General features: G+C 51.3%; 3 protein-coding genes across 3 annotated transcripts; 2 read left to right on the top strand and 1 right to left on the bottom strand.

Annotated features, from left to right (window-relative positions):
- Positions 1-34121: 34121 nt before the first annotated feature.
- Positions 34122-58550, bottom strand: LOC130026480 (polypeptide N-acetylgalactosaminyltransferase 12-like). Its single transcript, XM_056117321.1, has 10 exons — positions 58165-58550; positions 48762-48931; positions 47521-47710; positions 45761-45946; positions 42865-42982; positions 40649-40825; positions 39375-39506; positions 37703-37816; positions 36008-36154; positions 34122-34259 (listed from the first exon to the last, which is right to left on the bottom strand). Exons 1-10 carry the CDS (start codon positions 58548-58550, stop codon positions 34122-34124), a joined length of 1758 nt encoding a protein of 585 aa, XP_055973296.1.
- Positions 58551-75931: 17381 nt separating this feature from the next.
- Positions 75932-123349, top strand: ANKS6 (ankyrin repeat and sterile alpha motif domain containing 6). The gene is given in 16 exon segments (XM_056117126.1): positions 75932-76308; positions 86091-86593; positions 88357-88401; positions 89220-89424; positions 90372-90478; positions 92010-92158; positions 93432-93630; positions 94313-94362; positions 99815-100018; positions 101678-101831; positions 103580-103749; positions 111484-111543; positions 111545-111668; positions 113560-113627; positions 116304-116420; positions 123145-123349. Coding segments are annotated over 16 exon segments (2601 nt in total). The 5' UTR covers positions 75932-75967; the 3' UTR covers positions 123250-123349.
- A 22663-nt stretch (positions 123350-146012) lies between these two features.
- GABBR2 (gamma-aminobutyric acid type B receptor subunit 2) lies at positions 146013-498741 on the top strand. Its single transcript, XM_056117153.1, has 19 exons — positions 146013-146685; positions 265368-265505; positions 298511-298681; positions 329007-329108; positions 343063-343128; positions 352710-352910; positions 370398-370634; positions 410781-410841; positions 425524-425604; positions 428730-428880; positions 431978-432110; positions 443901-444008; positions 446807-446929; positions 483859-483969; positions 487306-487530; positions 489989-490171; positions 493005-493134; positions 496186-496303; positions 497464-498741. Exons 1-19 carry the CDS (start codon positions 146356-146358, stop codon positions 497627-497629), a joined length of 2835 nt encoding a protein of 944 aa, XP_055973128.1. The 5' UTR covers positions 146013-146355; the 3' UTR covers positions 497630-498741.
- Positions 498742-513219: the final 14478 nt, after the last annotated feature.

Here is a 513219-nt window from a genome sequence, read left to right as displayed (position 1 = left end):
GGGTCCATGCGGTCAGCCTGAAGGTCCTCCACTGCCCCCCAATCCACCCCACCCCACCCCAGTCCTGGGATGTGATGATGCCCCCAAGCCCCAGCTGTGCAGGTGCGGGTGGGTGCCCAGGGAGAGAGCTGTAGCCGCCTGGGTACCACACACACACACACACACACACACACACACACACACACACACACAGGGTTCCCCGTTGCCCAGCTCCAGCCTGGGGAGACCCAGTGCACCTCGATGGTCATGAAGCACCTAGGACATGACAGGAGCCCCAAACCCCCGGCCCTGTGGGCATCCCTGGACACGCAGCACTTCTTCAATGGGACAGATTGAGGAAGGCTGGCTGAGGTAGACACGCATGCAAAGCCAAGAGACGGGGCTGGGATGAGATGAGATAGCGCACATATGCATGACCCATCCCCGGCACCACACACACACACACACACACACACACACACACACTCACACACACAGACATACTCTGGGTTGAAGAGATAGCTCAATGGTCAAGAGCACATACAGGAGGCCCAGGTCCGAGTCCCAGCACATCAGGGAACCCCCAGCACTGAGTCAGGGGTAGACCCCAAGCACCTCCAGGTGGGGGTCAAAAGTAAATAGGAAACAGAGAGCTCGTGCAGAGGGCAGGGTGCTTGCCTGGCAGGTGGCCCCCCTGCCCTGGTCCCTGCCACCTCATTTCGTTCCCAGAAAAAATCACCAGGCGTGATCCCTGAACCAAGTACATACATTGAGGTTCGTGTATGTCCTCCAGATTGAGGTGCTACACTAGGGACATCTCTGTCCCTCAGAACACGTTGCCTACACTAGGGGACAGCTCTGTCCCCCAGGGCAGGTGCCTACAATGGGGGCTATGTCTGTCACTTGTTTGAGATGCCTCCAATGGGGGTGTGTCTGTCCCCCAAAACAAAGTGCCTAGGTTGGCGACATTCTAGCCCCCTACAATTCCACAGAGTCTGTTGTAGGTGACAGTATCTCCCAAATGCCTGGGGTATTATGGGAGGCTCATTCCTGCCCCTTCCAGTGATCATGTGTCCATGGCGGCACACATGTTCCTTCTTCCTAAGCTGATGATGGGCATTTGATAGAACCATTTGTGTTTGTGGGCAAGACCATCGCCATGCTCTACGGTGCCCATTGGTGTTCCTCTCTCACTTCCATCTTTTTTCTTCGAGAAAAGTACTCCCCTGCTGCCAAGTGTGGTGGGGGTTTGACTAACTTCAGTGAGACTTTTGAGTCCCAATTTTGGAGAAACTTTGGATGTTTAAATTCTTTACTTTGGATTTACTACTATTATTATTACAATTTATGGTTTCAGTTTCTTCCTGCACATATGGATGTGTTGGAGGATGTCTGCCTTGTTTACATGCAGGGTCTGAGGCTCAATGTTATTCTGTTTGGGTCATCTAGCTACTCCTAGCACGCAGCATCCCTACCATGGGGGCGAGTCTGCAACTGCTTTGTTTAGCCCCTTATCATAATATGTGTCCTTCCTCACTGGGGAGGGACAAAGGAGGAGAGAAGGGAGGGGGCGGGAAGGAGGAGGGTGGAGAGAAGAAGGGCGGGAAGGAAGAGGGAGGAAGGACAGGGTAAGGACAGGGTTGGGGTAGCTGAATAAGATTTTGACAGGGTTGATGAAAAATGGAATTCCAGGTCAGTAAGAATCCCAGTTTAACCATTGCTGATGCTAGGGGACAACATGATTTCCTGGCAGGTCACTTGGGGCCCTGGGCCGGGTTTCTGTGGGTTCCTTATCTCATGGGCATCACAGTCTGATTGATCTTCTGCGGACACAGGTTTTCTTTGTATTGGCTCACATTGCCCTTTGATCTAGGTGTGATTTCCATCTCTGGGTAACAGGGAGGATGGGGTGTGCATGAAGGTGTCTTTAGGAAGTCCCTTCTGACTGTCACAGGACACTTGGGGTTCCAAGGAAGGTGTGGCTATCCATTGGTTCCTGAGCGGGATATTGGGGGTTGAGAGAACGCTGAGGAGGGAGACCAAGCGTTAGGAGGGGCAGCCACAGGGGTCTCCGAGCAGGTGTCATGCTTACCATGGCCTCTTGCATGCCAGACTCAGGGTTTTTACTTTTTGTTCCTTTGACTCGGTGCTCCCTTCCTCTTCCTTCACCATTGCACCAGCCTCCTTATCTCAAGGGCATCACAGTCTGATTGATCTTCCTCAGTCTTCATGGTCTATTTCCCATGATTGACATCCTGGTTCTGTTGGGCTGTGGAGCAGCCCTGTGGTCTTAGCCAACCAAGGGGAGGTGAAGTGGCATGGGGCAGGGCCCACCTGGCTCCACCTCCCCCGTAGCCCTTCCTCCTGACCCCGTAGGTGGCTTCTCCCTCCTGGGACCCTGCTACTCACCCTTTTCAGGGTCTCTGCCATTTCAGGGGTGGAGAACTGCCGCTTCCAGTTCTCCTGCAGGGCTGACTGAGCAACCCCTGAAGGTGAAGAGAGTAGGTGAGGAGCAGGAGGAGCCGGCTGCCGCCTTCCTGCCCAGAGCCCACGGCCCTTCTCACCCGCGTCCCCATCAGCCCACGCCTTGTTGTCTCTAAATCTTCCTTTTCTTCATCTTTCTTGTGAGGCAGCTGCTCCTTCCCAGAGCCCAGGTGCTGTTGGGCGGTGGCCCAGTGCTGCAGGAAGGAGCTGTCGCTGCAGGTGCACTGCGCCTGCACCTGTGACAACCCTGGGAGTGCCTGTCGCCCAATCCCTGCCAGGAGAGGCAGGCTCAGACTCCCAGGCCCAGGCAGGCAGCACCTGGTGCAACCAGCCCTGATGTTCTTGCTCCCGGGGCCTAAGACATGGGGCCTCCCCGGGCAACTAGCCCTTGTCTCTTTCCCTGCTGCCACCCACATCCTCAGAACCATTTGGAGCAGGATGGGCCAGTCAACATCACTGGGAGGCCTCCTGCCCTGTCCTTCCCCTCTCCCCCATAATCCAAGTAGGTCTCTTGTCCTCCCAGGGGAACTTCTGGACAGGAAAGTCCAGACCCAAACATCAGAAGCCTCTCACGCCAAGAAAGGCTTCGGGCGGAGGGTAGCAGGCTTTCCAGAAGGGCCGTGCCCCAGTCTCAACAATCTGCCCCAGAGCTCAGCCAGCTGCTGGAGGGCTCATGGGGTGGGCAAAGGGCGTGGGAACGGTTCCCGACTCATGTTCCATTCCGTCTAAGATGCAGCTCTGAACCTAGCCCTGCTCACCCCACACCACAGCCCCCTCCGGGGATGCTGCCCCTGCTCCTGTAGACTCAGGGCAGCGTCCTCGTACCTCAGACGAACCTGCATCTTGCCTGGATCTGGTGGAAACTTCCTGACCTCCATTGTAGCTGTTCTTTCATATTCCGTAGCCCAGACGGAAGAGTTGGGGGCACCACGGGGCTAATGCACCTGAGAGAGGGTAGACAGTCAAGGCCCCCAGAGCCTTCACCCCACCACCAACTTCCTGGGCCCCCATCCTCGGACTTGGGGTTCCTCCTGCTCACCTTGGGGGGCTGCTCATCTCTCACAGCCTTCTGCTGCTTTGGGTTCATCACAAAATCAATTCTTTTCTTGTTTGGAACCATTTGTGCCCGCCTGGCACTGCTGGAAGGGGGCACCAGGACAGGGCAGAAAGGAGGGTTCCAGACCCGGGCCCTACTTTTCTCTTCACGTTCATGCTCATGACATTCTGGAGGAATGGATCCCCACCTGCTGCCCCACACAGGGGGACACCGAGGTGCAGAGGGTTAGGGAGACTCGCCCAGCTCCTGCTCCCAGCCTGTCTCCCCATTCACAATGCCCCGTTCACAGGGCCTCTCCCTGGACACTCTAAGCCACCCCTCTGCCTTGCCCGCCCTCTACGTCACAGACTTGAAAGCTCTGATCCCGTGACTCCAGCCCCCACACTCACTCATCCAATCATACATGAAGCTCTGCAATGTGGGCTTCCATATTTTTAAAAATAGGTTTTATGTTGTTTCAATTCCTGTCTCCAGCTTGTTTCTCTGAGACTGGCCTGTTGAAATGGTAGGACAGCTGGAGAGTGGTTTAGGCATTCAGGGACCCTGCTTTGATTTCCCAGCACCACAAGGGAAGCCCTGAGCTCTTGCCGGGCCTCACTCCTGAGTACGGAGCCAGGAAAAGCTCCTGAGCACAGGAGCTCTGGCTCAACGCCCTGCCCCCCAATAAAAGAACACCATGGGATTGGACACGTTGCGTGGGCATGGCCATGGCACCATGCCCCCTGCACAATCCCTGAATCTGGAGGTGGGGCACATTCGGGGGTGGGGGGGACTTGTTCCCGCAAGGAACCTCCTGGAAGGAATACCTCACTCTTTCCTTCCACCTATCAGTTTGAACATCCACCTGCTTCTTAGAATTGTCTGTCTCAGCCTGCGCCTGTCTCGACTATTGTTGAGCTCAGAGAATTGGGTCTCTCGCATCCCTCACTTCCCACAGGAGTGCTTCTGGTATCCCTATCTCTCCCTCTCCCACACCTCATGTTTCTCAATTCTTCTTTTGCACGCAGCTTTTCAGCAGCCTGGGGGTCGCTGCCATGTTGCCCTGTTGGGTCTGTGAACTAGAGGGTAGGAGAGGAGGCTGTTACATGGAGGAAGGTAGAGTCAGGCCACAGGGAGTTCCCCTCTACCCCCCAAAAAAAGTTATTAGGACTGAATCATTAGAAATCATTAGGACTGGGATTTGAGTTGGCCCAGTTTTCATTTCTGCATCCCCTCTCCACACATTCCAGGTTTCTAGTAGTGGAAGATATTTGTCCCCCTAATCCTTGGGATCCAGTAGTGGGGGACACCTCTGTTCCACTGATCCCTGGGTTCTAGTGGTGGGGGACATTTCTTTCCCCCACAACTCAAGTCTAGTGGTGTGGGATAATTCTGTCCCCCTAATCCATGGGGTCTAGTGATGGGGGAGTTTCTGCCTCCCTGATCTCTTGTGTCTTTAGGTGGGGGTCATTTCTGCCCACCTAATAATACCTTGTGTCTTTAGGGGGTCTGCACCCCCCACACCCTGGTGTCTAGTACTGAGTGCAGTGGGGGGGTGGAAGGAGAAGGGAGGAGGGAAAAGGGTGGGAAGGAGCAGGTCGGGAAGGACGGATGGGGCTGAATTAGTTGGATTCGGAGAGGGTAGAGTTCATGTGTGCAGCAAAATAAGGGGATTAATGGTGAATAAGGTTGTCAGCTGAACTTGTGATTACGAGCTGGATTTGTTTGATTTTGCTGGTAGTCGGGTCACTCTGGGTCCCGGGTCAGGGGTCTGTGGCCTCCTGTTCCTCAGACAGAAATAGAGTCTCTTGGGATCCTCACACACTCTACTGTCCGGCAAGCCTAGATATGGACCACAGCCTCCAGCTCCAAAGTCTTCTCACACTCCTCCAGCCGGTCTCCTCGTACGTAGCCTCCAGCTAAACAGACTTCAGGGTCTCACAAACCTCCACTATGTTCGAAGGCCAAAGGGCTCCTCCTCCATGCTTCTGGCACAGGACGTACTTTGGAAGCATGTGTCCAAAGTCTCAGACAGTCAAGGGAGGTCAACAGGCCTCACTGCAGCCCCGCTTCCTGACCTCCATGGCGGGGGGTGGTCTCCCACCTAAGGAACCTGTCACTCACTTTTCTCGGGGTATCCTTATGATTCCAGAGGGCCTGGAGCTGCTTTTCTCCTGTTATGTCTGACTGAGGAATCCTTGAAGGTGAAGGTACTAGGTGAGCCGGCAGGGTGGGAGCCAGCTGCCCCCTTTTTGTCTGGGAGCCTGTGACCCCTATCTCACTTGGATCTCCCTCGGCCCCCTGAAGGCTGCCTCCAGCAGGGCCTGCTGCCTTGTTAGCACCTGCTGCAGCTCGTTCATGAACTGCTTCTGCTAAAGCACCAGCTTGTGCAGCTGCTCCACCTTGGAACACAGGTGATTGCTGGCATCCAGGTGCTCTTGGATTGCAGTTTGTGATGCTCTAGGTAGCAGCAGAAGCTAAGCAATAAGGCAGCAGGCATTGCACCGTCTCGTCCTGCACCTGCATCTGTGGGTAGGACCTTGGCTATGAGGACAGGCAGGAGGGCCGACCAGATCCCAGCCAGAAGATGCAGGAATCCGACACCGCCCCCCCACAGACCCCCATGGGGTCTTTCTCCCAGGGCCTAAGAGATAGGGCCACCCTCTGCCTTGAGCCCTTAATCCTACCTGGCAGCCTCCCCTCTACAAGGACCCTCTCTGTACAGTAAGGGCCAGTTCACACCCCCTCCCACCCCGCAGTGGGTGGCGCCCTGCCCTGTCCTTCCTCCCCTCACCCAAGGCGGGCTCTTGGCCTCACAGTGGGTCTTTCACAGCTCCTCCTGTCATTTCTCCTTATTCACCTTGTCCTGATTCATTCTCGCTGCAGTTGATCCAGGAGCTGATTTTGCAGTAGCACCTGCTAGTCAAGTCGCTCATTCTCAGAGACTGATACTGGTCAGAGGCCACCTACCATTGCAGGAAATAGGGGATAGTTGTCCCGTTGCTCCCGCCAACACTCACCTGTTTGTCCTGCAATCTCACCTGTGGGCACAATGGTGAAAGTGAGGACAGGCAGCCGGGGCGTCCTGCTCTGGGCCCAGGGATGTGGAGGTCAGTACTGACTCCCAGGTCCAAGGCTGGCAGCACCTGGGCAATCTGTCCTCTGCACAAGCACCCAGAGTCTTGCTCCCGGGGCCTAAGCGGAAGCCCCTGGGTGTCCCCATCCTGGAGAACCAGGAATCTTGGACCTAGAAGTGGGGTCTAGAGTTCATTCTGCAGCTTCTGGACAACACTCTGTCCATGGTGGCCCATTGGCAGGGACTTGGGATGGCCAGAGAGCCCCATCCAAGCACTTTGCTCTTATCGTCTTCTCTATTCCTATAAACTACATTTTCTGTTCATCTTAAAGAGTCCACACCAGGCAGAGGTGTGGACCACATCTTCTGATTGTGGGTGTTCACAAAGATTGTTCCACTCTAAACTGGGTCACACACTGTGGGGGAGGGAGGCATGGGTTGGAGATTATATTCAATCTTCTGCACTGCGTGATCACCCCAGCACCATGGGAGGAGGGCCGCTCAAACAAATAAACCCAGACTGAGTTCCAGTACTAGTGTTAATAGAACTAAAAAATAATAATAAAATAAATGGGGCCAGAGAGGTAGTACAGGCCTTGCAAGTGTCTAACTCCACCTGGATCCCCAAAACCACATGGTCCCCTGAGCTCTATCAGGAGTGACTGAAACCTTCATGGCTGCCTTTAGAAACCTTGAAGGAGATTAAGCTTTGTTTCTGTTTGGGGGAGATTGGAGATGCAGAGTCTGTGTCCACCTGAATCTATTTGTTACTGCCAAACCTTTTTCCATTCCATCTACCTTTATCACATTCCTGCTTTTGCCTTTATTCACTGATTGTCCTGAATAAACTTGTCGATGAACCACCAGTCATTCGCCTGATCCATTGCTTTCCCGTCAATAGTCCGCGTCCGTGTCTATGAACTATCAGCCTTAGACCATGTTCGAATAGTCCATCCCTCCCAGGTACTGTGTCACCATGGGATGGTGACAAAGTGGCACCTGAATAGGGACCTGAATGGTGTTAAGAGCTAATGATCAGGGAAGCCCCCACATTAACATGGTAAGTGGGAAAATGAAACAAAATGAATACAAAGCTAACACCCTTGATTAAGAGGGCAAGGGACAATGTATACAAGGTTCTGAAACAGTGGGCATTAGTGAATGCCATGATTAGAGTTCTGTATGGGCCTTTATGGAAGAGGAAACTAAAATAAAAACTGAGAAGTTTCTCACACCTCAAAGCCTTACATCTACACTCTAAATGACTAACACTTAAGTGCTCTTGAGCTTAAATGATTCCTCCCTCTGATTCTCAAATTTCAAAGATTTCAACCCATTAGACTTGGTCTCCTTAAAAAGGGGCGGATGAACACCCAGAACTCACTATTGATGAATTTTCCTCTATCAAGTTATTTTTAGACAAAGTGCCTGATGATTCTAACCTGCCAGAGGTATTGGCATGGCTGGGGTCTGAAAAAGGAGAGTGTTCTGGCCCCCTCCCTGCTCTCACACTCACCAGGGGCCTCTCCACCTGGGTCCTGCTCCCTGCCAGAAGGAGAGGAGGTTAAGCCAGGCTAAGCCATCAGTTCCATCTCTCTCTAAGGCCTGCTGAAGGGACGCCAGCCAGAAGCCCCATAGGCTGAGAAGCGAATGGGAATTGTCTACCTCAGACCAGGGATGTTGAAAATGGTCATGTCTACTGCCTTGACTTTATAGTAATTGGCCATGATCTAACATGCCAGCAGAACTCTCTATCTGCTTCTCTGAGAGACAGACTAGGAGCAGAGTGTGAGGGACGGGAAACACTGGGTGGTCTCAACAGCCGAAAGGGTCCAATTCACCCTGCCATATCACGCAACGTGGTGACCTGGGTTGGACCCCTGGCATGCCCTGGTGTCCCCTGAGCCCTCCATGTCTGCAGAGCCATGGGTGCAGAGCTAGGAGTAAGCCGTGAGCACAACTGGCTGTGGCCTCCAAACCAAAGCAAATCAAAGCAAAAATCAAAATCAAACACAAAACCCAAATAACTGAACCACTAGCCATGCTAGGCGTGCACTCTTAGCACTATACCATTTCCCAGCTTCTATGTTAGTTTTGAAGCTCTGTGCTCAGGGATCACCCCTGGTGGTGCTCAAGGGTTCATATGAGGTACCATGAATCACCCCAGGTTAGAATAACACAAAGCAGACACCTTACGACCTGTATGCTAGATTTTGATGTATTACATTTCCTTGCTTGCTTGTCTATTTGGTTTGGGGGACACATCCAGCAGTGCTCAGGGTTCACTCCTGTTTCTGACTCAGGGATCAGTCCTGGCCATGCTCAAGGGGCATTCTATGGGATGCCAGAGATCGAACCCAGATAGCACAAATGCCCTTCCCACTGTACTATCTCTCGGCCGCTCTTATCTTTTTCAAAATTAAATTTTTAACTGACTGTTGTTTTTCTGTACTGCATCCCAAAAGGAATGCACGTTTACAATGGTGCGTGTAAAATTCACAAACATTCCAGCGAGTACCAAGAAGTCACGTGTCAATTAGCACCAACCCCACCTCCCACTTCCCCTCCTCTTTTTGTTACTCTTGGACTTTTTTGAAGGGACACATCCAGTGGTGCTCAGGCCTCACTCCTGGCTCTGTATTTGTATGACTCCTGGTGGGGTTTAGGGGAACATTTGAGTTGCCTGGGACTCCGGGTCACATCCGGGTCGTCTGTGTACAAGGCAAATGCCCTACCCTCTGGGCTACCTGTCCAATCCTGCAAGATAGTTTTTCCTGAAAGAAACTTACTTGGTAAGATGTGAAGGGAGGACATGTTCGAAAGAGAACGTGGGCTGAAAGAACTGACCGCAAACCCTAACTTGTAATGGCCTCTAACTGCCTATACTTGTCAGTCACAACTTGCCAGTAGGGAAGTTCCTTCGGTCTGTCTCCTATCCCCATTTCTATGCCATGAGAAGCTGGCTGGTACCTCAGCGCTCTGCCTGCCACTGCCATGTGAGCCTCTTTCACCTGCGGTTGGGCGGATTTTTTTTCATACCAAGCCGCCTGGTCCCGGCAGAACGCCCGGCAGCTTTGCCAGGTAGGAAGCAGCCCATTTTGCCACCTTAGGCTTTGCCTGTCTCTCACCTACTCGGGATCAGGGAGTCTCTGGGAGGCTGGAGGGGCATGGGGAGGGGAGTGCTGGGCAGGTGCCAGCCCTGACTGCCGGCAGCTCAGGAGAAGTATTGGCATCTCAGGACAGTTTCCAATCCCCCAAATCCCACCAGACCTCCACCCTGTTTTTCAAAGGTTGTGGTGACACACTTATAACACTATGGATATTTTACCTGTCATGTCATGGTTACCCAGGCCTGGCCATTGTGAAGATGTGAAACCAGGCCAGTTTAGTTAACCCAAGTGGCCTCGGGCCTTCTTCTTCTGTAGGAGTGTCCTGGCAGGCAGGAGTTAATCCCATCCCTATTCAGGGTTGGAAGACCTCCCGATCTTCAGGACCTGCCTGGACACTCAGACCAGGGCCCAGGCTGTGGTCAGTCACTCCATATCTGCAGATCCCTGGTTGTCCATAGCAGAGACCATTCCCAGTTCTTCTGTCAGCAAAACTGCCTGAAATAACAATTCTATTTCTGTCCGAAGTTGAAATCCTTGAGTGTTAAAAGTAGATAAAGGGATATTCCTGATACCCTTTCAGTATCTGTATTGTAAACTGCAAAAAGGGAGACAGATAGAGAGAAGAAAAGTGTCTTACCATAGACGAGGGCCTGGGTTTGCTGGGTGGGGGAGGGTGTTGAAGGGAGGGAAACTGAGGACACTGGTGCTGCGAAATGTGCACTGGTGGAGGGATGGGTGTTGGAAAAAAGGATGAATGAAATCTAATTATGAACAGCTTTGTAAAGGTCTAGCCACAGTGATTTTATGAAAATACATTTTTAAAAAATGAATGGCTTATATTTGAAGTTTTCAAAGGACATGTGTAGTACATTATCTTCGGTAAAATCCGGAGCTTAACTGAGACTTTGGGATCATTTCAGGAGCAGGGACATTGGGAGCCAGATTTGAGTTTAGAGACAGTCCATGGTGAGCAGAGCAGTGGTTCAAACGTGTCCTGCTTTGAGGATCATTCAACATGTCATTACCTAATTTCTGTTTTTAGATGATATTGCCTTTAGGTTAAAGAGGAACTTTGTAGGGGTACAATAAATCACAAACTAATATCACTTGCTTTAAATATGGAAATGGAAAAACTTAAAGTTGTGAGAACAATGAAAAAGAAGCAGGTGGACCTCAAACTGATATATGGAAATGAAGAGCAAGTCACGCCTGCCAGGAGGTGAATTTTGACCTGTGGGGCACGTGCCCCCCACAAATGTGCTGTGCCAGCAGAGACAGTGGTGGGTGCAGGAAGTGCAGGTGGTGCCCTGGCCATGACTGCCTCCACGTGTCCACTCCCGTGGTGTTCTATTATTGGTAGCTGGGCACGGCGCTGGGCCACAGGCAGCAGTACTCAGGTGCTTTTCCTGGCTCTGTGCTCAGGAGTGAGGCCTGACCCTGCTCGGAACTCTGTCTGTGCAGCTGGGGATTCAAAGCAGGACCCTTGGGTCTCAGACCCCGCCCCAGCTGTCCTACCATTCACACCATGCCCTGCTCCATGTTTGGGACAGACCAACAAGCTGAAAGAGAAGAATTTTACAAACATACATATATATATATTTTAAAACATAATATATATATATATTTTGCTTTTTGGGTCACACCCGGCAGTGCACAGGGCTAATTCCTGGCTCATGCCCTCAGGAATTACTCCTGGTGGTGCTCGGGGTACCATATGGGATGCTGGGGATCGAACCCGGGTTGGCTGCGTGCAAGGCAAACACCCTCCCTCCTGTGCTATCACTCCAGTCCCATATATTTTTAAAAAATCAGAATGTGGGGCTGGAGCGATAGCACAGCGGGTAGGACATATGCCTTGCATGTGGCCGACCCGGGTTCGATTCCCAGCATCCCATATGGTCCCCTGAGCACTGCCAGGAATAATTTCTGAGTGCATGAGCCAGGAGTAATCCCTGTGCCTCAACCGGGTGTGACCCAAAAAGAAAAAAACAAAACAAAACAAAACAAAAACAGAATGCTGCACGGGAGAGCCTCATACTTGTTTGGGTTAGTGAGTTTGGGGGTTGGGGTCATGGGATCATGGATTCAAGTCTGATAGATATGGGGAGGGGCAAGGCAGAAAGGGGTGGCTTAGCGTATCCAGGGAAGCGCCCTGTGAATGAGGCATGGGGAAATATGAAGAGACAGGCCGGGAGCAGCAGCTGAGAGAACCTCACCCACCCTCTGCACCTCAGGGTCCCCCTATGTGGGGCAGCTGGAGAGATCGGGGTCGGCTGTCCACTCCCCAGAATGTTATGAGCACAGAAATGCAGAGAGCTCTAGGGGCAGGACATAGAACGCTTGTTTCTAGTTGTCCCTAGTATCCCTTCCAGCACTGCCAGGAGGGCTCCAATGGGTCCAAACCAGGAAAGAATCCACTTTGTAAGGGGCCCGGAGCAGCAGAAGGCGGTGAGGAATGAGCTGACCCCGAGAAGAGCAGGAGGAACCAAGAGTCGGGGCTGTGGACCATGAAGTTTGGGTGGGGCTGAGGGTCTGGGGTCCTTGACTGTCTGCTCCCTCTCAGGTACACCGACCCTGGGTCACCCACAACTCAGCCACCTGAGGTCCTGCTTATGACAAGCCCCCAAGTCCATTTGGGGGCCAAGAGGTTCCAGGAACAACGGGTGGGCTTAGAGAAGAACTGCAGATGCGAGTGGGGACTGAGGGGACTGAGCTGGGGCGACAGGAGCTGGGGGCAGCGCCTCCTGCAGGCTGAGGACTGAAGGGTGGCCTGAGTCGGGCGAGGCTCGATCTGTGTCTCAGCAACAGTGGAAGGGGTCTGGGCAATATTTCCCGCATCTTCACCGCGAGCCCACGAACAGCTGCCGAACACCAAGAGTTTTGTGAGAGGGTACAGGGGTCTGCTGGCCATCAGCTCCCCTCCACACAAGGCTCTTCTTGGGGCATGACATTGCAGCCTTCTGGGCGGTGACTTTCCTGGTCTGTGAAATGGGCTGGTAAGGTCAAGAGCCCGCGTTGAGTTCTTGGGAGGTAGGACAGGCCAGGATGCCAGCCACTGAAGGGTTGTGGGGGTGCGGACTGGCCCACACTGCACAGAGAGGGGTCCTGGAGGTGGGAGGCTGTGGGGTAGGATAAGGGATGGAGGCAGGGAGAGATCCCATGTCTAGGCAGGTGCGGTCTAGGCATTGGACCCGGGAGTAAGAAACTGAGCCCTGCATCTCCTGGCTGGGATCTGGACGGTCCTCGCGCCTGTCCTCACTGCCAATGTCCTGCCCCCAGGTGCAGGACGATACAATGCAGCAGACAACTGCAATCCAACAGGATGTGCATGCCCACCGTCACCTGGGTTCCAAGGCTGAGCAGCTGCACCAGGCGGTTCTGCAGGAGAAGCTGCTCCTGGTCCAGCTGCTGCAGCAGCTGTCAACGGAGCAGGCCCAGGTAGAGGCAGACCGTGGAGAGGGCGGGGAGGCCCAGGGGTAAGAGGGGCACCGGAACAGGGAGTCCCGCAGCCTCCCTGCCTCCTCCCCTAGTACCTTCACCTACAGGGGCCCTAGGTCCGGGACTTCCTGTCTCAGGCCCTGCTGAATTCACACAGGAGCCCTGGAAAACCGTGAGGGTTGGGGTTCCTAGGAGGGAGAAACCAGGTTTGGGAGTCAGGGGGTGGGGCTGCCTGGGAGGCGGGGCCAGGCGGGCCCCACCCCTGGTCACTGCACCCTCCGCGGTTGGCTGAGACCCAGCGGCTGCCTGACAACCCATCAAGAGGAAAAACACACTGGGGTGGAGAGGGAGATGCTGGAGGTGTGTGAGACCACGAAGACTGCAGCTGGAGGCGATGGTGAAGGAGGGGAAAAGCCGACCCTGAAGTCAGTGAAGGAAAAATTTAAAACTCGGAGTGGTTCAGGTGAGCCAGACCCAGGTCTCATCCCAGGGCCCTTCCCCAGCCCATCTGACGCTCTTCCCTACACCCTTGGCCTTACCCATGACCTCCGGGCCCTCCGTGTCACAGAGACCCTGGCCTCATGGCCCCCTGCCCCTGGGCGGGGCCTGTCTTGCTTCTTCTCTGGCCCCGCCCCCAGCAGCACCTCCCCCACCCAGGAAGGTGCACCCCACCCAGCTGCAGCTCCTGCTGCATTTCTTCCGAGTTTTCATGCACTGCCCCATGCTCTCGAGGCCAGGGGTCTCTGGATGTGCCCAGCTCACTGGAACACATCAATGTCTGCATTGTATGCGCTGGTCCGCAGAGGGGCCAGCAAGCACCCCCAGCCCCTCACTGGGCAGCCTCCGTGCCTCCCTCCCCAACCCCTCTCCCACACCTCCCATTGTCCAAATAGGGCTCACAGGCTCACGTGGGACCTTCCACTGGCCTCACCAGCCCATTTCCCCGGCAGGCTGGAAAATCCAGCCTTAGAGGGGTGGAACGGCTTTACCCTTGGAATTCAGCCCTACCCCCCCGCCCTACCCCCCCCCCCCGCCCCCGCAGTCGCAGATCTGCCAGTTTTGCTTTTTCTCCACGTTTCTCCACCGGACCCTTCAGGCTTGGGATAAAAAAACCCACCGAAGGGGTTTGGGAGGGCTGGGGAGGACGCTCAGTTCAGAGAATTCCTGAGCCTCAACCCCAGCTGGCAAGCAAAAAGTGGGCTCTGACATTCACTAACTCGACCAAGCCCTACCTTCAGAGGAAGAGAGGTGACCAGTGTGGAGGTATCGAGGAGGAGTGTCTCGGGGAGAGCATGCCCCAGGGTTCCTTCCCGCTCAGAAGAGGCTTCCAGGGTTCCCCTTCACATTCTCTACCAACCCCTTTTCCAAAGGACACCCCACCCAGATGGGGGCTGTCTTGGCAGCATGGACTCAGGGCACCCTACTGTCTCTTTTTTTTTTCCTCCATGTTGCTCTTCTACAGAATGAATTATTTTGTTGTTGTTGTTGTTGTCTCCAAATGAATGATTATTTTTGTTGCTGTTAATTTTTTTTTTTAATTTCTGGGGCACACTCAGCAGTGCTCAGTGGTTGCTCCTGCCTCTGAACTCAGGGATCTATCTCTCTTGGAGGGCTCAGGAGACTAGTTGAGGTGTCAGGGTGCATTGGGAGTGTGAGCATCAGGTGTGTGAGGCGTGCGCAGGAGGAAGAGTGAACAGGCAGCCCCTTGAGCAAGGCACAGGTGGCAGGGCAGAGCTAAGGGCTGGGAGCTGAGGCTAAACCGAGAACCTTCTCGTTCTTGCAGTGGTCAGCGTGGCCATGACCGCTGGCCCCATGTGCTCCCCAGGCCTTCCACTCACTGGGTCTGCTACCCTCCTCCTGCCCAATGCTTTACCTGCCTGGACCCCAAAGATGTGTTTTTCTGTTTGCAAACTGCACCAGGAAGGAACCAAGCCCTGTTTGCCTTGAAATGGGCAGATCTAGAGACAGGCAGGGAAGCTTGGTCACTGTGGACCGTTTTCTCCAGGTGCAAGAATGCAGCTCCCTTGTTCAGGGAGGTCCTGGCTATGGACTCAGAAAGATTCCCTGGGCAGCCCTATAGTGTCCTGTCCTGCAGTGCATTGAGGATGCAGTCCTGGCAGCAGAAACCCAAGGGCCTGATGCACGTCTCTACTCCTACTCTTGGAAGAAAGCACATTTAGAAATAAGGACTCACCAGTGTACCCCCCCCAAAATCCCCTCTTCCCACAACAACCAAACAGCACTGAATTCAGCCTCAAAATTGGACTCCACAGAAAGAAAGGGACAGACATAGAAAGATTGCATTCATCTGGGGAACATAAAGTAACAAAATAGGAGACTAACACCCAAGAATAGCTGAGATAGGTACCAGGAGGTTTAGGTACCAGCCACACACGTTAGGGGAAAAGGCAGCTCAGATAGAGAAGGGAGCACCAAATAAAGGGTGTTGGGAGGATCCTCCCAGGATGGGAGATGCATGCTGAAAGTAGACTATAGACAGAACATGATTGCCACTCAATGCCTCTTTTGCAAACCACAGCACCCAAAAGGAGAGAGAGACCAAGAGGGAATGCCCTGCCACAGAGGCAGGGTGGGATAGGGGAGATGGGGGGTGGGAGGGATACTGGGATCAGTGGTGGTGGAGAATGGACACTGGTGGAGGGATGGGTGTTCGCTCAATGTATAACTGAAACCCAGCACAAAAATTTGTAACTCTACAACTGTACCTCATGGTGTTTCACTAATAAAAATTTAAAAAAAATTAATTCCACAACAACAACCAAAAAAAAAAAAATTGGACTCTGGGGAAGAGGAAGGAGTTGAACCTCTTTGTTCCTGAGAAAGGGCCCCAGGCTCCAGGAGTCCTGAAAGAGACACTTGGGCTCGTGGCACAGACTGGGGACAAAGATCTCTCTCTGAGGCCTGTGAATGGTCACTGTGCCTCTGACCTCCAGCTGCTGCTGTCCTGCTGGTCAGGCTGAAAACAATTCACCCCAAGCTTCCCCATTCAGCGGTGACAGCAATGAGTTTCAGTAGGCATGAGTGGCTACCAAATACCTGGATGGCACAATATCGTGGACTGTTATATAAAACCCCATCAAACTTTAGCAGCTGGACAGATTATGCACGCTGCCACCTTTCTGCCCTGAGAAGAGTCCGCACCCCCTCCCACCGTGTCTTTCAGGAAGTGCAGGATGACATCTATGACTGTCCATGGGCAGTCTCCTGTGACTGTGGAGGCTCAGGCACAAAATTTCCAACTGTGGTCTAGTGTTGGGTGAGGACTGGAAGGAAGAAGCCCTCCAAGTGCCCCCTCCCCGCCCCAGGAACGGACCCTTTTGCAAGGTCCCTGAACCCCACGGCTCTCACAGCGGCAGGTATCATGCCCTAGACTCACCACACTCAGGAAGACACAGGGGTCCCAGAGAGTGTTGGCAGAAGAGGGGACCTGTTTGGTATCCCACTGAGCAGTCAGCCTCGCCCTGGCTGTGTCCCAGGAGCTGCCTGTCAGAGCAGTGCGGGAGCGTGAGGATCCCACGCGGGCCTCATCGGGTCTCTGCTGTTTCCTAGCCTGTGACTATTTCTCTCTTGCATTTACAATGTGGGGTCCCCGCTAAACTGACTCTGGAATTGATCTTTTTATGTGGGGTTGAGGCATTGATTGGTCTAGGACGTTGACTCCCAAGTTCCAGGTAAAGCCCATATGTTTCCTTTGGTTTTTGGCATGTGGCTCAGTGAGGATGTTGGGAATTTTCTGGTGTGAAACTATGTAGACAGAAGGGCATCATTTCCCAGACCAGACTACCAGTGAAATGTTAGTTTTTCTCTCCTTGATGGCCTTGATATGCTCTTTGGCTCCTGGCAAAGAGACCCCCACACAGACACTGCTTGATGCTTGATGCAGTCACAGGTGGGTCCTGATCTCATCCTGGACATTCATCTTACTAAAGCTTCAGTTTCCCAGTAATTGTCCTTGATTCAATCATTCCCAAATGTGCATCACGTGGAGGACCTTGGATGGACCTCGGACAGGCGCCAGGCGACCCTGATTTGGAAAAGGGAAGGCCTAAGGTTCCACATGTGATATGATCCAGAGTACAGCATGGGACCGTCTCTGGCCAAAAGAATGGTCAAGGACCCCTTGGGTCTGGGATAGGCAAAATAAAACTGGCCCCAGGAGTGGAGTCTGGGGAGTAGGAGCAGATGACATGTGCCCAGGAAAAGCCAACAGATCTGACCTTTCATGCCTGACTTTACAGGAGCCATTGAACTCAATTTGAAGTGACAGATTAAAGGAATCTGTAATTCTCTTGCTGAGCTTATGCAAGATGACAGGCCACATTGATGAGAAGCAAATTTCACCATTGTTGTAAACGTTTAACTTAAAGAGGTGAGGAAACAGAAATATCTGCATCAGCAACTTGTCACGGTGTCCAAGTGTAGAACCGTGGGTCTTCTGGCAGGGAGAGCTGGAGGCATGCTGGGTGTGAGCAGGGCAGGAAACGCTCGGGCACTGAGGGTCTGCCCCAATGGCACTGCTGCCAGCACCTAGACTAGCCCTGGTCTCCTTGGTCACAAATACTAACAGTAATAGAAATGGGGAGTTGTGCTGAGCCCCAGGGTCGACTCTGGTGCACTGAGCAAACACCATGGATTGCCTGAGGCTGCCAAAGCAGATGCAAACTCTGCAGGGGCCCGCAGAGACCAGGCAGGGGAAGAAGACAGAGTCTGGGTGGGGAGGCGGGGTGCGGGGCAGGAATCCTGACAAAGGTCCCCAGCAAGTGCAGACCCAGGTGCTAGTTTCATCTTGATTGACAGTGACCCTTGATGAGCATGGTGTCATTGAGAATATACCCGGGACGGTGGGATTCTGAAGTGGGGGTGGGAGGCAGGGGGGGATGTGCCTGCTAACTGTGCTTTGCTCATTTGCCTGAGCAGCCCAGAGGTGAAAACACATCACCCCACCCCCAGGGCTGATTCTGGTCTCCTCACTGCTCTGTGTGCCCCAGAGGCCAGATGAGGGCTGTGGTGACTGGGAACAGGCAGAGGGTCTCTAACTCAACTGGCCACCCAGGTAGAGAAACTCCTTAAGGTCCAGAATGCCATGGGCACTAAGGGTCCAGAACCAAACTGACTCCCTGGCCTTAGTTCTCTTCCAAATCTATGGGCCCTGGGCCTGCTCAGTGCCCAGCAGGGAGGAAAAGGTGTTTTCTCCAATGAGGACTGAACGCTGCTCTACTCCAATCAGTCATGGGGGGAGTGGGGGTTGAGCCAGTTGAAAGAATGAATTCAAGATGGTAGAGGGAGCTGGAGGCTGGTCAGGCCCAACTTTGGTCAGATTTGGCCACTCCTGAGGGCCTCACTGTAGAATGGACATCTCTCAGAGTCAGGTCAGAAATGAGAAACAATCCCAGAGAGTCACTCATCACTGAGCATTGCCAGAAGATTAACCTGCAGGTGCTAGTTTGTCAGGATCAGCCGCAGCGGGGTGAGCTAAGGGGGGCTCGCAAATGATTCTGTCTGCCAAGCTTAAGGGGAGGGAACCAAGCAGGCAACAAGAGGCAGAAACGAAAAACTAGGCAGGACCTCTGAGAGACCCACTCTAGGAGGTGGACAAGATGGATGGGTCAGGAATCACCAAATTTGACAAGAATCAAATATGAAGTTTGCTCTGACAAAATGGTGACCAAAACCAAATGGCAACCGGCTGAGTGGACAGCAACATTCCTGGAGTCAGAGATCACCTTGTCCCAGGTGAGGAAGACAAGACTTATCACCCATGTGGTGACAGGAAGCCACCAGGCTTCATTCCAGGTTCCTTATCATTGACCCACGAACAGATGACTAGGACTAGACCAAGACAACTTCAAAGCCCCCTTCATCTAACCCAGGGCACGGGTTACCATTGCCTCACCTGAGGTTCGGAAAGTCCGCCCGGGAGCGCCCCCAGTAAGCTACTCCTATTTCCTTAACTTTATTTCTATGTCTCTGTCCCTCTGTCTGACCCGGATGGGGTTCCTAAATCTCTCACCGAGTAAGAGAGTGAGAGCAGTTTGCCCGAGCAGGGATGGAAGAGGCTCACGGGAACGCTCAAACAATGGAGCTTAGAAACTGGAGTCACCACTGTGGGAGCACCTGAGAGCACTAGGCACCACTGTATGTTAGATGAAAGTTGTTACCGCACAATCGAGGTAGCCTGAAAACAACCTACATAATTATGCTGTGACCTGCTAATGCCCGTTTGGGGGTAGCTGGGTAGAGCCTGCACACATTGAATACACTGGGGTGCTTCTGGCAAACTCTTGGGTGCCACCTATGTCTTGGTGAGACTCTGTAAGATCCTAAGAGGAAAAACTCCCAAGACAGCCTTTCAATGTCCAGGGAGAACAGCTCTCCCCACCGGCAAGGGTGGATAGGGGTGAGCCGCTGATCCCCACAGTCTCTCAGCTCCCCAAACCTCAAGGCAAACCTGGACTTGGTGTTTCCAGAGCCCAGGGACCCAGAGGCAGGACACGGGGAGCTAAGCCCAGAGCCCCAGTAGAGGCTGCGAGAGGGTGTGCAGGACATGTGTGAGCTGTGCAGAACCGTGAGAGTGAATGGGCGGCCCCAGGTCCATGGTGCAGGTAGAGGGGCAGGGCTATGAACTGGGCACCGAGGGGTAAAGCAGGAGCTGCCTGTGCCTGCCCTGGCCAGCCTTACCAGGAGTGTGACTCCCAGTAGCAGTGTGACTGGCAGGAAGGGGCATGGCTGACCAAATTCCTGGAAATGACTGGAACAGGATGGCTCTTCCTTCTGAGGCTTTGCCATCTGATCTGACACATGGATCTGGACACACTTCTTGTCACCAGTAGAGTGTCACTCAGCCAAGGCTGTCCCAACAGGTCCAGGCGTGCAGGAGCAAAGAAGAGTCAGGGCCTGGTTCTCTATTACATGGGGTCTAACTGTGCTGTGATGGTGGCACTGGGACTTTTATTAGGGAACCTGATGGTCCACACAGAAGTGGGGCGCTATTATCAGGGATCAGCTCTGTACAGCTCGGGGACACTAGTAACATGTTCCATCTCACAGCCCCATCCTGCTCCACTGATAACACACTGTCTTCCTGCCAGGGCAGGTGCCATGGAGAGGGACCCTGGCTGAGGGAACAGCACCTTGGACCCACCTGCTGCAGGAGCACTTTCAAGTCCTCATCCTGAGAAACCTCAGGGGGCAAAGTGGGGTCTGTACCTGGTGCCACTGCAGAGGGGAATGGGGAAACAGGCACCAGGGGCAGGGGAGGCCATGGAGGTGCTGCAGTGGAAGGCAGGGCTCTGGGTGCTGCATCCTGCCCTCCCTCCTGGGGACGCATCCGTGATTGAGACCTTCAACCCTTGGGGTGGACTCTCCTGGGGTCATTGACAGGCTTCACACAGGGGCAGGCAGGTGACGCGTCTTGGCATGGTGACATGGCCGAGGCTTCCCACAATCTAGAAGCAATTGTCAACTACTGGCCAGACCTGCCCCGCCCAGTGACACACACACCCACACAGGCCTGGGATAGATCCATTTATTGCAACAATCGTGAAAATCAGACAGTGGCAGTCAGGGAGAAAGCCGCCTTCCTCCTTCCCCTCTTCTCAGCCAGCAATACAAAGTCCCCAAACAGCCCCAAAGAGTGTGTAGAATCCGGTCACTGTATGGTACCAGCGGCCAAGCTTCAGGGCTGTCATGCGCAGAAACAGGACCCCACAATGGGGAGATGAGAGCGGAGTTGTAACTTCTGACCTCCAAATCATTGTTTGCTAGTGCTGGGGGGATATATCTGCCATCCTGATCCCTCCGATCTTGTGGAGAGGGACACTTCTTCCCCACTGTTTCCTGGGGTCTAGTGGGCGGGGGAACATCTTGGCCCTTCAGATCCCTGGGGCCTAGTGGGGGGGACATCTCGGCCCTCCCCCCGATTCCTGTCGTCCAGTGGTGGGGGGCCTCTCTCTGGGCCCCCCTGATCCCTGGCGTCCAGTGGGGGGGGACCTCTCTCTAGCCACCCCCGATCCCTGGCGTCCAGTGGTGGGGGGCCTCTCTCTGGCCCCCCATCCCTGGCGTCCAGAGGGGGGGCCTCTCTCTGGCCCCCCCGGTCCCTGGCGTCCAGTGGTGGGGGGGCCTCTCTCTCTGGCCCTCCCCGATCCCTGGCGTCCATTCGTGGGGACGGGCCTCTCACTCTGGCCCACCCCGATCCCTGGCGTCCAGTGGGGGGGCCTCTTTCTCTGGCCCCCCCGATCCCTGGCGTCCAGTGGTGGGGGGGGCCTCTCTCTCTGCCCCCCCCCCGATCCCTGGCGTCCAGTGGTGGGGTGGGCCTCTCCTCTGGCCCCCCGATCCCTGGCGTCCAGTGGTGGGCGGGCCTCTCTCTCTGGCCCCCCCGGTCCCTGGCGTCCAGTGTGGGGGGGCCTCTCTCTCTGGCCCCCCGACCCCTGGTGTCCAGTGGGGGGGCCTCTCTCTCTGGCCCCCCCATCCCTGGCGTCCAGTGGTGGGGGGGCCTCTCTCTCTGCCCCCCCGATCCCTGGCGTCCAGTGGGGGGGGCCTCTCTCTCTGGCCCCCCCCGATCCCTGGCGTCCAGTGGTGGGGGGCCTCTCTCTCTGCCCCCCCGATCCCTGGCGTCCAGTGGGGGGGGGCCTCTCCTCTGGCCCCCCGATCCCTGGCGTCCAGTGGTGGGGGGTCCTCTCTCTCTGGCCCCCCGATCCCTGGCGTCCAGTGGGGGGGGGCCTCTCTCTCTGGCCCCCCCGATCCCTGGCGTCCAGTGGGGGGGCCTCTCTCTCTGGCCCCCCCCCGATCCCTGGCGTCCATTGGTGCGGGGGCCTCTCTCTCTGGCCCCCCCGATCACTGGCGTACAGTGTTGAGGGGGCCTCTCTGGCCCCCCCAATCCCTGGTGTCCCGTGGTGGAGGGGGCCTCTCTGCCCCCCGATCCCTGGCGTCCAGTGGTGGGGGAACATCTCTGGCCCCCCCCGATCCCTGGCGTCCAGTTTTGGGGGGGACATCTCTGGCCCCCCCATCCCTGGAGTGTAGCTGGGGGGACATCTCTGGCCCCCCCGATCCCTGGGGTCTAGGGGGGGGAGACATTTCTGCCCCCCTGATCCCACGGTCTAGTGCAGGGGGAAACTGTGCCCCCTGATCCCTGGGGGGCCCGGGGGAGGGCACATTTCTTCCCCCACATCTCTGGGTCTAGTGGAGGGAGACTTTACTGTCCCCCTGATATCCTGTGTCTTGAGATGGAGAATAGTTGTGCCTTTGCCCCGATCCCTGGTCTTGCAGTGAGGGATATCCCTGGTTCTAGTGGAGGGAGAAGAGCAAAGGGCCAAGGCAGAAGGCAGAACTCGGGTGGCCTGGGGAGGACGGGGCTGGGCTAAATCAATTGGGTGAGAGCGGCAGGGTGCGTCGGTGCAGTAAAATCGAGGTGTCAGCTGGGTGTCAGGCTGCCAGTGGGGCTCTTGCTGACCAGCTGCGTTTTCTGGATTTTCGGCGGGTCATTACAGGACCTGGGTCCGATGACGGTGGACGCCTCTTCCTTAAGGACAGCAACAGGAGCGTCTCTGGATCTCACACAGGCCATGGTCCCTGCCCCCTGGGACTTGACTGACTCCTCCAGCTCCTGGACTCTGGCACTCCTCCTGCCTGGCCTCCTGTGCCTCCTCCTTCTCTGTGGCCTCCAGCTCCTCACGTTTTGTGTCCAGGAGCACCTGTGTGTTGTTCGTCTCCACGCCAATCCCTTTGGAGTGGATGGGATGTGGGGCAGCATAAGGGTCTCAACCAAGGAAGGGAGGTGGGGGGCTGGGGGTGGGGCCGCCTGGCTCCCCTCCCCAGTAGCCCCGCCCTCTGACCCACAGGGGCTTCTCCCTGTCACTCACCCTTTTCCGGGACTCCTTTTCACTTTACCAGGTTCTGCAGCTGCTGTTTCTGCTGCTGAGTCCCACAGAAGAGCACCTGGGGTGAAGGCACTAGCTGAGGAGGCAGGTCTAGGGCCTTCCTGCCCCTGAGCCCGTGGCCCCTCTCTCACCTGGTCTCCCTCAGCTCCCTGATGGCGGCCTCCAGCAGGGCCTGCTGCCTTGGTGGCACCTGCTGCAGCTGGTCTATGGGCTGCTTCTGCCGCAGCATCCGCTGGTACAGCTGCTCCTCCTTGGAGCCCAGGTGACTGCAGGCATCCAGGTGCTCTTGTCGGCAGCTATGTGCATGTCCAGGTACCAGCAGATCGGCCCCAGGGAAGCCACTGGCACTGCACTGTTTCGTCCTGCCCTGGCATCTGGGGGAGGTAGGACAGTGTCTGTGAGGACAGGCAGGAGGGCCGACTAGATCCCAGCCAGGAGATGCAGGGCTCAGACCCTCACCCACAGGCCCCCATGGGGTCTTTGTCCCAGAGCCTAGGAGTTGGGTATCCCTCTGCCTCAGACCCTGACTCCTACCTGGCAACTGCCAACTCCAGACCCCTCTGTGTAGTGTGGGCCAGTCAGTGCCACCACAGCCCTCAGTTAGGACATTCTCACCTGTCCTTCCTCCCATCACCCAAGGCAGACTCGTGGCCTCACAGGGGGTCTCACCAGCCCATTTCACAGACTAGGAAAGTCACAGCCCAGAAGGCTCAAGTGTTATGCCCAAAGAATACCCCAGGGTGGAGGGGAGCTGATGGCCAGCAAACCCCTGCCCCCTCTCACAAAACTCTTGGTGTACAGCAACTTTTTGTGGGCCCGCAGTGAAGACATGTAGGAATGATAGGTGACAATTGGAGATGATAGGAGACTCGCCCAGCTCCAAGACTGGGGAATGTTACCCAGAACCCTTCCACTGTTGCTGAGACACAACTCAATCCTGGCAGGGCTCCCGGCTGGCCACCCCTCAGCCCTCAGACTCCAGGCGGCGCTGCGCCCGCTTCTCTCACCCCAGCTCAGTCCCCTCGGCCCCCACTCGCATCCGCAGTTGTTCTCTGGGTTCACCTGTTGTTCCTGGAACCTCCTGCCTCCACCTATCCTTGGAAATGTTGTCAACGATGTGGCTGTTTCGGGGGCACCCAGAGGCCGGTAAACCTGTGAGGAAGCAGACAGTCAAGGACCCCAGACCTTCAACCGCACCCAAACTTCATGGTCCACAGCCCCGACTCTTGGTTCATCCTGCTCATCTCGGGGGCTGCTCATTTCTCACCGCCATCTGCTGCTCCGGGCCCCTTGCTAAGTAGATTCTTTCCTGCTTTGGACCCACTGGAGCCCTCCTGGCAGTGCTGGCAGGGACACGAGGGACAACTAGAAACAAGCTTTCTATGTCCCGGCCCTAGAGCTCTCTGCATTTTCATGGTCGTAACATTCTGGGGAGTGGACAGCAGACCCCATCTCCTCTGGCTGCCCGCAGAGCAGGACACAGGTGCGGAGGGACGGGGAGACTCGCCCAACTCCTGCTCCCAGCCTGTCTCCCCTGTCACAGTGACCCATTCACAGGGCCCCTCCTGGACACTCGAAGTCACTCCTCCCCGCCTTGCCCTCATCAGACATCACAGGCTTCAAGCTCCTGGTGCTGTGCACCAGCCCAAATCATTCACCCCTAAAGGATGACGCTCTGCCAAGCAATCTTCCGCCTTTATAAGATACACTTGATGTTTTAAAATTCTGTTCTTTCAGCTCTTTCTGTCCCAAACAAGAGGGGAGGGGTGTTTTCGCACAGTTAGACCCACTGCCAGGAGGGTCTGTGATGAGTGGTCTGGGAGTCGGGAACCCTGCTTTGACTCCCCAGCTCCTCAGTGCTGCCCTGAGCTCCCACCCCCATTGTTTCCTGAGCTGGGTGGGCCAGTGTCCAGCCACCCAGGTCTTTGGTCAGCGGGAGCCCAGGAGATCCTATTCTGGTGGCAGGAGGAAACAGGGCCTGGAGAGAGGGTCTCTGGGGACTCCCATCCCAGAGTCCCGGGAGACCCTGGAGAGGACAGAAGTTGCTGGAGGACAAGACTGCCTGAAAATGTGACTGGAAATGGCCAGAGGCTTTATCCTGGGCCTCCTGGCCACACACTGACCAGTGCAGAACCAGCGCATGGCCCTGGGCTTGCGGGTTAGCACCGACCTAGCACTTTTTCTTCCCATCTTTTCATGCTCTGCCGTTTCCAATGATCCCCTAGGGAAAGGGTCAACATGCGGAAGGTACATTGGGGCCACTTCTCCCTTAAGCCTCCTTGAGAGAGGGTGTCCCGAGGGGCGGGGCCACGAGCATTTCTATAGGCAGGGATGTGGCCGTGGCCTCAGGACACTCTGGGTGATTCCTCCCTGCCTTGCCCTCCTCAGACATTACAGGCTTCAAACTCCTGGTGCCAAGCACCAGCCCAAATCATTCACCCCTAACAGATGACGCGGTGTCATGTGACTCTCAGCCTTTTCAAGATATATCTGATGTTTTAAAATTCCGTTCTTCCATCTCTTTCTGTCCTAAATTAGACGGGAAGGGTGTGGTCGCACGGTAAGAGGTTTTTGGCAGGAGGGTCTTTGGGGAGGGGTCTGCGCACCCGGGGACCCTGGTTTGACTCCCCAGCGCCACTGGGGCAGCTCCTCAGCATTTCCCTGAGCTCCCACCCCCATTGTTTCCTGAGCTGGGTGGGCCAGTGTCCAGCCACCCAGGTCTTAGACAGCAGGAGCCCAGGAGGTGCTATTCTGGGGACAGGAACGGACAGGTCCTGGAGAGGGGCTCTCTGGGGACTCCCATCCCAGAGTCCCGGGAGACCCTGACGAGGACAGAGGTTGCTGGGGACAAAACTGCCGGAAGACTTGCTGGAAATGGGCCAGGGCTTGATCCTGTGCCCTCGGGGCCATACAGTGACCAGTGCAGGCCCAACGCAGGGCCTTTTCTTACCGTCCGTTGCACTCTGCCAATTTCCAAAGATCCCCTAGAGATGACCCCTAGAGGTGACCTGTAGATGACCCGTAGAAGGGTCACCATCGGGAGGTGACCCCTACATGACCCCTCGAAGGGTCAACAGGGGGAAGGTGTGTTGGGGCCACTTCTCCCTCAAGCATCCATGAGAGAGGGTGCCCCGAGGGGCGGGGCCATGAGCTTTTTTATAGGCAGGGATGGGGGCGTGGCCGCAGGGCTGCAACCCCATTGGCCAGGGAGAAATCTAGAGCTCCCAGGGGTAACCTCACAATGAAGGCTGCACCAGCCTCTGCCCTGGTGGGCCTGACGGGCCTCCCCACCCCCACCCAGACCCTCGGGCACTGCCCCCTACCGACGATGGTGGCTTGGAACTCTGTGGGCCCCACGGTGGGCCAGGAGCACTGACCCTTTCGGTCTCCCATAGCTCAGTCCACGACTTTCTCATTCCCAGAGATCACGTCCCCCCCTGCCCAGGCTGGGCTGCAGCTGCCAGGAGTAGCCCCTGAGCACCCCAAGGTCTGGCCTGGCTGCTGCTGTGGGAGCCCAGCGAGCCTGGCAGAGGGGCTGTCCTGATCGCTGTCCCCACCGCCCCTCCCTCCCCAGGCCCCTCTCCTTTCTCTCCTTGGAGCCCCTGCCCTCCCTGCCCTTCCCCTCTCATCAGGCCCGCAGAGTTCTTGCTCCCGCCTTATCCGGTGTCCACGTTCTCTCTGTCCTTCTATCTCTGCTTCCTCCCAGACTGGCAGCAGCCAGTTTGTGGGGCCTTTGAGCCCCCAGACCCAGTCAGTCCCTGACCAGTTCCCCGTGTTGCACAGAGACTTCCTTTTCTGAGTCCTGGAGGGCTCTTAATGACCCCACAGCAACTCCCCACCCCAGCTCTGCCCCTTTCTCTGAGGCTCAGTCCATCCTACTGGGAGCTGGACACCAGACTTGGCCTTGGGGAAGCTGGACACTTCTCTGGTGTTGCTCCGGGCCTGTTCTGGAAATCTCTCTCAATACACACACTCCCACCTAGGGCCGCTCAGCCTGGCCACGCTGCCTTCAGGTGTCCTGCGGCCTGAAAGTGACCCCAACTCCCCCATATCGCCCGTGCCCACTATGGCACCCCGAGTGCCCCTGTCCTCCCTGCCCTGAGCACATTCAGGCCCCCAGTGGTCTGCGGCTGCCTCCTGTAGCTCTGACATCTCTCCCTCTCGCTTTCGCTGGGCTGAGAATCAAATCCATCACTGATGATGGGGCACAGGGACACTGTGGGCTTGTGCTGTCTGGGGAGCTTGTGGGCAGTGAAGGGTTCCACACTGGGGTGAGGCTCTGGGCAGAAAAAGTCCATCCAGTCCTTGAGAGGCTTAGAAAATACCTGGAGGTTTGTAGGTCCTTATCCTGAGACATGGCCTGGCCACTAGGGGTGGGAACCCACGTAGCATTGGGGCAAGGTGGGGGGCTCTCCCTGGGGGGCACTGCAGAGGGGGTATAGACAGGATAGGCACCATGGGTGGGCAGTGACAGGCTCTGGACATGGTGAGACCCCACGGCACGGATTCCTCATCATCCAGAAGCAGGAGCCATTTCCTGGCAGGACCCGCCCCGCCCAATGCCACACACCAACACAGCCTAGGATGGATCCACTTATTGAAATAGTCGTGGTAACAGGACGGTGGTTGTCAGGGAGAGTGGCCCAGTCCTCCTCCTCTCTCTCCTCTGCCACCAATTTATGATTTCCTAAACTGCCCCGAGACATGCCTACCACTCAGTTGCTCTGACTTCTAATGTCTGCTGCTACATTAACTTATTAGTCCTTGTTTCTGGCAATTTTTCAGGTTTTACTGTTATTATTCAATCTCTATTATGTATCATAAAGTTTCTCTTTCTCCTCCTTCTTCCTCTCCCTCTCTTTGTCTCTCTCTCTTTCTCTCTCTCTCTCTCTCTCTCTCTGAGCTTCTTAAAGTTTTCCATTAGCAACCCCTTTTTGTTAGGAAAATTTTTCCGTGGCCCCTGATTTTGAGGTATGTAAAATAAGGATACAAATATTTATTTGATAAATCATAAATAAATTTATTTGATTTTTTCTTTCTTTTTGGGTCACATCCAGCGATGCACAGGGGTTACTCCTGGCTCTGCACTTAGGAATTACTCCTGGCAGTGTTCGGGGGACCATATGGGAAGCTGGGAATTGAACCTGGGTTGGCCGCCTGCAAGGCAAACACCCTACCTGCTGTGCTATCACTCCAGACCCCTACATCATAAATAAATTTAAAGTAAAACAAGTTTCTTTTAAGTTATGCAAACCCCGTGTGTAGTCTTGATCTACAGTTTAAGAAGCCAGGCCTGTTGCACACATAACCTGCTACCCTTATTTCTACACATATGTGAACGAAAGTGTGCACACATACATGCATACACATAGTCCATCTTCACTTTTACATACACGTGCACACACATAAACATGCCCACTTATACACATGCACATACAGTACAATCCACACGTGTATACACATGCATACACACACCATGTACATACAGTGCAATCCTCACGTCTACACACGAATGTAAGAATGAGACTTCGGGCAGGAAACGCAGGTCAGGGATGGGCCGTTACCTTCCAGGTGTGACACCCTAGATTCGATCCCCCGTACTGAAGGGAAAATTGCAAGTTTGATAGAATGCTGGTGGAATATAGCTCCAAATATTTTAGGCTTAACATTGGTTTGCTCTTTCCCCTTTGCCACGAGGAACTCCGGTTTATTACAGTGCTCGTAAGGCACTTCCATTCCACTGTGTTTATCTGTAAATTCTTCCCTATGCTCTCCTCCCCAACCAGTCAATCAGCTTTTCACTCCTAATCAATATCTGTTCCTTTGTAAGGTTAGATCCTTCTAAACACTGAAATTGTATTGTAAATTAATATTGCCTTTCTCCTCTCCTTATGCCTTATGAATAGTTTACTTTAAAGCAATGCCCTTCTTGTATAGATACAGGAAGACTGTTAACATTATGCTTTGTAACTTAGGATTTAATTGGCTTTGAATATTATTTACTGCCAGGCATCTGCTTTCTCGACTTAAGACTCAGTTGCCCTTAGTTCCTAATACCCCAAAAGCAGGGCCCCGATGAGGAACTGAATGGACCCAGGGGAAGTGGTGAGCTACCCTGGTATCGAAATGGGCCAGGCCAAAGTGCCACGATTCTTAACTATAAGTTAAGAGTTTGATCATAGACAAATGCTGTCATGATCCAAAAGTAAACAACGAGACTAGGATCCTGGTAGGGGAGGGAAAGACTATCTGGCCTGAGCACTGTAGTCTGAGATCGAGATGGCCCTAGGAGGGCAATTCTATAAGTTTAAGGTATTTCTTACTGTATCCATACAAAATGATGTATGTTATATATGCTAATATGCTTGTGGGACAAAATGATTTATATTATATATGCTAATATGCTTGTTGGACAAGGAGAGGAGAAACACACTCATGGGATACCGCTCTAGGGTGGGTCGTCCTGCTCAGAGAGGATCTGTCCTGGGAGCAGCTTTCCCTGAGGGAAAGAATTCTACCCCTATTGATTGTGACCACACCTGTAATTGTTACCACAATCCTTCATTCTGGGAGATATAATGAGACTGTAGAATGGGCAAGGGGAGGCAGAGGAGAGAGACCGGAGTGAATGGAGAGAGGATTGGAATAAACTGCAACTAAGACCAACCAGCCTGGCCCTCGTTTCCTTCCTTACCTCCCCTGGGTGGGGGAAGCAGGGTGAGACTATCACACGCGGGTGGCGGGAGAGACAGAGTCGCCACCGCAGCTGTGCCCTTTTTGAGTTTACACATCTGGCATCCCTGGGTGGGCCTGAACCACTAACCTTTCCGTTAATAGATGAAGCTGTGCCCTTTTTGAGTTTACACAGAATGCTGCATGAGAACTCACTCCTCAGCAGACTGGAGCAGGGCAGTGTCCAGCCCTGGGCCCAGTATACACTGTGACTCAGACACAACAAAGCAAGTGGCAAAGCCTTTAGAGGCTTTTTCTCAAGAGGGGTCATTTACTCTATTTGTTTCTCCTTTTGTTTCACCAGGGGGTGCTGAGGACTCACAGCTGACTCTGCACTCAAGGGTTCTCTCCTGGAGGCTCCAGGGATCAAATGGGGTATGGAGATCAAACACTCATCAACCGCATGCGAGGCAAAAACCTTACCCACTGGACTGTCTCCCTGGCCCTGAGGTGAGTAGCTTGACTTTAAAGTCTAGTCCAGTGCCATAGAGGAAAGGGGGATTTCCCATGGAGACAGCTGACGGCACCCTTTAAGTAGAGAACACGCTGGCTATTTTAGAATCCAGGTCCCTAACCCATGTGGAAGATGCTAAGCAGGAAGAAGCTCTCTCAACCTTGCTATGATATTTCAGGCCAACTCTCTTCCCTCGCTGGCCTCCCGCTGATCCTGCCGGCTACACCAGCACAGGTTTCTGGTGCCTTCCAGATCTGAATCCCTGGGCCTACGATTTGGAGGGATTTTCTGCCAATAGGTTTGAGGGGCCAGAGCGTTAGCACAGCAGGTAGGGTGTTTGCCTTGCAAGTGGTCGACCCGGGTTCAATTCCTCTGTCCCTCTCGGAGAGCCTGGCAAGCTACCGAGAGTATCCCGCCCGCACGGCAGAGCCTGGCAAGCTACCATGGCATATTCAATATGCCAAAAACAGTAACAGCAAGTCTCACAATGGAGACGTTACTGGTGCCCACTCCAGCAAATCAATGAACAATGGGAGGACAGTGCTACAGTGCTACAGATTTGATGGCTAAGGGGATTAGGTTTCCTAGGTGGACAGCACCATCTCGTGGGCACGTCAGAGTAATACAGTAGGGACTGGTCAGACCCAGGGTTGATGCCTCTCCCTTAGTCCCACAGGAATATGCTGTTCCTCAAACACCATCCCTGGTCCATGAGATTGGCACCACCTGGACCTTGTGAGGTGGCAGCATCTCGCCTCCTGGGCCGGATCCTGCCTCTTCACAAGGCACAGGTACGTCTGTGCACATCGTAATAAGCCTGAAAATAACTGCTTTGCCGAAAGAGAAAAAGGAAGCCAATGAATTGGGAATGTTATGTTTCATCCATATTTGACCATCAAGAAACATGTAAGTAGCCCATTTAAATAAAATGAATCCTGCCTAGCTGACACAAAGGGGCTTGTCCAGCAACAAAGGTTCAGTTTCCTGGGAGACTGAGCACCTGCTTTGCATGAAGGTTGGTCCCAACACCCCTGGGAGCAACCCCTCAATACAGAGATGGGAGTAACCCCCAAGCACTACCGGGAATGGTTCCCTACCCTCAGTCCCCGAAAATGTTCTTGGGAATTGATAGAGTTTTTTTTTCTTTTTGGGTCACACCCAGCAATGCTCAGGGGTTACTCCTGGCTTTGCACTCAGAAATTATTCCTGGCGGTGCTTGGGGGACCATATGGGATGCTGGGGATCGAACCCGGGTCAGCCACATGCAAGGCAAACGTCCTACCCACTGTGCTATCACTCCGGCCCCGGGAATTGTTACAGGTTTTTAAAAGGGAATCTTTTCACCTGTAAGCAGGCATCTTCCAGAAAGAGGGGCACCTCTGAAACCAGTTCCAAATGCACCTGCATCATCTACAATATTAGTCAAATAACCCACTGGACCAGGGAAAGCAAAATTCCAGGCCAATCTGCAGAATTCTTGTGTCCTGGCCCCCACAGTTCCTTCCCCTCGAGAGTGAGCAGAACCTGGAAGATAGTGGGATAACATTTTAAAAAAACAAATTTTGTAGGATGGCATAAGGCTGCTAATCAGTTAACTTTTAACTTTTTAAATGTCAAATGAAGTTGACTTTTTAACCTCATCAGCTGACTCTGAACTTAAGTCTCAATTGAACTTTTAACTTAAAACTTAAATCTTTTTCAACAAAAGAAATTATACTGGGTAGACCTGATTTAATTCAGTGAACCCTAAAAAAGAAATAATATCATTTAGCAACAGACCCTCTCCTACTGGCTGAATCAGCAGCAAACTCATGCTAATGGAGAGGGGTGAAAAACAACCAATGGCCTTTTAGAGTTGTTTTAAGTTGCTGAATCATAAAATCTTTCAAAGCTGTTATTAATATATTCTGAGAACTAAGGAAATCTGTTCAAAGGATTAATGGAACATGTGTTAACATGAAATCAATATATTGGGGATCTCAGCAGAGAAACAGACATCATCAGATGTTTGAAGAACCAGAGAGATATTTGGAGTTGAAAGTACTGTAACTGAAATTTAAGACCAAAAAAACTCACAAAGCTTCATGATGTTGGGGCTGGAGAGATAGCACAGCTGGTAGGGCGTTTGCCCTGCACTTGGCTGACACGGGTTCGATTCCCAGCATCCCATATGGTCCCCTGAGCACGGCCAGGAGTAATTCCTGAGTGCAGAGCCAGGAGTAACTCCTGTGCATTGCCAGGTGTGACACAAAAAGAAAAAAAAAAAGCTTCATGATATCAACAGGTTTGAGATGGCAGAAGATGTGAAATGAAAAGATTACTCATTAGACATTATCTAACTTAAAGAACAGAGAAAGGAGCAGCAAAAGCTAAGACGAAGACCATCCCATATTGACTTTTTAAAGCTCTTTTTCTCAAAATCTCAGTGAATCCCAAGGATGATAAACACAAATCCACTACACCTAGACATCTATTCTTTTTTCTTTTGTTGTTTTGGGGCCACATCAAGAGATGCTCAGGGGTTATTTCTGGTTCTGCACTTAGGAATCAATCACTCTCGGTGGGGCTTGGGGGACCATCTAGGATGTCAGGAGATGAACCCAGGTCGACTGTGTGCAAGGCAGTGCCCTTCCCGCTGTGCTATCACTCTATGTTTACACCAAGAGACATACTAAACTGTTAAAACACACACACACACACACACACACAGAAAAATCTCAAAGCAGCAAGAGAAAAATGACTCGCTACATATAGGCAAATGGCACATATATGGGTAATATAAGAGAATGTGGGGCTGGAGTGATAGCATGGTAGGTAGAGCATTTGCCTTGCATGTAGCCAACCTGGGTTCAATCCCTGGCACCCCATATGGTCCCCTGAGCACTGCCAGGAGTGATTCCTGAGTACAGAGCCAGGAGTAAGTCCTAAGAACTGCGGGAAGTGGCCCCAAAACAACAAAAAAAAAAGTAAGCAAAATAAAAAAGATATTCCATGATATCACAGTGGGGGCGGTAGGGTTACAATTCTACTGATGCAAATGTGCTGTCTTTTACTGGAAATAACAGGAAGAAGTTGAAAAGAGTGTGGTAAGTTCAGAAAGCATATTATGGGAACCTCTGAAAAACATGGCAATGAAATCTACAGAAAACATTCTCTTCTCCAGGAGACTGACAAAGAAGTGGGTGTGGCCTCCACCAAAATAAATAACTAAATAGCCTTTTTTTTTTTCTTTTCGGGTCACACCTGGCACAGGGGTTACTACTGGCTCTGCACTCAGAAATTACCCCTGGCGGTGCTCAGGAGACCATATAGGATGCTGGGAATCGAACCCGGATCGGCCGCGTGCAAGGCAAACGCCCTACCCTCTGTGCTATCGCTTCAGCCCCACTAAATAGTCTTTTTATTAAATACGTAAATACGTGAGTAATCTCTCAATGCCCAGAAGGAACTAATGCCAGATTCCTAGATTTTACCTATCTACAGGGAGGAAACACCCAACCCAGCGTGTGAGGTAGTACCAAGGGATGCAAAGTACAAGCCGTGAGTCTGATTTCCTGGGAACTCATGCAGACATGCCCTGGGAACTACTGCAAATACCAACTTGAATTATATACCTCTTTTCTAGAGGAAATAAAACAACACAATAGGAAAAAATAATAGAAAAATATTTGAAAATTTTAATTCCCTGAAAACCACGAGTGAACATTTGATGGTTACTGAAAACGGGGGTATTTGGGAACCGTGGCAAGTGTTTCCAAACCAGTACCAAGTGCATTCACATTATGCACCGAATCCCACCCCACCTTAACCTACGGCATCGGAGGCAGGCAGCTGAGTGGGCGCTCTGTCGGGGAGCCCGGCCCCTCTCTGCTGGACCCAGGGGCTAGGGCCCTCACTTCCAGTGTGCTCCCGCCTGTCATAGCATCTGTTCCTGGAAGAACCACTGCTGACGGCTTGAGAGGGTGCAGTCCCGTAAGAGTGGGACAAACTTGTCGTTGGATTCCTTCTCGGCCTGAACACATTTCTTCGACTGTTCGTGAAACAAAGAACCATCCTAGGAAAGATCACAGGCAATTTCAGAGAATGACAAGTGATTGCTCACAGGATTTTTCCTGAAAATGTGTTCTTGCAGGGCCGGATCAATAGTACAGCAGGGAGAGCATTTGCCTTTCACACGGCTGAACCGGGTTCGATCCCTGGCATCCCATATGGTCCCCCAAGCACTGCCAGGAGTCGTTCCTGATTGCGGAGCCAGGAGTAACCACTGAGCATCGCCAGGTGTGGCCCCCAAACAAAAAAAATAAAATTTGAAAATAATTTTTTTTAAAATGTTTTCCTAAGCCTGTGGATCTTTTTTTTTTTTGTCCTTTCAGAAATATATATATATAGAAATGTCTGCACTGGGTGAAGGAACCCAGAAGGTCTGGGGCACGGAGGTACAGCCTGTCATACAGCCTCCCTCTCACCCAAGAATCATCACCCTTCCAGACTCCACTTCTCATTCCTAACTGTAACATTTTTCTACCAGAAAATGTCCTCTACTTTCTTCTCATACATAGAATGAACCCTTTGTAAGTATGACAGAAGAATCTTCCCATCCCTGGGGCCAGGCTGAGAACGAATCCAAGGAAAGAGGACAGGTTTTTTGGGTTTTTTTTTTGGTTATTTTTCCTTTTTCATTCTTATTATTTGTCTCCTCTTCAGTGCTCAAACCGTGCTTGAATGAGCCAAAGGTACAGCCGAATTACAAATCACCTCAAGAGTCCACAGCAGAGGGGGTCACAGCCTAAGGGACCTAGTGCCTCTTGGGCCTGCATCCACTGCCCGCTCCAAATCCACGGTGATGGAGAACAGACCCCAGCAGGGGTAGTGTACACTGCAAGGAACATTTCTGTGGGGGGTGGGATGTTCGGGTCCTCGGGGGTCACTTCTAGAGGGGCCTGGGTACCAGAGGTGGTGCCAGGGATTGAACCAGGGATGGCTGCCCACAGGACAAGCACCTTAGTAAATCCCTGCCTGGCCCTGTGCTACAAGTGACCACTCAGCGCCCCTGCCTGGGCTTGACAGCTTCCAAGGAAGCTGCCGGCTATCCACCAAGTCCTTCCTAGAGTTGGCCAAAGCTTTGGGTACTGCCCTCGTTTTATTTGGTTCACCTCTTAAGTTATTTATTTACTGGAGGGGGTCCTCCAGACCACTCTTAGGATAGAAAACAGTGGAGATTTGGGCCAAGCAGGCCATCTGCTTGAATGCTAAGAACTGAGGAGGTGATGCTTAGGTCCTGCAGTGCTGGGGGCCACCAGGGCCATCCCAGTGATGCTCAGGACCTCCAGGGCTGCAAATGGTGAAGCTCAGGAGGGGCCACGTGGGATAAATCCAGGGCTGGGTGTGTGCTTTGGTGACCCCTGTAACCATCTCCCTGCCGCTCCCCCTGATTCTAGAGCTGGGGAAAATGGGGGTGAGGTTTACAGAAGTAGAACAGTTTCCCCACCACCCCAACCCTCCCCCTGCAGGATCTGCCCTCACATCTGCTTTAAGGAGACCCCATTCCCGCAGCAGCAGCAGCAGCAGCCCCCAGGCTGGTCTCAATCCCCGCCCAGCCCCCAGCAACTTCAAGTGAACAAGAGAAGACAGGCAAAGCATTAGGGATCCTGCAAGACAAAGGCCCCAACAGTTCCCCATCCCACCCCACCCCCATTCCCAGGTGTCCCTTATCCCAGCATGCCTGGTGCCCGCTCCTCCCTGAGACTTCCAGGGTCTACTACAGCCCCAAGTCTGACAGCATGGATGACACTGCCCACTCACCGGGCGCAGGAGGAAGTAGTGGTTCTCGGGGACCGGGTACTGGCAGAGCTCCATGATCAGGCTCTCCCCGCCCGCCTCCACCGCCACGCACCCCTCAGGTTGGTGGGTGTTGTAGCGGATCTCCTTCCGGGATGTATACTCGAAGAACTGCAAAGGAGCCGTCCGTGGGTAACGGTTACTGTCGGCCATGGAGGAATGGACGGACACCAGGCGGGATCAGAGCGCAGGGGCCAGGCAGAGAGCCTGAGTGTCCAGTCTTGAGGGTCTGTGAGTGACTGGCCAGAGTTCCCCAAGGTCCCCTTCTCATGCTCTGCTTCTTCCCTGGGTGTTTGAGACCCCACGCTGTCCCTACCCTTGAGCTGGCCAGAAAATGGACGGTTTCAGTAGCCGAGTGGGCAACTCTGAGGCCTGAGCTGCCCTTTCTCTTCTCTGGGCTTTTCTGCCTCTTCCCGGCAAACTTGAGGGAGTTTGATCCAAGGCAATGGCACCGTGGAATCACTAAAATGTCCTGTGCAGGCATGAACTGCACTGCCAGGGAGAGGGCAGGCCTGGGTCACACAGGGAGACAGGGTGCTGGAATCGAGCCTCTCCGGCCAAGTAGGTGCCCTCCTGAGCCGACCCAGATCTGCAGGGTTTTCCTTTTTGTTGCTCTAACTGTAGGTATTGGTGCACGGTTAGTCATAACTGCACAAACGGGTTTCTCTGGGTCCTATCTGGCACTGCTTGCTTCGTTTTCTATTTCCCAGATGTTCTACAATGAGTCTGTATTACCTTTGCAGGCAGAGAATCAGTTCATCTCACCGCTCCAGAATTACATGGTGCAGGGCCAGAGGGATAATACAGTGGAGAGGGTGTTAGCCTTGCTGACCTGAGTTCAATCCCTGGCATCCCATATGGTCCCCTGAGCACTGCCAGGAGTGATTCCTGAGTGCAGAGCCAGGAGTAACCCCTGAGTAACCCCAGGTGTGACTCAAAAACAAAAATAAAAACAAACAAAGAACTACATGATGTGACCCACCAAGAGGCCAAAAGGCACAATATTCCCAAAAAAGACATCTGAGCATGCATGGATCATGCAAGAGGAAATCATCAAATATAAACCATAAACATACAATGATGACAACTAGTTAAAAAAAAGAAGCCAGAGTCTGTGCATAGGAGAAAGAGGGACAAGAAACTCATCTTCATCCAAAGGCGGTTTCTCCAGGTCCTCTCAGGCACATTTGCTTCACTTTCTATTTCTCAAATATTTTTACAATGAGTCTCTATTACCTTTATAAATTGAAGAGGTCAAATATTCACTTTTTAAAAAACACACATAGATGTGCTGAAAGTAGATAAAGGACCAAACATAATGGCCTCTCAGTACTGTACTGCAAACCATAATGCCCAAAAGCAGAGAGAGAGTAAGAAGGAAATTGTCTGCCATAGAGGCAGGGGATAGGGGTGGTGGGAGGGATATTGGGAACATTGGTGGTGGAAAATGAGCACTGGCGGAGGGATGGGTGTTTGATCATTGTATGACTGAAACTCAATCATGAAAGCCCTGTAACTGTATACCACAGTGATTCAATAAAAAAAAATTAAAAAACAACAACACACATAGATTTTCCCCAATTTCCCTCTTTAAGAGGCTCCCAAGACCTTGAACCCAGGGCCCCCTGCTGCCTTTTTCCAGAGAGAAGCGTCGCCTACCTGGTTCTGGCCCAGGCCGTGACAGGTGTACAGAATGACCTGGTGCCCCACAATCTGGTTCTCATCAGGAGGATTATAGTCAAAGCAGAGTCCTTGCAGTCCTTTATTCTGGAGCTACCAAGAAACATAAGGGGAGTTTCCAGTTCAGGTTTACACACAACTGAGTCAACCCAGGATGCTGCGGGAGGAGAAACGGAGTGAGGAGGGCCCGGCACAAGAACCAGGCCCAAAAGTAAGAGCTTCTGGGACCTGAGCGATAGTACAGCAGGTCAGATGGCTGGGCTTGCACATGGACAAACCCCAGCACCCCACAGGTCCTCCTGAGCACCGCCAAGAGTGATCCCTGAGCGCAGAGCCAGGAGTAAATCCCTGAGCACCGCCAGGCATGGCCCCCACACCAAAAATAAACAAATAAGTAAATAAGAGCTTCCTTAATTTATTCATTTTGGATTATTTTTTGGGGGGGGAGGAGGGGACCATCACATCTAGCAATGCTCAGGGCTTACTTCTGGCTCTGTGCTCAGAGATCACACCTGGTGGTGCTTGGTGGGGAATCTTATGGGGTGCTGGGGATAGTGCCCAGTTTGGTCACGTGCAAAGGCCTGAAGAGCATCATGCCCCATCATCCCCTCCAGGGCTGCGCTTGGACAAAAGAGAAATGCAGTGGGACGGGGTGGGGTGGGGATGCAGGAGACAGAGGCAGGGCGAGCAAGAGTGACACACTCCCTGGGGCAGGCAGCCCACGACGGCCTCCTGATCCTCTCGGCACCTCGGGAGACCTGGACACTTCACAGTGGCCAAGGATTTGATCGTATTCAAAGCCCGCTGGGCTCTGACCAAAGGGCTTCCAGAATGGGGGAAGCAGCGTCGCCCAGCCGTGCAGCCCAGGAGAGGGGAGTCTCTACCTTGGCGTGATTTCTCTCCAGAGTGAATGGCACTGGGGCCGGAGAGGGTCTGGGGGGTGAGGGCACTTGCCAGGCAGGCAACCAAGCCCCAGTCTGATGCCAGCACCATCATGAGTCACCACTGAGCACCACCGGGTGAAGCCCAACCCCAACCCCCACAGCCCAAATACTTTCCATTTGTGTGCAGGGGTTTGGAGGTGGGGCGGAACGGGTGTTTAGGCCATACTTCGAGGTACTCAAGGGCCACTCCTGATGGTGTTCAGGGGACCACGTCTGGCACCGGGGATCAAACTAGGGTTGGCCACACAGAGGGCAAAGCTTAACCTTAACCCCGGGACTATCTCTCTGCCCCCCCCCCCAAAGAATTCTTTTCTCTTTCTTTTGGTGAACAACAGAAGTGACTCTCCTTTTCCTGCCCCATCCTCCTGTACCCCCCCACTGGTCCCCAAGGACCCCTGCGGTGGGAATGACTAACTGGCCCAGACACTGAGACTCGGGTGTGAAGTGATGTGATGGGTAGAGGTGGTGTGGAGAGTCCAGGCAAGCCTCAGTCTCCTCATGCACAAAATCACAGGCAGAACCTGACTCTCGTTCACATGCTCCCACGTGAGCGAGCTGAGAGCCAAACCCAGCCGGGGGAGGGGAAGAGCCAGGGGATACAACAGGGGAGGGCCGGGGCTGGGGAGCACAAGGGACCCCACCGAGGACCTGCCCCATGCAGGGCGTGGGGACCCTGCTGGCAGCCCCCCCGGGCGCAGCCCTCTCACCATCCCGAAGCAGCCGGGCCGGTCCTCGGGCACGTGCAGCTCAGGATACACGTTCTCCAGGAACCACCTGAAGTCCTTACACTTGAGCTTCTCACGGAGCTGCTGCCTCTCGGTCACGTCGCCAAAGGACTCCTGAGGGGGGTCCATGCGGTCAGCCTGAAGGTCCTCCACAGTCCCCCACTCCACCCCACCCCAGTCCTGGGGCGTGACGATGCCCCCAAGCCCCAGCTGTGCAGGTGTGGGTGGGTGCCTAGGGAGAGAGCTGTGGCAGCCGGGGTACCACCCCCCCCCACACACACACATGTGCGCGCACACACACACACACACACAGGGTTCCCCGTTGCCCAGCTCCAGCCTGGGGAAACCCAGTGCACCTCGATGGTCATGAAGCACCTAGGACATGATGGGAGCCCCAAACCCCCAGCCCTGTGGGCATCCCTGGACACACAGCACTTCTTCAATGGGACAGATTGAGGAAGGCTGGCTGAGGTAGACACGCATGCAAAGCCAAGAGACGGGGCTGGGATGAGATGAGATAGCACACATATGCATGACCCATCCCCGGCACCACACACACACACACACACACACACACACACATACATACTCTGTGTTGAAGAGATAGCTCAACGGTCAAGAGCACAAACAGGAGGCCCAGGTCCGAGTCCCGGCACGGCAGGGAACCCCCAGCACTGAGTCAAGGAAAGATGCCAAGCACCTCCAGGTGGGGGTCCAAAGTAAAAAGGAACCAGAGAGCTCGTGCAAAGGGCAGGGCGCTTGCCTGGCAGGTGGCCACCCTGCCCTGGTCCCTGCCACCTCATTTGGTTCCCAGAAAAAAATCACCAGGCATGATCCCTGAGTGCAGAGCCAGGAAGAGGCCCTGGCGACCATGGCATGGGGCCTGACCTCCCCTCCATGACAGAAATACCCACGATCTGAAGAACATGCAGTGGCTGGAGGTAGCCGAAACCCAGCCCTGATTTTCCTAGAAGCAACAAGCTCAGGGTCCCCCAACCTGGGGTGGGCAGCAAGAGCTGCTGGGTGTGACTCTCAAGGCCGGGTGGGCATCAAGAGACATCAGCAGAGGATCATCACAACCATGGAGGAATCAAGCAGTCCCCCACTGGCCTCACCAAGGCCCACCGCAGCTTCTGCCTCCGGAAGTGGATGTGCGGGCATGGAGGGTGGAGGGAGGAGGGAAGAGGAAGGGGGGGGGTTGGTTCTGAGGAGGCCTGCAGGGGTGAAGGCAGACGGGGCGGGCGGGAGGAGCTCACCAGGCGTGCGTGGGGGTTGCGGTGGTAGAAGAGCTCCTTGAACTCATCCAGCCACACTTCGGCAGCGCGGACACTGTTGGCCAGAGCCTTTTTGCGTGAGTAGGGAGCTTGCTTGGGGAAGACGTGGCCGACGTGTGAGCAGGGGTGCGTCTCCAGGGTCCCACCGCACTGCCAGATCTGCAGGGCAGAGGAGTGGCTGGGTGAGGGGAGCGGGTCCATCGGCACGGCTTTCCCTTGAGGACAGAGGCCGGGCACCAAGCATCACCCAAAGAGACACTGCCAAGACTGCACCCTCCAGGGCATGAAACAGGCGACCCCCCCCACCCCACTCCTCACCCCACCACCCATCCCTGCCTCACCCACCCCCATGCACACGCGGGCTCCAGAACGCAGCCAAAGAACAAGGGAGCGGCCCCAAGGTCTAGCCACCAGAACCAAGACCACAAGCCCATGCACTGCTTGCTCATGCGCAGGGCTCACAGGGCCCAGAGTGGGCCCGGCCAGGAGCCCGTGGGTGGGTGACAGTCCACACGGGCGGATTACCTGATCTCCTAGCCAGAGAAGAGAGGAAAGCAGCTAGGAAGGAGAGAAGTTGGGAAGGGAGAAAGAGGAACTGCCAGACACAGGAAGAGCAGCCTGGCACCTGGAGGAGAGGCAGAAAGACCATTAAAAGCACACCTCAAAACCCAACGAGGTAGACTCATGCAAGGGCAGAGGGGTGTGAACCACCACACCCCACCACTGGCCCCCAGGATGAACCATCCAGAAAAGCAGCTGAAGCGCTGGAGACAGAGTACAATGGGGTTGGGCACCTGCCTTGCATGTACCTGACCCAGGTTCAGTTTCTGGCAGCTCCGACCATCCCCTGAGCACCGCCAGGAGTGAGCCCTGAGTTTGGGTTTCAACCAAATTAAAAAAGAAAATTTTTTTTGAAAAAAAAAAGACCCAAAAGGACAGTACCTTACGATGGGAGAAGGAAAGCCCTGCGTGGAAGATAAAATTTCTATTTGGTTCACTCTTTATGCAAAGCTGGGATGTTCTATTACTTAAAAAAAAAAAAAATTCCAGGGGCCAGAACACTAGTACAGCGAGTAGAGCATACTGCCTGGTATGGGGCCAACCCGGTTCAATCCACGGCATCCCATATGGTCCCCCGAGCACAGATAGGAGTCATCTCTGAGGGTAGAGCCCGGTGTATCCCCTGAGAACCACTGTGTGTGGCCCCAAAACAAAACAAGCAAGCAGAAAAGATGAAAAAATTTCTCACAAAAATTAAACAGAGGGGCTGGAGCGATAGCACAGTGGGTAGGGCGTTTGCCTTGCACGGGGCTGACCCAAGTTTGATTCCCAGCATCCCATATGGTCCCCCAAGCACCGCCAGGAGTAATTTCTGAGCACAGAGCCAGGAGGAACTCCTGAGCATCGCAGGGTGTGACCCAAAAAGCCAAAAAAAAAATTACACAATAATTTTTAACATCATCAAAAAGCATGACCAATGGCATATGGTCTTGAAATGTAATATGCCAGACACAAGTTCATTGGGAATCCCACGGAAATGGCGGGGGTTCTCACAGAACTGTCACTCGGGGATTCTGAGGGCAGAGGGCGGCCTCAGGGGGTGCGCGCGTTTAGAATGTGACTCTTGCTCCTGCCTGCACGTCCAGCCACTGAACCTGACCCCTTTAACAAGCTCTCCCGAGAATTCTTCTCGGTGTCAAACTCTGAATGTCACCCTGCTATCTACATACAGAGGCGACTTCCTAAAGACTCAGCAAGCCTGGCGACCAAAGGTGGACCAGGAGGCAGGATGCTGTGTCTGGGGCCAACCTCGGCCCAGGGCAGCAGAGGGAAAGAAAAGAACCAGGGGACCTAGGAGGTTCCTTCCCTGCCTCCTGCTTTTCTAGTTAAAAGCACGTTCTGTGAGAAGGTCAGATGAGAGAAGCACATATATAGGCTGTCCACGTGTCCACTCTCAGGACACTGGACAAAAGGCCAAGGCGGGGGAAAGCCCAACAGGTTTTCATGAAATCCAGAGAGACAGAGGCATGGGGAGAGAGAGAGAGAGAGAGAGAGAGAGAGAGAGAGAGAGAGAGAGACAGACAGACAGACAGACAGACAGCCATGCACGGCTACAGAAAGAGACAGAGACAGACACAGAGCCACAAGAGAGCGACAGGAGAGGCTAAACACGCACCAGGGGAGACTAGAACACTTACCCGAAAGGAGAATTCGAGGTTTTCTCCGCCCCAAACTTCCATTCCTGTATCATAAGACCCCAGATACTGAAAATATTTCTTACTCACAGCAAACAGCCCACCAGCCATTGTCGGGGACCTGGAAGAGTTGCAACACCTGCGTCTCAGTGCCAGCCGCAGGAACCCTTACCCAGGGCTGATCTGCCTTCATCAGTCTGGGAGCACTGGTGGTGGGGGGGCTCTGCTGGGAGTCCTAGCTGGGGAAGCTCCCAGACCCCTCCAAATAATCACAGAACTGCGTGTGATGCATGTGCTCACGAGGGGTCAAGGGCAGGGACAGCTGTTCCAGGGCGGAGAGGGTACAGGCCCGGGGCTTGTCCAGTACAGAGGAATGAACGGTGCTGGGAAGGCCTCACCATGGGCAAAGTCTAAGCATGAGAGGACCCCGGCAGCTGCAGATGGACCCGGAGAGAGCACATGGCTGGGAGGGTGGCGGGGTGGGCGGTGGTGGTGGTCTCACAGCAGAGCCCAGGCACTCACAGATGCAGCTGGGGGCTGCTGGAGGCCATGAAAGATGATTCTAGCACATTTCCCTGAAGCCCTCGATTCTGGCGTCTTCCCCGGCCCCCAGAGGTGGCTCAGGTCAAAAGCTGGAAGGGAAGCACCCCAGAGTGCAGATGTGGGTGTGGGAAACTGGTGGCAGCCGGGTCCCTGCGGTGGCACTGGGGGGTCCTCCCAGCACTGCAGGCTCAGAGTACACGGGGAAAGGCCAGTGGGACTCCTTGGTGGGGGATGGAAGAACAGGAGGGAGGGAAGACCAAGGAAGGGAGAGAAGAGAGAGAAAAGGGAGGGAGAGAAGGAGGGAGGGAGAGAGAGAGAGGGAGAGAGAGAGGAAGGAAGGAAGGAAGGAAGGAAGGAAGGAAGGAAGGAAGGAAGGAGGGGGGAGGGAAGGAGGGAAGGAGGGAAGGAGGGCAAAGGGAGGGAGGAAGGGAGGGAGGGAAGGAAGGAAGGAAGGAAGGAAGGAAGGAAGGAAGGAAGGAAGGAAGGAAGGAAGAAGGGAAGGAGGGAAAAGGGAGGGAGGAAGGGAGGGAGGGAGGGAGAGAGGGAAGGAAGGAAGGAAGGAAGGAAGGAAGGAAGGAAGGAAGGAAGGAAGGAAGGGAGGGAAGGAGAGAGGGAGGGAGGGAGGGGTGCCAGCATGAGAGCACTTTCACATGACTTTAGGGTATAAGACTAGGGAACAGGGTGACTAAAACATGCAAGAAAGCTGAGATGATGTGTGGAGTTCATGCACAATTCAATCAGCTAATCAGTGGCTGAATAAATAGCAGTACTCCTACATTAAAAAAAAAAAACTGAGATGAGACTGTGGGAGGGGCAGGCAACTGACCATGAAGCTGCTGCATTTGTCCATGTGTGTGGGTGTGTGGACATGTCTTCATATGTGTGCACTGGGGGAGGGGTTGGAGGGAGGGAGTATGTCTCGACATCACAGGCTGCATCTGTGACCTGACACGTGATCCCTCCTCCTCTGCCTCAGTCTCTAAATCTGCTGTGTGAGGGGCAATGCCAGCGGCCCCCCAGTGGCCACTCCAGCAATCCGGGTGTCACCCTCAATCCGTCCTTTTTCCCAGATGTCAATCAGGTTCTCCAAATCCCCCCACCGCCCCTGAGGTCCCCCCACCCCCCAGTCTCAGCCTCCGTCTTCTCCTGCGCCCGCATTTCTGACGGGGAAGTCTGCAGAGCCTCCTAACACATGCCTGGTCCCTGCACCCCATCCTGTGCCCACCAGCTCCCTCACCACGAGGCACCAGGAGTAATTCCTGAGTGCAGAGCCAGGAGTAACCCTGAGCCTCAGCAAGTGTGGCCCGAAAACTAAGCCAAACAAATGAAACAGAACGCGAGCAGCCGGGCTCAGACCCAGGCTCACCCACTGACCAACGCTGGCTCTCGGCCGCCCTCACCCTGCGCCCTCACCCATCCCCTAACTGGCTTCAGTCCCACAGAGGCCTGCCACTAAGTGCTCAGAGTCGTCACCATGGAGTCGCCACCTGACCCAGAACCCCACGCCCACTTGGACAGCCGGAAGTGGCAGCCAGCCACCTCGGGCCCTGGAGACTGGCACCAGTCCAGGGGGCAGGGCACCTGTGATATCAGTCCTCCCGGGTGCATGGCACACAACTCCTGGACGGCGGACACACCCACCGGAGGTGAAGGGGCCAACAAAACCGGCCACGTTGACACAAGGCAGAATTATGGGTTCCCAAGGCAAACATCTCGGGACCGGCAAGAAGGCAAACGCGAAGGGACAAAGCGTGGTGGCCTCATTCGCGTGAGGCATCTGGAAGGGGGAAAGTTTTTGTGGGGGTGTGTTAGAGGCCATGGAGCCGTTAGGGGCTGGGATTGACACGCACCGCCTGACGGTTGGAGAGATTCTGCGAGGTCGAGGGAAAAGCGCGCTTGAGTCTCCCAAGTTATATATTTAAGAACGGTCAGAGCAGAACATTTTAGGATACATACTTCACCCTATTTTTATTTATCTTGTCTTGGCTTTGGCTTTGGTACCACACCCGGCAATGCTCGGGAGCAACTTCTGGCTCTGCACTCAGGAATCACTCCTGGCGGTGCTCGGGAAACCATAACAGGGTGCCTGGGGGATCGAACCCAGGGCAAACTCCTGCAAGGCAAGCGCCCTACCCACTGAACTCTCTCTCCAGCCCCCTCACCTTTGTTTTTAAATAAACAAAATAGGCCAATGAATATGAACCCCACACTTAGAGCGGGGTGGGTGTAGAGTAAAAAAATAATCAGCAGATGCTTTAGAACAAAACCAGATGGGGCCCCAGCGAAGCATCCCTGCCCTCCCCCGGGGTGTCTGCTGCAGTTGGGGGTGGGTGTTATGCTCCCAGCCAGTCCTGACCTGATGACATCGATGGGGGACCGCATCCGCTTCCGCTCCCGCTCAGGGACCACGTGCCACGTGAACACCAGCCGCCAGTCAAAGCCACCGATCTGAGGCTCTCCGGAGTTGCCCAGGTACTCAAAAGTGTTCCAGTCAATCACGTCGATCACGGGGCACACCACCGCCGTCTCCTCCTCCCCGATCCTGCAGTGACCACACACACACACACACACACACACACACACACACACCAGATATGGCCAGGGACGGGGTGACCAGGAACGCCCCCCCTTCCAAGCTGTGCTCGCTCCCACTCCACTGAGGGCCAGTGTGTGCCCTCAGGTCCCCTGCTTCTGGACCCTGCATGGCATCGGTCCCCAATGCCACCCTCCAGCCTGGGATTCAGAGGGAGAGCAAGACACTATGATGACTCTGCTCTCAGCCCCTGGCACTGGCTTCGGCCCCTGGGAGTCCAGCTGCCGGGACCCTCTTTGAAGCTGGGGAAGAGAAAGAAGCCATGAAGGGAGCCAGAGTGGGTGAGGACAGGGATGGGGAGGGCAGAGAGCAGCAGGGTGAGGCTGGGGGCCAGATGATGGACACCCACACCTGGGAGAGGAGACAGTGGGTGCGTGTGCTTCCAGAGGCCAGCTGCGCAGACCCTGAACCCCCTCGCATCCTGTCCACGCCATATGGGTGCACAGCCCACCTGGAGGAGTCTGGGGGTGGACGACCCAGTGGCTGACTACAGTGATGCAGCATCAGGAGGGAGGAAGAGGAGGGAGGAAGCTGGGACTGGGGGAGGGGCAGCCTGGAGTGGTTCCCTTCCCCACTGCATTTAAAACCCTTTCAAAGAATGATACTTAAAAGCGTAGTTTAAGACTACAGGGGTAAGAAGATAAAAAATAACCCAGGAGAGGGCCATCTGCTTCCTGTCCATGATTCTGCTCATGGTTTCCTAGTGACGCTAAGGAAGGTGGACGCCAGAGACACAGGACCCCAGGGAAGGTGCCTGCCCGACAGGTGGCTGCCCTGGTTCAATCCCCGGCACCCCATGTGGTCCCCTGAACACCACAAGGAATGATCCCTGAGCAGAGCCAAGAGTAAGCCCTGAGCACTCACGGGTAAGCCCCTTCACACACACAACTCCCCCCTCCAAAAAAAACATACAGGGGCTGGAGCCATAACACAGTGGGTAGGGCTTTTGCCTTCCACGCGGCTGACCCGGGTTTGATTCCCAGAATCCCATAGAATCCCCTGAGCACCACCAGGAATAATTCCTGAGTGCATGAGCCAGGAGTGACCCCCTGCGATTGCCGGGTGCGACCCATAAAAGCAAAAAGTAAATAATAAATAAATACATAAGAGAAATTACTGTGAATCACCATTTCTGTGGGTCCCTTCAGACTTGAGGAGCCCCAGGTAACACAGGTACTGGATGACCTGGGAAAGTCAGCCCAGCATGAAGGAAAGACGACCAAAATGTGCTGCCTAGGGCTGTGATCTGATAAGATCCACACCATCCTGTTCTTGGCCTCTCTGCCCACGGCAGCACTTTTCGATTCAGGCACCTGACCAGCGGCAGTAAAAGCAACTCCCCTGTACCAGCAAGCCGTGGGTACAGCAGCACCTGATGCCCTCGAAGGCACCCAGCCCAGGGTCCCTGATCATGTGACCAGGGATGGAGCCGTGGCCTGAGACTGGGGGACGGGGCAGCCAGGCCGAGCCCGAGGCCCACGGAGCTGGGTCTCCCGTGTTCCCACTGGGCACCGCCCACGCACCTCTGCAGCAGCGGCTCCAGCCAGCCCTCGTGGCACTCGCAGTGGCAGTCCAGGAAGGTGAGGACGTCGCCCTTGGCCCCCGAAGCACCGAGCAACCGGGCACGCACCAGGCCCTCCCTCTTGGTGGCGCGGATGAGGCGCACCTTGGGCAGGTGGGCCAGCTCGGCTTCCAGGCGCTCCTTCAGGTGCTCTGGGGAGGAGAATGGGGCAGCTGGCTCACTCCCGCCCTGCCCGGGCAAGGGAAGGCTGGGATGGAGAACTCTAGAACCACCAGCAACGTTCCCACGTGCCCCCCTTGGACCCAGGCGCCCAGGTCTCAGGACTGTCAGGACTTGGTGCCCAGCTGGCTCTATCAGCATCGCCTCACGCTCACCTGCCCTGCACTCTGTCATGGGCAACGCTGAATGACCCCGAATACTCTCCCCACGATTTCCAGCCGAGCACATGGCCACCACCCCAAAGGCATCAGTCCCCCAGGTTAAGATGTGTGATCCCCAACGCCCCACCTTGTACTCTGAGCACACCAGGAGTGAGCCCTGAGCACAGGGCCAGGAGCAAGCCCAGAGAACCGCCCAGCGGGCCCCAGAACAAACAAGCGAGACTACAGTCCTGAGCGTCCCCTGCAGCCAGGTGTGGCCAGGTGACTGTTCTTCTGCAGGGTGGGAGGTGAGACCCCTACTAGGTGCTGCCCGAGTCCCCTGGACACCCTTCAGGACAGGTGGGAGTGAGAGAGAGAGGGGAGGGGCCAGGCTGGGGCAGCCCAGGGAGCACAGCACCCCAAAGAAGGCGAGTGTTCACCCCTGCCCCCACCCCTGGCCCCCACACCTGCCTCCACACCTGGCCCCCACACCCTCCCTCACAGTTGGCCCCCAACACCTCTCCCCCACCTCTGTCCCCAAGACCTCTCTCTCACACCCACCCCCCAACACCTGCCCTGTACACCTGTTCCCCCATGCCTATAGCCCATACCTATCCCCAACACCTGTCCCCCACACCTGCTCCCACACCTGCCCTCTACAGCCATACCCCAACTGCGAGGAGACGTTCCCTGTTGTCTCCTGTAAATCACTGTTATCTAGAGCCTCCCAGAGAACAGCCCAGCACAGCTTTCAATTAGAACCCGTCCACAGCGAGAACCAGACAGAGCTCAGAGGCAAGAGCAGGGGAGGGGAGGATGGGGGTCAAGGGAGGGCGGGTGGGGGGAGGGGAGGTCAGGGCAGGGTAGAGGGGAGGCCGGGTACCTCTATCACTATAGTCATCCACCAGGATGACCTCCTCCAGCAGGATGTCTGGGGACGTCTCGAGGACACTGTAAACGGTGCGAAGGAGGGTTGACCAAGCTTCGTTATAAAACGCGATGATCACGGACGTCGTTGGCAGACTTTCATAATTGTACTTCTGCTCTCTGCACCTGCAGAAGCAACACAGCCTCAGGGACGGGGAACACCCTGCACCGGGGCATCCCAGGCCTGGCACGGTGCTTCGAAGGACCTCTGAAGGGAACGTCAATCATGGTTGAGACCTGCCATAGAATTTGGCCGCATCTTCTAGAAATGCTTTGCCCTGGAGCCTCCTGGAAGCCTCGGTAGCTCCCAAGAAAGGTTGTACAACAACACCCAAAAAGCCTGAAGTCACTCTGGTAAGGGCAGGCTGGGTCACCCACGAAGTCGTACTGTTGACATGGCCTCCAGGGACAGATGGCCCAATGATGAACCTGGCTCAGACCCAATGCGACAGGGCCATCCCTGGGCCAGGATGGGATCCTCCAGAGCCAAACTTGATGGTGCCCAGGGGGCAGGCAGTGTCCAGGGAGGCACCTGTGTCTTTGCACACGGTCCCCTGACCCTGAGCTCTCTCCCTGGTCTGAGGTTGTGTATTTAAGCTGGGCAGCAACGTTCACAGTTTTGCCACCCAAAACCTAGGCAGGCTCCAAAGACAGGAAGACGGTTCCATCCTCAGGCTGAGCAGGTTTCACCTCTGTCCACTCCCACTTCAACCCCACTGCCCAGCTTCTACTCAGCTCTCTCCTCCTCTGCCTGGCACCCTCCCTGCCCTCCTTCCAGAACCACCTGGAAAAAGCCCTGTGTGGAGAACACCTGTCTGGGGTTGCCGCTCCCTCCGACCGTCTCCCGTTCCTGCATACCACAAACTCATGTCCCCTCCACTCATCCCCTCCTCCCACGCCCCAAGTCTCCTCACAGACACGTTTGACTCATGCGAGGCTTGGGGCTGGGGCACAAGAATGCTCGGGACACGGGTGGACACCACGGGGCAGCCTTGTGGGGAGAGGAGGGGCGGGAACACGTCTGTCTGGCCCAGCTGTCTATGAATCTGCAGGACTCATTCCTGACCCACAGCGTCCCCTCTCTGCCATGACTGACGGCCAACTCTTGGTCTCCAGGCTCTGGAGCTGGGCCTTGCCTGGAAATTTCCAGCTAGGAGTGGCCAGCAGCAAAATGGAGAGAGGAACGGAGGAGCCCTGAGGGGTGCCAGAAGGACCTGGGTTTGAGAGCATGTGGGACTGGCCCCTGGGGCCCAACCAGAGGAGAGACTGGAAATGGGGATGGGAGGTGAGGCCGAAGAGCACTGCTGCGGGAGGCAGGGCAGGCTACAGAGATGGAGGTCCAACTTGGGGTGGGGTGGCACCATGACCTGCTGTGTGCCAGGGCACCCTCCCAGCGGGCCCCTTATCTGCCCCAAACCCAGAACTTCCCAACGGAATCCAGTGCTCCAGAGAGCCAAAGTACCCTCTCCCGTGGACCTTACATCCGGGGGTCAGTGATCTAGAAAGACGCGTATCAAATCATTTCAGAGAGTGATCACGCCAGGAAGCAAACAAGGCCGATGAAACAGACACAGCAGCTACTGGGGCTGGGGAGTGGGATGGGGGTAGGAGGGTTAACTACAGGGCAGGACATCAGGAAGGCTGCTTGGAGGAGGGGATGTTTGGGAAGGGATGTCTGTATAGCCAAGAGGAAAAGTCCAATTCAAAAAAAGTTGGGGAGGTGGGGGGAAAAGTCAACCTCATTCGCATTTCCTGATTTTGATGACGATGCCACAGTACCAAAGGAGAAGGTCTTTGTTCGTAGAGAGCATTTCTGAAGTCACAAGGAATTATTCTCTTTAATAATTCCTCCTTAACTCCTTCCTGAAGGTAAATGATATTACCGCAGCCAGAGAGAAAGAAAAAAAAATAAGTAAACAAGGTGGGGGGGGCGCATTGCAAGGGAAATGAATAATGGATGAATCCAGGGGAAGAAAACATAAGTGAACACCGTACTGTTCTGGCAAATGTCCACCAGGTTTGCATTTTCCAAAATAAACAGTTTTAACACGAAAGGAGAGGGAGGAGGATGCGATGTTTGGCTAAACGCTGAGCCGGGCTGAGCTCTCATTTTCTCGGCTGAGTGAATGACAACGGCTCCCCCGAAGTTCAGGCTTCCACTTTCACCCAAACAGCTGCCCTCCTCCAAAAACATGTCACAGCAAAGGGAAAACATCTATATATTACACGCAAAATACTAACGCCTGCGTCTGGATTAAATGAGCCCTTTAGTCCTAGCTAGACAACACAGGAAAGCTGTGTTAGTGCTGATTCGGGGCCGCGGGAAGGATGAATGCTTTTATGACACAGAGAAGACTGTCTGCAGGGAGCCTGAAAACAAAGACTTTTTTACCAAAAAAAAAAAAAAATTAGAAACTAAATTAAACAATAAGTCTAGCTAAAATTTAGTTTCAAAGAGATTCTAGAAGAAATGAGTGAAAGGAGAGTGACAATAAAGTGTGTTCCCCTTCGTGTTCGTTTGGTGGGGGGGGGCCACATTCGGCAGTGCTCAGGGCTTACTCTTGGCACTGTGCTCTGGGATCACCCCTGATGGTGCTCAGGAATACCTATGGGAATACTGCAATGTAAACCCCGGTTGGTCACATACAAAGCACAGTCACATAAAGTTTATTCCTCTTATAAAACTGTTGCTCAATAAAGTAACAAAATAGGAGACTAACACCCAAGAATAGCAGAGTACCAGGTTTTAAGTACCAGGAGGTTTACTCCATGGCTTGGAGGCCAGCCGCACACACTGGGAGGAAAAACAGCTCAGATAGAGAAGGGAGCACCAAATAAAGGGTGTTGGGAGGATCCTCCCAGGATGGGAGAGGTGTGCTGAGAGTAGACTTTAGACCAAACATGAATGCCACTCAGTGCCTCTTTTGCAAACCACAGCACCCAAAAGGAGAGAGAGAACAAGAGGGAATGCCTTGCCACAGAGTCAGGGTGGGATGGGGGGGATGGAGGGTGGGAGGGATACTGGGATCCGTGGTGGTGGAGAATGGGTACTGGTGGAGGGATGGGTATTCAATCATTGTATAACTGAAACCCAAGCACAAAAATTTGTAAATCTACAACTGTACCTCATAGTGTTTCACTAATAAAAATCTAAATAAAAAAAATTTTTTAAAAACTGTTGTTCAGCCTGAAATCATATTCTTATAATACTGGATTAAAAATGTGGATGTTCTTGTTTTTGATTTTTTTTAATGATGAAAATAAACAGAAGAGCAGGGAAAAAAAACCAAAAAACAAAAACAGCTCCAATTAACCAAACAGAGTTGGGAATGTATGGTCAGTCCCTTCGTGGGTGTTTTTCTGCCGCTCAGTGAACGCCAACACCCTAAGGGCCCTCTTCACAAATACCCAGGGAGGCCTGGCTTTCCATCCCCTTAAATCACAACACCGAGTATCGATTCAGCAACTCCAATCCAGAGCTCTAAGATATTCCTCCCTTCACAGCGAAGGGTTTTTTTCCTTAAGAAACTAATCAGAGATACCCTGGAAGAGCTTGTTGTAAAGACTTTCCTGTTACAACCGCAAGCAGCTGTAAACAATGCCCACCTCCAGCAAGAAAAAGAGCAACAGAGGCAAGGAACCACCCACCTGGAGCAGCAAGGCCACACGAAGAACAGCAGGCATCATCCCAGGCCCATGTATTCGGAGCATTTTATAATAAAAGTGGGGTTGGAGATAGTACAGCAGGGGGAGCATGAGGTCGACCCAGGTCTGATCCCCAGCACTGTAATATGCTCCCCTAAGCACAGGACTAGGAATGAGCCCTGAGCAGGTAGTGGCCCAAAATTAGTAATAATAATAATAGTAGCGGTGGTATTGTCAGGCCGGAGCGATAGCATAGCGGATAGGGCGTTTGCCTTGCACGTGGCTGACCCAGGTTTAATTCCTCCGTCCCTCTTGGAGAGCCCAGCAAGCTACTGAGAGTATTCCGCCCGCACAGCAAAGCCTGGCAAGCTACTCGTGACATATCTGATATACCAAAAACAACAACAAGTCTCACAATGGAGATGTTACTGGTTCCCGCTCAAGAAAACCGATGAACAACAGGACAGTGACAGTGACAATGACAGTAGTATTGACAGTAGAAGGACCAGGAGTCAGTATTGTATTAGCACCCAGGCCGCACATGTGTCGATCCAGTTTGATTCCCAGAACACCACCAGGGTGGCCCTGGAAGGCCCCCACATCACTGGGGTATCCCAGGCAGCCCCAGTATCAGTGTCTAAACAGCATCAAAGCTTCCTGAGACCCTTGCACTGAACCCCCCAGCCCAGCCGGTGGAGAATCAGCAGCAGAACCCTTAGACCTTCTGGGCACCATTGGATTTTTTTTTTTTTTTTGCTTTCTGGGTCACACCTGGCAGTGCTAAGGGGGTACTCTTGGCTCTGCACTCAGGAATTACTACTAGCACTGCTCGGGGGACCCTATGGGATCCCGGGATTTGAGCATTATTCAAAAGCGGCCCCGGACCCCCAGTAAGAAAACAGCAATAATGAAAGAGGATGATGATGCTGTGAAGCCGCATCCCAGGAAGCAGGGCCCGACTGAGGAACAGCGTGAGGCCTGTTCTACAATCAACACAGAGGGCGTGGGGACAGCTCACCCAGCCACAATAAACAAGGGCAAGAAATACGCCACCAATGTGAACAATGGTCAGCAGTGGGTGATGGCAACCTCCGCCTTCTTTGCATATTTTTTTAATAGCATTCTCAAATGGTTCTACAGCAAACATGTGCTGTTCTCATAATCACAAAGAAAGAGCACTTTTTAAAAGCTAGATCCTATTTCTTCAGTAGTCCATTGCCAATGACTTCACTGAGCAGTCATTCTTTTTTTTTTCTTTTTTTTTTTGCTTTTTGGGTCACACCCGGCAATGCTCAGGGGTTAGCCTGGCTCTGCACTCAGGAATCACTCCTGGCGATACTCAGGGGACCATATGGGATGCTGGGATTCGAACCCGGGTCAGACGCATGCAAGGCAAACGCCCTACCCACTGTGCTATCGCTCCAGCCCCAGTCATTCTATTTTCTGCCCTCTCCTTTTTCTCTCTTGGCCTGGGACTTTCTGCCTTTTTCTTTATGCCTGTGGCTTTCTCCTGCCTTAAGTTCAATATACCCTCTTCAGAATGTCTCTAATTTGCTTCCCAGGGGGGAAAAAAAAACAGTTCCCCCTTGTGTACTGATTGATAACAAGCTGTGTGTGTCCATCCATCCAAAGAGGACAGTGAGATTTTGAGTCACGGTTCCGCTCCTGCCTAGGGGACAAAAGAGGTTCAGAGCCAAGTTCACAGAAGTCACAGCAAGCCATGCATTCCTTTCTCTTTTTCTTTTCTTGTTTGGGGGCCACACCCAGGGGTGCTCGGGGCTCTGTGCTCAGGGATCACTCCTGGCAGGACTCAGGGGGCCATAGGTGGTGCCAGAATCAAACCAGGGTTGCCCACACGCCGGATAAGAACCTTATCACCTCAACTATTCTCTCTGGCCATATCCCCAGCATGGTCTGGGGGGCTGTTCTTGGATCTGTGCTCAGAAGTGACCCCTGGCAGTGCTCAGAGATCCCATAAGTGTGCCCGGGTCCCAGCCATTGTGGCCTAGGCAAGGCCCGGGCCTTATCTCCTACCCTATCTCCTGTGCCAGGCTGTGCCTTCTTTAACTTGCTGGTATCGTGTGAGGGAAGGCGCTGACCTGAGTCCTGATCTGTGTTCTGGGCACCTCATAGCAACACTAACACTTCCTGTCCAGAGCTTACATGGAGTGATGCCACTGACCACTGTGTGCGGTGGCCCACTCGCCTTCCTAACAGCCCCAGTGGACTGGAACCCCCATCTCCAGGTGCACTGCCGAGGACTACTTGGACATAAAGAATCAGTGCAGGCACTGGCTGGCCTTGTCTTCTTTTTCTTTGCCAATCATTAGATAAACGCCTTAAAAACAAAAAACGCGCGGCTCCTGCCCAGTGGGTCAGGATACAAGACTGAGCACTGGTGTGTGTCATGTGCCCAGAGTTCTCCTCCTTCCCTCATGCTCTTGGATTTCTCTTTCCAGAACCTGCTCCCCAGTTCTCAGTCAGTTTGTGGGGAGAGGTGTCTGTGGAGGGTTGAACACACACACACACACACACACACACACACACACACGGGTACAGAGATATACATGTGTGAAGACACACAGAGACATAGACACCCAGTGGCATCTAGGACCACAAACCTGGCCTCACTAACCAACGCCTTCCTGACAGATGAGCTGCTCCATTCAAGGGAATCATCTGAAGCCCAACTTTCCTGTACGGATGTAGGATATTTTTTTTTACGTTTGTGTTTTGGGGAGGATGGGAGGCTTCCCCAGCTGTGCTCAGAAGGTTCAGGAGTCCCATGGGCAATGCTGGGCTAACAGGGCCACTATCTGAATTCAAGGGCCAAGGGGTATGACGCTGCTTGGGGCCTGCAAGTCACACTCGGTGGTGTTGGGGGTCCCTAGGGCTGCGAAGCTCAGGGTGGTGATGGGAATGGAACCCAGGCTAGACAAGTGTCAGGCACACGCCCGGACAGGTACACTCTCTCCTGACTCAGGTTGTTCTGTTTCACTTAAGACCGTTTGTATTGGGTTTTCTGTCACTTCCAGTCAAAAGAAACCTAATAAAGGTTCACCTACATGGGAAAGAGCCAGAGCCAAGCTATGCCTGGAACGTTCACAATTCCATGTCTGTGGCAGAACATTATACACCCCGGTACCACCACCGGTTATGTGGGGGGAGGTGTGCGTGGAGAGCTAGCTCACAGGGCTAGAGGCCCTGCTCTGCAAGCAGAAGACCCAAGTTCCATCCCTGTTCAGTTCCCCAAGCATCAGCAAACAGGACCCAAAAACCTACACACACACACACACACACACACACACACACACACACGCACACACGCATGCACACACACAGAGCTTGTGGACTTTCTGGTATGTAGATTTGTGTTTGAGTATATTCTCAGCCACTGGTCCATATGGTACTTTTTTTTTCTTTTCCTCAAAATCTATTTCTCTATCTGGAAATATCTAAAAAGATCCACAGAAAATAGCCCAGCGGGCTGGAGTACATGTTTCCATGCCAGTTTCCGAGCTTCAATCCCCAGCACCACAATGAGCACGGCAGCTGTGTTCCCCAAACAACAACAACAAAATATCCACAGCAAAATGTTAACGGAGTTCTTCCTGAATGGGTAGAGAGACAGGTTGAGAGGTGCATTTTTATTGCTGCTTCTCCAAACGTCTAATGGGAACATTGCACTGCTTTTATCACTCAAATAAAAAATATTCTCCACCCTGAGAGCAGGGAGGGAACAAAGCTGAGTATCTGAGCACTGCCAGGAGTGATGTCTGAGCACAGAGTCATGAGTAAGCCTTAAGCACTATCAGGTGTGGCCAGAGGGAGAGGAAGAGAGGAAGGGAGGAAAGGAAGAAGGGAGGGAGGGACGGAGAAATGGAAGGAGGGAGGAAGGGATGGAAAGAGAAAGAGTGTGCCCAAAAAAATCATACAACAGGAAGTAAGGCCCATGACTTGAATAAATCCATCCTGGTTTGATCCTCTGCACTGCATATGTTCCCAAGCCCCCACCAGGAGGGACCCCAGAGCACAGAGTCAGGAGTAAGCCCTGAGCACAGTCAGCTGTACTCCCTCCCCTGACCTCAACACGAAACAAAACAGTTCAGGGTTGTAGATCGGCTTTTCTACTCTGGTTAGACTGGACCTTCCCTGGGGCCCTCCCTCCTGCCGTATTCTCCACTCGTGACCCACCCTCTGCCCAGTCCACTCCCCAGGCTCACACCTGTTCCACCCCACACCCCACAAGTGCACTCCCGATGTGCCATTCTAGATTCTCAGGCTATGTCTTGAGACCTGTAGCAACTATTGGTCCCAACCCACACAGAAGCTGGGCCTGGAGATTTGGGCTGATGGAGCCTGACTCAGACAGTGTCCCTGCGGCGGACACTGGCAAGCCCAGAGGCCCCGCTGCAGAATCAAAGGCAGGCTGCAGACACATTCCTTATCCCGCTGGGTTCGGATTAACCTCCCTGGGTAAATACAAGAGCAGGATCTACACCCAAATCCTGACAGGACCCATGGCGGCACATCACCATGGAGACGGGATATCATAAGGCCCATGGGTCATCCAGTGCTTTTCAAAGAGTCACAACTGAAGCCATACAGGAAGCAGAACCAGGAAAAGACAGACTTTATGACTGATCTCTGGCTCACAATCAGAAGCAGCTTCAAAAGGAAAACGAGGAAAGAAAGAAAACCGGCAACGAGGAAAGAAAGAAAAGCTGGTGAGAACTGGGAAAACCCAATGCAGGCCCATACACTGGGTTTTTGTTTTTGTTTTTATTATTAACTCCTAAAAACTTTATTTCTACTTGTTCCTTATTTTGCAAACGGGGGAAACTGAGGCTCAAAGAGGCCACGCAAGAGGCTCAAGAACACAGAGCTGCTGGACAAATGAGCCAGGATCCACTCTGGCAACCCCAGCCTTTGTCCCAGGCACCACCACTTAGAATTCCATGAGCACGGCCAGGAGCACGCCCTGGGGTAGGGGTGGGGGGGTACCGGCCCAACTACCAAACAGTTGAGGAGAGGGGGTGCCTCCAACAGGGGCCTGGAAGATCCCAGCCAGCGGACAGGAGGAGAAGGCAGGGCAGGAGGATGTCCCTTCTTCCCCGGGAACTAGGCTTCCCAGCACAGGGACTTGATCTTGTGTACCCCCCCCCCCCCCCAAAGAGCTGGGTCCCGGTCCCGAGTCCCCACCCGCATCTCCCTCCTGCGGCCTCGTTCTCCACCAGAGGGACGCCAGAAGCTGCCGCCTGGGACTTTTTTCCTCACCTGCCGGGCATGCCCGTCTCTTCTAGGAAGTTCTGGGCACCGGCTGGCACACACGGAAATGAATGGGGCACGTCTCAACCGCTAGGCTCCCAGATAGCGTCGCCGCAGCGACAGCTGCCTGGGGGCTCAGAAGAGCACCCGGAAGGGGAGTCTGGCCTTCAACGGGTCTGCTTAAGCGGGACCCACGTCCGAGACCGTTAACGACAACCTTTTTTTTTGGAGGGAGCTGCAGGTGTGGGCGTGTCCAAGAGCCCAGCTAGCAACAGAGGCGCCCACTTCGGAGACCGTCCTGTCTCCGGTGCTCCCCAACTTCCTCCCCCCGGCGGGGCCGCGACAGGGCTCCGCGAGAGGGCCCTGTCACGGCCCCGCTCGGACGACAGGTGGGGTGACGGCCGGCGTGGGGGTGGGGTGGGGGGCGGGGGCGCGCCCAGACTCACAGCGGGTTCCAGCGCTCGGGCAGGCGGCGGTGCAGCGAGATGCGGTCGCTGAGGTAGATGTTGATCTGGTGCTGCCGCACGCTCTCCTCCTGCAGCCGCAGCTCCTCGCCCTGCAGCGAGAGCCGCACCGCCTCGCCCTGCGCGCCCAGCGCGTTCGGGGCCACGGGCGGCCGGGGCAGGACCGGGGCGCGCCGCGCCGCGGAGCGGGAGGCGCGCGGCGGTGCCACGAACCCCGGGGAGCCGAGCCGCGGGCGCCCCAGCGAGCCCAGCCCGGCCAGCGCCAGCAGCAGCGCCAGCGCCGGCAGCAGCAGCAGCAGCAGCAGCAGCCCCCCTCGGCCGCGCCGCAGCCCCCGCGGGCAGCCCCGCCACCGCGCGCAGCCCCACATGCGCCCGCCAGCCGCGACCCGCGCTCGGCGCGCCCCCGAGGCGCGGGCGGGCGGGGGACCCGGATCCCGGAACCGCGCGCGCGGCCGCGCCCCGCCCCCGGCCCGCCCCACCTGCGCGCCGCCCCCTCCCCGCGCGCCCCGCCCGCCGGGCCCGGGGCCAACGGGCGCCGGGTCCCCACCCACCCCCACCCACGTGGGCGCGTGGGCTTGCAAGGACTCGCACGCCCTCGGCGCCGCGCTGGCGTCTTCACGGAAACGTCTAGGCCGGAAAGCCCAAGCCCCAGTGCGAGGCGCGCGCGGGGCCAGTGCCCGAGATGCGGGCTGAGCGCACCCACCCCGCGGGGTGTTAGCAATTAATTCTCCGAACCTCAACGCCTCAGACCCGCACGCTGCCCCATGAGGAAGTTGCAGGATGGTCCGCTCCGTCTGACGGATGCGGGAACTGAGGCGCAGTGGGGCACTGGGACAAGGGTTTGGGATCAGGGTCCCAGACCCACCCACCCCCGGCTCCTCCCCTCGGGATCCTCTGATTCCTCACTCAGTAGGCACTTCCCAAAAACTGCCGCAGGGCATGAGAGCGCAGATGGGTGTACACCCCCGTAACCCAAGGCCATCGCCCCACAGCACTGGCCACCCATCGCTGTTAAGCAAAAACCCTGGTCTTGGTGAGGGGCTTCCTGGGGAGAGACAGAGGGAAGAAGGGAGAGTGGGGGGTGCTAGAAATATTCAACAGGGTCAAGATTGGAACAAGCACTAGGCTTTCTCCAAGAGAACCAAAGAAACTCAGTGATCATAATAAGCAGTATTTTTTTTTCATCAAAATGAATGTCAAAAGGGGGCCAGAGCAATAGCACAGCTTGTAGGGTGCTTGAAACCAACCTGGGTTCCATCTCTGATCCCCTGAGCCTGCAGGAGTGATCCCTGAACACTCAGCAAAAAAAAAAAAAAAACTGGATGATGAACAAAATATCAAAATGTTCAGTAGCCCTGTACTTGCAGGATTTATTAATCCCATTCTGATTCTGTATCTTGATTTTGGTGGGGATTACAAGGATTTATATAATACATAAGCGTTCAAGCTGATTTAAACATTCAAGCCGATTTAAGGCATGTCATGTGAACTCTGAAACTTTTATCCCCATTTAAAAAGAAAGATAAAGACAGAACAAAGAATTTTGAAATGGGGTGAGGGTCACATCCAGCACTACTCAGGGCTTACTTCCGGCTCTGTGCTCAGGGATCATTCTCAGGTCCCAGATTGTGTGTGTGTGTGTGTGTGTGTGTGTGTGTGTGTGTGTTTAAAGATCATCTCATCTGGACTGCAGAGACAGTTTGGGGGCTAAGGTCCTTGCCTTGCATGCAGCCAACCCTTGTTTGATCCCAGCACTGCAGAGTCTCCTGAATGCTACCAAGGATAACCCCGAGCGCAAAACTAGAGTGAGCCCCGATCATAGCTGGGCATGGCTCCAGAACCAGAATAAATAAGTAAAGGGAGACTTTATAGCTCTCAGACAAATGCTGAAGCCTCAGCTGAACAGGAAAGGCCCTGAAAACTACTTGCAAACTCTGTGAGGTCACTCTTGATGACGGAAACCCCTGCCCACCTTTTAAGGCCCCGCACAATATCACTTCCTCTGTGAAGCCTTCTGTGATTTCATAGCCTTGACAAACGTATCTATTTTATTTTCGTATTACTCTTTTGTGTATTATTCAGGGTCCCACTGAAGCAATGAATCAGGGATAGATTAAGAGATTCATTATAAGAAAGTGATTTTCAAAATGATGAGGGCTGGTTAAACCTGTCCCTCATGGTGTGTAGGGCAGGCTATGAGAAAGCAGGATAACACTGCAGCAAGTGATGCAGCCATCCCACAGGAAGGATAGGTTTTGTAGGGCAATCTCTCTTCTGCTCTCCAGGACTTTAAATGGCTGGATCAGCCCCACCCAGATAATCCCCCTTCTTTAGCGTCTACAGATTGTAACAGCAAGGTTAATGTCTGATGCAGTCAAGCCTAGCCAAGGTGACACATTAAAACACTTCTCTTTTAGTTTATGAGGACGGTAATGACACAGGACCATACACCAAACATCTGAAAACGACAGAACTGGGTTCCCTCCCACTGCGGAGATTAGAAGTCAAGTAGTTCAGCTAGGGGCCCAAGCTCTTTGTGTATCTGTGTATCTGTGTGTCTGTCTCTCTCTCTGTCTCTCTCTCTTCACTAAGGGAGAATCTGAATCGGCTCTCTACCTTTCTCATACTTTCTGCTGTTCTTGGCAACTCTTGGTACCATTGATTTAGTGATACATCATTGAAATCTTCAGTTGCCACCTGGTGTGTCTCTGCTGCCCTTCTACTCTGCCTCTATGGACACTGGTTAGTTCTATAGGATTGGGGCCTTCTCTAATGACCTTGCGTTAATTCTAGGACAACCCCAAAAGACCGCACTCACAGGTACCCATGATTAGAACTTCACTATATATGACTTAACCGTGTGGTTAGGGGAACCCAGCTCAATCTTTAACACTACCCTCATTTGGCACAGCGGATCGCATTCATTTCACCCCATGACCTTGTAACAAAAAGAATTAAAGGGATATAGAGCATGAGTTGTGGACATTTCATGACACCGGCACTCAGACACAGGGATAATGCTCAAAGGCTTTTGGACTCTGTGTCCCACACCCACTCACTCGTGTATATTTGAACTCCTGAGGTAACTACCAGAGGGCTCAAAGTGAGTAGCACAGGAGAATTTCCTTCCGAATGCAGCAACACAAACTCTTTGTCCAGTCTCCTTGCTGGAAGGGCTTCAGTAATCATTGAATTTGGAGTTAAACATCCAGAAACCCTAGGAAACCACCCAGGAAAGTCCAAAGGAGGATGGGTGGTGCCACCATTTTCCACTCTGAAATCATAGCAAGTCAGCAAGTTTATCTGTTTAACACTTTAGACTTCCTTATTTAATTGTAGCACCCTCCTTCCTCCTTCAGGGGAATTGGAACAAGGCAGAGTATTATCTGGATCCACAGTTAACAGCAGAACTAAAAATACAAGAGAGAAAGGAGGATTGGGGTCAGAGAGCTAGTACGTGGGTAAGGCCTATTATGCAACCAACCCAGGTTCAATCCCCATCACCTCCCTGAACACAGAGCCAGGAAAAATTTCAGCACCATGTGTAAAAACCAAACAACAAAGAAAAATAAAAATAGAAGACAAGACAGAAACTGTCGTATGTTTGCCAGTATCCATCCATTCTCCTCTCACTGAACAATAGAATTCCTTAATTTTCTATTTACTTATAGATTTGTTTCTCGGATACATGGTCTTCCAGAATAAAGACGAGATTTCTCAGCCTCCCTTATAATGCATGGTCATGTGACTAGATTTGCAGCCAATAAACCAAATAAGTTGCGGCATCTTGCAAGTCTTTTGAGTAATGCCCTTAAAGAAACCATCCTTCTTTCTGCTGGCTGGGTGTGTCTATGAAAGTTTGAGCAAAAGCATCCATCTTTAATCATGAGGAAAAAGCCATGCACTACACATGGAGAAACATGGCAAAAGGAGCCCAGATCCCCCTACGTGTGGTCAGTGAACCTTCCACATGACCTCTTTCCGGGCTTTGTTATTTGAGAGGCGTAAACTGATCTCTGTATTAAATCACTGGGTTTTTATGTTTGTTTGTTTTGATTTTGTTTGGTTTGGTTTTGGGTCACACTGGTGATGCTCAAGGGTTACTTGTGACTCTGCACTCAGGAGTCATTCCTGATGGTGCTTGTGGGTCCATGTGGAGTGCCAGGGATCAAACTTGCAAGGCTATGTGCTGAGCTGTCTCTTAAGTTCCTTACATCACTGTTTCTATGGAGTTTCTGTCCTATGCACCCAAATCTAGACCTCACTGACACAAGGAATTCATTGTAAGGGAATCCCCCCATATGCTTCTGATTGTGGGATGCTTTTAAAACAAAGCCTGGAAAGTCTTACATACTTTCTTACCTTGAATCAGGCAAGCTTCCATTATTTCAACACATAGAATGCAGTGAAAGTGGAGGTCTGTGGCTTCTCAAGCTGCTTATAAAAATATATATATATTGGTATTTGTTCATAGGATCAGTATTATTGCAGTCTTGAAATGTCAGGAAGAAATCTAACAATCATGGTACCTCTGTGACAGAGGGGCAAATACAGGCTCTGCAGCCAACAGTTGAGCCCAACTACCTTTCCTTCCACATACCCCATCAGTCTAGGCATCCAAAGGTTATGTGAAAAGCCACCTGGAAAGTATCTTCACCCCCACCATTCTGTCACCCCAGATGTTCAAATAATCTTAGCTGTGACCCCAAATATTTTTTTGTTCCTTATCCTAAAAACGTGATGATTATTTTTATGCCATGAAACTTTGGGATGGCTCATTACCTAGCAGTAGATAAGTGGAACAAATTATTTTATCTTACTTAATTTCTGGAGCGATATCTTACTTAATTTCTGGAGCGATAGCACAGCGGTAGGGCATTCGCCTTACAAGCGGCCAACATGGCCGACCCGAGTTCGATTCCTCTGCCCCTCTCGGAGAGCCCGGCAAGCTACCGAGAGTATCTCGCCCGCACGGCAGAGCCTGGCAAGCTACCCGTGAGGTACTCGATATGCCAGACACAGTAACAACAAAGTCTCCAATGGAGACGTTACTGGGCCCGCTCGAGCAAATCAACGATCAACGGGAGGGCCTTTACCTTTACCTTACCTTACTTAATTTCTAGTGGGACGAACTGACAGGCAGGAAATGAGGAGGAAGGAAACAGATGAATCAAAACCATTCATTGGTCTTTCATTTACATATTTATCCTGATTGGCTATGCCACAAATCTTTGGTTACATAAGGAATTCGCAATCCGATTAGTTGGTTTCACAGACCCTCATATGCATAGAATATAACCAATCAGCTAGAAGAAACACCCAAGGAGAGGGGTTATGAATAAGCTCATCTCACTGTGTACAATTAGTGTTTGGGGTTGCTATCAGCGTTTGGGGGGGGGATTGCTGTAGTTAAGTATCTGCTGCTAGAGCCACTCCTGCTGTTGCTGATTTCAGTAGAGAATCAGTCTGCCAAGATGTACCTATGTGTGCTATAAAGAGCTGTAATAATGAAGATATCTGGTGGTCAGTGTGACGTTCTTACTTGCTGTCACCAAACCTGAAGGTAGTCAGATTTGCTGCAGCATGACCACCCCTAGCGGTGCTCAGCACGAGTGGGGGAACTAGGGGGCCTATATGGAGCCAGGGACGGAACTCAGGGCTTTGCTCATGCTAGACGTTATGTTCAACCACATGAGTCATCGCCCAAGGCCCACATAAATCATTCTAATCAACATTTTCTCATTCAAGAAATTTTTACTGAGCCTCTACTCTGTGATAGCCACCTGGCTAGGGGCTGGGGCACATTATAGCATGAGCAAGTGTAATGAGATAAACTCAACATGGTTGAAGTGATAAGGATTTTGATGTTGATTTTGATCAGTAATACAGGATTACAGTAGGTCCAGTGGGAGCAAGTTCAACTTTGATTTATACAGAGGTGACTGCTCCAAGGAGGGCCAGGGTGAGAGTGCAGGGTGAAAACTACACAGAGTGGTAAAGAGGATTGGTGGGCACAAAGCTGATCAGGCCAGCTGTGTCTGTAACTGGAAATCTTGAAAATGAGCATTGCGTCTTCCCAGATACTAGAGACCTGAATTTCTATTCCTCTGACGATGACATTTTAGAAAATGTCATTTCAGTTATTTTAGAATGACACACCTGGTTTGTAGGAAATACTTGGACATGCCACAGAAGATTTGTAATAGTCTTTTTGAGTGGAAAAGATGTGAAGGGTAGTCAGGTGTCTATTCTTTGGATAACCTTGAGCTCTTTCAGCAGGCCCTGAAGTGGTTTCTTAGCAATGCAGCCCTGAGCTGTTAATACTTGTTTAAAGCTTTCATGTGAGGATGAATGTGACTAGATAAAGTTAAAGGTAAGGTAAGGTAAAGGCCCTCCCGTTGTTGTTCGTCGATTTGCTTGAGCGGGCCCAGTAATGTCTCCATTGGAGACTTTGTTGTTACTGTGTTTGGCATATCGAATACATCACGGGGAGCTTGCCAGGCTCTGCCGTGCGGGCCAGATACTCTCGGTAGCTTGCCGGGCTCTCCGAGAGGGGCGGAGGAATCGAACTCGGGTCATCCATGTTGGCTACGTGCAAGGCAAACGCCCTACCGCTGTGCTAATTCAGGTTTGATAAAGGTTTGTTGGCCTACAGCCACACCCATTAGTTTATATATTATCTCTGGCTGCTTGCTTGCTCCCGAGAATTGAATAGCTGTAACCACTGACTAGTTTTTAAAGCCCTGTTTATTGTCAGGCCTTTTATATAAAAGTTTACCAACACCTGCTATAGAATATAGTTTTCTTAAGAAATCCTGCAAACTTCTAATTGATTGCTGTGACTGTGGATTAATGTGTGGAATAAGTGAGTTGATGTGCCTGGAGGGCCACCTGGATCGTCTTGCTTAAAATGCAGATTTTGTATCAGTAGCTTTAGAGAATCATTTTAACAATTTCTAAGTAATGTCTCTATGGCTGATCTGTGGATCACACTTGGAGTAATAGCAAAGGACGGGATAATACACTAAAATTCAGAATTTATTTTTGTTACTAAATTTAAATTTATTTTTATGACATGCTAAATGTGACAACTTCTAGAAAGGAACTTTGTTGGGGATCAGAGTGATAGTATATCTGGTAGGGTTTGCCTTACATGCTACTGACCTGGGTTTGATCCCCGGCACCCCATATGGTTCTCTGAGCACCACCAGGTCTTACCCTTGAGCTCAGAGCCAGGAGCAAGTCCTTAGCACCACTGCCCGTGACCCAAAGAACAAAGATAAAGTTACTGGTGCGAAAATGCCAAGTTTGAGGCCCAGCTGAGAAAAGAGCCAGAGGTACCTGGCTGGAGTTTAGTCAAGGAGAGACTCTAGACTGGACATACATGTTTGGCACCATGATGCTATGAGCAAAACAGGACAGATATTACAAAGAGAGCTTGGGGGCGGAGAAGTAATAGAAGGGTTAAGGTGGTTGCCTTGCATGTAGCTGACCCTGGGTCCAATCCTCAGAACCACATATGGTTCCTGGAGCACCACGAAAATGAATCCCTGAGCCATTAGCCATGAACATCAACCAGCTGTGGCCCCCAAACCATAAAACAACAGCAAAGAAACAAACAAATAAACAAAACAAGGAGAGAAAGAGAAGGAGAGAGAGAGAGAGAGAGAGAACATACCTAAGTTGTGAGAAGTGTTTTGAAGAACTGCAGGATGCTATAGAGCTGGTAATAGCAAAACCTTATCTAGGTTAGAGATTTAGAAATCTTTCAATGAGAAAATGTTTGTGCAGGTACCTGAATGTTAATGGTATTAAAAATCTGATATCATTTATTTTAGGTTAATCTAGAATTCCTCTGCTGAAGATCAGTTTTGAGAAAAGAACAGTTGTGAATCTCTGATCGAAGGACAGAATGTGGGAGCTGTATTTTTTTCTTTTTAACTATGTAGGAAGCTAGGCTTAAAGAGGGGTTTGGAAGAGTGGGGTTATTTTTCCTTTTTTTTTTTCAGTTCTGTTTATTTGTTTGTTTTTCATTAAGTTGTCCCAATTCTTGGGCCTGGAGTGATAGGATAGCAGGTAGGGCCTTTGTCTTGCACACGGCCAACTCAGGTTCAATCCCTGGCACTACAAATAGACCCCTGAGCATGCCAGTACTAATTTCTGAATGCAGAGCCAGGAGTAACCCCTGAGCATCGCTAGGTGTGTACCAAAAAGAAAAAAAAAGAAGAAGAAAAAGCCTCAATTTTAAAGAGGCTATACGCGAATAAAACCCAACTGCGGGAAGAGAACAGCGCAGATTCTCCTGCCCCCGCACCTGACTGTCCTCACTGGGGCCCCTTGGAGGGGGGCGAGTTGAGTTTCCCCTCCCGGCCCTGAGTAGAGCCCCTGCAGCTGAAGACCTCTGGAACCAGACACAGTCATGTTGAGACCATTCTCCACACGTTTGGACGAACCTCAGGCATGTGGGACCCGGGGCTGAGATCTCCAAGCCTGCTCGGATCGGGACTGGGCCTCCTCCACTCAGATCGCCCATCTTCCAGTAGGTAGGCGTTATACCCACTAACTGCCCCCAGAGCCGTGTGTAATCTCATCAACGGCCAAGACCCAGAGACTATAAAACCCAGCTCCTCTCTTATTATCTATCTCTTACTCTGAAGAACCCCGCAGGCTACCGAAAGTATCCTGCCCGCATGGCAGAGTCTGGCAAACTCCCCATGGCATATTCAATATACAAAAAACCAGTAACAATAATGGGTCTCATTCCCCTGGCCCCGAAAGAGCCTCGAATGTGGTACTTTCTAAAATCTCAGGGCTAGGATGAATGGAGACGTTACTGGTACCTGCTCAAGGAAATCGATGAACAACAGGATGACAGTGATACAGTGATACATGCAAAAAAAAAGTTAGGCAGTTCAAACCTGGCTCAGTTTCCTCATGACACAGAAGGAAGTCGGGCCACAGATCCTGGAGAGGGTATCAGACACATGCTCCCTTTAACTCGCTCTGTGATAACCTAGTCAGTGCTTATTTCAATCTCTCTGGGGGACAGGGGCCATCTATGCACAGCTTCCCTCAAGTCCGGGTCTGTGCAAAGCAGCTCCCACCCAGCACAGTTTAATTCTGATGACTAATCAGACTGGTGGAAGGGGATTCCATACACAGCTCAGTCCACTGCGGGTGCCAGAAGACAGGTACAAAGGGAAAGGCCTGGAGCTGTGTCTTCTGGCTGCCCTCCAAACACACAACATAGTTAAGATCTGCGGTCAGATTAGGAAGGAGACAAGGTGCACAGCTCATGATGTCCTGGCTGAGTTTGCCAAACTGGAATGTGTCCCAGCAGAGGCTCCCCTGAGAGGCGAGGCAAGGAGCCAGGGCGTAGAGGACATGAAAAGGCCCAACAAAATCGATCAAAGATGTCATATACTGCACGGCACTTAGACATATCAGAATCCGCACGGTTTTATTGCTCACCTACCTGCCTATTTCATCCTCATGACAACTTTGCCTGGTAGACAGATGAGGAGACACAGGCATGGAGGTGGTAAAAGAACTTAAGCTAAAGCCACACGAACTAGGGCCAGAGAGATAGTACAGCAGGTATTAAACTGGGCCGAGATCTTCCCAGAGGAATCACATGAATACAAGTCGCAATGCAATAAGCAAAGGGTCTTTATTGGTTAGCTCGAGCTAGGGCCCTTGTCCGGCTCACCGAAACAGTGGCAGCCTTCTTGGACTAACTGGCCCCGAGTCTCCAAAATGAGGGGCTTTTATAGCATAACATTATATAACAGGGAATTTCTGTGGACCACCTTTTGGCCACAGTCTGAGGGGTTCCACTATTTGTACTTAACTGTTAGGTTATAGGTTGGAGTTACGTAAGGGTTGCCTAAAAGTTACATAAGGGTTGTATAGTGGGGGCTTCCCTACCTGCATCTGATTGGTAACCCTTAGTTGACCTCACCATGGCTATCTCACTTCCAGGAAATCATGACCCAATTCCAGGTATCTATGCTCAATTCCAGGAATTCTGGAACTGAAACCTAGGCCTAGCTTCTTCTGGCTTCCTTATGAGTATGTCATGACACTGCCTTTGCTTCTCTATCTCTCACAGGTAAGACATTTGCCTTGCATGGTGGGCAAACCTTTTTTCTGTCCCGGCATCTCATATGGTCCCTCCCCGCCCTCCCCCGCCCCCCCCCTCCCCGCCCTGGAGCACAACTAGGAGTAATTCCCAAGTGCTGAGTCAGGAGTAATCCTTGAGCATTGTCAGGTATGACCCCCCTCCCCCACCCAACAACAATAGCAGCAAAAACAAATAAAATTAAATCACACAAACTACAAATGGTAGAGAGACCTTGTGAGTTCAGATCTTTGCGAGCCTAGTTCAGGCTTTCCCACCACAGGCAGGCTGCAAGTGGGAGATCAAAAGACAGCTGAGCTTAAAGGGGTTGAAGGGCAGAACCCCAAAGCCCAGTTGTTTGAGCCAAACATCAGCCCAACCAGACTGCCCAAGTAGTGTGGCCTCAGGCAAGTCACTTGCTCTCTGGACTCAATCTGCTTCCCTGTGCCAAAGGAAGTGATAGTATTGAAGTATTGTTGGGAAGATTGTGTAAAGGGAGCTACACAGACAGCATCTCTGGGCACCAAGAAGGGGAGCAAGTGCTGCCCCACAGGCAAACGGAAGATTTCAGCATCTCACTATTGGAAGCATGGCCCTTAGACCAGCAGCATGGGGGATTAGGAAGACAGTAATTTGTGAAGAGAGATAAAGCTCTAAAAATATGGTCCATGCCCAGAGTAAGATATTTACATGATATTAGTAATGACTAATGGGCATCCATAGAGGGGAAATCCAGCTGGAACCTTAATTCTGTTTAGATCTCTTCAGGAGTTGAGTGCCTTGTTTTTGCTTTGGGTTTGCTGTTAGTTTGGGGGCTAATTCTTTTTTTTTTTTAATTTTATTTATTTATTTATTGAATCACTGTGGGAAAGGTTACAAAGCTTTCAGGTTTATGTCTCAGTCATGCAAATATCAAACACATTTCCCTTTACCAATACTTATTTTTTACCATGAAGAACCCCAATAAAACCCCACCCCCCACCCCTCCCCGTCCCTGTGAGGCAGATGAATTCTAGTTAACACTCTATCTGCTTTGATTAGATTCATTGTTTCAATAAAAGATTCACCACTATTATTTAGAGTTTACCCCCCCCTGGGGGCTAATTCTTTCACTGACTACACCAACTTATCTCATCGCCTCGGTTATTTGACCAACAAATTTCTCTAGATAGTGCTTCTGATTTGTTGCATTAGCTCCATTCAAAGAGGTCACTGCATTCCACTTAGACTTAGTATGAAATATGGTGGATATGGTAACTCAAACCTTTGTGAGAATAAGATGGTCAGTTGAATCATTGATTAAGACAACTAAAACCATTTGGGAAACATTAAGTTAAATTCCAACCTCACACCTAAGACCAAAATAAATCTCAAATTATCTAAAAATGTCAAAATTCTTTTTGAAAAAGTGATGAAAGTATTAAATAAAAAAGCAAACTAAACTATTATGGAGAAGATTTATAAATTTGACTACAAAAATCAGTTGACATACAAAAAATAAAAACTCAAGAGACATAAAGGACATAAAGGAGATTAAAAAGATGTATTTGCAGATGACATTTATCTAGTTTATGAATCAATACAGAAATTAAAACAACAAGTTGGTATGGTGCTGCCAGCAGATCAATCTGTAACTGTGGGGCGAGTGCATCAGCAGCCTGAAGGTGCCTTCAGACTTCTAGATATCCCAAAATTACTGATGTGCCTTTGGCCAGACCCCAAAACTTAGGGCCAAGATTACCAAGAAAATTAACAGCCAAAAGTTAGGTATGTGGGAGCCACTCCCACAAACCACCTACAAGGCAGCTATATAAGCTCATTTTTTCAGAGACCCATAAATCTCAAAAGAGATTGAAGGATGCAGTTAGGGCCGGTGGCATGGAGGTAGGTGGGAACCCGTGACTGAGATCTCCAAGCCCGCTTGGATCAGGACTGGGCCTTTTCCCCCCAAGGTGTCCAGTTTTCCAGTAGCTTGGCAGTCACATCCACAAACTGCCCCTGGCACCACGTAATCTCATCAACGGCCAAAACCCAGAGATTATAAACTAAAGCTCCCGGAAGAGAATGACACAGAATTTCCTGGACATTATATTCTATCCATAACGAGCAATACAAAACAGATCTTCTAGCACTGCCTTTCGGCAGGTTTGAGTGGTGGTGGGACTAGTGTCAAAATATCAAATGTAACCAATGTAGAGAGAGAGTATGGGGGAAATTGTCTGCCACATAGGAAGGGGGAGGGTTGAAATGGGGGAGGGGAGTCCCGGGGAATACTGGGGATTATGGTGGTGGAAAATGTGCACTGGTGAAGGGATGGGTGTTTGATGATTGTATGACCGAAGCGCAAAGATGAAAGCTTTGTAACTGTATCTCATGGTGAATCAATAAAAAGGGGGAAATAATAATAATAAAATAATAAAATAAAATTAACATTCTTAATAAGAAAAGTAAAAAGAAAAAGAAATTAAAACAATAAACAGAAATTAAAATGGCCAAATGGTTTGAATAGGCTTCTTCCCTTAAAGGAAGTAGAATAGTCTATAAGTGTATCGAATTAGACTCAACTCAAGGCCAGGGAGATAGTACAGTAGTCAGGATACAACTTGCACAAAGTTGACTTGGATTCAATCCCCAGCATTGCCTATGGTTCCCTCAGTTCCACCAGGAGTGACCCCTGAGCACAGAGCCAGGAGTTAACCTTGAACACAGTGGTGTGTGCACCTCACCCACACTAAATAGGCTCAACTTCTCTATTTGTAAGGTATGCAAAATGAACTTACTTAGAAGTATATTTTCACTATCATATTGGCAAATATTAAAAACATTATTAATCCAGGGTTGGCAACGATGTAAAGAAAAGGGACTCACATACTGTTGGTAAGAATGTAAGCTGGTGTAACCTTTTGAAGAGCATGTCATGGTCACGGTCCTCCTGTTGTTCATTGATTTGCTCAAGCGGACCCAGTAACGTCTCCATTTTGAGACTTGTTACTGTGTTTGGCATATTGAATATGTCACGGGTAGCTTGCCAGGCTTTGCCGTGCGGGCGAGATACTCTCGGTAGCTTGCCGGGCTCTCCGAGAGGGGCAGAGGAATTGAACTCGGGTCCGCCCATGTTGGCTGCGTGCAAGGCAAACGCCCTACTCACCGTGCTATTGCTCCAGCATGCAGACAACATTATTAGAAGTGTTCCTAATCAGAGCCTTCCTATTCTGCAAATTCACATCTAGGAATTTATTCAATAAATTACCAAGTGCTGGAGAGATAAGAATACAGGAAGTTTATTATATTGCTGAATATAAAAATGAAAGGATGAAAATGACCCAGATGCTCATTCACTAATAGGATATTTTAAATAAAGTATTACACAGACCTACATGAATATATCAGGGTGTCCTTTGCCAGAACAGCACTCATTTTTTTGGTGCTTAACAGACAAATGTGCTTGCGATGCATTAAGTTAAGAAAGGCAAATTGTACACCTGTGCAGAGAACATGATGCTATTTTGGTAAGATATGTTAATTTAATATATGCAAAGGAAAAACTCTAAAGGAATATTCAACAAACCATAAACCTTACTCTATCTTTTTCTGATGAGTGAGATTCTGCAGTTGTTTAATTTTCATTCTACTAATTTCTTCCATGAATTGATTCCCTATTTTGACATGCAGTGTGTGATTGTGGGGTTCTTGATCTTCAAGAGCCCACACTGGAGCTTATTATGACACATATTATTATCTTGTTAGGAAAAAGAGTTCGGCCCATAAAAGTAGATAAATGTCCTTTAGGTTCTATTTTATTTCCAGCCCTCCTTATCCGTTTTCAATTCGTTGCACCAGCTTCTGTTCTTCTTGTCTTCCTCTTTCCAATTACTTCCACTCCTTTACCTAGAGCTGCCCAGATTGCATCCAGTCCCTCTGCCCAACCAGGTTCTTCAATGAAGTTGTCAGTGATCCAAGACAATGACTTCCTTTGAAATGACAATGGAAACTCACTGACCACTGAGTTTGGCAGCTGTGTGGATTTTTTCTGGAAGTCAAAGGTTGGGTCCTTCTCATATAACAGGTCACGCTCCTGTCACATAACACACAACAGTAGCACATGGAAGGCCAGCAATCAGTGCTGGTCCTACAGGGATTATTTTGGTGATGAGGATTCACCACCCTTCAAAAGAACCCACAAGCTGTGAGGAGCACAGCTTGGCCGAGAGCCTCCAGCTGCTGTTTCCTACTTTTGTAGGTGTTTCCTGAGGCTCCACTACCCCTGACTTCTCCCAGTTGGCGACGAACCATGCGGGGGTACCAGAGCCTGTCTGTCTGGTTCAGGATACTGCAGCCAGCCACCTTTGCTCAGGAACTACCACTGGAGCTAGCCAAGCCTTCCCCAGAATAGCCCCGCTGGCTGCAGCAATTCCCACCCTTCCTTCCAGGGCCTGCATCAGGGTCTCTTCTCTTCCCATTCCCTCCTCCTTGCTCCCTTAAGCCTACACAGCATTCCTTCCAGAAACAAAAACCATCTTGGTATTGGGTCCTCAGAGGACCCAGAGCAACTCAGGGATCAGTAAGAACAAATGCCAGAGGAGGACTCCTAAATAGCAAGACTCTAGGGACACAGGTACATGAGGTGGTACGGAGACCAATGTGCAGGATCCAGGCTTCAGAAATGGCATGCACCAGAGTCATTGGCCCAAGGTACCAGTCTCTCAGGGACCAATGGCACGGTTCCAGGTTGTACTTGGAGCAGCAAGTCTTTCTTTGCATCTGAGTCTCTCCCACCTTGCTCTACTGTAAGACTGACAGCAGGGACAACATCACCTCTAGTTCACAGCCGGTTTGGCCAATGAGGGCAGGTGGGGGTCAGGGGTTAGAGGTCAGAGGCCTGCTTCCTTCTGGGAATTGCTCCCTGCAGGGTTGCTGGGCTGGGAATGGTGTTGGCTATGTACCTCTCCCTCCTAGCTATGTGCTACTCTTTATCTGGTAGCTCTTCCTGGTTTCCCTTCTTGCAGAAGAACACCAGTCCCTTCCCTATCTATCCTTCAGGCCCAAGGTAGCCATGGATGCCTACTACTCTGGCCCCCAGTAACTCCTATTCATACTTCTGTAATTGGTGTGTTTTTAGTTTTCTCCACCAATGCAGGACTTTTAACAATGGCAAAGACGTTGAAACAAGCTAATTGCAGCATGAAAATATGCCTGAACGATCTGATTAATGGTGCTACATGAAAGCAGTGGAGCTGTATTTGCCCACATGGAAAGATGCCCAAGCCACTGGGTAAGTGGGGGAAAAAATAGAGGAAGAAGATTCAGAATAGCATACACAGCATGGCATGAACCCTTTTTTGGGGGGGAGGTCACACCTGGTGATGCACAGGGGTTACTCCTGACTCATGCACTCAGGAATTGCTTCTGGCGATGCTCGGGGGACCATATAGGATGCTGGGAATCAACCTGGGTCAGTCGCGTGCAAGGCAAATGCCCTACCCCTGTGCTATTGCTCCAGCCTCTGAACCCTAAATTTTAAAAAGAAAATACGCATTTGTTTAGGCTTGGGTTACAAGAGACAGCCATACTGAAAACAAACCAAACCAGAAGGAATGATGGGGTTGTGTGGGGTATTCCTGACTAAGCTTCTATCTCTTGCCCCTGTTTGCTGCTGTGAGGACTTCGCATTTGGGTAGGAGCCTTTAGCTGGGACGTCCCAATATCCTGAGCTAACACTCTCAGCACGCAAGCCTCACTCCTAGTGCTTGAGTGAAAAAAATCTGTGGGTGAGGCTTGAGACACTCTAAGCACTGAACCACACAGTCCGATGAAAGCCACTTGTCACTCCCTTCTCAGACACTTCCCACGGCTCCCCGTTACTCACAGAATAGGTCCCACAGCCTTCATCCTGGCACCCAGCTCTCTGAGGTCTGTCAGTTTTCAAGACTTTTCGCATCTTTTGTTTTCCTCCATCCAAGCAGGTCCTGATCCAAGGGCACTACCACGTTCTGGGATCTGCCAATGCCAAGTCTCTCATTCCTCCCTCCTGCACTCATCACATCAGCTTCCTATTAAAATCCTACATATCTGAGGGACCTAGTCATCCAACAGTCATCATTACACACCTACAGGACGTCTGGCTGTATGCTAGGCTTGGGGACCCTACCGCAAGGTCTGTGGAAGCCCATTCCCACCCCAGATCAGAAAGTTAATATCAGAAAGTCATTATCCCAAAGGGCAGGTGGGGAAGCTGCTCTTTCCTTCTGCAGGGGCTGTTCTTTCCCCCAGATGTGTGTGTGTGTGCGTGTGTGTGTTTCCTTACTGCTCTGTGCAAATGTCACACCTCAGTGTTCCCTTCTCTGCCCACTCGGGTATAAAATAGCATCCCATCCTCAGATTCACATTCTTTTTATTGGCTGAAGAGCACTGCTCACCATCATACAGGTCACTTACGTGGTGGGGTATTCCAGGGAGAGGGGAGGTATTTTAGAGGTTGCCTGCACCTTCTCCAGCACCTAGAACACTGCCTGTTTGGTAAGCATAATAGGTGCTTAACAAACACGAATGCAGATTGGGCAGAGATTTGGACTAGGAATTGCAAAGCCCGGCGGCGCCCATCAGAAACCGGCCTGAGGGATAGTTAAATGTGGCCCTAACTAAGATGGGACCTCCTTAAGCGTCAGTTCCCACCTCTGGAAATGGGAAGTGATCACTGAGCAGTCTTTGGGGACGGTTTGAGGCTCAGATTTGACTGAGTTTGCACGAAAACCTCCTGGAAGCATTACTATACAATGGGGGTGGACTCCCCACGCAGCGATTCTGATTTAGTTGATTTGGGGTGGGTTCTGAAATTGTGTATTTGTAACTAAGTCTCAGATGGTGCAGATACTAGAACCTAAGATAAAATGGGAGAAGCTGCTGGAGGCCTTTACAGCCTGTAGACCTCTATGGCAGGTCAGGGCTGCCACTAAGGGCCGTCGCTGGACAAGGCGGCGGGGGGGGGGGGGGGGGGGGGGGAGGGGAGAAGGGAGCTAGCACAGAGTTGACCCACCCAGTCCCTTAATGCAGCCATCAACTCTCTAAAGCGCGCTGGGCGGCCACTTTTAACTCCTCCAGGACAGGAAGCTTCCAGAGCCCGCTAGCGCAGTGGCCAGGGCGTGCGGAAAAGGCCGGGAGGTTCAGCGAGCCTTGGCGAGGGGGTGGGCTCCCCTGGCTCGGAGTTTCCGGGAACCCACCGCCACGCCAAGGCGACGCTGTTGGAGGCGCGTTCCCGGCCCGGCGCGCGGCCGCACCCAGTGGACGCGCGTGCTCGAGGGGGCCCGGCACCCAAGAGACGCGCTGCAGTGCTCGACCTCGTCCTGGCACCCAGCGGGCGCGCGTGCGCGACCCGGCCTCTGTGGCGCACGTGCCCGACCCCGTCCCGGTAACCAACGGGTGCGCGTGCCCGACCCGGCCTCGGCGGCGCGCGTGCCCGACACTGTCCGGGTACCTAGCGGGCGCGCGTGCCCGACCCCGCCCGGGCCCGCCCCCGGCAGGCGCGCGTGCCCGACCCCGGCCCGGCCCGGCCCCGGCAGTGGCTCGGGCGGGCGGCAGGGGGCGCCGGCGCGCGGTATCCGGGGGCGGAGCCGGCGCGGCCGGCGGGGCCGGGGCCGGGGCCGGGCGCGGGGCGGCCGGCGGGGCGCGATGGGCGAGGGCGCGCTGGCCCCGGCCTTGCAGCTGCTGCTGCGCGCCTGCGACCAGGGCGACACGGACACGGCGCGGCGGCTGCTGGAGCCGGGCGCGGCGGAGCCCGCGGAGCGCGGCGCGGAGCCCGACGCGGCCGCGGAGCCCGCGGGGGCCGAAGCGGCGGCGGCGGCGGCCGGGGCGCCCGTGCCCGTGGACAGCTCGGACGAGGCGGGCAACACGGCCCTGCAGTTCGCCGCGGCCGGCGGCCACGAGCCGCTCGTGCGCTTCCTGCTGCGGCGCGGCGCCGCCGTCAACAGCCGCAACCACTACGGCTGGAGCGCGCTGATGCAGGCGGCCAGGTGAGGGGCGCGGGCGGCGGGACCCCCGGGAAGAAGCCGCCCGGGAAGCCGGGAGGGGCGCAGCAGCGCGGTCTTGGAAGCCTTGGCCTCTCGGAGCGGGATCGACCGCCGCGGCCCGGACCTCTGTCTTTGGATTTCCTAAGACCTTTGCACCCTGGCTGACCCTTGGGGGTGGGGGGGGGAGGGGGACGCTGGACCTCCGGACACAGGTACAGGCTTCTGCGGGAGCAGCTGGCATGCCAGCCACTGACACAGGCCTGGCGGGGAAAGTTGTGGGAGCGCCCCGGGGCAGCGGATGCAGTTTGGCAAGGAGAAGGAGGAGAGGTGGAGGAGAGGAGGAGGAGGAGGAGGAGGAGGAGGAGGAGGAGGAGGAGGAGGAGGAGGAGCAGCAGCAGCAGCAGCAGCAGCAGCAGCAGCAGCAGCAGCAGCAGCAGCAGCAGCAGCAGCAGCAGCAGCAGCTTTCTGCAAAGAATGAGCTATAGGATCCAATCGAGGTCCCTTGGGCTGAATGTCAGAGGGGTCAGGAGAGGGAGGTGGGGACCAGGTCCGTGGGAGAGGCCCCAGCCAAGGTTGGCCAGCGAACGGGACCAGAACTGAATGGTGGTCATTTCTAGATGCAAGTTGTACCTGCGGGAGGCCTGGGAGGGCTTGTACGCGTGGGCAGAGGCCCTGGGGGTCAGAGCCAAGAAAGCTGAATTACCTCAAGGGCTCTTGTTTAGAACAGAGTTCTAGTTACAGTGAGGGCTGGAGTCCCATGTGTGTTTTGGTCAAGATGGTTTTCCCTGCAGTGTGAGACTAGATGGGTGGAGTGAGGAGGAGGGCGATGGGATCCTGGACCAGAGCAGAGGCGGTGGCCAGTGGGACAGCAGAGATGAGCTGGGGATGCATGCCATCAGGATGGGCTGGGGCGGGGACCAGGATGAGCAGAACCCTACGGTTCAGGAACTCTGGGAGGCCGTCTCTCCCCCTCATCTGCTCTCTGCTTCCGGTCCTCGCACCCCCCACCCCCATTTCAGGCAGCCCTTCCCCAAGGAGGGAACCCGAGTCAGTTGTGATTTTGAAGGGTCCTGTCAGATGCTCTCCCCTCCTGGCGTCTTGGTTTCCTGCAGCGACTCAAGCAGCTTAGCCCTAAGCCAGCAGTGATGCTGCCACCCTACCCTTGCGTCTGCCCTGGCCTCATTCCCTCCCTTGTGGAGTTACTTGAAAGGGTTCTGTGGTTCTATGGGTCACCTGGATAGTTTAGGATCCCACTGCCGTCTCAGAGTCGGAGTAGAGCAACCCTAATTCTGCAACATTCACTTCCCTTTGCCGCGGATCCTGGTCTTCTACTCAGTATCTACTGAGGTCCCGGTTTCCGGTATGTGAGGACTCCTGTCTCTGTGAGGTGGCCTCCTCACAGTGTAGGTGTGCTGCTGGTTTTCCTGCTGTCTGGCCAACAGAGGTTCTTATCAAGCTTCGGAAATCACATCTTAGGATGGCTCTGATTCCCTGTTCATGGAGCTTGAATGATGTCAAGCAGTTCCCCCCCCCCCCCCATAGTGTAAGCAATTTGCTTTTTCTAAAACCTGACTTCTTAAACTATGGGTCATGTAACTGTGGGTAGCACAAAAGATTTGGCAACAATCAAAAGTTTCTGGATAGGCAATGACCAGAAATTCATTCAAAATCAACCTAGTGGTGAAGTGGAAGTGTTTCTGGCAGCACACACAGAAGGGTTGCCTTGTTCTGGCAAAAAAGTGGGGTGAGCGGGAAAAATTTAAGAAGCCCTCTTCTAAAAGGGCATTGAGACCTCATGTTCTTACACATAAACTTCTAGTTGGGACCTGTTACCTTATTTCCCCCAGTTCTTTCTCAAGCAGTGCACAGTTGTTCTTATCTAATTTAATGAGTTAGCAAAACTTAATCTGCATTATTTTCAAATACACTGTCTTCAGTGGCTCTGTGATATTCTAGCATGTGGAGAATGGTGTATTCTGCGTAAATATTCCCCAGCCTTTGGGCTTAAAATTATTTTTTCCCTAGGGCCAGAGTGATAATATAGAGATTAAGGCTCTTGCCTTGCATGTAGTGGACCTGGGTTCTATCCCTGCATATAGTCCTCCAACCCCCTCACAGAAGTGATCCCTGAGCACGAATGGGTGTGACCCAGCCCCTTGCCCCTTCACCTCTCCCCACACACACATAAAGTTTTAGATTGCACTTCAGTGGTGCTTGCCTACTCAGTGCTCAATCTCTCCCAGCGTGCTGGGGGACCATACAGTGCTCCTGTATGCGATGTGTGCACTCCTGCCCTGGGGCATTTCTATCTGCCAGTCTATAAATGCACATTGCAATTGGAATGCCAGTCTTGCCTCTTTGCATGATGTTGCAGTGCCTTATGTACCACCTGTGGCCGCAGGGGGCTCTTTGTCCAAATGCACCTGAGTTATATTTTTGGATTGGTTTTGGGGGCCACACCAGCAGTGTGTGGTGTTTAGTCAGTGCTTACTCTGTGCTCAGGGATCACTCCGAGCAGGGCTCAGGGGACCTTATGAGGTGCTGGAATTGACCGGGGTTGGTTGTGTGTAAGGCGAGTGCTTTACTCGCTATCCTATCCTATCCCTGGTCCCACATGCACCTGAGTCCTTGCCCAGCATGGTCTGAAGGTGCCCATAAGGTCTTTGGGGGGGGTGGCCTTTCTTCTCTAAATTCCTCAGCTCTCTTAATGGCCCCGTCCACTCCACCAGCTTCTGAATCTGCAGGCAAGGCCTCAGCCCTGGCATGTGCCCTGTGCCTGGCCTGTGCCCGGCCTTGGGCTTGCTTGTCTTTGCCAGGGTGCAGACTGCTGAGCCCCCTGGACCCCCCCCCCATCCAGGGCCTTCCAGAATGTTCTTGGGGATGTTCTTTGGAGAGCCTCCATGGGGTCCGTGGTGAGGATCCCCCCACGGCAGCAGACCGCGTTTCAGGCTGTCCTGGGAACACCTCTTCTTGCTTCCTGCCCAGCATCCTCCAGCTGGGCCTCTGCTGTGTCCCCTGCATATTTTAGAAAGGGGACATTCCGGCTGAGACACAGCACAGGAAGTGAGGTTCTTGCCTTGCATGTGGATGACCCCAGTTTATCACCCCCTCCCCCATTGTGGATGTTCCTCCTGAGCCCCGCCAGGGATCACTCTTGATTACATAGCCAGGGGACTCCATGAGCACTAAAGGGCGCTGCAACATCCCCCCAAAACCAAAAATAAATAACGAAATAAATAAATATGGGCTGGAGAGATTGTCCAGTGGGTAGGGCATTTGTCTTGCATGCAGCCGATCTGGGTTCGGTCCCCGGCATTTCGTGTGTTCCCTGAACACAGCCAGGAGCAGTTCCTGACTGCAGAGCCAGGAGTAAGCCCTGCCTATTGCCAGGTGTGGCACCAGAACAACAACAACAAAATTGAAAATTAAAACGGTTCACTTATACTTGGCCCGAGCCACTTTACAAAGGAGACTCTTCGGGTGACTGAATTTGCTCGTAAGCCAGCAGAGTTGGAGGTATGGTTGCTGCATGGCTCCTGCTCTCACCTGTACACCCAGGAAGCCCCTCTTCTCCTGCTTCCGGGGGGGGGTCCCTTGTCCTATCGTTCCCCTCTTGGCTGTCTCTCGGAGGCCTGCCACACTCTTCCTCCCGTCCACTGGTCTCAGCATCCCACAGTGGAGCTGATGCCCACCTCAGTGGTACCCAAGTTGAACGCGCTTCAGCATCCCCGGACGCTCTTCCAGGGCAGGTTCCCGAGTTTCCTCTCCGGGATGGTGATTCTGCAGCGGGATGGGATGGGGACCCTGAGGGAGTCCTCTGGGACCTTGCCGGGCGGGGGCTGTGACTGTTCATTTTCTCTGATTGGTTTTCTGTTCCTCTCGGTAGGAAAGGAGACTCGGGGTGGGGGCAGTGACCCACACTCGCAGCTCACGGACATTTAACTCCTTCCAGTGGATTTCCTCTTCCTCTGAAGTCTGGCATGTGTGGTCCCAGTGTCTCTGTCACATTCACCTGGACAGGTTCACCTGGGTTACTCATGTTTTTTACTTTCTCTGCCTTTTGGGGATGTCAGCTGGGACCCTGCTCCCACTCCTTTGAGAAGGTGGTGGAGTCTGAGCATCCCATGAGAAGATGGGAAGCGAGCCTCGCCCTCTAGCCGAGCCCGGACATGACCTGGCCTCCTCTGTTACTGTTTCCTGCCGGCGATCCCGGCATCTGTCCACAGGCAGGTGGCAGCTCTGTTCCCACTGGGTTGCTCCCAGCTGCTCTGCTTTCACATCTGTGAAGGCTCTTTGGTGGAGTGGTAACCGAACCCCACAGGATTCATGGTGTCTCCCCAGATCAGGACAGGGAAACACGTGGCCATGGGTGATGGGTCCCTTGGTACAGTTCTCCTTCCCTGAGCCCATCCGACTGTGCTCCTAGCAGCACCGCCCGTCACCCCAGGTTTGTGCCTGAGTGCTCGTAGGTAGTTGGCCTCGCACTGCATGATCTCCTGTGGGCCTTCCAAGGAGGCCCAGAAAGGTTTTCTCTCGTCTTCAAGGAATCACCCTGTCTCTGCAGACTGTGCTCAGGGCTGCTGGCGAAGTCGCTTATAAAGCTTGCTCACCTCAAGCCTTAGAAAGTGGGGGCTCTCGAAAGCCCCATTGAATGGAGCGAGGTTCAGAGACGTTAAGTGACTCGGGCACACAGCTGGGAAAGAGCAAAATCAGGTCCGCCCTCGGGCAGACGGAGCTGGTACCTCCCACCTGGCAGGTGGCCCTTCCCTTACGCATCTTGTAACTCTCTTCCTTTGGGTGTTGGCGTCAGGGAAGCTCCTCACCAGGTTCGCCAAGTGCCCTTAGGGCAGGTTGGTGGAGTTTGCTTTGGCTCTGAGTTCACCCCTGGCCTTTTCCCCTTCCCTCTGCAGTGATGTCACAGGCTCTCAGGGGCGGCTGGTGTTTGCTCCGGGTCTCCCGGCACAGATGGGAGCTATGGAGATTCACCAGTGACTCTGGCCGCTGTCAGGAAAGCCCTGAACCCCTCCACAAAACCACTCAGCATCCCTCTACTTTCCATTATATTTATATATTTATTTATTTATTTATTTTTTATGCTTTCAGCCTCAGTAAATGACCTCTTGGGCTTCCCGTGAGTCCTGAAGGCGTTCTCTTTTCTCCCTCTGTGGACATCCATGGTACAGGCTGCTCTGGGCCTGGGTTCAGGTTTCCCCCCTGCTGCCTTCCCGTGGAGACCTCCCGGCTCTCAGCTCCCTCTGCTTCCCCTTCATGGGCATATCTGTGGGTCAGGTCACGCGAGCAGCTGCGGGGCTGTGACCTGCTCTTCCACTCACTGCTGTCCACTACCCGCAGCTGGGCCAGGGCCCCGACCCGCTGGCCCCTTAGGCAGCTGGTAGCCAGCGCTGCTCTGGGTCAGCCAGACCCGTCATGTCCCGAGAGGGGAGACAGTGACAGGGGGAGGCTCAGGGGCCAAGGGAGGGGTCTGGAGTCTGCCCCGAGGCTGGGTCCGGGCTGCGTGGTGGAAGGATGGATGAGTGATGAGGGCAGGGGTGGGGGTCCTGTGGCAGAGCCGAGGGAGGAAAGGGCAGGGGTGCAGCAGGATGGGAAGTACAGGTGAGCTTGGAGGTACCGTGGGAAGGTGCCGTGCAGGGAGAATGAGGCCTTGGGCCTCGCGGGAGCTGGCCTGGCCTTCAGATGGAGGAAGGTGGGCAGAAAGGCATCAGAGCTGCGGCAGAGAGATGGGTCGCCTCCTCCTGCCTGTGAGTGGACTTCAGCTTTGCAGCCCAGGTGCCAGGAGACCAGGCCCCAAGGGTGGGGTGCTGGCTCCCAGCCTCTCCCGGAGCCACCAGCTCACTCTGGCAGGCACAGTGAAGGGTCACGTCCCAGGAGCTATTTGTGAGTTCAGTCATGGGTCTGGCTCCAACAGAGGCCTGCGGGGAGGAGAGCCTGGCTTAGAGGAGGGACAGAACCTTCCAGAGTCTCAGAAAGCTGCAGGTGCCCCAATGGGGCAGACCCTGCCCCCACCCGCCCTTCAGGGGCCCTCTGACTTCCTATAGGCCCAGACTGCTGGGACTCACCATTCCCAGTTTTGGTGCCAGAGCAGAATCCTGCTGCCCGCTGGTGGCAGAAGCAGGCGGAGCATTTGCTGGGAAGATGTGTCCGTGTCCGTTTCTGTTATCAGGGAGCTGTGGGGGCCGTGGGGGTGGTAGCGAGAGTGGGAGGGGTGTTTCCTCCCCCAATCTTGGCTGACCCAGGCTTCTCCCGGCAGGTCTGTCCCAACAGGCCTCAGCCACCAGCAGCAGAGGGGACATTCCTGCCAGCAGGTGGCGGCAGTTGCCCGGAATGAGTACCACAGCGGCTGCCTCCTGGTGGAGCCTGCCTGTCTTCCAGAAGGACCTTGGGGACAGGGAGGCGAGGACAGGTTTTTTTTTCTTTCTTTTTTTAAAGCATTTTTGTATACAAATGTTTCTCAATTAAACATTCCCTTTCTTCTTATTTATGTTTTTAGCTTTTTGAGTCACACCTGGTGATGCTCAGGGGTTACTCCTGACTCTGCACTCAGGAGTTACTCCTGGCGGTGCTCAGGGTATCATATGCGATGCTGGGGATCCAACTTGGGTCAGCCGCGTGCAAGGCAAATGCCCTACCCGCTGTGCTATCACTCCAGCTGCTTTAAACATTCCCTTTAAACATAAGGAATTAATGCTAAATCTTCATAAAGATGAATTAATTAAACATGACATCCCTTCAGTATAGTATAGTCACTGTGTTCTTGATCACTACTGGCGTTTACAGTTTTAACATCAAACCAAGGATGGGCTATTTAAAAATCTTGCTACTGGATTTCTAGTCCATCCTCTCGACCAGTGATAGTTACAAGCTTTTGGGTTACAATCACACAGTGATCAAACTCCCATCCCTCCACCAGTGCACATTCCCCACCACCAATATCCCTGGTATACCCCGCTCACTTTCCCACCCTCCCCCGCCTCCATGGCAGACATGATTCCCCATAATCTCTCTCTACTTTTGGGCACTATGGTTTGCAATACAGACACTGAGAGGTCATCATGTTTGGTCCTTTATCTCTTTCTGCACACATCTCCCATCCCGACCGGTTCGTCCAGCCATCATTTTCTTAGTGATCCCTTCTCTATTCCAGCTGCCTTGTCCCCATTGCTCACGAGGCAGGCTTCCAGCTATGGAGCAATCTATCTGTCCCATGTATCTACTATCCTTAGGTGTCAGCCTCATGTTATGTTGTTTTATACTCCACAAATGAGTGCAGTCCTTCTATGTCTGTCCCTCTCTTTCTGACTCATGTCACTTAGCATGATACTCTCCATGTCTATCCATTTATTAGCAAAGTTCATGACTTCATTTCTCCTGACAGCTGCATAGTATTCCATTGTGTAGATGTACCAAAGTTTCTTTTACCAGTCATCTGTTCTAGGGCACTGGGTTGTTTCCAGATTTTGACTATGTGAACATTGCTGTAATGAACATATAGGTACAGATGTCATTTCTACTGTGCTTTTTTGCATCCTCGGGATGGTATATATTTTTTATGGTATATATTTATTTATTTTTCTTTATTGAATCACTGTGGGAAAAGTTACTAAGTTTTCAGGTGTAAGTCTTGGTCATACAATGATCAAACACCTTTCCCTTCACCAGTACTCATATTTCATTCATATTTCATCACCAAGAACCCCAGTATACCCCCCAACCCACCCTTCTAAGTGCCTGTGAGGCAGATGATTTCTACTTAACTCTTCTCTACATTGATTACACTCATTATTTCGACAAAAGATGCACCATTATTGTTTAGAATTTCCCCCCAATAATCATTTTTGAAGGACTGTCCATATTGTTTTCCAGAAAGACTGGACTAGTGGGCATTTCCCCCAACAGTGAAAGAGCGTCCCTTTTCCCCCACATCCACGCCAGCACTGGTTGCTTTTGTTCTTCTGAATGTGTGCCAGTCTCTCTGGTGTGAGATGATATCTCATTGTTGTTTTGATTTGCATCTCCCTGATGGCTAGCGACGTGGAGCATTTTTTCATGTGCCTTTTGGCCATTTGTATTTATTTTTTGAGGAAACTTCTGTTCATTTCTTCTCCCCATTTTTTGATGGGGTTGGAGATTTTTTTTCTTGTACAATTCTACTAGTGTCTTGTATATCCTGGATATTAATCCCTTATCAGATGGGGATCACTGTAGCACTGTCCTCCCGTTGTTCATCGATTTGCTCGAGTGGGCCCAGTAACATCTCCGTTGTGAGACTTGTTACTGTGTTTGGCATATTGAATACCTCACAGGTAGCTTGCCAGGCTTTGCCGTGCGGGTGAGATACTCCCGGTAGCTTGCCGGACTCTCCGAGAGGGGCGGAGGAATTGAACTCGAGTCGGCCATATTGGCTGCGTGTAAGGCAAATGCCCTACCGCTGTGCTGTCACTCCAGCCCATCAGATGGATATTGGGTAAATATTCTTTCCCATTCTGTGGGCTCTTTCTGTATTTTGGTCACTGTTTCTTTTGAAGTGCAGAATCTTCTTAGTTTGATGTAGTCCCATTTGTTTATGTTCGCTTCCACTTGCATGGTCAGTGCTATTTCATCCTTAAGGTTAAAAGATGCTTTTAGCTTCAAAGTCTCTCGACCAGTTCCAACCCTGATCTGCAACGTTGAAAAGTTTACATCACCAAGTTGAAGCCAGTTTAAGTTGTGATACGGCTGCACACTAAACATGAAACAAACAGTGATAAGAGGTCCTGCCCGTGTGGAAATCAGGAGCCCAGGCAGGAAGAGAGATGAGCGGGCTAGAGAGCAGGAAAGAAGGGGCTCTGGGACAGGGGAGGGTGGTGGAAGGAGTGTGGTAGAGAAGTGGGGCTCCAAGGCCTGGCCTTCCCACCCCGGGGCCTTTGAGCAGCTGCTGTGTGATGGAAATAATCGCAGACCTAACAACTGACATTCCTGCGGTGTTTGCTTGGCCAAGTCTGCGTCTGAGCTGCTATGAATATTATATGTTATGTACATTAGCTCAGAGGTTTTTTTTTTTTTTGGCAGTGTTGGTGGTGGTGGTGGTGACCAGGGGGTGGGGTGGGGGAAACCCTCTGGCCCACAACTGGTTCAGTACAGCAGGGGGAGTCATTCCATGGAGCTCAGGGTGGGTGGGGGCATCTGTGAGGTTCTGGAAAATCAAGCCGGTGGGTTCTACACACTGAGCATGCACTCGGCCCTTTGAGCCGCCTGCCGGTACCTACGATGACTCACTTTGATCCTTAGCAGTGCTCGGTCACGGTCACGGTCCTCCCGTTGTTCGTCGATTTGCTGGAGCGGGCCCAGTAACGTCTCCATCATGAGACTTGTTGTTACTGTGTTTGGCATATCGAGTACGTCAGGGGTAACTTGCCAGGCTCTGCCATGCGGGCGAGATACTCTCGGTAGCTTGCCGGGCTCTCCGAGAGGGGCGGAGGAATCGAACTCGGGTTGGCCATGTTGGCTGCATGCAAGGCAAACGCCCTACCGCTGTGCTATCGCTCCAGCTCCAGCAGTGCTCGGTAGCCTCAGCTAAATCCCTCCTTGACTGGTGAGGAAATGCAGGAAGCAAGGAGAAGCTAAAGACACAGGGCTGGAGGGGGGCTGGGAGGCAGGGCAGGGGAGCAGAAAACTCTCAGTGCTGCCGTCTCTAACAGGGGTGTGGTGAGGACCACAGCTCGCAGACCATGACTCCCTCCCCTCGTCCCACCCACCCAGCCTCGCACTTCCCCCACTTTCCCCTGTAGGTTCGGCCACGCAAACGTGGCTCATCTGCTTCTGGACCATGGGGCTGACGTCAACGCCCAGAACAGGCTGGGGGCCAGCGTGCTCACCGTGGCGGCGCGCGGCGGCCACCTGGGTGTGGTGAAGTTGCTCCTGGAAGCGGGGGCGGCCGTGGACCCACGCCGCCCCTCCGGCGAGCCGCCAGGGGCCGGGGACGGTAGGGACGAACCGCTGGGCATCACGGCCCTGATGGCCGCCACCCAGCACGGCCACGAGGCCGCTGTGCGCCTGCTGACCGAGTGGGGCGCCGACCCCAACGGAGCAGCCCGCCCCCTGGGCTGGAGCCCGCTTATGCTGGCCGCGCTCACCGGGAGGCTGGGCCTGGCCCAGCAGCTGGTGGAGAAGGGGGCCAACCCTGACCACCTCAGCATGCTGGAGAAGACGGCCTTCGAGGTGGCGCTTGACCAGAAGCACCGGGACCTGGCCGACTACCTGGACCCCCTCACCACCGTCAGGCCCAAGACAGGTAAGACGGGCAGCGCTGCTCCTCAGGCTGTGTGGACGTCTGGGTCAGGTGGGGCTGCGGGACTCGGGGTGCTGGGAGAAGCCTGGGTGCCTGCAGGGCTGGCCCCCCTCTTTGCTGACCACTTGGGGTGCTGGGAGAAGCCCGGGTGCCTCCAGGGCTGGGCCCCCTCCTTGCTGGCCATGTGACCCTGGTGCACATAGTTCCGGGCCTGGCAGACGTCTCTGTGAAGGACCAGAGGTTTTTTCTAGACCCTGGGGGACATTTCTGACCATTCACTTCCACCAGCTCCGGGCAGCCCATGAGTACCCGCCTGGCCCCTTGGGGTCCACTTCTCCCTCTTCTCCTTCCTCCTGTTCCCTCTGCAGCTTACCCCTCCCCCCCACCCCAAACGGCTTCCCTGAAGGGTGGTCCCACGTCCTGGGAAGGGGCCTGGAGAGCAGGTATCCTCCCATCACCAAGGGACACCTGCGGAAGGTCTCGCTCTCACAGTTTCTGTCCCGAGTGTGTATTCCGTCAGCTACTCTGCGCTGAGACTGAGCACTGTGTGAGCCCTCAGTGAGCCCATCAGGGTGAGATCTCACCTTTGCCCGCCAGGCAGGAAGTGAAAAGTAGGAAAAAGCTTCTGACATCCAGGAAGTTACCCAGCATGACAGGTGGTAGGAGCCTGGAGGAAGGAAAGGCTTCGTGCGGGGGCTCAGGTGTGACAGCAGGAGGTGGAGGGTGCAGGACAGCCCCCATGTTCTTGGGGTTCACCGGGCAGGCAGACACCCTCTGGCAACTGCGGCCCAGCTCCTTGTGCGAGGTGCCGGCAGCAGCACCCCCTCTTTTTCGCTCCCCCTGGAGCATCGCTGCAGCTCCAGTGCCCACAGGGTCCTCGTGACAGCTGTCTTGCTGCCCTTCCCTGTCCCACGTGTGCTCCTCTGCCCGGGCAGTCCCGGGACAGGCACTAAAACAGATCTGGAGGTGGGAGAGAGGGGCCAGCACGGGAGCACTGGGCACCTGCCTGGTGGACGCTCAGGGCTGGGGTCCAGTGAGAGTCTTCATTTGTCCTAGGGTCTGAGTAGGCCCCTTCCACAGCACATTTTTATTTTTTTAAATTATTTTTTATTAATGAATCACTGTGAAGTACGGTTACAGGCTTATAAGCTTTCGTGCTTATGTTTCAGTCATACGATGATCCGATCACCCAACCCTCCACCAGTGCACATCGTCCACCACCAAAGTCCCCAGTATCCCCCCATCCCACCCCCCACCAAGGTCCCCAGTATCCCCCCCATCCCACCCCTCCCCTTGCTTCTATGGGAGACAATCTCCCCATACTCTCTTTTGTGTTGCTTGTTATGAATAGCGTAAGATGTCATGCAGCCGTGAGGATGGCCATGTGCTCCAGGAATTCTAAAATTTTAGGTAATTCGGGTCTGGAGAAATCTCTGCATCGAGCTGCTTGGTTCAGACATTCTTTCGTTAGTCTCGGGATCATGACTACTAAGTAGTTTAAGTAGCAGCTGGAGGCAGTTTGTGGGCGTGACCTCCAGGGTCCCATGGGGATAGGGGATGAGAAGGACCAGCCCATCCCCTGTCCTTGAAGCCTGAAGTTTTCCATCACTGAACCCGCGTACCTGCACTTCTCATTGGGTTCTGGAAATAGGTGACTGCTGGGGTTATTTTAGGAGGCAGGTGGAGGGACGATGCCTTCTCCTGTTCCTTTTCTGTCCCTTGAAGTCTTGCCCTGGTTAACTTTGAAAAACCTTTCATCTCCCCAGATGAGGAGAAGCGGCGACCTGATATTTTCCATGCATTGAAAATGGGTGAGTGTGAACCCCTGAGAATGCCTCCTCAACGCCTGCATGTGGGGCCACTTTCTCCCAAGCCCCACACCGTGGTCCTTCCCAAGGTCAGCCAGCATCTTCTGAACGAGGTCCTCTGGTTTCCCCAGATCCCACTTCTCTGCAAAAGGGAGCTTCCAGCTGGAGACTGGAGTTAGCTTTATTTTTATTAAAAACAAACCTTGTGTGTGTGTGTGTGTGTGTGTGTGTGTGTGTGGCTACACCCTGCATTGTTCAGGGTTTACTCCCCTGTGCTCTGCTCTCATTCCTGTGGCTGGGCTGGGGGGGGGGGGAGGGGGGGAGACCGGATCGAACCCAGGTCAACTGCATGCAAGGCGAGGGGCCCGACCCGTTGTCCTCTCTCTCTGGCCCAAGACTGGGTGTTTTCATGGTTCTGTACCCCAGATTCCTAGACTGTTCTCCCAGCCCTCCCCTCTACTTCCTACATCCACACCCCCAAGTCTGTGTGTCAGCTCTTCTTGGCCTTAAATTTCCTCTCCTGACTTAGACCCCATCCACCTCCTTGGAAGCCCTCCTGGATCTTGAACCTGAGCCGAGACTCGACTTCCCCCTCCCCTGCCCGCAGCGCTTCTCCCAGAGTGCAGTTCCTGTCTGCAGTTGCAGCCGCTCACAGACTGAAAGATGGGAAACCCAGAGTTGGGGTGGGGGGGCACGTGCTGGCCTCTGCTGCCCATCCTTCTGTAACCACTGCCTGGAGCAGAGTCAGGCTCAGGGTAGTTGGCTGTGTGAATGAGCCCCGGGGCCACCCGGTTCACCAGCAAGGCTCCCTGTGCTTGCAGGGAACTTCCAGCTGGTCAAAGAGATCGCCGATGAAGACCCCAACCACGTGAACCTGGTCAACGGGGATGGGGCCACCCCACTGATGCTGGCAGCCGTCACAGGGCAGCTGCCACTGGTGCAGCTCCTGGTGGAGCGACGCGCCGATGTGGACAAGCAGGACAGTGTGCACGGCTGGACGGCCCTCATGCAGGCCACCTACCACGGGTCAGCACAGCATCCCCCCCTTCCCCCTCCCAGGGGTGGGTCTCTCGTGCTGGGGCCAGGAGTAGGGCGTTCTGCGGGCTGCACATCCTGCATAGCCCGTCGCCATACCTTGGGCATTGCGCAGGCTTCTGGCTGCTGCCTCATCCTAGACCCTCACCTGTGTGTGCGCTGCCACGAAGCACTGGGCCACGTGGGCGTCCTGCAGAGAGACGGTCCTGCGGGCTGGGATTCTGCGTGGTGCCATGCACTTGGAAGGTGCAGGGGTCCTCGAGTTGCCCCTGGTCACTTACTTATTCACAGGGGATAGGGAGGGGAGTTAGGGGCAGCGGAAGCCACTTCTGGTGGCCTCTTACCTGACCCTCTGGGACGGTCAGTGCTGGAGCCTGGCTCCTTGGTGCTTCTGGTGGCCATGAGGGCCACACTGAGTGTGGTGGGAAGTCAGGGGCTCTGTGGTGCCCGGAGCCTGGGAGGCACCTACTCCAGCCCTTGGCTTGCTCGTCTGCCCCACTCTGCCCTGTTGTCAAAGGAATCGCACCCAGGCCTGCTGGCACCTCTGTCCACTGGCACCCACCCAACTGGGACCTTCTGGGTGGGTGGTAGCCTGGCTGGGCATCTCCAGGCCCTCTCATCTGTGGGTGGCACGTGGCAGGGATGGGGATGGGTTGCAGATTAGGAACTCTTTTTCCTGGACCCTGCCGTGGGTGACCGCGTGCTTCCGCCTGGGTCAGGCCCTCAAGAGCTGCCAGGTTGCTTTGGGGCAGAGGTAGGGGGCGACCATGGGGCCTGTGCTCTGGGGTCCGGCCTCCCAGGCGCAGGGGCATGGAGGGCACTCTGAGGCAACTGGGAGTTTTCCAGTCCCGCAGTTAGAGCCCTCCGCCTCGCCGTCCCAGGGCAGAGCCCCACTGGCTCTGGTTTCCAGTGCCCCTGACACCTCTCCTCCTTCCCAGGAATAAGGAAATCGTCAAGTACCTGCTGAACCAAGGGGCCGACGTGGCTCTGCGTGCGAAGAACGGGTATACGGCCTTTGACCTGGTGATGCTGCTGAGTGACCCTGGTGGGCTGCTGACCCTCAGCGCCTCTCTCTCTCTCTCTCTCTCTCCCCTCCCTCCCTCTCCTTCCCTCTCTCCCCCTCTCCCTCCTTCTCTCCTTCTTTCTCTCCTTCTCTATCCCTCTCTCTCCCTCCCTCCTCTCCCTCCCCCTTTCCTCCCTCTCTCCCTTCCTCCTTCCCTCTCTCCCTCTTTCTCTTCTTTTCTCTCCTTCTCCATCCCTCCCTTCTTCTCTCTCTCTTTCTCCCTCTCTCTCTCTCTCTTGCCCTGCGTTCCTCCTATCCTCCTGGGCGGCCGCTCCCGGGGCTGACCATGTGGCCTTCGACCACTTGCTCCCCCTCCCCCGTCCCCACAGAGCTGGGCTGGGGTGGGTGGGCAGCCCACTATACTGGAGCTCAGCCGGCAGGCCCTGTGTCCCCACTGCGTGTTGCTCAGAAGCAGAGTCCCTCGGGCACAGAGAAGGCCCTGGGCAGCAGAACCAAGGCAGTTCCCCCTGCAGCCTGTTGTATTGGGGCCAACATGGCACTGCTCCCCGTCACCAGCTGGCACCTGCTGCCCCCACTAGCCCCTCCTGGGCCAGCCCTTTTTCTCATATCATCGCTTACCGGTGGGACACCTGGAACTGCTCTGACCATCCACCCCCGACTTAGAGCCCGGAGCCAGGAGAACCCCTCCCCCCCATAGCCAGAGGCAAGACCGCCACCTCCAGAGTCCCGGGGAGTCAGCCCACAGCCCCTCCTTGACCCAGTTTGGCAGGCTGGGGTCCCTGCCTCAGTGCCAGCATCGCCCAGCCCTCCCCATGCCACCCTCCGCCATGTACCCCTTCCACTCCCCTCGCTTCCCCAAGGACTCCATCTGCCCAGGGTGGTTTCACTTTTTTTTTCTTGCTGGGGTTTTTTCATGACATTTTTTAAATTAAAAAAAAAATCGAAAAAAAACCCAAACCAGAAAAAGTCAGTGAGAACAACTTTCAGTAACATTTCCGAAGAACCATGCTAGCTATGGAATGCTCTCAGGGAGCAAAAAGAAACAGTCATGGAGAGAAAGGCTCTATTTTGTAGCGTTTTCCCCTTAATCCTGGCAGTGAACTTTCTCAGGAACCTCCGTGATAATACCTGTTACAACTCACTTGCTTTTCTAGCCCGGGGCTTCTCTCCAGAGCGTTTTCCACAGTGAGCCCGAGGCAGGCCCCCCATCGATGGAGGAGCAGGGAGGGGCTGGGGTGGCCGGCAGTTACCCCACCCGAGGAACTGCCGCAGAATGAGCTTCTGTGCGTCCGAGCCCTGGCTGCGGGGACTACGGCTTCCCCTGACTCCCACCTACCGTCACGTGATGAGGGGCTTTGGGCTGGCCCCTGGGGTGCAGTAGCCTTGGGGGCACCCTTTGGGAGATGAGAGACAGTTACCTTGACCCCGAGTGACACAGAACTGGCTGAGTTCTCGGGCCAGTGGGAGGTGCTCTGGGTCCCCCAGCCCCACCCTCCCCACCGTGGGCCGGCAGACACACCTGTGAGTGGCTCCCTCCCATGTATGTCCCCAGATACGGAGCTTGTCCGACTGCTGGCATCTGTGTGCATGCAGGTGAATAAGGACAAAGGCCGGCCCAGCCGCCCGCTGCCCCCGCCCCACACCAAGGCCCAGCAGCCCTGGAGCGCCCCCACTCTACCGGACGACAGGGGCGGCCTGAAGGTTTGCCTCCCCCAAACCCCGCGGTCCTCGGGCTGGCGGGTGGGCTGGACATCTGCTGTCATAAGCAGGGGTGGCCGGCTGGATGGGGGGTGAGCAAGAGAGGGACTGAGTGAGGAGGGTGGGGCAGGATGTGTATCCGCTGTGGGGCACCCCTCGCTTCCTTCCTGGAGAAACGAGCACCCCCGATTTGGGGATGTTGGGCCTTCCTCCTCCCGTGCCACCTACTGTCTGCACCTCCCAGAGTCTCCCAGGTTCCTGGGAAGGCCCAAGCCAGGCTGCAGCCACTCGTCTCTCCCTGCGAACCCGCATTTCTCCTGAATTTCTCACTTTCCCGTCCCCGCTCTTCTTGCTGGGGATCGCACTGACTCTTTACCCACTTCTGTCCCAGAGTCTGGCCCCCTCCAGGGCTACAGCCGTGCCCCTGTGGGGTCCTCGCCGGGGGCCCCGGACCCTTCTCCATGCGCCATGCTGGGCTCCCTCCATCATCCTCACTGCCACCTCCCTCAGCCGGGACCCCACAGCTGCCCTCTGAGCGGTCACGGGGACAGGCCTCCCGGGATGGCAGGGCCCCTGGTGTTCTCGCTAGGTGGGGGCACCCTGACCCCTCTCCCACTGTCCCCCGGGGGGAAGTTATAAAGTGATGGGTGTTAAGGTGTTTGGTGTCCAGCTGTCTGTCCCTGACTTGTGCTCATCGTTTCTGCCTCATTGTGTCTGTCTTGTCTGTGTCCCTGATTAGATGTTTCTCCCTGACCCCTTGTGTCCATATGTCTGTCCTTGATGGGTGTCTCTCTGTCCCTGACTAGTGTCTCCCTGACTCACTGTGTCCACCTATTCCTGACTCATTGTGTCTGTCTGTCCCTGACTTGTGTCTTTCTGTCCTTGACTCATCGTGTCCATCTGTCTGTCCCTGACCAGTGTCTATCCCTAACTCATTGTGCCTGTCTCGTCGTGTCCATCTGTCCCTGACTGGTGTCTGTCCCTGACTCATGGTGTCCATCTTCTGTCCCTGACTTATTCTGTCTGTCCGTGCCTGATTAGTGCCTGTCTCTGACTTGTTGTAGGGAGTTGAGGCAGGATGAGCCCCCATTTCTTGGTCTGTGTATGAGGAGGCTGATGGGGGGCAGTGGGTGAGGGGGGCTCTGATTGGACAGGGGCACTGTGGTGGTGGTGAGGAAATGCTGGCCACAGATTCCAGAGAGTGTGGGCAAGTGTCAGGGAACAGACGCTCTCTCTGGGCTCCTGCCCAGACCGCCGCCCTGTCCTCCCCACGCAGTCCTGGTGGAGCCGGATGTCCAACCGCTTCCGGAAGCTCAAGCTGATGCAGACACTGCCCCGCGGGCTGTCCAGTAACCAGCCGCTGCCCTTCTGTGACGAGCCGGAGCCTGCGCTGGACTCCACCATGCGGGCGCACCCGCAGGACAAGACGAGCCGTCCAGTGCTCCCCGACGTGGGCCCCCGGGCCAAAGACAAGGGTAAGAGGAGGGTGCCTCTGTGGGAGCGAGTCCACCACGGGCAAACACCTGTGTCCTCTGCCCCTTACCCTGATCCTGAGCTGCTCCCCCCACCCGCCCGAAAGCTAGTGGGGAGATGGTGGGCAGGTGGTGAGTGCCGAGTGACCTGGCCGAGAAGAGACTTAGGCTGGTCTGGGGCTGCTTCGGGGCGATCACTGGGGAAGCTGGAAGCAGCGGGGCCGCGAAACTGGCCACGGCATGTCCACTCCAGTGGGGGCTTCCCAGCGATCAGACTGGGACGGGTTCAGGTTCCGAAAGTGCTTGGAGTCAGTGGCGGACGTGGATGGCAAAGCCCCGAGGTTCCGGAGATGGACACCTCGCCTGGCAAAGGGGCAGACCCCCATGGGGACGGCTTCCTCCGCCCGAGGGCCACCGCCCCATGCCTTGCCTGGCTCCTTTAGCACCATATCAGGGACAAACTAATTGATGGCAGCTCTGCATCTGCCCAGCGGTGGCCGAAGCTGGTCACACGCGAAGATCCCTCTGAAAGGCTTCCCTGCCGTCCCAAGCGCAGACACCTGTGACTGTTTCCCGTCCCGGCATCCAGGAGGGTGGTTGTCCCGGTGGAAGGCTGAGGGGGATCACACGTCCTTGGCCGTGAGTGTGCCGTGGCCATCCCAGGAATCTTCTCTCGCTCTCTCAGGTCCCGGGAACACGAGGGGAGAGAAGGAGGATGTGTTACTGACCACCATGGTGAGTGGGGGCTTCTCGGGCTCCCAGCCAAAGATCCTGACTGATGTGTTGGGGGGGGGGCTTTCACCTGGGTGGGGGTCTCAGATGGGGCTGCGCTTACACCATGTGACCAGGGACCAGCACTGGTCTCAAGGGATGGGGACAGGTCAGCCCCGCACCGGGGGATGGGGTCAGCAGACGTCGAGCCTGGGCCATATGCCAGGCACCAGGATGGAGAAGCGTCTGACTGGGCTCCAGGGACCCCGGGGGACAGGAGTCCTCGAGAAGGCCGTCCCCAGGCTTTCTCCTCTACAGCCTCCCCATGCATCAGAATCCACCCGGCTCTGAGTGACAGGAACCCCCTGCCGCCGGGGCCTGAGCATGCAGATGTGCACGTCTCTGTCTCAGATCCATGCAGTTGAGGACGGGCACTTGGCTCCATGGCTCTGGGAAGCCAGCTTCCCTCTCGCAAGGGTGGTTCGGGCCAAGGCGGTTCATTGCCGCAGCTCTGCCCCTGCCCGCCTTCATTTTAGTCCCCCAGAAAGATGAGGGTGGTGGAAGCAACTTGGGCACATGCCCCATATCTTTAAGACATTTTGCTGGAAACTGCTGCATATTGCGCTTTTTTTTTTTTAATTAGTGAATCACCAAGAGGTACAGTTGCAGGCTTACAAACTTTCGTGCTTGCATTTCAGTCATATAGTGATCGAGTACCCATCCTTCCACCAGTGCCCAATTTTCACCACCAATGGTTCCAGCATCCCTCCCACCACCCCCACCCTGTCCCCTTCACCCTACTCTGCCTCTGTGGGTGTTGTGGTTTGCAGTAGAGGTATTAAGTGGCCATCACGTTCAGTCGTCTATAGTCTACTTTCAGCATGCATCTCCCGTCCTGGGCAGGTCCTCCTAGACCTTTACTTAGTGGTTCCTTCTCTCTCTGAGCTGCCTTTTCCCCCGGCGTTTGAGGCCAGTTTCTAAGCTGTAGCGCAAACCTCCTGGTCCTTATCTCTACTATCCTTGGGTGTTAGGCTCCCAACCTGTTACTTTATATTCCACAAATGAGTGCATGCATATTGCTTTTTTGAAAAAAATAAAAAATTTGGATCACATCCAGTGGTGCTGAGGGCCTACTCCTGGCTCTGCTCTGTGCTCAGGGATCACCCCTGGTAGCGCTCGGGACACCATATGTGGGATTGAATCCGGGCCAGCTGCATACCAAGCAGGCATCCTAGCTGCTGTAGTCATCACTTGGTGCCCCAGCATTGCTTCCGCTTTCATTACATCTGCTAGAATTCAGGCCCATGACCATACCCCACGGCCCAGGGGGCTGAAGAATGCAGAGTCTATCCTAGTTAAGTAGGGCGTCCTCAGTAATCAGGGGTGTCGGGGTGTGTGGGGAGGGACAGTTAGCAGGCTCCGACTGCAGGCTAATTCTCGTGGCAGCAGATTGATTTTGGTTTTTGTTAAGGTTCACACCTGCTTTAAAAACAAATACATATTTATTTGAAATGTTTTTAATAGCACTGTAGCACTGTCCTCTCGTTCATCGATTTGCTCCAGCAGGCACCAGTAACGTCTCCATTGTGAGACTTATTGTTTCTGTTTTTGGCATATCGAATGTGCCACAGGGAGCTTGCCAGGCTCTGCTGTGCAGGTGGGATACTCGCAGGAGCTTGCCAGGCTCTCTGAGAGGGACGGAGGAATCAAACCCGGGTCGGCCACGTGCAAGGCAAACGCCCTACCCCCTGTGCTGTCTAAAATAAATATGTTTATGCTTTATGTTTAAAGGTTATCATACGGTCAGAGACAGGGTTTCATATGTGGCACAGTCCACCACCACCCCTGCCCCCAGGGTGGTCCCAATGTCCCTCTGCCATCGTCGCAGTGTTCCCCCATGACCTGTTCCTCCCCTCCCCTCCCCTCCCCTCCCCCGTGGTACTCGTCCTGCTGAACACCAGCTCAGTTTCTGTTGCCCCTGTGTTTGTTACTGCCCGGCAGTGATTCCTGACATCCTGCCTGGGAGGCATCATCCTATGTCTGTCCCTCTCCTGCCTGCACGCAGGAGAGGGTACTGTGGTCCTCCACAGCTGTCCCCAGAGCTGCGAATGGCAGGCTTTTACATTTTCTTACAGCCAAGCAGCCTTCTGCTTACATGAAGTGGTCCTTGGGGATGTTCCGAGCCGAGAGCCTGGCCCACAGGAGCTCTTGCTGACCTGCCCTGTGGCTGTGAACCGGCCATCTCCCCTCTCTGCCCATCAGGCTCTTGCAAAGGCCGGAGCGATAGGACAGCAGGGAGGGCATCTGCCTTGCATGCTGCCAACCGGGTTTGATCCCCAGCATCCCATTTGGTTCCCCAAGCACTGCCAGAAGTGATTCCTGAGTGCAGAACCAGGAGAGTAGCCCCTGAGCATTGCAGGATGTTCTTCCTTCCCCCTTTCGCCCCAAAAGTGACTTCCAGGTTGGCGTCTGCCTCTGGTCCCGGGGCTGAGCGCTGTACCTCAGGCTGGCCAGGAGAGGGCGGCATTTTACAGGCGCAGCGAGCCAGGGCTGGCGCAGGCACCCGCTTTCTACCCACCTAGCAAGAGACTCCTCAGGGCGCCTGCCTGCATCCTGACCCAGATCCTCCCTATTGCCAAGGCGGCCACGCCAGAGGTGTCGCTCAGGGTCTTCGCTCACCGGCCCAGGGAGCTCTTACTGCCCAGCATCTGGTAGCCTCATTTCGGTAGCTGTGGCCACTCTCCGTTACGGGCACAGAAACGCCACTCGCTCCTAAATGTCGCTTGAGGCTATGACCGAGCAAAGGAAGATAGGGCCGCGCGGGATCACCCACCCACGGATGGCCAGGGCTGAGGTCTGGGGCCACCTACTTTCTGAGTGATTTTTCCCCAACTGTCTTTTTTTTTTTTTTTAATTAGTGAGACATCATGAGGTACAGTTGCAGACTTACACATTTTTGTGCTTGGGTTTCAATTGTACAATGATCAAGTACCCATCCCTCCACCAGTGCCCATTTCCCACCACCACGAATCCCAGTATCCCTCCCACCCCCCATCTCCCCCATCCCGCCCTGCTCTGTGGCAGGGCATTCCCTTTTGTTCTCTCTCTCTTATTGGGTGTTGTGGTTTGCAAAAGAAGCAATAAAGAAACAAACTAGGAGACTAACACCCAAGAATGACTGAGATTAGTACCAGGAATTTTACTCCATGGCTTGGAGGCCAGCCACACATGCTAGGGGAAAAGGGAGCTCAGATAGAGAAGGGAGCACCAAATAAAGGGTGTTGGGAGGATCCTCCCAGGATGGGAGAAGCATGCTGAAAGTAGACTATAGACCAAACATGATTGTCACCCAACTGTCTTTTAGCAGCAGTGGTCATGGCCATCACTGTCACAGCTTAGATTCAACCACCCAGTCCGCCCCTGCCCGCCCACCAGCGAGCCCGCTTCTGTCCATCCTTGGCCAGTGGCTCGCAGGCCCACAGGAACCTGTTCCCTTGGGTCCTCATCTACATCTGACCTGCTCTGCTTTCCACCGCGTGAATAGCTGAGAGAGAAAATAAAAAGAAAAGAAATCTCCTTCATGCCTCAGTTTCCCTCCTCTTGTCTGATTCCCTCAAGATAAATATCTGGAGATGCCTTGGTTGGGGCTGGAGTGATCGTGCAGTGGATAAGGCACTTGCCCAACCTGGGTTCAATCCCTAGCACCCCAGGTGGTCTCCCGAGCTCCGCCAGGAATGATCCCTGAGCAGAGCTAGGAGTACGCCCTGAGCACTGCTGGGTGTAACACCCCCCCCAAAAAAAAACCTGGGTCCAAACTGGTGAATGTCCCTGCTATCCAGAAAGTCCAGACCAGTGTTCTACACCCACCGGGCCACAGAGAGGTGTGAAGAGGCTGCAGGCCTCTGCTTTAGTCTCTCCACTCCCCACACGGAGGGGAAATGCCCGTCCAGGAGCGTCAGTTCTCTCCCTGTCCATGCACCCCTTACACACACACACACACACACACACCCATACACATATTCTGTAGGCGTTGCTGGGATCTGCAGGGGACAGCACTTGCTTGCAGATCTTCAGTGCAGTTCTTGAGAGTTCGAGTGGGACACCCGGGACCCCACACACACATCCTTCCCTCGCTCCCCCGCGCCCCCCCCCCCCCCCGCTTTGGCGCCCGCTCTTGCCCAGTGCAGATGGAGGCTGGCCCGCGTCTTGCCCAGTGGGCCCTGCAGGCCTCCCTGCCGAGCGGCGCCCGCCTGGCTCCCGAGGCAGGTTTAGCTGTGGGGTGTCCTTCCCTGCCAAGCACCATCTGCTGCCCACTTCACGGGCTGGCCTTAATTAAAGTCAGCTGCGCTGGGGAGGCCGTTCCTAGGCACTTCCCCGGCCTTTGCTGTGTGGGTGTGAGACGCACCTCAATTGAGCCGTTTTCAGAACTAAAGGGCAGTGGATGGGGGGTGGAGCTCGGGGTTAGTGGTGGTGGAGAATGAGCACTGGTGGAGGGATGGATATTTGATCATTGTATAACTGAAACCCAAGCACAAAAATTTGTAAGTCTACAACTGTACCTCATGGTGTTTCACTAATAAAAATTTTAAAAAAGAAAAAAAAGAAAAGGGCAGTGGAAAGCCTTAGCTGCGGGAGGCGTGGGGGATGGGGCAATGGGCTGTGTCTCCCACAGAGCTGCCTCTCCTCTCCCAGCTCCCGCCTCTGGCCCCAGCCCCTGTGGCTCTGCCCCCCGCCCCCCTGCACCCCTGTCCCATTCTCTCACCAGGGTCAGCGCAGCCCTGTTCCCTGTCTGCGCTCTGCCCGCCTGCAGCGATCTCTCTCCTGGCTGAGATGGGACCCTCCCCAGCGTCTGCGCTCACCCTGCATCCCTTTTGCCTCAGGTCTCCATCCACCCGGTCCTGCTTTCATCTTTTTGTCTGTTTGTTTTGGGGGCCACACCTGGCAAGGCTCGGGGGTCGTTCCTGGATCTGCACTCAGGTGAATTACTCCTGGTGATGCTCAGGGGTTATTCCTGGCTCTGCACTCAGGAATTACTTCTGGCGGTGTTCAGGGGACCATATGGGATGCTGGGACTCGAACCCGGGTTGGCTGCGTGCAAGGCGAAGCACTGTACCTTCTGTAACCTCTGTTTGGTCCCTGCTTTTATCTTTTTAATTAATTTTTAGTTTTCAGTTTGGGGGCCATCCCAGCAGTGATCAGAGAGCACTCCTGGTGGGGCTTGGGGGCCATGTGGTATGGGGGATTGAACCAGGGCCAGCCGCCTGCTGGCAAGCCCCTTCACCCCCGTGGGATCTCTCCACCCCCGCCCCCTCCCCAGTCCACTCTACTCTCATAGCTGGGGTCGTTTTCGGGGGCCAGGAGGAGGGGCAGGGACAACACACACGTGTCTGGTTTGGGGGTAGGTGGAGGCTGGGACCATTTCCAGTGTCCCTCCCTCCCTCCCAGCAGCTCTCACCCCCGGCCCTGTGTTTTTCAGCTTCGGAACGGAGCCCCCTTCACCCGACTCCCAAGCGACAAGCTGAAGGCCGTCATCCCCCCTTTCTTGCCCCCCTCCAGCTTCGAGCTGTGGAGCTCCGATGGGACCCGCACCGGCCACAGCAGGAAGGCGGACCCCACGAAGACGGTGCCTCCGCAGAGAGCCAGCAGGGGCCACCCCATGGGGGGGCGGGGCACGGACACTGTAAGTCAGCCCTGCAGCAGGTGGCGGTAGCTCCGGGCCTGGCCGTTTTCCCTTTCTCTCCATGAGCAGCATCCTTTGGACTAAGGGACCTTAGCTAAGGAGAGCAGCAAACTCGGGGGACAAGTTCTGTTAGTGAGGTGGGCGGGGGCCAGACAAGTGGTGCAGGGGTTAGGGCGCATGTTTTACATATGACTGATCCTGAAGCACCACACGGTCCCACAAGCACCGTAGGATGTAGCCCTGGGGCCCCCCTGGGGTGGCCCACCGCATTCTCAGGCCCCTGCACTGAGCCTCAAGCATAGTTGGCTCAGAGTCGTGGGAAGGGTCCCCCAGGAGGCACCCCCACGCCATCAAATAAACTACTAGAGTTCAGGGAATGCAGGTCAGGGCCCCTTTTCTCCATCCTCTGGAACCCATTTTTCTAGAGCAACTGGAAGGCAGCTGTACTTCCCCTCCTGTTGTTCTCCATTGGCCGAACAGAGGTTTGGGTTTGGGTTTGGGTTTGGGTTTGGGTTTGGTTTTGGTGCCACACCTGGTGGTGCTCTGGACTTCCTCCTGGCCCTGTGTCCAGGCATCACTCCTGGTGGGGCTCAGGGAACCCTATGGGGTGCCAGTGATCCAAACCCAGGTGAGTTGAAGCAAGGCAAGCGCTCTCTCCACTGTACTATGGCTCCAGCCCCAAGTATCCAGGTTTGGGTTTGGTCTGGGCTGGGGAGGGAGGTGGCTGGTCTGGGAACAGAAAGCAGGTACTCAGCTCCCATCCTGGTCCACACTAGGGTGGCTCAGGTGCGTGCCAGCAATAGGCATGTGAGGCAGCGGGTGCTGCTGGCATCTCTGTGCCTACAGTGAGTGAGTGTGAGTGTGTGGAGAGAGAATGTGAGTGAATTTGTGTGTGTGTGTGAGTGTGAGTTTGTACATGTGTGAGAGTGTGAGAGTGTGTGAGGGAGTGTATGTGTGTGCGTGTGCGAGAGTGAATGAGTGTGTGTGCATGAGAGTATGTGTGTATGTGTGAGTGCATGTGTGTGAAAGTGAGTTTGTGTGAGTGTATGTGTCTGTGAGTGTGAGAGTGTTTGTTAGTGTGCATGTGTGTGTGCATGAGAGTATGTGCGTGTGTGAGAGTGTGTGAGCGTTTGCATTTGTCTGAGTGAGTGTGTGTGCGTGAGAGTATGTGCATGTGCGTGTGTGTGAGTATATGCATGAGAGTATATGCGTGTGTGATTGTATGTGAATGTGCGTGTGTGTGCGAGTATGTGTGCGCGCATGTGTGTATGTGTGTGTGTGTGTGTTTAAGGGAAGACGGGGTACTTGTGACAGAGCATCGTGACTAGAGAGTCTGTCCGGCCAATCAATAGTAGAACACCAAGGCCTGGAATGACCAGGCTCCAAATGGGTAAGGATTGTCTGAGAACAGAAACACAGCCGGAGTACCTCCTGGGGACTCGGACCTCTTAGGGGCTCCTCACAAGCTGAGCTGGCGCACCCCTGTAGCAGCAGCTGCGGTGGGCCACGATGCTCTCTGCACTGCTGCACATACACTTAGACACAGACAGACAGACAGACACACACACACACACACACACACACACACACACACACTGTGATTCTGCGCCGAGGAGGGAACAAGGGACCCTCACCCTGATATTCCCCTTCCTCTTCCAGACTCCCGTCAGGCCGGTTAAATTCCCGTCTCTCTCCAGAAGCCCCGCCTCTCCCGCCAACTCGGGAAACTTCAACCCATCACCTCACTCCTCCAGCGGCTCCAGTGGCGTGGGGGGCGTCGGCAGACACGGCGGGGAGCTGCATAACCGCTCAGGTGGGGCCCCGGGCACGGCACAGGAGCCGGCCCCCTGCACCCCGCTGCCACCCCCTACCCCTCTGCTGTTCTCCGGTGTGGCTCTGGGGTCTTTCATGTGCCCCTAATTCCATGGTGCCGTGTTTTCTCGGGGCCCCCGGGAGTAGAGAGGGGTGGAGCATTTTTATGAGAGGTGTAGGGCGTTTAAGACCCGTGAGTGTTGACCTCAGCCAGCTTCTCACCCCACCCCTTCTTCAGTAGAGGAGCAAGTGGCACTCAGAGTAGACAGACGATCTGCCCAAGAGGCACTGGAGTGATGATAGCATGCAGCCAGCCTGGGTTGGATTCCCAGTACCCCTGAGCCCTGCCAAGAGCAATCCCAGAGCACCAACAGAGGTGTGTCCCCCCAACCCCCCCAAGAAACAAAACAAACAAAAAAGTGGAAAGAAAAGTGCAGATTTCACTTGAGGCTAGAGAGATAGTACAGTGGGTAGGAGGTCTGCCTGGCACACAGCCGACCTGGATTGAATCTCCAGCACCTCCTAGAGCCCTCTGAGCATAGCCAGGAGGAAGCCCTGAGCTTTGCCTGGTGTTACCCAAAACAAACGAACCTGCTGGGGCAGGCAGGGTGGAGGAGGTAGTCAGAGAGCCCCGGGGGGCAGGGTTGGCGTCTGCTCTGCCGGCTCCCCAGGGTTCAGCCCAGCCAGTCTGGCCCCACGTGCCCCAGCCCGACCGACCCCAGGGCAGACACTGTGAGGGATGAGGGGTGCCTGCTTCCTGAGGAAGCTCTCAGACTTCCAGACTCCCCGAGGGACTGCGACATGAAGAAAAACACGGGGGAGTCTTCCCCCAAGGGGGTCCTCCCTTACAATCAGGGATTTACCTTTGCAAAGTGCTTTTGTGCCTTCGACACTCATGGAAGCCAGAGCACAGCTTACAGAGCCCCGAGCTCCACGTCAGACTTTGCGCCGGGTCCTTTTCCATGGTCCACCCCTGTCTCCCAACAGCCTGGGGAAACCTCGCCCCGTTTTATGGCTGAGGGAGCGGGTGCTTGGGGCTGTTTGCTGAACAGGGCCTCATGGGCGTGGGGAACAGACTTGGGGTCTCCCCTCCTGCGGTAGGCCAGAGGCAGGAGCGACTTCGCTCGTGGCAGCAACTTGAGAGCACGTCTGAGATCTCGGAATAGAATATGAGAGCGGCGTTCTGTTCACGCAAGGTGTCAGCGGCTTTTGCATCAGCAGCTTCCTCTTTGCTGCACCCAGGGCTTTTCAGGAGACGGTGGAGTGTTGACTCCCAGTGCTCTGTGACAGTCCTCTGCCGCTCCCCCGGGCTGCTGTGCCCACCCCCCTGCCCTGGCCGTCCTTGTTCTGCCTCTCCCTGCAGACTGACGCGCCGCACCGCGCGGTTCGCGTAGATGGGGAGAAGCAGAGTGAGCACAAGAGAACGAGGTACCCCCAGGGCTGCTTGTGGGGAATGGGGATGTGGCTGACCAGCTCTGTCCAGCGAGGCTGTCAGGCTCCCCTCAGGGCTCGGAAGGGGCCAGACAGATGGGTGCGAGCTGCCAGCAGGAGGCATGGGGAGTGGCGGCTGCGGAGGCCGCTTGACCTTTCGTGGTTCTGGGGACAGGATACCCCAGGCGGCACCTTCTCCGCTCCTATCCTGTCCTTTGCTGGTGGCCAGTCCCAGCCGCCTGCCCGTGGTGGGCCCTGCCCACAAGGCACACGGAGAGCCCCGCTCACCGTCCTTCCTTCCTCGTCCTCGTCCCCCAGGTGGCAGCATCGACAGTGTCCTGTCCCAGATCGCAGCCCAGAGGAAGAAGGCCGCGGGGCTGTCGGAGCAGAAGCCCGGCCACCGGTCGAGTCCCGTGGGCCCAGCCCCGGGCTCTGGCTCCACCGAGCTCCCCAGCTCGCCTGCAGCAGGGGGCGGACCCGGAGGCAAGGTGCGTGCTGGGTCCCCCTCTTCCTCTGCACACACCTTCACCTGTGGTCCCAGCGGGACACGAGCAGGGCACAGGGACTGCATCCAGGCTCCCCGCAGCTGCCCACCTTCCCCAGCGCGGGGGCTCTCCCGGGAGGCCTGGGGAGTGGGGTGGGCAGCCTGGTGCACTGGGCCCCTGCACTGCACCCTGTGTTCGCTCCCACCTGCCCTGCAGGGCCCCCCCAGGGTCCTGTGGGGGAACACATGCTTGATCCCCTTCCCCCACGCGGGCGCAGAAAAGTGAAGGGAGAGCAGGAGCGGACCGTCCGTCTTCACAGGGGGCTGGGGGCTGTCCACGGTGGGTCCGGTGTGTCCCTCAATGGCTTGGGCAACATCGGGCCCCCTCTGCCCACCTCCCCTGCACTGCCCACTCTGTGCCCCTGCGCTGCCAGTGCGAGGTCCCTAGCCCTGAAGTGGGATTCAGCAGCTGCTTCCTGGGGGTCATGATGGACTTGTGGTCTCACCTGGGCCGTGAGCCTCCCGAGGAACCTACCTGAGGGACAGGTGAATGGGGAGGAGCAGCGTGTGCGGTACCCAGTGGAGCTGGAGGAAGGTTGGGGGGCAGGGCCCTGCCAGATCCTCGCCTGCCTGCCCCAGCACTGACCCAGCCCCCACACCCCAACAGGGCGCGGGTCCCAGAACAATCCTGTTGAACTCGCGGGCCGGGCCGTGCTGGGTGCTGCTGGGTGCGGGGGGACTCTAGAAGCCCCAGTGCGCTGAGGTGGGGCTCAGGGTTGACCCCACCCCTCCTCCTGAGCCCCCTGCTGCAAGCTGGTGGAGGGAGTGAGTGGGAAACAGTTCCTCCCCCAGGTGGCCCTCCAGGTGCTCCCCTTGGCGCATCAGAGTCCATTGCCTCCTCTGAGGGAGACCCCCCTCCCAGTGTCCTCCTACCCCCCAAACTCAGGCACAGCCTCCCTCAGGGACAAAGCTTAAGACATCTGGAGAAGTCGGGTCCCTGAAAGCCTCCCGCTGGCCTCTGCGCAGAGGGTGCACTGCAGGTTGATGCTGAAGGCCTGTGAGCAAGCGCTTTTGGCCCAGCACCTGGGTCACACAACTGTGACTCAAACTCCCTTAAGCCCTCGGACCTACATAACCAGGTTCCTTCTAGGCCACAGCTCCAGAAAAAGTTTCTCTCTCCTATACATTAGCACAATTTTTTCCACTGGGCTCAAATCACAGGTGTAATAGGAACCGTGCAATTAAGTTTCTCTTTGAATTCAGTTCTTGAAAAAAAGTCTCCCCTGATTCTTTGATACAATTTCTTTCAGCAGATTTAGATAATTACTGTATTTGATTATGTATTATTATTATTTTGCCTCGGCTGTAGGGTACTCCGGGCTACTCCTTCCCGTTAGTCTCTCATCAGGGCTTTGGTAGTTTCCCTCTTCTCTGTTGTCTAAAATTTTGTTTCGGTTCGGATGAGCCTCTGGGGCGTGCTGGTTAGGAGTCCTCTCCTTGGGTGGAAGTTGGATCACTCTTGGGTCTCTTGATGCCTTTGGACCCGTGTGTTCCGAGAACAGGACTGTCAGAACCCAGGAACCAGGCGACTGGCTCTTGACCCACCCCCTGACTTTTGGTTTTTCAGCAGAATCACGTCCTGGGACCCTGAGGGGCTTATTGAAAAGTCAGGGTTCTGGGCTCCGAGCGGCGTCCCAGGGGGGAGATTCTCAGGGGAAAGTCTGGGAAACGTGTTCTCCTCTGCCCGCCAGCCCCGAGGTCAGAGCATCAGGGACCAAACTTCCCTGTCAGAAGCTCCAGCAGCAAGCCTGGGGCTCCCAGAGTTCTCAGAGACTCTGGGGAAGAATTCAAGATTCAGTCTGCGCCTACAGCCCTGAATGCCGTGCTTTGCGAAGGGCAAGTGCCTCAGCCAGGGCATACAGGCAGCTGCAGGGGGTCACAACTGGGGGAGGGGGTCTCAGTCAGTTTCAGGGGCCACACCTGCAGGGGGTCACAACTGCAGGGGTCATACACAGCTGCAGGGGCACACACTCCGCCAGACTTACAGGGGAGCAGTAGTCAGGGGTAGGGGCAGGTGTCTGTGTTTGCAAATCTGCAGGAGTCTGTCCAGGAGGCATAGGATGCAGGGGGTCAGGCCAGGGGTCAAAACTTCCCAGCTCTCTGATTGCCCACAGGCCCAGGCCAGATCACCTTCCTCTTCCCCACCCACAAAAAATGCAGTGGTTTGAAACTGAAAGCGCGTGTTTTGGCCAGCGAATTGCAGGCTGGCAGTTTTGGGCCTGGACGGAGGCAGTCCTCTGGGCCTGGGGGGACCAGGCTGCTGGCCAGAGTGGCCGGGATAACTGGGTCATGCGTGTCCACAGCAAGCTCAGGCACGCTCTTGTGTCAGCAGCGGAAGGCAGAAGGTGAAAACCATTCAAGCTGTGGGAGGCAAGTCTGTGCATCCACTGTGGAACCTCCTCCAGCCCCACAGCAACCCCACCCCCCGCCCCCAGTGTGTGGATCCAGGACACGGTTAGGAGTGACGTCACCCCTGCAGCCAGGCTGCCTCGCTGGGCACTGGGGATGGTTCCGATGGGAGCAGACCAAGTGATCGCATTTAGCTGCCCTTCCCCCAGCAGTGCTGCCCATGGGGGACCAGGGGACCACGCTTTTTTTACTTGACCGGCTAGGTCTGTTTTACAGGCATCTCCGAGTGATGATCTCTAGCTTAATCAGAAACTTTCCTATGGAATATCTTTCTAAAAAAAGCTGGGGGGAAGAATCCAATAGTATAGCAAGCTTGTTGACAGTCTTTCAAAACAAACAAGAGGGGCTTTCTTTTTTTTTTTTTCAATCTAGGTTGTAGTTAGCTCAAAGGAGCACATCTTAGCAGAAGGCGTGGAGTGTTGTGTATATAGGCCTACAAGCTGTTTATCTTTGTTTTTCCTATCCTACACAAGGTGTTCATTTCATAACCAAAATTAGGTCCAGAGAGGCAAGGAACAAAGCAAAATCAGGTTCTGAGTTATGGTTCACCTAGGTACTTGAACGACGTGACAGAGTATTTAAAAGAACTTAAGTTATTCTAGTAAAATAAACTCGTGTTAAAGGCTCTAATGGGAAATTTGAACCTACAAGGATTCTGTGAGTGACTTTTTCAGGAGAGAGACGAAGGTAAGAAACAATGATAATGCTAGAAATAAAAAAAAAAACCCACAGTCACAGAGGAGAATAGATCTCTCTGTCATTACGAACTGTTCCTTTCTCCCTGGTAATAGGAAATAAGGATGCACCCTCATGGCTTTGCAGGAAAATAAAATGGCAGACCATTAGCTCTTGTAAACATAAATATGAAAACCCTCCACAAAATATTACTCAGTGATACTTTAAGGGGTAATACATTCTGACCAAGTGGGTTCATCCCAGCAATGCAGATCTAATCCAGCAGTAGGAAAACCAACATAATCCATCATATTAATGGATTAAAGAAGGAAATGCAGGAGAAAAGAGTGCAAACTCTGTTCATGGGTCAGAACCCTCAGCTCATGGGAAGCTGAAGAACCTCCTGAAATGGGTGGAAAACAGGCCAAGCTCCTGCCTGAGGGAGAGAGAGCTTCTGGCCTGGAGGTCCGGGACGAGGATGTTTCTGTCACATCTGAGCCTCTCAGCTTTGCACAGACCCTGCAGCTGTGTAAATTAAGAAAAAGAAATAAGAGGTACACAGGAAAGAAATATATGAAACTCTCCGCCCTTAAGTGGCATCCCTGTCTGCTTGCAAAGCTCCAGAAAATCTGCACAAAAACTCTGTGCACCACTCATGAGTTGGTTCCTAGCAGGAATATGTCAGCATACAAATGCCAATTTAAAATGACAGTTGCCTTTTTAAAATTTAAAATTAAAAAAAGGACTTATAATAACACATTGGGAGTGTGTTATGTGTTAAAAATAAGCTATTAAAAAAGGTACTTAGGTATAGAAATAGAATAAGCTATGAGCAGAATGTGTAAATTGAAAGCAACAAAAGGAATAAAATCAAAGAAGCTTAAATGATTAGGAAGTTTCCATATGAAGATACCAGTTTTCTGCAATATGATCTACAAATTTTGCACAGTCCCAGTCAGAACCCTCGCAGAATGTAAGAAGCTGACTCTTGAATTTTCAGTAAAATGTGAAGAAACAAGACCCAAAAGAATGATGAAAAAGAATGAAATTGGAAGAATTCAGACTCTCTAGCTTCAGGATTTATGGCCAAGCTGCCGTCAGGTTTCGGTGAAAGAGCACACATAGATCAGTGGAATAGACTAGACTGGCCAATATAAAACCACACAGCAGTGGTCAGCTGCCATTTTTTAAACAAATGGTGCAAAGACAGTTCTGCAAAGAGTAGTTGTTTCAGCCAAAAGGGCTGGAATAATTGGTTGTCCCTGTGTGAGAAAGTGAATATATACATCTCACAGCTACATTCCCCCACCTCCCCGGATATGAATGAGCAGTTCTGAAACTGTCATGTATTGAGCCCAAGTTTTAACTTTTAGAGACTGAAAGGGAAGTGCTAGAATGAACCGTGTGGGGCTGGAGAGGTAGTCAGCAGGTAGGGTGCTTGCCTTGCACACGGCCAAGCCGGGTTCTAGCCCCGGCATCCCGTATGGTCCCCTGAGCACCTCTAGGAGTAAGTTCTGAGCACAGAGCCAGGAATAACCCCTGAGCATCGCCGCATGAGAACCAAAAAACACCCCCCCAAAAATAAACCCAGAAGAAATTAACCCCGTGGTTCTCAAATTGAAGTCAAGCTAGGCTTAAACGATGTCTGTTTTATGTACAGACATGTATGGACAGATATGATTTGCCCAAAGAGCTAATTGGGGTTCTGGGGGGGCACATCTCCTTCACCTATGACCTTGTTCTGTGCTCCAAGAGAAACCTCGATGGGACACCCCAGTAGCAGTGAGCAACCCCACACCCAGGTTTGGGTTTTTAAGCACCATTTTTCAATATAAAGGAGCAGGCACTTGGAGAAGTGGTTTGTGCCGGTTCTAGACCAGTGATGACAAGGGTTGAGCCTGGAGTGCACCATGGCATCAGAGAGTAAGGAGATGCTTTTCAAAGTCGAGTTGACCTCTCGGGGGATGCTCAGAGGGCTGGAGTTCAGTCTCAGCAACCCCCTGCCCAAAACTGCCAGGTATAGAGTTGGTATTCTCCTGTGCACTGTAAGAGAGGCTCCCTCCAATGAAAGTATGAAGAACTTGTGAAAAGGGGCACAGGAGCCTGTCTGAAGGGGCCTGATGACCATGACGCAGCAATCTAAGCAACTTTATAGATAAATTTATGTGCTTACATGCTAATATCGAATACAGTGCACTATGTAATACAGAATGCAGACTAATATATTTTAGTTATGCATATATACATGCGATAGCACAGCGGTAGGGAGTTTGCCTTGCACGCAGCCAACATGGCCGACCCAAGTTCGATTCCTCCGCCCCTCTCGGAGAGCCCGGCAAGCTACAGAGAGTATCTCGCCCGCAGGGTAGAGCCTGGCAAGCTACCCATGATGTATCTGATATGCCAAACACAGTAACAACAAAGTCTCCAATGGAGACGTTGCTGGGCCGCTCGAGCAAATCGATGATCAACGGGAGGGCCTTTACCTTTACCTTATATACATGTATACTTTATGTTTTTGCAGTACTGCATAGACTATGCATTTGAGCATAGACAGAAATGCTCAGATGTTGCATTGTTGTGCAAAGACCAAACTCACTATCCACGAGACCACCTTACTATGAGTAACTATGAGTAACCTAATAAAATCATGAGGAAGAAGGAGCAGTCCTTCCCCCCAGGAGCACTGCAGGCAGTAAATAAGGCGGGTCTGGGGAGCCACGCACTCCCCAACCCTATGGCGGCCTCAGTGTCCAGATAGAACCCGGCCGAGAGTGCAGGACACTGGTGAAGTTTCAGGAGAAGCGAGATGCTTCGCTCCCAGCACCATCACCAACCAGTGCTCCTGCCTTAAGGGAAGAGTTGGGACTTCACGAGCAGGGGGAAGGGGGTGGTGAACGCCCACCCAACCCCAAGCCACAGCATGAAAGGGGCAGATGTGGCAGTGAGCCCTGGGTTCCCAGCTGCCCGCCAGTGTGATGCCCCAAGAACAGCATGTCAGCTCTGTGCCAGCTGTGCCAGCTGCCCCCATGCACACCTGGTGACGGGTCTGTCTGCAGAGAGCTGGGCAGGACCCTGCGGGATGTCTGAGTCACAAACCACCAGGTGAGAGGAGCAGCTGGTGTGGGTGCATGGGGTGCAGGATGGGCCCTGGGCTGCAGCAGGGGTGGGAGTGAAGTTGGCCATCTATAGTATGGTGAGCCTTGGGGTCTCGGGTCCCCTTCTTCCTTTGGAGAGTCGTTCTGGGGCTGGGTACAATGGCAGGACCAGAGGGAGGGGCTCACGGGAGCTCTGTCTTGTCAGGGCCACTCTTGAGTCAGTCTAAGATCATTTCGGGGGGGGGGGGGGGGCTGAGCGATAGTACAGCGGGTAGAGCGTTTGCCTTGCATGCGGCCATCCTGGTTCAATCCCTGGCATCCTATATGGCCCCCCGAGCAATGCCAGGACTAATTCCTGAGTGCCGAGCCAGGAGTAATTCCTGAGCATCGTCGGATGTGACCCAAAAAAGTAAAAAAAAAATATTTCAGAATAAAAAGGCTTAAAGATATTTGTGGTATATCTATCACTATCACCCCGTTGTTCATTGATTTGCTTGAGCAGGCCCAGTAATGTCTCCATTCGTCCCTGTCACGTGCTACTGTAGCCCGATGACATATTGGGGGCTCTTTCAGGGTCAGGGGAATGAGGACCATCATTGTTACTGTCTTTGGCATACCGAGTACGCCACGGGTAGCTTGCCAGGCTTTGCCATGAGGGCGAGATACTCTCGGTAGCTTGCCAGGCTCTCCGAGAGGGAAGGAGGCTTTTGGAGCAGCCTCTAATCACCTTTACAGGTGTTCCCAGTCAGGCATATATGCGGGCAGGATACTCTCAGTAGCCTGTCAGGTTCTCTGAGAGCGAGAACTAGAGAATAACAGGTCGCGCGGCCGCAAATGCCACAAATATATAAAGTATTTACTGAACAATCGGTTTGAGGCTCTTCGTGTTCGTAGAACAAGCAGACGCCATTGGGCTACACTAGCACGCGACAGGGTCTAATGGAGACATTACTGGTGCCCCTCAAGCAAATCGATGAGTAACAGGATGTCAAGTGATATATTAAGTATACATATACATATGTATATATATATATATATAAAATATCCATGGCCAGGGAAAACAGGGGTTAGTAGGACTGCTCAGTGGTTGGAACTAACCACAAGTATGTGTGGGGCTGATGGTAGGTTAAAAAAAAATGAAAAAAGGCTTAAAGAAAAAGATCAACAAAGCTAAACCACCTGCATGTAGGAGGGCGTTCTTTGGTCCAGAGACGGGGTGCGGGCCGTCTCTATGCGGTCATCAAGGGTAGCTGATAACCTGCACTCTCCCTTCGGGGCAGGGATAGTGGAGAGCAGGACGGGATGCTGGCCAATACAGTGGGCGCCCCTCTTCCCCACCCACCTCTGCTTCCCCTGGCACTGCGCTCAGAAGGTGCTTGCTGCTTGGTCTGTTTCCTGAGGCAGGTCTGGCCCTCCTGAGTGTGGAGGGAGAGGTGGTCAGTGTGGCCTCTGCCCTGCGGCTGATGGCACGGATGTCTGTCTGGTCTGACCCACAGAAGCTGGAGCTGAACAAGCGGCCTCCGTCGGGGGCCTCCAGCGCCTCCAAGAGCACCTCCCCCCACCCTCACCCCCTCCCCGTCACCCAAGGGCCACGCGGCCGAGTCCTCAGTGTCCTCCTCCTCGTCCCACCGGCAGTCCCGGAGCAGTGGGGGCTCAAGCAGTGGCACCATCACCGACGAGGGTGAGTCCCCTCCCGCATTCCACCGTGACCTCCTCGGTCACCCTCACGGCTCTGGGCCGGCTTTGAAAGCTTCAGGCTGACAGCCCGGCCGCCCCCGCTCCTGTCCCCACGCTTGCTTTGGGGCTCGTTGAGCTAAAGCTATTACAGCCTCCTGCAAATCGGTGTTGCAGGAGGAGTGGGGAGTTTTGTTTGCACGCGTGAGCACACACACGCGCGCACACGCACGCACGCCTGGAGAATTGCTTCCCAGACCCCAGGTGTGTAGGTGTGTGTATCCCCCTGAGTCTGTGCAAATCCCCATGGTCTTGGCTCCGGGTAAAGGACTTTCACACTGGGCTGAGCCAGAGTGAAAGCAGGAAATGGGTCGGGTGTGGCTTCCTGTGCGGTGGGGTGGGATGGGGGGTCCCTGTCAACTGCTCCAGGGGTCCTCCTCTCCCACTGATGGGGGGGTGCTCTCCAGGGTGGCAGGGCTCTCCCCAACCTCCGCACACTGATTCCTTCCTGTCACTAGCAGCTCCAACTGAGAGAGGTCCATCCTTAGCAGATTGGGCAAAATCTTGGGGTGAGGGTCATTGGTCTGCCTTGGCCCTATGACTGGGGCGTGTGGCCACTGTAGCTATGTGTGTCCTGGGAGGGTGGGCCCGGTTTATCTTCCCTCCTTTCCCTTGGTTGTTGCCGTGATGACTTGGCAAGGGCAGGGGTGGGGGAGTATGCACTTGGTTCCAGTGCGGAGGGATCACACACTTTTTTATTTTTGGTGATGGTGCCAGGAATCCCCAAAGGTGATCTCTCAGCCAGCTCAGAACTCAGCATAGGGCAGGGGGCAGTGCTCGGGATCAAACTCAGCGGCCTTGGGATTAAAGGATAGATGCTTTCCCACTGAGGTTTCCTGGGGCCCCTGCTGGTGGCCAGGGTCAGGGTTGGGGTCTGCCCTGCCAAGTCTGTGGATTGGGAGAGGGAGAGGAGCGCCTCAAAGGGAAGCTGACAGTCTGCAGTGATTCTGGGCGGAACAGAAGTGCTGGGGGAGAGCTTTGGAAGCTGCAGGCGTGGGTTACATGTACGGATACACAAATGCACACTCACATGCACCACGCACGTACATATACACACACATGCACATATACACGTACACACACAAACACCACACACGCATACTACATACACATGCACACACCACATACACATACAGGCACACGTACACACACGTGCACACACATACATGCACACACACATGCACACCACACACGTACACATGCACACACACATGCACACACCACACAATTGTACACGCCACAGACATACACATGCACACATACCACACACACATACACATGCGCACACACATTCACACACATACACATTCACACACACATACATGCACACACATCCCTTCCTACTGGCCCTGCCTCTTCAGATTCTGCCCTCCCTCGGGAGGCTTTAGTCGATCCCCCAAATTCAAGTCTCCAGCCCCCCTAAAACTCTTTCTCTGGAGAGCCAGAGGCCTTGCTGGCGGGAGAAGCTCCCACAGGTGCAACCTCAGGGCCGGGAGAGCGTTCGGAGCTGCTTGGGGCGGATGGCAGCCGGGGCTCCCGGACGTTGGCGGTGGTGGTGGCCATAGTGGCAGTGAGGCCGGCTGGTTCATAAAACACCCCAACCCTCGTCCTCAGCGCCACTCGGCCCAGGGCCTGGACCCACAGAGTGTGGGGGCAGGGGCCCCGGGCCAGCCTCCAGCTCCCCTCCAGCCCCTGCACATGCCCACGCTCCCAGCCGAGCCCTCAGACTTCCATCAGGAGTCAGATGGCACTTCTAGGGGAGTTTGAGCACCTGGTTCTCAGGCAGTCCCCCAAGTTCTGAGTCGGGTCTGTCTGTATGCTTTGCCCCCCCTGCACAGATGAGCTGACTGGAATCCTGAAGAAGTTATCCCTTGAAAAGTACCAGCCCATTTTCGAGGAGCAGGAGGTAAGAGTGTCCTTCTTGAACGTGTCGGTGCTGATTCCTGCCGTGTGACAGACAGGGCCATGGGGAACGGAGGTTGTCGTTCCATGCCCCAGCGCTGGGGCAGGTCCTGGGAGACAGCCCAGGAGACAGAGCTGGTGCTGGGCCCGTCTTGTTCAGTGGGTCACAGTAGGGCTTGGGGACCTTCCGACTGGTTCTGTCAGAACGGAACTCTTCTTGTCATGAGCCTGGTTCCGGCTCCGCAAAGGGTGCGTCCACCCTGAAAGCAGCCGCATGGAAGGGGACGGCTGAAGCAAAGGGGGTGAGAGCAGGTGAAAAGCATGGGCCAGTGCATCTCTGAGGCCTGTCTGGATCTCACCGTCTCCTAGAACTCATCCGACAGAGTCCCTGTCTGCTTGGAGGCTCACCCCATCGCACTGAAACCTGCCTCCCAGCTGCCGTTTGGCAGTTCTGCATGGACCAGCCATGTATTGTTGGATACTGTTCACACACACACACACACACACACACACACACACACACACACCACACAGAATCCCCCTTGCCCGGTCTGTGGCCCAGAGAACCAACAGCTGTGTCTGTACAGAAGCTCCTTGGCAAGATTCACGGCTGTGTTGGCCATCACAGCCCAAGGGGGACACACCCAGCCATGCCTTCAGCGGGCAGGTGCTTTTAGCAGAGGGGCGTCTGCTGCACTGAGTTCTCAGGGGTCAGAGAGGGCAGCAAGCTGCAGGTCAGGTAGAGGCCCTGTCGCATGAGGCCCGGTCCTGTTGTTATGTGGCGTCCAGAAGCAGCTGCTCTGTGAGGCCAACCGGCTGGACCCTGGTTCCAGCAACGAGGAGGGGCCGGACTGTGAGGATGAGAAAGAACCAACGTTGAGGCTATCCCCAGAATCAGTGGCTATCTCATACTTAGTGTTTACTAAGTGCTTTGTCTCCCAGGAAGCTATTAAGATTTTTTTTTTTACCATTTTTGTCCAAATAACCCCCTTCTGCTGATCCATCAGCCCCTGGAGGAAGTGGGGTTCAGTTGCTGCTTTGGAACCTTCTGGCGCCCAGTGCAGGCCATGGCAACGGGTGTGACTCCTGCAGCCGGGAGCATCCCTGAGCCGGTGCTGGTGCTGTTGAGGAGTTTGGTGCTTTGGCTCCAGGAGCAGGCGCTGGCCCCAGGCTCCCCTGCCGGCCTGGCCACTGGGCCTCGCACCCAGGCCTGCTGCTGGGCGAGACCTCAGCCATGTGCTTTCTCCTGGCCCAGGAGGCTGCCCAGCGTGAGGGGCTTGTGCGTTCGTGCTTGTGTGTTCTTCTGCCCGGAAAAGGACACGGAGAGGCCCCGCCTGCTCTCGGGAAATCCCGCTTCTGACTCTGGAAGTGCCTCTGTTTCCCACGGGGACGCGTGCTGTGACTCGTCCCCTCTTTCCCCCTTCCTTCAGCTGGGCTGCGGGGGGCAGGGGGCCAATCAGTGGGTGCACCTCCCCCAGGCCTGCTGGGATGGGCCCCTTCAGCGTTTCCAGGGGAAGGCAGGGCGTGCGCCCGGTGGGTTTGCTGCGGTCTCTGTTCACTGACAGCCGCCCCTGGGCCCTGGGGATCAGGTGGCACAGAGGGAGGGCCTGGAGTTCCTGCCAGAGGTGCCCTTACTGTGCTGTGAGGCGAGCTGAGGCCTTGCCGCTTCCTTCCTTTCCTCTCCCCTTCCCTCCCTCCTTCCTTCTCCTTCCTTCTCTCTTCTCTTTCCCTCCTTTCCTTTCTTTTTTGCCTCCCTCCCTTCCTTCCTCTCTTTCCTTCCTTGCTTCGTTCCTTTTCTCTCTCTTTCCTTCTCCCTCCTTCCATCTCCCCTCCCTCCTTCCTTCCTCTCTCCCTCCTTCCCTCTCTCCCTCCTTCCTTCCCTCCTCTCCTCCCTCCCTACTTCCTCCTTCCCCCTCCCTCTCTTCCTTCCTTCCTTCCTTTCCTCCCACCTTTCTTCCTTCTTCCTTCCCTCCCTCCTTCCCTCCTTTCTTCCCTTCCTCCTTCCCTTCCTCCTTCCCTCCTTCCTTCATTTCTTCCCTCCATCCCTCCTTTCCTCCTTCCCTCCTTCTTCCCTCCCTCCCTCCCTCCCTCCTTCCCTCCCTTCTTCCTTCCTTCCCTCCTTCCCTTCTTCCCTCTCCCCCTCACTGTGCCATCCTGGGGATCAGAGCCCCATCCCCCGCATGCACAATGCTCACATAGCTCATGGAACTTTCTCTCAGGCCCTGCTTGTTGACTTTCTCTGTCTTTCCACAGTCTGCCTCTCTCTTGTCCTGGGAGAGGGAAGCGTGGTGAGTACCTCCCCAGACCCACCTTTTCTGCACTGTCCCCCATAGTGCTCCAGGGACCACCATCCCGGCATCCCCCTTCTAACCTCGAGACTTTGCCGCCATCCCCACCCCCACCGGCTGTCCCAACTGTCTGAGTCATGGCTGCCTCTTCTTCTCTATTTCCAGGCTGTTGTTTGCCAATGCCCTGGGGGTCCTGAGCACCCCTGGGGCTGGCACTAGCCAGTGCTCATCCTTGCCGTGATTCCAATTAAACTTTCAGTGCTGAGTCAGGAGTGGAGAGCGGTTCCCTCCTAGTGCACTTGCCACCGGTGGGCACCGAGACAGCTCCTGATCCCAGCACTGGGGGCATGGGGAAGGAGCTGAACGTGACCCCCCCCTCTCCCCCACCCCAGGTGGACATGGAGGCCTTCCTCACCCTCACCGACGGTGACCTGAAGGAGCTGGGCATCAAGACGGATGGATCCCGGCAGCAGATCTTGGCGGCAATCTCAGAACTGAACGCAGGCAAGGTACTGTCCTTGCCCTGTCCCGGCGTCCCGCAGCTTAGCGCCGCCTCGAGATCACCAACCCCCGTGGCGCTTCTTCCAGTCAACTGAAGCCATGTGCCGGCGCACTCAGGCTGTGGACGGGCTCTGGCCTGCGGTGGCACAGTGTCCCCGGGCAGCATTCCAACCCCCTGGAACCTCGTGGTCCTGCCTGCCGGTGGGGTTTGGGATGTTGGCTGGGCTGGAAGGCACAGGCAGCCCTAGGACATAGCCATCGTTGGTCTGTTCGTCTGTCACCTTTCTTTCTTTTTTTCTTCCTTCCTTCCTTCCTTCCTTCCTTCCTTCCTTCCTTCCTTCCTTCCTTTCTTCCTTCCCTATTTTCTTTCACCCTGGGACATAGCCATTGTTTGTCTGTCTGCCTGTCACCTTTCTTTCTTAATTCTTTCTTTCTTTCTTTCTTTCTCTCTTTCCCTCCCTCCCTTCCTTCCTTCCTTCCTTCCTTCCTTCCTTCCTTATTTTCTTTCACCCTGGGACATAGCCATTGTTTGTCTGTCTGCCTGTCACCTTTCTTTCTTAATTCTTTCTTTCTTTCTTTCTTTCTTTCTTTCTTTCTCTTCCTTCCTTCCTTCCTTCCTTCCTTCCTTCCTTCCTTCCTTCCTTCCTTCCTTCCTTGTTTGTTTGTTTTTGGGTCACATCCAGCAACCCTCGGGGGTACTTCTGGCTCTGCACTGAGGAATTGCTCCTGGCCACGTTCGGCAGACCATAAGGGATCAGACGGGGTCTGCTGCGTGCCAGGCCAGCTCCCTACGCCTTGCACTCTTTCCCTAGCCCAGGCTGGGCATGTTCTAAAGGGGAAGATGCTTCAGCTCAACTAATGTCGCGTTGCGGGTGGCAACGACCTTGGCTTACGACACTTGCCTGTGTTTTGGGGGCAGAGTCGTCCCGCGTCCCACTGCAGCCCCCTCACCTCCGGACCCCTCCTCCCACCCCGTCGCCCCAGTTCTGCCGTCAGAACCCAGGGCTCTGTTTGGGTTTGGTTCTGCTGGTGTGTCCTCGTCATCTCGGGGGAATGACATCACCCACTGTTTGTCTTTCTCCTTCTGACTCAATTTGCTGAGCATAATCCTAAGGCGAAGCCTTTTCCTTCCCGACCTCACTATTTGCTCTCTTCTTCTCTAAGTGGCCCGCACCTCCACGTGGCTCCCCCGTTCCGGGGCCCAGGCAGCCCGAGGCTCAGACCGGTCTCCAGCAAGGCTCCTGGGGAGGGCTGACACCCAGGGGCTGAGGCTCGGAAGGTGGATTCACCTGCAGGAGCTCTGCAGTCTCGGGAGCGTAGCTGTGTGTGTGAACAGCCGCCCTTCGTCTGCGGAGTCCCAGGCGATCTCTGCTCAGAGCCCTGAGCACGTCCCATCTGGTCGTTCCGTTAATCCTGACAAACACACCGCCCGAGCTTGGTTCATGTTCAGATGAGGATGCGGAGGTACAGAGAGGTCAAAGAACTGGCCCGAGCCAGTAAGTGGCAGAGCCGGGATCAGCGCCCTGAGTGTGTGTCCCGACCTTGCTGCCGTCCTGCCACCTCATCAACCCGCAAGGAGACACACGGGAGAGGCTGCTTGTGCCGGGGATGCTCCGGGGGAGAGGCCCTGGGGACTGTAGAGGCTGGGGCTGGTAGGCACTGCGGGGAGGAAGAGGGGAGCGGGGTGACCATGGGGCAAAAGAAGCATGGGTGCCACGACCCTGGGGGGCATCAAAGGCCTGGAGGGGCGCGGAGGCCGGAGCTGAGTCTGCAGGAAAGCACGGGCTTCACCCATGTGAAGATGTATGGGTGTATGTTTATGTGTACACACATGTATACACAAGCACACACACACATGCATATGCATGCACTCTGGTGCTGGCCACATATATTCCTCTCTCTCTTTCTGTCTCTCTGTCTCTCTGTCTCTCTCTCTCTCTCTCTCTCTCTCTCTCTGTTTCTGGCTCTCTGTGGCTCTGTCTCTCTGTTTCTTTCTGGCTCTCTCTGGGTCTGTCACTCTGTCTCTCTGTATCTCTCTCTTGGTTTCTGTGGCTCTCTCTAGCTTTCTGGTTCTCGGTCTCTCTCTCTCCTTCTCTCTCTCTCTCTCTCTCTCTCTCTCTCTCTCTCTCTCTCTCTCTCTCTCTCTCTGTTTCTCTTTTGCTCCCAGGGTGGTTCTGGGTGACCTGCTCAGGTGGGTGAGGGCTTCAGGGAGAGGGGAGTAGGGGAGCAGGGGAGCAGGGCTGGGGTGGGGCCAAGACTCAGGAGCTGTAGGGCCCCCCCTCTCCTTCTCAGCGGGGCGGATGTCTGAGCCAAGGCAGGGATGGAGGAGGGAGCCTGGGGTCAGTCAGTCGGGTCTGCAGGAGGGAGGCAGCCCTGACAGGGAGTCACCCATGCCTGGCCCGGAGTCCAGAGGTGCTAGTGCCTCTGGGACCTCCCCGCAACCCTCTGTGGCTGTGGCTTTCAGAATGTGGATGTGGATGGCAGAAAGCGAAGCATTCCTGCCCGTGTGCCAGCCTGGGGAGGTGCGGCTATATTGGCAGGGTGGATGGAGGGACGCAGAGGCCCGCTGCACAGGAAGCCGGTTCCCTGAGCATTTTCCCCATATCAGGCCAGCTGCCCCTCTGTCCCTGCAGCGGTCTGCATTCTCTCCAGGCAGGCCCCGGCAAGGGAAGCCACCCGGACGGCCTGTGCTGAGTTGAGACGGCACCACACAGAATCTGGACAGTGCAAGTGTGTTTCCTACCTCTTGGAGGCTGGACATGGGGGTGGGGGGGCAGGGGCGAGGTCGGGTGCTGGCAGGGCCAGTTCTGGCCAGGGCCCTCTCTGGTGCCCTCACAGTGCAGAGAACAGAGACGCAAGCTGTCGGCCACAGCAGCTTCCCAGGCCCCCATCCTGTCTTGAAGACATCTGAAGACCTCGGTGGACGCTGAGAGTCCCCTGCCCACCCCATCACAGGGGGAGAGGCACCGTGTGTGCATCAGGGGTCTCCCTGGGGCCTCCAGCTCACCACCTCCGCTCCAAGAGACAGAGGCACCCCTGGACCGTCTTCCCACCCCATCTGTGCCTGCTCTGACTGTGTAGTCCCAGGGAACTGGGGGGCTGGTCCGGCAAGGGCTGTGCAGGGGAGAAGCTGCGTCTGGTGTGAACGGGGGAAGTTCAGTGTGGCAGGAGCACAGCCGCCCCATTGGAAACCCGGGGCTGCTGCTCAGCAGGGGCAGAGGAGTCCGCAGGCAGAGGGCGGCTTCCTGGAGATCTCCCCGCAGCTTCAGGGCCGCTGGGCCCTGGCACTCCCCGGCAGCACCAGCCGAGCCTTGGGCTGGGAGGTGCAGGCAGCCCCCGGACACTGACATTTGTCGGTCTGTCCATCTGTCGCCTTCCTTCCTGCCTTTGTTCCTTCTTTCCTTTGTTCTTTCCTTCCTTCCTTCCCTTCCTTCATCCATCCTCCCTCCCTCCCTCCCTCCCTCCCTCCTTCCCTCCCTCCCTCCATCCCTCCCCTCCTTCCTTCCTTTCTTCCTCTTTCTTTCTTTCTTTCTTTCTTTCTTTCTCTCTCTCTCTTTCTTTCTTTCTCTCTTCTTTACTTTCTTTCCTTCCTCGCTCCCTTTTTCTCCCTCCCTCCCTCCCTCCCTCCCTCCTTCCCTCCCTTCCTTCCTTCCTTCCTTCCTTCCTTCTTTCCTTCCTTTCTGTCTTCCTTCTTCCTTCCTTCGTTCCTCCCTCTTTCTTCCTTATTTTTCTTCCTTCTTTCCTTTCTTCCTCACCCTTCCTTCCTTTCTTCCATCCTCCTTCCTTCTTTCTTTCCTTCTTGTCCCTTTCTTCCTAATTCCTTCCTACCTTCCTTCCTTATTTTTTCCTTCCTTCCTTCCTTTCTTCCTTCCTTCCTTGTTCCTTCCATCTTCCTTCCTTCCATCCTTCCTTCCCTCCTTCCCTCCATCCTTCCTTCCCTCCTTCCCTCCATCCTTCCTTCCCTCCTTCCCTTTTTCTTTCTTTCCTTCCTTTCTTTCTTTCTTTCTTTCTTTTTCTTCTTTCCTTCCTTTTTTCCTTTCTTGCTCCCTTTTTCTCCCTTCCTTCCTTCTTTTCTTCCTTCTTTCCTCCCTCTTTCTTTCTTTCTTTCTTTCTTTCTTTATTTTCATCCTTCTTTCCTTCCTTCCTCACTCTTCCTTCCTTCCATCTTCCTTCCTTTTTTCTTTTCTGTCCCTTTCTTCCTTATTCCTTCCTACCTTCCTTCCTTTCTTCCTTATTTTTCTTCCTTCCTTCCTTTCTTCCTTCTGTCTTTCTTCCTTTCATCCTTTCTTCCCTCCTTCCCTGCATCCTTCCTTCCCTTTTTCTCTCTTTCTCTCTCTTTCTTTCTTTCTCTCTCTCTCTCTCTTTCTTTCTTTCTTTCTTTCTTTCTTTCTTTCTTTCTTGATTTTTGGGCCAAACCTGGTGATGCTCAGGGGTTACTCCTGGCTCTGCAGGAATCACTCTGGGTGGTGTTCAGGGACTATATAGGATGCCAGGGATTGAACCCAGGTTGGCTGCGTACAAGGCAAGCACCCTCCCCGCTGTACTATGGCTCCATTCCCCAGAGCCTAGAGTGTTTCTGTATGGTGATCATAAAAAGCCTGGCTGAGCCATGCGAACGTCAGCACCGTGCTGGCCCTGCTGCCCTGGCCCTCAAGCCACATACCCAGAGCTGCATTCTGCATCCCAAGGCAGCCAGTATGAGAGATGTTTAAGCAGAGATGATGACCTGGCTTTCACTTGTAGTTGGGCCCAAGCCATTGCTTCTTTCTAGTCCCTTTTTCTTTTCCTTTGTGTGGTTATCAAAAAGCTACATAGGTTTTTTTTTTATTGCTAAATTTGCATGGTACCAAAAAGGGACAAGAATTCTTTGAGGAATCACAGTCCAGCTACTCAGAATCTGCCAGTGCTTCTCGGAAGTGCTTTGTGCCAAAGGTTTTTCTTTCTGTGCCCGGGATAAATTTGGATCTATAATTCTACACCCTACTTTCTTTGCTTAACATTAAATATATGCTGTTACCTACATCATTAGGCACTCTCGTCCACACGATAAACTTGCATAGATGAACTAAAATGACTTTTCTGGGTACACCCCTACTTGTTGGATATGTGGATCTGCAGGCTTTCCATAATTCTCTGCTGTGGTGGGCAGCTTCCTGCGTAAGGCATCCAGTTATGTCTTCAGGGTAGGTGTCTGAAACGGGGAAACAGAATCAAAGTGTGTAAGTGAAGGTAAATGGTCCTGGGTCCCAAAGCACTTTGCAAGAGGAGCCAGAGATATCGGCTCACAGTGGGGTCTGATTGCCAAAAGCCCTGCACTTTGGTCAGTATTGAGGACCATCACTTTGGTTTTTGAATTTTTTTTTAATTTGATGGGGGGGTGTGTGTGGAGAATATATTGTTTTCATTGTTTTGTTTTGGGACCATACCCAGCCGTACTCAGGCTTATTGCTGGGTCTGAGCTCAAAGTTCATTCCTGGTGGGGTTTGGGGGACCCCCTGTGGTGCTGGGATCGATCCACGGGTCTACCACACTTGAGGCAAGTGCCTTTCTGTCTGAATGCCTTGGCTCTAATTTTTATTTTTTTCCCCAATTTTTTTGAAGGCAAAAATATTGACTGACAATACTGTTAATTATGGTAGAGTTGCATGCACACAGTGTTCCAACACCACTGCAGCACCGTAGCACTGCCCTCCCGTTGTTCATCAATTTGCTCGAGCGGGCACCAGTAACATCTCACAACAAATGGTGAGACTTGTTGTTACTGTGTCTGGCATATTGAATACGTCACAGGGAGCTTGCCAGGCTTTGCCGTGTGGGCGAGATACTCAGTAGCTTGCTGGGCTCTCCGAGAGGGGCAGAGGAATTGAACCCGGGTCGGCCATGTGCAAGGCAAACAAACGCCTTACATGCTGTGCTATTGCTCCAGCCTACACCCTCCACCAACTTCCCCTCCTGCCCATGCCAGGCGTACCCGCCCCCTCCACCCCCCCCCCCCCCCCCCGTAAGCCCAGTTCTGTAGACCAGTTCTCAGACTCTGTTGCCTTTGGCGGTTGTTATTCCCTTCCTGTGTTTCTTTCAGTGCCACATACGAGAGACCAAGGGCTTTTATGCCGTGTTTGTTTTCGTTTGTATCTGGGGGGCCATACCGGGGTGGTGCTCAGGGCTCACTCATGGCTTCGCACTCAGAGACCACTCCTGGTGGAGGTCGGGAGTGTGGAGGCAGGTAGCTTACAGCGGTGGGGTGACGGGGGGGGGGGGGGCTGCTGTGAAGAGGATTCTGGTGTCTTGGGGACAGGAGTGGGCCGAGGGCAGTTCATTCTGTTACGCTGCGGCAGGAGACTGAGCTCCCACGGGACCCTCTGGAAGTTTGACGGCTGGCAGGAGGAGGCCTGAGGGTGACCAAGGGGAGCGCTCCCTTCCATGCTGTGTGACCAGCCCAGGCAGCCCTGCTGTACGGCTCTGCTCATCACCTGAGAGGCACCGGGTCCGTCACTCACAGCCTCTCCAGCCTTTCCTGGCGGCCGCTGTACCAGAAGGAGCCCAGGGAGGCTGTGGTCCTGCCCCTGCGGGAGCTGCTGGCCCACTCCATTCCTGTTAAACGCGGCATCCTCTCAGCGAGCGCCGCTACTTTCCCCAACACGCTGTGGGGTTTTCGGGTCTGAACGATGCTGTGTCGCAGGAACCAGCGGCTGGAAGATTTAACGAGGCTCTCTCTCTCCGTTTCTTCTGCAGGGGCGCGAGAGGCAGCTCTTGCAGGAAACCATCCACAACTTCCACTCCTCCTTTGAGAGCAGCGTCAGCAACACCAGGGCCCCTGGGAACAATCCCTGTAGCTGATCCTGCGTCCCGGGGCCCACACAGTGGAGGCTGTGTGTCTGCCCGCTCCCCGGAACAGACCCGGCTTGTTCCACACCGCAGTGCCTTCGTCTCTCATTGCTCCGTCGTCCCGCTTCCCTGCCCTGGAGGGTCCTGGCCACGGGACCAGACCCCCCCCCAACCCAAGCACAGCAGAGACTTGTTACCTACTGCAGGTGGCTTCAACAGGGTACCCGCTCCTTTAATCTCGCAGCTCTGCCATCCCTAGACCCTCCCATCCCCCCTTCGTCTCCTGGGCCTTTGCTTCTGCCTGGCAGAAAGAGAAAGAGATGGATGGAGAAGGCAAGGCCACCTCTGAAATGCTTGCTCCTGACTACCTCTAGGCCACTGGCCACTGTCTATGGGCACAGCTTTCCCCCCCCCCCACCACCACACACACACACTTGGATGCAAAGGAAGCTGGGAAACGTAGCCTTGCTCAGGGGGTGGCTTTCTGGCCTCTGGGATGCTCAACAAGCAGACAGTGCTCGCGCTCCGGTTCAGACTCAGAGATCAGGCCCAGCTCTGCCCGCTGTGTAGGTTCACGGGCTTCCCACATCGGGGCTTAGAACTAGTTTCCAGAAAGGGCTTTGCCTGCAGGACACCCCCAGCAGAACCGGCACAGAGTTACCCGTTGGGGAGGCGGCCTCTCCCTTGCCTGGTGTGCATTTCTGCTTCTCATCCACACGCTCTCGCTCGCACCCGTTCCAGCCCTGCCCAGCCCCGCCTGCTCCCTTGCTCCCTCCCTGGACCCCCCCCCCCCAACCCGGTCCCCTCCCCAGTCTCTCTCCCTCCAACTCAGGCCGAACTCTCCACAGAAGGGGAGGGGAGGATTGTATCTGCATACCAGGAAGATGTCTTGGAGCCTTTTGGGTGGGGAGGGGTTGGGGTGTGGGGGTGGAGCTTACTCCTGGCTCTGTGCTCAGGGATCACTCTTGGCAGGGTTCAAGGGACCAGATGTAATGTTAGGGATAAAAACCTGGGTGGGCAGTGTGCAAGCCAAACCCCCTATCCCCTGTCCATTGTACTCTCTCCAGCTCTTCTTTAAGGAGACACAGTTATGCAGCATCTGTTCACTCTGTGTGTACGTGTGTGTGTGTATGTATGTATGTGTGTGTGCATACAACAAGGATTCTCCCAACAGATACCTTCTAAGGGTGTCAGCAAGCTTCAGGCCATGGCACCCCGAGTTGTGTGCTGGTATGTTTTTTGCTCCCGCTTTTTCTGGTCATCTGGTCATCCTGAACTTGCGACTTCTTCCCGGGCAGGTTAGAGTGGATGCGGTGATTGGAGGAGCTCTGCTGGGGGCCAGCAGACCGCACCTCCACATGCCCTGGTGAGCAGGCCAGGAAATGGGGGTGAAGGCCAAGCTGCCTTTCATCTCTCTTTTCTGGGTTCGGGTGATCCTGAGACTTTCCTCGCGTGTGGGCGAGTGAGAGACCCCTGCCCACGCTTTCTGGGCCAGGATTTCCCCCTCTCCGGTGTCCTCCTCACCCAAGGTGTGTCCCGGCCCCCGGCCTAGCTCCGTGTAAGGACAGGCTGACCTTGCTGGCTGCCTTCACCAGCCAGTCTTTCCCAGAGCGTGATGCTTGGAACTCAGGTTCTGCATCAGGCAGGTGAAGGTGGGGGAGATGTGGGGGGTCCTGCCGGGCTGTCCTGCTCTGTCCCGTGCTTGACTGCAGCCAAACTCCAGCTCCAGGGGCGAGTGGGCTGGGCATAGCTTATGGCATTGCCCACACATTTGATCAGAGCGCTTCTTCAGGGAGCAAGACAGGGCTCCCCCAGGCTCTCCCAGGACAGTTGGGGGCCCCCAGAATCTCTGCCCAGCAGCTCTGCAGAGATGGCCTGCTGGGTACTGGGACCTTGGCATGAGAGAAACCGCTGTGAGAGGCTGGGCCTCACTCAGCGCACGCTCTGTGCCGCCGAATCCTGCAGGGGGTTCTGTGTGCCCCGTAAGCTCAGCATGGCCACGTACAGCTGGGGGAGTCCTGCCCCCAGGCACACTGACAGATACACTTTCACTCAGCACTCACTCACACGCAGTCACAGACACAGTCTTACATTTACAAACATTCACACATGTGCCTGGAGGAATCTTGCCCCTGTGCCAACCACACACTCTCATAGTCACACGGAGTCTCAGTCACAAACTCACATCGTTCACACAGACTCATTCACACTCCAATATTCACACCCATCACACTCATTTGCACACTCATTTACACGCACTCTCATATACAGTCATGTTCACACACTCATTCACACACACATATTCACACCTACACTCATTCACATTCAACTCACACTTATAGTCACACTCAATCACGCCCTCTCATATCCACCCACACTCATTCACATACCCTCTCTCATGCGCACACACACTCATTCACCTGGAGGAGTTCTGCCCTCTGGTGCCAAACACAAACACACACACACACACACACACACACACACACACACATGCCCAGAGGCATCCTGTCCCTTGCACTAGTCCCAGCCACCACAGGAAGCCCCTGTTCACCCAGGAGGTCCTAATGCCCACATGCAGGCTGCGAGAGGAGTGGACACTGGTGTCTGCCTTACAGCTGTGTGTCCCAGGGCCTTTGAAGCAGAGGGACAGGGCACTGAATCTGGGCTTGCATGGGGGGCGCCCTCAGCTCCTTCTTACTGGAAGATGTCCAGCACATTCCTTCCCCCTCAGGTCTACTTCCCTTTTGATTTTAAGGGGATTGTGCCCCCTCCCCATGGTGCTGAGATCAGAGGGAGGAGAGCAAGCCCCTCCTGTCACCCCATAGCTGACTCTGCGACTGTCCCCCCTCCCCCCACACACACACACTTGCTAGGTGTGGCTGGGTAGGGGACCACGGGGGAAGAGGGACCAACAGCTCTGAAGGTGCTGATGGCAGTGGGAGAGTGCAAGGCTGGCGGTGGGTGGGTCCTGTCTTCCACCATGTCCCACCCGGGGGGGTGGGGTTGGAGCTGCCCAGAGACTGCGCTTCAGGCCAGCCCGGGCCAGGAAGCTGTGGGCATCTTCACCTCGCATTACCACATCCTGCCCGCTGAGCCCCAGGGAGAGGTTTGCAGCCCAGCAGAAAGGGGTCTGCATGGTGCCCCTCTGTCCTTGTCCTCGTCTAACCCTGACTCGGTAACTGTCGGGTTCCAGCCACCACGGAAGGAGAGTCCCAGTGTCCCCGATAGAGTCCATATCAAGCTCTGCGGGACCAGCCAGAGAGAGCATGAGCATTGGGCCCTGCCCTGCCTCAGACTTCCGTCAGCCCTTAGCTGAGAAGTTGGCCTGGAGGAAGAGATTCCCCCAAAGCTCGGGAGGACCAGAAGGGAGGTAGTTGCAAGAACTCCCAGGAGGTGCAGCACAGAGCAGAAAAACCAGGTGCTTTCTGTCCGCTGCCTCCTTCCTGCGGCCCCACCCCCACCCCTGCCAGCGCCTCTGGGGTCTCAGAACCCGGGGCTGATGGTCACAGGACCTGGCGTCCTCATCAAGGAGATCATGTCCTCGTGGTGAGCGGAGCAGGGCTTGGCCTTCCTCTGACACCAAGCTGTGTCTCTCTGAAGAGGTGGCCCTCCCTTTTGGTCTCTGTTCCCAAGTGGCCTCTGTTTGCTTAACTTCCCCCCCCCCCTTCATTTTTAAACACTTCATTGTTATTTTCATACAGGAACTTGCTCTCTGAAAGGACTCTGGTTGGCCAGATGTGTATTAAAGCACAACAAATCTGTATCCTCACTTGGGCTTGGCTCCATGGAGGTGCCGAGCATGGGTCTGGCTCTCTCCCTGTGGGCCCTGCATTCCACCGTCTCCCGGTCTAGCAAGTCGGTGTCTGTGGCTCCTCTGAGCAGGGGCCGGCAGTGTGGACGCAGGGCTCACCTCTCACCGTGTCCAGTCTCCCTGCTGCTCTGCGGCCGCTCGCCACAGACCCCAGCCCTGAGTTGGTAGAAAGCCAGCCGAGAGTGGAACACAGCATTATTGCCACTTGTCCTTATTTGCTTGAGCGGGCCCAGTAACGTCTCCATCGTGAGACTTGTTGTTACTGTGTTTGGCATATCGAATACCTCACGGGTGGCTTGCCAGGCTCTGCCGTGCGGGCGAGATACTCTCGGTAGCTTGCCGGGCTCTCCAAGAGGGGCGGAGGAATCGAACTCGGGTCGGCCATGTTGGCTGCGTGCAAGGCAAACGCCCTACCGCTGTGCTATTTGCCATCCCTGAGGGGTGGGATGTGTGTGTGGAGGGGGTGGGGTGGGATGGCAGGTGATTAAGAAATACAGTGAGTGCTTCAAAGATTCTCCATTTCTTCTAAGAACTCTCACGGGTCAGGGCCCGGCCTGTCTGGGCTTCTCCCCAGGAACAGCAGCTCACCCGGGGATGGGGGGTGGGGGGTGGTGCTCAGTTGTGGAGATTGAGCTCCCTGTTCCTGAAGCCCAGAGAGGAGGGGGCCAAGGTTCAGAGGGTGGGACAAATACTGGGGAGTCTGTTGGTATAAACCAGCTATTCCTGAGGAAGGACATTTGGGGAGCTCCCCAGGGCCCCTGAATGCTGCAGACTCAACCCATAGCCCATGCGTGCGAACCCTGTGATAAGGCTGCCTCTTCCCCAAGAAGCAGACGGGCACTGAGCCCCACCCCCCAGCAGCAAAACAACCCTACCTGCTCGAGTGCAACTGGGTAGTGCTCTCCAGGCCCCCTCCAGACCCAGTGAGTGCTTGCTCTGGCTTTTCTCCTGAGGTGCCTTATTGTTGCATGTGTTACTGATGAGGAGGGCGAGGGCCGGAGGAGTTCACACTTTAGGCATCACGTGTCAGCCACCTTGTCAGTGCTCAGGCTGGCGCTGTGGGTGCAGCCCGAGGTCAGGCACCCTGCATTTCCGTCCCAGGCACGGCCCTGAGTCTGAGGCAGGTCGCCTCGTCTCCAAGGCCTCGGTTTCCCCATCTGTCAAATGGAGGCATAAGCCATGTCGCCTGGCAAGGCAGCGGGGAGGAGTCAAACCCTCAAGGCGGGCCTGCATTGGGAGCGCGGGCACACACGGGTGGAACAGAAAGGGAGGGGGGCAAGTTGCAGTAGGTGGGACTTTGGGGTTGTCATGGGAACGGAAGCTCTGAGGCGCGATCGAGGCAGGAAATACCATCTGGCTTTTGAACACCCAAAAGCCTCGACTCACACTGGACTTATTTCTGTAAACAGCAGAACCACCGTCCTCTCGCGGCAGCCAGAACATGCTGGAGATGCTCCTTCCCCTGATTTCCCCGGGGAAAACCGGAAGGAGCTGAGCACCTCAGAACTCCCCGATGACTGTCAGCCATCCCTTCCGGGGAGGTGTGGACAAGGCACTTGGTGATTCTGAGCTTAAATAGAAAATATGCCCCGCAGAGCCTCCTCCTCCTATGCCAGCACCCAGAGAAGGCTGAACGTCCTGGCGCGGTGGCAGAAGGGCAGGTAGTGATCTTGGACCCCAATTGGAACTGATCCAATGGCTTCCTGGCTGCCAAGCAAACTATGGATCGTAAGGGCCAAAGAGATAGTACAGTGGGTAGAGTGCTTGCCTTGCACACCACCAATCCTGGTTCCATCCCCGACACCACATAGGGTCTGCTGAGCACCCCAAAAGTGATCCCTGAGCACCACCGGGAGTCTCCAACACGACCCCCCCACCCCCCACCACACACATAGTTTTTTTAAAAAAAATTCAAACTATGACTTATAAAACTGACCCAGCATGGGAGGGGGTGTCCAATTAGGGCCGCCCAGCAGGTGACAGAGCAGAGGGGGCCGGTCAGTCCCTTGCTGCTGACATGCGCTGCTGTTCCATCCTTTTCTCTTTGAGACTCATCCCTGCACTGCAGCGTCGCTTTCCCGGGAAGCAGGTGGCTGAAGATTTTGCTGCATCCTTGTAGGCTGGGCGGGAGCAGCGGGAGCAGCCGGGATCCTGCCTCTCTTGGGGCCCTTGGGCACTCGGTACAGGAAACACTGTTTCTTTGTTGTCTTTCAGGGAGACATCAAATCTCTGTTTGCCAAGAATAGGGTGTGTGGGGAGGGTCCTCACAGCCAGAGGGCTCTGCCGGGGAGTTGGGGGAAGCGGGAGCAACAGCCTGGTTTTACGGCAGCTGCAGATGTAGTCGGTCCTGTGGGGGCAGAGGGCTTTTTGTTCCAGCAGCTGTCGCAAAGTTGTGTTGTGCAGCCTTGCCCACCCTCTCTGAGCCCATTTCCCCCTGGCACAGTGAAGGCTTCCTGGGGCCGTCCCCAAGAGTCCTTCCGGCTCTGACAATGTGGCTTGAGACCCTCTTTGGAAGGAGGAAAGGGCAGTGAGTGCAGCTGGGGGTTCACCCGACCCGCATCCTCCAAGCCTTGTTTGCCAGGAGGCCTGTCCCTGAGCTGGAACATGCCACCTTTGCCCCCAGCTCCTTGCAGGCGGTGCCCTTCGAGGGAAGCAGGTTCTCTGCGGTCTCCGGGGGAGGGAGCTTGACACGATTATCTCTGTTCATGGTCCTGCACCTCAGCCACACCCAAGGAGAGCAGCCCAGGCCAGGTGTGCCCCAGTGAACCTCACCAAACACCCGGACACTTGGGCTCTGCTCTCAGACTGCCCTTTCCTGTGTCCACTCACTGGGCTATGACCACTTCATCTCCAAGGGGCAGATGGGGAGCTGGGGAGCCGGAAGGTTCTGTAGCCTGGAACTCACTCGTGGGGAGATGGGGAGAGCCCCGGGGTTGCTTCTGGGTCTTGCAGGAACTTCTCTCTCTCTCTCTCTCTCTCTCTCTCTCTCTCTCTCTCTGCCCCTCCCTCCCTTTTTTACGTGCTGGGAGCCATAGGAACCACTTTATAACCATCTCCAGGGAGCATCCGGAACCAGCGGCTGGGTATGCGGATCTCTGGGGCTGCCAGAGTACCGAAACCCATGGGGGAGACAAGAGCTGGGCAGTGCCATCTGCCGTCAGCAAGAAAAGGGGAATGCCTCCTTCACCACATTTCCCAGGGGTTCATGTTTCCATGTGGAGGAACTCGTAGGTACCTACTAATAGCTCCTCCTTTCCAGAGCAGCCAAGGCCCGGGGGACCCCAGCCTCCGGCTCAATCTCTGTGAACCTCTGCCTCTATCCTCCATCTGCAAAGGGGCTAATAAAGGTTGCTTCTGGGGTCAGAGAGATGATTGCAGGGGTTAAAGCACTTGTCTTGCACACAACCAACTTGGGTTCAATCCCTAGGGCCATATATGTTTCCCCAAGCCCTGCCAGGAATGACCCCTGAGCTCAGAGCCAGGAGTAAGCTCTGAGGTCTTCTGAATATGAACCCCAGTGAAATAAGACAAGTTCCTCTTCTTGGAGTGATGAGGAGAATTAAGTGAGAAAAAAAGGAGCACTGGTGGTAAGCAAGTAGTAGGAGGTATGAAGAAAAGCAAAGTCATGGGTCTGGAGCACTGGTGGTGAGCAAGTAGTAGTAGGTATGAAGAAAAGCAAAGTCATGGGTCTGGAGAGACACTGTGGGGTTAAGGCAGTTTCCTTGCATACCTCCCCACCCTCTCTCTCCACTTTGAATCTCAGGTTCCCATGAGCACTGCCAGGGGGCACTCCTGAGCGCAGAGCCAGGAATAGCCCCTGAGCATCAATGCATGTGCCCTCCCCGCAACAAACAAACAATCGGAATAATCCAAGTCTCAAAGGACATCCAGATCCATTCCGTGTGGGAAGCAGGAAAGGCGAATTCACTGTGTCCGTCTCAGTTCTCCGGTTGTGGGGGCTCAGCTCAGGACAATGGGGTCTTGTGGTGAAAGGTCACTAGTGGGCCGTGTGTGAGGCCGGAGTCCCCAAAACTCGCTCCCTTTCTGAGCCCCCTTTCCAAGAAGCGGTGGGCAATGACAAGAGCAGCGTGGTGTCTCTTTCCTTGAACCCTGAGCACGGGGGGTGGGGTGGGGTGGGAAGTGGCAGAAATGCTGGTTCCCACTTCCGGTTTCCTTCCTTTTCCTGCCATTTCCTGAGAGGCCCCTGCTGTGGAGAGCAGCTTTGCGGCAGGCAAAACCCTTCCCGTGTGTTGTGCCTTGCTATTTCTACCTGGGGTGTTGTTTGTGAAGACGATGTCTGGTGTGTTCTCTGAGAAGATAACACCCCAGAAAACAAAGCCTTCTTCAGTGGCAAACTCTCAGCCAGGGGAAGAAAAAAAAAAAACATTTCCCAGCGATGATGACTTGAAATTGGGCCATGTAGGAAACTGGTGGGTAATATACAGTGGACAGAGGATGTGACCTGCCTGCGGTGACAGAGCCAGTCAGTGAGGACAGGCTTGTTAATCAATGTCCCCCGGTGCCCTCCGGCCGATCTTGATGATGGATGATAACAACAATAGACTTGGCCACTTGAAAGCGGAGGACTTCTCTTTAAGTCACAATGCTGGCAGAGACAAGACACTTGCAACCTTGAAACCCAAGAAAACAGCTAGAGTTTCCGCAAAATATTTGCAAGCCACAAGGTGGCTTCAGAGAAGGAGAGGCTTGAGTGGCTGACGAACCCCTGAAGAGATGTTCGGCCTCTCCCCTAATTGAGAGAAACAGACGAGGACGGCAAGAGCCCATTTCCTACCCATCAATTAAAAACATTAGAAAGTTGGCCAATGCTAAGTGTTGGCAAGGCTGCGGGCCGTGCTAGACTGGCAGAGCCATCTGGAGAGCAGTCTGGCAGACTTCAGGGACACATCTGTGCCCTGACACGCTTCTGGACCTCTTCCTGCTCTCGCTGTACCCTGCAGGCTTCCAGGCCTGGTTCTCCTGGCACAGGGCAGACCACACTGGGGTGTTTCTCTTTCTCCTTTTGGACTCGGATGACATGTCCAGGCAGCTGGCCCTCTCTCAGGGGCCAGCTCTGGCTGGACATCACTTCAGATCCAGGCTTGACAGGTAACCCTTGCTTTTTCTCAACAGGGAAAGGGATCATTTCTCACTGGGGCTGATTTCTGATTGCCACGCCGTCCCCATGTGACTTCTGCAGGGCCCCACCCCCTGCCCTGTCCCGTCCTTCTGTCTCAGCACTCATGTCATGTTGGTTTCCTGATTAAACGACCCACATCCCTGGGACCCAACACTCCCACAGAAGAGAAGACTATAGAGCACTTGGTTTTTAACTGCTGTGCCAAGGACCTTTGAAAATTCATAGAAATTCCTGCTGTTCCCCCGCCACCCTGCCTCAATACCCCCCCACCACACACACACACACACACATACAAGTTATTTCTAAGTAATATGAGCATTTTGTGATAAGATATGTATGTGTGTGTAGTCAGGTTCTTCTTGCCAAGAACAGTTTCAATGTTGATCTTAGTGTTCTGTGAACTAGCACTACTAGGCTACTCCTAGCTTCACTAGGTCCTCGGGTGTAATGACGTAGTTGAGAATCGCGGCCTTAGGGTAGATCTCCTGCAGGTGCCAAGGGAGAGAATAATAGGAACATCGAGGGCGTGTTTGTGAAAATGGCGTTGACATCCAATGTCAAAGGGATCAGTGTCTGCAGCATTGGACTCCATGGTGTGATGTGTATCTGGCGTTGGGGGAGTGATCGTGTTGACGGCTGGACAGGAATATGCCCCAGGAAATGGAGAGGAGACTGGAAGGAGGGCGCTGTGTGGAGTGTGCTGCGATTGCCTCTCTGGCTGAGGAGCGCCTTAGCTCAGCTCCACAAGCAGCAGTTTTTATAAAGTGTGGATTAATGGCTGGAGAGATTGCACAGGGGTTAAGGTGCTGGCCTAGCCTGTGGTCCAGTCCAGGTCCATCCCTGACCACATACAATCCCCTGGACATCAGGGACAGCAGCCCCAAAGCACAGTCAGGAGTTTTCCTGAGCAGCACTGGGTGTGGCCCAACCCCTCACCCCACCCCGCACAGACCCCCAAATAAAATAAAAGCGAGTCCTAGTAATGCTCTGGTTATGGTGTTAGAGAAAGTCTAACCCCCAAACGGGTGAAACACCACCCAAAGTAGCTCACGTTTTCATCATAGATTGGGAGACAAATAAATGCCTCCGAATAGATTCAGAACATTAATTTTTCATTGGTCATAATATCATTTTCCTGAACATTCAAAATGTAGAATTTAGTGAGGAAATACTTTTCACAAAAAAAGAGGACAGAGGGATCTGGGTTGGGGGTGGCCTTTCTTCTCACGTCCCTTTGGTGTTCGTTCAGTTATTCAGGGAGGGTGAGACTGTGAGGGCATCTGAGGTCAAGGGTCACGGGCAGTCAGACCCAGGTAAGCGTCCATGGTTTGTCCTTCTCTGGTGCCATCGTTCCAAGCACATGGTCGCACACCCAGAAGATACTCAGCGCATTTTGGTGCATAAAAGCACTCCCATTCCCCTTGGAGGGAGATGGAAACGATGGGGCTGGGATCATGTGCATGAGGAACCATCAATAACCGGGTATTGCAAGTCACAGAACCTCAGTCAATAAAAAAAGAAAGAAAATCAGCTCACATTCTGGCTGCGGTGATGGCTGAGGAATCTGGGCCACGTGCTCTGCACGTTCAAGAACCCAGGTCTGATCCCCAGCACTGCCCCCAAACACCTCCACATATAACTCTAAGCTCTGCAGGCAACTTCTCCATGATTCTGTTTCCTCATCTGTGAAGTGGGGGTGAGAAAGCCTCGTGCACTGTAATGAGCTAATGAAGTGAGATTCTCGGTGGACATGCATATATGTGTAACTATATGACGTTATGCACTGGGTTACGTATTAAATTGGCTCCAGGAGCACTACTTGAAGCTGAGTATGGGTGTGTCTTCCTCTCCAGAAGAATAGTAGCACCCCCAGATTCTCTAAAGTCCCCCCAACCAATTTATTTCTCAGAGATACAAGTGTTTTACTTTGTGTCCTATGATAAGATCCAACATTTAGGGAAAAAATGAGCTAGATAAGAAGACAATTAAAACCAGGAAAACACCCATAACCCATAGGAACCCCAAAGCAGTGGCATTTAAAAAAAATCTTTTTGCTGTTGTTGTCCTTTTTCTTGAAATGAAGAGTCATCCTATGGCTAGCCTTTGCAAAATGAAAATATAAGAGGGAGAGAAGTAGAACCCAAAGCAGCAACAAAACAGAGGCCAAAGGGTGAGCAGAAGCTTCTCTTCACCTAATAAAAGGGATCCGTGTTTCTGGTAAAAAGATGGAAACAATAAAGGAAGTAAAGAAATCTGCTCTGGCCGTTCCTGTGCCCTTAGTCCGAGGTTGATGCTCCTGGACAGCCGGGAGCTTTTCATTTGCTGTTCTCACATCAGCAAACGAGTGTGGGTCCAGTCCTTCGCAGAAGATGGAATTCAGAAAATTCCCAGAGGCATCTCATTTGCTAAAAGATAATGAAGATTATATAAAAGAATTAAGTGCTTTCCTAGATCCTGACAAAATAAAGATATCAATCAACGACACTCTCCAAAGGAACTCCAGATGGCCATGCAATTGAACTCCATTCACTCACTGCCTGCTGTGCTCCCTGTCCTTGAAGCTCTGGAATAACCGGCCCATGGACACCACACCTGATCCGCGCAGGGATCCCGAGCCAGGCCACCTGAACCTCCCAGCCAGGCTGGAACAACTGCTCCTGTGGTCAGGGTCCCTCACGAGCACGGGCCCCAACTGCCTTCCTGGCCAATCTTTCCAACAGAGACGGACAGGTCTATCCCAAGTCAGGAGTCTTGTGTCCCCCTATGCAATGGGGCAATGGGGACAGGTGGCAGCATACAGCAGTGTGGGCCTTGAGAGATAGTTCAATGGATAAGGTGCCTGCCTAAGATGGGTCCCTGGAACACATATAGTCCCCCAAGCACCATCAGGTATAGCCCAAGCACCCCCCAATCCTGCCCCTGCCAAAAGAAAATAAAACACACCTTTAATTACATAAACTGCCACAGATAAATCATCTGACAATATCGGTCATATTGCCAAATTCCAGAAGTGTATACCAAGCCCTAAGAGGTGCCAGATTTTGCTCCATCACCTTTGACATTTGAATGGCTGGTTTGTTAAGAAATAGGCCAAGAGTAACGAAAATATCACCAAAGTCAGAGGCCCAGCCTGTCTGTGTCTTTTGTTCTTTAATATAATATAGAGCCGGGTGGGGGACAGGGCAGAGGGAGGGAATGATGATTTCGTTAGGAAAAAGCAAATGAATAGACTCACTGGGGCTGTTCAATGAGGGAGGCTTGGAAGGAGACTGGCAAGCTGGAATGCACTGCTTTCGATCACAGCGTGCTTCTGAAAGCCAGGCCATAAATCAGCTGCTTGGAAAACAAATCATATTTACCCGACAGAAAAGATGTTATAATTGAAGTTTGCTTCGCTGATGAAAGATTTGGCATTAACTTAATCTTATTTAACATCCCCCCCCCCTTAGCTATGGAGAACAGAGTCCCTGGGGCCAAGCTCAGCCTTCTCCCACTAGCCCCTGGCCCCCCTGCACCCTTCCTCATGTCCCCATGTCTCACTCCCACCCTAGAAACATAATTCTCTTCCTCTTGTGAGGAATTTCATGAAGAACTCATTGAGAGAACTTCCTCATACTACTTGCTCTTCCCCTAGTAGAAAGACACGCAGAAGAGGTCCAGGGAAGGATGCACGACGCTCAGAGTCATTCAATTCGCCTGCCTTGTGTAGGGCCTATGATCTTACACCTGTAAGGGGCCCAAATGTAACCAACTGGACAACATGGTGCATCGAGTCTACTTCTTAGAATATGCGGAGATTTAAAACATACTGCGTGTCACTGCCTCTAAAACACTATCATTTTGTGTATCACCAAGGGAAAAAAAACATATTGCCAATTATAAATGCCATCAATGGCAAGATGCATCCCGATTCCAGAGATGCATGGAAATGTGTGTCTGAGAATAGGTGAAATGTGGTAATTAACTTTAAAAGAAGTGATAAGTGATATCACTCAGCAGGAGCCAGGCCCGACTAGGGGAGCTGAGAGGAGATGGCAATTATTTCTGCTGGAGTGACTGTAGGAGGTTTCACAGGGGAGGGGACATCTGACATTTGACGGATTTTTCCAGTGGGAGAAAGAGTGGGAAAACATTTCAGGTTGAAGGACTGGCACCGAGCAAAGGGATAGAAGCAGAACTGGGCAGGCATGTGATGGACAAATATATTCTAAGTAGTTAGAAGATAGAAAGAGTGGGAGGGAGAGCTGGTGACTGAAGCAGTGAAGCCAGATGGCAGATAACCCATAATCCTAGTCTTGGGAGTTTGTACCCCATGGATAACAGGAAGCCACAGAATGCTTTTGAGCTGGAGAGACAGGATCAGAACCAAGCTTGGGAAAGTTTAGTCTGGCAGGGTAGATGAAGGCCAGGTTGGAGAAGGCTGAGAATAGAAGCAGAGAGTGTTAGCAGAGTGTATTGCAAGCAGCCAGGTGGGTGGGGTGGGTGGGTGGGTTGCAAACCAAGGGATTACACATGGGTCCCTGAAGGAAGGTGGGTTATAAAAGGCTCAGAGAGCCTAATGATGGTGAGACTGAAAGTTCTAGATGCCCATGCAATGGTGGATGATGCTCTCAAAAGGCAACATGTTAAAAGAAATTAAGCACAAAAATGACAGTGATTGCATTTTTATCAAGACCCAAAAGGAGGAGGGCAGGCAGAACCTAGTCCTAGTGGTCATGGTTGGGGTGTAGTTATCCTGTGGACACCAGAAGCTGGCAGGGTGCAGGGCTGTTGACATGGTGTCTTTCACTGAGCCATGCATTGAAGGTGTGGGCACTCTTCAGGATGCACATTCTAGTATGGTAGAATTCATCCCCCCTCCAAATTCATCCCCCATTCCCCTTCTGGAGAGACCCCAGAAGCATGGGTCCCAAATGGGCAAACCTGCTGGAACACACAGGGACTCAATCTCCAAATGCACTAAGGATTGGAAGCTGCCATGAACCACCCTGGGGGTCTGTTGGGTGTCTGAGGAACCATCTGGCTTCATGAGAAAGAGCATAGCTCCTTCTCACTTCTATGCCTGTGACAGAGACATACTTCAGGTTTCTGTGGGGGAATAATTAGTAGGCAGAACCAGCAAGGTGGCAGCACTATTAACAGTAGCCAACATCTGGAAACAACCCGAGTTACACAGAACAGATGACTAGAGGAAGGAACTATGGTTTATAGACACAATGGAATACTACTTAGTCATAAAGAAGGATGAAGGCATGAAATTTGCTGCTACATGGATGGATATGAGGACAATCATGCTGCGTGAAATGAGACAGACACATACAATGATCTCTTCCATATGGGGGATATAAACAAAAATAGCAGGGGAATAACTAATGCCCAAAGGCATAGAAATGACGAACAGTAGAACTAGTCCTTAGGAAATAACACTGGCAGGGGTACTAGGGGGCTAATCAGGGAAGTGTCACCATAGCCAGTGTCACCACTATAATAATAATGGGGGGGAAGAGGTCACTGGACAGGGTGCAGAAAGGAGGTGAAGGGAAATGCACAATATTCTCTCAGCAACGATATGGCAAATCACAGTGCTTTAAAGGGAAAAAAAGGAAAAGAAAAACACGCTTGTCATAAAGGCAGGGTGGGGAGCAGGAGGGAACCTGTGGACGTTAGTGGAAGAAAGTTGACACAAATGAAGGGATTTGTGTTGGAACATTGTATGCCTGAAATTCAATCGTGAATAATTTTGCAACTTTATAAATCACAGTGATTCCATTAAAATTTTTTTTAAAAAAAGAGCTAACTAGGTGAGCATGATAAAGAGAGAGGGGGACTAATACCAAGATCTGGGGACAAGCCATGTCCAGAATAGATGATTAGACAAAGAAACTGTGGTACAGATATGCCATGGAATACTACTTAGCTACTCAAAAGGATGAAATCATGCAATTTGTGGCCCCATGAATAGAAGTGGAGAAGATACTGAGTGAAGCCAGAAAGAAGGAAAGGGATGGATATAGAGTGATCTCGTTCATATGTGGGTCGTTTAAAGCATATGGAGGGTGCTGGAGCAATAGCTCAGCAGGTACGGCGTTTGCCTTGCACGCGGCCAACCGGGGTTCGATTCCCAGCATCCCGAGCACCACCGGGGGTGATTCCTGAGTGCAGAGCCAGGAGTAACCCCTGTGCATTGCCAGGTATGACCCAAAAAGCAAAAAAAAGAATAATAATAATAATAATAAAACATAAGGAATACTACTCAGTCATAAGAAAGGATAAAGGCATGCAATTTGTAGCTATATGGATGCATGTGGAGACAACCATGCTATGTGAAATGAGGCTGAGAGAAACAGACACATAATGATCTCTTTCATATGGGGAATATAAAGAAGTAGAGTGTCTCTGGGCAGACCCAGAGTTGACTCTTGGCAAGGGAATAGCAATGACCAAAGGCAACAGACCCTGAGCGCTGGTGGACGGAGCTGAGCTTACCAGGGACAGGGTGGTTGGAAGGGAAACCTGAGACTGTGTCAGGGTAGCGCCGTTCTGGCGGGGTGGGGTGGGGGGCGTGCCATGTTGGGACATTGCACCCCTGAAACCTTATCATGAATAGTAGTATAGGTCACGGGAACCAAAATTTCTTTTAAAAGTGGGAAATGAGAAATGAGAAGCCGCACAGGGGACCTATGTGCTTTCTCTCCCCATCTCTGAGCTCAGAGCAAGGGCCTTCCAGGGCAGGGCAGGAATGTGAACGGGGTCCTGAGAAAACTTCAAAGGATTTTTGGAGGGGGGTGGGTACAGCGGAGTTTGGGGTATTCCAGGATGACTTCAGCCTTCAGGGATGAGGTGTTGCCACAACCTTGCTAGCTTTTTTTTTTATATATATAATGTACGAGCCTGGCAAGCTACCCGTGACATATTCAATATGCCAAACACAGTAACAACAAGTGTCAAAATGGAGACATTACTGGGCCCACTCAAGCAAATCGATGAACAACGGGAGGACAGTGTTTTTTGTTTGTATGAGTACTACATTATTTATTTATTAAGCCATTGATTATTTATTTATTTATTTATTCAGCCATTGATTAAGCTGATTGAATTGGGCATGAACGCCACATTACTATTTTTTTAATGCAGAATGTTAATTTTATTTTATTGTTTTATTATTATTATTCCCCTCCCCCCTTTTTATTGATTCACTGTGAGATACAGTTATAAAATTTTCATGTTCGAGCTTTGGTTATACAATCATCAAACACCCATTCCTTTACCAGTGCACATTTTCCACCACCAAAATCCCCAGTATTCCCCCACTTCAACCATTCCAACCCTTCCCCTGCTTTTGTGGCAGACAATTTCTCCCATTCTCTCTCTCTACTTTGGTTACATTCGATATTTCAACACCAGTCCCACCACCACTCAAGCCTGCTGAAAAGACAATGCTAGACAATTTGTCTTGTATTGCTTGTTATGGATAGGATATAATGTCCAGGAAATTCTGTGTCGTTCTCTTCCGGGAGCTTTTAGTTTAGAGTCTCTGGGTCTTGGGTGTTGATGAGATTACCTGGCGCCGGGGGCAGTTTGTGGGTGTGATTGCCAAGCTTCTGGAAAACTGGGGACCTGGGGGGAGGAGGCCCAGTCCCGATCCAAGCAGGCCTGGAGATCTCAGTCACGGGTTCCCACTTACCTCCATGCCACTGGCTCTAACTGCATCTTTTGACCTCTTTCAAGATTTTTGGGTCTCTGAAATAAGGCTAATAAATGAGTTTATATAGCTGAGCTGGAGGTGGTTTGTGGGTGTGGCTCCCACATACTTTACTTTTGGCTGTTTAATTTCTTGGTAAACTTGGGCCCAAGTTGTTGGGGTCTGGCCAAAGGCACAGCAGCAATTTTGGGGTAACTGGAAGCCTGAAGGCACCATCAGGCTGCTGATGCACTCGCCCCGCAGGCACAAGTTGACCTGCAGGCTTCACCATACCACCCCCCTTGGTAGCTTTTGAGGAGTATGGATGCTTCAAATGAGAAATGACCGACCCCACAAAGGAGGGATGCTCACTGGGTGGGGATGTGGGTTCATCAAAAACCCGCCTCACCACAGGCATCTGGACTTGGGGAGTTCCTAGTCTGGGGGGTGGCTCAGGGACATGAAGGAGACCACGTGCATTAGGAGCACTGCAGACTTTCCTGGGGGTCTTGTGAGGCACTGGAGCATGAGATGGAGAAACTCAGGCAGAATTGGGGGATCTTCAGTGGGCGAGGGGAGAGAGGTCCATATGTGGGGAGTCCCAGAGCTAACTCTAGCTCTCTCCTGTTTGGCATCTGACCAGAGTTTCAGGATGAGGGAGGGTGTGGGGCCTTCCTCACAAGGACACCCCTGGAGAGAGTGGGCAGATGTGAGAAAAAACCCATCCTGGACATGGTCAGAAGGCGGGAAGCCTGGGCACAGAGGCACAGAGGTCAGAAGGCGGGAAGCCTGGGCTCGGAGGAAACAGTCATCCAGTCCTGCTCCCAGGCCTTGGGCCTTAAGCGCTGATCCATGGGACCCGAGGGCAGGCGCCTTACAGCCCTTGGAAGCCACACAGCCATTCCACAGATAGCAGTCCCTGGGCTTTGGGACAAGCACAGCGTCCTGTGAGACCAGAGGGCCACATCGCTGCTAGCAACATGTGGGAAACTGAAGGACAGTGGGGGCAGCAGTGTTGAAGTCTGAGCACAGACGTGTGGCCCCAGCAGGCTATGTGCTCCTGGCCCAGGTGTGTGTGTGGGGGGGGGTGAGGGGGGCATCAGGAAACCATCTTTGAAGAGGCCCATGGTTGGAATTTGATAGGAGAAGGTCTGCAAATCCAGGGTATTTCCTCCCGAGGGAGGAAGGACTTATTGGGACTGGGAAGCTGGGGGATACCTGTGAACTGTCTCTGGCTCTGAGGGATGAAAGGGGGTGCAGGGGATGCAGGAGCAGAGATCCAGAGAGAATGCAGTAGGACTGTTGACTTCGGTGGAGTTTGAGATGTAATGTGCAGAGGCCAGGGACGTGGCTCATGGGTAAAGTGTATGTCTTCATGCATCAGGTCTGGTTTGATGACTGGCCCAAAGGCTGGGGAGGGCAGAGGAGAACAGGGAGAAGGCAGGAGAGGAAATGGAAAGGGAGAGGTGAGGGGAAGGGAGGGGAGGGAAAGGAAGGGAGGGGCAGGGGTCAGGGGAGTGGTGCGGGTGCGGGAGAGGCTGATGATGGGAAGGGAGAGGAGGGGACAGAATGATAGGAGAGTGGAGGGGAGGGAAGAGGAGAGGGATGGGGAGGGACATTACTGATCTCATGTTGTAGAAGAGGCAGTGGAGGATGGGCGAGTCAGACACAGTTACCCCAGGACCTCCACCCTAGCCTGAAGTGTCGGTGGGGACTGGACCAGAGAAGTCTCCCTCTAGGCTTCCTCTGTTCTTGATGCCCTTGGTGAAATCTCTGAGGGAGGGAGAGGGCTTGTGACCTTTGGCCTAAGCAGGGTCAAACCCTGGGTCCAACTCTTGTCTCTGTGAGGTCTCAGCTGGCTCTGTCGGGAGCGGCCCCTCCTTTCTCTTGAGGTCACACGCTCTCGCCTGAGCAGTAAGGACACGTTCAAGGGCAGGTCCGGAGGAGCCAAGGTGGGGGTGGGTCAGACAGACGGGTGGCCCTGCGCCGCCCGGTCCAGCCACAGAAACCTATTTAACCAGCCTGGACTTCTGTCTCAAATTTGCAAAACCTGGCTCCTTAGAGCTGTTTTGTGGGCCACCGTGGGATTCAGCTGATACATGCCAAGGTGTCTGGCGCAGAGTAGGTAGGTGTTTAATAAATGGTAGCTATTATTATTACTCGAACTGTGTCACCAGACCACATTGGATGCCTGAAACCCAATTTTCTAGTTTGAAAAACATCCCTTGCGCAAAAGGGGAAGAGCCACGTAGATTCATTCAGCTCATCTTTTTTAGAGTCATCACTCATAACTTATCTATGTTTTTTAAAAGGGAACTAAAAACAATGTACCCAAACCAGCAACAACAGCACACAAGTTCAACGGAGCTACTTTTCACATTCACACTTCGGTGTGAACATAAACAAGAAACACAGGAAACATATTTGCCAGGATAAGTTTCAAGATTTTGGGGTTTATTTTTTTTGTGATGGGGGGAGGTAAGGAAGCTCCCCAGCAGTGCTCGGGACCACTAGGGCCATACCTGACAGTGGTGCTGGTGATCAAACCCAGGCCTCTCGCATGCCAGGCATGTCCGCCAGCCCTACGCACCATCTCCCTGTCACTTTGATTTGCTAAGGAAAAAGTCAAAGGCTGCTTTCCTGTGGCTGAGCATTCCAGCAGAGACAGGCATGATTGACAGTCAGGGTTTGGAAACTGGACCCTATTCCCAGGGGGACATAGGGGCGGGAGAGTAGCTAGCTGAGGGGTGGGGGAGGGTAGTGGTAACTGAGGGGCATCGGGAAGGAGAGGGCTGAGGGAGAGTTGAGATCCTGCTACAAAAATTAGGTGTTTCCTGATGGGCAGCCAGCAGGGACAAGGGAGACAAGCTGAAACCCTCTTTCCTCAGAATCGGGCAGGAGGATGGGTTTGGGGGTCCTAGCGGCTGGCTTCCGGATCCTATGCATGGGGGAAGAGATGGCTGGGACGGGAGGCAGGGTTTGAGCCCGACCAACCTGGGCTGACATGTACCAGTTTCTAGGGATGTGGCCCTGAGCGAGCTGCTTTCTCAAGTGTCTCCTCAGGCAGACAAGCTCATAAAAATCAGTGTTTACCACCGCCCGGGGACTCGGCAGCTGCCAATGCATTTTATCCCCATTAAAAATAAGAATAATGATGAACTTCACCATTGCCTACCACCTCTCTGGCTGCACCCTGGTTCCCGCCACCACACGTGACTGATGGTAATAACCTCCTTCCTTCCTGATCGCCCTGCTTCCACCCTCTCTCCCTTCCAACGATTTTTTTCACTTGGCAGCCACCGGCATGATTCCGTTGAAACAGATCAGATTGTGTCACTGCTCCGCTCAAAACTCCCGGCCCCTGAGGGTTTCCCATCCGGTCACGTGCAGGGCTGAGTCCTCCCAACAATCCTTGCTTGACACCTCCTACCCTTGACCTTGGCCTGCCCACCTCTGCCCTTGCTCATCGTCCCCAGCCTCTCTGACGCCTGGCTGGCTGCTACCCGGGCATGCTAGGCCCTTGCCTGACTCGCATCCCATGCTCTCGCTCATCGTCCACCTGCGACAGTAATTGCGCGTCTTGCTTGCTTACCTCCTCGAGGTACTGGCTGAAAAGTCATCGCCACCTGTCCTTTCGTGACCTTCCCTATTTCAGGCCGCAACTTCCACCTACCCATCTGAGCCCCTGCTCGGGCTCTGTTGTTTTCCAGCGTGCTTGCCATATGCTGACACATTAATGGAGACTCCTCTTCTCTCTATTTATTGTCTGTCTTTCCCCACTAGGATGTCAGTTCGATGAGAGCAGGGATTTTCGTCTGGTCAATTTATTCCTGTCTCTGCAGCTCCAAGGACATCAGCCAGCCCCTGGTAGGCCCCATAAAGCATGAATGGAAGGAAAGGGATGGTGGGTATGAAGCAGCCACCTGGCTGTGAACTGGAGGTGTTGACTAGGCAGGGACTCGGACACAAGAAGCAATCCAGGGAACCAGTTATCTGAACTGTAAGACGAAGCCAAAGTGGGATCTGGGGGCCAGAAGGAGGCCCTGGGCCTCAGAAGTGGGGCATGAGGTCAGTACTGGGCTTGATACTGAGTGAGGCTGGTGATCCTCGGGTTAGGACTAGCCCCAGATCCTGGGCCTTGAGAGGTAGATTCCTCGTGGCTCCAACCCATAAGTGGAAAGGGGGGCGGGGGAGAAGATCACCGGGCAGATCCTTGAGCCACTTAGTAAGTGCCAAGCCAAGTAATCCTAGCTTTCAAGAGATTCCCAGAGGTCCGTGTCCATGGACATTCCACATTGGCACAGTTTTCAGGCAAAACACAGATGACTAAGAGAGAAAAATGGGACAGAGAGAGAGAGAGAGAGAGAGAGAGAGAGAGAGAGAGAGAGAGAGATGGACATTCTCATTCAGAATCCCAGGTTATGGCTGAAGCGGGGGTGGGTCCTATTGAATGAGAAACCTGCCAGGAAGTATGTGATGGCCATCATTGGCCTCTGGATATTTCCAGTTTAATTGATGGTTTATTTTTTGATGGGCTGGAGCGATAGCACAGCGGGTAGGGTATTTGCCTTGCATGCGGCCGACCCGGCTGACCCAGGTTCGATTCCTCCGCCCCTCTCAGAGAGCCTGGCAAGCTATTGAGAGTATTTTGCCCGCACGGCAAAGCCTGGCAAGCTACCCGTGACGTATTCAATATGCCAAAACACAGTTAACAAGTGTCACAATGGAGACATTACTAGGCCCGCTCGAGCAAATCGATGAACAACGGGAGGACAGTGACAGTGATTCTTTGATGGCAATGCTCAGGTAAGCTCTGCCCATGCCACGTGAAGAGAAAGAAATGCCAAGTGGAGCCCAAGACAGTAAGTCTGGGGAAACCTAGAAAGAGGTGTCAAGTAGGGAGAATTTGGCCAGCGGTGCCTGGCGCTGTCCAAGGTACCGCCCAGCAGTCAGCTCAACGTCCTCTTGCAGTCTTCAGGCTCGGAAGAACCTGCACTGCCCTTCAGGACTGCCCCCAGTAAAGCTTGCTTGTGGACAACATCTGACCCCCCCTCCAGCACATACGGGGACAGTGGAAGGTGTACATAAGTCCAGATGGAGCAATTTCCCACCGTGACCCCGTAGCGCGCTGCTCCAGGGCTCATGTGGGCTCTGGGCTACGGTGGGACCCCTCCCAGTCTCTGTCTCTACCCCTGCGGAGAGGAGGCTAAGTAGGAAGGAGCCCACAGGGCTGTGAGAATCCGAGCTCCGGGAAGGTTAAACTCCCAGCTTCACCATGCTGCTATGGTGTCCATATCCCCGCAACGGTGCCATCAGGCTCGCTGCACGCCCTGCCCACCGTGTGTGTCCCCCCTCATGGAGTGCCCCTTTGGATTTTATCTTTCCAAGACCACAGTCTTCCAGCACGGAGAGGACCTGGGAGTCCCGAGCCTGGATCAGCTCCCAGGACCACTTTGTTGGAAAGGGGCGACCCGCGGGGAAAGGCACATCCTCCTCACTTGGGTCTGCTCCTAGGCGGGAGAGAATTTTAGGGCGGAGCCCTGGAGTGTGGAGACCCGGGGAGGTCAACTACCTGGAGGGGGCCCTAGTGCCGACTCCGTGAAACCCCAATACCACCCTCGCTATAGCTGGTGCAGGGGTGCATCTCAGCCTAGTGGGGGGGAGTGAGGATCCAGCGGCCGGGACCCCTAGCATCAGGGGTGTTCGGGCGCCCCTTCGGGCGCGGGGAGGGACTCCTGGCACCCAGCGGTGCGGGAGTGCGTGGGCTCACGTGCGCCTGGCGCGCCGGGGCTGGCCGGACCCCCGAGAATCAGTGACACGGGGCAGTGCAGGTGCTGCCCGGGGAGCGCTCGGCGCGGCGGCGTCCGGCCCACTGCCCTCGCCCCTCCGCCCCTCCCCTCCCCCACCCCGCCGCGCTCGGGTCCCGGCGGCGGAGGGCCGGGCCGGGTGTGCGGGTGCCGGGAAGGCTGCCCTCCCCGCGGCCGCCGCAGCGCGGGCGCCTCCCCCTCCCCGGCGCGCACGGCCCGTCCCCGTCCCCGGAGGCGGCCCGAGCTGCCGCGGAGCAGCGTCGCCCGCGCCTCCCGCGTTTCCTGCCTCCCGGCCGGGCTCGGGACTGCGGGCCGCGCGGCTGGCGGCGGGGAGCGGCTCGGAGCGCGCACGGGGGCGGGCGGAGGCGGCCCGCTCCGGGGCGGCCGCGCCGCCGGGGAGAGGCGCGCGCGCCCGGACGCCGGCCCCCCTCTCGGCGTTGGCCCGCGAGCTCCCCGCCTCCCGCGCTCGGCTCGCTCCCACCCCTCCCGGCGCGATTGATCCGTCACGGGCGCCGCCGCGGCCGTGCTGAGGCGAGCCGGAGCCGGAGCCCGAGCCGGAGCCGGGGCCGGGCCGGCGCCATTGCGCGCGCGCCGCGGCGGGGAGAGCTGGGCGCGGGGCGGCGGGCCGGGCCAGGCCATGCGGGCCGAGTGAGCCGGCGCCCGCAGCCCGCGGCGCGGCATGGCTTCCCCGCGGAGCCCCGGGCAGCCCGGGCCGCCGCCGCCGCCGCCGCCGCCGCCGCCCGCGCGCCTGCTGCCGCTGCTGCTGCTGCCGCTGCTGCTGCTGCCGCTGCGGGCGCCCGGGGCCTGGGGCTGGGCGCGGGGCGCCCCCCGGCCGCCGCCCAGCAGCCCGCCGCTCTCCATCATGGGCCTCATGCCGCTCACCAAGGAGGTGGCCAAGGGCAGCATCGGGCGCGGCGTGCTGCCCGCCGTGGAGCTGGCCATCGAGCAGATCCGCAACGAGTCGCTCCTGCGCCCCTACTTCCTGGACCTGCGGCTCTACGACACGGAGGCGAGTGTCCGGCCGGCCGCGCCGTCGGGGCGGCGGGGTTGCCCCCCGGGAGGGCGGGGGCAAGGAGCGTTGGACCCGGGAGGAGGGAAGGGCTTCGCTTCAGTCTCCCTGGGGAGCAGCCCTGGCTGACCCTTCTCGTGACTGCCCGGCGCACGGGTGCCGGTGCGCGAGGGTCCACCCCCGCCGGGGTCCCGCCGGGCATGGCTGGCACGAAAACGAACCGGCGAACGAAAAGCGAACTGATGCTCTCCGTCCTCCGGGACTGCCCGTGTGTTATGTCCGTGTGCGGGGCGTGAGGTGGGAGACGAGGGGTCTGCTTTGGCCAGGAGAACGAGCAGCGGCCGAGGGAGGGACCGGACTCCCCAAAGGCCTGCAGAGACTGCCCCTGCCCAGGTCCCCCCCGCAGGTGGGCTGTGGAGCGCCAGGTGGTGTGCGTGGACTGCAGACCGGGCCACCCGGGACTGGCAGGCGCCACGGGCCTCCCCGAGACCCCTAAGGAAAAGCCGGATCGCGTTTGGAGGTCCCGAGGGCTCGGGGACCCCGGGGGCCAGCGAGCGCGGCTCTGGCTGGACGCGCGTGGCGCGCGCGCCAGCAGCCGCTTGCAATCCGCGCCGGGCGGGCAGGTTCGGGGCCGCCGGCTCTGAAGCGCTGCCACCGCCCGAGCGTGGCGGGAACCGGGCTAGTTCCGAGAGGCGACCTCTCCTGCTGCCCTCCCGCCGCCTTCGTGGCCCCGAGGGCGCGCCACCGGCTGCCGGCGCAGTTTCTGCGAGCGCAGACTTCCAGCACAGACTTGGAGCGCAGCGGCGGGCTGGGGCTCCCGGCCTCCCGGGAGCGCAGCGGGAGGAGCCCAGAACCTCCCAAGTGGCCCCCTCCGGCCTCGCCTTGGTTCCGGCTGCAGCCCCAGCCGAGACTGGCGGGCGTGAGGGGAGGGGTGCGCTAAGTGGGGTTGGAGGAGCCGCCGCCGGGCGCTGGAGGTCGGGCTTGCGAGTTTTCCGGACCGAGGGAGGCCCCTCCAGCTCGGGCCGCAGCGTCTGAGACGCGGCCTGAAGGGGGCAGTGATTTCCTGTGCAGTATGCGCGGTTGGCGCCTCTTGCACCGCGCCAAACCCCGCCAACGGGTTTGACTCCGGCTGGACTGGGTTTGACTCTGGCTCCCCGCCCCCGACCCCCGGGGTTGGGGTTGGGGGGCTCCCTGCCTGGGCGCTTCTTTCTGGCCGCGTGCGGTGCAGACCCCTTGGCAGGGGAAGGTTGCGCTGCCCCCTTGATTGTGCTGTCTGGGCTCCCTGTCCATCTCTGTCCACCCTCCCCACACCCCCACCTCCGCCTATATTTTTTGGGTCCCCAGAGAAAGAGCAGAAATCTCGATTGCATCTTACTCCCCGCCTCCCCGCTCCGCTGCTGAACCAGCCAGCTCTGCGCTGTAAATAAAAGGTGAAGAAACGGTTGGCACAGGCTGCCGCAGGCAGACTTGCCTCTGCCCTGGGGGAGAGACTTGCCGGGTGGCTGTGCGGAGCTCAGCCGGGTGTGGAATTCTTTCTGAATGACATTCCCTCTCGCCCTCCTCTTCGCTGGAGCATTGCGCGAGTTCTCTGGGGTTTTGTCTGAGGCCCATGTCAGGGCACGGAGATGCTGTTGTCTCATTCGGAAGGAACCCAGGACACCCCATTCCCTGGAGACAAAAACATTTAGAGTGGCCCTGCTTGCATCATCTGCAAGTGTTGTAGGTGCAGACTGTTTTCATCATCAGTTTATTCCCAGAGAGAGAGAGAGAGAGAGAGAGAGAGAGAGAGAGAGAGAGAGAGGATAGATCCTGTTAGCTTGTTTGTGTCAGCTAAGGATGGGCGTTGGGTTCCATTGGCGGGATGGAACTGTCACGTTTGTTTTATTTATATTTCTTTATCAAGTGGGGTGTGATGACTTTCAGGAGGAGGCTCCTCCGTGCTGGGATGGAAGCAGTGGAGGGAAGGCTGGGACCTGTCCCCTAGTGCATCCAGGCAGAGCAGCATGAAGTGGATTTGAGAATGGTTGAGGTGGGGGTGAGGGATTCAGGCAGTGGTGGTGGGTGGACTTGGGTTCTAGGCAGAAATCTGTCTTCTCCCTGGGGTGACCTTGAGCTGGGTGTTTAATTGCTCTCCGCTTTGATTTCCTTCTACCTCTGAGAACATGGGGCTGTACTAGGAGCTACACAGGCGGGGGTGGGGGGTGAGAGGGTGGGGGTGGAGTGCATGGCCCAAGGGAGGGAAGAGACAGCAGTGGGAAATGCCTTGAGCTGGCACTCAATGACCAGCATTCAGGGCTGGGAACGCTGAAGAAATACGCCGACTCCTGGCTCGGACTCAGGAGCCAGGCTGTGTTTCTAGGTGCCTGGAAATGGTCCCGGGGCCAAGAGGGAGCCCGCTTGTTTTTCTTGCTTTTGAAATCTCACAAGGAGTCGGTGAGTACCAGAGGGGATAAAAAAAGTTCTGACTGACAAGCAAATAAACATCTTTGTTGCTTGCCATCTTGTGACAAGGTGTCATGTTCAGGACAGTGCCCAGGTGCGACCAGATTTGATCTTTGTCAGCAGGCCCATCCTTAGAGTTGACACGCTTTCTCACTGTGACACCAGCTAGGAAGTCTCGGTGTGGGTCATTGCAGCAAGAGGCACCCGTACCCGGGACGTCTGGGGCTGTGTGAGAGGTGGGGGCCGGTTTTCTTCCAAGGGGCCGGCTCTGTGAGCTGGAGGTCCTCCCTGATCACTCTCTGGCCCTGTCACTTTTGTTTCTTGGAATGAACACCAGACAGATGCTGTGAGGGGCGTCAGCTACTTTGGCATTTGCTTTCAGTCGTTGGCCAAAGGCTATGGGCAGCCAAGATGGATCTCGTCGCCATAGCCTTTCAAAGAGATGGAGACAGAGCAAGAAACAAGTTAACCTGATCTTGGGCTTGGCCAGGCCTAGTGAAGGAGGCTCATGCTCCGTCAATCCTGGTAGACCCTGAGCACGTTTGGAATAGCAGCAGAGCGCGCAAAGCCTCACTCAGTGCCATTTAAAAATGAAGCACTTCGAACAAAGCATCTGCTACTCGGGGCCTCTTTCAACAGTATTGATTTTGTGTGTTTTTGATCCATACCAGGTAGTGCTCAGGAATCACTTCTGCTGGTCCTCGGGGAGCCATGTGAGATGCTGGGAAATCCGACCAAACAAGTCCATTCTTTAGATACTTCATGGAGGATTTGAGGGCATGAAAACATAAGCAAGACAAATCAAGATATAAATAAAAGAAAGATTCAGAAACCAAATAGAGCCATGGAATGTACAATACTGAGCATCTGGGTTAAATTGGTTACTGCATTTTTCTTTGGAAGGGCCATAACTGTTGGTGTTCAGAGACTCCTGGCAGGCCTTGGGGGTACCCTATGTGGTGCTGGGGATTGAATCTGGTTGGCTGCATGCAAGGCAAGTGCCTTGCCCATTGTATTATCTCTCTAGTCCCAAGTTATGGCAATTTTGAGAATTAAATTTTAGCTCTGAGCTTCCTGGAAGCCAATGTAAAAATGTAAACAAGATAGGTTACATTGCTTAGTATCTGACTAAAAGACTCTGAGAGATGATCTTTTTTTTTTCTTTAAATAAAAGCTTGCATGGTGTCAGAGAGATAGTACAGGGATTAAAGCACTGGTCTTTCACAAGGCTGAAACAGGTTCAATCCCCAGTACCACATATGGTCCCTTAAGCATTGCCAGGAGTGATCTCTGAGCACAAAACCAAAAGTAAGTCCTGAGCATCACAAAGTTGTCCTTTCCCCCACCACCCCAAAAAAGAATCAGAAACCAAAAAGCACTACCAACAAGTTTTGCAGGATCAGAAAGAGCTCAGTGTGTTGAGCACAGGCTTTGCAGATGACTAGGTTTGATCCCAGGCACTGCATGGTTCCCTGAGCACCACTGAAAGTGACCACAAGCGCAGAGCCAGGAGTAGGCCTTGAGCTCTGCCCGGGCTAAGAAATAGTCGAGCACATGCCTAGCATATTTAAGGCCCTGAGTTTGATTTCATCTTCCGTATGAACACTGTTTGATTTCATCTGCATCTATGCACGCTGTTGAGTGTGGCGTTGGTGGCTCCTAGCACCAATGGGTGTGATTCTAGTGTAGTGGCCCCTGAGCAGAGGTATGCAGAGTTCTTGGTAGAATACTGGTGTTTTTTTTTTATTTGCTTTTTTGGGTCACACTCGACAATGCACAAGGGTTACTCCTGGCTCTGCACTCAGGAATTACTCTTGGTGATGCTCAGTTTGGCAGAAGATTCAGAAATATTCTTTGTGTTCTTTCTTCTTCGGGCTTTGTGCTTGGGATCGCTCCACACAGTGGCAAGGATCAAACCGAGATCTCCCGCATACAAGTATATTCTCAGTCTACTGAGCTACCTTTCCAACCCCAATGTTATTATTGCTTATTCTTTGGGAACCACATGACGACAATTAAATAATAACCAAGGTTGAGGTTAAAAAAATAATGGTAGCTTTTTTGATTAGTTAATATTCATTTTAGAGACATGGAAACTTATAGATAAACATTAAGAAAAATAATAATTGCTCATAATCCTCCTACACAACAATAATTATGCCTAATAATTAGCATTATTCCCTTGCAGTTGCCAATGTTTACTATTTTACATCCTTGAGAGCCTGCTCTAAGTTTTTGTACTCTTATTTTTCTTTCACTTAGTTAAGATAAAAAAAAAAGTTATATGGTGGGTATTTCCCCTGACCCCCACCCCCTCCCTGCCCCTTTTTTAACATTTGAATGAGTTTTTGGTGAACTTGATCTTTTCCCTGTTGTTGGACTTTTAGATGCTTCTCCACTTACTAATATTCTAGATCATTCTGTAATGAAGCCCAGGGAACTGGTGGAGCCCACTCCAAGTGCAGCTCTCTGCAAAAATCTACTCAGATGCAGACTTCCTGCCCAGAGACCCCAGGGAAGGCGGTGAAGGTGGGAGCATCCTTCCCTCAGGGTTAGGCCACGTCTCTTTGCTCCAGTTCAGTGGGGTTTCGAAAGAACCCAGATGAATGTTGGATTAGATTGAGTTTCCCAGGAAGACCTTGGAAACTGAGTGGAAGGAACAGGGTGGGCATTCACTGAGCACCCACGGGTGCCTCAGATGGGAGTACAGTCAGCCTTGGGTTCCAAAGCAGGGTCAGTGCACAGGGTGACCCCACCCCCCGGGAGGCTGCATTTGTTGTTTTCCACAGAAGACAGCTAGTGCTCCTAGCGGTGGTGCCCAACCCTGTGACTGTACAGAACACCAGGAAACGGTGCGCGTAACACAGTGGGTGGGGCGGTAAGCAAATGGACTCTCCTATGGTTGTTTAGACGGGAAAGCTAGAAAATGAGCCGTGCGGATGGTATGTCCATCTTCTTTCTGATTGTCGTCCCACCGCCCTGCAAGTATCTGGCCCATAGTGGCTCTGTTGCTGAGGACGCTTGTTGCAAGGGGAAGAAACTCAACCGTAACCAATTCATATGAGGGAAAAATCCTGGGGAGGGCTGGCTTCAGGCACGGTTGCATCCAGGGGTACTGAAGGCACTTTGAAATGATCTTTGTTGCTTGCCTCTTGGCTCAGATTTCCTCTGGGTTTGGCTTTGCTCTCTGGCAGTCTCTCCCGATGTGGGCACAGATGGCCCCTAGCAGCTGTAGGTTTACACACTCCCAGTTTAGAAACTCCAGTAAGAAGAGTGTTTTGACCAAAAAAAATTGCCCTGCTCAGAATTGGGTCACATGTCCACCTTTGAGCCAATCTCATGACGTTGTGGAGGGAGGGGAGGTCAGTCCCAGCACCCCCAGGAATAGAGGATGAAGAAGAGGTGGTTTCTCCAGGGGTGTTCGGGCTCTCAAAGGGGTGTCATGCCAGGTGGGTCAGAGCACAGAAATCCACAGAGACAGGCACTTTGGAAATGTTCAATTCAAGAAAGAAACAGTGGACACCAGGCAGGGAGCAGTAAAGAAAGGGATCAGGTTCTCAGCCAGGAGAAGCCTGCTGTTGGACTGGCGAAATTGTACAGCGGGCAGGGTGCTTGCCTTGCATGTGGCTGACCCTGGTTCAAACCCTGGCACTCCATATGGTCCCTTGAATAGTTCCAAAAGAGATTCCAGGAGTAAACCCTGAGCACTGCCAAATGTGGCCCATAAACCCTTACCAGAGAGAGCGAGAGAGCAAGTGAAAGAGAGAGCGAGAGAGAGAGACAGAAAGCAGAGAGAGAGAGAGAGTCCTGCTGGATCACAGAGAGAGGGACAGCCAGAGGGCCTGACAGGGTGGGTAGAATGAAGTTATGATGTTTGCACCCCAGGAAGGATTCCCAAGTTCAGAGGGTGGAGGCTGCGAAGCACCAGGTTAAGTCCCGGGAGACCCCTCCCCTTCTCTGGGTTCCCCGCACTATGTGCAGAGTTAATGGAGGGAACCACCTGCCCTCGTGGTGGGCCTGAAGGCCTGTGGGGTGCTGGGAAGAGACAGGTCGTGGAGTCCGGAGGAGACAGGCCCAGTGCTGGGAGGAACGGGGTGTCCAGAGTAGAGACCCAGGACCTTTGGGAGTCGCTGAAGGGAGAGAGGCTGAGTCCAGAGCAGAGCAGAGAGGTGGGGATGGGGGCTGAGTGGAGGAGGGCGGGCAGCTCCAGGGCGCCTGACATGTCATGGGCACCCAGTGCTGGACCATGGGTACAGGGAACCTGGCAACAAGGTAGTCACAGGAGGGAATGAAGAGAGAATGCCCTGGTGTGTGTGTGTGTGTGTGTGTGTGTGTGTGTGTGTGTGTGTGTGTGTGGCAGACCCCCTCTGGGGTGCTGCAGGCACCATCGCCGAGCTCCTGGGCAGGTCAGGAGACCCTGTCTTGGGTCCCCACTGAGCACTGCTTACCTGCTTGGTGACCTTGGCCAAGCTCCTTGGCCTGGGTTCTTTCTCTGCTAAGTGGGCTATAGAGGGAAGAGGGTGGGGACCAAGTGAGGCATCAGGGCAAAGTGACCCAGAGGCAGTTTTCCCACTGTGTGTGCTCAATAAGTGTCAGCTGCCCTGTGGTGCCCGTGGTCCGTGTTCCGGGGCCCTTGGAGGAGGGATATTATAATTGGGAGAGTGGGTCTCGGCTCACAGTGCATCAAGTTAGGGAGGGGAGAGGGCTCGGAAAAGGACAGTGGGGTTCCTGCCCAGAGAACCCAGGGAGACCCCCGTCCATCTCTAGTCATCTCTGATCTCGTAGATGGGAAGGGTCCTGGAAAAAGGGAATGGGAACCCCAAGGTTGTTATTATGTAGATCTGGCCTCCCCTAGCCCCTCACTTCTGTAGCTGTGGGTCAGAGCTGGGGGACTCACCCTCTGCCCTGAGGGTGCTCCCTGAGGCCACATCTAGTCTGTTTGGGACCAGTGTCTCCCAGGGTCTGTCTGGCCTTCCCGAATGCCTGTTGGTAGTGAACTCCAAGAGAATGCATTTGAATCTGATTCCAGGGCATGGAGTGGCCTGCCTAGCTTCCTCCCCCAGGTCTTGGCACTGCAGGATATAGAGGTGATATCAGATATCAGGATTAAGCTGACCGCCAAGCTGCCACTTCCCACTGCCTGTTCCTTCCAGTGCCAGCCCTGCAGCATCGCCTGGTGAGGACCGTGCCCTTGGCCCGGCCTGCTCCCCACCTGCTCCTCCTCTCCAGGCACCCCTGGGTCTGGTAGATAGAACAAATCAAGCAGGACTTAGGATTCCCAGGTTCTCTGGTGTTTAGTGCTTGAAATTCGCTTAGGGGTGGTAAGTTGCTGACCCTCATGGGGTCCTCCTGCCTTTGGCTTCCTTTCCTCATGGGCACATAATAACAGGAGGCTGGACGTGAGAGTGCTGTGCAAGTGAGCAAACACACAGGCAGGATGGAGGCTTTTTATTAGTCAGGGCAGACTCCGCAGTGCTGCGTGAACAAACAAGTCCTGAAATCTTTGTGGCTTCACCCAGTGAAAAAAACGATGCGTCAACTCACCCAAGCTCAGAATGAGTTGGGGTGTGCCTGGGTGGTCCCCCCACCCCCCCACTGTGTCCATGCGGGGATCCCGGCTGTTTCCGTGGGTGATTCCTCATCCTGTGATGGAGGAAACCACTCCTGGTGTTTATCCCTCTTGGCCTGGACGGGACCCACATCCTCTATACTTTGGTTTCAGAGCCCAGGAAGAGTCTCAGTCACCGCAGACAAGGCTGTGGGGGAGGGGGGGTGCTGGAGGGGGCATGTGGCACTCAAGGACACGGGATGCTCTGGGTCCTTCAGGAAGCTCATGCCAAGATACGCTTTCTAGGATAGAGGTGGAAGGGGGGAGATGTCTGGGAAAGACTAGAGAGAAGAGAGCCCTCTGACCTTGAGCAGGCTCCAACACTACGGAAGGAGAGGGGGCTAGGAGGGGACGTGGGGGAGCAGAGTGTCAGTCTGCAGGAAGTTCTCTCGTCAGACCACCTGATGGGACGTTTCCGAGCCAAGAGTGTCCGGTAGGACGAGAGAGCCAAACTGGTGATCCCCTGCAGTTCAGTCAGTCTCTGCAGGCTCCCCGGGAGATGGGTGCTTAAATGCTGTGGCAGAGCTTGGAGATGCAGCTGGATGCTGCTGGTGGACCGAGCGCTAGGTGGGTTCTCCCCGGGGAGGATTGTGGAGCAGGAAGTTGGGGGAAGCTGTGCCTCTGTGTGGCTGTCCCCCTCTCCCCCAATTTCCTGCTCCTGCTCCCCTGTCCCAGCACTTCAGAACCTTCCTGCCAGGCCCTGTTCTGGGCTCTGGGGTTCAGAGGCGGTTATGACACAGATACCCCCTCCCTCTCTGCAGACCCCTCCCCACTCATGTGAACAGGCATTCAAGACAGATGTCACGTGGGGGCGGAGCCATAGTACAGCGGGTTAGGCATTTGCCTTGCATGCCGCCAACCTGGGTTTGATTCCTGGCATCACATATGTTCCCCCTAGCCCACCAAGAGCGATCCCTGAGCGCAGCGCCAGGGGTAAAATCCTGAGCACTCAAGCACTGCCAGGGAGGGCCCAAACCCCCGTCTCCTGCCAAAAAAGCAGATGTCACTCCCTGAGGATGATTCAAGTGAGACTGGTGGGGGTGAGGGTGGGTGGCTGGGGAGTTGTGGTGGGAGGGGGGTTGGCGCAAACCTTTCTGGAGACGCTTGCTTAATCCTTCCCCGTGTTGTTTGGGATTCAAGTGTGAGTGACTGATTCTGTGACTTCTTGTTCTGGGGATTATTTATTTTGGTTCTTGGCAGGCGAGGAAACAGAATGGCAGAGTGTAGCCAAGATGCGTGCACGCTCACCTGCCCCCTCAGTTCCCTCTTGTTCCGTCCCTGCTGAGGGCCGCAGGGAGGCTGCGGACCCCTTCGAGGCAGACTCCTCGGGGGAGTGTCGCTGGAGGCCTCTGCTGCTCGGGCTCCCGGGCGTCAGGGGGCAGGAGCCGGTGAGTCTGACCGTCCACCCTCTCTGTGACCCCCATCTCAGGGCAGGCGCAGAACCGGAACCAAATATTTATCGAACAAATACCTCTAAAAGCCTGCCACCCTGCTCTTCAGTTCTAAGAGGATTAATGGGTGTAGCTTTAACAAATTGAGGAAGTGCTTGGTGAGCCAGGCCACGGAGGGGAGCTGGCGCTTCATGGGCCCTGCAGGGCTTGTGTGGTGCAGAGGGGAGGAGGCATCAGTTGGGTTTTCCAGTAGCAGATTTCGTGCAAAGAGGGGTGCCAGACTTTGCTCCCCCAACAGGCATGCACTGCATCCTTTGAGGTACAACAACAGCAATAACAACAATAACAACATACTTCCCATGGGGCCCGGGAGAGGCTTCAATGGGATGAGTGCAGGTTTGGCATGCGGGAGACCCAGATCTTATCCCTGGCACCACATGGTTCTCCAAGCCCTGAGCACATATCTGGGAGGGCCCCCTGAGCATTGCTAAGTGTAGTACGAAAGCAAACGGACACAATTCCCCGGGAAGAACTGTGATTTCGGAGGGGAGGCTTGAAAGTAGTGCTTGAACTAACCATCAGCCGTGGTGCAGAGTCAGGGAGTGGGAGAGCACAGCGGGGACTGGGCTGGGCTCTGCTCCTAGTGGAGATGGCAGGAAGATGGCAAGGGCATCAGCCTTTGGAACCTGCCAGTTGGTTCCGTGGCAGGTCAGGGCCTTGTGTACCAAGGGGGCCCTGCCACCCCCGATACAGCCAGGCTTGTTCCAGGCTCCTTACTCCAGGCTGGAAGCTTCCACACTGTATTCCGCCATGGATGGGTGGACTCAGGAATTAGCTAAGTTCAACCTGCAAGTGACCATCTCCCTATGCTGATTTGGGCCAGAGCCCCAAAACACATGTCTAGGTTTATTAGAATCTTGTGCAAAAAGAGAGTTAATTGCTTATGAACTGGAGTGCGAGGGTGTGGGAATTCAGACTTGATTACAGGGCTTGACCATTGTGACCACTTTGGAGGGGGGGATGGGGGAGACTGGGGAAGGGTTCTGTTTGGTTCATTTCCTTTCCCAGTCTTTTTTTTTTTGGTGAGGTGCAAGGAAGGCATATTTGGTAGTGCTCAGGGTTTACTCCTACCTCTGCTGTCCTGGTGGGGCTTGGGGGACCACATTGGGTACTGAGGTTTGGACCTGGGTAGGCTGCAGGCAAGGCAAGCACCCCACGCTCTGTACTGTCGCTCCAGCTTCTCTCGGGCTTTTTTGAAGGATCTCCAGTGCTGGAAGGATGAAGTGTCATTGTCATCTAGAAAATCAGTGGCAGGTCCAAAGTATTGACTAAATACATCATCTGTCTCCTCGGTGTCTGTGACCCTCAGCCGCTGGCTGAAGCCACCTCCTTCTCCTGCCATTTGGCAAGAATGTCATCAGTCACCACTGATCAGATAAAATCTAACCAAAGATGGACTTTGCGGAGTGATGCATTATTGCTGCTCTGGTGGCACGGGGTTGGGAGGTGACAGGGAGAAAATGAGATTTCCCCACTCCACTCATGACCCACTTGACTTTGCTCAGAAGGACCCGACGTTGAAAGCAACCGCCGTCCTTATCACAAGCACTATATTATCCAAATCACTTTGTTTCTTGAGCGGCCCACTCGCAGAAGCTTCTCTCAGAATGCCCAACATGGTTTTGGGGACTGCACTGTCGGGCGGGGACCCAGAAGCTGGCTGTGGGGCCCGTGAGCCAAGCTGGCTCCTGTTCCTCCCAGCTGGGCTCTGATAGCAGGAGAACTGGTTCTCTTGTCACCCACCTAGCATTCTGGTTGGGGAGGGGGGAGCACCAGACCCACTCGTCTGAGTGTCCCTACTTGACTGGACCCAGTTCTAGAAAGGCTGAGAAACCCCTGGAGAACTGACCTCTACAGCAGATAGAGTGAAATTGGGTTGCAGGTGAGGAAGAGAAGGGCAACAGATAACAAACTCAAGGACCAGCTCTTCCCTTTACTGCCTGGAGAGCCCCGTCCCTCAGTCAAATGCAGGACTGATAGGCAGGAGAGATACAGTGGGTAGGATAGTACAGTGGGTAGGGTGCTTGCCTTGCATACAGTTGAACCTGGGTTTCATCACTGGCACCACACAGTCCTTTGAGTCCTATCAGGAGCGATCTCCAAGGTCAGGGCCAGGTATAAATCCTTAGTGTCCTTGGGTGTGCCCCCTGCAACATCCTGCCCCCCCCCACCCAAATTGCTTTTTTCACTTGTTCGCTCCTCACTAAAGTCTTTCCAGTGTTAGGTAGAGGGTTGTCCCCTTATTTTACCAACGAGGCATGGTAGGGTTAAGGGACTTAACATCAAGCCTAGCCTGGGGGGGTGAGCCAGTGTTTGGTCACCTCTGTTTATCTGTTAAAGACCAGCTCCAGTGAGCTTTTCTATGTCAGCCCCAGTTGGGGGAGATCCCAGAAAGCTACTCTGAGAAGAAGAACCCTCGCTTTGGGGCATGTATTTATGGTCGCAGTTGGTTGTTGGACTGTTCGCGCCGTCTTCATTTCCCCCAGTTCCTTCAGGAGATTGTGAATGCTCCAAGTGCAGCAGCAGGTCTACATCAGCCAATCCTTGTTTTTTATTTTTATTTTTTTAAGTCTGTGAAAGTCTTTTTAAAAAAAGTATTTATTCTGAGAAATCTAAAATGCGGGCAGAGAATATTGAACTTTTTACATAAAGCCTACAGGGGATTTTGTTTCTCCCTAAAAGATTATCCAGCCCCCTTACCCCCCAAAAGAAAGAAAAGAAAGAAAAACACCCTAAAACTTTTTGAAAACCATTATTTTTCCAGTTTGTTTGCAGTGGCATGATTTTAAATATCCCTGTTCTCCTGAGGTGTAAGCGGCAAACTTAGGTAAAGTTAGAAAAAAGATATCCATCGCCCAAATATGAAACAATAGCCGCCCCTCATCCCCCTGACACACACAACACAACTGTTCCTGGCATGTACTGGGGGCTCTCAACTCTTGCTGGCCTGAGTGGATTGAGTGGGGAGGGATTTGTAAGGCAGCTCTGCATGTCTGGTGGGCTTGCTCTGTGTTTTCAATGCTTGTGGGGTGTGGAGGAGGGAGCGGTGGGCTTTTGTGGAAAGACCATTGCACCTGGAATGAGCCCACCTGTGAGTGCATGCTGGCCCTGCGCAACCCGGATCCTCAGTGTTCTCCTCTGTGAAATGAGGATGTGCTGTCTGAGAGGGTTATTTCGAAGGTCCACAGAGAACATCTCTGGAGAGTAGTGATCTCGGGGGAGGGGGATGGGCAATGGGTTGAGTGGGCAGCTGCTCCCGCTTAATGCTATCACTTCGTTGCGAAAATGTGCTGTGTGAAAATTTCACATTTATGGTGCAATGCTGGGTGGTCACATAAAAACTGGTCTCAGGGGAGGACTGTCTCTCCGAGGCCAGAGAAGAGGTGTGTGAGCACTGAGTCGGTCTCTAAAATAGTGGTTGTGTCTAAGCTCAGGACATTTTCAGGAGATTAGGAGGGGCACCAAGGACCGCATGGTGACTGCCCATGGTCCAGAAACGTTCCATTGCTCTGTGTGGCCACTGGGGGCTATTGGACTGTTGTCTTCGCCTCTTTCGGCTGTGAACTGGGCCAGCACCAGGACAGGCCTCTGTCCTGTGCTCACTGTGTCCCGGTGCCTGAAACACCGCCTGCAGCTGCAACAGCCACGTCACTATTGGAGGTCTCTGTGCGCTGGCGCCAGCTGGGACCCCCCATGCAGGTGGCGCTCCCCACCAAATGCTCTTCAGGATTGCTGCTCAGAAACATCCGCGGGGAACATTTGGGGTAAAACTACAACCGAACTCCAGACAGATGCTCTTGAACAGCTGACGAGATGGATGGAGCCCAGGGCTCACCCATGCCAGGCAGGTGCTGTGCCTGGGTGGGCAGGAAAGAGGCAAGCAGTATCCTGGCATCTCGAGGGATGAAGATTCCTTTTGGGTCCCAGAGATACGCCGTGAAGCCCCGAGACTGGGTGGAGAGAACGTTGCACTTGGAGAAGGGGTGTGGGGGTGGGGGGCGGTGTGTGTCTCATTGGTGGTTGACTTTGAATCCATCTCTCAAGTCCCTTTATTAAGGTCTGTAAGGTGGGAACAACAAGGCCTGCCCCTCTGGTCCATGGAGCTGTGCAATGTTGGACTGGGTGTGGGAGGGAAGAAAAGGAGAGGCAGGAAAGCTAAGTTAAAGTGACAGGGCTGGGGCTGGAGTGATAGCACAGCGGGTAGGGCATTTGCCTTGCACGCGGCCGACCTGGGTTTGATTCCCAGCATCCCATATGGTCCCCTAAGCACAGCCAGAAGTAGTTCCTGAGTGCATGATGCAGGAGTAACCCGTGTGCACCGCAGGGTGTGATCCAAAAAGCAATGCATAAATAAAATAAATAAATAAAGTGACAGGGCTGAGGAAGTTTATAATGCAGTTCTGAGAGAAGGTACGGCTGGAAACAAAACTCAGAGAGTAATTAATTCTGGGTTTTTCCCTCCCAGGGCCACTGGCTGTTTCCAGTAACATCTTTATGTAAATAAATAAATAAATAAATAAAGAGGCTGTTCACGTGGGTTAGTTCATCCTACCTCACAAGAAAGAAGGGGCCTGGTCGCAGATGACAGCACCGTGGTTTGGTGGGAGGCAGAGGTTTTGTGAACAAGCAGGCCAGTTATAGAAGCATCCAGAATGCAGTTTTTTTTTCCTTTCCAGGCTCAGATGTCTTTTGAAGCCAGCTATGTTATTTGGCACATAACAGATGCAAGACCATTCATAGCTGAACTTTTGCATGAGGGGCTCAGGGCAGAAGCTAGGGAAGATGTGAGTTACTGGCTGCTCTCTGAGAAAGGGTTTGGAATCCAGGCCCATGCTGAGGGCCTGACCCTCAAATCATGGGTTGTTGCTAGGTCTGGGGTCCAGAGCAAAGCCTGGCACAGTGGCTGGAATTTTGACCCACCCAGCCGGCATCCTGCCTGGGATCCTAGGATGTCCAAGGACTGAGTTAATAGTATTTATTTTTGTCCAGAAAGAGCTTTGTCTCACCTTTTTACAAGCATCCAGAATGCAGTTTTTTTCCTTTCCAGGTTCAGATGTCTTTTGAAGCCAGCTATGTTATTTGGCACATATTTTTACGTATCTGTATTTTTACAGATACAAAGTGTTGGGACCTCAGAATTCTGGGCTCAGAATTCTTACTTACTTGCAAGTAAGCTTGCGAGCTTGGCCCGAGAAACGTGGGGGCTCAGTTGCCCCTCATTATGACACCAGAAAAGTGCCAGAAGGGTTCCTGAAGGCTCTGGACTTCACAGCAGGGCTCTGGACCATGGGGCCCTGGTGGTCAGCATAGGGGCAGGACAGAGCTCATGTGCGAGCTGGCTCTGTCTCTGAGGATGGGCTCAGGAGGAATCGCAGAGATGCAGCATAGACTACTCCTGGGGTCCTGGGAGTTCAGGGCTTGTGCTATCAGCAAGAGGCAGGGAGGAGGGCGATGTTTGAAGGGGAGAAAGCCCTGTGACTTTGGAGCATTTCAGGAGATGTGACCTCATTTGTACCCAGCCCGATGACCTGTGATGCCGAGCCAGCCTCTCTGTCCTCTTCCTAACCCCATTTAGTTGATACTAGCTCAGCAGTTAAATGTCAAGATGTTACCATTTCTTCCTCTGGTTTCATCTGGCTATAGACAACGGGAGAAAGAAATTTTTCCCTAAACCCCCTCTTTGGATGGGGCGACCGAAGCTCTGGGCTCTGAGTCTGGGGTAGGCTGTGAGGGAAAGTGGACGTGAAGCCCAGTGTCCTCGGCACCTCCCAAAGCTTTACGGTCCACCTACCCCAGTCATCCCATGGGACTTGCAAGGGCTGTGCACACTTGTCTCATGCACAGACTTGAGGTGGAAGTGGGGAACCATCCATCATGGCTGTTTCTGAAGCCTCTGCTGTAAGCCCTGCCCAGGGAGGGCAGAACGGTCATCAATGGTGAAGGGTGGTCTGGCAGCGATCGATTGGCTCCCGAGTTGAGCAAGTGCTCCCTAATTCAGCCTATTCAGCCTCGGGACGGAACAAGTGCTCAGAGTGGCCGGAAGCTTGAACCATCTCTGTCCTGCGGATTGTGGTGGGCGGTCTCCCCCAGGAGGTGACCTCATGCGCGGACACTGAGCTCCTTTCAGGATCCAGCATGCAGCACCTGTGTCATGCAGGCTGTGGGCCCACGAACAGTGCCGGGGCACCATCAGTTTCTGGTGGGCAACAAGTGTCATCCAGTGGCCGCGGCAGGATGCTGCTGGTGAGCTGGCTCTGACTGGAACAGGGCCGCCTGGCCCCCAGAGCTCTGGCCGTCACTTTGGGGCTGGCCTCTTCCCTGACCGGGCCACAGAGTTCCCATCTATACCACGGGGGTAGTCACAGTAGGACCCAGTTCTAAACTGGCATGGGCTCGGCATGAAAATAAAATCAGCACAGTTTTGTCAAGAGCACCAGCCCTGCCTGATTCTGGTATGCATGGGCCCAGAGAGTCCAAGAAAGCCTCTCACGCAGGTATGCACATGCTCCCAGAGGAGGCCCCCTGCAAAGGTGAGAGGGGCACGGAGAGGAGACCGCGGATGACCTTGGAAACTGGCCGGGAAGGTCAGAAAGTAGTGTATGTGGGAGGAGGGAAATGGGATCCTGCAGGTGTGGAGCTGTGTGGTGGGACAGGTAGGAGGCGGAGGAGAGCTGTGTGGGGGTGAGGACCTGGGGGTGCGGGGCTCAGCAGCGCCCCTCACCCCTCACCCGCCACCCAGGGCCTCCTGCCAGCTCCCTTGTCTTCCGCTTGCTTGTGACAATCAGGTCAATTGCCTTCTATTGGTGGAAGAGGAAACCCCCTATCATGGGAGCTGGACAAGGTTGTCTTTGATTGGGGTGCAGGGAGGGAGTGGATCCGGGTTTGATTGGGGTGCAGAGAGGGAAATGGTTGCATCTTTGGTTGGGGTGCAGGGAGGGAGGTAGAGCCTTGGAATTAAGTCTTGACTTTATCACCTACTGGGGGGTGGCTTTCGGCAAATCCTTAACCCACCGAGTTTGTTGTTTTCAAATTTTTTAAAAAAATTTGTTTGGGGACTATCCCTGGGTATGCTCAAGTTTACTCCTGGCTCTGCTCAATTTGTGGTGGTACTTAGGGGACTGAACCAGGGAATTGAACCTGGGTTGGCCACATTCAAAGCAAGCACTCTAACACCTGTACACTCTCTCTCTCTCTCTCTCTCTGACCCCAAGTCTGTTCATTTAGCGGCATACATGGAAAGTGGGTGTTTGTCTGGGTCACTGCATATGCATTTAGAAACTTCCTTGCCAAAGCCCTGGGCCCGGGTGGTCACCCACCACAGCTGTCGGAGAATGTTGAACGAGCCAAGGGCCCATCTCCTTTGGGGAGCCTGGATCCCACAGAGCCCAGCCTAATTTTAACCATGGGTCAATGACTGAGGTCCCAGGAGCCCTGGCAGAGCTTCCTCCAAGTTGGGGCTGTGGATACAACCAACCTTCAGTCTTGAGCTTTCCTAAACGCCTTCTTCTTGATGAAGAATCAGAGAGGAGCCAAGATGGAGCTGGAATAAAGTCAGTTCACAGGCCCAGTTATGGAGTTTGAGGGCAGAAGGGCCACGGGCACCCCAGGTCTGAGTGTAAGCAAGTGGGGATGGGGGTGCACTGGGTCCCTTTTGCGCGAGCCACTCTGTGGGTTATCTCTGGTTGCCTGTGTCAGGCTGTCTGGCAAAGAGAAGGCGTCCACTAGCTCTCCCAAGGGGAACCCGCTCAGGATTTGGGAACAGAGAACCCTCCTATGGCTGCTGTCCTTTTGGGTGGGTGGAGGGGGCTCCTGTGACATGTGGGGCTGTAGGTGCCCATCTGGAATGCAGAATGGCCTTTCCACTAGGCCCATGCCTGAAAACGCATTTTGGTGGAGGAGTTTCAGAGGAGAGCAGTGGAGAGGTTTCTTCTCATCCACCAATAAAGAAGTCCATGGATAAAGACTAAACGGGATTATTTTTCAAAAAATACTGTCCATTCAGCAATGGGGTGGGAAGATTCCCCTCCCTGCTGGAAGGCTCAGCAACACCCACCCACACCCGACATCCCCTGGCATATAAGTGGCCCAGCTCCACAACTGAACCTCAGTCACTGCCAAGACACCCAGTTGTCCCAGCATCACAGCTCCTGGAGCATGCATCACAAATGCGGCCACGTGTCATCTCCAAATGTCACAGTACTGACAGCCCAGTTGGATGGGAAAGTTGCGTAGAAGCCCACCAAGCTGAGTGAGACTAAACAATAATACAGAAGGCTCAACCAGCACCAACCAGCACAGTAAATCCTCAGACAATACTTTAGCAATAGCATTGTAAAATATAAAAGTTGTTGCAAATTGTCTGTCTGTTTGTTTTTTTGGGGAAAACCCCAGCAATGCTCAGGGGTTACTCTTGGCTTTGCACTCAGGAATTACTTTTGGCTTGCACGGAGGACCATATGGGATGTCAGTCATCAAATCTGGGTTGGCTGTTTGCAAGGAAAACGCCTTACCTACTGTCCTATCTCTCCAACCCCACAAGTTATCTTTTATTGATCTTTATTTATTTATTGCTTTTTGGGACACACCTGGCAATGCACAGGGGTTACTCCTGGCTCTGCACTCAGGAATTACTCCTGGCGGTGCTCAGGGGACCATATGGGATGCTGGAAATCGAACCCAGGTCAGCCACATGCAAGACAAACGCCCTACCTGCTGTGCTATCGCTCCAGCCCCTGATCTATATTTTTTATAATTTCATTTGCATTTGCTCGAGTAATTGAAACAAGCAATATGAAGTAAATTTGTGCCTGCCAATGAGGCAGGTTTAGGAGGTAATGGGAAACTTGGACATTGGGTGTGTGGGGGGGGCAGTCACACTGGTGATGGGATTGGGCTTGGAACATTGTATGCCTGAAACAACTTTATTATGAACAACTTTGTAAATCACTGTGTTTAAGTAAGTTAAAAAATATATATATATACACATACTAGGGAAAAGGGAGCTCAGATAAAGAGGGGAACACCAAATAAAGGTGTTGGGAGGACCCTCCCAGGATGGGAGAAGCATGCTGAAAGTAGACTATAGATCAAACATGATTGCCACTCAGTGTTTCTTTTGCAAACCACAACACCCAAAAGGAGAGAGAGAACAGAGGGGAATGCCCTGCCACAGAGCCAGGGTGGGATGGGGGGGATGGGGGGTGGGAGGGATACTGGGATGCATGGTGGTGGGAAGTGGGCACTGGTGGAGGGATGGTATTTGATCATTATATAATTGAAACCCAAGCACAAAAATGTGTAAGTCTGCAACTGTACCTCATGATGTCTCACTATTAAAAAAATTTTTAATAAAAAAAATAAAAAATATAAAATATAAAAAAAATATAAAAATATATATATAACCTGTCTGCTCTGGGTGTGGGGGTAATGGCTCAGGAGTTGTTGCAGGTGTGTGGGGAAGGTGAGGGGGTGTTGGATACAGCCCTGGGTCGTGGAGCCCTCCCTGCAACCCACTGTGTTTCTATGGCAGCTGGGCTTCTTGAATCTCAGTATCTTGTCCTGTAAAATGGGGAGGTGCCCACTCTGCCTTCCCTGTGGGGCTAGTGTGAGTTCCACTCTGACCGTGGATCCTGGGGCCGATACTAAAGAGGACGGACCAGGCCTGTCCAGTGTTTCTGCGGGACCACGGGCGTGGGAGGAACGAAGAAAGCCGTGATGGAAGATATCGCAGCCCCAGATGCGCCTCACTTCCACTTTCGGGAGACACGGGGAGGTGGCGGGATGGCTGGGGTTCTCTGCATTTCTTTGTGGGGCAGGAATTGGGCCACATCTAGAGGGGTGCTCAGGCTTTGCTCCTGGCTCCGTGCTCAGGGATCATTCCTGGTGGGGCTCGAGGAAACTTATGTGGTTGGGCACCCTGGGTTTTGCATCGGAATTGAGCTTAGGGCAGGACAGAAAGCGAGTTGTTAGATTTTTTTTTTCATCTGTTCTCAGGCCTACCTGAAAAAGCCAGGAACTCCTGAGTGACTTTCTGAGGTGGCTGAGTGGTGTGTCTCATGGTGACCTAATAGCATTAGGGGGAGCCCCCTCTCCTCCCCACCAATGTCTACTCGGTGGTGCCCCCATTCCCCCTGGCTTTTTGCCGCTTCCAGCTCAGAGTAGCACAGGGTCTTGCAGAAATCTTGCATGTGAGGGTTTGTCTTGGAGGTCTGAGAGCAGCAATGACCTTGTCTAAGTCACACCGTAGTGCACCCAGCAATGGCAGCCGGCACTGAGTCCATCTCAGGTCTGGTCACTTCACCCCTGTCAATCATCTGCTGCCCACCACATCCGAAACGAGGCTGTGCATCAGTTCTTCCGAGAGGCAGCAGGCAGGCACCGTGCATGATGGTCCATGGTTTTAGACCAGCATTCATTATTGGTGTCAGTTCTTACTCTGCCTGATTCATAAGTTAAGCAGAGTCATGGATGTGTGTATGTGCTCTCAGGCATCCACTAGGGGTCTTGGAATAGAGCCCCCATATGGGTGAGGGGCAGGCACTATTCACCTTTCCAAGGCACATAGGAGGGAAAATGATCTTTTCAGATGAGTAAACAGGTACACACACACACACACACACACACACACACACACACACATACAGAGTCATTGAATTTTTGAGTGGATCAATTATAAGCCAGGGAGACTTGTCCTAGGACCTCATCACTGTCTTTACGTCTGGCTTTCCTCCAGTTCCTAGGTTCAGTCCCACCCCCTGGTATGACGGCATTAGGAAGTAGGACCTCTGGGAGGTGTGAGGCTTTGTGTGCTCGGAAAGAGACCCCAGGGAGTTCACTTCCCCCTCTGCCAGGTGAGGTTGTGGTGGAAAGTCACCTAGCTATGAGCCAGGAAGCTGTTAACCATCTGACATGGCAGCGGCCAGAGCCTCGATTTCTGTGGGATGGGGGTGGTGGGCCCGGGGGCCACACCCGGCGTCCTGTCCTGACACTGGTCAAATGTTGCTGATGATGTCAGCCAGGAGATCTGCCAAGCTCTAGATGACAGCGCCAGGAAGCGCTTTGCTTTTTTTCAGAATTCCCTGCGTGCTTGGCCCTGGGATTCAGAAACCCAGACTCTGAAGAACAGAACAGAGTTGGTGAGGCTCTAGGGGAGGGGGTGTGAAGAGGCTGAGACAGACTGAGACTGACCACCACTCGGGAAGTTCCCTGGAGGGAGTCTGCCCTGGGGGTCTGACCCTCAGGGCTCGCAGGCGCCCTATTTTTGGAGGGGAACTCAGGTTGGCTGCAGTTCCTGGGCTGACCGAGGAGGGCGCTGTGTTGGCACACATGCAGGGAAGGCCATCAAAGATCAGGGCAAGCCCTTGTTTGGGTCTCCGGGCTTCCTTTCCTGCCCCTTCCTTCTGCAGATATATATTTATTTATTTATTTATTTTTGGATTTCTGAGTCAGTATCTAGGGTTACTCCTGACTCTGTGCACGGGAGTAACTCCTGGTGGTGCTTGGGGCATCCACTATAGGTAGGGTCGGGAATCAAACCCAGGTCAGCCAGGTTCAAGCAAGGGCCTTCCCTGACCTGTCCCCCCTGCACCCCGCCCCCCATATTCTATCTGCCGGATACTTAGCAAGGCGAATGTGTGCCAAGCGCTGCAGTGGATGTGCGGGGTGGGTGTGCAGTGCTGAGTATGGTTCGTGTCCTCATGGACCTGACGAGCCAGGGTCTCTCTGCAACCTGGGTAGCTGTGGGAGGGTGGCACGAACCCTGTCATCCTGGGAGAGGTGCAGGAGGTGGGAGGGGCAAAAGGGTGAGACCACTGCACTCCACAGTTCTCTGTGCCTGGGTGGCAGACGCTGGCAGAATTCACTCCCCAGGGCCAGGAATTCGGACAGAGGCTGTGCCTGGTCTAACACAGGCATGGTGCTCACTTGGACTCTTAACCAAGAGGAGCACAGAACCCTGCTTTCTTGCTTGCTTTTTTCCTTCCTTCCTTCCTTCCTTCCTTCCTTCCTTCCTTCCTTCCTTCCTTCCCTCCCTCCCTCCCTCCCTCCCTCCCTCCCTCCCTCCCTCCCTCCCTCCTTCCTTCCTTCCTTCCTTCCTTCCCTCCCTCCCTCCTTCTTTCCTTCCCTCCTTCCTTCCTTCTTTCCTTCCTTCCTTCCCTCCCTCCCTCCCTCCCTCCCTCCCTCCCTCCCTCCCTCCTTTCCTTCCTTCCCTCCCTCCCTCCCTCCCTCCCTCCCTCCCTCCTTCCTTCCTTCCTTCCTTCCTTCCTTCCTTCCTTCCTCTTTCCTTCCTGTCTTTCTGTCTTTCTCCACTTTACTTAAATACTGGTTTGCAAAGTAGTTCATGATGCATTTGTTACAGGCATTCACTATTCCACCACCAATCCCACCCCCTATGTGTCCCTCTCTCCACCATTGTCCCATTTTCCCAACCACCCCTAAGCCTGCCCCTTTAGATTTTATATTGCTTATTACAACTAAATAGGGCCCTGGTTTCAATTGCCTGGGTACATGGATAAACGATTGGAAACCAGGGCTGGGGAGATACCTCATGGCTGCCATGTGGCTTTACATATGGGAGCCCTGGGTTCTATCCTTGGCACCAAGCATTCCCAGCACCATTGGGTGTGGAAGCCAGACCTTGGAAAGAAAACAAAAACAAAGTTGTCGGCCACTGGCCAACTATAGCGGTTAACTGACGGTCCGTGCATCACCGTGTCCAGACAGACGCTGGTCTTCAAGTGTGGAATGGCCGAGAAACATGGCAGTGGAGCATTGTGAGGCCTTTGTGGCTTTAATCATTTGGGGGTAGGTATGTCGTCACGCCTGAGAGCCCGCGTTTCTGGGCGAAGGCCAGTGTGCCCAGGAATCGGGGATCCCACTGTGTTCCGCGAGCTGAATGAGCCCAGGGCGGACTCGCCACTCTCGGCGCTTCCCCAGCTGGGGGGGAAATGACCTTCAGGAGCGGCTGTGTCTTTTGAGAGTCCAGCCAAAGGACAAGCTTCCGTTTCAAAAGTCTTTGTATTTAGAAAGACGAGATCATTGTCATGTTTTTATCTTCTTATGAAGAATTTGTGTTTATTGCAGAACATTCGGAGTGGGAAGATCAAAAGAGAAAAATCAAAATCACTTATCAGCCCACCATCTAACATAATCACTGTTGATATCTTAGTATATATATATATTTTTTAAAATTCTGATTATTTGATGCTTGTTACCTCCTTTTTTTTTAGCTCTTCATCCTGAGATGCTTTCCAGTTTATCTGGTTATTTCAGAATCACTATTTTTGTTTGTTTGGTTTGGAGCCATACCTGGAAGTTCTCAGGGTCCACTCCTGGCTCAGTGCTCTGGGGTTGCTCCCAGTGGTGCTCAGGTGACCAGGCAGTGCTGCGCATCCAATTTTGGTCTCCCACATGCAGAGCCTCAGGCTCCAGCTCTATGGGTCATCTCCTGGCCCTCTCTGTTTTCTAGTGTTTGGGATTTTGTTTTGTTTTGGGGCTACTCCTGGTGATATTCAGGGCTTACTCCTGGCTCTGCTCTCAGGCGTCACTCCTGGTGGTGCTTGGGGGAACGTGTGAGGAGCTGAGCATTTAACCTGGACCAGCCACGTGCAAGGCGAGCATTCTGTCCATTATAATTATCTCTCTGACCCCTAATTCCCTCGTTTTAAGTGGTTTCTTGATATTGCACTAGAGCCTATTTGGAGAAGCTTCTGTAGCTGATGTGTTTGTTCCTTTTTTTTTTTTTTTAGATCCTAAACATAGAGCCTTGACACAGAGTCTGTGTGCTTCTGCACAGTTGGCTCCACACACTACTCGGTGGTTGCTGAGTCGAGGGTGCTCCAAATGGGGGTCTAGGGCTTGGCAGTCACTGCCATTTCTGGAGTGCTGAGCTATACACGAGAGCCACGCTTTTGCCCGTGTCATCTTGCTTCCTAAACCGATTTTTAGAGCAGGTATAGGAACGCATATAATTCCCCTTTCAAGATCAAAGTCCAAGACTTGGAGAGTCATAGTAATTTACTCAAGATCTCTGAGCTGGGACATCGGGGATCCGGGCAGCCTGCAGAGTCCTCAGACAGTAGCAGGTGAAGCCGCTGCCTAGAGCGTGAAAGGAACTGGGAGTCACTACTACACGGAAAACAAAGACAAAAGCTCTGCCATTTGGGAGTGGAGCAGCCTTTATTCGGCACGCCCTTGTCAGAAAGGTGGAATGCATTTCAGTGTCTAATGAGCACTCTGCGTTTGTAAGTTGACCTGTCATCTTGGGGTGCCTGTTTTTTTCATGCTACTTTTCTGACTAATTTGTGAACCTGCTTTTCAGGTATTAAAAATCCTCCCCGTCCACTCCCTGTGTGTGTGTGGCATACATTTTGTTCCTCCTGTCTTTTCTTATTGTGATGTTCTTATTCAGTATAGGGAGTGTTTAAATTTTCACGTGTCAGCTTTGTATCTTTATGGGTTCTGTTCGGGGTACTTTGCTTAGAGAATCCTGCAAATCTCCCTGGTTTTATGAATAACTCAGGTAGATTTTCTCTTGGTTATACCAGCAGTTCACTTTTTACATAGTTAGCTCTTTAGTACGTGTGGAGCTTACAATCACATGCACCACACCTCTAATGTCTTGAGATTTTCCAAATGACTAACTCACTGTCCTGGTATTATTTGGTGAATACCTTTCTTTTCTCCCTCTTTGAAATGGTATTTGTTTGTTTGTTTGTTTCTGGACCACATCCAGGAGTGTTCAGAGCTTACTCCTGGCCTTGCACTCAGAACCCACTCTTGGCTGTGCCCCGGGTACCAGATGGGGTTCTGGGAGTTAAACTCAGGTCATCCGTGTACAAGGCAAACGCGGTCCCTGCTGTACCTGCTCTAGCCCAGAAATAACATCTGATGGCTAGTTGGTCTGCTGAGAGTCTTCTGTTCTTCTTAGTGGTCTGACACTTTCTGAGTCATTGTCCCATTTTTTAACATCACCTCCACTCTAGATACACTGCACTTCATTCTAAAAAAGAATTTTGTGGTGTGGGGGTGGCGATATTCTCCCAACCAGTGTGCAGGTGGCCTGAATCCATTCTTGGTGGCCTTCAGCCTGGCTGTGTGAGTCTCATGGATCAGTGCTTGCGCCTTGCAGCCCCCGAAGGTGCTGGTTGCCTCCAGATGCATACCCAACAGTACCCAGGGGACCAGGAAATGCAAGGGATCAAACTTAAAGTCTAGACCCCTCGACGCTCTCTCGGCTCTGTCAGCTGTAGTTTGACCTCTGATGAGGCCAGGCAGTGGAAGGAGCAAAGGACACAGATTGAGTGGTTCTGGGCATTTGGGTGAAGGTTAGGCAAGGTGACTGTATGCACCAGAACCATAAATGCCAACACGATTGTAAATTATGACCTAAACTATAACAAACTAAAAAAATATATCATGATGGAGGGCCATGGGCGCTTTAGTGGTGATGTACCAACCCTGGACATCGGAACTAAGAAGTCAATATTATTATATAACTTGTATGATACATACAAGAACAGAACAGAAAATGCTATTAAAGCCCTGACTTGGCCAGCATTTCTTTTTTTCCAGGGTTTTCTCTTTCTTTACTTTTCTTCGTTTTGGAGCTGTATCTGGAGGTGCTTGGGGTCAGTTCCAGTGGTGCTCAGGGGACCAAGCAGAGCATGGGGAGGGAGAGAGGAGTGAAACCTCCATGCAAAGCGTGTGCAGTAACCCTCTAAACCATTTACCCAGCCCTCAAAGAGTTTTAGACTATACTCAGGCATTTGTCCTTCTATGAGAGGGACATTTTACATCATCATCATCATCATCATCATCATCGTAATATACTTTGGTTTGAACTTGGGGAACTTGATATTTGGAGAACCAACTTTATTGTTTAAAAAATTTTTGAGTCACTGTGAGATACAGAGTTACAAAGCTGATCGTGGTCAGGTTTCAGTGATAGTGTTTCAGCACCCGTTTCTCCACCAGTGTACATTTCCCACCACCACCAATGTCCCCAGTTTCTCTCACCCAACCCTCCTCCCAACCTGTCTCTATGGCAGGCACTCTCTCTCTTCCCCCCCCCTCCCTTGGGGCATTCAGACCAACATTTAAAAGAAAAATTTTGGATGGGCTCACACCTAATGGTGGTCAAGGTTCACTCCTGGCTCTGCGCTCAGTGATCATTCCCCGCTGTGCTAGGGGGACCCATATGTAGTGCCAGGAATGAAACCAGGGTTGGCTGCTGTCCTCCCGTTATTCATCGATTTGCTCGAGCGGGCCCAGTAATGTCTCCATTGAAGACTTTGTTGTTACTGTGTCTGGCATATCGAATACGTCACGGGCAGCTTGCCAGGCTCTGCCGTGCGGGCGAGATACTCTCGGTAGCTTGCCGGACTCTCTGAGAGGGGCGGAGGAATCGAACTCGGGTCGGCCATGTTGGCTGCGTGCAAGGCAAACGCCCTACCGCTGTGCTATCGCTCCGGTTGGCTGCATACAAGGGAAAATGCTCCGACTCCTATGCTATCTCTCCAGCCCCAGAGAATAAAGATTTTCTGGTATCGAGTCTCTATATTTTTTTTCCTCTAACCTCTTCTATAGCCACCTGGATAAAAAAGATAATTCATTCAGCAACTATTTCTTGAGCAGCTTCTGATAGTGTGTCTCTTTTTCATATAAACCTTACTCATTTCACTGTTAATTACTTAGTGTTTTATATCTTTGTCACTACTGTGAGTGACATCCTTTAACTGTATAGTGGCTTCCTTTTGTCACTGCATTTTCAAACTAATTTAATTATTGCTGGCATGTAGAAAACTCGATTCGGGAAGATTGCTTTTGCCACCACGCAAGGGAACACTCCCATTGGTCCTGATTCTATTCTGGAATTTCTGTAGATTTTCCTGATAGCCGGTCATATGTGCAGCAACAAATGCTCTCTCTGTCTTTTGCCTTTCCTGCTTGGTTTTGGTTGCTCATATTCTGACCTGGCTTCATTGCACACCAGACACCCTGCCCTCAGCTGCCTGCACGTGGCCTTCTGTGTGCTGGGTGGAGGAGGCTGTGTGATGTCAGACCCTGCTGCCTGCGGTGAGTGACAGTTTTCCTGTGCCCCGTGTCCCTGCCGCGTACCTTCTTGCTCATTTTCTATGAGGGTTTGCTCGGTTGCTGTAAAGCCAAAATCAATGCAGGATTTTCTTCAGTGCTTTTTGCAGCGTTTCCCGTGTGAGCTGTCTCTGTATCCGACTTTCAGCTGGTGGCGGGCTTCACACCTGCAACCGACTTGGGGGTGGGGACTGTCCTCAAGGTCTTTGCGGGGAGGGGTCCTGGAGTGATTGAACAAAGAACAGGGCACTTTCCTTGCACTTGGCTAACCCTGGCACCCCATAGGGTCTCCTGAGTATTGGCAGAAGTGATCCCTGAGCATCGAGTCAGAGTAAGCATCATCCTATATATTTCTCTATATTGAGACATTGAGAGAAACAAGCTAAAGTCACCCTATACTCCCCTACCAATAGACATTCAGGTATCTAACCTCAATCCTATTCACAACTATAGTTGTGAATAACCCTAACCCTAACCCTGACCCTGACCCCAAACACAGCCGTAACCTTAACTCTACAATGATTGTAAATGTAACCTGAAACATAAGCATGCTTGCAACCCTAAGCATAAGCATATTTCTAACACAGGGAGCAAAAGTCACACACCATGCATGCAGTTAACCCTGGTTAGATCTCTGGCACCACATGGTTCCTTAGGCATTGCTGCGTTTGGCCCTGGAGGCTCCTCAACTACCACCAGAATGTCCTGGATAATGTCTGGCATGCAGGGCCTGAGCCGTACTGCATCCTTGGGCCTCTCGCCTTCTGACCCTCCCATCCCTGGACCCTCTCTTTGAACTGCTGGCCGACTTTGACTGAGACCTAGGAGGAGCACCTCGGCTTCCTGAGCATGGCTGAAGCACCCTCTCCCACGAAACTACGCCCCCCCCCAAACCAAAAACAGAGCTCTAATCCTAACCCTCACTCAGTTTCTACCCCTCAGCCTAACTCTAACCCTAACCCTAAACCCAACCCTTGCCTTTGCCTTGGCCTAAACCCTACCACCTACATCTGAATGTTAACATCCTAAATTGCCTTTTCATTCTAAATTGCCTTTTCAGTCTCTTTCTGTGGCCAAAGCTATACACCTAACCCTAACCCCAAAGCATAAGGATAGATGTGAGAGCCAGTAGTGTGGATTTTAGGAGGATTTTAGCACCCTCAGACTGGGGAGATGAGTGGACAGAGCCCCTGCTTTGCGTCAGGATGCCCAGTTCTGTCCCAATCCTGGCAGGGTTTTCTGAGAGCAACCCTTGCACTCCCAAGCCAGGAGTAGCCCCTCAACACCATGGGCGTGGCCCCCAAACCAACCCAAAGCCAAGGAGAAAGCCCTCTCCAACTTTGGACAGGCGAGGTGCCCTCACCCCCACCCCGGTGCTGCTTAGGGACCTGTCAGTTCAGGAGGAGGCATTTCATCCCGTTTCCTAGAAGAGGTTAGTATCATGTTTGCCTCATCAAATTGAATTACAATGCCACCGACGTTTAAATTGCGGACCATAAAATACTTGTCAAGTACTAATTGCAGCCTTTGTGAGCTCGGGTATCACCACCCTTCTGATTCAGCCAGCTGCTGGATGGCAGCCGGTTTCCCAGAGTACCTCTCAGGGAAGGTGCTATGGAGCTGGAGCCTGGGGCTTCCATCTGCCTTCTTTTATTTTTTTTTAAATTTTTATTTATTTATATTATTGAGGGCTGGAGGGATAGCACAGCACGTAGGGCGTTTGCCTTGCACATGGCCGACCCGGGTTCGATTCCTCCGTCTCTCTTGGAGAGCCCGGCAAGTTACCGAGAGTATCCTGCCCATATGGTAGAGCCTGGCAAGCTCCCTTATGGCATATTCGATATGCCAAAAACAGTAACAATAAGTCTCACAATGGAGACGTTACTGGTGCTTTCTCGAGCAAATCAATGAACAACAGAACAGTGCTGCAGTGCTACAGTGCTGTTTTATTGAATCACTGTGAGATACAGTTACAAGCTTTCGTGTTTGAGTTTTAATCATACAATGATCAAACACCCATCCCTCCACCAGTGCACATTCTCCACCACCAATGTCCCCAGTACACCCCTCCTTCCCATCCCTCCCCGTCTCCATGGCAGAAAATTTCCCCCATACTCTCTACTTCTGGGCATTGTGGTTTCCATCTGCTTTCTAAGCTGAGCCCAGTTAGGTGCTGGGCGAGGTGTGCTGGGGGCTAGTTGATTGTCTAGAAACAAATAGATCTCATAGAGTTCGGCTGCACGTAGGACTCTCCAACAGAAAATTAGGTCCAAAGTGATGAGTGGGCAAACATTAGAGAGGCCCCGTGTCTGGGTTTTCACTCAGAATCACGGAGATGCACGATTCATCCATTCGACAGGTATTAACTGTCTTCCCTGTGCTTGGCACTGTGGCCAGTAGCTGGGGGACACTGAGTGAGTGAGCCTGACTCCTAACCTCAGAGAATGCATGATGCGGAAGCAGAGAGACGGTACATGAATGCACCCCACAACCTGGCCTGTGTCTGGGATGAAAAACCAGGCAAATGCAATGAACGACGGATAATAATGAGAGGCTGCAGGGTGCTCTGTGAAACTGGGGATGCAGGTTGGATGCAGGGAGACAGAGCCCTTGGGGGTACCAGGGACCCGCTTTATTGGAGCAGAGTGATGGGGTGGTTCAGAGTAGGGGTCCGGGGTGGTTGGCCAGGGAAGCTCGTCCACTTTTGAGCAGAGAGAGGAAGTGATTTGACTTGTGTTTTTGGTTTGTTTGTGTGTGTGTTTTTGTTCATTTGTTTGTTTGCATTTTGGGTCACACCCAGCGATTCAGGGGTTCTTCCTGGCTCTGCAATTAGAATTACTCCTGGTGGTGCTCAGGGGACCATATAAGATGCTGGGGATCGAACCCAGGTCAGCCATGTGCAAGGCAAATGCCGTCCCCGCTGTACTATCACTTCGTTTTTGGACTATGCCTTGCACACTGTCTCGAGGCATTCTTTGAGCTCCATTTCTCAGTTTAGGTGCAGGCAGGGCATACATATACATGGCCAAGGACAAACAGGATGAAAAGCGAGGAAAAATGGCCATTAGGTGCTGCCCAAACCAATTACCAGTCAGAAAGCTGAGGGCAGTGCTTGGGCGTTTGACAGATATTCCAAACCCTGTCCTGGGCTCAGCTGTAAGGAATAGGGGGAAACTGCACAGAGCTTTTCCCCACTGTCCGGATCACAAGGTGCCTTGGGCATCTTGGCCATCCTGGGGCGGGCCGGGGTGGGACTTGCCAGCACCTCCCTTTGGTCAGGATCCTGGACCAAGAGGCTGACCAGTGGCTCAAGCCCCGCCCCCCTTACTGGGCCCCCATGATTTTGTGACTAGACTGAGGGCAGACCAGTTGGGCTTCGAATGGTGCAGGTGTCCTCTTGGCTACCTCCTGAGGAAGAGATGGTGTTATCGCCCATGTCCCTTTTGCTTTATCACCTGTGGGGCAGGAGTGTGGGGCCTGGACATCTGCTGGGTGCGTCACCACCCCTTCCTGGCACCTAGGACCATCCTTGCCACCCTCTTCTTGATCTCACCATGGGTGCCATGCTGAGTGCCCTAGCACTTCAGGGACCCAGGATCCTGCTGTCATTGTCTGGAGGCCCATTTCTGTGGGTGTCCAGACGCATCAGGCTGGCCTGTAACTGTGGGTATGGGGAATAGGGGGGCTGTCCCAGAGACCCCCTCGCAGTCAACCCTCTGCCCTCACCCTTTACCCATGGCCACCTGTGCTTTTCTGGGTTCTGGGAGGCTCACTCCCAACCTTTCATTTTTTAAAAAAAATTTGTAATGAATTGCCGTGAGATACAGTTACAGATTTACAAACTTTCGTGATTATGTTTCAGTCATACAATGATTGAGTACCCATCCCTCCACCAGTGCCCATTCTCCACCACCAATGATCTCAGTATCCCTCTGCCACTCCTACCACTCCCTGCCCCGCCTCTGTGGCAGGTACATTCCTTCTTACTCTCTCTCTCTCTCTCTCTCTCTCTCTCTCTCTCTCTCCTTTTGGTGACTCCCAACCTTTCTTGATGGAACCAGACATTCTTCCTGGTGGCGGCAGCCCTGGCACTGGGGCTGGGAGAGGCAGGCATAGGACATGGCCCTGCTCTTGGGCTCTTGGGGTGGTGTCATTACTGGGCGCCCACCGGGAGGTGAGCAGCAGGCCCGCCCCTCCCCCACACCGGCTTCCTTCTCTAGGGCTCGGCCAGCAGCTGCTTTCTGAGCATGGCCCAGGACTGTCCACCAAGACTGGGGATGTCCAGAGGGGAGGACATCCCCTGTGCTGTCCCTGTGAAACACCCTGAAGGGCTCCCCCAGCCCACAGATGCCCAGTCTGGGAACCTCCACTTGGGGCAGGGGTGAGATTTTCTGTAACTTGCTGCTTCTGTCCCCTCAGCTCTCCTGGTCTCATCTGCTCTGGACTGTCCCCGTAGACACTCTGCCCCACTTATTTGATGTGAGAGGCACCCCTTGATTCTGTCTGTGGAGTGAGAGTCACCTCCGGGTGGTCCTCCCTCTGCTTCCTCTTTATTCCATGGGCACAGGGTTTTTGTTTCTGCTCTCGACACTCCACCTGGGCCCCCCGATTAGCAGTGAACACTTGCAGCAGAGTTGCAGTAGCGGGTAGAGCATGGGTGGGCTCTCTTCCCAGGAGGAAGGTTGAGGAGTGCCCTGGGATGATGGAGTCCACCGGTTTGTAAGAGCAGGGGACAGCCTAGGATCTCGGGGAGGAAGATCTCATTCCATCCACCAGCCAACCCCTGGGCTCCCCTGTACCATCGAGGCCCCGCGAGGGCAGAATTAGAGAGACTGTCACTTAATCACTTAACTTCCCGTTAGTCGTCTATTTGCTCGAGCGGGCGCCAGTAACGTCTCCATTTGTCCCTGTTGCGTGCTAGTGTAGCCCAATGGCATCTCTTCGCTCCGGGAACATGGAGGGCCTCAAACCGATCGTTCATGATCTTGACAAAGAAGTCTGACCATCTGGTAGGTGGGCGGCCACGCGGTCTCTTGACATCCCGTGGAATCCAATCAGTAACAGCTCTAGTCCAACGGTCGTCTTTAAATCTCATTACGTGACCAGCCCATCTGATTTTCGACACCTTGGCAAATGAGACAGCGTCCCTGATCCTTGATCGTCGACGGATGTCAGAACTCCGGATTCTTTCTCTCATTTGAGTGAAACGTGATATTCCAAGCATAGCTCTTTCTATTCTTCTTTGGGAGACCTGAATGGCGTTCTCATCTTGTTTGCGTAGGGCCCAGGTCTCTGAGGCATATGTTAATGCAGGAAGAACAGTGGAATCAAAGAGATGTGCCCGGAGCCGGAGGTTCTTCGTCCTCTTAGCTATTTCTTTGACGTTCTTGAAGGCGTTCCAAGCCGCTCTCTTCCTCCTGTGCAGCTCGGGTGCCAGGTCATTTGTCATGTTGACCTCTCGACCTAGGTACACATAGCTGTTGCATTCGGAGATGGTCGTTCCATTGAGAGCGAATGGGGCGTCAGGAACAAGGCTGTTTCTCATAAACATTGTCTTCGTAAGATTCAGCTGTAGTCCTACCTTTCCACACTCACGGTCAAAGTCGGCCAGCATTTGTGCCGCTTGGCTGATGTTTGGTGTTATTAAAACAATGTCATCAGCAAAGCGGAGGTGGTGTAGTTGCCGACCATCTATCTTCACTCCCATTCCTTCCCATTCCAGTCGTCGCATGATGTTCTCGAGGGTGGCACTGAAGAGTTTCGGTGAAATGGTATCACCCTGCCGCACCCCTCTCTTGACATCAACGATCACTTCTTTGTAGAATGGTGAGATCCTGGTAGTGAATCCGCAATACAGCTCACGGAGGATCCTGATGTATTGGGCTTGAATGCCCTGATTGGCTAGGGCTTCAATGACCGCTTCCGTCTCAACAGAATCAAAGGCCTTCTTTAAATCAATGAACGTTAAGCAGAGCGGCATCTTGAACTCCCGAGAAACCTCAATGAGCTTGGTTACCGTGTGGATATGGTCGATGGTGCTGAATCCTTTGCGGAACCCTGCTTGCTCGCATGGTTGTCCTTCATCTAGTGTTCTGCCAATCCTATTCAGGATGACTCGAGTGAACAGCTTGTAGATGACAGACAATAGGCAGATCGGGCGATAGTTGCCAATGTCATGGATGTCTCCCTTCTTGAACAGTAGTACGGTCCTGCTGGTTTTCCATTGGGACGGAACCTTGCATTCAGACAGGTAGCGAGTGAAGAGCCGAGCCAGTGTATTGATGAGTACTGACGGCAGGTTCTTCAGGTGTTCAGGTCTGACCTTGTCTGGGCCGGGTGCTGTTTGCTTCTTTACCAACGAAATGGCGTGTCGGATTTCGGAAGGGAGAACGTTAGGAATGACATACCCATCCTGTGGAATTTGGTATATCGGCAAGTGGACATGGCTATCGAAGAGATTTGAGTAGAAGTCATGGATAATCTTCTCCATTGCCGTTCTGGAGGATGTGATGGATCCATCAGGACGTCGGAGGGCAGTCATCTTGGTCTTATAGTTGGCGAAGGACAGGCGGGCGTTACGAATACTTTTCCCGGCTTCTGCCGCATCTACCAGTACTTCTGCTCTTCTCTCTTTGAGGTCTTCCTTGATCGCATCTCTGCACTGCTTTGCGAGCTCGGACGTTAGCTTGCGGTTGCCTGAGGCATGCGCCAAACCACGCTGGCGAATTAGCTCAAGAGTTTTCGAAGATAGGCGACTTTTTGTGGCTATCTCTCTCTTGGCGTTCCTCGCACATTCATGGAGGTGCTGAACCAGTCGATCGTATTCCTCGTCAATGTTGTCAACAATGGCATCTTCCCATGTTGCCGCAATAGTACCAAAGAGTTCCCAGTTGGTGGTCGTTCTGGGAGTTCTCTTTTTGAACTTTGCAGCCCTTTCTCCCCGCTCTGTGAAGTAGAATTTTGCACGAAGGAGACGGTGGTCCGATCCCGTTCGAAATTTTGGGACAACAGCGACATCAGTCAGGCAAAACCGTCGATTGAATTGAATCTCCCTGAGCCCTTCCCAGGAAATGGCAGAGACCCACATGTACCAGCCACTCTGGCACCGGGGGAGGGGGCTCGACCTGCCCGTCTGAGTTTCTAATGCTTCTCGCGGTGAGGGACAGCCTGTGTGATCCACAGAGAAGTTTTATGCTTCCAGAAACCCTTGCTCATTTGTCTTCTTCGCAGCAGGCCAAATAGGAATTATACTAGGGCACTAGTTCTGGGGGTTGGGAAGGCAAGGGAAACCAACGTTTCCACATTTATTTGTTTGTTTGTTTATTTATTTATTTATTTATTGCTTTTTGGATCACACCCAGTGATGCTCAGGAGTTACTCCTGGCTCTGCACTCAGGATTATTCCTGGTGGTGCTTGGGGGATCGAACCTGGGTCTGCCACATGCAAGGCAAATCACCTCCCCACTGTACTATCGCTCCGGTCCCCCATTTCCACATTTCAACAAAGGAAGCTACTTTCTTTTTAAATTGTGGCCAGTTAGCATTTCTTTCTAAAATGTTTTTATTCCTTATTCTTCCCCCCCAAAACTCATATTATTTTTATGTAATGTTTATTGATGCAAAAATTTAGGAAGTACCTTTAGGCAGTTATATTTCTTGTCCTTCATCTGCTTTTCTCAGAGATAAGCACTATTAACATCCCACCTCCTTAAAAAGAGGTGGTGCTTTCCCTGGAATCTTTTCTTGATGATTCAGGATCTTCATTTTAGTAAGTATTAAAAAATGCCAGGTGAAGATGATCTACTCTTTTTCTTTTTCTTTTTCCTTTTTTAAAATTCTGCTGGTGCTTGCAATCACATTTTGCTTCTGTTCAGGAACCTGCCAGATATTCCTGTCACTTCTATCTACCATGTTTCTTGATTTTTTTTTGTTTTTATGGGCCACATCTGGCAGAGCCTAGAGTACCATGTAGTACTGGGGATTGAACCCAAGGCCACTGTATGCAGTTCCTGTGTACCAGCTCCTCTCTCCCTCTGTCTCTGTCTCTGTCTCTCTGTTTCTCTCTCTCTCTCTCTCTCTCTCTCTCTCTCTCTCTCTGTCTTCCTGACTCAAAGGTGCACATCATTCCTCCACTTGGGATGATTTTGTGGCTGGGGCCTTACATTTGCAGAAAGCAGGTGGTTCTGGCGGGAGATGCCATGGTCTGTGTGCAGACGGGCTTCCTCCTTTTTTCCCACGGCAGTTGCTATGGTCACATATTTCTTTGGAGACCTGGTCCTAACTTGAATTGAACTTGAGTTTGCATTTCTAAATTTTCTGCTTATTATGAGTTCTCAAAGAGCACTTCATAATGAAGTAATAGAATTATTGTGAATGTCGAAGATTGCCAGCATGTATGCAAGATGATTAAAGGCAGCCGCAATGGCCAAATTGTGCAGGAAAGATCACAGAGCTTTCAGCAATGGGGGTTGGTGTGGCCAGCTTTGGTAGAATGGAGGAGTAGTGAGTACCACAAATGATTAATAACTGAAGCTCGACAGGATTTCAAGACATATTGTTTAGTTTCCATCAATAAATCACTTTATTAAAGAGGAAAAAATGAAATTTCAGTAGCCAAATAAGGCATGCAGTTGAAAGGCCCTTATCCTTCAGATTTCCCGAGAACTACTCTGTCAACTTGAATGCGACCATGAAGGTCACAGAGAGCTGGATGTCCCCATAAAGCTGTATTTGGCTGACCGTGGTCAACCTGACTCACAGGGACCCTGAGAACCTTAGGAGACCTTGAGTCAATGAGAACTTAGCAGATGATATAGAAGAAAACATTCCTGAGCTTTTCTGGGTCACTAAATATATTTTTGTGTTTTCATTTAAAAAGGAAGAATGCTTGCTACCTGCCATGGTAATAATAATCTTTGATGACATGATCTTCAGTGAAATAAACTGGTCACTTGTGACAAATACCATTTGATTCCACTTTTGTGAGGTGTTTCTAGAACAGTCCAGTGCATAGAGCCAGCACGGCACTGGTGATAGTCAGGGCTGGCGGCGCAGGATGGGAAGTTACTTGATGGTTATAGAGTTTCAGTTTTGAGGAAGAAATAATTTCTGGACACTTATTGACCAAGAGTGTGGGCAAACTCAACATAACTGAATAGCATACTTCAAAATGGCTAAGAAGATACATTTTATGGCATGTCTAGTTTATCACCGTTAACAACTCCATCCCTCTGTTCTCTTGTGAGGGGACACTGCCATTCACTCAGTTCTCTAATCTGGGAATCTTCGCTGCCTTCCGTATGTCCCTTCCAATGGCTTCAGACCCAGATGACTTCAATGCCTCCATTTCTTCCTGTCTCTTCCATATCGGTTCAAGATCCTATTCTCCTTCCTAGACCATTGTAGCCCTCTTAATGATAGATAGTTTCTTGACCATTATTTCACTGTCCTCAGGCCCTTTGCCCAGAGCAAATTATTCCATAGTCTAATTATTTCACTTGTATCACTTGTCATCCCCTTGATCATCGATTTGCTCGAGTGGGTGCCAGTGGTCCATTGGTCCCTGTCATGTGCTAGTGTGGCCCAATGGCATCTGCTTGCTCCAGGAATACAATGAGCATCAAACGGTTCATTCAGGGTCTTGATGAAGAAGTCCGACCATCTCGTAGGTGGGCGGCCAGGCATTCTTTTGATGCCCTGTGGAATCCAGTTGGTAACAGCTCTAGTCCAACAGTCATCTCCAAATCGCATTATGTGTCCAGCCCATCTGATTTTCGACACCTTGGCAAATGAGGCAGTGTCCCTGAGCCTCAATCTTTGACAGAACTCCGTACTCCTTTTCTCCCTTGAGTGAAGCATGATATTCCAGGCATATCTCTTTCAATTTTTAAAAAAATAATCTAAAGTCTGATTATTTAAAAAAAAAGTCTGATTGTATCAGACTCTCCAGGGCCATGCAGCTCAAAACCACCATGAGATGCTGCCTCACCCTTACTGGGATTACTGTAATAAAAAAAAAAATCAGAGAATAGCACCTGTTAGAGAGAATGTGGAGAGATTGGAAACCTCAGACCCAGCTGGTGGGAATGTAATATGGTGTAGTCACTTGGGAAGCAGTTTGGCAGTTGGTTCAATAACGAGTAGAGGGATGGCATTCTCTAGCAGCTTCACTCAGGACACCTGGGAGAAATGCAAACGTGTCTGCAGAGGGACTGTCCCCGAGTGCTTCAAGCAGTGTTGATCACCGGAGTCAGTCTGGTGGGAAAACCCAGACATAATCAGTAAAGGATGATGAATGAACAAAATATGGCGAGTACATATCATGAAATGTTGCTTGACTGGCAAAAGGAATGATTTAGGTATATCTGCTATTGCATGGTGCATGAGCCTTTGCTATCGAAGGAAACAAATCACAAAAGACTTACAGATGACATGATTCTATTCCTGTGAAATGTCCACGCAGGCTCATCTGTAGGCAGGAAGTAGATAGGTGGTTGTTTAGAGCCAAAAAGTATGGGATCACATTTCTTTTTTTTGGGGGGGGGGTGGAGGTGGGTGGGAGGGTGCGGGAGACACACCTGGCAGTGTTCAGAGCTTACTCTTGACTTTGCGCTGAGGAATTATTCCTGGTGGTGCTCAGGGGACCATATACACAATGTTGGGGATAGAACCCCGGTGGGCTGCATATAAGGCAGACGCCCTCCCCTCTGTCCTGTTGCTCTGGCCCCAAATAGGGGGTCATTTTTAAAGGGTATAGGGTTTCTGTTTAGTGGTGAAAATATTTTAAAATGACTTGTGGTGTCCTTACACAGATGTGTGAATGTCAGAAAATCTGGATATGGTTTGTGTATTTTGAATGAAATATATGATAGGTGGGCTGGAGTGATAGCACAGTGGTAGGGCATTTGCCTTGCACGCAGCTGATCTGACCAACCCAGGTTCTCTCTCGGAGAGCCCGGCAAGCTACCGAGAGTATCTTGCCCTCACGGCAAAGCCTGGCAAGCTACCTGTGACGTATTCGATATGCAAAACACAGTAACAACAAGTCTCACAATGGAGACGTTACTGGGCCTGCTCAAGCAAATCGGTGAACAACAGGAGGACAGTGACAGTGACAGTGACAGTGAATTGTATCTTAACAAATTTGCTTTAAAAAAAAAAGACTTCATGATTCCCTACTTCTCTTAGGAAAGAGTCCCAAATGCTCTAGTGGGCCTTTGGGAGTCTTTCCTGCCTGGCCTCATTCTTCTGCCTGGTCTTCCTCAGCTAGAGATTCAGCCCTCTGCCTTGGAGCAGTGCCCACCTTTGCCCCAGCTCTTACTCTGTTCTCTAGGATAAATTCCCTACAGATTTGAGATCCTGGCTAGGCCTCACCTCCTCCAGGAAGCTCCCTGGCTCCCTGGACCCTAGTCCTTGGGCTGGGATGCACTCTGGCTGTGTGTTTGTGCTCCTGGCCATGTTTGCCAGCCCCGCTGCCTGGCTCTGCCCTGGATGTCCTGCATCCTCGGGTCCCAGAAGGTTTTGTGGAATGATGAGTCAGGAGCATCTTAAATATTACATTTATGCTATTCATGCCTGCCTTGTTCCTAAGATGACTCAAAGCCGCTTTAAACCAAACCAAACCAAACCAAACTGCAGCTGATAAATGGCTTACAAAACTCCATTAATTAAGACACTGTGTTCTGGGAACATGAAAGACTGATCGGTGAAAATGGAAAAGAAAAAAGTTATGACAGTCCTCCCCACCATTGCTCGCCACCTCCACAAACCCAAACAAACCCAACCCAGAAGCATGCCCCCAAGGAAGGCTAATTTTATATAGACTAAAGGCTGTCCCGAGAAGCTGTTATCCAGCAGAGGTGCTGAGGATGACAGGGAATCACCCTTAAACAGGCTCAGTTAAGACATCCCAGTCAAGGAACATCTACACAATGGAACACTATGCAGCTCTTAGGAGAGATGAAGTCATGAAATTTGCTTATAAATGGATAGACACGAAGAGTATCATGCTAAGTGAAATGAGTCAGAAAGAGAGGGACAGACATAGAAGGACTGCACTCATTTGTGGAGTATAAAATAACATAACATGAGGCTGACACCCAAGGACAGTAGATACAAGAAGATTGCTCCATAGGCTGGAAGGAAGCTGTTGACAGCCCAGGGGTCTTGGGTCACCTGTCCCGGAAATGGGCCTGGAGCATAGACACAGCTGCCATCTGGAGCCTGCCCGCTGGGTGGTGGGGGTGAGGAGCAGGTACAGGCAGGGTGCCGGCTATCCTTGGGAAGGGACAGTGCAGGGAGGGCAGCTCAGTGTGGCCAGGGCAGTGCCCAGAAGACTTGAGTGGACCTCATTCCCCGGCTGATAATGAGAGCCCTGAATGAGAGATTACTAGGGCCAACTCCTGCCCTCTCCAGCACTGCCGGCCTTGGTGGGTGGGGCGGGCAGTTGCCCACCCAGTTTGTCTTCCCCTCTCTTCTGAAGATCTCAGTGTCTCTCTTGGCTTGGGTGGTTGGCCCAGACCCTGTCCCCGAGGGCACTGTGGGGTTGACAGCGAAGCCTTCACACTAGCCCCGGGCCTCCCTGGGTGAGTCCTTCTGCTTTGTACCCACTAGCCTGTGTGCTTACACGTCTCTTGACCCTTCCCTGAGATGGGTGATGAATGCACCTCAGCGTCTCTCTATCACCATCTGACTCTGGTTCCTTTGAACATCCGTCTCCTTGAATCTCTCCCCAGCGGAGGCCTGGCTCCCAAAGGTCTCCTGTCCACTCACCTGGTGAACTGGAATATTTCCATGGCTTTGGTCTGCCACTGGGCTCCACTCTGCTAGTACCCAGATATGTTTCTGCTTCCTGGAGCAACTTCTGGAGTCAGCTCCTAGATCCTTAGATGAAGCCTTTGAGGTCAGATGGGAATTTAAAAATACATATATTATTACTATTATTTTTAGTAAGTGCATTGAGGAGCACCAGCCGCAGAGAACGGAGAGGAGGGGGGCTGTGGAGCACAGAGCATCCCTCCATTCCGGGGAGCTGAGAGCCGTTGGACATCGAGGCTTAGGACCACAGTGCTGGTTCCTGTCGTGCATGTTGGCTGCTCCCAAGGAGGGGGCATTCCCCAGAGCAGAGCCATCTGGGAGAAACTAGGAGTGGATCCTTGGGTAGCAGGGGAAGGATGTCTAGGTTCTGAAGGGGACCCCCAGGACTGCTCAGCGGCCCCCCTGTGGCAGTCTCAGTACTTTTCACTGCATGCTGGAAAGAGGTGAAGGACAGGAAGGCCGGAGGAACAAGTCTGGAGATCTACGATGAGTAGCAGTCACTGACCCACGTCTGCGTTACTGAAATCTGTGAATGTGGCTGGATGTGGCAAAAGGTGCTCATGCCTTACTCCTTGCCCTGTGTTCAGGGATCACTCCTGGTTGGGCTGGGGATAAATGGGGGTCTCCTGCATGTATCTCTTCAGCCTTCCCCACCCCCTGCCCTGCCAGTTAAGGATATATATATACACACATATAGATATTTTTTGCTATTTCATATACATATATATACATGGACTGGAGCGATAGCACAGCGGTAGGGCGTTTGCCTTGCAAACAGCCAACATGACTGACCTGAGTTCGATTCCTCCGCCCCTCTTGGAGAGCCCAGCAAGCTACTGAGAGTATCTCGCCCGCACTGCAAAGCCTGGCAAGCTACCCGTGATGTATTCAATATGCCAAACACAGTAACAAGTCTCACAATGGAGATGTTACTGGGCCCGCTTAAGCAAATCAATGAACAATGGGAGGACAGTGACAGTGACAGTGATATATATGTGTGTATATATATATATGTATATATATGTGTGTGTGTGTGTGTGTGTGTGTGTATATATATATATATCGCCCGCACGGCAGAGCCTGGCAAGCTACCAGTGATGTATTCGATATGCCAAACACAGTTACAACGAAGTCTCCAATGGAGACGTTACTGGGCTCGCTCGAGCAAATCGATCAACAACGGGAGGACAGTGATACAGTGATGTATATATACACATGTATAGACTTTTTTTGCTTTTTTAGGTCACACCTGGCAATGCACAGCAGTTACTCCTGGCTCTGCACTCAGGAATTACTCCTGGCGGTGCTCAGGGGACCATATGGGATGCTGGGAATCGAACCCGGGTCAGCCGTGTGCAAGGCAAACGCCCTACCCGCTGTACTGTCGCTCCAACCCCTATTATTTTGAATTACTCAGGATTCAAGTAGGGCTGAGATAAACACAGACATTCTTAGAGGGAGGGAGACAGGAGGCGAGAGTGAGTGTCAGAGCTGGGATGACAGAACCAGTATAAGGAAGGTGCCAGGAGTCGATGCTTGTAGGCAGATAGGAGTGACCAGGAGGGAGCTGGGGAGCTGCCTGCACAAGCTGCCTGTTTAGTTTTTATTGTAGTTGTTGTTGTTGTTGTTGTTTGGTTTAGGGGCCACACCTGCTATGCTCAGTGCTTACTTTTGGCTCAGTGCTCAGAGATAACTCAGGGAACCCCATGCAGTGCCAGGATTGAACCTGGGTCGGCTGCATGCAGGGCAAGTTCCTTATCTTCGGACTGTCTTTCTAGCCCCAAGGGGTTCGTGCTTTATACGCGCAGGACGTCATCTGATGACTGGGCCTCCATACCCCCGAGCACCACCAGTTGTAGTCTTGCAGGCCTCTGAGCACAATAAGGCCGGGGGGCATCCCTAGTGGTCCCCAGTACCGCAGGACTGCAACAGCTTCACATCCTTAGGCTGCATCCTTAGCCTGGTTGCCAGAAGAGGCCCCTGGGTCTCCTGACCACCACTGGGGCACTACACTCCCCCACTGAAGCTGGAGAAAGCACAGACTGGTTTCTACTGGAGCCCTAAATTCTCCCTTTTGAGGCTCCACTACCCCCACACCTGGACTTCAGCCCCTTCAGATCAGATCCTGTCTCCAGAATTATAGGCGAAGGAATGTGTGTTGTTTTGAAGTGAGCAGTAAATTTGTGGCAACTTGAACAACAACAACAAAAAAAGTAAATCAAGGAACAAATACATTTGACTAATACATGCAGTTAAAAGACATAAGCTCAGTGGGGTTTTTGTTTTCTGTTTTCCTAAGAAGTCTGGATATGTGTTCGTGAAAGCCAGTAATCAGGACATGGTCCTTTCTGAATCTGGAGCAGTAGGTTCATGTGACTGTGACATCCAGGAGGGCCCTACCCTGGATTGAGGCTGGTTGGGGGTGTGAGCACAGGTCTCTGTGGCACTTGTGTACATATGTATTTTGTGCAAGTATAATGACACGTACATATATATGGATATAGCAATTATCAAATTCAAACTAAAGCATAAGGAAATATGTTATACGTTATATATATTCTTATAAATACATACGCTGGAGCAATATCACAGCGGGTAGGGTGTTTGCCTTGCACACAGCCGACCCAGGTTTGATTCCTCCATCCCTCTTGGAGAGCCCAGTAAGCTACCGAGGGTATCGTGCCTGCACGGCAGAGCCTGGCAAGCTCCCTGTGGCATATTCGATATGCCAAAAACAGTAACAAGTCTCACAATGGAGACGGTAACGTGCAAATTCATGAACAATGGGAGGACAGCGCTGCAGTGCTACAGCTATAAATGCTATGTATTTTATGTACATTATGTATGCATATATAATATATATCTTGGTGCTAGAGGGAGCTGGCCCAAGGGCCCCATATATAGCAGACATGTGTTCTGCACTGAGCTATATATGCATGGCCCCAAGAAGATACCACTTTTACCTTTCATATTTGTAAAGATAAAGTATGGCAAATCCCAGTTGGTGCAGATTTAAGGAAAAATGTATTCTTACATATCTGATAGGAGTGCTGTGTAAATTGGTATAGCTTTTTCTGGAGGATTGTCTGGGGATATTTATCAAATGACTTTAAAACGTCTGTCTTCTTTGATCCAGAAATTCCATTTTTAGGACTTTATCCTAAGGTAACGGCTAAAATATAATCTATAACAGTGAGAAATGGGAAATATCTGCCTGTTCCCAGGAGAGAGGATTGGTTGAATAAATATTGCTGTATCTATGCAATATCTTTCAGTGCTTTCTGTTTCCAGTTTTGACTCAGAGAAATGTTAATGACATATTGTTAAATTAAAAAATGGAGTTCACACAAAATATAATGTATAAGCCATATTTTATTAAAATAACATATATAAAATGTCTTAAAGGATATGCATCCTAATTTTAATAGTGGCTATTTCTGGTTTAGTTACAGTTGAATAATATAGTTTTGAATCTATTTCAGAACTTAGAGGAATACAGCACATTTTTTTTTTCGATCTCAAGCTAAGAATGGTCTTCATGCTTTCCAAGGGTTGTTAAGAAAAGAAAGACTGACAGAAACCATATGGTCTGCAATGCCTGACATAATAACTCTCTGGGCTTTTTATGGGGAAAATGTGCTGACCCTTGATCTACAGCATCTAGTTTTCTTCTGTGAATAGAACACTAAAAATGGAAAACAAACAAAAGAGGCACAACAGTTTTCCTAGCTTAGTGGTTACAGTAGATGAATTAGAGAATTTGACAAGACAGTGAAGGGAGAATGGGAAGTCGAAGAGAGAAAGGAAGGGCGCGAGAGCGTGTACAGACTCTGCTCAGAGACCCAGTGCGTCAGGAACGTAAGCTGGAGCTTCCCAGAGGCCAGAGCAGGTACCCACGCGTCCATCACTCATGAGATATAAAACCCCAGCTACTCAAGAGGAGGGATGATAGTTTTTCTTGGCTCAGATGATATCACCTCTGCTGCTTTATAAGGGGTTTCTAATTTGTTTTTTCCCCATGGGACTGGAGTGATAGTACAACAGGTAGGGTGTTTGCCTTATATGAGGCTAATCCAGATTCGGCCCCTGGCATCCCATAGGGTCCCCCAGCTCTGCCAGGAGTGAGTCCTGAGTGCAGAGCTAGGAGTAACCCCTGACTACTGCCATGGGAACCCAAAACCAAAAAAAAAAGTAAAGAAAAGATAAATGCTTTCCTGTGATCAGCTTGAGGCTTTTATCCAGAGGGAGACTAACCTTGCCACCACACTGAAGAGAATCTCAAGACACTGCATCTCTTATGTTGCTTAATGACCTTTGTGTCCTTCCTTCCTTTCTGTTTCTGCTTAATTTAAGATCGGGTTTTCTAGGTGAGTGTGTTGGGGGGAGGGAAGAGTCCCCATAGTTTGTCCACATGTGACTTTTAGTCACTGTGAGTCTCAGCTGTTGTCCCGTGTCATCTGTCAGGGACCATGTTGCTGCCTTAGGGGCCCAGCACTGGGCTTTCTTCCTTCTCCATCACTCTCGGGCATCTCTGTGTTCAGAGCCTTGAAGGATTCTGCCACTGGCTCCCCGGAGGGCATTACCAGGGTGCAATAGAAAGGGTTATGCTGTGCAATGTAGAGAAAATTGTTCTACCTCTGGAGGGCTGACGGGCTGGTGGACTGGACAAGCCACTGTCTGCATGAGGCACTGCTGAGAGACAGGCCCTGGTGATAGCATCTGATGGGGGAAAGTGAGCCCCTCTGACCCATGCTAGCTAGTCTCATTTCCCATATGCATCAACAGCGAGGTTCAGCACAGCCACTCGGCCCTGCACCCCAGCATGTGGAGCACCTAGGGACTTGGGAAATCATGAGCGAGTTCCAGACTCCTTCCAGACTTAATGAGTCCGAAAGTTTTGTAAACAACACCCCAGGCGCATATATATATATATATTTATACATATGTATATATATGTATATACATATGTATATATATATATTTCTCCTTTGGGGCTGGAGCGATAGCACAGCGGTAGGGCGTTCGCCTTACAAGCGGCCAACATAGCCGACCCGAGTTCGATTCCTCCGCCCCTCTCGGAGAGCCCGGCAAGCTACCGAGAGTATTCGATATGCCAGACACAGTAACAACAAAGTCTCCGATGGAGACGTTACTGGGCCCGCTCGAGCAAATCGACGATCAACGGGAGGGCCTTTACCTTTACCTCTCCTTTGGTGGTGTTGATAAGAAATAAATGCTTCGGGACAGCAGCTAAGGTGCTTGCCTTGCAGGTGGCTGAGCCAGGTTCAATCTCTGGCACTCTTAGGGTCTCCTGTGCTCCGCCAGGAGTGATTTCTGAGCACAGAACTAGGAACAAGGCCAGCGGTGGTCCCAAACCAAGAAGCAAACAAAACATAATCAATGCTTCAGTGGATAAAATATTGGAAGTGGACCTTGGGTTTGGAGTGGAAATTATGATTTCCTTGGTGCTATATCACAGGACTGGGAGAGACTGCTGGGACCTCCAGGGCCTCTGATTTCTCCTCTCTGAATGGGTTAAGGGAGCAAGGACAAGTGTCTTGCTTGCTCGGTGCTTATAGTGACCACTGTGGCAGCTGCGGTCAGAATCATTGTTGTCATTCAGTTGACCCCCCCCCCCCCCGGTCCTGGTTCCAGTAACTGCGTTTGTTCTTTTTTGTTTTGTTTCTTTCATTTTTACAAAAATGTGCCTTGTGTTGCTCATCATCCTCTTCCCTAAAACTAGCTTCCTTTCTTACACGTGAATTATTGGCCTGGGATCTCAGTATCTCGAGAAGTTGCACAATTAAAAGTATAAAGGGGGACTGGAGAGCTGATAGGAGGCTGAGGTGCTTGCATTGTATATGGTTGACCCCATTTCAATCCCCATCCCTGCATGTGGATTCTTAAGCCTCTCCAAGGGCCATTCCTGAGCCCAGAGTCAGAAGCAACCTCTGAGGAATTGGCAGGAGTGACCCCCAAACCAAACCAAGCCAAAACAAAAATATGAACACAGGGATCAGCAGGGACTGGGCGGGCAATCAGAATGAAAGCAGAGAGCAGGGGTAAGGGATGCTGACTTGAACACACATTCTGCACTATCCTTAGCGGAATATCCTAGTCCGAAGAGGTTTCAGCTCAAGAAATATATTCTCAACTCTTGGAAAACACATAGCGTTCTTGGTTTATATTTTGTGTTCCCTCTTATTAAGAGAGACTTGGGTACAGACAAATCTCTCTTCATCACAGAAGAACAATAGCATAAGTGCAGGCCAGCATTGCCCCTTCCTGTTGAGGAAAGACGGGAGATCAGGAGCCTTGTTGGACAGTGTAGACCTGAAGGGGTGGTTGACTGGATCTGCTGATTTTTTCAAAGATGAGATTTAAAAAAAGAAACACCCTGGCTTAATTTTGAAAAAGATAAAAGTGCTGAGTGGAGTAGAACAAAACCTATTATGGACACACAAATGAATCTTAGACCCGAGCAACTTGCTGCAGAGATGGCTCAGGACTTTGCAATAGGCCACTCTCCCCGGGCCACTCCAGACTGGTGCAGGTGCCGTCCCTCCGTCTGCCCCCTAGGAATCCCAGTGGCCACCATCTTCTAGAACTCAGCCAAAAGCTCCAGGTATGGGGTGGCAGTGGCGGCAAACGCCAGGCCTTGTGGGGCAGGGGAGGAGTGGGCCCTTCTCCTTCCCCCCAGCCCTGTTGGGACTCTGAGATGACGCCCACATGCAGCCACCATCTACTTAAGCTCCCACACAGCCATGATCCAGAGACACACAAACAAATCTCATAGCCGAGCAACTTGCTGCAGCCATCTCTCCAGACCCTAATCATTAAAATTTTAGAATTTCTAGAGCGCTTGTTATGGGTACAATATAATGTGCCATGTGACATTATATTGTATCCATAACAAGCAATGCAAAACACGTTGTCTAGCATTGCCTTTTCGGCAAGTATGAGTGGTGACGGGACTGGTGTCAAAATACCGAAGATAACCAAAGTAGAGAAAGAGAGTATTGTGCAAATTGTCTGCCACACAGGCAGGGGTAGGTGTGGAATGGGCGATGGGGGGATACTGATGGGATGGGTGTTTGATGATTGTATGATCGAAGCTCAAACATGAAAGCTTTGTTATTGTACCTCACAGTGAATCAATAAAATGGGGGGGGGGGGAAGGGAAACAAACAAACCAAAACCTATTACTTTTTTTAAGCTCTGATGATTAGACTTTTATTTGCCTATTAAGACAGATGACCCCGCAATACCACTTCTGGGAATATATCCCGAGAGTGCAAAAAAGCACAGTAGAAATGACATCTGCACCTGTATGTTCATTGTAGCATTGTTCACAATGCCCAGAATCTGGAAACAACCTGAGTGCCTGAGAACAGGTGACTGGTTAAAGAAACTTAGGTACATCTACATGGTGGAATACTATGCAGCTGTTAGGAAAGATGAAGTCATGAAATTTGCATATAAGTGGATGATCATGGAGAGTATCATGCTGAGTGAAATGAGTCAAAAGGAGAAGGACAGATATAGAATGACTGCATTCATTTGTGGAATATAAAATAACATAATATGAGACTGAAAACCTAAAGCCTATTTTTTAAAGGGTTGAATATGACCCAGGAAAGCATTTATCTTTTCTTTACTTTTTTTTTTTTGCTCTTTTGGGTCACACCCGGCGATGCTCAGGGGTTACTCCTGGCTCTGCACTCAGGAATTACTCCTGGTGGTGCTCAGGGGACCATATGGGGTGCTGGGAATCAAACCCGGGTTGGCTGCATGCAAGGCAAATGCCCTACCCGCTGTGCTATTGCTTCAAGCCCTGATTTGTAACCTTTGGCACGGAATCAGAAATTGCTTTCTTCTTGCGATGTCCTGCACACACCTGTCTGTTCACAGACCTGCAGACCACTGTGGGCTGCTCTCTATCTCCCCAGGTTTCCTGTTTCCCTCATCTCTTCCACTCCCCCCCAACCCCCGCCACAACACCCTTCTTCCTCCCAACCTCAGGGACTCTCTCTCCTCTGATAGGTTTTCTTGAGGAAGGATGGAATGAGTTAAGGCAGAACTGGTAATTGGCTCACTGCACTTTGGCAATGGAAAAATATTCCTTGCCAATAATTTCTCTCAAATGCTTTTTCAGGCAAAGCAACATACGGGGTAATTATTTTTAGATCAGAAATAATTTGGGTGTTATAATGTCAGTATACGTAAACCTGGTAAGATGATAGGAAGGCTTTTAAATGAGTTTTGAAACTAGTGACATATAAATTAAATGTTGAAGTACTTGCCCACTTATTACCCAAAATATCATCTCCCTCCCCTCCCCCTTTTATCCCCTTCCCATCTTAATAAGACAGCAACACGGGGCCAGGTTCACCACTGATGTGACTCTCAACATGTGCCTTGGCTCTGCTTCCTTGCATCTCTTTTGGGGTAACCCCCCCCAAGGACGTGATGCCCATATCCATCTGTTTCTGCAAGCCAGAGGCTGGACAACGCCCCCTTCCCCATCCCCCCCCCCCCCCCCCACACACACACACTCACCATCTGCCTTCGCACCAGATGCATCCTGAGTATTGTCTGGATCCACTGGGTTATCGCCTCTCTGGTTCCTCTGGCCTGTCACTGCAGACTCAGTCTCACCCCTCTCTGTTCCTTCTGCATGCGGCAGCTAGGCTATATGGTCAGAATGGAACTCTTACTCAGTCAGACCCAAATCCTTCACCGGACGTCAGGGCTAATGTGGACCACTGGACACGTCAGTGGTTACATCATGGACTGCCATCCATCACCTCTTCTTTTTTTTCTTAAGGGGGGATTACCTAAGTTGGGCTGGCCCCAGGGGCCTCTCAAAGCAATTCTCAGCCGACCCATGGGGGCAGTTCAATGCAAGGCCGTGAAGATGTGGGGTGGCCTGGGCCCTGCAGTGCTGGGGGGCACCATGGGGTGCTGGGATAGAGCCCGTGTGGGCACCTGCAAGCAAGACCCTTTACCCTGTACCGCCTCTCCGGCTCCCCTGTCTGTCTCACCTGCTTTCTGAGCCCTGAGCCCCGTACCTCCTTTCCTGTCTTCTCAGAGCCCCCCTGTCTGGGACACCTCCCCATCCACATGGCTCCTACTCTAGTGGACCCCCGCTCATCCTTCCCAACTCTGCTCTGACTCCACTTGCCCGGGACCTGCCTCTCTTTCCCTCCCGCCTTCTGTGAGCCTGTGCTTTCCCATTGCACTTCCCAACTGAGATTTGGATATCTGTGGCAAGCATCACAAACTCCTGGTTTTCTTTTTTGTTTCTTCGGGAGATGGGGGCTCCCAAGGGATGCTCAGGGTCGCAGAGGCCACTCCCTGGGATACTTGGTGAGTTGGACGGGATGGTTCAATGCTTGGTGGTGCTAGAGACCCCCAGGGTGGAGACAGACTGCATAGAGATCTAACTGGGGGCCTTGTGTGTGCAAGGCAGGTGCTCTGGGCCCTCGGAGCTGTCTGCCCAGCCCAGCCTCTATTTACCAACCTGTCTGCTCTGAGGAGGTATCACTGGCTTGGAGAAAGATGCATGGCATGCTGAGTGAATGGGTGAGGATGGAATTCTCGGGGGTGCTCAGCTCTGAGGCGGGTACCAGCCCCATCCATGCTGCTGGGGTGAGAAGGGTAGTCACGGAGCTGCACACCAGCTGCAGAGGTGCCCACAGCCAGCCCCTCTCCCACCCCACCACCCTGTGGTGTTCAGTGCACGTTGTGTTCTCAGGGCCCTGCAAAGACCAGGTGCAACCCTGCAGCTTTGCTCATGACCCTGGCATGCACCACCCCGCACCGCCTGCCCACTTCCCCTCAGTCACGGTAGCTGTGTGTCTGCACACATTTGTGTGGGAAGGGGTGGTTGCCAGTTGGCCAGACCCTGAACTCTAGAGTTTCAAGTCCCAGGATGGTCACTGAAGAGCTTGATGACCTTGAGTGAGTCCCTGAATCTCTGCAAGCTTCGGGCCCCTCCTGTGTGGCACAGGACAGAGGAACCTAGGTCAAGTACCAAGATGTGTGTCCAGCAGGGCCCAGCCTTCCGTCCAGGTGTGTGAGCGCCTGTGGACACTGTGGAGATCCCCCTCCTTCCTTGTTTGTGTGGTTTGGAGCCACACCTAGTAGTGCTCAGAGTTTCTCCTGGCTCTGTGCTCAGGAGTGACTCCTAGCTGTGCTCAGGGGACCCTTTTTTGGAACCGGAAATTGAACTGTATCTGTATCGCTGGGCGAGCGCCTTCCCCCGGGTATTACCTCCGCACCCCCACCCTTTCCTTGTGATTAAGAAACAAAAGCTAGCGTTAGCGACCATAATGCTGATATTTTCTAGGAACTCAGCCCTGTGTGTATTTTTAGTATGTGCATGTGCATATGTGTACATGTGTGTCTTATATGGAAACCTCCTCTGAGCAGTGCCTGTAGGTAGGGAAGGCGAGATTGTGCTAACAGGCAACAGGGATGCACCCAGTCAGGAAGGTTGGAAGATTAGATCTTTCTCCCTTCAGAGCTAGGACAGAAAGAGAAGCGCTTTGAAGCTGGGTAAGCTACCCGCCAGCCCTTGCCTTCCTTTCAGTCTTGCTCTAATTTAATCTACCTTTCCGGCTCTTATTCACTGTGCATGTTACAGATGTGTCAGATTCATGTGAATTCGCTTCTAGCTGTGAATTTTTTTTTCTTTTCTTTTTAATGGTTTGGGGGCCACACGTGGCAGTGCTCAGGGCTTATTCTTGGCTCTGTGTTCAGGCAGGGCTCACTGCTGGCAGGGTTTGGGGAACCACATGTGATGCTGGGAATTGAATCCAGGTCGGCCACGTGCAAGGCAAGCACCCTATCCACTGCACTATCTCCAGTCCTTGGTGGTTTGATTTTTTTTTTAGAGCCCCTTTTATAGGAGAAGAAACTCCACTGATGAGAGCTGGATTGGTGCTGGGGCCACAGGCTAACCTCCTGAACAGCTGTAGAGTTTAGAGAAACATAGACGTAGGGCCACCCAGGATGGGTGACCTGCCAATGAGCTCAGGGCTTCCGGAGCAGAGGCCGTGACATGGGTGCTTTCCGCTCTCCCCTGGGGACTTCAGTGTGCCCTCAGCACTCGTGCTCAGAGCCACCTGGTGGCCGCCAGGGGCGGTTGCCCACTGGCAGGGCTTCTGACCCACAGTGGCACTGGCTTCAGACTGAGACTCCCAGAGAGATATTTTAGAAGAGGGTCTGGGCTCTTTGAAGGAAAGGGGCAAAGAGGAGAAGCATAAAGATGCCAAATTTTGGGGGTGGGGAGTGGGGTAGGCAGGAGGCTGCTTGGAGAGGTGGGACATGCTTGGCAGAGCTGGAACCCCAGCCAGGCTCTGCTGCCTGTCACTGTGAGCAGCCGGCCCTGCTCTCAGCATCTGGGGGCTCGTTTCAAAATGGAGGTTAACATCTGCTAAGAAATGAGCTACAGTTCACCTTCATCCTCCTCCTTTTGTTTTGGGGCTCTGCACTCAGAAATCACTCCTGGCAGGGCTTGGGGGACCAGATGGGACGCTGGGGATTGAACCCGGGTTGGCCGCATGCAAGGCAAGCAATCTCCCTGCTGTGCGATTGCTCTGGTCCTGCACTTGAACCTTCTCCCCCTTTCAATGAGGAGCACTGGTGGGTGAGGCCGGATTGGAGCAGAGTGGGCGGGGAAATGGTGCTCTTCTAGGTGCTGCTGGCCTGGGGAGGGACGTGAACTGGAATGAACCAAAGGAGACTCGCGTGGAGTTCCTGGGTACCAGCGTCATGCCTGACACCATTTCAGAGCCTCGAGAGCAGAGATGGCCCCCGTAAGGTGAAAGGTCTTCCTCAATGAGAGTAGAAGACCCGAACTTCCTTGAGACTGGGAATGGTCAGGCCTACAGTAGGCACAAGAGTGCCAGCCTCCCCCCAACAGCGTTGCCCCACTTCAATTGCAGGTGCCTCCTGTCCTTCCTGGCAGTGCTCAAGGACTGTTGGCTCAGTGCTCACTGTTCTTGATTTATGATTATTTCCATGCACCTTCCTACTCATTGTTGGTAGTTGGGATCTCCCAAGCTATGCTCACGGGGCCTAGACAAACATCATTCTCTGTTTATGAACTGGAATGTTCTAGGCTTACAAAGGCAATCACTCAGCATTTCACCTTTGTGACTTGCATTATGTACGAACATGGGTTAGGCTTTATATATTATTCCATTACATTTATAAGCTATGGAGACTCAGCCTGCCTATGTGGGCCTGACTGTTCAATGCTTGGGTCCAACAGTATTGAGGCCCACCAGTGCTATACCAGACAGTGCTAGGGGATGAAACTTGGGGCCTTGCACATGTAAAAGCATGTTTCAGCCCCTTGAGCCATCTCCCTGCCTCCCTTTGTTATTTGAATCTATGCTGTCATCGTGAATGCATTATTTTATGGATATATTTTTTCATTTGTCTCACTAGCAGAGAAGGACGCTGAAATATCCTGCTCACATCTTTTAAAAAGTCAGCATTAATTCTTCCAGTCAGGGTTCAAATTTTCAGTTGTCTCATAAATGTCATAGCATTCTAAGTTTATTTTGAGTGAGGTCCATACTTTATGATTGGTTGATAAATCCCTTAAGCATCTTTTTAAGAAAGCTGCAGGTAAATCAACGTCACATTAAATTTGCCATCTTAGTTATTTTTCAGTGTACAGTTAGAGGCATTATTAAGTAGGTCACATTCAGGTGTCACCATCACTGCCATCCACCTCTACATCTTTTATATTATCTCAAACTGCAACTCAGTACCCATTACATTGGCAGTTCCCTTTTCTCCCTTCCCCAAGGTCCTTGACAAACATCATTCTCTGTTTATGAACTGGAATGTTCTAGGCTTACAAAGGCAATCACTCAGCATTTCACCTTTGTGACTTGCATTATGTACGAACATGGGTTAGGCTTTATATATTATTCCATTACATTTATAAGCTACCTCTTTTTTATCCACTCATCCATTGAAAGCCGCTTACTTGAATGGCTTGGCTTTAGGCGAGTGTGAATAGTGCTATTTGGAACACAGGCATATGCATTTCTCTTAAGCATCTTTTTATCTGTAACTCCCCCCCACCCCACCCCTGTCATCTCCCTCCTTCCTTTCTCTCTCTCTCTCTCTCTCTCTCTCTCTCTCTCTCTCTCTCCTTGCAATTTATTTGTTGATGAAACTGGGCCATTTGTCCTCTAGCATTCTCTCTCTGGGATTTTGCTGATGGCCTCATTAACTTTTGGACTGGGAAAAGTCTGTTAGAGTCTGTCCATTGCATGGCCATGTGACTGTGTTTTCAATTTTAAGTAGTTAAAACGTATCAATGGCGTTAACCCTAGAGATGTATTCTCTTCTTTTGACTTTGAAAGATAGGAAATAGGTTTAAATTTCACCCTAGGTGGCCACCTATGTAGCACATGCAGGGGGTCCTATTGGACAGGCTAACCTGTAAATCAAGCGAAGGGTTTGTCAGTCAAAAGGAGATTATGATTTTGATTCTTGGAGAGATGAGACTGAAACATGGGGGGAAATACAGTAAATTAACAAAGATCGCAGTTCAAGTCAACAGAGAGAATATGACGAGATCATGCCTGATTGCCTTCCCGAGGATCGAGGTCTGAACTATGAACGTCAGATCAGGAGCCAGGAGCGGGCACCTCTTCCTATTCTCCCAGATGCTCTGGCCAATCCCAGGCTTGGGAATCATCCCTAGTGTTGTGATTCTGTAGCTGTGTGTACATGCATTGGGGGTGGGGAGTGGTGGGGGGGACATTCTACTAGAGTTGGGGGCCAGAGTGATGGTACTATAGGTAAGGTGCTTGCCTTGCACATGTCCCACCTGAGTTTGAACCCTGGCACCCCACAGGGCCTCCAGAGGCCCACCAGGAATAATCCCTGAGCAGAGCTAGAAGTAAGCCCTGAGCACCACTACATGTGATCCCAACAACAACAACAACAAATTAGGTGTCTGAATGGTATTTGACAGAAATCAAGCAAGGTCGGTGACAACCTCTGTCTTCCTGATAGTCCACTGATACTCCTGTCCCACAGCTTCCGATGCTTTTGTGGTTTTAAAATTGATACTGATTGTTAAACTACACAGCACGCTTTTGAAAAATGGAAAAGAAAACCATGGGTCTGGCCTCGCCATCCTGTCTCTGCGTCCGTTCCCCTCCGCCTTCTGCAGCTAGGCGCACATCCACTTCCTTTGTTAGCCTCCGTGCTTTTCAAACTGAGAATCTGGTTTCTTTCTAAGCTGCTGCAAACTTAGTCCTGGACTGGTGAACAGGGAGGAAAGCAGTTCTTTTTTCCCCTCCTTCTTTTGCTGCGCTTTCAGTCTCTGCGTTTCTGTTAGCTGTGGGTAAAAAAAAAAAAAAAAGAGGCCTTGTGCAGGTTCTTTTGTCACCGTGGGAATTTGAGGAATGTTCATGTTCTCGAATCAAGTTGGAGCCAGTGGTGCCTGATGGAAAAGGCTCTTTCAGCCATCCTATCCTTCCAGTCTCCCTCTTCCTGCCCTACTGAGATTCTCAGATGGTCCCTGCCCTGTCCGTCCCCTCCCCTGCCCTTTGGGACTTTCCTGGTCAAGCCAGGTGATCTTTTCGGCTTTGATATTTAGGATGCTAGAATGCTAATAAAGCACTGCCCTGTAGCACTGTTCTCCCAGTGGTCATCGATTTGCTCGAGCGGTGGCACCAGTAACGTCTCTATTGTGAGACTTGTTACTGGTTTTGGCATTTCGAATACGTCATGGGGAGCTTGCCAGGCTTTGCTGTGTGGGCGTAATACTCTCGGTAGCTTGCCGGGCTCTCCAAGAGGGTCAGAAAAATCGAACCCGGGTCGGCCGTGTGCAAGGCAAACGCCCTATCCGCTATGCTATCGCTCCTGCTCGATGGTAATAAGATCCCATTTAAAAAATTATGTTTTATTTTAACAAAGAAGAAAGCTACATTTGTCTCTGAACTGTGAAGGAGGCTCTAAGGTTATATTTCTGGGGAAAAAAAAACACATCTTTTGTAGGAGAAGAATTGGTCAAATTGAGTCCTTCTGACTGGAGAGTTTAATCAATTCGATTGAAATCAAATCCACCCAGCCCAGTCCCATCATCACTGAGAGATGAATCAGGCGAAATCTACCTTTGAAACTGACCTGGATTCTGTGACATCCATCACGTTTTAATGGGCCTTTAGGATGTGGCCTTTCCCTTGGACGCAGCCTTTCTGCTGATGCTCGTGAATGGGGAAAATGAGAGCCAGCACGACTCATTTTAAAAGTGTCATATTTAAGACAAGGGAAAATAACTCAGATGCCTAGAAATTGGGAAAGGATTAAGGTTATCAGCAGGTATCAGTGCTGAGGGACCTTCCAAAAGATGAACAAAATAAGGGGAGCCCTGAAAGTGTGTGACTATGGTTCTGTCTAGCTCGTCTGCTGCCCCGGTGCTGGGCTGGTGGCAGACGAGTGACACAGTGTAGCCCAGGTCAAGCTTGCAGCTTCTCAGGCAAGCTCATAAGATTATCAGCTGGTCATAATGGTGGGTGGGTCCAAGGAATCCCAATGGTTCAAAAGGTCCCTCGTGGATCAGAAGGCTGGTAGCATCCAAATCATCACTTTTCAGAGGAGACTGATGTGTGTGTATGTGTGTGTGTGTGTGTTGTGTGTGTGGGGGGGTGGGTTGGGTGTGTGTAGGGGGGTAGGTGGTGTGGAGGGGACAGGGGAGGAGTTAGTTGGTGGGGGTGGGGTGGGGGAGGACTGAGCCTGGAGAGGGGCTCTCAGAGGGTGCCCTTTGGTTGTTGTTTCATTTGTTTTTTTGTGGGGGTAACTCCCATTGATACTCAGGGGTTATTATTGGAGGGGGTTGGGGTGGGGGACTCGATGCAGCCCTGGGGATCGAACCCAGGTTGTTGCTGCTTGCAAGGTTGCCTGCTGTGCTGTGGCTCTACTGTCTCTTTGGCCAGGGGGCTCCTGGTGAAGGTACTGCTGAAATCTGGAGCTGCATCTCTAAGGATGTGAAATACTCCTGCTTGGCGATCAATATGTCAATGAGAATGGGGTGTGTGTGGGGGGGGGGGGGGGACGAGAGGGGGAGGGACTCAAGGGAAAGAGTTTCCCGGTGGACTGTTGGACTTCCATCACCAGGCAGCTGTGTTCTCTCCCTCTGAGCTTCCGGGAGAAGAGAAGAAACATTTAACAAATAATTACCATTTCAATGGACAGGGTGAGATGTCTGGTTTCTGGAAGACAGCAGTGCAGGGTTTCCAGGGCTCTGCTCAGCCACCAGCCCTATCTGTTCCAGGGCCAGCACCCTCTACCAACCAGGTAATAAGGTCAGATGTTTCAGCATTTTATTGGATCAGAGATTTTTACATTGCTTTAACTTGTGAACAAAAGGTGGATTTGGAGACCTTGTTAGTGGCTGCATTTCTTCTCAATGTAATTAACCTGATTCTCTCTCTCTCCCTCTTTCTCTCCCTCTCTCTCTCTCTCTCTCTCTGGAGGAAGGGACAGGGGAAAGTAGGTGGCCTATTCATAAAACTGGCACACAGGGCACTGGAGGCAGAGTAGGGCACAACTTCTGTTTCGCTCTCCCTGGGGAACAGGCGTGGGGCCAGGTGCGATTCGGTGCAATGGCCTGTGAGGAAGACGGAGAGAGAGAAAGTTTGGGCCTGGCCAGAAACCCAGGGCCTGAGCGGGGGAAAACTAAGATCAAACCTCTCTGCAGGATTTGTGCTCATGTCCTGGGGAGCTCACATCCTTTCTCTGGAGGGGGAGGTCTGGTGGGGGGAGGAAGAGTTGGCTAGAGAACAGAGTGGGCCTGTAGTAATGCTCGCCTGACATGACCAAGTGCATATAAAAGGACTGAATGCCAGCGTCAGGTGTGTCAGAAGTGGGGATTCCCAGGAAAAGATGGGCTTGGCAGCCCCTTAGCCTCGACTCGAGCATTCCTTGTGCGGGGGTGCTTGCCCCTTCCTTCTGCAAATCTCCAGGCTCTGAGCTCTGTAACACCAGGCTCTGTTTGCTGCTTCTGTTGCCTCAAGTCCGTGACATGTGCTTGGGGAATGGATACAGGGATATTCCACAGGAGGATGAGCATCTCTCACATTAGGACAGAGTTCTTCTGCTCTTCCTGTTGCCTCGGATGGGTAGTTCCAACGGCAAGCCAAGAGACCTAGGGTAGACTGGAGCGATAGCACAGTGGGAAGGGCATTTGCTTTGCACGTGGCCGACCCGGGTTCGATACCCAGCATCCCATATGGTCCCCCAAACACTGCCAGGAGTAATTTCTGAGTAACCCCTATGCATCGCTGGTTGTGACCCAAAAAGTAAAGAGAGGGAGAGAGACAGACAGACAGACAGACAGACAGACAGACCTAGGGTGTAGTGAGACACCAATGGCGTCAGATGCCTGTCAATAAAACAGCCCTGTTGGTATGCCTCAGGGCTGAGGGCCTCTCTGATGCCCCATGAGTCCGGGAGGGATGTGGGGGGAGGCCCATCCTAGAGTAGCCCCCCAGAATGCCGCCGCCTCAGGGCTCTGCACCAGCCCAGTGCTGGATGAACTCTTTCCCACACATTCTGATAATAGAGCCAGTTTTATGTAACACCTCAGTGTGCTGAGAAATAAAGGCACCTGGGACCAACTAAGACTCCCCATGACTTTGTTATCAGATAATTAGCTTCAGGGCTTAGGAGGGTGTTTGGGGCCCCCAGACCACCTGCGGGTTTGATGATTTATTAGAGGAACTTGCCTGACTTAGCCTAAAGTCATAACTCTGATTGGTCTGACTTGATATTCAAGCAGAATCAGTGAAGGGAAAAGGGAGGCAGGGGGAGATGGGGGAAACCGGTGCCTGCTAAAGGAACCAGTGCAGGTTGAACCAACTTGAGATTTTCTCCTATGGGTGTCCCACAGTGTCAGTAAACAATGCAAGGCGTAGCCCGGGGGCTTTTGGTTTGGTTTGACTTTTTGTTTTTTGCCGCCCCATTGCCTCTGGGGGCCACCAGGGCTACATCCAGTGTTGCTCTGGAGAACATACAGTGCTAGGGCTTGAACTCTGGGCTCTGTGCACGCCAGAGAAGTGCTCTAGTCTTGTGTACTATCTCTGCAGCCTTCTCTCCATGAAAAATCAAACAACAGGGGCTGGAGCGATAGCACAGTGGGTAGGGTGTTTGCCTTGCACGCGGCCAGCCCAGGTTCGATTCCCAGATCCCATATGGTCCCCTGAGCACCGCCAGGAGTAATTCCTGAGTGCAAGGCCAGGAGTAACCCCTGTGCATTGCCAGGTGTGACCCAAAAAACAAACAAATCAAACTGCAAACACAAAAACTCTTTTCTTATTAAAGGAAGGTGACCCTCAGTAGTTTTCAGGGGTCCTAGTGGGGGGCATTCTTAGCGATGCCTGGCTTCCTGTAGACATGATGGGTAGTGGTTAGTGGCCCCCAGGCCATCCCGTTGGGGCGGGAGAGACCATGCAGTGCTCGGGATCAAACTCAGGGCCTCACAGGAGCCTGGCATGTGCTCTCTCACTTGAGCCATCGCCCCAGTCCCTTCCGCCCTTCTTTGCCTGAAGCTGGGCGTAGGCTCACGGCCCAGTGGTTGCAGACTGCTGTAACCTGCTTCACACTCAGCCACGTGGGACTGTCCTTTATGTGGTCTGCTCTGTGACAGACAGAAGGTTGCTCCGCAGCCCCTGATCACACAGACTCTGCATCCCATGCAGTTAGGTCATGAGTGTCTCTTCAAGTAATGTTGGGAATATGAGGGTGAAACTGATGCCATGACAAGTTGCAGCTAACATTAAGTCTCAACTTGGCCTCAGTTTTTGTTTCCTCTGAGCAGGACTTGCAGTTGCTGTAATTTGCCAACTTGAATAATTTGCCAAGATAAGGAATTGGGCAGTTGGGTCTGGCTGGTCATGAGGGGTCACTGTGTCCTCCTTAGAAACTGTTGCTAACCATTGCCTAATTGCTGACCACCATTGTAATAGGGCCAATGCTAAAAATAGACCAGTTTGTAAATTGCTTCTTAAGTCTGAACCCTATATAAACTGCTTGGGATTTGGAGTCGGGGTCCTGTCAAGACTCCACTGCATTGGATGAGACTTGGACCCTAGCTTGGGCCAGCGCTGGTTTGGGTTAGTAATGAAGTTCCTTTGCTTTTGCATTATCGTGTATGGACTTGGTCTCTCTGCAATTAGGGATCTGAAACTCGGGCACAACAGGAACACCCTCGAAATCCAGGCTCCCCGGTGCCCACCCGCTGAGGGCCGGCTGCACGAGCTGCCCTTTTTGCAGCGCTTACCAACGCCTTCCGTGCGGTGGTTCCAGGTGGGGACTCCGAGGCAGACTGCGGGGTCGTTCACATCCCACCATGTGCAAAAGGGTTCTTTCCAACCAGCATTCTCTCTTCTCTGGGTGGTGGGGGTGGGTCAGTAATGCCCACCAGATAGAGCTGGTGTGAGGAGTAAGTGAGTTAGTCCTTAGAAAGCAAACAGTGCCGGCCCAGGACAAAGGAGCCCCGAGTGTTGGCTTTCCTGCTGCTGTTGTCATGGAGGTTCCTGGGTATGAAGTACCCATGCTTGGTGGCAGGAGAGAAGCACCTTAGCGGCCTGTACTCATGCTAATTGGAAGTGTCTGCCCCATGTGGTGGCTGGTCTAAGGTTGGGGTGGGGTGTGGCTTGTCCCTGCGTAGGGATACTGGGAGCCTGGGGGTGATGGGGATCTTCTGGACCCTGTACCCTTCCCCTCTCTTCCATGCACGGCACAATCAGCTCAGTGGTGCTTCCCGTGAGGCCACCAGCCCGCTGGGTGACCTGCTGAGTGGCCTCTCCTTAGGGCTGGACAGTGTGTTCCTAAGTCCCCAGCTCTGACAGACCTCGTTTCTAGGGGCTTCACTGGAGCCAAATGCTGGGGTCCCCGTGTTAGAACCCCAGGCTTCTCTCCGACACTCCAAGGCAGCCTTCGCAGGCTGCCTTTCCTGGTGTCCCTGTCCTGCCCACTGTCTGCAGCCCACACTCTGTGGGTGACCCACTCCTGTACCACTCTTGGACATCACAGCAAGGTTCGGACCATCAACCCCATATGTCCACATGTGCCAGCAGCTGGGTCAGGCCATGACCTGGGATGTGTAGGAGGCATGCTATCCCTGTTGTCTTCAGACACTGTCTCTCCTGCCCGTATGTCCCAGGATGCATTGCAGATGCGTGCTGGGCCCCGTGATCTGCAGTGACGCTCATGGATGGGCCTTGGCAGGTGCCATTATGTGAGATTCTGGGGGGGTTGAGTTGCAGTTGAAGGAACCCAATTACAACTGACCAGGGTGAAGAAGAGATGGAGGGGGTGAGAGAGGGGACCAGACAGAGACTGTGAGGGGCTGCCGGCTCTGGGTGGCATGTAGAGACTAGACGGTGCGGGAAAGTGTGTGGACAAGTGGCGAGCACGGGACAATTGAGGAACAGCCATGTGGACCTGGGGCTCACCGAAGCTCTTGTTTTAGGTTTGTTCTCATGGGCAGATGCGCATTTATGGTGTGATAAGCACATTCTCACCTACACGCATACACCCAAAACAGTTCTCACAAAAACCAGCGCTTCTGACGAGCAATGAATGCTCATATTTTTTTTCTTCCTTTCTTTGCTTAGAAGGCTTCACCTGGCAGTGCTCAGCCCAGCAGGGACCAGGAGTGGTCAGGGGCCACCAGGGCCACAGCCATCAGGGAGACCTGTGCATGTGGGGATCAGTTGTTCTCTCTTGGGAGTGCTCTCCCCAGGCCCTGCGCTGCTGTTTTGCAGGTTCTCTTCCCTTGCATTGGGAATTCCTGGTTGGGACTCACCAACTTCACCTGATGTCTCAAAAATTGGCAGCTGTATGCTTCAAAAACTTCAGCATCGGAGGCCAGAGCAATAATATAGTGGGTAGGGTGTTTGCCTTGCATGCAGTTGATCTGGGTTTGATCCCCCAATATCCCCTATAGTCCCGCCAGCACTACTATGAGTGATTCCTGAGTGTAGAGCCAGGGGTAACCCCTGAGCTTTGCTGGGTGTGACCCAAAAAGACAAAAAAAAATCCAAAACCCCAAACCCCCAAAGCTTCAGGGTCAGGGGATCCATCATGTGAAGGTGAACAAAAACTAACTTTTTGGTGGGGATTACAGTGTTGTAAATATCAATGCCAAGTTATTGCACTGAACCCCTGAAACCTCCATAATGTCTTCATATGGTGTGACCATCCTAAAACTTCAGTGAGCAAAGCCATAGCTCCTGGGCTCAAGGGAAGAACATGGGAAAGGGTTCATGGGTGAGGGTGGGGGTGGGGGTGGGGAGGAAGATAAGCCAGGTCAGGCCTCAGAAGCATGTGAAGGTCAGACTGGAATGTTAGTACTGATTCTGGAGGCCTGGATAGAGAGGTTCCTGTGTGGGGTGGTAAGTTGGGAACTGAGGAAAAACTGAGGTCTGCAGGAGGCTTGGGACAGTGACTGGCGAGGGCAAGGGGAGGGTCTTGGTGGCTTCTGGGCCACCAAGAGTGAGGAAGGGTGAGGAAGGTGAGCGAGAGGCATGCAGGGGAGCCGGCTGGCCGTGAAAGAGGAGCAGGGGACCGCATCCTTGGTTTCCTGGCGCAGGATGATTTTCAGGGCATGAAACTTGCATTAGTGTTATTCTGGGCTGAGCGCCTGGACTGCACTGAAGGCCTTGCTGAGCGGCCAGCAGCTTCTCCAAAATGTGTCTGGGCAGCAGGGCTGTCCCCAGGGCCACTCGAATGCTAGAGAGGTTGCCTTCCTGGTGGAGTCCATTCTTAATGTGCTGGGGGAGGCCAGAGTGTCCTCCTGGCCCCACGTCCTCCTCACGCACAGTCGCGTTGGACACAGATCAGGTTCACTGGGTTCCTTCTCATGCCCAGTTTCCTTCTCCAGGGTGTGAAGTCGGCTTCCCTGACTGGGGGCCTGCTGCCCACTGCCCATATGCCTCTCCCTCTCTTGAGGAGTGCTTGGGTTTGTTGAGGGCACACTCAGGGGCATGTGGAAGTGATTCCAGCTGCAAGGCTGTGGGAAGGAGGCTGGCTTTGTTGAAATGGAAGACAGTGACCTTAAGGATCTGAGAGAGGAGGCCCAGTCCCGATCTGAGTAGGCTTGGAGATCTCAGCCACAGGTCCCATATACCTGGGTTCCTCTGTCAGTTCCTTCATGGATGAAGCTCTTCTGATTGTGTGGAGGGTGGCCTTGAACATGGCTGTAGCTGGGTTCTGGGGGTTTCCAGCTGCTGGGGCTCTGCTTGGGGCAGGGAGGGAAACTCAACCCGCCTCCTTCTGAGATGCCCGGGTGAAGACAGCCTGGTGCGGGGTCAGGAGATTCTGATAAAATCCAGCTCCCAGAAGAGAGCAATGGCCGCACAACCTCTTATACTCTAGCCCACTGATATACCTAAAGTAACATACGCGTGTTGGATTTTAACATACATGCTTATATTCTTGTATTTACGGGCTTAAATGGCCCCAGAATGAAATATAACAACCTTCATTCACTTTCTTCTTATTGTGGTGGGAAGATGCTTGCTGGTTGGGTGGGTGTTTGAATATTATCTATAATGAATTAATGTGAACTGTGGCACTGTAGTACTGTCCTCCCATTGTTCATTGATTTGCTCGAGTGGGCCCAGTAATGTCTCCATTGTGAGAATTGTTGTTACTGTGTTTTGGCATATCGAATATGTCACGGGGAGTTTGCCAGGCTTTGCTGTGCAGGCAAGATACTCTCGGTAGCTTGCCAGGCTCTCTGAGAGGGGTGGAGGAATCGAACCTGGGTCAGCCAGGTCGGCCGCGTGCAAGGCAAACGCCTTACCCGCTGTGCTATTGCTCCAGCCCAATGTGAACTACTTTATGAAAATAAAATGTATAAAAATCGTAGAAAAAAAAGATCTGAGAGAGGGGAAGGATGGGAGCGGGTTGTTTTGATCACCAATGCTGGGTCAAGGCTCTGCAAGTTGCCTGCATGACAAAGCAGGTAGTTTAGCTCATCAGTGTTTTAGAATGATCTGAGTTTGCGTGTGTATGGAGATGTATGGAAATATGTATATTGTGCATAGTTTGTACATGCACGCACGCACGCGTGTGTGTGTATGTGTATGTTACAACGCACATCCTGGGTTCCATCCTAGACCTTTTTGTTTTGTTTTTTTTACAATACTCAGGGGATTATATGAGATAATGGGGGATCAAATCTGGGTCGGCCGCATGCAAGACAAGTGCCCTACCTGCTGTGCTATCATACCGGCCCCTCAGACTATCTTCTGTGTGCTCAGACACAGAATCACACCCCACAGGGAGATCTTGCCACTCTCATATACAGTGGTGAGGGAAGTAGGCCCCCATGCCTCCCTCCCCAGCATGAACAGCTGAGCAGCCAGGGAGATGAGCTGCCAGAGACAGAGAGCTGCACCTGGCTGGCAGATGTGCTCAGGACATGTCAAGGTAACTCTCCTCACTTTGGACTGCAGGATGTGCTCAGAGGGTCCTCGAGGTGGTCCTGAACCTGCTTTGCAAATCACATGCTTTGGAGTTTCTGCTTCTGCCCTCTCTGGCGAGCTGCCTGAAGATGTGCCCTTCCCCCATCAGATACTCTACATAAATGGAAACTCCTGGTCCTTGTTGGGGGTCTGGTCTTTCTAGCCAGAGCTCTGCTGGGGCCACTGGCACAATGAACATGAGTTCTCACAATGTGTTGGGGCCTCTTGCTCTCAGGCTGGCTCTTGGTGAGGATTTTCTGGAACACAGAGGAGGAAATGCAGCTTCCCAGTGTTCTGGGGGAGGGGGAGGCGGTCTGTCCCCATCCATCTGTGGATGCCTCCCTCCACATCCCACAAGTCCGACCTACTGACCTGCACGTGCTTCCCACAGGCCCATGTCCTGTCGCTCCCTCCTTGAGCAGCCTCCGGATCATGGGCCCTAAACAGACAGAACCTCTTCCAGGAAGCCTCCCTGGCCTCCCTCTTCTCCACAAGCTAGACTCCTCTCTCTTCTGGTCACCTGGAGCAGTTTTCCCAAAGCCTAGCATGATCCCTCTCCCCTGAGAGCGGCTCCCATGCATCCTGGTGCACCCCGTCTCTGGTTCCTGGTTGGACATTTGGTGGATGCTTTGCCATGGCGATGGGAGCGCTGGATATCCGAATTGTGACTGGCAGGAAGGGGCACCTTTGTTGGAGGTGTGGGGGTCTCTGAGCTGAGCCTTGCAGGCTGCAGGGGAAAGAAGGGGAGGGCAGGCTGCCTCCAGAGCTCACGCAGGTCTGGTGGTTTGTAGGCCAGTGTCGCCTACAGGCTGAGGTGTGTGTGTTTGTCCATGACTAATAGTGTTTGCAGCTGGAACCCCTAGATGAGGTGGGGTGAAATCCAGTTTACCCAGGCCCCTCCCACTCAGCGTGGGAATTGCAGTCTATCCGGAGGTGAGTAAGTCCTGGCTATGTTCTTAGCTGGGGGGACGTCTTGTCTTGCTGTTTTGAGGAAATGACAATCAAACTGTTTATATATTTTGTGTGTGTGTGTGTGTGTGTGTTTTAAATATATACTTGGTTGTATTTTCAGAGGTTTGAAAGGTTAAAACATCTAGTAAAAAATCAGACTTTTTCTGTGTTGGAATTAGTAAAATGGAGCCAAGAACCCCTCTTAATGGCAAAGGAGGTGATGGGTGGTGGGGGAGAGGGAAGAAAAAGGGGAGCCCCAGTTCCAGGTGAGGGGGGATAAGGAAGTAGCCAATCCAGCGGCTGCCCCACAGAGGCGGTGCATGGCCGGTGCCCCTCACCTCACCCCGGTTCTCCTGAGCCCAGCTAGCTATGTCAAAGATCATCAGAGCACCTCTGGAATCCAGGCTGTTTTTTTAAAATTTATTTTCGTATTTATTTATTAATTTTTTTTAATTGAATCACTGTGAGATAGACCCTTACAAAGCTGTTCATGATTGGGATTTAGTCATACAGTGTTCCAACAACCATCCCTCCACCAGTGTATGTTTTTCCAGCACCAGTGTCCCCAGTTTCCCTCCATGACATCCCCCTCGAGGTACCTCTCTCTCTCTCTTCTTTCTCTTCAAGGATATTTTTAATGGGGCCCTTGGGGAGTTCCCAGGAGCAGCTGGCACTGGAGACACAGACACATCTGCTGCTTGCCCCTTCGTCTCTGGGAGGGGGCTCCTGGGTGGGGAAGGGCCAGGGCGACCTGTGTATGACAAAGTATGGGACAGCAGGATTCTCCGCAGCTATCCCCCAAAGGGTCTGTTGCATTTGAATTGTTTTCTCTGGGGCTGCAAGCTGCTGCAAGCTGGATGGATGGTGAGTGAGAAAGAGGCTACCGTGTATGCCAGGTTAATTAAGTTGTGTTTGTTGGACAGTGCAACATTGTTTGGCCTCCTGCTTCTCCTCTCCTGGGGAGGGGCAGGAGTGCTGGGCCCTACCTGCTAGTGCCAGGTCCTGCAGCCTCCTGGAAGCTGCTGTGGTGTGTGGTGATGGCTCAGCCCGAGAGGGTGGGGCTGTGGGGGTGTCCTCATTTCCAGGGAGGTTGGGATGGAAGCAGCCTCTTTCCGCCCTGTGGGGAGATGCGGTAGGCACGTGGTTCTCTGTTGTCCCCGCCTGAGCCAGCCACCAGTCCCAGCTTCCCAGGGATCATCGGGGATACAAGGAGAAAAAGAAGGATGCAGGAGGGGAGAACCAGTGCAGCTGGGGAGGGGCCCTGGACTCCATCCCACTCTTGGCCGCCCTAGGCAGGCTCTGTTCCCTGCTAGGGATCTGTGCCCTGACCCTCACCTGGTGGGTTTGGACACGGGCCTCTCCAGGTGTGCTCATACTTGAGGCTCTGTTGGTTGGAGTGTGTGTGTGGTGGGGGGAGGGGTGGAGGGGAGGTAGACATTTCTCCTTCCTCAGGACTGGGACCTCTTCAACACTTCCCACTTGCTGTCCATCTCACCGAATAATTTTTATGTGACCTGGGTCTGTAGGTCTATATCAAATGGATCAAACACTTACTGATAATAAGGTCATTGATTTGCTCGAGCGGGCACAGTAACATCTCCATCGTGAGACTTGTTGTTACTGTGTTTGGCATATTGAGTACGTCACGGGTAGCTTGCCAGGCTCTGCCGTGCGGGCGAGATACACTCGGTAGCTTGCCGGGCTCTCCGAGAGGGGCGGAGGAATCGAACTTGGGTCGCCATGTTGGCTGCGTGCAAGGCAGACGCCCTACCGCTGTGCTATCGCTCCAGCCCAATAAGGTCATAAGGAAATTTATTTAATTGTTTTGTTTCGGGGCCACACCCAGCAGTGCTCAGGGCTTATTCCTGGCTCTACATTCAGGGATCGCTCCTGGCGCTGCTCAGGGAGACCATATGGGATGCCGGAGATTGAATAAGGGTTGGCTGTTGCAAGGCAAACATTGTCTGCTGCAGAGCAAACATCCTACCTGCGGTAATATTGCTCTGGCCTTGGAATTTTTTTTAAATGACCCCACTTTCAGTGGCTGTGACCCACAATTTAAGAAATGAGGCTCTTGGAGGCAGAGAGACAGCAGAGCTAGCCACTGCCTTGCACGTGGTGGACCTGGGTTGGATCCCTGGAACCCCCATATGGTGCCCTGAGCCCCACCTACAGCAGAGAGCAGAGCACAGAGTCAGGAATAAGCCCTGAGCAAGCCAGATGTGGCCCCATAACAAATTAAAAATGAACTTTAAGTCCCTTATGAACTAGTTTTGTTCTACTTTTCTCATCCCTTGGGTCCCATTGTCCTCTTGTTATTAGCTCCCCTTCTTTCTAAAGTGTTTTGGAGACAAGCACATCTCATTTTTTTTTAACGCAAAGTATTCTTTTTAAAAAATTTTATATTTTGTTTTTGCTGGGGGGGGAGGATTGGGTTACTCCCAAGTAATGCTTATGGGGGCCATATGTGGTGCTGGGGATCAAACTGGGGTCAGCTCTGTGCAAGGCAAACTCCCTAACCACTCTACCATCTCTTTGGCCCCTGATGGGGCATTGAGTCCAGGCTCATGGCTTTCTGCCTGTATCTTTAGCCCATCTCAGTTTTGCCGTGCCCACCTGCAGTTTCATTTGTGGGGCCCCGGCGGCTCCTCTCTTTCTCTGTGCCCCTTGGCCTGGAGCTACTGACCGAGAGTTCCCATTGTGGTACCCTGGCTCTGTTTGTGGGCATTTCTAAATCAGATGTTTCTGGGGGAGGCTCCCTGTAACACTGAGTCAGCCAACCAGGGGGGTTCAGTGCTCAGTGCTGTGGGGGGCTGCTTGGGCCATAGCCAGCTGTGATGTGGGGGCCTCACAGTGTCAGGGATGGCCCTTCCCGGCACCCATATATGTTCCTCTCTCCCCTGAGTGCTCTCCTGGCCTCTCAGGCTCTTCATTGTTAGGAGACATGTTAGTGTCAGATGTCAGGTGGGCTTCTCTTGGGATGCTTTGCTGCTGAAAAAAGTATTTATTTTTTTCTCTTTTCAAAAAAAAAAAAACCCACCACGATGAAGTGACTGGTTAGATCCAGGTCCCTCCGTCTTCCTCTTGGCTCCCACAAAAGTCGGCTTCAGTTTCCTGGGAGATCTCAGGGAAGTGGCTTGCAGGACCCAGTTTCGGGGGTGGGGGGGGGCTGGTACAGACAGATGCTCAGTGGAGGCTGGGGGGAGAAGGGGTGGGCAGCCCCACATTGAAAAGTCATTTTTGTGCCCTCGGAGGTAATTTCCGATAAATTCTTGCCCTTTCATCTTCGCCAAGTACCTTGATGGAGAGCTGAAATTGGTTTTCCCTCCCCGGCACATCTATTCACACGCGCCTGAATTGCCGTCTTCCCGGCATAACCTAATATGTTATCCTGCTGTCCGCTACCAGCAGCATAATCAAGAGTGGGGACGCACAGGGCTGCCTCCTGGGGAGCGGGGCTGCCCGCTGCCTCAGAATTATCGCCGGAACCTGCGTATCACGCGGCAACCTGGGCTGTGACCTGTGGAACCAGAGGGGCGGGCAGGGGAGTGGGGGTGCCGGGGGCTCTGCACACGCACGTTTGAGAGTCGTGGCAAATGCTCCGCCGACCCGCCACAGAGAGACCCTCACCCAGTGGTAAGGCTCGAGGAGGACTGGCCAGCGGTCAGAAGCTCGCCACAAGTGTGTGGGGGCCAAAGGGCAGTTAGGATAGAGAAGGGACCAGTATGACAATGATAGTTAGAAATGTTCGCTCTGAACAAGAAATAGGTGTTGAAAGTAGGTAAAGGGATATATATGATAACCTTTTAGTATCTGTATTGAAAGCCATAATTCCCAAAAGGAGAGAGAGAGAGAGAGAGACAGACAGACAGACAGACAGACAGACAGACATGGAGAGACAGAGACAGAGGCAGAGAGACAAGAGACAGAGGCAGAGCGACAGAGACAGAGAGACACAATGACAGAGACAGAGATAAAGGCAGGCAGGCATGGAGGGGTAGCAGGAGGGAAACTGGAAACATTGGTGGTAGGAAATGTACACTGGTGAAGGGATGGGTGTTGGAACATTGTGTGACTGAGACTTGACCATTAACAGCTTTGTAACTGTGTATCTCACTGATTCAATTAAAAAAGTGAATTAAATTTTTTTTTTTTTAAAAAGACTGTCTTTGACTTCATCTTCTATTCTCATCTCCTTGAATACCTCTTACTCCAGCCATGCTAGTCCTCATCTCCTGCCCCAGAATGTATCACCGAAGGGTCACACCTAAGCGATTCCTTCCATTGGGTCTATTTTAGTTTGATTGTCACATTTGGTTGTATGGTTCCAGTCAACAGATGCTTCCTTCTGGAAGCCTGCCTTGATTGTTCTTTAAGAGACGGCCATGTGTCAATTGCCACTGTGTGTGTGTGTGTGTGTGTGTGTGTGTGTGTGTGTGTGTTTGGGTGGGGGTGGATGGGTGTTGGGCCACACCCAGCAGTGTCAGGTGTTACTCCCAGTGGTGCTTGTGCAACCATGTGGTGCCGGGAATCGAGAGCGTGTGCTCCAGCCCACTGAACTACCTCTCTGGCCCTTGGCGCACCTTCCCTCCGTTTCAGCTGGGGTCTGTGGTTGGCCGAGCTCCTTTGAGAGTTGTAGATAGTGTTTCTGGCTCAACTGCTGTTGTGGGTGAAAGGGGAAGAGGGTACTGGCTTTGGCTCTGCCGCTTCCCTTGCCCCCTAGCTTTTCCCCTACATCGCCCGGGAGGTTAGAGCCACCGCGGCGGCCTTTTCCAGCTCCCCCTGCTAACGTTGGGCCTGGTGTGGCCCCTCAGCCTGAGAGTGTCCCAGCTTCCCCCGGGTTGCTGGAAGCCCGGGGTGTGTCAGATCTGTGAGTCCTGATGAAAATAGAGACGGAGCATTATGCTAATCAGGGAGAGATTGTCTTTCTAGAGTACAGCTGATAAGATGATTTGCATATTCTGTTTCATTGTTGTATCTTGAGTAAGTTACGTGATTTCTTAAAGGAACCGGGGCCAAGTTCTTAGCCTGCTGGAAAGAGCTGGGCCAGGAGCTGCCCTGCCCGAGGAGATTCCTCAGAGAACAAAGCGATTTAGGGAGGCAGAGTCCAGGGCTGTGTGTGTCAAAGGCTCTGGCCACACCCTGGCCTCCAGAAATAAAGAGGTGTCTTTTTTTTTTTTTTTTTAGGGGCTGGTGGCACAGCCAGCAGTGCCCCCGCCTTACTCCTGGCTCTGTGCTCAGGGATCACTCCTGGAGGATATATCACTCTTGGAGGATACTCACAGGACCATATGGGGTTCTGGAGATAGAACCCAGGTCAGCAGTGTGCAAGGGAAATAGCCTACCTGCTGCACCATCGCTCTGGCCCCAAGAGGCGTCAATTTTCTTTTTCTTTTGGGAGGGAGGTGGGGAAGGTGGGGTGGGATGATCACACTCAATCCTGCTCAGGGGTTACTCCTGTCTCTGCACTCAGGAATTATTCCTGGCGGTCCTCTGGGGACCATATGGGATGCTGGGGATCAAACCCAGGTCAGCTGCATGCAAGATAAATGCCCTGCCCACTGTCCTATCACTGCAGCCCTGAAGTGTCTCCTCGAGGTTAGAAGTTCCCTGTTACGAGATGTCCAAGCCAAAGATGGATGAGTTCTGGCCCTGAGGTCTGATGGGGCTAAGAAGTGAGCCCCAGAATTCCCACCTAGGGGTCCTTGGATTCACTCCTTCGGCTTTTCTTCCTTCTGCTTTATGATGTCAACACTTTCGATGGGCATAGAATTATTTTTAGGTTTTTTTTTTTTTTTTTGCTTTTTTGGGTCACACCTGGCGATGCACAGGGGTTACTCCTGGCTCTGCACTCAGGAGTTACTCCTGGCGGTGCTCAAGGGACCATATGTGATGCTGGGACTCGAACCCAGGTTGGCTGCGTGCAAGGCAAACGCCCTACCTGCTGAGCTATTTCACCAGCCCTAGTTTTTTTTTTTTTTAAATTTACTATGGGGCTGGAATGATAGATAGTACAGCGGATAAAGCTTTTGCCTTGCATGCATCTGACCCAGGTTTGATCCCAGGCATGATATATGTTTCCCCGAGCCTGCCAGCAGTGATCCCTGAAAACAGAGCCAGGAGTCAGCCCTGAGCTCTTCCCTGTGTGGCCTAAAAACAAAACAACAATGAAACAATTTTCTGTGTTATTTCCAACAACCAGAGTTACTATTAGTTAGCTCAGGCTGCCATCACAAATGACACAAACACAGACTGGCCAGAAATAGCAGGGGAGTTTTCCAGCCGGGTAGGTGCCCAGTGGACTGGCAGAGCCCAGACCTTGCATGTGGGAGACCTGGGTTCAATCCCCAGCACCTCCTGGTTCCATGAGCACCGCACAGGGAGACCCCCTGAGCACCCAACTGGGTACAGCCCCGGAGTGACTGTGGGGTATGGCCTAAAAGCAAGCAAAAGGTAAGTTAAATAGTGAAACAAACAAGCAAACAAAACACCTCAAAATGGGTGGTGTCAATCTGCAGGCTGTGTTGGCAGGCCAGGCTCTCTCCAGTCCCCTGTGTTGGGCTTCTTCACAGCCTCTTGCACCTGCTGGTGGCATCTGGGGCTTGGCTTGTGGTCTCCCTGCCTCTCTCTGCTGTCTGCAAGCGACTTCCACCCCCCCCCCCCCAAGACTCCTTTCTCTCCTTCTTGGAGGTCAGTCTCCTAGGGTGGATCCCCCACCCAGGATATCCTCACCTTGAGATCCTCAACTAAACATTGGGGCAAAGACTCACATCATTCAGAGTTTCTAAGAGCTTCAACTCTGAAAAATAGGCTTGAGACACTCCCCCAGGGCAGGGTGCTCACATTCCAGTGCTGTGTCAGGGACATTTCACCTTCATTTGGTCAGGCGTCCCCGGTGGATGGAGTAACATCCAGGGAATAATACTTCTAACCAGGCCCAAAGTGTGTGTGTGTGTGTGTGTGTGTGTGTGTGTGTGTGTGTGTGTGTGTACGTGTGCGAGCTGATGCTTTTTTTGCCCTATTTTCTCCCAACCCCAGACACCTCTCGGGTTATTCTCCTGCTCATGCAAGGACCCACTGCACTTCTCAGGGTCCCCCAATGAGACCACGTGGCCCTCTGGGATGACGGCAGTGACACAGGGCCTCTGGCCCATGCTGGGGTGTGTGTGTGTGTGTGTGTGTGTAATGGACACGGGTCCAAGTGGCTGCATCAAGACTGGTCTCAGCCAGTGCAGCGCTGAGGACACGGAGGCAGGGCCATGCCTGGGAAAGGGCCGCGGGCTGGAGGACACCCCAGTGTCTCACTGAGCGTCCCTTGAACTACTCTACAACCTGACCCCTCCTGTTGGGGTCAGGACCCTCCTGTCCCCTCAGGCTCCTTCACAGAGGTCACTGGCTCTGTCCTCAATGTTTTTTATTTTTATTTTTTTTATTTTCAGGCATAAAGGGAGGAGAGCAGGGATGCAGGTCCCTGGATGATTCAACTTCTGGGATTGCAGATGATTCTGGAATCCCCTCTACTATCATTTCCAAAGGCCCCTCTCCTGTCCATGAGCCCCCGACCCCAAGCCTTGCCACGTGAAGACGACCCTCCCTTTGCACCATCTCCTGTACTGAGTGATACTTCCCACCTCCTACCCCCACCCCATGATCGGCTCCAGAGTTTTTTCATGCAGAGCAGAGGCCCTTTCCCATCCTGCTCCATGCTCCTTGCCTCAGTTTCCCTGGCTGTACCTGCTCCAGACACGTGTTCTCACTGACACTTGGTGCACCCCCCTCCCTCCAATTCCCATCCATACTTGGAGATCTCCCCCTTTCATTGCTGACTGAGAGGCCCTGTTAGGTGTTCTTCACTCTTTCTTGGAGGTTGGACTGTGAGTTTCCACTGAACGTGACCACTGACCTCTAGACCCAGACATCTACTAGAATCCCATTCCCCCTGACATTCCTGCTGCTCTTTTTTTTTCTTTAATAGTGTTTGGGTCACACCAGGCTCTGTGATTGGAGGTCACTCCTGGAAGTGCTGGGGGACCACACACGGTGCCAGGGATCAAATACACATATGTGGCAGCCATACTCAAGGCAAGTGCCTTAACCTTTGCAGTATCTCTCTGGCCCATGGTGCTTTTTAAGAGCATGGCTCACGGAGCTGGAGTGATAGTACAGCATTTAGGGCGTTTGTCTTGCACACGGCCGACCTGGGTTTGATTCCCAGCATCCCATATGGTCCCCTGAGCACCACCAGGAGTAATTCCTGAGTACAGAGCCAGGAGTAACCCCTGAGCATCACCTGGTGTGACCCAAAAAGAAAAAAAAAAGATTATGGATCACGCCAGATGGAGGTCCTCTGAGAGTGGGTTTCAGGAACCAGCTTGGATAGGTTTCCCTGAGCTCATGTCAGGCTCTCAGGGAAGTTTTTTGAGCAGACTCACCTCCCACTGGTAACTAGAGATTGGCAAGGAGGGGAATTTTCATACCAAGGAAATCGGCCTGAGTGACAATCCCGACTCTAGGACCTGATTCCACATTCTCCATCACACTCCCGGCCCTGCTGTTTACAGGGTTCCCCCCGCCCGCCCCTGCCTTTCTCACTGCATCACTGTGCACAGAGCAGGCCGTGTGAATATAGAGTGAATGATGGATTGATACCTATAGGATGTTTTGGTGACTCCTTGCTTTGCAGCAAACCATTCTCAACCCCGATGCAGTTTGTCTCCGTGGATGGACCCGGAACCCGACAGGTTATTGCTGAGTGGTTTGTCCTGCTTCTTGGTAAGCTGATTGGACAATCTCAGGGGCTGGATTGAGCTGAGAGCAACACTGCAGGAGGTACTGGGCCCTCCTGCCCGGGTTTTCAGAGAGAACCCTGAGAAGAATCTAGAAAAATGTACGGCCTTTATGACCGAGGGCATGAATTTCCGCTGATGCCAAAGTTTATGCTTTGTTTTTTATCGGAGCTCCTTCAGTGGTGCCGGGTCGGCAGGGGGTGCGCTTCTGGGGTTCTCAGAAATGCTTGACCTGGCAGAACAGGCCTGAGGATCAGAGAGCCAAGTTGGCAGCGGTCAGGAACCGCGTGGCTAGATCTGGTGGTGCTTGGAAGGCCCCAAAACCAAGGCCTCGCTCACGTTACTTCCATGCTCTTCTCATGGAGCTGCCTCCCCAGATGAGACTTGTCACGATTCCACTCAGACCTAGGAGAGGACATGGGCACTGTCTACGCCACATTTCTAGTTTACTACACCAAGACCTGGAGCAATAATCACACCTCTGTATGCCACATGCTTGACACAGGAAGTCGGCTTCGCAACAACCTTCTTTGGAGATTTAACCACTATTTCCAGTTTGCAGATGGGGAAATGAGGAAGGTTAAGAAGTTTGCCTAAACTCACACAGCTGTCAGACATTCATGCATGACCTTTCCCTGAGGATTTTCTTCTGGCTTTGGGGGAATGCACCAGAACTGGAACTGGGCTTGAGCTGAGTGACACAAGAACACAGACCAAACTCAGCCTGGCATCCCTACGTCCAGTGGCATTGTAGCATCCAGACTACTGCAGCTGAGTGTGAGCACTCGCTTTGCTGTTCCTACAAGTCAATCCCGGCCGTTTGTGCCCAGAATGCTGAGTCATTGCTCTTCTTCAGAGAAATTCAGCATTGTAACTGCAAGCCTGAAGTCACTAGCATCGAGTGTTTTAAATTAGCTGTAAAATTTCAACCCAATTGCTAAACTGCCTAAATTATCAAGTTTGCTCATTGCTAGTTGAATGCATGCATAATTTTTTTTTTCTCCTAAAGTCTGGACTAAAATCTGCTGAAATCAGGTCTTTTTCTTGAATTGGATTCAAATGTCACAGAGCTGTGTTTAGCTGATGGGCTCGAGGCTCTACTGGGGGGTGCAGGGAATTGAACCAGATCGGCTTTATTCAAGGCCAGTCTCCTGTCCGCTGTATTCTTGCTCCTATTTAGCTTTCTGGTGAAACCCAAGGTGGTGTGTATGTTTAAAGAACTGAGGGGCCAGAGAGACAGAGGTTAAGGTTCTTGTCTTCAGCTCTGCCAACCCAGGTTCGACCCCTGATCCCCTGAGCACAGAGCTAGGAGTAAGCCCTGAACGCTGCTAGGTGTGGTCCCCAAAACAAAAACCAAAAGAACTTTGTTGAGGTTGATATTTGGGAGGGAGGTAAGTTAGAGGGTCTTACTCTTTGAAAATTTAAATCACCTCTTGATTTCATATCAGCAAAGTTGAGAATCTTATTATAAAATCAGGGTTATATAAACTGCATTTAACTTTAACTCAGGATAATGCTTGACCTGGAGTATTTTGCAGCAGTTTTTCTTAGGGGGCCCTCAGACTATGGTGCTGGGGAACTGAACCACACTGTCATCCTCTGAGCTCTCCTGGGCAATGATTCTCATGCCAGAAGTAGCATCAGACAAGTTCCGTTCTCCTAAAATTTGAGATACAGCATTTGCTATTCCAATTAGAGATTTTTTTCAAATACTCTTATTCCTGGGGTCAAGAAATATGACATTTTCAAATCACATATTGTCCTGTGTTTGTAAAATGTGTGCCCATTTAAACACTTAAAAAAAATATATATAGTTCTCGTAGTTTCGGCTTCCTGGTTATAATTTTGCTCTTCTGTGGACTTTTGTTAGTTTGTGCTGTTTTCACACTCAGTGGTTTTCAGGGAGAGGCCAACATTCACAGATGGGAGGTGACTGATTGCTCCAGGCTCTTGCCAGAAATCTTTTTTTCCCCTGCATAGGCTCTATCTTTTCTCTCAATTCCTTGTGACCATCAAAATGAACTGTAGAAGTCTTCAGAGCCTCACACTATTATTATTATTATTATTATTATTATTATTATAGCACAGCGGTAGGGCATTTGCCTTGCACGCAGCCAACACGGCGGACCCGAGTTCGATTCCTCCGCCCCTCTCGGAGAGCCCGGCAAGCTACCGAGAGTATCTCGCCCGCACGGCAGAGCCTGGCAAGCTCCTCGTGACGTACTCGATATGCCAGACACAGTAACAACAAAGTCTGCAATGGAGACGTTACTGGGCCTGCTCGAGCAAATCGATGAACAATGGGAGGGCCTTTACCTTTTTATTACTGTTATTATTATTTTGGCTTTTTGGGTCACACCCGGTGATGCTTAGGTGTTACTCCTGGCTCTGCACTCAGGAATTACTCCAGGTGGTGTCCCAGGGGAACATCTAGGATGCTGGAGATCAAACCTGGGTTGGCCACATCGTAAGGCAAATGCCCTCCCCGCTGTACGATGGCTCCCTCCCATCCTACACACTCTTAATAGTCCGGAGCCTTGTCTTCGCTAGCTTCTTTACAGACAGGTGGCTCTCCACTGGTGACCAATGAGAATCATCGCATTGCCCCAACTGGGGACCCTGTCCTCAGGGTGAGTACGTGACGTTTGCTGGAATATACCGCTGTGTCAGCCCTGGGCTGGCAGAGATGCTATTTTCTCCTGTCCCTGTCTTGCCTCAGTCTGCAGGGCACTCCTGCCGGGTACAAGCTATATGTCCTCCAGCTGGTTCTCAATAAGCAAGTACAAGTTAAGTGAACCTGTCCACTGGGGTTAGCGTGACCGACCCTGAACATGCTCCTGGGGTGCAGCAACTTTTCTCCTTTTTTATTTTGCTTTTGTGTTTGGGCCATACCCTCCTGGCTCCGTGGCTCTGTTTTTAGGAATCACTCCTGGAAGGGGTGACGGGGTGTTGGGGATCAAACCCAGGTCAGCCACACTCAAGGCAAGCGCCCTACCCACTGTCCCATCACTCTGTCCCTTCTCTCTCTCTCTCTCTCTCTCTCTCTCTCTCTCTCTCTCTCTCTCTGTGGGAAGCTGAGACTTTGTGTAAACACACAAAAAATAAAAAGGCCGGCAGTCCAGGGAGGTCGATGGCGATGGTCAGGTGAAGGAAGGAAATGAGGCCAAGCTAGTTGGTCTTAGTAGCCGTTTATTACATGGAAGAGATGTATATCATGGAGGCCTCAGGAATCCTCGAGCACGTGCGCCTTTGTTCTCTCAGCTTCTGTCCTCAGCCCCATCTTCCCAGGATCTCTGATGCACGTGTCCCCCCGCGAGCCCTGAAATCTCCCTTATATAGATCATAGAAATCTCCCTTATATAGACCTCTAAAGGGCGCAATATAATGATGTCATCAAAAGGAGTTACAGAAAGAACATTGAGGCGGCAAACATACATTGTTTCCTTACATCCGCAGGCCAGTAATCCTGGCCTCACCTTTTCACAAGCTGCAAGCACTTAGATTAGCACAACAAAGACCAGTCTGCTAGAGCTTGGAATCTACATCTCCAAAAAGGCAGTCTCATCCAAGCTAGTCAGGACACACAGAAAACTGCTTCTAGGACGTGTTTCTCCTCTCCTTGTCCAAACAACATATAAGCATACATAATATTAATCATTTCGTATGGACACAGTAAGAAATACTTTGAGCTTATAGAATTGCTCTCCTAGGGCCATCTCGATCTCAGACTGCAATGCTCAGGCCAGATATCTTTCCTATTCCTAGCAGCAGGGCCCTAGTCTTGTCGTTACTTTTGGATCATGACAGCATTTGCCTATGATCAAACTCTTAACTTACAGTTAAGAATCGTGGCACCTTGGCCTGGCCCATCGCGATGCCAGGGTAGCACATAACTTACCGGCTTGCCCTGGTTCCATCCAGTCCCACGTCGGGACCCTGCCCTTGGAATGCTAAGAAGTGAGGGCAACTGAGGCTTAAGTTGAGAAGGCAGATGCCCAGGAGTGAATAATATTCAAAGCCAATCAATTCCTAAGTTATAAAGCATAATATTAATTAATTGTCTTCCTGTATCTATACAAAAGGACATTGCATTAAAGTAAACTGCTCAAAGACATAAGGAGAGGAGAAAGGCAATATTGACTTACAGTACAGCTTCAGTGTCTAAGAAGGATGAGACCTTACAAATTGGTTGGGGAAGAGAGCATAGAAGAGGTTACAGACAGACAAAGTAATGGGAGTGACTCGGGAGCACTGTGATGGGTACAATCTGATAAACCTAAGCTCCGTGTACTCCAACAAGACTTAAAAGGGTTGGTCGTCTCTCCATACCATGAGGCGGGGCCTAAATCTGAATCTTGGGCTTCTTACCCAGTGTTTTCTTTTCAGACCCCAGTGAGCATCAGGGTGGGTGAGGGAGAGGAAGAGGAGAGTCTTGGGAGCACCCGGGCATGCACTGCACACTGTAGTCAGAGCACTGTGTTGAGGGGCTGCTGTAGCTCATGGGGGTGGGAGAGGAAGGATGATGGCTTTGAGCCTCTCATGCATCTCCAGGAAGAGCCAGTCGCCTGCAGGAGGAGGTCCCTGCAGTAAGCCAGTGCTGGATTGTAGCCTGAGGATCTGACTCAGCTCTGGTATCAGTGAAAGAAACCAATGTCAGGCCCATTGTCTGATCACTCTTTGCCTCGTGTGAAAATTCCGATTCTATCTTCAAATAATAGCAGAAACCGGAAAACTATTTTCTCTTTGCAAAGCCCATTAAATATCAAGGGCAGAGCTCGAGAGATTGCACAGGGGTCAAGACACTTGTCTTGCACGTGGCCAACTCCCCAAGAACAGCCAGGAGTGACTCTGGAGCACAGAGCCACAGGCAAGCCAACCCCTCCCCCCACCACGTCCTAGACAGACTAATTGCTCTTGTTCTTTCGAGCTCCCCAACTCATCAGCCCCAGCTCTGATGAACTCTGACATTTAGAACAAGGGCAGATAAATGATTCCTTCCTGTGGTGCCCAGAATGTTTACTTTGGATGGGAACTCTTGGGGTGCTGACCGTTGGTGCTGACTTAGAATCGGCGTCAGGTGTGGAACAAGAGCTTTCAGGAGGCAGATGGTGAAAAGAACAAAGCAATAAGGGACAGGCAGCAGAGCCAAGCCACGCACAGCCATACTTGTGTACGCACGCACACATGTACAGGCACATGCATCTGTGCTGTGTTAAGCTGCAAGGAGGAAGCTGGGGGGATTCTTCCGGCTGAGCCCCGTGGCTGGTGGGGTGCCCACACTCTCTCCTGCGGCACACCTTTGCCCTTGCCTCTTGGGGGGGTGGGGTGGGGAATTGTCTCCGAGGGAGCCGGTGACAGGAAGTATTGGAGGCAGGGCGGCGTGAAAGCCAAGTTCCATTTTCAGGCACGATTTGGATCACACACAGAGCAGAGAACAAGGTGTGATTGCTTTGGAGGAAAAGTCAAGTACAGTGGCAAGGCTAATAGAGACGCTTTGAAATAGCAATACATGTACTTTTTATATAAAGGAGGAAGAAAGGAAGGTTTTGCCACCTGTAGGGGACAATTCCACAGTCATCGCCTATGTCTCTCAGCCCCACAGTAACCCGGGGGGCTCCTGACAGCCCACCCCTGGCCCCCAGAGAACCCTGCTCTCTGCTCTCAGGCTGCAGGGGGCTTGGGGATGGTGGCCTGCCTGCATGGTTAGCTGCCCTTCCTTGGTTCTGTGTTTCTCTCATCACACGTGGCCAGAGGATGCTGGGGCATTCGGGCAAGTTCTCAGCCAGAAGTGAGCCTAGATTCCGTTCTTCTCTCTAGACTTCCTGTCCTTCAGCCTCATCCAGTTCAACTGGGAATGTTGAGGCTTAGCTCCATTTTAAACACCAGTCGTTCCCGTGGTGCTCACAATGTGTTGCTTTTCAAGGTCTATTCTGATCGCTGCTTGTTCCTGGGATGCTGGGAAAGAGACATCTTTCTAACACTGTGTGTGAGAAGCAGCCTTGTCTGATAGAAAGCCATTTGGCGACAGTGTGCAGAAACAAAAAAGTCTGGAAATCGTTTTGCTTTGCTGTTTGGTTCCGTCAGAGATCCAGGCTGGCTGGCAGTCCAGCCCCAGGCCCAGCTGAGCACATCCATCTCGGGCCCTTGGCTGGGCCTGAGCAGCATGTGAGCTTGGGCACGGGCTCTGCTCATCTGTGGAGTCCATGTTTTCCTGGGGGTGGTGGGAGGGCTGAGCCCCAGGGTTTCCGAGGTCTGTGTTTCTCAGCGTGGACTGACCCAAAGGCTGGGGGAGCCGCTGAGGGTCTCAGAGCTGAAGGACAGTGGCCGACTCACTGACCTTCATGCACCCTCCCTGGACGTGGGACGGCTGCCTCTGATGGAGCATGCAGGGGGCGGGGACACAGGTGTGCGTTGTCTCCCTGTCCCTGATGTTTGTTCTTCCCCACAAAAGACTCACAGAGCACATGACCTGTGTAAAGCAAGGGTTTGTTTATTTATTTATTTTTTAAGGAAAAGGCAGTGAGCACTCAGCTGGGGCCCAAGGGAAGACTCAAGGAAAAAACCCAAGTGTGGGATGTGGGGTCCACCTCAGGCTTTCTCCTCTTCTGGTGACTTCACGTTCCTTTCCTCTTCCCTCCCACTTTCCTCCCCAAATAGCAGCAGTTTCTGTGGTATGAGGGCCCTCGCCATAGCCGGCCAGTCCGTGGGTTGCCATGGAAACCGAAAACTGTCATGGTGTCCGTGGTCTGGTTTGGACATTCAAGTTTGATTGAGATGGTATCTTGAACCCACGCTGACTCCTCCTGGTGCTATAACCCAGTGAGATAACTTGTAGAGACGGTGCAGGGGGAGCCATAGGGGATGGAGGTGTGCAGGTCTAAGAGGGGCCTCCTCCCAGCCACCTTTCTACTGGGTCTGTCCCGACCCCAGAGGGGAGATGCCCTGGGAGGCCGGGATGTCCCAATGCCCCAGGAGTTACTGCATCACAAGGATGCTGACATCCTAACCTACCCTCAGAATCCCCCCTCCCCAACCCCAGCTTTTCCAGGCCTCTTGTCTGCTCCCATGGGCTAGAATGTCAGAAGACCAAACAGAAAAGTGAAGACATGACATACAGGAAATGTGAGAGAGGAGAGAGGGGGGGCCACACTCCAGACTGATCCCTGGTTCCTCCAGGGAGGCAGAGGAGAGAGTGGGATAAAAGAATTACACACCCCAAATTGGGATGCAAGCAACTCCCAGGCATGGGGTGTGCCCCCAAAGTTAGAGGGAAGCATTGGCACACTCAGAGTATTGGGATGGGCAGCCCTGGGCAGGGTGGACAGAAAGACTGGCTCTGAAAAGCCACTCTGCCAGGTTTGCCCCAGCTGCCCGGCCCTGGACTCCTTGCTCTGGCCTCGTCCAGGAAGCCCTATGTGTATCCTTGATGGATTTGGGCAGGGTCTGACTTTGAACACTTCACCAGACGTTCATTGCCCGGGAAACCCCTGATTACCTGTGACCTTCAGCAGGACTAACAGCCCAGGGAAGGAAGGACAGTGGTCAGGACAAGTACAGAGCATGCTCCTGACCTGGCTCACATCCTGGCTGCACGTCTCCAGGGGTGGACCCTGTGCATCAGGCCTCGAGCATCCTACACCGTCCCTGAGAATGTCCGGGAGTGGCCTCCGGTCCCCAAGAGCATCTCTCAGGAAGCTCCTCTCACAAAATGCAACAACAGCCCCGCTGGTGGATCCAGCTGAGAAAACCCCTGTGCAAGGCATACCAGCTCCCACCAGATTGTTCTCCATGATTCCTGATGACTCTGTGTAGCTGACGACCCACCAGAGATCTGGGAATAATCTGTCCAACCCCTTCTCATGCATAGCTCTGAAACCCCTGACACGGAGGGGTGTCTGTTTCTTGGGTGTTTCTCTGCCTGTTTGTGTGTGCCATCGTCCCCCCGCCACTCACCCCCCCCCCCCCAGCCCCAGGATGGACGAGGCTGCAGAGGGTCACAGCTGTCCCACTGCATCCCTCCAGGCTCAGGAGCTTATCTGAGAAGTCAGGAGTCTCCGTGAAGCATGTCGACACCTGAAATGAGGCGACTTCTCCAAACTGACCTCTATGGGGCTGAGACTAACCTACCTGAACTCAGAGCCTGTAGCTTCCTGCTCAACTGCCTTTATTTATTTATTTATTTATTTAAACAAAACAGGCGTCAGATGCAAGAAGGAGACACAGGCAGCTCCACAGCTCCTGGGCTCTTTTTAGAGTCTTCGCTCAGAAAAGGGGCTGTCATGGGCCCGCTCCATGCCTGCCCTCCCTCCTTATTCCCAAGGCAAGATGATCTCAGAATCATTTGTAGCTCTGTGCTGGCTCAGCGATTGGGGGAGGTGGGGGATCCAGAACGCTTCCAGCCAGAGGCAAAACCGAATGCTCAGGAATGACACTTCCTCCCTAAAAAGATAAAGCCTTTTAGGCCAGCTCCTGGTGGGGTCCAGGAGGCTCAGTTACGCAACACAGGATGAGGCCACACGTTCCCAAAGTCAGGCCCTTTGGGCCTTGCATCAGCCACAGCAAGCGCTCATCTAAACTTAGCCGGGGCCAGTCCTCTTCCGGTCCAACTATTGACATCAATGCTTTTCAACCGCTGGCCCAGGGCAGAAGCCGGCTGAGAGTCACCTGGCTCCTGCAAGGATGCTTACCTGCTGGCTGTGGCCCAGTATCAGCACAAGTGCTGGTCCTGACGTCACAGAAGGCTGCCGCCTCTGGTCTGGGTGCTTTCACAGGGGCCTCGGCATCCTTAGAGAGAAGTATTCCCACCTCATCATCCAGGTAGGGTACCAGAGCTCGAGAGGGGCTCCGTAACGCATCCGTGATCACGCAGAGAGCAGGTACTGGATTTAAACGCAGGCTCTCTCACCTTGAGCTAACCCAGAGGCCATGCTGACTTCCATAAGCCCATTTTTAAAAATAAAAAAAGAGAGTTTTATTTGAGATTTAATGCACAGACTGCAAAGTTCCCCTCTTGTACCTAATTGCCTGTGACTCAGTGGCCTTGGGTTAAATCACAGTCGTGCGATCCTTACCATCATCGATTTAAGAATATTTTATCACCCTCCACCCCGTCAACCACTAATCTGCCTTTTGACTGTAGGTCTCGCCTCTTCCGGCCACTGCTGTGAAAGGAGGGACGTGCAAGGTGGTCCATGCTGAGTGGTCTCCACGCAGCACCTGTCCCAGTTTCCTTTCTCCATCTCTGCCCAGGCTGTTCCTGGGGCCTGCGGTGCCTGGCGCTCCCTGGCACAGCTGCCTGCCGGACTCTAGAGGCAGGTGGACTTGGCTTCTGGGTAGCTGTGTAAGCTTCTGAGTCAGCCTCTGCCTCTTTAAAAAAAAATAATTTTTTTTCAATTTTCCTCGTATACTTTATATAATGAACACTGTGGTTTACAAAGTTGTTCATGATGATTTGTTACAGGCATTCGGTGTTCCCATACCAATCCCACCACTCTTGTACCTTTCCTTCACTATGGTCTCCCATTTTCCCAAACACCCCATTTAACCTGTCCCCATAGCAGGCCCTCAATAATTTAATATTGCTTGTTATCAATAATTTGCTAAGAGAATGATCAAAAATGGTTTCCTTTGAAAAAAGGTGAGTGAAGATTGTTATCGGTCACCTCGAAGACATACAGTCCTCGTGTAAGGGAATTCTAAAATGTCACAGGGTAAGCCTCATGTGTTTACGTTTTGTTGATCGAGATTGGCTGCTTTCTCTGTTACTTCCCATCCCATCCAGTGTGCTGCTCCTGGTTCATCAGTTGTCAGCCTCTGCCTGTGGAGGTTGCTTTGAGGTCTGGCCCGGGGAGCTGTGTCAGCACATAGCCCGGTGGCCAGTGTGGGGCCAGTGGGTTGTGGAGTCAGTCCTTCTGGAGCGTGTCTCATTTGTCTGGAGAAGGGGGGATCCTAACCAGCCCTGGGGGACACTCTGCTACCTCTCTGGACTTTCAGTGCTGGAGGAGGTGGGACTCCACAGTTATCCCCAAGATAGGTCCATGCTCCCCCCACCAGCTCCTTGGGAGGAGGTGACAGAGGCAGGTGCTTGTGCAACTTATATTTTTTGGGGGGGCGAGGGGTATGTTTATACCCGGTGATGCTCAGGACTTACTCGTAGCTCTGCACTCAAGAATTACTCCTGGGGCTGGAGCGATAGTACAACGGGGAGGGTGCTTGCCTTGCATAGAGCCTACTCAGGCTCAATCCCCAGCACCCCATATAGTCCCCCATGCACCTCCAGGAGTAATTCCTGACTGCAGAGCCAGGAGTAACCTCTGAGCATTGCTGGGGGTGCTCACCCCCCCCCCCCGCCTTAAAAAGCAGCATAAGAATTATTCCTGACAGTGCTCAGGGGTCCATATGGGACGTAAGGGACTGAATCTGGGTGACCGGCTACGTGCAAGGCAAGAGCGCTGCCTGCTCTGTTATTTCTCTCTCTCCCCTTTCACCCCCCAGCTCAAGCTTTCTCTACCCCACGATCTTCCTGGGCAGCTCCTCAGAGCGGTGGGTGTCCCTCTGTGGCCTGGACCTATGCGGGGTCAGGAGCAGACAATGGGAGAAGGAAGAAGACTCCCAGCTGGGCAGTGGGCCTCTTGCAGGCACTTGGGAGCCCAGAGCCAGGTGTTGGCAGAGAGAGCTGGGAGCTGGTACTGCAGCGGGAGTGCGGGGGCCTCTCTGGGGGTCCGTGTTCCCTGTTGCTCCAGAGACCAGGTTCTGCAGAGGTTTCGGCTTTCTGTAGGGCACAGCTGCAAACCCTTCAGGGGCTGGGGAAGGGGCTCCTGGGAGGTGTGGCAGGCGGGGGGCGAGGAGGCCCTACAGGACACTGCAGCCCCCCTGGCTTAGTTCTCAGTCCACCAGGAGTACGTGTGGGGATACGGGAACCTTCCAGAGAGAGAAAGGTTCCTGCAGAAGGTCCCTGGTGACTCAGGGCCAGCTGCCCTGGGCTCCTGGCTGGCCCGTGGTTCCTTCTGGCCTGCGCCGGTGTCTGTGCCCTGTCCAGGCCCTGCTTTTACATCTTGGCTGCCCAGGGAGTCCCATCGCTACTTTCTGTCCGTCCCTCCTCCTGGTGATGACCATAGCCACCCCATCCCCTCGCCACCGTCACCAGCCACCCGCCTTCCCAATCTGACCACCCGCCCAGTCGCCCACCTTCTTGTTTTCCTCCCCTTTCTCTTCTCCTACAAGACAGTAGCACTGCACTGTGGCACTGTCCTCCCGTTGTTCATCGATTTACTCGAGCGGGCCCGGTAACATTGTGAGACTTGTTACTGTGTTTGGCATATCGAATACGTCACGGGGAGCTTGCCAGGCTTTGCCGTGAGGGCGAGATACTCTTGGTAGCTTGCCGGGCTCTCTGAGAGGGGCGGAGGAATTGAACCCGGGCCAGTATTTGAACAAATCAGATCATTAAGATTTTTTTTTTTGCCCTCATTTTGGCCCAAATCTCCCATCCATTCATGGAATCATGGTGGGATGCCTGAGTGTCTGGAATGGTGTGGGGTTGAGGGGGTGGAGGGGTAGGGGGAGCATCAAGTTCAAGTTCCCTTCAGGACACTGTAGGGAGAAGGTCAAGGTGTCTTTGAAGTTCTTTGTTCTCCCAGCACCCTGACGGTGAGCTCACATTTCCCTGAGCTCTGAATGCTCCTGCCAACCTCTCTCACCCCACAATCCGGTGATATTTGGGATGAGTCCAGACCCTGGACAGTATACTCCTCTCAGCACTAAATGAGGACGTTCAGCCTTCCTTCTGGTGTTCAGATATCACCTCCTCCAGGAAGCCACCTTTGACTTCTCCTCCCCAGGAAGCATAACCTCCTCTGTAATCTGTCAGCAGCCAGAGCTGTGCCTCCTCCCTGCCCGGACCCCCCCACCAGCACCACATAGTGTAATGTCCCGTCCTTGTGTCCTCTTCCCCCACATGGGTCCATCCATCTGTCTGGTAGTGTTTCATGTGTGTCAGAGGCCAGGTACAGCATCCAAATGTCTGCCCTTTGCAGCTTTCCTTGTGCTCCTCAAGGACTCTGCACTGTGATTCGCTGGTCGGCTGGAGAAGTCATTGGGATGGGAGTGGGAGGGCTGGGGAGTGGCAGTGTTTTGGTGGCTGTTTGAAGTGGCAGTTTTTGTGGGGGGGCCCCCAGCATAGCCTGGGGACGTGGGGGTCAGCGACTCTTGGCCAGCTGCTCAGTACTGAAACCACAAGGTGCTGTGCCCTTTGAGCCCTGCGGTACTGGGGACCATGGGGGGGGGGCACCTTGGTGTTTTTTGGGGGGGGGCTCAGGGCCATGCTTAGTAGTGCTCAGCGTGCCCTGTGGCTCGGTGCTGAGGTGTAGACTCGGGTCTCTTTGACACGTGTCCCTGATGGCTGAACTCTCTCCCCAGCCTGGAATTTGCTGTTTTAGTTACTTGTTTGTCTATCTATTTTTTGATTGTTGGGCCACACCCAGTGGGTGCTCAGGGCTTACTCCTGGCTCTGCTGTCAGGGTTCACTCCTGTCAGGGCTTGGGGACCCTTGAGGTACTGGGGATGGAACCTGGGTCTGTTGCATGCACGGCAAATGCCTTTCTCGCTGTACTATCTCTCCAGCCCACCCAGGGTTTTACAGTTTTAGGCAGGGTCCTTAGGAGGGTCTCCTAAGAGGTGACTCTGGAGGGAAAGTGTGGGAGATGAGGGGTGGGCAGTGGGCCCCTGGGGAGGGACCTCCCACTCAGAGAGCCAGGCAGGAGCACAGCCTAGGGTATGCTGTGTTCGGGGGTGGGGTGGAGGGTTTGGAGGGGCTTACATTGCTTCCCATACAAAAGATACTGTGCATAGAATGATTGCACGCATTTGCGGGATGTAAAAAAAAGCTTAGTGTGAGACTAATACCCAAGGACAGTAGAAATCAGGGCCAGGAGGACTGGTCCACAGTTGGAAGCTTGCAACAAGTCTGGGGGTGGGAAAGGGTAGGGAAGGGACCACAGTGACAATGATTGTTGTAAATGATCACTCTGGACAAGAACTGAGAGTTGAAAGGAGGTAAAGCAAGGAACCTGATAACCCTTCAGTACCAGTATTGCAAACCCTAATGCCCAAACGGACAGAGAGCGGGGGAAGGGCAAGAGACAGAAAGAAGAAAAGTGTCTGTCCAAGGGGCAGGCTGGTGCGTGTGGGGCAGGAGGGAGACTGGGTCACCTTTGGTGGGAAATGTAGACTGGTGGAAGGAGGGGAATGGAAACATTGTATGACTGAAACCCAATGGGGAACAACTTTGCAACTATGTATCTTGCAGTGATTCAATTAAGCAAGCAAACAACCTCCACCCCCCCAAAGATATGTCAAGGAGCTGGACCACAGACAATGGCATCTGACCCGGTGTGCTCCCCACCACCCTGGAGTCCCCTAAGCATCACTGGGTGCATCCCTGGACACCTCTGAACACCCAAGCCTTCCTGGGGTGGCCTGGGTAATGCCCGGAGCTGCCCGGAGCTGTAGGCCCAGGTACTGAGTCACCAGCCTCTTTGGCTGGAAATCCCCAGTGGGGTCCTCAGGCCACCTGAGCACCGCTCCTCGGGAGGTTCCTCCTAAAACCCCCCAAAGAGTCTGTGAAAGTGGCCTCATCTCAGACAAGGTGGTGACGGCAGATGCTATTCTTGCATGCTGAGGAGGCCATCCTGGAGGAGAGCGCATACAGCACTGCAGTGTCCTTAGCAGGAGCGGGGACCGCAGCTGGGGCTGGGGGAGACATCATAGGACAAGAGGGCCAGAGACTGCTGGCCCGTGTCTGTGGGCCCAGGGCCCCAGAGGGGCAGCTTGCCTCTAGGGGCTAAGGGAGAGACCCAGAATGACTGCCCTGAGGTCACAGGAAGAGCAGGTTTGGGTATTGAAGATCAGTCTCTGGGGTTGTCCCCTGCTCCCTGTGGAGGTGACGGTCTCAGCAGTGCTGAGGACTCGCTCCAAGCTGACGGACAAGCCGAGAAGAGACCCCAGGAAGGCATTGGCACCCCTATGTTCATTGTAGCACGATTCACAATAGTCCAGCTCTGGAAACAACACAAAGTTCCCAGCACAGATGATGGGGAAAGAAGCTATGGTCCACAGACCCGGCAGAATCCTCCTTGACTGAGAGAAGAATGCAGTCAGGCCATGCATGTGCTGTGATGGGTCTGGGTCTGGAGAGGGTCATGCTGAATGGTTAGTCCCGAGGAGAGGGGGACACAGCACGAGCCCTCTCCCATGCGGGGCATTAAAGAAACACACCAGGGAAATAACAAATACCCAGAGGCAACAGCCACTGAGAGCTGGTCTTCAGGAGGAAGCCTGTCACAGCAGAGTGCTGCGGGGGGCACAGCGGTGGAAGAAGCCGAGGAGGTGTGGGCTTGGAATGTTCTATGCATGAAACCATGCCATTACCAATATTGTAAATCACAGTGTCAGAACTAAAATGTAAAACCACAACAAAGAGAGAGGCAGCTTGACTCCGAGGAGGCGAGGGAGCTGGGGACACCAGTCCAGGGACAGTCAAGGACAGAAGTGAGACAGAAGTGAAGTGGGGTGGGGGGGTGACGGGTAGGTGCTGGCCCAGGAAGTGGGGTGGCCTGGCGTGCGATCGGCCTGTGACACAATGGTTTTTCCAACCTCCTCCTTATACAGTGGCACCCAACAAACACTGGGGGCTTCCTTTCACCTTTTCACCTTTAGTTTGGTAGGAATAAAATGTGTGACGTTGGTTCGATGAAAAGCAATGACCAGGTTCTTAGAAAGTGGAGAACATGCTGATAATGATGACATTTGATTGATGCAAAAAAAAAAAATACCAACCAAACATGTTCAGGGGCAGGTGAGAAAGCTCAGCAGACGGAACCTGGGCTTTGTATGCAGGAGGTCGAGGTTCAACCCCCAGCACTGCCTGGTCCCCCCCGAGTGACCCTCAAAATATAGAGCTGGGAGTAGCCCCCCAAAACTGCTAGGGGTGTCAGCTCCCCACATTTACACATTTTCCTTGAAATGTCTGAGAGATTTGTCTTTGGTGGCATGATGAGGGTCTGTCTTAAAACCTTAGAGTCAGTTGTTTGGTGTTTTGACGAGAAAAACTGTGCATTTTCAATGCAAGCTCATAAAGTATTGATTTTCAGATCCTCGACATGGACGATGTAGCATATAGATAAGCCTGCCCCCCCCCCAGGAGGCTTTCAGCCCCGGATATCGGGAGGCACATTATTATGGGAAAGCATTGATTTTTTTTTTTTTTTGCCCAGTACATTCTGCCTTCTCTTTGAGGAAATGAAAATCATGACAAATGAAAAGCCATTTTTCAAAGTGACTTTGATTCCTTCTCGTAGTTTCTGATTCAGAGAATGAGACCTGGGAGAAGGAACCCTTCCTTTCTGTGCTAATTATTGGGTTATGGAGGAAGGACACTCGTGGGCTGGCCGAGCCCGTGGTAGGCCCACAGCGGCTGGGGAGGATGGTCTCTAAGTTCTGGGAGGTGACCAGGCAGGTCACAGGGTGTTCCTCGTGGGGGGTCTCAGGGTCTGTCTGCCCTGGGGTCTGAGGGTTCGTGACTCCCCCCACTCACCCAGGGGCAGGATGGGGAACAGAGGCCAGAGAGGCCAGGGAGTCATGCAAATTTGACAGGGTGCTGATTGGGGCGAAATAGGACCAGCCACATGTTCTCATGGCTGAGATGGACTGAGAGGCTCATGGGCAGAGGGCCTGGATCAGAACCAGAACCCAGAACCAGAGGCTTGCAGGGGTGCTCCTTTGAGTCCTGCTTCCCTCTGTAACAGCGATACGACCTCATGCAGTCTGCTCAGCTTCTGTGAGCCTCTGAGTCCCCACCTAGAACCTGGGAGCTCTATCCCCCTCCCCACCTGGAGCGGGCAAGGGCATCGTAAGCGGAGGTCACTGGGCAGATGAGAGCTTTGTTATAAGGCTGTTGTTTCTGGAACTGAACCCTGCAATGGTCATCTTTCAGGGTTGGTTTGGTTTGGGGGGCTCAGGGCTTACTCCTGGCTCTGTGCTGAGGGATTACTCCTGGCAGTGTTCAAGGGACTGGTAGTCGGACTTGGATTGGCTAGGTTCAAGACAAGTGCCCTGCCTGATGTTCTGTCTCCCCGGCTCCTAGGACGGTGGTTTTTATGGCATCTGTGCTGAGCTCTGCCGTGTCCCTGAGCTGCGTTCAGTGCTCGAAGTTTATTAACTCTAATGATGGCTCTGTGAGGTGGGGACTGATGTTAGCATACCCATTTTGCAGGCCAGGAGACCGAGACCCTGAGACGTAAGTTAGCTAAGCAGGAATGTTGAGGGTCCTGTCAGGCGGAATTCCCACTCTGCGAGCTCTGCAGGACCTCGAGGCTTTGGTGCTCTTAGCTCCAGGAGAGTGACGAAGTCCTGCAAGGTCCTTGGGAGGACAAAGTCCTTGTGACAGATGAGGAAAACGTCTGTAAGCTGGAAACTTCAGCCGGGAGTGAACCCAGAGCTAGTGGGTCAGAAGGAGTCAGACCCACTTCTGAGTGTCCCTCCTCCCCTCTGCTGCGAAGAAACTGCCCTCTGTTCTTTTGCTCTGTGCCCCAAAGATGTCTCTTTTTCAGTGTCATTTACAAATCTGAGGTGAAGGGTGGGGGGGCTGGCAGGGGCAATAAGAGATTGAGAGAAGAAGAATGCAGTGCTTGAGTTTATTCAGTTTATTACCCTATGTGTATGTGTGTGAGTGTGTCTGTGTGTAGATGTGTGAGTGTGTCTATGAATGTGTGTCTGTAAGTGGGTGTGAGTTGGTGTGTATATTTATTGTGTCTGTGTGTGTCTGTGAATATGTCTGTGTACAAGTATGAGAGTCTGTGTGTGTGAGTTCATGAGTGTGTTTGTGTTCATGAGTATGTCTGTCAGTGTGTCTGAGTGTTAGTGTGTGCTTATGAGTGTGTGTGAGTGTGTGGTGTCAGGGACAAACCCCAGAGCTCACACATGTGAGAAATGTGGACTACCATTGAGTCACATTTCTGATCCCTTGAATTTTTTTAAATTTGGTGTTAATGCCGGGCTGGAGCGATAGCACAGCGGGTAGGGTGTTTGCCTTGCAAGCGGCCAACATGGCCGACCCGAGTTCGATTCCTCTGCCCCTCTTGGAGAGCCTGGCAGGCTACCGAGAGTATCTCGCCCGCACAGCGAAGCCTGGCAAGCTACCTGTGATGTATTCGATATGCCAAACACAGTAACAATTGTCACAATGGAGACATTACTGCACCTACTCGAGCAAATCGATGAACAACGGGAGGACAGTGACAGTTAATGCCAAATTAATTTTGGGGGGTACAGTTTGGATTGTTTATAATTTTTTTCATTGACTTAGCAGTCATTTGCAGTAGTATGGAATTTCAGGGCTTGGCAGCCCCTGTGTAATTTGCATAGCTTTTCCCTTAGTGAGTCTCACCCCCACCACCAGAGTTGTCATCTCCTGCCACAAAGACCCCTCTGCCCGCCCCTCCCCCTCACACCGCCCCACCCCAACCACCATCAGGCATGACTTTCCTGTGGAAAGAGGGGAGCATGGGTGGAACCTAGGATTTCCCAGGGGTGAGGGAGGCGCTCTGCCCCAGAGCTAGCTGCCCCAGGCCCTCCTTGAAGTTTTAAACAGGCATTTTAAATAGTATTTTATAAATTGTACTTCTTCTCTGTGTACAGTGAGAATGCTATTATGTGGGAGAGTGTCTTCATTTTGAGGGAGAAACATCTCAAATTGTTCAGAGTGAAATGATCTTGTGTTTGTCACTGAGTCACAGATAATTCGGGGTGGGGGGAAGCTAGAGAAAAGAGTGAGAGGCAGATGTGGGGAAATATTCGTCACTGGTAAATAGTTGGAAAGTCTGCGGGTGTTTCTTTGCCCTGTTCTCCTACCCATCCTGCAAATGAAAAAATTAAACCCCAGGTAGACTGGAGAAAGACTGTGGCCAGGAATGAGGGCAGGGGCTGTCCCAGACCTGACCTCGAGGCTTTTGGGGGGTAGGCTTGGGTTTCTTCTGTATCTCTCACAGCTTCTCTGTAAGGTCTGCGTTGTTTTGTCAATGGTCTGGCGAAGCTCGGAGGCGGGGAGTAGCCTAGACAAGGTCACAATGAAGAGCTGCAAGTCTGAATGAAGATTTTTTCTTATGGATACTCACTTCTAGCATGCTCAGGGGACCATATAAGATGCCTGGGATTGAAACCAGATTGGCTGTGTGCAAGGCAAATGTCCTACACACTACTATTGCTCTGGCTCTGAATGATGCTTTCAAAGCTTACAGCTAGACTCAAATGAGACCTCCTTCCTCCCCAACCCTTCCATTCCCGCTCCTTTACTTTCTCTCTCCTCTCTCTCTCTCTCCCTCCCTCCCTCCCCATCTCTCCTCTGTGTGTGTGTGTGTGTGTGTGTGTGTGTGTGTGTGTGTGTGTGTGTGATGGGCGTTCATCTGGAAATTACTCTGAGATACCTACGGGCACCTTTGGAGCTCACTATCAAAGGCCATACACTGTTCTTTGTCAGGGCCCCTAATCAGAAGCCAGAAACACAGAACTCCAGAGCATCAAGAGCTTCTTCATTCACTGACCAGCGCCCGCACAGGAAAGAGGGTTCTGGAAAAATAAATGTTGACACCTGACACCACGGGAGCTCCGATTTAAAAAAGCACTTTCAACCAAAATTGACTCCCTGAAAATCAATATTGAAAAATCAGCCTTTGGATGCCGATGAAATATCAGTCTCTTGATGTTTATTGACTTGGGTAAATGTTGGCATTTTACAGCCCAGCATTAAAATAATGGAATTTTAGAGCGAGGAAACACCACCCAGGGCTTCCTGCTACCTGCTAATATCTCTTTCTCCGCTTGGCTTTGCTGGACATTGTTTTTATTATGTTTAATTATCCCCTCTTAAACTGTGCTTAATTTGATAACTCTCCTTCAAATCTTGGTCCCATGGGCAACCCACCTAATAAATACTCAGTTTTCATAAAGAAGAGCTAGGTGGGAATTTCACTGCGGCTGTCCTTAAAATAGAGAAGGAACCGGCTCTGATCTCGAGGGGGACTGTCTCTAAGCCACAGAGCATGGCTGGGAGCTGGGGTGCTCACTCCCTTACCCCACTCCCCTCCCCCTCTGCCCCTCTAGCGCTCTGGCTCCCGTGCGTTTGTGGTATGGGGGGTGCAGTGCCAGCAGCGGTTCCTCTAGCAGAAGATGCTGGTGGGGTGGGAACCCGGTTAGCTGGGGGACCCAACTGGGGGAGAAAGCGAGGGAAGAGGGGAGAAGGGTGGGGGGAGTGGGAAGAAAGGGGGGCCTGAGAGGGAGGGAGTCTTTTCTTATTTGGATAGAAGCATCTTTTGTCATGGTTTTAGGATAAGATGCAGAACAGGCCATTAAATTAGAGATACTATTGTTTCATCCTAATGCGCTTTCATCTGCCTAATTAAATACTGAACACAAACCCCCAACTATTGTGATCCAACAATCCCCGGCAAAGTCAAGATTACAAAGCCGGGCAGGAGACTAGTAATTAAGCAGAGCCTGACTCCCCTCCGAGGGCCCCTATGATTAAGCCCTTTAGAAGCTTCTGGGAAAAGGAAGGTGGCTGCCCTGGGCGAAGCCTGAGGCCTGGGGATAGGGGTGCCAAGCAGTTCCCTCTGGGGTCTGATTGCCAAGGGAGATTCTCGGTTTCTGGAACCCCGTATTGTGCCCCAGGCCCGGGTTGAATTTTCCCTGGGGCCTTGGGATGGGTGTCAGCCCCCTGCGGGGTGGCATGGGTGTCAGCCCCCTGTGGGGATGTGGGACCCGGAAGTTCAGACTGCCAGGGATTTGCTCAGGGTCTGGCAGCCTGTGGGGGCCCAACTGGCATGTCTGGGCTCTGAGCAGCAGGTCTCTGAGCAGCTTGGTGGGACTTCTGAGTTCAGGGAGCAGGTGGTCTCCCGAGCACTCTACTTCCTGCCTGACTTGCTGTTGCTTCCTGTACCCAAGCCAGCCCCGTCGCCTGAGTTTTTGATCTGCAGTGGAGCACCCCAGGTGTGGGGCTGATTGCCCCCTGAATCGGAGAGAGGGGTTCAACTCATCAGTTCAGCTCATGTTTCTTATTGAGGCCCTGGGCCCGGCCACTGCCACTGCAGAAACAAAGTCAGATGCCTTCCTTTTCTCCTACCTGATTTTAAGGTACTGGGATTTGTTTGAATCCGACAAGGCATGCAGCACGGAAGTGTCTGTTGTTATGAAGGAAAGGGATCAAACTCGTGGCGCCCTAGCATTGGAGGGGGACTCCGAAGGCTGAGTAGGGGGCTTCTGGCATAGCATCTTGGTAAGCCGGGAGGCAGTGGGAGGCTAGGAAGGTGGATTAGAGCAGAGGTCCCTGAACTTACATGGCCTACCCCGTGTTTTCAGAAAACAAGCCATTCAGCACCTCCCACCCCAAGATCTTCTTTAAGTCAGTGGACAGACAGTGCCCCCGTTCAGTTGTGCCCAGGCTCCTATTGCCTGTCCCGGACGGGTCCTGTGCCCCTCTGGCACACTTGGGCCAGCTCCATCACTGTGTTCGTATGCAGGGTGGGGCAGGTGGCCAGAATGGGACTGGTGAGTTGGAATAAGGACAAGGGTCTGGCTCTGTGGGCTGTCCCAAAGGCACTGTTCCTGCACCTGGGGGTTCCGGGGCCCACATTAGAAGCCAGTACTGTGGTGTCCAGTTAATGTGGCAGTTAGTTAGGCCTGGCCTCTGGATTGGTTCATGGGCGGATGAAAGGCCCAGGGTCTGGGCCTTCTGAATTGGGTGACCCTGAGCAGGAAACCCTCCAGGGCCAGTAAAGCCTCCAACGATAAAACATTCAAATATGTTTAAAATGAAGTCATATATATGTATATTAATATATGTATATAATGTGTATATATACATATATTATCTATAGTTTATTATATATAAGTAAAATAAGATTTTATTATATTGTATTTCCTAATTTTATTTTAAATACTCTTTATTGAGGTACTGGGATTTATGATATTATTAAGTACACTTTCCATGGACTTATCATTCCAGCACCACAATCCCCACCAGCGAGCCTGCCTCCCTCCACCAAGTGTCCAAGGACCTTGCCCATCCCACCCCCTCCCATGTAAGTCAGTTCTACAGACGGAATCTTCCTTTCAGTGACCTTGACCATTTGTGTCTCCCTGTCTAACAGACCCCACTTTTCACCTTCACTTCTTCCTTCTCCTCTAAACCACCCCCACACATTCTTCACATGCTCACAGGAGGGTCTGAAGCTCCAGTGAAGCATTCTGGGTCATTCAGGGCGGAAGACATTGATATCCCTTTGGGTTCTCTTGGTTCTTTGAAGAGCGGGAGGGCTAGGAATGTGGCCAGTGCTGCCTCTTCCGCCTCCTCTGGTCTTGGTCTACCCCTTCCTCCTCCTGCAGAAATCCCCCCTGTCTGGGAGCCAGTGATATTCCCCCCCCTTTGTTTTTATGCTTTACTACAGATGTACTTGTCCACAAACAATATACAGTATTTTAAGAGTTTATGTAAACATCGTACTGTACATACATTTCGCGACGTGTTTTATTCTACTCATTTTAGTTCGTCTTTTAATAGACAGTTTTAATTGGCTTATATTTATTGTGATTGCTGACATATTTCTGGCATCTTTTTTTGGGTGTTCCTTCTGCCACCCCCTTTTACCCCCCTCTCCGCTGATGTCACCAGTCCCTTAACATGCACTCAAAGTGATGTTTAAATTTTCTCCTGAAATCTAAAGTCCTCCAGTATCTTTCTCATCTGTTGACTCGGAATAAAACATTCTGCTCTCTTCTTTCTTAGAAGTTTGTTTCCACCAGTTTGGGAAAAAAAAGGTTATTTTTACTTTTTGGTTAATAGTGAAACTCGCATTCCTCCCCTCCTGGAATTGGAGTTCCCATCCCTTTATTTGTTGATGAGTTTGTGTTTCAGTTGTTTCATTGTGTCAGTGGTGTGATGGGGCCATGGCTGACCCGTTTATTAGTGTCTCTTAAGCATGTTTTCTTCTGAGTAACAGTTTAGCAGGGTATAGAATTCGAGATACAGGTTTGCTGTTGCTCATTTTGTACCTTCTGGATATTGTCTGATGTATCTCCTGCTAGTGATGAGAAGCCCGTGTTCCAGCTATTATTGATTAGTTGGAAACTACGTGTTACTGGTTTTGTTTCTCTCCTGAGTATGATTGGGGATCAGGCTTGGAATCAGCAGCATGCCCCTGCCCTGGAACTTTCTGATTAAATCTAAGAGGTGACAAAGGAGATTCCATGTTCTGACAGAAACGCTGCAAAGCCCTGCTTCACTTCCCAGGGGTGCAGGAGAGGGGTGAGGAATGAGGTGCCTTTCTGCCTCTGACCTGCCACTCTATTTCGCTCCCTTGTCTTGCCATCCTGATCGTGCGGGTTTATAGGTGCAGCGGTTGGTAACACTTAGTCCCAGCCCAACTCACACGCGGGGGAGGCTGCTCCCTGCCCACTCTGCTTCAAATAGCCCGCGTGGCTCAGCATGGCACGTGGCTCAGCCCCGCTTTGCAGGGTGTGTGTGCATGCGTGCATGTGTGCGTGTGCTCATGCGCGTGTGCCTGCGTGCAGTGAGAATCGCTGCTGCTGTACGCTTTTGGCGGTTGTGCACCCAGCGCCCATCAGACTGGCCGCTGCATCTCCGTGTGCCATGCGTTGGGGTGTCTTTCTCTCCTCTGGAGAATATTTATTTTCGAGAAATGTTCTAGCTTTCGGTTTTCCATTTTTACATCTCAGCTCGCTCTGCCATGCGTTTGGTGTGGTGGGGAGGAGGGGAACCCAGCATGCGAATTTAATTTGTGATACCACATTTGGCTGGAATGCCTGTGATTATTTTCATCGAGCCTTGCTCGCCGCCCTCCCCGGGAAACAGAGAGGGCTGCGGGGGCCGCACTGCAGGCGGCCTCACCAGAGGGAGAGGAGCTCGGACCCTCTGGGGAGGGAGTGGGGGGTGTCCTGTGCCGGAATTCCCCAGTGCCTTCCCCCCAGCAGGGTGCCAGGCGACTGCACCCCACCCGCTCCAGGCATGGCTGCCACATCTTCATTCCATCTCTGAGTCTTGGCCTAGCCCTGCTTTGAAGAATCTTGTTCCTTTTCTGTGGACACCCACTGCCTTAACGCCCCCCCCCCCACCTCGTGCCCCGCCCCACTCTATTTATTTATTTTTGGTTTGGGGGCCACACCTGGTGATGCTCAGGGGTTTACTCCTGGCTCTGCACTCAGGAATCATTCCTGGTGGTGCTCTGGGGATCACACGGGACACCAGGGATTGAACCTGGGTTGGCCGTGTGCAAGGCAAACGCCCTACCGCTGTGCTAGACTCTCTGGCCACTTTGTCCACTCTGCCATCTTCCTCTGGAGCCCCCAGACCACATTTGCGTCCTTGGCAGTCAGCGTGCTCTGGGAAAGGGCGGGGACCGGCGTGCCAACTCTGTGCTTCTTGCTCCCAGTCAGCAGGCCCCGCTGCTCTCTGCTGGATGGACGGAGAATGGTGGCTGCTTCCTGGGGTGATCATATACAGAGATGGGGGCGGGGAGAGGAGAGAACAGCAGCTTGGTTCGGGACCAGGTAGGCACAGCTCCTGATGGCCGCACCTTGTGTCCCCTCCTACTGGCCAGTCCACCTCCGTGTACTGATGTTTGAGCATTGTCCTGCCTGTATCATCCTTGTCCTCTCAGCACCTGGAGGAAGGCTGCCCAGTCCTGGGGTGACCAGGTGTCTTGTACCCTCAGCTGTCCCACAGTCCATGCTTTTATCTTCAGAGCCGGCCTTCAGGGCACCTTGGTGCCCATATAAACCAGCAGGTTGGGTGGGGGTGGGAGGACTGGAGAATGCCCTGTATCCGGGAGCCCAGTCAGGCAGAGACCGCACTCAGTAGCCTGCCCCAATTCTGCTCTCCCGCCTGCAGACACAGAATGGGGTCCCCATACTTCAGCCCCTGCCTGGACCCCTGCTTGCTTAGGGCATGGACTCAGCTTGCCCACAGGGGATATAACAGGGCATCCCATGCAGCGTTAAGGGGTGGGGACGTCACCCAGCTTAAGGGTGGGGACAATTTCATTCCAACAGATTCCCATTTGGTCTTGGGTTTGAGAGACACTGGTGGTGCTCAGGGCTTACATCTGGCTCTGTTCAGGGATCAGTCTTGCCACGGCTCGGTGGGCCATATGGAATGTTTGGGATGCAACCTGGGTGAGCTTGGTGCAAAGGCTGGTGCCCTGCCTGCTGTACTATTTCTGTTTTTCTTTTTTTTCTTTTTGGGTCAGACCCGGAGATGCACAGGGGTTACTCCTGGCTCATGCACTCAGGAATTACTCCTGGCAGTACTCCGGCGACCATATGGGATGCTAGGGATTGAACTCAGGTCAGCCGTGTGCAAGGCAAATTCCCTACCCACTGTGCTATCGCTCCAGCCCCTGTACTCTTTATTTCTTTAGCACCAAGATGAGCAGATTTCTGGAGACCTGGTGGCAGAGAGAGGACCTTTCAGGGGCCAAATATTAGTGGGGTCCCAGGGATGAGGGTGGGGGCCCCAGGGGTGGGAGAAGATGGGGTGTTTGGGAAGCAGTGTTTGGGGGGCTGTTCTAGAACTGGGAGCCAGATTTTGCAAGCAATCATTCTGTTCTAGTCGCAGACAACCTCCACTGGGACCTGTTGTCTACATTTTTCTTTTTAATGGAAAGTGGTAATGAAGGAAAAATGATGGCCGCGGGCACTGGTGCTGACAGCGTGCCAGGCGCTGTGCCAGGCAGCTTATGGGCATTTGCACATTTGAACCTTGCAGCGACTCTCGGATAGAGGGGAGGTCCCAGCAGTCCCCCTATCCTGGGGGTGAAGTGGGTGCCATAAGGTTGAGTGACATGCCAGGACTGTCCTATCCCTTATCACACGGCGGCAACCCAAGTCACAGGGGCAAGCGCTGCAGGGATGTCCTGGTCGCCGTGGGGCCCTGGATGGCAGGAGCCATCTCTCCACCTCTGGAAGCTCAGATTGGCAGTGCAGGAGACTCTGGTTCCCCGAGGAAGTCCTGCTGTGTAGACTCTGCTGAGACCCTGTGAGTTCCCTGACCCCATTCGTCGGGCAGCCTATGTGCCCAGAAGCAGGCTGGCAATTCCCAGACACCCAGGCTGGAGGAGTGAGGCTGCTGAGCTGGGAGTTCCGGCCTCCTAACAGTGCAAGAGACCAAGGCTGCACCCAGTCGTGCTTGGGGGGAAGGGGTCCATGTGTTGCCAGGGATTGAAGCTGAGTCGGGTGCATGTCAGGCCTGTGTGTACACTGCTGCATGAATCCCCTCCTAGGGAGTTCTTCACTCAGACCCGGTTTTTGTCTCGCTGTCTGTCACCCCTGCCCTGGCCACTTCGTTCTTCCTTGTGTCCATGTCTTAGCTCTGTGCTGGACCATTGCTTCCGTGTCCCGTGGGGCTGAGAGACCAGCAGGGGAGGAGCGACGTGATTTCTACTTTTTTTTTTTTTTTATCCCCGGCACCAGTGTGGGGAATGACACTCATGGGGGCCTGGTTGTTTACGGGATCAGGGAAACATGGATGATCCCTGGGAGTCGGGCGGTCTGGCCAGCGCCCCAGCCCTGCAGCCGACGGTCTTTGTAAAAGGCTTGGCGTCTGAGACTTGCCCCCCTCCCCGCCAGCATTGCACTCACGCTGTGGGATGGACTTCACTGCCAGTGTTCAGTTCGTGCATACTCAGGCTGTTGGGAACGGCCCAGTGCTCATTGAGAAGCTGTGATCTGTGAAGGTGCAGCCGAGCGTTGGCCAGTCAGCAGGGGGTTCCTGTACTCAGCTTACCGCCCTGTGCGGATGGGAGAGCAAATGTGGGCGACAGACTTCCAGGCCCGGAGGCCAGCCCAGGAGCCTGGAGCATGGTGGGGCCACTGTAGCAGAAGAAAGGAAATGCTGGGCTCTTAGACCAGCACCCCAAGAACGCCAGAAAGCACCGAGTCCCACCCAGGTTTCATTCTGCAGAAAGAATTGCTTGTCAAGGCCAAGAATAAATGGGTGTGCCACAGGGGCAAATGGGGAAGGGCTAGGGAAGCTCCTTAGTGGAAAGGTGAGTGAGTGGCCATTTCCAGCTCCTAGTCTCAGCTGCATCCTGAAGAACAGACCAGATCTCTGGGGGAGATGTGGGAGATGGTGGAGATGTCAAATGGCAGAGCGTATGCCTAGCTTCTGTGAGGCCCTGTATTCTATCCCTGGTACCCAACAGGGATGGCCCGATGGCCCCTAAGTTCCACTGGGGGTGACTCTTATATAAAAAAAATCCTAGGAATAAATTAGGTCTGTGAATAGTACAGTAGGTAGAGCATCTGCCTTGCATGTGGCCAGTCCCTGGCACCGTATATGGTCCCCTGAGCCCACCAGGAGTGATCCCTGTGTACAGAGCCAGGACTAAGCTCTGGATCTGGCCCCCAAGCAACAACAACAAAATTAAAAAAAATTAAAAAAACTCAGATCAGTCTTAGAGACCAGTCTTATTTGGTGATCCAGATAGAGTTCAGGAGGGGGCTTTGTTTTATCTATTTATTTATTCATCTTTTTTTTTGGTTTGTTTTTACTTTTGGACCATAATCCAGCTGGTTCTCAGGGCTTGCTCCTGTCTCTGTGCTCAGGGGTCACTCCTAGCGGGACTTGGGGGACCGTATTCAATATTAGAGGATCAAAGCTGGGCTGGCCCCATGTGCCTTAACCCCTGGATTGTCTCTGTAGCCCCAAAGTGGGGGGCGTTTTCCCACACAACCCGCCCCAGGTGGTTATGAAGGACTAGCACTCAGCGCCTGCCTCCAAACTCCAGGTGATATTTTCAAGCCAATAGGGACGTTATTTTTGTCCATGTTGGCGGGATGGTTCTTGGGGCTCAGTGAACCGGAGTTAAGTCTGTTGCTGCACACTCCTCTAATTAGAGTCCCTGAAGCCCTGAGTATGAAGCAAAACCCAGAATATTCTTTCTGAAGATCTTGTGTGCTACCCTGGAAGGCCTGTTTTGCAAAATTAATTAGCTCTGGACCAGTTTCCTATCCTGAACCATTCCGGGGGGTTTCTGAACTGCCGTTGGAGAAAGCTGAGTCAAGGCGAGGAGCATTTCTTTTTTCTTTTTCTTATTTTTTTTCTGGTCTTTGTTCCCGATGCCTTTGCTTAGCTTCACCAATCTGCCAGGCACAGGCTGGGGTGCAGAAATACCCAATACCCACATGACCTTTGCCCTGGAGGGTGGCCAAGCCAAGCCAGCAGCACCTGGATATCCTGACGAAGAGCCAAAGACGTTTCGTTGGGAGGTGCTGTGAGGATGTGGAGAGAATGATCCGAACCAAGGGGAAATGGGATGAAACATCAATTACAAATTTTCCAGGAGCAAACGAGTCCCTAAGAAGTAATTAGAAATATTAAATTCCTCCTCTCTCCAGCATGAATGAAGGCGGCTGTGGAGGGAGGGAGGAAACGGGGTGGGATGGTGGCTTCGGCTTGGGCCCAGAGGACTGGCAGGAGAGGGGCCGCGTTCTCTGATTGTAGCACGCAAGGAGGAATTATCGAGCGCCTCGGGGGACCTTGGTTATCTCCCCGAAGCAGGGAAAGCCCTGGCCAATGAACTGAGGTGCTCTGTAGGAGACCAGAGAGAGGCTGGGCTTCCTCCTCCATTGCCTGCCGCTGGGTTCTTTCTGTTCATACTCAGGGCAGACAGCAATGTGGCTTCTGATGTGCTCCCTCACTCTGGACTCGGCAGAGCCTCTGCGGGCCATCGCTGTGCTCCCAAACACCTCGAACACCCCAAACCGTAGCGGTGCTCCCACCCCAAATGCCTCAAACACCCCAAACCTTGCCCCACTTTTTTTGGATGGGCAATGTCTGGATCTCAGTCACATACATTTGTGTTTCTGCTTTCTGCAACAGGAACTGGTATGAAGGGGGCAGCAGTGAATCTGGGTTTGGACCTTGGAGACCGCCAGGTGTGGTCTGGAGGGCGGGAAGCCAGGCTGGAGCTGGGAGCCGGGGTGACCTACAGCTGGGGAGACTCAGGAGCGGGAGAGGAATCACCTAGCAGAGCCCAGGAAGGTGTGCTCACGGTCCGGAGGCTGTGGGGTCGTTCCTGCCTCCAGCTCCCTGCAACTCTCTTCCTAGCATGGTTTGGGCTTCCGGCAGGGCATCTTCTGCAGCAGCTTCTGAGCGGGTGTGAATGTCAGGCTGGTTTTGGAGATTGCCGGCTGGCGTGGGCCTTGCCTTGCCTTTCTTGCCTTTTGTGATGGTGGGTCCCGGGTGTTGTTGCAGTTGGGAGGGTGGGGTCACAGCAGTGTGGACGCTCATCTTCTTCACCATCATCAGCGCCCCCTGCCTCGTCTCTTGGGCCTCTCACTTCTGCTCCCCTCCTAGAGCTCCCTTTCCTTCCCTCTCTCTACCCTCCCCGTTCCCTCCAGAGGCTCTCAGAGCTGGCAAGCCAGGACTGTGTGCCCCCGCTGTGTCTCCCTTGCTGTCACCCTGCTTCTCTTCATCCAGAACATTGCTCACTTCCATTCCCGACCCCCACCCCCCGCCCCCTGGGAAGCTCCTGCTGGTGCTCGGGAATGAGGGTGCATGTACAAGGTCGGGTCTGTGCCCTGGATGGGTTCACCTCTGAGCTTCCTGGGCCAGCCACATGCAGCCTAGGTCTGTGGATAGGGGAGTTTGGGGGCCACGTGCTCCTGGGGCAGAGTGGCCCTCATCAACCTGGCTTTTCACAGTGCCCTGACCACAGAGAGGTCGCTCAATGGGTCAGGCACAAACATTGCACATGGAGGACCCAGGACTTGATCCCTGACACCTCACAGTCTCCCGAGCAGTCCCCTGAGCACCACCAGGTATATCCTCTCAAAAAAAAAATAATAGCAATGAAGTAATAAAGTACTGTAACAGAATGTGTTTCTGCCTCCCCACCTCTCTTCTTGTCCTCTTTATAAATTAAACCCAAATCCTCAGAGTGGCGGTATTTTGTGGGGTGGGGGGTTGGGGGCCTGAGAAGGAGATTACAGTGCAAGCTTGGACCCCTGTGGATGGGTTAGTGTCCTTAGAAGATACCCCACAGAGCCTCCTCATCCCTCCTGTCATGTGAGGATTCAGGGAGAAGATGAGGGTTTTTTTTTTTGTGAATCAAAAATAGTTTTTATTGAAAAATTTAGAGAAATGTGAGTGGAGGAAAAAAGAGAGCTACGTGTTCCAGAGAGACTATGGTCTTCCACAGAGAGGGAAAAGCAGAGATTGGCTTATAGGAGAACGTTATGTACAATTTCTCCCAGATGTCTTGGCCTAGAGTTCTCTGCATACTTAAAAGTGAAGCTGGGTGTTGTCTTGGGAAAGTTTTGGGCTCTTGAGGGTCCTACCATCCTGTGATCATGCCCTGTAGAGTTTCCTGTAGATTCTCCTTTCCTGAGGGACGCCCCTTCTCTGGGGGCTGAAGATGCACCTCAGGATCCAGTTGTGTGTGCATGTGTGTGTGTGTGTCTGTGTGTGCATGTGTGTGTGCTTGTGTGTGCGTGTATGTGCCTGTGCATGTGTGCTTGTGTGTATGTGCGTGTGCATGCTTGTGTGTTTGTGTGTATGTGCTTATATGTGCTTGTGTGTGCATGTGTGCATGTGTATGAGTGAGTGTGCTTGTGTATGTGTGGTGTGGTGTGCATGTGCGTGTGTGTGCTTGTATGTGTGCGCATGTTTGTGTGTGCATGTGTGTGTGGTGGTGCTGCTGCTGCTGCAGTGAGGAGTGTGAGGTTGATTCTGCCTCGCCGCCACATGAAGAGACATTGAAAACATTGGCTCTCTGCTCTGTCCAAACTGAAGATTTTCCTCACCCTGCCACCCGCCCCTTCCCGCCTGGCTCTGTCACATGAAAACTCAAGAGACACATGGCGGGACATGTTTCCTCTCTTTCTTGCACGTGTGAAGTTTTTGTTTTCCAGTAAACAGCAATTAAAACTCTCCTACACAAAGAGACAGCGATGCCACATTTTAACTTATTTATCCCAGTCGACTGCACCCACCAGCCTCCCAGGGGAATGCCTGTTGGCTTAGATGGTGCCCTGCATGGCGCGATGGCTTCTCCGACACCTGTCCTGGTTCTGGAGAGAACTCAGCGGGTTGAAAGTGGGTGTGGAGCGGGAGGGAATAACCGTGCTCTGCACTGCCTTTCTGGGGAAGGGGGCAAGGATGTGTTCTTGTTCATCTTCCCCTTCCTGGGAGCTTCTTCCAGGCCTTTTCCTGCTCCTGTCTCAGCTGCCCACCCTGAGAAATCCCTAAGCAAGGGGGAAGGGTGGCATATTCCAACTTCTGCAATCATGCACAGCTCTTAGAACCATTTATAAGCTCTTCCATTTTTGTTTTGTTTTGGGGCCACACCCAGTGATGCTCAGGGGTTCCTCCTGGCTCTGCACTCAGGAATTACTCCGTGTGGGGCTTGGGGATCTTAGGGGATGCTGGGGATCAAACCCAGGTCAGCTGTGTGGAAGGCAAGCACCCTCCCTATCTCTCCGGCCCCCAAAACCACTTTATAAAGTATTAAACTGCTCTCTCTCACGGGCAGCCTCTCCTCCCCCCTCGCCTTTTTGCTCCCGCTGCCCCTAAGCTTATTTGTTGCTGGAAGGACCCTTGGTCTGTGCCATCCATCACCCAAGGGCTGCCCAGAGAGAAACACACACACACTGCTGCCTCCTCCCTGGGCCAGAGCAGTGGACACTCCACTCGGACAGGGAGTGGGGGCAGGGAGGCCAGGAAGCCAGGTATCTTTGACCTTCCTGCTTGTTTTTTCCCAAAATGTGTGACAAAAATATACAGAAAGTGAGAGTTACCTTCTAACCCTCCCGCCTAAGTGCTGCCTTCAGCAGGGTTAGCACCTTTGCTCCTCCATATGTGTCTTCACAGAGCATGGCCCCCAGAGGCTCCCCAGCCACCAGAACACCTCTCCCTTCCCTGCACACTCACCCCGGTGCCCCGCAGCCCCCCGCAGCACCCCTTTGACCCCTCTGTCTATGAGCTTGGCTCTTCTAGGTGCTGGCTCAGACCCCCTCTCCTTCTCCTTCCACCCCTCTCCTTCCACCCCTTCTCTGCAGCCCTGCATTTCCACACTTTTGCTCCAGCAGAGACAGGAGCTGGCACTGCAACTCGTCCTCAAATCCTAGCGCCTGCAGCCAGCCCGGAGTTGCGAGTGAAGCTCCCTTCCCGTCTCTGCCCCCACTTCCCTGGACCCCCCACCTCCGCCTCCAAGAACTCTTGGAGGAGCGTCAGTGTGACTCAAACGGCTCTTCCTTTCTGCACGATTGGCCACCAGGCCTCCCACCGTGGTCCCACCTCCAGTCATGGTTTTGGGTTGTTGCTGGTGGTTTTGTGCCCCTCCCCACCATGGTGTCTCACAGGCTACTTCCAGCATGGTGTTCAGAGAACTAGGGGATAAAAGGGTTGGACCCACGACTCTTATAGGCAGAGCATGCACTCAGCCGGTTGAGTGTTCTCCCCGACCCCTGTTCTGAATCTTCTTTCCCCTAATCCAGGAGCAGTTCCCTGATGTCAAGACCGTGTGTGACATTGTCCCCCGTCCCTAGTGTCTCTTCTGAGACTGGACTTCGGATCAACCTCCTGGGAGTATCAATGTGTTGACAGAATATTCTAGTGCTCCCGTACACCGCATGCTGGCGCTTACTCAATTACGTCCACGTTTCCTCCGAGGACAGCAACTGGATGCGTCTTCCGCTCTCGTTGTGCCCTGGCCAGTACCTGACCCTGAGTGGCTGTTGAGCTTGGGAGGCTCCAAAAGGTCCCTTGATGGAGCCCTTTTGTGGAAACAGATGAGGTGGCTCCCATCAGGAGTGGCCCCATCTTTGGCAGGGGACTGGCCCTCCTCCCCAGGGATGGGACTGACAACTTGTGATATTTGCACCCCCCGCCAAGAAGAAGCGCTTCCCCCACCCCACCCCGCTCCTGACAGGCAGCTGGTGGCACTCTTTGCCTGTGACCCTGACTTTTAAAAATGTCACACCTGTGTTCATGGTGTGTGGCAGGGGTGGGGGGGAGGGGCGACTTATTGACAGCTAATTAGGAGACGCAGTTTGTATCTCCCTGGCTTTGAAAAACATTTTGTAAATTGGGTAATTGGCTTTCCGAACGCCGCAGCGCAACTCCATCACCTTCAGATCGCGGCGCCTGCAGTCAGCCCTGAGTCGCGAGTGACAGCTCTGCGGAGAACACAGAAATGCCAGCTCGGAAGGGATGGATGGGCTGCTCCTGGGAGATGTGCAGGAGCAGATGGCTGTCCGTCAGTCAGCCCGGGTGCGAATGCTCAGGGGAGTGGAGTGGCCGGGCTGCTGGGACAGAGAGGTGGTGTGTGGCTTCCATTTCCGGCTGGAGCCCACCCTGCATGGTCCTCTGTGAAGGGTTAGATGGCCCTTGGGCTTTAGGGTGATCGGGGGTGGCAGCTGGCCCACCGCAGGGCCCAGTCAGATGCCTGGGGTTCTTGGGGGGAAGGGGCGAGGGGGCACTCCTACACGATTGCGGATTGCACTCGTCCATGGAAGAATTTCTCTTGAAGCAGTAGCACTTCCACCGGGACAGCTAAGCATTCGGGGTGGGAGGTTGTCTCCCCAGCCTCTCCTCTCACACTTGGGTGAAAAAGAGGGCGCAGGACCTGGATGTCTAGTCCTGCATGCAGCACTGTCCTTTTGCAGGCATTGCCTTTCCCCCAGAGGCAGCTGTCACAGTGCGGGGCAAGGGAGGCTGGTGGGTGGGTGTCTGCAGGAGCAGGAAGAGCAGAGCCTATGGCATGTCATTGCTGTCTTGAGTCCCTGATTCTGACTCCCTCACTCGCCGTGTCCAGCTCTGGGCTCGGGACTTGCCTCTCCGGCACTCTGGTTCTCCGTCTATGGGGAGACTAGGGGTTAGGACCCACTTCCTGGGATGTTGGGTGGAGAAGTGAATCACCGGGGAGGTGAGAGGTGCCCGGTCCAGACGTGCTCTCGCTTTTCGGGGCCCGTGTACCGCCCCTGTTGCTGCTCTGACTTCCAAATGTAGCTCGTCGGTGGAGGTTGCTCAAATATCTGTTCCGCTCGGAGATTTTTATATGTCATAGGGATTAACTTATGTTTCTCCTGCCACTTTGTGGATGCTCAGAAAATGTTGGAAGGGATTCATTTTGATGGCGAGACAATGTAGTGTTTATTTAATTGGCCGTGGTGCTGGGCAAACAATATGACTTAGTAATTATAGATGTAGAGTCTCGTTCTTGGGCTCGGAAAGACTGCCCCACAACAGGCAGAGGCAGACTTCAGCGGCCGGCTAAGAATTAGGAGGGGCTGGAAAGATCGTACAGAGGTGAAGGTGCTTGCCTTGCACATGGCCGACCCGGATTTGGTCCAGGACACCAGATATGGTTCCCTGAGCCCTGTCTGGAGTGACCCCTGAGTTCACAGCTGGGGGAAGCCCTGAGCATTGCTGAGTGTGTTCACAAAACAACAAAAAATCCTGAATTAAAAAAAGCTATCAGCTTAAGAATGATTTTTTAAAATAAAATATGTGTTTTCTGTGCTTGGGTTTTGTTTTGGGGCCACCCCACTGGTGCTCACGGTAATTCCTGGCACTCAGTTCAGGAATCACTCCTGGCAGTTCTGGGGAACCATATGGGATGCCAACAATCAAACTGGTATCAGCCGCATGTAAGGCAAAGCCCTTTACCCATTGTATCTATCTCTCCAGCCCCTAAAATACACGCTTTTAAAATAAATCCAAGGGGCAATGGATGTAGCTCAAGTGGTAGAGCATAGGCGTTGAATGCACAGGCTCTGGGTTTATTCACTGGCGTTACATGGTTCCCTAAACACCACCGACTGTGGCCCCACAACAATAAAAGAATTTTAAGCAAAGCAAAACAGGTACCAAAGAAATCTTTTCCATTCACTGACTCATTGAAGACATCTTTCTAGGCATCTTAGTAAAGATGTACAGAAATAATACAATAAAGGGAGTATTATTACATGCTACTTGAAATTGATGTTAAATTCTATTTGACTCTAACAGAAGAAAATAAGGCAAAGTAAAAGCAGAAAGAATTGCTCAATATTAACCACTGTTGCCTTCACTACAGGAAATATTTGTTTTTGATATAGCTGAGGGTCACGAAAGATTATGAAAAACCGCAAAGTTGTTAGAGTCCTGGCTTTTAAACTCCAGATTGCAATTTTAGATGCTACTGATTAAAGTCTTTTGGTGGAAGCAGAGGAAATCAGGAATCATAAACTCCCATTCCCTCCTTCGTTTACTGATCTGTATGTTACATTACTCTCTACACGTGGCTGGCTGTTTCTGGTAGAACGGGTCCAGTTCTCACCATTGGTTCTTTCAATCCTTCTTCATTCCTGAGCTCTACATCTGGATTCATCTTTCGGTTGGTTTGATTTTATCAGCAAGTAGATCTTTTTTTGTTTGTTTGTTTGTTTTTGTTTTGTTTTTCCTTTCCGAGAGGCTTGTAGTGTTGGGTTACCCAGATTGCACACGCTGACTGGGTCATTTGGCCATCAGCCCTGTGAGAAGACGCCTGGTCCAAGGATGCCCATGAGAGGTCACCAGTGCATATGACCAGGAGGTGTGTGTGTGGGCGGGGGGGGGGGGGGGGGGGTGGTCATTTCCTTCATCTCGGGGCAATGTGGAACAAGGTCAGAGAAAACACCCGATTGAAAATCAGGCAAAGGCATCAGCTTTAAAAAGGAAACACAAACATCCCCGCAGCATGTGAAAAGTTGGTTTAACCCCTTTAGTCACAGAGAACTCACTCATCGAAACACCAGGTCAAATCACGACAGGCCTGGCATGGATTAATTTTGTGAGGGATGCGAGAGAGTGAGGTTTCTCTGTTGCTGCAGGTGGGAATGTAAATGTAGAAAATGATTTTGAGAAAATGTGTGGTTCAGCCCTGCTTCCATTTCCAGGTTTATACCCTAGAGAAGATCTGCACCTGTGTGCCGGGGACATTTCTCCATCTTGCTCACCACCACAACCAGACCGAATGCTGGTCCCCCAGGTCCCCCCTTCCCCAACCAGTGGCAGATAGCCTCTTCACACACAGAGTGTGTCTCAGCTATCACAGTGAGAGGACTGAGCTTCATTCATAATAGACATGTCGGTATGAGCTCATCATGGCAAGGTTTAGGAGAACATAGAACATGGGGTTTCACTGAGGAATGCATTAAAAACACAAGTCAAATGAGATGACACCGTGTTCAGGAAACGTAGACACAGAGTGAACCAATAGTGGGAGGCAGGAAATGCTCAACACAAAATTCAGACTAGGGTCCCCTGGGTCCAGGAGAGGCACTTGCCCAGTGCACACACGGCCACTACAGTATAAACTGCGGTTTGGCTTTACTCTTTTTTTCATACGCATACAGGTTATAGATAGATGGTACATTCCTTCCTACAAGTGAAATATTTCATAGCAACATAGCACTGTAGCACTGTCCTCCCGTTGTTCATTGATTTGCTTGAGCGGGCCCAGTAACGTCTCTGTTGTGAGACTAGTTGTTACTGTATTTGGCATATTGAATACATCATGGGTAGCTTGACAGGCTTTGCTGCGCAGGTGAGATACTCTTGGTAGCTTGCCAGGCTCTCTGAGAGATATGGAAGAATCGAACCTGGGTCACCCTGGTCGTCTGCATACAAGGCAAATGCCCTACTGGCTGTGCTATTGCTCCAGCCCTCATAGCAACATATTCTCCTTTAAAACAAATCAGTTCTTGGGACTGGAGAGATAGTACAATGAGTTAGGTGTTTGCTTCACACATGCCCGTCCCAGGCTCAATCCCTGGCATCCCATGTGGCTTCCTAGCATGGCAAGGAGTCATTCCTGAGAGGTGAGCCAAGAGTAACCCCTGAGCATAGCTGGGTGTGATCCAGAAACCAAAAATAAAGAAATAAAATACAATAAATCTAAAGGGATTGAATCCGTACCATAGATATGGTTTTGGACAAATCAGTCTAGTTCTCTGGACCTCAATTTCCTTCACAATCAAATGGGAATCTTCATAAAACCTCCCTTGTCATCATAAGAAACAATAAGGTCATTTTTTTTTGTGAATTTAGTGCCAGACTAACGGAGTGCTTGCACATTCACGTTAGTTGGTCTTGCTTCTCTGCTTGGGGCAAATGATTTGGGAGGGAGGGGGGAAATCCTAACCCTTTAATTTTTCTGGAGCATGAGCGTTTCTAGAGCACAGCCCACCCAGAAAAGCGTCTGATCACTGTATATCTGATGGGGGATTGGAAGTTAGGGCAGCTGGGTGTGAAGGGCTTTCCTGGGGAGTAGGAGATGGCACATGTTCTGTGAAGTTCTAAGCTGACCCAATAAAATCCCACAGAAATGCAGCCAGGTTCCTTCATTTGTGGGTCATGTTCCCAGGGACGGAAGCACTGCACCAAGAGGCCATATGGTGGGCAAAGCCTGGAATATTTACTGTCTGGTTCTCGATGAGAAACGTTTGCTGGCCTCTGTTTTCTGACTTGAACTTGGGCTGGTGCTGCAAGGGGAGGGTCGTTTTAGGGCCAGCACAGGCACTTCCTCACAGTGGAGCTGGCCACTGACAGTGAGGAGGGTGGGAGGACCGATGGGGTACTCCTCGGACAGGGAGCACGGAGGCGGCAGGATGGACACGTTAGCTTTAAAATTCTCCTTCAATTCCGTGTGAATCACTCCCCGATTCAAATTGGTCGTTATTAACTCTGACATTTTCTTGGCATTTTTTACATGTTAGCGCTTGGCAACATTTCCTTTGAACATTTTAAGTCAAAAAAGGTATTCTAATGCTTGAAAAATGAGATTTAAATGAAAATGAATTTAATTCAAGAGTCCCACTTTTTCATTAAAAAGAGAGAGAGGGAAAAAAAAGATTTTTCATAGTTCTGGGATCTGTTCCCAGATGTCAGTGCTGAATTTTCAGAACCGCTGGGTCCAACAGATGATGGATTCCTTGTGAAGTCTATCCTCAGAGGACAGAGATGCTCTGGGGATAGTGGCCACGGGGCCTGTGATGTGGCGGCAACATGAGCAGAGCGGTGGGAGTGACGGGTGTGTTGGGAATCCTGGAGACTTGAGGGACGTGAGGCAGCAGAGTTAGGGACCAGCTGTGTGCAAGAGCCTGTGTCCAGGGGCAGAAGCCAGGCAGTGACCTTTGAACTGTGGCACGAGAAGGCCAACCTGCCTGCCAGCCAGGTGTGGCCTTGCCAACCTTCAGAATATACTGGAGATGGGGGGAGGGGGAGGGTTCTAGTTGGAAGGTGGGAAGAAGAGAACAGAATAAAGCCTGGCCTTTCTTCCAGAACATAAGGGTCCCCTCATTTATATCTGAACGTAACTGTTTTGGGGCCATTCTTGGTGGTGCTCAGTGGCTCCCTGATTCCTGCCCATGCTGGAGGACTCTGCAGTGCTGGGGATCGAACCCAGGCCTCCTGCATGCAAAGCCTGCGCCCCAGCCGTTGTGTCATCTCTGGCCCCCGAGAGTCCCCAAAGTAGAGCTCTGAGAGCAATTTGACCAAAGCCAAAAGGCTGCAAAGGCAGCTTGGCACAAAGAACATCTGCGACTGACCATTCTGGCCAGGGAGCGGTGCCCTGAGTGCCGGCGGGCACTTTCAGTGGGGGCCAAAGAAGCTTCCCAGGTTTCCCTGGCTCCTATAGGCCTGGGTTGTAAGTCCGCAGGGCAGGTACAGCTGTGCACAGCCGCCCAGGGAACCTCCCCAAGCCCTGGATAGAGGAAGAGCTGACCCGTGAAATGTAGGTGGGATTGACTTTTTTGGAGGGGCTGCTAGGACATGTCCTTGTGAAACAGTCAGGCGAAGTGTTTGCAGGAGGCCCTCGGGAAAGCAGGTCTACTAAACCGGGCTGGCGAGAAGCTTCCGGGCTGTCCTAGTATATCAGAATTGTTGCAGGAGCGACCAAGTGCGTGTGTCTGTGCTGGTTTGTATAGCTGAGCCTGTGTATGACACTCGCCCCCCTCCCCCACCCCCCACACACACCTCCTGGAGCCCAGAGGCAATAGCCAGACCTAGGCAAGGACCTCTAGAGTGCTTTCGAAACATTTTTCTTTGCTTTTCACACCGCGATTCTTTTCCGGAGGGAAGTGTGATTTAGGACGCCCCACGCTGTGTGTGCAATAGAGTCACACTGAAGCTAGGAAGGACACTGAGGAGCCCAGAGGCCCCCTGGCTGCTCCCCCGTGAAGCCCTGTGGGTCCCAGGCCCTGAGAAAATCATCCAGCGGGTTCAGGAACAAAGACTCCCCTTTGGTCAGCTGAGCAGTCTGAGAAGTAGGACGCAGAGCCTGTGCGGTCAGGAGATAGAGTGTCAGGAAGGAGGATGAAGGGGACAGGCGTTTCAGATGGCCAGACAGGGTCCTGGGATTTGTGCTTTGCTGCTCACCGCAGAGGTGCCCTCGTTAAGAGGGGTGGCGGTGTGGCCAAACTTGACGTGACCCAGGCAGTCTAGAGTGTTGATCATGAGTAATCCCTGCCCGTATCCTGGGGGGAGGGGTGTGCATTTCTAGAATGCTGCTGGTTCTACCCTTCCCTTCACCTGCTGGGCTGAGTTCTTTAGGTCAGTGGTCTTCAATCCCTGTTCCAGGACCATGGACCGACCGGCACAGGTCCACAGGTGTGGAAAGGGTGCAAAGTACTGGACTCCCACAGGGTCATGGATGGATCCACAGGGTCATGGATGGGTCAGGGGGTCATGGGGTCATCGGACAGATGCGGAGACTATTCTGAAACACTGAGACGACTGGCATCTGACGCCCACCTCTGGAAGGACAGTGGGAAAGTGGCCCCAGTTCTGGAGGCGTCTGCATCTGGGAGGGACCCCATTCATGGGAGGCTTCTGTCACATGCCAGGAGGAGCCAGAAGGATGAGGACAGGGCACAGAAGTTGACGCTGGGGGCAGCTCTTCTGTTTGGCCACACGAGGACAGTGAAACAAAATGCTCCCAAGATTGATCATTTCGAGGCAGAGAAACATTTCAACACCTACAGAACACAACGGATCTTATCTAAAACGTCACTCGCCTGTGATATAGAGAGAAGCGAATCAAGGGTATGGACAATATCAATCCATAATAAGCCTCGGATGCTGGAATACAGGTCTGAGCATGCTGGGGTGCGGGGAGAGGAGAGGAACACTCAGGCTTCCCAGAAGTAACACGGGAGCCAAAGGGGATGCTCTCGAGCACGTGGGGATGCTGAGGGAGGAACAGTGGGCACCAGACCGTAACTGGCAATCAACAAATAGTAGGGGCAGGGGCGGGAGGGAAGAGCCGTGGACCGGAGGGGATATTGGGGGTGGTGAAGGCTCATTTGGTGACCATTTGTTTCACTGAAACCAAAAAAACGAATCGCAAAACTAAGTAGAAAAGCATCAGGCCAGTGGTTTAGCTGGGGCATCTTTGGCTGTAAGGAACCCTCACTTGCCCCTTCTGAACCTTCCCAATGAGCTTCCCTGTGTGGCTGCTGGGAGCGATAACCAGAGTCCTGGGGCCCCTCACCTTGGCCTTGTATATTGCCTGATGCTGTGTGGCCTGTAGTCCAGCGTGGCAACAGGCACCAGAGCAGATAAGACCTGTCCCTGCATAATGATCCAGTAGGCAGTGTCTGGGCGCATTTTTCAAGCACTAGGAATCTGGTGTTTGGTCTCATCCCCCAAGAATTGTCACCTAATTGTATTCCTAACTGTAGCTTCTAGCCCTAATTGGGCTTGGGCCGGGGGAAAGCAGAGTTGGAAAGTAATAGGTCAGTAATGCTAAACCTTATGTGATTGGGCCATCCTCTTAAGCTGAGATCCTCTATAAAATATGCGTGTACTTGGCAATAAAGTGAACGGCCATCAGCTGTCTCCAGAGTGGTTTTTCTGCGTGCCCATCATCCTTTGCCATGTCTGCCTGGTGCGCAGTGTGTCTGGGCACATTGAGGAAAAACAGTTCCCCAACAGTCCAGGCCCTGCCCAGCTCTGCCAGGATCTGCTCTGGGTTTCATACAAATTCAGGTGAGAGCTGGACTGGGGTCTCACGCAGGCGGTTGGTAGAATTTGGTTTCTTGAGTTTGTAGGAGCCCGTTTTTGGACTGTGTGGCACCCTTCATCTCCAAACCAACCATGACACCTCCAGTTCATGCCTCACTGAACTCACAGTTCCCCTCAGCTCCCGTCAGTCAAGATCTCTGTTTTTAGGGGCACACATGCTGGCTTGCGACTGCCAGAATAAAACTTTGAGGTTTAGCTGGTTATTGGCCATTGTTGCACTTGCAGACTCCCCTTACCCCATAACATCACATATTCCTGATAATCAGACACAGGACACAAGGTCACAGGCACTGAAGTTCCGACTCAACACCCAGCTTGGCGAAAGCCAAGTCAGGTAAAGATGTCTGCCCCTGGGAGATTCTTCCAGCTTCAGGACTGGTCGTCAAATACTCCTCTCCTTGAGCTGACATCCTTTGAAATGATGTGATGGTGAGAAGCCAGAACAACATTATTATATGGAATCTCGCATGGACGAGGTACTGGGGAAATGTTTGCCGAGCAAACGAGTATTAATAAGTTCATTGTGGCTAATATGATTTGAATGCAACTTTGATTGTAAATCTTGGTGTACTATATTATCATTGTCATTAGCTGCAGATTAGAAAACAAGCTAAAGTCATTACAGGAATATATTAAAATGGGAAGTGATTCGGTAAATCATGGTAAGAACAATGAAAACATGAACTGCTCTGTTCTATATCCTTGCACCTCTCCGAGAGTGGAAAGTGTAGCTTTCAAGCAACAGAAGATCTCAAGAAACAATAAAGACTTAATCTTCCTCCCCTCTCCCTTTCACCTTTCACCTTTCTCTACTTTCTTTTTTTGTCCTAAAAAAATCAATCTGACCCATTTTAAAATTAAAATAACATTTCTATTTCATTTATTTATTTATTTGGGGGGTTTTGGACCATACTTGGTGGTGCTCAGAAATCACTCCTAGGTGCTCCAGGGACCATATGGGGCGCCAGGGATTGAACCTGGGTTAGCTGCATGCAAGACAAGTGCTTTACCCACTGTACCATCACTCCAGCTCCTAAATAAATTTTTAAAAATATTTTGGATTTTTTGGGGCTGGAGTGATAGCACAATGGGTAGGGCATTTGCCTTGCACACGGCCGAACCGGGTTCAATTCCTCCATCCTTCTCAGAGAGCCTGGAAAGCTACCAAGAGTATCCTGCCCGCACAGCAGAGCATGGCAAGCTCCCTGGGGTATTTGATATTTGATATGCCAAAAATAGTAACAAATCTCACAATGGAGCAACCGTTACTGGTGCCTGCTCAAGCAAATAGATGAACAATGGGAGGACAGTGCTGCAGACAGTGCTAATTTGGCTTTTTGGGTCACACCCAGTGATGCTCAAAGGTTAGTTACTCCTGGCTCTGCACTTAGGAATTACTGTTGGCAGTGCTCTGGGACCATATGGGATGCTGGGGATCAAACCTGGGTCAGCCACATGCAAGATGAATGCCCTATTCACTGTACTATCTCTCAAAAAAATGTTTTTAATAAAATTCTTGAGGGTGAGGGAGATGGCTTACATGGTAGAACACATGTGTGATGCCCTAGGTTTGATCCACAGCATTTCACCCTGAGCACCACTGAGTGAAGGCTCTGGCCCTTGAGTACCACCACCACCACCACCACCACCACCAGCACGACCGCAGCAACCAAGTATCAGCAACAACCTCACAGCAAATGCAGTTCCTACCCTCGGCACTGCAGGGTCCAATCGGGCTCTGGAGCTTGGTGCTCAGCTCTGCCCACCCCCAGCTCGACAGGGGCTGCTTTGACCTCCTTGCCCAGTCTCTAGCACCTGCCCCTCTGCACACCACTAAGTCCTCCCTGGTTCTCCCCCCTGAGTTCCCATGGCCCTGTGTCTTGGCCTTTGCTGGACATGAGCTCCTGGAGGCCAGGACCTATGGGGGTGCTCATCTGTGTGTCCCGATCAATTTCGCCTGTGGGTGCAAGTACAGCATCTTTGCCATCAAAGATCAGAGCACACAGCCCGAGCCACTCGGCTCCTATGTTCTGGTCCCATAGAGGGAAGGGGTTGCCGGGGGAAGGGACAGAGGTGGAGGACCGAGAGGAAGACAGGGCTAAGGAGAGAGGTGAGGGAGCAGAATGAGAAAGTGGGTACAGACCCCTTGGGCAGGACCCCTACTGACTTCCTGAGTGCCTAGTGGAGGGGGATGGGGGAATCGTGATTAAAAATCTCTGCTCCTAGATGGATGGGGCAGAAGGTGAGGACAGTCTAGTTGAGAGACCCGTCAACGCACAGAGGGAAAACAGACAAGACTGTCTCTGATCCTCTTAGGGAGTCTGTCTGGGCACAGGGAGGGACCGTGGAGGTGAGGTGTGGAGCCCTGAGGGGTAGCAACCCTGCTGAATGCGGAGAAGTCTCATTCCTACTGCAAAGCAAGTGCAAAGGCCGAGGGGCAGCAGCAGGAATTAGGTCAGGATTTCCCTGACAATAAGGAGGCTGATGAGCATGAGCTTGAGGGCAAGGGGAAGAGAGGTGAGGAATGGGTTAGAGTAGAGGCCGGACCCTCTCCCCAGGCTTCTCCTGTGCAGCTGATAAGGAGGGTTGAGAGTTTTATACCTAGAGTAGTTCTTGTCTGTAGCTTACCACTGGGAGCGTTTCCAACCCCACTGGCTAGGGGATGCCCGGCTACAGGGATTTAGGACCCAGGAAGCTTCCCCCAAATGGGTCAGTTGAACTGACTATTCATGATTGTCTCTGTCTCCCCGGGCTGTCAACAGTTTTATTGCCTGCCGGACATTAGCCCATTTTGTAACTAATTTCACAATCTTCTTATCTTTGCATTTACTCCTAAGAACCCTTCTGTCAAATTATCCTTTGAATCTGCTCCATCATCTGTTATTAATGGGCGAAACGAAAATGGTGTGTGTTGGGAGGAGGGTAAGGTAAAGGTAGGCAGGAGTGGGCTGTGTGCAGACTTTGCCCATGAGATTCCTGGGGTCTTGGGTTACATCCCTGGCACCTCCCATCCCTGCCAAGCAGTGCTGGGTGCAAGCCCAAGCACAGAACTGGGTACAGTCCCTGAGCACTGCAGGGTGCTGCCCCCTCAAAAATCCTCGGAGGACCAGGGATTTTGTTCTGGGGTTAGGGTCTTGCCTTGGATCTCAGGTTTGAGCCCTGGCATTGCAGGATGTTCTAAGCATTGCCAGGTGTAGCCCTGGAGGCCTCCAGAGTACTCCCGGGGGGCCCTAGTGGTCCCAAATCCGTCCCCTGAGCCCCATGACCATCACATCCTCCAGCCTGGCTCAGCTAACAGATTGGCCAAGAATCGGAGGGAATGGTCCCAGGTGTCGCCTCTGCCAGGAAAGCCACACTTGAACAAGGTCCCGAGAACAATGGTTTGGTGGAAGTTGGGGATCTGGGTCACAGAGAGCCGCAGCGGGAGGAGGTCTCTGGCTGTTCCCACTCACCCTGTTGGAGGCGGAGAAGGTGGGGCTGGGTGAGAGACTGAGGTAGGCAGGGAGGGGGCCCCAAACTGCCTCCCACTGTCCTCTGCATCTGTCCTCCGCCATCCCTGCGGGGGCATCGTGGGGAGGTGGTAGGGGCCTGCCTTCTGTGGGTCTCTAGCTCCTGGGATGCTCCTGCTTCCTCTCTCGTTGCCTCAGCACCCAACCTGGGCCGAACACAGACCCCATCCTGGTCCGGCTGATGAATCGATGCTTCCTTTGACATGTTCCTCCTTCTCCCCCGCCTGCACCTCTTCCTTCCCCTTTCTCCTCCCATTTCTTCCTCCCCTTTCCTCCTCTCTCCTCCTCCCTTTTCCCTCCTTTCCTCTTCCCCACCTCCACCCCCTTCCCTCCCCCTTCTCCTTCCTCTTCTCCATTCCTCCTTGCCTCCTCCTCTCTCCCCCCTCCTTTCGTCCTCCATCCCCCTCTCCTTGCCCCACTGCCCTCCCCCCCCCACTTCATGGTGATAAAATACACAGAACTTAAATAGACTATTTTAAGCCTGCAGATTCAGAGTCAGGTACATTCACCCGAGGTGCTACCATCACCCATCCCCATCGGGTGGTTTTCACCACCCCAAACTGACACCATAGGTTCCCTGTAATAGTAGCTCCTGACCCCCCGGTGCCCAGAAGTTCTGCTTCTGGGCAGATGAGTTTGATGACCACGTGAGGGGAGGCCCCCAGGATTCGTCCTCTCGTGTTTGGCTTCAGCCGCTGCACGTCATATTCTCTGCACTCTTCCATGCCCAGCCGGGGCTGGAGTTTCCTTCCTCTTGATGGCTTTGATGGCTAAGGAACATTCTGTGTCCGTACAAGCAACATACAACCCCATTCACTTAGTCAGCGGACAGTTGATGGATGTCTGGGCTGTTTCACCTGTGGGCTCTGATGCAACCAGGAACATGGTGTGAGCATCAGGTGACTGGTTAGGGCACACTTAGGGCACGCTTAGGGCACGCTTTGGGCACGCTTAGGGCATGCGTAGGGCATGCATAGGGCCTGTTAAGGGCACACTTAGGGCATGCTTAGGGCATGCTTAGAGCACACTTGGGACCTGCTTAGAGCACACTTATGAAACGCTTAGGGCATGCTTAGGGCATGCTTAGGGCCCTCTTAGGGTACGCTTCGGGCACCCCTTTCCATTCTTTGGGGCTTGGATCCTGTGCTAATTCTCTTTAAGTTTTTGAAGGCGGGTTCCCGAGTGGTGCTTGGGAGATGTGGGGGTTCCTCCTGCTCTGTGGGGTCAATTGAGGGAACAGCTGGGGTCGAGGGTGAGCCCCTGAGACTTGGCCCAAGGGGATGAGCAGTAGGTGGCTCGTTCCCTGGCAGAGTCCCCTTGGCTTCCCAGCAGCGATTCCTCCCTCCCTCCTCGGTTGGCCGGACACAGTGTCTGGTCACTGTGTCTGAAACAATACGTCAGGGACCACTGAACAAGCTAACTGCCGGCCAGCTGGGGAGAGTGAGGAGCCAGAACACCCCGTTTGACTGCTTGTTTGCTGGTGCGGGAAATCCACCCCCACCCCCACCCAAGGTGTTCATCCATGGATCCCCTTCGCTTAAGGAATCCGAACCTAAGCATGATTGCCATGAAGTGAGTCTTCTCCCTGCAGAGGCTTCTGGAGCATGTGTCTTGTCTTTGTCTTATCGGTTCTTGCGGCTCCACATCTTCACCTCCCTCTAGGGGCTTCCCTCCTTCCCTAGGGGTGGGCGGACCGCCACAGCCAGCTCTCTCACAGATTCCGTGCACCCAGCCTGTCAAAATAACACTGACCCAGGGACCAGAGTCCCTCCTGGTCCCTCCTGGGAACCAACCGGTCCAGTGGTTCAATGCAAGGCCCTGAGGACATGGTGCTGCCAATGGTGCCACATGGTGCCCGGGATCCAGCCCGGCTTGGCTGCATGCGAGGCCTGCATGGGCTTCCTGGCCTCCCTCTCAGGACAATGTACCGCACATTCAGAACGCCAGCGTTTCACCCTCTTGAAATATTTTGTGCTACAATTTGTCATCGTACGTGGATTTTTTCCCTCTGTTTAGCATTTTTCTGCTTTGTGTGGTTCCATGTTGTGTGTCTAAACTCACCTTTTTAAACATCTTTGGTCACGGAAGGGGTTGGCTCTGTGCTAGGGGTATTCGAGGACTCTTTCCTGAGTGTGCTCTGCAGGGACCCCCCCTCCCTGGGGACACAGAACCCTAGATTTAGGGAGCCAAGAGGGCAAGAGAAGCAGGACGCAAGATGCCACAGTCACATCTGTGAGCTGGCGGCATGCGCTGGAGCTGGTTCAGGGCCGCCTCGTGGAATAATGGCCACCCAGATAGGTTCTCAAGAGGAGGTTCTGTGGGTGTGAATCTACGGACGGGACTTGTGCCTGAGAACAGCTGTTTCTAATCCGGACCCTTTTTTTCTGTGTGTTGCTTGCAGTGTGATAATGCGAAAGGGTTGAAAGCCTTCTACGATGCAATAAAATATGGACCGAACCACCTGATGGTGTTTGGGGGCGTCTGTCCGTCCGTCACGTCCATCATCGCCGAGTCCCTCCAAGGCTGGAATCTGGTGCAGGTAAGTTCCGAGTTGCCTTTGGTCAGGCACTGCCCGTAACTGGCTACTGTGTCCTTTCTGGAAGGGCTCCTCCCCCAGCTGCCTGGCCCAGGCCTTCCCCACCTCTTTTCTGGATGTTTCTAGCCTCATTTTCTGCTCCTCCCTGCCCCCACTATCTGGTCTGGCTCTTGGATGCATCCTGGCACTGTCCCTTCAGTGGAACACCAAGAGACATCTCAACACCTCTGCTGTGTGTCTGAAATGAAACACACTCCCTCACCTGACTTTCAATACCACTGATGTCCCCCCAGCCTGCCTGTTCAGGGCCACCCCAGCCACTGCCATTCACCCCAGCCATAGCTCCATGCCGAGAGCCCAGCTCTGTCCCCCACATGCACCTGCACTTAGCCCTGCTCTCACTGTGCCCTACCAAGTGTTCCTCCCCCGCTAAAATCCTCTGTCCACAGTACTTCTGACTTTCTCCTAGATCAGGCTTTTCCTGGGGCTGGGACTGCTGGGCCAGTTAATTTCTCAGAGCAGATATGTTCGGTTACAGGTGATGCTCACTAGTATAGAATGCTATGACCACCAGGAAGAGGTTGTCACCCATGTCCACTCCTTCCTTCCTTCCTTCCTTCCTTCCTTCCTTCCTTCCTTCCTTCCTTCCTTCCCTCCCTCCCTCCCTTCCTCCTTCCTTTCTTCTTACTTCCCTCCTTCCCTCCTTGCCTCTCTCCCTCCCCCTTCCTTCCTTTCCTCCCTCCCTCTCTCCCTTCCTCCTCCCTTCCTTGAGTTACCCACTGTCATCTATCCATTACTCACCATCATTCTCTCATCCACTCATCCATCAACTATCCAACCATCACTCACCCATCACTCTCCCCTCATCTATCCATCTATCATCCGTCCATACAGCCACCATCTGTCCATCCACTCATCCATGTGTTACCCACCCATTTTATCACCTATTCATCCATTGCCCATCCACCACCAACCTATGCACCAGCATCATCCATTCCTCCTCCATCACCTATCCATTCCCCACCCATCATCCCTCACCCAGCCATCCATTTAGCAAGTATAATGGGCAGGCTACTGTGTGCCCAGAGTTTGTGCTGATACTGGGGATGTTGGGGCTGAGCAGGACAGACGTGGACACTACCCTGTGGAGCTCACATTCACGGACAGAGACTTGCCGTAAGCGAGTAAATAAGTAGTAGTGCTAAAAGTGAAACTGTGTTTAATATGCGTACTAATGTGTTTACTATGTATAAAAGTGTGTGTATACATGTACATCGGGCTTACTGCTTTCCAGATACTGTTATGGGTCATTCATGGATGCAATAATTCATTTAGTCCCGATCACCTTTTGATGATGTTATAGGTGCTGCTATTTCCATTTTATAGATAAAGAAAGAGGCACCCAGGACTGAGTCACTTGCCCAAGGACCCACAGCCCTAGGCCAGTATTTCTTCAGATGAGTAATACCCCGACCCCCACCCCAGGAGGCTCTAGTGGCCTTGGGTGTACTTGGAGGTATAATTGGTCCACAGCTGCCTGAGACATCTGCCATCAGGTCTTTGGTTTGATTCAGGCCTCAGCTGGGCACAGAGGGCCAGTACCAGGGCCTGGGAAGGGAGTGGTGCCTGGCATGAGGGACACAGAAGCTGGGATGAGCCTCGCTGAGTTCCCTCAGCTGGGAGAACAGGGGCGCTGGGGGTCTGTAACCGAGATCTGGACCCCGAGAGAGAACAGCTCTGCAGGTGAGTTTCTCTCCCCACTATTCCTGCACGGGGAGGTGGGGGTTGAGGGTTGTCCCATTTGTTATGAGCCCCCGGGGAGCTCCCCAGACCCTCCCCATTTGGGCGTGCTGGGCTGGTGTGCAGAGATAGGGCTGGGTGGCTGTGCCCGGGGGATGTGATGAAACCCTTAACTTATTCAAAACCGGACTCCGCAGCGGAGTTCTGCAAATGGGAAAATGCATGTAATTTGTGTAATTGAAAAGGAGCTCTGACTGCCCTTTGGAGGAACAATGCTTGCTGGACAGAGCTGGCCTGGAATGTGGAATCAGTTGTTTCTGTTTCCTGGCTCTACAGAAATAGGGCTTTGCGCAACACGGGGCTGACGATTCACCCTGTGCTGAAGTCGGTTAATTTTAACTTTTGCCTTTTGCCGGCTTTCTTGCTTCGTGGTTGCTGTGCGGAGGAGAGACTTATATGGTCCAGGCCCTGAGCTGGAGAACGGCCCACAGACTCGGTCCCTTTCACATCTTCCTGTCCTGCCTGGAGGCAGGGGAGCTCAGCTCTGGCCTACCCCCTGGGAGGAGACCTCCTGGGTGGGGGAGCCTTGGAGGGGGAGCACACTGGAGTCTGAGTGGCAGGGGACTGAGCTCTCCAGACCCCAGGGCACACAGGGAGCTGCGGGGAGGGAGAGACTCGGCCCCCCGCTGCCTTGAGACTCCCACATGCAGGAGATTGCTGGTCCCCTGACATGTGTGCAGGGAGAAGGTTCTGGGTCCCCGGGGAACGGCCAGCATGGTGCAGGCTGCTGGGCCCCTCTGACCCGAGCTTGCCCTGGTGGTGCTGACCTGCTGTGGGGAATGTCTCCCTCGACACACTGATCGGAAACAGGCCTAGCCAGGAGAGAGCCTGTGCGGAAGCTGGTGGGCAGCGTGGGCAGATAACCCAGTGCCTGGCATGACAAGAGGGTACCCTTACACCTTGCCAGGCTCAGCTTGCACCCCACCCTTCTCTGGGCAGCTGTCATGCTTTCTGTGTGCTCCCTGACCCTCTCAGCCCTCCCTTGTGCCCCCACCCTCGCCCTGGCTCAGACACTGAGCTGCACCAGGAGGGGGGCCCTGACCGGCAGAAGGGGATGCCCTGCCGAGGGAGGATCTGAGACCCCATGGGATCTCCGAGGCAGCCCCCAGGGAAGGGGAGCTGAAAGCCCCCTACCTCTCACCCATAGCCCACCATTCTCATCTCTGTAGCACTGCTGTCCTTTTGTTCATCGATTTGCTTGAGTGGGCAGCAGTAACGTCTCCATTGTGAGACTTATTACTGTGTTTGGCATATCGAACGCCATGGGGAGCTTGCCGGGCTTTGCTGTGTGGGCGGGATACTCTCGATATCTTGCCGGGCTCTCTGAGAGGGACGGAGGAATTGAAACCCGGTCAACCACATGCAAGGCAAATGCCCTACCCTCTGTGCTATCATTCCAGTTCATTCTCATTTCTAAACATAGGTTTTCTTTCTGGTTTTGCTTTTTGATTTTGCCACCACACCCAGGGGGCCTCGGGAGTTCGGGCCACGCCCAGGGAGTGTCAGCTCCATAGCTCGGGGTTCTGTGCTGTCCTGAGCCTTTAAGCTACTTCAACTGGTGCTTGGGGGACCACGCAATGCCAAGGATGGGAGTCAGGGCCTGCTGTGGGCTCCACTCTGGACACACTACCCCCACCTCTTGCTCCTGTGGGTTTTCACCATTCTGTGGCCTTTGAAATACGCCCAGACCCTCTCAGAGTCCTGGCTTAGATCTGCACAGGGCCGGCACCTTTTTTTTTTTCGCTTTTTGGGTCACACCCGGTGATGCTCAGGGGTTACTCCTGGCTCATGCACTCGGGAATTGCTCCTGGCGGTGCTGGGGGGACCATATGGGATGCTGGGAATCGAACCTGTGTCGGCCATGTTGGCTGCATGCAAGGCAAATGCCCTACCCACTGTGCTGTCGCTCCAGCCCACCGGCACCTTTTTTTGAGCCTGAACCCCTGCCAGTCTCGTCTGTCCTTCCACAGCCCTGGGGCTGCAGCTGGAGGACCTGGGGGCGAGGACCTTGGAGGAGCTGGGAAGGCTCCTGAGGTCTCACCTCGTCCGAGGCCGTCCTTCCTGTGAGGGGGGAGAGCCACCTCTGGGAGCAGAGCGGAGCAGTCCGGCTGCCAGAAATACCATTTGAACCCTGAGGGATGAAGGGCCAATAGTCAGTGGATCCAGTTTGTCCATCCCTGGAGCCGGCCTGGCCCAGGTAGGGTGAACCTGTGTTTTCCAGCCCCTGGAAAACAGATTTGGTCTGTCTTACTGCACCTCCAGGGCCTTTCCAGGAGGGCCCCCCGGGCCCCCCACAGTGTGTGTATTGGCTTATCTCTTGGGAGAAGCTCCGCCAGGGCGTTGGACGAGGAGGACTGTAGCCGGGAGCGTGTGCTGTGCTAATCTGCTGGCAGCTGTGTTCTGGCCCAGTTTAGGTGTGGATTTCTGAGAGGTTGAAGTCACGCTTGATTTTGACATCAAAAACCAATCAACCAACCAACCAACCAACCAACCAGCCAACCGACCAATCAGGATCTGGAGAGATAGCCCAGGGGTCAGGGGTCACATGCCTGGCATGCTCATGGCTCCTGAGTTGATCCTCATGTCTCATGCCCCCTGCCCCCACCTCCTGATGGGGTCCTGGTGGCACCCAGCACCACAAGACCAGTCCAGATGGCTGAGTATCCCCAGAAGTGAACTCCCCCCCACCCCCAGGCATTGCTTGAGTCGCTCCTGGTAAATAAAGAACCAAATCCAGACCCCCACCTCAAGCCAGACCTTTGCCATTTACGTTCCAGCATGCCCCCAAGCCTGGGCCATGTCACCCTCTGGAGGGCACTGGAACCATCCAGGAGGCTGAGGAACCACAGGTGCGTGGGGGTGGGGAGGGGGCAGTTGCTGGGGTAGGGTGCTCTGAGTGATTTATTCTCAGAGACCCTTCGCTCTAGCCTGTCCTCCGATGCCACCTGCTTGGTGGAGACTGAGCTTGTGTCTTCAGACTTGATTTTCTCCCATGACTCTCTTGGTGCCACTGTGGGGGAGACCCCGAAACACCAGGCCGTTGTTTCTTACTCAGCTGCATGTGGTGGGCCTGGATCCAGGCTGCCTCTGAGGAAGGCCGGGCAGGGGGTTCTGGGGGGTCATCCCCGGGTCCCGTGTCCTCCTCACACTGACTGGAAGCAGGTCTGGGATGGGTCTTGTGGCTGACTCCGGTGCTCCGGGACAGGACTGGGATGCTGGACCTTCCCTAGCCTTCACCCCCTCCCTCTTCTCGCAGGCAGAGTGGGACCCGCTGTTCCATGTAGCGTGCCATTCTGAGACTTGGAGCAGGCGCCTCCGTTTTTAAGTGAAAGCACTTTGCAGAAGACGAGGCTGCAGCAGCTGCTGTTTTGATGACACAGAGTCCTCTGTGAGGAGCATACTCTGATGAAAGGCGCCGTGGGAGCTGGAATACCAGCCCCAGCATGGCCTCAACAACGGCTGTTTACTGGGGCTCCACTGACCGCGGGACGGGGTGTCGGGGTGCTTGGGGCTTTCCAGCCAGACCAGCTGAGGACACACGACAGCTGCCTGTTGGACCGTACGGGCTCATGTCCACGTGGCTGGGAGGCACCAGAGCCCAGCCCACTGGGTGTGAGGGCTCCAGACTGTGGACCAGGCAGCACTGGGAGGGTGACACACCCTTGGGCGCAGGGGCGGGCACAGCCGGAAGTGTGGGCCTTGCTGTTGCTCTCTAAGAAAGAGAATTGAGGCCAGTAATCCGGGGCGGGTCGGAGCCATTTCTTGGCACTGGTCTCCAGGGGAGCCATTTAGCACATTAATAATCCATGAGATGCTTCCACCTTCTGGATTCATAAAAAAAAGGGTGTGGGGAGGAGGAGGGGAGATATTAAAGACAGGCTCTGTAAGCCTAATGGATGGAGTGGGAGATGGCCCAGAAATGGGGGGCTAGGGATGGACCTTCCTGGTCGTGCCCCAGGGCCTCCAAGGAGGTGGCCCTGAGAGTGGGTGGACTGGGGCACAGGAAGCCAGGCCAGGGGCTTGCTCTAGGTTCCTTCCGGTACAAATGGGCAGAAGGGAGCAAGCACCCGGAAAGGGGACCTGCAGGTACCCATGGCTCCCCTGGGGGAGGGGTTCTCATGCCTTCATTTGTTCAGCTTTCACTCCTTCATTCATTCGGTTCTCACTCCTTCATCCTTTCCCTGGCTCACGCCCACATTTCTTTATTCATTCCTTCACTTGACAAGAGCAGGGTGTGTGTGTGTGTGTGTGTGTGTGTGTGTGTGTGTGTGTGTGTGTTGGGGGGGTGCCACCTGGACCCATGAAAATGTCACTGCCTAGCACTGCCACCCCAGGGAGAGATGACAGGGCAGAAGGACAGCCGGGTAAAGTGAGGCCTGGCATCTGGAGACACCCTCCCCAGGTGATGGCCCACTCCCCTTTGTCTCTCACAGGACCTGCCTGGGTTTTAGGCCATCAGCGGGAGCCTCACTGTCCCCATCTGTGAAACCGGCTGGTCCGCTCTGCCCTCCTTCCCACGGAGCACTTGGGACAGGACAGGAAAGGCGCGGCCAGCCGTGAGCCTCCAACTTCCTAAGGTCAATGATGCTGTTACTGATGCTCTTGCCAGCTGACGTGCTGCTGCAAGATTTATGTCTCCAGATTTAAAGTTGTGCCGACAAAGGGAGCTGGCACAGACCATGAAGGTGAATCAGAACAGGGAAATTAAAACAGAGTGCGGCAGAAGCAACCCAATCAGACCCGGCGCCCGCCTGATGGATGCACGTACTGCCCTGTTTGCGTGTTCACAGATGCCGAGGCTGGGAAGGGCCGTGGGGAGATCAGGTGTGGGGGATCGTCCCTGTCTCTTCCCACACCCAGGACCCAACCCCTATGGCTGCTGAAAGATTTGACTCCAAGTTCTGACCCCCCGGTTTTAAATTCAGGACCCCCAATTATGGTGTCTATCCTCAGCCTCTGTCTCCAGATGCCTCCTTGTTCATGCACCCTGCAACGCCCGCCACATCGGCCCCTTTCTGGAAGTGGGCAGGGTGTAAATAATTCATCCTAAATAAATGAAGCATCACACTCCTGACGGCCCAGTAGAGGCTGCGAGTAAGCAGGGCAGCTGCAGACAAGGCTGAAGGCGAGCTGGAAAGAACTGGTGACAGAGCTGGGAAGTCATTCAGTCTGGGAGAGTGGGGACAGTGCGGGGTGGAGGGACTGCCCAAGTACATACATGAGGAGAGAGCAGGAAATATGGTCTGGGGGGCCTAGCATCCAGGTGGCTGTCAAGACCAGACTCTGAGCTACATGGGGGTGCCTGGACCTTGGGGTGTTGTGTCCATACTGCAGGAGATGCCTGTCTGGCTGGGAAATAGGGGGGGTGGCTGCAGGTGCCAGCGACCCCAGGTGCACTTGGGTGGTGTCTGAGGCTGAGAGGGAATCTGGGTGTTATCCCCGGAGAGCAGACTGGGACTCTCGAGACAGGGTGGAAAGAGGGCAGACTGACTTGTAAAAAATTCAGGTTCCTGCCCCCCACCCCATCAGTGCCTCTCAGACAGAACCCTGGGACGCTGATATTGTGTGTGTGTGTGTGTGCGTGTGGTGGTTTTATAGTTGCTCATTTTGTAAGGGTTTGCTTTAATAAAAAGGACGATTAAAAACAGTTATTATTTTTTTTCTTGGAGCCAGATAGTACGGGGATTAAGCCACATGTCTTTCATGGGGCCAACGTGAGCTCCATCCCCAGCACAACATGGTCCCTTAATATCACCAGATACAGCCCTGAAGGCCCCCAAGCACAGGTAACAGAATCCTATCCTCAGTAGCATTAAAAAACATTCTAGGGATTGGTGAACTAGTAGAGAGGTTGGTAAGGTTAAAAATTTTTAGCTCTCGGGGGTGTGGGGGCAACTAGAACCTCATGGGAAGGGGGGCGTTTCGGTCCGCCCTTCGCGCCCTACCGAGGCCAACAGTTGCCCCCCACGAGCGGCTCTCCAGCACGGCCACAACTCCAGAACACAGAAACCAATTTCTTAACTATCTGACTTTCAGTAGAAATACTTCCAGGGTCAATAGATAAAATAGCAGAAATCCAAAACCAACATTTAATTCTTGAACCCAGCTGTAGAAAGAAATCACTTCACAATGCTTTTTCAGCATGTCTGATTTCGGGGGGTAAACTCTAAAGAATAGTGGTGAATCTTTTATTGAAACAATGAATCTGATCAAAGCAGATAGAGTGTTGACTAGAATTCATCTGCCTCACAGGGACTGGGAGGGGTGGGGGGTGGGGTTTTATTGGGGTTCTTCATGGTAAAAATAAGTATTGGTAAAGGGAAATGTGTTTGATATTTGCATGACTGAGACCTAAACCTGAAAGCTTTGTAACCTTTCCCACAGTGATTCAATAAATAAATAAATTAAAAAAAAAATTTTAGCTCTGGTGAGAAGTGCCTCCCTGAGTCCACGCAGCTCTTTTGGAATTCCCATGGTGGAGGAGCAGGCCGGTTGGAGTCCAAACGAGGACCGTAAGGAGCAAAGAGGACAGATCTGCTCCAGGTTTCTGGTAGCCCAGGACCATGAGTGCCTTAGCTGGACTTATCTTCTCTAAGTCCTCTCTCTCTCTCTCTCTCTCTCTCACACACACACACACACACACACACAAACACACCACTTTTGAACTTATTACTCATCCTGTAACTTGTTGGGCATAAAAAATAAATGATCCCTTTGAACTCAGGAAAGAGATGCGCGGGTAGCTGGTGAAAATCAATAAGGAGGCTAAGTATTTTGAGCCTGTAGTACTTAGAGTTCTACTCTGGGTGGTTTGATAATGAATGGGTTGATGTTTTTTTCTTCCTTAATAGAGCATAGCCTACTTTAGGTTTGAATTATACAGAAGGCTTTTGCTTCAAATGGGTTTTACTAAGAAGATTTGAAACTTTATTATATCAAAGAGGTAGGGACAGAGACTCCTACAGGACTAGCCAACTTGATGAAAGCAATTATACATTAAAGCAGCATTTCTCACTCCCCCCACCACTCCCTGTAGGTCCAAGGGGGCAGAGGTGAAACTTTATAAATGAAGGAGGGACTATGGGATAAGATTGGGGGGGACAACTAGGACGGGGGGGCATGAAGAAAAGAAAAAAGTTGGAAGGGGAGTCGTTGAGAAAGGTTGAGAAGCAATGGTTTAAGTGACTCTTAAAACATGCCGGGGTGGGGGATGGGGGGGGTGGGGGGAAAGATAGTACAGTGGGTAGGGCATTTGCCTTGCATGCATCTGAGTGGAGTTCAGTCCACGGCACCCCATATGGTCCCCCTGGGCCCACCAGAAATGACCACAGAGTGCAGAGCCAGGAGTGAGCCCTGAGCACCACCAGGTGTGTCCCAAAAAACAAAACAAAATAAAACAAAAATCATGCCCAGGGGTCACAGCAGCAGCATTTTCTCAGACTTCCCCACGTTTCCATGTGGACTTTGATCTAGCCCTGTCTGGGAACTTGTACTGCTTGGTGTGGACTGAGGAGTGTTCGGAACTCAGGCCCACTAGAGGAGTAACGGGTGCACTGACCCTTGGCATGGAAAAACTGGATGGGCCCAGTCCAGCAGCAGACACGGGCACTCAGGGACCTTTTCTGCACTCCGAACACCACTTCTTTCGGAAATCTTCCTAGCACTGGGCCCTCTCCAAATCTAGAAAAGTCTTCAGATTTATTCTTCTTTTTTAAAAAAAATTTTAAAAAATTTATAAAGTAGTTCAAAATATTTCATTACATTTAATATTCAAACACCAATCCCACCACCATTATACTTTCCCCCCACCATATTTTGGATGTTTCCATCCTGAACCCCAATCCCTGTCCCACAGCAGAACGGAAATAATATATTTTGCATTGTTTGTTATGAAAAACCACTGAAAATGTCTGCCCTCACCCCCAGGGGCTTCCCTTAGGATCTCTGCCCTGCAGCCGAGTTTCACCTTCTGATCCAAGTTTCATCCCGGTGGTGGTTGTTGACAGGATGGCTTCTGCTCTGTTAGAACCCCAAATGTCCCCACGGGGCCCAAGATCCCAGAGAGCCTCCAGGAACCTGAGTTTGGTTGCATTGGGGGTTTCTCTCTCAGCCTCTCCTTTTTAATGTCAGTAGTGTTAGGCATTAATGGAGCTTTAAAAGTAGGTTCCACGGAGCATATTCTCAGTAGTTACCAGCGTTCTTTTTCATGCAGACAGGATATTTGCTGCTCTATTTACATTTTGATTTTTCCCTTCCAATTTTTCCTTTTTTTTTTCATTAATTTTTTTTTTTTTTGATCTCGGAGAGCCCGGCAAGCTACCGAGAGTATTCGATATGCCAGACACAGTAACAACAAAGTCTCCAATGGAGACGTTACTGGGCCCGCTCGAGCAAATCGACAATCAACGGGAGGGCCTTTACCTTTTACCTTTACCTTTACCTTTTTTTGATAGGGTCATGCTCGTCCCTGCCGAGGGGCTGCTCCTGGTTAGTGCTCAACCGTTGCTCTGAAAGGTGGTAAAGGGACTGTGTGTTGTCTGGGATGGAACCTGGAGCTTCTCCATGCAAAGCCTATACTCTGGTCACATGAGCCAGTCGTCAGGCCCTACTTTGAACATTTTCAAACCGGCACAGACATTTAAAGAAAGTTGAATGGATGTTGGGTGCCCTGTACCGAGTTTACCACTTGTTGACTTCTCACTTGTTTGCTTTTCTCACCCTCTCTGTACCCCATGCACTCTGCTTCCCGCTGCCCACTCATCCCCCATACACATTAATTTGTTGAAGCACCTAACAATAGTTTTCACTATGCCCTCCTGAATTTCCTAAGAAGGGATATTCTCTGATGTCACCATAGCACGTTGATGACATCTAAGAGATTAAGTGATAAACTAGCATCTCTTCATATTTGTTGCTTTTCCACTTGTCCCCAGAATGTTCCTTTTCTCAGATATTTGGAGGTGTGAGGGTGAGGCCAGGGATCAGGATACCTGTTAGATATCATGCAATGTATTTATTGGTATGTGCTTTGATCTAGAAAGTTCCTTCTGCTCTGGGAATAGGTGGGAGGTACTTTTGAGACACTAATCCATTTTTTTCCTTTTTTTTTAAGTTCAATGCAATTAATTTTTTTTCTAAAAATTCCTGTATATCTCAAATCTATGTCTCTCTGATGGATTCTTTACAGTGAGACTTGGGTTAAGTGGGTTTGGCATGGACTGCACTGTTGATACCCTCGTTTCTTAAGCTATGAATTGAGACCTCCACAGGGGTCAGGTAACTGAAATTGAGAGGAGGGGTCACAAAAGCTTTGGTGACAGTAAAAGGGTTTTGAGTTCAAAAGGACCAAACATTAAATAAAAACCAACCACAGCCTGGGTCTGAGTTGCATCTGGCAGCACCAGTCCATGGGCATTTCTTAGGCAAGAGGGGTTGCCAGTGGACAAGGTTTACCACGCCCTGGTTTATACCAGGTTTCTCCTAGTGCATTGAGTTAAAGGTCCTCCTTGGGGATATTATTGATGCTACTAACTTTGATCCTTGGTCCACGTGTGATCTGGCGTATTTATTATAAAGCTATCCACTTAGTAATTATTATGTCATTTGTGGGGTGGGGATTTGAGTCCATGTGAATATCCTGTGTCACCGTTACTTTTTACTCAATGATAACAAAATCTCTACAAAACAAAACCCTTGTCTGAGTTAGTCTTTGATCTGGGCACAAAATCCCGATTTTTGAAATTTGAATCACCATGAGATACACAGTTGCAAAACTATGGTTGGGTTTCAGTCATACAGTGTTCCAACACCTATCTCTACACCAGTGCACATTTCCCACCACCATAAAAAATGTCCATTTTAAAATTATCTTTTTCCTTCTATATAAATTATCTATTTCCTTCTATAAGTTGGCATCCTTATCCATAGAAAAATCTTCCCTATATATTTTTTTAATCCATTCTTTCCCTTCTACAGCTCTCTTCTCTCCACGTCTCTTTGTCATCAATGAGTTTGGGTACTTACTCTTAGCCTGCTCTTTTATATAAATTTTTGATATTTTTTAATCACCAGGAATTACAGAATTACAAAGTTCATTATTAAGTTTCAGGCATAAAATGTTCCAACACCGTAGGGTTCACACAAGTCTAAATATTTCCCCCTGGACTGAGCTATAAAATGCTGTGTTCAATGTTTTATCTTTTTTTCCCCTGGTTTTTGGTTTTGGGGCCACAGCCAGTTGTGCTCAGGGCTCACTCCTGGTCAGTTGGGGGACCATGTAGGTGCTGGGGATTGAACCCAGGTTGGTCAACTGTAAGGCAAACAACCTATCCATTGTCCTATCTCTCCAGCTCCACTGTTCAGTGTTTTAAATAAAAGTGTTTAAACTTTAATCTGAGCATAAGGAGTTAATCAAACAAATATGAGACATTCTCAAATCGAGTTCTAAAAAAATAGGTTTATGTTGAAACAGCACCAGAAATATAAAAGACTGTTGTGGAATAAAGAGATGTATGACACAGAACAGCCAGAATGCAGGATGCAGGTATTGATTGGGCCCTATAAAAGTGAAAAGGCATTTTTTTTTTAAACTGCAGAAATGTAGGCTGTCCATGAGGTGATGCTGAATTACTGTTTTGTTCCCTTATATGTGTGACAAGGACATTGCAATGACTATCAGAGCATATCATTCTTAGGAGATGCATTAGGAACTATTTAGGAATAAAGAAATTTCAAGTATCTCAAATACTTTAAAGCCAAAAAAAAAAAAGAAAAGAAACCCGTGTATTTGCATTGCACATTGCATAGATGTATGTATAAACACCTCTTTATGTATATAAATATATTTATATGTGTCTCAAGATGTAAGTGTGTGATAAGGGAAAGAAGAAGGAGGTGAGAGAGAGAAAAAGAAAAAGATTGACAGATGCAGAAAATGATGAATGGTAATACACACACACACACACACATCCTTGCTTAATCCTTCAGTTTTGGGAGCTTTGATTATTTTTTGCCAAGAAAACATGTGTGTTGGGGCCAGGGAATGTTGCCCTCATACTTAGATAGTAAAAATGTATCCAGAAGTTAAATTTTTGGGGGGCTTATCCTGATTCCACTTGCAACTTGTGATATTCTTGTTTCTTTTCCATTTTTAGGTTGGGTTTTTTTTCTTCTTAATTAACTTTAAACATTCATAGCTTTCATAATTACTTCATTATCGCTTAAGGTAACATGATTGCAATAGTACCATAACATTTAGGGTTTTGATGTAGTTCTTGAATCTTCACCATCACCAAAGTATCGAGACCCTCTACGAGACTAATCAAGAATTCTTGGATCTGATCCAGATTTCTCTGTCCTATTCCATAGAATCTCTGTAGATAACCATTTTGTTATTTTTCATTTAGACTTACAGTGCTTCTTCTTGTAAATAAGCAAACAAGGGGTTGTGTATGTTTCTTCTTCTTTAATATATACATGTATCTATATAATAAAGAGATACTACAGGGATTAAGGAACTTGCTTTGTATATAGTTCTTGCAATCCTTGGTGTCTCACATGGTTCCCTGAGCATTGCCAGGGGTCACTCCTAAACACAGAGCCAGGAATAAATAGCCCCCGAGCACTGATGGGTGTGGGCCAAACATCCTCCCACCCCAAAAGGGATGCTGATTCCCAATGTTGTTCTTTACATGGCCTAAACTCGCTTCATTTCCTGCGCATATATTTAGTACCATGAAGACATTCTTTCTTCTCTTATGGCTGTATAGTGCTTCTTTAGGGGGAATACATACCCTGGCTTGTCCAGCCAGTCCTCTACTGTTGGACCTTTGGGTTGTTTCTAGTTTGTTGGCATAACCTTGACCACTGGTCATATTAGTGCCAGTATTTAGGGGTGAATTGCTAGACGTGGGGTTTCTGATTCAGAAGATGCATCTAGAATTTTTCTAGAAAGCACATCTTTGTCAAATGAATGAGAAAATGAATGAACTTGATTAGAAAGAGCAGAAAGTAAAAGGCTAATCCCTAAGAGGAGACATAAAACAATCAGACTAAATAATTCCCGTTGTGAAAGAGGTTGGATTACAAACCCTTCGGGTGATGCTGCCTCTCTCCAGTCCCTTCATTTTCATTTTCTCATCATCAAATGAGAAGATTGTTTCCTTTAATTTAAAATAAAATTATAAAACCATGGCTTTTAAAAAGTTGAACTGAAAGAGCCATCTCCTGGGGCAAGGAGATGGTGCAGCAGTTAGGAAACTTAGCTAGCATGTGTCCAGTGCCATTTATTCTGGCACCCCATGGTCCTTGAGCATCACCAGGTAAGGCTCTGGAGATTGCCCAGCACTTCCAGGTGTTCTGGTTATCTCGACAACCACTGAGTCGCAGCAGCCCCACTTCCTTGAACCCTTGCTCTGACCCAATGTCCCGGGTGGCTGAGAATTGTTGGTGGAGCCCCTGGACTTCCTCAGCCCCATTGGCCTTGGTGTGATTCCAGGCTATGCAAAGGTAATCGTGATGCTTCATCTAACCCTCCATCAGAGGGAGGGTGAGACTGACTCTGCATCCCGTGGGTATTGCAGTGGAGGCAGTCTGAAAGTGCGGGAGCTGATTGATGACTGCTCACATTCTGCTTTGATTCTGGGCGGGCAGCTTGGAGCATCGAGTGAGTGTAACCCAGCCCCACTAGGAGCTTGAGCAAGTCCCTTGCTGACCCTGATCCTTAGGGGTGTCAAATGAGGAGTTAGACAAGCCCAGGATGGCAGAGAAGTGAGAGACATTGGTGACACACTCCCCGCTCCTGTGCTAAGTGCAGATCTAACTAAGTGATCACCAAATGGTCTTCACCAACTTAATCCACTTCACCAGCCTCCAGGAACACAACATGCCACCTCCCCCAGCTGTCTCTGCCTTGCAGAGAGACTTGGGGTTATCAGAGGGAATACAGGAGACCTCTTACATTGGAAGGGTACTTGCAAGAACAGCTCTGTCCTCCGTATTGCTCAGTATGGCATACCTCTTAGGCCTTCACTGCATCTACAGATGCTTCCCTCTGTTTTCCTATGAAATTAGTTTCTTTCGCTTGAGCAATCCACGTTCTTTTCAATCCTCCTGATGGTGCCTGTTCTCTAGTGTGCTGTTAGAGTCTGGCTCACTGGCTAGTGTTTCTGTTTCTGTTATGACTTGGTTTAATGGATAGATTGAACGAGAGTTGAGTCAGAGAGCCTTGCTTCTGAGGCCCTGGATTCTCACAAGGGTATTACTCTGAACCTGCAACTAAACAATTCCCCTTGTGAAGGAGGTTGGCTGAAAAACCTTTTGGATGCTGCTCTCTCTGCTCTCACTATTTTCCTTTGCTCATCATCGAATGAGAAGATCGTCTCCTGGGTTTGTAGATTTCAAAGAGAAGTACATGTTTATTGCAGCATTATTCACAATAGCCAAAATCTGGAACAATGCAAGCATCCCAGGACAGAAAGACAGGATAAAGAAACTGTGGTACATATACGCGGTGGAATACTACTCGGCTATAAAAGATAATCATGCAATTTGCTGCTACGAGGATGGAACCCGAGAGGATCATGCTGAGTGAAGTTAGTCAGAAGGAGACAGATAGATACAAAATGATCTCTTTCATGGGTGGGATATAAAGAAACACAGTGAGAAAACAACTAATGCCCAAAGGCAACAGAAATTGAGAACTGATCTTCAATGGGAAGTCTACCAGGGCATGGTGGGGACAGGGGGCCATGGCACAGGAGAAGATAAGGAGCAGTGTGACACAATGGGGAGGGAAGTGGACTCTGGTGGAGGGTGTGAGGAGTTCATGCGTGAAACACTACCATGAACAGTGTTGTTAAGTCATGGTGCCTAAAATAAAGATTAAAGTAAAATAGAATTGCCAAATCGTGGCATTTTTGGAGCCATCTCCTGGGGCCAGGAGCTAATGGTTAGGGAGCTTCCTAACATTGTGCCCAACCCAGGTTTATTCCCTGACACCACATGGCCCCGACTGCATCATTGCATCTCTTGATTCAGGCAAACCACTTGTATTGTGACTTAATATCTTCCTTTGAAGTGAGTCATCCTTTCATCTAAGTACTAAGAGCGGGTAAGAAGACAATGTGAATAAAGAGAAGAAATACCTAGTGAGGCATAAAATGCTATAAAAGACTCACCTAACAGCGTTCCGTGTGCCATCAGCAGTGCGCAGGAAACTCAGCACTGACTAATGCAGACTCCCCGTGGCTTGGGAGTCAGGGGTTGAATTCCCGGGTCTCCAAGAAAAAATGAAGCAGACAAAACCCCCCATTACTCAACAGCAGTTCATTCCGTGAATCTTTGTGAGCCTCCCCGAGAATCGTCACACGCTGTTCCCAGTTTTCCCTTTGGGACGCTCCCTGCCGCAGTAAGTTTGCCCTGTTCACATTCATTCACGCATTTGTTTTTGCCACGGACACTTCAGCATTGCTTCTGTCGCCGTTGCCGTATTGCATCTTAGTGCCATTGAGAGAAGGAGGTAATTACTGTATAGTGCCATCCTGTCTGGTGGACGTGGGCAGGCCAGGGCTCGGGAAGGCTTCTTCCCAGGGGAATGGAGAGAGCCTGGGAGCTTTGGGAGATGGAAGGCTGGCAAGAGAGAGGGAAAAGGACGAGAGGGCTGGAGAAGGAGGGCTGGGGGACTTTGTTACTTTGAGGGGGAGTCCTCTAGGACTTTCCTTCTACAAAACAGTTTCCCGTCCGAGAGCCTTGGAGGGCTGGTCAGGACAGGGTGGATTCTCCCACTGCCCGGATCAAGGACACTGAGGCATCATGGATATCTGAGAAGGAGGAGCCAGGGTGGGTGTTTTCTAGTCACTTCTCTCTGCTCATTTCCTGTGCTCTGCTAGTCCAGAATGAGCAAGTTTCATGTTCTCAAAAACTTTATGTATATTATATATGTTATATATTATATAATATGTTACACATTTATATATAATGTAGGCATATGTTGTATATTTATAACATATGCAGATGCATTTTTAATTCTTTTTTAAAATCTTGATTCAACACTCTTGTTTTGTTTTGTTTTGGACCACAGCTGGCAGTGTTCAGGACTTACTCCTGGCTCTGTGCTTAGGGCTCATTTCTAGTGAGACTGAAAGACTCTATATGATGCCAGAGATTGAACCCAGGACAGCTACATACAAGGCAAGCTCCCTCCCCACTGTTCTATCTCTTTGGCCCCCAAGCATTTAATGTTCCCACAAACATCTGGATTCTTCTCCTTTCCTTGATTAGTGGCAATTTTGATTCAGAGGGCAAACTGAACCTAAGATGACGTCTTGTATGGAGTTTTGATGTCCCTGAGATCTAGCTTTCTCACAACAAGGGGAGGGAGCCAGAGTGCTGGGAGAAGTGAGGGGCAGCGGGGAAGGCTTCCTGGGGGAGGTGGCCCTGCACAGGCCTGGATGTATGTATAGAAGGTGGTCTGAGAGAACTGGGAGCACTCCGCTGATAAAAGTGCTGCATCCTCTCCCCACTGCATGCTTCAAGCTGGGCCCCCACACACCTTTCCCCCTATGGATATGATTTCAACCTCTCCACTAATTAGAAGTGCTAAATTGACATGAGGAGACATGATTTTTGCAGTGTGGTAATTAAAAGGCAGTTGGCTTCACAGCTGTGATCACACGAGGATGCTTCTTACCCCCAAAGACATCAGCTGAAAGCAAAGTGCAAAGGAGCTGAGGAAACCAAAGCGGCTTCTAATGCAATTTGTTAATTTCCTGCATTTGTCACTTGCACAGCTGTGAGGGGGAAATGGAACATCCTGCCCAAAGTTTAAGGGGAAATTAAAGACATATATTCAGACTGTGCACAATTAGATGAGCAATGTAATTATTATTATTATTATTATTATTATTTTGGTAATTAACAAGCCATTTAAAAATCACCCTGATTAGGATTTAGAGGGTCTAATGGAGAATTATGTCGTTGCCTGGTGGCAGCCTTATCCCGCCAAGCAAACCTTTTCATTCACTAGGCTTTCTCCATCTGTAAAATGGGCACATGGTTGTTCCACTCTGCTTTTCTCAGGACTGAAGGGCAAAGGCTTTCTAAATGTAGGAACTTCTCTCATTTCAAGAGAAGACATACGTTCTCTTAACCCTAGAAGCCAAAACCTAACCGCTATGAATAGGTGCCTGTGTTATTCTGGTCCTCACCTTAACCCTGAGGAGTGAGATGTCACCTCAGTTTATAGAAGGGAAGGCTCCTGAAAGGAAAGACAGTGTTCCTCTAGTGACAGAGTGAGTGGAGCTCTCAGCTGCAGCTCCAAATTCTTTTCTTTGTGGGTGGGGGCACAACCGGTGATGTTCAGGGCTTACTCCTGGCTCTGCACTAGGAACTGCTCCTGGCCATGCTCAGGGGAACCTGTGGGGTGCCGGGGATCGAACCCCAATCTGCCACATGCAAGTCAAGTTCCCTATTCGCTATACTGCACTGTACGGTCTCTCCTGCCCATCCAAGTTCTTATTTATTTATTTGTTTGTTTATGCTTTTTGGGTCACATCCAGCGATGCTCAGGGGTTACTCCTGGCTTTACACTCAGGAATTACTCCTGGCGGTGCTCGGGGGACCTTATGGGATGCTGGGAATCGAACCCAGATTGGTCACATGCAAGGCAAACGCCCTACCCACTGTACTGTCGCTCCAGCCCCCCATCCAAGTTAATTACTTTGAGGAACTTTACTATTTTCCCAGCACTGACCTTGTCCTGTCTAGCCTCTATTTCTTCTTTGTATTTTCTGGTTTTTTTTTTAGGTGGGGGAGGGGAGGGGAACGGTCACATCTGTTTGTACTCAGGGAGCACTCCTGAGAGTGTTCAAGGGACTATATGGGAATTCAAGGATCCAAATCAGGTTGGCCACATGCAAGGTAAGCAAGTACCTCACCTGCTGGATTAATTTTTGTGCCCCTCACTCTGCAATTCACTCCCATTTTTCTGTTAAAAAGAGAAAGAAAAGGAAAATAAGGATTTGAAGGAGTAATTTCCCCCCCAACCTTCTTTACATAAAGTAATGATGGGAATGGCGAAGAGGATAGGGAAGAAGGAAATGGAGCTTAGGGAAGGCCTGTTGCAAAAGCATTGTCTCTGAAAAAGCAGAAAATCAAATTACTTTACAATTTACTATTTGAAAATAAATAAAAGCAATTTCTGAAACTAGGTGATGGGCAGTTGGATATTGGCTGTGTTATTACTTCCTAAACTGAACATACATATTTCATGCGCTTGTATATGCATTTTAGGTTCTATGATCCATGTTCAAAAAAGAAAAATGTGAAGTTGGCCTCTTATATAAAAACGTCAACTGTGCATGAGTTTTGTTCCCAATAATTAAGTTGAACCAACAATGGAATCAAGTGCACAATAAGCCATGAATGTGGTATTATAGTTTTTCCTTTTAGGCAAATCTTTTTTCTTCTTCTCCTTCTTCTTCTCCTTTTTCTTCTCCTTCTCCTCTTTCTTCTTCTCCTCCTTCTCCTTCTTCTTCTTTTTGTACCCAGGCACCTCCCCAGGAAGCACCTTTGCCTATCCAGAAGAGAAGATTCCAGAAACAAAAATCCCACTTGCTTGCTAATAGAAGACATCTATCTAATCATAAAACCTGCCTGTGCTCCCATTTTCTCGTTTATAAATTGAGGATAATGAAATCTCCCAGCATCCGGGGTCTTCCTGAAGACCAGAGTCAGACCCCAGAGGGGAATGTGTTTTGGCAGCCTAGCGGTCAACAAACTGAGTGAGCACTGGAGAACTTAGCCCCTCTGTGCTTTGGTTGCTTGATGTGTCTCTACTAAAAGTGACTTAACCTTTCTGAGCCTCAGTCTTCTCTTCTGGAAAAAAAAATACTGGTTCTGTTTTACTGAGTCGTTGGACTGATGGTGCTTGTCATACCAGCATTTCTCAGCCTTTTCCTCACTGGGGCCCCTTCTGACCTTTTTTCCTCACTGTGGCCTCCCCGTCATACTGGTTGACTCTCCTAGACTTATGCCATGGGTCCTCATTTATACGATTTTCATCTGTCCCCTTTCGGAACTTCCTGGGGGACCCACAGGGGACCCATATATCCCTTGGCTGAGAAGTGCTGCATGATGCAATAGTTTCAAGGAACCCAAATCCCCACTTTGCTCTTGGCCACTCTACTATGCGTCAGGCATGTGTCTCCACCCTTCACTGCCAATCTCAATTTCTCTAGGAGGAAACAGAGACAATAATTCCTTTTATGTCTCCTCCCCATGTTGTTGCAAGTTCCCTTGAAGAATATGGCCACGGAAGCGGGTGGTTGAGCAGGGCTGTGGTCCCTCCTGAGCAGTGGAAATCGAGGTCTCATCCACAGGAAGGAAAAAAGAATGGCTCCCCACATGTTTCGAGCCCTGGCTCTCGGCTAAAGCCACTTCCAGCCTCAGAACAGGGCCAGCCAGGGTGCCCCAGGGACCTTTTGTTGGAGAGGGGCTTCAAAAACTGCCCCACACAGCCAGCATTCAGTTTCCCCCATCAACTTGGGAGACACTTTGCAGCCGCTCCTGTCTCGTTCATCTCACGGCCGTCTATGTTGAAGCACTTTGTGTCCAAACAGTTTTGGGGGCCCGACAGGGACCTGGCACAGACCAGAAGTGGACCCGAGTTTCCAACTCACACAGCCCAGTGCCTTTGTATATGTCCTGGCACTGGCCACAAACAAGGTTTTGTCGGCCGCTTCCTGAGAAAGTTGTGTCCCATTCATCTTGGCTGAAAGGAACCCTAGATAACAAATACTCCCCTCATTTAATTACAGAAACAGTCAGCAAACCCATGGGGGAAAAAAAGATTAAATCAAGCAGAGAAAAGAGCAAATTTCAGCCATCCTCCCCTGCCTTCCCCCATCCTCTTCCCACCTCCCTCCACCTCCCCAGAATCCAGAACGAATTTCTCACCTAGAGTTTAGCAACTTAGGGCCCCTCTTGGGTATACTTGCCACCTGCAGAGAAATTCAACTCTGATGTCCAAATCAAGACTGGAATGAGTTGCACGAAGGCACAGAATCCGTCAGTGGGAATTTCATAAAGATCCTGGAGTTGAAAGATAGATTTGCATTTTCCATCTGGGCTCGTTTCTGCAAAGAAGAGTGAGACTCAGTAGCAATTATGGAATAAATCAGATCAAATGAAGCACATGCCCACACCTAACCAACAATGTCCTTCATCCTCTTCTCCTTCCTTCTTGGAGAAAGGAGCTTAGAATTAGGCAGTTAGTTACAATGGAACCTTTGGAATTCTTGGTCTAGTCCATGATTTTCCAAGATAAAAAAAAAAAAAAGAAAAAGAAAATCAGACATAGGGGCCAGAGCAGTGAGTACAGTGAGTAGGGAGTTTGCCTTGCACACAGCTGACCCAGGTTTGTTCCCCGGCATCCCATATGGCTCCCCGAGCACTGTTAGGAGTGATTCCTGAGTGCAGAACTAGGAGTAAGCCCTGAGCATCTCCGGGTGTGACCCAAAAAGCAAGAAAAAAAATTCAGACATCTACAAAGGGAAGCTGATTCGTCTGGTTCTCACTATAGAGGACTGAGCCCCATCTCCCAACTCCCTGACACAGCCCTAGAGCTGCCTAGGTATACTCCTTTCCCCACGCAGATGGGTTTATATTGGGAGAACCCTGACAGATCCTGAGCACCCCCCAGAACCTTGCCAGGGCAACCTGAGCTTTCTTCTCCATGTCTGCTCTGCTGGCAAGGGGGGAATCTGCAGAAATTCCAGGACCCCCTGTGTCCAGCTTGGAAACTTGCCAGATGCGAGACTCTGGAAGCCCGGGTATAAACCACCTCCTGCCCGTGGTTCTATGGGCTGTCAGGAAGATCACCGCCTCCTCTCACCACAAATGACTGTCTGGGGCTGGCTGAAGAAAGCAATGAAGTTCCAAGTCTGAGAACCAGCCCCATGTTTCTCAGACTGGCCTTGCATGGCTGCCCCTCTTTTCTGGGTGCCAGGCTCTTCAGCTGGAGAAGAGATGCTAATTTCTGCCTCCTAAGAACCAAGGGACTTGGAGACTCTTTGGCATTCTAGATGTTTGGAGGCATCACTTATTGTAAAGTGGGCGACATTGGGCTGAGAACTTCCTACTAAACTTGGTCTCTTGGCACTCCTAACTCTTCCTCATAAAATAACAATTTTCCTGAAAACTAGGGAGCAAACTTTCTCTTTTCTCCTCTCCGCCCCGAGTTAAGAGATGGGGCCTGCTGCCAGTCAGAAAGCGGACAGCTCTGCTGCTTCTCACAGCCGCCGATCTGCTCAGCAGCCAAGATGTTTTTTCCTCCTCTTCCTTTGCATCTGGTCTGTCTAAATTCAACCAGTGCTATAAATTCTCAGGAAAAAAGCTGGCTAAGGAGTGAATGGGAGGGCACTAGGAGTGCATTGCATCCTGGGAAGCAGAAACTTTCCAAGAAAAGTTTTTAGGCAAGAGTGGAAAACCCTAGCAGCCAAGTACAAGGGGGAATTTAATGTGCTAAGTTTATTCCAAGCATCAAAAAAAAAAAAAAACCCAGAATCGAGGGCCAGAGTGATAGTCCAGTGGGTAGGGAGCTTCCTTGCATGAGCCACGCCAGGAGTGATCCCTGAGCACTGCCAGTCATGGGTCCCTCCCCCATCCCTCAAGAAAAAGAATGTTAAGATGTCACCTTATTCCCATAGACCAGTGTTAGGCAAGAGAGTGCTTGGCAGAGCCCCCTTTAGTGCCCTGTTACTTGTTCTTCCAGTTATTATATAGCACTGTCTACTGTCCTCTCCTTGTTCATCGATTTGCTCGAGCGGGCACCAGTAACGTCGCCATTGTGAGACTCGTTACTGTTTTGGCATTTTGAATATGTTATGGGGAACTTGCCAGGCTCTGCCGTGCAGGCGGGATACTCTTGGTAGCTTGCCGGGCTCTCCGAGAGGGACAGAGGAATCGAACCTGGGTCAGCCACGTTGAAGGCAAACATCCTACCCGCTGTGCTATTGCTATAAATAGATTGAAAACAAGGGGAATGCATAGAATGTGTCTTTTGACAAATTATGTCATGAAAGACCTCTCTTGTGCCAGCAGATGAGTCCATTGAAGACGCTTATCATTTAGCCTTTGAAAATAGCACAGCAAGAGGCACACAATAAGTACCGAGCAGTGGCTGAGGAAGAGTCCGTCTCAGAAGATGATTGATTGCTGGATAAAGAGGAAAACTTTAGAAAGATGCATCCTCTATCTCAGGCAGAAAAAGAGTCCGTCTCAGAAGATGATTGATTGCCGGATAAAGAGGAAAACTTTAGAAAGATGCATCCTCTATCTCAGGCAGAAAAGAACACAGTCTTCATGAAATAGCCTACAATTATATATGAGAAATTCCTAGGAAATGGAAAATGTCAATAACACAATCAGAGCTCGGGATCATGAAACATAAAATGTAGGCGGTTGGAAATCACACCAGCAAATTCACAAAGAGCCTGAGTACCAACTTGTTTGTATTCTGCCATGCCTGCCACCTTGCAGCCACAGCAGGGCCAAGTAGAACAATAATGGAATGCCGCTTTATCTCTAAAAGAACAGCGAAAAAATTAAGATGTTCTCTAAGATCAGGATGTGAAGAAGTGAGAACCCTGGTGCCCAGCAGCCAGGACTATAGTGGGTGCATCTGCTTTATTAGAAATGAGTGGGGCTGAATATGCACATACTCTGCAATGGCAGAGATAGACTCACATCTGCTGGTTGCTAGTCAGTGGCCGTTTATTCAAGTCTCACAGTGTTAGTTATAGAGAAATCATGAAGGGTGGGGGTAGCAATTACACATAGGTGTGGTTGAATGTTATCATAACAAAGAGCAGATGTAAAGCCCTCCCGTCAGGGGAAGTTCTTCCAGGAGATTAACTCAAGGACAAAATCTCATCTAAGTGCTCAGCTCCCTAGATTCCTGCAAGGAGATCCGCCCACAGGCGTAATTCCATCTCAGGGCATATTGCTTTCCCCTTTCCTTAGCTAGTAATCCATTTAAACAGTCATCTTAAATTTACTTCTTAATAATATATCTAGTCATTTTGTGTGGAAACAGTAAGAGATATATTAAGCTTAAAGGGTGGCTCTTTTCCTGGCGACATCTTGCTTTATATCCCAGACTACACTTCTCATGCCAGGTTAGTCTTTCCTAATCTAGGCAGGGTCCTTATTCAGTTACTTCTTTTGGGTCGTGACAGAGTTTGTTCCATGACCATGTTCTTAACTTATTATACTTACGGTGCTTGGCTTGTTCCCTTTTTGATGCCAGGGTAGCTTGCAGCTTGCTCTGGGTCCATCCAGATCCCTCGCTGGGACCCACCTTTTGGGGGTGTTAGGAAGTAAGAGCAACTGCGGCTTAAGTCAAGTAAATATTTTGGATTCCCAGGAGTAAAATATTATTTGGAGTCAGTTAACTCCCATGTTACAAAAGCATAGCATTACCTGTCTTTCTGTGTCTATACAAAGAGGATATTTCTCCAAAATAAACTATGCAAAAAACATAAAGGAAAGAGAAAAGCAATATTTCACTTACACATACAAAACCCAGAACCCTCAGAAGAATTTGACTTTACAAGTCACAGTGTCTGATTTGGGGATATAAGTGATTAACAGATAGGGGAAGAAGAGCACAAAAGAGAGGTTAAAGATAAACACAGAGGATTAGGAGTGCCTGATGGAATTGGGTGTGCCTTATGGGAACATTGAGATGCTCATTGAGGCCCCTAAGGTCCCTGCAGGAGGAGCAAGGACAAACCAAAGTTAAGTCTAAAATTCTTAGAACTGTAATCCAACATAACATGACCAAAAGCTATATACAATAAACATTGTTGCATATCAGATCCATAAAAATGCCATGTATGGTATATCTCTTTTTTATGTTTCTCTCCATCTAACCATCCATCCGCCCACTCACCTACATATCCACCTATAGAAATTTATTGTGAATTGAAAGACTAGATTGTGAAGGATAAAGGACTACCTGTGCCCCAGGTAAAATCAAGAGTTCCGCATCCACATCTCTCTTGGCAAATGTTTTGAGTTCTAAGAATAAATACATACAGTGCCCAGGTACCAGGAAGAAGAAACCAGAATCCTACAATTGAACAAATTGCCCCAGATTTTTACTGTGTGGCTAGGTAAAGGAGAGTTATCCTTAGCATGTGACTGATTCTTTGCATTTTTAAAGAATATTAAAATATAAGCAAGCAGGTTAGAACCATAAAACCAGATCAGTGTATCTAGAATGGAGAGGTGTGGTAGGTATATAGTTTGGATACCAAGAAGAACAAATGGAAACTAAAAGCATTTGAAAACAAGATAGCAGCAAAATAGTAAATACAATACCTGCTGTACTAAGTATTTAGTACAGAATCAACATGGTTTTAAAAATCCATCTCCTCTCTTCAAGAAATATGCTTGTGAACAATTTTAATAGAATTTAGATAAAAAAGAGGGTTAGGGCTATGGCAGATAAAGGTAACCACAAGTAAAGGGCTTTAATATTAATATGAGAGATACTAACTCACTGTTAATATCAAGTTAGTATAAAACAAAGGTCAGTAAAATGATAAAGGTGTTTATTTATTTATTTTTTTCTTTTTGGGGGGGATCACACCCAGTGATGCTCAGGGGTTACTCCTGGCTCATGCACTCAGGAATTGCTCCTGGCGGTGCTCGGGGGACCGTATGGGATGCTGGGAATCAAACCTGTGTTGGCCATGTTGGCTGCGTGCAAGGCAAACGCCTTACTCGCTGTGCTATCGCTCCAGCCCTAAAGGTGTTTATTTTACCTGATAACCATTTACTACTAAATCTACTCAATGATAATTTATTAAGTTCCTGCCACTTATAGTAGCTAATTATTGTCTTTCATTGTTGAAAAAATAAAAGAATTATAATGAACATTTATACTTAAAATAGCATAAAACTTAAGCATATAAAAGCAAAAACTACTGAAATCCATGGGGAAATTGTCAGTGATTGCAGAAAAAAATTTGTCAGACTCCCCCAGTCTTTGATATTAACTACAAAAACACCAAGCCTGTAATAACAATGAGTTCATTTGCTTATCTCTGATGCATAAAAGATTGATAAAGAATTTTCTATCTTAGAGACTCTGTGCACTTTTCTAGCTATTATGGAACTTTGACAAAAACTGATTGTGATGAGCTAAAATGAAAACCTGTTAAGTTCCTAAAGCAACGCTAACCACCCCATTCTCAAAACAATGCAATAAAGCCAAACCATAGAACAAGTCTGTAAAATGAGTCCAGATGTGCTCTCTGAAATAAATCCCTGCTGAGGGATTGACCTGAAGCCTCAATCACTGCCTGTTTAGAAATTGAGCACGAGTTCTTGAAATAAGGCAGGAAGCCCAAGAAGGTTGTGAGTGAGGTCTTAGTGCCCCTCAGCTCCGCGGTCCAGGGCTGGGGGCTGTGGTCAGAGTAGGAAGTCTGGTGAGACAGAGGAAGGTGGACAGTCGGCAGGGGAAGAGATAGCACGGGCATCAGGCTCCTGGAGGCCAGAGTCCAATATGTTTCTGCCTTCTTGGCTATAGTGGATTCCTTTTTACCTCCCCTTTGCTGAACCTCCTTCTGCTTATTCAAACTGGGCACAGGGAAAGGCTCTGCCATTTCTCAACCCTTGCTGGGTATCCAGATGGCCTGGGAAGTTTTAAATAATATGGATGCATGGGGTCTCTGTCTAATGGTCTGACTCAGAGTAGTGCCAAGTCATCAAAAAAATTTTTTTTTTAATCTCCCCAAGTGCCAAGTGATTTAATCATTTGATTGGAGTCCTTTGTCCTGCACAATGAACCCCAGAGCTGGATGCTTTTTTGGGTCCCTCTAGTTCTAAGGATCAGCCAGGATCCTGAAGTCTGCCCAAGGAAGGAAGTTTTAGGAAGCCAGAGCTGAAGAACAGTGAGGCAAAGCAATCTAATCAAAGTGTGCATTATCTCAAATGGAGCAGAAAATGTCAGTGGCGGTTAATATTTTGCACCCAACATGATTTAGACCTGGGGCATGTATTGTACTCCGAGCCCATTGTAAACACAATGGGCCATTTATTCACTGAACAGTAACCACTGTAATTACCTACAGGGCAAACATATGAAGTTGTTCAAGCAACAATTAATTGTGGACCTGGAACTAATGGGACAATAATGGTAAAGTATCAACCAGAGTGTGATTCAGAAATCACATCAGAATACCAATATTTTCCAAATTGTATTAGATAAGCATTTGAGGTGATGAGACCATCCTTGGTCCTGAGATAGGTACTCCTTGATTTTTCAAATCACTCTTTAGACTGGTGGCCAGTGGACGTTTGAAGTATTGTTTTCATCTTGAGAGAAGCGTCATGAACACCAGATTGGAGGGGCTATAGGACAGCTTCTATTTCTTGTGCTTGCTGTAGATCCTTAAGTACTTCGACCTTGCTGCCTGGTGGGTATCTGTGAATCAGAGGGAGACTTTTTGGAAAAGCATCTGTGTCTGTGCGTGGCTACACATATGCCCAAGTTCTGTGTGCAGTTTTCAGAGGTTTGGGGATAGCATGAAGTCCCTCTGTGGTCTCATGCAGTAATGGTCCATTTGCACCCCCACCATCTGCCCTGCTCTGGGGTCTACCCGCTGCCCATAAAGCTCTTTCATGACTGACAGTGCTGCTGGGGGTTGCTCTTGCCAGGACCAGCTGGGAGATTTTTCTCTGTAAGGTATTCCCAGAATTGCATTCATATTTGTTAATGTTCCTCCTTTTTAAATGGACCAATCACTTACTTAAATATGAAATATCAGGAATTGAACTGAATTATCTCTATAGGAATTAAGTATACCCCCCAAGCCCCCAAGTTCTAAAATCATCCACCTATCAAAGACCCTCTCTGCTTGTTCCTACCACCATCCCAATATTTTTGCCATTTTCATCAGTTGTTAGGCTTTTTCTCTTTATTTGGCACTCTGATCCACAATATTGTTCTTGAGAGGGTTTCATGGAGACAACCGCCCCACCCCCGTCAGAGTGTCTGTTCCCTCCACCATTGTCTCGGGGTTCTCCACCTCAATTACCATCCTCTTGTCCCCCACCATGGAAAACTCGCTTCTGTAGACTGTTCCTAGTTCTCTTGCCTTTGATGGTGTTACTCCCATTCTGTACTTCTTTGTATCCCACATAGGGGAGACATCATCCTGTATATGTTCCTTTCTTTCTGGCTGACTTTGCTCACTTGATACCCTCCAGTTCCATCCATCTAGTGGCAAGTTGCATGGTTTCATCTTTGCAAATAACTTAGTAGTGTTCCATTGTGTCTCTGTATCATAGTTTCTTTATCTAGTCATCTGTTCTTGGATACTCATGTTATTTTTATCTTTTGTGAATGGTGCTGCAGTGAACATAGGAGTGCAAATGTTTTTTCTGAATATTTTTTTTTTGGGTTTTGAAGTAGATGCCAATAAGTGGATTTTCTGGGTCAGCTTAATTGGTTTTTTTTTTTTTTTGAGAAGTGTGTCCATGTTGTTTCCCGAAAGGGCTGAACTAGTCAACATTCCCACCAGCAGTTGATAAAGGTTTTTCCCCCTCCCATCCGTTCCAACATTGGTGTTATTGTTCTTTGTGATGTGTGCAAGTCTTACTGCTGTGAAATGATATTAATTGTTGTTTTTACTTGCGTTTCCCAGATGTTAATTGACACAGAGACTTGTTTCATATCGTGTTGACTCCCTGATTATCTTCTTTGAGCAAGTTTGTTTGTCTCCTCTTTTTTGATGGCATTAATTATTTTTATTTCTTATTTAGTTTTACAAGTGCTTTATATATCTTGCATATTAACCCTTTGTCAGATGAATGGTCGGCAGATAATTTCTCCTAGTCTGTTGGTGTCTTTTTTTATTCTGGTCATCATTTCTCTTGTAAAACAGAAGCTTCAGTAATCCAGTCAGTGTGGTACTGGAATAAGGACTGAGTCTCAGACCAGTGGAATAGAATTGAGAGCTTTGAGACACATACTTCCGTATGCCTGAGAGCATGATCAACTAATCTTTGATAAAAGAGTTAAGAGTATGAAATGGAACAAACAAAGCCTCTTCAACAAATGGAGTTGGGAAAACTGGTCAGCTACATGTTAAAAAACAAAAACAAAAACAAAAAACCCTCAGACCCCTATCTCACACCATGAACAAAAATCAATTGAAAATGTATTAAAGACCTTGATAACCATAAATCATACAGGCAAATGAGAAACACACAGGCAGTATCCTTCATGACATTGATTCTAGAAGCCTCTTCAATGATTCATTGTCATTGGCTAAACAAACAGAAGCAAAAATAAACAAATGGGATATACTAAATATTCTTTTCCTTATCTCTTTCTAGAGGTGCTTCATTCCAGCCATTTGTCTTTTGTATAAGTTATACAGTGTGTGTGTGTGTGTGTGTGTGTGTGTGTGTATTGAACCCAGGGTCTCACACATGTGACCTTGCATTCTGCACTGAGTCACATTCCAGCCACCTAGAACTGAAAGGTAACAGCTGTTTCACCCTCAGCTCTGGTGAGAAGTCTCATGTTCTCAGTCAGGAGGGAGCTTGAAATTGGCTCCCAGAGGTGAGAGCTGGGGACCACTGTTTTCTGCCAGGAGCCATTTGGATATTTGATACCATTTCGGGGCCATACAGTACAGGCAGACTGGGGACGTCTGAGGACTGTCCCTTCTGTCCCATCATGGCCTATCCACAGTATTTAAGTACCCCTAAGCAGCCTGAGAGCTGGGCGTTGCCACCCAGGCTGTGCAGATGGGTTCTTGCCGTGGTTCTAGCAGGTGGAATCTACTGGAATCCTGAGAGGAGACAGGACACCCTGGGGTTCCAATGGTGGCTGTCTGCCTTCTGAGCAGGCAGAAAAAGGGACACTCCCCAAGTTTTGGGGGGGAAGGGTGCTCCTTTCTCAGGTGTTGGAGGGGGGAACAGTGGAACACACCTAGCTGAGGGCCCAGGGTACCATGATGTTCATTCTCTGGAGACTGAAGTTGAACTCTGAGTTGGGTTCATTTTGGAGCAGCTGTTGGCACTGGCCAGGGTGTGCCAAACGGGCATGACATTCAGCCTCGCCCTATCTGGACCAGGGATCAAAGTGAAACCAAAGAAGGAAGAAAGAAAGGAACTGAGGAAGCGAGAGATGACAGATAACCTGGAAGAAATCAAGAAGAACTTTTTTTTAAAATAATCTCAGAAGTTTGGGGGAGGAGGAAGGCTTCTCTCATTGTGACAGAAAACCTGAAGACAGAAAAGAAGAAAACCACATTTTAAATTCAACCACACTTTAAATAAGAACTGTGTTTAGGGCCAGAGAGATAGCGTCACGGACTGAGCACATGATTTTCCTGTCGGAGGAGTTCAATTCCCAGCACCAAATGGTCCCCTGAGCACTGCTAGGAGCACATGCCTCTCCCCCGTCCCAGCACTGCTGAGTGTGGCTCCCACAACAAGAATAAAATCACTTTTGAGAACCAAAGAGATAGTACAGTGGGTCAGGCACTTGCTTTGCATGTGGCCAATCCAGCTTCTCTCCTTAGAACCTCACATGGTCTCCCAAGCCCTGCTAAGGAGTGATCCCCGAGCACAGAGCCAGGAGTAAACCTTGGCCCCCAAACAAAAGCAAAGTCAAAGAAGTATAAAATAACTTTTTAACATTGGAAAAGACACCATCTGAAACATAAAAAAATTACAAACTGGGGCAATGTGAGGGAGTTAACGTACCACTCAGGACCAGTGTCCTTCAGTGCTGAGATGAATCCTACCAGGGAATCGGAAAAAGACTGTGAGGCACATTGAAGCCCGGGCCAAGGGGAGGAACAGAGCACTGCAAATCACACGGAAGCTTGGGAAGAACTGCTCAACCCCTCAGATAAATGCAGATTAGAGCTCTGAGGTCCCGTTTCCCCAGCACCAAGCTGCCTTTAAAGATCAGGAAGTTTGCCAGCCACCTGCCAGGCTGAGGTGGAAGGACAGGGGGTCCCTCCTGGGGGTGCCATTCAGGCTGGGCTTTGTGGGACAGATCATAAAAGTACAGTCTGGCAACTTACTGCACCTAAAAGAAAAAGAAGGGCAGACATAGACATAGAATGACTGCATTCGTTTGGGGGATATATATATATATATATATATATATATATATATAAAGGCCCTCCCGTTGATCGTCGATTTGCTCGAGCGGGCCCAGTAACGTCTCCATTGGAGACTTTGTTGTTACTGTGTCTGGCATATCGAATACTCTCGGTAGCTTGCCGGGCTCTCCGAGAGGGGCGGAGGAATCGAACTCGGGTCGGCCATGTTGGCCGCGTGTAAGGCGAACGCCCTACCCGCTGTGCTATCGCTCCAGCCCATATATATATATATATATATATATATATATATATATAAACATAGTATGAAACTAACACTCAAGAACAGTAGAAACAAGGGTCAAGACAAATGGTTCATGGTTGGAAGCCTGTCTCATGAGCTGGGGGAGAAGGGATAGAGAAAGGACCACTATGACAATGATGGTTGGAAGGGATCGCTCCGGATGGGAGATGTGCGCTGAAAGTGGGTAAAGGACCAAACATGATGGCCTTTCCATGAGAGAGAGAGAGAGAGAGAGAAGAAAAGTGCCTGCTGTAGAGGCAGGAGGGGGCATGGCAGGACGGATATGGGGGTAGATTGGTGGTGGGAAATGCACACTAGTGGAGGGAGGGTGTTGTAACATTGTATGACTGAAACCCAGTCACAAAACCTTTGTGTCTCACAGAGATTCAATTAAAAACCAAAAAAGGGGAAAAATAAATAAAAGAAAGATGAGAACTAATAACTGGACAGGGGGACAGATTTGACTCCTGAGTGTAACTGAAAACACACACGCAAATGCAAATGTGAACAAACTGGGATATTTTGTAGTCACGGTGGCAGCCTGAGTTTGAATGTTCAAACATATAAGAAGTCTTAGACACGCTCAAGGAGAAAAGTATTAAGCAAACAAAAAATAATAAGGCACATAAAAAGTTTCCCAGATAGGAGAGACTACGACTTATGACCACATGGAAGAAGCGGTACCCTCCTCTGGAGCCAATGAGCACAGTATGATTTTGATGATCAATCACTAACAATTACATAGAGAACTTTAATTTCCCTGAGTGGACAAGAATGCGATGAAACCAGCCCCATAAGGATGCCACGCTAGTGGGTGTAGAAATTGATGGAATTCTTTTTGGAAATAAGCACCAGTGTTTAAACTAAGCCTTATTATTTTTTTGGTGGTGTGGCACATGGTACTCAGAACACCTGGGGTCTCTCTCAGTGGTTCTAGGTCAACCTGGTCATCAGTTCAATGAGACAGCTCAGGGGTTCAGTGCTACTCAGCCCTGAGGTTCCAGGGGTACCTGAGCCACCCCAGCGGGGATCTGGGCCCTCCAGAACTGTATTTGGCCCTGTTTAGGAATGATATGACGCTGGGGATCAAACTGGTGTTGTCATATTCCTTCACCATGTACTGCCTCTTCTCCCCCTCAAACCATATCCTGTTCACCCAGAACTATTAATTCACAGACTGTGCTATGGACATAGCCCGAAATGTGTGTGTGTATATGTGTGTGTGGGTGGGGAGGTGATGGGCATAGTACTGTGCACAGATGTTTATACAATGATGTAATTATAAAGTGAAATTGAAAACACATCAAATGCACCCACCCATTATGTTAGAATATTGTGTGCTATTAAAATGCTTACAAGGTATTTTTTATAGGATGGTTAAATGCTTATAGGATAGAGTTAAGGGTTCGGGAGAAATTTCAACCGTAGAACAATCTTAAGAATCTTTTTTTGTTTGTTTGTTTAAAGCACATTTTTGGGAAAGTGGATGGAGGGACACAGATACTACAGCATTAATGGTAGTTTTTGGAGAAGGGTGGATTACTGGGCTTTCTCCATATCATGCATTTCAAAACATCTCCCCAGCGATAAGACATGATAATACCACCAAGTAGTGATAGGTGATAATAATACCATCAAGAAAACTCATTACAAACATCTCACCCCTTGTGCTTGAGTTGAGAGTCAGCACTAAGGGTCTCTGCATTGTTTGGGAAGGGCTAAGGGACCCCCTGGTAAAAGTCTTTTTTTTTCTTTTATTTTGTGTGTCCCAGCTTTCCTTTGCTGCCACCACACCTGTGCTAGCGGATAAGAAAAAGTACCCTTACTTCTTCCGGACGGTGCCCTCGGATAACGCCGTGAACCCGGCCATCCTGAAGCTGCTGAAGTACTTCCGGTGGAAGCGAGTGGGTACCCTGACACAGGACGTGCAACGCTTCTCTGAGGTAGGTGGCTGAAGGCCAGGGGCCGCTCAGAGAGGCGGGGGGCTGCAGGTGTGCTTTTGTGAGTAGGACCAAAGCTGTTTGATCCAAGAGGCCAGAAGAACCTCCACACTCGCCCACTCAGAAGCCAACGCTTCCCTTTCCTTCTGTCCTGGGCCAAGCCACAAATAAGTCCCTCCCTTCCCTGGGAAGCTGGTGCTTCTCGCTCCCGATGCTTAGGGATGGTAGAGATGCTCCCAAGAGCATCTCCCCTGTGAAGAGGGATTTGGGGTAGAGGCTTGCTTGGAAACAAACAGCCCAGGTCCTTGGAGTGTGGGGGGATGCTAAATTCATGTTTGTTTTAAGGGTTCACAAATATAGGGCATACGTGGTATCTCTCTTTTTGAAGTATCTCTTTATGTGTATACATCCATTCCATATCTATGTTTGTATCTATACTGTGACCAGGAAGAAGGCTATTTTATCCAAGGTTCCTGAGATTCCGTTTTCTCTTCCAAGTGAAGCTCTGTTTTCTGTTTGGTGTTCATCAGCTCCGAAGTTTTTCACTGTATTCTGCTTCATCCCAGATGACTCGCATTTTATTCTTCTTGTTTGCAGCAGATCCCAGAAGTGATTGGGGGTGGGGGGGCTCCTCCTTATGAATGGGCTGTGGCGTTCTGTCAGATGCAGAGATGGCAGCGTATTGAACCAGGTGCTGTAGATATTTATAACGTTTAGATCTTTCTGCCAGCATCTTTCTGGAAGGGGAGTTTTTTTTTGGGGGGATCATGTAAAATATGGAGACAAGTGGACCTTCAGAAAAGCGACTCCAGTTTCTAATCCTAACAGAGATATTAGAAATTTCCTATCCCCATAGACCTTACAGAGGATGCTAACAACGGTCTTAAGAGACTTCCCACTCTGTCTCGTTTCTCACTGGGGCTACCCCTGGAGTCTTTTCTTCTTCCACATGTGCTGTGGATATTTGTTTTGTAAACTATCATGTTCGGTTGTTTTTTTGTTTTGTTTTGTTTTGCTTGTTTTGGGGGAATGGGGTGATTGATGACCACCCAGCAGTGCTCAGGCCTTACTCCTGGTTCTCTGGTCAGGGATCACTCCTTGTGGGCCCCAGGGACCATATATGGTGCTGGAGATCAAACCCGGGTTACCCATGTGCCAGGCAAGAGCCCTACCTGCGGTGCTATTTCTCCAGCCTCTGTAAATGATAAAGTTCTACACGGAGGCCTTTAGAAGGCAGAGATGTGTGGGCCACACTGTCTAGTGATTGAATGAGAGCACGTTCTCCCCATCTTCATCCTCACCCTTCATACTCTGCTTCCCTGTTCCAGGGAAGATGCTGAGTAGGAGGATGCCTTAGGGATATAGGGACACAGGCTGACGCAGTGACCATGTTCTACACCAGAGTTTTCCAAAGTGGATGCTACCATGGGGGGTGGGGCAGTAGTCAACTTGGGTAAAACTGGGGACTCTCTGTTTGCTTCATGAAGGTCAATTTCTTTGGGGGGGGTGTCACTGAGTGATACTTTTTCCGAAAAGAGGTGTTTAGCCAAATCTGCTCTACAGGTGCGTGGCAGGATGTGGGGGGCACTAGGCTATAGGCTTGTGATGCTGTCATTAGGGTTCGGTTCTGAGTCAGGGACAAAGTCTGCAAGTCTTTGGCTATGAGTGCTGGAGTGAGAGTGTTTGGAGACACCTCCCCAACCTGTCGATGTCTCGCCGGGGAAACAGGCCTCTGAGCAGGAAAAGGCGAGCTTTGGTGGGGGGCGGGGGCATCCAGAGACTGCTGAAGTTGAGAGGCCGTTCACACAAAGTCAGGCACTCTGGGGTTCACCTCCACTTATGTCCAGCCTGAAGTGGAACCAGCACCCCCTGGAGGTCTAGTGGGGTACCTGCTAGCCCACACAGATTCGCACCGCATGCTGGGGAGGGGTCATGACATCCCAGAGAGGACTCCAGGGCAGCTTGCAGGGGGCAGAAGCAGCTGGGTAGCCTGCAGATGGATGGACGGACAAACGGACTGCAGGTTCTGTCTTCCTGCACTGCTATGCCCACAGGCGGCACCTCCCCCAGCTGTGAGTGGGGTGGAGGCCAGGGTGGCGGCTGTCTCTGTCCTAGGGACAGACTGGTGCTGGCCAGTCCACTGTGCTGGAGTCTCTCTGCCTGGCTGATGCCTCTGGGCCCAGCGGCTCTGGCGCCTCTCTCAGAGTCTGGGCATCTGCATCACTGGTGTCCAGGCCCTGGGCTCCGGCCAGGGTGTAGAGGAAACTGGATCCCTTTCTGGAGTGGGTCGATCTGCAGTGTCCAGCACTTCTGTTGGGAAAGAGGGTGCTGGACGGGGTATCAGATGGGGAGCCGGGGGCAGTTTTCACTGGTGTATGCCCACCACACCAGGGCACCAGCGCTCCGCAGAGTCCCGGGCCCTGCAGAGGGAGCGTCAGGGCCCCTGGGACCAGAAGTGGCTGTGTGGCCTGATGGCCCAGCAGTCACTGTCCCCAGGCTACTGCTTGTGTTTATCTGAGGTCCTGCTTCTATCTCTGCCCCGGAAGCCCTGGAGTCGGGGTACTCTAACTTTACCTTCAGTTGTGGAGGTAGAGGTGTTGGGGGAGGAGACTTTCTGTTTGTTCCTTTAATGAAAGTAGATTTCCAGGACCACTATTTATTTTGTTTAAGTTCACTTATATTTATGTATTTTTCTCACAGTTACAAAGTTGTTCATGAGTGGGTTTCCTTCATACAATGTTCCAACACCCGTCTGGACATTTCTCACCACCAGCGTCTCCCTCCCTCCCTCCCTCCCTCCCTCCCTGCCTCCCTCTCCTTCTGTCTCTGTCTCTCTGCCTCTGTCTGTCTGTCTGTCTGTCTCCCTCTCTGTCCCTCTGTTTCTGTCTCTCTCTCTCTCTCTCTCTCTCTCTCTCTCTCTCTCTCTCTCTCTCCCTCCCTCATTTCTATCTCTCCGTCTCTGTCTGTCTCTGTCTTTCTGGGCATTATGGTTTGCCATACAGGTACTGAAAGGTTATCAGGTCTGTCTCTTTACCTCCTTTCAGCACTCAGTTCTTGTCCAGAATGCTTGTTTCCAACTATTATTGTCCCATGGGACGGCTATTTTTAAGTGGGGAAGGGGGGTGGGCTGGTAGGCTAACTAAGCATTGGAACCTGTGGGCTAAAGGAAAGATCCCCATGTAAGTGCTCATTAAATGGCCACTTTTATGACACTGACTCCGGGAACCCACTCTTGGAATGTGTGCCGCTCACCCAGGGGCCGGAGAGGGATTTGGGGGGCGGTGGAGGGAGGGATGAGACGCAAGCCTGGCCAAGCCAGTTTCAAGCCCCAGCATGACATGGTTCCCAGAGCCTGGCGCCCCAGCATCCTCGGACCCTAGGATTGAACTGTTGCCTGGTTGGCTGAGTTACCCAGAGGGGCCCTCCTGAGCACTGCCTGGCAGCCCCCCTAAATGAATAGAATGCCCTCTTCTGTGGCGGGGTGCTGGGCCCAGCCTGTGCCACATAGGGCGGGTTGGGGGAGTGGACATGGCCCCCTGTGTCTGGTGTCGCAGTCTCTACTGGCTGCCTCTTAGAAGCACTGGGGAAATGGTTTTTCTCCTTTTTGTTTCTTTCTGAGCTTTAGGCTACCCCCAGCAGTGCAGGGAAGGGGAGATAAGAGCTCTTCCCGGCTCTTTGTTCAGTGCTCCTGGCTTGGGGACCATGAGGTGCTGGGGATCAAACTCGGGGCCCCTATATCATACAATGCATGGACTTTATTCTTTATTTTTTATTTATTTGTGTTTTGCTTTTAATTGTTTGAGGGTTGTTGTTGTTGTTGTTTATAATACTGTTACTAGTGGCTTCTCACGAACATAAGAACAGCACCACCCCCATCACCAGTATACTCCTCCCCCTCCCCCAGGGACTCCACCCTTTCCCCCTCCTCACCCGTCACCCCTCTTACCTCCTAGCACAACTGTGTCAGTTCCTCTGTTGTGTTGCCTTTGTTTTGTTTTTGTTTTGCTTCGTTTGGCTTTTGTGGGTTTTTTGCTCCTGCGTTTTCGGTTTGGTCTGGTTTGGTTTTCGGCCTTGGGGCCTCACCCATTGCTGCTTGGCATTTGCTCCCGTTTCTGCTCTCAGGAATTACTCCTGGAGGTGCTCCGTGCTGGGATGCTGGGGATCGAACCTGGGTCAGCTGCGTGCAAAGCACATTCCCTGCCCTCTGTACGATGTCTGGCCTCGCCTTTGGATCTTTGTTGCAGCCTCACTCTGCATCTTGAAGTCCCACATATGAGAGATCATTCTGTGTCTGTCCCTGTCATTCTGACGAAATTATTTTAGTATCTTGGGCCACACCTGTGGTGCTTAGGGCTTATGTCTGGCACTGTGCTCAGAGATCCCTCCTGGTGGGGCTCAGAGGACCATAAGGGGTGCCAGGGATCGACCCAGCGTGGCCATGTGCAAGGCAAGCGTCTTACCCCTTGTCCTATGGCTACAGGCCACTGCGTGTACTTTAGACCTTTGAATTTTTATTTCCTCTAAAAAAGGAAGCTTGAAATCCCCTAGGTTGGCTACCACCCTCCTTCTCCCATAGTTTTATTGGGGTACACTTTTTCACCGCCTCCCCCACCCCGTGTTTCCTTTGCTGGTGCGGTTATTTTTAGCAAATTTGCACTGTGACACAGTCCTCCCCGCCCCTCCCGCACCCCGTTTTAAAGACATGCATCGTCCCAAACTTCCCTGGCTGCCGTGTGTCCTCAAGACCCGCCCCCGGGCCCAGCTTCATCTGCTGTTGCTGTAGTTTTGCCTTTTCTGGAAACGTCCTAGAAATAGAATTTTTTGTTCTGGCTCATTTGTGGCGTGTCTGCCGTCTTTCCCCTCTGCCTTGGCTTCCGAGGTTCTCGCCTGGAGCCCGGATCTGCTGTTTGTCTCTTGACCCAGCTGACTAGCTGGCCTCTGTACAGCTAGGGCACGATTTAGAATCAGCCGGCGAAGGCCGCCAACTGCCAGCCAGTGGCCAGGTTGCAGCCTCCCCACCCTCCCAGAGTGGTGGCATTGCAGGACCCCAGACTTAGAAGCTTTGCAAGTTCTGCAGAGGGTTTTCACGCCCTCCCCCCTTCCCCCTTGGCTCAGAGTCAGGCATTCAGGGTGGGGATAATGTCCCCTGGTGCTGCTGGCACTCAGTCTGCGTGGCCGTGGAGGGGAGGGCCCTGCCTGGTGCTGTGTAGCCGACTGGAGGAGCAGGTGGAGAAAGGCCTTGGACATCCTCTGGGTAAATGACAAAAGTGACGCCATGATGATGAGCCATGGGTGCTGCTGAGAGGGTGGTCGGTGGGGCCAGCAAGGGGGCTGGTGGGCTCAGAAGAAGTCTCAAGAAGCTTGAGGCAGGGTGTGGGGAGAGGAAGTTGGAAGGGGGGCGTCACAGCGGAGGAGGGCTGGCACTGCAGAGGCGCGGGGCATGTGTGACCAGGGGACTGAGTGACATCCTCGTGGGTGTTTGCAGGTTCAGGATGGAAGCAGAGTTTGGGTGAGATGGTGGCCAGGAGGGGCGCCTTGGGGGACCAGCAGGTGGCAGTAGGGGTACTTGGACCTCCTGCCCCGTTGTTCCTGGCCTCTGCTTCTACTCTGGCCTTGCCAAGCTGTCCATGGGGGTCCCCTGTTCCCTGCTGCAGCTCGCCAGCTGAGTCCCCTTGGATGAACTCGCTGTCTGCAGGCCTGTTTTCTCTGTGGAACCAGGGGGTTGGGCCAAGGTCTCTGGCACTCAGAGCCTTTCGGGGGAGAGATTGGGGCCATCTGGTCCCCTACCCTGACACTGCCTCTCTCCACAGACCCTCTGCGGGGGGAGGGGGTGGGCGATAAGAGGATCTGACTCTTGGCCGCGCGGTGAGGATCCAAAGTGCTGAGAGCCAGCCTGGCTCCGAGGAGGAGGTGCTGGGCAGGGGCTGCTGTTGTCTGACTAGTCTCTGGACACCCTCCACCCACCCCGTTCCATTCCGGAGCCCGGCCCTGTGGTTCACTTCCCACCCCGCTTCCTCTTCCTCTCCCCTTCCTCCAAGGATGCTCCTGGACCACACTCTAGTCCTCAGTGCTCTGGGGAGGGAGTGGGGGTGCCTGGCCTCTGGGCTCGACCTTTCCCTACCAGACACCCCCTCACTGGGACCCCGTGGAGGCGCTAGCTCTCCCCAAAGGTCGCCATCTGTGCTCTTCCTCTTCAAAGCACCTCCCCTTTCCACCCTCCGGCCTGGGAAGGCTCCCCCACCTGCTGAGCCCCCATCTGCCCCTCCCCCCCAGGAAGCCCTTCATCTAAAGTCACAGCTTATTGTTATGGTTAGAACATGGGGAGGAGGACTTCCTACAGTAGAGGATCTCAACCCATCACTCCAGGGCTCCCCTGCCTCCCCAGGCAGGAAGAATACTCTCAGGGTCCTGGCCGTGGAGCACATCCTGGCCCCCTGACAGGTCTGTCTCAGCTCACTCTCTTTCTTCCTCCCCTCCTTCCCTAGGCAGGACCAGGGGTGGCGATGGCTGTGTGTCCCCAACCCTCGGGCCCCCAGGTGCCCACTGCTTGCACAGTGCAGGGCCGTGCACTGACTGCCCCCTTCCCCGTCAAGTATTGCTGCCGGGTGGGTGCGTGGTGGGGGTCCCTGTCTTTGAGATTGTGGCTGCCCTGCACAATCCCTGGCCTTGACTGCTCTCTGGGGGGTCCTGCAGAGATTTGCAAGTGCCTCTCTATCTGGTATAAGAGAAAGAGGCAGGACTGTCTCTCTGCTGCCTGCCCCAGGTGGTGGGACAGAAAGGTATGTGCAGGAAACCCCACACCCCAAGAAGAGGCAGGAGCTGGCGGCGCCCTGAAGTTGCACCCCACAGGATTCGGAAGGGACCCTGGGCCTTCTCGAGAGATGATGAGGTGGGCAGGGAGACTGCCAGAGTCTGCGGTGGGGAGTCCCTGGCCAGTCCCTGGGGCCTTTAGGGGGCAGTTAGGAAAGAGAAGTCCACATTTACAGTGATAGCTGGAAAATGATCACTCTGGCCAAGAATTGAGTTGGAAGTAAGAAAAGGGATAAACATGATAACCTTTCAGTTCCTGTACTGAAACCATAATGCCCAAAAGGAAAGAGAAAAAAAAAGAGTGAGAGAGTGAAGGAGAGAGTGAGAGAGAGTAAGAGAGAGGAGAGAGAGTGAGACAGGAGAGTGAGAGAATGAGAGAGAGGGAGTGAGATAGTGAGAGAGACTGAGAGTAAGAGAAAATGAGAGAGAGAGAGAGGAAAACATGAGAGAGTGAGAGAGAGAGAGAGAGAGAGAGAGAAGAAAAGTACTGGTCATAGAGGCAGACTGGGGTGGGTGGGGGTGATGGGAGGGAAACTGGGGACACTGGTGGTGGGAAATGTGCGCTGATGAAGGGATGGGTGTTGGAATTATATGATTTATACCCAATCACAAACAACTCTGTAATTGTGTATCTCACAATGATTCAGTTTTTAAAAAAAGTCTTTGCTATTTTAAGGAATATGGGATGGGAATAGAGGCAGATAGACATTCTCTATTGTTTTTCTCCCCAACTCCCAATAGTTATTGAGAAGATTCTACCCCATAGATCTGCCGTCATCACTCAGGGAGGCTGCCATATTGAACATGGAGACAACTGCCAGTTCTTCTGATCACAAACAATGCAGTAGACCTCACACTTGTACATCTCTGATTATTTTAGGGGATAGATTCCTGGAAATAGTGCATGCACATTTCCAAACCTATTGTGCATGCTGCCAGATTGTCCTCCAGAAAGATCACACTCATTCAGAGCTTCATCGCAGCCTTTGACGGCACTTGCTGCCAACTTGGTATACCATTCTTTTTGGAGCCTTCCTTGGCAATTGCTGTATTAATTTGCATTTCTTTGATTACTACTAAGATTCAATTTCTTTTTAACCAAGAATCTTTCTCATTTCTGTTTCTCTTTTTATAAATTGGCCATTGATGTTACTGGCACATTTTCCTACGGGACTGTTCTTTTTCTGACTGATTATATGTGAGGCGGAAGTAGAGTCCTTTACAAAGTGAGCACATCTGTCCTTGGTGACATGGTTGCAGATTCCTCTCCCTGTTTCATGTGATATTCATTTTGTTTTCTATGTCATTCATTTTGTGTTCCATAACATTGGAAACTTTAATATTTCATCTAGCCAAATTTTGTCAGACACATTTTTTACTTTCGATTTTACACTTGGTAAGTGCTTCTCATCCTGAGAAATTTTTGTAAATATTCACTTACATTTTCCTCTGGTACTTTCATTACTTCAGTTTAGCTGGAATCTCAGCACATGACTTGAAATGTCAAACCTGGGGCCAGAGCAATAGTACAGCATGTAGGGTACTTGCTGATCCAGGTTTGATCCTCAGTACCACATATGGCCCCCTCAAACCCTGCCGGGACTAATTCCGAATGCACAAATGACAGACCTTGCTTTCTCCTAGCCCCTCAGTTATTCACTAATTATTCTAGCATTCAATTAATATATATTTTCCCAAAGCATTTAAAAAACACGTTCGTTTTTTTCAGCTGTAGAAAATGACATACAGGAAAAAAGAGAAGATAACATACCATATTTCATATGTACTTTAGATTATTTCTGTATAACAAAAATAAGATCTGAACAACATGTGATTTTTAAAAATTTTCTGATAGCCACATAATTTTTGGTTTGGGGGCCACACCCAGTAGTGCTTGGTGCTAGCTCCTGGATCTGCACTCAGGAATTACTCTGGTGAACTTGGGAACTATATAGGATGCTGGAGATCAAACTCAAGTTGGCCACGTGCAAGGCAGGTGCCCTAACTGCTATATTATTGCTCATTCCCTGAAAATCACATTTTAAAAGGCAAAAAGCAATCAGCTGAGTTTGTCACTTCCATAGTGGCACAAGCCATTTCAAAGCCTCAGTAGTCACAAACGAAACATAGCCAGGGCATTAGAAAATTGACTTTAAATTGTTTGTGAATTAAAAAAAGCAAATTGTTCCATTAATTTGCCTATTCTGAAATTGGCAGCCCCTTGGTCTGTTATTCCTTTATAAGATAATTTTATGCAGTTCTGCTTTCTATTCTCACCAGATCTTTATTTTCAACAATCTACCTTTTCTGCAAGCTCCTTATAATGCTGTTGCTGTTTCATTTAAATTCCAGCGACTGTAGATTTAATCTGGGAGACATTTGGCATCTCCTGCTCCCGAGTCTCTCCTTTCCTGGACACAGTCCATCTCTGCATTCAAAATTTCTTGTGGTTCCACAGTCAACTTTGGTTCTTTTCCTCATATAGATCTTCCATGTCAAGCTGTTTATTTTCAAGACATCTACATGTATTATTGGCTGGGGAACAGCATCTGTTTTCTGTGATGTTGGTAAAGCAGTTGATGCCGGGAGAGCGCTGTTGGAAAGTTGAGTAGCCGTGTTGAATTCTTAGGACTTCCAGTTTCTTTTCTTCTCTTGGTTCCTTAGGGCTGTTTAGCTAGGAAGGACTAAGAATAAACTTGCTGTTTCCCAGTGTTACAGCATTTTTATCTGTACAAGTTTTCATTGAGGTGATAATGCAGAGTTACTTGAAAAGAATGACTTCCCAGGTCTTAATTCTCAGATGCTTACCAGCTGGGAGACCTCAAGCAAGCTATTATTCTGTGTACTGATAATGGAGGCATACTCCTATTGCCTGAATTTTTGAGTTTTCAGATAACAAATACACATATAGCTAGAACCTAGGGCCTAGAACAGTGCCGAAAAGTTGTTACTATTATAATTACTTTATGCCCTGAACATTCTATGGTTGCATTTAAACATAGTGGTAGAAGCAGACATTCTTGTCTTGTCTTGACTTTAATAAGGATGCTATTTGTAAGGCATGATGTCTTCTGGAAGAACAAATATTTTTCATCATGTCAAGGGATAATCTTCTTGTGTATTAATGTTTAAACCAGATATGCATGCTAAAAAATTACTTCCCTCTTTAGAGCTGATATTGATGTCTATGTGGCTTTATATTCACTCTAGGATTATAACAAACGATAGGCATTTTATTGCTGTATTCATTCATTCAACACGGATTCCCTCATTGCCTAGCAAGTTTCACACCTCACTCTAGGCACTGTAGTCACAAAACTGAATGAAAACAACGCCCTGCCCTCAAGGAACTTATGTTCTCTTGAGTGTGGTAGATGATAACAACTGTAAACACATAAATTTGTAATCTCCCCGATGGTGATAAGTGGTTGGGAAAGAATGAAGAAGGTAAGGGGAGTAGACTAGGCCATGTAGAGTGAGATAAAGTTAGGAAGAGCTTCAGAAATAAAGTGATGGTTGAGTGGAACCTGGTAGGCAGTCAACAGTCAGGTCTTAGCTATGGGGAAAGAGGGTCCAGGCAGACAGTGCATGCCAAGGTCCTGAGGCAGTAATGTTCATGGTGGTATGGGAGCATCAGGAACTGTGATGTTCATCACATGTGGGAACATCATTGTGGCTGGCCGGGTGGGTGAGGTGAATAGTTGGCGGCAGGGGGAGAGATTCCTTGTAGGACGTTTATGAGGACTTTGACTGACACTTTGAGAAGCTTCGCAAGTATTTTGTTCTTTGTTTTGATTGAGGAAAAAATTTATAGCACCTAAAGTCCACATTTTATCATTTTTGAAGTTGAATTAAATTGTGCTATATATGCAGTGATGAGCAAGCAAAATCATGATCTAATTCCAGAACATTCCATCATCTCAGCGAGATATCCCCTAGCCCTTCACAGGCACGTGCCCACCCTACTATGTAGCTGCTGGCCAGCACTAGTCTACTCTCTGCATCTATAGTTACCCATCACAGACAGTTCTTATCAATCGTACAGGACATGTATAAATCAGGGTGGTGAGTAGGGACAAAGGGTGAAAATGGTCAAAAGGCGCAAACTTTCAATTATACAGTAAACATATCCCGAGGATGTAACATAGAGCATGGTGAATGTAGTTAACAATAGATATGTAATAACTATTGTCCTATGTATTTCAAAGTTGCTAATTTTTTTCTTTAAAATATTCTCATTTTGGGACCATAATGGAGAGCAGGTGTTTGCCTTGCAGGCAGCCGACCCCCAATCAACCTGGAGCACTGCATACGGTCCCCAAGGCACCACCAGGATTGACCCCTGAGAACAACTGGATTTGGTCCAAACTCTCCCATCCCACTCCAAATTCTCATCTCAAGAAAAAGAATCTAACCGTGTGAGATGATGGATATTAACTAAACTTATTGTAGTCATCATTTTATATATATATGTATATATGTACATGTATACACGTTTATATACAAGGATATAATGATTAGATACATATACTCATTAGCCTGTGGACTTTAAGTGTATATAATTTTATGGTCCAATTATGACTCAATAAAATAGGAATAAAAGGACCATGAAATAATCATCATTTTGCATCTGGCTTATGTATCTGTGTCCTTTGGAGAGGTCCATTGTCAGATTTCTCTGCTCAGTATTTACTTGGTTGGTTTCTCTTTTTGTTGCAGGGTTGTGATTTCCTTTTATATTCTAAATACCAGATTCTTATTGGATATATTATTTACAACTCTTTTCTCCCATTCTGCTGTGAGTCATTTTTATGCTTTCTTATAGTATCTTTAGCCCCCAAGTTTTTTTGTTTGGACAATGTCGACTTTATCTGCTTATTATTTTTCTTTTGTTGCTTGTACTTTTTATATCATATTTAAGCAATCATCATCTCATCCATGATCATGAATGCTTAGGCCCAAGTTTTCTTCCAAGAGCTTTGTAGTTTGGGCCTTTCAGTTAGATCTTTGGCCCATTTTGAGTTTGTTTTTGTGTATGGGGCAATGTCAGAGTCCAGTTTAATTTTCTTGGAATAATTCAGTGATCTTAATAGCATTTATTTGAAAATTTTGGTCATGGCATCCTTGCTGAAAATTGATTGACCATAGTAGTATGAATTTATTTCTAGACAAGTGTAGGATTCCTTAGAAAGAGATTTAATCTCTCTCATTTCCAGAGCATCCTGGGTGCTGAGTGGGAGGTTGTGACTTGGCCTAGACATTGGAAACTTACCAGATTCTAAATATTTTTTGACAGTTGATCTGAGAATGTCGATTTCTTGATGAAATGTATGTGTACTGTGAAAAAGAATGAGGCATTAAAGATGGTGCCAGATCAACTTGAAGGAGGCAACTAACTCGAGGAAGTTTATTAACTCAAAAAAGAATGCAAGTTTTAGCGAGGGAAATCAGCACTCACTTTAAATATTCTTATTGAATACGCAGATGGAGATGCTGACCTGACAGTTGGATTAGAAAATCTGGAATTTGCATTTACATTAAACCATATTAGCATTCCTAAAATAACCCTTTCTTTGTTGTGCTGCATTCTTCATTGTCAACTTAATCATCTCGGTTTTTTTTTTCTGTCAGAACACGAGATCAGAGTTTATATTTTTACTCTGATTGTGCCATCTTTAATCAGGCTTTGCAGTCAGACTCATTCTTGTTTTACAACATGAATTAGAAAGTGTTTCATCTTTTGTAGGTGCCCTGGAAGAGCTTACAGGACATAAAAATCGGTTGCGCTTGGAAAATCAGAAGCTGAATCTCTGAAACTATGGAGGACTGCATGTCCTCCACCAACGAGTTATCTGTGTGGCTTCTGCCCCATGTCTGTCACCATATTTCTGGTGCTACTAACGTTTTCCAGAAAATAATCTACTTCTTTGAGATTTCCCAATTTATTAGCATATACATGAGTACAGTTTTTTTACAATGCCCGGGATCATTGAATTTAATTTTTCTAACATCTGTCTTATAGACTCATTATACATGTGCTTTTTCCCACTCTTCCCCTTAGTTAGAGTTGGCTTGTTTTGTTGATGGAACTCATATTAATATCTTAAATTCAGCCTGCAGAAAGAAAATGGCCACTTTTCTTTTCTTTATTATTTAAATCGAAGTGGGAGTCAGGCCCCTTTCCTGCCAGACTAACGGGGCTAGTATCTTCCTCTTGAAGAATGCCGCCTGCCACCCGAATCTCCCTCCTGGGTGGTCTCTCCAGCCCGGAGTTGGGTGCTGTGGCCTTGGCTATCTGCTGCCACGTGGTGGCGCTGTTGATGCTGGTCAGTGAGGCTCCACCTGTGACTTCACTTCCAGTGTCCCCCAGTTTCCCCCAGCTTGCCAGACTGCGGCGTGTAGCAGACGCACACTGTAGCCCTTTCCACTTCCAAGTGGAACCACATCCAGGATGCAGAAACTCTCTGAGGAGTTATGGGGTCGTTTTCCTTCTGTGAATCCAGAGCCTCCAATTGATTTTAACTTCTCTGATACTCCCTCCCCCAAGAGTCAGGGAGGATTCTTTTTTATGAAGAGGCCTGCCAAAGTGGTGCTCGTCCTTTGTGTGGGACACTAAAATTCCTCTTTTTCCCCTTTATTTTTGATTTGGGGGCCACAGCCAATGGTGCTAGGGACCCACCCTTGGCTTGGTGCTCAGGCATCCCTGCGGGTGGTGCTGAGGAGGGAATGTGTGATGCTCGGGGTCAAACCAGGGCTCCTGTATGCAAAACTCGCACTCCAGCTCTTTGTCCCGTTTTTCTAGCCCTGCCTCACCCTTAACAGTGATTCCAAGGGCCAGAGTGATGGTACAGCAGGTAGGGTGCTTGCTTTGCACACAGCTGTCTTGAATTTGATTCCTAGCACCCTACGTGGTCCCTCAGAACCCTCCAGGTGTGATTCCTGAGTGCAGAATCAGGAGTAAGCCCTGACTATCGCCAGGTTTCCCCCAAAAAGAAAAAATAAAGTAAAACTGACTCCACTTTTCAGAGATATCAAGCCTTTCAGATTTCTCTTGCTAAAGAACATACTGCAAAAAAAAAAAAATTGAAGTTAAATGGTCAGTGAAACCACCGCTTATCTTGTTTATTAACTGAATGAACCAGCCTTGGATTTTTATTGACTTTTCTTCCTCAGTCCAATTTATGTGCTTCTACTTTTAGCACCCTTGTTATTTAGGTTGCGTTGACATTCTTTTTCTAACTTCTTGCTGTGCATACTTCGTTTTTACTCCTTTTTAATTGTGATTAAATATATTTATCCAGTGCATTTGTCTTTCATTACAGCTTTGGTCAAGTCCTCTAGTTTTAGCTAAATAATAAGCCATCCTCTTTATGCTAATGTTTAAAAAGCTAGGCTTTTGCTTCTCGAACTAGCAATGTAAAAAAATTGCTGTATATCTTGTAAGATAGAGAAATTAGCACTATTCATTTACTCCTCATCCTTCTTAACCTCTAATTTTGTATTGCTAGAACTTGGGCTCATGTAATTTTCTTCTTTTTTACAACGAGGACTTTCTTCTCCGATTGTTGTTTGAGGTTATTTTATTTTGAAACTACATTATAATAGCTATAATTTTATGATTCAGATCCATAGTGACAGGGCTTCATTTCTCTTGACGTATCTCATGAATTGTCTTTCGATTTAGATCTCTGTGGCACGAATAACATCTTTGAGTAATGTTTTCCAGGATGGATATATAGGTTTTCTATCTGCTGGGCTTTTGCACAGACCACATTATCTCTCGTTGCTCCCATGAAGTATAGATTTCCATAGTTGTAATATTCTTTCTCAACTCTCTATAAACATGACATCAATGTGGTAATGAAGTCTGAAGCAACCTGATTTGATTCCTTTGTAGATATCTCTTTTTCTTTCTCCCTCTTTCTGCTTGTAGAGCTATTGCTCTGTTTATTTTGTGCTCTGTGCTCAGGAGGACCAAATAGGGTGTCAAAGGTTGAACCCAGGTAAGCTCCGTGCAAGGCAAATACTCTTCCTGCTATAATATCTCTTTAGCCCCTGGATTATGGCTTTATCCTTGGAATTAAAGAATTAAAAACAAAACCAAACCCATGCATGTGAATGTCAGATAGCAGATGCTTGCCTATTTGTTTCAACTATGAGACCAGTTTTGAATTATTTATCATGGAAGCCACACCAGTGGTGCTCAGGGAGCCCGGAGGCACTCAGCCCAGCACTTTGGTGCTGAACCAGACCTGGGTGAGCTTGGTGGCCACAAGGACGACTCCTGGAGGTGTTTGGGGATCCCCGTGGTGCTTGTTCAAACTCGGGACTTAGCAAGTGCGAGGCACATGCCCTACCCGTTGGGAGCTATCTCCCCCATCCCTGGCTGTCATTTTTATTTGAAACCTGGACATCAGTGAGCAGATTTTTCTTACATCTTTCATTATTCCCCTTTTGTTGTGATCGTTTCATTAGAAATTCTCATTATTCGTGAGTGAGTCTCTATGATTTGTTTCTCCCCCGTATCACTACTTTGTTGTGTGTCATTTCCCACATTCTGAGAAGACACGTTCTTCAGTATCCTTCGGTTTTCTGTATTTAAGTTGTGCTGTTGGGGCCAGAGAGATAGCACAGTGGGCAGGGCACTTGCCTTGCATACAGCCGACCTGAGTTTGCTCATCAGCACCCCCGATGGTTCCCCGAGCACTGCAGGGAGTAATTCCTGAGTGCAGAGCCAGGAATAACCCCTGAGCATTACCAGATGTGGCCCCCAAAAGAAACAATTTAAAAAAGAAAAAGAAAAAAATCTACTCTTCACTGCTTCTATTGCTTCAGAGAATTCCCGTGACACTCATTTCCTGTCTTTAGTATCTAGCCCCACTTGCCTTATCTCCTTTACTGTGTATTCCATTTCTCCTCTTTCACAGACAGTGCTTTCCAATTCCATTTTCAATTCCAGTTCCTGCGGGAATCTGTTTGGAAGCAAGCGTCTTCTCCGCTCTTTATTCCTTATTTATTTCCTTTATATTTTAGAAGCTTTTCATGGTCTCCACTGCCTTTCTGGTCTACCTTGGCTTCCTCTGGCTCCTCACCTGGGGCCCTCACTATGTTACCTAGATCCCAGCCTCTCAAAACTATGGGCTGCAAACCCTTATGGGGTGGGTGTCTCAAAACTTTAGGCAGCCATCGAAAGTTTCTGAACACACAGTGACCCAAAGTCAATTCAAGCTCAACAATCAAACAAAAACACTGTCCTCCCATTGTTCATCGATTTGCTCGAGCGGGCCCAGTAATGTCTTCATGTTGAGATTTGTTGTTACTGTGTTTGGCATATTGAATACGTCACGGGTAGCTTGCCAGGCTTTGCCGTGTGGCGAGACACTCTCGGTAGCTTGCAGGCCTCTCTGAGAGGGGCGAAGGAATTGAACCTGGCTCGGCCGGCCTGGCTGCGTGCAAGGCAGGAGCCCTACCGCTGTGCTAAATCCTAAATCTGATGTGCTTCTGGCAGGACTTTCTCAGGTGAAGTGGGGTCATGATTGGAAAAGTTTAAGGAGTTCTGACTCCGAGCAGGAGAGGGAGTACAGCAGAGAAGGCACTTGTCCTGAATACACCAACCCTGGTTTGATCACAGAGGGTCTCCTTGAGCCCCACCAGGAGTGATCCATGAGCACAGAGCTAGGAGTAAGTCCTGGACACTGCTGGGGGTGTGCACAGAAACACACACACATACACACATACACAAAGAAGTGCTGATGTAGATGCTGTTAGAATCTTCCGCTTGGGCCTGGAACCCGGAAGCCTAGCTGCTGATACTGCATTTGATGGACAGGGCTTGCAGCCCAAGGCTGGGAGCCTGTCTCTTTTGTGCATGCATCTTCTTTAGTGTGTGGCTGTGTGTCCCTCTGAGTTACCTCATTCTAGAGATGTGCACACTATGTCTGAAGCTGCCCGACTCGTCCCGAGAAACCCAGCTCTCAGAGGCTTTGCTGGTTCTCTCAGATGACCCCACCTGAAAGCTGCTGGACAGAGAGGTGGGCTCTCCAAGCTGGGCTCTGCACCCCTCCAGGGGCCCAGTCCTACCCCCACCCCACACCAGGCGCTTACTCGCCCTCTGAGGCATGAGCTCAGGCTTGTCACGGCGTCCCACGGCTCACTCAGGAAGCGCTGTGACTCAGCCTTCAAGCTGGTGCCACTGGCACTGTCCCTAGCAGAAATTCCTCAAAGTTGGTGGCAGATTGATGGCATGCTCGCCTAGTTCCCGGGGCTGGAGCAGATTTCCCCCTATTTTTATATACCCTGGATCCTCTCTGTCGCTTGCCGAAGGAGGGAGCTGGGGTTGGGGTGGGGGCCGCTGTACTCGGCACTCTAGGCCCTCACAAGACATCCCCCACCAAGTTATCTCCACTCCCTATGCTCAGACTGGTGGCAGGCCCCCATCCAGGGGCCCCCTCTGCTGGGTCCTCCTTTGAACATTCCCTCGACAGCTCGACCTGCCTGCTATCCAGTATGACACCTTCCCCTGGGCTTCTGCCGCTCCCTCTTCAATTCCAGGTTCTCGTTGTCTTGGATCCGATGGCTAATTCTCTTGCCAGAGAGTGTTGCCAGGCTTGGGACAGTAAGTCTGGTCCCGCGCCAGGAGGCTCATCATCTGATATCGTAACCCACATCCTGGCCTTGAGCAGAGTGGACACAGCTTCCCCACATCCTCCCATCTCTGCCAAAGTTGTGCCCTTCAAGGGGAAAGAGATACAAAGCTCCTGTGCCCGTCTCCTTCTAAGGCCTTGCCGTTCACAGGAGAGCCACTTCGGATTCCTCCTGGTACCTGGGGAAAGGGTAGGGGCTCCTATGAATCAGCAGACGTGGGCAACAAGCTGTGGGACAGGGCCCGCCGAGCACCGCCCCACACACACACACACACACTTGGCCGTCCGCCCCAGGAAGACAGCGCATCACACCATTTGCCACATCAAGGCTGTGAACAGCTGTGCTCTGTCCTCCGTGGGGAGTCACTGAGCAAGGCACATCTGCCCCTTTCAGGCGGTGAGACGATCCTTCTTCCGAGGGGGCCTGTGGGATCTTTGGGGGCTTGGTGGAGAGTAGAGTCTCCCTGCAGAAGCCTCCCCACCCCTTTCCTCACAGGACCCCCTGAATTCCAGTTCCTGGAACCAGCATCGTCCCCCTTCCCCTGACCTGTGTGTGCTCACACCTGATACCATGCATGCACTCTGTGTTTCCACACATGCACTCCAGGTTTCCACGCATGCACTCCATGTGTCCACACATGCACTCTGTATATCCACACATGCACTCCATGTTTCCTCACATGTACTCTATCCACACATGCACTACCATGTACCCAAACATGCACTCTGTGCTTCCACACATGCATTTCATTTTTTCATGCATGTACTCTATGTTTCTATGCATGTACTTTATGTATCCACAGATGTACTACCGTGTATCCACACATGCACGTCATGTGTCCACACATGCACTCCCGTGATTCCATACATGCACTCCATGCATCCACACATGCACTCCCTGTATCTACACATGCACTCTGTGTTTCCATGCATGTATTGTGTGTATCCACACATGCACTCCACGTTTCCATGCGTGCATCTGTGTTTCCACACAGGCATCCATATTTCCATGCATAAACTTTGCATTTCCACGCATACACTCCATGTTTCTGTGTATGCACTCCATGTTTAATGCGTGAACTCTGTGTTTCCACGCACACCATGTTTGCACACATGCCTCGTGTTTACACGCATGCATACCACGTTTGCACAATACCCATGTTTGCACACATGCATGCCATATTTCTACATGCTCCATGTTCGCACACATGCACCTGATGTTTCTGCACACACCATGAGTTCTTGCATATACACCACGTTCATACACATGCCTACCGTATTTCCACGCCCCCACGTTTGCATGCCTGCACACCGTGTTTGCACACTCCCCATGTTTACACACAAGCATGCCGTATTTCCTCTGCCTTCCGCTTCTCACCACTGACAGTGACCCAGGTGCCTGTGTGTGGCCGCAGCTAGGGCCGACTCTCAGCACCCCTCAGCTTCTTTTCACCCCCTGACAATGAGGTGAGAGGCTGTGGTGGTGCCTCTTTCACCAGTGGTGGTGCCCAGCTTGGGGGGCTCCTGGGCCTCCCACCCACCGGGAGTGCAGCCTGTGTGTGTGTATGTGTGTGTGTTTGTGTCTGCATTCATTTCTCTTGCCTCTCTTCCCCTCTGGGAGAGGAGGCAGATGCCTCTTGCCCACCGTGAGTTCAGAGCAGGTGTGGGGGTCAGTAGGGATGGGGTGGACCATGGGCCAAACCCAGGCCCCTGTTTTCTGTTTTCTTGCTTTGGGGGTCCACCTATGTCTTCCTTAGGAGCTCTGGGAGCCCCACCAGTGGTCCTCGGCCAGGGGTTCAATTCAAGGGCTCCAGGATGCGGTGCTGCTCCGGCCAGGTTACCTGGACACACAGGCTCTGCAGAGACCTCCTGGGCCACAGCTGGCTGTATACTCAGGAGACCGTGTGATACCGGGAAATGAACCCAGTTGGGCGCACACTGGCAAGCGCCTGACCACTGTATGCTGTACCGTCTCCCGGCCCGCAGCCCCTGTTCTGTTTTTCAGGACTCTGCAGAGGCGTTCATTTGGTGCTTCGCCTGTGGCTCCTTTGCATGTAAAGGCACAGTGAGGGCTTGTGACAGAGCCTGTGTGGCCTGCAGAGACTAAACTATGTCCTCCCTGGCCACTTACAGAAAAGCTTTAACAGCTTTGCTGACCCTGCGCTTGCAGCTCTGACCTACCCTGCACCCCAGCTCAGCCTGTGGCCTGAGGCTGCCGACTCACTGTCTCTGAGACCCGCTCTCCTTACCCAGAACCTGGTCCTGAACCTCTGGGTTGATCCCCACTGTCAGGGGCAGGGAGCCGTGCAAGGGGCTCGGTGCAGGAAGGGCACTTGGGGTTGCTGCTTTCCTCACCGAGCATGAAGAGACAGCCTGATCCTCTTCTGCACTGTGACTTCCTCTCTGGAACATTCTGACAGTTCTGCCCAAGAGGTTTTCTCTTCTCTGGTGAGCAGAGGAGGCCCAGATGCTGCCTCTGCCGCCTCCTCAGAGGGCGGGGCTGTGGCTGAGTGAAGCTTAGCTCAGGCAGAGGACTGGGCCTCGACCCTCCCTCCCTCCCTCCTTCCCTCCCTTCCTTCCTTCTTTCCTTCCTTCCTTTCGTGTTGCTGCAGGGGACTCAGGCATGACCTCTGGGCCCCTGTGTAGTTCATAGCCCAGCGTTGATAACACCTGCGGCACCAGCAGGCTTCCACGCCGTGGTCCCCTCTGGAAAATTCCCGCAGTGTGCCTCCCCATTTCCAGGGGCCCCAGGCACCGCTCTGGGGAGGAGACGCTATTAAACTGCTTAGCTCAGCCCAGTCTCCCGCCTGACTCCGGAGCTGCTGGCCTGCTCAGCACTTTGCTGTCACGTTTGCTCCCGACACAGCCAGCCCTCCTGGCTGCCAGCACACACATCAGCACCTCTCTGGGCTGGGGCCGGCTCTCCCCAGACAGTGGCGACTGTCCTTCTTGACCTTGCAGGAACCGACCCCTGAGGGTGCCCTCCACCATCCCATAACCACCCTGCTTCCCTGCCCTCCCCGCCCCCACCAGTGGCCAGCACCAGATCCGAAGTCTAAGCTCATGCTGTGTCCAAGAGATGCTCTGGGTGTGGGTGACCCAGTGGCCTCCTGTTTCACCCACAACAGGGCCAGAAAGCAGCACTGTGATGCTCCAGTGACCGTGTGGTGCTGGGGATTGAACAGAGGTGGATGGCATGCAAGGCAAGGCCCTTAATGGCTCTACTATCTCCGGCCTTTAAATTGGCTTCTTTGGGGGCTATCGGTGCTGTATCCCCTCCACCCCAGCCCTGTTCTCTCCTTTCTCCTTCATTCCCTTCTGCGTTCAGGAGGCAAAGAAGCATGAGTTTGAATCTTGACCCTCTTACTAATTGACAGGGCTGGGGTGAAAGATAGTACAGCCAGCAGGGCGCTTGACCTGGGTTCAATCCTCTATCACATGTGGTCTCCCAAATACTACCCAGAGTGATTCCTGAGCACAGATCCTGGAGTAAGCCTTGGGCTCTGCCAGGTGTGACACAGTCACCCTCTTTTAAAAAAAATAATAAAGAACATCTCAAAACTTGGCTCAAACTCTTTCCCCTCTGCAGATAAGCCCAGCAGGACCAGCAGCCTTCTGTACACTGCCTTCTTATCTTCATTCATGGGTTTGAGCACTTCCTGTTGCGTGCAGGGCAGACTCCGGATGGGGAGACCCAGCGAGGCCCTTGCTGTGGGCAGCTGCTCCCTGGGTGGGAGAGGCACCCTCTGTGCCGAGGGCAGCTCTTGATCAGCTCAGATGCCTTCCCAGAGGGCCTCCCCTGGAGCCACCCCATCTGGTGATGCCTCTGGACCCCTCAGCTCTTCCCCCTGGGGGGTGACTCTGGAGAAGGGAGGAAGTCCTGACTTCCATAAGGAGGCATGAGGCAGTGGCGGGAGCCTGGGGTAGGAGCAGGGGGCAGCCAGCTCTCAGGAGGCCGAGGGATGTCCCGGATGGGAGGGGGTTTGCCGGGGCTGCTGGCAGCAACCACCAGGAACGAGCTTGGGGGTGCTACAGGCCACAGAACTTCACTCTTGTACCGGCCTGGAGCCAGACAGTCAGATCCAGGCAGGCTGTGCACCCACGGAGGGGGCTCAGAGAGAATCTGCCTTGACTTTCCACAACTTCCAGGGGGCTCCAGATGCCCATGGGTTTATGCCTGCCTCACCCCGATACCTATCTGTGGTCTCCCTAGGATTTTTTTCCTTTGTGTGTCTGTGCCCCATTCTCCACCTCTATTCCTAGGACACTGGTTAGTGGAGGGATCCCCGAGTCCCCCACCACCCAGGTATCTAAGGGGGTCTTGTGGAGGGCATCAAATGACCTGTGCAGACATCCTTCCCTGCAACCATCGTGAACGCCCATGCTGATGGTCAACACACACATGAGGTGGGGAGGCCACTGTCCCCAGCTCAGCAGTGGAGACAGGTAGGGCCTCAGTGATCCAGGCACAGATCTGTGGGGACAGCCAAGGTGTGGTTCCTCTAGGCCGAGTTCATGTCTCTGATGCCCTTGACAATGCATGCCTGCCCGTCCTCAGTGCCGGTTGTTACTCAGAGCTCACTTGGTAGTTAGGGGCTGGGGATTTCCAGGTGGTGCCCAGGGAGTCCGGGGCCATTTACTGACCATACATTGCTAGCCTCGCTGGTGGTCCGGTGGTGCTCAGGATGGCCAGGGTTGCCTCTGGGGGTGCTCAGGGAGCTCTGCAGTGTGGGCATGGAACCCAGCTCAGCACATGCAAGGTGGGTCCTAATCCCTGTACTCTCCACCCAGCCCAGAGTGGGCTTAGTTAAGAGAAAAAAAGGGAAAAATGTTTAAATCTGAAAACCGTCTTTCAGACGGAGCTTCTCACCCTCCCTCCCCCCACCCCCATCCTCGCCAGTTGTTTTTTGAGCTACCCTTAGCGGTGCTCAGGGCTTACTCCTGGCTCTGTGCTCAGGGGATCACATGTGGTGCCGGTGATTAAACCAGGGTCAACTGTGGGCACGGCCAGTGCCTTAACCCCTATACTCTTTCTGTGGCTCCTCAGAAGGGACTTTTTCTTTGGTGACAGCTCATCGGCTGTAGAAAGGTGAGGGTACATATACCACCCAAATGCATTGGTACATGGCTTTATGTGTTCTGTGAAAACCTTTGAGGGACTTCAAGGGTGAGAGGTAGTGATACATTGGAACAGGCAAAGCATGGGCACCGGTGGGATTCTGAATGGCTCATGCTGATGGAAGAAGGAGGACCCCTTCTCTGGCTGCTTGGCCAGCTCTGACTTGTGCCCCGTGGATGACAGGCAGCTCACGACTGACCAAAGTAGCCTCTCTTCTCGAGAAATTCTCTCAACTTTGAGCCCCAGTCGGCTTCCCTGAGCCCTCTGCCCGCCATTCCCCCTCCAGCTCCGGGAGTCCTGCACCAGGGGCTTGATGTCTTCCATCACTTCCTGTCTTGCTCGCCTCTTCTCCAGGCTAATTTTTTAATTAGCTTAAATTAATGATAGTTCCTGGGGAGCTCCAGTCCCAGTAAAAGTGACCTGAATTATTCAAAGATATGAGTGTTTCCAATGCCTGTTTATCCTAATTAGCATCTTAACGACAGCACTGCCCTCGGCCTCCACAGAGCTGCATTTGAACATGTTCCCTATTTTAATGGGTTTTTACTTGAATGAACTGTTTCATCAAGTGAAGACACATTTCATGAATGAAGAGATGTAAGTCTTTAATTACACACTTGAGTCAGGTAAGAGGAGTGATATTTTGCACAATCCGGGACTATATATAGCCCCTGCATTTGAATGACAAAGTAGGTCACCCCAGCTCCTGCTTCCATAGGAGCTGGGAGTTGGCTCTGCTCTCCTGTTCCTTTTGTACCCGAATTAGAATTTCCAGGGAGTTTGTAACCCTCCTGTGACACAGGCCTGGCCCTCCCATCTGACCTGACCTCTGCCCTTCTCCGTGGTGCTGAAACTGGCGCCGGAGCGATCCCATCAGAGGCCAAAATTCCGGCGGCCTCTGATACTCCCCATGACCGGCACTGTGGATTTCTCCGACTTCCTGAGATGGTCCCATCTGGGATATGGTGCCAGCGTGGTAACTGCTTGCTATAATACTGTTCTATTTGTCTCTTCCCTCCCTTTCTCTCTCTCTCTCTCTCTCTCTCTCTCCCCCCCCCCGTTTTCTCCCCCTCCCCCTCCCTCTCCCCCTTTCTCTCTTCTCTTCTCCCCTTTTCTCTTCCTTTCCATATTTCCCTTTATTTTCTCTCCCTTTTATCCTTCATCACCCTCTCTCTTTCCCTCTCCCCGTCCCTCTCCTTCCCCATCTCTCCTTTCCTCTCCCCTCCTTCTCTCTCTTTTTCTCCCCCTCCTCTCTCCTTCCTCCTCCCCTGCCTCTCTCTCCCCTGTTCCTCCTCCTCTCTCCTTTCCCCCCTTCTCACTCTTCTCTCCCCCCTTTTACTTCCCTCTCCCCCATCTCTCTCTCTGGTCCCTCCTCTCTTTTCACTGGGTTGGGATCTACTCATGGTGCTGGGAGTGGATGCAGAAGATTGGGGGGAGCAGGTGAAGGACAGGACGGGACAGCAGAGAGCAGGGGAGGGTTCCAGCTATAAAGATGGAGAGTGCTCTGCAGCTGAACAAAGTGGGAGCTGAACAAAGTAGGAGACTAGGGGCGGGGGAGGTGATTCAGACAGGCTGGCACCCCACCTGGGAGCTTGGCAGTTCAGCTGCTTTGACTCCTAAAATTAATGGTTTGCAACTTTAGCTGCCCCTGGGAATTGCCTGGAGAGCGCGTGCCTGGCTCCTGCCCTTGGTTTCTCTCCATTTCAAGTGCAACCAAGGTGTCCCACGTGGTTCTAAGAACTCCAGGATGCAGCTGGGCTACAGCTTCCTGAAGGGCCTGCGCCAGAACCCCCAGCTCTGTCAATCCCACCCACCCCCCTGCCCCAGATCCAGACCACAGAAACTGCAGAGACAATGCTGAGTTCATCTTGCTGGGAGCCACTGCACTCGGGGATCCGTGACTACCAGCAGCAGACTATTAGCACCCCACGTGGGACCACTGCCTCCTCCAGGCTCCCTGCTACCTGCTGGACAGTTGCTGCCTGTCCCCTTGTCCCTACCCTCACACCTTCCCGTTGCCCTCATGCCTCTAGCTCTGTGAGTGCCGTCGCAACCTTTGTTATCATTTCAAACCACACTTGTATTTTAGTCACCACGAATGACAGAGTTTTTTAGGATTGGGTTTCAGGCATGCAGAGTTCCAACATTGGTCCCTTCACTGGAGTCCATTTCCCTCACTAGTGTCTTCAGTTTCCCTCCTACCCTCTTCCTGACTCTGTGACAGGCACTCTTTGAAATTTTAGGCACTGTGGTTTACCATCTTGTTCCTGGTAGAGTTTTACGCATGACACTTCCCCGCCTCCCCATATCCGCTCCTCCCGGGGAGCACTCCCCTCTCCCCTCCTTCACTAGGTGCTCTCTTCCCTGCCCCATTCCTGCCCTCCTTACCCCAGTGGCAAGCTTCCTGTTGGAGAGCAGTTCTCCTGTTCTTTGTTTCTATTGCCTTTCGGCATTTGCTGTCACCCCCTCTCTCTTGTTCTTTGGGCCACACTGGCAGTGCTCAGGGCTTACTCCTGGCCCTGGACTCAGGGATCACTTCCTTAAGGACTTGAGAGACCATATGTAGTGTGGGGATCGAACCCAAGGTGGTTTCATGCAAGGCAAATGCCCTTCCAGCTATACTATCTCCAACCCCAGGAAAAAGGTCATTCTAATCATCTCCCGTTCCCTGAAACCTGAGCATGGCTTCCCGCTCCGCCGAGGCTCAAGACTTCAGGAGGTCCCTGGAGTCTTCATACCAGCCACCTCTTCCTTCTCCAGTCACACCATCCACCTCTCTCCCTGGCCCAGGTTCCTCTCACCTCCAGGGCTTTGATTCACACCTTCCACTCTTCTGCGCTGACCTCTTCTCTCTTGTGCTGACCTCTTTTCCCTTCCCAGGCTCTCACCTGCCTTTCACCTCACAGCCTCTTCCAGGCGTGTGCCCTGACCCTGAAAATGCCCAGTCTGGGCAGCTACTGGGGTACTTATCCGATCAATGTCTCCCTCACTAGACAGAAAGACGAGGCAGAGGATGGCTTTGTCTGATGTCAGAACCCCCAAACAACTTTGCCTGGAATAGACGAGATGCTGGTATCATGACTGAGTGAGTGAATGAACAAGGGAGGGATGCTTATGGGAGCAGAGAGGACGTCATTCTGGAATGACCAGGTACCAAGCCGAGGGGAGAGAGAGAGAGAGAGAGAGAGAGAGAGAGAGAGAGAGAGAGAGAGAGAGAGAGAGAGAGAGAGTGCTGAGCACAAGATGGAGATTTTGGCCCCATAGATGAAGCAGGAACCCCACCTGAGAATCCAAGGGGTGACTCCTTGGGCTGGACCCCTGTGGGTTCTTAGTCTTGGGCTCCTTGTATTGCCTTGCTAGAGGATGGGAGTCCAGTGCTCAGGTGGAGTGCTGGGGGCAGGGGTGTGACTGAGCTGACCTGTGGGCAGCAGGAAGTTGCAGGGGAAGGTACCTGGCAGAGTCTGGGGACCCCAGAGCAGGGGTCCTCACCCACAGAGACAGAGATTCTGGCTGTGAGTAAATAATGTAGTGACTGCACACATCCAAGCCGGACAGATTTCCAGAGAGCCTGGGACTGGCGTCTCTGGGCAGTGGACAGAGAGCCTTCTGAGCAGGGTGGGGACCTGGCATTGATGTTGCACTGTGGCCTGTCAGGTCTAGTGACAGGCCTCCCTTGTGACCCGGGATCTTAAATGGGTCCCATGGACTACTTCTGCCAAGTCAAAGACCTGTCACAAGCAGTCTCGTCACCTGCCTGCCTTCCCTAATTCTAGTGGCCCATGACTTTTCCTCTGATTTCCTCTCCCTCCTCCAACCTGTCCATTCTGCTTTCCCTGCATCTCATGGGAGGGAGGACCAGGATTGCCTGTGGCCCTGTCCTTCAGACATGTCCCCACTCCCTCACCCATCCCACCATCTGACCTGAGCAGGACTGACTATCCCCCACAGTCCCAACTATCCGGTGAAGTCCCCCAACACTTTCTGGCTTTTGACTTCTTCCCAGAGGCTGGACTTCCCTGGGCCATGAAAACCAGGCTCAAGACCCAGACTCCTAGATTTGCTCTTTCTGAGAGGTCTGGGGTTACTCACACCTTCTGATCGAGATGTATTTTTACAGTGCTGGGGACTGAACCCAAGACACAGGCATGTAAAGCTCATGCTTAGCCCCATGGTTTTGAAACTCCCTGAGCCCCACGCTTGTGGACCCCCTGTCCTAGCCACGCCTCCCTCTTCTGAGCCTGAACCTCTTTGCCGCAACCCCTGCTAAAGGCACCAGCCCCTCACTTATGGCTTCCCCGATAGTCACCTTTTCCTCCCGGATTCTGGATGTGATCCCTTTTCAAATGTAATGCCCATTCGACACACCCCATGGCCCCTTGTCTTTATAAGCACATTCTGATCTCTTAATGGAGGGAGAAAATATCCAAGCCATTTTTAACACCGTTTTAAACACCATTATCAATGGTTTGCTTAAAACGTATCTTGCTTCCTTTAGTACGTTGATCATTGACATGCTTCCTCACCTCCACCCCCACCCCCAACCCATACTTTGGTTGTTTTAAAATACCATTTATTGCTGATTTCCTCTATTTGCTTTCCCTTGGGGGGAAAAAAGTCCATTAAAATAAATTCTTGAGCTGAGCACAGATTCCTTGGTGCTGACATTATGGGCAGTGAGTCGACCATCTGTTCTGACCTGTTCTGGCTCACTGGGTCTTGGGAACCATTTACATCTGGTCGGCTCTGGAAGAGACAGGCAGGGGGTGTTCCGTGAACCCTGCTGCACCCTCCTCATCTGGGAATTTAGAGGCTGAACCAAATGAGGGTTTTGGTTTCTTTTCAAGTCTGATCACCTCTAAAATATTTGATCTGCCATCATTATGCTACAGCTGTCATTTACACACGTGTGCCCGGAAAGATACCCCGAGCCAGTCACCACCTGAACCTTGGCTTGCCTCAGGCCTGGAAATGCTCATTCCATGTTTTTTATTTTATTTTTTATTAAAAATTTTTTTTTTGCTTTTTGGGTCACACCCAGCGATGCACAGGGGTTACCCCTGGCTCTGCACTCAGGAATTACCCCTGGCAGTGCTCAGGGAACCATATGGGAGGCTGGGAATCGAACCCAGGTTGGCCGCGTGCAAGGCAAATGCCCTACCCGCTGTGCTATCACTCCAGCCCCTCATTCTATGTTTTTTAAACAGTATGAAGAACTTGAGTTTTTACCACACCATGACATGTCCTCAGTGCTTATACTGCGCACTGAAGGAACTCAGTGAATTGCATTGCATTACCACCTCGCCCCCCCACCGTTGGACAGGGTAAGAGGCTGCGAGCAGGGGGTGGGGTGCATGTAGTGGGGCGGTGGGCAGGCTGGGAGCCGGCAGCCCTATTGTACATGCCTGACAGAGTGGGCAGTACACTGCTCTGCATCCAGCTGGCATGCACCGGCTCATTTCTGTGTCTAATGAATGTCTTGGCTCCACCGCACCCTTGGGGCACACAGAACTGACCGTGGAACCCCACTTGCACCCGAAAAAGATTTGGGAACCTTGGCACTCGAGGGGAATACAATCAACAAGTTCCCTGGCGTCCTTCAGAATAGAGGTAAAAACGTAGGGTGGACACGGTTCAGCCCAGTGAAGGCACTTTCTTTCTGCAAAGCATTTATCACAGAGGACTTCAAGCATTAAGAAAAGCACAGAATGACAAATGCCGTGGCCTCGCCACCCAGAATTAATAATGTTCACAATTTGCTCTGTTGCCTTTAAAGAAATGAAATATAGCCGTTTGCATTCACGCTCCCTTTGTTTGCCTCTCTAGGAGGCTTCCCAGGAACTGTCCTGTGACATTTAGGGCCACATTATTCCAAACACTTTGATATATTCGTTGCAAGGACCTATGGACGGTTGAAACTAGAAGTGCTTCGTTTTAAACCATCGCAAAATATACATAGCATGAAAGTTCCCATTTTAAGCATTTTGAGACCCCACTGTCTGAATTCTGTACTCATATTGTTTTGGATCCATCAGCCTTTCCTAGAACTTTTTCATCATCCCAAAGAGAAACTCTTTCCCCACTGATCTCTAGCTCCCTATTCCCTGCTCTCTGAGGCCCTAGCAATCTTGGTTCTTCTTTTTTTCCCTTCCTTCTGGCAAATTTGACTGTTCTAAGACCCCATTCAGTGGGAACACACAGTACTGTCCTTTTGTGATTGGTCTATTGCACTTAGCATAATGTCTTCAGGATTCATTCATGTTGCAGTATCAAAATCTCATTCCCTTTGAAGGCTGAGTAATAGTCCATTGTTGGATGCTGTCTGTTATCCACGGGTGGATTGGTCTTCTCCTAAGCCACTGGGCCACTATGAGTAAGGTTGCTTGGAAGACAGGTGGACAGATGTCTCTCTGAGACCTTGCTTTCAATCATTTTGGGGTCTAAGTCCAGATGTGGAATTTCTGGCGCATATGGTCATTCTGTTGTTCGGTTGTAATGGAGCACAGAGGTTCCAATTCCTCTACTTCCTCACCCACACCCTGCCTTTTTTTCTGTTTTTTTTACTCTTAGGAGGTATCAATCAGCGGTGCTTCTCAAGGTCATCTTCTCCTGAAGAGGGAGAAACTCTTGCCCTGCTGGAGGGAGTATCCCACAAGAACCTGCAGTGACACCAGCCACTTATAGCAGGACTGAAACTTGAATCATTCCCCCCACCCCCACCCCTGCCCGTTCTCTCCCATAAAATGCATAGTTGAGTTTCGAGACCAATATATGTTCGGAAGTGACCGCCATGGCATAGAGGCTTCGAATTTATTTGGTTTGTTAAACCAATGAAGCAAAAATGACAATGAAGCAAAAATCAAAGTGGTATCTGCATTTTAAAACTTTGGAGAAAAAAAAACTTTGGAGGATTTTATATTTTAGAATCTTGATTCCCCCCCCCCCCCCCCCCGATCCTTGCCCCAATCAGAAGACCTGATGACTCTGAACCAATATTCTGGAATATTCTGGCATGGTCTGAGCAGAAGCTGCCTCTTCAGATGAGGCGTGTGGGTGGTGAATCCCTGCACCTGCAGCTCTCAGGCACATAAGTGGGTCCTTCGTTCTATGCACAAGCGAACCTGTAGTAACCTTCGACAGACTGGCTCCCATCCCCCTCCTTTCTCTTTCTTCTGGCCTTGTCGAGCTGAATGTCTGAGCCGCCTCACCACCTTGGTGGCAAATGAATTCAGCCCAGTGTCCATGGAGGTGTGTTGGAATAGCTTTAGTGGGAGGTGATGGGGAAGCATGTCCAGAGACCTGGAACCTCCTCTGGATTCTTGCAGGGAATGCCAGGGCAGATCTGACCAGCCCTGCTTTTTTGAACCTCCTGCTACACATGTGGTTGATTCATGGTAGAACCACGGGGTGGTGTGGACAAGGGGGAGAATTCCAGGTCTGAATGCAGATAACTCCCTGGAGCAATAGTACACTAATGTAGCATGTTTTCCTTGCATGCTGCTGACTCGGGTTCAATCCCTGGCATCCCATATGGTCCCCAAGCCTGCTAAAAGTGGTCCCTGAGTGAAAAGCCAGGAGTAACCCCTGAGCACCACTGGGCGTGCCCCCCACCAGATAATAATGCACGCAACTTTCGTGCCTTTCGGGTATTAGGGAAGAAAATCTCAACCCTCCCCCCCTTGAAGCACTTTCCTGAGAGGATCCCTGCAGGGCTCTGCCCACTTACCCACCACCCTCTGCTTTCTCTCTCTGTCCTCAGGTGAGGAACGACCTGACCGGGGTCCTCTATGGTGAGGACATTGAGATCTCCGACACAGAGAGCTTCTCCAATGACCCCTGCACCAGCGTCAAAAAGCTGAAGGTAGGTGCAGGCAGCCTGGGGCCTGACAGCTGGGGGCCTCCCTGACCCCCTTGCTGGGAAAGAGCCTGGCGTTCAGGCCGTCTGCTCCATCCTTGGCGTGGGCGAGGTGGGGAGAGGCCCCGCCCTCTTGCCCCTTAGCAGCCCCAACCCAGGATCCAGTTGCCAGATTCAAAGCCAAGGGTAGCTTCCTCCTACCTGCCAGCTCAGCGGCAGAGCACAGTAGGGCACCAGCCTTCTCTGTTTCACAGATGCTCCAAGGCAGGAGCCGTCTTGCTGCAGAGCACAAGAAAGCACTCCTGGGTGCCTCCCAAATCCATGTCCCTGTCCCTCCTCCAGGGACACTCATGCCAGGGAGGCAAAGCACCAACTAGAGACTGGCCGGCTGTGGGTAGTCTCTGCCCTTTGTCCGTGTGCAGCACAAACTCTTCAACACCTTGCCTGTGCCTTCCGCTCTCCTGGGCTCCCCAACACCCTCTGGCCTGCCCTTGTCCTCGGGTGACTCACTGCTGGCCAGGAAGGCATCTCCCTCCCAGGAATCAGGAAGAAAGGGAGGAAGTGACTCATGCTGGGGACTGAGCTCAGAAGAGTCTTTGAACCTGGCCGAGGAGGAGGTGGAGGTTGGGGATCTCTGGGAGGCCGGGAGGAAGGAGGCTGGAGTCAGAGGCCCTGCAGCCAGACCCATCCTGTGTGCGGGCATGCAGGACTTCCAGGACACTGCAGGCAGATTTGAAGTCCGTGAGCTTCGAAGCTGAACTAAGAGATTTTTCATCCTGAAGCTCAGAGACCACCTCACCCCACCCTGCCTCAGGCCAACTGTCCTCTTGTCATGGAGAGTTTCCACTTTATACCCATCAGAGCAGGTGGCAGTGGAGAACTCTTGTCTTTTAAAGCCCTGTGTTCACAGAGGGGGAAACTGAGGCCCAGAGAAGGAGTTTGAGGGAGGCAGGGTCTCTGTTGCATGGCATCTGCTCAGGACCAGACACCAAGCCTGCGTGGAATGTTTGAGTTCCCGCAGAGATGGAAGCAGGAGCAAGGTCGGGCCTGCAGCCACCCAGGGAGCAAGAGTCAGGTCTGCCCAAGTGGGCCCAGGTCTGAAAAGGAAGGGGGGTGGGGTGGGGGTGCTCACACTGCAGAGAGCAGCAGGGGTGTGCCCAGGACTGGGGCTGCGCTGACATTCTCCGGCCACATGCTGCGTCTCCCTGGGGTGGGCTCTGCAAATAGCTCCCTCCTTGGGCCTCCAGCAGAGGGTTCTGCAGGCTTCAAAGTTGAAAGTGCCTTTGTGCCCAGAGCGGAGGCCTCGCTGGAAGCCCATGAAGAATCTGAGGATGAAAGTGGGCGCTCTGCTCATCAGCCCATCAACTCCAGCCGCGCGTGGGCGGTGACATTAGCCATGATGAAAAGAGCAGCCGGCTGGATTTGCCAACACCTCGGCCAAGGGTCAAGGCTTCATGCCAAGGCCTTGACCTTCAGTTGCTCATTACATCTTCCTTAAAACTCTCAGAGGCAATTCCGGTCGTCCCCTTTTCCACAGATGGGGAGCTTAAGCTCAAAGAGAACTAGCGCATCCCAGCACCCAGAGCGGGAGGGCAATGGGCTGGACTCCGGTCTAGACCTGGATCCCGTGCCAGCCCCGCATTTCCACGGCCCCACACAGCTGTAGTTCTGAGAAAGAATTCCAACTCACAAAATCAGGCGAGAGCGGGGCCAGGATAGACCGCAGGGTAGAGGTAGCCGCTGCGAAGGTCTTACTCTCTCCCAGATCCCTCATGGCTCCTCCTAGAACCGTTTAGACTTTGCTCAGCTGTCCTCTTCTTTCAGTACTGTCAATCAACAGCGAATAAATTTCACTCACTTCTTAAAATAAATGTTAAATCCCTGCCCCTCCTACTTCCACACTTCTGCTCCTTGGTTCGATCTCCCTGAAGGACATTTATGTAGCCTACCTGGATCTAGGAACAAGGGAACACGAGCCGGTGGCTCCAAAGAACAGAAATGTATTCTGTCACATTCTGGAGTCCGCAGACACCAGATCAAGATGTCTGCAAGGTCATGCCTTCTAGAAGGTTCTGGGCTCATAATTTCTTTTTAAAATTAAATTTAACTTTTGTGGGGTAGTGAATGTAATTCCATCATTATGCTCATCACCAGTGTACTCCATTCCCCCTAGAGTCCCAACACCCCTCTCTTAAATCCCCACCCCACTAGCTCAACTGTGTGAATCAGTTCATTCTGTATCTGGCCCTTTCCTTCTGATTGGCTTCAATCAGTATGATATCCTCCTGTTCTCCATAGAGCTGTGAAACAATTTTGTCCTTTCTTAGAGCTGCGTAGTATTCCATCGTGTATATATACCACAAAGCAGGCTCTCCCTTGAGACTCGAGTGTCCCTGGCAATCTATGGTGTTTCTCGACTACAGCTCCAGTCTCTGCCTGTAGAGGCTTTTCCACCCTTCTTCACTTTATGTTCCTAGCTGGACACTCATCATGTTGGCCACATCCCAATCCTATGTTCAAGCAAAGTCCGGTTATAAGGTGTGAGGGCTGAAGATCACAGCATATCTTTGGGGGAGTACACTCAAATCATAGCAACACCTGACCTACTGCTTACACTGGCTGAGGGTGTCATCACTGGTCCTCTCCCTACGAAGCCCAAGGAGGCAGCCTTTGGTCTCTATCTTAGTCACTGCTCTGGGTCCATTCACCTGGAATCAAACCTGATTTGCAGAGTGTATATAAATTCAATGCCAACTCTGAGGACACAAAACCGAAGAAGGATAAAGTGCTCAGGAACAAAGAAAAAAAACTTCTGGAGAACTGAAAGGCAACGCAAATATCTGACTTACTGTGAGAGAAGAAAAGGAAAGGAGGCACACAGAACAAGGAAGAAAATGAAATTTTTAAGAGAAGAATAAAAATCTGTGTTGGAGGTAATAAAGAGGAGAGTTCATGCCAAGGAAAATAAAAGCCTACCATGTAGGAGGCAAATTTGAGGTCCTTTCCCAGAATTCAGAAGACAGGTAAAAAAGAGATAAGTTTAATGAAAGAAGAGATAACCAAGATGCATTCTGATACTCTGTGGGTTCTCTGAAGAAACCAGGACAAAGGACAGAGGAGAAAAATTAAAATCAAAACAGAATCCCAGGGGCTGGAGCGCTAGCACAGCAGAGAGGGCGTTTGCATTGCATGTGGCCGACCCGGGTTCGGTTCCCAGCATCCCATATGGTCCCCGGAGCACCGCCAGGAGTAAGCCCTGTGCATCGCCAGGTGTGACCCAAAAAGCAAAATAAATAAATAAATAACAGAATCCCATGCAGCAATAAGCATGCCTGGCACCCAAATCTTGTTCTCTAAAATCTTCCTCCATTAGAAGGAACTTCTCAGAGAAATGACCCATGCTAGGATGGAGACAGAAGATGTGCAAGATGTTTCCAAACATCTAATAGAGTCAGAAAGTAAGGAAATACTCAAAATAGCAACATACTCCTATGGCATTAAGTCAGAAGAGCAAGGTGACGAGTTGAAGAAGCTTTTAATGGCCAGAAGGGGGAGGAGGCAGCAATAAAGGAGTAGTATTCGATTATAGCCCAAAGTATGTGTGAGTCCATGCTGATGAGAATAAGATTGGGGAGAACCAATCTTGCAGGCAGAAGAAATTCAAAGAATTTTCTGTTGACATTTCATGCTTAAGGAAGTGAAATGTAATTACCTCGTTAAGGAGTTTCCTTGAACAAAGTAGAGTATGAAAGGAGTGGGTAAGAATAATGCCGCTGACCAGTACAGCCTCATCAGGTTGACACAGATCAACATCAACAGTGCCAAGTTGTGTGACTGAGTTGTACCTTTGGTAGCATGTGACATAATGGTCTCTTGCCTTCTGTGTTCTTCCACCCCACATCCCTCAACCGCAGTCGAAACCATGAGAAAAATACCAGGAGCTTTTGAGTAGGAGGAAATTCTACCCAATATGTCACCAATGCTACTCCAGACTCTTCAGGTTTTCAGAAGAAGGGAGTGTCTGAGGCAAAAGGTGACATGGTAACTGAAGATAATGTGCTATTCTGGATGAGCTAGAAAAATAGGAAAAAAGACACATGAAACGAAGACTAAGAAAATTAGAGTTAAGGGTGAACGTAAACTAAGTGACAACATATCAGTATTGGTGTTTTAATTGGTACAGGTGTACTACACTAACACGATGCTAGTATCAGACAGACTGGTGAGGTGCATATAGCAATTTCCTTTATCATCTTTGTAATCTTTCTGTAAATCAAAAACTGTTCACAAATAGAAATTTTATTTAGAGAGAAAAGAAAAGAGAAAAGAAAAGAGAGCAGAAAACCAACTTAAGCAGGTTCAAAGGAGGTCTACTAGATTGGACCATACAAAATTGCCAATAGTCTGCCTGACCTTGTGACAGAATGGTAGTGTATCTGACTCCAGGTAAAATTACCATTTTTCAACTATTTTCACTGTTGGGTATTCCCAAGCAGTGCTCTGAGGGCCCAGGAACCACTCCCAGTGATATTCAGCCAAGCCAGTTGGGCCAGTTCAATGCTTAGGGACAGTGGAGCAGGAGTACCAGCAATATGGTGGTGCTTGGGACCTCCAGAAATTTAGACTCAGCCGTGCTGCTGGGACGGGGGAATTTAATGTCAGGGATCAAACCTGGTACCTTGTGCATGCAAGGCATGCACTTCATCCCTTTGAGCTGTCTCCCCAGCCCTATTCAATCATTTTTAAATGACATAAATCATCTTACTTCTTGAACTAGACTCTATGAAGAAGAATGGGTTAAAAGAGAATCAGACCCAGACATGTTTGGCCAAAAGTTTAGAAGGAGAATCATAAAAGGTGGGAGGGTGGAGGCATCTGCAAAAATCTCAGTCAGGGTAAGCAAATTTCTGTGAAGGTGCCAAACACAGCATTTCCACATCCCAGCGAAGCAGGAACATTGTGTGATGGGTGACTCCTAGGATGTGCCTTCTGGGCCCCCTTTTGGAAGTTCACCTCAAAAGCCCTGGGTCAGAGCTGAGCATCTTATAGAAGAGGCCCCTCAGAGAACAAGTGAGCAGGGACCAGTGGAAGGAGAGCTCCAGATAAATAGTTCTTATTAAAGTGTACACAGATGCAAAAATTCATTTTGAAAGCAAACACCCAGATAATGCAACACGGATGCCGTAATAACAATTGCAAAATGAAAATTCCCATCATGGAGCCACAGCAATGGGTGAAGAAATAAACCAAGAAGAAGGGTGCTAAACTCCAGTTGGAGAGGGATACCACAGACCATCTCTTGGTGTATTTCCTAACTAGAGAAATGCAAACTAGGACGGTCTTGAGTATGGTAGATATAGTTCAGGGGCTGGAACTAAAGCTTGTAAAATACGAGGGATAAAAGCAGAGGAAGTCTCAGCATTGAAAACCAGAAAGCAAACATGGAAAACAGAGTATAAAAATGACACTACTAGAAGAATAGAATCATTCTTTTAATTCAAATTGGCCAAAAGGGGGCTGGAGCCATAGCACAGTGGGTAGTCCGTTTGCCTTGCACACGGCTGACCCGGGTTTGATTCCCAGCATCCCATATGGTCCCCTGAACACCGCCAGGAGTAATTCCTGAGTGTATGAGCCATTACACCTGTGCATCACCAGGTGTGACCCAAAAAGAAAAACAAATGGCCAAAAGACAAGAGAACGCCAGGTAGGTCTGCGGCCAGGTGCTGGCCTTGGGGCCTCTGGCCCGTTGGTTTCTGGAGCTCCCACCACTGCTGACTATGTTCTGAGGATATTTCTGCTTGGAATCCCCAAGTGCCTTCCCTGTGACCCACCACAACCAAGTGTGTGTGCCCCCATCTACCCAGCAGCCACAAGGGAGGGGGCAGGCGGGGGGGGGGATCAATAAGCAAAAAGAAAGACTGATCGTGTTTGGAAGCGGGAGCAGCACAAAGAAGGCTAAAAGTCTGGACCAAGTTCTCTCAAGCAAGCCAGCTGATTGAATGAGAATCCCACTGTTCCCCTCAGAGCAAAAGGAATTCAGGTGCAGTTGTTAAACAGGGTTAAGAGAGTCATTTTCTGTAGATCAGGGTACAATTCACCATGAGAATAACCCACTCATGGGCCATTATTGCTCTAAATTACTGCTCGGTGAAATGTATGGGGAAGCACCGGTTAAACACACAAAGGAGAATTGACAGGCACAGAAGAGTTGGGGGAGGGGGGGCTGGAGCCTTCTGCACTCTGAGACTATTCCCGGTCGAAGACATCACCCAGGCTAACAGAAGGCAGAGCAGAGAGGACCAGAGTCAAGAAAGGAAGACACTGACTCTGCAAATCTGTGTTGGATTCACCTCAAGTCAGGAAACAGAAGCACCTGTAGGTGATGAAGAATATGTGTGTGTATCTGTGTATATATATATATATATATATATATATATATATATATATGGACTGGAGCGATATCATAGGGGGTAGGGCATCTGCCTTGCACACGGCCAACCTGGGTTCAATTCCTCCATCCCTCTCGGAGAGCCCAGCAAGCTACTGAGAGTATCCCGCCCACATGGCAGAGCCTGGCAAGCTCCCCGTGACGTATTCGATATCCCAAAAACAGTAGCAAGTCTCACAATAGAGACGTTACTGTGCCCACTCGAGCAAATCAATGAACAAACGGGAGGACAGTGCTACAGGATAGTGCTATGTAATATATATATATTATATATATTATAATATGTATATTATATAATATATAATAGAATATATGTAATATATTATATATTTTTTCCCAGCATTGCAGCATTGCTCAGGGGACCCTGGGGCCACTTGACTGATGGGGCTGGGTGCGTCAGTCAGTGCCAAGACTGATAATGCAATGATGTCCAGACCCTATGCCGGGGGTGGGGGGACACCAGGACTCCTGCCAGTAATGCATGGTGGGGGCTGGGGGGTCCTGCAGAGGCCAAGCCAGAGCCAGGTGCTCATGCTCACCTTTTGCCCCTGCCCCACAGCTACTCCAAGCCTGTGAAGCCCCTTAGGCCCCTGAGCAGTTCTAAACAGGGACCATTAGTGTTCTCCATTGCCAGTCTAGACTGGACAAGCCCCTCCAGGGCCAGGGGACACCCCTGAGTCTTTCCACAGTGCCGGCCCTGGGGAGGAGCCCCCCACCCCTTGCCCCGTGCTTCCATCACCTTGTTCCAGCGGTCACCAGCCCGTTTCCTGTGGGAGGCTTCAGGTGGGGATGTTGCTTTGCCTTCTCTGGCCACTGAGAACAGCCTGCACTCCTCAGTTCAGGGCCCCTTCCTTCCCCAAAGCCAGCACCCATGCACATTTCTGCTGAGTCTCTCAGGGCCATCACTTGTCTGTTCTCTCTCTCTCTCTCTCTCTCTCTCTCTCTCTCTCTCTCTCTCTCTCTCGGCCACACCCAGCACTGCAGGGGAGGTGGGGGGCGGACGGTGGGGGCTGTTCCTGGCTCCATGCTCATAAGTGACCCCTGACAATGCTCAGGGGGCCGTATGTCATGCAGGCTGCAAAGCAAAGTGCCTTAACCCCCGTGCTGTCTCTGGACACCCCCCCGCTCCTTCTCCCACTTTCAAGGATGCTGGTGATGGCATCGGCTCAGCTGGACAATCCAGGAAAATCTCCCTTCCTAGAAAACCATCTGATGACCACACTGAGCTCCATCTGCTCAGCTCACCTGGTGCCACCCCCTGCCCTGCCACCCTTGCATAGTCCCAGGCTCTGGGGGTTAGGACATGAGCATCACCACGACGCCTTTATCCTGCCTGGCAGCAGGACGACCCCAGAGACAGGCCAGGAAACAGCCTGTGTGTCAGTTTAGTGGCAGGATCCTCATGGTACTTTGCTCAGACCAGAAAACTGAAGTCGCCCCAGGGCCCCTAAGGAGATGTAAAGCTGAAAGGAGCACAGGGCCTCCTCCTGGGGGCCACTGTGCTTGGAGACACGGAAGGAAAAAAGCCTTATTTTCATCTTCAGGGAGATGCTGTGGGTCTCTGGTTAGACTGCAGAATGGACATCAATTTCTGGGTAAAACAATAAACTGGGAAGAAAGGCTGAGCCTGGCCCCCCTCAAGGGTACTTGTCTCTTGCTTCTCAGCCTTTAGGGACATTTCCAGGGATTGGTGGGAGTTTCAGAAACTAATTTTAGCTAAAAAACAAAACAAAGAAAAACAAAACAAAAAAGCTAGTGGTCGCCCTGGGTGCAGAATTCGGGAGCCGGGAGAGAAGCATCTGGACTGTCCCTTTGGGGCTTCTCCCAGGTGCCCGGGCAGGAGCAGCTGCCAGCAGGGATCTAACACTCTCTCCTCCAGCTCCTGCTGTCCCTGCTCAGACATGGCCAGTCTCCAACGCCCCGGGCCCCTCCTTTTCCTCTGGGCAGCCCCGAAGACACTGGGACACTGGGCATGTGGCATGTGAATGCTCTTGCACAGGCTGAGACAGACTCTTCTGGAACAGGAAGTGCCCCAAGCCAGGGCTCAGTGTCAGGGTGGACCTTGTGCTTATTAGCAGGCCCCCCAGTCCTGGCCCAGGGGCAGGAGGCTGCAGTGACCCTGGCACTTCCTAGCCTCCTGCTCTCCTCCCCTTTTTCCACAGAACAGCAGCTTGGATGCCTGAGCACCCCACTTTCACTGCAAAGACGTCCAAGTTTTCCCCATGAGTGGTCACTGCAGACCTGGGTAGACTGCAGACCGGGGTACACTTCTGCCTGGACGACTTTCTCAGCCAGGGAGCCACTACCTCAGGGCAAAATCATCTCAGTGCTCGGGGCTTATGGCCTGGGTCAGCACCATCCTGGTCCACCAGCCACATGATCTGGGGTCCTAGGCCACTCTCCCTGGACACAGAGATGGAGGGAGTGGTGTGAGAGGGGTCTATTGTGAGCACACTTGGTGGGGAGGATGGGGACGGTTGGACATGGGAGAGGGTGAGTCCAGAGGGAGAAGGACACGATGCCCTTGCGGCTGGAGGCTGTCCACACTCCCCAAAGGCCAGTTCCCCTCTGGTGCTTGTCCCCAAGACACAGTGACTGGCTGCAGGGGCGGGGGGTGGCGGGTGGGCGCACACAGGGCCTTGGTGGGGCCCCTCTGCTGAGAGCGGTTCTTTCTCCAGGGAGGCCGTGAGCTCGAGGCAGCCCCCTAGGGGCAGTCAGCATGGGGGTGCTAGCCCCAAAGTGGGGGTTTCAGGCAGGAGCAGTGGTGTCTGCTGGACTTGGGAAAGCCTCTAAGTCTCGGGGAACTGGCCAGAGTGGGCACAGAAACAGCACAGCCTGCTGGGGCAGGGGCAGGGCCACCAAGCAGAGAGCCTAGAAGGAGCTGGGGCATGATCTGCTCATTCACTTTGGGGCTGGGAGGGCCCTCCTGGGGGAGGGGGATCCTGCCAGGGTTTAGGCCTGGGCTGCCCGCATGCAAAGTCTGCGCCCTAGCTCTTGGAGCCCGCCCCCACCCCAAGGAATTACTTATTCTGAGTTTATCAGGAGCCCCTGCAATCAGGGGTATGCTCCAGTTCTTTGAACTGAGTCAACCTTAAGTGTCATGTGTGTATGTGTGAGTGGGTGTATGTCTGTCTGTGTGATGTGTGTATATGTGTGCATGTGTGTGCATGTGTATGTATGTGTATACACGTCCTGTGGAAGTGTGTGTTTATGTGTATCTGTATATACGTGTGTGTTAATATGTGTGCATATTTCTATGTGAGTGGGTATATGTCTGTATGTGTATGTGTGTCTTAGTGTATGTGTATATGTGTGTATATCTGTATATGTGCATGCATGTGTATGTGTCTGTGTGTATTTATATGCAAGGGTGTGTGTTGCTAGATGTGTTTCTGTGGGTGTAAATTCGCCCACAGAGCTGTCTGCAAATCTGGGAGGAGGTTGCTAGGTGTGTTTCTGTGTGTGTCTATGTGTATCTGTGTGCGTATGTATGTGTTTGTGACTATATAATTATGTGTCTCTGTATATGTTGCTGTGTGTCCGTGTGCATGTGTATGAGAGTGTGTATATGAATGTGTTTATATCTGTGTAAGTCTGTGACTTTGTGTGTCTGTGTGCATGTTTATGAGTGGGTGTCGATATGTTTGAGTGTGTGTTGCTGTGTGGCCCCGTGCCTGTGTGTGTGTCTGTGTTCATGTGTGTTGTGTGTGTGCATGTTTATGAATGTGTGTGTTTGGTTTTCACTCTCTTTAAGGCTCCCAGTGGCACAGGGATTTCAGACAACAAATGAAAGGGGCCTAGAAAGAAAACCACCCAAGGTCAGGGTGTCCTTGGGCTCCTCCCAGATTTGCAGACAGCTCTGTGGGCATCCTGCCTTCCTGCCACCCCATGGCCTTTCTGTCATTTTGCCCCTCCCCATGGGTGGGGCCCCTGAGTTGTGGGCCAGGGTCTGCCCTATGCCTGCAGCCTTAGCCTTGTCACCTGACCTTAGTGCGGCTGAGTCAGTTCCGGGAGTTCATGTGGTCAATTCTGGGGGGTCCATGTGGTCAGTCCTTGGTCCATGCAGTCAGTTCTGAGGTCCCATACAGTTACTTTTGGGGTCCCATGTAGTTAGCTTTGGGGTTCTATGCAGTCAGTCCTGGGGGTCCCTTGCAGTCAGCTCTGGGGGTCGGAAGCAGAGTGAAGCCTCTGTTTTTCTCCTGCTCCCCGGGTCTCCAGCCCCAGGTCTACTCCATCCCTCATCTGAAGACTGTTTGGCACTGGACCCTTCATCTGGACATTCCCAACCTTTCCATCCCAGTGGGGAGAGGACTCAGGTCCTGGCAGGAGGTGGGGTGTTGGCCAGAAGCAGGAAACGCTGCCAGCCCCAAACTGCCTTCCACTCTCTAGGCATACATGTTACACCGCACAGAAAAGTGTGATTATGGATTCTTTGTGGAAATTCACACTTTTGACAGTTAAGCTTCCCAAATCCAAGCTGCCCCCTCACCTCCTTTCCCGAGTCTGTAACTCCAGAAGGAAATAGCACCCACCTTGCCTCTTATGCTCTTAGAGTCCCGGCTCCCTGGGAGTGCTCAGGTATGGTCTTAAGGAATGCCTCAAGCTCCTAGCACTGCGCTGGCAGCCCGCAGAAAAGCCTGGACAGTCCGGCAGCACCTCCCTGTGTCCTCTCCCACTGCATTCTAGCCCCACCCCCCAGACCTAGCCCCTCCCCCACACTCAAAAGCAGAGAGGGTGGGGATGGGTCCTTTATCAGACATAGCCCAGCTCTGGATGGAGAGGCCCTTTGACAGTCCGGGGGGGTGGGGGGTGGCGCCAAGGTGAGAACGTAGATTCTGAGGTCCTGATCGTCTTCGGGGGAGGTCTTTGTCTCTCTGGGAGGGGACCGCTTCATCTGTGATGTCTTCAGCCCTATCTGATCCTAGCAGTCTACATGCAAAGACCCAAACGGGCTTGGTAACTTGGTTGTCATGGCAACCTAGCGGTCTGCAAAAGGCAGTGCTGGTTATTTATCCGTCAGCTGTTGACCTGTGGTCAGTCACAAAGATGGAGAGCCTGAATCCACTTGAGAACTGGATGTGGTGGACCCCTTCAGTTCAGTGGTCCTAGCCTGGCAGGACGCAAGTACAGTGAGGATTGTGGAGAGAGTGAGGGCCAGGCAGCTTCGTGCTGGTGCTTCATGCTGTCTCAGTTCATCGCTGTGTGTGCCTTGCCCTGTGAGGGAACCGGGGAGCTGAAGGTGAACCAAGTTTCCCTCAGACTGACAGAGAAGTTAAACAAGTTGGTGGAATTGTACCACACTTGAGGGAAGCTGGGCCACCAAGGGGCCTCAGGAGGCCTCTAGAGCAGGACCACCAAAGCTCAGACACAAAAGTGGGGACCTGCTCTCCAAACAGAGCCTGTGTGGTATGGAAAGGGGCATCTTAGATGAATGAGCTTGAAGAACAAAGAGAGGATGGAGTGGGAAAGGAATGAGAGGAAGGAAGGGAGGGAGGGTGATATTTGAATGTTTGGATGGATGGATGGTGGGTGGGTATATGGATAGGTGGATGATGGTGGATGGATGGATGGATGGATGTGGATGGAGGGAGGGGTGGATGGATGGATGGTAGGTGGGTGTATGGATAGGTGGATGGATGGTGGATGGATGGATAGATGGATGGATGGAGGCAATTGGACGAATGGAGGTGGATGGAGATGGATGGAGGGAGGGAGGGATGGATGGTGAGTGGGTGGGTGGTGGGTTGATGAATAGATGGATGGATGGTGGGTGGATGGATGTATGTATGGATAGATGGAAGTAGATGGAGGGAGGGATAGATGGATGGATGGTGGGTGGATGGGTCAGTGGTTGGAGGCATGTGGTTAAAGGGATGTACGAGAGGACGAGCAGACAGATGAATGAATAAATGGAAGCCCTGCTTTACAGAATTGTAGGTAGTTCATTTTCATGGAATACTGTGATTAGAACAGTGATACTGAGTCCATTAAGCTGATTTGGAACCAAAAGAAGAATGTCCAGGCGCAAGGAGGGCACCTGATGGAAGCCAGTGGACAGGTTGCACTGTCACAAGTTCAAGAAATGTAACAAGGGAAGGACATTTCAAAGATGAGGAGACTGAGGCCCCAAGAGATTAAGACCCAGGCTGGTGTGGCTGGCCAGTGATAGAGCTGGAAATTGAACTGATGCCCTTCTGGCTCCAAAATCCAATAAGAAACAATTAGATGTTTTTTATTGAGCAACCCAGGGCTTGGCACAAAGTTGAATCTCCATCAATGTTGGATGGAAGGATGTGTATGTGGCTGTGGCCAGGGCTGAGGCTAGATGGTTGCTGTTAGCAGCAAGAAATGTCAGGAGATTTCAGCCAACAGGCAGAAAGACCCCAGAATGCGGCTGAGAGCTTGTCCCTGGACGGAAGCAGCTTAGAACTTTTTATAGCCATGCAGACGTGCTGAGGACAAAGGCTCACTGCCTGCCACTGCTCCACTAATGATCTTTTAAAGTCCTTTTAGGGAAAAGTGTTTTTCCCCCTCTTCTTTCCATTCTTGCTTGCGAAAGAAGGATGATTTTAGAATCCAAGCTTTTTTATTTTGCTTAAGCACACGATGAGTAAAATGGTCTCTCAGTCAGCACTTTCCAATTTGGAAAGATGCTAAAAACTGATCTCTAAAGGCTGATCTTCTTTATGCATCAAAGGGCCCCGAGGCCTGCTTGAGAGGGGTAAAGCGCTGGAAGGTGGCTCCACCTGCCAGCTGAGTCTCCGTGCAAAGGACCGGAAGTGACTGGGGTGGGGAGTCATCACGTGACCAGAGTCAACTGGGTCCCATCTGCCTATGACCTACTCTCTCCATGTGGCCAGGGCTCAACCTGGACTCTCATACCCTAGAAAGTGACCTGGGACCCCTCACCCTGACCCAGGAGGGATCTTCGGGCAGACACTGTTTCGGTTTGTTTATTTGTTTGTTTGTTTTGTGGGCGGGAGCCATAGCACAGCAGGTAAGGTGTTTGCCTTGCACTCGGCCAACCTGGGTTCGATTCCTCCATCCCTCTCCGTCCCTCTAGGAGAGCCCAGCAAGCTACCGAGAGTATCCCGCCTGCACAGCAGAGCCCGGCAAGCTCCCCATGACATATTCAGTATGCCAAAAACAGTAACAACAAGTCTCACAATTGAGATGTTACTGGTGCCCTCTTGAGCAAATTGATGAACAGTGGGAGGACAGTGCTACAGTGCTTGTTTGTTTTGGACCACACCCTGTGGAGTTCAGGGCTCTGCACTCCAGGGTCACTCCTGGCTGTGCGTAAGGAACCCTATGAGGTCCTCAGAGCTCAGGCTGCGCTGGCTGGCAAGGGGTGAGGTCCTTTGAGGGATGAGGTTCTACCCCACCACCTGCTCAGCACAGCTCTGGGCTGGGCGAGCTCGGTGTGCACGAGTATTCTCTGCTCTTGGCCTTGCTCTCTGGGGCTGCCAGTCCCCAGCTCACGTCCATTTCCTGTCCTTCTGTCTGCAGGGCAATGACGTCCGCATCATCCTGGGCCAGTTCGACCAGCACATGGCTGCCAAGGTGTTCTGCTGTGTAAGTACAACCTGGGTCTTATTGTGTGTGTCTCTGGGGGGGTGGGAGTGGGGAGGGTGGCATTCACAGAGCTGTTTCTGGGACGAATACCTTCTGCTTGGTGGGTGAGTGGAACTGCAGTATGGAGTCTGGCAATGAGGGGAGCAGAGGGTTTTTATCCCACAGTTCTTTCTGCTCTGCAGAGGAAGGGGGGTCCTGTAGAGAGAGAGTGGTGGGTCCCATAGAGAGAGGGATGTGTCCGTAGAGAGAGTGGTGGATCCCCTAGACAGAGAGTGGTGGGTCACATAGAGAGAGGAGCAAGACCCATAGAAAGAGAGTGGTGAGTCCCCTAGAGAGAGGAGTGTGTCCTATGTAGAGGGGGTGTCCCATAGAGTGATGGGTCCCATAGGGGTGGGTCTCCTAGACCAAGAGTGGTGGGTCCCCTAGAGAGAGGGATGGGTCCTCTAGACAGAGAGGGGTGGGTCCCCCAGAGAGAGAATGGTGGGTCCCCTAGAGAGATGGATGAGTCCTCAAGAGAGAAGGGTGGGTCCCCTAGAGAGAGGGGTGAGTCCTTGATGATGGTCTGGTTTGTGATGGGTGGCACAGTATCTGTTTACACCGCATCTCTCTCACTCTTTTCAATCACCATGGATGTGCCTCTTGTGATCCCATCTCACAGAAGGAAAAATAGAGGCTGGAAGAGGTGAAGGGATTTGTTCAAGGGGCAGTTCATGCAGAGCCCAGGGTCCATCTCCCTATAGTCAGGCCCTAGACTGATCCCTTTCCCCATTCTGAACGATTCTCAGCACAGGACTCAGCCCTCCCTGTTGGATGCCCTGGATCTACTTGCTGAACTGCAGGGTTAGGAGAAACATGGAAAGAACCACTGCCTGTTAGGGGTCTCTGGAATGATAGCTGGGGGGGTGGGGGAGGGGGCTGCAAATGTCATCTTGAGTGGCACCGCTGGTCTCTGTTCTCTTGGACCTTGTGTGAGATTATGAAAAAGCAAACTGGAGGGATATTAGAAGTTATAAAATCTGTTGGATCAAAAATGAGAAAGGTGCAAAAAAAAAATGAGAAAGGTGCAAACAAGCTTCCCGACACTGACTACTGCCTAGAAGATGGAATGGAATGGAATGGTCCCCATGGGGAGTCGTGTTGGAGCCAGTGGGTCTGCTAACACCCAGGGTGGGTAGCTGGAGTCGGGGCCTAGTCCTGTGCGTGTAGATCCAAGGCCCTCGGGGTGACTCTGAGTGCCCAGCACCAGAGCAGCGTCCAGAGAACCAGGAGTCTTCTGATTGGACCCTCAAGCCCGGGCTGGCTCCGGAGTGGCGCAGGCACTGAGAAGAGACTGGGAACCCGTAATTCATGATCATCCGATACCAAAAATATTAACTTAAAAAGAAAAAAGGGTGTGGGTGCAGGGAGAGAGCAGATGGAAGCCATGGCGCAGGGGCTCTTTCTCCCCCAAGGCTGAGGAGAAGACAGGCGCTGCCTGGTCCTGCGGAGCTCCGGGAGGGGCGGGGGCTACTAGGTGGGGCATCTCCGGGGCCACGGGGGAAGCCTTGAGCTCAGGGCTCAGCATGCCTGGCTCTGAACCCCCAACCTACGGCTCCCTCCATGACAGAATGTGAGCTCACTGCCGACCCTCGGTTTTCTCATCTGTAAAGTGGGACAGCAAAAAATGGCAGTGAAGATGACATCAGTGGGCAAACGGCCTATTAGGCTGGGCTCTGAGCACTCTATACCCCGCGTTAGTTCACAGTGGGGATGCGGGACAGAGGACAGGATGTGCCACCGCGGGGCAGGTGTGTCTGCTGCCTGATGGCACATGTGTCCTCTGTCCGTTGAGGGTAACAACAGCATTGCCATCCAAAAGGAGGAGCAGGAGGAAAAACGGAGCAAGCGGAGCCAAGTGATTGCATAGGTGGCCGCCCGCTGCCACTGCAGTCTGCTTGCTCCAAACAGAATCCATCCAGGGGCTTCTCTAAACCCATCCCGCTTTCTTTCAATAAATAGATTGTAAAAAATTTTAATTACTCGTAAAGGTCCAGAGAGCGGGCAGCGTGGAAGGGGCTTTCCTGGCTTGCTTCGTACCACTGCATTCTCCAGGATCTGCCCATCCAGCCAAAGAGGCAAACAAGTGTCGTGGCTACTTAAAGCTCCAGCCTTTGTGGTTTTGCGGAAGCAGAGAGACCTTGGAATAGAGGCCTCGGAGGCTCCTGGCAGCTGTTTTGGACGAGGTGGTGAAAGACTTGTGGTCCTTGTCTTTGAACCTGCTGGCTTGCTCACCACATAGCACCCGGCCCCTGGCTTTTTTTGTTGTTGTTGTTAAATTTTATTGAATCACTGTGAGATAGTTACAAGCTTTCATGTTTGGGTTACAATCACACAGTGATCAAACACCCATCCCTCAATTAGTGCACATTCCCTACCACCAATATCCCGGTATAGCCCCCCCTTTCCCACCCTCTCCCTGCCTCCATGGCAGACAATGTTCCCCATACTCTCTCTCTCTCTACTTTTGTGCATTATGGCTTGCAATACAGACACTGAGAGGTTATCATGTTTGGTCCTTTATCTACTTTCAGCACACATCTCTCATCCCGGTTCCTCAAGCCATCATTTTCTTAGTGATCCCTTCTCTATTCCATCTGCCTTCTCCCCTCCGCTCATGAGGCAGGTTTCAAGCTATGGAGCAGTCTTCCTGTCCCATGTATCTACTATCCTTAGGTGTCAGCCTCATGTTATGTTGTTTTATACTCCACAAATGAGTGCAGTCCTTCTTTGTCTGTCTCTCTTTCTGACTCATTTCACTTAGCATGATACTCTCCAGGTCTGCCCATTTATAAGCAAAGTTCATGACTTCATCTCTCCCGACAGCTGAATAGTATTCCATTGTGTAGATGTACCAAAGTTTCTTGAACTAGTCATAAAGTGTTCTAGGGCACTTGGGTTGTTTCCAGATTTTGGCTATTGTAAACAGTGCTGCAATGAACATATAGGTACAGATGTCACTTCTACTGTGCTCCCAGTTCTTGGCCGTTGAGAATCCCCTGATTCTGAGCAAGGAGAGGGCCCTGCTGGTGAGAAGGCACTGTCTGGCCTGGAGTGCCAGAGAGGAGAGAAGAACCCGAAGATGTGAGCCCCAAATGGTCTGGGGTCTCTTAGTGTCAGCCAGTCTCCCCATGCCCAGAGCAACCCGGGGCACAGCACTGCTTGGGGAACAGATGTGTCAACTACCACTCTCAGGGACCCTAGGGAGACAGTGAGAAGGCACAGCTGGAGAGCTCCTGGCACATCCCTGGCAGGCCTGGGGTGCACCACACCTCACTGGATTCTTCTACCCACTCAGGAGGATTGGCTTTGCTTTCCAGCCATGGAGGCGAGAAATGCGTTCCCAGGCACTTATGCAAGCGACTCGCCTTGTGTGGCAGAAATTATCATGCTGCTGGAATATGATTTTTTTCCCTAAAAGATCAGTTGTCAGGGCCAGAGATGTGGCTCTGTCATAAAACCTGTCCTAAAGGAAACCTGGTTCCATAGGAAGGAAGGAAGGAAGGAAGGAAGGAAGGGAGGGAGGGAGGGAGGGAGGGAGGGAGGGAGGGAGGGAGGGAGGGAGGGAGGGAGGGGATACTGATGGACTTTATCTCCATTGCAATTGACTAATGTCTTATATGCAGTGTGCTCTCATTCAAATGGACCAACCTAGGGTTGGTGAGATCATACGGCAGGTTTTGTCCTACCTTGAATACAGCGTCCTGGCTCTGATTCCGAGCACCACATACAATCCCATGAGTCATCCCTGAGTAAAGAGCCGGAGGAAGCTCTGAACACCAAGGAGTGTGGCCCTAAAGCCAAACCAAACGAACAATGGATTCCGCTGTGTTTTCTGGGAAATTCGCTCACACAGACCAGGGCCAGAAGATGCTGCTCTCGCAGCATCCCGAGTAACCGCGTCTCTGCCCTCGAGAGTTATGTGGCTCGCTCTGTGGTTGACCAGAAGACCACATAGCCTCAGCATCTGACCACCTGGTTCCCTAATATCTTCTTGCCTCCAGCTGGTCAGACGGAGAAAGTTACCTCCCAAGTTTTGCTTTGTTCTGCTGAGAGGTGAATTCAAAAATGGATTTTGAATCTTGTCTCCTTGATTTCACTGTTTGGGCTTGATAAAATGCCTCAATTTCTGAGCCTCAATTGTATGACATCTGTGAAATGCAGACAATAACACATACCTCATAAGGCCTACACAAAGATAAAATCGTGTATATAAATGCACATGCACGTACACGTATTAAGAACTCCATAGAGCTGTTTCTTTCAGGGCGGGGGGGGGGGGGGGTGGGAAGGAGGGCGGGAAAGCAAGCAAGCTGAAATTCTGTTTTTCATGGAGCCCTGAGATCATTAAATCTGGACCCCCTGGACCAAGGATCATGGGATGACCCTTTGTCCAAAGGTCTGGTCCCTAGCCAGGATTAGGAATTATTCTTGCATGGGGTAAGGTGAGGGTAGAGTGGTAGAATACACCCTTTTCATTAGAGGGAAACATAGAATACGGCCTGCTTTGCTTGAACTGGGCTTTGCTTTTTTGGGGGGGGGGGGGTCACACCCAGAGATGCTCAGGGGTTACTCCTGGTTCTGCACTCAGGAATTACTCCTGGCAGTGCTTGGGGGACCATATGGGATGCCGGTGATCGAACCCAGGCCAGCTTCGTGCAAGGCAAACACCCTACCCGATGTACTATCACTCAGGCCCCTGAACTGGGCTTTGCTATATCACTGAATGTGACGTCTCTCTTTGTTTTTATACAGCAGGTTTGATTGGGATAGTATTATGATAAGGGCAATATTTTAAGGTAGTTTGCTTGAAGGCCATATTACAATAAGTATCAAGTCTGGAATGAGGCAGATGAAAGTTCTTTATCTTCACATTTAGAGAAGAGACCTGTGATTACTGCCTCCAAGATAGTGGAAAGGCTTTTTTGTTTGGGGGCCATACCCAGCGATGCTCAGAAGTTAGTCCTGGCTCTGTGCCCAGGAATGACTCCTGGTGGTTCTCAGGAGGGACCATCTGGGATGCCAGGGATTGAGTCTGGGTTGGTTGCATGCAAGGCAAGTGCCTTACCTGCTGTACTATCACTCTTGCCCCCATGGCTTTTTCTTTTATTAATTATATTCAATTTATTGTCTCCAGAAGACCAGGTTGTGGCATACATCTTTTTTTTAAAATTTTATTAATCTATATCAGGTTGTTAGATCTTTTTGAAAGTGCCAGTACATTTACCTAATTGCTTTGAAAAATACCATACTCTTGAAAATTATTGGTAATTTGCTTTTTGTTATACCGTGGACTTGTTTTCATTTTGTATTTGCTTTGCAATTTTAATTACCTGAGTCAGTTACCTGAATTTTAATTATATCTCAGTATTCTGTGTATCACTGTTTTGGGGGGTGTGGTTTTATACTGGCTGCTCTCAGTGCTGACTCCTGACTCTGCACTTCAGGCTCACTCCTGTGGTGCTCGGAACCATCTGGGATGTCAGGGTTCAGACTAGGGCCAGCTGTGTAAATGCAGGTACCCTACCTGCTGTCTAGTTTAGCTATATCATAGATTTTTAAAGAAATAAATGAATTTTTACATAAAATTTACTCCTTTTACATATGCCAGGCAGTGAAAAACATACAACATCGTGGAATGTGGAACATTCAAATAATTTGGTATTAAGAGCTTAGTGATAAATATAATCACTGTATAGAAAGAATGTTTCCTAAAGCATTCATAAAAATACTGTGAGCATTGTTATTTAGAGCACTTTTTATATCAGCATATTTTTCTGTTTTCTGGTTTGTTTTAGCTATTCAACTTACTCAAAAGTAGCCTTATCCAGGGAAAACAGGGGTAAAGGAAGACTGGTCAGTGGTTAGAACTACCACAAGGGTATGTGGGGCAGAGGGTAGGTAAGATAGAGAAGAAACCAGTATGAGAATAATAGCTGGGAATGATCGTGCTGAACAAGATCTGAGAGTTATAACCTGACACACGCCATAATCATGCTGCCAGACCCAGCACCAAGCTGTTGCATTCAGGGCACCCTGGAGGGGGGTGAATGAGACTCCTTCCCACCCCAAGGGACCCAGCCCCAGCAGCCTAAAACCTCCAGAACTCAATCGCCACCATGCTCATGGCCGCTCTCCACATGGTTGGGCCAAGCCTCACCCACAAATGAACGTATTCCTGGACCGCATGGCCACAAATGCGACTGTACAACAACTCATACCTCACACCACCCATCCAGTACTGCACCATATTTGATGGGGTTTAAAGTAGGAGGCAACCAATCTTAGAAGAAAATATTTTTTAGTGACACACACATATAATTATATATATACACATAAATATACATGCACACGAGGCTCAACCTTTAACAACATGTTAGTGACCTCTTATAGAAGGGCTTGGTGGCCCCTGGGTGAAATATAGCAACCTCCACACTCTTTCCTCTAAGGAAACTTTTTGGGAGCATTTTCAGCAGTTTTTCATAACAGACAATACAAAATAAATGAATAAATTATTTCAGTTCTGCTTTGGGGCAAGAATTGGGGTTGGGGGTGGAAACATCCGAAATACAGTGATAGGAAGGTGTAATGGTGGTGGGATTGGTGTTTGAATATCAAATGTAATCAAATGTTATGAACTAGTTTATAAAATTTAAAAAAAAAAGATCTGAGGGTTAAGGGATATTCTTGTTGACTTTCGGTATCAACATTGCAAACCACAATGTCCAAAACGGCCCCCATGGGTTTTATAATAAGTCTCCAGAGGCTTTGCTGAACCAATGGGCAGAAGAAATGGAGATGGGATCGGAGCTTGAATTGCGGACAGACATTCTAACTCAGTGCTTTCCAACTTTTTTTTCCCCTGTGAACTGAACCATTGCTCAGGGACTGAAACCACTGTTCTCGTTGCCATCTACCCTGGTGCTCCACCCTGGGCCTCCAGTGAGAACCATCCCAGAAGGAGGATGGAAGGCAGAGCCCCCTTTGCCCCCGAGACTCAAAAGCAGATTTTCTCTGGTGTCCGGGGTCTTTGGGGGCTCCGGTCCACTCTTAAATGGGCAGAATGTCCCAAGCAGCTGGGGACTTAAGGAGAAGGGCAGCCAGAGCCTTGCTGAGCCTCCTGCAGAAGCCACCCTGCCATTCTCCACCCTCCACGCTGCCTCTGTCCAAACCAAGCAATGCACAGGGCATGGTCTGACCTGTTCCCAACCCAGCATTCCCTATGGGAGGTGGCGCCCCAAGGAATGAATCGCAAGGTAGTTTCAGCTGCCCATCCTAAAATGTGCATCATCCCAGAGACCAAAGATGCTGCAGAACAGGATGCCAAAAAGAAAAGAATAAAACGCCCTTGTTAGGAGTGGGGTGGGGGTGGGGGTGGGGAAATGAATTAGTAAAAAGTACACAGTTCTTTTATTCTATTGTATTAAATGGTTTTAACTTTCTTATTTACATAGGTCAGGATTGCAAATTGGTTCTTACTGATTTATTTTCTGATCATTGATTTATTTTCTGAATGGCATTCTATTTGCCATTTGTAAAGTTTTGCTGGAATAAGCAAGCTAAAGTAAATTTGTTACATGCCTAATGGGGCAGGTTGGGATTAGGAAAGAAACTTGGGGATGTTGATGGAGGGAAGGTCACACTGGTGGTGTTGGAACAGCAAATGTCTGAAATAACTGTATAGTGAACAACTTTGGGAATCACAGTGTTTTAAATTAAAATTAATTAAAAAATAAAAAATGCACCAAGTCCATCCTGGTGTGCTGAGAGCCTGACGTCTCCTCTGCTCCCTGATGTCGTTTCCAGGGACTCGCTTCCTGCTGGGAGTGTGACGTCCACTCACAGATTTCATCTGGGACCTGATTTGGATAGGAGATGACGCCCTTACCAGCTGGGGTTTTCTGGGTGCAGCTGAGCTATTTTGGTTTTCCTGGTGCAATATCATCATGTTAAGAATGTAATCTGGGAGAAAAGTGTCTGCCATGGAGGCAAGCAGGGGCAAGGCAGCAGGCAAGAAGGAAACTGGGGACATTAGTGGTGGAAATGTATACTGGTAAAGGGATGGGTGTTGGAACATTGTATGATGGAAACCTGATCACGAACAACTTTGTAGCTGTTTATCTCATGGTGATTCAATTAAAATATAAATTAACAACAACAGCAAAAAAACCCCACCTTTTTTAAGTTCACTAAAATGCAAAAGAAAAAAATGTAATCTGGGGCTGGAGAGTGTTTAATTCATTGGACTGGAGCGCAAGCTTGATATGCAAGCTTGTGGGTTGATCCCTGGCACAGAATGTAAGAGTGGCATCTAAACATGGCCAGATGTGGCCCTCAAACAAAAGAACAAACAAAATAATGAACACATCAGAACAAAATGACGACTTTTTCTTCAGCAGCGTGCCTTTTCACATTAGAATGAGCAAACTCTAGTTTCCAGGCCTGACTTTTCTCTCTGGCTGTGTGACTTTGGGAAACTAAATTTCCATCTCTCATTTCCAGTCTCCTCTTCACTAGTATGAGGACAATCAAGTCTGCAATGGTCACTTCACAGAGCAAATGTGAATGAGAATCGCACAAATTTAAGTCATACAAATGTCAAGAAAAAAATTTTTTAAGATCTAGATTTATGTGCACTGTGCTTTGGGTAGAGATCCAGAGAAGTTGCTCAGCTTGACAGATCGCATCTTGTCTACACTGCTTACTCAGATCAAATTGTCCAGCTACTTGCAAAACTGCTCCTGGTGGGTTAAGTTTTAAAGTATGGTCTCATATTTTCATAAGTATATAGGGAAAAGTTGCCTTGTGAAATCTGTTTGTAGTAGGGGTGCTGTTGTTCTGATGCCAGCCTGACTAATATGACAAGAGACTTTTATTTTGTTTTGTTTTGGTGTCACATATGGCTATGGGATCGGGATCTGTCACATCAGGGATTACTCCTGGCTTGGTCCTCAGGCATCACTCGGGACCATGTAGTGTGCCATGGATCAAACCTGGTCATCCACATGCAAGGCAAGATCCCTATCTGCTGTGTTATCTCTCTGCCCCCCACCCATCCTATCCCCCACCCCAAAAGGCTAAAGCCTCAAAATCATTTTGTCTCCCTCAAGAGCTAGTATATTTTCTTATTATTAATAATAAAAATAAATCAATGTTTACTTCTTATCGATAACAAAAATAAATCAAAGTAAATAGTCTGATTGCCCTTGACTCTTGAACAGTAGCAAAATACACATTTAATTAACTAGAGGACTGGAATCTTTGGAGGACTTTTCTACTTTCTGTTCCCCTTGCCTCCCGCCAACATACGATAATTCATATTTTCCCAGGCTGTCCTGTTTCCTCTGTCATGTACTGTTATTTTATTATCCACGTCTCGCTTAAACGACTTTGGATCCGTGGAGAGATTACAAGGAGGGGGCGTGCAAGCAGTCGAGAGAGGAAATCCTCAGCGGAGAGGGAACGCGTCTGCCCCTCCTTCACAGCACCGTCTCGAGCAGAGCCTGAGCCGGTGCCTTCACATGCATGTTCTCTCTCTGTCGCAGGCTTATGAGGAGAACATGTTCGGCAACAAATACCAGTGGATCATCCCCGGCTGGTACGAGCCTCTGTGGTGGGAGCAGGTGCACACGGAGGCCAACTCCTCCCACTGTCTCCAGAGGAACCTGCTCGCAGCCATGGAGGGCTACATCGGTGTGGACTTTGAGCCCCTGAGCTCCAAGCAGATCAAGACCATCTCAGGAAAGGTCAGTGCCTTGTCCCGCCCCTTTGGCCACCACCCCCGCCCCACCCCGCCTGTTCTCCTTTGGTCATCTGACCAGGTGATCTGGGCCCCAATTGCCTCGATCTAGTACTGGTCTTTGCCATGTGAGTGTCAGCCCATCACTTGACCTCTCTGAGCCTCCCTCCCAGTCTTCTCCTGCATCCCTGACTGGCGGAAGATGGGGATCAAAGGTGAGATGCTTCACACACAGTGCATGTGAGGAAGAGGGCATGACTTCTCTCTCCCCAACCTCAGACTCTGCCAGGCTGTTCTGTCAGGTCCCTCGGGAGGCCTCTGCTGAGGCTAAGTCCTGTGCCAGTCTGCCCGGGAGAGAAAAGGCTGCTTCACTCAGTGTGGGGAGCTGTGGGCTGTCAACCAGCCAGGCACCTGTTTCTGTGGCCCTGTGCTCCAGTGCCAGGCTCTCCCTTTCCTCGTTGATGGAGTGAGGGGTCATAGGTTGATGACCTATGCTCCTCTGGGGTTCAGAGAGGGCTGGGGGCAGAGCTGCTGTGTGGTGCCCTCCACCCCCGTCACTGGGACAGGACCCAGCGTCTTCCTGTTGTTTTTGTTTTGTTGTGTTTGTTTTTGGGCCACACCGGACGCTACTCAGGCCTAACTCCTGGACTCTGCACTCTGGGATCACTCCTGGCTGTGCTCTGGGGACTCTGGGATGCCGGGGATCGAACAAGCTGAGTTACCTGTGTGTGCAAAGAAACTGCTCTACCTGCTGTTCTATCACTTCAGCCCCCAACTTCTTCCCATTCTTATCCCTGCCCTGTCTATCTCGAGGGGCTTCTGAAAGACCCAGGGAATGAGGCAGTATGAAGGTGTTTCCTAAACCTTCATTTCTCTAAGAGCAATCAGGAATCAGGGAACAGGAGCCCTCAGTTGGAACGCAAAGAGAGTTACCCCCAGGACCTCAGTTCTAACCACCTGGACAACTTCAGTACAACCAAACATATCTTCTTTCCTGTTCCTCAGCTCAGATAGCCCTTGGTTAAAGAGTAAGCTTCATAGGAATGGAATCAAATATATATATATATTTGATTATATTTTACAGGAATGATGTATGAATTTGTTCTCCCAAATGGCAAATCATTAGAAACACATTCTGTAAACAATGCTTTAGATCATGCCAACACCTCAGAGATGGTGGGAAAACTTTCTGGTTAGAAAATGTTGGGAAGGGGGACACTATTTTCACACAAAAAGAAATCGATGAGTATAAAAGAAAAGTTTGGGAGATGCTGAATAATGAGTAACTGCAGCTTTTTTTTATTTCAGGAAGTGTTATTTTTGAAAGGTGTTGAAGTTGGCACTTTATTAAAAGAGTCTCAAATTCAGGGGTTCCCTATACTTTAAAAATAGTATGAATTTTGTAGAAACACAGAAACCAAGCAAAAGTCCCTTGATGACAGACAGGGCATTATGTAAGCCAAGGGACTGAGAAAAAACAGTGATGGACATGATCACACAGCAGAGCTGTGGAGACACGTGACAGGGTATGAGCCACCACAGGAAGACTCCAGAACATTCCAAGAAGCATGGCTGGGACCAGGGTGGAGAGCTATGGGCCTGGAAAGCATTTGGGAGAAATAATTTCTTTGTGCATTCTATTTTTTGAGGAAGCTCAACCTGACAACACCATTCCACAGATCTCTGGGTTTCCTTTTTAATGTTTTTTTTAAGCTGGGGGCTAGTGAGGGGGCTGACAGCCCCCCAGATTGCTGTGCCCCTGAATGGGACACTTAAGGGCTTTTCTGGGATGTTCACTTCATCCTATGGTGAAGGCCCCTCTCGTCCCACCTCTTCTGGTGAGACTCCAACCTAGCAAGAGTCGCTGGTGGAAGTTCTTGAGATGCCAGAAAAGTCTTTTGAGTCTGTATCTGCTTTGTACATGCCAACTTGGGCACCCACTCAGCATGGCGGGGGCTACTGCCTGGCTCCTGGGTGCCCCCAGGGGCCACAGAATTAGGCTCTCTGCTTGGAGCAGTTTCCAGGTTTGCAGGAGGCCCCATTCCTGCCCTCATGGAGTTGAGAGAAAAAAATTTCCTACATTATTCCAGATTACAAGGTGCTCAGAGCCTGGAGGCCAGTTCCAGCCCTTCCCAGCTGCTGAGCACACACCTCCCCTCATTCCCTCCAGTTCCCTCAAAATGCACCCCCTCACTCCCCACACACCCACAGGTCCTGCTGGAGATAACCACATCCTGGCAGATGCCCCTTTCAGCCCCCAGCATCTTCCAGTTATAACTCACAGATCCACGACAGCCAGGCCCCAGGGCCCAAATATAAGAGGACACCCAAAACTTCAGTGATGAAGGTGGTTTTTTCTTTTTATTTTCTTGTCTAATGTGTTAACACCACATTAATTTGTAACACTCAAATGCAAAACTATTTATGATGAACAAAAAGTTCCGTGAAGACAGGAAGACAGCACCAAGATGAGGGCATTCCCTGCTGTGAAAGCTCAGATCTTGTCTTCTTGGAACATTTTGATATATGGTTGTCGTGGACTGGTGGGATTCTTTTTGGAGCATTGCATTAGAGTGTGACATATATTGGCCCTTGAATCTTGCTAAACTGTGAGGGAGCCTCTCTCTGGCCTCTCTCAGAACCTGGCCCTGCCTGGATTTCATGGGTCAAGCTCTTTCCCAGGCTCGGCTGCTCCTGGACACTTGCGCCTATTGACCAACTGTTCTGGGGGTGTGGGTGGCCCAGCACTGATAAAGCTCTCATCCCTTTTTGTGGCCTAGCCACCAGCCAACTTTCCCAGCTAGCCTGCAAGAAGAGCCTCTTGGTGGATGTTCTCGAGAGACCAGAAACATTGCTTGCATCTGTGTCTGCCTGGCACATCCAGTAGACCCGGTAGGGGCTGCTGCACTAATGCCAGGACCCAGGGGTGCATGAGAATGCCAAACACTTGCACACCCAATTCTTAATGGACTCTGGCTAGAGTGGGTTTTCAGTAACCCATGGTCATTGGGAGATCCAGGGGTGATGGTCTCACCATTCTTACCCACAAATCTGGTACTTCAGCTTGGACCTTAGTTTCCTCTGTTGGAAATGAGCCATGAGATCAGAGAACTCCTGGGGACCTTTCCTAGTGAAGGTCCTCAACTAAATAAGAGATGGAGGCCATGACAACAAGCTGAGGGCCAGGGCGCCAGTGTCTGGCTCTGGGAGAGTGTGAGCTTGGTGTAATGGTCAGTCCTGGTAGGAGTGATAGTCAGGCAACATCATGTGGACTGCTTTCTCCCAGGGTCCCCTTCCACATGCCTGTCTCTGGCACCGGGCATGCATCCAGGCGCACAGGGGTTCCGACGGGGGTAGAATGCGCCCCCTACCTTGCCAGCAGCCCCTTCCCGTTGGAATTCCCTATGTGGGGCACACACAAGAGGTTTCCAGAATATCTGGGCGCTCATTCCAACTCTGCAGTCCTGCTCTTCTTCCTTGTTGAAGCTCCCACCCCCATTCTACTTGGGCTCTGTTATCTCCAGGCTGGGCTTCTTTCATGCTCCAGGGCCCATGCCTGAGGCAGGTTTCCCTGGTGGGCACTGATCGTGGCTCAGCGTCTGCGAGAAGGACATTCTTCTCTGGAGGCACATACCCTGCCGAGACCCAGCGCTGGACCAGAGCATCAGCTGCAGCTGTTCACACAGCCCAGGAATCGCAGCCCTCATGGGGGACCTCAGAGGTGGCCCCAGCCCACTGCCAACAGCACTTGGAAGAGATTTGTTGTGTTTGCTGGCCAGGAGCTTCTGGGCTCACCCTTCACTGTTTAATCAACACAGCGGAACCGGAGCAAACACAGACCAGGGGAGACGATCCAGGAGAAGCTGTGCCCAGCTCGCTGGGTCTCTGTGACAAAGAATGTGGCGTCTGTAGGGAGCTCTGGGCTCTTGAGAGGAGGAAAGGAGGGACTGTGGACAGGCCGAAACTCTCCCTGGGAGTCGGGCTTCACAGCACTGCTGTCTCTCTGCTCCTCTACAGCCCCCCAAACTCCTATTCCTTTCTGCTTCCTCAGAAGTTGCATCAGTGCGGGAGGAGACAGCTTGACCAAGGGTCAGGGGAGGAGGGATCTCAGGGTTTGGGGAGGGCCACAGCAAGAGGGCACTGGCTTGATGTAACCTTGGTCCCACCTTTTCTAGCTGGGAGATGACTCGTGGGCCATGGCAGCTCCCATAACCCCCCTTTCCCCTGGTGACCCTACTCTAGGTATGTTTGCCACCCAGATGGAAATAAACATTTCCCGGTCTCCCGTGTAGCTAGGTCCAGCTTGGAGTCTGTCTTGCAAATGAGAAAGGTAGAAGGTTTTTGTTTTCCCCCTAGGACTTCTGAAAGACTCCTTCAAGGAAAGAGTTTGCCCTTCTTTTTCCTTCTCCTTTGTGATGGCTGAAATATGGACTGGATGGCTGGAATTCTGGCAGCCACCTTGGATCAAGAGGCAGCCTTGAGGAGGAAACTTCATTCTAGGATAGTGGGGTAGAGCATAAAATAGAAGTACAGGTCCCTGATTACACTGTGGAGCTACCATGGCAGCCCTGAAACATCCTATTTCTGATGTATTTTATGAGAAATAAAGAAACTATCATGTAAGTCACTGTCTTAAGTTATAGGCAGTGAACATAGTAGTGATTGGATGTATCAGATGAGTCACTTAACCTGCCTGAAATTATTTCTCTTCAGGGGGACCAAGGCTGTCATGTATCTTTTATAGTCAATAAAGGTGGTTCCTTGCAGAGTGCCATATCCACAACAGATTCTCAACAAGTCTTAATCTCTCCCTCCTTCACCACAGGAGCCTTGAGAATAGGAGAAAGCAAAGGTAAGAGGCACAAGACTAAGTCATGTGATGAGGAATAGACCAAAGAATTAGGATTTTATTTCATTTATTTATTTTTTTGCTTTTTTGGGTCACACCCAGTGATGCACAGGGGTTATTCCTGACCCTACACTCAGAAATTACTCCTGGCATTGCTCAAGGGACCATATAGGATGCTGGGAATCGAACCCTGGTCGGCCGCTTGCAAGGCCGACTATGCTACTATACCCTACTATCACTCCAGCCCCTATTTTTTTTTAAGCATCATTTTCATTTCAGTAAAATTGAGCCTGCGAAACCACCACCCAGGTCAAGAAAAAGAATTCTAGTGCCTGGGGAGTATTAGCTCAGAGGCAGAGCACTATGTGTAACGCCCTGGCACCACTGAGAAAAGACAAGAAAAAGGGAAGGGGGCAGGGGAAGGAAGGAAAAGGAAGGAAGGAAAGGAGAGGGAGGGGAGGCAAGTGGGGAAGGTGGAAGGGAAGGTGAAAGGAGGGCAGGGATGAGAGGCAGGGCAGGCAAGGGGAAGGAAGGGGAGAGGAGGGTGGACAGGGCAGGGGAAGGCATGAGTAGCAGACTCACAGTTGCTGCCCTTTAGTGCTCATTGCTGGAAGTCATCTTTTTTTTTTCTCTTCCGTTGTTTAGATTTTTATTGTTACAAACCATGTTTGAGTTGCACTTTATGGTCTATCTCCTGGGACGTATTTTGAAATTCCTTTCCGGTGTGAAGGAATCTTACTGATCCCTCTGATGGGTCCAGGCCCTTTTTTAGAACCTTCAGATTTAGGGCAGATTAGTCTTTCTGGCAGTTATCCTATTACATCACTTCCGTCTTCTGACTTTTCCAGAGTTGCATTGTTATGTCTCCTTTGCCACCAACCTTCCATCAGGCCATGAGTGTGTGCATGTGGCAGGGGACAGGGTGCGGGGGGGCATAAGTGATTGGGGTTGGAGTTTATTCATTTATCTCCTGTTACTCATAGTTGGGCCAGAGTGATAGCATAGCGAGTAGGGCGTTTGCCTTGCACGCGGCCAACCTGGGTTCAATTCCTCTGCCCCTCTCAGAGAGCCTGGCAAACTACCAAGAATATTCCGCCTGCACGGCAGAGCCTGGCAAGCTACTCATGACATATTTGATATGTCAAAAACAGTAGCAAAAAGCTCAGTTTCCACCCTTGACATGGCATAGTTCCTAGAGTACAGCCAAGAGTAGTCCTGAGCACAGTCAGAAGTAGGTCCCAAACCAAAAGAAAAATATATACACACACACACACACACACATACATATTGCATATATATATATGTATATATAATATATAATAGTTTTCCAGTCTGTGACTTTTGACTGTGCCTGAATTTATCTAGGCCTTAATTCATTTCTCTTTAAAATGTTTCATAATTTTCAATGTGGACTTCTTACGCATATTTTATTTGATTTATTTCTAGGTATCCTATGCCTATATTCACTCTGGTGGGTATATGTGCAAATTACTGTTGAGTGCATACTTAGAAGTGGAATTTCTGACTCATGGGCTATGCATATGCTCAATTTTAGTAGACACTGCCAAACAAAACTTTAAGGTAGTTGTACCAATTCACATAGCCACTAGCTGCTGATGGAGGGTGCTGGTTGGTTCACATGATCACCACCATTTGATATTGTCAGTTTCTTTAATTTTAGCCCGTCTAAGTGGGTGTGTGGTGCTATCTCACTTTAGTTTTAATTTGCATTTCCTTGATGACTAATGAAATTGGACATCCTGTCATATCTTGAATGGCCATTTTTATAACTAATGGTCTTCATATCCTAGAAATTGCTTGGTCAAGTCTTTCACTCCTTTTTTTTCCAACTGAATTTTCTCCTATGTTCTTATTGGTTTGTTGAAGTGCTTTTTATTTTCTGGGTATAAATCTTTGAAGGGCTGGAGCGATAGCACAGTGGTAGGGCGTTTGCCTTGCCAATATGGCCGACCCGAATTCGATTCCTCTGTCCCTCTAGGAGAGCCTGGCAAGCTACTGAGAGTATCTCGCCTGCACGGCAGAGCCTGGCAAGCTGCCCGTGACGTATCCGATATGCCAAAACACAGTAACAAGCGTCACAATGTAGATGTTACTGGGCCCGCTCGAGCAAATCGATGAACAACGGGAGGATCGTGATACAAGTTCATTACCCGTGATACAAATCTTTGAAAGGTCATATATATCAATTTTGTAACTTACTTATTCACTCTTTAAGCATTCGGTTTCGCGAGGTGTAAATTCCTAATCTAGTCCTGCCCAGTTTATGCATCTTATTTGTGTCCTGTAAGCATTTGTGCTCGCCATATTGATGAAAATATTTCTCACTCATGTCTTTTAGAGGTTTTGTTTTACTGACTGTAGAATCCATGTGAAATTGATTTTATGTGTGGTCTGAGGTGAGATAAAGATTTGTTTTGTTTCCTTATGAATGACCAAGTGATTCATGGCCATTTATTGAAAAGTCCATCACCCTCCCTCTCCTCCCCCACTTCCTCCCGCCGGCCCCCCCGCCCAGCTACACTGTCACTGTTATAACCATTTAAATGACTGTATCTGTACCGTGAATCTGTCTCTGGAATTTCTGATCCCTTCCATTGACTATTTTCCTTCAACCAATATCACATCTTTATTATTTGAAGCTTGTGATTAGCTCTGATACTTAGTACTGTAAGCCCTTCATCTTTGCTTTTTTAAAAATTATCATTGACATTTAGATATCTTTGTTGCATTGGTGTTAAATTATTTGGTATCATTGTACAGTCACTGCACCCTACCACCACCAAAGTGTCCATGACCCGACATGATTGTCCCTGTCACCTCTTGCTCACTCTTCATTTCTTTCTCCTCCCCACTATGCTGGGTGATCAGTTCTGCAATCCAAGGCCAAGGGTTTGTCGTTGTTCATAACCGTCCGTTCCCTAGTTTTGTCTCTCTGTATCCCATAGAAGAGTGAGATCCATCGTGGTTTGTCTTTCTCTGACTTACTTCACTTAACACGATGCTTTCCAACTTTACTCCACGTTGCAGTGAACTGCGTGCTTCATCTCTTATAGCCACATGGTACTACATTGTGTATCTACATCACAACTTCTTTAACCATTTGTCTGTCATTGGACATTTCGGTTGTCTCTATATCCTGGCTATTGCATTAAGCTCTACAATGAACATAAGTGCACATATCTCTTTTGAATGGATGTTTTAGTGTTTGGGAAGTAGATTCCATGAAGTAGAATGGCTGGGTCATATGGAAGTTTTATTCTTACTGTTTTAAGATTTTTTTTTCTGACTTGGCCTTGATGTCATTTTCCACATATTTACACTTCCCGTTTGTTTCCACTTCTTCCTGTATTTTCTGTTCTGGTTATAATCATTTCCTTTGTGCCTGAAGCTTTTCTTGGTCTTTCACTTTGGGTCTCCTGGAAATAAGTTCTCTCGGTTTCTGGCTGGCTGAAATTTTCTTCCTCTCGCCTTTAATTTTGAGGGATGTCTAACTAGAGGCAAAATTTCTAAGTAGTCTGTTTGTTTTGGTTTTTTTTCCCAACACTGAAATATGTCATTTAACTCTCTTCTTCTGGCTTTTTTATTAAGTCATCTGTCAGACCTTTTATTGCTCTTCAGAGGTAATGATTATTTTTTCTCGACTTGCTTTTGAGATTTTCTCTTTATGGGCAAGCCAGCTAGTGCAAGGCTAAGGTTCTTGACTTACATGTGGTTGATCCCCCAAACCACATATGGTCCTTGGAACACTGCCAGTAGGAATTCCTGAGCACAGAGCCAAAAGTAACCCCTGAGCACAGCAGGGTGTGACAAAAACAAAGGATTTGTTTTGGTCATCAGCAATTTTTTTATGCTGTGCTGAAGTGAAGTTACTCTTTTGGGTATTTTTGTTGTTGTTGTTTGGGTTTGGTTTTTTTTTTTTTTTGCGTTTTGGGTCACACCTGGCGATGCTCAGGGCTTACTTCTGGTTCTGTACTCAGGAATTACTCCTGGCGGTGCTCGGGGGACCATATGGGATGTTGGGAATCGAACCCGGTCGGCCACGTACAAGGCAGACGACCTACCTGCTGTGCTATCACTCCAGCCCCAGAAGTGAAGTTACTCATGACAGGAATTTAGAGTTCACTGACTGTTATACATTTGTAAATTGATGTGTATTTGGGGGGAAATTCTAGCCTAATGTTTCTTCAAGTATGTCTTCTGGTCTTTGTCTCTTCCAACTCATTCCAAGATATTAATTATATATATAAGCTCTACATTTTGAACATATACTGCATATCTCTTATATCAGTTTCCAATTTGTCTCCCTTTTTCCCTCTTTGTGTTCCTGTCTGAATAGTCACCATTAATCTTCCAGTTCACAGACCTACTTTGTGTTGTGACTGATCTACTTCTTCACCCATAGTTGAGTTCGTAGTGATATTTTTATAATTTCTCTTTGTATTCAGGGTTAGGGGAATGAGATCCATTTATTACTGGATTTGGCATATCAATTTGGTCTATTTGGCATAGACCACGGATAGCTTGCCAGGCTCTGCCGTGCGGGTTGGATATTTAAGGTACCCTGAAAACTTAGAGAAAAGTAAATAAATAGTCGCGCTTCTTATTACTTCTTATTACTTATTACTTGTATAAGAAGTAATCATCCATATCAAGAGAGGGGTTCGGCAGGGTGATACCATTTCACCAAAACTCTTCAGTGCCACCCTTGAGAACATCATGCGACGACTGGAATGGGAAAGCATGGGAGTAAAGATAGATGGTCGGCAACTACACCACCTCCGCTTTGCTGATGACATCATTCTAATAACACCAAGCATCAGCCAAGCGGCACAAATGCTGGCCGACTTTGAGCATGAGTGTGGAAAGGTCGGACTACAGCTGAATCTTACGAAGACAATGTTTATGAGAAACAGCCTTGTTCCTGACGCTCCATTCGCTCTCAACGGAACCACCATCTCCGAATGCAACAGTTATATATACCTAGGTCGAGAAATCAACATGATGAATGACCTGGCACCTGAGTTGCGCAGGAGGAAGAGAGTGGCTTGGAATGCCTTCAAGAGCGTTGAAGAAATAACTAAAAGGACAAAGAACCTCCAGCTACGAGCACATCTCTTTGATTCCACTGTTCTTCCTGCATTAACATATGCCTCAGAGACCTGGACCCTACGAAAACAGGATGAGAACGCTATTCGGGTCTCTCAAAGAAGAATCGAAAGACCTATGCTTGGAATATCACGATTCACTCAAATGAGAGATAGAATCCGGAGTTCTGATCTTCGTCAACGCTCAAGAATCAGGGACGCTGTCTCATTTGCCAAGACATCAAAAATCAGATGGGCTGGACACGTAATGAGGTTTACAGACAACCGCTGGACTAGAGCCATTACTGATTGGATTCCACGGGACATCAAAAGATCACGTGGACGCCCACCTACAAGATGGTCAGACTTCTTCGTCAAGACCCTGAATGATCGGTTTGAGGCTCTGCATGTTCCTAGAACGAACAGATACCATTGGGCTACGCTAGCACGCAACCGGGATGAATGGAGACGTTACTGGCACCCGCTCGAGTAAATCGATGAATAACGGGGATTAAGTGATTAAGTGATTAAGATCTCTTTGTATCCTTGTTCTTCCATAGCTTCTAGTTCTCTGGAAATATTATTTATCTTTAATCTGTTCCTTGAACACATAAAGCTTTTTGTTAATGTTGAGTTGTATCACCTATAAATCTATTTCTATTGCTTATTTCTTTCTTTCTCTTCTTCCTTCCTTTCTTTTCAAAAAATCATTTGTTTCTATTTCATGGCATACCTGGTTAGGTTGACTAACAACTTGGATATAAAAAAATAGTAGGGTCTGGAGTGATAGCATGTGGCCGACCCAGGTTTGATTCCAAGCATCCCATATGGTCCCCCCAAGCACCGCCAGGAGTGGAGTGATTCCTGAGTGCAGAGCCAGGAGTAACCCCTGAGCATCGCCGGGTGTGACCCAAAAAGCAAAAATAAATAAAGTAAATAAATAAATAAAATGAAAAATTATAGAGGCTACAGGTGGTATTACCTTTTGCCAAAGAAGACTTTTTAATTTTAAAGCAGGCAAAATATGGGCAGATCAACCTCATTCGATCAAAGTTATGTTTTCAGGCCTGATTTTAGATTCTGTACAACCTGATATGTTTCAGTTGCTACTCGTTTCTGGTCTTTACCTTTTGGTGTTCTTCACTGAAATCATGGGGTATTTACTGGCCCTGGATTCACATTTTTGTCTTCTCATTACTAGGAGGTGCTGGATACTTATATATACATTCTTTTATTTTTATTAAAATGATTTTATTTTATTTTATTTTGATTTTTTGGGGGGCATCACACCCAGTGATGCGCAGGGGTTACTCCTGGCTCTGCACTCAGGAATTATTCCTGGCGGTACATGGGGGACCATATAGGATGCTGGGGATCAAACCCGGATTGGCTACGTGCAAGGCAAATGCCCTACCCGCTGTACTATCGCTCCAGCCCCTTATATATAACTTCTTTTTTTTCTTTTAATAATTTTATTGAATCACCATGAGATAGTTACAAGCTTTCATGTTTGGGTTGCAATCACACAATGATCAAACACCCATCCCTCCACCAGTGCACATTTCCCACCACCAATATCCTCAATATATACCTTCTTAACCATCACTTCTTTTCCTCATGTTATCCTTCTCCTGCTTACTTATTAGCAAATATTTCAAGTAGAAATGCCAGTCTTTTCCTTTCTTTTATTTTTTTAAATTTGGGGCGGGGCTCTACACCTGGAGGTGCTCAGAGCTTACTACTCCTGGCTATGCTGTGAGAGGTCACTCCTGTCAGTGCTCAGGGAACCAAATGGAGTTCTGGGGGTATAATCTGGGTCCGCTGCATGCAAGACAAGCACCTTACCCACTTGACCAAGTCCCAGAGAGATGCCAGTCAGAATGCCAGGCTCATTATTCTATGGCTCCCTCCCCTCCACAATCTTGGCTGGACAACCTTCGTGCCTTGATACTCCTGAACTATCAGAATGTCGACTCCATATTCAGAAGATCTATCCTGTGGGTAACAGGCATTGCTAGGGACAGAGGCTCTGCCTAGAGTGATGGTCCGTTCCCCAACAGAGGCACCAGCCAGAAGTTGCTGTTGAAAAGATTGAATCATCAGCTTGTAGGGGGAATTTAATCAGCAGCAAATGGTTGATAGAGTCTTATGATTTTAGAAGATTAAACCAGAGATGTCTGGGTTATCTCAAGACACAGTAAAGCAAAATTAGAGCCCTGGCATCTGCCTTTTTAACAGGCTCCCGAGTCTAGGAACCAGCACCTTCCAAGCAATAGAGTCGGAGCCAGAGGAGGGATTTCACTGGGGTTAAGGCGCATGCCTTGCATGTGGCCTGCCCCAGTTTCATCCCTGAGCATCATTGGTGATGGCCCTGAAGGTCCTAGAGCACTGCCGGGGTGTCCCAGATAACCCCTAGGCACACAGGACCATATCCTCAGGCCTTTCATTGAACTGTGGCCTAGTTGGCTGAGGATCCCTTGGTGGGGGTCCATGACACCGGAGCCTTTGAGCACTGCTTCAGAGTCTCCCCATCCCTCAAGTCTGGGACCAAAAACTTCACAAGGGATTCTCACTTCGCCCCTCCCTCCTCTTTCTCTCTCTCTTCCTGTCTTTCTGTCTCTCGGTCTCTCTGTCTGTCTCTCTCTGTCTCTCTGTCTCTCTCTCTCTCTCTGTCTCTCTCTCTCTCTCTCTCTCTCTATCGGTTCTGTTGGAATGATGGGCCCAGACTGTTCAGTCACATGGTGGGTTAGCAATCTTGTGTGGGCTAGCCTCATAACCTAACCTCTATTTATAACTTGGTTTCTGTGGGGAAATGTGTTCCCATCCCAACAGCTGCCTTTCAGAAATATGCTGGAGCACAACCTGTCAGTCTCTGGGACAAGCTATATAAAGTTACTTTCTCAGATACTCACATCTCACAATAAACCTAGCCTCAGAGAAGGAGTCATTCATTAATCAGCACTCGGTGCCAGTGTTACCACGGAAGAAAGCCTTCTGCCCTGACTGGCTGGAGGACCTCTTTGAAAACAGCAATTACTTCTGTTTCTCGGTTGGTTGTGAGCAAGTTTCTTGCAGCTGTCTCTGTTTTTGCCCAGGGGAGACTACGCTGGTTCCACCTTGGAAAGATGATGGATAGCCTGGGTTAGACTGTGGGGGCCGTCACTCGGCAAAGATAGTGAGAACGGGGTCACCTCTCAGGGCTCAGCCACAGCTGGTCCTGTTCCAAGCAGCCCCCACGCAGAAATGAGCCACCCCGTTATACTTTCAATGTTCCCTATCTCCTTCCCTGGGTAATGAGTGGTTTTACAAAAAGGAAAAAACAATAGGTATTTTTAGAAGTGGCATACATTAAAAATGTGTGTATACACACACACACACACACACACACACATATATAGGAGTGCTTATAGTGACCCCAGGGCCACTGAACAACCAACATAATCTCCAATGCCCTGCTCTGCACATACACACAAAATTTCCAATGAGGGTCAGAGAGATAGTGCAAGGGTTAAGACACGTGCCTTGAATGTGACTGCACTGGCACCCCTTATGGTTCCCAGAGCTCCGCCAGGAGCGACCCCTGAATGCAGAGCCAGGAGTGAGTCCTGAGTACCCCCAGGTGAGGCCCCATATCCTCTTCCCCTCACCAAACACAACAAATTCCCAGTTAACTTTATCAAAGACGTTTTAGAATATCACACCAGTTCTTCCTGTGGGGTTCACACTGGGAGTGTTCAGCTCTGCACTGGGCTTGAAGAAGGTCCTAGGAAATGTGTGGGTTAGCAATCTTGTGTGGGCTAGCCTTGGAACCTAACCTCTATAACTTGGTTTCTGTGGGGGAATACCCCCAGTGGCGTATTCTGGGGGGTCTGGGGCACGAAAGACTGGAAATATCAACTGAGTCTAATCCTGAGGTTGAGCAGAAGACAGACCCAGGCAGCACTCCGTACCTAGGGAATGGCTGGGAAGCACGTCCAGGAGAGATGTCAAATGGGCCTTGTTCCTTGTTTCCAGCGATTACTTTGAGAAATGCACACTCAGGTAATTTTTAAAGCGCCAGTTGTTGAATGGGCAACCATAAATAGATTCGATTACATTTGGAAAATCAAAGAAAACATAACCAAATTAAAAACAATGGAAAAATAATCGGAGTGCTTTAAAAACAAAGCATTGAATGGGTAGACTGTCTCCATGGCAATACGGTAGAAAAAGGAAATGCACCCACAAGAAATAAAAAATGGCTCCATCAATATTTGAAAGGCATTCTCACTAATAATTAATCAGAGAAATGCAAATTAAACTTAAAAGGAGACTTTTTTTTTCTTAACCAAACAAACTGACCATCATTTCAAAAGTTAAGATGCCTTTTGTTGTCAAGGATTCAGGGAAGTAAGTGGGGACTTAAACATTCCATAGCTGGGGAAAATTTTTTAGTCCTTTATATGCGTGATGAGTGTTTAAGTTTTTTACATACTTTGCCTCAGCAATTGTACTTCTGGGAATTTATCCTGAAAAAGTAATTATCAGCATTTGTTCAGAAAATATAGAGGCAAGGATACTTTTTGGTGTTATTTTTGTTTTTGCAGTCCTACGATGGGGGAAATTAGCAACAGCCTAAATGGCCTATCCTTGGACCTTAGTTCCTGCAGCCTAGATGGACCACAGGTCACCCTGAGCTAGTAGGCGGCCAAGCTTAACAACCCACTCACCCACACCGGGACCTTTCCCTCCTCCTGACAGCAACAACTAGCACCATTTCCTGGTACCACTTCGTACAATTTGTCTCTTTTCGGGGAGGATGGAGGCGGACACACCTAGTGGTGCTTGAGGCTTACTCCTGACTCTACACATCGGGTAGATCACTCCTGATAGGCTCAGGAACCATATGGGATGCCAGAGACTGAACCTGGTCAGTTGCGTGCAACGCCAACATCTTACCCACTTTAGCTCCTAGTTTTGTCTCATTGACTCTCAAAAGAAGACTCAGAGACTGGGAGGAAGTGAGACTTCAACACCAGGTCACAGTTAACAGCCCTCAGAGCTGGGACTAGGACACACAGCCGAATGCATCCCAACCCCATGTCCTTAGCGCTGTGCTAGACTCCTGCCTCTGTTGCTGAGAGGAAACTAACTTCTAGATCACATCATCTGGATCTTCATTTTTTCCGATGGAGAGAGGGCGGCTGAGAAAGGGCCTCTGCAAGGTCTTGTTTGGTATTCTGGGGAGATGTCAGTGATCAAGACAGATGTGTCTCCTGGAGCATCATGAGAGGAGGAGGCAAAGGGGAAACAAGAGACACGAAACCCAGAAACACATAAGCGGGGGAGTTGCAGGACATGAACAGGGCGATAGACAAGAGAGAAGTGGTGAATGAAGAGTGCTGGGGAGGTGGTTCCTGGGAAGTGCCAAATGTGGACACTCGCAAGCCAGGAATATCATGCAGAGAGCTGAGAAAGCAGCTTCCTGGCCAAGGAAACAGCTCGTGTGAACTCCCTAGGTATGAGCAAACTCAGTGTGGCTCAAGGATCCAAAAGTTCAGAGGAGCAGAGTGAGCCTGGGGCTGAACAGATCTGTGGCCCCTGGGAAGAGCTGAGGAGGGTGATTGCAGGGAGGAGGTGTCTCCACCAGAAGTGATGCTGCAAGGGGTAAAGTGAGGCTGCACAGTGGGAAAGTCAGTGGAGATACTGCTGGTCTCCCCAGAGAACCCCGGATTTGAAATGTTACCTGGATGCTTTTCTGAGGAAAGCTGTAAACAGATAAAACTGGAACTATTTTATGGGAACAAGGAAGAAATAAAGACAGGGAGGAGGCATATTTACTGCTGGGACATTATGCTGAGCTGGCAGAATTTAGGGCTTGCAGGAGCCATGGTTTGAGGGCCACGGTAGGACCCAAGCTTGAGTAATTCCAGTTGCTAAGACCAGGGGCCACGGGCAAGAGACAGACTCTGGTTCCAGAGAAGGCACGATTCGGTCCTGGGGCAGTAAAAGAGGCCTCCACAAAGTCAGGGTGATTTTCAATATGTAGTCTTGCCCTCAGAAATGAAGATGATGAGAGAGGAGGTTGCAAAGAGGGAGTGGAAAGAGTTTAGCCACACATTCCCATGCCCGCGTGCACGCACAAGCCATGTCGCCTTGAGGAGGAGGCCCTGGCTAGACCACTCGGGCCTGAGGGTGGCCCAGGGGAGCAACAGTCGCGAAGGGAATCCTGGTCTAACCAGTGCGTCCACGGTTTGAATGCATGATCAGCCCCAGGGGAGCTTTTCAAAGACCGACTGTCAACTCCACTGGTGTTCCTGTTCCAGTTCAGAAGCTATTTAAGAAAGGCCCCATGGCAGGGTCGAGGGTAATGGATTCATCTGGGGGGAATAAGAGGGTGCAGTCATTTGGACGTGGACGCCCCAGGGACTGGAGTCAAAAGGCAGTTTCATTACTTTCATGGCCACAGTCAGAATGTTAATATGACCAATGAAATTCTTCTTCTAGGAAACTCAGCTCAATGGCGGGGGGAGGGGGGGGAGAATTATGTTTTCAAAAATGCCAAGTTCTTCCCCGACCTTGCTTGATTGTGAAAGAGGAGGGAGTTCAGTGATGCCCAGTTAGGGCATCAGAATAGCTCTCATCTGGGCAAATGGGACCTGTTTGGGGTCCCCTATGCTACAAGGGGGTCTGCACACACCCTAAACTCCCTGCTCCGATGTCTGGAACTGTTTTCAGGGCCTCTTGAGCCTGCCCCCATGTGTCTGGGTGACGGAGGGCAGAGAGAGTTGTAGACTGAGGAGCTGAGAATGGCTCAACTGCAGGATGGAACTGGGGTGAGGAGGGCAAGAGACGGGGTGGGCCACAGAGTAAGACCAGCACCCCATGCCACTCTGCCTCACCCACAGCTCTGAACAGCCCCAGAATTCTTTTTTTCCTTCTTCTTTTTTTTTTCCTTTGTGGATCACACCCGGCGATGCACAGGGGTTACTCTTGGCTCTACACCCAAGAATCACTCCTTTTGGTGCTCAGGGGACCATATAGGATGCTGGGAACTGAACCCGGGTAATCCGCATGCAAGGCAAATGCCCTACCTGCTGTGCTATCACTCCAGCCTCAGCCCCAGAATTCTTGGTCTTCCAGGTCATTTGGAAGGCATATTGAGGATGCTGAGGGAAAAGAAAATATGCAAACTGAATAGTTCGTTGACTTGCTTATTAACTCAACTATTTGGATAGGGTATGTGGGCCCCCACTTCCCCGGCTCCTGCAGATATTAGGGGATGCCTAGTTTAGGGTGCAGTATTCCTGTCTCCCTGCTTTGCCTGGTAGCAGTTTCAACCTTGCTATGCACTGGCCCGAGTGGGGCTACCACAGCCCCAGGCGAGGCCCAGACCCTAGCTCAGTTTTCTTGTCTGTAAAGTGGGCCGGCCCTTATTCCCACCCCATGAGGATTAAGTGAGATAAATGACATAAAAAGCCACTATGCCAAGGCACCCAGCAGCCCTGGCCAACGAGCCCTCCCTGGGCTGACCTGGTATTCTCACACCTTTGTTTTCCAGACTCCACAGCAGTATGAGAGAGAGTACAACAACAAGCGTTCGGGTGTGGGGCCCAGCAAATTCCATGGCTACGCCTATGACGGCATCTGGGTCATCGCCAAGACGCTGCAGAGGGCCATGGAGACACTGCACGCCAGCAGCAGGCACCAGCGGATCCAGGACTTCAACTACACGGACCACACGCTGGGCAAGATCATCCTCAACGCCATGAATGAGACCAACTTCTTCGGGGTCACGGTCAGTGCCATGCACACAGGCTGTGGGGTGCTCTCCATGGGATGCTCTCTGTGGAATGCTCTTGGTACAATGCTTTTTGGAAATGTTTGGACAAGAGAGGCCGTATCACATACCCTTCAATCCTTAGCCTGTTTTTTTTCTTGGATCATTGAAGACAATTTTTGTAGGCCTGCAGGTTGCAGGGCTGCTGAAATGAGGGCCAGGGGCAGGGGACTCTCCAGTACACTGAAAAAAAAAATCCTCATAGTTCCCATATGAGCAAAAGCTTGGGAGCTGGCTGTGCACAGAGAAGGTGGAATTCACTCCCGAGGGGCGGGGGGGGAGGGTAGACCAGCTGGGGATCTGGACCCAAATCCAGGTTCAAATCCTGGGTCTTCACTTTAAATTTCCCTTCTTCACACTACAGAGCATTTATCCTCCAAGTGGGGATCATATCTGCTTTGATGTATAGTTAGAAGACCTAACTCTGAAAAATTTCTAATTCCACTAAGCGAGTTACTTCCTCTTGAGTCTAAAATTTCTCCTCTGGGAAATGGGACAATAATACATGTCTTGCTTAGAAGTATGGAAAAGTAGCAATGCTACGGATGACTGACATTTGGGTATTTACTATGTGTTAGGCATTCTGGTAGTAGATATATGTAGATTGGGTTCAATAATGTACATTCAAGGCCAGCCTTGAATGTTGTAGGCTACTCAACAAACGTCAGTGACTATAATTGCTTCTTGCTTCTAAATGGCATCCCTAGAAAGTGGGAACTGCTGTTATCCCCAAGGAAAGGTGCGGAGTCCACAGGACTTTTAGAACACTAAGGCCATTCCAAAAGTAGAAGTAGGCTTTGAACCCAAGTGTAGCTCTTCATTGCTACATCACACCACCTTCTGATGATGGTTATAAGAGGTGGTTTTTTATGTATGTATGATGTATTTGTTGTTGACTTTGCTCCCAGAAAATATGGAAGGCTCATCAAAGATACGTTGCTGATGCATATGTAAGTAAGATAATATGTTCTTTTTAAGAGTTCCTTACAGAGATGGCCTGTCTTGGAGTATGACGAGGAATAGATTAGATTCATTGATCGGAGATTTTCTTAAGTGTTCTCATTTCTCTGTGTGTGCTCTCTCACACGTAGCTGGGCTGATGGGCCAGCCCTGTGCGGGTGCTATGAATGGCAGAGTTTCATTTCTGTCATTGAATAGTGTTTCTGCTATTGTACATTGTGTGTTTACACCACAATCTTTAATAGACCTTTGTCAATGGACTCTGAAGCTGTTTCATACCTTAGCTCTTAGTGTTACAGTTGATATCATGGAATAGTTATCTCTTTGAATTAATTATTTCGTATTCTTTATATTGCTGTTCATATGTGGAATTGCTGGATCACGTGATATTTCTCCTGAAAATGTTTTGAGGAGCTGCCATACTTTTCCAAAATGGTCACACCAGTTGACATTTGTATTCCCACCAATCTCTGTACATTCCTTTCCCTCACCAACACTTGCAGTTAGTAGTTTTTCTGGTGTACACCATTCTCACAGACAGCATACAGCATCTCATTTTGGTTTTCCTGTGTATCTTCCTAATAATAAATCATCAGCATTTTTTTTCATATGCCAGTTAACCATCTGTATTTCCTTTTTGGAGAAGTACATTCAGATCATCTACCCAATTTTTTGGTTGGATTGCTAAAAGTCTAGTGTTTTAGTGTATTCTTTATCTCCTTCGACTATTGGTTGAATGTATGATGTGCAGACATCTCTTCTTGTTCAGTTTGTTTTTTCATTCTGCTAATATTTTCTTCGTGGTGCAAGAAAATTGTTGGCATCTGATGTAGTCCCAGTGACTTACCTTTGTTTTCATGCCTTTGGCTATTGGGGATCAAGTTTCTAAAGTTGATGCTATCGAAAACAACACCGTGTCTTCTTCTCTGTATTTATGGCTCGAGGTTTGGTTATTTTTGTGCCTGGAGACAGAGGGTGAACACATTTTGTTCTCTTGCGTGTGGCTGTCTGGTTTTCCCTGCACCATGTGTTGAAGAGACGCAAGGCTATACTTTAGATTCCCAGAGGGCCCAAGGGAGAAATGCACAGAGATATGCAGGGACCACTAACTGTGTGTATGTCTGGGGGGGGGGCAAGGGCGCGTTGGAAAGTAGGATGTGGAAGCCGCAAAAGCACATTGGGTCCCAGCTCTAAAGGGATGCAGAAAGGACACTGGCCTTTATCATTAGAAGCTAATGATTCTCAAAGTCGGCCTGTATAGCAGCTCCAGAGATCCCTGGGAAGTGGTCAGAAATGCAGGTTCTGAATCCCCCACCCCCACTCCAGACCTGCAGAATCCAAGGCCCTGGCTTTCAGTAAAACCCTCCAGGTGGTTCTCATGGCAGATCTTAAGACCCACCGCTCTGGGCCTTGCAGAGCCACTGAGGGTTGCTCAAAAGAAGCCGATTTCTAAATCCCCCTACTAGAACAGCTCAAACTGAAGGCCGCAGCTTAGGCCACCACTGGGGAGGGGGTCAAGACTTCACTGTGAGATTCTGTTGATGGGCAGAGGCTGCCTAGCTCAACCGAGATTAAGATGAGACATTTCCAGCCTTCCTCTGGGGATTTTTAAATATGATTACTGTTTTCTCCTCCACCTCTCTGTTAGAAAGGCTCATAGGGGGGCTTGTGTAAGTACAGTATAATGAGAAGTTTCTCAGGTGGGTGTAAGAGTTCTGTGTGTTCGGCCCCTTTTCCAACTTCCCCTGCCTGGAAGCCCCTAAGACTCTCCCTCCAAAGAGTTCAGATTGAGCACGAGGTAATGCCCGAGGAAGAGAGAGAACTTTGGCAATACAGGTTTAGATTGGCCTGTGTCACCTGCTCTATTCTCGCTTCTTAGGTGTTCCCCCTCTCGAGGTGCTTCTCAGGAGACACCCACAAATGCAGTTCTCTGTGTCCTCCTGCACCCTGGTGGCCCAAGCATCCTGCCCACCTCTGACTCTCTCAGTGCCGGTGTCTGCTTCTCAGCCCCATCACACACTCCTTCTCTGCCTCAGAAGGAGGGCGTTGATCTCTGCCCATCAGCCTTTTAAACGGGGCTCATTTTACCCAAGGCCTTCACGTCTCCTGCCTCATGGACAGGCCAGTCTCAAGAGCCTCCGAGTGTGGACAGCATCTGCCATCCCCCAACTCCTAGAACTCGGCATTCTGCCCGGCTGCCTGATGCCTGAGTTGGAGGTCATTTAGAACTACCTCTAAGGGTTCCCTTTCAGGGCAGCTGATAATACATAATCCCTATTTGATGGGGCAATTAGCCACGACTGCCTGAAAGGCTCCACGCAGCTCGAAGATGAGTTTCTTTTTAATGGGGAGTTCCTTGACATGTATTTATGCCCTCTCCAGATTGTGACTCATGATTCAGCGACTGTCGGCCGTGAAAGTGTCCCTAAGGATCCTCAGCTTTAACCCCCTCACTGTACATGAGCATCTGGGACCCGGGGAGGAAGATTTCAGGTCACAGACAGCAGAAACAGAACCCCCACTCCCACGGGCTGTGCCCCCCCACTCCCCCTTATCTTCTTCTTTCTCTTTGGGCGAATGCTCTTCTCCCCTTGGTTGAGAAACAGATTCGCAGCAAGAAACTTCCTCACTTTCCCCTTCCCTCCTTACCCCTGTCACATGCTTGTCTCCGGGCCCTAGACAGGTTTCAGGAAATCTGTCTTCTGAATCAGAGGAGGAAAAAAGATAGATTCTGACCAAATTGAAAGTGTCTCCGTGATCCAGAGAGGCTACAAGGCCAAGAGCAGCGATCACCAAGGCGCCAGCGAGGACAGGTCCAGAGGAGGCGGAGATAAATGACAGCATTTTCTCTTTGCTGAGGGGTTTTCATTAGACTGCACACACGGTATCTATTTTTCCACTCTTAGGCAGACACTTTATTCTAGGTCACCCTCATTCAGCATGTTTACTATACAGAAAATCGTTTAAACACATTAAATTAATTATATCCGGGACTCAATTTCAATTGATTCAGGATGCACACTCCGGGCTGGGAACTGGGCCTGTGGATCCTGGCTGCTCTGTCGAAGAAGATTTCTTCCCTGTAACCTGCCCTTGGTACCTGCCTGACCTTGTCACCTGCTCTGTTCTTGCTTCTTAGGCGCTCGCCCTCCCAAGGTGCTTCTCAGGAGACACCCACAAATGGAATTCTCTGTGTCTATCTGCACCCTGGTAGCAGAGGCATCCCACCCACCTCTGACTCTCTCAGTGTCTGTGTCTGTTTTCCAGCCCTGTTATACAACCAATTTGTGGAGCCCACGGTGTCATTCTGCTTCTCCACCTGGAACCCCATTTTCTGCTCAATGTACGACCAGAAACTTGGGCTAGTGCTGGCTGTTTAGGTCTCAAAAGCTCCATCTTCTGAGGATCCCGGCACCCACCATTAGTCTTAGGCAGTGATTTTTTTTCTTAATTGGTTTGGGTTTGGGGGGGTCACACCCAGCAGTGCTTGGAGTTTATTCCTGGCTCTGTGCTCAGGGATCACTCCTGATGAGGAACGTCTGGGGGGCCAAAGGATCAAGTTGTTAGGGTTCTAGTGGGAGTGTATGCATGTACACACACATACACACACTCACACACACTCTCACACACTCACACACACACTCATATACACTCTCATGCACACATAGTCACACACACCCTCACAGATACTCACACTCATACACACTCCCATACTCTCACACATACACTCATACACACAACACTCACACACTTACTTTTGACTTGATCCTTCAGCAAAGTATTCGTGCATTCATCCGCTTCTTTTGTAGCCCTTATGTCAGGGGCCTGGGCCCCTTGGGAGGCAAAGCATCTGGTCCTCCTTCAAAAGCCCCCATCCTGACCCAGTGGGGTGGATGAGCAAGTAGGAGAATGTGTGAGGGAATCTCCAAGGTCTACAAGACCTGCAGAGGGCGGACCCCATCTCCTTTGGAGGGTAAAGACCAAGGAGCTCTCCTCAACTTTCCCTGAAGTTCATTGGGCAAAAGTACATCTGGGGTTGGTGCAGGGTTCTCAGACCAGCCAGGATCTTCAGACGGGGGTCCTACGCCAGGCTCCCCCACCCTCCAGCACCCATCACCATTGACTGTGGCTTTAAGATTCCTCCTGTTAGACTTTCAACCAAAGATGCACTCACTTCACCAGCTGGCAGAGTTCTCTTCCTAACTGCTCTACATGCATGAGGGCCTGTTTCCCACACCCTGATGAAGTCTTTGTTGTCTCAGGGCCATTCTAAAACTCTCCTTTTCCTGGTTTGTAAAACCATGATGACATTCTAGATGGCAAAGGGCAGAAAATCCTTTAGGTATGTTTCAGGCTGAAGCAAGTAGGATAGCCTCCCAAGGGGGACATATTTCTCCGATTTTTATTTTGCGTCATTTTATTTTGTTCGGGGGCCACACTCAGCAGTATTCAGGGGGCAACTCCTGGCTCTGGGCTCAGGAGTGAACCCTGGCAGTGCTCAGGGGACCATGTATGGTACCAAGGTTGGAGCCAAGGTCTAGATCCGGAAGCAGCATGCAAGGTACCTACCTTACCTCCTGTGCCAGCTTTCCAGTTTGACTTGTCTTTTAAGTGCCAGTCGGTTTCATATGGGTGCCTCTGACAGGGGCCAATAAAGCCCCATTGTGACCAGTCATGGGAGCATCACAGCCTAACCATTGCCCCGGAACTTACCAAGAACATACATAGGTCCCGGCTGGGCAGGTGTGGGAGATGTGCTTTCCTAGAGAATCAGCCATGGAGAAATGGAAATACTAACCGCTTGGGAAATAGCTTTGGTTGTGAGGAGAAGGCTCTTCTTGCTGAACCATTTCCTGTGGTTGCTTCTCATCCCTGTGGGCACACCACCGGTGGCCACAGCTGCACAAAGGGGACCTTTAGTGTCTCCTCATTCTGGACTCTCTGTCCAGTCCACTCGTGAAATTTCTCAGTATAGCAGCCCTGGGGAGAGGCCCGCACAGTGGGTCCAGGTGTCCCTTGGGGCTGTCCCTTCCAAGGAATCCTTCCAGGAGCAAGATGCATTGCTGAGGGCCGCTTGTGGCCTTTTTTCTTTTTCTTTTTGGGTTATACCCGGCGATGCACAGGGGTTACTCCTGGCTCTGCACTCAGGAATTACTCCTGGTGGTGCTTGGGGAACCATATGGAATGCTGGGAATAAAATCTGGGTCAGCCGCATGCAAGGCAAACACCTTACCCACTGTACCATGGCTCCAGCCCCACTTGTGGCCTATTGATCTGTTTGCACATGTTGCTGGCACAAGGACCCTCTGCCCGTGTGTCCCTTCACTGAAGAGTTTGCATGCAAGCTTTTAGAAATCTCTATCAAGACTGTCACAGTACTTTTCCCCTTCCCCTGCCCCTGTTTGACCTGACAAGTCCACATCTCGTCAATGTTATTGGAGGGGATGGAAAGGGAATTCCACATACTCCAGGTACAGGGAATCAGACAGGAAGGAGAAACCGTGAGTCCTTTGTCCCAAGACAAGGCCCAGTTGGTCCAGAGACCCATTTATTACTCCTACCCTGCCCTGCTGTGAATTGTGCAGTTGTTTATTTGTTTTGTTTTGGAGGGTCATACACAGTGATGCTCTGGGATTACTCCTGGCTCATCACTCCTGGCAGAGTGTGGGGGGCCATATGCGGTGCCAGGGATTGAACCCAAGTCGACTGCATGCAATGCTTGTGCCCTACCCGCTATACTATTGCTCTGGCCCCTGTGAGTTGTGCAGTTGTGTCTTATCCAAGTGGAAAACCTGACACACGCATTGGCGTGTTTGGCCCATCACCCCTGCCTGCCTGATGTCTGAGGTTATGGCAGCAAGCCTTTGGGCTGTCCAACAGCCACCTCCATGCCTCCTGGTGTTCTATATCTTACTTTGGTCTTTGGAATGTTTTTTTGGGTTGAATTTGAGAGATACAAGAAACAGAACAGTGGGAGTCCCATCCAGACATAGACGCGGATTCTACTGGGGTCTGACCCCTCCTGCTAGTACTGATGCCATCCTCTGTCCTGTCATGATTCCACCTGTTGTTGATTTTAAAATCCTGTTCTTAAGGGGATGACCTCTGGAGAACTTTCTAGAAGTTCAGTGGCAATCTGAGTTTGTGATGTGCCCACTCCATGGGCTAATCAGGCTTGCCCTGTGATCTCATCCCAGCATCACTCATGTCTTCCTGCTTGCAGGGGCCCTTCTTGAGCCTCCCCTGACCATGACCCACCATCAGCAATGAGCGCTTTGAGAATTTCCTCTAAACCCCATTGGTGCCCACCCAGTGGACCCCGCCTCCTCCCAGACGCAGCTCATTGGAGTAGGATCAGAACATCAGGACTGACCTGGGCTTCAGAAGAAACTGACCTCTCCCCCTCCAGCCTCCGGCTCACTGACCCACCTGTGAAATAGGATAGAGCATGCCCTCATCACTAGGATAGAGCGTGCCCTCATCTGGGACCTGGCAGCAATCAACTAGAACAGGAAGTGCAAATTTGAAAAAGTGGGCCTAAACCCATTGCTTAGAAAACTCTGAGTCCTCAGGCAGATTATGTCTCTGTGCCTCAGTTTCCTCATTGATGGGGACAACTAGAACCTGCTTCACTGTTCACTGGTTGACGAAGAGGAATGGCAATGGTATGTAGCACATGCTGGCTGCATCGTTATTGCTTTTATTATTCTTATTACTTCTGCTGTTCTGATGGTGGCTTTTCAACCTGCACTGTTGATGCAGGTCTCATCAAGCCAAAGGCAAGTGCAGCGCTTATTCTGTACTGAGTGTCTGCTGGTCTGCTTCACATCTAGAATTCCACTGAAGTCTCTCTGCAGTCCGTTGACATGTCTGTAAGTGGTGGTGCTTTAATATGAGAAGGAAAAGGGGGACAGAGCAATAGTACTGCAGGTAGGGCATTTGCCTTGCACACAGCCAACCCAGGTTCTAACCCTGGCAGTCCATATGGTCCCCTGAGCCTGCCAAGAGTAATTCCTGAGTATAGAGCCAGGAATAAACCCAGAGTACTACTGGGTGTGGCCCCAAAACAAGACAAAACAAAACAAAAACAAGAAGGGAAAGGAAGAGCTTCCCCATTGGTTACTGCTGTTGCTGTAGAGGCTGTACCTGGAAGGAGGCGGCACTGCCGACCTGCCATCTGTCTTCAGTGCCCCAAGAGTCCCCACTCAGGGGTTAAAGCGATAGCACAGAGGGTAGGGCTTAGTTCGCCTTGCATACGACCAACCTGGGTTCAATTCCCAGCATCCCATATGGTCCCTTGAGCACTACCAGGAGTAATTCTTGAGTGCATGAGCCAGGAGTAACCCCTGTGCATCACAAGGTGTGACCCCAAAAGCAAAAAAGAAAAAGAGTCCCCGGGAGCTGACCGCGCCCATGCTACTGCTGCCCCACCACCAAGAGCTGTGATGTCAGTTAGGGAGTTGGTGGGGTTTGTCTCTCTCCTTCCTGCACTGCTCATGGTTCACCCATTGGCCCATTTGGTGCCCCTGGCCTGGAGGCACCCAGGCTTGCACCCCCATGTTCAGTGGTCAATGGCGGCATGATGTCCCCCTCGAAAGCAGCCCTGGGATTAGGCTATGACTAGCCTCACCAGAAACGTTATCAGGGAACTCATCGCTCTTCCCCTTTGTCTCTCTGCCACACACGTCTCCTGAGAACACAGCCTTCACACATCACGCAGAGGCACGGCCTGAGTTTCTGGGCTACCCGTGCCCAAACCTGTCTCACTATGAGGCAGGCGGCATCTGCGGAGGGGACTCTTACTGCAGTTCAGTGCTGTCTGAGCGTTGTGTTGAGCCCCCAGGCCTCTGCGGCCTGGCCACTGCCCGGATCTTCCCCCTCCCACTCTCCATCCCCTGGCCCACCATGGTCAGCCCGTGGAAGCGTCATGTGTCCCCTCCCATGACTCCACAGCACTCAGATTTGCAGGGGCCCCTTGCTTCCCGGCCCTGGGCCTCCATGGTCCTTCACCTCAAGCTTCATACCTGCTGGAAGCTTAGTGAATGCAGGTAACCTTGAATGAACTTCTTGGGTTGAATCCACACGTGTCACTCCCGCTACTCTGCCGTCTCCCTGGCTTCTCGCCTCAACAAAGACTTTCCCGCCCAGTAACTAATTGGAACTGACAGCAGACACATTCACAGCATCTATAGCTCTTGAATCTAACCGTGATTCCAAAATTCTTGCTGTGAGACACTGCTGTTTACCCAAGTTGAGACTTTCCACACTGTGTGTGTGTTTAAGAGAAAGAGAGAGAGAGAGAGAGAGGGAGAGAGGGAGAGAGTTGGTGTATGTGTTAGGATGTTAGGGTGTGTGTTAGGCTGGGGTGTGTATATATGTTGTTATGTGGAAGGGTGTGTGTGTGTGTGTGTGTGTTGGGAATGTGTGTTGGTTGTGTGTGTGTTAGTGTTGCTGTGAGTGTTGGGATATGGAAAGTGTGAGTCTCTTGCTGCCTCCTTCCTGAGGAAGAAGAGAAACTCCCCCCTGAACCCCAATCTCTAATGCCCCATCAGCATCTTTCCAGGGCTCCAGTCCCAGGGCCCGAGGAAGAGGAGGGGTGTCTGTTGGGCCTTCTGTGACTTGAGACTGTTAGAACCATTTCTTAGAAGTAATTGCTAGTAATAAGCAACAACCCTAATAATGCTAATCCTTGATGTGTGGCTGCCCTGTGTACAGAGCGCATTTATAGTCTCTACCTCCTTCGTTCCATGAAGCAATTACATTTATTAACGAATGCTAATAATAGTCCTCAAATGATGAGCCCCAGCCGCATCCCAGGCAGCTCGCAGTGCTCTGAGCGCATATTGTTGGGTGTAACCCTCCAGAGCGACTCTGCAGGGAGTGTCCTACTCCAGAAGCCTGGAGCCCTGTCCAGCCCTCCCGTGTCCCCTCTCCATACTACCTTTTGAAATCTGTGGCTCACCCCCTTCCTTCTTCCCAGCACTTACTGGCCCCCAGCAGAGGTCCTAACTACTTTACTTCCTTTTATCTGCTGTCACTTGACGACGTGGAATCAGGCTCCTGGGACGTAGTAGCTACCTGATAAATATCAAGAAGGAATAGCTTATGTCAGTCATGAATGATCGCATCAGAGATCACAGAGATTGGGCTGAGCAGAGAGAGATGATAAGCCCAGCAGCCTAGAGTAGGGAGTGAACTCAGCCTGGCTGACTCTAGCCCTTGTGGTGCGGGTTCAGCCAGCCCGCACTGGAAGCCAGAGGACCGCCAGGCAGGTGGAGGAAGGAGGAAAGTTCACTTCTCCAGGGAACTCAGACAGCCGTGTGAGACGTGTGGGAGGGAGAGCAGAAGTGTCTCCTGTGATGATGGTGGGGACATTCGGTCCCCACTCTGCACTGGGTTATTGCTGTGTCCATCTGCCTTTTTTACTAGACAGTGAGCATGGGAGCCTCTTGAAAGGGCCTATAATTCTCTCCGAACCCCTGGTGAGTTGTCGGATTCTGGTTCTCAGTTCAGGAAAGCCACATCTTGTTGGTGGAAGGAACGAGGAGAGCGGAAATCCAGCAAGGCCGAGTGGCCATGGGGCAGGTTTCAGCCCCTTCCTTCGGTGTTCAGAGCTGGCTCTTGCTCGTTTTTCTGAGTCTGCATCCATGAGTCTCCTGTTTTGGGTTCCAGGGTGCTGCCTGGCTGCCCTGTCCGCACAGACACACACACACACACACACACACACACACACACACACACACACAGTGTTTACTGAAACCCAATCACCAGTGACTGCAGACAATGTACAGCACAAGAAAGAGACCTACTCCTGCTGTCAGATGAATCCAAAAGATCAAAATAATGTGGTTGAGCAATTTGTTTGAATTGATGCCGAGCCATGGAATGCTTGCAGGTTTGACTTCCTTGAGTCAGGCAGAAAATAGATGTTTCCTTCTTCAAAATAGTGTGGGGGAGTGTATCATCTTATGTACGCATCAGCAGAAGCCGGGTACAGCCTCTGCCTGGGGCCCTGAGAGAAACAGAGAGGAGCCGGTGGTCCCAGGGACAGTGACTATAAGACTACATGTCCTGGGTGTCTGCGTGCCTCAGTTTCCAGCTCTCGCTACCGATGGAGTGCTGCGCTGATCCTCAAGCCCTTGACATCATCACTTCCTGTACTCCACATAATAAATGTGTGGTGGATTGAGTTATGCCTATCCCTGCCAAATCTGTATTTGAACTCCTGACAACAGGAAACTCCGATGTGACCTTACCTGGGGACAGGGCTACTGCCTATGTGGTTAGCAGATGTCAGGGCTTACTCAACTTGAGGAATCCCATATAACCAGTGTCATTGCAACAACCATTGTCATTACAAAGAGGGAGACAGGCCTGCAGTGAGGCAGAACCCTGTGTGAGGAGGGAGATTGGGTGGGGGTAAAGGAGAGAGCAGAAATATACGCACAGATCCCCCGCCAGGAAACAGCCCTGATCCTGCCCTGAGCTTTGGGCCCCTGGAACCTGGAGGTTTCTGCTGTGAAAGCCAGGCACAGTGTGATATGCCCTGACAACATACAACAGACCGCGCACACACACACACACACACACACACACACACACACACACACACACACAGTGGGACACTCACAGAGCAGGGAGCCCTGCTGAGAGGGCCAGTAGGGCCAGTAATTTACTCAAGGTCACCAAGCTCTGAGTGAAGGGCAGGGCTCTGGAGACAGGAAGTTTGACTAGGACCTACAACCATAGCCATTATCCATCCACCCACACCCTCCCTAAGGGTAGTATGGGGGTGGGGGGACAAGTCTGAGAAGCATGGAGTTGAACCCAGCTCTACCTGCCCTGCACCCCACCTTCCAGGGGCCACGTCCTCGGTACCTGCTATTTCCCAGTTGTTGTTGTTTTTTATCAGACCTTGGGATGTGTAATACTGTTAAAAATAGAGTTTAGGTGGCTAATGCTCCTAAGATAGCATCAGTATCCCTATGGTTCCTTCCCATCCCTTGGTAAACTTTTGTTAATTATTATAGTTTGGGTCACAAGTTTACAAGAGTGTTAATGTTTATGATTTTGGCAAATAGTTACTTCACCTCTCTGCCACTAAAGAGCCCAATACCCCCTCCCACTGTCCTTCTGTCCCCTCCAGTCACCCGTTCATCTCCCTACTCTCTTACTGGGCAGCTCTGGAACCCAGGACCAAAGGTCTTGCCATCATTCAGAACCTTCCATTCGCTTGTCTTGTTTCCAAACATACATGTTAAAGTAGATTACACATGGGCCAGGGATGTGGCTCAGTGGTAGAGCTCCTGCCTTGCAGGCTTGGGCTTCCCCCTCCAAAAAGGCAACATCAGTCACACAGTCCATGGAGGCCGTGCCTTGATCCTGGAGGGAGAGCTTCGAGGGCCAGGAGGATGTGCCTTTCTGTGGAGGGATGCCAGCATGCCCTGTGTGTGCCCCAGCAGCCAGTGGCACCCCTGGGCTCCCCGCACCCTGCCCCCCATATCCTTTCTCTAACCCATGCCAGGCCTGCGCTAGCAATTCTACCTTCAACCAGGCCTGGACATGTCGAGCTGTGCAGTCTGATCAGCACATCAGAAGACAGGGTGGAGGAACCTGGGGGTGCCAGGACACAGCAGTATGAGTTGTTTGGGAGCACAGACCCCTGAGCCAGCAGCTTCATTTTAGCTTCAGTTGCTGGTCAGGCAGTGGGCAAAACACTGTCCCCCGTGCCCCATTCCCTCTGGGTGTGAAAAGGGCCTGGGGCTGGGGTTGGGGCTTCCTATAGAGACTTCAGACTGAAATGGGAAGATCTGTGCTGAGAACCCTCAGATATGCTGGAGGAAATGTGGGTGACAGGATCAGCTCAATACAAAGAGGATCCCGAGTTGCTACCAGGACCACCCTATAGACCCAAAGGGAGACCTGATCCAGGACCTTCACAGAGCCAACAGTGAGAAGCACTGGCTGAAATCCTCCAACTCCTGTCCTCTGGAAACTGTAGTGTGTGTGTGTGTGTGTGTGTGTGTGTGTGTGTGCGCGTGCACATGTATATGGCTGTAAATGTGTGTATATGTGTATATTTGTGTATGTGTATATATGTGGGCTGGAGAGATAGCACAGTAGGTAGGGCGTTTGCTTTGTAAGCAGCCAACATGGCCAACCCGAGTTCGATTCCTCCACCCCTCTTAGAGAGCCTGGCAAGCTACTGAGAGTATCTTGCCCGCATGGCAAAGCCTGGCAAGCTACCCGTGATGTATTTGATATGCCAAATACAGTAACAAGTGTCACTATGGAGACATTACTGGGCCCACTCAAGCAGATCGATGAACAACAGGAGAACAGTGAGAGTGACAGTGTATATATGTGTATGTGTATAGGTATCTAGTGTGTGTGGGTGTGTTTATCTGTGTGCACAGTGGGTAGGGCATTTGCCTTGCATGCGGCCAAACTGGGTTCGATTCCTCCATTCCTCTTGTAGAGCCAGGCAAGCTACCGAGAGTACCCCACCCACACAGGAGAGCTGGCAAGCTCCCTGTGGAGTATTCAATACACCAAAAACAGTAAAAACAAGTCTCACAATGGAGACATTACTGGGCCCGCTCGAGCAAATCGAGGAACAACTGGAGGACAGTGCTACAGCGGGGAGAGGGGGGTGTGCAACAGCCTCAGTTTCATTCTCTGTTTCCTTTTCAATTCTAAGTCCAGGGGCTCTCGGGAGCCGTCCGGGCCACACCCCCAGTGCCTTCCTCCAGCTCCTGCCATCATGGCAATGCCCACTCTCCTGTCCGAGCACACTCCTGCACCTCACACCCCTTTGTAGGAAGCAGGTCAGCATCCGAGCTCAGCCAGCTCCATCCATCCATCAACCTGATGCATGGGCTTTCACACTTGTTTTTCCAAAGAAATTGGGCCCCTATGCCCAACAGCCATAGACCTTCATTTTAATTTATATTAGAAACATGAAATAATACTTACCTATTCTATTTTGAAATGCGTTCCTTGGAAGATGATGTGAGTTCTCGCTTTTTAATTTGAAAATTAGCAAGTATATTTCTGCAGGAGCAGACGAAGGCCCCATGGGCGGCCTGGCAAGGAGGCTGTGGGGTGGAGGGGGCCACCCGCGGAAGTGGCATTGCCCTGTGAAGTCAGGGCAGGGAACGGGAGCTGGGCCGGGACCCATCAGCTCTCTCCTAAACACATGTGTTTGGCGGTAATGGACTCCCCAAAAGCATCATTCACATTTAAGGTGGCGAGACAGGTTCCTTCTTCAGTTTTTTGAAAGAGGCAGCTACTTAGTAATGAGAAGCACAGATGGTGCGTGGATGCTGCCGAATCCTGGAGGCGGGGCGTGGGGGCGGAGGTGGGGGAAGTGGTGACCTCCTCCTGGCTTTGTCTTGACTCTATCTTGAGAGGCACTGTGGATGTCCTTTCAAAAGGGCAAGAAATGAATCATGAAAGAGTGGGAGAGAGAGAAAGAGGAGAGATAAAGGGAGAGAAAGAGAGAGGGAGGGAGAAGAAGTGAGAGAGGAGAGGGAGGGGGAGAGAGAAAGTGAGGGAAAAAGGAAGAGGGGTAGAGGAGAGGAAAGAGGGAGGGAGGGAGAGGAAGAGGAAAAGAAGGAGAGAGAGAGGAAAGGAGAGAGAAAGGGGAAGAGGGAAAGAGGGACGGAGAAAAATGAGTGAGATAGAGGAAAGGAAAAGAGGGGGATGGCAGGAGAGGAGGAATAAGAGAATAATGGAGGGAGCAAAAGAAAGAGAAATCTGCCAACAGCAGTGCATAAGTTCCCCTGGCCCTTTGCATGTTCCCAAAGCAGCCTGCAGTCTGAGAGATTTGTGCCAGGGATAATAGCCTTTTTGTTTAATGCCCTCTCACACAGTCTGTGAGTTTCTAATAATCAACAGTGTTTAGCCAGGGGGTGGGTGTCCATTAAACAGACAGGCACCAAGCCGTTCCGGGCACTGTTGGCTGCAGCACCCTTCACTCCCAGCCCTGTGCAATCATTCTGACTCCCGGGTAGTGGGCCAGATGAACTGCTGTGCCACGGCCTCACGCTGCCCGCTCCTTTAGGGCGGGGCCTACCTGAGAGTCACCTCTCTGTTCTCAGCTGCTCACTCGCTCACCCCTGGCCTGGCCTGTATTTGAGTCTCAGTGAATGGTGCGTGACCAGTGATAGCACACAGGTTCCTCTGTCACCGCCCTGGCCCCAACCTCTTCAACAGCTACTCTGGGCTTTACACAGCAAATTCTGACTGGCTGTTTGGATGAATGGATGGGTGGGTGAGTGGGTAGACCTGCCGAAAGGTGGATGGTTCTGCAGTAATTAGCTATAGATGCTGGTGCGGTGGAGGGAGAGAGAGAGAGAGAGAAGAGGGATGCAGGGAGGGTGATGGTAGAAGGACAGATGGGTGGATGAATGAGTGGGTCCGTGTTGGTGGGATGGAGAGGGGAATGGGTAGGTGATCTATGGAGAGATGGGTAGATAGCAGGGGCGAGAGGAGCCGACCAAGATGAATGAGAGGACGAAATGGTAGGTGGAGGAGAGGGAGGGAGGGAGCCGTGACAAGCCATGGTGATTCGTATGTGTCAGCCCTGTTCTCGGGAGAACATGCATACTTGGCATGTTCTGAGTCCTTCTCTGCAGACTCTGGATCTCCAAAAGTGTTGGCTACATTTGAGAATGTGAGGACCCATCTTGTCACGTGCCTTGGGGAAGGTGCGGGGAGGGGGCTCCTCTCTTGCCCTTACCCTCCCTCACGTGTCCCCCTTGCAGGGACTGGGCCTCATTAAAATCTGTGCTCTCCCAGACTGCTCTTTGAGGAAGTTCCTTGTGAATGCCTTTTCTGCCATGAAACGGATCGCTCCAGCCTGAGTGAGCGCCCACCTGAATGCTAAGGACCCTTCTGAGCAGATTTAGCCTCGAGACGTCTCCGAGCTGTCAGTCCTGATATTCATAGGATTACACTTTCAAACATCATCACACGTCCTCTGTGACAGACTTGATTACAGTGACGAACTCGTTTTCTTCCTCTGAGAGATGTTCCAGTTGCAGAAAAAGGATTCGGGAAGCATTTGTGGGAGACGCTGGGCCAAACCAGAGTGGCTCTGTTTCCCCAGGGAGGCTGAGTCCCCATGGCTAGCAGAGGGAGCTTGGCGAGGCAGAAAGCTTCCAGTCACTGGCGACAACTCATGTGCATGATGTCCTCTCGTTCTCAGCGGGGGTGGCTGTGGTCGAGTCACAAAACTCAGCTTCCCCCTTTCACCATCTAAGACTGACCAAGGCCCCTCCCCATGTCAAAAGGGGATGAGGTAAGGAAGGGGCATTGCAAACCGAAAAGGGCTGGACTGGGCTGGAACGATAGTACTGCGGGTAGGGCATTGCCTTGCACGCAGCCGACCTGGGAGGGATCAATCCCCAGCATCCCCTATGGTCCCCCGGGGCACCGCCAGGAGTACTTCCTGAGTGCAGAGCCTGGAGTAACCCCTGAGCATCGCTGGGTGTGAGCCAAAAAGCAAAAAAAGAAAAAAGAAAAGAAAAGGACTGGACAAAGGGAGTTCTGGTGGAAGAACAGAGAAAGCCATCCGCCCAACGACCTTCTTTCTTTTTGCTTGTATCCTATAAGAAATTAGGTCTTTACGCGGGGGGAGGAGGTAATGATATGTCCAAGAGCCAATAAAACACTGGGTTGTGAAATTTTGATTCCTGGTGATGGACTCAAAACTGACTCATGTGCAGAGCGGGGGCAGGTTGCTCTCTCTCGCTCAGGGCTCCCACAGGGGCTTAACACCTCCTCCAAGAGGAGGGGCACCCGGGTGGGGGATGCAGAGGCTCCAGCCCCGAGCAAGGCCAGTGGCTTCTGTCATCAGCAGGAAACAGACAGTTAACAACCACCTGAAATTCCACCTCGGCCTGACAGCAGGAGCTCTGCCAGAAAGGTGGATTGAGAGTGGATAAAGGCTGAGTGGAGGCGCCTGCACCAGACAGGCACCAGCCAAGATTTCCCCGAAGAAGTGATACAGGCAGAGGTTGAGGCGTGTCTAGGAACTCACTGGACCCCCAAGGGTCGTCAGAGAAGAGCACGTGTGGAGTTCCCGGGGAGGGCATGTCGCACTGGTGAGAGAGTGAAAGGAGGCCAGTGCATGTGCCCAGGGTCAGGGGGCTGGGGTGACCCCTGGAAGGGCAGATGGCAGGGAGAGGTTGGTGGAGGTCAGATCACACTGTGGCTGGTATGTGGCTGGTACCCCAAGCTCAGTGACACCTTACGGAAAAGTGTCTAATGAGGGACTGGAGCAATAGCACAGTGGGTAGGGCATTTGCCTTACATGCGGCCAACCCGGGTTCAATTCCCAGCATCCCATATGGTTCCCCCAAGCATCGCCAGGAGGAATTCCTGAGCATCGCCGGGTGTGACCCAAAAAGAAAAAAATGTCTGTCGAGGAAGCAAACTGATGTTTAGTAAGAAGCTTTCCCAGTGCAGAGGGAAGTACAGATCATTGGAAACAAGAAGACCGGATCTGGAGCGATAGTACAGAGGGTAGGGTAGGACATTTGCCTTGCATGCGGCCGACCCAGGTTTGATTCCCAGCATCCCATATGGTCTCCTGAGCACCGCCAGGAGTAATTTCTGAGTGCAAAGCCAGGAATAACCCCTGAGCATTGCCCGGTGTGACCCTCCCCCCCTCCAAATAAAAGAAGACCTTGGGAATGCTGATGGGCGCCACGGCAGTGAGGGGCGTGGAAGAAGCAGAGGGGTGCAGGGCGCGATCCCTCAGCCATCAGCAGGGCTGGGCTTGGGGTCGGTGAGACTAGAAAAGAGGAAATGACCTAATATGATTACTTCCTGTTCTGGACTGAGTGGTTCTCAAGCTTTGGACACTGAGAACAATGACAAGAGCAGTACGTGAATATGTTGTGTGGCCCCCTTCTGCCTGAATGTGGGGGACAGTCTGAAGATTGGCGTGGGGTCCAGGGACAGGGAGATGCAGCCACCTCTTTAATCGTGCCACAAAGAACTCCATTCATGCAGATGCTCCAGATAGCAGCTCTGCAAATGCTTGCTGAGAGCAGGAGATGGGGGATAGAGGGGCCAGGGAGACCCCAGGGTCCAAACAACATCATATCTGCATTGAACCATCCATCACGGCTGGCCCGGTATTGCCAGGAGTGGCCTCCAGGCTCTCTTGAGCATTGCTTGGGAGTCCTCAACCACTCCCACAAAAAAAATAGAAAATAATGGTGCCATGTAAATCTGATCTGAACATTTGGGGGTTCACAGTCCTGAAGGAGGCAGAGTTATACCAATGGTCAGAATCCACATTAGCCTGTTTAATAACAGGGTTACATCGGCATGGCAGGACCTTCCCTGGGGTGTTATCCGTGTCTGCAGGACAGCATGACCTCAACTGCCAGCCCATCCCCAACCCCATGGCTCCTTCCCTCTGTCCCTGTGGAGCCTCTCACCCTCTTTAAAAAACTACCTTGATGTGGTCCCATGCCTGGCCCCATCACTGCCCAAAGGCCCCTGGCAGGCTGGCCACTCCCCTAGTGCCAGAGTGTGCAGGTTCCAGCCCATTAAATGCCCCAACTGTGATCAGGAGCGTAGACAGAGCCCTGGAGAAGGGAAGCGAGAGTCCCATCATTGTTTTGTGTGTGTGCGTGCGTGTGTGTGTGTGCGCGTGCGCGTGCGCGTGTGCGTGTGTGAGGGCCCAGATCAATAGGACATCAGGCAGGGAATTGGTCTTGCATGCAGTGGACCCAGTTTCCGTCCCCACACCCCATCTGGCCACCTAAGCCCCGCCAAGAGTGATGCCTGAGCAGAGTCAGGAGTAAGCCCTGAACACAGCCAGGTGAGACCCCAAAATATGAATAAAAAGGGAAGACACCTTTAGAGGTTTTGGGGGGGCATTCACAGCAGAGAGTTTCTTCTTGCCAGAGGAGAGGAACACTGGCTCATTCCTTCCAGAAAGCCATGCCGAGCACCTGTTCTACCCCCAGTTCCGCTTTGCAGCACTCATGAGGGGGCTGGTCTCCCAATGGAACTGGACACGGGATGCCAAAGACAGAGTACCAGCATCATGAGAAATAGCTCGTGCGTGCTTTTTGTATTGATTACAGCTCAAAGACTAATGTTTGGATATATCGGATTCAGAGCAATTTACCATTTGCATTCATGTTTCTGTTTCCCTTTTGAGACTTTGAGGTCCCATCCTGCAGTGCTCAGGGGCTGTTCCTGGCTCTGTGCTCAGGAGTGACCTCTGGCAGTGCTCAAGGGATGATATGCAGAACCAGAGATCAATGTGGGGTCAGCTGCATGCAAGGCAAACTTCTTAACCTCTGTACTTTTGATCTTTGTTTCCTCTTTTTCACTTAAAAAAAAAGGAAGAGTGGAGCCTGTGCCCAATTTAATCATCTTAATCAATGACTGAATAAATAGCAGTGCTCCTACATTATGAAAGAACGAAAGAAAGAAAGAAAGAAAGAAAGAAAGAAAGAAAGAAAGAAAGAAAGAAAGAAAGGAGTGCTCCTAGGTTCTATAAAAGAACCTCTTGGATATGGCTCACATAAACTGTCGGGGGGTGGGGTCGGGGGGGCTGGATGGGACGGGGGGATGGGGTGGCAGGGGGCTTGACTTCCCATCCAGACCACCGGGAAAGACTGGGCAGATGGGACTTGGGAAATCCAGAAACTCAGAGCTAGGAAAATGGGTTTGTTCAGTCTCTAGAATGTCCCGTGGGATTGTTTACACCTTTGTGGAACTAAAACAATGGACTTCTGAAATGTTTTCCTCCAGAGCGAATGAGCTTTGGGCAGAGCCATGGCCATTTAGAGTTTGTGGCAGCAGAGTTTGCCATGAAAGGACAGAGGGAAAGCAGGAAGTGAGCTAACTGCCCTGTGGGTGGGCTTAGCTGAGTGTTGGTGTAGCAGAATTGTTGGCTCCATTATAAGTAGTTGTGAGAGAATGATGTCTGATGGAATAAAATATTGTCGTCCATTGAGTGAAAAACAAAGGCAAGTTATCAAGAGATTTATTTGGCAGATCCCCATTTTTTTTATAAAAATACAAAAGTAATATGGATTAGAAGAATCTAAAATCTGTTAACAGCAATTTTCTGCGAACGAAATTTTCTCCCATTGCTTATCTCTCCTTCGCAAATGTTCTACCCTAAATATATATTACTTTATGTGTCCATTTGGAAAACAAGACAAAACTAAAGAGTCTTTTAAAAACTAAGTTCTAAATACCTGGGCTTTCATCCAGTCTTGGCCCTTACTCGCCAAGTGGCTTTAGCTGGTAGCTCCAAGCCTCGGGTTCCCATCTACAAAATAGGAACTGTCACACTCGTTCCCAAGAGATGTCAAGAGAATTAACCCATACAGCCCTGGCTGGCACTGTTCCTGGTACACGGGAGCCCTTGACCAATGTTAATACTCTCTGTCTCTCTCTCTCAGACCCTGGTTTTCTTAAAACTTAAAGGGGGGCCAGGGATATAACATAAATGTTTGGATTTGTACCTCGAATGAGCCAGGCCCAAGTTCAATCCCTGACTCTGCATGGCCCCCTGAGTACCACCAGGTGTGACCCTGGTGACTCCACCAGCCAGACCCACCGCTGTCCCACCAAGCATCAACAGAAGTATTCATGTGCAACGAAGCCCGCCTCCTTCCCAGGCTCTTGAGATGCTTGGAATGCTGGGGGTGTTGCAGATGTGGGCCCTCATGTTGGAAACCTTTCTTCTTTCACTGCTTCTGCCTTGCAAAGGTCTGAAAGTCCCCTGGGCTCATGCAGGAATGAGCTGGTGTCCATTGACTACCTAAGGGGAAATGGGGCATCTGATATGCCCCACGGCCAGCTGTGCTCAACAGGAGAGCCCAGGGGGAGATGCTTTGAGGGATATCTGCCCCCATCCCAGTGCTAGGACATCTGAGGCTTCCATTACCCCAGATATGAGCACTGGGCACTGAATTCATGGAGATGCTCATTTCTGAGACAGTTGTCCATCAGCAAGGACATTCAACCCAGATGCCCAAGGCAGGGCTTCATGGGGCGGTTGCTAGAACGACTAGATTTGGGCATGAACAGATTTTCTCTTTGTTCGTTGCAGACAGCAGCACAGAGCCCACACACACTGCGGGGCCCTGCCAAGTGACTGAAGGGAACTGACAGTGGATCGGGGGATTAGCTGCACTACATATGGCTTTACTGAAGATGTAAGATGTGCTTGACAGGGAATCTAGGCCATGGCTCTCTCACAGACTGTGTGCCTGCCGATCCATATGGATGAATGGAGGGAGATGGGCGGATACCCACCCATATACCCCCACGCACGCATGCGCCCCCCCACACCCACTCACTCACTTTAGAATTCCATCGTTTATTATCCACCCATTTGCAATGAGTCTACTAGAGTCACATTATCAATCAAAAGTGTATTGTCTACGTCCAAATGCCTCAACCCTCCGGAGCTTTTTGAGTGGAACTTATATCCTATGTCAGACCCATATTTGTTTCCTAGATACTACAGGTTTAGTGGAACAATCTGATCTCAGCTGAATTTCAAGCACTGGGAATATAGCGCAGGAGAGCCTGAGCCTTGAGGAGCAAGAACCCGGAAGCAGGCCTGGAGCCATAGTATACAGTGGGTAGGGCTCTGACCTTGAAGGTTGTCCTATCTAGCTGGCTCCATGGAGCCCCACAAGCCACCTCCCTGCTCTTCTCTTTCAGCTACTCCTTACCCTGCCTCTCATGGCCACACTCATAGATCCCCATTACACTTCCAGAACATTCCAGACTCTTCTTTCTCATCTTGTCTTTCCTTCTCAAAAGAGCCTCCTGCCCACAGGAGGCAGCCTGACAGAGTATGGGCCATCCCTCGTGTTTCCAGCTCTTTCTCCTCAAGTGGCTCTCCACACAGAGGAGGGACTAGCCACTCTCCAGTGTGTGCATCATGGTTTCCCACCCACTGCAGTGCTCAGGGCCTTCCCCCATCATTTATACATTCAACTAATAATTTGGAGACCCTGCTATGGGCCTCCTCTCCTATTGGGAGCCAGGGAGAGAGAGTGGGCTGGCACCCAGAAACCAGTCCTTGCAGAAAGGACCTGCACTGCTTCCTCCCATGCAGTGCAGGAGAACCAGCAGTCAGTGACACATTAAATAGGCAAGGCTGATAGTTGGGCTGGAGCAATAGCACAATGGTAGGACATTTGCCTTGCACGCAGTCAGCCCGACTGAGCCGGGTTCGATTCCTCCACCCCTCTCAGAGAGCCTGGCAAGCTACCAAGAGTAACTTGCCCGCATGGCAAAGCCTGGCAAGCTATCCATGACGTATTCAATATGCCAAACACAGTAACAACAAGTCTCAAAATGGAGACATTACTGGGCCCACTCGAGCAAATCGATGAACAACGGGAGGACAGTGGACAGTAATAGTTGGGAGAAGTCCCTGACGGGTTTTCTGAAAGGGAAAAAGGAGGAAAGGGAATGTGAGGAGGGGACGAAGGAGGGGGTGGAGGGCAGGTGAAGCCGGAGGAGCCCACACTGGAAGGTGACTGTGTGGGAAGGGGCTGAAAGGAGGTGAGCATGTGAGACAGGTGGTATGCAGGGAAGGAGCAGCTACTGCCAAAGCCTGGAGAAGGTTCTGGAGAACTTGGAGGTCCTTGGGCCAGGATGTTAGAGAAACAAAGCCAGATTTTCCCTCCTGCCTCAAACAACTAAAAATCCCCAACCGTGGGAGCTGGAAAGAGTACAGCAGGTTGGGCGCTCATCTTGTATGTCGCTGACCCAGGTCCATTTCCCGGTACTACATAAGCCCCCCACCCCCACCCCAAGCCCTGCCGGAAGTGACCCCTGAGCACTGCTGTGTGTCACCCCAAAACAGACAAACAAAATGTCATCTGTGTCCCAAGAGTGAAGCAACTTTCAAGAACAGGAAGATGAGCTACCAGTGGCACTGAGAGATGGAAAAATCCTGAAGGCTCATAGTGTGTGACAGCATACCTCAGAACCCTCAGCTTGGAAAGGGAGCTTCATGCCGTCGAAGGAACTGGTGGCCAGGTCATACGGCACGCCACCTCACTTTCTTCCTTGTAAAATGGGATTTCTCCTCTCGCCTGCCCGGGATCCTGAAGGCTGTGAGGGAGAAAGCTCTTTCTGGGCTCTTCAGGCACTGACAGCTCTTCCTCAGAGATGTCGCATCGGGATGAATCTCTCCATCTCCCCATCTCTGGATGGGCTTTTCCTCTGCGCCAGTTCCATGCTCAGCCTCTGCATAGTTGCTTCTGATTCCTGTTAGCATTCAGTGGGGCAGAGGAAGCCCATTTCCCCAGTAGCACCAACAGAATCCCTGGCAGTGAATCCCCTTCACTGTGATTGATTAGTTCATCCTCACATCCACTGTCGTTAGAGAATACACTGCGGTGATTGGCTGAGTTCCTGTCATATGATGTAATAGTTTGTCACACTCCTCGGGCAAAGGAAAAACATGCAGCTATGGATAGTAACTCTAAGAGGCCTCTGATTTTTTTCAGAGTGTGCATATTTAGGATCAACACTAATAAATAAAAACAGAATGTCCCTTAACATGAGAAGGAATTCTTGTTCTTCCACAAGACACCATACCTTACAAATAATGTTCTCATTAAAGTCAAGAACAAGTAAAAAATATTTGCTGTTATCACTGCAGGCTGGGCAGCGAACAAGGCAATGGGGTTCACGTTCCCTCCTGCAACGGATTTCTTCTCTGCCCATCTTTCTGGTACCCTGGGAGGATGGTCTGTTTGGTTTTAGTTCTGGTTTTTTATTTGTTTGTTTGCTTGTGTGTTTGTTTTGAGGACTACCCATGGCAGTACTTGGAGCTTAGTCCTGGCTCTGTGCTCTGGGGTCACTCCTGGCAGTGCTTGGAGGACATCCCTGGTACCAGGGGGTTTTGACATGTGTGTCTTCACCACTGGACTACCCTTCCCATGCCCGTCTCCATCTGGGTAACGTTGCCCAGGACTCTGTCTCTGGGGCTTTAGGTTGAACAGTGAGAAGTCTGGGCAGGAGATGAAGGCCAAAAGGAGGGGGCGGAAGGGGTCGGCTCTGCTTTTGGCTTCATCTCCTGAAAGAGATGTGCCACCTCCCTCCAGAGCTCACCTCCACCGTGTCCTCCACACTTAGGAATCCCCAAGGTCACTGTTGGAACCATTCAGGGTGAGTTTCTCTCTCACCTCCGATGACCTCATCTTATTACCCGGGCTTTATGATGAATTATCTCAGGGTGTTGTAGGATTAAAGCAGCAATGACATTTCTTATCAAAAACGGTTTCATTGAGTCAGGAATTGAGTAATTTAGTGAGAAGGTTCTGTGGAGGGGACTCGTGACATGTAATGGTAGACAAGGGATCTGGAGGACTAGAGTGTTCCTAAGGCTTACTGGGGCTGGAAATTTCTGCTTCCAAGATGGTGCCCATCCATAGTGGCAAAATGTTGGAGGAGGACCCAGTTCCTCCCACCACATGGAGGTCTTCAAAGGCTGCCTGGGTGTCCTCATGCCACAGTGGCTAACTTCCACGAGCTCGAGTGAACCGTAAAGGGAGCAAAGCGGAAGCTGCAGAGGCTCTGGCTGATGGAGTCTGGCAGGCCCATCACCAGCACTGCAGGATCTCTGCTGGAGGGCACGGCAGGCTGATTCAGCCTGGAAGGGGCTGTCCGACTCGGGTGCGATTACTAGGAGAAGAGACCTACCAGAGCTTGGTTGTCCACAGAGGCTGTGGACAATTCACGTTGTCTCTGAATTAAAACCAGGATCCATCCAGTTAGCACCCAAGGTAGGGGAAATCTGTTGTCAAAGCAAGAAAAAGAAATGTCTGCTCCTAAGCAGATGACTTTAGATCAGGTGTCAATCCTTTAAGTGTACGGAATTGTCACTCTTGACCTCATCCATGGGACTGGGATGTCGGGCACAGGTGTCCCGGGCACTGCTGGGATGGGAGGGTCTCATCCCCAACCGGGAAGGGGGATGAGAGAACCCTTTGACTCAAAGGGGTCACTAGATCCTTCCTGCCCCTGCTTTGGGAGGCCCCACCCCTCCTTCAGTGAGCCTCAGACACCCACCATATTTGTTCCCCGTCTATTCTTGGCATCTTGCAGCCTTGGTTCTGGTTTCTGCCCCTTCAGCCAGCACCACCAGGCGGGCACCCTGGCAGCCCCCTCCTCTTCCCTCTGTTTCTCCCTCTGCTGACTTCTGGCTCCTTTTTTTCTTCCTGAGAGAATTCATGGAAGATTTTTCTTTTTTTTTTTTTAAGTGGATGGAAGATTTTTCGGCTCAGCCCGGGAAGCCAAATGAATAGTCTCCAGCCCCCACGTGGAGCCATCTGGTTTTCTGTGGGGGACCCGAGCCAAGCGGGAAAATGGGTTGTCCTGCAGCCCTGCCAGCGACACCTGCCCGCCAGCCCAGCCTGCTGTTTCCAAAGGTGGGGGTCTGGGGGGGGGGGGCGGTGACTCATTGGGCCTCAGAACTAGGGACCAGACGGGCGGGCGGGAGGATCAGGGTGGCTGGCACCCCCTTGCCGTGTCTCACCATTCACACATGCCCTGGCAGACATGTGGCCATTCTACAGATGGACAAACCGCGAGACAGTTGGATTTGGGTGCTGGGAAAGTGGTCAGGGGTTCCATTTCCTCATCTTTGGATGCCCACAGCCAGCCCTGCGGAGCTTCCCCATGCCCTGGACTCTTACACTCACGCCCCCATCCAGGTTCGGGCCAGGCTTTCAGCTCCCCTGTTTGCCTCTGCTCTGGGTTACTAGAGCCAGAAACAAGCCCTACCTGGACGGTGACGAGGACAAAAAGGAAGCCCTCTCCTCTTAACCACTGAAGAGCCGGGGGCTGGCGGAAGAGGGTGGCAGCAGAGAACAACCTTCAAAGGCTGCTTGAAATCGGGCGTCACTTACTCGGGAGCTAGTTCGACCATCGCCACTTCTCCCTGGAGCCTGTGCAGGGAACGAGGGGCTTCCCCTATTTTCAGATGCTCTTCTCTGCAGGAAACGGAGTATTTCTGCCATGCAGTGCCGCCTCCCCTCACCTGCCCAGGCTCTGCCTTGCCCAGACACTCACTTAGCTTCCTTCCTTCCTCCCTTTTTTCTTTCCTTCCTTCCTTCTTTTCCTTCCTTTCTTCTCCCCTCCCTTCCTTCCTTCCCCCTTTCCCCCTTCCTTCCTTCCTTCCTTCCTTTTTTCTTTCTTCCTTCTCTCCTTTCCTTTTTTCTTCCCTTCCTCCCTCCCCCTCCCTTTCCCTCCCTCCCTTTCATCCATCCATCCTTCCTTCCATCCTTCCTTCCTTCTCTCCCTCCCTTCCTTACTTCTTCTCTCCCTCCCTCCCTTTCTTTCTTCTTCCCTCCTTCCCTCCCTCCCTCCGTCCTTCCCTTCCTCCCTTCCTTCCTCCCTTCCTCCCTTTCTTTCTTCCCTTTTTCTTCCTTCCTTTTTCTTCCCTTTCTCCCTCCCTCTCCCTTTCCCTCCATTCTTCCCTCCATTCCTCCCTCCCTCCCTCCCTTCCTTCCTTCCTTCCTTCTTCCCTCCCTTCGTTCCTCCCTTCCCCCTTCCCCCTTCCTTCCTTCCTCCCTTCCTTTCTTCCTTTTTTCTTTCTTCCTTCCCTCCTTCCTTCCTTCCTTCCTTCCTTTTTCTTTCCTTCCTCCCTCCCTCCCCCTCCCTTTCCCTCCTTCCCCCCTTCCTCTCTTCCTTCCTCTCTTCCTTCCTCCCTCCCTCCCTTCCTTCCTTCCTTCCTTCCTTCCTTCCTTCCTCCCTCCCTCCCTCCCTTCCTTCTTCCTTCCTTCCTTCCTTTCTCTCTCCCTCCCTTTCTCCCTCCCTCCCTCCCTTCCTTCCTTGCTTCTTTCCTCCCTCCCTTCCTCCCTCCCTCCCTCCCTCCCTCCCTCCCTTCCTCCCTCCCAATCTCAGGTCAGGAAGGTTCCCTCTTTAAGAGAAATTCTGGGCTCCCTTTCGGATAACACCAACGTCCTCTGCCTCTGTCCTGCGGGAGCTACCCCCTGAGTGAGTGAGCGAGGAATCAGACAGGAGGCCCCAGGCTCGGAGAGAGAACTCAGTGGGTCAAGCGCACGTCTGACATGCAGGAGGCCCAGACTCCACCCTCAGCACCACACGGTCCCCTGAGCACCAGCAGGGGTGGCCCCTCAGCAAGGAGCATGGAGTAGCCCTGAGCACTTCCCAGTGTGTCCCCCAAACCAAAATGAGACAGAGGAAAAGGCTGCAACCCCAGCAGCCTGCCTCTCAGCCCCACACCTTTTCTCATTCATTCTGGGGGAGGATGGAGGGCGCCCACACGCCACAGTGCTCAGGGCTTACTCCTGGTTCTGTGCCCGAAGGACCATATGCAGTACCACCCGCAGGGCAAGTAATTTACCCATGCACATACTCTATCTCTGCCCCCTCCCCCTTGTATCTTTCCTAATCACCTGCCCCCTGGCCACCCATGCCTGCTGCTGCTTCCGGTTACCTCGCCATTCCTTGTCTTCCTCCGCTCCTGCTCCACCACCCTTGCAGTTGGAGGCCCCTAGCCTCGTTCCAGAACCATGGCTCTACCAGCTCCCCGGCCCCGACTTGTACCCCCACCCCACTTCACCAGCCCACCCCGCTTAAAAGGGAGATTTTTTTTAACAGATTGCAAATGGCTGTCTCAGGCTTTGGGGCAGACTGGTCAGCAATTTGGTTTTCCTGGTGGGAATGAATGTATTGAAACGAAAATAGAACATCCAGGAAGGCAACATGAAATGTTTCTAATCGCAGGGGTGCTTGCATCCGCAGCTGATCAGAGAGGGAGAGTATGCTCGGGGTGGGGACCCCAGCTCGGGCAAGGCTGCGTGACACATGGCTTTCAAACCCCAAGGGCCTCTTGGCCCAGCCAACCCCAGGAATCTGAGCAAGGAGCCTACGACTCTAAGAGGCAGCAGGTGAGGGGTGGCCTCAAGGGAAAGTTGTTCCTAGCTCCTCCGCCCTCTTTGGACCTCCCACCCAGGTCCCTGCCAGCCCGCCCATTCCACCTCCTTCCTGTCTCTGCAACAGGGCCCCTGGCTACGCAGGGTGCCCACATCTCTCACTTAGATCCCTGAGCAGCGTCCAGCTGGACACCTGCCTTGCCCTCATACCCATTTATTTGCCACTCAGCTGCCGAAGTAAGTTTTCCTTCCTTCCTTCCTTCCTTCCTTCCTTCCTTCCTTCCTTCCTTCCTTCCTTCCCTCCCTCCCTCCCTCCCTCTCTCCCACCCTTCCTCTTCCTTCTTTCCTCCCTCCCTCTTTTTGGTGCTGGGAACACTTGTAATCTATCGTCTCAGAAAGTTTCAAGTAAACAATACAGTACTATAACCTATAGTCATCCTCTGCCCATCAGTTCCCCAGAACTTACCTTTCTGTGTAGCTAGAAACTGATACCCAGCATCTTTCTGGGTTTTGCTTTGTTTGTGTGTAAAGGACATGAACCGGGGCCTTCCCTGTGGGGCACGTGCTTTGTTACTGACCCACATCCCTGGCCCCAGAAACCTCTCTGTGTCTTCCTCTCCCCGATTTCTAGCAATCCCCATTCTGCTCTCTGCTTCTCTCGCTTTGCTGCTGCTGCTGCTGCTGCCACATAGAAGTGATATCATGCAATATTCATCTTCATTATCTGCCTCATTGTGCTAGTATCATGTCCCCCAGGTCCACCCACATTATTGCAGAAGGCTGAATTTCCTTCTTTGGTTGGGTTGGAGGGGGCAGGGGTAAGGTGCCCTTGTGACTTCCTGGTTTTCAGCCTTCCTGTGTCCCCCATCTGAACTTAGAGGTACAAAGCTCTACCACTGACCCCTCTACCTTTTGCAGAACCCCCACACCACCTTGCCCTTCGCTCTGGTTTGCCAGACGACCAGGCACACCCTTGCCTCCAACCTCTTCATACAGTGCTCCATCTGCCAGGGCCACCTCGCACTCATCTTCCCTGATTCCCCAGGTGACACCAGGGGCTTCCAGGGCCGGTGTGATGCCGAAAGCCACTGCTCCCACCCTCCACATCCTCTGGACCCACGGGCTCCTCGCAGGTACCACTGTCTTGTGGCTAATTTCTAGTCTCTTTAGTGCTCACTTCCATTACATACACAGAGCTTCAGGAAGACAAGGACTGTGCTTTATGGTCACAACTCCTCCGGGCCCAGCACGGTGTTTCCTAAAAAGGGCATTTGGCCATGTCAGGGGGAGCCATAGGTGACGTTTTCTGTTTGTTTCCTTAAAGAAGATAGATCTCCCCATAGATGGCACACTTGCCTTGCTAACACCCTATGGTACCACAAGGCCACAAGGGATAATCCCTGAGCACAGAGCCAGGAGTAAGCCCTGAGCATCACTAGGTATAGCTCCAAAACAAATGAAAAAAGAAAAACTTCCAGGGATGCACTGGGTGAGGGTTTTGAGTTGTTTAGTTGATTTTTTTTTTCTGCTGAAGGAGCAGTAGACTAGCTAAGTTTGGTTCCCTCTGGTTGAGCATAATCATACCGTAATCATAATCAAACACAGTACGTGGTACCCAGAAACTGTCTCAGCCAACCTGCCTCAGCAAGAGGAACGTAGACCCCCAGTGCCGACTGCCCCTGGGGTCTCTCACTCCTCGTGCTCCCAGAGCCTTCACACCTGTGCCCATCCTCTGGGTCACTGTTCCCCCACACACACTCCTTATCCTTCAGAGAGTTTTTTCCGAGTTTCTTCTCCCTGCCCCACCCCCAAACTGGGGCACCCAGTGCCTTCCACTCATGATGGTTCAACTTAACGAAGGCCATGCCCTCCTGATCCTTCCCAGGCCTTGCAGGGAGAGGCTCGAGCCCAGGGCCGCAGCAGGAGATAATCTTAACGGGGGTGGAGGGTGTGAAGGCAGGGGAAGGCGAAGCGGCAGGCGGTGTCCCTGGAGGCCAAACTGAACGGACCGGACGGGGAATGTGAGACCCCTGCATGGATAACTGGGTTCCCAAAGGGACCGAGTGGGAGAGGAGAGAGTTGCAGGCAGAAGTCCCTACCCAGAGCTAGGAAAAATGGAAGAAAGTGGGTTTCTAGGATCTGGTCACTTGGGGACAAGGACCATGCAGGGAAGGCCTCTCACAGGACAGGAAGTCAATGTCCCCCCCCACCCCAACCCCCACCCCCCGGCCTCCTGCCTTCCTCTCTCCCTCAGACTCCGACTGGTGGCACTAATGCTAATGGCTAAGCTCTGAGCGGGCATGCACCACCCTGGAGACCCAGGACACCATGGGGAAAGCATTTTCAGAGCCAAGACACAAGCTCGGTCTCCCAGCTGTTTTGGAGCCCCTTCAAAATCTTGGATTTGGCACCACTCTGCTGGCCCTGAGCTCTACCCCCTTCCCCCCAACCCCTAGCTGGGGGATTTCTCTCCTTGCCTCTCCGTCCCCTGGGAGGCCTCCACTTAGTGGGAGAAAGAAATTTTTTCTGTGACTCTAAGGCACACTGAATATACCAGTTTTATCCTGTCTTTTTTTTTGGTGGGGGCCACACCCAGCAATGCACAGGGGTTACTCCTGGTTCTGCACTCAGGAATTACTCCTGGTGGTGCTTGGGGGTGCGATGCCAGGGATTGAACCCAGGTTAGCTGTGTACAAGGCAAACGCCCTCCCCACTGTGCTATCGCTCCGGCCCCTATCCTGTCTTTTTTCATCCTGTCCTTTCTTACTTATGTTGTGTATTAGTTAAGAGAAATGACAGTGGCTACTGTAACCAAGATGGCTCAGAATCTTCATGGGTGAGGAGAGGCAAATTTGACTTTTCTCTTAAGCAGAGCCAAAAAGGATGTTTGTGATTGTTGCTACTGATTTAAATAAAGGCCCCCAGTGATTAAGAATTAAAGGATTTATTAGAAGATCAAAGTGAGGGTGTGAGCCTGGGATCGTTCTGACATATTTTCCTCTACGAGAGCTTCAGTTACAAGTCTGAGCGGATTCTGTGGCCCTTTGGTAGGAAGGGGAATGAGCCATCACTTACGTCAGACCGGATGATCATCAAACGCAGAACAGGAAGCTCTAGAAGGGTGTCTGGGTGAGTTCGCAGGTTCAAAGGATCCAAATTTCTCCATTGTTCTGTCTTAGAGTACTATGGTGGTTAACCTCTCCTTCGAAGGAGATAGAACATCCAAGGAGTTACTCTTTGTTCTAGCTCTGACTCGAAGATTCCGGCAGGGTGTTCCTCCTTTGATCTTTCTATAATTGCCGTGAGATGTTGTTGACGTCACTTCCTCTCTGCCTCCTGGGTTTCTCTGCATGACCTGATTCCATGTGAGGTAGGGAGAGCCAAAGTGAATTTTCTGTCGCCTGCTCCCCTTGTTCCTTAGCTCTGACTTCTCTGGTAGATTCTTTGAATTTTATTGATAGAGTGATGGAGAAAGTCTCGTGGGAACTTTTTAGGTACCAGACTTGAATGCCCTCTACCACTTCCTCCCTTGTTCCTTTGGCTCCAGCTGTCGCGTGGTCACCCCTCGCAGCCTGACCGTGTGCCCAGAAGAAGAGTGAAATGGATATTGTGAGCGACTTGCCAGTGTCTGGCACAATAGAAGCACCATTTTTTTTTCACATCTTTTACCACTGACAGACTGTTCTGTCCTTGATAAACCCTATAGTATAAGGATCAGATCTATTGAATTTTAGATCAAGTTGCCCTCTGCTAAAAGCCCTTTGTTGGTTTTCCCTCGCATCCAAACTTTCACCCAGCATCTTCCAGATAGCCTGCAGGTTCTGTGTCCTTGAGATGACCTACAGGGTCTGCGTGCCCCGGCCCCTGTCCACCTTGCCCATCACAGGCCATGCTCAGACCATCCCCAGTGTCCACCTTCAGCCCTGCAGTCTTGGTTCCAGTGCTTCCTGAGTCCCAGTCTCCTCTCTGCCCCATGTTCCTGTGATCCCTGCTTCCTGGCATGGTTCTCCTTTCCTGAATTCCTTTGATCCCCTTGCTGGAATCTTCTCCCCAGAAAGGCCCTCCCCCTCCCCAGTCTCAGCTGGGGTCTTGCTGTCATTCCCACGTGCACCGTTATGTTCTTCCTTCATGTCACTTCTCATCAGTTGTAAGGCTGCAGCTACCCAGTTATTGCCTCCTGGATGTGATCCCACAGACTGCAAGCATCATTTGACTTGGCTCAGTCTTGCCTGGCGAGTGCCCACACATGTTCGGGTTGGTTCAGCGCTTGAGCCTAGAGTTTGGTTCTGGATCTGTTTTATGGTTCATACTACAGTTGCCCAATTTCTCGGACATGTGATTCCTTTCTGAGAGTTTAAGGAGGAGTGGGGGGGGGGGGGGGTGGAGGGGGTGGGATCCCATATCACCTGGCCCATCCACCCATCCTTGGCTCCCTGCTCTTCTCCCATGCTCCCATCCCTGCCCGTCATTTGCTTTGTGACTGGTCTCCTTTTGAACACTTGAAACCATCTGATCAGGACCCCTGGACAGGATGCTCCTCCACTGATTTCTCAGCAGCAACAGGAGATATTGAGGCAGACCCCCTTCCCCTCCTGCACCCCCTCTGCATCCCTGAACACCCAGTGCTCAAGAGCCACCAGATACATCCAACTTGCCTTGGTGCTTGGGCCTATCCAAAGAATTCCCATGTAAGAAGATAGTTTCATTTCTTTGGGGCTAGGGGGCCACACCTGGTGATGCTTAGGGGTTATTCCTGGCTCTGTGCTCAGGAATGACCCTGAGGGTGCTTGGGGGACCGTAGGCAGTGCCAGGAATCAAACTGAAGTCAGTCACCTATAAGGCGAGCTGGATATACCCATTTATTTGGCATTTCTCTTCTAAGTTCTTCAAGCATGCATGATGCATGTCCCCTTTGAGGAAAATCTGATCAGCCATCTAATGCCTGTGTTTTCTCTGAATCTTCATTCATGATTTGAGACCTGTGTTGGCCTCGCTGAGTAATGGGCTAGTAGCGATGGTTAAGGTGTTTTGATCATCCCGCAGACCACTATGTGCTTCCCCATCCAGAGTCCCCCTGGGTCCCTTCTGCTCCCAACTAGTTGGCGGTTTCCCTGCCTGTGTGACCTCTTAGGACATGTCTTGCCTCGTGATGGCTTCAATCCCTCAGAGGAATGTGCCTATACAGCTCTCCCAGAGACAAACTATGGCCCAGATGAAACAAGAGTGCAGTTAGAGTCCAAGATGCCTGGATGTGTGCAAGGCTGCAGACGGTCAGACCCAGCCAAGTGAGTCTTTACTCACTCACCCCCTCAGACTCAGCCCCACCCTCCACCGAGAAATGGGAAGGGATGGTAATAGAAACATTCAAACTTGAAAAATGATTCCAGCCTGGCTCTTGACCTGCTTAATTCCTAAGCCCTTGTTAGAAGGAGATTTTGTTCATGCTTAGTGATGAGAGATGTTAGAGGGGGAATAAGGGAAACAGGATTAATTTTCCTTAAGAGGAGGCGGCTGAACCCCTCGGTGGACATTTCACACTCCACTGGTTTTTCTGAGGTTTCTGAATGGACGTCGGGAGAATCTTGCTGGCCCATATTACCCAGAGGCCTTCTCAGAGCTGCCCATTTCGTGTGCAGCAGCCCTGGGCCAGATCCTTTCCTTGGTATTGCTTTTAATTCCCACAGAGAACCCTGAGAGATAGACATCAGTCTTACTGCATTTCAGGCAGGAGCAGTGATGCTCAGAAGCACTCTGACGCTCAGAGCTACACCACGTTCACCAGGCCTGGAGAATGCAGAAACTGGGGGTGTCGGGTGGTGTTGTGGGCGGGGGCAGCCCTTATGTTATCTGATGCATTCTGGAGATTTCTCTGGTGAAGAAAAGACCATGCTCCCATTGCAGCCAGAACTCTAGTATTCTAGATGGAATCAACTTCTGTGAAACATCCTGTGCTCTTTAATCTGAGCAGCATGTAGTTCCAAAAGAAAAATAAGAAAATATAGGACCAGAGAGATAGCACCACAGGCTGACACTTGCCTCGCATGCAGCCAACCCGGATTCCATCTCCAGCATCCCTTGTGCTTCTCTGAGCACCTTCAGGAGTGATCTCTGAGCAAAGAGCCAGGAGTAAGCCCTGAGCACTGCTGGCCTAGAAGTTGTTTTCCGCTTGGGGGCTTATACCTCCATTGTGTTCTTTGCGTTCTAAATCAGCTCTGATTTCATTCCTCTGAGCAACTCAGAAGTTGCAGTCTATTCTCAGTTTTTGTACTGTCGGGAAGATAGAAGGAAACTCCCGACAGGAGCTGGCTCCAGGTTGGAGGGAAAGAGCAAAGTGCGTGCCTATTGTCACCAGAGAGAAAGATTTACAGAAAACAGCCAAGCTTGCACCTGCAAAAACAAAAGGGAGACGGTGTTGCTCTCGCTGCCGAAATGCCCAGAGTGGATTTCTGTTTTCTTGACTAGAGACCTTTGGAAAACGCACTCCAGCTTCCAGGGTGTTTATGAGAAAGGACGAAGAGCCAGCTGTGGATACAAGCAATTTCCCAAGCACGACGGCCTCAGAAGCTCCTACCTCTGCTGTTTTTGCTGTTGGAACCCTGCCCCGGCCCTGAGCAGGCCACCGGGAGCACCCCTCCCCCCAGCACAGAGCGTGTCGGGGTCCAGAGAAGCTTCAGCTCCTCCCAGGTTCAGTGCTGCAAACAATGTAGGGGAAAACAAAAAATCTTCCCCTCTGCCTCCATCCTGATCTCTCTATGCGCTTCTCATAGCAGAATCCAAGCGGACATCAGCGGTCAGGGCATGCGGAGATGTGTATTCCAGGCTCTGGGCCCCCACCACACCAAGACAGACAGAGAAGTTTCTGTACAGACGGGGAGCGAGCAGAACACAGCTGTGACCCCAGCCTGAGTCACCAAACCCCACTGGTGTGGAATTGAGCGTATGCCTCAGCCCGTTCTTCATTCCAGCCCCCGGGGTCACACTCGGCCAAGGCTTGGGACGAGTCTCGGCGTTTATCTCTATACAGAGAAGATGTGGGTGGAGAGGAGAGCAAAGTTTTGAAACAAAGACATCCAAGCTGGGGACCTAGAAACCAAAGCCGCCCGCCTCCCTGGCTGCTGGCATTGGAGGGCTGAATTGCTGTGGCAGAGGGTAGTGGATGAAGCTTGTTCCCAGGTTTTGCCTCTCCCCACCCACTTTGTCACTGGAGCTCCTTCGGGTGGCCAGAGTTCCAGTGACCTTTCATGGCCAGAGTCTTTGGAAACGGACTCAAAGACAGAGATTTGCACATGGGAAATTGATATGGAACAAATCCTGGAAGAGGTGCAGACAGCAAAGCAGATTCAGGAAGAGGGACCGTGCGACTGTGCCATGGCCACAGAGACTCCGGCCTGGGGTCCTCAGGGTGGTCCTGTATTAAGTGATGGCCTGCAGTTCTGTCCTTCCCGCTGGCCAGTGGATGGAGGCTGCCCAACCCAGGGATGTGACCTTCCTCGGCAACCACTCCCCCTGGGGGTGGGGCAAGTCAGGTGCAGCCAGGTGCCAGTCACTGGGGACGTGTGTCCCCTCCTCCTCAAGGGCTCACTGGGCAGCCCACCGCGGCCCATCCAGGAGGGCAGGAGGAGAATGGAAGTCCACGCACAATCTCTTAGGCTACAGGGCTCAGCCACGTTGGAAATGTACTCGGAACATGAGAGAGAGGGAAAGGGTGCAAGAGAGAGAGCTTGAAACGATATGAGGGAGAGAAGAGAGGTGAGAAATAAAAGCGAAATTCTCGAGATGAGTAAGAGGGTCAGAGCAATAGTACAGCGGGTCGGGAACTTGCCTTGCACACAGCCAACTCAGATTTGGTCCCCAGTATCCCATATGGTCCCCTGAGCACCACCAGGAGTAACTCTTGAGAACAGAGCCAGGAGTAACCCCTGAGTATCACCAGTGTGGCCCAAAAGGAAAAAAGAAAAGAAAGAAAAGAAAAGAGAGCAAGAGATGAGTGAAAGAGGGGAGAGAGTAATTCCTTTTTTAAAATTGAATTACTGTGCGATACAAGTTACAAAGTTGTTCATGATTGGGTTTCAGTCATACAATGTTCCATCACCCGTCCCTCCACCAGTGGACATTTCCCACCACAACTGTACCCAGTTTCCCTCCCATCCCCCTACAAGCCTGTTTCTCTCTCTTTCTTTCTCTCTCTCTCTCACTCGCTCACTCTCTCCTCTCTCGTGATCTCTCTCTCACTCTTTCCTTCTGGGCATTATGTTTTGAGGGGTTTTTTCCCCGTTTTTATTTTTTATTAATTCACCATGAGATACAGTAACAAAGATTTCATGGTTGAACTTTGACCATACAGTCATCAAACACCCATCCTTTCGCCAGTGCACATTTTCCACCACCAAAATCCCTAGTACTCCCCCACCACCCATTCCTCCCCCTGCCTATGTGGCAGACAATTTGCAAAGTATTCTTTCTCTACTTTAGTTACCTTCAATATTTCAAGACCAGTCCTACCTCCCCTAATATCTGCCGAAAATACAATTGCTAGACAATGTGTTTTGTGTTGCTTGTTATGGATATAATATAAAGTCTGTAGGAATTCTAAGATTTTAATAATTAGGGTCTGAAGAAATCGTTGCCACAGGTTGCTCAGGTCAGAGATTCCTGTGTGTGTCTCTGGATCGTGGCCACGTGGGAGCTGGTGCTTCTTGCTGGCTTCTAGAAAATGGCGACCGCTTGAGCTCTTAGAGGGCAGGTGGTGGGACGGTGCCTGCCCCCGTTTGGAGCAGCCCAGCAGAAAAGGCCCATTGCAAAGTCCCGGCCATCTCTGCTGCAAGTTGCTCAGGTCCGAGATTTCTGTGTGTGTCTTGGGCATTATGTTTTGCAGTTCATACAATTCATACTTCTAGTTACTGAAATGGTATCGTGCATATCCCTTTACCTCCTTTCAGCACTCAGTTTTGCCCAGAGTGATCGTTTCCAGCTATCACCATCACCGTGGTCCGTTCTCTGTCCTAACTGCCTTCCCCCTGCTCCACTTGCCCACTGTGTCAAGTTTCCAACCATGGACCGGTCCTCCTGGCCCTTGGAGGGGAGAGATCACGAGATGAGAGGACTGAGTACGAGATGAGCAAGAGAAGGGAGAGAGGGAGAGTGTGGGAGCAAGAGTGAGATAAGAGAGCTCAGGTGAGTGTAACTGAGTGGAATGAGAGGAGAGAGAGCGAGAGCTGGCAGTCAGCCGACACCCCAGCCCCAGCCTTGCCATCTCACACCTGGTCCAAGCTGCGGGATGGGCATGGTCGGGTTTCTTGGCTTCTTGCCGCCTGGCGCTCTCAGCCAACAGAGCCATCTTCTCAGATGAAAAGCCACCGCAGCTGGCTTGGCACCTCTGTCCCACTGCTGGCCCCCCGCCTGGGCCTTGGGGGTCCAGGCACTCCGGCACACCCTCTCAGGCCCTTCCCTCATGTCCTACCTCTGGCCTTGCTCGCACCCTCTCCTCCTTCCCCTCTTCTGTAGCCTCTTGTGGGGGATAGGGTCCTTCGGGACCTCACGCTCCTCACCCAGCCACTCCCATCTCGATCTCTTTAACAACATCACTCACTGAAATGTGCTTATTTACTTACAGCTCTGCTTTGCCTGTGCCCCCCATCAAACTCTTCTCCAGAAGGGCCCCTGGCACGGGGTTGGTGTTTGTGGAAGGATGTTGGGGATTAGTTCCCCATGGCCAAAGGGCACATGCCTGGTGAGCAGAAGTGTGTGGGAATCACCTGACTTGCATGAGGCCGTCCTCATGACTTGTCTTGTGTGGGTCGTTGTGGCCAAGTCCCTGGTCAGTCAGAGGAGCGGAATTAGCTTCTTCCACCATCAGGTCCCGTGGTGCAAAGTGACTCCTCCAGGATAGAGCCATAGGGGCGCAGGAACCCCTACCCCATGCCGAACGGTTATTTCTTAGCTTTCACCAGTCACAGGACACTCACTTCCCTGGATACCTGTCACCCAGGGGTGCATGCCAGAAATTCAGACTTCCAGTGTGGGAATTGAGGTCTCTAAACTGTGAGGCCCCTGGGCCCCACTGTTTGCCCCTCTTCCAGCTGAGACGTGGCCCGGGGCATCAGACAGTGCAGAATATCTCTCCTAAGGGCCACCAAGCCCCGAAAGGCTGAACATCATGCTCCTGTCAGCAACTACTGCCTACTGCACCTGTCTCGGGCCGGACCCTGGCTGGGTGTGTGACAGAGGTGCCTCCCGGCTTCACCACACTCACCTCTGCATCTCTGCACTAGCCAGAAACAAAGACCCTGTGGGCTGAGGGGCTAGCTCAGAGGGCTCGAGCATTTCCTGGCACACACAGGGCCCTAGGCTTGGTTCCCAGCGTAGCCCCAGTGGCCACCAGCACTGATGACCTTCCCCTGGACCTTTGCAGAAGAGGAAAAGGAATCCAGTTGCTGGGAGGGGCAATGCTAAGTGAGACTAGTTCATGTGAATAGAATGAAGCATGGCATGTATTATTTCAAACTGGCCAGGTTGCTTTGTTATAGAAGGGGGAAAAAAAACCAGGCAAATGAAGGGAGAATTTTTTTTCCTCAGCCCCAGGCCCTCTGTCATTGGAGCCAAGGTGGGAATATTATTCCAGTTACTTGTTTAAATGTAGCTCTAAGAATTCTGCAGATGTCTTTGGGCTGCTCCAAAAGACATCTGCAGAATGGGAGGAGGTGTGAATTATTTTGATGCTCACCCTCATCAGAGACCCCCTTGGGGACGGTATCCGCCTCCTTCCCATCCCTGCAAAGTGGTGCATTTGCACAAATGTGGTCCTTGTAGAAGACGTTTTGTGTATTTCAATCATCCTGAGAAATAAAATCACAGCTCCTGTCTCACCTTCCTTTGAAGTGTTTTCACACTCCAGAGAATTGCTTACCGGCACCCAAAGGTAGAGAAGTTCGTGGGCGTTGGTTCAAGCCGGCACTTCCCTTAAGCCACTCTCTCCCAGATGGAAGGAAAGGTGCGAAAATGGCCGGAGAGGGCCTTTCTGGGTGCTGAGGACAGGCTGAGTGATTCTCTGGATTCGGAAAGCCACAGGGCTCGAGGTGGCTGGTTTCAACCTAGGGATGATCATTTCTGGCACTTTCTCTGCAGAGTTAAGTGGGATCCAAACCAGCGCCTGTACTCTTGCTGGATGATGTCAGTGTAGAGCTGTGAGCATCAGGTGGGACCCCTTTAAGACCGTTCCTTTTCATTTCCTACTCTTGACAACAGAGGCAGGAATCTCTTTCAGAATCGGAAGCAACATGCCATCATGAAAATTGCACTGGCATTAAAATCAAACTTGGATCTGAATCTGGCAGCCTCACTCAGAATGGCCTTATCTGCAGCACAAACCCTCTCTCAGACTCAGCTTCCTGAGCTGGAAAATCAGGAACACCCCCTTTCTCAATCAGAGGTGTGCTGATTTCTTTGTGGGTGGCAGAATTTGGGGTACACCACAAAATTGTCATGGGGAGACCATGCCCGCTCGTCCCTAGCTCATCGTTCATTCCATTCAGCATAAGGAAGTCCAGGATCAAATCTGCCAGCCAAACAGATGTGACAGTTGACTTGTCTTTCACCCCCCAGGGTCTCTAATGAGTGGTGCTCAGCTGCCTGCGTCACTAGTCAGGTCTCACTAGGTCAAAAAGCTTAATTCTCTGCTACTCCAGAGCCCAGTTATAATTGGGACTGACGTCACCACCACTTGGGAAGAACTTTGGGACACATTCTCAGTCCCTAATAAGAAGCAATGACTGCACTCCATTTCCTTGCGGCCCATAAGCCACAGATGTCTGCAACCAAAGCCACGTGCCTACGTAAGGGGTACAGGTGGGCAGAGTCAAACAGGCTCCCAAGAACCAGGAACTTCTCTTCATCCAGCTCCTTGTGAGCTCCCGGATAATGTAGATCACGTGGGTATTTCATAAATACACACAATGGTAATGATGATGGCGCATCTTGGCTTTAATTCACGTGTGCTACTTCCTTTATTGATTTTGTGTTCTGCAAATGATCCAGATAATGTCACCGCCCGTTTAGGAACAGTTACTTGAATTCTGCATGTGCCGTCTCGCTGGAGTCTGTTGACCTTTTCTCTCCACTATGAGTCCTCACATAGTACACAGCTAATGAATTTCGGTGGAAATCAGTCGTGTCTGAGCAAATGTGGCATTTCTCTATTTTTCTTATCTGTTTCTTTCATTTTTAGGGTCAAGTTGTGTTCCGGAATGGAGAGCGAATGGGAACCATTAAATTTACTCAATTTCAAGGTAGGCTTTTTGCTACTTTTTCTTTCTAGTTTGATGAATTCTGTATTCAGGGGATGTTGTGTTTATGCAATAAAATACATCAAAAGAAATGAAAGTATGATGTTCCTGATAAGAGGAAGCAGAGTCAATAGAAAACATTTGTCTGTGAAAACATTCATTTCAATTTATTTAGTTTCTTTTTTCTCAGCGGCATAGCTCTGCAGTCTGAGTCAATCTTCTCACGTGACCAAAAGCTTCCTGAAAGTGTGGAAGAAAGAAGGGGGCGACTAAGTCCCTTCCAATACTCTGAGAAATCCTTGCGTCACTTTTGGTTTTTGTTCTAGAAATTTCCAAACGAATTGTAAACTTGATAAACTAGAATAATGAACCTTGAGTACCCATCATTTGGCTTCAACCAGTATCAAAATTTTGCTAATGTTGCTTTCCTCATCTTATCCCACCCTTCTATTTATTTATATATATTTTTTGCTATCATATTTAAAGCAGCTCCCAGACAGGACCTCATTTCAATCTATAAATATCACAGTATACATTTCTAACAGGTAAGGAGTTTTTGAAAACGTTGAGTTCCACCCTGTTGTCACACCAAAAACATTTGAACTATGTTTCATACTCCATTGATACAGAGCCTCCGATTATTTCAATGTCTCTAAGTTGGTTTGTTGGTGAATCTATCCAAGGACCACTGATTTGATCAGGTGGAAGTGTCTCTTCAGTCTCATTTAATCTGGTTTGCATGTGCGTATGCGCAGACGCGCATACACAAGTCACACACAAGCACACATGCATATACACATGTGTCATTGTTTATATGTTTTTATTTTCACAAAAGTAGTTCACAATAGTTCGTTACAGATAAAATGCAAACACCAGTCCCACCACTGAGCACCTTCCCACCACAATAAAAGGGGAAGGGTGTGAAAGTTGTTGTATTTCATGCTGGAGCCACTTAAGCCCATAAATAAGAGAATATAAGCAAGTATTCAAATGTAAACGTCCGATTCGGGTTGTTAGGCATTCGAATGAATCAATGCTCTTGGCCAAGTTTGTGTTGACAAGGACACCGACACCTCCGACACCTCTTTTATCGCATGTTCCGAGGAACAATTCTTCTCCAGTGTCGAAAACGGCATGGTGAGATTCGTGCCTTCTTGTCTCGGTCAGACCAATGATGTCGTACTTGATCATTCGCGCTTGTACCATCAGGTCCTCGATGGATGTATCTGATGCTAGCCTACGTGCATTGAAAGTACAGACAATCATTTTTGTCTTCCTTCGTTGTGGCAGCCTAGTTCGGCCTTGAGATTTTGTCGGCCTCTCCTTTCTCATCCTTCTCAGTGCTGCCATGTCGGTGAAGCCTTCAGGGTCAGGTGAATGAGACCAGTTGTAGTTACTGGTTTTGGCATATCGAATACACAACGGATAGCTTGCCAGGCTCTTCTGTGCGGGCGGAATACTCTCGGTAGCTTGCCAGTCTTTCCAAGAGGGATAGAGGCTTTTGGGGTGACCTCTAATCACCCTTGTAGGTGTTACCATATTTGAACCCTATCAAATATGGTACGACAATTCTGGAAGATGGGTATTTAGTGTCTTATGATGTGTCCGCCGAGCTGGAGTCCAAGGTCTCAGAGAGTTCCGCTTATCTTGTTCTGTGGGTCTTCAGTCATGTGTGAGTCTCGGCCGGAGCTGCCACGCGGGTCCGGAAAGCGTCCTGGAGTGTGGCGACGGCTGGGTAGTGGAGGTAGTGTCGATAGTGGAAGTCTGCCAGTGGGGTATTTATCTGGGTAGGGTGGGTCTTCTGTGCGCAATCCGATCCCTGGGTGGTTGATGGAAGCAGACAGGGCAGGGTAGGGTGGGGCTCCTGGTTAGAATCCCTTTGTCACCTGTGGTTGGTGGGAGTGAGCAGAGAAACTCTGTCCCTGGGTCCGCCGAGCTGGAGTCCAAGGTCTCAGAGAGTTCCGCTTATCTTGTTCTGTGGGTCTTCAGTCGTGTGTGAGTCTCAGCCAGAGCTGCCACTGAGGGTCCGGAAAGCGTCCTGGAGTGTGGCGACGGCTGTGGTACAAATGCTGGCCGACTTTGACCGTGAGTGTGGAAAGGTACGACTACAGCTGAATCTTACGAAGACAATGTTTATGAGAAACAGCCTCGTTCCTGATGCCCCATTTGCTCTCAACGGAACGACCACCTCCGAATGCAACAGCTATGTGTACGTAGGTCGAGAAGTCAACATGACAAATGACCTGGCACCCGAGCTGCGCAGAAGGAAGAGAGCAGCTTGGAACGCCTTCAAGAACGTCGAAGAAATAGCTAAGAGGACGAAGAACCTCCAGCTCCGGGCACATCTCTTTGATTCCACTGTTCTTCCTGCATTAACATATGCCTCAGAAACCTGGACCCTACGCAAACAGGATGAGAACGCTATTCAGGTCTCCCAAAGAAGAATAGAAAGAGCTATGCTTGGAATATCACGTTTCACTCAAATGAGAGAAAGAATCCGGAGTTCCGAACATCCGTCGACGATCAAGAATCAGGGACGCTGTCTCATTTGCCAAGGTGTCAAAAATCAGATGGGCTGGTCACGTAATGAGATTTAAAGATGACTGCTGGACTAGAGCTGTTACTGACTGGATTCCACGGGATGTCAAAAGACCGCGTGGCCGCCCACCTACCAGATGGTCAGACTTCTTCGTCAAGATCATGAACGATCGGTTTGAGGCCCTTCATGTTCCCGGAGCGAACAGATGCCATTGGGCTACACTAGCACGCGACAGGGACAAATGGAGACGTTACTGGCACCCGCTCGAGCAAATCGACGACTAACGGGAAGTTAAGTGATTAAGTGATAAGCAAGTATGTTAAAACCAAATAAATGTGTGCTACTTTTGATGCGTAAGTGAGATAGTGTGTAAGAGGTCCAGGAAATTCTATGTCATTCTCTTCTGGGAGCTTTAATTTATAGTCTCTGGGTCTTGGCCATTGATGAGATTACATGGTGCCAGGGACAGTTTGTTGGTGTGACTGCCAAGCTACTGGAAAACTGGGGTGATGGGGGAGGGGGCTTGGAGATCTGTCACAGGTTCCTGCATACCTGGATTTTTCTGCCGGTCCCCTCTTGGGTGAGGCTCGTCCGAACATGTGGAGAGTGGCAGCGGTTGGGTTCTAGAGGTTTTTGGCTGCTGGAGTTCTGCTTGGGGCAGGGAGGGAAACTCAACCTGCCCACTTTGAGGTGCCCCAATGAAAACGACCTGGCACAGGGTCAGGACATTCTGCCGTAATTGTTTTTTTTAAGAAGTCAGATTATTGGTGGCCTAGAGCGATAGCACAGCGGGTAGGGCGTTTGCCTTGCACGCAGCCAACATGGCCGACCCAAGTTCGATTCCTCCGCCCCTCTTGGAGAGCCCAGCAAGCTACTGAGAATATCTCACCCATGCAGCAAAGCCTGGCAAGCTACCCGTGGCATATCTGATATGCCAAACACAGTAACAAGTCTCACAATGTTACTGGGCCCACTCGAGCAAATCGATGAACAATGGGAGGACAGTACTACAGTGCTACAGATTATTGGTTGGATTTTTCTGCTCTTAGGGTAGGAAAAGATCTCAGACACCCTCCTGATCAAATGCTTCCTGAGCGGAGGAGGAAATGGAGGCCCAGGAGGTGGGGAGTAGGGGGATGAGGGTTGGTCGAAGCCTAGGAGCATCCGAAGAGAGCAGGGCATGCTGTTGGTCTAGGGGGGCATCTTGGCCTAGCCCAGGACTGTTGTAAGTGGGATGAGGATAGTCAGAACCCCCGGAGAGACCATTCAACACTGTGGTGATTTCTAGAATCTGGATGTTTCTGGAACTTGAGGAAATTTCCACTTACTCTGAAATGTCTACTCACTCTGAGCAGATCCCAGAGTCATACGTAGGAAAGCAGAAATGAAATCACGTTATTCAGATTCATTCAAACAAATCCCAACCGAATTCAGATCAATCAGGAGAGGTGTTCTTCGGGACTATAGCTTCGTAATGCAATCTTGTACATTGACCCATCCATCTTCCTGTGGCAGGTAATTGAAAAGCATGTCAGCTCTCTGGCGTGCACAAAAGATGTAATTTTAGGCAAACGTAATTATTTTCCCATTTGTTAAGTCTCATTCCTTCATTGGTTGAACAAAGTAAGCATCTTGGCAGAGATACTTTTTTTTTTTGAATGATTGCAACTAAATTCTCTTGTCACAATTCCAGGTCTCAAATTATATCATTCTAGGAGAATATTTTGTAAAATATTGATCGGCCAATCGTGGCTGCAGATGCATGCCAATGTTATTGCTGCCTCTCTCTCTCTCTCTCTCTCTCTCTCTCTCTCTCTCTTTCTCTCTCTCTCTCTTTCTGAGAATGAGACACTGACTGCTGTATGGTTTCAGGCATATCTGGGTGTGTAAAAATGCAGCAAACAGAGTCCAGAGGTAGATGTCGCCTAGCTGAGCCCAAGTGTCTCACAGAATATCAGGCTAGTGACCCTGCCTCTCTGAGCCCCAGTATCTTCATCCATTAAATAGGATTTTAATACTCCGTACTCCTCTAAGGGAGTGGGGAGGGAGGACTTGATGAGATAACACATATCAATATGTGTACATCATTTTTCTCAGTAAACGATAGCAGTATGACTAGTACCTTTGCAATAATGATGACACTTTTCTGGGGGGAATCCAGATTTTTTTGGGCAGGTAAATCCCCCAGTGCCTTCTTGTCTGCTTTCCCCCTAATAGCAGCCTCTGCCCCACTTTTAACACAATGTACGATGGTGGGTGGCAGGACCTGGGTGATAACCTCTTCACGTTACTTCATGGTCTAAGTGGAGAAACTGAGGTACGGGGGAAAGAGGTGTTGCCTCAGAGACACATATATTGAGTGGCCGTGTGAGCGCCACCACTCAGCTTTCCCTTCAATGTCAACACCTTATTCTTTTGTGTGTGTGTGTGTGTGTGGGTGCAATATGATTCCTCCTTTTATTTATTTTTTTGCATTTTTTAAAATTTATTTTATTTATTTTTTATTAGCGAAACACCATGAGGTACAGTTGTAGACTTATAAATGTTCCTGCTTGGGTTTCAGTTATACAATGATCGAGTACCCATCCCTTCACCAGTGCCCATTCTCCACCACCAATGATCCCAGTAGCCTTCCCACCCCCTTCGCCCCATCCCCCCCAGCCCGTCCCGCCCCGCCTCTGTGGCAGGGCATTCCTTTTTGCTCTCTCCTTCCTTTAGGGTGTTGTGAACACCAAGTAAAGGATGTTTGGAGAATTCGCTCAGAATGCTAGATGCGTGCTGAAAGTAGACTATAGACTGAACACGATGGCCACTCAATATCTCTATTGCATATCTCTATTGCAAACAACACCTTATTCTTAGGAGCTCAGGCTCTCTCTCTCTCTCTCTCTCTCTCTCTCTCTCTCTCTCTCTCCTCCTCTTCCTCCTCCTCCTCCTCCTCCTCCTCCTCCTCCTTCCCTAGCATCATTCCCAGGTTCTTACTGAATTTTGGAGCTGGTCCTGGCATAAAACCCCAGTTTACATATTTTTTAACACAGACTCCTGTTTTCAGAGGAATACTGAGCTATCTGGGAACTGAATGGGGGGCCACCAGAACATGGGACCGTGTTTGAATCAGCACCACATTGAGTTTTTCAGATTCACAGGGTCTTGGAGATGTCTGCCTTGTCTGCCTGGATTTGGTGATGGGCTTGGGGGTGGAAGGAAGGGATTGAATCTCTGAGCAGACTCTCCGAGGAGTTCACGGGACTCCCAGTTATCATCTCATTTCCCAGGAAACTGAGACCCAGACAGGAATAGGGACTTACCTAGCGGGTCTGCAGCCTCCACATGGCTGAGTCCGCACCTGGGAGTGGCATCTGGAAGAAGACTGAGGGCAGGACTCACAGCACAGAGACTCCAGGTTGTAGCATCAGGATTCCCCCAAGTGTCAGCTCCACACGCCTTCACCTAGGCTGCTGGATTCACTGGGAGCCCCAGACATGGGTTCAAGCACTTGCTCTGCTGTAGGCTGACTCTGGAAAATGGGCGCTCCCCCCACCCACCCAAGCCTGCCTGCCAGGGCGGTTAAGTGTTGCTTAACCAGGGTAGAGTAAGAGCTGCTCTGAAAAGACCCTGGGACAGGAGCTAATGCACCACCAGCCTGTGTCTTCCCCTGCCAGGCTCTTGGAAGATGCCTGCCTGATGGCTTGATGGGCTTGTGAAAACGGAAGGATGCCTTCCTCAGCTTCTAGCTTCCAGTGACTTGCTTCAAGGCCAGAAGGACAATATGGCACCAGGGTGCTTGCCTCACATGCAGCTAGCCCAGGTTCTAACCCCAGGATCCCACATGGTTCCCAGAGTCCACCAGGACTGATCTGTGAGCACAGAACCAGAGCTAATCCCTGAGTGAGTACTGCTGGGTCCAGTCCAAGAGCAAAATTAATGGCTTGCTTCAAGGACGAATGTCCCTAATTAGGGCCACTGCAGCTAAACCCTGAGAGCAGAGACGGGGTCCAAAGTGCAGGGTGTCACTTGTGCATGCTGGGAAATCGCTCGCTTTCAGACTTGGGCATGCTGGAGAAATGGTGGTGCTGTTTCATCGCCGTGCATCCAGCTTGCTGTGCGTCCTCAAGAACGTATTTTGAATCTAGGAGAGTTCCAGAATGATTGCCCTAGAGCCTAGCATTACACAGGCCCTTGCATACACCAGCCCCCAAGTTTGATCTCTAACAGTGTACAGTTCACCATCCCCCAAGCATTGGGGGACACAGTTCAGGGTGGCCCCAGGTAGTCCCTGGCACTGCAGAATCATCAGGAGTGACCCCTGGGTTTCCTGAACACTGTTTGGAAGCTTCCCACAAAAGGACAGTAAAGAGCACTCTTCCCCATGCCCAGCCGTGTCCCGTCCCTGCAACTCCACTGCCCAGGGTTTCCAGATTCCCCCGTGCTGCTAGGACCATCCTGGCCATTCAGCACTGCAGCAACTGAACAGCCACACTCGAGAACAAGCCTCTTACTCACAGTATCTGCAACTCATAATCCGGAGAGGAGCAGGAAGCGGAACCGGATATCCAGATGCCCAGATGCTCACTTTCAGGGCAGCCCGAGGGAGAGCAGGTGGAGCTCCGTCCCCTCACCTCACACACCCATGGTGGCTACCTGCTGGAGTATTCTCCCAGAGGCCCCCCCACCCCCCGTGCTTACAGAAACTCACTTTTGGTGCACCAGGAGACCAGAGAAGTGGCTCATGCACTTGTCGGGCAGGTCCAAGGCTTTGGGTTGGATTCCCGGCACCACCTGGGCCTCCCCAAGAAATGCAGGGCCAGTGGCCCTGGTTCCCTGAGCACCGCCTGGTGGGACCTTATAACTAGCAGCAACTACAGAAAAAGAGCATCTTGGGGCTGGAACGATAGTACAGCAGGCATGGCATTTGACTTGCATGCAGCCAACCTGGGTTCAATTCCCAGCATCCCATATGGTCCCCTGAGCACCGCCAGGAGTAATTCCTAAGTGCATGAGCCAGGAGTAACCCCTGAGCATCACTGGGTGTAACCCAAAAATCAAAAAAAAAAAAAAGGAAAAGAAGAGCATCTTGTTCTGTCTCCCTTCCCTCCTCATCTCTCCACTCTGCCATCAGTAGGATCACCTCCAAAATTAGGCACTCTGTTTTGGGGGGATGAGAGGCATACCCAGCAGTGATCAGGGCTGACTTCTGGCTCTGTGCTCAGGACTCACTTCTGGCCAGGGCTCGGGGCTGTATGCAGTTCCAGAATTGAATCAGTGTTCAACACACGCAGGGCAAGTGCCCTTCCTCTGCACTGTCTGCCCTGGCCCGTTTCAGGCATTCTCGCCTTTGTCTCAGACACTATTCTGAGGTGGCCGCTATGGCATGAATTCAGGCCCAGTTTGGCCTCCTATTAGCCACACCCCTCAGGCACAGTGTGAAAGCACATGCAGAAGAACATGTGCACTAAAGAACTGGCCTTCTTCTTCAGCGAGAAAAGAAGGAAGCCCTGTCACTGCCAAAGTCTTGACAGGCTCAGAATTTGCAGAGGAAAGGGGGCCAGGTGCACGGCCGCTCTCCCTCACCCTCCCTGCACCATAGTGGGCTCATCTCAGGAGCCCCCTATTTTGGCAGGATAGGATCTCCCCATTCCTTCAACTACATAATTGTTCACCGTGAGTTGGGGGTGAGATGGGAGCATGGCCTTCCCTGTGTGCACATCTTAACAGCCTGTTAGTGTGGGGGTTGGGGGAGGGGAGGATAACAGAGTTGCTTTCAGGTACATGCCCTGAGCATGGGCCCCAAGCTTCCCTGCTCCCATCACCAACGAGGGGCTGATCTCTCTGGCCAGGTGCCAGAGCCCAGAAACACAGGCAGTTCATTTCCCAGAGCCTGCTAGGGAACTTTAAGAGCTGGTGCGACTCAGGTGTGAGACTCTGGAGATTGATTTTCGGTACCCCTTTCCTGATAAAGCATAGATGGTAGCTCTCTTCCTGAAGCCCGGGGCTGGGAGAGCCAGTCCAGCCTCAGAACTTGAGCGTGGAGACATAGGTTGCTTTGGGGTGTGCTGAAAGTAGATAAAAGGCCAAACGTACAGCCCCTCAGTATCTGTATTGCAAACATGATGCCCCAAAGTAGAGAGTATGTGGAAAATTGTCTGCCATGAAGGCAGCGGGAGGGGTGGGATGCCAGGTGGGGGAGGGATACTGGGGACATTGGTGGTGGAAAATGTGCACTGGCGGAGGGATGGTTGTTTGATCATTGTATAACTGAACTCAAACTTGAAAGCCTTGTAACTATCTCATGGTGATTCAATAAAAATAAATAATTCATACACACACACACACATGCTTATGCTGTCACACACATATGCACGTGCACGTGCGCACAAACATACTCTCACACATATGCTCACACAAATGCATTCACATGCAGTCACATGCACTTTCAGGCACCACTCTCAGTCACACACAAAGTGGAGACACAGACAGGGCTAGGGAGACTGCACAGGGGTGCCTGCTTTGCGTGAGCACAGAGCCGGGTGCAGTCCCCAGCAGGGCTGGACTTAGAGCAGGTGCACATCACAGAGCCCAGACATCGAGTTCATCCGGTTAGCTGCCACCAGGTGTGGGTCCCCCACCAAAGGGGCAGGTATAGCCACTAAACTTAGGATGGTGAGCCTAGATGAATGAAGGGACACTTGTCAGGGTGGTTGCTTTCAGTCCAGGGGCCTGACCCTGACACCTCCCAGTGCTAAGGAGCCAGAGTTTACCTTTCAGGAAGTTCAGGGAAGGCCACTTAGAAGACAGAGCGGTTTAGCAGTCCCTGTGGCAGGCCGTTGACTCACCACGTAGAGGGCATCCCAGCTTGCCCCACATGCCCTCTGCTCGCATGCCTCTGATATGGGGAATTCCTCCCTGCTCTGATGGAAAGGCAATGATATTTTTTTTTTCCCCCTTTATTTTATTTTATTTTTTTTAAAGTTGTAGATTTACAATTTTTTGTGCTTTGGTTTCAATTATACAATGATCAGATACCCATCCCTCCACCAGTGCCCATTTTCCACCACCATGGATAATATCCCTCCCACCCCCATCCCCCCATCCCCCCGTCTCTGTGGCAGGGCAATCCCCTGTGTTCTCTCTCTCCTTTTGGGTGTTGTGGTCTGCAAAAGAGGCATTGAGTGGCAAACATGTTCAGTCCATAGTCTACTTTCGACATGCATCTCCCCTCCTGGGAGGATCCTCCAAACATCCTTTATTTGGTGCTCCCTTCTCTATCTGAATAGCCCTTTCCTCTAGGATACCCGGCTGGCCTCTAAGTTATGGAGTAATCCTCCTGGTGCTGATCTCAGCTATTCTTGGGTATTAATCTCATACTTTGTTACTTTATATCCCCCAGATGAATGCAATCTTTCTATGTCTATCCCTCTCTTTCTGACTCATTTCGCTTAGCATGATACTTTCCATATTGTACCACTTGTATGTAAATTTCATGACTTCATCTTTTCTAAGAGCTACATAGTACTCCATTGTGTAGATGTACCAAAGTTTCTTTAACCAGTCATCTGTTCTTGGGCATTCAGGTTTCTTCCAGTTTCTGGCTATTGTAAAGAGGGCTGCAATGAACAAACAAGTGCAGATGTCACTTCGACTAATTTTAACAGAACAATGGGACAAAATCCCATAACAATAATCTCTCTCAATGTCAATGGGCTAAACGCACCAATTAAAAGACATAGAGTGGCAGGATGGATTAGAAAATTGAACCCAACATTCTGCTGCCTGCAAGAAACGCATCTCAATAGTCAAAGCAAACACAGACTCAGAGTCAAAGGCTGGAAAACAATCCTACAAGGCAAACAGCTCCCATAAAAAAGCTGGGGTAGCCATCCTTATATCAGACCACATTGATTTCAGAGTGAGGAAGGTCATAAGAGACAGTGAAGGCCATTACTTATTGATCAGAGGATCTGTACAACAGGAAGAACTTACAATAATAAATGTATATGCACCTAATGAGAGACCAGCAAAGTACTTAAAACAACTACTCATAGATTTGGAAAAAGACATCAATAGCAACACAATACTAGTGGGAGACTTCAACACTGCTTTGTCACCTCTTGATAGATCAACCAGACTCAAGCTTAGCAAGGACATACTTCATTTGAGGGAAACAATGGCAATGATTTTTTAAAAAAAAATTTTATTAGTGAAACACCATGAGGTACAGTTGTAGACTTACAAATTTTTGTGCTTGGGTTTCAGTTATACAATGATTTAGTACCCATCCCTCCACCGTTGCCCATTCCCCACCTCCAATACTCCCAACATCCTTCCCACATCCTGTGGCCCAGTTAGGAAATGCTTGAAAATCCTGGGCCAGAGGAACCAAAGAGCTTAGTGGGTAGAGCACAGGCTTTGCATGCTTGATCCCGAGCATCACGTAGTCCCCCAGGCACCTCCAGAAGTGACCTCTAAGCACAAGGGTGAGGTTAGTCCTCAAGAACCGCCAGATGTGATCCCCCTAAACAAACAACCCTGACAGCCAGGCTTCACCCCTCGCCCCCCCCCCAAGCTCCTCTCAGTGATTTCTAATAAAATGAGCCCATGTTGGCCTCTGGCTTCTCTAGCAACGCCCCCCACGACACTCCCAACCGAGTAATTTGCCAATGGAGAACCTGAGGCCCAGAGACAGGACAGGGACTCTTCTGGGTCACACAGTGAGGGACAACTGCCCAGCGGGTCTCATGGGGTCAGTCAGGGACAGGCCCCCTGCCACCACCCCCTGGCGCCCACTGGTCTGCCCCCTGACCCCAGTCCCAGGTGGCATACAGTCAGGGGGCCACTGTCTTCAGGGCCAAAAAGCCACGGCTGCCACCTCCTCCTCCTCCCCCTCCTCTTCCTCCAATTCCTCCTCCTCCTCCTCTTCCTCTTACCTCTCCTCCTCCCCCTCGCCCTCCCCGTCCCCCTTCTCCTCCTCCCAGGAGCAAGTTGGTGTTCAAAATCCCAGGGCTCCTGGCCTGCCAAGTCTGTTCCTGTGACATTTAGGGGCCGGGTGAACCAGATGTGTGACAGCCGCCTGCACAGTATGAAGCGGGAGACCTTTGTGGGAGAAGGAAATGACTTTTCTAGCCCTGTTTGCAACTCAGAGTCAAAGGAACCCAACCCAGCCACCCCAGTGGGCTTCCTGGGTGCTTAGAGGGGCTGCCACACCTGTGTTTCCACCCAGAAATTCATTTACTGGCAGCCGTTGGGGAGCGGGGCTGGGGAGGGAGGCTACCCTTGGACACCCTGCTCTCACTTTCTAACTTGGGGTAGCTCTGTAGACCCGCAGTGCGCAGTGCGGGGAGGAGAGCTATGGCCAGGCAGTGGGGGTCCAGTCTGGGGCTGTGCATGCCCAGGGTCCCTGGAGGCAGCCCCTGGCCAGGAAGAGCAGGGCCTTGGGGGAAGCCCTGACTTCCAGCCTAGCCTCTCTGGCTGGGTCAGTTAAACCCTGAACAGAGCCCCGGGGTGCCAACCCTCAGTTTCCTGGTCTGCACCGAAACCAACCAGGTCTCACAGCCTGCAGCCAGCAAGCTAGAGAACTCAGCAAAGTGACCGCATTCAGGGACCTGAGAAAACGGAGCAGATCCCGGCACTGTCAGGGTCAGTCCTGAGCACAGAGCCAGGAGCAGCCCCTGAGTACTACCCCGACCCCCATGAGAAACAGCACACTCTACCCTGGGCACAGGCCCAGCCCCCAGGAAGGCCTCGTGAGACCCCTTCCCCCTCCCCAGCCTGGACACAGCCTGCACAGACCCAGGGCCTCCGTCTCCACCACAGTCCCTGCCTCTGACTGTCCAGCTTTCCCTGACCTTTCCCCAGATCCAGCATCCCCCCCACACGGCCCATCCACCACCTTGTGTGCCCTGAAGCTGGTGGCTTTGCTGACCAGCGCCGCCGACATGCCCTGGCCCTGGCTTCCGTGTGCCTGCTCTCTGTGGCACCTGCAACCCTCGCCTTTCCCGCTCAGCCTCCATCTCTCCTGGGTTTCCACCCTTGGCCTCTCCCCTCCTCTCTTGGCACCTTTCCCTGGGGGGTGAGGGTCTCCTCCCGCCGACCCCAGCATGCCTGCCAATGACCCCAACTCTTCTTCGGCCCAGACCTCTCCCCTGTCCTGTAGCCCCCGGTACATACATCTCCACCCTGACCATCTACAGGCTCCACAGGGGTTCAGCACCCCGATGCACAACCGTGACCTTCCCCTTCCCTTCTCCCCGACTCAGAGACAGGCACCTGAACCCCCCTCAACATGCCCTGGCACCTTGCCCCTCCCAACTTTTTGCCTAGGCAGTGAGAGAAGAACCACAGACACACACACACACACACACACACACACACACACACACACACACACACCGAATCCCAGAGGTCCCCTTCCCTGCGGTCTTCATTGATGGGAAAATGATGTCCAGAATGAAGGGGGCAGGGTGTGAGGGGCAGTGTCCCCTCTCATCACTGCTGCCCCTGCCTGAGGTGCATTGGCCAGTCCTGAGGTCTGAGCTCTGGAAGACAAACTGGATATTGTGTGTGTGGAGAGCCAGATTGGGGACAGGAGAGTAGAAATGCTCCATAGGGACAGGTGGGACTCGGGGACTGTCCCTAGGACTGTCCTGGGGCAGAGGGAGCAGAGGGGGTGTGATCTGGAAGGCTGCAGGGACTGTTCAGCTCGATGACCAGGAAGGAGTTGAAAAGGGGACCAGGATATCTACACAGTGGAATACTATGCAGCTGTTAGGAGAAATGAAGTCATGGAATTTGCTTATAAGTGAATAGACATGGAGAGTATCATGCTGAGTGAAATGAGTCAGAAAGAGAGGGACAGACACAGAAGGTCTGCACTCATTTGTGGAATTTAAAATAGCATAATATGAGACTAATACCAAAGGACAGTAGACACAAGGGCCAGGAAGATTGCTCCATGGTTGGAAGCCTATCTCATGAGCTGGGGGAGAAGGGATCACTAAGTCAATGATGGTTGGAGGGATCGGTCAGATGGGAGATGTGTGCTGAAAGTAGATAAAGGACCAAACACGATAACCTCTCAGTATCTGTGTTGCAAACCATCATTGCCCAAAAGTAAGAGAGAGTATAGGGAAATTCTCTGCCATGGAAAGGGGGTGGGAGGAATATACTGGGGACATTGGTGGTGGAGAATGTGCACCGGTGGAAGGATGGGTTTTTCATCACTGTATGATTGAAACTCAAACATGAAAGCATGTAACTGTATCTCACAGTGATTCAATTAAAAAAAAAAAGAAAGAAAAGAAAAGGGGACCAGAAAGGAGTTGAAAAGGGGACCAGGATCCTTCCTGGCTGACACCCTGGAATTGAAAGGGGGTAGCTCTACACGGGACAAGTAGTTTGCTCCGTAGCGGGAAGCCTGCCTCATGAGCAAAGGGGAGAAGGCAGCTGGAATAGAGAAGGGATCGCTAAGAAAAAGATGGCTGGAGGAATCGGTCGGGATGGGAGATGTGTGCAGGAAGTAGATAAAAGGCCAAACAGGATGACCTCTCAGTGTCTGTATCGCAAACCATAATGCCCAAAAGGAGAGAGAGATTATGGGGAATCATGTCTGCCATGGAGGCGGAGGAGGGTGGGAAAGTGAGCGGGGTATACCAGGGATATTGGTGGTGGGGAATGTGCACTGGTGGAGGGATGGGTGTTTGATCATTGTGTGATTGTAACCCAGACATGAAAACTTGTAACTATGTCACGGTGATTCAATAAAATTTAATAACAACAACAAAAAAATCTCACCTTCGATTGCTAAATGCTTAAAAGGGGCATCAGGTGCTATTATTTCCTCACTTAGTTTTCATGACTCCAGAAATCATGTTCTCCTAGTACCGTAGCACTAGACAAGAGGAGGTTGTAAATAAAGTGAAAGATAAATAAATCAAAAAAAAAGGAAAGAAAGGGGGGGCAGGGCACTCCTGTTAGGACAGGAGCCAACACGGACTCAAGGAGCACAGCAGAGGCTGAGATGGCGGTGCCTGGTGTCTCCTAGGCATGGTTGGAGGCTTTGCTGGAGCGGGGCAAGGCCTGGGTGAGGGGCATGAGCGGGCCCAGATGCCGCCTATGGAGTCTGATCACACGCTGTCTCTTGCTCCCTACAGACAAGCAGGAAGTGAAGGTGGGAGAGTACAACGCCGTGGCTGACACCCTGGAGATCATCAACGACACCATCAGGTTCCAAGGTAAGGCAGATGTGCACCTCAGAGGTGGGTCTGCATGGCCCCTCCCACCCCTGCATGCTTTCTGAGGCCTGTGGGTGTGCTCAGCCATCATGGGGAAGCCGTAGCATCCTCCACACTCAGCCTGTCTGCTCACCCCTCACAGCACACGGAGCCCCATCCCCTTACCTAGGAGCTGGGCTCCAGCTTCGGCGACCAGCCTCTGGTGTTTGTGTGGTATGCTGGCTGCCACCCAGGTTTCTCTCTCTGTGGCCAGGAAGAATTCCTTTCTGTGTGGCCCTGCCCTGTTTCAGCCTTTTTCCTCTGGGAAAAGAACTTGGTTGGCTTGGTAAGAAGAGGTCTCTGTCTCCTCTTCTTCCTACAGTGTCATTCCCTCTCTTCTGCTGGAGAATTCTCTCTGTCATTTTGTACAGTTCTTCGTCATTTTGTACAATTGAAAGCACTTCTGGGGCTTTGGAGGGGTTTGTTTGTTGGTTGGTTTGGGATCACACCAGCGATGATCAGGGGTTACTCCTAACTCTGCTCTCAGGAATTACTTTCAGCATTGCTTGGGGGACCAGATGGGATGCGGAGAATCGAACCTGGGTCAGTGGCATGCAAGGCAAGCGCCTTACCCACTGTGCTACCACTCTGGCCCCAGAAATGACACTTCTGTGCAGTTTTCCCCGATTGCCCCAGCTGAGCTAATGACTAAATGCTATGTTGGGGATCGAACCAGGGCTGGCGGCCCATGCGAGGCAAGCATCTTGCCCACTGTGCTACCTCTCCAGCCCCTGTCTTGCTTATCTTGGAATCACTGGTGTGCCCAGTCTAACAGGTATAAGATCATAATGATGACTGATGATCATTAAAGATGATGAAGGTCGGGGAGGGGCAGGGATGAGGCCAGGGGTGTGGCTCAGCATTGGAGCATGCCTTGAATGTGTGACGCCTGGTTCCATCCCCAGCACCACAAAGTCTTAAAGATGAGGAATGAAGGAATCCTGATGGAATGTATTGAACGAATGAATTCGTGAATTAATGGGTTGCCGTGAGCAAGGATAAAACCTCACCTGCTCTGGTTACTGACACTTGAGATAACCCCTTGGCTTCTGCCTTTAGGGTGAGGGGAAGTGGCGGAAGTGGAAGCGGTCAGTGAGGTCACATGCGAAGAGCGAATGGTCTTGGTCATCACAGGAGCCTGGATCCAAACCTCAGCCCAGAGAGGAACTTGTTTCCAGCCAGGAACTCAGGGGCACCCCCGAGCCTGCCCTTGTAATGGGGAGCCAGAAGGCACCAGAGCCAGCCCACAGGGAGACAGAAGCGGAGGGAAAGCAGGTTCTAGATGCTGGGAGTTTGCTTCCAGAAGCAAGAACTCACATTCCCTCTGCCACCATGTGTTTGCTTTCACCCTGACTTTTGGTCCTCGGAGCCGTACCTTACAAATGCCGGTTTCCATGGCATTGCTTAAATCTCTCCGTGAGCCATGTCAGCCGCTCCCCAGCTGCCTTTGAGCCTGGCAACTTCCCGAGACAGCTTCCATGGTTCTTTTTCTCCGCTGTTTCCAAACATATCTGAACTTGCTAGCTGATTTTGAGGAGCGCAGATGTTAGGGGAGGTGCTCGATCTCTGCCGTCACGTCTGCTCTTCCCTGCCAGTCTCACCGCAGAGCTGCCTGCCTGCCCGAGGCCGGGAGCCAGGGCCCTAGGCCATAGGACCTCCAGTGGGGCTCCGGGGCTCCCCAGTTTGGCCATTCTTAGGTGTCTAACTGATCTTTTAGATTCCAACAGGAGAGGGTAGCCCCAAGGGTTCACGACCCCACAGCAGAAACCTGGTCTGAACTAGCAGCAGAGAACAAAGGGTTTAATAAAAAATAGAGAGAGAGAGAGGGAGGGCAGGGGGACATGGGGTTCAGGCGAGCCTGGGACTCCCTCCTCCAAATACAGCCTGAACCTCAAGGGAAACAGGACAGCTTTGCCACCATCCATAAAGACCAGTGGCACAGCGGGTAGGGCATTTGCCTTGCACGCGGCCAACCCGGGTTCAATTCCCAGCATCCCATATGGTTCCCTGAGCACCGCCAGGAATGATTCCTGAGTGCAGAGCCAGGAGTGACCCAAAAAGCAAAAAATAAAATGAACCAAAAAAAAAAAACCATAAAAGACCAGTGGGCTCTGGGGCCCCGGAGGTAACCCTAGGTATGTCCTAGCACCCTTGAAAAATGATGAACAGAGGCAGTGCCTCCCACACCCAGAGAAATGAGGTCCCACAGCGTCTGTCCAGGCTTGGCTATGGGGTGCAGAAGGCATGCTGGGATTTTCTACCCCCCCACTGCCCCCCCTCCAAGCTAGTCAGCCTTGGAAACCAGAAAGCCAGGTGGCGTGTTTATCACACAATGACCTTGAGATAGAAATCCAGGGCTAGTTCCCCTCCATGTCGCCATGATCTCCACAGGCCAGGGTCCCACCCCCACCAGAGGCAGCCACTTTCTGTGCTGGAGATGGTGCTTTTGAGATGAAGCCAGGTTCCCGGCCCCTGATGACCACCCCCCAGGAAATCCCCCACCCCTGTCCCCACTCTCAAGACCCCAGACCAGACACTTTCCCAGCCTCTTTTACCTCGGGGGCATTAATGATGGTGGTTTTTTCAAGAGCACAATTAGACCAAATCAAATTCCAGTCTTCTAATGACTATTAAATGCATTACAAACCCCTTCTTGATTCTATTTAGAGAAAGAAATAAGTGCTGGCTAAGGCTGCCTGCCCGGCAGGCTGGCCAGTCCCATTCTCCCACCCCTACCTCCCCAGCCCAGCCCCTGTGACCCTCCCTCCTAGCCCAGCTCCACTCCTCCCGCACCAAGTTTATGTGCAGATTCTCAGTGATGTCAGGGAGAGACCTCAGCCCAAGATGTTCTCAGCAGCAGCTAGGGCCATCACATAGGGAGCGAGTTTGCCTTTGCACATGACCCACCGAGATTTGATCTCTGCCACCACATCTGGTTCCTCTAAACCCAAGCAGGAGTGATCCCTGAGCACAGAGCAGAGCCAGGAGGAAGCCCTTAGCATCACCAAGTGGGGCCCAAGAAAATAACAAAACCTGTTCTCAGCCGTGCCCTGGGCTGAGCCCATACCTCCCCCTTGACCTTCCAGGATCCGAGCCCCCCAAGGACAAGACCATCATCCTGGAGCAGCTCCGCAAGATCTCACTACCTCTCTACAGCATCCTCTCCGCCCTCACTATCCTGGGAATGATCATGGCCAGCGCCTTCCTCTTCTTCAACATCAAGAACCGGAATCAAAAGTAAGCCGCCTGCCCCACCACTGGGCTCCTGGGAGCTGTGGGCTGAAGTGGCAGAGGGGAGACGGGAGGATGCGCTAGCCCGGGGCACAGAGGAGATTTTCCTGGGGACAGGGCTCTAAAGTCTTCGGCTCAGCCCCTGGGGGGGTATTCGGAGATGCTGTAGCACATATGCACTCACGCTCGCACAGAGCCGCACGCAGGTAGGGGGGAGCTATGCGGAAAATCTGGATTAAATGAAATCAAAGGGTCCACGTCCCAAGGCCTCCGGGCTTTGGATGTGCTTGTGGGGGATCAGGAGGAGGAACAGAAGAAGGAACTTCCCAACCCGATCCGCCTCCCTTGTACCAGCAGCATCTGCCAGCAGCCCTGAGGAAGGCTCCTGAGTTCAGTGGCTACAATGTAGCAGGCCCCTAGCTCCCTACCACCACCACATCCACCCCTCGCCAATTTCTCCTTGCTTCTGTAAGCTTCCTGGGTGAGAGTACAGCAGCTCAGGGTGGGGGCCACACTGAGTTCCTCCATTTGGATCTGGATTTCCCCCCACCCCACGGCCCTCCACTCTGCAGGGGGACAGCTCGCTCTCTGGGTTATTTAGCAAAGGTGGCCACCCCATGTGTTACTTACCCAGCACCAAGCCAAGCATCCTTGATTTCCACAGGGAACCCCTGAGCCCAGCCCCTGCTCCGTCCCCCCACCCTCCATGGGAACAGCTGTGCGGGGCTGGTAGGGGCCAGTCTTGTGCCCACCAAGCCCACGCTGTGGGCTAGTGCCCTAGTGCTCCGAGGCCACAGTACAGGACCAAGGAGTACAGGATTTTGTTTTCCTCTCCTTGCTTACTGAACAGGGACCTAGAGGCTCCCTCCAGGTGTTCTGTTTCGGGGGTTGTTTGTTTTTGTACTTAGTAGTGGGGGGTGTGAGGAAATATCAGATGGTGTCAAAGCTATTTTCTTAAAAGACAAAAAAGAATTCACATGGTATTTAATTTATCACCAATAGGCAAAAGGGGTGTGTGCGCGCGCGCGTGTGTGTGTGTGTGTGTGTGTGTGTGTGTGTTGCCCGGGATTACACCTAGGGCTCACATAATGCCAGACAAGTGTTACACCATCCCCAGCCCGATTTATCACCCATAACATATATCTAGATGTATCTACTGCCTCGAAAACATGAGGTGCTCCTTCGCCTGCTCCCTGCAAACCCACAGTGATGCGCATTGGGCACAAGGCCTGGGCACACTGTCAGCTCACGAGGTTTAGTTCCCTTCCTGCCAGTTTCAGGGACATCTGCTGTCCTGCGAACTGACCCATTATCGATCGGACTAAAGTCCTTTCATTCCTTAACGAAGCTCTCCTCACCCTGGGGAAAGTTACTCTTTCCCATGGACTGTGAATTTTTGATTTTGCAGATTTAAAATTCTTCAGGGGGCAGAACGAGAGTACAGCAGGTCAGGTGTTTGCCTTGCTCGTGGCTGACCCAGGTTCTATCCCCAGCTTCCCATATGGTCCCCTGAGCACTGCCACGAGTGATGCCTAAGTGCAGAGCCAGGAGTAACCACTGAGCATCACCAGGTGTGGCCCCAAAACAAACCAAAACAATATTTTTAAATCAATCAATTTTTAAAAATCGTCAGGGGTCAGCAGTAATACAGTAGGTAGGGTGCTGGCCTTGTGTGACCGCCCAGATTCAATTCCTGGCATCCCATATCACCCCCGAGTCTGCCAGGAGTGATCCCTGAGTGCAGAGCTAGAGTTAGCCCTGAGAACTGCTAGGTGTGACACAAAAACAAAAATAAGATTAAATTTTAAAATCTGCAAAGATATATGAAATAAATGCCACAGTGCTTCCAAACTCCTCTTGCTTCTAGTTTCCTCAGTACCAGCCATTTAAGACTCCCTTCCTTCAAGAAGCCCACCAGGCTCTAGACCTCTCCCTTTGCTCACTGCCTCTGGGGATTGGAATGAATGCTCCCAGGGCAGTCCGCAAAGTGATCATTTCCAATATTATGCACATGACTCTTTTTTAGTGTGAGTGAATTAATACTACTACAAAGTGCAAAACAACAACCAGAAAGCTCAGGGGACAACTGCCCATAATAATCGTGATCTGCGAAAGAGCACCTGGGATGCCTGAAAACCCAGAACATTCTAAGTAGATTGTGCTGAGGGAGCCACTCATCTCTGGGGGAGGAGACCCCAGCTAGCTGAGGGATGCAGCCCCTGGCTTGCTGACTAACTGGGAACCACAGCAAAAAAAAAAATTGGGGGGGGGTTATACCCAGCGATGCACAGGGGTTACTCCTGGCTCTGCACTCAGGAATTACTCCTGGCGTTGCTTTAGGGGACCATATGGGATGCTGAAAATCGAACCAGGGTTGACCACGTGCAAGGCAAATGCCCTACCCACTGTACTGTTGCTCCAGCCCACAAGATTCTTAAAGGGTGGGAGAACAGTGTGGAGGGCTGGGGAGTGTGTGGAGCACCCCCTCCAAGCATGGTGAAGACATGAGTTGGGGCTGGGAGGGGGTCCAGTTGCCTGCCTTGCTCCACTGGTGGCTGGAGGAGTGGTTCCTGCCCCTGGCAGCCACGCCCTGTTCATAGGATTGAACACTGACTCCCCCAGGGGCCCGTAGATCCCAGCAGCCCTGAGAGCTGACCTGCATGCATCCTACAGCTGGTCTTCTCATTTTGGAAGACCAGGGAGCCTCCATCCCCCTCACTGCCCTTGAACACCAGTATAGCATTCTCCAAATGGGGGTGAGTCCTCCCAGCCCCAGCCACGAAGATCTGATGACTCCACGTGGGCCTTCGTGCCAACAGGAAGACTCAGGTTGCAGGAGCTGCTGGTCCAGGCAGTGTCTCGAAAAGTGAGTGAATTTGACTGAAGAGGCAGGAAAGTCATCAACTAGGAACATCCTCTCCTGGGTCCTTCGGTGGACCCAGGAAATGGCCCCCATCTTGGGAAGGGGATGGTACAGGGCGAAGCTCCATTTTCTCTCCCCCTCTGCCTAGGATAGCAGCATCCCCGCCCCCCTAGAAACAGCTGTTGAAGGAATAACTATGTTAACAGGCCTATTGACTGTGTTGTCTCCTTCCCTCATCAGGCTGATAAAGATGTCCAGCCCGTACATGAACAATCTGATCATCCTGGGAGGAATGCTCTCCTATGCTTCCATATTTCTCTTTGGCCTTGATGGATCCTTTGTCTCCGAAAAGACCTTTGAGACACTTTGCACTGTAAGTCATTCCACCTGCTCTCCTAGGGTATGGGAGATGGGGTTTTCTTGGTGACTTGACGGGCACTCGATAGCATGGTCAGTTCTTTGGAAGTCCAGCAGGGCGTGGGGTTGTGGCTTTCAGGCCACAGTGGTTGGAATATTGCTTGTAAATGAAGATTGTGGATTTAATAGGCCACTGGAAGAAAGAGACCACTGAGAAATACCTGGATAACCTATAATTGTTTTGGGGAATTTCTCTGCCCAAGCCTGGGAAAGAATCAGAATCTTGGGTTAATGTTGGGGCCGTTTAAGAAGGAACAAATTTTCCCGTTTACCTAAAATGCTTCTTGTTGTAGAGCCACAGCAGAGCCTGGCAAGCTCCCTGTGGCGTATTCACTATGCCAAAAACAGTGACAATAATGGGTCTCATTCCGCTGACTCTGAAAGAGCCTCCAATATGGCAGCATTGGGAAAAACGAGTAAGGAGAGGCAGCTGAAATCTCAGGGCTGAGACTAATGGAGACGTTACTGGGGCCCGCTCAAGTAAATCAATGAACAATGGGATGATAGTGACAGTGACCTAAAAGGCTTACAGAGTATGTTGACAGCTAGATAGATGGATACTTGGGTGGGTAGTTGGATGTACAGATAGATTGATGGGTGGGTGGTGAATAGACAGGTGGATGAGTGGGTGGATGGATAGATGGATGCAAATGTAGGATAAGGATTGGTGGATAGATGGATGGGCAGACAAAAAGGTAACAGGTGACTGAATGGATGGATGGATGGGTGCATGAAGGGATAAATGGATGGATGGATGGACAGATGGGTGTGTGAATAGGTGGGTGAATGGACGGATGACTGGATGGATGGATGGATGGATGGATGGGTGGATGGATGGATGACTTTGAATCATAAAATATCATCAGCATTATTTTCTACTTAGGCAGTTCTCTGCTTTTTCCCTTAAGAATATTCTTTAAAATCCTTTTCCCTAATTATTCTCTCATGCAATTTTAATGCCAAAGACATGATATACATCTACTTATGGACTTTATGTATGCCCATAGTTCATACATTTAAAGAAATTTTTTTTCACATTCAAGATCAATGAATTCCCCTCGGGGAATGATCTTGCCACATTAAGAATGTATATGCGTGTACAAAGGAAATCCCAGATAGTATAATGTATTCACAACATTTGGGAAATATTATCTTGAAATTAATTAGTATGGCTTACAATTCTAATGCCTGTTATTGTTATTAGTTTTAGGGAGTTTCCACATCAGCGATTAGCAATAGTGTGGAACTGACTTTCAGTTAAAAGTATTCTAGGCTTGGGGCCAGAGAAATAGTAATCAGGTAGGGCACTTGCCTAGCATGCAGCAAACCCAGGTTCAATCCCCAGAAACGCATATGGTCCCCAAGATGCACTGCCAGGAGTGGTTGCTGAGTGCAGAGCTGGGAGTAAGCTGGGAGCACCACCAGATGTGCCCCCCTCAAAAAAAAGGCTCGTAGGTTTGATTTTTCGGTAGGAGACCTCCCGAGGGGTGCTCAAGAGGTTTGGAAGCCCACAAGTGATTCAGAGCCTGTGCAGCAGTTCAATGCAGGGACCCGAGAATGCAGTGTTGCTCAGACCCAGCCACCCAGTGGTGCTGGGAATAACTCCAGGACCTCACCCAGTAGTGCTCAGGGGACCATGTGGTGCTGGCGATTGAACCATGGTCAGGAATGTGCTAGGCAAATACCCGGATGGCTGTCCTGCCTCCTGGTCTCTTAAGACAAGGATGACCATTCAGAATGTCCAGACCTGACTTCTGCGATATCTCAAAACAGTGTTAGTTGTTTTTATCCATGTAGTGGGGTTGGGGGGGGCGGGGAATATTAGAGGATAAAAAGGAATGGTCAAAGGATCTGCACCAGCCATGTTAATCCAAAAGCCACTATTTGGTGACTATTTGCATTGAAGGTATTCAAAGTCTCTGCACAGAGCAATATTTTCATTGTGTCTGTGGCGATCAAGTCTCAGCGTTTCCCTCTCCTGGACAGCAGTGGGTGGAAAGTTGGCACCAAGGGAGAAGCTACTGGAGGTTCCCCTAGCCTCATACCTCAGACCCCATTCACATCTTGGACTTCTGGGACTGTGTCAGGCCCCTGTGTTCTGAGACATTCGGCGGAAAGGAGGGTGCAGGCCCCCAGTCCTTCTGCGGTAAGGGGCACCAGCTCCATGCCTCACACTCCCTGATCCAGGCCTTTATTCCCAGTTCAGCACGTTTCCCCCCACTGCTTTGCTCCCCTTCCAGGGAAAAGGGGGTTGAACTGAAAAAACCATGAGCGGGCAGAATAATAGTACAGCGGGGAGAGTATTTTCCTTGCACATTGCTGACCCGGGTTCAATCCCTGGCATCCCATGTGGTCCTCCAAGCACTGCCAGGAGTAATTCCTGAATGCAGAGCCAGGAGTAACTCCTGAGCATCACTGGGTGTGACCCAAAAAGAAAAACAAAACAAAACAAAATTCCCCATGAACCTGGCCTCGGGGTGCCTGCAGTCAGTGTCCCCAAAAAAGAGTTTGAGTAAACGTCTTTGCGATGGGCCAGAGAGATAGGACAGCAGGTTAAAGCACTTGTCTTGCACGCCGCTCTCTGGGCTTGATCCCACTAAGGTTCAGAAATGCCAGAACTACCTATGGTCCCCAAAGCACAACCAGGAGTGAGCCCAGAGTCAGAAGGAAGCCCTGAGCACCACCGTGTGACCCCAAAAAAACACACCCAAAAAGTCTCTGTGAGTGTGGTTTAGTGGTCTGTCCCCAAGAACGTGCCCTCTGACCTGAGATGGTGCTGAGGCCAGTGGGCAGCTTGAGCTCTGGGGCAGGGCAGAAACCAGGAAGTTCCCCTTCAGCGGGAGGAAGATTGGCTTTGCAGGCCACCGTGTCAGTCTACAGTCAGTCTTCCTGGGCAGGGGGGAAGCTGAGTAAGGGGCTGCTCCTGGGTCCCCTGAAGAAGCACATCGAGAAAAGGGGAGCTTTTCTTCCTCCATCTGTGCTCAGGAACACCCGTGCCAAGTTTGATGAGACTACAGTGATGACGAGAGTGAGCCAGCTCCCAGGGCCTCACTTGGCCAATGATAACTTGGTCACAACACTCAGGTTCCTCCCTGACTTGCCCACCAGGGAGGGAACCTACCTTCGCCATCCCACTAAGGTTCAGAAACGCCAAGGGAACACTCCCCTGGTCTCCTGGGGCCCCTCTGCCCCTTGCCACCTGGGTACCCAGCCCCTGGCTGAGGGCAGAGCCGCATCGGTTCATCGTCCCAGCCGCTCCTGCCCAGAAGCTGCTCTGATATCCTTGCCTGGCTCAGGGACCCAGGGACTGTGAAAGCACGAGAGCTTGACCTGGATCCAGGGAGGCCAGGAGGAAGGAGGTGGGGCGGGGGTAGGCACGGGGCCAGGACTAGGGCCATCCCCACGCCAGGGTGGTTGTGTTGGATTCTTTCCTTTTTTTTTTTTTTAATGAAGTCTGGCATTCTATTCTGGGAGCTGTGCTCATTTGTGAGGGGAAGGTTGTCCTGGGAAGCCCAGCACGGTGGTATGAATAAATCATAAAGCGCTTTACAAACCAGCATGGGCCCAGAGCACGCACGAGGGCTCCGGAAGGAGGCAAGGGCCCCCTCTCAGTACCCCTGAGGATTTCTGTGTTGGCAGCCGGGCTGCTGGGGAGGTTTTATAAAGGGGAGCCCGCAGTCCTGGATTGGGGAGAGGTGGGGGTGTGCAGGGAGACAGAGACTAACTACTCAGCAGTCAACTGGGTCAGCACCAAGGTGAGCTGGGGTTAAGATTGGGTCATGGCATTCCCGGTGACCTGGGGAGGGGCACTGAAAACTTTGCAGTTAGATACCCTCGTCCCCCACCGACCGCATGCATGCCCTTTGGGTTATGTTAGTGCTAGTCCTAGAAGATTAGCACAAGGGCGCTAATCCTAGAAGACCACTCATTTATTCTCTTGGTGTTTGGGGGGGGTCTGTTCTCTTAGGACCCAGAAAGCATCCCGTACCCTGGACCCCCAGTCCCCTGTGCTGGAACAGGGCAGAGAGAGGAGAGAAGGGGGCAAGTCTGGCTGCTGCCTGAGTACCAGTGAATCCTGCACCACAGTCTGCCCACGTCCGTGCCCATCTGCATGGCAGAGCTCAGCAGGGCACCCCTCACGGGGCGGGTGGGGGTGGGCACAGGGCTCAGCATGGCCAAGTGTCAGCTGTCTCCCGCGCTCAGTGTCCTCACCTGTGTCCCACTCTGTGCCCTAGAGGAAATGTCACAGCACAAGGTACACACAGAGCCACAGAGCCAGCTCCCGTGTCTTTAGTCACCTTCGATCTCCTCTGCTTCTGTGTGAATGACACTTTTCGCCCTTTTTATTTTAGGCCTGGGCAGAGAGTAGCGGGCTGTTAAGCTTATTCTGATGGGGGAGCGGGTGGTACGTACATTGCACTCACACACACACACACACACACACACACGCACGCACGCACGCACGCACAGACTGACTGCTATAAAAGCGGATTTCTTACCTATCCACCTCTGCCCGCCCCCCCAGAATTCCAGAAGATTCTGGAATCTTCCCTGCCTAGTTCCGGCAAGTCTTGCATACAGCTCCGGCTACCCTGCACCCTCTCCCTGGACATCTGTGGGTGGTGGAGTCTCCATAGCAACGTGGCCCCTGTGAGGTCAGTGCAGGACAGGCCCGCGCTGTCTGCATCTAACCCAGGAATCCCAGCCCCGGAGAGAGGGGTGCCATTGGGTGCTTAGGCAGAACCCCTGTCAGGGAGCATTCTTGGGGGAGGGGGTGGTCTGCAGCATCTTTGTTCTCATGGACTCCAGCACTCTTTGCTCTCAAGGTCTCTCCTTAGACCCCCCCTTCCACATAGGCCAAGAGAGGAAGGTTCACCCTGTCTCCAAACCCCACACTTCTTAAACCAGTAAGCAGGACTGAGCTCTGGAGCTAACTCCCTGAACAGTAAAAACCTCTGAGACCTGTCATTCATTTTTATTTATTTATTTATTTATTTATTTATTTATTGCTTTTTGGGTCACACCTGGCGATGCACAGGGGTTACTCCTGGCTCTGCGCTCAGGAATTACCCCTGGCGGTGCTCAGGGGACCATATGGGATGCTGGGAATCGAACCCAGGTTGGCCGCGTGCAAGGGAAACGCCCTACCCGCTGTGCTATCTCTCCAGCCCCTCATTTTCTTTTTTTTTTTAAGTAAACTTTTGAAGCCACTCCCAACTGTACTCAGGATTTACTCCTGGCTCTCAGGGATCACTCGTGGCGGGGCTTTGGGGACTCTATGAAGTATCTCTCCAATCCCATCATTTTCTTTTGCTCATTGTTTTTGTTGGCTAGTTTATTTGAAGAGATATGGACCTGCTAAGTTCTTAGGGCTTTGATTCATCCCAATCAGAATTTTTATCTACTCTTGTTTTTAATCAAGATCTAATTAATAAAACTCACTGTTATGAAGGGCTGGAGCCATAGCACAGTGGGTAGAGTGTTTGCCTTGCACACAGTCAACATGGCCAACCCGAGTTTGATTCCTCCGCCCCTTTCGGAGAGCCCGGTAAGCTACCAAGAGTATCTCGCCCGCACTGCAAAGCCTGGCAAGCTACCCGTGACGTATTCAATATCTCAAACACAGTAACAACAAAGTCTCACACTGGAGACGTTACGATGAACAACGGGAGGACAGTGACAGTGACTATGACCCTGTTATTAAAGGGGATTCAGAGGTTTTGATACAGTCATTCATTCATTCACTTTCTTTTCTTTTTTGGTTTTTTGCAAGACAAGTGGGGTTACTGCAGGGCCACATCTTGGGCTTCATTTACTTTGATGCAAACCCCAAGGCACTCAGAGTACCTGGCAAATACAAGAGCTGCCGCTGCCGTTCCATGGCTTTTGTCAAAGTCCCAACTGCACTGCTTGCCAGCTATGTGACTTTAGGTCACTTACCATGACTGAACTTTTGTTTATTCCCCTGTGAAATGAGGTAGAAGGAGGAAAGACCTGTGAGGTTCAAATGATACAGTGGTTGTGAATCTACACCTGCTGGTGGGATGGAAGGGAAGGAGGGAGAGAGGGGGCAGGGAGTGAGGGAGGGAGAGGAGAGGAAGGAGAGAGGGAGGGAGGCAGGGAGGGAGAGAGGGAGGGACTGCGTTGATGTAGTTTTTGTTCTTTGTTAAACATGGTGAAGAGAGACTCTGACATAGCAGAATAAATGCTCTGGAGAAGAGACTAGAAAACAGGTGGATGCTGGTCAATTGGGCGTCTCCATGGTAACTTCCAGCCTTCCATGGCCTTGCTTTGCTGGAACTGGGTTGGGACAGGGAAGGTCTGCTTTAGTCAAGTCAAGGGGACGGACCTCTGCTGCCCTGAGTGCTGCAAAGACCTGGGGCAGGCTGCGAGGGGTCAGAACGAGGCAGGTGAGACCTCAGAGGCACTCGGACACGAGTCGAAATCATCATCTTGAGCAGATTAAAAGAAGCCAGGTCAGCCTCTCAGCCCCAGGCTTTGCAGAGGGGAGCTCCAGGGAGTGAGGTGAGGTGAGGCTTGAGATTTTCTTTGCTGGCTGGCAATTTGCACTTGTGTGTGTGTGTGTGTGTGTGTGTGTGTGTGTGTGCATGCGTGCGCATGCGTGTGTGTGTGTGTGTGTGTGTGTGCATGCAGTTAAGTGAATTTTCACAAACTCAACTGTGTCTTCACAGGCTGGTAGTCCTCACGTGTGTGTGTCTGTGTGTGTGTGTGTGTGTGTGTGTGTGTGTGCAACTTAGTGAATTTTCACAGACTCAACTGTGCCTTCACAGTATGGTAGTCCTTGTGTTTGTGTGTGTGTGTGTGTGTGTGTGAATTTTCTCAGGCTCAGTGGATTTTCACAAGTTGAAAGCAACTGTGAATCCCAGTTGAGATAAAGCCATAGATCTTTCCTGGGCCAGAGAAATGGTACAGAAATGGTTGTTGCCTTGCATGTATCCATGGTCCCCCAAATTTCTCAGGGGGAAACACACCAATCTCTTACGCCAGGAAAGCAAATCTCAACAACCCCTATGAGAGTGCATCCTTTCAGCTCCCAGTCATAATGCCTCTCTCCAAAACCCCTCCTATAGGAGGATCCAAGGTTTCCTTCCCACCTGCCTGGGCTGAGCGTCAGGATGAAGCCAAAGGACTCTGGAGCCCATATGAGCAGAAGGAAAGGGCTCCTGTGCCCCTGCATATAGCCAGCCAGACCCTGGGCCTTGCTCCTGGGATCATCAACCTTGGGGGACACAGAGAGGCCTGGAACGGCTGCCACCTTCTCTGTCACACTGCAGGGCACCTTAGAGCTGAGGAGGAAGGCAAGACCTCTGTCCCAGGGTGTTAGTGCACCTAAGATGGGACAGGAATTTCGAGGAACTGTCGTGTGTGGCTGGATCAAGAGAGAGACTTTGCCATGACCTATTGGGACCAGACAGAACCTTCTACTTTATTTGGCATCACTGAACCACGCAGAAGGGAAATTCCCAGGATATCACTGCCGGGACTAGCCCTAGGGGGACAGGTGCTGGTGGGGCTGCCTGCGGCCTTTCTGAAGGGGGTGCCCTCAGCCTGCCCTCTGATTTTTAGGTGACGAAGACTTCCTGTAGTGTTTCTTTTAACATTTTTTCTAATTGATATTTCCTAGTTTACACTAATTGGGAGGAGAGGGGACGAGGGAGGCACACCCAGCAGCTCTCAGGCCTTATTCCTGGTCAGGGATCACTCCTGGTGAAACTCAAGGGACCATATATGGTGCCCAGGACCAAACCTGGGTTGGCCATGTACGAGGCACATTCCCTTCCCACTGGGCTATCGCTCCAGCCCCTACATTAGCATCCGCATCATCTTACAGTCCCTCTTCCAGCATTTCCAGATCCCTCCACTACTGTCCCAAGGGCCCTTTCCCCCTCAGCTTCTATGGGTCATGTCTCAAGGTCTGTTTCTAATCCCTATCTTTGTTTCTTTATGTTCTGCTCTTGAATGAGATTATCTCGTATTTCTCTTTCACTTCCTGACTCCCTTCCCTTAGCATGACACCCTCCAGTTCCACCCAAATTACAACAAACTGCCCCGTTCCCTCTTTTCTCCTAGCTGAGTAGTATTCCATTGTGTAGCTATGCAGCTCATTGGTGATTGTGCCCTTGGGTTCTTTTCAGATCTTGGCTACTGTAAATGGTACTACAATGAAGAAGTGTGCCTATGTCTTTCTGGAGTCATATTTTTGTGTTCTTGAATGTAGAACCAGAAGTAGAACCACAGGGTCTTATGGACATTCTGTTTGGAATGTTTTGAGAAATCTCCAAACTGCTCACGAGAGAGACTGAACCAGCAACAGTCCCACCAGCAGTGAATGAGAGTTCCTTTTGGTTTTTCCCCACATCCCTAAGCCAGTGCTTGGTGTTTCTGGCCTTTTTTCCTGTAACTCTTTCTGACCGGTGGGAGGTCACATTGTCATTTTGATTTGCATTTCCCTGAAAATTAATGATGATCAGCATTTTTTTAATTTGCCTTTTGGCCCTTGGTTTCTTTGTTTACTTTGAGGAAACAGCTGGAAAAGTTCATTTATGACAAAGGGGCTAGGTGTAGGAGGTAAAGCAAGGAGGGTCTCTTCAACGAAAGGTGCTGGGGAAACTGGTTAACCATATGCAAAGTTAGCAATAATAGTAGTAATAGTTTAGAGTTCTGTGACATGCCCTACACAGGTCAATTCAGATGGGTTAAAGACCACAATACCCAAAAGGGCGGGAGGGGGGGCGGAGAGAGAGAGAGAGGAGAGAGAGAGGGGGGGGGGGGAAGAGGGAGAGAGAGAAGTGCCTGCCACATAGACAGGCTGGGAATGGGGTGGGGGTTGATGGGAGGGAAATTGAGGACACTAGTGCTGGGAAAATGTGCATTGGTGGAGGGATGGGTGTTGGAACACTTTATGACTGAAACCTAATCATGAACAGCTTTGCAAGGGTCTGTCTCACAGGGATTCAATTTTAAAAAAAAGAAATTTTTAAAATGGGTTAAAGACCTCGACAGCAAACCTGCCTCTATGTCAGATAGCAACTCCAAGATCGGGGCTTCAGCGGGTCTTCAGTGATACACCTTCACTGACAGAAAAATCAGAAGCAGAAATAAACAAAGGGGATGCTCAAGCTAAAAAGCTCTTGCACTGCAAAGAAACACAGCCCAGAATAAAAAGACACTCTGCTGATTGGGAGGAAATATTTGCACTGCATACATCAGGCTGAGGGCTAACATCCAAGACAGATAAAGCGCTCTCAAAGCTCAACAACCAAAAAGATTGAACAGCCTCATCCAGAAATGGGGAGAGGGGCTGGACGGACACTTGAGACTGCCCTTTAGCATCTTCCTGCCCGGCAGCCTCTGCCAGACATCTTTACCCTTCTCTTGTGGGTCCACTTACTGCAGCATCCAGATGCCAGAGCAGATTTATCTGATTGAATTGGAGCTAACCAAACTCATTTATATTATCGAGACTTAATGCATTGAGCCCTACAAAACGGACAAGTGGTCTGCAAATGATTACTTCAAAGAAAACATGCGTCAAAGCCTATCTTAAACTAATGCTAATCAGCACTTAGGAGTAGTACTTCTAGCTGAAGTAAGAGACCGATGTCGGCCACTGGAGAAGGTCAACATAATGACATTTAGGGCTGGAGCGATAGCACAGCAGGTAGGGCATTTGCCTTACAAGCGGCCAACATGGCCGACCCGAGTTCGATTCCTCCGCCCCTCTCGGAGAGCCCGGCAAGCTACCGAGAGTATTCGATATGCCAGACACAGTAACAACAAAGTCTCCAATGGAGACGTTACTGGGCCCGCTCGAGCAAATCGACGATCAACGGGAGGGCCTTTACCTTTTACCTTTACCCCTCTCTTATCATCCTTTTAAAATGCTCATGTTCCTGGAGCTGGCTCAAAGGATTGGAGCTCATGCCTTGCATGCTCTCTGACCAAGTTCAGTCCCCAGCACCCCTGGCCCCGAACATCAAGCCTGAGCACCCAACCCTCAGAGGGGCTCAGCTCAGTAGCACAGGAAGTGACCTGCAGGTTCCTGAGCACTTCTGAGCGGGGAATCTAACATGTTTCCTCCCAAAATTGTGTTCCTGGCTTGCCCTCTTAAGCCTGTGTTCTTCCCTTGAATGAGCATCTTGCTAGCTTGTCTTTGTCTCTTGCTTGCTGGCTGGCTTTCCAAGCTCACCATTTCTCTTGAACATGTATTCATTTACTTCTCCCCCTGCGCCCCCCATCTTTCTAAGTTTTGCTCAAGAAAAATGATCTGGCTTCACTGAAAAATAATAAAATAAAATCGTGTTACTGAGAGGAGAACATGGTAAAAGAATATCTGGAGGCCTTTGATCACAGTCGTTGTGCTAATGCTGTGAAATGCTGTGATTCCAGTTGTGTTAATGCATTAACTCTGAAAGGTGTGCTGTGGAGGTTGGGGATGTGGCTCAGTAGGAGAACACATGTCTTCCTGCGAGGTGTGGGATCCTGGGTTCAAACCCAGGTGTGTCTTCCTCTTAGGTGTGGGATCCTGGGCTCAAACCCTCAGCACTAAAAAAAAAGAAGTTGCAACCACTAGAGAATGTTTTAGACTAGTCAGTACCCCCTAATGGTGCTCTTTCCTGCTGACCCTGACCCTAGACCTGGACGAACCTGATCTGGAGACTATTTGAGAAGGTGACAGGCAGAAAGAAGGTAGAGGAGAAAGAAGTTGGACCCTAAGGGGCACGCATTGAGTGCACCTTTGAGTAGAACACTGCGTTCCCCGATTGGCCAGGCTCTGGGTGAGCGAAAAACCCCAGACACTTCAAGTCTCAGATTCAACATCCACAGAAGGATTATCTCATTCAGCTCATGGTGCAAATCATCATCAACATCATCATCTTCCAGATTTGTTGTTGTTGTTGATTTGTTTTTATTTTTGTTCATGCTATTCTATGTCGGGTCAAACACGGGGCAGGCACTCTACCTTTGAGCCACAACCCTGCCCCTGACTTTTTGGTTTTTATCATTCTGTGCTGTCTCTGGCCTTCTAACAGTGAGTGAGATGATCAGTGAGTCCCCATGTGACTCGGGCATTGGGGGAAAGATGGTCGTCCCCTAGAATAAACACCACTGTCCAGTCCCAGCCTCTAGTTCCTGGCCGGCATCTGGCATTGTGATGTGGAGAATAATGTAACCACCCACGCCTGTGCCTCTCTATGGACTGCGATTCATTCTTTGTGTGTGTGTGTGTGTGTGTGTGTGTGTGTGTGTGTGTGTGTGTGCTTTTTGGGTCACACTTGGCAAGGCACAGGGATTACTTCTGACTCTACACTCAGGAATGACTCCTGGCGGTGCTTGGGGGACCATATGGGATGCCGAGATTGAACTCAGGTTGGCTGCATGCAAGGCAAACACCCTACCAGCAGCACTATCACTCCAACCCTCAATTTAGTCTTGCCTGTCGGCTTTCTCTTTGTTTTTGAGATGAAATTTTAAAAAGAAGAAGAAAATGCCATTTCCTGTGTGTGCACTTCACATGTCTGTGTTTCTGAGTCAGTGGGCTGAGAGCCAGAACTGTCTGCTGAACTAGCTGAGGTGGAAGGACTTGAGGTGCAGAGGAAAGATGGGGAGCACCTGTCTCCCTCCCCCCAGACACACACACACACACACACACACACACACACACACCATCGGGGATGTGCCCAGCCACCAGGCGACACTGATGCCTATTTCTTCATGCCTGCAGGTCAGGACCTGGATCCTCACGGTGGGCTACACCACAGCCTTCGGGGCCATGTTCGCCAAGACCTGGAGGGTCCACGCCATCTTCAAGAACGTGAAGATGAAGAAGAAGGTAAGAAGTCTTGGTCTTGGGAATCATCCATCTTTCACTCAGCATCTTTCACTCAGTGGGAGCAAAAGTATATTCATGGGGACCTGAAGTTTATAGGGGGTGCAAGCTAAACCCCCTCCTCCTCCTGGGGACACTAACTAATCAAGTGATCATAACATCCCATGAGAAGAACTGTTCTTGGGTCAGATGGGGGTATCAAGGTATAAGGCACTCATGGTGCAATGAGCCATGGTCAGAGTATGAGGCTTCACGTGGGAGGTGGCACCTACACCAGGACTGGAGGTGGTGGCAGTGAATGAGGGCTAGGCAGGCAGAGATTGGACAATACAGAGCCCCGTGCAGGTGGGGTGGACTGTGTGCCCAAGGCATGGGGAATGAAGGGCTGAGAGAGGTTCCGTCTGGTGCAGACTTGGAGTTCAGACAGGAGGGTGGACAGGGTGCAAAAGGAGGCCACAAAAAAAGGCAGGAGCCCCTCTAAGGACCCTGGACTTTAATATCCATGCAGTGGCAAACCCTGGAAAGAGAGGACTTGCTGGGCAAGGATGGAGCAGGGGCTGCCATTTTCCAAGGTCCTCCACCCAGCCTTCTTCAGCTGTTTCCACCTGCAAAACCTGTACACCAAGAAATTTTACATAACCCATTTATATCAGTATATATATTTTTTACATAACCAATTATATCGGTATATAAAATAGGATGCCAGAGAGATTATACAGTGGGTAGGGCGCTTGCCTTTCATGGCCTACCTGGGTTCACTCTCGAGCACTCCATATGGTCCCCTGAGCCTGCCAGAAGTGGTCCCTGAGCACAGAGCAGAGTTAAGTCCTGAGCATTGCCAGGTGTGATTCCCGCAAAAGAGAAAAGAAAAAACGATAGCACTTGGCAGTTCCCACCCAGTCTTGTGTGAGCTGTGCTGTCTGGGTTCATCAGTCAAGTCCTTGGAAGGCCTGAATACGACACACAGAGTCAGAAGTAAACCCTGACTACACCCAGGTGTGGCCAAAACAAAAACAAACCGAAAAGAAAAAAAAGGCCTTGCAAATCAAACCGTTTGCTCAGTAAATCATCCTAAAACAAAATTTTAAGATTTTTTTGTCACCCCCATATACAATTTAAGAAGTTTGGTCTAATAGTTTTTCTCAATATGCCTTTAAAGATTTTTTTAAATTTATTTATTGAATCACCGTGAGAACAGTTAAAAAGCTTTCAGGTTTAAGTCTCGGTCATACAGTTATCAAACACCCATTCCTTCACCAGTGCGTATTTTCCACCACCAAAAATCCCAATACACTCCCCATGCCACCTCTCCCTGTGCCTGTGAGGCAGGTGATTTCCACTTAACGCTCTCTCTACTTCGATTACATTCATTATTTTGACAAAAGATGCACCATTGTTTTTTGGAATTTTCCCCCAACCATCAAACCTGCTGAAAAGGCACCATGAAATAATTTGTTTTCTATTTCTGGTTAAGCCGAATAGTTCTGAGATTGGTTTGTGTGCCTCTGGCCCATGGCCATGCCAGAGAGCCACTCGTGGGGGGAAACTCGTGATCTCTGCAGGGCAAGAAGGACGTGCCGGTTCCACCTCCCATCCCATGAGGCCACAATTGCCCCGTTACTGCAGGCTCATACCTGGCTGTCCAATAAGCTCTGAGGCAGCAGCCACCATGCCACTGGCGGGGGCGGGGGAGGGGGGGAATGGCAGAAGAGACTGACACTCCACACCCTTTCCCTCAGGGAAGGGGGGGGGGGGCACAGCCCAGTAGCTTAATGTATAATCCATTCACATTTCTGCCAGAAGCTGCTGAGTTCCAAATTAGGTCCGTGTGCCTCTGGGGCCATGCCCATGCCGGAGATGCCTTTAAAGATTTTTAAGATGATCTCATATATGGTCAAGTTGAGGTTTGCAAGAACCTCATTTTTAAATTGAAATAAGTTTACACCTTGATTTTTCTTTAAAAGTCAACCAATGGGGCTGGAGTGATAGCACAGTGGGTAGGGCGTTTGCCTTGCACGCGGCTGACCCAGGTTCGATTCCCAGCATCCCATATGGTCCCCCGGGCACTGCCAGGGGTAATTTCTGAGTGCATGAGCCAGGAGTAACCCCTGTGCATTGCCAGGTGTGACCCAAAAAGCAAAAATAAATAAATAAAAGTCAACAAAAAAATTTTAAAAGAAAGTTAGGCCTGAGTATGGGAGACGGCCTCTGGGTAGGGTGCAGCCTTGCACTGGTGGAAGCCTGGTTGGATCCCCGGCACCACGTGACTCCACGAGCATCATGGAGGTAGCCCTGGTTGATGGTCTCATCACTTCAGGGCATGAGTGGCATCACATCCTCAGGGCTGAGCATTGAACTGCCAGTCGAGTTGGCCAAGAATCACCAGAAGTGGCCCCTTGGCCCCCTGGGCACTGCTTAAAAGGCCCTGCCTGGATCCAGGGCACCTGCTTTGCACACATCTGACCTGGGTTCGTGTGTGTGTGTGTCTTTAACTACCTCTAGGGGTTGGTCAGGTGGACAAAAGAGGTGTTCCAGATGGATGTGCCAGCGCCAACAAAGGCCTGAGACAGGGGGAAGGCATGCAGGAAGGTCACTGGTGCCAAGAGCACAGCAGACCAGAGACAAGATGCCATCAGCTTCAGGGCACGTGTGGGCTTGGGGTGTGGTCAGGTCAAGTTCACGACTGGCACCAATGCCAAGCAAAACAACGAGACGGGGATTGTCCTGTGGACACCACTTCTGGGCTGCCCCCAGCAGGCCTCGCTCACCTTCGCTCCTGCCTTTCACTGCCCCATCTGCAGATCATCAAGGACCAGAAGTTGCTCGTGATTGTCGGGGGTATGCTGCTGATCGACCTGTGCATCCTCATCTGCTGGCAGGCCGTGGACCCCCTGAGAAGGACGGTGGAGAAGTACAGCATGGAGGTAAGCCGGCTGCGTCCGACAGTCCGAGGGCACGAGGTGATGCTTCTTGTCAAGGGAGAGTTATTTCGGGGATCCATCTTAGCCCTGTACCTTCCCACGGTCCTTGTCCAAACCTTCGTTCATTGGATTTCCTTCCGTTTGCAGTGTGGGGTTCGGAAAGGTCCAGGATAACATCTTCACTCCTGCTTCCGGGACAGGGATGGCGAAAGAAATTGTCCAGGCTTGTGATTCTCTGCAGAATTATGGGAGCTGTTGGTCTTTGTAAAGATTGTTCTCTGTGAGCTGTGGAGGCTTCCCCCCTTATGTGCCCAGTCTGACCGGAAACAACGCCATGTTTTTATTGATTATAAGTTCGTTAATGAATGCTATCAGGGAAGAGATGTTCTGACTTCTCCTTTCCTACTTGCTATAGGGTTTCCACAGTGATAAACCATACATTTCTCCAGCGGTGGCATAAGCAGACAGAAAGTGCAGTAGGTGCATTTCTAACTGTCCTGTGTTTGCCCTTGTTGTGGGCGTATGCCCAGCTCCCAGGTGCTGCATAGGTAGGGAAGCTCTGCACCCCTCAGAGGGGCCGAGATTTCTATCCTCCTGGCCAGGGAAGCAAATGAGATTCTCTGCCTCAGTCATTTTGAGACAGAGGCCTCAGGGCCCTGGAGGTGGAGGATCGATACCCAGGCTGTCATGGATGGCATTTTCTTTCTTTCTTTCTTTCTTTCTTTCTTTCTTTCTTTCTTTCTCTTCCTTCCTTCCTTTCTTCATACCTACCTTCTTTTCTTTTTTTTTACTTATTTTTTGTTTAAAGAACCATGATTTATAAAGTTATTGATAGAATCCTGAATGGCATTTTCTGATGGTGGGGATTTAGGAGAGAGATTTAAGGCTGTGGGCCTCCAGGAGTGCCCCATACACCCCCTGGATAGGTGCCTGACTGGAGTTGGCACAGATAAGGGAATCCTTGCCCCATGCAGGCAACGCCTGTGGGCCCCGCCCAGGGCAGGAGCTCAAGGCTGGCTTCATCCAGTCCCCTGACACCATGTGCCATCCCTGTACCACAGCAAGGAGGCAGCCCTCCCTGTCATTCCATCCAGGGGAGAATCATACACCCCACCTCTAGGGCTTTCAGAAATCCAGAATAGTCCACCCCGGAAGAGCTGTCAGGTCCTGAGGAGCTGTGAGTCTAAGGGGGAACTAGGGGCAGGGAGAATCATAGATGGTCAGAGCAGTAAGACTGCCAGAAGCAGTGTTACTGGTTGCTGAGGGCTCTGAGGGTACCCACCGGCTGCGGGGTGGAGGAGCAGGAAACAGATGCCCAGGCAGAGGAGCTCTGCCACAGACCCAGGGTCACCCAGCACTCCTGCCAAACCACCAGCCTGGGACTCACAGAAATTCGCAGCTTGCCCAGGTATTCCCCAGCATTTTATCATCGGTCTAGGACCTGTGAAGCGTGTGAGACCTGGATATGTTGCCCCTTCTACAGGGTGAGGACTGAACTTGGAGTGACCAGGGCCCAGAGGCAGTGTAGGGGTCAAAGCACTTGCTTGGCACCTCGGCCGACGAAGTTCAAATTCCCAGCACTGCTATGGTCCCCAGAGCACCTCTATGGGTCACTGCTGAACACAGGGTCAGGAATATCCCCCAAGCTCCAAAACTCCACTTTCCCCCATCAAAAAAAAAAAATTTAATAAGAGTAATGAGGAAGGGGAAGTGATAAGAGTAACAAGGTGGTGCCCAGGACATGGCCCTGTGGACAAGAGCCCATACCTGGCATGTATGGGGTTCTGAGTGTGCCCCCCAGTACCACATGCCCTTCTTAGTACTGTGGGGTATGACCCTGCTATTAACCCCCCCCCAACGTCCCCCCACCAAAATAACAAAAGCACCTGAGGATGCGCTCACAATTCAGCAGTGGATGGAGACAAAACCAGTGGTTTGGTGCTGAGCCCAGGGGCATCCCAGACCTTCTAGCCTCGTGGTTCTCACACTGAGTTCCTCCCTGTGAAGGTGAAGACCCCAACCGTGGCCAAGAAGAGAGCCCTGCCTGGGACGTCCCCCCCCCCCCCCCCCATTTCTGCAGAGAGACGGCTGCTCAGCCACGGCCCAAGGCCTCTGCCTCTGTGTTCCCCTCCAGAAAGCCGCAGGACCTTCCCCTGCCACCTTCTCCGGCCCCATTTTCTTTTTCCTCTTATTTCAGGGCTTCCTTGTCACTCTGTTGCCATGGTGGCAGAACCCCTTGATTTGTCGACCTACAACTCTGCCCTTTCGTGGTCACTTTCCTACATGCGGCACTGAGATGCCCTCAGACCCTGCTGTCAGCCAGGAGCTGATGGGGGGCCTGAGTTGTCCCCACTCTGCCGTGAGAGGGACCAAAGACCTTTCCTCCCCATCACCTACCGCATCTCTGTGGCTGCTCCTGACATTCCAGAAGCCTCAGGACTCCGTGCCAGGCCTTGCTTGGGGTCTCACCCCCCCACCCCATTTCCAGAACCTCTATATTCAAGAACAACAACTTCTATGTTCAGTGTTTGGTAAACTCTATATTCAATAACAATAACTTCTATATTCAAACCTGTGTTCAAACAAACCAACCTCTTCAATAACAGAATTGAGAAGCAGACCCCCTGGGTTCCCTCTGAGGGGATCTGTCCCCCAATTCCCTGGCTCTCCCACACCCCGATCCTTCCTGGCAAGACACAGCTCATGGTTCATCTGTATCGAGGGCGTCCCTACCTACCTCCCGCTTTCCCCAATCAGGGATCCAGCTCACCCCAGGCGGGGCCACGGCTCCACCATCTCCCACACAGTCTAATCTAGCAGCCCCACACGTGGTCTTCCACAGCACAGCAGCCACGGTCCTAACCACCCCTGTGAGTGGCTTGGAAGCAGACTGAAAAGCACAATTTTGCTTTTAGCTTTCAGTGTGCCCTTCATTGCTGTGGGGGTGCCTGGGGTCACACGCTGGGTGGCAATTCTCAGACACCTGGGGCCACCTTGCTCCAGAGGCCTCCAGAGGCTTTTCTTGTGGTATCTCAGAGCCCAAATGTCTGCATGTGGGGTGGTCCCTGGGGATGGATCCTGTGGCGCAAGGCAGCATCCTGTCCCTGGGCTTGCCCGGGCCGCAGGCCTGCTTCCTTCCAGTCCTGCCTCTTCTGCAGTTGGCACGAAGTATACAGGATTCTGCTGAAGAATAACAAGGCCCCAGGGAAGAGGGTCTGCCCAGAGAAAGGAATCTGCACGTGTCCAGGAATAAAAACCCAATTCCAGCAACCTGCTGGGGGCATCCTCATGCCATGTTCATTTTCTAAACCTGCTCGGAAAACTCTTCTTGTGCATTTGGGGCTATTCTAAAAGTGTAACATATATATCATTTCTTAAAAAGTTTTATTGCTGGGGCTGGAGCAATAGCTCAGCGGGTAGGGCATTTGCCTTGCACACGGCCGACCTGGGTTCAATTCCCAGCATCCTATATGGACCCCTGAGCACCACCAGGAGTGAATCCTGAGTGCAGAGCCAGGAGTTAACCCTGAGCATCGCCGGGTGTGACCCAAAAAGCCAAAAAAAAAAAAAAAAGTTTTATTGCTGTTGAATTTTTTATTGGGGTGCCACACCCTGCAGTGCTCAGGACTTACTCCTGGCTCTGCACTCAGGGGGATCACTCCAGGTGGGGTTCAGGAACCCATAGAGCGTACTGGGAATCAAACTCTGGTTAGGGTCTCATGAAAGGCAAGGAAAGCACCTCACCTGTTGTACTATCTCTCTAGCCCCTCTTCCAAGCTTTTACTTTATTAATAAACTATTCCTTAGAGCAGTTCGGGGTTGACAGAAAATGTTAGCAGCAAGTGCAGAGAGGTTTTGTTTATCCACACCCTCCCCCACCCAATAATTTCCCCTATTGCTAATAGCTTGCACTGTGTATTACATTATAATTGGTAGATCGATACTGCTACTTTGTCATCCCCAAAAGTCCACAGTTTACATCAAGGTTCATATTAATGGCTGTATATTCTTTAAGTTTCATCAAAAAGAGTCCAGCTCCATTCTTTTTATTTTAATTTTTTAATTTTCTTTAATTGAACCGCTCCATTCTTGCCCTGCCATGCAGAGCAGCTCACTGCCCTAGTCTCTCTGCCTCACCAATCCTTGGAAATTATGGTGCTTTTTGTTCTCTAGATCATTTTTCCTTTTTCAAAACGTCACATCCTGGAACTCACATCATGGGTAGGTAGACTAGTCATACTGCTTTCTTTCCCTTAGTGATGTGCACTGATGCTTCCTCAAGTCTTCTCAGGGCTAAAGATTCAGTTTTGTCATCAGTGAGCAGTATGCTGTTACCTGCTTGTCCCACAATAGTTTCTGTGACAATATTGTATTCAGTACAAATTGTTTAGGCAACTCAGTTACTTTCAAGCTTGAGAAATATAAAAATTTTTGAGTAATTTATGTATAGAATTTTTGTGTATAGAATTTATGTATAGAGTAGAACTTGTGTATGGAATTTGTATATAGAATTTTCTGTGTAATTTTTTTTTGGTGTGCAGAGTTTCCAACTCTTTTGGGGCAGAGACCTAGAAACATAATTCTTGAATTACATGCCAATACTATGTGTAACTTTGTAAGAAACAGCCAAATTGTCTTGCGGTTTGCATTCCTATCCTCAACAAAAGACAATTTCTATTGCTCCACATCTCCACCAGGATTTGGGATCACCAGTATTGGGAACTTTAACCATTCTGGATGCATGCAGTTATGCCACATTGTTGTTTTAATTTGCAAATTCCCCAGTGACATGTGTATGATGTGGAGCATTTTTCTCATTTGCTTATTTGCCATCTGTGTTTCTTTAGTGAGTTATCTGGCCAGATCATTTGCCTACTTTTAAATTTGGTTGTCTTCTTCTTTCTAAGAGTTCTTGGTACATGGTGGATCGTGCTTTATCAGTTACATGCTTTACAGATACTTTCTGTCTTTCTCTTAGCTTTCTCTTCTGCAGAGTGGAAATGTTTATGTTGATGAAATACAACTTACCAGTTGTTCCTTTCGTGGCTTATGCTTTGGTTATTGTAGTGAAAAGCTCATTGCCAAACCCGAGGTCATCTAGATTTTTCTCCTTTTATCTTCTAGCAGTTTATGGCTTTGCATTTCACACTTAGGTTTCTTGGGTCCATTTTAAGTTCTTCTTTTTCTTTTCTCTCTCTCTCTCTCTCTCTCTCTCTCTCTCTCTCTCTCTTTTGTAAAAGGCATGAAATCAGTATCTGGAATCACTTATGTTCGATTTTAATTGAAGTATCATTGTTTATAACACTGTATATTTTTAGAAATAGTTTAACATCTCTTCAGAAGTATGACTTCTTGGCATCTATCTCTAAAACACAAAAGCATTCATTTCAAAGGATCTATGCGCACCTATGTTCATCACCCCTCTTAGTACAATAGCCAAGATATGGAAATAACCCAAATGCAAAATTACAAATCAATAGATCGAGAAGTGGTGATAAGTATACACAATGAAATATTGTGTGGCTCTAAGAAAGAGTAAAATCATACAATTTGCAGCAACATGGATGCAACTAGAGGATATCATATCGAGGGAAGTTGGTCAGAAGGAAAGGGACAGAGACAGAATGATCTCTGTCATATGTGGGACTTGAAGATACACAGCAAAGTAGCACCCAAGATTCAAAGGCAACATAATGGGAGAACTGATCCACACAATTGAGTTAAAGGAGGGGTTGGGACAAAGAGGAGGTGAGCTGGGGATAGGTGTGGTGTTGGAATTATGTGCATGGGAAATCATTATTTAATGGCATTGTAAACCACAGAGCCTCAATTTGTTTTTCTAAACATTTAACAATTTTTTTTAATTTTCTAAATTAAAAATAAATGTATGGCTACCAAGCCACATCCACCACCAAGGTCCCAATAGCCCTCCAACAACAAGTCCCCTGAGTCCTCTCAACCAGATCTTCTTCCCCTGCCTCTCTGTCAGCCTCAGTTCTGCAGTCAGAATTCAAGAGTTTGTTTTGGCTTGGTTTGGTCTTGCTTTGCTTCTTTTTATCCCATAGAGGAGTGAGATCATTCAGTTTTTTTCTTTCTCCTTCTCACTCATTTCGCTAAGCAGAACCCCTTCCAGTCCCATCTCTGTTGTTGCTAATGGCAACATTTTGTCTTTCCTGATAGCTGAGTAGGATTCCATGGAGTGTTCAGACACATCTTTACCCACGCGACAATCACTGGGCACTTGGGTTGCTTCCAGGTCTTGGCTACTGTAAATAGTGCTCCAGTGAACATATACGTGTGTGTGTGTGTGTGTGTGTGTGTGTGTGTGTGTGTGTGTGTGTGTGTGCATCTTCTCAGCTTTGTGTTTTTTGTGTTCTGGGGAGAGACACCTATGAGTGGAACTGCTGGATCATATGGTAGCTCTATATTTAATATGTTGAGAAACCCCTACACTGTTTTCCAGTGAGGCTGGGCCAGTTTACAGTTCCACCACCAGCAAGTGCCAGTTCCTTTTTCTCCATGGCCTCCCAGCACTTGCTATATTTCCACTCTTTTTTGATACATGCCGTTCTCATGGGTGTGAGATGCTATCTCATTTTAGTTTTGATTTGCATCTCCCTGATAGTTAAGTGATAAGGAACATTTTTCCATGTACCCATTAGCCATCTGTATGTCTTCTCTAGCAAAGTAGCTAGTCATCTCTTCTGCTCATTTTTGAATAGAGCTATTTGTTTTGTCGTTGCTGAATTGTGTACTCTACCCTTTGGAGCTCTCTCCCCAACCCCGATGTTCTGTTTTTTATTTCAAATCCCAGTTTTCATTTCTTGTATATAAGAAAGCAAGTGACTTTTGTATATTAATTTGGTATCCCATTATGTTGCTATAATTGCTTACTAGTTCCAGGAGGGTTTTGTTGTGGTTATTGTTGTCGTTGTTGGGCCTTTAGAATTTTCTATTTAGATAATCATGCTACCTGCAGAGTCTATTTTATTTCTTCTTTCCCAAACTTTTCTTGTCTTATTTTTCATTAGCTAGGCTTAAGATTTCCAGCAGATGTTCAATGTGGGGGAGAGTGGGAAAGGGGGACTTCGTTTTATAACTTTTTTCATTGACTTATCTGGAGCATTAGTACAGCGGGTAGGGCATTTGCCTTGCATACAGCTGACCCAGGTTCAATTCGTCCATCCCTCTCAGAGAGCCCAGCAAGCTACCAAGAGTATCCTGCCTGCATGGCAGAGCCCGGAAAGCTCCCCGGTGGCGTATTCAATATGCCAAAAACAGTAACAACAAGTCTCACAATGGAGACGTTACTGGTGCCTGCTCAAGCAAATCGATGAACAATGGGAGGACAGTGCTACAGTGCTACAGTATCATTAATTTACAGTATACGGTATTTGAGATATTTCGCTTCATACCTCTGTATGAGTTCATTGTTAGCACTCCCATTACCATTACTCCTAGTGCCACCCCACCCCGACAAAAACCCTCTGCTCCCTTCTCCACCCTCCCCCCTTTCCCTTGGTAATCTCCAGTTTTCAGTGAGTTTAGAAGCTTGTTCTGTTTTTTGCTTTCTTTTCATACGTCACATGAATGAGACTGTCCGGTAACTGTCTTTCTCTCCCTTCTTTAATTCACTTAGCATAATCACCTCAAGTTCCATCCATTTTATCTCAGTAGGCATAATTTCATCTTTTCAAAGGCCATGGATTATTCCATATATAATGCCACAGTGAACACAGGGGTGCATATATCCTTTTGAATTAGCATGTTCATGCACTTTAAGTAAAGGCCTAGATGTAGTATTACTGGATCTTATAGAATTTCCTTTTTAATTTTCTAAGGAATATTAGAAGCTGTACCAAGGTACATCCCCACCAACAGTGCCAAGTTCCCTCTTTTCCACATCCTGATCAGCACTGTTGTCGCCAATATTTTGATTTCAGGTATCCTCACAGGTGTAAAGGAATAAACTCATTGAGACTTTGATTAGCAGTTCCTTAATAATGAGTGATGCTGAGCATTTCTTATGTGTCTATGGTCAATCTGTATATCTTCTTTGGAGAACTATTTATTTTTGACTTTTGCCCTTTTTATAACTGAGTTAGTTGGGGTAATTTTGGGGGAGTGGGTGATAAAATTTGCATGTATTTTGGATATGCTCCCTTATCAGGTTATGAATATCTTCTCCCTCTTGAGTCATTGTCTTTTTTTAATGGCTTCTTTTCTTAATAAAAACTTTATGATTTTCTAAACCTGAGAAATAATACAGCAGCAGGGCATTTGCCTTGCATGTGTCCAGCCTGGGTTCAATCCAGGCATCCCATAAAGTCCCCTGAGAGGAGTAATTCCTGAGTGCAGAGCCAGGAATACCACCTAAGCATAACCAGGTGTAACCAAAAAATACCAATAATTTGCTGTGGTACCATATGTTTATCTTATTTCCTTTGGCATTAAAGTTGAGTTTCTGCAGCCTTCTCTGCTACTGAGATCCTATAACATAACACTAACGTTTCCCTCTATGTACTTTATGATTCAGTTCTAATATCTAAGTTCCATTCACTAAAGATGCTCTCTTTTCTCAATTTTATAGGCTTTGCTCTTTAGTCATAGGTAAACTGTCCATACACATATAGACTTATTTCTGGAATCTCTTTTCCTTTGGTCAGCATGCCTATTTTAACTGCAGTACCACACTAATTTTACTATTGTTGCTTTGAAATATAGTTGGAAGTCAGTGTGATTCCTCCATATTCTTTTCTTTCCAGATTACTTTGTCTTTTCAGGACTTTGGTGATTCCATATAAATTTTAGAATTGTTCTGTTTCCTTGAAAATGCCATTGGTATTTTGATAGTGATTATGTTGAATTTATAGATTGATTTTGGTAAGATGTCCATGTTAATAATTATAGTCTTCCAATCCGTGAGCACAGACTGTATTTCCATTTCTTGGGTATTTCTCTTCATGATGTCCTCGATGTCAGTCTCTGTCTTTCACCTCCTTGGCTAAGTTAATTCCCACGTATTATGTTTTCTCTCATGCAGTTGTAAATGGAACTGTTTTCACTCTTTCTGTATGTATAGAAATGCAACAGATTTATGAATAATCATTTGGGGGTTTTATTGTTGTTATTTGTTTGTTTATTTGGGGCCAGATATGGCTGTGCTCAGGATTTATTCCTGGTTCTTTGCTTAAGAGTCACCTCTGGTGGGCTTAGGGGACCGCATGTGGTGCCAGAGATTAAACCCCAGGATGGATGCATGCAAAGCAAGCACTTACCCCACTGTACTATCTCTCGAATCCATGCATATTGGTTTTGTATTCTGCCACTTTACTGAACTCATTACTTCTAGTAGTTGTGTGTGTGCGATATTTAGACTTTTTTGTATTTTATCATGTCTTCTGCAAATAGTGATAGTTCATTTCTTATGTTCCCATTTGAATTTGAAAGTATAAATTTTTTTCCCATTGCCCAAACTTGGAGAGGAAATCACCTCATTTCATTCTCACGCATGATGTTAATGCATCAGGTTTTTTTTTCTGGAAGAGTTTTCCTATCTGTAATAGTTCTGTTGGTCAAAACCAAGGGCATCTTTGGGAAGGTGATAGGCAGGGTAACAGCTGGCACCCAGGTAGCACCCAGGGATCTGGTCCCCTTAGGTCTAATCGAAAAGTTTAAATTTTGGAATTGCCGATGACTACTGGAGAGATGGGATCAGAGTTACTCTGGTTGTGGGATAAGAGCAGAATGGAAGGGTGAGGTCAGCGGCCTCAAGAGAGAGCCCTGGAATGATTCTCACAGCAACCCAGGCAGCTACGGGTTTGAGGGCGGTTACAGAGGCAACTTGGTGAGATTTGGTGACTGCCTGACTCTACAGGGTGGGGCGGCAAGAACAAGGATGGGGTCATGCCCCACCGTGGGTTGTGGAGGTGGCTGCAGATTTCTGGAGTGCAGAGGGATGGTTAACCAGGAGGCAGAGCTGTGGGGAAGAACGTCGGCTCCAGGAGGCTGGAAGCCTCAGGGGTGAGTGCAGGAGAAGTGAGGTGTCCTGCGGCGTCCCCCAGCAACTGGGGAAACAGGAGGACAGCCATCAAAGAGCTCGGGACTGGCCAGAGAAGTAGACAGTGGCCAGAAGAGCAGTCTGTATGCTCAGGGAGTTTGAAAAAGAAAGGGGGAGTCTGCAGGAACAGATGCAGAGGGAGGACCAAGAGGTAGCCCACCACCCCACCCCACCCCCAGCCCTCCTCTGCCCCACCAACTCTGATGGGAAGATTGGCCGTGTCCATATTTCAGATGCAGTACGTGGGAATGTATCTGCCACACATGGTAAAAGGTTGGGAAAATCTGCTTAGAATTCTTGCAGGAAAAGAAAAGGAAAACACTTTTTTTAAGAAAAAGAAATCCTACGCTATTTGCTGCGATGCTGTGTAGGTGTTGGACTTAGAGGTCTTGAGGTTCAGGGTGAGTGTGGGCTGGAGGCGGAAGCTGGGGTGCATTCAACGCCCAGATAGCACGGAAAGCCGTAGGTGGGAGCAGCAGGGAGGACGGCAGGGGAAGGACCAAGGATGGATCAGGCCAGTGTGCTAGGGCGGGGAGGGAGAGGCCAGCACAGGAGACCTGGGATTGGCCACGGACAGAGATGGAGACGAGAGGAGGTGGGTGTCGAGGAAAGCCTCGAGGAGAGTGTTTCAAGGAAAAGCTTGTTTTTTCATGTGGCTGCGAGGAAGGCTACAAGGTCACAACATACCCAGCTCCAAGAGTGGAGCTTCACCCTTCACCCACTCTCCATGGGACCTCCCTCTCCTTTTCTCTCTCTCTCTCTCTGTGTCTCTTTCTCTGTCTCTCTCTGTATCTCTCTGTTTCTCTGTCTCTGTCTGTCTCTGTCTCTGTCTCTCTCTCTCTCTCTCTCTCTCTTACACACACACACACACACACACACACACACACACGCCTCGGAACCCCAGGCCTGTGATCTGGCTGCAAGGGTCATTGTGTGTCCGGCTTTGCTGTGTCCCAGTGTGATCCCTGCTGCTCCTTGCTCTCCCGGGGAAGGTCGTGATGAAGCCTGTCAGGTGCTGCGTTTAGATCGCGAGAGATGAAGCCCAGGCACTGACGCTCTGTGTGAGTGTGTGTGTGTGTGTGTGTGTGTGTGTGTGTGTGTGTGTGTGTTTGCATACACATCTGCCGTGTGGGATTTCTCTTTTTCTTTGAAGGGAAGTCATTTGCGATCATCTCCACCCCCCTCCCTGAGGTAGCAGCAGTGCATTCTGATCTGCGGAGACAGCTGGGAACCTGGGGCGGAAGACGGTTTCTTTCTTCTCCCAAGCCTCCCTTCTCTCCCTGGCCACCGCCTCCTACCAGCAACCCTGCACCCCAGGAGAGCCTTGAGCACCCCCAAGGCACCGTCCTGCATTCCCTGAACCCTTCCCCTCGCTGCCTTCCCAACAGGGTGCAAGGTGAGCAAGATCATCTGCAACCCCATCACTGCGAGACCCCCAGGCCTTCTCGGAGAGAAAGGAGGAGTCTGTCCCCACACTGTTCATACCAGGAACCCCTTGCCTGCCATCCGGGCAGTGTGACTTCCTGCCCATTCCTGGCACACTCACGTCAGGGGTGTTTTCAAGTCCCTTACACATTCCATGCTTGTACATTCTTTTTTTTTTTTCAATGGCAGCAAATGGGGGGATTGGAAGTCAGGAGCTCCACTTGGCTTTGAAACTGGTGGCTCGTTCCAGTTATGTTTCTATGGAAACAGATATTGCAAGAGACAAATACGTTGAGTTTTAAATAAGTTTCACTGTTATCTTCTATCTCCCTGTACAGCTGCTAAAGGGGGAAAAAAACCCTCCTTATAAAAGTGACACTTTCCAAAAACAACTAGTATTTTTTTTCATTTGATTGATTGAGATTCTGTGGTTTACAGTACTATTTGATCTTTTTGTTTATTTTGGAGGGGCCACACCCAGAGACACTCAAGGGTTACACCTGATACTACACTCAGGAATCACTCCTAGCAGTGCTCAGGGGACCATATAAGATAGCAGGGATCAAAAATGCGGGCCAGCCATGTGCAAGGGAAGTGCCCTGCCTGCTGTACTATCTCTCCAGCCCTGGTTTACAGTACTATTAATGTTGTTTTCTCATGCATGTAATTCCTACACCATAGCCATCACGTTTTGTTTTGTTTTGTTTTGTTTTGTTTTGTTTTGTTTTGTTGAGGGGGAGTCACACCCAGTGATACTCAGGGATTGCTCCTGGCTCTGCAGTCAGGAATTACCCCTGGTGGTGCCCCGGGCACTGTATGGGATACCAGGGATAGAACCTTGGTCGGCCTTGTGGAAGGCATGCGCCCGGCCCACTGTATTATGTCTCTGGCCCCCATCACTCTTCTTCAACCACTAGTATATTCTTAACGCTGCCCCACGACCTTTCTCACCCAACATGCCAGTGTGTCCAGGGAGGGGTACTGAGGTCCAGGGCCACACCAGGGCTGTGATGCCAACTGTCTGCAACCCTGGAAGAACAGACAGTTCTTTATCGTTTGTCATCCCATCCTTCCTGGGGTCCTCAATGGCCCTGTCGGGGTCTCCCCAGACGCATGCCATGTCTTTGGGAAGCGGTGGAACGTGGTGAGTCTGTCTGAAACTCTGACTGTGTTCATCTCCCATTGAAAAATCCTCCCCGCAGCTAAGGGTCAACATAGCCCAGTTCAAGGCTTCCAACCCTCCTCTCCTGGCCCTTTGCTCCACAGATGCCGGAACTCCCAGCACATCTCCCAACTCCCCCGACATGCCCTTCGTGCTCGCCTCTGCATGTACTGCCCCCCTCACCCCAGAGCCCTCCCTTCTCCCGGCTCAGCTCGCTTTACCTCTGCACACCAAAACATCCTGCTGACCTTCAAGGCAGCTCAGGTGCCTCTTCTCCAGGAGCTTGGCCCGAGACACTGCCTGGGCCCCCCTGGCACCCCATCTGTCCCTCGTCTTTCCTGCTGATTGACTCTGCATGCCCCCCACACCCTACACCCCGGGCATCATGACCTCCTCCAAGGCCAAGGCCATCTCTGTGTCCCCAGCATCCACTGGCAGGGCCTGGCTCTGACCAAGTGCCTGGTAAATATTTGTTGAGTAAATTGTTCTTTCCACCTGGAACGCTCGCGTCCCGTTCCCCACCCCCACCCCCCCACCGTGCCACCATATGTCCAAATTCCACCCATCTGGCCTGGACCCATTAAGCCGCTTCTCCAAGAAATGTCTTTGCCACGCTGCAATTTAATTTGCTATCATGTCCCCCACCTTTCATCAAGTGCCCCCTTCAGGGGAGAGAACTGCCTGCATCGGCAGCTGGGCGGCATCTTCCCTCTGAGACTGCACCCTGGGCGGTGGAACAGCCCTTAGCCCAGCTCACCTTCTGCTTCTCTGTCTCTGATGTGACTGGGTGTGGCCACTTAGGGCCCTTTAGAAATCCACGTGTAGAGTGCAGATTAAGTCATTCAATGAGATCCTCTGCCCATATTCCACCCCTCCCTCCCTCCCTGTCTCCTCATCTCCTCGACTGAGTCACGCCCATAAGCCACCCCTGGCTGGCACCAGATAATCCCATCATCAGCCACCATCCAAATTGCACGTCCTTCTCTCCCGGAAGGGAGTATTAACATGACGCGCTCCATAACCATGATGCTGGCCCTTGTGCCAGGCTGTTTCACTCAGGGCACCCTAGAGGGGGGTGGGTGTTTCCATCCCAAACCCCCCTCCCTGCCCCAAGGGACCCATCCCTGGCAGCTGAAAACCTCCAGAACTCAACCTCCACCCCGCTCATGGCCGCTCTCCACATGCTCGGGTCGAGCCTCACCCATGAGTGAACCTTTCCCTGGACTGCGCGGCCATTGGCTGCACAAAACTTCATAAGACACACCCTACTCATCGTCTAAGAGTACCACACCGCATCTGATGGGATTCAAAGTAGGAGGCAACCAACCTTAGAGGGAAATATTGTATTATTTCGGTTCTGCATTGGGGCAGGGATTGGGGTTCAGGATGGAAACACCCGAAATATGGTGGTAGGAAGGTGTGATGGTGGTGGGATTGGAGTTTGAATATTAAATGTAATCAAATATTGTGAACTGCCTTATAAAATTAAAAAATAATTTTTTAAAGTCATTCAGATGAGAAGAGGGGGGTGTCCCTGGAGTCCCTCAGACAGGTGTCTCCACCAGGCTTCCCAGAGGCCCACGTGTGGACTCCTGCCCTGCTGGCCATAGCCCATATTTCTGGGACAGCTCAGGCCAGGAGGCATCATAGCTCGGGAGCCATGTCTGTTCTTTGTGTTCCTTTTGGCCTATCTCTTTTTTTAATTTAATTTATTTTTATAAAGTTGTTCACAATAGTTTGTTCTTTACTATTCCAACACCAATCCCACCACCATTACACCTACCCACCACCATATTTCAAGATTTTTCCACTCCCAACTCCAAACCCTGCCCCCAAATAATTTATATTAACTATGAATAATCCTCTAAAAATGATCCAAAAATTTTCCTTAGAGTAAAGTGTGTCAAGATTGTTGTATTTCACCCAGGAGCCATTAAGCCCTTGTATAAGAGATTACTGACATGTTGTTACAGGGTCAGCCTTGTGTGCTTATAGATATGCATATACATGTGTGTATGTATTTGTTCCCCCCCCCTCGAAATGGGTTTCCTTTTGGCCTCTCTTGTTCTTGGATATGGGGACTGGGGAGGCACTTGGGTTCCAGGACCCTCCTAGACATGTCACTCAGTCTGGAAGTCCTTGTGTCCACCTCCTGGGCCCTGCAGAGGCAGCTGTTGACCAGACACTCTCTCAGGTGCTGCGGAACAGGGCTGGGGCTGGTGGAGTTAGCATCTTGAGCACGCCCTGCCAGTTCTCACACCAGGAATCTTTACATTTTTTAATTAATTAATTTATTTTGAATACCCATCCCTCCACCAGTAACCATTTCCCACCACCACGGATCCCAGTATCCCTCCCACCCCCCATCCCCCTAATCCCCCCTGCCTCTGTGGCAGGGCACTCCCTTTTGTTCTCTCTTTCCTATTGGGTGTTGTGGTCTGTAAAAGAGTTAAGCCTGATTTTCAGGGAGAAACATAGGATAATTTACTTTCCATTGATCACTTTATATATAAGGAGATGTGGCCGCGCGGTTTGGAGTAAAAGTCCTGGTTCCTGCATAACCTTTCTTCTCTGTGGCTGTGTGCTGTAAAGATGGCGCTGGGGGGCGGGTTGTGGGTTTGACTTCTGGAATCAGAGGTTACCTGGGAGCCAGGGCAGTCCCGGAAGTTTGGTGTGAGAGTCCTGTTCCCGCATGCTCGAGCTGTGCTTGTAGAGGCTCATGGTCACCGGGGTTCCATCTGGAGGAGGCGGGATGCGGCACCTACCCCATCTGGGGCTTCCCCGGTGATCTCGGTTCTCTTTGGGACCTGGAGCATTCTCTGGGAGCTGTGGAGCCCCCCCCCCCCCCCCGCGGCCTTTCTTCTCTGTCACATTTTTTTTTCTTTAGACTGATTTTTTTTTTATTTTTATTAGTGAAACACCATGAGGTACTGTTGTAGACTTACAAATTTTTGTGCTTGGGTTTCAGTTATACAATGATCAAATACCCATCCCTCCACCAGTGCCCATTTCCCACCACCACGGATCCCAGTATCCCTCCCACCTCCTTTCCCCCCATCCCACCCTGCCTCTGTGGCAGGGCATACCCTTTTGAGGAACCTTTACATTGTGATGCTACTTTGCTGCCCCCATGGTAGCAGAAACACAGGTGGTGGCACCCCAAGAGAGTTTTCCCTCTCTGGGCCAGGGGGACTCCGGCCCACCGATGGACATCTCTGGGAATGAAACGTCATCCGGGAGTCCCTTTTGTGGGCGTCCCTCACAAATCATTTGTGGGAAACCCCCAGACACACCCCATTGTGTGCTATCCTCAAGCTCCCTTCCTGACTGCCCTGTCTGAGAGCAAGGTTAGACGTATGCTGAGGGTCTCACACACACCTCAGATGCCCAGTTTGTTGTTGTTGTTGAAATGATTTTACTGAGAGTTGAACTTTCCTCCACCCCTCCCCATCCTGCTTCCCTTCCCTTTACTGTTGTTGCAAAGTCAGAGGTCACACACTCGGTGCTCTCACACACTCGGTGGCGTGTGAGAGCCACGGAGCCTAGTGATAATGTCAGAGAAGGCTTTGTGTGTGTGGCAGTTCTGGGGATCAAATGCGAGGCCTTGAGCTTGCTCTCCCACTAAGCCCACATCCCTGGCCCCGAGGCTCCGCAATGTCTTAGCCTGGAGAACTCCATTCCAGTTCTTTAACAGCTACGTAACTTTCCCTTGTATTAACAGGCACATTTTGTTCATCTGTTCATCCAGCAGATTTGTGTTGTGATGATTATGTGTAACGTTGCTATGCACGTTCGTGTACAAGCATTTGGGTGAACACTTGTTTTACATTTTCCTGGGTATACATATATATATAGAGAGAGAGGGGGTAAAATCGCAAGGTCCCATGGTAACTCTATGTTTAATACATTGAGGAACTGCTAACATGTTTCTACAGCGGCTGCCCCATTTCTGTGTCTCCCCAGCACTGGGTGAGAATTCCAAAATCCCACATTGTTGCCCACATGCCTTGTGTATCTTGCCTCTTTGATTCTCACCGTCGTTGGATGTGAAACTGCTGCTTGTGGTGGTTTCCGAAAAGGAGGAATATCAAGTGAAAAGTGATGCTGAGCCTCCTTTGTGGGCCCCTGGCCATGTGTGTCTCTCCTTGGAAGAAAAACCAGTTCAAGTTCTTTGCCCATATTTTAAACTGAAGGGTTTGTCTTCCTGCTGTTGACTTGTAAGAACTCCTAAGAACTCTTTTTTTTTTTTGCTTTTTTGGGTCACTCCCAGTAATGCACCGGGGTTACTCCTGGCTCTGCACTCAGGAATTACTCCTGGCGGTGCTCGAGGGACCATATGGGATGCTAGGACTTGAACCCGGGTCAGCCGCATGCAAGGCAAACACCCTACCCTCTGTGCTATTGCTCCAGCCCCGTAAGAACTCTTTTTTGATACTAGACTGTTGTCCCATGGATGATTCGCAAATACTTTTTTTCATCCTCTGAGTGGCCCTCTCACTGCTCAATATTTTAATTTTTGATGAAGTCCAGTTTCCAATTTATCAATTTTGGTAGTGTTGATTGTGCAGGCGCCATACCCACGGGGTGCTCAGGGAATACCAGGGTCAGTCCTACCAGTGCTGAGGGATGGGGGGGATGGGGCCAGTGCTAGGAGAGAGCCCAAGGTCTTACATATGGCAGGAGAGAGAGAGAGAGAAAGAGAGCGAGAGAGAGAGAGAGAGAGAAGAGAGAGAGATGTAAAATTGCAGAGTCCCTTGGTAACTGCGGGGCATGTGCTGTACCACTTTGAATCTCAGCCCCAGCTCCAACATGTCATTTTTTTTTTCTTGGTTTGAGGTTTCGCAGCTACAGAACCCAATATCCATACATTCCCCCACTGTCTCCACCTTGGGTGGAAATGAAGGAGTGATTCCCTCCAGAGGTCAGATGGGGGGGGAGGTGACCTTGCGATTCAGGGAAAAGCATGTGACTAGCCATGCCTGTGCTCTCGCTGCACTTGCCCCGTGGTTCTTGTTGGGGCGAGGTGGGAGGCCACGTGGGCTGTGACACCTCACCAACTCAAGTCACCAAGATGCAACAACACTTGTTTCCCTCTAGCAGCTTAAGGGCCTTGAGTCTTATATTTAGTTGTCTGGCTTATTGTGAGTTGATTTTTGTCTATGATGAATTCTGTCACGGGCATACATCTAGTTCTTGCACCATTGGTGACAGAATCTTCTTCCCCCCTTTGAGTCATTCATTAGAAGATGCTTATTTCATTGGAGGGTGGGGTTGGGCCACAACCACTAGTTCCCAGGACTCGCTCCTGGCCAGGCTCATGGAACCATACATGGTGGTGGGGAGCCAACTGGGTTGACTGCATGGAAGACAAGCACCTAACACCCTGGACTGTCTCCATCATCTGGTTTATAAGTGATTTTATACTCTCTCCAACATGGAACATCCTATTTTTTTTTTGACTAGACTTAAATTTTAACTTGCCCTTTCCTGATTTACAGTGAGACTAAATACTTTGTTTTTGTTTTATTAATTTGAATTTACTGCTACTAAATTTAGGATACTGTGAAGTTTTTTTAATAGGCTTGAAATTCTACATGCAAATGTAGAGAATTATGTGTACTAAGGTTTTAAAAATAGATATGTGTGTTATTTTTAATTTTCACAGGGTGTTTCTAGAATTAGATTTTGGCTTTTGATTTGGGACCACACGCGGCTATTCTCAGGGCTTATTCCTGGCTCTGTGCTCAGGGGGTCACTCCTAAGCGGTACTCAGGGGACTACTTGTGGTGCTGGGAATTGAATTCAATTCAATTCAATATCTGCCACATGCAAGTCCAGTGTCTTAGACCCTGTGTTATCTCACCAACCTATTTTCTTCTCTTTTTTGCCGGGTTGTTTTGGCTATTCATGGTGTCTAGGGATTCTCTATAAAGTGAAAGATGGGTGTCTTTCATGTCTGAAAAAGAGTGGGGTGGGGCATTGGGATTTCCACAGGTGTTGTGTTGGATTTGTAGATCAGTTTGGGAAGTGTTGCCATATGTGCAATATTAACAAACTTCAAAGACCCTCCCCTCTGTCTCCCCTCTCCCTGCTCCATGCCACTGAGCCCCATCCCCCCGCATGCCCCATCTTTACCCGAGAGCCTTGATTAGATTCTCACCTGTCTTTCGCAGGGCAGTGTGTGCTACATGGCATGCGCAGAACAGGTGCTTCTTGCTTGATGGCTGAACAGACGTGTGGTAAAGGATAAGGAAATGTGTGGATGGATGGTTCCCCAGCAGGGCCCTACTGTCACCCCTGTGTAATGTGTTTGCTCAGCCTCTGGCTAAGGTTATTGCATGGACGGGATGGTCTGGGTGGGAGGTGAAGAGGAAGGACTTTAAATGATCTGAAGACAGGCCGGATGTGTGGTTCTCATGCGAAAAACACTAGTACTGGACGGAGATGAAAGTCCAAGTGATGGAGCGTCCATCCCCAGCAGGTCTGGCCCCCGAGCACTGTTGGGTCTGTCCCAGGGCACAGCCAGAAGTGCTGCACAGTACAGTCGTCACTTTAGTCATAAGAAGGGCTCACATGTCTACAGCATCTCACAGTCAGCGCACCTTGACACCCCTGTTATGGAAACATGGATAATGAGGGAGCAGGGGAGGTAACTTGGCTCCCCACAGGAGTCGGGTTGGGCCCCATGTTTTCTGTGCCAATAACTCAGGTCCCTGATGGGATTGTCTGTGCATTTTCTTCGCAGAAACTTTGCCAAGCAAAAGGAGGGAGGGAGGGAGGGAGGGAGGGAGGGAGGGAGGGAGGGAGGGAGGGAGGATGGGAGGGAGTGGTGAAGGCAGAGAGGAAGTTGGAAAGAAGGCATGGAGGGAAGGAGGAGGGAGGGAGGGAAGCAAATAGGGGGAGGGAAGGAGAAGAGAGGAAGAGGGAGGAAGGGAAGCAGGAGAAGAGGGAGGGAGGGATGAAGGGAGGGACAGAGGGAGAGGGAGGGAGGGAGGGAGAGAGGGTGGGAGGGAGGGAGGGGAGGAGGGAAGCAGGAGAGAGGAGGAGGGATAGAGGGAGGGAGGAGGTAGCCCTTAGCACAGGCAGCCTGGAGCCAACCAAAGCCGGGCCAGGCTCCAGAGTCTCCTCTGGATCCTTCATGGCACACACTGTCCTGCCCATACTTTGACTTCAGACTTCTGACTTCAGAACTAATGGAGAGTAAATCCTGTTGTTTTCAGCTACCTGATGTGTGGGCCTGTGTTATGGGCATCCCAGGAAATGACAGAGCAAGTCCCTTAATTCCTAAGAACATCCGTTTCGTTCCTCCGAGCTGTGCCAGTAACTCGGGTCCCTGATGGGATTGTCTGTGCATCTTCCTCATAGAAACTTTGCAAATCAAAAGGAGGGAGGCATCATTAACACCGCCTAGGACAGGGCAGCGTGGAGAGGGCCAGCCCTGGGGAGGGGAGCACAGGGGAAGGAGCTCTCTTATGGAACATTGCTCCATCGAGCACTATCCAAGGTGTGATTCCTCTGAGAGGACTCAGGGGCTCCTAGGACCATTTTCCTGCATCGCCCTGGGCCCGGCCTGGCCATTCCTGACTCAGGAGTCACCAAGGAAGCAGAGCCCAGAGCCAGGTGGCGGTCATTCTCCCCGAGCCGCCGGGACAAGCCCCCTTGTCTTGGTCTTGGTATTTCACCCAGGAAGGCGCATTCTTCCTGAGGCCAGGCTTGGAGAGCGAACTTGAAAATGGTAACCCCGGATGGAGTCGTTTCCGCCAACGGCTGTGGTGGGTTTTCCTGGGTCTGCTCAGTTTCGTCTTTCTTATCTACATCGCCCAGCAGACAGGAAGCCAGCCAGCGAGAGACTGCATGTCCATACCAATTATTAAAACGATACGCCGGCTCCTGGGGCTGCGCTCATGTGCCAGGGAAACGGGACACACTCTCCAGTGCCGGGGAAACGATGGGGGCAGGGGCATGCCCAGAAGAAACACTAAGATCTGAGGCTTCGCTCCCTCTTCCACCACTTCTTGGCTGTGTGAGCTTAGGCGAGTGACTCATCCACTCTGAGCCCGTGTCCTGAAGGAGAAGTGCATTTCCTCCCTTGCCCATTTGCCACGAGCGGTCACTGGAGTCACATGCTTGAGCATGCACGTGCCGAGCACGTGGCCTGAACACTCAGGAGTCCAAGCCTGGTGACTCGGATCAGCCCCACCCCTGCCCCCACACCCCTCCCACACCCCTCCCCGATGCAGAATATACCAAATCCCTAAGGAACCGGGGCCAAGTTGGGTCGATACTCACCTCCCAAGTCCTCCATCAAGCCACCCTTCCACTCAGCCTGGCCATCGCCCCGTGCCCTCTTCCATTCTGCAGCTCAACACCACCCCCCCCCCAGGTACAAGAGACCCTGAGAACAAGTAGGACTCAAAAAAGCACCCATCCAGGCCTGTGCTCCCCCTCAGCAGTGTCCGCTGCACCGGTGCCACATGCCCTGCTCACTCCCAGCGGGACCCTGATTGTTTGGGATTGGGGGAGGTTCTGCCTGGTGAGTCACACAGGCTCAGCCCAGCTGAGATGTCCATCTCTCGGGCGTCCTGATTCTCGGTCCCTATTTCCTGCCCATACTTTCCCTTTCCTAGGAATGGGTCTGCTGGGCCCGGCTCCCCTCACTGGACCATTCATTCAGGTGCCGTCTCTGGGCATGAGAACGAAGCAGCATCTCCACCCACACAGATGCCCCCGCTCACTGCAGCCCCCCACCCCTGTCACCAACCCCCACCCTGGCTCACACCAACCTTCTCAGAGGCTCCTTGAAGACCCTGCCCAATGTTGGGGAGAAACCCTCTTGAAGCCAGGGCATCTGTGATGCTCATCCCTTTGCTGAGCCCACTTGTGCTCCCCCCCATGTTGCCCCGAAGGTCCCCAGAGAAGACCAGGCCCACTACTCTCAGACCCTCCCAGGGCAGGGACATCGCCCGGCTGGCTGGCAGTGTCCAGGCGGGAGGTCAGTGCTGAGAGAACCCCCACCCCCAGCCCTGTAGGATCCCATAGCAGGTTGCCTAGAACCTGCCTTGAGAAAACGTTTCCTATCAGTGCGAAAAATAAAGGATGGGCTGAACACATGGGGTGTGGCTCTTTCGAGAAAATCAGAGCTGCCACTTGTGGAATGTAAAATAACATTACATGAGACTGGCACCCGAGGTCAGTAGACACAAGGGCCAGGAATATTGCTCCATGGTTGGAAGCCTGCCTCATGAGCTGGAGGGAGAAGGCAGCTGGGATGGGAAGGGGTCACTAAGTCAGTGATGGTTGAAGGGATCATTCAGGGTGGGAGATGTGAGCTGAATGTGGATAAAGGAGCAAACGTGAAAGCCTCTCAGTATCTGTATTGCAAACCATAATGCCCAAAAGTAGAAAGGGACTATGGGGGAAATTGTCTGCCATGGAGGAAGGGGGAGGATTGGAAAGGGGGGGGTGGTATACTGGGGACATTGGTGGTGGAGAATGTGCACTGGTGGAGGGATGGGTGTTCGATCATTGTATGACTGAAACTCAAACATGAAAGCTTTGTAACTGCATCTCACAGTGATTCTGTTGAAAAAAAAAAGAAAAAGAAAAGAAACCAAAAAGAAAAAAGAGAATTGGAGCTGCCCCGGGCAGTCTCTCGCCTAAGGTGACAGCATCACCCCACAATTCCGAGACTCTACACAGTCAGGAGAAAGGAGAAGCTGTGTCACTACAGCATTATCACAGCAGCCCAAAAGAAGATGCCGTAGGCCCCAGAGTCATGGAGATGTGACCGGATGAGCGAGATGTGGTCTATCCAGACAATGGGACACCTGTCAGTCAGGAAGAGGGAGGGGCTGCTAATCCACGTTGGCCACATGGAAGCCCAAAAACACTTCTGGTCAGAGGAACAGGCCCTGGAGGCCATGTCGTGTAAAGCCCCTGACAGAACCCCGGGCAAGCCTGCAGGGACAGAAAGTGTGCAGGAGGGAGAGGAGGGAGACCCACAGGTGTCGTGTGAAAGCAATGTGGGATCAGAGGGTGGAACAGCACTGCAGATGTGCTAGCAACCAGCGTTATACACTTACTAAAAAGGTTTAAATGGTCCGTTTTATGAGGTCAATTTTATCTCGATTTTTTTTTAAGGCAGGAAGGACAGCGTTGGGGAAGAGCATTAAAAAGCCATGGTAGGGAGAGACAGAAATTCTCCAGGGGAGTAGCAAGTCCAATTTAATTGGAGCATCATACATTATATTTTAATGCTCTCTTCGCAGCTTCCAAAGGCTAAGTGATTGTAAGTCCTGATTCCCACGGCATTCATTAGAATCTTTTCTGTTGCAAGTAACTGAACTTGAAGTACACAGCAGAGGGAATTTACTAGCATTGTAGAAAGATCTGGGGGCAGTGTGGACTTCAGTCTCGGTTTGATCAGGGATCCGTTCCGTTCCTCGGAGGTTATTTTTGACTCTGCCTTCTTCCCTGGAAAAAGTATGTCCTCTCATTAGCTTCCCACTTGTTATAGAGATATGAAAAGAAAGGTAATTTCAACTGAAAAAAACCTGAAGTTTCCTAGACAACAAGGGATTTTAGCCAACCTTTAAATGATGGACCAAACCTGCCGGAGTAAACATTGGCGGGCGAGACACCGCAGTGGCGTTCAGAGAGATGGAAATGCTTGTGCAGAAAAGCCTCGGGGATGTCTGGGAGCGTCTGAGCTGCACCAGGTCTGGCTGCTGGCAGGCGAGAGGAGGTGCTGGCCCTCGGCTGGGTCTCACCTGGAGGCAGTGGGGAGCCAGGAAACTGATAGCAGCAGAAAAGCCTCATGAGCCCTTTGCCCACGTTCACTCTGGTTAGCAGAAATTATGGAGAAGCTGCTTCTCTCCCGCCACCCCCCACCCCCGGTCTCCTGATGCTGTGCTGACGGTGCAAGACAGTGGGCTGGGGCTGGGCTGCTGAGCTGTCACGGAGACAGGCTCGGATTTATTTTCGCAGAACTTGGGGTGGAGGGTGTCCGTGTACCTGCGCACGTGTGCATGCGTCAGTGTATGTACATCTGTCTGCGTGTAACTGTATCTGTGTGCATGTGTCTATGTATGTGTACATGTGTCTGGGTATGTACATGTGTCTGTATGTAACTGTGTATGTGTGTCTTTGTGTATGTGTGGATGTGCCTGTATGTAATTGTGTGTGCATGTGTCTTTGTGTAACTGTATATGTGTTTGTAACTGCGTATGTGTGCATAACCGTGTATATATGTGCGTGTGTCTTATGTAATTGTGTATGTGCATGTGTCTCGTATAACTATCTGTGTGTATGTGTCAGTATATTCAAAGAAAGAGCAGATAAGGCCGTTCCCAAGAGTTGCCTCATGGTGGAGTGGACATCTTTTCTGATTGTTTGAAAAAGAGGAGGAGCAAGGGGACGGGACAGACCTCTCTGTGGGGAGGAGTGCAGGGACAGCAGGAGGGTTGGGGTTCTGCTGGTGACTGCACCCGGGCTCCATGCCCATGGTGGGTGCGTTGTTGAGGAAGGCTACTTGCCTCTCCCCAGATTCTGCTCAGAAGCAGTGGCAGAACTGGAAGGAGGAGGAGAAGGAGGAAGAGATAGATAGAGATGAAGAAAAAAGGACAGGGAGAAAGAAGAAGGGGAAAAGGAAGGAGGAGGGGGAGGAGGAGGAGGAGGAAGAAGAAGAAGAAGGGGAAAAGGGAGGAGGAGGAGGAGGAGAAAGAGATAGAGATGAAGAAAAAAGGACGGGGAGGAAGAAGAAGGGGAAAAGGAAGGAGGAGGGGGAGGAGGAAGCAGAAGAGGAAGAAGAAGAGGAAAAGGAAAAGAAGAGGAGGAGGAGGAGGAGGAGGAGGAGGAGGAGGAGGAGGGAGGAGGAGGAAGAGGAGGAGTAAGGAGGAGGAGGAGGAAGGAGGAGGAGGAAGGAGGAGGAGGAGGAAGGAGGAGGAGGAGGAGGAGGACAGTTCTCAGAGTACCCAGAAGGGTCCTGAGCATGTTCCTTCCGGTCACTGTGTTCCTGTCCCCAGGTCATTCACATTGACCAGAGTTTCTGAGCTGGAGACCAAAGATGGCACTGCCAGCCCCCAGCTCCCCTTGACGGGGAACCTGGCCAATCAGCGGAATAAGCTCCAAGTCTCTGCAGCCCTTGGTGTCTGTCCCCCAGCCTCACTGTCCCACTGAACCCCCAGGCAGGGAACACAGCCTTTGGCAGACTCTGCCCTGCTGTGTTTTCCCAAGACCTGTGCCCCTGAGAGTCTCAGCCGACTGTCCTAAAAATAGTAACAGGAAGGCTGAGCCCGGACCCAGCCAGCCGTGAGCTCAGGGCTCTGCGTGTTTCAGTTCATCAAATCCTCAGTCCGTGGAGGCAGGAATCACGTTTGGGCAAAAGCAAGGTTAAGTCGTTGTTGGTCCCCTGGCTCCTATGTGGGACGGGACCTCAGACTGTCTGTTCCCAGGGCCAAGGGCCATGATCTCAGGCTGAGTCACATGCACACGTATGTTTACTCTGGGCCCCACCTCACTGGTGATTTTGCAGGAAGTTGAGGCATATTTCTTATTCACAGAGTATTGGGGTAACGGTGAGGGACACACTCTGGGAAAAAAACAAACCAACAAACTTCATTTCGCTTCCCGTGACACAGCGCATCCCTGTTTAATAGCCGCCTCTTATCAGCCTCCCGGCAGCTTTGGGGCTTCCTGCGTATGCTAATGGCTTCATTAATTATGTGGATCTCTCCGGTTCTGCCCAGCCGAGCTCCAGGCCATTCTGTTCCCAGCATGCCCCTGTGTTGCCCTGTGCCTTGGCGTCCGCAGGCGTCGCTCCCATTTCTGAAAGGGGTTCTTTGAGCCTTGATGAGCGTGAGGGGCTTCCAGTTGCCGGCACAGTCCTCATTCGTGTTTTCATCCCACCATACCGCCGAGCATTTTTTATGACCCTCCCTAACAGAGGCTCCTTGGTATGATGGCTATGGCACTGTCATCACCCATTTTCTCTGCAGGTGACAGCTCAGAGCACCCCAGCCACAAGCCATAAACAGGGAGCTGGGTGTGTGGGGGCTGGTGGAGAGAGAGAGGGCTTGAACCCCACTGTCCATCCACACGGGTTTGAGAGGCGGCGTCACGGGCAGCCATGGGCTGGGTCCAGGGAGGCCCTAGGCATTAAGCAGAGACTTTCAGATTTAACCCTAAAGGCCAGTGCCCTCCCAGACGCTTAGAATGGGGATCGCCAACTGCGCATTGGGATATTCCAGAGTAAGGGAGTGGGGGGATTTGGAGGTCCAAAAGTTCAAGAAGGCCCAGAAACCCTATGGCTCTGCCTCTTGAAATCCACTCTGGACTTCAGCACCTCAGTGTCCTGAGAGATCCTGCAGCTTCATCTCTCTGTGTGTTTTGGTTCCCGAGGCCTTTGGCATGCAAGGCACATAGATACGTTAGCCCTTTGCACTCTCTAAAAAATTGTTTAGGGAGACAGGACTAGAGAGAGAGAGAGAACAGTGGGGATGGCGCTTGCCTTGCACTCGGCCCACCTGCGTTCCCTCCCCGACATCCCTTACGACGGTACCCCTAGTACTGGCTGGAGTGATCTCTGAGCACAAAGCCAAGAGTAACCCCTGAGTCCTTGCAAGGATGACCCAAAACAAACAAACAAACAAAAATGCTTAGGAGGACCTCACACACATTGCTTGGGGGATCCTGGACACTGCCCACCATGTTCAGCCTGACACAGGCCTGGCTGTTCCGTTCCATCCTTGGGTCTTGTGCCCCTCATGCCCAGGCAGCTCCAGGGCTTTGCCAGGGGGTGCTTTGGGCAGTGTGTGATGCTGGGATTTGAACTCAGGGCCTGATGCATACAAGACGTATGCCCTTTGAGCCATCTCCCCACACTTCCCCTTGAGCAAAATTTTGTATTTAGTTTTTAATAATTATAAGCATCCATGGGTTGGAGTGATAGCTCAGAGGTTGGGCGTTTGCCTTGCATGTGGCCGACCTGGCTGACCCAGGTCCAATTCCTTCGCCCCTCTTGGAGAGCCCGGCAAGCTACCCAGAGTATCTCGCCCGCACGGCAAAGCCTGGCAAGCTACCCGTGACATATTCCATTTGCCAAACACAGTAACAAGTGTCACAATGGAGACGTTACTGGGCCCGCTCGAGCAAATCGATGAACAGAGGGAGGACAGTGACAGTGATAAACGTCCATCAGCATTTCTGTCTCTTCCCTGGCAGCAGGATCCTCGTGTATCTCCGTATTCCAGGGGAGGACATTGGGGCAGCAACACAGCCGGAGGTGCCCAGAGCTTCGGTGGGTTCAGGCCCCACTTGAGAAATGGGGACTCTGGTGTTGGAAGGAAAGAGGGGAGACGGGCATGAGGGGAAACCGAGGCCTTCACTGTTCGAGCAAGATACTGGGAGGCTCTCCGGAAAGGGCTTCCGATGTTTCCATGTTTTCTTTCCGTTTCATTCCAAGCTGTATTGTTGTCTTAAAATTGGAAAATCACTGTTGCTGTAATAAATCATAGCACAAGGACTTTAGTCGGGCATAAAATCTGAATGAGAAAGGCAATCTGGACAATCTCGCATCTTCAAAAGAAGCATTCAGCCCGACGGGTGTTGGGATACAATGGCCATCTGTCTCACAGCCAGCACGTGTGAAGGCCGGGGCCTCCGGGGCCCCCTGCACCTGGGCAGGCGACCTCACTGCTCTGCGGCTGTCTGCCTGCTCCCTGAAGAGGCGGTGGGGTGCCTGCATGTGTGTGGCCCCACCAGAGCCCAGGACCTGGCACTGGAAGGCAGATGTAATTTCCTTCCTCTGGTCCTCAGGCTATGGGCGTCGCCAGCCCCCAAACCCCAGCTGTGGGCTGAAACGAAGGCAGACTGCATCTCCTGCCCAGAGGGAGTCCACCTGCGAAGCCTGCTGGTCTCCTGGGGCCACCATCTTCCATGAGAGGACACAGTGGGGGCCACTCATGGAGTTCACACAGCCCATCAGGTTACAGGTCACTTCCTCCTGCAGCCCACTGACCGGAATTAGAGTCATGACCTGGTCGAGCCCAGCCTATCTCCAGGGAAAGCAGCCGAGACGTGGGAGCAAGCAGATGGGATGTTGGGCCCGGGGTGACAGTCCAGGGAGGGTGTTTGCCTTGCACATGGCCCACCCGAGTTCCATTCCCAGGACCACATACGGTTCCCAGGAGTATTCCCTGAGCACAAAGCCAGGAGTTAGGCCTGAGCACTGCTGGATGTGACCCCCAAACAAAACCAAACCCACCCAAAGTAGTTTGATGTTGACTCTGCCTCTCTCTGAGCCTGTGTCCTCCCCTGTCAGTGGGGTCCAGTGTTCTTTCTGGCCTGCCTAGCTGGAGACTGGGGGACTGTGCTAAGGTTAGACGGATTCTCTGCCCTTCGCTGGCCCAGAGCTACATCACATTCTTCAGGTCACAGGGAAAAAGATGTCAACCCTCTCCAGGTTTTCTTTTAAATGGGGGTTTGCAAGCAGGAGTGGGGAGTAGGGGGGACAAGGAACCAGGGGCCACTCCTGGGAATATTTGACCAAGTAGCTCAAGTAGTGTGATGGCCAGGCTGATGGTGTGGTGCTGCTCAAGCCCCCCGTGAGGTCAGAGGCCATCAGGACCACCACGATGGCGCTCAGGGGCTCCCAGGACTCTAATACCCAGAGGGACTCAAGGCCCCTGAGTCACCAGCATCAGAATTCAAGTCCCTGCCCCAGCCTCTGGGCTCTCCCCACTGCCTTCTCATTCCTTTTCTGTTATTTTCCAAGTATTTTTAACCTAGTTGTCACGAAGGCCAGTAGCCTTTGGGGTCTGTGACTCATGTTAGGCAGCAGGTCCTGCAGGCCACGGGGACTGAGAGTCACGAGTGACCAGGAGGCCAACTGGTGTGTCCTGCTGGGGTCTGCATCTTGGCGTCAGGTTCCACCAGGAGGAGGGTGTGTGTGTGCACGTGTGCCTCTGCGCATGTGTGTATGCCTCTGTGTGTCTGTGTGCATCTGTGCATATGTCCGTGCATGGCAGTGTCTGTGTGTACGTCTGTGCGTGTGTACGTCTGTGTATGACTGTGTGTGTGTCTGTGTGCATGCATACTGTGTCTTTGCCTGTGTATCTGTCTGTACCTGTGTCTGTGTATGTCTGTGAGTGTCTGTGTATGTCTGTGTGTCAGTGTGTGTCTATGTGTGTGTGTGTGTGTGCATGTCTCTGTGTGTCTGTGCATGTACCCATGTGTATGTGTATGTCTGTGCATGTCTGTGTGTCTGTTGTGTATGTTCATGTGTACATGTGACTGTGGCTTGTGTGTGTGAGTGCATGTGTATGTGTGTGCATGTGCATGTATGTCTCTGCCTCTGTGTGTCATTGCATGTTTGTGTGCATGTGCGTGTGTCTGTGCATGTGTGTGTCTGTGTGTTGCGTGTGTGTCTGCAGGAGTGTGTCTGTGTGTGTCTATGCATGTGTGTGTGCATGTGTGTGTGTCTGTGTGTGTGTCTGTGTGTGTGCGCATATGTGTGGTGCGTCCCCAGCCCCACAGTCCCTGCTCACGCACACTGCCTGCTGAGTGCCTTGGTGTAGTTGGCTGCAGAGTCCTGAGCACAGGCTCGGGAGCAACTCTGGCTGGTGAGGGGACAGTGCCCTCACCGGGTTCCGGGGGCAGCAGGGGCCTCATGCGAGGCAGCTGGGACAGGTGAGACAGGAGCACTGTGGCCCGAGGCAGGACTGCATGAACACAGTGCAGTTGGAGAACCACAGGAGGAGGTTGGAGGTGGGGTCCCCTGCAGGGCCAGGGAGGGCCAGGGAGGCTGCAGCTTGTGGCATTTCCCACCTGAGCGGAGCCCCTCTGCACAGCCTGAGCACAGAGGAGGGGAAGCAGCCCCCACCAGGGCAGCACAGGGCGGCCAGGGGAGCTGCATGAGCCTCTCCGAGTCCCAGACGCGCCCCTACACAGAGGTGGGCCCCCGGAGAGTCTGTGGGGAAGGGCCCACTGTCCCGCAAACCCAGGGTCCCGCACACAGCGGCCATCAGAAGGGCCTATTCGAGAATCGTCTTCACACTTGGGGGGGGTCCCAGGACAATTGTTTTCTGGACTGGCAGTGGGGCAGCGGGCATGCAAGAGCCACCCTGAGTGCTCTGCCAGCCCTGCTGGGAGTCGTGTGTGTCCCCACTCTGTGGGCGCTTGCTTCCTGCTCCAGACACCCTCACAGTTCTCAGGGAAGAGGACCGGGGGAGGGGGGATGGGCTGGGGGCTCAGAGGAGCTCCAGGCAAACCCATGCCAGAGGCAAGGCCACACCGTTCATCGGCCAAGAGCCTGTGCTGCCCCCCACTGCCCGGAGTGGGCCCAGAGGCAGGATACCCCCAGTCGGCCCAAGGGCCTGACCTTGGGGTTCCCTGCCGGCTGGGGGCTGGGGGAAATGGCAGCCTCTTCCTGAGCTCCGTGCAGGAGATGGAAGCTGCAGCCCTTCTCAGTGCTGTGGGTTCCAGTGGGACGTGTCTCATCCTGGGCACGTGCAGGGGGCCCAGAGGACCCACACACACACACACCCCTCACCCAGGGCACGTGCAGGGAGGCCCAGAGGACCGCACACAGACCCCGCAGGCTCTGGCAGGCTGACAGAGCAGCTTCACAGCCTCGTTCTGTCACGTCCTGTTCTCACTACATGACAGCCGGGAGTTGCCATGAGCACCAGCCGAAAGCACCCGCTCGGGAGAGGGTGACGAAAGGCCCCCCGCCCCCACCTCTGGGCCGAGCCCTGCGGGGCCTTCACCCCCATCTGGGCCCCGTCTCGCCTCGGTTACCCACAAACGCGCTCTGGCACAGGAACCGGCGACCCAGGCCACTCGGGAAGGTTGGGGCGAGGGGGTCTCCTGGGCCACCAGGACTGAGTACAGGGGGAATCGAGGACACTGCAGAGGCTGGATGTGCCGGGAACCACCCCCCCCCCCAAAGCTCTGAGGCCAGCTCCATCCCTAGACACTGGGTGGCTCCCCACATTCCCTCCAGGGGCACTCGCAGGCTGGCAGCAGTGTGGGCTGAAGCAGAGGAGTGGGGAGCCGGGCAGGGCGGGGTTCGGGTCCTGCAAGCCCCTCTTGGAGCCGATTCAGCAGCCTGAAGTGCGGGTTCTCCACCCCCTCTCCAGGGGGCCTGTCTGATGAGCACCCATGGGTGGGTGGCAAGAGAAGCCAGAGAAGTATCCCTGACATGGGGTGACAGTGCCCCCATAAACCAGAGGCAGAAAGCACTGGTGGAGGGGGAGGGTGCAGGAAGGGTTCAAAGATGGGGAGCTGGGGTGACACAGGCGTGGGGTGGAGAAAGGACCAGAAGGGGAGATGGAGGGGAGCCATGATGAGGCTGTAGGGACACGGAACAGCACGTCCCCCCCCCCAGCCCCAGCTCATTCTGCCACCAGGAAGGGGGTCCAGGACAGGGCCCGAGGGCACCCGGCAAGTCCACAGTAGGGCCCAGACCTACGCAGTGAGCAGTGGGTGAGGCTCAGGACCTGGGCCGGCTGCTGTCCTTTCCTGCCCAGACAGGGTGTCAGGGATGGTTCTCCCCAGCAGTGTCTGAGTCAGGAGCCCGCCAGCCCCTGACACATGCCCGGTGTCTCTGCCGGCCACCACATGGGCAGGAAGTGCATTTCATGGGCCACAATGCCAGCTGCAGCACCAAAGGCACCGCCTCAAAGAGCCCGGGGCCTGCCAGGGACACCTGGGTGGAGCGTCCGGCCCCCTCCCTTGGGGCAGCGGGGGCATTGGGTGCTGATGTGGCAGGAAGGTCAGGAAACATGAGGTAAGGGAGGCGGGAAGGAGGGAGACAGGGGTGCCAGACCTCCAGGACACTCTGAGGACGAGCTTTGCCCCTCTCTGCGCCTCAGTTTCTCCACCTGCAAAGTGAGCATCATCACACCTGGCTGGGCTCTTCCAAGGCCCCAACTTGTGTCCAGCTAGCAGCTGGCACCTGTCCCTCACAACAGGGAAGCATGTGGTGTCCTTGGGGCCTGCTGTGACAGGGTGAGGCCAGCCCACCATACCCTGAGTCAGCTTCATGGGCCAGGGAGAGAGCACCAGGTTGGGGTGCAATCCTGGGTTGCCGGCACTACATGGGCCCAGAGCACAGCTGGGTGAAGCCTGGAGGTCCCTGAGCTCCACTGAGGAGATTCAGGAAAATAGGATGTAGACCCCCAGTCCATGTACGTGTCCTCTGAGTACCCAGAGCAACAACAGTGACAGTGTTTGATGGGGAAGGGGAGTGGGTAGATGGATGGATGGATGGGTGGAAGGAAAAGAAGGAAGGATGGCTGGACAGAGGGAGGGTTTAGGTATAAAGAAGGATTAGATGGCCGGGTGGGTGGATGGATGGATGAATGGACGGACGGACAGATGGACGGATGGACGGATGAGTGGATGATGGATGGGTGAATGGATAGATGGGTGGATGAATGAGTGGATGGATGGATGGAAGGATGGATGGGTAAATAGGGTGGATAACTGATACCTAATTGTTCAGGTAAGCAGCAAGAATGTAACGTAAAAAAACATGATTAAAGTTCTTAGTCATGGCCTCCTTAACAAGAGCTTGTTCTCAGAGGGGGTGCTCCAGAGAACCCCAAAGGCTGTGTCCCCAGCAGAGAGGGTGAGCTAATAGCCCTGGACGGAAGGCTAATAGCCTTCTGCACTGTTCACTGGTCTCTGGTGCCCTCTAGTGGTGCTCCGGTGCACAACACCAAATAAGTGGCTTTGGGGTCACAAGGGATGCTCTTGTTACTTCAGGCGCTTCCCTCCCCCTGCCTGTGACTCCTTAGGCCACTCGCAGCTCCTGTTCCAGGCACGTTCAGGAGGGGTCGGGGGAAAAAAGAACCAGGCTCATGCAATTAGCATTAAGATCCAGTGCTGAGGGATCACACCTGAGGCTCCAGTCCTTTAAGCTAACCCCTCTTCTCTCCCCGCTCCACCCCTGCTGGAGCTCCAGGTTTGATCCCCAGCACCATATAATCCTCTGAGAGTAAATCACCACCACAACCTAGCACCTGCAGGTGTGAACCCAAATTAAAAAAAAAAAACAATCGAGGGGCTGGAGCGATAGCATAGCGGGCAGGGCATCTGCCTTGCACACGGCCGACCTGGGTTCGATTCCCAGCATCCCATAAGGTCCCCCGAGCACTGCCAGGAGTGATTCCTGAGTGCAGAGCCAGGAGTAATCCCTGAGCATCAATGGGTGTGATTCCCAAAAAAGAAACAATCGAAATAAAACAATGGGGGGGGGCCTTTGCCAGCCCCCAGCCCCATTACCCAAGCACCCAGCGCCCAGCCCTCTGATGCCCTCTGGTGTACATGGGCTGGGGCTGCGTCCTTGGCGGCGCTTTCCTGTCTGACCAACTTCCTGTGCTCTGTGGGCTGCAGTTTCTTGCTGCCTTTTGCCTCGAAGGCCGAGGTTTGCTGAAATTCCTTGATATGGTTGGATACCACAAACCTAAATGGGAGGATTGGGATTTGGGGGTTCAGAGAGGTGAGAGCACATCAGGATAGCAGGCATGCACTGCGGAGGGCTGAGAGTTGCTTAACCACTCACAAGGAAGAAAGAAACCAGGCTGGTGAGCCCAGGACACAAAGGGGAAGGCAGAGCGGGGCATTGGACGCCAACTACCAGGCGGGCCTGTAGCTGGGACGTGTGGGCAGGGTTGGGGTTGTTGTTTAAGAGTCGGAGAGACGATAGGGAGCAAGTGGGCAGCCGGCAGGGGTGCAGGCACTGATCAGGCCTGCAGAGCAGAGGAGGGCCCAGCACGTGTGCTTGGGGGCCGGGGGCAGTGCTGCCCAGCCCATGGCCCCTCCTGGGGGCCTGCATGAAGATTCCTGGGGGAACCTACAGAGGGGAACCATGGGTGGAGGTGCAGGAGGAGCAGCTGTGCTCCAGGACACTGCCAGCAGCTCTGTGAGAGTAGGGGGCAGCAGGGGTTTTGGGGGGAGGGCGTGGGCCAGGCAACCCATCTCCATGGCCCCTGGAGTGAGTACTCATGATGAGGAAGGAGGGTGTGATTCCATCAAGAACCCCAGATTCCTTCCTTGTGATTAGCCCGTCTTGAGGGCAAGGGCGGGGGGGCTCACAGCCAGCAGTGCTCAAGGCTTACTACCAGCTCTGTGCTCAGGGCTCATTCCTGATGGTGTTCAGGGGACCACAGGTGGTCCCATTGCTCCTCAGTGTCTGTTCTCTCTCTCTCTCTCTCTCTCTCTCTCTCTCTCTCTCTCTCTCACACACACACACACACACAGTCACCACTGTGCATGGGTTTGATGCTCATGCTTGGACATAGTGTGTTCTGCCCGCTGCCCAAGTGTTCATCATCGGAGAAAGCTAGACTGTCCCTGAGTGCCCCCTAACTCGGGGGCTAAGTCCTCGCTTCTTTTCCCAACGGGGAAGCCCCGCCCCTTACAGAGCCGTGGAGGGCGGAGCTCCAGGGCAGCTCCCTGATGCTCCACCCCCTTCGCGATGTCACCACCCGCACCCACCTCAGTTATGGCAGAGACACAGGACCCTGCCCTGCCCCCTGCAGCGTGGCACTTGCATGGTGGTCAGTGATGCGTGGGCCAAGGAGACCAAGCAATGGGTGTGTGTGGGGACAGGTGGGGGCGGGGAGGGGGGGCGGCAAAGGCCAGGCCTGGGTGATCAGGTTCTCAAACAGCCTGAGCCCATGGCCCTGTGACACGGCTGCCCCCGTTTCCAGGGGAGCCCCAGCCGAGCACAGAAGGGACCCTGGAGCAGGGACAGAAGGATCCGGGTTTTCATACCCCTGCCCGAGGGCCGCCGGGCATATCTCTGCAGCCCACTGCTGACAGGCTCTGGGGATGCCACTCCTTCCTCTCAGGGGTGTGAGAGGACCCCTTTGCCAGAACTTGGGACCCGGGAAAAGAACCCCTCAGGAGAGTCGGTACTAAAGGCAAAACAGATTCTCAGAGGAATCTTCAACTTGCAGACTTGGGGTGGTCACTCAGAATTCACTGTGTGTCGATGATAGCACTGGGGTAATGAGTGTGTGTCAGTGATGTTAGAAGCTCCAAGGTCAATGGGGGGAGGAAATGTAAATATGAATGGGGAGGCAACTCCACAGATATAGACTCCCTGGCGTTGGAGTTTATATCTATTGACAATGACAGTGGATGTAAATATGAGAGAGAGAGAGAGAGAGAGAGAGAGAGAGAGAGAAAGAAAGAGAGAGAGATGAATGCGTGGCAACAATGAATGAAACCCTAGGACAGCCAGTGAGCACATCTAGTGCCCAGACCCTGATTTCTAAATCAAGGCAGATACCGCTACCCACTAGAAAGAACCAAGGTCCTTTTCTTGGTTCTTTTTCACTTGCTTCTTTTGATTTCGAAGAGAAGTAGCTGGTGCCTACATTGGGGCCCAGAAAGTTCAAAGAGAGCCTGGAACATCTTGTGCCAAGAAATAGGACAAGTTTGCTCAGAGAAATGACAAGGACAGGAGGCATGAAGGGGTTTTCCACTGATCAATTCTGAAAAATAAATTAATAAACACCAAAAGGAACAAGGATAGTAGTAGGTTATAAAACACCAAATTAGGGGCTGAAGCGATAGTACAGCGGGTAGAGCATTTGCCTTGCACGCGGCCAACCCAGGTTCGACTCCCAGCATCCCATATGGTTCCCTGAGCACCGCCAGGAGTAACTCCTGAGTGCAGAGCCAGGAGTAACTCCTGTGCATCGATGGGTGTGACCCAAAAAGCAAAAAATAAATAAAAAATAAAAACATCAAATTAGAGAAGCAGCTGTGAGTCCATAGTGGTAAACAAAACAAGTGGAGGGAACTATTACCTTTCCACTAGAATGTGGGGTATTTCATCAGAATGGTAGTTGGAAACCACCGTTTCGCAGTCACCAAAATAACATGGCTCAGGTTGAGTTTTTCATGTACATCTGGACTTCAGAGTTTACGGTAGCAGGGAGGCGGGGGGGAGCAGGACGCTCACACACCCCCACAGTGTCTCCCCAAGATGGTCAACTCATTGCAGGCTTGAAATGGTCCCTCTCAGGTGGCAAGCTCTGCTAGGCTCACCTCAGTCAAGTGATCGGTTAGCATCCCCCAAAATGGAACAGAGGGCCTCCTGGTGCCCCCATGTGAAGCCCTAGGGAGGCCAGAATATCACCTGGGGGAAGCCTTACCTGTATCTGATGAAAACCTTTAGGCTAACCCAAATGAAGATATATCCCAGAGAATAATTGGCTTCTTCTGCAACACATGACACAAAAGGCCAGACGGGGCTGAGGCCTTCCTTGAGATTAAACACTGGAGATATGAGAAGTAAAGGCTGCCTGTGGTCCTGGTTGAGATCCTGTCTGAAACAATCAGAGGTGCCTGAGAGGTGATCGGAAACGGGCAATATATTGGATTAGCTGTATTCATGTCACATTTCCTGAGTCCGGGGAGTAAATAAGGTTATAGATATCTCTACTAATACATACAGTAGAGATAATTAGGGATGAAGGATTGGGGTACCAGCAACTTACTTTCAAATGGTCCAAAAAAATTGCAAGTACAGTATATTTTCCTTTAGAGGGTGTCTTATTCTCCTCTAAGTCTCTCCCAGAATTTCCTATTTAGATTCCAGAGAGAGACAGAGAGAAAGAGAGAGAGAGAGAGAGAGAGAGAGAGAGAGAGAGAGAGAACACCTTTGGGGAGGGAGGCCTCTCCACCACCCCTCTTTGGGAAGGACACTTTGCACTTAGAAACCTCATAGATATCTGCTCTGCCTCTGGATTGGCCGCCAAGCGAAAGGTGCCCACTCCTTGCCTAGTCAGCTCGGGTCTAGGAGAGTCATGTGGTCTACACCGTGGCCACTCCCAGGGTTCCCTCCATGGAGGCATGAGGACCTCTTTAGGAGGGTATACTTGGCCCCATTCTTGGCTTGGTAGTGGACATGGTATCTCCTGGATGCCTTCGAGACCTAATTTATCCCTCAGTTTCAAGCTCTTTTTGTTTGATGCCTGCTCCAGGCCAGGTCTGGTTCTTGGGGCCCAGGTGTGATTCAGTCCTCACTTTCAGGTGCTCTGACTCCAGTTAGAAATGTGTCAAGAATGCAGATAGCTGGGGTGTGGGGCTGAACCTCAGCCCAAAAACAAGGTTGCTAACACTGATTGTGGCCTGCCCCAGGTCACAGGGCTGGTGAGCTGGCACTGGCCAGAGCTCCTGGACAGGGCCCCGGGCTCTCCCATGGGGCCCTGCTGCTTTGAGGGTTACTCAGTGCTGTTCCCGGGTTTCTGTTTTCTCTTTGCACAGCCGGACCCAGCAGGACGGGACATCTCCATCCGCCCCCTCCTGGAGCACTGTGAGAACACCCACATGACCATCTGGCTTGGCATCGTCTATGCCTACAAGGGTCTTCTCATGGTAGGTGTGGAACAGAGGCGGGGGAAGGGAGGCTCGTCTCTTGTCAGAGCACTCCCTCCAGGGAGCGCCGTCAACATAAAAATAAACAGCTTCCCCAGGGGCACGCACACACAGGCACTCACACACATGCACACACGCATACTCACGGACATGCAAGCACATACACACATGCACTCATTCATATGCACACACACATACACATGTACACACTTGCACCCCCTCACACATGCTCACAGTCACACACAGGCACACACATACATATTCACACACACACACACACACACACACACATACACACACACCCTGACTACGCACTTACTTTATGCCAAGCCTGATGTCTGCCTCGCATTATTTCAATCCCACACCAACCCCAGGAGAGAGAAGGACAGAGAACTGGCAAGGGTTTGGAAGCTCCCATGGCCCAGAATCACTCAGCTACAAGCTATTGACAATCAAGTTACTCAGCTACAAGTTAGTGACCATCAAGACTACTCAGCTACAAGCTAGTGACCGTCAAGGTTCTTTCCATCTATTTTTTTTTATTACTATAGTTGAGGTCATAGGGTTACAGTAGTGTTCAAGCTTATTAAGGCATTGAGGGCCAAAGTTACTGCGTGCACACACACACGGTACCACGACCTTCCCCTCATCCCCGTGTCACCTCCTGTCCTGAAACTGAAGCCCTATCTCACACCATACACAAAAACCAATTCAAAGTTTTTTAAAGACCGAGAGATGAAGCCAGAAACTACACTAAGGAAACAAAGGCAGAACTCACCAGAATCTGGGCACCAAAGGGGTCTTCAGTGACCTGACTCTACTGGCAAAAAGGATGGAAACAAAAGATAAGCATGTGGACAATGGGAAGTGGAAAAGTTTCTTCATGGCACAAGAAACCTGGACCAAAATGAAAAGATACCCAACTGACCGGGAGAAGATATTCGTACACAATTCCTCAGAGAAAGGACGAAGACCCAACATCTACAAAACACTCACAAAGTTCAGAAAAATAAAAAAAAATAAATTAAATAGCCTTATCTGGGGCTAGAGCAATAGCACAGCGGGTAGGGCGCTTGCCTTGCATGCGGCCGAACCGGGTTCAATTCCCAGCATCCCATATGGTCCCCTGATCACTCCTGGGCTAATTCCTGAGTGCAGAGCCAGGAGTAACCCCTGTGCAGCATCGCCAGGTGTGACCCCCCAAGAAAAAGCAAAAAAAAATAAATATCCCTATCAAAAAGTAGAGTGAAGGAGCTGTAGTGATAGTGCAGTGGGTAGGATGTTTGCCCTGCATGCGTCCGACCCATATTTAATCCCCAGCATCCCACATGGTCCCCTGAGCACCGCCAGGAGTAATTTCCGGGTGTAGAGTTGGGAGTAACCCCTGAGCATCACTGGGTATGACCCAAATAGCCAAAAAAGGAAAAAATAAAGTGGAGTGAGGAGATGAATGGAGGGGCAAGGTCTCCACCCACGGAGACCCCACAGGTCCACCCCCTCCTGTCCCACCACCTGTCTCTCCCAGTGCCCAATGCCTATTCCTTCCTGCCAGGGGCTTTTCTCTAAACCTGAAGGTGTAGAGGGCGAGTGGGCACATCCCCACTTGCTAGACAAGCACCCACTGAGGCCCTTGCAGCTCCTGAGACTGGGCATCATGTCAGGGCAAATCATCACCCCTTGGACACAGCACCTGCAGTGTTTGATCCAGCTGTGGTCCTGCACCACCCACCCCCCTCGGCCTCCAACCCACAGGGTATGTGGTAAAAGCCGCCCCCGCCCCACCCTCTCCATTCATAAACCAGATGCTCAGGACTGTGGGAGTGCTCAGGGCCCTCCAGCCCACCCTATCTCCCCAGCAAATCTTCATCCACTCACTGCTTCCACATGGGGTGGCCAGCTCAGCCCTGCAAAGCAGCCCGGGCCTACCATGGGTGGCATATTAATTTCCTGACGCTATGCTAGTACCTTCCCACACACATTCGATAGCTTAAGAAACCCCAGGACTGGGGTCCAGAGCAGTAGTACAGCTAGTAGGGCTTTTGCTTTGTACGCTGTTACCCCGAGTTCGATCCCCTGCATCCTGTATGGTCTCCCGAGCACTGCCAGGAATGATTCCTGAGCACCGCTGGGTGTGATAAGAAAGAAAGAAAGAAAGAAAGAAAGAAAGAAAGAAAGAAAGAAAGAAAGAAAGAAGAAAACAGAAATGTGTTCTCTGGAGCCAGATGTCTGGACTCCAGGCCGGACTGTACTTTTCTGCAGAAGGCTTGCGGGAGAAGCTTTCGTGCCTCCCCCGGTACCAGGCGCTCTGAAGCATCCTTGGCTTGTGGCTGCATCACCTCAGTCCCTCCCTCTGTCTTCACATGGCTGTGTCTTTTCTTAAAGTCTCTGTTCAGGTGCCTCTCTTAAGAACGCATGTCCTTGAATTTGGGGACATCTGGACCATCCAGCATGATCTCCTCTCCAGAAAGTTTATCACATCAGCAAAGTGCCTTTTCCCCCAAGAAAGCACACTCACAGTTTCCAAGAAGTCAAATGTCGGGGGCCAGAGCAGTAGTACAGCAGAGAGGGCATTTGCCTTGCACGTGGCCGACCTGGGTTCGATTCCCAGCATCCCATATGGTCTCCCGAGCAGCGCCAGGAGTAATTCCTGAGTGCAGAGCCAGGAGTAGCCCCTGAGTATTGCTGGGTGTGACCCAAAATGCAAAAAATAAATAAAAAGAAGAAGGAAAAGAAGTCAAATGTTAGCATTTTGGAGAGGAAACACTTAGGAATGGGTTGTTTTCTAGAAAAGTTTCTAGAAGTTTCTCTATCCTCAGCTGAAATCAGTGTCATTCCATGAACACTCATTCCATTCCTTGACGACCGAGGAACAAAGTTGTGACTGTGACCCAGGTCCCCCAAAACAGGCTTGGCTGGGCAGTATTGCTTCTGTCCCTGCAACCCTTGTGGGGCATGGATGTCCAAGCACAGAGGCTGTCAGGCTTTATGGAAAACAGTCTGATGTGGAATCCCCAAGCTGTGCCGTCACGTTGCTGTGTGGCCTTGGGCAAATCCCCCCACCCTCTCTGGGTTCCAGGCTATCTTAGAGAATCGGAGTGAACCAGGTCCTATCTGGTTCACACGGGGCCTCTACATCTGCAGAGCTGTGATCTCCAGTGGTGCGAACCATGGGGTGGTGGCACAGGAGAACCAGGCGGGTGGCACCCCCCAGCCCCCCAGCCCGTATCCCCCACACTCACGCGGAGACAGCCCCTCTCCACCTCTGGAGTAACCCCCACTCTGCAGCTCCCGGGAGCCCGCTCCTGACCCCCTCCCCTCCTTCGTTGGCTGTTGCAGCTGTTCGGCTGCTTCTTAGCCTGGGAGACCCGCAACGTCAGCATCCCGGCGCTCAACGACAGCAAGTACATCGGGATGAGTGTCTACAACGTGGGCATCATGTGCATCATCGGGGCCGCCGTCTCCTTCCTCACCCGGGACCAGCCCAACGTGCAGTTCTGCATCGTGGCCCTGGTCATCATCTTCTGCAGCACCATCACCCTCTGCCTGGTGTTCGTGCCCAAGGTACCCCCTCCCCACCCCATCCCCACCCTGGCTCTGGCTTCCCACTCAGCCACATGGCCCTGCTGGATTCCTCCTCTTCCTCTTGGGTTTGGCTCCTGGGCCACACCCCGTGGCTGGGAGGAGGGTATCGCTCGAGGGTATGCTCAGGGGACTACGGGTGCCTCTCCCACTCTCCCTCGCCCTCTCTCTCTTTCTCTCTTCCCCTCTCCCTTTCCCACTCTCTCTTCCTTTCTCTGTCTCCCTCTCTCTCTCCCTCTCCCATTCTCTCTCTCTCTTTCTCTGTCTTCCCCCTCTCTCTCTTGCTCTCTTGCTCTCTTCTTTCTCTCACTTACTCTTTCTTTCTCTCTGCTTCTCTCTTGTCCCCCCCACCCACACACACACACACACAAACCCTACTTTCCTGCAGTGTTTAAGCCGTGCTCGGTGAAATCGATTCACCTCACAGAACAGCAAGAAAATGCACCACTGTGAGAAGCAGGTGATCCCCACCACCACCACCACCCAGAAATAATGTCCACGAATGTTTGGGTTTTACCAAGATTTGAATATTCCTCCCTCGCTTTCCTTTTTTATTTTTCTTGTTCAAGCCATCAGCAGGGGCTGGAGGGTGCATCTGGTGGCAGTGGTCATGGGCGGGGGGGGGGGGGGGGGGGGTGACACAGGGTGGTTCCAGAATCACCCTGGGTATGTGGGCAGTGCCTGGGACCAAACTCTGGGCCCCACTCAGGTCCGCCAGGCAGGCCGTGCCCTGGCACCATCCCAGCCCCTGAGATCTCCCTGTCCGGTTCCGTCTTCTCTCCCAACCTTTGCCTGACTGTGAGACCGGCCACAGGCTCATGCAGACAGACAGCAGTGACCTTCCAGCACCCTTGGCGCCCAGCCTGGTCTGTCCCTGGCCTTTCTCCTCACTGCCAAGCACCCCTGTCCTTTTCAGATCTGTTTACGTTCCAAATGAACCTTTTCCCTCCAGAGCCCGTTTTACTTGTTTCCGATCATTCCCTTAAGAGAGACTTCCCAGGCCAGAGAAGGTAAGCATGGGGGAATGATGCTTGCCTCCCGCACAGCAGACCCCAGGCTCGATCCCCGGCACCCCATCGGGTGCCCTGAGCACCAAACCAGGGGAGTAAGCCCTGAGCATCCCTGGTGTGGCCCCAAAAACAGAAAGCCAAAAAGAACAGAGCTGCAGAAGGAGCATCAGTGGGTCAAAAGGAATCAGAACTTAGAGCAGCTCCCGACGTTTCCTGCTCAGGGGCACTCATCGGGCTGTTTGGCCAACAGCAGGTGGGCAAGGCAGAAGCTGACCCCGGGCTTCTTGAGAGGGAAGGAAGGGACAGGAAACAGGAGTTGCAGCTCAAGTAAGAGAGACGAGAATGTTCCCGGGGCCTCCAGCCCCCACCCGGCTGCCCCTGAGCGGGGTCAGCACCATCCGGAATAGCCCTGCTCCACACCCCTCCTTGTCCTCTGATTGTGACCCCCACCCAGCACCCGCCCAGCACCAGCCCTGACCCCAGATCCCCTCCAGCCCCAGCTAGGAACTTCACCTCTCTGTTCTGTCTGTCACTGTGACAGCTCAGGGCCCTCCTCGGTCCAGGACCCAGTCCACAGCACTAGACAGGCGCTTGGGGGCTTGGCCCTCCTCCAGACTCCCCAGAGAAACTCTGTCCACTCTCCAAGCTGACCGGAAGTGCCCCAGCCCCAGGCCCATCTGTGCAGGCCGTGCCATTCTCCTTCCCAATTCCCTGGGCACACCCCACAGCCGAAGGAACCCACCTGAGTCCACCCCATCCGCATCACCATGGGCAAGGCCAGATTCACACCCCCCCAGAGAAGCTTCTTTGGGGCGCCTGAAACAGGAGTGAGATGCAGGTGGGGTAAAAGCTTTCTGTTTCCGGACATCAAATCCCTGTGTTACTGAGGCCCACCTCCGGGGGCTGGAGCTATAGCATAGCGGGTAGGGTGTTTGCCTTGCATGCGGTCGACCCGGGATCAATTCCCTGCATCCCATATGGTCGCCTGAGCACTGTCAGAAGTAATTCCTGAGCACAGAGCCAGGAGTAACCCCTGTGCATCGCCGGGTGTGACCCAAAAAGAAAAAAAAATTAAAAACTGAGTGCCACCTCCAGTCTGACCCTAGACCCCTCAGGGGCTCTCACAGAGGCCTCTGCCTTTCTCCAGCTCCTTGTCTTCGTAACACAGGGGAATGGGCAGTGGGTGGTGAGGGGCACGTAACAGCCTCAGAGAGTGGGGGCCTCTGGGCCCTGGTGGGGGAAGGGAAGGAGGGGAAAGGGGCGGGCAGCAGCCCCAGACCCCAGCTGAGCCAGTGGCAGAGACCGTCCCGTGTCCAGGACGCCCCCAACCATGATGGGTGACCCCGGTGGTGGCCTCCAGGGCCATACCTGCAGGCAGCGGCCGAGTGGGCGGGTGAGGGCTGCTCTCCAACCCGCCTCTGTCCCTCCAGCTCATCACGCTCAGAACAAACCCTGACGCCGCCACTCAGAACCGACGGTTCCAGTTCACGCAGAACCAGAAGAAGGAAGATTCCAAAACGTCCACCTCAGTCACCAGCGTGAACCAGGCGAGCACGTCGCGGCTGGAGGGGCTGCAGTCGGAGAACCACCGCCTTCGAATGAAGATCACTGAGGTTTGGGCTCCCCGCGGGAACCCCTGGGACAGCCCACCCGGACCAAGGGCAGTGGCCACTGGCAAGGGGCCTCTCATCCCAGTGACCTCCCCACGGCCTGCCCCTGCTTGCCCTTACAGGTCTTCTCTGCCCCCCTCCCCTCCCCCCTTCCTCTACCCCCTCCCCCCCCCCCAGAAAGGAGGGAAAGTGTTGGGCATGATACCCTTTCAGTAACAGTGTTGCAAACCTCAGTACCTAAAAGGAAACCGGGAAAATGAGAGAGGGAGACAGAGGCAGAGAGGACACAGACAGAGAAGAAAAGTGTCTGCCATAGAGGCAGGCTGCTGGGTGACAGGAGAGAAACTCGGGACATTGGTGGTGGGAAATGTATACTTGTGAAGGATCAGCTGTCAGAACATTATCAGAACATTATCAGAACGGTCAGCAGGTAAGGCTGACCCGGTTTTGATTCCTCTGTCCCTCTTCAGAGATCCTGGCAAGCTACTGAGAGTATCTCGCCTGCACGGCAAAGCCTGTGACATATTTGATATGTCCTGGCAAGCTCCCTGTGACATATTTGATATGCCAAACACAGTAGCAACAAGTCTCACAATTTGTTGTGAGACGTTACTGGTCTCTGCTCATCGAGCAAATCGATGAACAATGGGAAGGCAGTGTATGACTGAAATTCAATCGTGAGCAACTTTGTAACTGTGTATCTCACAGTAATTCAAAAAAAAATTTTTGAATAAAATAAAACATCCTCAGGGGTTCATGGAGTTATCCCAGGCTGAAGACATTCATGACTGCATTTCACTGTGTAATTGTTGCAGATTTGATGCCACATTTTTCCCCATAAAAAAGTGAGATGTGATACTGGAGTGATAGCACATCGGATAAGGCGTTTTCCTTGCACGCAGCTGACCCGGGTTCAATTCCCAGCATCCCAGATGGTCCCCCTGAACACCGCCAGGAGTAATTCCTGAGTGCAGAGCCAGGAGTAAACCTGTGTGCATTGCTGGTGTGACTCAAAAACAAAACAAAAAAAAAAGTGAGGTGCAATCATTATGGGAAGTTTTTTTTTTAATTGTGTTGGTATTGCTTATGTAGGGCAAAGCCTGGCAAGCTCCCCTTGACGTATTCAATATGCCAAACACAGTAACAACAAGTCTCAAAATGGAGACGTTACTGGGCCCGCTCGAGCAAATCGATGAACAACGGGAGGACAGACAGACAGATTGCTTATAAAAGGGGTACGGCAACTATGCAGTGAGATACAGCAAGTGTGTGCCCCATATTTCCACCTTCCTAGCAGAGCCCGGTAACCACCCCCCACCTCTAGGCCCTCCCACCCTATGCAGAAAAGGAAGGAGAGAAGAGGGACTTTCCCCAACGCCTCTCAGTGCTGAAAAGCCCTGAACTAGTTGTGGAATGTTCCAGAGAGGCCAACCCCAGACTCCTCTGTGCCCAAGCCAGTCCTCCAATCCCGGGCTTCCTGGAGGGGAGGCCAGTTACCTCCTGTTTCCGGCCCTTCCAGGCTCAGAGAGCGGGATAGGAAAGGAGTCCTGGGGAGACACTAGTCACATTGCTGTCCCCAGGAGACTCCACCATAACGTGGCCCAAAGAAACTGCAATTAGTCCCCATACCTCCTGGTCCCAAGGAGAGAGCGGCGCAAGGCTGTGGGCGACTCTGCTCCCCCTCGCTGCCAGGGTCCTTCTCGCTCCCTTTGGCCACTCCCCAGCAGTTCTCCTGCCCGCTCCTCAGACCCCGCAGCTTTGCCACACAGTGGTGCTGAAATGGCACACCTGTTGTCTCGGCACAGCCCCACCAGCTGGGACATCCCCTCAGCCTGCACCCGCTGCGTAGCTCCCTACCAGCCTTACCAGGCTGGTACACACCCATGGCTGCCCCAGGCCTTGGGGAGGTCTGGAAATGCATATAGGCTGCGCCCGACAGGAGCAGGCAAGGAGGAAGTCAGAGGCGCCTGGTGAGACCAGATGCTCGGTTCGGTTTGAATGTCCAACAACTTCCCCAGCATGTTTGGTCTGAGGAGGTCCCATATAGCGTGGGGGCGGGACAGTCCCCAGGCAATGGGTTACCTACCACCCAGGTGGGGGCAGACTTTTGCCCATAATTAACCCAAGACAATGATGCTGCTGGGTCTGCAGTGTATGTGTGTGTGTGTGGGGGGGGGGGGGGCGGGGGTCCCCTCAGGGCTACACCCAGGGGAGTGTGTGAGAGGTGTCGTGCTGGAGATTAAACCAAGCACCCACCTGCACAGCAAGTACCCTGATTCCCAGGCTGGCCACCCCCACCCTTGGTATGCTGCTGGTTTGCTAGATCTGACTGTGTTGGGGGCATCTAGTGGTCACCTGGATCCATTAGATGGTGTCTTGGCAGCGAAAGCTGAGGACTTCGGGGTGTGGCCACTCCAGTTTGCCACAGGAACAACCTCTAGAAGGTCTCTGTCTGCCCAAGCCTTCTGCTGCCCCATTTGGCCCGCAGCCTTCTGAGTAACGCCCCCTCTTCGGGTAGCCCACTCACCCATGTCAGGAACCCATGAGCCAAGCTACCGGCCAAAATTCCCTAAAGGTTGGGTCCCTTCTCCGGCGAGCAGATGTCATCAGTCTGACCTGCTGTGGTCTCCGCCTCAGTTTGAGCCCAGCCCCCATCTCATCTCAGCTGGTCCTGGGACAAGAGCTGACCACGCCTCCACATTCCTTCCCCTTGGCTCTGAGTGTGTCAGGGATGGGGGGGGGGGGGGGGCTGGCCGGGGGCTGGGGTCCTGCTCCTGCATCCCCAGGGCAGTGCAGGCAGCCGGGCCAGGACTCAGACTTCCCTTTTGTCTTCCAGCTGGACAAAGACTTGGAAGAGGTCACCATGCAGCTGCAGGACACACCCGAGAAAACCACCTACATCAAGCAGAACCACTACCAAGAACTCAACGACATCCTCAGCCTGGGCAACTTCACCGAAGGCACAGGTGAGCGGTGTCTCCCTGGGACACGGGGTCCCAGGTCATGTCAGCGTCCTTAGCTGCCCCCATCCCACTCCCACTCTTCCCTCCGCCAGCAGGAGTAGCAGGGAGGAGAGAGGAGGTGCGGGAAAGGGGAGGGAAGATAAATTGAACTACAAAGGAACATTTTTTTCAGCAATGTAAAACTGTCAAAAAAAATCAAAGCAAACCAAAAAATATAGCTCAGGTACTATGCTAATTTTCTTATAAATAGAAGAAACCATATGTCACGATATGCAAAGTAGCTATAATTCTATACAGATTAATAAGGGGGGAAAACAGCCACCCAAAAGAAAAATAATCCAAAGATGCCCCGTTTCTCCAAGGAAGATTTACTAACCTGCCCAAGAGAAAAATTCTCACTGACTCCAAAGTGAAACTCCCTACTAATTCATTTAGAATCTCTACTCCTCTCATTCAGGTTCACTGTATTAGTCATTTTTAGCTCCCAATTAAAACATAATCGCTTTTCAGAGGTGGGGTATGGCACCTTTCATTCACAAGGCTTCAAAGTTATCTATGAATTAACTGACATCTTAGTAGGCTGAAGAATGGGAAGTCTCTTGAGTGATGATAAATTGGTGGGTTTTTCTTTCAAGGTGACCCAGACATACTTAGTTTGAAGGCAAGAACTTTGGGGTGGGGCAGGGAGGGAGCATTGTGAGGTGTGATCCAAGGGTATTTGGGTGCTTTTGGGTCACGTGAGTATTTTGGAACATAGGCGTGGCAGACACAGGAAAGTCCTATGCCCCTGAACTAAATCTGGATTGGGGTTAGGTGGAGGCTGTCAAAACCCTGTAACCAGGCCACAGACAAGATTTTGCTTTGAAGGAAAAAGTGAAGGGTCTCTACTAAGCACAGAGACACAGGCGCCTGGCTGAGGATGGAGTCGCAGGCTTTTGTTTGCAAGCCTGGGTGCTTCGTTTCCTTGTCAGCAAGCCTTTCTGATCACTGTCTCGATGGTTTCACCCACTCCTATTTCAAAAAAGAAGTCTTAAGGAATGTTTGGAAACCCAAGAAAACTTTGAGTCTTTTACCTCAACCACCTTTTCCTGCTTGGCCCTATTATCATCAAGCCTAACTGGAAGAGACGATCTTTTCTGAAAGGGATGTGTTGTTCTCCTGACAGTTTTAGCCTGTGATGCTCCTTGAGAGATGCTATTAACAGCACATACAGGCTGCAGCACTCAGGGGAAGAAAGAAACACTGTGAAGGAGGCTTTGGGGACCAGCAAGAGTGTTCCTCAGAAGTCAGCAAAAACTGCTTGTTGATAAGGAGGCATTCAAGTCCAGTTTTCGACTTGACTTCCTCAATGATTTAGACTCTACCCTGCGAAGGGTTTTTCGTTTTTCACAGTAGCATCTTTGATTCTTCCTCTAACTTTGCAGCATTACCAGATAAAGCTTAGCTGAGATAGTCTGGGGAGCTATTTTAAATTAAATCAACATGAAAATTAAGATCTGGGGGCTGGAGCAATAGCAAAGCGGGTAGAGTGTTTGCCTTGCACACAGCCGACCGGGTTTAATTCCCAGCATCCCGTATGGTCCCCTGAGCACCGCTAGGCGTAATTCCTGATTGCATGAACCAGGAGTAACCCCTGTGCATCGCTGGGTGTGACCCAAAAAGCAAAGAAAAAAAAAGAAAGGAAAAAAAAGAAAATTAATATCTGTTAATTTTTTCGCCAGAGTGATAGTACAGTGGGTAGGGTGCTTGCCTTGCATGCAGACAACCCAGGTTCAATTCCGGCACCCCATATGATCCTCTGAGTTCACCAGAAGTGATTCCTGAGTGCAGAGCTAGGAATAAGCCATGAGCACAGCCAGGTGTGCCCCCTGCCAAAAAAATAGAAAAAAAATAAAAATTGTTGTCAAGTGGGTGGCCATGACAAAGCCTATTTGGGGTCAGGTGTGCATTCCCTTCCATGACCATCAAGTGTCCATTGCTTATTAAGGTAAGGATGTTTCTCTGATAGACGCCTCATGTTCAAGCCAACTGTTTTTGTATCTTTGGTTAACTGGTTCATTTGTTTTTCTCTTTTTTTTTTTTAAGTAAGTGTCAACAAACTCATTGAAGTTATACTTCCACTTTGGGATATACTTAAATGAATAAAGTACTGATGGGGTTTTAAAGTTAAAATTATGAAGTTATTTGTGGATGAACTATATACAAGTTATCCAGCTGAAATAAAACCACTGGGGTAAATTTCGTGGGTAGAGTAAAGTCTCCCAAATATTAACAGTGTCTTCCTTTTATCAATTGAAATGTCCAGTCTAAGTTTTAAGAGTGCATTCTATGCCAAATTATAAAATAAAATTGAACTGATCCTGGATCCAGAGAGCTAGTACAGTAGATAAGGTGTTTGCCTTGCACACACCGACCCGGCATCCCTGGCATCCCATATGGTCCCCCAAGCAGAAGTAATTCCTGAGTGCAGAACCAGAAGTAACCCCTGAGCATCACTGGGTGTGGCCCCCCCAAAATTGAACTGATCCATCTTATCAACTATTGTATTTTGCTTCCTAAATTAAAGCTTTTTTGTTTGAAAACAACATGGGGAGCCTGTATAACTTTTAAGGACTTTGGGGTGCGATTTCCATGCAAATTAGTAAAGGTGGGTTTTATAGTTTGTCGTTTGGGTTCCTATTTGAGTGTTCTTTCTATGGCAGTGTATATATAGCGTCTTAATTTCCTCAAAACTTGCCTTTAAAAACTTTGGAATTGATCCTTTCATTCATCTGTGTTTTTGTTTGGTTGGTTTAGGGGGGTTCTCCCTTGGGGGGGCGGAGAATGGGCCTCGCCCAGCAGTGCTCCGGGCTTACTCCTGACTCTGTGCTCAGGAATCACAGGAATCACTCCTGGCAGGGCTTAGGGGACCATACAGGGTATGGGGCTCTAACCCGGATTGGCCATGAGCAACTCAAGCACCGTACCCTCTGTATTAACATTCCAGTTCTGCACTATTAAGTTTTGAAAAATAAATGAGCAGAATGGGTCCTGACATGGTTCTTTTTCCTTTAGATGGGGGAAAGGCCATTTTGAAAAATCACCTCGATCAAAATCCCCAGCTACAGTGGAGCACAACAGAGCCCTCTCGGACCTGCAAAGATCCGATAGAAGACATCAACTCCCCAGAGCAGTGAGTACTTCCTCCATGAGCATCATTGCCCAGGACTGTGTGTCCACTGCCCAGGAGGCCACCAGGGGCTCCTCTCGTCCCCTGACCTGCTGGGTCCTGCAGCAGCCTGGGGTACAGATGAAATCCCAAGGCCCACACCACAGAGAAAACATAAAGCCCAGAGCTCACACCTGAGTGCTAGAGCCCTTCACCACAGTAGCCTTTGGGACACAGAAAAAACAGGCCTTGCCAAGAACCATTATTGGATGGTTCAGGCTGTGTCACAGGCCTGGCTCCCATGAAGAAAACAGGCCCTGATGCCTCCCTGCACGGCGCTTACATCCCACCTGGGAAAACGATTCCTTAACTTCTCAAAGCAAAGCGCCAGATTAAATAAGATAAATCCAGGAAAGACATCAGGGAGTAGCTTTTGCAGTTGAGCTCCAAGGAAAGGGTTGATGAGAAGATGACCTACAAGCCAGGCCCTAGACGGCGCCCTTAGCTTGGTTCCCACAGCACATATTGAGTTCTCCCCAGTTTGTAGCAGACGGAAGCTGAGATTAGAAAAGTCCAGGGCTTAAAAGCAACATGAGGAGGTGAGCAATGGGCAGCCGGGACTAAGTCACCAACTGCTGAGGTCTCTGGGACCCGCGGGTATTCAGACCAATGACCACCACCCAGGTTAGCTCCCAGGCAAGGCAGAACCAGGAGCTGAAGGCAGCATAGAACTGACCTACGTTAAAAAATAATAATAAATTAGGGGCTGGAGCGAGTACAGTGGGTCAGGAGTTTGCCTAGAATTCTGCCAACCCAGGTTTGATCCCCAGCATCCCAGTCTCTGGAGTACCACCAGGAGTGATCTCGAAGTGCAGAGCCAGGAGTAAATCCTGGGTATAACCACCCCAGATCCTGAGCCAGAAGCATAGGACGACAGCTCCTCCTCCCCCTCCCCCTCCCCCTCCCCCTCCCCACCCCCAGACCAACCACCCCTCCTCACCCAGGTCATTTCGGTGCCCGGTGCCCGTAGGACTGCATCTGTTCTGAGCTCTGAGATGCCAGGAGAGCTGGCACCCCCAGGAGAGCCGTGCATCCTGCCCTGCATCAGCGGGAAGGTGTGGGGAGCCCCCGGCGCACAGCCCCCCATCCTAACCCGCGCCCCTCTCTCTTCTCTCCCTGCCCAGCATCCAGCGCCGGCTGTCCCTCCAGCTCCCCATCCTCCACCACGCCTACCTCCCGTCCATCGGAGGCGTGGATGCCAGCTGCGTCAGCCCCTGTGTCAGCCCCACGGGCAGCCCCCGCCACAGACACGTGCCCCCCTCCTTCCGAGTCATGGTCTCGGGCCTGTGAGGGCTGAGGTGGGGGCGCGCCCGGGGCCCGGGCCTCCCCAGGGCGGAACCGCGCACGGCGGCGACACTGTGGGCTCTGGCTGCTGAGACGCTGGTGCCAGACCAGCCTTGCCGGACTGCTCGGTGGGCACTCAGGTGGACAGTGGGGCGGGGGTGGGGGGCACTTGGCACTTGACCTTGAGCCTTATTTGTGAAGTTTTTATTCTTTCCCCAAGAAGAGGAATGGAGATGACTTCTTCCTTGATGTCGGCAAAGCAGGACTTGAGCTGGGCTATTTGAAAACTTTGCAAAAAAAAAAAAAAAAGAAAAAAAGACACACAACAAAATCCAGGCAAGGAGAGAGTGGCTGGAAGTCCAGTGGAAGTCACGGAGGGGCCCTGAGCAGCTCGGGCAGAAGCGAGGGGCTTCCAGAAAAACGGTCTCGGCCTCTGCACACACATCCCTGGCTGTGGCCGCCCCCCCATCCCCCACCAGGCCAGTCCCTGTCCCCTCCGGGAGAGGAGGTGGGCAGGGCCACCAGGCCCACAGCTGCCCATGCAGCCAACCCCAGCTTCCTGCAGTCAGGAGGGCGCGGAGTGGGGGGGCGGTCCAGGGCTGGGGTCCACGCCCGCTACCCCTCTGAGCAACGCCACACACAAACACAATAATACCCGTTCTGGGACTGTGGGGATTTAGGGCGCGTGGCTGCAGACGTGCTCTGCGGCACCCACTCCCGTCGGGCACATCCTGGTGTGTGCTCTGGGGGCTCCCGGTAATAAGGGGGCCCGCTGGAGCTCATCACGGAATGTCTGTTCCCCACCACACCCCGACAGGTCGACTGTGCACTTTAACCTCCCTCGCAAAGGCCCGAGGGCTGGCTGGCAGGTGGTGGGGTTTCCTTTCCCCACTGACTTTGTTTCTGACCAAAGTGAATAGGGGGGGCATGCTGCTTAGAAGACACCCGGGGGGGACCGTGGGAGAGAGAGTGGGCCAAGGGCCCCCCTGGGCTTCCAGGAGGCTCCTTCCTTCCCTCCCTCCCCACCCAGGCCCCCGGGGGGACAGTGGGGGATGCTCGCTTGGTAAAGGCTCTTCCCTTTCCACGGAACCCCATGAGTCCAACAGACTCGAGCCCCCACCCCCACTCCACTACGGACTCCCCTCCCCGAACCCCCAGACCTCCCCCTGCCACTTGGGACCTTGGGCAAGTCACTCGTGTTTCTCTGAGCCTCAGTTTCCCCGTCCCCATCCTCCCACCTCTCTCTCACAAATTGGGGTTGAAATAATACCCATCCTGCCTACCTCACAGGGTCACTCTGAGGGTCAAAACTTGATCTCGTCCAGGAAAGCTTCGTACCAAACCGTGAAGCCACCCTGACCCGTGAGGTAACACTGTTGTCACAACCGACTGGCCCCGGTCCACCGGGCTGTGGCCCAGAGAAGGTCCCAGCACAGCCCTCTGCCAGGACCAGCCCGGCTGGGAAGAGGTGCCCAAGGATTTCTGTGACATTCCTAGACAGGTTCATTCTTGCAAAAAAAAAAAATTAATAAATAAGATTAAAAAGCCTGAATGGCAAGGTCCAGGACGTTGCACAGCTGAGCAGCCTTGCTCGCTCCCTGGAAACCCTAAAGGGCAGCTTCCACTGGTAGGCAATAATCTCCCCGCCCCACGGGGCAGGACCACTCTGCTCACGCCACCAGGCTTCGATGAAAAGGCCCGGGAACCTCACCCTCACCAACATTTCACGACACCCGGTTTCATGTAGCTTCCCCTCCCCTTGAGAGAGGTCACGGAGGTTCTGTAGCTTTTAGGGACAAACAAACAAACAAACAAAAAATATTAACACATCACAGGTCAAGTTGAAGTCATTCTCTGTTTAAGCACTAAAACCCGGTGTTGTCACTCACTGTGTATGACAGTATTTACCCGCTCTCTTGATTTCACCCTGGCCAGATTTCATTTAAAGGACCATGTTCATTTATTTTTTTCCAAAGGGAAAGAGACAATCCATTGTACATAACGTATGCGCACACAAACACACACACACGCACACATACACACACACACAGACAATACCCGTAGAACTCTTCTCCCCGCATCGCAGAAACAAACAACAAAGAAGCAAAAGTATTGGGCCGTGAAGGTGAGTGTGTGTCCGTAACCCGTTGTGATTTCCAACATGCAGTCTTCTAGGTTCACACACACACAACAAAAGTACATTCTCTGTCTTGATGATACTGTAGGTTCACCCGTTTTTTTAATTTCCCCCCAAAATAACAAGACCCACAGACAGAAATGACTCTAGCTGTTTAACGGTTCCGTTCTTTTATACGCAGCAAACACACCGAACATTTCTGAAGAGGCTTCGTCCAGAAGGTGTTTTTTCCAATGATGTTAGCGCACAAACGCTTTAAATTAGACTGGAACTGCCAGACTCAAATGTAAATGAGGAATTTCTCGGACCCCTATTGCATGGTATCGATTTTTAATAAATTGTTGCAAATTTGTTTTTATGAATAAAAGGTTAAAAATGTTTCATCTTTGATGCTTACTCTTCCCAAAACGCAAGTCCGATCAGGGCAGATACCTCAGACACTCTCTTGGGGGAAGGACTGGGGTCTTCTACTCACCAGGAAGTTCTTCCCCCAACCACCCCAGAGAAAAATGAAACGATCATGGAAAGAAACAGAATCCCAAAATTGTGTGGGGGATGGGGGTAGGGTGTCTGTGTGTTCAGTGGACCCTCCCAAGTGGTCATTATTGCTCCAGTTTCTTCCAGGTCAGTTCCCGTGGACAGGTTCCTGACAGATCTGAAAGCCTAACAAACACGGTGACCATGGACTGCACTTCCTTCCACCTGACATGCAGCTCCACCTCAGGCCACCATGCTTGGGGGTCTCACCCGTGCCATGAATGTCCTCTTCCTATGTTCTGCACAGGGACACTGTTCTTTGCTTTTCCCTCAGACCCTTGCCCAGCAGCAGGACGGGCCTACCTGAGTCTTTGAAGAACAAAATATTTCTGCTGAGACATGTCCATGTTGGTTGCTGGGTCTAAAAGATGGACAAAAGCTGGTGCTGAGAGAGTCTGAGGGACTGGGCAGGTACCCCAGAAATGGGGGGACTAGCTCCCCACAGGCTTTCCTGGGAGACGGGTCCTGGGCCGGAATCTCAAAGGAAGCCTCACCGGTATCCGGGTCCTGGAGCAGAGAGTCCTCCCACAAGACAGCATATGTTCAAGACCGGGGAGGAGCAGGGATGGAGCCGTGCCCTAGAGAGTCAGCAGCCAGCAGAGAGAGAGAGAGAGAGAGAGAGAGAGAGAGAGAGGAGAGAGAGAGAGAGAGAGAATCCTGGGGATCCTCCCGCTCCTGAACTAGACACAGAAACAAACAGAGAACAAAAAAGGTCCCTAGAGGCCTTCTGCTCCGACCCCATTCACTTTCTACACGATGACCAGTGCAGAGCCCAGATGTCCTGTCTCAGAGACCCCAGCCCTACCTCTCCTGTCTTCTTGCTTGTGTTTAACTCAGGACCCTCATGGCAGGCCAGAGTGATAGTGTACACTCAGGAGGACGCTTGCCTGGCAGGTAGCCAACCCAGTCCCATCTCAGGCACCGCATATGGTCCCCTGAGCCCCACCTGGAGTGATCCCTGAGCCCAGAGCCCAGAGTAAGCTCTGAGCACGGCATGGTGTGGCCCCCAAAACAAACAAATGAAAGTTACCTAAGATGCTCAAACGAATGCACTGTCTATCCTTAGGATAATAGTCCAAACGCATGTGCAAGTGAAATGCAAACCGAGTGAGAATACCAGTCAAGACCTGACTCACCACCTGGGTTGCATGGGGTAGGTGAGAGTTGGCTGGAAACTCGTGTGGCAGCTCATAGCACATGAACTGATGCCCGGGCACACACCTTGGCGTCTGGCTGCCTGGCCTGATGACTCAGTTATCACATCGCTTTGCTTTATTTAAACCGCTACGAATACTTCATGTATTTACAAAGTATGCCACGCCATCCTCCGACCCTCACACGCGATTTAGACATGTCACTCCCCCCCCCCCCCACCAAAGAGCCACCTTGGCTCTGTTCTCTCCTTTTCTCTCTGGAGCTGTTGGCGATCACGTCCCCCTTCCTCCCTGACGCCTCGGAGCCTGAACACAAATTGAAAGGTGACAGAGTGCTAGGCTAAGTGCCTGGTAGACATAATCACATTTAGATCTGGGTGGCCGGGAGGGTAAAGGAGTAACAATCACTCTCTCCCCTTTCCGCAGCTGAACACACGAAGACCCAAGGGCAGGTGTGTGCTGTCCCGGGCCATACAGCTGGCGAGTCAAGTGGTAATCTGAACATTGGTTCTTAGAACTCATGCCAATGTCTAACATTTATTAAATGGTTCCTCTGGACCAGACATTGTGCTACATAGGTACAGCCCTTACATGCTTTATCTCGTGTCAGTTCTGGAACAATAAAGCAGGATAGGTATTATGATCATTCTCATTTCCACAGCTGGAGAAACACAGGTTCAATGAGGTTAAGTAATGGTTCTGAGGTCACACAACCAGTGGTAATGGAATGAGAATTCAAACTCGGTCTAACTCCAGAAACAATGAAAAAGAAGTGATAAAGGGACCACCGAGAGTTGACAGTTAATTTCCCAGGCGTTTCCTCCCACCGTCCAGTAAGTAGTGTTGCTACATTTCCTGCCAAACAGACCAAAACACAAAACATGCTTCTCTGGCTCACAAATTTGTGAACAGTAAGCTCAAACTATTTCACACTGCTACCGGAGTCTTTAAAATATAAAATAATTCAACAAGTAGTTTTTGGGGGTGGTGCTGGGGTAACATAGCACATGCCTCAATTATGTCAGACCTTGGATTCGATCCTTGGTGCTACAGGTTTAAAATAGTCATGATAATAAATTAAAAATTTTCCCTGGATCTGGGCTGGAGCGATAGCACAGCGGTAGGGCGTTCGCCTTACAAGCGGCCAACATGGCCGACCCGAGTTCAATTCCTCCGCCCCTCTAGGAGAGCCCGGCAAGCTACTGAGAATATTCGATATGCCAAACACACTAACAACAAAGTCTCCAATGGAGACGTTACTGGGCCCACTCGAGCAAATCGACGATCAACGGGAGGGCCTTTACCTTTACCTCCCTGGATCTAAAGTCCCATTTGGAAAGCCTGGCTCATGTTCAGAAAGAGAAGTGGAATGTTTGAGAGAATAGTCTTCAGTGTCTGCAGTTTCCAGTCATTTCCTTCAAGAGTTTGTCACTAAAACGCTGTGAAATATGTTCTAGACCTGTGAACTGAATGCTTGTTATGTTTAGTCTTGCAAAGTATTTCCGATGGAGGGGATATCCTTTCATTACAGTAATTCTCCCAGGGAGCGGGGGCACCTGTAACAACCTCAGAGATCACACTCTGTTATGAGATATACCGATGAAACCACGCATTGTTTATCTCTCTTCCAGTTCCCAAGAAACACGTGTTGCCCCGTTCAATATTTTATAGGAAAACTGCCCAGTGAGAATTCTATTTGCAATGACTTGTGGTAAGGTTTAAGTGACCCTAATTTCCCTTTCAATAGAGGCCAAGGTGTCAAATTAGCATGACTTCTTAGGACATATTATCAATTGAAATTCAATGACTCAAAAAATAGAAGCACTTGGGAGTAGAGATATGGCTTAGAGGACTGGAGTGCCGACCTGGCATGTATGAGGCCTGAGTTAGGTACCAGCCACTAAATGAACACCTGGGCACCAGTGCTGTGACCTGGGTGGACCCCAGCATCATCAGAACTAGTGAACTAGCACTGAAACATTGTTCTGTTGGGATGAATTTTGGTCCTGGGTCCCAAACACTGCTGGGAAAACCCATTCTAAAAAGGTTTTTTTTTAAAGGATAAGTTAGAAAGTTTCTGATGTTTCACTGACCAGAAAGTCTAAAATTTTAATTTCCCCTTTTTATCTTCAGTACTTTACAATATTATAGACTCTCAAAGGCAGAGATTAACAGCTAAATATGTGTATAGGATTCCCCACCCCCACCACCAAAGTTCCAATGCCATCCCACCACCAAACTCCCTTCTACTCATTCTGTTCAGTATACCCTCCTCTCCCCACAGGAGCCCTCAAGGTGTTCTCCAAGTCTAGGACTTAGCTTTGTTGCTTTCTTCCAGTTTGTTTGCTTTTGTTATTTTAGTTCTACAGATGAGTCCCACTGTTAAATCGTCTTCCACTTCCTGGCTTCATTCACTTTAGCCTGATCACCTCAGGTTCCATCTACTACTCCTAAAATCTACCATTTTATTTATTTATTTTTATTTTTGGGTCACATCCGGCGATGCTCTGGGGTTACTCCTGGCTCATGCACTCAGGAATTACTCCTGGCAGTGCTCAGGGGACCATATGGGATGCTGGGAATCGAACCCGGGTCGGCCGCGTGCAAGGCAAACACCCTACCCGCTGTGCTATCACTCCAGCCCCTAAAATCTACCATTTTAATGGGCTTTGTATACACATACACATATCCATATGTGGCTCTCTCTTAAATAAGAAAATTAAAAGTGTCCCATGATTTTAAAAAATTCATCTAGAAGGTAATTTCAAATATAAAGTTCATCAATCCATGAAAAAGGTTTATATTGAATATAAATGCTTAGTTTTCTTGATAGAAAATCTGTTTCTCTTGCCTTCACTAAATAAGTGGGTTAAAGGAATGCTTAGGTTGGGGGCTGGAGAGAAAATACAGCAGGTCAGTCACTTGTGTTGCACACAGCTGACCCAGCACACTAGAAGGTCACCTGAGCACCGCCAAGAGTAATTCCTTAAGGCAGTCAGGAGTAACCCTCGAACACCACAGGTGTGGCACAGAAATAGCACTGTAGCACTGTCCTCCTGTTGTTCATTGATTTGCTCGAGCAGGCACCAGTAACATCTCACAACAAATTGTGAGACTTGTTACTGTTTTTGGTGTATCAAATAAATCATGGGTAGCTTGCCAGGCTTTGCCGTGTGGACAGAATACTCTCGGTAGCCTGCCAGGCTCTCCAAGAGGGGCGGAAGAATCGAACCCAGGTCAGCTGCGTTAAAGGCAAATACCCTACCCCCTGTGCTATTGCTCCAGCCCATGGGTATGGCACAAAAATAAAAAAACAAAATTATTGATTTTCAAAACAACAGTGAGCTAGCACCTCACACCATTGAGAATGGTCTGTACAACCTTGACCGGAAACAGTATGCCATGGTGTGGTGTGTTGTAAAGGAACTCCCACCCACCGTTGGCGGGTCTGGTGCATGGGGCAACCTCTCTGGAAACTGGCTGGACACTCTACGAAGCATTACAATGAGAACAACCCTATGATTCCACTCCTGGGAATCTATCCAAAGAAAATAAAAATTTTAGTCCAAAAGATGTATGTAGGGACCAGAGCGATGGTTCGGTGGTTGGGTGTTTACCTTGCATGCAGCCAACCCAGGTTCAACCCTTGGCATCCCATGTGGTCCCCTGAGCACCGCCAGGAGTAATTACTGAGTGCAAAGCCAGGAGTAACCCACTGAGTCAAGAATAACTCCTGAGTGCAGAGCCAGGAGTAACCCCCGAGTATCGCTGGGTATGTCCCACCCAAAACCAAAACAAAATATAGATGACACCTATGTTTGTCACAGCACTATTTGGAAAGAACCCAAATGCCGAGCAACAGAGGAGCAAATAAACTGTGGCAGATCTATACAGTAGAATCCTACTCAGCTAGGTGAAAAGATGAGATTTTGCAACTCGCTGCAATGTGGAGGGAACCGGAGGGTGTCATGCTGAGTGAAGTGAGTCAGGAAGTAAAAGATAAAAAATTAGATTACCTCACTCATATGTGGTGTATAAAGATGTCATAAAGGGGGACCATAGGATGATGGTGGAGGAACCTGCATCATTAGCAGAGGGCTGATGTAGGATGCTGCAAGTATAATGTAATGACCCTAATGCTATAGGACAGTGGGTAGGGCACTGAGCACTTTTCCTGTATACAGCTGACCCAGGTTTGATTCCCCAGCACCACAAATGGTCTCCTTAGTCCCTGCAGGAGAGTCATCCCTGAGCACAGAGCCAGGACTAAGCCCTGAGCACTGCTGGGATAGCACCCTCCCCCCAACTCCCCCCAAAAAAATGGCCGGAGAGACAGTATGGCAGGTAGGGTGTTTGCCTTGCATGCAGCCAACCCAGGTTCTGTTCCCAGAACCCTGAGCCTGCCAGGAGTGATCCCTAAGTGTGGAGCCAGGAGTAAGCCCTGAGCACCATCTAAGGTGGCCCAAACACCAAACACAAAACAATAATGGTACTAATAATGACCCTAATGTCATGTAAATTATGGTACCCTCTATTTAAAAATGAATTTTAAAGAGTCATTAACTATAACAAATTCAAGAGATCAACACTTTTTTGGAATCTGCTTGGTCCTTGACTTTTATTTTTCATTTATTTATTGAATCACTGTGAGATACACATTTACACAAAGTTGTTCACGATTGGGTTTCAGTCGTACAATGTTCCAACACACGTCCCTTCACCAGTGTACATTTCCCGCCACCAGTGTATACCAGTTTCCCTCCTGCCCCTTGCCCTCCCAACTCCCCCACCCCCACCGTGCCTCCCCAGCCTGTCTCTATGGAAAAACCCTGGACAAGACAGACTGGGGACTGTCTACCCCCAGGGCAATACACCACAAAGGCCACAAGGTGTCGCGTTCTCATCACCCTCCTCTTGTGAGGAGAGGACACGGTGATGAGGATTGGGTAACAGCCAAGGATCCCAGCTGCACTGCATCTACAGAAGTGTTTCCCCAAAGAAGGTGGTACCTGCCACAGAGGGGGCTGCCGACTGATGGGCATGGTTGTCTTGGGGGCGATTGGAAGGTGTTCTTTTCATCTAAAGAAAGCAGACTGGATGGGCGGCATCTTTTTTTCTGAAAAGGAGTCAACCAGACAAGTTTGGGACCTTTGGCTCTAAATCAACAATTGTTTCCTTCTCATGTCCCTGGAGAACCAGGAAAATACTACAGGGGCTAGTGCACATGCCTTGCAAATAACCGACCCTTGGTTAGATCCTGGCCCTGCATTCCCCTGGCATTGCTGCTGCCAAGCACAAGTGGTGTTGCCTGCATCTCCCCTCTCGGGATGTGTGCTTTCATACTGTGATGTGTACTGGGGCTCCCTCTCTACTCTGGAAAAGCCGGCATTCTCTCTTGAGTGCCTCTCTCTCTCTCTCTCTCTCTCTCTCTCTCTCTCTCTCTCTCTCTCTCTCTCTGTGCATCGCCGGGTGTGACCCAAAAAGAAAAAAAAAGTGGCTACCACAACTCCAGGGCCACAGGGAAGCACAGAGAGGAGAAGGGCTCTGTGTGAGAGGGTGTCTGCCCTTCAGCAGGTTCTGAGCTCCAGTCTGGGCACCAAGAAACAAAATCCCACTCTAAGTGTCTGCTGGATGGATCAAACTACAAATAAATATCACAATTCTGGAGCAGCAGGTGCAGAGCCCAGCTGGTTTCTCCCCCAAACTTATCCCTGGACACGTGTCCTTGTGCTCTCAAGCTTTCCCCTCAGAGTGTGGCTTGAATTCTTATTTCCTCTTCTTAGATTTTTCATTTTGATATGTTTTAGAGCTACACCCAAGAACTGGAGCGATAGTGCAGTGGGTAGGGCATTTGCTTTGCACGCGGCCAACCTGGGTTCCATCCCCAGTGTCCCATATGGTTCCCCAAGCACTGCCAGGAGTAATTCCTGAGTGCAGAGCCAGGAGTAACCCCTGTGCATTGCCATGTGTGACCCAAAAAAGAAAAAAAATAGAGCTATACCCAGTTGTGCTCAGGGGATACTCCAACTTTGTTGCTCCAAGGTTGTTTCTGGCTGTGCCTGGGGGACCCTGTGGCGTCAGGGTTCAAGCTCTGGCCTCCCTCATACAGAGCACACATTCCAGCCTATACACCATCTTCCCAGCTCTAACTGAGAGGTGAGGGGGGAAGGGTGAGTGGGTTGGGCCACACCCAGGTTTTCTGATGGCCTATTCCTCAGGGATCACTCCTGGCAGTGCTCTGGGGACCTTATGGGATACCAGGAATCGAACCCAGATCAGCCTAATTAATTCAAGGTAAGCCACTTGCTGCTGTGCTTTAGCTCAGGTCCCCTAATTTCCTCTTTCTTAAGAACACCTTGTCAGATGGATTAGGGCCAAGCTAATGACCCCATTTTACTTGAGTTGCCTCCTTAAAGTGTCTCCAAATATAGTCATATTCTGAGGTGCTGGTGGGTAGGACCTCAGCATATGAATTTGGAGGGAACAGAATGAAACCCACAAGGCAGAAAAGCTGAAAAAGTTGCATTACCCTTTCTTGGTCTCACCTGTGAGGATGATAGTGTTCTTAATCTACAAGGTCTGGAAGTTATATGTTACGCATTTTTCCTTCTGGGAAAACTCTGTTTTTCGTGAGTGACTTTTTGTGCATGCGTGTGTTAAGATAAATGGGTTCTGACTTCTGTTGCTGGAACTTAAATTCTAAACAGATGTGTATTTCTAGGCATGTGTGTGAAGGGTTCTTTTGGAATCACATCTGGAGGTAATATGGGATGTTCCGGAGGTGCTCCAAGGTCACTCCTGGTGTCAGTGGGCCCCACGGGTGACTTATGTGAAGCAGGGAGGAGAAAGATGGTCACTTTCTCCCCACCCACCTCTGCCACCCGGGACCCAGGGTTATTGGGTTCTTGTCTCGCCTCGCAGAAAGGAATTTCAGGAGTAGACAAGCAGTGAAACAAATAGATTTTATCTGGAGGATTTTTAGGTGCGGGGAGGGGGGGAGGAGAGAGAGAGAGAGAGAGAGAGAGAGAGAGAGAGAGAGAGAGAAGTACTCAAGAGAGAACATGGGCTTCTCCAAGGGTGGAGAGAGAGAGCCCCTACACACATCCTAGCATTAGACATGAAAGCATGAAAGTACACATCTCAAGAGGGGAGATGCGGGTGACACATGTGCTCGGGCACCACATTTGTTCAGTCACGTGGGCATAAGCAGATATGGGCTCAGGCAGCATATGCGCACGCTTCCTTTTTTCAAGGTGGCCTTTATAGGGTTTCTCCAACCTGCCCCCACGTGGGGCTTCTTCCCAAGTAAAAGTCCGTTGCTAAGGGGGAAATGTTTCATCTTCTGAAGCTGCTTCATGCTGACAGAGGGGCGCAGACCCTGCCTGTGCAAGGGGGAAATCTCAAGCTACCTTAGTTTAAAATGGGCCCCAGGCAATGAATTGGTTGGGTTCCTGAAGTTATCTGAAAGAAAAGATCAGTTCGATTGGACTGAGGGATATCACTTTGAAATGGTTAGACCCTGGAGGAGAAGGTCCTTTCTGACCCAAGGACAGTGTTGTTTGCTGTCTTAAAAAACAAGAGTTAAGGGGCTGGAGAATTAGCACAGCGGGTAGGCATTTGCCTTGCACGCGGCCGACCTGGGTTCGATTCCCAGCATCCCATATGGTCCCCTGCGCACCGCCAGGAGTAACTCCTGAGTGCAGAGCCAGAGCAGGAGTAACTCCTGTGCACTGCCAGGTGTGACCCCCCCCCAAAAAAAAAAGCAAAAAAAAAAAACAACAAGAGTTAAAACAACAGAAACCAAAGCAACATAGTGCTATACCCATATCTATCATTAAAATAATGGAAAGGAATAACCCTACCCACAGGTTTGTTTGATAGAAAAATGACTTCCTGTGTCCAGATTTTTCTACTGGACACAGAAACACCAAGCCATTCTCTGGCTTTCTCAGTACAGATTGGAAAAGCTTCTGCCCATACACTGAAGATATCAATGAGAACCAACAGATATTTAAACCCTGAACATGAGCATTTGGTCATTTGCATAAGGTCAACCTACCAATCTTCCTCTAAGTGTCTTGATGCTGAACAGGTGTTAGGAGAGGAGGCTCAAGATTTCCACTAGGTTCATTAATGGCACAGAAAGCAGAGTTCTGAGTTACATCTGCCTTACTTCCTGTTCAGTCCCTTCCCATGGAAGATGGTTCTCACTAGTGTTAAAACATAACCCTTTAATAATATTCCATTGCATTGGTCCAGGAGTTAGCAACTTTCCTTGTTGGGTAAATCCATCAACTTCCTTTTGGAAACCTCCAATGTCCATCGTTCCTCTTCTACAGAGCATTAGAGGAAATATTCTCTGGTGTTAATCCCATGATGCAACAGAAATTAAGAGCTGATAATATTTTTGTTCTCTCCAAATGACTGTTCACAGAAAATGAGATGCAATAAAATATAGAAAGAAAATTCACAGTATTTTAGAACTAGATATTAATCTATTTTAATTTAACCAGTTTAGATGCCCTTCTCGACACTTTGGCCAATTCAGACCGGGGGAAAGCAATTCTGCACTTTGAGATGAGCTTCACCTTAGTAAAGCTCTGGCTTCCAATGCTCTGATCAGACTAGTGACAGCATGTATAACATTGAGTTCCTTTATAGATTAGGCTCTTTACCTACAGACAGTAAACCAAGTTTTATCTAAATTTCCCAAAAGAGGGTACTTTTTAGATCAAGATTAGGATACATTTATTCAATCACCTCTGTAGAATTAGAATCTGATTCTTACAAAAAGCAAGTTGCAGAAACATGGTTTTCTCTCCACCTTCATTTTAAAACTTTGCAAGATAGCTTAACAAACCTGGCTTGTTCTTTTGCATAAACACAGTAAGATTAGAGAACTCTCCATTTGGGATACCCCATTATTTATTGAGAAGTCCTGGGGATCGGCTAAAGACAGGAGACACACCAATAGTGGCATTAATCTTATCTGGCACGACAGAGCTACCCAGGCCTGGCCAGAAGATGTCCCGCGATGAACTGGATAGATGGCCTCGAGCCTTCAGGTTGAGCTGGATGTGGCTTTGGGCCTCATTTTCCAGAGATGTCCTGGCAGAAAGGAGTCCATCCCATCCCTTTTTCAGGGCTGGGAGAAATCCTGGTTTCCAGGTTTTTTCCTTGACGCTGAGTAGGCCCAGACTGAGTTAGTCATTGCAGAGTCCTAGATTCATTCTCCATAGCAGTGATGATTTCCAGTCTTTTCCTGAGCCGGCCTGCCTCTAGGGTCGCCCTGAGGTTTGTAGGGTACTTGAAACAGTACCTGTTAAATACCTGCTCCTGTCATTTAGACAGATCCCCTGAGTGTTTCCCTGGAAGAGGGGTTTGGGGTACCATAGCTGATTTTTCCTGTATGCATGAGGGGTAGACCCTATTACAGAGAGGAAAGACTTATCTGGATTTATGCACACCAACATAGTGCCATGAAGCATCAAAAATTTACTGAAGGTACAAAAGAAGAGAAAAGCAAGCCTCTCACTTTACTGACAATGAGATGCAATACATCCATTTGCTGTGGGTCCAAGTCAGAGAAGCTAAAATCTGTAGAGATAAAGCATACCATTTAACATGTTTTCAATCCCATGTCAAAACCCTTGATTTCCTGAAACTTTTGTAAAATTCTATTGTCTAAGAGCACTGTAACAGGAGTCCAGATAATCCATCCATCATCTTTTCCATAGATCTTACCACAAAGGTACTAGAACAATTCTGCATGTGATTTAAAGAGTTTCTTATAAACAATTTGACCAGTTCCTTTTCTTTAAAACAACCTCAAACCTACACATTCCTTTACATACATTCTGTAACTTTCATTCATTTAAAAATCAACTTCACTTTAACAGAATTCCTTTCCTTTGCCCCTCTGATATCTCCACCCATTATCTTTCTGACTTAAGACACACATCTATATTCCTAATTGTCATCCCACAAGTTTAAACTCTTATTTTACTGAACTTAGTACAACATGATCTCCCAAGTTTGGACACTAGTTACCAATCATCTCATTTAACATGACAAAACTACTCTGCAGTACCATTTCAAAAGCATTACATCAGTTCTATAGATATTTAGAAAGCCTTTAGAGACGCTCACATCTAAAGTTCTTACAACATACATTCACTGGGCAAAAATTCACTTCAGATTAGAAATTAACCAAGAGACATCTTAGAATTCTGATTTCTAGGAAAACACAAATACAAAAAGATTAAAACACTCAGATTACCACAGAACAGAAAGCATTTCACACTTGTGTACAATGTCTGAAGGTCAGGACTAGGTTGATACCTGGAGACAAAACTATGCATGAAATAAAGTTGTCAAAATAATAGCATGCATTTTCACATACTGGATCGGCTGATTAATAGTCAGTTAAAGTTCCCACATTCCCAGGCCATTCTCCATTCTTTTCTCAATTTTTTTTCAAGGCACAGTGCTATGGCTTAATTCCATCAAGATGACATCTGAGATCACTTATAATTCTTTGCTAAGTACCTCTAGAAGTTTTAGTTACCAAAAGTCTCAGAGATCAAATAAAAACACTGGTAGGATAAGTTTTGCAACTGTTACTTTCCTGACCCATCCATTTTAAAGTACATCACTCCTTAGCCTATAGTTTAAAGATCACCATTTCTGTCAGTGCTTAGGAACGTCCTGGGTTTTTTTGTTTTGTTTTGTTTTTTAGGGCAGTCCTGGGTCTTGTGACATGGGTCCTGTGAGAGACATCTGGTTATCTGGTCTGCCCCCCCACCCCACCCCCTTCTCCTATCCTGCAACTTGGGGCACCTGTATCTGAATGAATTCCTTGCTCAGGGGCAGAAAAACCAGTTATTTTGCAATGCGGGTTCCTGTTAAGCTAGGCTAAATTAATTCTGGTGGTGGTCCATTTTGGGCCTGTCCCTCACAGCAACCAACCTTTTTTTTTTTTTTTTTTTTTTTTTTTGCTTTTTGGGTCACACCCGGCAATGCACAGGGGTTATTCCTGGCTCTGCACTCAAGAATCACTCCCGGTAGCAACCAACTTTATAACTCTAGAAACTCATGTTTTAAAATAAACATAAACCTGTTTTTCTGTACCACATTATTTCAACTCAAAGATTTTCTAGGTCAAATATTCTAATCCAATGCAGATACAAATATGTACACTGATAAAACAGCATAAAAACCTTTGAACCACCAATTCTTATAAAACATGATAAAACCTTCTTTGGCTTAATTTCAATAGTTCTTGTCCCTTAGTTATTTAAATCATAAGTTTTCTACACCAGATACTTTTACCAATTCCACAAGAATACAAACATGTTTTTAGACACAGAAAAAGGCTTTTTGGATTTTTACCAAACTTTGATATTAGCATAGAAAAAGCACTTGGACTGTCAATGTTTATGGAAACATAAGAAAACTATTTATGAACATGAGGAAACTCTATTTTAATGGCTTGTAAGATAAGGCCTTACATTCTCTGAACTCTTATTTCACTTTAGTTTTAGGCTCCAATTCTGCAGCTCTTCCTAGATAGTACAGACTCTTAAGTTCAAAAGAATTACAACTGTTAATAACCATTAATGTTCTTCCAATAAGAAATTTAGATTGAGAATTTTGCTTTCTCTGTAGGCTCAACCTTCTGATAAGAAATCTTCGTTCAAACCTTGTCTAGCAAGTTCCAGAAACAACTACATTCCTTAAATCACTGAGTTGCATATCACTTACTTCTC

This window comes from Sorex fumeus, unplaced genomic scaffold (genome assembly GCF_029834395.1).
Source record: "Sorex fumeus unplaced genomic scaffold, SorFum_2.1 ptg000034l, whole genome shotgun sequence".
Lineage (NCBI taxonomy): Eukaryota > Metazoa > Chordata > Mammalia > Eulipotyphla > Soricidae > Sorex > Sorex fumeus.
Note: the sequence above shows the minus strand (reverse complement) of the source record. Positions and strands in the feature narration are given on the sequence as shown.

Bases quoted from the DNA above. Each gene is read 5' to 3' on its own strand.
- LOC130026480 (XM_056117321.1), bottom strand. From the start codon at position 58,550: ATGTGGGGCTGCGCGCGGTGGCGGGGCTGCCCGCGGGGGCTGCGGCGC. The intron at 39,507-40,648 runs GTGAGCTCCTCC...GACCCCCCTCAG, and splicing joins GCAACCCCCACGCACGCCTG to GAGTCCTTTGGCGACGTGAC. The intron at 34,260-36,007 runs GTGAGTGGGCAG...GATCTTTCCTAG, and splicing joins ACTACTTCCTCCTGCGCCCG to GATGGTTCTTTGTTTCACGA.
- GABBR2 (XM_056117153.1), top strand. From the start codon at position 146,356: ATGGCTTCCCCGCGGAGCCCCGGGCAGCCCGGGCCGCCGCCGCCGCCG. The intron at 146,686-265,367 runs GCGAGTGTCCGG...TGTTGCTTGCAG, and splicing joins TGCGGCTCTACGACACGGAG to TGTGATAATGCGAAAGGGTT. The intron at 329,109-343,062 runs GTAGGTGCAGGC...TTCTGTCTGCAG, and splicing joins CCAGCGTCAAAAAGCTGAAG to GGCAATGACGTCCGCATCAT.